General features: G+C 39.6%; 8 protein-coding genes and 7 long non-coding RNA genes across 46 annotated transcripts in view; 6 read left to right on the top strand and 9 right to left on the bottom strand.

Moving 5' to 3' along the window:
• Window positions 1-2,041: 2,041 nt before the first annotated feature.
• TRABD (TraB domain containing) lies at window positions 2,042-34,408 on the top strand. 9 transcript variants are annotated; one of them, XM_086886918.1, is made up of 12 exons: window positions 2,191-2,294; window positions 5,199-5,269; window positions 12,431-12,493; window positions 14,617-14,695; window positions 17,014-17,205; window positions 17,342-17,508; window positions 18,365-18,505; window positions 23,423-23,533; window positions 24,934-25,073; window positions 26,740-26,912; window positions 28,532-28,643; window positions 31,173-34,408. In XM_086886918.1, the coding sequence occupies exons 6-12, from the start codon at window positions 17,374-17,376 to the stop codon at window positions 31,345-31,347; spliced, it is 987 nt and encodes a 328-aa protein (XP_086743044.1). In that variant the 5' UTR covers window positions 2,191-2,294; window positions 5,199-5,269; window positions 12,431-12,493; window positions 14,617-14,695; window positions 17,014-17,205; window positions 17,342-17,373; the 3' UTR covers window positions 31,348-34,408. The 9 variants fall into 9 exon arrangements, with proteins under 9 accessions (XP_086743039.1, XP_086743042.1, XP_086743043.1 ...); XM_086886920.1 differs by having other exon boundaries at window positions 2,194-2,294; window positions 17,069-17,205; XM_086886916.1 differs by lacking the exon at window positions 5,199-5,269 and having other exon boundaries at window positions 2,094-2,294.
• A 3,179-nt stretch (window positions 34,409-37,587) lies between these two features.
• On the top strand, window positions 37,588-52,730 carry SELENOO (selenoprotein O). The gene is made up of 9 exons (XM_023918584.2): window positions 37,588-38,130; window positions 39,448-39,651; window positions 40,618-40,798; window positions 43,799-43,929; window positions 44,289-44,569; window positions 44,918-45,068; window positions 46,798-46,983; window positions 48,050-48,206; window positions 48,878-52,730. Exons 1-9 carry the CDS (start codon window positions 37,622-37,624, stop codon window positions 49,070-49,072), a joined length of 1,995 nt encoding a protein of 664 aa, XP_023774352.2. The 5' UTR covers window positions 37,588-37,621; the 3' UTR covers window positions 49,073-52,730.
• Window positions 52,731-60,079: 7,349 nt separating this feature from the next.
• TUBGCP6 (tubulin gamma complex component 6) lies at window positions 60,080-83,945 on the bottom strand. 4 transcript variants are annotated; one of them, XM_086886922.1, is made up of 27 exons: window positions 83,855-83,945; window positions 82,455-83,266; window positions 80,806-80,969; window positions 79,207-79,417; window positions 78,527-78,700; window positions 77,378-77,499; window positions 76,904-76,979; window positions 76,336-76,445; window positions 74,440-74,531; window positions 74,208-74,347; window positions 72,433-72,582; window positions 71,714-71,795; window positions 71,548-71,636; window positions 71,258-71,373; window positions 70,505-70,643; window positions 70,308-70,424; window positions 68,761-70,066; window positions 68,283-68,338; window positions 67,838-68,018; window positions 67,404-67,572; window positions 65,941-66,082; window positions 64,776-64,970; window positions 64,397-64,529; window positions 63,957-64,170; window positions 62,720-62,919; window positions 61,781-61,943; window positions 60,418-60,890 (listed from the first exon to the last, which is right to left on the bottom strand). In XM_086886922.1, the coding sequence occupies exons 2-26, from the start codon at window positions 83,199-83,201 to the stop codon at window positions 61,792-61,794; spliced, it is 5,277 nt and encodes a 1,758-aa protein (XP_086743048.1). In that variant the 5' UTR covers window positions 83,202-83,266; window positions 83,855-83,945; the 3' UTR covers window positions 60,418-60,890; window positions 61,781-61,791. The 4 variants fall into 4 exon arrangements, with proteins under 4 accessions (XP_086743050.1, XP_086743051.1, XP_086743048.1 ...); XM_086886923.1 differs by lacking the exon at window positions 83,855-83,945 and adding an exon at window positions 83,541-83,845 and having other exon boundaries at window positions 60,808-60,890; XM_086886924.1 differs by lacking the exon at window positions 61,781-61,943 and having other exon boundaries at window positions 60,080-60,890.
• Window positions 83,946-84,722: 777 nt separating this feature from the next.
• HDAC10 (histone deacetylase 10) lies at window positions 84,723-101,251 on the bottom strand. Of its 7 annotated transcripts, none has more exons than XM_086886930.1 (21): window positions 100,760-101,251; window positions 100,332-100,404; window positions 99,354-99,488; window positions 98,949-99,049; window positions 98,203-98,300; window positions 98,022-98,126; window positions 97,766-97,834; window positions 96,999-97,125; window positions 96,466-96,531; window positions 96,041-96,100; window positions 95,581-95,670; window positions 94,202-94,308; window positions 92,542-92,609; window positions 91,790-92,060; window positions 91,062-91,152; window positions 89,618-89,703; window positions 89,112-89,165; window positions 88,410-88,494; window positions 87,774-87,959; window positions 85,835-85,994; window positions 84,723-85,148 (listed from the first exon to the last, which is right to left on the bottom strand). In XM_086886930.1, the coding sequence occupies exons 4-21, from the start codon at window positions 98,973-98,975 to the stop codon at window positions 85,132-85,134; spliced, it is 1,767 nt and encodes a 588-aa protein (XP_086743056.1). In that variant the 5' UTR covers window positions 98,976-99,049; window positions 99,354-99,488; window positions 100,332-100,404; window positions 100,760-101,251; the 3' UTR covers window positions 84,723-85,131. The 7 variants fall into 7 exon arrangements, with proteins under 7 accessions (XP_086743056.1, XP_086743052.1, XP_086743054.1 ...); XM_086886926.1 differs by having other exon boundaries at window positions 98,953-99,049; window positions 100,760-101,224; XM_086886928.1 differs by having other exon boundaries at window positions 98,953-99,049; window positions 100,336-100,404; window positions 100,760-100,967.
• Window positions 101,252-102,287: 1,036 nt separating this feature from the next.
• Window positions 102,288-108,821, bottom strand: LOC111923064 (secreted frizzled-related protein 2-like). The gene is made up of 4 exons (XM_023918687.2): window positions 105,586-108,821; window positions 104,895-105,064; window positions 103,923-104,015; window positions 102,288-102,878 (listed from the first exon to the last, which is right to left on the bottom strand). Exons 1-4 carry the CDS (start codon window positions 105,870-105,872, stop codon window positions 102,568-102,570), a joined length of 861 nt encoding a protein of 286 aa, XP_023774455.1. The 5' UTR covers window positions 105,873-108,821; the 3' UTR covers window positions 102,288-102,567.
• Window positions 108,822-117,217: 8,396 nt separating this feature from the next.
• LOC147653463 (uncharacterized) lies at window positions 117,218-122,546 on the top strand. 2 transcript variants are annotated; one of them, XR_015286192.1, is made up of 3 exons: window positions 117,218-117,269; window positions 117,381-117,436; window positions 122,474-122,546. It is a non-coding gene; the product is annotated as an uncharacterized LOC147653463 (long non-coding RNA). The 2 variants fall into 2 exon arrangements; XR_015286193.1 differs by lacking the exon at window positions 122,474-122,546 and adding an exon at window positions 122,365-122,403.
• MAPK12 (mitogen-activated protein kinase 12) lies at window positions 119,354-153,017 on the bottom strand. Of its 4 annotated transcripts, XM_086886936.1 has the most exons (14): window positions 149,438-149,682; window positions 148,615-148,744; window positions 138,960-139,018; window positions 137,555-137,666; window positions 131,449-131,478; window positions 131,286-131,351; window positions 129,730-129,777; window positions 126,644-126,758; window positions 125,913-125,984; window positions 125,241-125,320; window positions 124,419-124,497; window positions 122,726-122,899; window positions 121,872-121,944; window positions 119,354-121,663 (listed from the first exon to the last, which is right to left on the bottom strand). In XM_086886936.1, exons 1-13 carry the CDS (start codon window positions 149,551-149,553, stop codon window positions 121,874-121,876), a joined length of 1,152 nt encoding a protein of 383 aa, XP_086743062.1. In that variant the 5' UTR covers window positions 149,554-149,682; the 3' UTR covers window positions 119,354-121,663; window positions 121,872-121,873. The 4 variants fall into 4 exon arrangements, with proteins under 4 accessions (XP_086743062.1, XP_086743060.1, XP_086743061.1 ...); XM_086886934.1 differs by lacking the exon at window positions 131,286-131,351 and having other exon boundaries at window positions 149,438-153,017; XM_086886935.1 differs by having other exon boundaries at window positions 119,354-121,944; window positions 149,438-149,688.
• Window positions 153,018-157,585: 4,568 nt separating this feature from the next.
• On the bottom strand, window positions 157,586-188,380 carry MAPK11 (mitogen-activated protein kinase 11). Of its 2 annotated transcripts, XM_086886938.1 has the most exons (13): window positions 187,936-188,380; window positions 174,779-174,908; window positions 173,835-173,893; window positions 172,636-172,747; window positions 170,384-170,413; window positions 170,043-170,090; window positions 167,598-167,712; window positions 167,403-167,474; window positions 165,747-165,826; window positions 162,875-162,953; window positions 161,377-161,550; window positions 161,260-161,297; window positions 157,586-161,093 (listed from the first exon to the last, which is right to left on the bottom strand). In XM_086886938.1, exons 1-12 carry the CDS (start codon window positions 188,046-188,048, stop codon window positions 161,284-161,286), a joined length of 1,026 nt encoding a protein of 341 aa, XP_086743064.1. In that variant the 5' UTR covers window positions 188,049-188,380; the 3' UTR covers window positions 157,586-161,093; window positions 161,260-161,283. The 2 variants fall into 2 exon arrangements, with proteins under 2 accessions (XP_086743064.1, XP_086743063.1); XM_086886937.1 differs by lacking the exon at window positions 161,260-161,297 and having other exon boundaries at window positions 157,586-158,268.
• A 10,654-nt stretch (window positions 188,381-199,034) lies between these two features.
• LOC111922986 (uncharacterized) lies at window positions 199,035-212,086 on the bottom strand. The gene is made up of 5 exons (XR_015286197.1): window positions 211,595-212,086; window positions 207,909-209,525; window positions 206,476-206,595; window positions 200,296-205,884; window positions 199,035-200,028 (listed from the first exon to the last, which is right to left on the bottom strand). It is a non-coding gene; the product is annotated as an uncharacterized LOC111922986 (long non-coding RNA).
• Window positions 211,736-237,031, top strand: LOC111922984 (uncharacterized). Its single transcript, XR_002860858.2, has 10 exons — window positions 211,736-211,941; window positions 214,764-214,879; window positions 217,124-217,199; window positions 219,962-220,054; window positions 222,930-223,008; window positions 223,889-224,001; window positions 226,427-226,586; window positions 231,162-231,398; window positions 233,445-234,763; window positions 236,462-237,031. It is a non-coding gene; the product is annotated as an uncharacterized LOC111922984 (long non-coding RNA).
• On the bottom strand, window positions 237,022-485,443 carry PLXNB2 (plexin B2). Of its 9 annotated transcripts, none has more exons than XM_086886943.1 (40): window positions 485,317-485,440; window positions 475,634-475,736; window positions 443,015-443,088; window positions 406,637-406,823; window positions 352,098-352,164; window positions 315,447-316,557; window positions 313,553-313,735; window positions 312,269-312,391; window positions 308,399-308,499; window positions 306,155-306,281; window positions 304,577-304,727; window positions 301,941-302,055; window positions 301,161-301,263; window positions 300,582-300,683; window positions 295,059-295,151; window positions 293,801-293,882; window positions 288,440-288,612; window positions 286,138-286,286; window positions 283,120-283,228; window positions 270,008-270,144; window positions 269,191-269,358; window positions 268,087-268,195; window positions 266,170-266,397; window positions 265,556-265,732; window positions 264,954-265,093; window positions 263,828-263,928; window positions 261,370-261,599; window positions 260,187-260,368; window positions 259,369-259,435; window positions 259,106-259,252; window positions 255,689-255,845; window positions 254,569-254,669; window positions 253,457-253,541; window positions 247,652-247,806; window positions 245,824-245,984; window positions 245,088-245,235; window positions 244,524-244,588; window positions 243,766-243,841; window positions 241,694-241,768; window positions 237,022-238,916 (listed from the first exon to the last, which is right to left on the bottom strand). In XM_086886943.1, coding segments are annotated over exons 5-40 (5,538 nt in total). In that variant the 5' UTR covers window positions 352,100-352,164; window positions 406,637-406,823; window positions 443,015-443,088; window positions 475,634-475,736; window positions 485,317-485,440; the 3' UTR covers window positions 237,022-238,811. The 9 variants fall into 9 exon arrangements, with proteins under 9 accessions (XP_086743069.1, XP_086743071.1, XP_086743072.1 ...); XM_086886945.1 differs by having other exon boundaries at window positions 475,634-475,733; window positions 485,317-485,374; XM_086886946.1 differs by having other exon boundaries at window positions 484,921-485,366.
• LOC147653464 (uncharacterized) lies at window positions 321,643-323,668 on the bottom strand. Its single transcript, XR_015286199.1, has 3 exons — window positions 323,547-323,668; window positions 322,668-322,843; window positions 321,643-322,549 (listed from the first exon to the last, which is right to left on the bottom strand). It is a non-coding gene; the product is annotated as an uncharacterized LOC147653464 (long non-coding RNA).
• On the top strand, window positions 324,985-328,626 carry LOC111922982 (uncharacterized). 2 transcript variants are annotated; one of them, XR_015286195.1, is made up of 5 exons: window positions 325,058-325,097; window positions 325,359-325,800; window positions 325,888-325,998; window positions 326,729-326,831; window positions 326,970-328,626. It is a non-coding gene; the product is annotated as an uncharacterized LOC111922982 (long non-coding RNA). The 2 variants fall into 2 exon arrangements; XR_015286196.1 differs by lacking the exons at window positions 325,359-325,800; window positions 325,888-325,998 and having other exon boundaries at window positions 324,985-325,097; window positions 326,699-326,831.
• A 23,795-nt stretch (window positions 485,444-509,238) lies between the features above and the next one.
• On the bottom strand, window positions 509,239-521,831 carry LOC111923063 (uncharacterized). The gene is made up of 4 exons (XR_015286200.1): window positions 520,971-521,831; window positions 514,382-514,469; window positions 514,224-514,289; window positions 509,239-509,420 (listed from the first exon to the last, which is right to left on the bottom strand). It is a non-coding gene; the product is annotated as an uncharacterized LOC111923063 (long non-coding RNA).
• Window positions 521,832-559,354: 37,523 nt separating this feature from the next.
• The window catches only part of LOC147653465 (uncharacterized), a 20,222-nt gene continuing 2,860 nt past the window's right edge, over window positions 559,355-576,716 (top strand). The window contains exons 1-2 of the long non-coding RNA XR_015286205.1: window positions 559,355-561,526; window positions 566,411-566,491. This is a non-coding gene — a long non-coding RNA (uncharacterized LOC147653465). The remainder of the gene's footprint in view (window positions 561,527-566,410; window positions 566,492-576,716) is intronic.

The raw sequence follows: 576,716 nt of genomic DNA on the forward strand, positions 1-576,716 counted from the left end.
AAAGTACCAACACTGTTGACATAATCAGGGTGCAGCACCACAAGCTGAAATGAAATCAGGCCAGCAAGGTTCACGGTATCCCCAAAAGCACAGGGTTTGTCAATCAGATCAGATCAGGTGAGGCCTTTCCTGCAGGCTAAGGCAGTGTTCCCATGCTCTGACCAAGAAATCATTGAACTTTTGCAGCTGAAGCAGTGGGAAACTTGGGAACAGATCTGTAATTTGTCAAGGGACTCACAGAGTTTGAACAAAACACCATTGGTGGTATAGGAGGAAATAGTCAAAAAAATACTGAACTGTCACTCTGTATCAACTTGAACCAAACACATGACACTGCAAATAGCTGGGGCTTGAGTATAAGCTTGGCACACACTGATACTTGAGCAAATCTGAGGATAAAATCTGTGGTCAGCTGTGTAAGGGACATTATTGCAACTTGATAGTCAGGCTGCTGAGCCTAAGGGCCTCTCGTCTGCTGTTTAGCCAAGGTTCACAGGGCTATACCTGCTACAGGACAGCCCTGTGGTGGATTTCGTGCCATGGAAAGCTTGTGGCTGGGCAAGGCTGATCTGGAAGAGGTGGGATTAGAAGCAGACTCAGAAGCAAGCAGCTGTGCTCAGGGGGAGCAGCTCCATCTAGAATGACACTATTTAAAAGGCCAATGTTCTTGGATGCCAATAAAGTCATCAGGCACACTCCCCAAAAGCATCAACCAAATTCTTCTAATGTAGCAGTGTCCCATCTTTCTTGGTGGCTTTCACTCACCAGTTGTGGGGGGAAAAAAACCAAACTTATTTGAAATCAGTGTATAGCACTAGATTAAAATGCCCAAAGTGAAATTTTCTTCCTTTTATGCCAGACACTGGATGGTTCTTCCTCAGAATTGAAGATCTGTGTAGCTTGCACCTTATTTGATTTGGTGTGTTTTGATCATTCACACATTAAAAGCCTGCTCTGTGCTTTTACAGCAAGTGGAAACAGGAAGTAAATCTCGTTTTTTGTCTCAACATGTCTGGACTTGATTTCCACATACCACATACTTGCAAAGCTCAGCCTAATCCTAAACTAACCCAGGATGTACAGTAAGAAAAAATCAGAAAACAAGCCTTCACATCTGTTCAAATGAAACTGTATTTAGACAACAAATGTGTGTTCAGACTAAATGGGTGTTTAAGCCATACTGTCATTGAACTTATGTTGTGACTTATCAGAAATGGAACAGAGAAGCAGGAAAGAAACAATTCCAGGACACAACTGGTTGTTATAACCAAGTCTTGACACATTAAAACAAATGTTTTCTTGACCAGTAAAGTATTTGTATGTGTCAACCTAGTAATTTGGAGTATCACCAAATGCCCCTTGTACTTAAACAGGTGGTGTAACACAGTTTTTTAATGTTTTGTGGGTGAAACATTTAACCCTTTTCCAGCAGAAAAAGCCCACTGCAAGAGTGAAAGCAAAGAGCCAGAACAGCAGCGGCAAGCAGGGTTGCATATCGAGGAAGTCATGGATAACTTCAGAGATCATGTCGTTTGGTGTGGTATCCCTGCTATTTCAGTCTTCATTAGACCCACGGCGTGTTTTCACAAGGACACCCCGTGCAGTCCCACACCTAGGGGTTCTTACACTTGTTCACATTTCCAAACGGCTTCCAAGGACGGCCACGCGTGTGCCAGCATGCCGCCAGCAGCCACGGCAGGCACGGACACCTGGGCAGCGCTGCTGGCTCCCAGTCCAGGGCTCCAAGGTGGGTGCCAAGCTGGGCCTCCTGCGCCAAGCTGGGCTCTGCCGAGAGCGGCCGCCGCGGCCGCAGAGTTGCTTCACCAGTACAGGGAAGCAGACTCAAAGACGTGGCTCAATTCCCTGCCAGAAGGACCCCCGCCCCCCACGGAAGCTGAAGGCGCTTGGAAACCCGCTGACGGCACCCCCGCACGCTCCGCTCCGGGGTTCCCGCAGAAATCCCGCTAGGCCCTGGCGGCCCTTCCGCCGGCAGAGATCCGAGCGGCAGCCGGACCCGGGCCGGAGCGGAGCGGCCGCCGGCGGAGGAGCCGCGCGGGGAGAGCGAGGGAGGAGGAGGGACCAGCGCGCCCCGCGGGCTGGGAGCTGTAGTCCGCTGCCGCCCGCTGCCGCGCAACTGGGAGCCGAGGAGGACTACAGTTCCCAGGGTGCCTCGCGGGGGCCCCGCCCCGCGCTGACTCCTGCAGCACGTTGTCCGGCTAACGCGCCCCGCGCCGCTCCGCCCGCAGCGCCCCGGCCCGCGGCGGCTCCGCCGCTCCCATCGCCCAGCACGGCAGGTCAGCGGGGACGGGGGGCGGCCGCGCTGTCGCGTCCCGCCGGGCCTGGGGGCTGCGGGGCCGTGCTGGGGCCGACCCCGGTCACGGCGGGTGCGTGCAAGGGGGAGCGGATGGAGGGTTTCGGGGTTCTCCCGGTGCTCCGCAGGAGGGGAGTGGGCTACGAGCGGCACGGCCGTGTTCCCTCGCTGCTCGCCCTTGGCACGCACCCGGCCCTGCCTCTCCAGGTGCCGGCCCGGAGCTGCTGCCGGGCAGCGCCTGCTTGGGCAGGGAGGTGGCCGGGGGGCGGCGGCCCTACTGGCTCCCGCTGCTGGAAGCGCTCCCCGGGCCTGGCGAGAGAGTTGCAGCCGGGGCTGGTCCGGCGCTGCCCCGCCGGTGACCCCGCGGGCGGCGGGGCCGAGGGGCCTCTCCGGGCGGGGGCGGCCTCCCGGCGGGCGGGCGAGCGAGCTCCGCCTCGTAGCGGGCGGACTGAGGCGTTCGGCCCCGCGCGCGGTGCAAGGGGAGGCCGGGAGGCCGCTGCCCGCCGCCTCCCGGGGGCGCTCCGCGAGGAGGCCAGCGCTGCCCTGCCCTGCCCTGCCCTGCCGGCCGGGGAACTGCAGCTGGGTAGGAAACTTGTGGGGAAAAGCCACTCTTGGGGCCGTTTGTAAGCGTGTCCTCAGCTCCCTCGTTACGGCTGTTCCCTGGTTTGGGGGTTCACGGACGTGGCGCTCCTGATCCAGGTGTTTGATGATAAGAGATTGGGATTTGTTTGGTTCTGGCGGGGATGGCGGGGAGCTGCGGTAAAGCTGAGACTCACAATATACATATATATATATATATATATTTTGTCTCTAAACAGTCGTGGCTTTTTCTGAGTTCACCTCTGAAAATAGTTCAAATTAACCTAGCTCTTGAACATAACTCATATGACAGGCATAGCCTGGGCTTTTCTCTTGAGGAAAATACACCGATGCAGATGTCCATACAACAGAGGTGTTTATTTTTGTTCCCTTTCAGGAAGAAAGAAAGAGACTTTTTTTTTTTTTTTGGTAAAACTTGGCAGAAAGTTGCAACTGATGGGTTGGAAAAGTGAGAGAACGGGATGGTCTGTTACAAGTTAGATGCTGTTTTGCAGATGTGGCGGTGACAACACCAGTCGAAAGAAATATCCAGGGCATCTGAAATGGCAAATCTACAAATCTACAAATCTCCGTTTTGTAGAGATGTGTATCTGTGCAACTACTGTTTATCTCATCAGTGGAAGTATTCTTTCTTGGAAAGCTAACAGAACAAAGCAAAAAAAAATTTGAAAACCCAAACCAAACAGATTCCAGGGGTTTCTCTACTGTATTTTATTGGGGGATAGACCTTACACAGTAGAGGATAAACACATGTCCATTTAATTATCCTAAGCTAAACGAGTTTATTCATTGAAAAATCTGGTTTGTGCCTTGCTGTTGGTGGCAGTCAGTAGACTTTCAAGATTCAGTAACTTGAATTGACTATTGTATTGTAAATTTCATTTTTAAGTTGCTTATCGTAAATTTCAGTCCTCACAGTGTCTGGCACTCTGGCGTCTTAAATGTAGACTTGGATATTGTGTAGCTTGGTGCTAGAAGAGTTTGATTTTTCAGTGTATTCTTTCTTCCATATGGTAAATATGATGAAATACTGCTGCTGCTGCCACCACAACTGTGAATGAACCACGTGGTATTGGCGTCTATTTGTGGAGAGTTATACAAGTGCTTTTTTAAAATATTGCTTTTTGGAAAGCATCCTCTTTTTCCTTATTTGCTATTCAGTAAAAAGTGCAGAAAGAGATTTGGGACAGTCTTTGAAAATGTAGAAATGAGAGCAGGCCAGAGATAAGTGTGCCCCAGATTTAGTGGGAGTGGTGTGTAACTGTGTCTGTCTGAGGTGATATCACAGCATGTGCTTTGCCAGCCAATGCCAGTGAGAAAGAAGGATCCTGTAGCTCTCCTTGTCCTGTCAGGAGACGGGACACTGGCTGTCTTTCATAGATGATTTAGTACAAAACCTGACCAATATATTCTCTTGGTGGTGGTTGTTACTGGATTAGAAACATATTTGCAAATACCTTTGTGGATTGAATCTGAGATCAGACCTTCAGTTACTGAATGCTTTTTTAAAGGGTCATTCAAATTTCAGGTGGTTTCAACATGTTAGTTAATACTGTGGTTCTGTATTTGAACTTAAAACTTTTGCAGTGAGTGTTTTTCCCCCTTTCTAAAAAGGACTCAAGGGAACAAAACTTTAATATTAACCACAATTTATAGATTTGTGTGAAAACGTGCATGAACTCAGTGATGAGTTCTTTTCCTGTATACTTACTTTTCTAACAATAATTTTTAAAAAGTAGAGGAGCTGTTTTCTACTTCCTCCTTCCCTCCCTTGCCTTTAGTTGACCTGCTTTGCAGTTTTGATTTAAATCACCGAGGGATGCAGGAACTTAGCATGTCCATGTTGCAAGAATTTAAATGTCCTGATGACCCTGCATACGAAACACTACACCGGAGTTCTGGGAGTGTGTCTTCCAGTGGATAAGCCCTTCAGGCTGACTGGGCTGTCTATCTCAGGAAGGGTGTGCACACTTTTGAAAGTGAGCAAGAGCCTACACTGCAGCTGAGCAATTCCATGACTGCTGGTGAAATTGAAGAAAGTGTCCAGTCACCTGTGTACTGCATCTGGAGATCCTGTCTTGCCTTGCTACGATGCACATCTTGCTCAACTGGTAGTTGCCCTTCAGAAGGACAGCAAGACTGTCAGTTACAGTGTAGCCTGTAAAGAAGGCCTGTGTGTGAAGAACTGGGACCAGGAGTTGCTGAGTGTTTTCTCATTTCTTGGAAGGGCAGCTGATAGTGATGGAAATAGAGATTTTTTTAAATATATGTATGATGAATTTTTTAGGTGCAGAGTCCTTTACAGCGGAAATGAGTGATGCAACAGCTGGATGGACTTGGAAGTAGAACAGCTTTCCTGTGAGTGTGTCCATAGTACTGAGTTGTTAGTGTTACCGTGGGGTTTCTGTGACTGCAGGCTGGAATTTGCTGCCCTGGAGCTTTGTCTCTGTGGAGTTTTTCTTCAGTTCCCTGCCACAGTAGAGCTGTGTTTCTTGTTGCCAGAAGATGGGCCCATGTCATGTAACTGTTTTTAGCTTTGTATTCACCTAATGATTTTGAAAGAGTAGATCAGCTTGTTCACAAGCGTCACTATCGTGTTTGGGGAGAGTAGGATGAAAGGGACAGGCAGAAGAACACTACTGATAAGTAATGTGCTTGGCAGCTGGGAAGAATTTTGTCCTCTAAAATCCCAAATTTACCATCATAAGGATTGCATTTCAAAGTGTTTGTAGCAGAAATGAATGTATTTTTGAGATGCAGCTTCTGCATATTTCAGCAGCCATTGACACTGCAGAACTTATTCACCCAGTTCCTTTGCTTGCTGCTTGTAGGTAATGAGCAGAGTGTAAAACCTGCTTCTTCTAGAACTCCATACACATGCAGCAGCTGTGCCATTTTCCTTCTGTTCTGCTTCAGAGTGTTTTGCAGAGGGTTTTCCAAAACCAGAAGTATCACTTGGTTCATAGATCTACATGGCCTGGAGGGAGGAGATGTACTGGTATCTTACCCCAAGCTGCTGCATACAGGAAAGTCTAATAAATTATTTTGGTTCTACATCTTTGCTGAATTCACATAATTCACATTGGAATACAATAGGAAAGTGACTTGGATAGATTCTAAAAAACTGTCAGTTTCTGAGAGCCTGTCCAGACTTGAGCCACATCACTGTGGTCTTTCTGTCCCATGTTTATAAATTCAGCAGTATCTTTACAACCTCTGCAATCTTTTAGAAGAGTAAGGATTTGAGCTAATGTTTGTTCGTAAATCTGCAATGCGGTGCATTAGCGTCCTGATTCACCTCATACTTACTCATTTCATCAAGTAGCCCTAGTCAGTGTAATAGCAATAACTTTATAAAACCACAGAGCATATGAAAATGCTTTCTTGTCTTTCACTGATAAACATGTTTTCTGTGTCCCAGGCCACATATTCTCATGTTTCAACACCTCCTTTCAAGCAAAATGAATGTAGTTTTCCTTGACTTTTATGTTTTAACTTCCAAAGCATGCAAATGGATGGTGACCCTATGTGCAAGTACCTGAGTTTAGGCTGCATATGTCTGCAGAGTTAATTTTGCAGGAACACCTCATTGATGCTCAGAGGGTAAAAATATGCATTTTGAAATTTGTGAACTTCTGAGTCATGAGAAACCAGAGCCATGCTCTACAACCATCTGTGAATACAGAACCAGTTGCTCAGTTGAGTTTCAAAGGTGTAGGTTTGTGTCAAAGAGGTAACATGCAATATGCGGAGTAGGTCACCTTGGTGATAATTTTGAAATACATTCCAATTTCTGAATTTGTGGCTGTTACATTAATTGGCAGACAGGTTTCAGTTGATGCATCCTGAGTATGAGTAGTCTATCAACAGAGTAGACACCATTTGGAGCTGATGATTGTCTGTAAACATTTGTAAGATTTCTGTTTGTAAGTATGGAAAAAGCCTCATCAACCTTAAATACTCTGTTTATGTTGCAGAGTATGGTGCTGAGACTTAAGTGGGTATTTGTTATTTTGGTTTTGCCTTCTTAGTAGGTTAAATATTATGCATGGAAGGTATTTCAGACTGAGTAAAGAGTGCAAAAGTTTGTCAGTGGGAGAAAAGTTGAGTCTGTATCTTCTGAGGTACTGATATGCCTCTTTTGTTTACATAAAATAAGTGATCCTGTTAAAGGGTAGCAGCAATTCAAGCATTCAAGGGAGATGTGCTTATGCAATACATAATAGGAATGTAAAGTCTTCAAGTTATACGTGCTAAATCAAATATCCATTGCAGGTTTAGAGGATGAAAGGAGCACAGCACACTTAATGCACATAGATGCAGGTAAATTTTTATTGCTGTAGCTCATGCCAAGGAAGCTGTGTTCTGGCCAGGGATACTGGTGTTAAGAGGGCTAGCACACGAGTCTGTTTGTGGCACAGTCTTTTGTGTGTTCCTGTGGCTTATGTCTAGTTCAGGTCAGTTTTGGCTCAGTTGTGGTGTGATCTGTGTGAGGTGTATTATATTTTCACTGGAATACTGCCACTTTATTATTTGACAGCTTGATCTCAGATTCAGTCCTTAGCCTATCTCTTGTCTTTCCCACAGCAGCTTTGGGGGAACAAGGATGAATGGTGGTGCCTTGTTACTGGGAGGAAGTGCTGTCCTGTGGGGTGTGTGGGGGTCCTAGAAGGACCAATGATTAAAAACAAAGTAAAACTCAGATTGCAAAATTGAAATGCTTTGAAAGTCCCACAAGCCTTCTAACTACTTGTTTAGCTACCAGAGGTCAGATCTGTAGATGTTTTTGAGCATCCATATACCTCAGTTACTTATTTGTAAAACGGGGACATACAATCCTATCTTGGAGGCTACAGGATTAACACTTGGAGTACCAGGGGATGTGGGTACCTTCTGCAATGTTAGTGAATATTTTAGCTATCAAAAGCACTAATAGGTACATTTGGATTTGTTTGTTGAGGGGATCAAACGCAGAAATTTTTGCCCGTTTCTTTCAGTAAAAGGTGGAACAATCTGTAGCTTGGCACTTCTTTCCCAGTTTCGTTACTAGCTATTCTAATGTGTGTGCAGCACATAGAAAATACAGAGCAAATTGTACAGACAACTTTTATTTCCCTCTTGCAGTGTCAACATGTTGAGGAAACAAAGTGCTGCTTCTGAATTTCTGTATAGCTCAGAAGGAGGAAAACATCCAATAAAAATCTTGTTAAAAATATTTGACTATGTTGTTATGTGGGTAGGAGCATGAGAGGTTTTTTGAGGGCTTTTTTATTGATTCAGTTGAATCACTGTCTGAAGGAAGCAAATTTAGACAAGACAGTAAAGGAACAAGTTTAGCCCTACTGTAGGGGGATACTGTTAAAATTGTATGTGTGGTATTTGAATTTTCTCAGTTAATTACCTCACTGAAATTAAACAGGAAAGGGCCTTCTGTTCTTTAACCTGCTAGAAGCCCTGATTTGTGAATGCATGTACCTCTTGTGTTCTTGAGACTGCAAGCTAAGAGAGTTTCAGATGCCTAAATACAAAGCTAGAACCGAAACACTTTGGTCGACTAAGACTATCAAGTATGAAAAATGAGTTCATGAGAAGATTTCATGCTAAGAAGTGCTACTAAAGCTGGTTTATAATTGGAGAACTGGAGGGCTGAAGTGAAGTAGCATGGCAGGGAGTTCTTCTTACTTCTGCTTTGCCAGCCTCTGTGCAGGGTAAGCATTGCTAGATGATGTTGAAGTTTTTCTGTATGTTCCTTTCTGAACTTCCTATTTTGGGGGAAAGAGAATAATGCCCATGTGCATGGGAAAAATACAACCCTTCTTTGACAGTACTTTTCTCAGTAGCAATGGCTGTCCTGTGTATGCTGTGGGAGCAAGAAGACCTTGAGAGGAAGTAGATGCTTAGACATGAATAATGGCTAAATTCTAGGTTTGCAGTTTGTTCAGTGGTCTCAAAAATTCCTCTTTGGTTGCCCAGGTATCTTAAGAGTTGACAAAAGGGCTTCATCTTTTCACACATGTATATATAAACAATTATTTTTAATGGCCTAGTGAATGGCAGGCTCCCTCGGACTAACAAAGATGCAGTAAGTACAAGAATTACACTTGTATGGAAAAAAGGTGCTTGAGGTGGAGATTCAGCCATCAAGGAGTTCTTTCAAGAAAATTTCAGAGGCAAAGCCTCATCTTGCTGGGTTATAAGGAGCATCAGACCCCTCTTTGTTTCTTCTAGCTCCAGGAATTTTCTTGGTAGTACTTGAAACAGGAGAATGAATCCCTGATTAAGACAGTCTCCTGGCAGATAAGAGAACAGAAATACATCCTAATCTCATCTTTATGAGTGCCTAAAAGCTGTGTCTCCCAGTGCATCTGAAAGAAGTGCACTGTCATGTCTGAGATTTTCAGTATGTGATATATCTCACAAGGGGCTCTTGTAAAGGCCTTTGAAGTAGCTGTAGGAGGGGAATTTGATTGCTTTCACATGTTCATGCCAAATCTCATGGTAAGTAGAATTTGAGGTTATGAGATATTGCAGTATACATATTATAGAACACTGTACATAATTGTCTGAATAGGATTTTTTTGCCTGTGGCTTTTCAGCTTGGGATTGAATTTCCTTTTGTTCCCTGGCAAGTTCTGCTGACCACCTCTTTTTCACATGCACCTCCTTTAATCTTCAGTGATCTTTTTCTCCTGGAGGAGCAGTGCTGTGTGTTACACCTCTAAATGACTATGAGAATTCCCTGCTTGCCAAAATTGTTTAAAATTCACCTGTGGGTGAACAAACACAGACAAAGAAGATGCCTTACTACCTTGTGTAATTTCTTTAGGAAAGTAAACTTTTTTTAAAAATAAAAAGCCCAAAACACAGGCTGGAAAATTAAACTGCAAGAAATTTGGAAATACATGGATGTAAATTGCTCAGATGGTTGCCAGAATTTGATTTGAATTGGCCCCTTTTATTGCTGTTGGACATGGTGGAAAGAAGTCCATACAGATTTGTGCACTTCAGTTGGTTATCTGTGTAACAACAAGGTACATTCAGTCTTCTCTCAGAGGCTTCAATTATATTTCAAATATCATAGCACACACATACCTTCTGTGAATACATAGATGTATAAGGATAGTGTCTGTCACATGGATGAGCTAGGTCAGCCTGGAGTCCAAGGTATTTGACCAATTCCCAAAATATATGGACTTTTGCCCATGCTAATGAGGAGGATGCTGCTAGCTGAGTACCCAGCCCTGTTTGTACTCTGGTAAGTCTAGAGACAGGTCTTTGGCATGGAAAATTTTACCTCCAGTGTAATTTAAGTAATCTAAGCACCTGAAAACAAAAGCGTAGAATTCCTGGGTAGGAAGGGATCTTCAAGATCTAATTCCAACCTTCCTGCAGTTGACAGAAACACCTGTCACAGAGTATTGGTACTCTCTCAGTGATGCTGTAGTTGAACAAGTATTTTCTCAGAGGGCAGTTGGTTTCAGCATCTCCACTTCATGCTGTTCCTCAAGTTTTGGTGCTGGAGTTCTTCGTGCAGCTGTTTGATCATCTGAACTAAAAATGCCTTGGTAGAGTGAGGAGGAAAATAATTTTTTTTTTAAACTGAGCTTGCTTTCCAGTGTGGTTTACTGCCTAAGTCAACAAGTAGTTAAACCCTACTGTCAGAGACAGGATAGGATAAAAAGAGGTGCTGAGTTTACTTCAGCCCACAAAACTGACAGACTGTCTGGAGTGAGGTGTCCGTGTGTTGGTGTGTCCCGGTCAGGTTGCAGGTCTCAAGGCAGGGGTTTCCTTCTGCTGGGCTGCTTTAGATCTGTCCACAGCACTTGTAAATTGTGTAAATACTGAAGCAGAAGAGCAGTTCAGCTTCACCTGCTATTTGAGCTTACTCTGACATCCATCCAGGTTTCCTTGACTTGACTCCTTGGAAGGCAAGAAGGTCCTGGTTTTAAAATTGCACTGTGCCTTGTAGCAAAACCACTGGAGTGCTTCTGTTGTCTGTGCAATCTTCCTGCATGGTTTTGAAAAGCTTGTTTTAATGAACCTCTTGGACTGTGTGCAGTGTGTATTTTTTTTATTTTAATGGGTTTTTTTTAATGTTTGTTTTAATGAGGTATTTGCCTTGAAGCTCAGGAGCTGTGGCCATAGCTGTGGGGCTCTCTTGGGTTCCATGGGGATTTTGCTCTAGAGACTGTTCAGAAGCCAGGATCTTGGCCGCTCCACTTTGTTCTTGCCAAGCCTGCAGCTGTGATCTCTGGTTTGCTGGCTGACCATGAGCAGTGGACAGCAAGGAGGCACAAATTCCTGGAATCCCTCTGCTGCATGGAGGGAGATGTGCCAGTGGACAGAATTACACTCACTTGCTTCATACTGCCCAGGCAAATGCTCTTTTAAAGAAACTTATTTTTTTCAAGCAAAGCTAGAAAGCAAATGGCTTTCTAGAAACCAGAATACAGAGCACTAATCCAACCGCAAGGGTCTGTTGTACTTGGGGAAGGGGGAGGCTTGCCATTACATCTGTGTGCTGAAGCATGCTGTTACCCAGATGCCAGCCAGCTTTTCTCCAGCCTCACCTGACCATAGGGCTGGAGCCAAACATGTCTGTCCACTCCTCAGAGCGGGACTGCAAATGTATTCCATGAATAAGTTGTTCTGGATTGCTCTTTCTTTATTTAATAAAATGAAACAATGTTCACACGTACTATGAAATAGTTCAAATGAGGTAGCCCAAAATGCTATAGTAAAGAAACAGCACTTTCTTTGAGTGCTTCAATATTAGTGGGATGGCAGTGAGAATAAGCAGAATGAGCACTAGTCATTATTCAGTGTCTTGTGTAATTGCCTCAGAGTACCACCCAAGTCCAATCACAGCACTCTGCCAGCTTCAGGGAGAACTTTGGACTTTTAAGATTCCTTCATCCCTATTGTTAAACTAAATGGAAACCATGTACTAAGGGTTTAGTGAAATTTAGTTTCACAGGTTTGTCACACAGATACTAGCTGACTGATCTTCTAACCCTGGCATATTTATAAATTTGTAGTCACATGATACAGATAAAACAAATATGTATAACTACAATTCAGTTTTAGGATTGTGACTGTTCTCCTATTCTGTGCAGCAGTGAAGTCCTAGAAGCAGATAATTCCTTAAAATCTGTCTAAAAACTGTCTTGATGTAGTTCATAAGGACAAGACAGAACTATTGATTAAGTTGAGCAAGATTTTTGCTGTTGCGGAAACTGCGCTCTGGCTTTAGAGCCACCTCAAGAATCATACTGAAACAGACTAGTTTTACCTACTGCTGGAGGAGTTGCTGTTGGTTTGTTGTGGTTCTTCTAATAGCAGTAGGGTTGAAGAGGTGACATTTGTGCCTCCTCAGTTTGCTGCTTTTATTACTTCAACCTTTATTAGAGACTATAGAGACACATCTTTTTTTTTTTTTTCCCTGGCAGTTCTTGAGCAAATATTCTGGGTTATGTCATTAATTTTTAATTCTCTTCCATTTCTTTTTACTTCTTGCAGTTCTTGTGTGGTTGGTGAAAATAAGCCTACACTACAGGAATGCAAGAGGAGCAACAGCCTGAGGTAGGATTTGAAGATGACATTTGTATCTCAGCACAGTTGCAGGGAAGGTCAAGACTTGAATCAGCCAGGTTCTTGCACTCATTCTTGGACAAGTTCTGCAAAGTCTTAGGACTCAGAATGCCAGTGTGAGACCCCTTTTAAAATGGTATGGAGAGCTGAGCGTTATTTTCCTTGATACCTTTAGGTTCTTTTCAGGTTCTCTTTCCCTCCAGATGCAAAAGCTAAAATGGGTCTTCTCTTACTTGCAAGTGAGGAATTGCATAAAATAGTCTAACCTATGAGATTAAACCTTTAGGAGGAAAAAGGTTTTGTAAGTAAATTACAGAAATTGATTATTTATGAATAATCTCATTGTATGTGGCTGAAGTTCCTTGCCAGATTAAACTGAGATGCTTTTTCTATCCTTTCCGTTCCTTCTCTTCTTCTTTCATATCTGTGTATCTCAGAACCTTTTAATGGTATAATAGATGGAGCTCAGGAAATTTTTATCCTATGAAGTATAAGAATGTCAGTTCTTTTGTCTTGTTAATAAAAAAAAAGACAACAGATTCCTAATGTGGTGGCTTAGTGCTGTGCTCATTGCAGTGTTGTGATGTTGTGATGACAAAGTCAGCAGAAGTGACAGGGTTAATTCCATGTGTTACAGATGGATAAATTTTTCCAAAATATTGTTGTGACTAGACTTAATGTATGGAAGCAGTAGAGTCAAGCCATATGTTGTGATCGAAAGCTGAGCTGGTGGTAAATTAGATTTGTGAATGTAATTGCAGTTTGCAGTTGTCAATGAACAGACTTTTGCTATGTAGTGAAAGGATGATGTGTTGCTGTTGAGTATTTTAAGCTTTGCACTGTAAAGCTGTTGTACTTTTTGAGTTTACTCCATGAAATGTATAATAAATTTTTCCTTGCCTTCAGTGGGGCCATGGTAAGATACTCAGGATTAATTTTCTCAAAATTCCTGATTAGCATAATGGAATGCAAGAAGAAAATAATTACTCTTGTAGAAAGCTCTTAACAACTGGATGTGCTTAGTACAGCCTTGCTTTAAACATTACCAGGTTATGTACAAAGTCAGTAAACCAGTCATTTTAGCTGAAAAGCTGACATCCATCAGGAGAGGTTGGCTACCTGCTTGCTGACTCATCAATATTGTCTATTCTTTGGAAAGTACTTAAAAGTTGATGGGTTCTCGTCCCATGTCTAACTTTTTGGCTTAATGTTGTTCAGAAATTTCAAATTCTTCCAATAATCATCCTGATAAAACTTTGAATTAAGGTAGTTGTCTAAAAGTAGTTTGTAATTTAGCTTTCCCTTACTCCTGAGTCTTTTCTGCACTAGCTCTGCCTCTCTGGCTTGAATGACATTAGCTGAATGACTGGAATTGTTTGAATTCTGTGCACGAGTTTTCAAACTTGCCGGCTAATTAAAAATAACAAAGGTCTTTGTTAGCTAAAGACCTGTATCATATGCTTCCAGGGATAATATCTAAGAGTCAGTCTGAGGAATCTTTTCAATTGCCTTCTGTTCCTTTAGAAAGCAAAACTCTGCAGATGCCTTATATCTTTTTGACTTTGATTTCTGATATGGATAAAGTCACTACGCACATGAACTTTCTAAGATTTGATGTACATATTGTGTAATTGCCTTATTCCAACAAATATTTGGCCTTTCTCTTCTAGAATGGATGTGTTTAGTCTTGTGAGTACTGATTAACTTTGTCAGACTCCTGACAGACTAATTCTGACTAATAGTTGAGTCAAGTGGTATAAAATAATCAATGCACATTTTAGTTTTCAACACAGAAAGTGCTGTGGTAGTGTTAGAGATAAATTTGGGTTTTTTGTATGGAATCCCATTTATTTTATAACTCCATGTTGGGTATAAATATTATCTCTTAAAATAGGCATGAAGTAGTTAGTTTTTAATATGTTCTTTCTCATACTCAGGCAGTTAGGAAAAAATAGTTGTAAAACCACAGATGGTTTTGAACTGTGACACTGCTTAATTTATTTACTTGCTTGAAAATTATCAGTAGGCTCAAACTAAGTAAACTCACAAAGGAAAAGATGTATTAAAACATTTCATTATAATTCCCAGCCTCCTTTTGAATTTGTTTCATACAGGCTGCTGCAGATCCAATGTCGTCCTCTGATGCACCAGAAGATGGCCCAAAGGAAACATCAAGTGTATCACAGAATATCTGTATGTTTCTGGTTTGACTGGGGAGGGTGTACCGTACTGGAAGGGTATTAAACTAAATGTCCTTGCCTTTTCCTTACCTAAAAAGGTCAGGGCTGTTAGCAAAAAAGGGAGATGCTAATGAAGTCATAGCTGATTTAATCTGTTCTTTATTTGTTTCATGGCCCAGTTGTGTAAATCAAATTTAGAAAGAACAATAACATATTGATTGTCAGTTTGCTGATCCCATACTTTCAAAAGTAAATATGTTTAAATTTAATAGATAAACTCAGCTATTATTTTAAGCTCAGTTATTGCTTTCTAAGCCAGTGATGCATAAGCATGTGTTTGCTTTGACAGTCTGGCATCTAGTGATACAATGTTGTCCTAAGTGGAATGCTTTTGCCCATGCTAGCATGAAAATGTTTTGGCAAGCCTGCGAGATGTGGCAATAGAAGTATTCCAACCAAAACTGTCTTGTTAAGCCCAGGAAGAGTATATTTTCTTACCTGTTACTGGTAGGATCAGATAATGACAAGCATTTCTTAAGAGGAAAACACAAAAGTTTCTTAGTATTTGCTTTATGTATATTGATACGCTGTTGTGATATTAAGTATACAGTGCTCATTTATAACAATAGGAACATTCAGATTGTGCTTTTCGGCAAAGAATGGCTCTGATCCACCTTAGAGCAAATTAGTGTATAACAGCAGCATTGCTGAATAACTCCTAGGGATCTCTCAGCTTTCATGGGAGCAAACAGAACCTTGACTAAAGCTATGGGAGGTGTATGCAGACCTAAAGAAGCAGATGAATTTTCTATGTTGCTTTTTTCTCCAGATATAGAAGTTGGTTCAATAAAAACCATAGCTTCTCCTGAGAATGTTTTCCTTAATTGTGTCCTTAAATTACAACATCTGGTACTGTACCATTACCGCATTTTCTCTTCACATGAAACATTATTCAGTCCAATTCTGAATATATGTGTAAGGTGAAAGCTTGAAAAATAAGTAGTAATTACACCCTTTAAGGGTTACCAAATATGTAAAAACCACTTTCAGCTGGGAGAATCTGAGCCATAAATGGCTTTAGGCTAGGAAAGTATTTGAGACAGGTATTAGACACACTTCCCCATGTACTATATTCTCCATTAGGCATCCACTTTTGACCATAGGAGAAGGTGGGATATTTGCTTAGGCAGCTTTTTGTTGATCTGCTATGGCTGCTTTTATAATTTTGACTGACAATGCTACAAATGCAACAGCCTTACCTCTTCTTCCTTTTTCAGTCATGTTTTCCTTACCTCCTCCTTAGCATCACCAGCTGTTGTGGCAGCAACATTGTCATAGCTCAGACAGTACTGATTGCAGCACACCATGTTCTTGAGTATTGACCATGAAGTGGTATGCTGCTAAAATGCTAAGAGGGATGTTGAGGAGTTGCTTTTGGTTTTTTGGTTTGGGTTTTCTCTTTTATTTGTTTGGTTTTCTTTTAATTTGGTGGGGTTTTTGTTTGCTTGTTTTTGGTTTGAGTTTGTTTTTTGTTTTTTTTACAGAAAGTCTTACAAGATTAGTATTTGTGGGACAGAACTGGGGCCAGAGCCACACAGTTCAACCAGGTTAATAAAATGAATGTGTGGTAGGAAGCTGTAATTTATCTGCATCTTTGACATCCTGCCTACAAACTGTTCACTAATCTTTTTTTTTTTTCCCCCCTGGGCTTATGATCCTATTCCAGGCTTCTGGAGACCACTTGAGACCTCTGCTAACTTGTGCAGCAGCTTGCCAGAGAAAGAGAGTTGGTTGGAAACAAAACTCTGCTTTCCTGCTTGATCCTTTTTTTTCCTAAGATGCATTACAGCTTAAAGATTACTCATTCAAAGCAACTTTAATTTCCCATTGATGTAGAGTTAAAGGTTCTCTGTCTCAGTCAATGAAGCTATCTGGCATTTAACGAGCAACTGTGGTGGAGTTGATAGATCCTCCTATTCTCCATACAGCAAGCTTGACATAGAGGAGCTAAACTCACATTGTACCATTTTGATCTTTAATAGTTGTTGGACCTAGGGAAGAATGATTGGATTCCTGACCTAAATACCTCTTGAGGTTTAATTTTCCTTTGTATACTGATCCCTGGTGTGTTAATCACAGAAAAGGCTAAGGTTGGTGCTGTAGGGATCCTATTTGTGCCAATATGTGCAGGTGCCTTTGCCATCATATTCACACCAGTGTCCATGTGTTGCAATCATTTATATAGATAAGAATCCCAAAATGGAACACTTTGGGTTTAGAATTTTAAAAATGCCTTTTTTCTTTTCTTTTTTTTTTTTTTCTCTAATTTAGTGTAAACCTTTTCTAAGTATTCTTTGCTTCTCTGTCCACCTCACCTGCCACACAGCTTCTCTCTTTCCCTTACTGAACTGCGTGGACAGCCTGTCCCAGTGTCCACAGGGTAGGATACCTGGACTGAGACCCATGCTTGGAGGCAGCCTCTCCAGTGATGGCACTCTCAATGATGTAGCTTCAGAATTGAATGTAAGATTACAGTGGTAAATCAATGGCCTTTTAGCTCTGCTCTGCTGTTTAGTGGCGACATTTTTATTTTCTGTCTTACTTACCTGCACTTTGTATCATGTGTGCTTTTCTTTTCTATTTTTCTTTACATTTATAGCTGATGCAGATGCATTTAAAATTCTCCTGGAGATGAAGTTGAAGAAGAGGCAGAAAAGGCCTGCTTTACCAAGCACTGTGACTGAGCTTGACACTGAGGATGGTTCTAAAGTGTATGTGGTCGGAACAGCTCACTTCAGTGACAGCAGCAAAAAGGATGTAGTAAAGGTAAATACTCAGTGCGAGCCCTTCAGCAGCATCTTTATAACGTTTCAGCTGAGCTCTACATAGCATGAAGTCCAGCTCTCTGTCTTGGTTCTGTGCTGTAACCTTCTGGCTCTATTTTTTCTAGTTGGCTGAACTAGCTAGGAGGGCTAACAGCACTATGGGATCAGAGGCAGACACGTTACAGTAATAATTTTTGATGCAATTCATTGCTCTCCCAACTCAAATAGTTTTATTTGCCTTGCAATAAAAAAGGCAGATACAGTGCCAGTGTTGAAAGTAGAAATCTCACTAGTGAAGCTTATGTTGCCTGGATCATATTTGGCTGTAAAACAATGCCACACAAAACTTGGATTCCATTCTTAGGCTGCAAATAGGTCTGAAGCTCTAGTAAAAGTAGGAACTATTTCAAGTACCTCCTGCAAACTCTGCAGTTTAGAGTGGCTTTATTCAGGAGCTAGAGGGGGAGGAATATTGTAAGAATCAGGGTTGAAAATTCTGCACAAAGTGTATTCTAACTCAGACTGCAAAATACCACAGAGTAAAGTAAAATTAATTTTGTGATTGTGAAAAATTTAATGTGAAGTGTTTCTTCCTGGCTCACTTTCCCAGCAATATGTTCACCATTATCCTGTCCTAAAGTACCCAGTAACTAAGACATTTTACTGTCACCTTCCTTAATAATTTTGTCAATGCATAGTTATTTGGAGAACTCTTATTTACTATTCTACTGATTTTTAAGTTGAAAATTATTATTGGAATGTGCTTTTAAGGTCCCTTTTCTCTTTAAAGTGTTGATATTGGCTGCATTTCTGTTAATTCTGTTCTAAAGCAATATAAATAAATTCATCTTTTTCAGACGATACAAGAAGTGCAGCCTGATGTAGTTGTGGTGGAACTGTGCCAGTACAGAGTTTCTATGTTAAAGATGGATGAAAAGACATTATTAAAAGAAGCCAAAGAAATAAATCTGGAAAAACTTCAACAAGCTATAAAGCAGGTATGATTCCTAGAGTGAGAATTAAAGATTTATGTTAAGGGCAATTTGTCAAATTGCAATCATAACCAATGTTCCCACCATCTGGGAACCTAGTACTGTTGATGTAGGTGAGAATACCATAACAGTGGCAAAACTAGGTTTGGGAGATTTTTCTGTTTTCAGATGGAGCATTGAGGACTTTGTTTTTGCAATGGGATTGGTTGGGCGAATTTTTGTCCTTAACAGGTATCCTCCTGCTTTTAACAGCTGCTCCATTTGCAGGACACAAGTCTAACTTTGCAATTGTAATGCTCTGCTAATATATTTAAATGTGATTATTATTCCTGCAATCTGCATCTGTATCACAACTATTTAAAGGGCACTTAATTTTGCTATTTTCTGTTTAGCTGCATTCCTTCTTCATCCTGGTGTGTTGCTCTTTAATTCCTACCTATTCACTTGTCTTTTGAGTAGTTTCTAATTGACAAATAGGCCTTGAAGGGGAATTCTGAAAAATTTAGGCTAAAAAGTGTGGGATTCTATTCATATTATAACTACTCTGGCAGTTTGATGTGGACATATTGGGATGTGTGTGCAAAAAAAAAAGTCTTGTATTTTTTTTGTATAAAGGCACAATTAAACAACACAAAGTTGACTTAAAAATGACAGGATACTTGATTAGAATGGCAGTGCGTGGTCAATAGTAAAGAGAGTGTCAGTGGCCAGTTGGATGAAGAAATTCATAGATTGTTATTTTGATTGTGTGGTAACTGTATATTGGAATTGCTTTATTGATGTAATTGGGGAATTTCCAGGACTGCACCCCTGATGGGAATAGAATCTACACGGATGCAGAAGCACTTGCAGTGGCTTGGGGCTGTGCAGTGTGTATGTGCTCACACGGGGTCTCAGAGCAGGCTTTCTGACACGCAGAGTTAGGCAATAATGCATCTTTCCTGTTTCCTTTATTTATGCCCTATCAAAGGAAAAAACACTGCAAAACACTTGCGTATTGCATGAATTGCTGCATCTATCTGTTAATTTTGGGTAAAGTGGATTATTCTGATGCAGGTAGCCAAAAAGAATGTTTACAACAGCTGGAACCTCATAGCTAGGGGGCTTCTGACCTTGTGAACGGGCACAGAAACTTTTTCTTCTTTATGTCAACATTTCATAAGTGCAACATTTTGTGTTGTGTTCAGGGGAAAGGGACAGTGAAAACAGCAGACTTCCTTTTCTCTGTGATGTAAATTCATGTTGGCAGCTTTGCAGTTACCACTTCCTACCAGAGCGTGATCTTGTGTGCAGACAGTAGAAAACTCGGACTCTATTAGCTCCGTGAAGTGATCTTGTGTGCAGACAGTAGAAAACTCGGACTCTATTAGCTCCAAAGCCAGAGAATACTGTGAGGATCCTTCCTATTCTTGCAGTTCAGTATTAGTCTCCTTTACTTTATTTGCAGGAATAATGCAAATAATAAAATATGAACACTGGGCCTTTTAAAGAAAGTATTTCTCTATGGTCTCAACCAAAAAATCCTCCAATCTCTCCTGTTTGAATCACTAACAGCATGGATTATATAGGGAAAACCAGGAAGAACAGTCCAACTGTCTCATGCCTAATTATAGTGTCTTTGTTTTTCTCTGATAAAAATCAGACCAGTTTGTAAGCTGCTCAGTTATGCCTTAGTTGCCTCCTCTCACTGAAGTGCGACAGGCCCAAAAGCTACATTAAAAGCAAAACTGCTTTCAACTTTCATCCTTGAGTTTGGAAATGAGGAAGAAAAACCCAAATGGTGTCTTTTTATAATCACTTACATAAATATTAAGCACTACAATATGATTTCATTGCTCTTAATTGAAGCTGGAAGCTGAGCAGAATGTTGGCATGAAACATACGTATTTGCGATGGGTCAGTGCTATCCTCAGCTTATCAAGTAACTGCTGCAGGTTAAAACCAGACTTCCTTTAGCTCCTCCTTGAATTTCAAAACCCTTACAGTTGTTTGCAATGAAGAACCTGTTTGCTTTCCATTAAGCAAAGCAACATGGTGCAGAACTGGTATCTGGCTCAAATGTGGATAACCTGGAGATGTGCAGTACTGATATGACAGGTTCTCTTGTCTTCTCCCTGGCTTCCTGGTTCCACTATCCCTTCTGTGTCCATTTCATGGCCCTGTGACAGTTTGAGTAGGGCTCGGTTTTTGCTACATCATCTCCTGGCAGCTGTAAGATTGTTACTCTTGGCACAGCGGAGCCCTTGAGAAACCTCGCTCTGGGAACAGAATAGAAAGTGAGCTAGTGACAGACGAATTACAGTTCAGCCTCTTTCTGTGAAGTTACCTGTGCGGAAATATGTGGCTCTGGCTAGTGAAAAAAACTCATCTTTTGCACTGTGTAATACAGCTCTGCATGTTTAGGTAACCCACAGGGATAGTCCTCTTAAATACAACAGATAGAACATGAATTGATAGATGATAGGTACATCCATAAGGACAGGAGCAGGCTGCTGTTCACTTGCTGCCTTCACTTATGTTTTGAAGTCTAACTACCAGTGGCCTTGCAGCAGTAGGAAAACCAGTTCCAGGCTCCAGGTGTCAAGGCTGTGCTGCCTTCCTTCATGGTAATTAAGGTTTTTACAAGAATTGCAAATGAAAGGGCACATGGCTTGTTTCTGCTCGATCAGTGACTTGTAATGCAGTCAAAGAGTAGCTCCAAGGCCCCCTGCATAAGCTGTGTTCCCATACACAGTGTAAGTGTTCTTTGCCTGGGTATTGCTTTCTCCTCCTGCCCTTTTCACTGTCTCTGTGCTAGTTGTGTGTCCAGTAATGTATCTTCCCTCAGTCATCCTTTCCCAAGCTTCATGAGTATTTAGTGTGTTTAATCTCTTCTCATATGTTTGGTATTTCTTTGCACATTTTCTAGTTGAAGAATTTTGTTTTCAAGGCAGGAGTCTGCTAAAAACTGTACAGCAGTGCTTTCATGTTCTGTTATTGTTCCTTTCCCGGTAATCTCTTGCTCTTCTTGCTTTCTGACTGCTATTGAACATTGAGCTGATAAACTTGGGGATTTGCTTTCTCTTTCCTGTGTGCTAATAGCTTTGCATCCCTCTGCCTGTGCAGTTAAATTTCTTTATACTTGTGCATCGCTATGTTTATTTATGGCTGTTGCATCTAACCTACGAAATTACGGCCATCCACTCAGGATTTAATGTTCTTTTGTGGTCAGCTTTCCTTTATACAGCACTGAGTAATCTAGTAAAGATAATAACCTCCTTACTGTTTTGCTCTCATCGTTTTTTGTACATTTTTCTCTTTATCCCCTGACAGGATCTGGCTGGCCAGTTATTGCTGGTTACTGCTACATACAGCTGCTTTATCTCCTTCATGCTAAACAAATATGGCAGGTATTAAGTTTTATGCAGAAAAATTTCCAAATTTCACTTGGAAACACTTCAAAAATGCATCTGTTAGCCAGCAGTACCAATCACAGTGTTAAAATAGAACTTCAGGTGCATAAATCCTGAAGGAGAGATCAGCCAGTGATTAGCCTCAGGCTGCATTACCCTAGTTTTTGGAGGGGGGTGGGATTGTGAGTATCTTTTCTGAACTTCTGAATTGCTTCATTGCCCAGGCACTTTAACTGGATCTCAGGGATGCTGTGAAAACACTTTTTCTCCTGTTTCTTCTTCGGCTCTCCCCAGAAGCCCAGGACTTGACTTTCTTCCGTGCTTGTTAGTTTATAGTCTGATAAGACAGATAATCAATTTGCTTTGAAAATCACCCCTCTCTTTTGCCAGTTGTGGTCCTCAGTGATTCTTGAATCCATTTAATGGCACAAACCCACACACAGCCTTTGGAGAGATCACACAGGCATTGGATCTGGCATTGGGTGGGTCACTGGAGCAAGGAATGGAGACCAGGACCTTTCTCTGGTAACTTCCAGCAGTTATATTAAGTCAGGCTTAATATGATGTAACCTCATCTTCAGCTGCATGAAGCTGATGATACAGCAGGAAATTAGCCTTTGTCAAGGGAAGAGGCAGTGCCCCTTTTGGCTGAATGTGACTGATGCCATGTTGGAGGAGATGTGTAACCAAGGTGCAAGTTATGCTTTGGGACAAGTAGTATTGATTCATTGAGTCCTAATCATAAAAGTAACAGAGCTGGACAGAAGGGATGGATTTGAGATGTTCTTTTCATTCTCTTTGTAAAAGGTCAGGAAAGGAAAATTTTGCTTAAGTATACATAAGAGAATTCTTTTCTTTTTCAAGAAAAGAGCTTTTGATTTTAAGTCTAGTTCAAAAAAGCAATAGAGAGCCTTCAATCTTCTTGTGAAACTGACTTGTACTCAGGACTGTGAGGTTTCTTGAAGATCTTGTGTGCCGAAATCATACACTGCAATTTCTTGTACAGTGTTAGATTCTCTGTGTTTTTGCATCTCACCAGTCCTTAGCCTAGTGTTTTTCATGATTGTAGACATGTCTGGGATTAGACCACTGGCTACTGACTTCAGTACTTCTAGGATGTGGCATTCACTGTACATTTAATGGAATATGCTCCTGTGGTCCCTTTATTTTTTTGTATCCAGATAGGTCAAGAAAAATTAAATGCACATTTAAACAGTATGAACTGTTTAACCATTAAGTTATTCAGACACTTTCTTTAAGCAGACAGAGTAAACATAGACTAGAATAAGTCTAGCTATCCTTTATTTTCTCAACCTGCTGTACATTTTTGTTGAAAGGCAGAATTAGCCGCACAGTTAGGTAAACTGTTAAAAACTGAAATATGGGATGTATTGATCAGTGAATTGGGTCCAAAATGTAGCTTCAGTGCTGTTTCTTCATTAAAATAATTTATGTTTTTTTCACTTCTGTGAACAGTGCATTCTTCAGCCTGTTGACATATTTTTACATGTTTTTCTCTCTCTTCTACTAGAACGGAGTCATGTCTGGATTGATGCAAATGCTGCTTCTGAAGGTTTCTGCTCACATCACGGAACAGCTGGGAATGGCCCCAGGAGGAGAATTCAGGGAGGCTTTCAAAGAGGTGCGAACTTGAAATGGCTTTTCTGAGGTCAGATTACTGGCCTTTTGCTTCCAGAGTTGAACTCAATAAAACCATTTTGTTATTGCCTAGAAAAGAGCACTCTGGCCATAGCTCTGCTGAGGCCAGTGAAGTAGTAAAAACCATTTTTGACTTCAAACTTTAAGGTACAAAGATTTGGAGACATAAGTGGTAGGAAAGCAATTCCAAAAAGGCATCAAATAATAAGGCTTCTTCCTCATGATATTTCTGAAGACATTCGTTTTCATTAATAACTTAGTTTATTTTAAATAATTGGTTTTGAATTCTAAATATTGATCTTGGTCCCACTGTTGGTGGTGGCAGGATTTCAAGCTGTGAAAACCAGCTCTAAAGGATTAATGAGATCTGATACATTCCATTCATCTGCAAAGACTGGGCAAGTGAAATATCTGACTGGTCTGTTAGTCCTAAACATCACTTTTTGTACTACTGCCAACAGTGATACCTGAAACTAAACAGTAACTGTGTTTTACACTAATCTTTTTTTTTTTTTTTTTTTTCTGGAAATGCTGGGATGGTATTTTCTGTGTATGTATCCATTTTGCAGAATGTATCTTGCTATTTTTATACAAATTATGTACTAGTAAGGAAGTCTGAGAGAACATTGCTGGTAAAAAATCTGGAATAATTTGGTGTATTTATCCTTAATAAAAAGAAAAATTCTTCAAGGCTTATTTTCTTGAGCATTCTAGACCAGAATGAAACATTTTAAGTGTTTCCCATTTTAAGTGGGAAAGGAAAAAAAATAGCTCTGTCCTATTCTAAAGTGATTGTTGGAAATTTTAAAACAACTATGCATAGGAAAGAATTTTCTAGAAATTCAGTACTGTGATAAAATTTGTCAGCATGAGCTTACAGCCAAGTCTCACATTGTCACATGGTATCTGGCATCAGTTATTGTCTCATAAGCTCTTTCTTTGCTATATTTTACCATGCCCAGCTGTAAGGTTGATGGTCCTGACAAATACTAGGTGAAAGCAAAATGTTGACAGTCAGTTCACCTCCGACTTTTTTCAGATCCAGGCAGATATTGAGCGCCATTGTCACCTTATGTAGTAATAATCAGAAGCTTTCTGCTTTAGTACAAGTAATCTCAAGGGTGTGGCATTACAATTTAATACTTCTTACTGTAATACATACTGCATTGTGTAGTGGATTTATTCCTTTATGAAGTAACGTACTAGTGTTTTGTAAATTTTATTTACTGCAAAGCCAAAATATTTTTTTATGTTGAATTATGACACTGCTTGCTCTTTTTTAAGATACCTTGTATAACACAGTAAATCCTTAACATTCATTAATAAGAATGTGATGTGCTGCAGTACGAAACATTGACTAGTTATTTGTATCTTCTCTTTCAGGCCAGTAAAGTACCTTTCTGTAAATTCCACCTCGGTGATCGACCCATCCCTGTAACATTTAAGAGAGCAATTGCTGCACTTTCCTTCTGGCAAAAAGTCAAGCTTGCTTGGGGCCTTTGCTTCTTATCTGACCCCATCAGGTATGAATAAGCACTCCATATGTTTTCAGTGGATTATTCAGTTCTTCAGTTTGACATGAGTATGAGGATACCCAGCCTGATGCAATGAAATTTGAAGTTAGGGAGAAGGATGAATACAGATTACCCTGCAATCATATTGTATGTATATCATCGTATTTTTGAAGTGAAAGCTGTCTTTCTGATCTTGTGTCAGGTTGTGGGAACTGACAATGGTCAAATAAGAGATTTTTAGGCTTCAGGCATTAATTTAAGCCTGTGTGAAACCAAGTCACATAACTGTCTCAGACTGGCCTGAGAAAGTGTGGCCTGAGAAATCATAGGAATCAAAACAGTTCTTAGAGGAGGAAAACAGTCCTTGCAGGTGTTTTGATCCTTTTTGTTTTCTTGCAAGAAACAGTCAAGGGGTGTTTTTCGTAATTGTCCAATGATAGTGATGTGTTGGTTTGATGACCAATGAGAGTTTTACCTCTCAGACCCGCTTGGACCTGTCTATAAAAGAAAATCAGGAATACTAAAACTTGCTCTCTTGTGCAACCCAGTTAGAGAGTCTATGTCGTGCTTCCATGGCCGTTCCTAATATAACACATCAAGTGTTGTCTTTCAGTGCATTACTTCCAAGTGAAGTGTAAGATTAGGTGCTGAGGAATTCCTAGTATACTTTAAAAATTTCCTTTAAATTATTATTTTATTATTTTTATGCAGAAAATAAAATCTTTCCCACCACTGTGTGTGGATAATGTAAATAAGAGAAAGACCTCAGTACAATAATTTGTATATTCTGAAGAGTTCTACATCCAGTCATCGTGAGATTCCATGGTAAATGGAGTAATAATTCAACATCAAAACTGTCAGTCTGTTGATGTTTCTGGGTCTGTTGAAAGCTAGCATTTCTCCTTTAGCTTGCCCTGCTGACATTTGTAGTGTTCTTTCTGTCTTGGAAACTAAAGGAAGCCTGTTTGAAATCGGTCTTTACTAGACAGTGATGCCAAACCAGATAATTTCATTGCTGCAATCTATGACCCACAGCTAAAGGTGCTAACAGAAGGGTTTATAGCACCTATGAAAAGAATAAAAGCTCATTACATTTACTCCTGCAGTTCTTATTTTGCATTTTCTGCCCATTTGCTATTCTTCTGTTCTGGAAATTGGTTTATAACTTTGTCTTCCCTTCTAAAGACCTGTGATTGACACTACAACCTACAGATGTCTTTCCATGCCCTCAGACTGTGCATTACAGTGTGCCTTTTTTGTTCCTTAAGTAGAGTCTCTGAGTGTTCAGTGATCAGATCTGCTACCTCAGAAGAGCTGTGTGTAGGCTCTTCAAAGCTTATCAATACACAATGAAAGTGGGACACCACTTTCTCCTGCCTTTCAAGCCCTAGTGGTTTTGCTGAGTTGAGTTGTCAGCTTTTAAAGTGGGAAGGGAGAAAATCCAGTTGAACTGGCTTAAGGCAAGTGACCTCTTTTCTTTCCTTTTCCTTCACTGTAGAGGCATTGTTAGGTATCAAGTTTTGCAGGTTTATGGAGATTATTTTCCTTCTGGAGAGGAAAACTGAGGGAGGAGAACTGTTGACTGTATTTAGGTATTGGGTTTTTTTTTCATTAGTTTGTCTGTGTTGACCTTTAAAAGTGTAACAGATACTGAGAAAACTTACCTTTCTTTCAGTAAAGATGATGTGGAGAAGTGCAAACAGAAGGATTTACTGGAACAGATGATGGCAGAAATGATTGGAGAATTCCCTGATCTTCATCGAACTATTGTCTCCGAACGAGATATTTACTTGACCTACATGCTGAAGCAAGCAGCAAAGCAGATAGAACTACCTCGAGCTTCAGAAAGTAATTGTTTTAAAGCAGAGATTATAACCAGCAAGGTGTACTTTGTGTACTGGTCCAAAGATCAGTTCTCAGGAAATCTGGGATGCTCTCTTCATGAATGCCACATGTCACATAAGATACAATGCTTAAAAAATTAAAAAGGGATATTACTCTTCTGTTGAAACCACATAGAGCAATAGACTCTAAATTATGTTTCCTTTCTCATTGTGCTATTTAAAATTGGAAAGTACTAATTAGGCAGACAACCATTTCAAAAGGCAGGGATCTGGTAGGGCAGCACAGTATGGGACAGTATATCTCACTTGCCCCATTATCTCACCAAATTCATTGTTGTCACTGGCTGCTGAGGGACTCATTTATTGATAAGTTAATTCTCTAATTTCAGTACTCTTCATGGGCTTTTTTTTATACTTAAAAATTTGGCTGCTAGGAACTTTGGTGGTCTGGCAGTAATACTCATATGTGACTGCTGTTTCAGCGAAGTATAGGCATATAGAAAGAGTGTTTGTCTAATCTTTGGAATATTCTGCTGGCATATGTGATCTGCATGCCTTTCCTATAGAGATAAGCATACTGAAGTTTGTTACCTCTTACTTTTAAGAAGATAGTGTTTGTCATCACTTTAGTGCAGAACTTCTGTTGTAATTGCAGTTCTGATTTAGAGCAACTCCAGAATAGACTGAGAAAAAGAAAATTTAGAAAAACCAATTTGGTAAATATGTATAATAGTTCTAGTGTTTTCAGTACAGTTTTGTTCCATTTTGAGGTGGGCTGCTCTTTACATTTCTACTTTTGGAAAAATCAAGAGTGGCTATTTAAAGCAAAACAGTGGAACTCATGTTTTATATTTATGTATTATATAGAATTTTCCCCATAGGAAAGTAGCCTGATCATTATTCCTTAGAAGGGTTTTTTGTGGCATGGTGCTATATTTTTCATTAGGGAAAACTTCCAGAAACCAGGTTTTGGATGTTGTGAAATTTGGGTGGTAGATGGGAGGTGAGGGTGAGAGCTGGTGTGCGTTGCATTGGTCTGATGGTAGCTGGCTAACTGCTGGGTGTTACTGGCCTGGGTTTGCTGTTGCTGAGGCCAGGTCTCTTAACAGTCACCTTCACAGGGACAGGTGTGGTCTCAAGTGTTCTCCAATTGTGAGCCCAAATCTTGTTACATTTTTTGTGCCAGGTGCCACTGTCCAAAGTAGCAGAGAAGGTTCTCTGTTCAGGAGATGCCAAAGACCAGGGATGTTCCTCATAAGCAGCACAGAAACATGACCTATACAGAGAAGGAAAGAAAATTTAGCTTGCATCTGCTGAGCCAGTCACCCTGAGGCTGTAGTATGAGCACTGGCCAGGTCTCTTTATTAAATAAATATTATATATTAAATAAATGACTCCTAAAAATCTAGAAACCATGCTGACTTTTTCAGACTTTCAGTGAAAGAGGCAGTAGGTGAGATGAGTATGTAACAGGGTTTCAGTGGTTGGTAGTATGTCCTACTATACAAATCCCTGTATCTTGGAAAAATCAATTTTGTAGTCTCATATATTGCCTATTTATTTAAAGCCTGAAATTAGTTATTTTACAGATATGTTCCTTTCTCTTCATCTCTCTTTTCTCAGATGAACCTAGAAAATATATCCCAGCTGTTGTAGTTGGTGTTGTTGGCATGGGTCATGTACCTGGAATTGAAAAGAACTGGAATTCCGACTTAAAGATCCAGGAAATAATGAGGTAACAGTCGCCCTTTCCTACGTATTGGTGTAACAGCTTCTCTTGCTAAAATCCAGCAGTTTCTTTGGAGGCTTTTTTGGTTGGTTGGCACAGCTTGAAGAATCATCTCTGCTGTCATTCCTGCCCTGTCAGCTCACTAACTTGCTGTGCACTGCTTGCAGATTGTGCTTACAACAAAGAAAAAGAAAAAGTCAAAGGAAAAAAATAAATATTTGAATATGGAGGGAAGTAGAGATGAGACTATGTGCTTGTCTAGGAAGAAAATTAATTGGTCCTCATTTAAGTCTTCTGAAATTGAAATTTCTAATGAGGGCTGTGGAAGATGGTGAAAACAGAACAAGGCTTTTAGTCTAACTTAGGTAAATACAAATCATTGGATTTAAAGCTTTTGTTTTGTCAGGACTGTTGGCTCTGACAAGCTTAGTGTCTCCGTTGCTTGTACCCTATTTTTAAGTGTATATCTAAGTAATGACTTAATTTAATGTGTATACCTAACTAATTATGAGCTGGTTTAAGCTATGTATCTGGTGAACTCTTGCTTCAAAATAAATATTAATATAGGTAATATTAAATATAAATATATTAAATATGAAAATAGATGTATGTGCTTTGTAAAAGACAGAATTGAAGAACCAAAGCATTCAGACTATGTATTCCATAAAGCCACAAAGGTAAGGCGACAAAGGTCAGGATTTCAGAAATACAGGAGAGATTATATAATGCAAGCTAGTAGTATTGGTCTGTTGTGCTTTAGGATTATAGAGTTTTAAATATTCACACTTTCCTTATCGTATCCATTTATTGTGTTTATGTAACCAACTCACCCATCTCTTCAGAGGCTATGAAAACCAGAAAAGACTGACATCCACATAAATGGTATATATAGACATCTAAAATATGATTTAGAGAGACTTGTCTGGATTCAAGAATGCTAAGTACAAAAGCTCTGCCTAGCCATTTATAACTGTCTTTCAAGGCTAAGCCTCACCTGGAGTCACAAACTAGATGTCCATATTCCTCTGCACCCTTGCAAATAACCTGTACAATTAGGTTGTCCAAATCCATGTAGTTGTGTGGTGGCTGTTGGTTGCATCATTGACAACACAGAACTGAATAGCCCAAAGACCAAGTGCATGTCTTCAAGCCTGCACAGAAGGTCTTTATCATTGAAGTTTAGACTTGATTGTCTTTAAACTTTTTTGCCCCCATGCTATTGCACTGCAGTTGCAGAGCAGAGTTAGGGCTTTCTTTTGTGTGTTTAGTGTTCATCATCTCTCTAAGGTGGCAAGTTTTTAAGACTTTCACAGGTATTTAGTTAAATTTTAGACCTTGGAACACGAAAATTTTCTGGATAAAAATATACATATATTTCTATTTTTTTTCTCATTTTTAAGTTCATGCATTGAACCTGACTCCTAGCATTAGACTTTGTCTTCCACAGAATATTTTGAGTTGGAAGAGATCATCAAATACAACTTCTAAGTGAATGGCCCATACTGGGATTGAACTCATAACCTGGGCATTATTAGCACTGTGCCCTGACCAGCTGTTATTAATTGATTTTTTTTAATTGTGGTGAGGTATTAGAATTGAGCAAGAATCGGTGGAGAAGGGTATAAAAATGTGTAAAGAGATGCCTTTACACCATTCTTGGTTCAATACATATGCTTTTTTAAAACTCTCCTGTATATTGCTGTAATGTGCACCAAGTCTTAGCAGTGATAACTTTTCCCTAGTTTGAGCACATGGATCTAAGCTCAGTCTAGTTGTATCCTAATCTCAGCACATCTAACCTGGTTTGACAGCACCCAATGTTTTTGCACTATTGTAACTGATTACTTCTGAATACATTAGAAACTTTTCCTGGCTATAAATAAATGATAACTTCAGGCTCCTTTGAAGCAATATATGGAAGCCTCTGAGTTGAGTGAGAGGATTATGAGTTGCTGTGGGTTCAGGGCCAGCTGAACTGCTGCAGAGCCTGTCAGTGAGGGTGCAGGGCTGCACGTGTATGTGTCTGTGCTCTCCAAGTCAGCTTTATTGGGAAGGTAATACTAATTGTTTGCTTCATACCCCAACAGTGAAACTGCTTGAAGGTTGTGGGGATAGACCTGGTGTGTCTGTTGTCCTATGCCCTCCTGGCTCACGTGGCCAGTGCAAAGACTTCCAAGTGGCTCTGTGAAAATCTCAATATTCTCTTTTAGTATTCAAGAAGTCTGGAAAGAAGAAAATGATTTAGCTATTTTGGCAGGGTGATGGACAAGTAAAGGTTTGTAGCCATTAGGAGTGGCATAATACATAAGTAGAAAAGGCTTTGTTAGTGTTTATTTACTTTTATTGTTATTTAATTGTATGTAGCCCTTGAACATGAAAGAATGCATTGTTCATTCATGATGCATCTGTTACCCAAAAATTTCCTGCACTGTGGAGAGAAAGGGGAGAAAAGATCCCTTTTTCTTTTTTTTTTTAAATTGAAAAATGCCTACTCTTTTCAGCTATGCAAATATTGTTTTCTGTCTTTTGTTTCAGTGTGCCTCCTCCATCACCTTCAAGTAAGATTTTCAAATTCGTTTTAAAAGCAACAGTTTTTGGACTGCTGGGATACGGCTGCTACCGAATAGGTCACAGGACAGTTCAGTTTGTTCTTTCAATGCCAGCAACACAGAGCTATCTTCAGAGGCTGTCAGAGGTGCCTCAGCAGTGAATCGAGTAGAGGCTGTGTGAAGAAGGTGGCTGAAGAAAGGCTGATGGAGGCAATGCGTGAACTGGACTGAAGGATGAGGATTCTAGTCAGAGCTGATTGATGCTAAGCTACACTCAATCACTATATAATAAAAGATTTGATACTAAAGTTACACCAGCTATGATCTAATTAATAGTTTTGATTCTTGATAGGTGTGCTGCATGAAACCAGATGATTCCAGATTGAAGTAAAGAAATGTGTATGCAAATATATATATATAATGTATGCATACTGTATACACGTATACTATATATATGCATTATATATATATATATAACTGATGATGTAGTAAAGGCAGCTTAAAGGGTGTGTTCATGGCTTCTTTTCCAGAGGAAAGAACAACACAAAATAACCTAATTGGCTGCATCTCCTCTGAAGTTCAGGGACACTTGAGTGAGTCTTTGCTTTTTTTCTTAGGCATAATACCAAGTGTTTGTTCCTGGTGCCAGACACTTTTACACATAATTTAAAAGGACATCTTCTCAATGTGTATTTTATACCTAAAACATTTAGGCTTTTTTTAAACTTAAGAGCTTTCCAGAAATTTCAGAATTGTACAGGCTGTCATACGTACACGGCTCAAATTTTTTACAAGCCTTATTGAAGAACAGGAATGTTGCCTTTAGATTGCATCCCTTGTTACCACCACCAGTTGAATTGTCTTTCTCCTGCATAGAGAAGGTACAGCCACCCCATCAGAATGCAATGTGGTTTGTGTCAGATGTTTACAGGACACTGTTCCTTTAGATTAGCTTATTTAAACTGTATTATTTAGCCAAATCCTGCTGGTTTCAGTATTGTAAATTTAAGAGACTAGAACTACTGTACAATTCACTTTCTTTATTCAGACCTTTCATATTTGGCATAAAAAGCCTGGAATTAACCTGCCCCTTGGTTTTGCTACATGAAAATATTTTATTTATCAATGTAATTTCCCAGTGGATTAATATTTTAATCTATTTAATAGGAAAACAGTGTTCAATTTAGTTTTTCAACCAACTGTAGCATTTTATTTGGATTAACTGCTATTTATACACAGAATTATGGGTACTACAGACTGCTGTTTCTTTTTTAATTATCTGGAACACTCATCCATCATCAATGTATTTCTTTTTTTTAATCCTAGGTTCATATTTCATTGAAATTTCTTGGTACCTTCCCTTTTTACAGGATTGTCAGTGATTGTAAAATGCCCTTGGCAATCAGCTAGTCCTAGTTCAACAACACAGATAACATTGTCATATCAAAGTTAACCCAATGTATTTGAATGGAAGAGTCCCATTTGCTCCTCAGGCTCATAAACAGTTGCTCATTGTTTTTAAAGTGAGGTTTTTATCTGTATTAATTTCTTTTGGGAATGAAAGATGGGAACCAGTATGTGAGGCAGGAGGAGGAAAAGGTGATGTTGTGTTTTGTGTTTCTTTGTGTTTTTTCAGTTGGTTCAATAAAATCCAGAAACCACTTTTAATTTGGTATATTTCCAAAGGCTTGTGTTGGAAGTGTTTCCATACAATCTTTTGTTTGCTCAGAGTATGTACATCTATCTTCTGTACAGTGTAGTCTTTTTTAAGCTTTTAAAATTAAGGGTCTGATGCTCCTCTCTGTGATGGTATTGACTTTGCTGGGAGCTGGTCTGTCCATGCAACCTGATGCTTTTCTGCCTTGCTCTTTGAAAATTTTATGAGTTCCAGTGCAGCAAATTATTAAAGTGCATGTTTATTTTTAACCTTACTGAATCTAACCTGATTCTGCAGAGCTCTTAAGACATTGCTAGGTGCTTTTCTGGGTCTGAGCCTTACAGGTGTCCAGGGAATAAACCTTAGCAAATGAGACTGACAGCAGTTCATGTGTCTAGGACACAAAATGTAAATGATAATACAGAAAACAGCGGGGCAGGTCCTTTTATTTTGTATTTATTAGTGTTTAAAAAACCACCAGCCATCTCTAGCAAGAGGAAAATCAACATTTGTAAACAATTTATAGAAGAGTAGAGTGACTGCCTGAATTTTGATTCCTGTTTTTTAAAAACATTCAATCTATTGTTTACAATTAAGCAGTCCTATTTGAATAATTCTATTACATTTTATGTACATTTTTAAAAGATGAAAGCAAAAGCTTAAACTTACTCTTCTCCTGGCTTTCCTGACATACCAAACTGTTCTGTTGGTTATTTTTTTGAGAATATTTAGCTAGTAGAAATAAATATATGGATATTTTGCTTTAAGTTCTCTACAGATTTTTAAAGTATCTGCAGGTATTTTAAAAGCTCTGTAGATCTTTGATATCTGTGCTCAGGTAATTTTACACAAAAAACAAATCTAAGGTAAATTTTAGATAGGAGCCTTAATCTTGGGTGGGACTAATGGTAAATGATTGTCATGGAGCATTCTTGCAGACTTGATGTTTTATGCTTTTTAGCCAAAAGTCATTACCAACTAAGGTGTCCATTCGTTATTCAGTTATCCTCTCCAGCCAGTACCATAAGTCTATTGTTTCAACCTTTTTTTTTTTCTTTCTTTTTTTTTTTTTTTTTTTTTTTTTACAAAGCATATCAGCACATTCTTCAGGGAACCTCTTTGTGGATGGAGAATTTGCAATGTATCTTCCCACAGTTGCAAATTGGCAGATCATATGCATGCACTGTTTATTCAGTGGCACTGGAAAGTGATGAATTTGCAGAACAATTCTATGAATCCATACACAGATTCTTAATGTTGTATGTTCAATGTGTTGTACTGTTTATATAACATAATCTGTGTTTCAGGTCCATTCTTTTCTGTTCTAGTCAGTCCTTTCAGTGTTAGCAGCATCCTGTAAAATTTAAGTATATGTTGAATTGTCCCAGCCCCACCTCAACCTTATGAAGCCATATTGTATTTTTTTGGTGACATGTACATCTGTTTTATGCATTTGTACATGTGATGTAAATTTGAAGTATTTTTAACAATGTGTGCCTTTAAAGTGATTTAAAGTAAACAGCAGTATGTTCTATTATATAAAAAATAAAGTATTTTAACCACCATTTCTGCTGAAGGTATTTATTTTCCTAATTAGCCAGTATTTTTATTGAGAGCAAACTCTGGTTAGCTAGATCTAGTACAGGATAATTCCACCATCTTACACATTTTCTTGCAGAACATTAGTTGAACTAATTACCTCCTGCTGAGGGGCATCTGGGTGCAATGCTGAAGCTGGGGAACAGTAGGCAGTTCCTCTGCCTACCACGTGTAACTGGTTAAGAAGAAAAGGATGAGTTTCCCTGTCCTACTGAGCACACAGGGAGACTGCTCAATGTGAGAACTTACAGAGCCCAGAGTTAGGCATGGTGAGTAGATTTTGTTGTTGCTTTTCCTGTCTCCAGTGCACAGTCTTGCAAGGAGCTGACAGCTGTAGTCCCAGTCCAGCAAAGCACTCCAACATTGGCTTGACATCAGGCACAGTCATGTGTGCTTCAGGTGTGTGGCAAATAAAGATCCTTTAAGTGCAAAAGATGTTGAATGGGTGGCAGAGCTTTTTCTTTGAAATTGACACAGGTAAATCACTGTGACTTTTACTTTAAAAAAACATATTAATCCAAAGACCCTGTATTCATATATATGATAAGCTGTATTCCATACAGATAATGTACCATCTATTTGAACCCTTTGTTAATCAGTGGTCCATCTTTTTTGATTGTATGTAAAGCAAAATGCAGCCTGTTGTTTTTCCTTGATCAGACAATAGTTCCCTCCAGCTGCAATTGGAGCTGTGGCTACAAAGAATTGCTGGTTAAACCATTTAGGTGGAAGAAAAATCTCTGAATACTGTAGTCCTGTATTGTCCCTGGGAGTGGCAGAGGAGGCTGCACAGCAGCTCAGCTCTGGGGCAGTGCTCGCTCAGCCTCAGGTGGCACCCGGCAGCTGCCTGCTTTGGGAGTGTTGTTCACCAGCATTATGTTTTTACACTGCTGGCCCACACCATGTTTAAGGTGTCTTTTCTATACCAAATACTGAACAAAATTTAAAAATTTCCTATTTGAGGTGGATTAAAGTGTCTGTGTTTCCACTGGAAGTTGTATTTCTGTGTGTATTGTAAAACATCTAAAAAACTGAGAAATATATCAAGTAACCTCAAAGTGCCAGGCAGTGGGAAAAACACATGGAAAAGAAACAGCACATTATCACTTGTGTAACTCTAAGATTCTCATGTATGTATTTCCCTGTTTCTTTTTAAAACCAAAATAAATTTTATTTATTAACAAAGATGTTACCCTGACTCCCGGTAGAAAAAAGGCTGGGAGCTGGGGGCGTGTGTTCTTTTCCATCACAAGACCTCGTCCTTTGAGTCCTGACACCTGGCTTGGCTCTGGCTCCTCCTTGGTAGCTCCCTGCTGGGGGTGACTGCTGCAAAGTGAGCAAATGCTTGCTTTTGCTTGTTGGATGTTTTGTTGGTTTGTGTGGTAGGACACAGAAAAGCTCTGTGATGATAGGGACAGGGGGAAAGACGAACACAGCTACTTTCACATGTGCTTTATCCAAGATACTTGGTACTTGTGCATTATGACTAATGCATGACTAATTCCTCTAAAGTAGGAAGGATCAGACCTAAAAGAAAAGAAAATGCTAAAGAACAAAATTATCCCAGCTAGATGACATTCTTACAGTGGTCAGATGTCCCTGATTCTGGCTACAGAGACGATTTACAAACTGGACAAAGTAATGAAAAGTGAGATTTGATTAGAGCAGGGTGGTTAATAATGTGATATATGCAACTAAGCGGCATATCTGCTTTCTCCAGGGCCAGCAGGAGTGTTCTGTTCTGGAGTTCTGTGTGGGCAAGCCTGGTAAAAGTCGCTCAGGCTTTTAAGTTTGTGCAAGTTGCCACTATCTGCTAACACAAGTGGGAGTTGGGAGAGGTTAGTTTGATCTCAGAGTGCAATAAGGACACAAAGGGATTTCAGTTTAAATCACAACAGCAATGATGCACCTTTATTTTAGTGCCAACTACATGGGTTATGCGATAGATGAAAGGGAGAGAGAGAGAGGGATAAAGAGGCAAAATAAAGAGAGAAAAAAAGGGGGGGTTATAGCTACCAACAGACAAGATGGGGTCACTAGTGTCTTCTTCCGTGGGGAAATCTCTTTCAGAAAGTAACTTAGGGGCAGTTGGCCAAGAGGTGGGGAGATTCACAGCCCATTGTGATAAGACCCATTGCTCAGGGAAGCAAGTGTAAGGTACAGAACAGCCCTCTCCTCACCAGTCCCTGCTCACCAGCAGGAACGAAGGCAGCATACCACGGCAGCACAGCGAGCACACTTGCAAACAACCACTTGACAAGTGTCCACCTCAACCAGGCCAGAACCCCTGTACAAAGTGTCCTGGGGTCTTCAGGGTCTTGGTCTCTGTTCTTGCGACGGTCGCGGGGCAGATAAGGGAAACTTCGGACCGTCTCTTACAGAAGTGCAGCAGAGTTCTGGGTGTGCATCACCCAAATGCCACGGGGCAGCTCCTCTCCCTCTCCCTGCTGCCACCACCACGTCTTCTCTGCTATGGTTACACCCCAGTTCTTTAGAGCTGAGACTCACGTTAGAGTTTAGCTGAAAGTACAAGTAATAGTAATAATGTAGTGCCATCTACTGTCTGTAAATGGTTCACCTGCTAGGGCCGGGTTAAGTGGAGGCGTCCACTGGACCCTTCAGAGAAAGTTAAGTGTGCACACTTAGAAGAGGTTTGGTCTTGACCCACCACTGAGGTAGCTGCTGTTAACTGAAATAAAACTGGAGCATCGTGAATAAGTACTGACTTCTGGCATACATACGTTTATCTTTTTTCTTCTTGTGAGTCCCGCACCCCGCGCTGCTGGCGGCTGCTCGAGTGGGCCGAGCCGCCCGGCCCGGGGCCAACTTTCATGCGCCGGGCCGCAGCCCCACTCCCGGGCTCGGCTGTCCGGGCTCGGCTGTCCCGGCTCGGCTGTCCGGGCTCGGCTGTCCCGGCTCGGCTGTCCGGGCTCGGCTGTCCGGGCTCGGCTGTCCCGGCTCGCCTGTCCCGGCTCGCCTGTCCCGGCTCGGCTGTCCGGGCTCGCCTGTCCCGGCTCGGCTGTCCGGGCTCGGCTGTCCCGGCTCGCCTGTCCCGGCTCGCCTGTCCCGGCTCGGCTGTCCCGGCTCGGCTGTCCGGGCTCGGCTGTCCGGGCTCGGCTGTCCGGGCAGGGCGGCCCCATGGGCGGGGCTCCCCGCGGCACCGCCCCCGGCCCGGCCGCATGGACTCGGTGCTGCGCAGCGCTCGCCGCTTCCCCCCGCGGCTGCTGCGGGCGGCGTCGGGCCCGGCCATGCAGCAGCCCGAGGGCGGCGGGGGCTGGCTGGGCGCGCTGCGCTTCGATAACCTGGCTCTGCGCTCGCTGCCCGTGGACGCCTCGGAGGAGGGCGGCCCGCGGATCGTGCCCGGCGCCTGCTTCGCTCGGGTGCGGCCCAGCCCGCTGCAGAACCCGCGGCTCGTGGCCATGTCGCTGCCGGCGCTGGCGCTGCTGGGGCTGGAGGCGCCCGCGGCCGACCCGGCGGCGGCGGAGGCCGAGGCCGCGCTGTTCTTCAGCGGGAACCGGGTGCTGGCGGGCGCGGAGCCCGCGGCGCACTGCTACTGCGGCCACCAGTTCGGCAGCTTCGCGGGGCAGCTGGGCGACGGCGCCGCCATGTACCTGGGCGAGGTGCTGGGCCCGCGGGGCGAGCGCTGGGAGATGCAGCTGAAGGGCGCCGGCATCACCCCCTTCTCCCGGTAAGGCCCGGGCGGGCCGGGGCCGGGGCAGCCGGCGGGGCGCGGTGCCCCGTGCCTGGCTGCGGGGAGCACGGGGAAGGACTTGCCGCCTCGCAGATCGCATTAACGAGGGGCTGGTGCCTTGCTGAGGATCATTCCCTGAGGCAAAGGTCATCTCTTAACCCTCGTGGTTGTCTTGGTTTGTTTTGCTTAACTTCGGCATCAGCGAGTGTATTGCTTAAATGCTAGATCAGGAGGTGGCAACATTTTCTGCTGGAAAACAGGAGCGTAACTGCATGTCACTGCATGGTGCAGGTGACTTCTGTCCCTGGTTATCCTCCTGTGCGGGTTTGCCCCGCTGGGAGGATGCAGACCATGATGACAGTGGGGAGAGCAGTGTGTAATTGCTGCAGATGGTATTTAAATGTGAGTGTTTGGTTGTGCTGCTGCTCCTTCTCCCCACTCCTCCCAGCTGTGGGAGGGAATAGCAGAAAAGTCCCCAAAATGGCATACTGACCAAATCCCTGCAAGGGATGGGTATCTTCGTTAGTCACATTAGCCTTTAAATACTTTAAATATTTCAGGATTTTTTTTTAATTTCCCATATTTTCTGTCCCAGCTCGACACAGGCTTGGCAACACCTTAGTTTCATGTATGTGGTCCTCTGAAGGTCTTCTTCAGGTCTGTGAGAGTTAAGGGAATCACAGTGAAAATCCCAGATATGGTGGTAGCTTTTTAGATCTGCCCTGGGCTGTTCTCCTGCTTGCCTGTGGCTTTGGAAGTGCTGGGAGTGTGGGCTGAGAACCACCTGTGTCTGTTCCTTTTGCTTAATGTTTATTAAATAAGCTAGTTTGTTATCTTCTGTCTGTTTAGTTGGAGTTTTTTTTAGTGCAGCTGTTGTGTGTGCTCATATTTAGGACCCCATTTCTAGATTGCTTGCCCAGAAAGATTTGAAAGAATATTTTTCATTATATTTAATTTAGTTTAGAGGAAACCATTGACTTGATGTACAATAAAATAGCTATAGTTGTCCAAATTTTTAAATTTTTTTTAAAGACTATTGCATCAATAAAACCAACACAGTTAATGATTAGAAGGGATATGTGTACCTGGAAGGTTTACTCTGTTATGTGTGCTCTTTATTTCAAGTTGTTGTGTTCATCTAATTGAACTTTAACAGAAGTTTGAAGGTCCAGCTTTTGTTTTCAGATCTGCCACTACTTTTTTGTGTGACCACGGACAGAGTGTGCTACTTCTAGGCTTTTATTTCTCTCTGCTACAGAGGAGACAGGAGTTCCTGCCTTTATAGCCTAAAAACGCTCTGTCTTCCTGCCGCAGACAAGCTGATGGCCGGAAAGTGCTGCGGTCGAGCATTCGGGAGTTCCTGTGCAGCGAGGCCATGTTTCACCTGGGAATACCAACAACACGGGCTGGCACCTGCGTGACGTCCGACTCCAAAGTCGTTCGTGACATATTTTATGATGGGAATCCAAAAAATGAAAGATGTACAGTTGTTCTGAGAATAGCCTCTACATTTATAAGGTAGAAGCCTATTATGTTGCTTTGGCTTTGTTTTGGGGTTTTTTTCCCCCTTTAAAACTAAGCAGTCTTTTAAAATACCATCTTAAGTTTATTTCTGTAGCAGCAGTGTTTGGATGTTTCTTGTTCTGGATGCTTGGAACTTCTTTTTCTGGGCTGTAGGAACTGCTTTTCTTGCCCAGCAGATGGGATGGGCTGCTGTCTTTGCACTGAGACAGATAAACACTAGGGATGCTGGCCTGGTGGAAAGAAGAAGTTCTGCAGATCTAGGAGAAGAGATTTTTCATGTGTATTCCTCTACAGAATACATGATTTTTTTTATTATTTTTTTAGTAGTAGTAGTAGTAGTGGTGGATTATAACTCTATCCTTAATTCCAGTTCTGAAGTAGTACTGTCAAAGTTTGGATGTACTTTCCTTGCCTGAGAAGTGTATGGGGTTCCAGCTCCAGCAGAAGCTACAGCTATTAGGCATTTCAGGAAGTTGCACTGCTTCCTCTAAAGCTACAGAATATTAGGGGAAGGTGAGGTATAAGGAAGATGTGATTTCATATGTATGTGTGTATTTGTGTGCATTTCTCTGTGTGTTTACATATCTGGAAAATATATCTGGTATGCTTGATGTACAGTCTAGTATTTAAAAGAAGTCTAATATTTTACATATTTTAGGATAAAAAAATTTCAGTAGAAGGAGTTGTAATAAACTTCAGTGAGCTGGTGTTCAGTACTGGCAGGGTTGGTCAGTTTAGTTACATGTGGATGTAGGAGCTTCCTTTGACCAATTCACTGAGCCTCACCACATTCATTGTAGGAATCTTGCAGATCTTTTCTCTCAGCCACCTGAAAGATTGGTGTTAAGAGGTGGTGTGCTGTTGTTAAAACAGCAGTAAATGTTTTTATTACATACAATATCAAATTATGTTAATAGTATCAGTATTTTAATTCTAAAACATGTTTTTATTTTGAAACAGATTTGGCTCTTTTGAAATTTTTAAACCCCCTGATGAATACACTGGACGCAAGGGTCCCAGCGTTAACCGGAATGATATTCGAATACAGATGCTTGATTATGTGATCAGCACTTTCTACCCAGAAATCCAGGAGGCTTATTCAGACAACACTATTCAGAGGAATGCAGCTTTCTTCAAAGAGGTAAGAAAGATCAGACTCTCTTCATAAATCTATACCTGTCATCTTTAGGAACTTCATCTGCAAGCACAGATGACTGGAGTCAGTATCGTTCAAAGTCTGAACCTTTTTCTTTGAAGAAAGCACTTTTAGTAGATAGACCTGCTTATTGATGAAAGTAGTGTTGATATTGATCTCACCAGTGAAAACAGTTTAACCTTCCTAATAGTAAATCATTATTTCCCTGCTTTGGGAGAGCTTCCAAAGACTTAGCTCCATCTTCTGGGACTGTCTTAGACTGTTGAGAGGAAGTTCTGGCTCTGAATGTCAGATGATGAATTGATGGTGCTGAGACATCACTTGCAAGGCATCATTTTGTAAAATACTGAGAATGCTGAGTCTTATTTTCCAAATTACAAACAGGAGTGTTGTCTGCAGATCATTTTAACTTCAGATACTAGAATTGAAATGTTTAAATGCAGTTGAGCATTATTCTAACTAGCCAGCAAAGAGAATAATTAAAAAATACCAGTGTCTAACACTTGACTAGTCTATCTAAAAGCTGTTGTGGTGCTTTGAAATCTGAAATTATCTGGTAAGGACTGAGGGAATGGCTGTAGAATAATGCACTTTCATAGCAGACCGATAAGAGGTCAAAATAGCTGACATTCTCTGGTTTGGTTTCTTCCTCCTTTGTTTTTGTTTTTTTTTCTTTACCACAACCTGTGCATACTTGCATTAGTTCTTCAAAGCAAGCTGTGGATTGGTTCACCACTATATTCCGAAGAACTTAACTCTGCTGGACAAGTCCTTTGTGTGTGAACAGTTGGGGTTGATGAGAGCTGTGGGTTTGCACTCACTCTGTGTGTGTCCAGCTCTGTAGCTGATGGCATATTTACTTCCTGACAGCAGAAAAGTCATGGGACTTGGGGGTCTTTGTGGATGTGCATGTGTATGCCCTGTCCTGCCTCTTGCTGCTTTTGGCTGCTTTTCCTGGCTCAGTTACTACTGGTTTCCTTCTCCTTTCCCCCACTCCTATTCCTAGTATTCTTTTCTTGTTTCTCCAGGTCTGTTTTTTATTTATTGTGCTTCTCATGCCACTGACTGTCCACACTCCAGTCTGTGCTATCATTGCCTCCTCATGTTTTTTCTTATCCTTAGTGGAGACTTTACAGACTTTTCTCTCCTGAAAATCACCCCATTCCATTCTCTAATTGAGCAAGCACATCCATGAGCAGGCAACTGCCATCACTTCAACTCTATCTTGTTTTATCATTCTTTCTGCACTGTGGAGGAAATGGAGACAAAAAGTACAAGTGATTGCATTTCACAGCACTGTCTAGAAAGCAGATATCATTATCTGTACTTCTCAAATAATTTGTAGCTGTTGTTTAAATTTAAATGAGCATATCCTTCAGCTGACAGTCTTACATATACACCATGCTTGCCTTCTAGTTTGGCTAGCTGTAGAAAAATCAAAAATAATAAGGATCAAAGGGGATGCAGAGCTGTTTCTTTATCATCAATATACCCATCTTTGAGTGGCACTCAAGCTTTAGTTGCTTTTGGGCATTCTTATTAGGGGGATTTCTTTTTACCAGAACCCTGGTGGTGTGCAGTGCATCCAAACAAGGAGTGCTTTTATCCCAATGCTGGTGGCCAGGATTTTTTCATTTTTAAATTTTACATGTTCCTGGCACAGGGCCATTGTACAGGGTGTGCCTCTCTTACTGGTTCATGGCTTAAGTAATCGGTTTTGGACACATGTAGCTGGCTGCTGGCTTCCAGCTGCCCCATGAATCAGCGTTCAGGAAAAATGGGTAAAGTATCTATGAGAATATTGGAAAAATTAGAAGTGTGGGACCTCGAGGTAAACCGAAAGGTTCTGTTCCATGCATCATTTATGGTTTTCACTACCTGTCAGGACAAGAGTTTAACTTTTGTTCTTTACTTGACTGTGTGTGTTTTTTTTTAAAAAAACGGTAGAAAAATTCTGGATTTGAACACAAAGGCATAGAACCATCTAATGAAACAATTCATAGATTGTTTTTTGAACCTTAATGAAATACACTTACACTGCAGCATGGAGCAAATAGTCGTTTTGAATTTCTGTGCATTGTTAGCTATTTGGGAAGAAGAATGATGTTGTCTATGAAAATAATTTTATCCTAAAGTTTTAGCTAGTGGCTATGCAAAATTTTTACTTATGGCAATTTCATAAAGTATTTACAACTAGTTTTATTTAAAAACCATGTAGCTTCCCGACTTTTAGATTTTTACTGTTGTAATTGACAGGTAGGTTAACGTATTTAAGTAACTAGGACTGCTTTAAAATATTATACTACTTATTTGAAGGATGGAGCACATGCAGTGATTTTAGTCAATTCCATAAAAATAATTCTCCATTAAGCAGCGGAAAATGTCAGATGAAACATGCATTCCATGAAGAATTGCATTTAAACAAAATTGTCATTCTTGCAATTTTTTTATTTAATCTTGTAGCCTTATTTCCACTCTCAGAACATAGAGAGACATGCTTATCAGTGCTAAAAACTTATTTGCAGGTAACAGTTTTTTTGTGTCAGCCCTTTAACTTCCCTGTAAATCACGCATATGGGGTAATCCAAAAGAGTACATTTACTTATGTGATCTCCTGCCTGTAGTTACTATTTAAAATTAGCAATAGGCAAAATAATATATTTGTATAATGACTAGAGTAGTATGCAAGTCTGATGTCAAACAATTTATCTTATTTCAGTGTACTGCCTCCAGTGCATTTGAAAGCTGTTCAGTTGGCTGGCAAGTCAAGCGTGAGAGGAGAGAAGAGGAGGCAAATGGAAACAGGAGGCAGAGAAACAGGGGAGTTACTGACAGGAGGAGAGAGGCAAACTGTCCTTAAGATGTTTGTGTGTATGGCATACTGCCAGAATCTGCTCAGTTCAGACTAGGAATATACTGGAAATATATGAAAACATGAATATATTGGAAATACGTTGTGATAAAAAATAAAGTCCTTTCTTTCAGATAACCAAACGGACAGCGAGATTGGTTGCTGAATGGCAGTGTGTGGGGTTTTGCCATGGCGTGCTGAATACAGATAACATGAGCATTGTTGGACTGACCATTGACTATGGCCCTTTTGGGTTTATGGACAGGTCAGTGTGGCATCATTGTTTGGAATGTGCATATGTTCTTGCTATGTAGGATAATCCTGGTGCTTGTGGTTGCTTTAATATTTTAACTCTAAAGTAGATTTTTGAATTATCTTTACAGCAAAGTTGATTAAGGTAATTCTAGTTTTCCTGTAATTCTTCTTGTCAGTGTACTTTAAACTGTGTTCTCAACATCTTGGCTGTAAGACTTCTTGTAGCCTCTGGCTTTGGGAAAAGAATCAAGGAATGTTTCCTTTCAAATTTTTTAGTTCCTAGAGCAGACTAAAATAATAAAAGTACTACTTCTCACTGTATTAGTGTTCAGATAACTGGAAGATTACTAACCATTTATTCTCTTGTAGGTATGACCCTGAGCACATTTGCAATGGTTCTGATAATACAGGGCGCTATGCTTACAACAAACAGCCAGAGATTTGCAAGTGGAACCTGGGGAAACTTGCTGAAGCTTTAGTTCCAGAGCTGCCCTTGGAAATAAGCCAACTGATCCTGGAAGAGGAATATGATGCAGAATTTGAGAAACACTATTTGCAGAAGATGAGAAAAAAACTAGGCTTAATCCAGCTGGAATTAGAAGAAGATAGTAAGCTGGTGTCTGAACTGCTTGAAACCATGCATCTCACAGGTTGGTGAACAGCACAGAAAGTGCTTGTTTAATAGCCTATCCGAACCTATTATCAAATCAAAATACAATTTATATCTTGACCTTAAAAGGAAGTAGCCCTGTGCAACTCCATTGTTATCTGAGAGAAGAACAAAATGCTGAAAATAATTACCTTATTATGAACTGTGGGGTAGTTGTTGCCTTATACAGGGCCCCTATCTCACATTTGCACCCTCACTGAGAGAACAGTTTGTTTGCCTCTTTAGAATGGTGACCTGTACTGCTGTGGGAGGAGGTAGGAAGGAGGTATGGGAACTGCTTTCCTGCTGATTTATTAGTTGCATTACTCATGAAATTCTTTTTTTTCAGCTGGAGACTTCACAAATATTTTTTACTTGCTGAGTTCATTCTCAGTAGACATTGATCCTTCAAAATTTGAAGATTTCTTAGAAGAGCTTACAAGTCAGTGTGCTTCTGTGGAAGAATTGAAAATTGTTTTTAAACCACAGATGGATCCACGGTATAAATTATACTGCTTAAATGTTTTTGGCTTTTGCTTTTAGTTTTATTATAATCATAATGAACTCTGCATAGTATGTAATATTTCACTGATTTTAAGACTGGAAATGTCACTGTTAAGTAGATGCATGACTTCCATCTGCTGGCTCTTGAGTTAAAGTTATCTGAGCTTTTGATTGGTCTTTTTTTTTTCATTTCCTTCCCTGTCTCTGCTGACTTGAGACAATGAGGGTGCCAAATAATGAAGTGATACAGAAGTATTTTACAGAAGAAATGGGTTTGAACTGCAATGCTACTGTATTCTGCTAGTGTACTGTCAGCAAAAAGACACTTTCAACTGCCCAAGTTCTGGCCTATGGATAACCTTTAGGTGGGGTAGTCTATGCCCCCCCATTTGTTCTGCAGTCCAGCTACTCTGAGCATGGAAAAATAATAACTCCTGTTCAACTGCTGCTTATAACAGTGATTGCAGCAGTTTTTCACTTTTTGGAGATGGGGAAAAAAATTAAAGGTATTTTGGGTATATTTCTCTCCCTCCTTGTTTAGTAAATGCTCTGTAAAGGTAATGAACCTACCAAATTTTTCAGCTTTTGCTGTGTGTTGACAGCATGATAGAGATAAACTTGTGTAGTAGAGATGGGACAGTATTTTTTAAACATTGCATTCAGGAGTAGAGAAACATGAAAAGTAGCTAGAAATCATCATGATGGGGATGTGACATTTTGGAGAGGAATAATACTATATTAAAATGAATGCATAACATGTTTCTTTTTTAATCCCAAAACCTGGGTATCATAGATCTAGGTATGTCAGATGTGTACATCAGATCTGGATAGGACTTTATATAAACTCAGAAATCAAAGCACCTGGCTTATCTCTGCTGACTAAAAGTAGGAAAATATAATTTGTTATAATGAGTTGTTTTGAGGCCAGGAGTAATGTTTCTTTTCTTCTTTGCTTAAAAATGTATTCACAGAGGAAATAATTTTATTTTACTTTATGGTATGCTGTAGTTATTAATTCAGAAAAAATAAAAGCTAGCATATTATTGCTAAATTGTATTGCAAAATAAGGTGAGCTATTGTACAGCACCAGCTAACACAGTGAAATATGAAGAGATGCAATCCTAGGCAGACTTGCAGCAAAATAGTCTGTATATTGTTCGGAACTTATTACCAGAAAGTAGTTCTCAGTCTGTGATTTAGACTGACTAACTAAAAAAAATAAACAGTGTTGTCTCATGCAACTTAAATGAAGTGTTTTTCTCCATATCATTTAGATTTTTATTAGTACTAGCAAAAGTAGTAGTGCTAAAGTAAAAAATAGTAGGTTTTAAAGAAATAAAAAAAAAACCCCAAATGACAAAAGTTGAGAATTCTATATTATCTTGATATCCAAGTAAGATTTTTAAACCAAATTCCTTTCAAAGTTCAAAGGGTGTTTTGATGAGAATTGGGTAACTGAAGCAGTAATTTTGAAAATCTGTTGTCTGCACTTTCTATACAACAGGAATATAAATTAAACACACTGAAGAAGGGGGAAGAAACAGTAGAATTAGGATCATTTATAGCAACAATCGTTTTGTTAATTACAAATTTCTGTTATTTAACCTTTCTAGTGAAATCCTTGTTTGCTGTGAATGTTTTTGTATCTACTTTGATTGCGAAGAGGTGGTTCTTGACCAGCAGCTCACCTTTAGGATCTAACTCATTTGTTCCTTTTGTTCCCAGACAACTGTCAATGATGCTGATGTTAGCTCAGTCTAATCCTCAGCTGTTTGCATTAATTGGAACAAAAGCTGGTATAAATAAAGAATTGGAACGCATTGAACAGCTCTCTAAACTGCAGCAGTTAACAGCAGATGATTTACTTAGCAGAAATAAAGGACACTGGAAGGAATGGCTGGAGAAATACAGGTAAGGTTTCTCAGTATTGATAGCACTATTATATTTCTACATTTTGAGAACAATGTGCATGTCTCATAAAAGACACCCTCTCTTAAATATAGATTAGGAGGATGGGGGGAGAGCATGCAGGTCAAGAATATTATCTATTGCCATGATCAGTATCTTTGTTGATGTGAAAATTCAAGGGTATATTTTTATATTGTTTTACTAGGTTTTGAGGTACTGTGAGGGTGTAGAAATCACCTAGCATCAAATCTAGTATGGCAAGTGCTTCAACAGTATTGATGTTGATTCTGACATAGTCTTAATTCCAGCTGCGAAATTTTTTAGTGCTCAGTAACTACAACTGACCTTGACGCATTCTGTCCTTTGAATAATTTTTTGCCAAAAGAGAAGTCTATGTGTTAATACAGAAAGCAAGTATGCTTAATCAAAAAGCAAAAACAGAAATCATGGCCAGGAAAACAAAGGCCCAGACTGTTCTAAAGCTTAAAAACTTAGGTGTTAGCAGGACATTTTTTTTGTAAAAAAACCCTGAATAGAGTATTATTTTTTTGTGCTGTGTGGATTAGGTCAGATCTTTCCTCACCTGGCTGCCTGTGATCTTGTTCACCAGCAGGGCTGAGAGCTTCAGCAAGTATTACTGATAGAAAGTACGGATATTACTGATAGAAAGTACCTCAAACTGCCTCAGCTGTATTACATCCCTGAGCTTTTACCAGAACAGCAAAAGCCTTAACCAATAAACAGTATAAAAATAGTTGAAAGACAAAACTTGAACGTGTCAGTCATTGCAGAGCAGACCATATCCCATGTCTTGATCTGACTTCAGAGAATAGAAAAACTGTGCTGTGCTACTTCCTCAAGCTGTGTCAGGACCTGCTGTCCATAGTACTGAACAGTTTTAAGCTAAGTGGTGTTTTATATTATGTTGTCATGCTGCATTTTATAAACTGAGAGGATTATAGATGATGTAGTATTTTTTAAGAACTGTGAACAAAGTATCTCAAAACAAGAAAATGTGTCAACTTCTACATGTGGTAAAAACCAATTGTTGTCATCTGCTTCATTTCAGAGTCCGTTTGCAAAAAGAAACAGAAAGCGTTGGTAATGCTGATGCCTGGAACACTGAGCGTGTGAAGGTCATGAATTCAAACAATCCAAAATATATCTTGAGAAATTACATTGCCCAGAATGCCATAGAAGCAGCTGAAAATGGGGATTTCTCAGAGGTATGCTATTATTGCTCTCTCTCTCACTCTCTCTGTCTAGGCTTGTGTGGATGTGTGGTTGTGCCGTTAATGACTGACATTATGTCAGGCAAAATTCAGTCTGGAATCTTGGGCAGTAAGGGGATTGGGAATTCACTGTTCAGGAGGTCTCTATTGTTTTTGTTGAAACTGTAATTTTAATGACTGAAGTACAAACAATGGAATTAAAACTCTGAATCTGAACTTCTCCAGCATTTATAGGCTGACCTCAAGACAAGACACACTGCTTTTACTGTCTTGAGAGTGGCTTGGAAGGGAGTTGAGGATTAATTTACACTTGCTCCTTTCTGGAAAGTATTATCTTTTAAATTTTACAGTTTTAACCTGTGGACTTTCAGCATATGGAATATTGCTTGCAGAATATGGGAAACTTAATTTATTTTGAGAAATTACATAAGAATTTGTATTTAATATTTGCATTTCAAGTTATTTGAATCCTATACAGGTACAAACTCAGCCAGGTACAATTTTACAGTTTGCATCTTATGTATATTGTTCATCTGTTTAATATTTGGCTTATCTGGAGTTCATGTATTAAATACAATATAGTTTATTTGGCATGGGGTTCTTCTCCGTATCATTTTGCCTTCACTTTCTAAATTCTTAACAACTATGCTATGTTTTTGCTCCAGGTAAGAAATGTACTGAAACTTTTAGAACATCCATTCCAAGAAGCAGAAGGTTTGCAGGAGGTAAAGGAAGATGCAGAAGAGGAGGGAGCAACTGCTGCAGCAGCTGTTTGTTCTCAAGAGACCAGAAGCAGACAACCATATTGCAGCAAACCTCCGCTGTGGGCTTCGGAGCTCTGCGTTACGTGATCTTCATAACCGCCTTGTTCTGTTTTTTGCTGTGAACTGAAGACTCTGATCCTCCTTCAGCAGTGAAGAATTCAGCAAGGCAAACATCAAAGTGCTATTAAGTTATTGAAACAGCACTACATTTGGATGCATCTACAGCAATCTTCAGCTGTGCTTAATTTGAAGCAATTGTGGATCATTGGAACAAACCAGTGACAATCAACAGCCTATACACATCAGTAATATAAATGTTTAAAGACCCAAAGTCTTTTCTTTATCCTCACTAGTAAAGTAAAGTAAGTAAAAAGCAGTATTTTATGTTGAGGCAGGCTGAACTTGAAACATCCAAATGTAGTTGTTGTTATGTGAAGACAAAAATAGCAAGTCAGGAATCTGATCTGTTTTTGTCTGATGTCTTAACTAATAGTACTTCTTAATATTTGTTTACTGATCTCTCTATGCAGAAACTTACAGTCCTCTTTAATGGAGAAATAGATTCAGTGTTGCTTGTTTGAACTATGTTTCATTTAATTAAGTAGTTAATTTCTTGTGAACCCTCAGATTGGTATTAAATCATTATCTATTTTCTGAGAGTGTGTACAGGCTAGAATTTTTGGGGAGCAATTGAAATTTTTTAAGAGCAGAATTAAGGGAGATTACTTACATTTGCACTTGAAAACTTGGTGATGAAGTTTATTCAGTTTCAACTGAATAAACAACACCCATAAATATTTGCTAAACTCAGGAGTGTAGTTTGTAACCCAGTTGCCTTGGGCAGGATGCATAAGCCAAATTAGCGTGAGCCTTAAACTACCCCAGCACTCAAATCCTGGTTTGTGGTGTATTTATTTCTGTGCTCCTAACAGAGTCTGACTGTTGCAGAAGTGTGCAGGTGAGGTATTGCTCATCACACTTATCAATGGGGTTCTTCCATTCTTTCTCTATTCTTGCACCATTTAATTTGCTTCCATGGTCTTCAAAAATCTTCATGCTGGAAGTTGGCCATTTAGGAACATGCTATTTGAGCCTGGGTAAAAGATGATGGAGGATGTGGGAGGAGAAGAGGAACTTGCTTGGAAGTTACTTAGAATGTTTCAGTTGAGGTTTCAGGGGGAAGGTTGGTTGCCCTTACTGCCACATCATCAAAAGAAAGTTGTTCTGCAGTTAGTTGTTACGTAGCATTCTGAACTTCTTTTTGAAGGACTGTGTCACTAGTTCAGACATCTGAAAGGTTTGGTTTAATGCAAAGGCTTCTCTTTCCAAAGAGATCACTGTCCCACACTGTGACTTACGTGTCCTCAAGGAAATTCTTCTACCCCTATGCAGACTTGTTTTCAGCTTGTGTTGAACTGTGTTTTTTTAAGTCTGCCTCAATATGAGCTGTCAGCAAACGGGGAGAACGGTTGGACTATTGCTTATCCACCTGTATTAATAGTCAGTTTGTCCTCCTCACTGTCACAGGACATAAGGCATGCTTTGCATGTAAATATTCACTCTGTCTTGGAGCTGGAGGAACTGATGATCTCTGACAACCACAGCATTTCCTGCACAATTTTGGAGTCCTTACAGAAAAGGACAAATTAGGTATATTACCTAGCCCATGGATGAATGGTGTAGTTGAAAGAGGTCTTTTGGGAATAATCCATTTTTGTGGGAATTCGAGGCTTTCATTGAGAATTATCCTTCCTTTAAATTTGGGTTACTGGAACCAAACCATTTAATGGAAACTAGCAGAAAGTCAGTGCTGGGTAAACAGGACTGCATCAGGTAGGGAAAGTGTTGGCAATTTGAAATACACTTGAAACATCCCCTTGCAGAACCTGTGGTCTCCTACAGTGTGCCTGGTCAACAAGGGAGTAATGGAGGGAGGAGAAGTTGCTTCAAACTGATCAACCTAACTGTGCTGATTTTGTTTCTCAGTTTGTATCTTTTCTGTTGGGATGCAGAGGGGAACAGAGTTTTATAGGAGCTCTGTCCAAGCTTTTTGCTTAACAAAATGGTGTAAAAAGTAATGATTCTTAGCCATGCCTAAGGGATCAAGTCTTTTTAGCAGCACTGTGATAATAATATGGGGGGGGTTGAGTAGATCTCTATTAAAAGCAGTATAGAGAAGGAGAATATTATCACTGTGTGTTTGAACATACAAGCATTTGAATTAACTACCAAATTACTATGCACCTATATTGCCAAAATAATGGAAAGAGATACTTTGGAATAATTTACTAGCAGTTATCTTACCCTTAAAAAGGAAAATGAATGTTACAGTGAGAAATGCAAATACAGTGGTATTTGCTACTTTGCAAATATTCTTTGCTTATATGTTGATCATGTGCAAGAGGTCTAGCAGGGTTGGAATGATTAATGCAGCCCCTTGCTGTGGCTGCTTTGATGTGCTGCTCAGTAAAGTTTTATGTGTAATAGATGTTCACCTACAGGTAGAAACTCAGAAAGTTTTCACATGTTCCAGCTGCACTGACATCCAACTGCTTGGTTCACCAGGGCATGCAATAATATCAGTGCTTTGTTTGGAGAAACACGGTGATCCAGAGCCAAGTGGAATGCTTGTGCTCTTCCAGCACACTCATTTCAGCAGGTGGGTCATAGTTTGATCTCTGATGATAGTTTCTTCTGTTCTTGTTCCTGGAGCAGTGTGGAAGGAGGAGGTTCTTCAGCACAATTAGGCCAAATTTTGTCAAGAGTAGAATGTTATCACTTAGTTCTTCAGAGAGAAAGGAATACAGCTTATATAGCACTTGGGAATCTAAATACTTGAATCATAATTTTCTTCTTGATTTTTACTGCTTGTATTTGCAATGGGGTCTGAAAATAATATTTATTACTGGTCAAATATTCTGCTTATGTAAAACCCATGGAGTTGTGCTCAAAATGAAATGGTGACTCTTCTTATCAAAAGCTTTCTGTGGAAGTACTTGATTAGACTTAGCCTGTGGCTAAACTGAAATTAGAGCCTCCTGGAGATGAATCTCTGGGTAGTTTCAGATGATAGTGGGACTCCTTTCATGACTTGGTAAGATTTCACTGTAACTCTGCTTCCTGAGCTTGTAAACCTACAGTTGCTGAATGTTTGTCAGCTCTTACTTTGGAATGTTGTGTGGGTTGTTTGAGGGGGTTTTTGTTTGTTTGTGGGATTGATGCCTTGAGAAGACTGAGCTAGAACAGAGGCTAGACAGAATTAAGAATAAAGTAGGTATTTAGTGAAAGGCCTGAAAGAATACACCTTGAGCAGTACAAGAGCCTGGCCAGGGCTACACCCAAGATGTACCCAGAATGGTCACAAAAATGAATGACTGGTCATGAGGTCTCACATTTTTATAAGTTTGGTCCATCTGCATATTGGGGTTAATTGTCTAATTACAGCTTCAGGTTATAAACTCCCATCTTCCTTGTTTTCTCTCTTCAGTCCAACATTGTTTATACTTTTGGGCCTGAAACTTGTACCAATGCTCCTTGGTATTAAGCTAGAAAAGGAATTGCTTTGTCAGCCTTCTCTGTGAAGAGAGCTCACTAACACTTCATATGAAGCTCAAAACTACATACCTAGGCAGCACAGAATATGAAAAATATGAAAGCTAAAACTTAAGGCATCAGGATGGGTTTGGGTATTTTTTCCAAATAAGTGCTACAGCTTTGATTATGTTATTCAAATTAATAAAAATTGCAATTTTAATATTGTTGTTCATGCCTGTTTCCTCAAAGTTTTACTGTTAACCATGCTGTTTGCAGATGTGAAGAGGTGTCACATCCAGTGTATGATCATACAGTCTGAATTCTAAATAATGCTGCCACTACCTTGCTTACATGGCTACATCTTGTCATTTGGCTTTTTGCTTCCTGCGTTGGCAGTGGGAGGTTTTTAGTGTGCTGTGATAATTCTCAGTTCTCAGTTCCTTTCACTTGTATACAAATGTTACATTTGGTCCTGCCACTTCCCCTTAACACCTCTGTTTTCCCTCACCCTGACATCAGCTGTGGATCTGAAGGATACAGCTACCCTCTGTGGTACAGGTACCATGCCATATAAATCAAAGAACAGGAGGGGCTGTGATAAAGCTCCAGAAAGACATGACTACAGACTGCACCATTTTTGTTCATGCAATTCTTGCAGCAGATATCTAATTAACAGGGGAGCAGAAAATCAGGGGGAGAAGTCAGGTTTTTCTAAGCTAAGTGTTCAAAATCTCTTTGTACTCCTTAGATAAAAGACACATCAGCAATGCTTGATTCTAAGCAAGAATTTTTCACATTCAAGTCTAAAATGGAAAGCTAGCAGAAAAAAAAAATCCCATGCTTAGCACAGGGAGCTGAAAATAATTGCTTGAAAGCTGCCAAGACCTAGAAACAGTTGCATCTTTTCTTAAAACACACATAACATAATGACACGTTACCTTGTTTAAGTTCTTAAGTAATTTTTTTCCATCCAGTTCCTGTAATACCTAGAATTAAACAGAAAATATACAGTTAAGATATATTACCCAAATGTAACTGAAAACACCTAAAACACTCTTAAGCCCCACAGATACTGTGATAGAACTTAAAAATATCATCCCAGATAGAGATGATGGTCTATGGTAGCCAAGAAAATGCTGAAGGCCTTTGGCCACATGAGCTATGTGCAAAGGCTGAGAGAGCTGTGACTGTTTCTTTCCTGGAGTAGGGGAAGCTCAGCGTGGCCTTATCTGTGAACTACCTGGAATAAAAAGATGGAGACAAACTGTCCTCAGTGGTGCCATGTAAAAGAAGAAAAGGGATAGGTACAAGCCAAAATGGAGAAAACTTCATTTTCAACATAAGGATTTTTTTGTGTTAAACTGTGTCTCCTAAAGGAGAGCCACCACCCAGTGGTACTGCATTGGAATAGCCTTCGTCTTGGCAAACAGGAGAGAGGAGCACTGAGTTGAAAGAACAATGAGAAGGACCACCCCCCACCACACTCCCCAAATTCCAAAACCAAGTTTTTTCAATCATGTACAAGCAGCAGTAAAATCCTGGGGAAAAGGGGGGCCCCTAGAATATGAAATGAGACACAGTTGCAGAAGGAAGCAGGAAATCTAATGCCTAGAACAAAAAATGACCTAAACAGGACTAATCCTAAGCAAAGCTGTTGTAGTCAAGGTGTTGGATGAAACCACTTTCCCTGGCTTGTGAAGCCTTCACAATGACCAGAAGATCCATAGGACCCTCTGCAATGTGTGCAGATGAATCAAGAGAAGAAAAAGGTCTTGTTTGCCTCTTATTTATTCCAGTAAGATTTTTGTGCTTCCTATCCCTGCCAGAGGAAAGAGAAATAGGTGGAAATAATGCCAACACATGGATTTCTGAACAGGAAATGAAAAAGCCTTTGAATGAAAATACACCTTTGAGGACTGTGACAGTGTCCCCACTGTTCTCCTGGCCCCCAACCCTCTGGAGAAGGCATCACTGCTGCCTAGCCCAGACCTCCTGGGCAGGCACCTCTCACTGCTTAGCTCTTCAGGCAGTAACATACTGGGTGACTTGCAGCAGTCACCATCTCTGTCATTCTGGTTCAGGAAGTGATGCTGACTTTCTACTTCTCCATGAAGCTTCTTGAGCACAGGGTAATTTGGGTCCTCTGAGACTCCATGAGATGATACTCAGGGTCTAGGAGCTCAACTTCAGAGCAGTACTGCTACTCCACACACAACTGCTCTTGCTACCCAGAACTTTTTGAATGTCAGAACAGGAAAGAGCAGCAAAGAGCCTTCTCTTCTAGTTTAACCAAGTTCCATTAGAAGAGGTGAAATCCATACATAGGGTGCCATCTTACAGAAGCGGAACTACCACAGAAGCCATAACTTCACAAATACACAAAGCACAGAAGTACTCGGCAGCAGTCACTCTTTCACTCAGAGAAACCAGCAACTTTGAAGTGTTTTCAGCTTCAGGCCAATGTGAATGCATCAGTAAGTTTCAATCAAAACCTAGCAGCATAGACAAAATATTTCCAGTAGCACTCAAGGTTAAACAGTATGGGCTACAATCCTTGTCACATACCTGGCTGCAGAGGGGAGGGAGATTTTTTTTTTTTATTAAGGAGCTGAAGAAGAAAGAAAAGCAGCCTTAAGTTCAGAAGTCTTCAGGGAGACACAAGAACATGTCATGGCCTACACATAGATGTGGCAACAAAAAAACCTAGCAGTTGAAAGACAACTAAAATACAAGAGTCCAGCTGGAAAATGAAATGGTGCAGGGAGCTGACATTCCTTTTCTTACATTATGTAGGGAAACTGGATTAATAAATCCACCAATTCACCCTGGTTCTAGCTAGCATAGTTCACTATTCTTTTCCGTGTCAAGACACCCACATTCATTTGCAGCAGCCTTTGGCACAGCAGTTAGAATGGAAACTTGACAGTTTGTAAATGTAACAACTGCCCTCGAGTCCCAAAATCTTCTTGCAACACTTGCAACAGACAGACATTTCCTGCCTCAGGCTATACACTAAGGCCCCAGTTTCCAAATTCTGCTACACAAATCACTAACAGTATTTCCTATTTATGATGCAGAGAAGCAAGACCAGGTTCTAAGACTTTCCTGAATACATTAAACATTGAGTGATTTGAGGCTACAGGCCATGATAATTAGTCTCAGTTGTTCCCCAGTTGGTGATTTCAGGAAGATGTCTCACAACAGAATGTGTAGCTCCATTTAGGAAGACAGAGGATAAATTCACAGCAGGAAATCTGAGTCCCAGACACCAGCTTTCTGCTTTGATTGAGAGAAATCTGGCATGCTGAGATTTCCAGTTTTCTCTTAAGAGAACCTGGCTGAAATGGTAAGAAATATGTACATTTTCTGTGGATTAAACAGTCTTTTACTCACCCTTATTAAAGGAAAAAAACTCTAGAATATGATTCAGTATTAGAGTTCAAAGGGAATCCCAAGAAGACCAATTGTGTATAGTGAAAAGTGAATTATCCTCAACTTCTCTGATGACAAACTAGAAGTCCATAGCTTGTAATCAAGGTCAGAGAGACCCTCAGGGGACTCAGTCCTACCAACAAAACTGCAGTAAGAAAGAGAAATGCTGATATATAAGGAAGCCCCAAAACTAAGAAGCAAAAACCCGTGAGACATCAGTAAATGAAGACTGGGAAAATGTCATACATAATGGTTCAACAACTTTCTTGCAAGTATGCACAAGGCTGTGAGACACATGCTCTGGAAAGAATCTCTATGGGATATAAAGAATGTTCAGTGAAAACAGGCAGGAGTAGCTTTTCTCATCCCCAGTACACTTGAATATCATGCCCTATTAATCAAAACAGGATTTGTGACTGCCTTCCCACTTCTCTTGATAGCTTCAGTACATTACAAAGTTCGACTATCACATGCAGTGGTTTTCAAAATATCTTCAGCTATAATTGACAACTACAGTTGTAACAAGAACCCTAGTTTACTGGTTACAGTACAGAACAAAACAAAAACCAGCAAAAAAACGCTTCATCCAAGCCACAGATGTAAGCCACATATGTAAGCACCTTAATTGAGCTAAAATCAACCACTGAGTAGAGGTATTGAGAAATTCCAATGCTCTCACTGAATTCTGCAGAGACCACAGGCAGTCCTCTTCACTGTTTCATGAGAAAAGATACACAGCAGGTGGCCAAAGGAAAAGGAATTCTGCACAGCAAAAGATCTGGGGAGTATAATTTTTGTTTCAGTCTGATGATGTCAGCCAGGTATCTGTCACAAAGAGCTTGGCATCACTATACCCTGTGGATTTTCCACCAGTTAACTTGATGAATACCTTAAATGAAACACATTACAGTCCTCAAAGCAGCATCTGATGTTATGAGGGGTCTAAAGCAGACAATAGTTACACCAGTGTATTGCTGTCAAATCCTTACTTTTTGGAGTGCTATATTTGACTTGCTGTAGTAGCATGGGAAAACTCTCAAAAACAGATGGATGGGGAGATGCTTTTTGAACAGCCTCTATTCAGAAAAACACAGGAACTGAGCTCCCTTGACGCTCCAGAAAACCTTATCTTAAAATTTTTCCACAGAAACAGGTAACTAGGTTCAGGAGTCACTGAAAGGAAAATTTATGACCAGCTTACTGAGGCAGAGGCTAGCAGATGTCTCCAAAGGGCTTCAAAGCTATAGCTTTTTTGCTGGGCAGTAGCTTCCATTCTGGTCTTTTCAAGTCCAAGGCTTAAAAAGAAATACATGTCTGCATTTCTGCCAGAGCATCAATTCCAAAAAAATAGTGCAAAATAAAAACAAGAGCATGCTTCAAAATCATAATCATTTGCTATGATGCAACAAGGCTGTGTATCCATCTCGTGGTTTCCACCCAACCCTTGCAAGTGACAGACACCTCGCCCCACCGTGTTGTTATTTTACCACTGCATGAGTTCTTGCAGTTGGTTTATAGCAGTTTTAATTGCCAAACATACCATCAGCAGGTTCTGCAATTCCCAGGCAAAAGCTGTTGTTTCTCTTTGCATATGATTCCAGACAGTCTTCCAGCCACAAATGCAATGGTCAGAACTGAAGATGGTTTTCTTCCTCCTCCCACAGCTGTAAAATCACAGTAAGAATCGACAATCTTCAGGTGAGCTTTCATACAGAGGAGTCAGCTGCTGCCTGAGGAGTCACATGCTGCAGATACCTGCCCTCTGCCCAAGGAACTGTAATCATCTCAAGTACCTTCAAGCTTTGCTTCTGCTAGCAGATGAACACAAGCTGTGTTACTTTTACAGCGGCCTCTCCCATCCCTCCACGGATTTCCTAGAGCACAGTTCTAAGCACTGACACTGCTGCTCTGACCCTTTTGGTGACTTAGGATGCTTTTTGTACTCACTCGTTGGTTCCTCCATGAAAACATGAATTTAAAAGTTCAACTTTCAGTAGTTTTCACAAGTCCCTATCAAGGTTCAGATTTTAAATTATTTTTGTTTTAGAATACCCAGGCCTTCATACCTCAGTTTTTGGAAAAACACTGTGAAATGTGGTCCCTGACTCAGAAAGTAGCTTACACTACCCTTGCAGGAGAACCTTTTAAGCATGGCAAATTAAAGCAGGGACAGAGAGGGGGGGAAATGCAGACAAAGTTATGAAAGCATTCAGACGGGTACGGCAGGGCACGGCTCGGCTCGGCACAGGGGGCGGGCGCGTAGCCACACTTGTAGCTGTTCTTGGTGCTGACGGAGGTGACGCTCCTCGGCTCGGCTCGGCTCGGCTCGGCTCGGCTCGGCTCGGCTCGGCTCGGCTCGGCTCGGCACGGCTCGGCTCGGCTCGGCTCGGCTCGGCTCGGCACGGCTCGGCTCGGCTCGGCTCGGCTCGGCTCGGCTCCACGTGAATCCCCCGCTGGTCGCGGGCTGCGGCTCCGCCCTCCCCGGCACAGCCGCTCGGCCCGGGGCGCGGCGCCGCGGGATTTCGGGGCAGAGGAAGCGCTGTGGGTGAAGGCTGAGGCTGTGGCAGTGGGGAGCGGCAGCGAGGAGCGGGACAAAGAGAGGGGCACCGGCGCGGGCCGGGTCTGTTTAATGCGGTCTCCCCCAGGGCGCGGAGCCTCCATCCCCGTCCCGCCTTCCGCGGGCGGCGGGGTCCCCCGCCACAGGATCGATGACACGGGATAAGATTCCCGACGCTCTCTGTCCCGTCCCCGGTTTTGGCTCGCGGCTCGGATGCCGGCTGGCGGCGCTCCCGGTTCTCCCCCGACACCGGGGAGCTTTCGGCAGCGCGGAGCCAGGGCCGTCCCGGAGGGTAAGGGACACAGCCGGGAGCAGCTCGCCGCAAGGCTCGGGAAGTTTGCTCCGCTCCCGAAGGCTCTGCCCACCACACGAGCGCTGCACAGGGACGCCCCGCGCCGGGCGGGAGCGCCCGGGCCGGCGCCGCGGAGCCGCGGGAGCGCAGCCCCGGCGGGGCCGTTCCGCCCGCCCGGCAGCGCCCGCTCAGCCTCGGTGAGAAGGTTCCACCTCGAGGGCGCTGCCCGCAACTGCACCCGCGGCGCCGGCCCCGCACGGCTCGGCCCGGCCCGGCCCGGCCCCGGCCGTGCCACCGGCCTCCAAACCCCACCGGCAGCATGGCTGCTTCGTCAGGCTCCTGACATCAACCAGATCTTTTCCAGCTTCCCATTTCATGCTAGTCCGGACTACTTTCCTTAAAAGGAATAACATTTTGCTTTGCTTTGCCCAGGTCTGTCTCATCATTGGTGGAAGGAGGAATTCCAGGAGTTCTCAAATATTTCCAACCAGTTCTTCCATGATCATCTTTGTTGTGTGTTACATCTTGCCGCAGGACTCAGACAATGCTCGATGGTCTTTCTACAGTAACAGCCTAGCACCAAGCAACAAGATCACAACCATCAGATACTGCTCCCAAAGACACTGGGAGGGAAGTCCAGTGGCTTCAGGACAAGACATCAGTTTGCACCAGAAGCCAAGCCTGCGCATACACACCCAGTCCTATAAATTCCTGAAGAACAAGTCAGGTAAACAAACAGGTCTCTGCCTCCCTGGGCAACAAAACAGCTCAGCCTGCAAGCCACTTGTTCTTGCTACCCCCTTTTCTGTAGAACAAAAGGCGGACAGTTAATGAAATACAGCACAGATAAAGAAACAGCATAGAAGATGTGTTGCAACTGTGCATTACCATGTTTTGACACTGACTTTGGAATCAGAGCAGAAACATTCAGGTCAGCTTCACAGTTGGTATATTCTGTCTCTAATACTTATTTCTCCTTCAGAAAAAGACATCATAAAACTATCTATGCATCATAAAATAATCTTAGTCATAGTCCTGGTAACATGTTAGGCAGGCCTGTAGCTTTAAATAACTGTCCCCAATCAGACAATGATCTCATGAATATATCCACATTTTAACCATGACTTCAGGACCTCAAAACCAACATCTTTCAAAGCTGACTGCCTCTCTATAACATTCTCATATTATGACATTGAAAGTTCAATTGTCTCTTCTCACAATATAAGGGAAAAAAACAAAGAGGGAAATGAAAATTACGCAAATATGATCCTTCAGTTGAAAGCAGTAGTTGGAATATATTGGGAAATACAGCTTTATTTTGCCTTAGTGATGCTGAATTTGTTTTAGGTGTTTTAAATAATCACCACAAAATAAGATGCATAGTTTAAATTAAGGATAAAGAAACTCAGTTTGGCACAAGTGTACCTACAATCACCAGGTGCTTGGATAGTCAAATATTGTATCTCCTGGCAGACCACCTTGGCACTCTTCCACTGTGACTAAGAGCCTTAAAGAAATTATTTATATTTAGATTAAGAATGAATATCAGTTTGAAAATAAACCACATCAAGTAACAACTACTAATATCTCTGAGAACATTTGTACCTCATACCCATCTCTCAACAGTTTTAGAAAGTATCTGTTAATTTATTTCACATACATGTATTTACATTGAAGGAAATTCACACCACTGAAAATACAACATTTACACATTCACAGATATACAGTTTCCCAGTCTCTCCTGTGTAAGACCAGGCACTCAGTTCTTCCATCTCTGCAATAATGACAATATCAATTTTTAGCAGATCAAACAACTGGCAGGTTTAGTGGGTTTTAAGTATCATGCTCTGTATATGGTGGTTATACTCTTCAAGCTTTAAGATGGCAGATTATTTCACTGAAGAAAAATGCCTCCTGTGTGGCATTTGCATAAGCTTCTATAAATCACAAGTGCATACATACAGTTTCTGTTTTACTGGGTTATCAGTGATCCTTACTCTATAGAGTTCAGTTATCCTTGTAGTAGTTATTGAAGTTAATTCGCAGCAGAAAATCCTCCAAATGTGGTTGGTATCCTCTATTTACAAGCTTTGTTACCACTGGAAGAAAATTTAAAAAAATAAAGTAAGCTTCAACTAAGATTAATATTGTTAATTCATCCATGACAGCATCTGTGCCTATTAAAAAAAACCAAAAACAAAAACAAAGAAAAAAACCAAAACCACAGAGAAATAAAAAAAACCACAAAAAAACCCCATAATGCGGAAATCTGAGAACAATAAACAACAGATGTATATTTTAACATAAAAAAAGTCCAGTATTTCTTTCTGGAATTATAAAACATTTCAAATAAATGCAAAAGAAAGACTGTGAGTCAGTTCTCAGTGAAAGTGTGTTATTCTAACAAAGCATTTCCTTATCAAGTTGCTTTCAGACAAACATAGAAATCATATAATCTTTCACAATAAGATGGTGTGTTCCTATCAAAATTTCAACTGACCAGGAAGCATGTTTAGGTCCTCAGGGAACCTCTGTGAAAGAAGCAGCTCCGCTGAAGTTTTCTTGAGCAAAGTCCATTGTGGGAGAGAAAACCAAAGAGAAATTCCTAGGACAAACCCCTCACACTCTATGGACGAACAAACTGGCTGCTCTAAGCATTCTTAATTGCCGAGTAAAAAAGCCAATAGAAACTCCCTAAGCTCACAAACATCCCATGCACTAATATCAAGGGAATTAGCAAGCAGCAGCAGCATGCAAGGAAGAAGGGGAGGTGTATTATTGCAAGTTAGGGCATGAGCCAAAGCCATTGAAGTCCAGACAACTTTGTATTGGCTTTCAATGGATTCTGGATCAACCCATTGTGGAAAGAGAGCATTTTACAATACATGGTGACTGAAGGTTCAAGTGGAGATGAACAAGCACATGTTTGTTTTTGTAGTGCTTAATAAAGAGGGTATAAAAAACTGGGTCACTCATCAGATTTCCTTACGGAATGGTCTATTAATCTCTGTCCATGAAGCAACCATAGATCTCGTAGTATGGGCTTAGGTGGCTCCCACAGGTGTTCTGACTTCCTGTAGAATTTGGAAGCAGCCATTCTAACTCATCCTGAAATATCTGTTTTTGGTCCTTTGATACCATTTTTGGACACCCTTAAAGAATAAAAAGGGCAGCTCATTTCCTGATTAATATAGTCTGAACTAGAAAATATTCTAGAAAAATAGATCTAAGAAAAGCAGTTGCACCTCTTTCAGGAATTCAAGATTTTCTAAAAAGAAGGAACCCAGACCCCACAAACCACCTTTATATTAGAGGAAGGATAAGTAATGTACTAAACACAAGCAAGATCTGAAAGACAAACAGAAAGTAACAGCACATTATAGCCTAAGCTGACAGTGAGATGAAATTTTATTATGGTAAAGGAAAAAGCATTTGGCAAATGATCCATGTAGTTGAAAAACTTGCCTGGAGCATGTGGTGGGAGGCTCTCTGAGCTTTAGTCCAACAAGGGGAATCAGAATTTCCAAATTTCATACCAATGGCAAAACTCAACTATTGCATATATATCTAAAATTACTTCTCCATGGTATCTAACTATCTTTCATTGCTGCCAATAAAAAGTTCCAGAACTCAATTCCAGAGAAAAGAAAAAAATGTATGCACGTAAGTACAGCTAAATACCAAATACTTATTTTGTAAATGAGCAAAAACTTACAGTCAGTTTTGAAATATCTGTTAGATTTCTTGTGTGGACATCTTAATTGACATATATGCAGATCTTGGCAAACCACAGTAGTGCAGTTTTTATTTGGGAACCACATTTTCAGCACTCCCTAAGTATACGAATTTTCCTACTTTTACATTATACTACCAAAACATTCCAATTGCCAGCTGACCTTTTCTATCTAGAATTTATGCAATTTCTTACCTTTGAATAAGAAATGGGAGTAATACTTGAAGGTATTGTATGACTGCTGCATCAGACCAAAGTTGGGATGAACAGCCATTTGCTTCCCTGCATCAAAGCTCCACGACTGAGAGATGAGCTGGCTGCGGAACTTTAAAATAAGGCTGAAGATGCTATGTATGATGTTCATCACAGGGGCTGCCTTCTCTGTCAACAGGCCCCTAACAGAACAAAAACAACTTCAGGAATTAGTTGATGTAATTTACTGGTTCTAAGACTACAAACACAAAGGAATCACAATCCTTTAGGTTAAAGATAATTGCTTAAAAAAAATCCCCCAAGACTCCAGCCAACAGATTTTAAACAAGGTGCCTAAATCTAACACAGTTTACTTGCACTTTCAAGAAACTTTTCCCTAGATTATCTGATTTCTAGAATCACATCTGCCTTTGCAAAAGAGATGATATTTAACAAAATGCTCTGAGTTTCCTTAAACTTTAATTGCCTCTCATCTTACCACCTGCTATCCACACAGCAGCTCTAGGCAAGTCTTTTCTGATTAAAACTCGAAGAGAGACATGAAAGGAGAGATTTCTTGTTTATAACTTCTATTCCTTAACATCTCCCTCTATCTCACCACTTCATCATTTCAGTGTACACTCTTCAAGAAGAAACTAAATAAACTCTAGCTCTTTTCCTTTTAGTCACACCACCCCTCTGCCTCACATAGCCTGTGATTCCTAAAAGCCAGGTGTCCCTTGCACTGCTCATAAAGTTAGACAGAGACATCTTTTTGTCCTTTCCAAGTCCAGCCTTGGTCACTGCACGTATATTAAAAGCACATACATTGTACAAGAGATGCATTTTACATCCTTTAGCAAGGCTTACTGTACACACTACTCATGATGAATGAAATAGAAGTAATTTACAAAGGATGAAGTGAAAGAAAAAGAACTGTGGCATGTGTGCCCTTAGTTTAGGGCTCTTAGTTTAGAGCTGTTCTGAGTAGACCGGAAGCTTGCAGAGGCATGGAAAACAGGAGCAGGATATAACTCAAGGAGTGCAGGGAAATGAAAAGGATGGATAACTGAGAAAAAGTATCAAAGTACAGACCTTGTAAGATGCCATGAACTTTGGTTCCTGCATAAGAACACTTTCATATGTAAAGACTACTAATGTGTCAATTTTGCAGAAATACATTAGGCTAGGACTGGCCACTCCCTTAATGTGTATTTCAAGTAAAAGTATGGTAGCTTGCCTGAAGATTGCTTTGTTGAGGTATTCAGCATGTGTTCTATGAATTTCTTCTAGGTTGCCCACGGAAGACAGTTTGTTTCCAAATTCACACCATGTAACATGAAGAATCTGATTAGCAATATAACCTTGAATTACTTTCACAAAATGCTGCATCTCATGTTTATATAACTGGAGCTGTCGAAACTGAACAGAATTCGATGCACGACTCACCAAAGCTGAAAATAGAAGCAGAAATGTATTACCAGCCACAGAGACCATCCAAAATGAGAATTTTTAAAGGAATGAAGGTTTTTGTTAGTAGTCTGTTTAAAATGCCAAGGAAGATTTTTAAGAAAATTGTGGCTTTTGAAGTTTGACATGACTGTATATAAGCAATTGTCTAGTACAGGGTGCTGAAGGCATTTTAAATAGGTTGCTCTCTCATTCACTAGCCACACTTACCAGTGCGTTTTAAGTGAAACCAAACATCTTTGAGAGTCCACACCATGTGCTTCAGCTGAAGCAAAAAGGAGAAAATCTTGTTGTATTTATTCATGCAGCTCTCAGTAATGACAATATTCAGAGGCCAGTCAACCTGTAAGAAGTAACAGTGGTGATCATACATTTTTTTAGAAATTATAACATTATTTAAAGACAAGTATTTCAACAATTATTATGTATTTTAATAATACAATGCAATGGTCAGGCTAAGTAAATCCTGTAGTTTCCATTACACATCATTTTACCCCATTCTTAGACACTGCATTCTTATTAACACATTCACTTTACCATTGTACATAAGAGCCATGGCAGTATTCCACCTTGTTCCAAACCTTCTTACCTTGTACCTGAGCTCTAAGCAACTCAGAGCATCTGGAGCATTGGGCTTGAACATTTCTGGGAGATACTTGAGGGCAAAAGAAAGATTGGAAGCAAGCTGGGTGTCACCATGAAGACTGTACTGTAGCGCTTTATTTAGGATAGAATTAAGAACCAGTGGATTCAGCAATTCACCAGGTGTTTGTCCTGATCCAAGCTAGGGATAAAAAAAAAAAATCCTAATTACACCATATTAATAACGTCTTGGCTCTTGAAGACAGATGAATTAAAGCACAATGGTAAAGTGGTGACCACCCTGCCTTGATTGAAAGTTTTTACTTCTGCCATAGGGATGCATGAACAGCATAAAAAGCAACTTCTGAACTATTTTCTGTTCAAGCATGAAGGTAATCTTACACCTACACTGATTTATTTTCGTATGTCAGCTGTGGTTCAGGAGCTACTACAAGTTCTTCCTGCGGGGGATAGAGTCTTTAGAACACCAAGGACCCAACGAATTTATCTGACTTGAATCTGCCTATCTCATCACCTCAGCACTCTCAGAGGTTTACAAATATTTGTCAAGTCTAAATCCCAAAGTGCTTTCCCTAGTTGGGTCTAAAGCATTTTCAAGACTCAGAGAAATGCATTAACTCTCCTACAGCTGCCTATCTCCATGGGCAACCATCTATTTCAACCCAGGCTATCTCTCCTACCTTGATGTCTTTCCCATGAACACAGCAGTAAGTCATGAAAATACTGCCTCATCAGAGGGCCCAGAACTCCCTTCACATGCCCTCTCCTCTGCTCTCCATTTGATGATATTTAAGGTAAGAGTAGGTAGCTTGTAACACAGGTCTTTCTGCTGGATTTTAGCAAACAGCAACAGGTTCTTCCAGCCTTACTGCCAGCAGACAGGAGGGGACAGCAATAGTGCAGCAGTTTTCATAGGAAAGAGTGAAGTACCCTTCCATGAGTGCTCTTCTGTCCAAGACATTTTTTCTCCAACCTTACAACATTAATGGAGTTCCTTGCTACAGGCTTCTTGACACAGTACAAAAGAGGGAAAACTCCACAAGCCAGGACTCTAATTCATACCATTCCCTCATTCCCATCCAAATCAATGCAGAGGCATCAAGGTAAAGCAGACAACCCAAACACTGGGGTTAAGACAACAAAGCAAATACCTTCTCAAACAACAGGTCACTGAGGGACTGAGCAAACTCCCCATCTTCCATTAACAAAAAGTGTCTCAATGCTTCAAAATGCTTCTCTACATTCAGCTCCACAAAGTAGTAATCAACTATTGCTTTGTTCACAAGTGAAACACTAAGAGTAAAAACACAAAAAAGTTATTATACTTACATGCAACTCCCTCCTTACTGTTAACATTCAGCTGTGGCTACATCAGATTAATGCTCCAGTACTTAACTCTTAGACTTAACTCTTAGACATTATTCATATAGGCAAAAAACATGAGACAAAAAAATCTTCATCCATTATATACCAGAGTTAAAACCTACCACTTCAGGTAATTGGGTTCTGAAAAATACTGAGGAAGTATTTTAAGACTGGCTACATACAATGCTATTTAGAATATGCTGCTGGACCTGGAGCAACACTTTATCAATAGCCTTCTTATCTCTGTCACCTACACAAATTAAAAGACTATTAAAGTGCCAGTAAGAATATACCAATTGAAAAAGCTCTGTCACCAAATATTAAGGGCAGATCTATAGTCTACAGTATATATACTGTATAGAATAGAATACTATTCTATAGATTCTATACTATAGAATCTGGAGTCTACAGTACTGTGTAGGTATTCACCCTAGCTTTAAATAATTAAACTTGCCTATCAGGGATAGGGTAATTCTGGCAGCACAAAAACTTAGGCTCAGTTTGCTAAATGTGTGCATCTGTACACAAATCATTCTGGTAGCCAACCAGATGTTAAAAATTAAGTTAGACAATAACATCTTTCTACATTGCACCAAATTTTGAGCATAGCATATGGAAACTTACAGGAGAGCAGATTCTAAAAAAAGTGTCTGTGAGTAATTGTTTTCATGACAAAAGCAAATCTTGCACGAAGTAACAAAACTTTTTATTTAAAATATTGTTAGATATACTAATTAAACTGTCCAACATATATGTGATTTCCTTATATATCCCAATAGTAACAAGAACAGCTTCTATTATACCTCCAATCAGCCTTGAAGCTGGAGTTCCCATAGAAACATGAACTATAACCTGATTAGTATGAGATTTCAAGTAATCAAAAGATTTTTTTTTCTCCCTTAGATTTTCCTCTTTCAAATATAAACTAGCACACATATTATAAACAATACACCTTCTTTTTAAAAGAATAATTAAACTAATGGTGTCAAAATCACTGATGCATAATTTACAAGACTTCTCTCTGAGCGCTTATATTCCAAACAGCATTCAAATTTTTAATTTGCACATAACTGAGTTTATGTTATTATTTATCACGCAGGTCTGAACTTTTTAATTAGTAATGGACCACTTACTGAATTACTTCTAGGAGCTAAGAGCAAATTTAAGAGATCTATGTACAACCTCTGTCTCAAAATAGAATACAACATTAATTGCAAAATTAATGGCAAAATTCCTAACAAATACTCACTGAGATACAAGTGGAGCAGTAATAGAACGTTTCATCAGCACTGGCAGAGACAAGAGCTCACTCAGCTGTACAGCAGTTTCATCTGTTGCAGACTGCACCATAGGATCCACAGGAAATGTGTACGATCTTGGTATCACGTGATGCAAGAGATGAGAAACTGGTGGTTCTGCTATATTTAAAAATACACAAACGTTGCAAATTACTATATTTAAGAAGCTTAATAATATGTTTCTACTGAACTATACAAACACCTCTAGATTAGAAAATCATAACATGTCAAAATGTATTTCTCATCTTTGTGCCTAGGAGCAAACTGCTTGGCTATCACAATTCATAACATAATTGGTAATTTACTGTTAAGTCATGGCATTCAGTTGTCTTGTTCGAATTTATCACATCTTCTACTGATCTACTGTTCCAACAGTTCTACTCACACATCAAATCGTAACTATCTTGATACTTTTCAATACAATACTGATCCGATAAGGCTTTCAAATAAGCTTGTTCTTTTTTCCATGTATCTTCCTCTTTGCCTTCCTCCTCCTTAAGAGCATTAGCTTCAGAAGATAAAGTTTCTTGAGTATCTTGTGGAATGGCTTTTTCAGGTTCTTCTCTCTATAATTCATAAATGTACAAATTTTATGAGAGATGTTGTCTTTGTCTGCTCAAGCTTGATGTGTTTCTACAGGTAATTGCCTAGCTGTTCCAAATGAAAAGAGAAGAGCGTACTCATCTGTGTATATCATACATGTAAAAATAAGATCACTTCACATCATCTATTCCTCTAGATTAGGAGAGGAATTTATTACCTTAACTACCAGTGTGTCCAATTCTTCAAAAGATAAATCAGTCCACTCAACAACCACTTTTGTTTCTTACCTGTAAGCTCTGTGAGGAATCTGGAGAAGGGTCCTTATTGACAGTATCTGCAATTACTGTAAAAACAATTAAAGGCAGAATTTACTTAGACCCACTTATAATACTTGGTTCATACCTCAGATCTGCTCCTAAAGTTCTTCAGAATTCCTGTATAACTTATCACAGAAACAACCACACCAGTAACAGTACCTCCCCAGAGCCCCACCCAGGCAATTTTAAGCCTCTACTTAAGGACCCTAAAGGTCCTGTTTCACGAAGTTTCAGGCTAGAATTTTTTTAATGCTCTGTTTCTTGCATATGGAAGACAAGTGTAAGCTCAAATTCTTTCCTCTGAATTCTAGCACTATATGAAAAGTAATGCAAGGAATTAAGTGGAATAAGTTAGGAAGAAAGTACCCATTTAGAAAATAAACATTCAAGAGTTACATTTACAAGCCCTTAAACAAATGCTGACTGAATAAACCTAATTTTATTTTACCTTCTTGTTTCTTTTCTATTGCATTATCCTTTTTTTCATCTTTAATAGCATCAGGAAAATCTGTAACATTGTCAGATATCTGTGACTGTGGCAAAGTCTCTTCCTTAACTTGCAATGGTTTTGCTTCCTTTCTGCTCCCTTCAGCAGGAGATAACTCTTCACTGTAGAGAAGTGTCTGGATTGTGGAGTCGGATGAAGAACCTGAAATGGTTTTACGATGAGGTATGGGATCATTTTCTGTGGATGGAGCCCACTTCCCTATTTGGATGCTTGACTGGGATGCATGTCCAAATGGGCTCCAACGGGATTTCAAAGGCTCTGTATCTGAAACCAGTTCTCCGATTTTGATGTGTGACTGTGAAGCGTGCCCATGGATGTTCCAACGAGGTCTGGCTGAGACCACCTCTGACACATTTTCACCAACCTTGATATTGGAATCAGATGCATGACCATGGCTGCTCCATCGAGGCCTTGTAGGAGCTACATTTGACACATACTCTCCAATCTTAATATTGGCTTCAGAAGCATGTCCATGGATGTTCCACCTGGGCCTTGAGGTCTCTATCTCTGAAGCATATTCCCCAATTTTAATATGAGCTTCAGAAACATGCCCATGAACATTCCATCGGGGTCGTCTAGATTCAACTTCAGAAGTATAGCTGCTGCTTTTTATATGGGAATCTGAGGAATGCCCATAAGCACTTGAATGTGGCTGGTAAGTGTCCACTTGAAGTACATATTCTCCCACTCTAATGCTGGCATCAGATGCATATCCATGAATATTCCACCGAGGCCTTCTGTCATCCTCATCAAATACATTTTCCCCAACTCCAACATGTCCCTGCCAAGCTGCAGATGGTCTGAGAACTGTATTAAAATCATACTCGCTTTGCTGATGCAATGGTGCATTGTCTTCTGGTGCTCCTCTCAAGACAGGCTGACTTTCACTCACTTGCAAAGTCTCAGAAAGATCTGAGTTAATATTTTGGAAAGCTTCATCTAGCAAAGATCCTTGCATCCCAACAGCAACAGACTGTTCATCTTGTGACTTTGATAAGAAATCTTCTATATTCACATTGGATTCACGCAAGGACTCAGCACTGTATAGAGAACTGCATGCTTTCTCTGAATTTTGGAGACTGCTTTCAGATCCTATTGCTTTAGGCTGAAAATGCTCATCAGCATTATTATTTGCTGGCTCTGGCATAGGCAGTGCTTTGTCAGCAGCCGCAGCATATCCCTGCTCAGGCTCAGATTCTATTCTGGCAACTGTCTCATTAGAATGCAGAGGTTTCACAAAAGACACCTAAAAAATAAGTAATTATTAGACTGTATGGCTGGTCACATATCAACCTACTAATTAAGATATCACTTTATTATAGGATTAAAAATTTTCCAGTTTTTTCTGATGCACTATAAATGATAACTACGCACTTCACTGTTACTGTGAACGTTGTGTTTACTGAACCAAAATGAGCCATGAAGTTAAGTCCCTTTAGGGAAACTTGGAACAGCAACTTGAATTTTATGTAAGAAAATAAACTCACTTCTGAAGGTGGATCTTTCTCAACAGGGTTTTTATCCAAAGCCAACTGGCACTGTTTAAAAGGAATAATATCTAATTTTCTTCTGTAGTTTTCATCTGGAAGTTTTTCAAGCATTTCCTACAAGTGAAAAAAAGACAAAAGTCTTTAAGTACCAAGTATCAAATTTTCTACATTACTTAAATCTTTTTAGGAGGTACCTCAATGCGTTTTTGATCTTCTAACAGAAACTTAAGACGGGCTGTTTCCAACTTGTGGCGCTGGATTTTCCATAACGTTCTTTGTTCCCTACGGGCTGCATCATCAGAAAGTTTGCTATAATGGTCAATTAATTCCTGCCTAAATGAAGGTAAAAAGAAAGCTAAGTTACAGATTTTTGCACACTGATTTTCATCTTCCCTTCTAAAGAATAAGACTTTTTAGCACTTCAGAAGTGAGAATTGGTTCTTAAAATGTAGAAGTCAGAGGCTTCAGTCACAGAGAATAAACAGGTAGAAAACAGAGGACTGTAGTTTTAGTCAACATGTATTTCTGTAACTATTTTTAGTAGGTCCCTCATTTGGCTTTAGTAATTTTAGATGAAACAGAAGAAAGTGAAATATCAATCTAACTCCAACTGCTTTTTATTTCTGCTTTGACATACATGTGACCATTTTTGCTGTGGGCTCTGCTTTTAAATTGTAAGATGCAGTCTTAATTTTTTCCTGAAATTTTGATTACAACAAAACTCAAACTGGATAGTGTTGGCACAATTAAGTGGGTCCCAGATTTTTCAGCCACTAACCATTCGTAACAATATTGCTCACAGATTACCAAAATCCTTACATCCATCTTCTAACTGCAAACATTACCCTTGAACTGTCTGCAAACTACTAGTACCATAAATTTTAGCATACAATCATTCTTTCCTGAGGTCTTTATGATGGTTTTGAAGACTACTCAGATACATTTACCTTGCCTTTTTTTCCAGTTCTTCTTCTAAAGCTTTCAGTCTTTTTTCTCTCTCTCTGAGCTCTCGGGCATAGCTGAAATCATCATCAATCTCCTCCTGCCTTATGGCAAGACGACGCTGCATAAATATTTAACACTTTTAAAAGCCATTCTCAACACCAGCTATAACACACATATCTACAAGAAGCTCTTATTTGTACACCATGAGCTACTAATTCAACTTCAGTATAACATATCCTTTCATTTATTTGCCTGAAAAATACAGTTTGCCTCTAGAAACACAGAGAGATACCTCTTGGTCCTTTGCAAACTGTTCTTTCAGCTTCTGAAACTGTTCCCGTTTCTTTGCATCCAAAGCCATTCGTTCTGACACTTGCTTGTCTGTATTAAAATAAAGATACTGTTAGTTTACATTAAAAAATCCACTAGAAAACACATAAAATTCCACTATAACTTACCACTAATGGCTTTTAGTACTTTGCTAGCAGTTTCCCGAGCATGAACTATTAATTCTTGTTTGGCTATTTCCATGCGCAAATCCTAAAAAAAACCAAAACAAAACCAAAAAGCCAAGGTGGAATTTTTTCTATTATTTTAGACTTGAAATACACTGTTGCAAAGACAGACACACATTTTATAATGGTTATTAATCAATTAATACCAAAGAAATATGAATAAAACAAATAAGTAAATGCAAAATCTACAAACTAGTAGAAAGTTAATACTCCAGATTTTAAAACAAACCAAATCCATCTGATATATACACTAAATTGATGGAATCTGAAGGCCAGAAGTCTCTTTGTAGCTAAAATGTTCAGAAAAAACAATTAGCTATGGAAATGACACATAGTCTTATCTGGTTACTAATCAGCTTATCTCATTTGTTAAATTAGAATCTAGCAGTCTTTTTAGTAGGAGGACAAATCTCCTAATGCAAAGAACTAAGATTGAAATCTAACACTCATTTAATATATGAAAAGGCCAAAAAATGCCAACACACCATCTATACTTTTAAAAGCTATATTAAGTAAGTTTATTTACTGCAATTAAAACTCAATTAACCCATGAAAAACTTCTGACTATAAATACAAATTCTTTAGGGGTTATAACAAAAATGAAAATTGACTAGTTAAAAAAAAAACAACATAATGAGATATTTATTCCTTTATCGATTTACCTTTTCCTCCTTGCTTATGGAACTGTATCGGGCAATTCTTTCCATTCGACCTACGTACACTGCACAATCTCTCTCTATTTCTTTCAGTTCTTCAAGTGAAAAAATAACTGAAATCCGGGGAACAGGTATATCTGACCAACATATATAATGCTGAAAAATGAGAAATTTCCTTTTACATACATTTTTAAAAGTGTAAAATTTTATATTATGAATTCACATTATACGTTTTTTTTAACTTAGCTGTGCTTTAAAACACTGACACAAACCTCAATACAGGATCTAAAGCTTACATTAGTATCATCTTTTGGCATTTATATAATTCAAATAGGAGACAAAGGTACAATGGTCCATGATTTGGATGACAGGTCAAATTGTTAAGAGTTCTGTCTTTGCTGCTGAAAATCTAATATATACATTTATACTAATCATGTTCTAGATGTCTCAAATTTTCCTTTTCTAAATATCCAAATTAAGTGAGCATGAGTGACTCATGCTGAATGCATCTCTCCTGTCAAAAGTTAGGTTTTGTTCACTTACATTCCCACAGATCCCCACTCAGTAGGAACTCTATGAGACAGAACTAACACCCCTACAGGAGAGAGCTCCAAACACAACAAGACTCTCAAAACCACTGCAAGTGCACACCACAGAGAATCTGTTCTTTGACTATTCCTGGTCTTCATACTCTGCCTCAACATCCCTAAATCGCTTAAGCTATTCTATTCAGTGCAGAAAACACATAACTGAGCTTGTAGAGTTACAACTCACAAATGAGTGCAGAAGCACATTCACACTGGATTCCCCCAGTCTACTTGCAAAAGCCATAAGATGGAAGCCCAGGGCTGTATTCCTGGGAATGTACTGGCCTAAGCAGAAGGGAAGACCCAGCTCTTAAGGGCATTATCAGAAAGGGATGAAATGTGCCTGGCACTCCCAGACCTGGGTGCCATATGGCCTGGGGGAAGATACTGCATTAGTGAGGTGCAAAGCTGAACTTATCACGGAACTGATGGGTGACACTTTTATAAAGAGTCTAGTACTACTGGCACACCTGAGTCATGGTCTGGAAATGGTTATCAGAGCAGACTCAGAAGAACTGGCAGAGGAACATTTCACTTGAGGTATTAGGCTTATACCTGACACTACACAGCTCATAACAAGCTGCTCTGCTCTCTGAGACTGAGCAGCTCTGATCTTACAGAGAATACTAGCTACCTGGGAATGTCTATAGACTTTAGAATCTCTCTGGTTGTTTTATTTTTGGGCATACAGAGAGAAGAGGGGAAAAAAAAAGTAGTTAAACCTGTTTTTCTTATCAAGGACAAGAATCATTCTGCAAAATACCAATAAATAGAACTGTTTAAGCACTTCTTGAAAATGCAGTGATCCAGCTGGAAGAACTATGCAGAACTGAGTCACAGTCTGATAAGTGAGGCAGCTTTAAATCAAAAAGGAGTAGTGCAAGAAGTGGAAGGAACTTGACTGAATGCCTAAAACATTCCTGCTTTCAGTACAAAGGAAAGAAATACAGCATGTACATTGTATACCATAAATCTGATGGTGTTAAAATGTATATTTCTGCAGTGAGGTGGTAGCAAGTAGAATGGATAATCAGCTCACAAGTATCTGAGAGCAAGTAATTAATTGCCTTGCATGATTCTACTTATGCAATACTGGATTTTGATAAAGGAGTGAACTTGCTAAAAACCTAGACTCTTGATCTAGAGAGACATGATTTTCTCAATGTAATAGGAAGGAAGCAACCCAAAACTTACCCTAGGACAGCACAATTTCAGCAAGTTTATGGTTTTCCCACATATGTACACATCATTAGCAATATGTTTAAGAAATACAGGGACACAGTCTTCCACTTCTTTTGAAATCAAAACATAACCATGAGTCCAATAATGTTTATCTATGTAACAAAAAGATGGAAGTATATACTTTAGTTATTTAATCAACAGCACAAATTATATAAATTAGAAATGCTCCATATATATACTGTACCTCTGAAACAAAGATAATCCTCATTCACCTGAATCATAAATTCTCCATAAACATCTCTGAATACACCACTGTATACCCAATCATAGATAAATCTGAAAAAAATAAAAATTTACAATATTGAAAATCAATCCTTTTGCATTCTTTCCTTTATTATAACCAAGGAGTTAGTATGTTCTTTAAAATCCCAAAAGACACAAGCTATAGGCAGGATAAAAAAGCCATCAACTAAGTCCTGTCATCAAATGTCATGTCCTGTGACACTGACATTTAAATATACAGGAGATTGTGGCTCAATATTTTCTTAAACTATATTTAATAGAATATTTCAGTGATGATTAGTTTTGATACAAGAACAGTGCCTCAATTAAAACATTTTTTTTCTACATATCAATTTACTAAATATATATAAAAAATGTATAGAAAATTTTGCAGCACATCAAGGGTACAACATGAGAAAAGCAGAAAGGATTTGTTTTAAACAGAGGTAATTTCAGCAGGAAGAAACTAAAAGAGTATAAAACAAAGATGCAATACCAAGCACTTTTTCCCCAGACCCAGAGGCATTTTTAATATACATGCAATGATGAGAACTACTATTTTAGCATATTTATTCATGCTTTTGCATATTTTCACTGTGTGAGCCAAACTTTTGAGAAAAAAAACTCACTATTTTTATACAACACAATTTGAGGCTGTAGATAAAAAGGCTCAGAGGTCCAGGAAGATTTTTTTTAATTTTTACTTAACACTGTGCAACAAAGAGGGAGCATTTAACACAGCAACCACTGCTCAGCCTCAAGGTTCTAAGTTAAGAACTTTTAAATTACAAAATCTGATTCCTCTATGATTTATTTGAGCAACAACTTGTATTATTTAATTTCTTTCAGGTTAATAAATGAGTGGGAAACACTTTTTGCAGATAAAGAGGCTTCCTTCCAGGGTAGTCCTGATCATGTATAATTGATGCTTCAGTAGGTATCTGTAGCAAATTTAGGAATCAATGCAGCAATCCAGATTTTTTTAGGTTCCATGTGATGCCCTTTGGTATTTCAGAAATCTGACATCCTTCCATAAATAGCAGGGTAAGAGCTGTGAAGATGTTTCAGTGAGGCTTCTGCTAAATATGAAATTAAATTTCTCTGAAGATCATTTAGAAGGAAGAAAGCACAAGAAGAATGGCCATGGGAGGAATCTTAAATTTAGAGCATTTTGACAGACCTTTGTTTTCTCTTCTAAGTATTTTTACATCCATTATGTAACATTGCAAACAGATGATGGGCTACACCTATAATTCCTGTAAATAGCTATTAAAAAAATTGCCCATCTCTTCAGATGTCTATAAACTACTAATTTCTAAATTGATGTACACTGCTTAACAAAACTGTCACAATCCAAGGAACTCAACTTTTAATCACATCTATTATCAGTTAGTTACATGTACTTAATGAACAACAGATATTTTATTCATTTTTTCTTACTAAAAAGCCCAAAACAGAAAGACATTGGAAAAAAGCATGAACTTTCCCAGTTTGTACAACAAAAGAAGCTTGTTCCTTACCAGTTTCAGGATTTTAACTGAGGTACAAGAAAAAAAAAAAAAAAAAAAAAGTAGTTTATCCAGATCTTATATTCCAGTACAAATTTCCATGACCAGCAGCAAGAAATGTCTTATTTTACATATATTTATTTACTAATCTAGCCACACATAACACCTTACATTGTTACTGAGCTAAGAGGAACAGAACAGCTAAATTAACTAATTTTAATATATACTGCATATACAGACGTATTTCCTTTCTGAAAATATTAAAAGCCATTGTTAAACACGCAGTTACTCACCAGATTACCAATTCATAACTCATAAACTCAATAATGCAGAGAACAGTATGGACACACCTTGTGTATGGTTCACAGCTTGTCTTCAACAAAGACAGAAGAACTGGATAATGCTCATTGCTACAATTGTTGAGAGCCTCTTTGTACAGATATGAAAGCAATTTAACACCCTAAAAATGAAAAATATTTTAGCATTAGGCACCAAACTTCACAACAACTTTAACAAAAGTACAGGGCTTTACATATTTCACTAGACACAGAAGGCTGGATTCATCTCACTTCCTCCATCTATCTGCAGTTAAGATCACTTTACCTGAGCAAATTACCTCAAGCTCACTTTATCATCTCTAGATGATATGTTGTATGTATGGTATGTTTAGAGTTGAATTCACATGACTAGAAGGATTATTTGAGCCCTCTTCTTATTTTAGGATTGGAAAACACTGGACAGATTTCCAGATTTTCGAATATCTGGAGAAAGGACTATGGTGTTCTAATTGGAGATCCAGAATCATAGCTTTGCTAGCAGAGAGACCAACACTAAGTATTTAATGTAAAATCCAACATTATTTGAAGAAGATTAACACTGCAACCCAAAACAAACATAAAAACATCAAAAAAAAATCACCGTAGGAAATGAAGTACCAGCTCCACCACTGATCCCCAGGGCTGTTGTTCCTACGCCACACAGTTCAGCTAAATACCTAAAAAACAGTATTAAAACATACATAAAAATTTCAACCAGAAGTCTCCAAAACATACATAAAAATTTCAACCAGAAGTCTCCAAAACATACATAAAAAATTTCAACCAGAAGTCTCCAAGATCAGTGATGAGCTTTGCTGAATTTGAATACTGTACAACAATTATACTAGATCTGCTGAAGGATAAGAGGGGTAACAAAGAAACTGAGTATAAAGACCTTGTATATTTTTCCTAGAATAGCCTGGATACAAAAAAAAAAAAATAATCTGTAAAACAGAGGAAAAATACTAGTAGACTAAGTACGAATGCCCATGTAAAATGGCCTTTTTTAGTGTATATGAAGAAATTGCATTTTTTCTGCTATGAAAAGCTTAAACATTTAATACCATTCTCTTACCTCAGCTGACGACCTAATTTTCTAAATAGAAAGCTGATTGTTAGAAGACTTAAAGTAGGAGGTGTTGACAAAACACAGGCTCGGTAATATTGAAGATACTTTCTCAGTCCACTTGTGAATGCCTGGTATGAACAGAAAATATTTAAAGTCTTATTGTGAAAGTTGTTAACAGCCTATCAATGTCTCTCATCAGTTGCATCAGCATGAAAACAAACCTCTTAGTAAAATAAATGGCATATGCAGGTAAGGGGGACTTTCACACCAAAGTAAGGGGCAAGTGAGGGCCCATGCAACTTCAGACATTCCAATGAACCAGATGACTCCTCTATACTCTTCACACATCCAGTGCACAGAGCCTATGTGCACACAGTGAAATAAAGCATCTCGGTTTAGCTTCTTTGATTTGTCCTTAGAGGAGATCCTCATTCTCTGTAACACCAACCCAGGGTAACCTATTTCCTTATTTTTATGCCTAAACTGGATACTGCAAAAAACTGTTATAGAACTTTATCTAAGAAAGAGACCTTCTTAACAGAATTTGAGTAACATTGCTGTAAATCAAATATTCAGAATGAGTACATTTTCATAACTAATCCTAACTTAATTCTATGCATTAGGAAGAGATTAAATCACCAAGTATTACAGAGTGTACATACAGCTCAACATAATATACAGAGGACTGACATGGAAAATTTGCACTTAATTTTGAACCAAGGAGAAGTAATTAAAGCTATTCAATACCATATTTGTCTACTTCAGTTTTAATTTTTGAAAAATATATATAGAGTGTACTAAGAAAGCTTTTGTATTTTAATTTTATACATCTTTCTGGATAAATTTGTAATGTTTTTAAAGCATTTAAAGATTGTAATTCTTTAGCCCACAACAGAACAATATGACTAAACAAATCACACTTTGGGTAACAAAGAGATTTTACTACATGTTTCAGAGCAAGCAAGCCCTCAGCAGAGAGAGCTGTGATTTAAATAGAGTGGCACTGTTCCTTGCTGACCTGGGATGGACCAAAACACTGAAAATACTTTGCAGTTTTGCAGAATGTGAAGTTCCAGCTTTACATTAAATCAGTCACCTTTTCTACCTCAGATAATCGGCCCGTTAAATCTAGTTGATTTAATACAACTGTTTTACCTGAAATACAAGTCCTTTGCTGTATGAGGAATCCAAAACTGGCTGAAGAGAAAAACGACTTAGCCGTGTGTAATAGGTTCCATACTCTGCAACTTCCGAGAGCAAGTTATGCATTGTCTCTGGTGATGTTCCAGATACATACACCCCCTCCTTTATCACAAATGACTGAGCAGACTAAAAGGATATAGAGAGGAAAAAAAAGGCATATTAAACTATTTCAGAGTGTATTCTGATTTAAAATAGCAAATATTTACACACAAAAATAACAGCAGACAAATTCTCAGTTTAGATACTCAGATGACTGAGACTATATAGCTAGGACAGTGAGACAAATATTGAATTGTAGCAAAATTGTAGGAGTAAGAATGATGTCTTCAGAAAGACTCATTATCTAATCTGTTAAAGAAAATCCAATCTACAAAATTATTTACACATCTATTTTCAAGTACTCATAAACCTACTTTCCCTTTAGAGAACTACAAATACTCTTAGCCTATTCCAGTAACATAATTACTGCAATATATAAATACTGCCTTGTTGACATTAGGCAACATTCAACTTCTTAACACTAGCCACAACTGCAAGATCTCAGCTGAAATAAATGTACTGAAGAGGAAACCTCTGTGAAGAAAAAGAACAAAAAGACTTGACTAAGAAGTGCAGAATGAAATCTTCCCTACCTGATTGAGAGAAAATGTAGTGGATACCACACCAATGAGGACATTCAAGACATCCTTAACCAGTTCAGGTTCTTTCACCAGCACAAGCTGAGGAAGCTGAAGTACAGTATTAGTAAACAGCTGTAATTCCCCTTCTCGAAGTTTATAAAATTTGTCAAAAGCTTCTCTTCCAGCTTCAGTAAGATATGGTTCCTCTTTTTTACCAGGTGGGCTGTGTCAGAATAAACACAACATTACAAGGTGATTACGTGAAAAGAAGGAAATACATCTCATACAGGAAGAAAAAAGCATTTCAGGGTTTTGTACAAAATTTTGTACAGAATTCCTCACAGAAAAGTTACTTGTAATACACTTGCAATGTACATCTTTAAGGAAATGTGCATACAGTTAATGAAACCACAGCTCAAACTCAGTACAGAGAAGAAGTATGTAGATAATCTGAACATCAGTTCAGAGACAGAATCCTTGACAGAGAACTACCAGCTGCTTTTATGGCCTTCCCTTGTGCAGTTTTCACACTAGGAAAATGATGCCAATACATTTCCACGGTTCATTTAATGCTAATAGTCAAATAAGTTAAGGAGAAATATGCTCAAAGTGCTAGAATGAACTTCTATTAACACATTTTACCTCTTTGCAGTGAAGATTACTATCCCCTCCAAAACAATTTCTATTTCCAATTCTTCCAAACATTCTGAATTCTAGTAGCAGGTATTACACAAAATGACTCTTAGACCCTTACAGTCTAAATAGTAGCAAGAAAAACAGTCTTGTTCTAGGAAAAAAGCTCAAGTGGGCTACAGTGGCTTTGCAAAGTCAGAACAGGGAACTTCTGAGTTTCTGAGCTTCTAAGGCTCAGAGATGAAAAAACACTGTTTAACAATGCAACAGAACACCACTAGATTATTATTTAAAATTACAGAAAACATACAGAGCAAAGCTTCTCCAAGAATCAGGCACACCACTGTCCATCTGAAATATCAGGATACCTGCTATACCTGCCTTTTCATCTACCTTCCATTTTAGGGGAGCCAGGAACCCTTAATAGGACTGCAGAGAGCTTTCTCTCAGGAGATGCATCTTCTACTCAAGAGCCAAAAAACCTACAAGTCTAATTAGACCACCAAGAAATCTGTTCTAATTTTCTGGCTTGTCTACAGGATGGGGAAAGGAATACAATACTCTACAATACTGGGAGATATTTGTTTAATTCTTCTACTGCTCTGCAATTACCACTTTCTCTTTTGAAACCGCAAATATGGAATCATTTTAGACTGAGACAAATCACATAGCATACAAGAAGTCAAAATCATTAGAAAAATGCTGCATTTCATACACACAGTATTTTCCTAATCCCTTTGTTTCTTGACAAAGATGATTTTATCTTTTCCTATGAAACTGCTGCACTTTAAGAAGCAGTTTGTTGAAACCATAAAACCTTTATTCCTTTATTCCTATGAATGCAGTGTACTGAAATCTGTGAATTAAACATGCTCATTTCACTATTAGTACTGAGATCATGTGGAACTAAGATGAAATTCACCTTCACATATTTGCATATAGTGCACAGTAAGTTTACCAGTAAGATCAGACACATACTACCCAATTCTTTCCCAACATCTTCGTTTGCTGGGTCCATATGTAAGCACTGCATCCCACAAGTCTATGTCTGGAGTCATGCTCGGCTCTGACTGAGAATCAGGAGTCAGATTGGATGCTGACTGGAATCCCTCATCTTCTGACTGGTCTATACTTTGAGGAACCTGTCAGAAAGAGTTCAAATGTCAGACATGAAAACATTTTCCTGAAGAAACATTTGCTAATGAAAAAGATGTTTTGCTCTAATTTGTGACCAAGTTACTCTCTGTGACCCAACCCCTCCCACCTACCCTCCCTTTATATCCATTTTAAGTTTTTACTGTAGGCACTCTTTTCATTTGATGAGTCTTTACAGGTATTATTGCCCATACATAAAAAGCAAATCACCTTCAAAGTAATATACTATGCTTGTTGGTGTTAAACTTGAAACTTTCTTGTTTGGCAAGCACATAGTTCTACAAATTGAGAATCTCAGGTATGGACATTCAACAATATGTAGCATCAATAAAATCATACTGCTCTGCCATTTGTTCCAGGCAAATGATCTAGGCCCTGAATCTTCAAATTTGTAATCATTTTGTTAACTATGACTAACATTGTTTTTTCCCTAATTCATATGCAGAAAATCTGTAAGTGTCCAAACAGTGTATATGCCACATCCTCAACTCCCACTCAACAGGAGCCATATGTGCAGAATTGTCCTCAATTTTAGTAAAAGACAATCATACCCATGTAAAAAGCAGCATAATCCTCAAGAAATTATAAATTTTCCGGAGTGATGGAAAAAGTTCAGCACTATCTCAAAACGGTTCTGCCTCCTCTAGGTTACATCTACATCCACATGTGAACTGAATGGCATGGGGTTTTTCTGTTTAGCGTGTTTGCCTTCAAGTTTCAATTCACACCCTGAATGAATGGAATTGCAAGATCTATCCATATGTTAAGTAAATGGAACAAGATGAGGATCTAAGGGTAGGCTATAAATAAGCCTACCTACACACAGTAAAAATGGAAAGAAAGAAGAAAAACTCTGAAAGTGTATCTAGTATTTCTGTGAGAATACACCAGCAAAAAAAATAAACAGAATGGACGGCAAAAGGGGAAAAAAGATACAGTAGAAACTGTGCACACTGAAAAGGTAAAAGGACAATAGGAACTAGGCCATTCAATGTGAAAAAAAACCCAGAAAAAATGCTTTAAGATGTAAAAAGCCAAGACAACAATATAGCAGATTAGGTAATGCAATTTGAACAGCAAAGCACATATATTCAGACAGGGATGCTTAAGCAGTCAGTCTAAGCACTGACAAGTAAGCAACAATGCAGAGGAGTTCAACAGACAAAGCAGGCAAAAATGCAAGCAAAAGGTTGCGAGGGTGGGGAAGGTATATCAGATATAGCTGATGGATTAAATTCATAAAGCCTATGGCCCATGATGGGTTGTGACACAGCTACAGGGCTAGACCAAGGTTTTTGTTATTATACATCTCCAAAAAGCTTATCTGGTTTTCTGCAAAGGAAAGGATCCCTTAAATTCCAGCACTGTATGGTTCTATCACCAATTAAACTATTACCTAGGTTTTAAACTATAGCTTCAAAGTGGCACGTGAAAACATGCATACACTCGTTAATCCAAAACAAATACCGTACTTTAATGGCAAGTCCAGACAAATCTGCATTGTCAGGCACTGGTGGTAAATCCAACTTGATGTCCATATCATACGTACGGCTGTGGACAAGAGCACCGAAGAGTGAGACGCGCGTTTCCTTCTCAAACTTGTCCCCAGCAGGACAGCCCTGTGAGAACAGCCCTATGGCAGGGAGTCCAGTGCCAGGTGCAGCCTCCATTATCTGAAGTGTCTGCTGAATTGTGTCATTGAACTGACACTCTTCGTTTGTTATCAGAGACTGTATGTCAGCTTCAAACACACTTACATCGTAATAATCATATCCCTGGTATTTGACATTCCTCCCAACATATTTGTTGTTCAGAAAATAGTCCTTTTTTTGTGGTACCAGCTGAGGAGGACCTGTTCCAGCAAGCTGTACTAAGAGATCTAAGACAGAATTAACTTCAGTAAATGGTAAACATTCAGCTGCTTCCAGCTCCTCCACAAGATTCTCCAGTCTATCTGCTTGAGCACCTAGGCCAGCAACTCTCAAGTTGAAAGACAGCATCAAAATTTTGTTCTTCACTGGGAGTCTGGAAACATTTGATTGCAGCTTACGAGCCTCATCTTGAAAAAGGTTCATGAACAGGGCATTATAAGCAACCCTTTTCAGATTTTGCTTAGCCCTCCTCTTGCTGATCTTCTGCCTGCCTAAGTGAACCTTCCATGGCAAACCTGTCAAGTGTGCTTCACACAAGTCATTGAACAACTGTGTAATGCTCTCCATTTCAAATGAAACTGTTGGGTTTGGGCAGTTACAGTCTGGATCTCTGATTTCATGGGAAGGAAGACCTGAAAAATATCAGGAAAAGGAAGAAGCTCATAAGATGTATATGAAATTGCTAAGTATGCTTTAACTTGAACTGAGACAGCCCAAAAGAAAAGAGAACTGGCCTCCCACATATTTAGGACATGAGCTATAAAAAACCCACTTTAACTTTTATCACCAGTGAAGTGATGGTGCAGGAAGCTTAATTCCAGATGCCAAATTTTACTCGGTAGACTGAAATAAAAGCGGTAAGGTTGTCGTGGTCCAATCCCAGATTCCTGCGGGAACATCCTCTACCTTTTTCCGGAGATATCCATCACCTCCCTCCCCACGCGATGCTGTCTTCAGCCGCGGGCGAGAGGACGTGGGCAAGACGCGGGTGGTGATGGTGACCGAAGGCTGGGCTGGAGGGCCATCCCCGGCGCACTCCGCAGCACCGAGAGGCGGGATGTCGGCTCCCCCGGAGGAGCTGACGGCGGCGGGGCTCACCCCGAGCGAACAGCTGGGCCCGAGCACGGCGCGCCAACCCCCCCGAGTCCCCGCCACCAGCGGCGCCCCGCGTGAGCCGCCCCTCGCCCTTCCCGCCCTTCCCGCCGCCGCCCGGGCCGTACCTGCGGCGCCCCCCGGGACAGCGGGAGCGGGACGGCGCCACCGCCTCCTCCCGGCGCCGCCGACGTCACCCGAGCGCGACCGGGCCCGCCCCGCCCCGCCCCGCGGGGCCGCCCTCAGCCCCGGCGCTGCCGCAGAGCGGCCTCAGCGCCGGCAGCAGCGCACGGAGCCGGCCCCGTGCGCCGGTCGGGAGTTCTAATCTGTTCCTGCGCTGCCCACCGAAATGGTGTTGCCACTCAGCTGACAAATATGTAACAACACGCTAGTGCCGGAAAGCAATGAAGCACGCTGCTTCATTGAGCTGCGGGCGGCAACTGCAGCCTTGTGACAGTCTTTTTAAACGAAATTGCCTGGAGTCCACTGTTTCCCCTCTTAATTCATGTTTTAATAAAGGCTTAGAAATATACATACCAAAATGCAACATTTCTGTGAGTCAAACACTATTCCATTAAGCAGGGCAGGGAGAGGGGAAAGCCGAGCTGTTTCTCAGAAAATGCTTTTTCATTGAAAAGGCTGAGTTAAAAATATAAAAGGGGGAGGGTGAGGTGGCGTTTAGGGGAGACAGCGCGAGAGGGGAGAATGGCAAAATTTCCTGTTAGGAAACAAACTTCCTGACAGGAAAAATACCAAAGCTAAAGTTTGGCCATTGAGTTTCCAATTTAAATACCTTTTTGGATTTCAAATGTCAGTTTAAAGAAACTCTAAACTGAAACAGAACATCTTCATGTTCCTCAGCTCTTCTTTGTGAAAAATCTTTCACATAGCTTTTATTTTCTTTTGAAAGAGATTTTAATTTCAAAATGTTCAGGGATGGGTATCATTTCCCCACCAGTAACATCAGAAAACCAAAACAAATGAGAAGGGAAGCACTTTGAACAATTAAAAAAGACAACTGCAAAGACAGCTTTATTTATTTACTGCACATGATATAAAGTTGAACACAGTAGGAACACCAGTATAAACATCATTTGAAGTGTCTAAAATCAAAAGGGCAAATTATTGAAGTTACAATAACAGAAAAGTGCCCTCGGAAATTATCTGTAAATCATACCTGGAATACTACAAAACAAGGTATATATATCATGGCTGTTGCCTTGGGCTATTTGTTTAATTTTGAGAATTTACACGATGTGGTCTTAGGTCACTACTAAGTCACTGGAGATTTGCAGTTTTTATTTGTTGTATAGACAATTTATGCTTGAAAAGAGGGCTGAGTGAAGTCCTCATATTTTCCTTTTTCTCTTCTTTGTAAAATGATTCTGAAGTGAAATCAATTTCTTTAAATCCCCTCCTTCACTGAAAAGAACAGCAGTAAGAAAACCAGTCATTAATCAAGCTCATACAACAATTCCTGACCACAAAAGAATATTTTTATTGGAACCAGACCCCTGGAATCGGGCATTTCCTCTGAAAGAGAGAATGGCATTTTCTTTTAGAGATGCCCACTTTTATAATTGTTTTTTGTTGTTGTTGAAAAACGAGTCATTCAGAAAAAAAACATTTCTAGACAAGTATGCTTGAAAACATAGGTACCTGCCTGGCCTGATTCCTATACAAATGCTGTGCCTGATCTTCAGCTCTTTGTGACTGTACTTGCAGCATGACTTATCATTACTGAGTTATTTGTGGACAAGTTAAACATATAAAAATATCACCTGGTTTAGCAGTATATTCAGAAAACACATCAGCAATCAGGGGCAGGGCACATCTTGTTATCCATTCTTTAAGCACATATTTTGGTAATTTCATTCCAAAATTTTGGAGGAACAGTATTCTAAGTCCCAAGGGTACAGTTGTTATGCTATGAAATTTGGTGCTTTCCAGCTCAAGTGGCAGAATTAGAAGTATTCATCACTGTATTTCACCAGTTTCACATTAGATCAGTCTGGTCCCACTGACTTACAGGACCCTGCTGCATTTACATGTCATCTTTTTGGAAACTTACAGTATGTAAGAGTTAAAGATAAAATCAGACAGCTTACCTGAACACTGAAGCATTTTCCATTCCTGCTGAAACTGGTCTCTTAATGCTTTTATTTTATTTACTTTTTCTTGGGTAGGAGGTACATAAATTCCAAAGGGAGGTGTAGAAGCACCCAGTAAGGCTTTGGCTACACTTTGCATTAAACTTATCTCTGTGTCCTAATGGGAAGAAAAAATACCTCTGTGAACCAAGATCTCTATGTTTCAGTGATACATGGAATATTTTAAAACAAGCTTTTGTAATTAAATTTCTAGCATTAGTAGCAAGAATGAGCAACCTCCCATTTTCAAATAAAAATCTGTTCAAATTGAGGTTTTTACTGAAAAATGTAACTTAATTTATATCTTTTGTAAAACTTGTTTCTTTCTAATGGAGAAACAATCTCACTTTTCCCTTTATGACTAAAAAAAAAATAATACTGGGTTAAGGACAGAAAATATTATGAGGTTAAGGGGAACATGGAGCTTGCTTACTTTATGCATCATTTACTTTCTATGAGAGAAAACTAGTAATATAGTTTGCTTATTCAAGAAATTTACTCTTTTGGACTTCTCACAGTCTAAAGCAACCTAATTTCCTTTCAGAAACTGTATTTGAAATATTGATGCTATATGAAGATGATATTTATAAGACTGTAACACTGTTTTGTTTTTAAGAGATATAAGCATTTTTTCAAGTTTTCTAAAAAGTCACGCCCATGCATTAGAAAATCATGATCTTGTTATGGAGCTACCTGCAGAGCTGATATAGAAGTATCAATCATTTTTTTAAACATGTATGCCTAATATTCTTTTATTGTCTGAGTTTACACTTCAGAATATCAGCAATTCTCTCCATTTCATACTCCTAATTAGTAGTGTGCAAATAAATTTTTATGGATACTGCATATCAATGTACAAATTATTTTATCTTAGATAATTTATGTATCAGCATTGTAAATTAAAACAACAATATGAGAAAACTATAGAATAAATTAGGTCAAAATCCACTTAATTGGCAGCTTAATGAATAGCATGGCTTTAATTGGGTATTTGCTAGGAAACAGATTAAAATAAGCATACGTGAACAACTTTTTGTTTCTCATTGTAGAAGAACTAGAAGGCACAAAAATAATCAAAAGTTACTGTTTCACGGATCACACAGAGAAACTGTGTTACAACCATAGGACGCTGGAGAGGCCCGGAGTGTAAGTTGAGTTCTTTATGTGATTAGACAAATTCATGGAAGATGCACTCACTGACACTGATCATTGCTCTGGATACAGCCTCCAACTGTAAATTTAGGCATCCTTAATGTCGCACCATATGGAGAAAGTTAGCCTAGGAAAAGTCCCTATATTTTTTTATTTTCTTTCTCCGTGCTCTCTACCTAAAAAAATAAAGCTGGGTACTCTGGCCCTCAATTAAGTATTATCCCAATTAAGTTCACTTGAAGGATATGTGCCCTTCTAATTTATGTTCTGCAGGCTGAAAGTTGTGTGTGACAAAGTACAGCACTGGGGAGAGGAGAGGAAATTTAGAGGTCTGTTACGAACAGGACAATGGGGGGCTTGCAATCACATTTGATGGAAAGAGGCCAGATAATTTAACAGACGGGAAGTGCCACTTTTCAGAGATAACTGAGCTGTGGATCCCAAATAAAAATGGAATTTGTGGCAAACTGACAGAACATCTATGATCCATAGATAACCATGAGCTTGCTTTCATGCCTCGGCTTCTCCGCTGTGCAGGCTGCAATAGTTGCCTACAACTTGGTGTGCAACTGTGTCTTGTCTTGTTCTCGGGACAAAAAAGAAACTTGGGCAGTTTGTGCTGTGAACTCAGGGGTACCAAAGACAGGATAAATACAGCCAGTTTTTTCTACTGGGCAGCTTGAAGCAGTTCATACAAGTGCCTCTGCCAGACTTTGAAGGACCACCGCTTAGCACCACTTCTTACCTCAATCACAGCAAAAATTCGAGACTCAGCTAACCCTTGTAGTAAAGCAACAAGCAGAGAAATCCCACTTATTCCAAGGCTTCTGTTTGGTCCAACAGCTATTACTGTTAAGTTTGGTTGGTAACTATATGCTACAGGAAGAATGAATCCAAGTACAGCAGAAAAGAAATCATTTCCTTCAGCATCCTTTAACAACAACAACAACAAATTGGTTAGCACAAATATAAAGCCCCAAATTTCCAGATATAAAACAAAACAGAAAGGTGACTCTCAAAAAGCTTTTGATTGTCCTAGGAAACAGGACACTGATCTATTTTACCAATATTTATATTTTTTATATTAAACATGCAGAATTATTCATCTTTTCCTCAGTGTCTTTGCAGTGTAACTCTGCTTTGCTGAAGATGAGCTGCAGTAACTTTGGAAGGTTTCCTCAAACCTATGCATTCTAATACACTCTAAAGCTCTGTGAAGGAGTAGTAACCTGGCATGGGCACGAACAGGAAAAAATTTCAAAGACCCAAAGTGGAGTAAGGAGTGTAATTATCAATGTAATTTTATAAATTTCTAAATATATTCTATTATTTGTGTTTTAAAAAAAATTCTCCTATGTTGTTTCCAGAAAGTGAATCTTACCTCTTTCCAGTTTAGAGAAATATAGTGTTTGCAGCTGCTCTTTTCAGACTGTTCTTTCTCACAGATGTTTATGATAAGCATTCTTCTGTAAATAAAAACCTCACTTGAGTATTTATTCAATTATTTCCCAATGGGATAAAAATGGGATATCTTCTTTCATCATTCTTTAAATACTAATTCATAATGCAGGAGCAAATAACTATTTGCATTAGTACATTCCAAAATGTATACAATTAAAACTGAAATATTTTTTCTGGTATTTTTAAAAAGATGATTAAAGACTATTGGCAAATTACTTTTAAGAAAAAGGGGAAGTGGGAAAAAATGATATATAAGTAAAGAAGACTTTCAATAAGGAACTCTACATCAGCAATATGTGCCTCCTGTACAGGGGAGATAGGGGAGATAGGTCCTATTTAATTAATAATTGCCTTATTTATTATATTGTACTTTCAATAACCATCTAAATTTCAATTAATACAAAAGGATTATACTTTAAACCAAATGCATGAAATATCACTAGAGACAATAATTTATCTTTGAAGATGTATTTGGGGATGTTTAGTATTATGTCTCAAGCTAAAGTTAATAAATGTCAGCTCATGACTGATTCCTTAGTGCAGATTTCATCACGCATGCAGACACCTATGAACATTTAAAAAGCCTTGGGACTCTACCCCCTAAAGTTAAGGGAGACCTCACCCATCTTCTGTGTTTGGTATCATCTGCATGTCTCCAACAAATACACAAAGCACTCTGCAGGAAACAAAAATTTACATACATTTACAAGTAATTTCTTTTCAGCTAGAGCTATTTGTAGATTAGAAGCATTAAATAGAATGTATATTGAATTTGGTCCATTAAAAGCAGAAATAAAACACATTTAGGACAGCTCAAGGGAACCCCATTTTTCCATCAAATACTAGGAAGGAAAAAGAAAAATCAAGAAATTGTCCCCAGGCAAAAGCAAATTGAAATGTGACAAAGAAAGTGCAGGCTAGCACAGCCATCATCCTTACAAATTTTTTCCATTTGGAAAGGCAAAAGGTTGTTGCTGGCATATACACTGTTACCTGGATTACACGTGGAAAATGCTACATGTGTGGGCATGCTATTTGTTTTAAAATCAAGGTGCTATATTTGCCACACTTTGTATTTGATTTTAACATGTTGCCAAAGGGCTCTAAACACAAAACGTACAAATTCACCTTTGTAATCCAAACTGAACAGAATGTCTTAGTGCAACAGCAGCAGAAAGAGCAGCTGTGGGTGTTGCTGCAATTCCATTACACACCTACAAAACACATTTTTCATTCAGAAGCAATGCTGTAAAAGATCATGTAATTTTTTAAGCGCCACATCTGTATTAATTAATTTTCTACAGAAAGGTCATATTTTACTACTATGCCATAAACTATACTATTATTTCAAACCATAGCGTTATACCAGAAGGCAACTGCAAAAATAACTTTCCCAAGGGAAGGCCATGTTTACTGGGTCTCTAGATAGCCTGCAAACTGTGCAGAAAAATATACCCTATGAAAAGGAGGTTGTTCCTGAATATTCTGTCTCTTTAACCTAGGCAAGCTATTCTTTTCTGGAAAATACAACTGTTGTATTACTCAGTCAACCCTTCAGTGTTCATCTGTGGTGTGTGCTTTGAGCTCTACCTAAAAGCTAAGCAAAAAGATAAGTTTCCCCTCCACATTCCTCCTCTTTGTCAGCACAAAAAGTTAACTGACATCTGCCTCTCATTAAAAGTTCTGCTTCTTTTTACCAGTAACCATTTTTTAAAATCTATTTTTTATGTCTATTTAGAGGTTCTCCTGGAGCTGTGTGCAGTTTATAATGTCAGAAATTTGTCTCCAGGATCTTCATATGTGACTTCCAAGAGCAAGATGTCTTAGAAGAAAGAGGCCAGTGTGGTAGCTACTCTTCCTTGCAGGCCAAGCACCTTAAAGAGAGGTTTTCACTCAAAGGAAGAGTGACTCATTATGATATAGCATTTTTAATTTGTTTCCACTTTTTCTTCTATGCTCATCCAAATTTTTATTCATAAATATGAAGATGCACCCTCTAAGCCTGCCCTCTCTTCATTCCTGACCCTTCAAGAATCAAATACTGAACTAGAATTACTCTGTTCAGAATCAGAGCATAGAGCAGAGCTGTTGAAAACACCACTAAAGAGTATGTGTGTGCAAGCACATGTAAGTCAAAATTTACTGTGTAAACTTTGCACATTGAGACAGAAAAAGTATTGACATTTCTTCAGATTTCTTGCTGTTGCTTACTGGTGCTTGATACAGCAACTTGTGTTCCCTTTAACTGGAGGACTTAATGCCTGGCTCCCCCATAAGTCTGAGAGCAATGAGAAGGTTCTTAGGGACACATATTCTGTGACTACCTAGAGAAAGTCTGGACAATGAGCTGCCCAAAGACGATTAGAAAGATGAAGAAGGTTTAACAGCTATCCCTAAATAGTAATTTTCTCATCTTGCATGCTCACTCGCATAGCTAAACACATTCTATCTGAGATCTGTGGACTTAGGAGATAAATAATGACTAGTATCTGGACAACAATATAGTAGAAGCAAAAAGTCAGAAGAATCCGATTCTACCCCTACCCCCAAGACCAAGGCAATATATTGTTACCTCCTTCTTCAGTATTTTATCTAGGATCACAAACATACTGCCAAGAGAGAGCAAAGTTTCGTCCTCTTTCACAAGGTCTGCATAAAAGCCACTGTAAAATAAATTATATGAAGAAAAACTAGGTTAGAGGCAATACTTTCTTCAAAAAGGATGCTGATAGAAGTGCTGTGCAGTTAGTATTAATGGGGTACATTTTGTACAGGTGCTACACATTGATTCTCAGAAACCTGCTCTAGCAGGAAGATGACAACACCAGTGCTTGACAGTCTTCAGCTCCCTAAACCTGTCTACATTCTGCACTGGAAAGAAAACAAAAATGTCTGATGATATTCAGGAAACAGAGCTCTGTCAAAATTAAATGAAGACAAGACAAAACATTGAGTTTCTCAAATCAGAGCAGTTTGGTATTTTTCCTCTCTACTCTGTGAGTACAGAGCTTTAAGACAGCTTCCTAGCAAAACCTCTTTCTAAATTCATACATTCACATTAGCTGTCCTATCTCTATTGAAAGAGTTATAGAGTAAAAGTATTCTTTTTTCTTTCTTTCTTTATTTAGAGGATTTCAGGCTATGAGTGCTATACAACACAAATATCTTTATAAAGGAAGAAATTCTGGCTGTAACTGAGTAGACTAAGGCCAAAAAGATGACCATGGCAGACACAGAGCTAGATGAGGTCTGTACAGAGACCTGTCATGCTCTGTGGAAAATAAAATAAATAGGACCAACCTGACAAGAGCTTTTACTTCACTTTTGTCCATTTCCTTCACAAGCTGAACATGTTCAGGGAGAAAATGTTCTGAACCTTCAGAGCCAGCTGTTGCTGTTTTGACAGGAGGCACTGGAAATAGAATATTTTTCATATGCAATTCCAAAAACCTTTCTACTTTGACAGTGTTGTTACTGTTAGTTATCTTAGATTGAAGTTCTGTGGAGGGACTTGAATTAGTCTTCTTTAGTAAGTGTGATTTGGTGCTCAAATTTTGTAAAAATGATGTATCTAGAGAAAAAGAAAGAGGAGTTTCACAGGTATTAGTTTCTAAGCAATGTGTTAATATTTGCCTATATTTATTCACAAAATAGAACACATCTGTATTCATAGTATGCATATTTACTCCCATGCGCTAGCTACAATGTTTCCAGACACAGAAGTTATTTTTTCAGTGCTACTACATTTGTTTTAATCTAGTGAAAAGTCATATATTGTAATAAAGCTTATGACCATATTTTTGACACAGAAAACAGCATCCTCAAAAAAAGATATCAAAGTGCTACTTTTTGGCATAGTGTTTGCCAGCTTCAGAAAGTTCTTTTCAGACCAGCTGATACACGACCTCGATGAAGCCTCATACTTCTTAATCAGTCACTTGATGAGTAACTACTTGTTAATTAGTTTAATCCATTGAAATTAATTGTAATAATTTTCTATTTCTGTATAAATCCATTTATGAATAATATTTGCTTGAATGAAGAGAAACTACCTTCATAAGCCAACCATTTCCAGTAGGGTTTATGTGCTGCTCTCACATTTTGAATAGATTCAACAGCACTAAAAAATAAACCAGATTAACAGTATCAGCAATGAAGAAAATCATAAAAGGAATCATAACTTACCTCAACAAAAAAGCAAAACAAAAAAATTCAACTGAAAATTAACAAACTTTGATCTCTTCCAAGAATGCAAAACAGAATGAGAGTCAATGGCACATTGCTTGAAAAGATGAGAGAGTCAAAAAGGATAAGTGAAGAACACATACAGCAGGTACACACATTTACATGAGTGAAATCCCAGCCCTGCTGTTGGAGGAAGCACACCTGTGTAAGTTCAGGAAAAATTTCTCCTGTCAATGTCTTGCCAAGAGATTTTATCTATGCAATGTAAAGATTTCATCAGACTGACTCAAAAGCAAGACAATCTGTTCAGGAACTAAGCAAATCACATACCCTGCTATTATTTGTGTTGAAGTCTCCTTTTTATTATCACTGGTATTTGCAGCACTATGGGCAAACGGTCCCATTGCATTAGCTATCATACAAACATAATTCAGGTCGTATTAAATCCAGAAGAAATTCCGTGTACTTGCAGATTACTTGTAAGGTGTTCAGGAGCTCGACTTGGATAAGTATGTAATCAACTCTCTATGACATAGGATGATAGCAATTTGAGATACCACAGCTGGTAGAGAAGAAAAAGAGGACACAGAGGGCTCATGAGATGTGCTGGAAGCAAAATAACTAGTTTTGCTCCATCAGTTTACAAAATGCAACTCAGCTCACAGTCTATGTAATATCCACACTGATTCCCTGGCTGATCCAAGCTCTGAGTTTTAACTAACACAGGCAACTGGGAGGTGCTGCCACCAAATTGCATGAGGAGCCTTTCTGGTAGAAAAAGCACAGGACAGCTGCTGAGCTGAGAGAAAGATAGAGGATAGAATAGGGAGATGTGAAGGAAATAGTGCAGAGAGGTAGAGAGAAAGACACTGTTTAGATGTGGGACTGAAGGTTGAGAATGCTTTACTAGGTCAGATTCCACTGCAGTACAAACACAGTCTTAGTGTCTCTAAAAAGAAGTTAGATTTGAAAATTATCTTGATACAACTCTACATAGTCAAGTGCTTTTTCACCCCAGGCCTCGATGCTCCAAATTCCAGAAACACAAGTATTCATCAAGACTGGCTCTGCATAGCATCAATTCTCACTGATGAGAGAAAGCTTTGCCCCAGCTATTGCTGCACTACAGCAACTGAAGTGGCTCTGGGGTCTGAAGCACTAATCCTTGCAGCTACATACATTCCCAAATACTGACTGTAGTTAACTGGTATTACCTTGATTACAGCAGGATTATCTCAGCCTTGAGTGAGATAGATTTCTACAGGATAAAAAAGCCTAAGGATAAAATGGCCTTTTATGCTATAAAACCTCACAACTTGAGAAATAATTCCAGAAAAAAAAAGTATATAAAAGTATATAAAACTGTACCTTGGTTGACTTTTTAAAAATGCAAGTTATCCAAAGTAGAAAATAATATATTATAAACTACCTTATTAAAACATTACTTCAGCAAAATGTTCAAAGCATACATGTCGTTAGTCTCTTTAAAAAACACATTAGTTGTTCTAAAATTCTTTATATCCTTACCTTAGACAAGGTGCCATTTCTCCAGTTATTTGAGGTACAGGATCTCCAAGCAAAGTTTTTACAGTCATGCACACTGATTCACCCAATGATTTCAAGTGGTATCCACCCTGAAAAGTATTTTGTGTCAACCAAGGGACAAGTACTATTAACAGCTCTCTAAATTCCAACACAGAAAATAAACTATCCTTTTGAAACATGTCTGCATTTACAGAAACAGAAGATGATATGCAAGTATATCGAAGTCAAAGATTTTTCGATATGAAAACAGTAAGTTAGTGGCCACCTGCTGAACTTCACAGGCATCTCATGATTGAACTCACTTCGTCATAGTTCAAGTAATTTCAGAAATCAGTCATTACTTTGCCATAAAACCACATGACTTCTCCATTCCCATCTACAACCTGCCATCTTCAACAATCCTTGTGGAAGATCATTAGAAGGCAAATGCTATCACTTTCCTCTAAAATGGTAGAAATTGACAAGAGAAATGAGAGAAAATGAGAGAAAACTCCCACAGCCTGACAGTTTTCAGATGTGGTTGCCCAATAGTTTGGCACAATTTGGAGAACAAGATGGATTTAAGACTGCTAGGTGACATGCAGAAAGCCATCTATCACCTATGGAGCAGTCACACCATCCATGGTAGGAGTGAATGCTTATTTGCACTTCAGCTAATAGACAAAAATATCTATAATAACCTGCTAAAGAGAAGGGTGACAGAAGAACGGTCATGCAAAACAAGAGGTCAAGTGAATCAATTAATATACAGTTCACTCTTAAAGACCTTGTGTCAGCAATATTACCACACACTTGTTTACCTGAAAAGCCACTATTTTTCTAACACACAGCAGAAATAGGGAGTTGAAGTCTTTAAAAGGAGAAAACATTTTAATTGTTTAAAAAAAGAATAAGGAAGAGCTCCTAAAGAGCCTGCATACAGTCATTAAATCAAAAAAGAGGGTTCTAAGTACTCCATTACTAGGTAAGAGTATTTTTAGGTTAAAGGTTTTATAAAATCTCCTTTACTAGGTGAGGTACACTTGTAAAAAATTGGTAATATAGCCTCTTCACTAAATACATTTCAATGAGTTTGGGACTGTCAAGACCAGTAGACTAATCACTGCTCACAAGAACTAAACAGATTTGTGGAAGATATGTTTTTTTGAATGATGAGCATATGTCTCCTTTGTTTCAAAACTCTAAAGTGTAAGAATGCTGTCAAATCTTAGTCATTTTTGCATTCCTAGTACTCAAAAGAAAGATAAAAATAAGAAATTATTTGGTTAAGAAGTTTCGCATCCTAGCTTCTAGTTTGCCCTAATACAAATACTCTAATACAAAGACCTTTCCCCTTGGAATACATTTCAAAATTTCTTTACCTCTAGGATGACACACAGCTTTCCATTAGCTAACTGCATCAGGAAATGAGTAAGGTGGGAAAAAACCTCAGGAGTGGCATTCATCTGACCCTAAACCAAAGAAAAAATTTTAAAAGCTAACACCTTGATTCAAAAACACTGGTAAGAAACCCAAACAATCTGAAGTACCCAAGTCTGAGAACACCAGAACACTTGCCTGTCATTATATCAAACAGAGTGCTGAACCAACTGCATTTAAGGAAGGTGAAAAAAACCAGCACAGTAATTATACAAATGGGATAATCTGTCTTTACACGTCTTGTTGTAATGTTTAATGAACTTGGGTCAGCCTAAAGACTCAAGCATGTATATTTAGCTTGATCAAAGTGAACTTCACTTAGCAATCACAGAACATTAAAACAGCAGGAATATTTTCATAATAGATTCATGACTGACAATGTAAAGACCACAAGTTACTTACTTCAGGGTCACCAATTCCAGAATCATATCCAGAGGAGACAATTACCAGTTCAGGATCAAACTGTTATAAAAGAGAGACAGTTGTAGCACATCTTTATGTCCTATTTTCAGTTTTGTACAGGATTTCAACTTTACCATGATCAGCTGTTTTTTCAATTAGAATATGAACACAAATAAGGATTCTCCTTGAATACATTACCCTTTTACACTATTTTCATTTCTGCTGGAGAAGTTGCAGATGATTATGTTGAATATTTAAAAGCTAAAATTCCATAAATACTATTCAGTTGATCAGGGCAATGTCATACCAGCAGAATAAATGTATGTATTAACTGTACTACCGGCAATGACTGCATTTCTGTAAAATATTCAATGGTACCTGCTTAAGAAACACTTAGGAAGTACTCTTTGGCAGTGAAAAATTACCTCAAAAGCCATCGGAAGCAACACATGGAAAAATGCAGCAAGGTAATCTGAATTTCCCATCCCAACCTGAAAAGTATGAGAAACACTGGTTATGTTTTCCAGTTGGAATGGCTGAATGAATGAATGGCTTTAGGGAAAGACAGGAAAAGATGAAGGGATCCTATGAAGTACAGTAAAAACCCCTCTATTTAAGTGAAGTGCGTAAATATCCACCATTTTTAATCTTAATGAGCTTCAGTTCTCTGCTAAACAAGAATGGATGTAACCGTCTCCTGAAACACTTTTTGATTTGACGGCAAGGCAAGACATTCAAGTAAAAATGAGTGTGTAGATTTTCTCTCCCTTTTATTTTTCAAACATTATCACATTCTGAACCATAATTTTCCAGCAGACATTCCCCTGATAGGAAGGATATACACTGTGTAAGACATTTGCCAAGCAAGTGAAGCAGCACACTTACTCAGAAAGTGTTATATAAACGATGAGATACAAAACTATGGTACTTGATTAGTTGTGCTGTAAACAATATTTACCTTATTCCAAGGCAAATTTATGTTAAAACCTTTTCCTTTTCCCAGACCCACAGCATCATAATCAGATTCTTTGAGTGATGGCCAGAATTCCTGATGTTCATAGCGATGCCAAGAAAAGTACAAAACACTGAAAATAAAAAAAAAATAAGAATCAGATTTGGCAAAAAGATTGTGGAAATGACTTTATAAACCGAACCTGGTGACTGCATTGCCTGAAAGCAAGAATATAAAACTATTCTATCCTTTCTTTTTAGTTCTCTCAAAGGATTTAGACTGTGAAAATTGGTACAGTAGGTCTTATGCCGAAATTAACCTAAAATTAACATGCTAAAAATGTCTTGTAAGCATTCACTCCATACAGATCAAATAAAAGGAATTTTCAGAACAGCACACTTGTTTCTAGAATCTACTTATGTCACTTTTCCAAAAAAATTATAAAGCTCACGTATTTTTTATTTTATCCAACTACTACTTGAAGACTTTAACTGAGAGATTTGTGAACAGAGAATAGATGTATTACCTGAGTACTGGCAAATCAAGGTAATCATACTGCTTATTTTGTTTGTTATTCTTTAAAGTAGAACAGATTTACATTTTATTTTGATTTAGATATTCTATTTTATAACAAATGAAAAACAGAGAGACTAAAATAGCAAGGTAAATGTTTTGCAAGATTCTAGTTTTAGAAGTTTAAGAAATTGTATTTTCTAGAAAGGCAAGCAATCTTTAAACACCTGGCATTAAAGAAGAAAAAAAATCCTTCAAACCTTGGATCTTCTTCAAATATATATTGAGTTCCTTGCCCGTGGTGCACATCCCAGTCAACAATTAGGATTCTGTACAGATCAGTAAAAGAAAACATTCAGAGGAAGAGCCACAGCATCTTAATCTACAGAAGGTATAAATGTTTTTCTGAACCAAAAGGAACATGACACCCAGAAAGCTCTAGACATTAATCTGAACTAGTACAATGTCAAACTGTTTACATATCAAAAGCTTCTCTACAATCAACCATGCACTTACCTCTGCAGACCATATTTCAGTTTTGCATATTCTGCTGCAATAGCAACGTTGTTGAACAAACAGAACCCGTTAGCTGCATTTCTCTGGCTGTGGTGACCTGGAGGTCTGAACCAAAATTTTATAAATTATTCACAACAAAAGCAATTTTGCTAAGTGAAAACTTCCTTACATATTTTCTTACCTGACTAATGCCATTCCATTGCGCACTTTTCCTGACATCACAGCGTCCACCAGCTGCAAAGTTGCTCCTACTGCTAATCTGGCACAGTGGAAAGTGCTCTGAGAAAGAGAAACTCATCAGCTTAAACAAGGTGCACATGACATGCTTTAGCATCCCAACAGCAAATTGTCTTGACTTAATTCTACCCCACTAATGCTATATGAAAATAGCTGAAACAGAACTTTACAACACACGTCCCAGTGTGCTTTCCCCTATGATTACCAGTGATCAGCATAACCTTTATAAGGATGTTCTCTGTGGAGCAGGTTAAAAAACGTGAGACGGATGTACTGAATGGAATAACATGGCATCTTTGAAAACAAGGAATTAAACCCTACAGAAACATAACACTGAAGACCTCATCTCCATTTCATGCCACAATATTTAAGAGCAACAGTTACCAAAATGTGATTTGCAGGTCACTAATGGTCTACACAGTGACATTAAGTGACAAAAATAGAGCTAAAATTTGAGTAGTACATTATATTGGTATGATGCAATTATAAAATAGATGACAGGATACTTGGGCAACTTAAATTACAGCATTATACTAAACTAGAAACAGATGATGATAGTATCATAAATAAACGTGAGACTACATCAGTAGCAAAAAATGTATTTTAATCCTCCCCTTCTTAGAAAAATGCCACTCAGGTGCAGTAACACAAATAGTTGTAGCTCCCAACAACAGAAGCAGTTTAACTTACACACCGGATGAAAGAAAAAAGCATCATAATTTTCAGAGACCCTTTTCAGCTCCTCCTCATTCATTGACTGAGTACTTTTTGCCACTTCCAGGTGCTCTAAACTGTAGGGGAAGGAGAGATTAACACACCATTTAAGTAGGCATTTTTAGAAGTTTACTTGTATTCCTATGTATAAATCAGCATTCATTGCTTAAGACCCCACAGAGTGAGAATGTAGATTTAGTGGAATAGCAGATTCATAATTCACCACCCATGCCACACTTAACATTGTGACACATTCTCCACTGAAATTAATGGAAGCCATAGAATTTTAGAACACTCTTTTCAAATGGAACAAAATACCATCTGGAGACATGAGATCTGCTGTTTCATTGAAATAATCTGAATGAAAGTTAAGTTTCAGACCTGTGAACCAACAGGATCTCCTCCTCGCTTCCTTCTCTGGCAGGTACATGGACACATCTCTCCACAAGCTGGTAACTTCTAAGCTGCTCATAGGAGGATGAAAGTCTTTCTGGCACTTCAATATCACAAATGGGACTAAAATTAAGCAATAATGATATTACTATACTATACCAGCACAGGTAACTAATACACTTAACAAAACCTAGCTTTTAACTCCCCATTTTAAAATTACCCTAAATAAGAGATACATGAGAGTAAAAATGGGGAAAAAAAATCTTTTAAGTATTTTCTGTTTTGGAACTAAGTCAGAAATTGATTCTAAAAAATGTAAGCAAAAATGAATCTTAAAAAACCCCAAACAAACAATACAATAGCATCATTTTTTGTTTCCTCTCTCACTGGTAAAAAGCTGCAATACTTAACTAGAGACACAGGAATGCTGCAATTAAAAGTCTAGGTTACAATGAAGGTGAAGAGAGGAGGTTTGGGAGAGAAGACAACAACGGACTGTTAACTCTAAGCACTGCATATGCAAAAGGAACTCCTCTAATTTATGCAAATTTAAGTAATACACCAATTTCTAACTGAATGTAATTGACATATTTCAGCTGAGTGAGTATATCTACATAGTTTTCCAAGGTCAATGATACTTTAGCTTTATAAACAATTTAAATAGCTTAAAAGACACTATTTAGGGGGCTACTCAGATGCCTCATCCTAGCACCTCTTGTTAAGGCGTCCCAGATTGGATGCCTGCAGCTTCTCAAATCCAGTTTCAGATAATCATTACAGTATCTAGATACAAATTGTGAATACAATCTTTTTTTTCTCCTAAAGGAAAGATCTTCTATTTACACGAAAATGAAAGGAAGTATCACCAGATACTTACTATTACATTTACAGAAAGTGCATTTATTTAGTCCTGCTCTCACGAGTCCTATTAAGAATCTATTAATAAAAACAACAGCAGCGACTTACTCACTCCAAAGTAGTTTGTGAGTGGTCATCTCCTCATCATAAATCAGCGCTGTTCCTGAAGCCATTGCTACAACTGAGCAGAACAAAAAACCCAAGACACAATTCACATCAGAAGCAAACTTAAACCAGTTACTATTACACTAGACAGCGAGGATATAAGAACAGAGTATACCTGCTTGCATGAGAGTTTTGTACTTCAGACTTTGTACTTACAGAACGAAATTAAAGAAAAACATTAAGGACTCAGATTCTGACAAAACAGCACCCACCGAAACTGGGTGCGGGCAGGCAGGCTTCACAATGGCCGAGTGTTGGCGAGCTGGGCGCTGGCACTCCTGCTGCGGGGGTACCCCCAGCTCCCCGAACCCGCACAAGCAGCTCAGGCTCCGAGCACGGCCGCCCCCTCCCTCCATGGCACACAGACCCACCTGTGCGGCGAGGCCAAACAGCTGCGGGGAGACCTACGAAGCCACAGAGGAGGAACAGCAGGGTTTCGTACACCGCGGGCAGAACAGTTTCAGAGATCCCCCCGCGGCCCGGCAGCCCAGGCGCGGCCCAGCAGCCTCTCCCCGCCTCACGGCAGGGCGGGAGGCGGCGCGGCCCGGCCCTGGCTGTGGGCGTGCCGAGCGCGGCCGCGCTCAGGGGGCTCCGCTGAGGGGACTCCGGCGGCCGCGCCGCGCCTGTGCCTGTGCCTGTGCCGGTGCCTGTGCCGTGCCGGTGCCGGTGCCGGTGCCTGTGCCTGTGCCTGTGCCTGTGCCTGTGCCTGTGCCTGTGCCGGTGCCGGTGCCGGTGCCGGTGCCTGTGCCTGTGCCTGTGCCTGTGCCTGTGCCTGTGCCGGTGCCGGTGCCGGTGCCGGTGCCGGTGCCGGTGCCTGTGCCTGTGCCTGTGCCTGTGCCTGTGCCTGTGCCTGTGCCGGTGCCTGTGCCGGTGCCGGTGCCGGTGCCGGTGCCGTGCCTGTGCCTGTGCCGGTGCCGGTGCCTGTGCCGGTGCCGGTGCCTGTGCCGGTGCCGGTGCCTGTGCCTGTGCCTGTGCCGGTGCCTGTGCCGGTGCCTGTGCCTGTGCCGGTGCCTGTGCCGGTGCCGGTGCCGGTGCCGCGGAGCCGGGCGGGACGGGCGCATCGCGGGGCCGCAGGGCCGTGCCCGGGGAGCCCCACCGCTGGAAAGGTTTTGGAACTGACCCAAGAGCGAAACAACCCACAGCCCTGGGCTGCGTGACATCCTCCGACATAATGAAAAATAAAGTAAGAACCTGGACCTAATACAAAGGCACCTAATACAAACCTGCACTTTTGGGGAATGTATCCGAAACCCAGATCATTACAGGTGCGAATTTTAGAAACCTACTGCCCATGACCTTTCCCCGTATTTGTTTCAAGAAAATAAAATATTTGACACTGTATTATTGAAATTATTTCTAATTTATGTATTACCACCTGTAACTGTGTTTGTTTTACACATTTATATTTATTATACACATTTATAAAACTAAAATTAAGTCAAGTTCTGTCCATCTTCATGTAGTCTATACACGCCAGTGTATTGCACTGACCATGAGGATGGTAATCATGCGCCTACTGTGATATTTTATTTTTTTTTAATATTTTGACTCCATTAGCTCCCTGCAGACCATTTGGAGAACGGGTAAATTTTATAAACTAACTTTTGTAATGTGTCTGAAAAATTAAAAAGGACTTTTCAGTAACAGGGATCTGATTTATGACACCCAGTAACCAAGTCCTCTTGCGTCTGGGGCCAATCATACCGTGTTTAATTATTTATTCTTCTCTTTATTCCACTCTGATTCCCGCAAAAGCGACCAGCAGAGGGCAGCCTCCTTTCAAAATACTCCAACGGGAGAAAATGAGTATTCGTGAAATATTAGACAAGGGAAAGTTTAGGAAACTGGAGAAAATGGTAGAGTGGGTGGTATAGACAAATACATTAAAAGTAGTCAGCTGGATTTGAAACTGGTTTATGCTGTTTTTTTCACATATTACAATTTTTTAAAATCATAACTCAAAGAAACATTTATCCATAGCTGTTGAAGTCCAAACTGGACAAGAGTAGCTGTAACACTACCAAAAGGAAGCCTGATAACACTGGGGTTTGAGTTCAGCTTACAATACAATTTAAAAGGAAATTAAAGCTTTATATTGAATGTATAATACATTGCTATTTACAAGATAGGTTTGGCATGAGAAGCACAATCATCTTTTTACAAATAATATGATAAATATTTACAAGCATTTATGGTATCTCCACTTCTGAGTGGCCAAAGTCAGCTGGGAGTCCTTCCTCTGCCAGCGATAAACCTGTTTTACTAAAATGATGCCCTCCTCAATATTCCCCACAAGGAGATACACCATGGGACGGTGGGTTGGAGTCATCCTCTCTATACATTTTTCATTAATTAGCAGCCACTGTTGTATCATACTCTGAGTTTCGTAGGGCAAGAGTGAGCCCTGGGTAATGAATTCCACCTGGCATTCAATGTTATACTCTTGGTCCTCAAATGCTGTTCTCTTCTTGGACAGCTTTACTTTCACTGCTAAGGAAAAAGCAAAAGGAAATGCAAGTCACACCATTACTCAAATGCAATAAGAAACAGTACCAGTGAAAACAGGATAATTCTTTTAAAATGCCATCATAATTTATGCTGACAGAGTATGGTGAGGCCTTTTCCAGCAGAAGTTTAAAACGTTTTTGAAAAATAAATTTTATGTAGTAAAGGGTTTTTTTTCCAATTGAATTAGGTGACTAGGAAAAAACATGAGTAATTTATTTTTACCATCACCATGTTACGTCAGACTTTGGGTAATTACATCTTGTAAGCTGTTGGTCTTGTTCTTGTATCACAAAACTGTCCAGCAACTGCCCAAGCAATTTTCCTGAAATTCACCTAGTCCATGTGTAGAATGCCTCGGCAAAACCAGCTTGCTGATACCACTCTTTTAGACATTCCCTTTTCATTATAGGCATCTACCTACCCCACTGGACTCCATCAATACTTTTTAGCATGACATTTGTCTGCATTTCTTGATCTAATGCTCGCTAAAGTCGCTGAAAGTCTTTGCACTGCTATCAAAGAGCTTTCCAAGAAGTCTCTAGGGCAAACTCCACTCATCACTCCAATAAGAAACCAGGAGGTAAGAATTCCTTTTACTGATATGATTTTCTGAGTCTCCTTCTGAGTAAATTAGGTATCACAAAAAACTTGTTCACAAAAGTAAATATACACCATATACTGGTATAAAATCAAAGCTTTACTTTCAATTTAAATGCTAATAAAAAGCAAACTTGGTTATTTGGCTGCTTTTGACAGAAATATTTTACATAAAGCATGCTGTAGCCAACTAGACCAGCTATTTGGTTGGAAACTAGATCATTAGTAAATCTTTCATGCACAATAAATTCTCCTTATATTTAGATTAGAAAGAATTTATTCTGAAAATCAACCTGAAGCTAAGTTAGTAGCCAAACTCTTAATCCTTTGAAATCCCTGCAAAAACTGTCACTAATTGTAATCCTACTTTTAAAGCATTTAGAAGAAGAGTTAGTCTCTTTAACGCCAGGTACATTAGCAAGGACTTACCAAAGTTACTGTCACAGAAAACTTCAAGAACTCTTTTGTGTGTAAAGAATTCCTCCACTGTTGGGCAGGTCTGGCAGGTAGGCTTTGGTAGGACTGATAAGAAATTACAAAGTCTCATTGTTATCTTATGGAATAATTTGCTTTATTTTTCTGCTCTCAAAGCTGAGAACCCACTGTTTAACCACTGGGATGACAGACAAAATACAAATACAGGGCCGGTAATAATAGGTAAAAAGTCAACACACTTCCTGAAAACAAGGCTAGAGATGAAAAGGCATTTCATTTCCCATGCACATTCAGCCCTTGTTCAGACTGACAAGATCAATTTTCAGCAACAAATAAAGTAACAAATACAGTATAATTTTTAACACAATTACAGTAGGTGGTAAGGGGTTAGGTAGCTGATTCTGTCAGTCACTCTGAGTTCAGCTCAGCCTGTGAATATATATGAATTTGGGTGTGTTAGCAGGAACTTAATCTTACTCTTTTCCATAAAATTAGCAAATGTGAGTGCATTTGAAAATTTGAACATTAATGCCAAGATAGCTCATGTTTCTTTAAGAAAAATCAGATAAAATCATCCAAATTTTCCTAAGCTGATCTGAGAACCAACTTGTATACATAAATTCATCTGTGATGAGGGCCATTGGTAAGTCTATGAAGAGACCTCAAAACAATTCAAACACGGTGTGCTGCAGCGTGTATGACACTGCCCATAGCTGTGCAGGGTGGTGCCTCCTCCACTATCACAGCATGGCCTGCTGCACTGCTGACTGACAGCACAGGAGGTCTGCAGCTCGCACTGCCAGCACTGGCATCTGTCACCCCTCTGCACAAACATGTGAAGCAGTAAAGGTAGACTTGACTGCATTTACAAAATCACAGAATGCCTGGAAACAGTGTCCCCTGGATCTCCTTGATGCCTGGGAACACAGCATTTGGCCACCCTCCCCTCCACCATCCTCGAGCTACCTTTGTGCAAGTATTTATAGTCCTTGGTGAGAGGTGCCAGGCACATGTCCTCGTCTCCAGGGAATCGGTCGCAGTCCAGGCTGGCAGGCCAGGGGTGCCCATGGCAGAGGAGCACGGGGGCACAGCTGTCCCGGACAGCAGCACACATACTCCTGCAAGGATGGATGAACCTGTTGTCGGAGGAAATACCAGGCAGAGTCAGCTCAGTGATAAAAGAAACTATTGCAACAGTGATTCCTCTGCAAAGTACATAGTCTTTGCTGACATTTAACATCCTTCAATAGTAATATAATTCCAGAAGCAGCAGCTTTGCAAATTATGCAAGCGGTCTGTGTATGGACTGAGCTTACAATATTTAGTTATGATTTAAAAATCCTGTTTATGACAGCCTGAGAAAAGCTTCAGTACGAGCCTTATTCTATTCACTGCAGGCGCTTCAACCCCAAATGAATAAGACTAAAGTTCAACTGTAACAAAATAAAACATTATATCCTTTGACAACACCATTCGTGTTCCCAAGGCAAACAGAAGTTGAATGAGTTACTTTTTTTTTCTGATGAATACAAAAAAGCTAACAGAATTACTTCAGAAAAAAGTGGAGATCACCTTTAGATTATGACAAACTTATATTTGATTTCATTCCTGTTCTAGCAAATAAAGGCTGGCGTTTTGTACTGTGCTTGATACTTACGTATCTAAACAGATGGGTGCAAACAGGGAGCACAGGAATGTCCTCACGTGAGGGTGACAGTCTGTGTGTACAAGGTGCTGCCAGGTGGTGGATTTTAGGATAACCTCTGCCATGCTTGTGTGTCCCATCAGGTTGGGAAGTCTCATTTCAGAGTATCCAATCTTGTGGCACATGCCCATCTCCTTCGGTATCGCTATGCATTTCGTGGATAATCCAATGTCCAAGCCTGTTGCCACTCTTAGGAAACCATTCATGGCAAAAACAAGGATTTTTGCAGTCAATAACATCTTCCAGTGACTCCTGGGCTGCTGAACAGGGAGCTGTCAAACCACTCAAGTGCAGAGGCATGCTGAAAACCTTGTGGCTTATATATCCCAAGAGCTTAATGAACTGCTGGTTATCAACTGCTTATCAAATCACTCGAGACAAGACCAGGTCTTATTGCCTAATCAAGGGATTGTTGTGACAGCCAGTGAGGTGGAGAAAACTTATAGATGTATGTTCCCCTAGAACACTGACTTGGAACAGCCTTTCACATGTCCCATGGTGTCAGTGGCTGCAGCATGCTATGTAGCATATTAAATTTTGGCACCTGGAAGGTTCACTCTGTTCTTTCAAAAACAAATTAAGAGATCCCCCAGAAACAGGGTTGGGCAGACATGCTGTCTCCTGGGGCATCTGTGTCTCCTTTGTTTTCAGACACTGCTGACATGACAGAAAAAGCCAGCCCAGATTGACTTATCAAGTGAAAATGTTGTGCTTGTGCTAATGGCTCATGTCTTTTCCACTGTTTTACAATGTAGAAGAGGCACTTTCTTTTGTCAAGCACTATAAAAGAGACAGACGTCTGCTATTAACCAAGTATTTTGACTGGAAATTTGGATTCCTATTCTGTGATATGCTAAAGGCCCAGCTTCTATAAATTTTAATAGACACCTGAAAATACAGAATTGAATTTGTAGCACTGTTCTGACTATCAGTATTTATTCAGGAAAAAAGCAGTTACACGTTTTTATTATTTTGTATGAAGCCATCTACATTTAAACATGCTCAAATAATGCATAATTTCAACTATTTATTAATAAATTATAATTATATTGAAGTGTATCAAAGCAAAGTCTATAAAGTGTATCAAAGTGTATCATCATAACAGATGTGTACTTTTTCTGTTCATAGCACAGAAATGGTGTTATCACTGTGTACAGCTCTTTGCTATAGAGAAGCTGGGAACCAGTTAAGATGAAGAGGATCTGAATAATGCATAGCTTACCTATTATGAAAAGTCAGACTATGAGTTTTAAAAGCTGATGATCTAAACAAAGCATTTTGTGGAGATTTTTTTTATTTGATGAAAATATTTTTTTCCAATTAGTTGTAGGTGTTAATTTTTTATTTCCACATCTGGTTACATTATTTATTAGCAGAAATGTTTAGCTATTAATAATTTGTAGATCAATCTACTGTAAAATATATCTTGGATATTAAGCTAAAATAAGTATGTTCATAATAGTGTATCATCTAGTATTACTGATGCTTGATTGAAATACATTTCTTCAGAAACTGTAGTTTATGTGCTTATACTGAGATACAGAGACTTAAGACAATGCATCACATATAATTTACACGTTTATACTTAAAGATTAGGTTACTAATTCTAGCATCTTTGAAACCAAAAACAACCCCCTACTGCTTCCTCCTTAGCGGCCTTCTTTAAGCTACAAGTAAAATTACAGTATCTGTTTAAATAAGTAGAAAAAAATGGCAGCTTGCAAGGTCCCAGGAACTAAAAATGTATTTAAAACAATGGCCCCTTTTTCCTCTCATGCTTTGTTGCCAGAATGCTGTTTTTTCCCAGCAAATGTGGTTTTTCTGTATCCTATCTCAAAGCAAAGGAACTGAATACCTAACCAGGCTGCCTTAGGCCTGATGATGGCTTCCCTTTGACAGGTGCTCCATGTATTTCTTAAGAAGTTAGAGCCTTCAGTAAAAGTCTTATCCTTGCTAAATCTATGCAAGTGTGTCTGCAGGACACATTTTCACACAAATGCTCTTGCAGTGAAATAACTTCAAGAAGTTGCTTAACCCAAGGAGAGGCAGGTCCAGGCTGAGCCAGCTGCACAGCCCTTCATCTTGTAATTTTATGAAATTAATCAAATTCCTCTCTGTCTCCAATGATATTCTTCTGTAACACTTCTCTCATCTGATTGCTCTCTAAAATTAGGTGGCAAGATCTCTGGTGAAAGAAACCTTTCTCTTGCATGTGGAACACGGTATTACAGATTTCTAAATGGTCATAGAGTAAGAAAGAGTGTTTGGTCTCTCAATTATTTAGATGTTTTTCTCTGTGTTTTTCTCAGTGACTGTCTCACAACCTACAAGAAAACCTGATTCATCCTGAAACCTGACTCAACGTTGTTACTCCAGCTAATGAGGGGTTGCTGTGTCTCTAGCTGTGCCCTTGGTGCTGCTCTGCAGGAGGAGGGCTGCTGTGCCCCTTCCCAGTGCCTTAAACCAGCCCATGGCAGGCCTGTGCTGGGCTGAGCTCTGGCTGTACCCAAAACCTTGTGTGCTGGCTTGTGAGCCAGTGGGGCTGATTTGGTCCCCTGCATCACAACTGATGGACAGAACAGACGCAAGCATAACAAGAGTGTGTGAGACAAAGATCATCTAATAAGAGCTGATACCTCTCCTGGCAGACTTAGTCTCCATAGGAACTGTCTTAGAAATAAATGTATGTCTCGGAGACAGTTTCCTGCCAGGCTTCCCATGGAGTAGGTCATTTATGAGCTACTGCAGGGCTGTGCTTTAAAGTTTCTTTTAGCCTCTTAGAGGCATCCAACTATCTTTTGATTCTTTGTTTTTGGAGAGCTAACTTTTGGTAGACTCAAGGGCTGAAGAATTGTCACCAGTTTCAAGAGAAAAAATGTGTCTAAATGCCTTTGCTGGACACCCATGACTGTACTGGGTCCAAGGGTGGCTCTGAAATGAGATTATTATCCATAATTCATTAATTTTTGATAGGCATCTTCTGTCAGGAAAGAGAATCATTTACAGGAGATTCTGATTCCTTTCTGGAGGTGACTTGATTCAAGTGGGTCAAATTCCTTACCCTGTGCTATTTTCAGTGTCATATTTTATTAAGGAATTTATCCATTTGACATTCTTTTCACTACACTCCTGGGTCACTTTTAAGTAAGGGAAGTAAGTTCAGTGCTTCTGTTCAATAATTGATTGCCTGAATCAATTATTTTGATGTTCTTCATGAGCAGATGTTACCTTTGAACTTGGTTTGACAGCAAGCCTTTATAACTTTATTTTTTAGCAGGAGTCTTGCAGAACAGTTATTAAAAGTGAACATACAGAGTAGATTGCCATTGGTTGGGGAGTGCTACAGTTCAGCAGATGTTGGCAGAAGCATAACCTGTGGCACCCATGTTGTGTGCCATAGATTCTCCTTTTTTTGCAAAAACTCAGCTGCTCACTTCATGGTGGGGAAAACACATCAAGCAAATATATACACAAATTGATTTTGTGAACATAGTAAACTGTTCTTCTGTTGCCACAATAGCTAAACATTCAGACTGCACAGATACTGGTGGCTAGGTATTTCTGTTTGTAGTGATATATATCTGTAGAGGATGCTTGAACAAAGACTGACTAAAGTGAAAAAAAAAATTAGTTTAACAAACTAGCATGGCAATTGCAGTGCCTGCATACAGTTACAGATCTCAAAATCTGGAGTCCAGCTACTGTTCTTTGAGACTTCTGAAGAAAGCTGTGTGGTGGTTACCTTAGCCATAGGCTGTATTTATTGTTCCTGGATATGAGCAAGGGACACCTGCTGATGGACTGTGATAAGAGGAACAGTGGCTGGAGGCTGCTCCCTGCCCACCTCTGTGTCCTCTCCTTTGACTGTTACCAGGGAGACAGACAGAGATTAACCAGGAGCCACCCATCAGAGCCCAGGAAGAAACAGGATTGAAATTTTCTTCAAAGAAAGCAGGGGGCTGAGTGCAAATTTGCAGATATAGGGATTTTTGGTTTTAATCTAAACATTTGTTGCAATATTTGGATGGAGTAATTTTTAACTGGAGTCAACTGCAGAGATGTAAGCCTCCCAGACTAAGATCAAAGCTTGTAATCATGCAAGAAGGCAGGGGAGAGGTGGTCCTTGCTCTGATGAAAGCTTTGCTGGACTAACATCTGCAGTGCAGGAATTACTTCATAACATTTCCTCTTCTTTATGAAAAAAATAGTCAGGCCACATATGGTATCTGTAAAACAGCAGAGATAGAGTCATGAATGCCTTTGAAAAGGCCTCATTAATTTATTTGTCACAATGGCTTTAGCATTGGTTCAATTTTTTAAAAGACAAAAATACTGTATTTGCTTATAAATCTGCAATGGAAATTGTTACAGGCCCACTGCTTTGGCATGCTCAGTGCTGCCCTTCTTACTGTCAGTTGATTACCTGAAAGTTTGTATTAATAGTGAAAGAGAAATTCGATGCTTTGGGTGACCCAAACTTAGTTTCTGACAGTGCCACATTTCTCCTGGAAGCCTTAACCCTGCTGCACTGTACTTCTGCACACACAGTTGTCCTGGTTAACAATGATGGGGGGGGATGCTGGAGTTAAACATGTTCAAATATGAAGTGTTCAGGTGCTACAAGAGTGGGGAGAGGGCATGTAAATACCCATGCAGATCCCAAGAGTATCACTCAAAGCACAATATTTGTGCTTTGGATATTGAACACTATACAAAAATGGGGTAAATAGCATTTTCCAAGTAGGCCAAGTCAGGGCCAAAAAAAGACACAGGAAGATGAGGTGACTTGCTAACCAGCTAGCAGCTAATGCAGGCATACAAATCTCAGCTTTGACATCAGTGTTCATTGACCCATTCAGCTTTTGGAGGTCCTGACCAGCAATGTTTTGTCAATGCAGAGCAGGACAATTTGTGTAAAGTGATTTTAGAGGAAGAACTGAAATTCCATACTGACTAGTGGCACTCACAAAATTGCTTTTAGGCCATGTCCTGTGTGCTGCACGTCAGGGCCTTATGGTGAACACTGCATTGGTTAAATGCTGTGTGAAGCTGTTTGCTTTCAAGGTGTCTGAAAATAGGAAAGAAATGCTCACACGGTTGTTGTTAAGAAAGTGAATTTTGTTTTTCAGTCATAAAAACTATGTCAGGATCAACAGTGTTGTTGATTTTGCTCCAGGGGTAAGCAAATTCCATATAATGGCTTTCAGGTGGGAGCAAAACACAGTCTGTCTGAATTTAGGGTTTTACACTATTGATCATGTACCAGACGAGCACCCTCCATAAACAGCCAGTAGTAATAGCCATTCCTCTCTGTTCTCCTCCAGGTAAAAAATTAAATGTCTTAGGGTATTTTTATTCTTTGGTTGGTATTGGTTTGCTTTGGCTAATATATTTCTTTTTAATCTTGAGTTGATTTTACTGGATTTCAGTTTTGTTTTGCTCTGATTTAATGTTGTGAAAGAAAGAGTATTTGGCAAATGGAGTATCAGGTATTTCAGGCACAATTTCTGACACTCCTCTTTTAGACTTAAGTAGCTTTTGCAGTGTTTTGGCAACTGGGCTGATGCTGGTTTTCCCTCTATCAAATTTCTACCATAGCTGAGTCCCCTGTTATGTATTGTCTATCACAAACAGCTCCAAATGAAATAAAAAGTGAAGTTAAACACAGAGCTCACTGAAGTGTTTCTAAACTTCTATGAACATAAGGGAATACAAGTAGACTCCAACTCTTCATAGGGAGACAAGGAAACAGCTGTTTGGGCTACAAGTAAACATTACATGCCAACCATTTGTAGTCCATTGAGAAAGTAAACATCGTCACCTTGTCTATTCCCCCTCCCCGATTCTCTCTTTGTCTGTGGTCTGTAGCCGACTAGTGATCATCAAGATAAGAAAAAACCACATTAAGTCTTGAAAATAGTGTCTGGCTTCTAGCTGCCACTAGAGATAGCTCTATCAGTTAAACAAGTAAAACCCCGGGAGAGTGCTCTGCTGACTCCAGCACGCCTGGAGCCCATCCCTTTCATGTCGCTTGGCAGTATTTCGAATTTAACTTCTATGTATTCCAGCCACCCGCAGGAAATGCTCTTGGCATCTGACGCTATCACAACACATGGCAGGCCAGGCTTGATTCACTTTAACACCATGGGAAGCAGCAGACCTGAAACCCCTGTTTAAAAGGCAAACTTCAGCCTAAGTACTTTGTTGAAGAAGCAAAATTTAAATAATTTCTGTAACGTTTCACAAATACACAGATGTGCTTCAAATACCTGAATTAGATACTATGGCCAAATCTTCTATAAGCAAGATTACCTCTGGCATTTGCATAATTTTTTTCTTGAACAATGTAGATTCATAAAATTATTCATAGAGTCATCAAATCATTTAGGTTGGAAAAGACCTTTAAGACCACCAAGTCCAGCCATAAACCTAACACTGCAAAGTCCCACTGCACCACATCCCTAAATGTCACACCTACACGTCTTTTGAATACTCCCAGGGAATGTACTCAACCATTTCCCTGGGCAGCCTGTTCCAACATTTGATAACTCTTTCCATGAAGACTATTTCCTCATATCCAGTGTAAACCTTTTCTGGCACACCTTGATGGTAAAATGTAATCTTATTCCAGACACTGAATATATATTTAAATCTAAATAAACAAAGCAAATATTCTTGTTTCAAATGTTCTTGCTGAAACCAAAGACTTGTCAAGAAATATTCAAAGTTACACCCTGGACATGAATCTGGGCTTCTGATCATTAGAATTCCAGCAGCCTTTTTTTGTTGTTGTTACAAATTTCTGTCCAAACCAGGATTCATATTATTTTTAAGACTATAGAATGGAATTTTAAAATTTCAAAATGAAAATATATTTTCTTGATAAATCCTAGCTTTAGGTTTCCATGTTAGCAAAGTTTTGGAAAGAGATCTATTATGTTTTGCTTTCTAACTAAAATAATTCGCAAACTTTTAAATTCAAATACAGAGATGCGTACTAAACCCTATTCAAAACAATTAGGTGCATCCAGAACTCTAATGTGTATATAGACAATATTCAAAAACTTCTCCAGACTCTGAGAAAATATATTTTTAACTGTGGCAATTTCAAATTACAAGAGTAACTGCTTCACAAGCCAGTGTGTCCATTCATAGGGTATGATATATAATTTTTAGCTGACAGCTATACCAATATGTGATGGGAATAGTTATTTTCTGTTCTGCACCATGAACTATGTGCTCAGAGGCTAAGGATTACTCACTGACAGTGTGAATATTTTTTTTCACTCTCCCAATTTTAGATATTACCTTACCCACACATTTTGGACAAGGATGACCACAAAAGGGAGCCTTTTGAAGCCTTTAAGGCACCTTCCTATCCTCACAAAAGACACACTTGCTATTGCAGCTGCCACTAATCTACTCTTTTTTCAGTATTCCTCATATATCAAGGAACTTAAAACATTTTTCAAGGTTCAATGAATGAAGCAGCTGGCCTTATGTGTAACCTGTTTCGACTACAAATGTTTAGCCAAATCACACCTCTGTGTGAGGACTGAAGAATTCGAGAGACAGCAGGAACACAGCACGGTGGCAGACAACTGGCAGGTCCATGCCAGGCATTAGGTGGATTATCATGGGCAGCTCTAGATTTCAAATGTGATAATGGCATCACAGACACTACTTTTTGATTTGAACCTTTATGATTTTCTCTCTGTTGTCATGCAGGGATAGTATCTCTGTAAATACTGTCTAAGTCTTTTTGTCTGTCTGAGGAGACATCTAAAACAGTTTTCTAAAAGTAAGTGTATTCTGCATCTTGTATTCTTACTAAATCTTTTTATATGCACTTTAATAGTGAATGCATAGTGCCTTCCTCTAACACTGATGCAGGGCCTGCAAAATCTATAAAACCTCAGCAATTGTTCCTAAAAAGAAGATTCATATTGCCACAACCATTCCCACAGCAAGCTTGAGAGTTACAGAATCAACCACTTCATCCCCTCCCTTCTGTTTTGTGGGACAGCCCCATTGGTATTCATGAAAGGCTTCAAATTCTCTGCAAAGGGGAGAATTCAATTTCTAAAAACCCAGAAACCAAAAGCCAAACTAAACACATATCAGTCTTTAAAGAGAAAGCATAGATGCAATGTGCTATACAAAAAGATAGGGAAGGAAAAATACCTTCTCTTTTTCTGAGCCTTGGGGCAGATGGTAGGCTCCTTTTTCTCTCAGATGTCTTTAGTTGCACACTTGCCTGTTGACATCAAAGACATGTGGTTTCTATTACCCTATCTCGAAGAGAAATTCACTGATAAAGGAGTCTCCACCCTAATGATTAAACTCTATTTGGATTTCAATAGCTGGGCAGAGCCCCTGAGCCAGCAGGCCAGGATTAGAGGGTCTGAGACTTCAGCGCCCATTGCTAATCTGGGTGCAGACTGTGAGGACTGCCTGTGACATGTTATGTCACTTGGTCTTCACAGCCCTTTACCTTCGTTCCAGGGCAACCATTTTCTTCCACTGGAGCTACTGGGAAGTGAAATGTGTGAATCCATCCTAAATAGCTACACAACAAGAAGAACTGAGTAAATAAGAAAAAATGTAGAGCAATCATTTAGAAATACCTCAAAATCAAACATTACCAAAATGATGTCTAAAACTACGGTTTACTTCTAATTAGTATATGAAGCTCAGGGAGGCACAATCAGAGAAATAAATTTACAGTTAGACAGGAGAGGCTGATTTTTTTTTGGTCTTAGGATCCATTTTCATTCTTTAAATAGCATTAAGGGTTTCATGCTGGTTGCAGTGATCAAAGACAGATAACTGTCTCCACAGGAGGCTCCTTTCATTATGGAAACCATAGAGGAGCAAATAGTTTAGAGGGGAAGGCATTTTGAAATTAGACTGGAGCATCCAGAGAAAAAGGATTTGTGATTGCAACTCTAGTTTCACACCATAAAAGGCACACGTTCACCTGACAGTTTCCTCAGCTTATTTCCTTTGCTCTTACAGCTGTCTGATGAAAGTGATAAAAACTATTGCCACTCCCCATAAGCCTTGTTATATTTACATCTCTACTGCAGCACTATTAATGTTAAATATACTGGGAGAGGAGATCTTTGAATTGTTTGGTGAGAGAGAAAACTACTTTTAGAAACCTTGAGAGAAAATGCTATGTGTTTCTCTTAGTGCTGAGTAGCATTTTTCTCCCTGATATTCTAGCAAAATGAAATAGAGGCACTGCAGTTACTGACAGACAGGTTCTGTACCTAAGGAAGGCAAAGACAGTTTCCATAATCCATGACTATACCCTAGAAGGCAATATTCTGCCTGTTTTGCTTATGCTGAGTGTTAGAATACATCCTATTGATGTCAGTGTCTTATGGCAGACCTTTTTGTGAGCAAAACTGACAAAGGTGGCCAAGAGACACAGACCACTCTTTCACTCTTTTTGGTGAATTATCTTTCACAACATTCTATAAAATGTTTGGTTTCGGTCCATGATGTTGAAAAACCATTCAGTATGGGAGGTGTTTTCCCTGCCATAGGCTACTTCATCCTAATATCTTGGCGTCAGCAAGGGATGCTGCAGATGCATATGCCAGTCTTTAAGGGGAACAAACAACTTCTGTCCCTGTGCTTACTGAAGTCTTTCCAGAGTAATTCTGTCCCAACACTGGTGGGAGAAGCCAGCTTGGGTCCATGGCCACACATGTGAGGACATTCACCTGGCTACTTTTTTCTTTGAAGATTAGATGTGTTTGATTTTCTTGGTTAGAATACTTCTTGAGTAGATAAAACACAGAAAAATGAGGGGAATTAGTGCTTCAAATTCAGCCTACTTCCAAGTATGCATTTTTCTCCTTTCCAAAAGAAAAGGACCATTTGTTGTAGAGTAACACAACCAGCCCTACTCTCCCAAACATGCCCATGTTTACTAAGGTCTAACATTTCTGGATGAGAGAGATTTAGTCTTATTTAAAAATCCTAGCTGATCACAAAGGATATATGAACCAGCAGATGATGTCACAACACCATATTAGAGAAGATTTTATTAACCCTAAGGGAGCCCTGAGGCATCCATTGGTATGAATTTGATACATTAAGGCAAGCCATTGTGTGGGACACAGCAATGCTCTCTGCTTGCTCAGCTCAGCTCTTCAGCCTTTCCTGAGCATTTTCTCATGGGAAGTGATGCTTATCCCACTGCTAAGATTTGAGGTTACAGCTTAAAGGGAATTTTCCCTGTACATAAATAATTTATGTCTCAAATTACTCTAATGATACCAAACACTAGTTATGGAAAGCAATTCAAAAGCTGGAAGACATGCAGCAAGTTCATAACATTAATCATATCAAATCCAGGTGATCAAATCCCCTAAGCCAGCCATAAAGCGTAAGAGGCCATAAAACCCATTGAGAAACGTAAGGAAACATAGTTAATGTTCTGTTTTGAAGGCTTGCAATGGCAATACTGAGTAGAAAAAGTAATTATAGTTATAGTGAGCTGTTCATTAAGAGAATCACACTTGTTTCATTTTGTCTCCAAATATTCACTGATTTTTGTATGGCCATAGTTCCACATCTGTTCTGAAAATTCAGCAATCTGAATGTAAAGAATTACCAGAATGCTTGAGAGCCATATGGGGAGTCATATTTGAAGTTTTGAAGGCAACATGAGACCTAGACTTTATGTGTGCCTGGTGACTTAACCCTCCCACTCTGCCAGCAGGCAGGACTTAGGTTCTGAGTGTTCACAATACTCTGACTGCTGTGGTTTTACTCTTCTGATGAGTTTGATTGTTTATTTACAATATTAGTAATGCTTTCAAGAAAATCTTCCTGCATCATATTTTTCTTCTTTAAATGAAATCTGAACTCTCTTGCAATAATTTTCTTTCCTATCTAATAATTACCTTTTGCACAAATGCATCACGTATGAAAAATTTCATTAATGATGCTGTCATGACAGTTCAAATGGAGACTCACAGCAACCTACAGTAGTTTTGCCAATAGCACAGAAATAAGTAGTCATTCCATTTATTATGGAGCACTGCCAACAAATCTTTTCAGCTTGACCCTAATTTAATGTAAACCACTATCTAGGTCAGAGCAGACGGCAGGGGGTAAACGGGAACAGCCCCAGCCCTGGGTGTGGGACACCTCCCTGGGGACGGCAACAGGCCAGACTGGGACATCAGCCTGCGAGTGGAAGTGGTTTGGTGGGACCCATGCCAAGGGACACGGCTGCGGGGGGGCGGTGAGGAACTGCAGCTCAGCCAGGGCCAAGGCAAGAGCCTCTGCTGGAAGCAGCTCCCCACATCAGGGTTTCCCCCCACTGTGCCTGGGAGCCTCCTCTCAAGGTCACTATGGAGAAGGAGCCACCCTTGGCTAGTGGCTTTGAGCTGGCCCCAAGTCCAGCAGCCCAAGCTTTGAGACCTCCTGCAGATGCTCCATAACCCTTATAGCAGAGCTCACCATCAGGCTTTCCCAAACAACTACCTCACAAAGGCTGCATTGTTACTTTTCCATGGCAGGACAACAACAGACAAGAGATGACAGTCACATGCACCCATCAGTTTGGCTGAGCACAATTTTCCAGGCATTGATGGCTCAGTGGCCACATCAGAGTTAGTAAATGGACCATGCCTGCAGCACTTTGCTGGATCTACAGCTCTAGAGAAAACTTGAGTGAATGTTTTTCTGATTACGTCTCTTGTCTGTATTTTTTCTCCTTACAGACGTGCACTACCATTTTTATGAAAAAGAAAAGTCAACTTGGCTCAAAACCAAAAATGTAAGGAGTTACATAGGAACAGTGAAATGTCTGGGCACATGCCAAAGTGGTACTACTTGGCAGCAGGAACTATCATATATAAATGGGATTTTAAAAATGCCTAAAGAAAAGCTGCTGTGGCCCAGGCTCCTGTGGGCTAAATGCCCATAGTTTTCCAAGCAGTAAAATTTTACTGTTATCAGCTGTGATAAAGCAATGTTACAGAAATAGTGGATTTCCCATTATTATCAGACTGAAATGGATTAGGTGTTGGTATTACAAGTATCACTCTGACAGGAGCCTCATGGCTGCTGGCACCATGCCAACACAGCAAGATTTTATTGGCTCCCCAGGAGCAAGTACTCCCAGGACCATTGCATGGCAAAACCAAGCATTCTCAAACAGGACTTGAGCAATTCTTTTCCTTGCATTTCATTTGTTTGACCAGCCATCTATTTTTGCTTCTCGAAGATAACAGCATATTCAAAATGCTTCAATGGAAGGTGTAAGAGCTGCATGCCTGGCTCACCCTAACTTTGCTGGGAAATGCACCTCATTGCTTACTCATGAAGCAGACCACAGACTAGGAAACTCCTGGTTAGAAAAGTAACAAGGTTAAACACAAAGGAACTTCCATTACAGAGTAAAACAGCAGCAGACAAAAATGATGAATCATTAAAACACTTTCCTTGTCCTCACTCACCTCTTTGTGGGATGCTGCTCCTGGTAGGTAAAAAGCTACCATCAGTCTCGTGCCTCAAAGCCGCAGGTGGTTGCTAGGTGAAAATGCAGTTTTCAGATGTTACTATTCCACAGGCTGCAAATGATCTCTGCACAAGAGCTGCTCATTAAGTGGTACTCCATGAAGTTTCAGAGTGTCTGTTATGATGGAAGTCCTCCTCTCTTGATCTTTCTCCAATTCAGGCTTCTGAATTCTTATGAAGACTTAGGAGGAGATTTTAAGTGCTGCTGTGCATGAAACTGCTTCTGGTATTGTTTGGCTTATAACAACCAGTTGCCACAAGTGTATGCAGGAGATGGAGAATTAATCAGCAGAGACAGCAGGTGTTTTGAGCCCCTATTATTTTCTGTGGTCCCTGCAGGGACCATCAGAATACATGGCTATTTTATGCCAAGATCCAGTGAATGATAGCATCTAACAGATGCTTCATTCTTTGAGAACCTTAGCTGTAACAGACCAGAAGCATCTGGCATTCACTTTTGAACAGCAGATCAGAAAGTAGGAAACTCAAAGAATCCCACCCAGCTCATATGCCCAGTAATTCCTAATCAAGAACAAAGTGCATCTTCTGAGCACATTGTGTGGAATGCATTAGCATGCACCTCAGTGACATCCTATTTAAAAAAATCATCAAGAAAGGAAGTTGTGAACCACATCTGGCTCACAGTAACACATTATCAAAATTCAACATTTGGTGAGTCTTTAATGCAACAAAAACTATTACTGAAAGGGAAAATCTTGTTCTAAAATAATCAGGGAGCATGTGAGCCTCACACATCCTACTGGAACTCTGTTAACTCAAACTTCCCTGTCCAACTCAAAGATATATATGCTTGATGACCATCAGTCTGACTTTAGCTTTTAAAATCAAGCTGAGAAATGCAACTCCATTTAAGAACCAAAATCCTGTCCTTCAGAACAAAGCAGACATGTCTGGTAAAATCCAAGAAGCTCTTAAAGAATAATTTGGTGGCAGCAGTACAGTCAGATCAGCTCTGTGGTAACTCCAGGTTCAGAAAATGGGAGAAAGACTAGCATCTGTGATCTGACTAGCTTCCAAGAGAAACTGTATCAGAAGCTAGTATTACATAAAATGTACCTACAATACTAGTTTCATACAGATCCCTTTATCAAAAATAATATTTTCAGTACTGATTATACATCTGGAAATACATCTGGGGAAAATAAGACCATTATTGTGTAAAAAAACAAATTCACAAGCTTTATTTGTCACAACACATTTCATGTACATGCAGAATGTATTCACATTTCTCTTTTAAGGCAAATAGGAATTGGGTTCTTATACCTGAGTTGCTTAGCACAAGCAGGAACAGCAAATAAAAACTTAGGAAGTGCCGTCTCTCCCTTTAGAGTAGCAGCTACTTCCACTGTGAAGTATTTCTGCTTTCATCTAACAGTTCTTTTAATAATACCTACTGCCATTTGAAACCATTTCTGCAGAAATCAATCTCTTCACAGAAACTTCTCGACCAACTTGATGTTGCCTTTGCTGTTTGCTGGTGGCACAGCAGTACTTCTGTCTTTGCATGAAGGTCTTCAGTTACTTCAAGAGTTCTGTATTTCTTCACTACTGAGAAAAGTTAACAGTATTTTCTTATGTCTTTCTCATGTGTGCTGGCTGCTTCTCCAATGCTAAGTTAAAATTAAAAGAGGGAAAAGTTCAGCTCAGCCAATGGAGGATTTTAGGGCTTGACTTTGTGGAACTAAGTGTTGGCCTTTAGCAAGAAAATGCAAAGCAGCTTTCGAATTTAAAAAATGCTCCCTCCTAGTCTGACTAACATTTGAGCTATCTGCATTATCTCCAGACTTTAGGCATTTGCTAGAATTTAGGATGCTGAAATCCATTTAAAATGTAGAGGCAGAATTTTCAAGTGAGAGACATTTTTTCATTTCCCATTGACTTGGTCTATCAACACTAATTTCAATAGGCACTTTTCTTTCACAACTTTTAAGAAGACCAGAGAATATGATTCTAAGAGAAAACATCTATTTGTGTAAAAGTTAAAGTTTCTGTTTAACACAGAAACTAACCAAAACCAAGTAGCAAGTCCATAGCACAAAAGGGGGTATGACTCTTAAGTATGCCTTCCTCTGTGAGGAACCTGTAGCTTGGAAAAATATTTTGATTCAATTTACATTCTCTGCCTTTTTTTTCATGCATTCCTGAAACTGTAGTTTTTAATGACTTGTCAAATACATGAATTTAAGGTTTCTGTTGCTATTTAGGCTCTCTAGGTGTCCACCTCAGCTAAATCAACTCTCATCACAAACAATTTTTAAACAAATGCTAGTATTTATACGTGTTTAATTCAAACATTCATTGAAATAAACAGAATAACTGTGTCTTTATTAAACTTACGGCTTATATTGGATATTATAGCAAAAAAACCTCCCAAGTAATTTTTTCTTTGTTCCAGTTACTACCTGCTAAGATCAAATGTCTTCTTTCACAGTCATTTCACTCAGTAGTAACACACTACAGTGTGTACTACTACACTGGGAATAACCCACATCCAAACAGTCAATTGTGAAGACACTGTCTTTAAGAAAGACAAGCAATTTCACCCAGAAATTCTTCACAGAGGTTTGCCAGCTCTTTTTCCCACCTCTCAGAGACTTATGGTAAGAGGACAGCAAGAGGAACTCAGGAAGCATCTAAGTAATCTATCCCATCAGCAAGTTGACTTCTGCTAAGGTACCTCTCAACAAAATGTCTGAAGGTTTTTCCCAGTAATGTAAGTTCAAAAGGGCAGAAAAAGGGAATAATTATTATTCTTCACCTGGTAAAAGCTTTGTACACTGTGAAAAAGAACAGCTTGCTGCAGGTATTCCCGATGAAGAGCTGCAGTGTGTCATTTTGGTCCTCGTTTCATTTTCTATAAAGTGACCTACATGCAACTTTATTTTTAAAATCAGCACTGCTGACCATCTGAGATAATCAATACTAAGATGTTAGAGAGCTTACAAAATTTTAGAAAATCTGAAGAAATTCTTCCTGGAAATCCTTGATCCCATGTCTACTATACAAAGAAAATGTATTCAGAGAAAAATACGATACAGTGATTACATAACCAGTGATTGTTCATCTAGCAAGTTTGTGAAATCTTGTCCTGCTATGCTGGTTACTTTGAAAAAAATCTAGGACATCAACACTTCCACTCACATAGGACACGGGATGCAGGCACTCATTTGGGCTGTGTCTATGCTACCCACTGCAGTCCCTGAGGTAACAGAAGATGATTAGCCTTCCCAGGCATCTCAGCAAAGTGAAATATTCCAGAGGAAGTCACATGAATACTTCTTGCATTCAAGATAGTTCAGTGGCCTTGGAGGGCAGTCACAGCACATCAGACATACTGTGTTCTCAGCTTGCCTGGGGTGGTAACTTGTATTCTTCTGATCTCTGAGTTGAAGAATTAGTCCTGCTCTTTTGAGGATGGCACCAGGTTACTGCAGTCTGAGTCCTTTCGTGCAGACAGAAGAAGCTGTAGGCAGAAATAAGTTTCTCGATATTTTTGAAATGCTACTCCCAAAGGCACCAACTTCCATATGTAAAGGACATTGCTCTTTCTTACAGTGCAGATGAAACAGATTACATAGAGCTTACTTATAAAATATTTTATACACCTGAAATGTCACAAACATTTACAACTTTTCTGCCGTCCTCAGAGTTCTGAAAATACTCAGCCATACAATTACACTGCTGTCTCCTTTGAGTCCAATGTCTGTGGTGGTTTGAAGTTCAGTATCTCTTTGTATGTAATGCCTGCAAAACAAAAGAACAGACATAGCATTGCTGTGGTCTAATCAGAAAAGGAGCTGCACAAATAGGAATGAGAAAGGTGCAACTGCAGCACGGCTGGGCTCTGATCTAGCTCAGGAAGAGAGAGACCTCTTCAGGTAAAAAGAGAGGAAGAGTAGAGAAAGTAAGGGAATCAAGGATCACTTGTTCACCTTTTCAGATTTGAAAAAGTAGCCCAGTACTGAAATGGTATAGGTGCTTTCAAATGGATGCAAGCACTGACTTTTGAGTATAGTGGGCAATATCCTCAGCAACAGCTACTGAGCACATTAGATTTAAAAGTCAAGTCCTCACTTAAAAGCCAAACAACAAACCTCTCACCTTAGATAAAAACAAGTTTAGACTTAAATTTCTGCTGACACAGGTATGTTTTTTCTCCTTCAGAGAATCTTACTCTAAGGGCACTGCAGTCCTGCAGAGCAACAGTCAACCTCTTCACCTGTCCTATCCACTGAAAGTAAGTCACAGAAGAGGCTTCTTTCCTGTGTTGCAGAAGATGGGAGGACAGAAACATTAGGGAAATGGAGAACAGCCTCTGTTAGGAAGCAGAGAAGAAACCTTTGGAGATCCTTCCACAAGGAATTGCTAAGAGATGGTAAGAACCCTGGTTTATCAGTAGTATTAATGCCATTTATTTACTCTGCTTGATCAAAAGCAGGAGTTAATTTGTAAAGGGAAACGTTTTTATTTCCGCATGGCCTTTCAAACTGGTTATTTTTGAAAACATAAAAAAAATTAAACTCACGTTTCCACTCATCCAGTGGAAGATCCATGTTATCAAATGTGTCGTCGTATTTCTCAGCTTCAATTTCTTCCTCAGGATCGTGAACTGGTTCAAAATAAGGATGCATCAAAGCCTCAGCTGCCGTGACTCGCTTCTCTGCATCCAGCACTAGCATCTTCTCCAAGAGGTTTACAGCTATTGCACAGAAAACCAACAGTGTATTCAAGTCACACACCCAATTCCACTTGTACACAGTAATACTGCCCTGGAGGTATTTCAAATAAATACATGGAGTAATAGAACAGAATCATTGGGTGTCCATCTATAGCCAGTGGGGCCTCTTTCCATGACTACTGTGAGCAAGCTGTCAAGTGTACAAAGCCTGATGCAATGCAGAGGTGCTCCCTTGCTTCTGTATGCAATACAAAAAACATCCCAGCTAATGACTTCACAGCTTCTGGCTCCAGGACCACTGTGCCTGGGGCTTTCCCAGGTGTCTTTAATCACTGCCACTCATTGTGCTTCTAAGGTACATAACCGCCTGACAGCAGCTGAATGAACAGGTGAACACCGAATGAGAACTGTGCTCTGTCACCAAATCCAAACCAAGTACACGCTGAAGTTCACAGAGACAAGTCAGAATCTCAGAGCTAACCTTATCTGCTATGTGGTTTTGACCTCAGCCAAAACAACCCATTAAAATTTTGCATGTTCCCCTTCTGTGGATTTTGGATTCGGTCCACTGCTACTGTCAAGGTGGACAAGTGTGAACAGGTATGATGAATGATTTATTTTCTGTTTTTCTATCCCAAAAGGATGTTCTTGGGTTTGGAGCAGCTGAAGGGAAGTAGAGACAGAAGTGTGGGACAGGATGCTTCAACTCCTGCTTTCCATGTTGTATATTCTCTTAAAACTCCTATTCCAGACCAGAAGCAGCCAGATGGCCACAGAAATAGTAAGAACAGACATCCTAAAAACTAAATGGAAAGCATAGCTTGCTGTAGCTACCCATCAGTTAACCATGCAGTAAGGTTAAGAGCTGTTCATCAATCAGATTTATTCGTACTGTATCTGAACCTAAAATTTTAGCTTCTTAAATTGAGAAAATTCAATTATCCTAATTAATATTCTAATAAAATTGGCTTTGTTAGTGTTTAGGTCCTTGGGGAATTTATAAAGCTTAGGGAGAGTAACTTCATAGCTCTGGCTGCCTCAGGTCATGTCACAATTATGCACACTAGGTATGCTCTTCTGGCTGTTAATATCTACGGAATCCAAGCCAGTGTTTCTCAGGAATGCACAGATGTTTCTCAGGACGTATTAATTCCATTACTAAAATGTCAGCTTTCCATTTTCTTGTATTTCAACTGCAGATCAGATTGGGCTTTCAGAATTACAGTTCAAATACAGTACAGAGAGAATTTTATTACATATACCTAATCTACCAGGGCTCTTGAGAAAACTGTAAACCCAATAAGTAGGTGCTAGACAGAAACCTAAAACACTAATTTTTTTCATGCTTCTAAGAAACAACTGATTTCTGGCAGGGTTTAAACTCAGCAAAGTTCAGCTGCTACAACCAAACTTATGAATTATGGAAATCAAGAGACAGAACAGCCCAAGAACCATCACATCACCTGTCATGACTGATACTGCAGCTGCTTCCAGTGGAAGCACAAGAACAAGCTGTACACATCCACACAAACAGCCTTACCCAAAGGATTTGCATACTTCAAGATGGATGCAAAATCTTTCTTCTGGACTTTTGGGAGGCTTTTGATATAGTTTTTTGCCTTAAAAGAAACATGGGTATTAAATTAGATCTTTGCAACCTTTGTAATGTGATAACATTAACTATATGCTTAGTATTTTTCTCAACAATATTTTGACAGCACATTGTAAAAATGCATTTTTTCTGTTGATATTAACCTCCTTCCTGAATGGAATCTTTTTTTAATCAAGCTTTAAAACTACAATTTAGAAATTATAATGCAAAGCTTTAATTACTAGTGCTCTGTATTTAATATATTTATTCAAATAAATATGTATGAATTATTTGAAATAGCATCATAGTGAATTTACAGCAATCTCTAAAAGTGAACTTTATATAGTGATTTCTTTATATTTAAACTGTACAGTTAGTCTAATGAATAAATTTAGGTTCTTTATAGTAAGGGCCTCAGGATTCTACGACGACATCAACACTAGGAGAGGAAAGAGACATTTGCAAACAACTGAGTTTTCTGAATATCTTCCCGTTTTCAGTACCTTTACAATAAAAGTTTCCATGTATCAGCTCAGCTGTTTATATGGTATACACTGGAATCCTGAAATATTTAATGTTCTGCTAATTTTCTGTCATTCTAGCCCCCATCTCCAATAGCTATTGTGGGTGCACAAATCATATCAAGACAGAGAAAGACCATCGGGGCCATTTCAGTAGTCAATACACATTATCTCAGCCTGTCAAAGAACTGAGTATGCCTTAAAGGAAAATTAGGACATGGAAAATCAACTGACAAATCAGAATACTCACATCTTGACTGTGCAATTTTTGAACAAAATCTTGAGTTGGTGTACCTGTTACTTTCATTATTTCTGTGAGTTGGTCCAGATCTGAATACCAGAAATAAGGAACAAATTCTTTCACTATTAGGAAACTAAGCATCCTGCAAAAGTAATGCATTTCTTTGCTGTTGGAGAATAATGTAAAAATCTTAATTTAATGTCTGAACAGAAGATTTATAGAAGATGAAAGTTCTCAATTTTTCTTAGAAAAGGCAAAGAAAATATCCTATAATTTGGGAACACATAATTGAATCATCCACAAAGTTTTCTAGTATTATCAGACCTGTTCTGCATTGTTTGGACAAAAATCAGTCCAAAAGTATTAGAGTATCTAAACCATCAACACATATATTGCACATACTAGGAAAAAAAGAAGGCTTTTCTACTATCACAAAGCCTTTTACTTGATGATTTGAGGTGTAATTCGAAGATCACCTCTACCGAAAAAAATCACTAATACAAGTTTTAATTGGCAGGTGTGCAAAAAGTGGCACAGATATGAAATAATGATTTAACAAGAAAGCTGCAAGCAATTTTACTATTAATTTTGATTTATACTCATCAGTTTTTGAACAGACTTACTGTATCACATAACCTCTCAATTTTCTCGCATCAGTATCATAAATTCACTGAAGGATACGATCATTTCCCTTGAACAGAGGTCTCCCTGTAATCATCTCAGCCATTATACAGCCCACAGACCAGATGTCAACTGAGAAAAAGACCAAGAGGCACATTAACTTGTCTAAGTGTGCGTAAAGTTTAATTTAAAACATATTTTAAATAAATATAAAAATTACCTTTATAGCCTGTTATAAAATAAATGTGTACCTTGCCAAGTATGATGAACAACATAGGTAAAACCAACAGACTTTTTAATGAGCAAACTGGAGATGATCTCGTGATATGCAGAATGAGTTTCTCAGTAACAAGCTCATAGGAAGTAAATTTTCAATGCTTTCAAAAACTTATGTGGTTATCTTAGTGTTATTTGAATTCCCTCCATTTGCCATTTTCCCCTGCCTGTTCAAATTAAAATCAGCACACCTTTACAGAAACACAAGAACAGAGACCTGACTGTCATGTCTGTATAATTAAAATATTTTTTTTCTAATCTCCTTGGCGATTAGAAAAAAATACTCTCAGAGTATTTTTTACTCTGAAAACTCTCAGAAAATATATATAAAAAGAACCCCAAACTCACCACCACATGATTACCTGCAATTTATCTACAAGGAAGTGTTGCATAATTATATTGTCATTTCTACCTCCAATTTCTTATTAATTTCAGGAACAAAGTCTTGGTGCACTGTATCATCTGATTCAGTGAATGCTTTAGCTCTGTTAAGATACTTCTGAAGGAACACTGACCTGTCTGAGTATAATGCATCCAGTTAAGTATGACCTCTGGGGCTCTATACCACCTTGTAACCACATAGCCGGTCATCTCACTGTCTGTATGTCTTGCCAATCCAAAATCCAGGATCTGTAGTGGAAGCACAAGGCACATTCAGGTCAGACAGCTTGTTATCTAGTTCATCCAGTTCTTTACAACTGTAGGGAAAAAAAACAAAACTGGAGCAAGCTGCAGAGATTAGTTTATTTTTGTATTTTTTCTCATTGAAATGTCTTGTTCTCATTTTAAAAATCAAGACAGAGGTAGCACAGATAATTGAATAACATCTTTTCCAGTCACATACTTCTACTGCACCATCAAAAGCTGTAAGACCAGTAAAGAAAATAATAAATTATTCACTTTTTAATTAAAAATACTTACTTTTACACATTTAATGCAAAAAAATTCCTGACCACAGAATCACCATTGTATCAAGTTACAGCTAAAAGAACAGCACCCACTTCAGACAGTGTCCATTGCTCTCACATCCCAGACGGCACAACTATTCAAGAGTGTGTTCCAACAATACTCTGAATTAAGAAGGTATTGTTATTTCTACTTTATGAGTAACTCATAAAGTAGAAATAACTACAAGACTTTCACTAGGTCACACTGAAAACTGGGAGCAAGAGTAGGGATTTACCATCATTTAGTCCCATCAAGTCTTCTCCAACCTCCAGCATCAACTACAGAAAAACCTTTTGTATGAAATGCAAGATCCACGCAATTTTTTTGAAGCGCTATGCACAACTCAGTGTATTGCTAAGATTCTCTAGATTATCTAGATATTTCTGTCTAGATATAGCAATGTGTACAGCAGCAAGATTAAAAATTAATGTTATAGCCTTTTGTCAACTTCTATAAAATTTGCCTTAAGAAGGCCCACCTGTATGGACTATCAAAAGATGCAGAGAACAGCGAGAAAATTCCATTCCTGGAACGACAATCAGTTTGTATTTATTGGAAAGTTCATGCTTCTATCAAGAAATGGGACGTGTGGGTTCTATTGAAGATAAATCATGGTCACACACAGACAACTAAATATGAAGCTTTGCATGAACAGCCAGTTTGTCATGTGAATCCAGCTTCATATGTTTATTGATAGGGCAGGGGTTTTAATAGGGACACCTGAGCATTCCTATACCAAGACTCATGGTTTTGTAATGCACTCTGCAATTAAGCATTCTAAAGCACTTCAGGATAGTTTCATCATTCCCTGGCAAAAATGATGCCTTAACAAAAAGGAAAATTATATTTTCATTCACAAATCAAGACTACAAAATATTATGGCTTATCTTTACTGCCATACTGCAAATATAATTTCCATGTTTTCCCTATAACTGCTGATTACCAATCAATTTAAAAACAGGAATAGAATGCAAGGGAGACATTTTTTTTATTCATACCAATTAAATGCACTTGATTGTAGCTGATCCTTTGGGTATTGAAGATTTACTAGACTCAAAATTTTTGTAGTGGCAAAGTACACCTTTATGGCTTTTATTGTACATATTCAGTACACAATCTATTTTCCCAGTAAGACAGCAGGAAGAGCGGAAGAAAAAAAAAAAATGTAACAGGTCAAAGCCAGAAGTGATACAGTCTGTTCTGTCACATTATTTTAGGCATTTTATCTACCAAGGCTTCTGACACATAGAGTTGAAAACAAAAATATAATTTGGTTTTGTAGATCTGTAGAAGTAGAAAATGGCAGAAAGAATTCTTGTGTATTATGCTTTAACTTCATTACTTATTTTCATTTACATTTCATTAAGCTCAAGAACAAGTGTATCCTGTTTGTACTTAATATTAACATGGTACCATTTCAACAACTATCTTCATATAAAAATTTTATATGTCTCACACAACTTCAACTTTTCAGCTGGAACTTCCACAGCAATTTTCAGAACACATTTCAAAATCCTTTTTATAATTTGTGAATTATGAAAGAATGACCCAATTTCCCCCAGCTCCTCAAGGGTAGGTCTCCCTTGACTCAGCAAACTTTATTTTCCTAAATTGCTTCAGTAACTAACGAAAGTAACTTTAAGACTACAGAAAGGGCGGTGACTTCTCCTCATACACCCTTTACTGTCACTTTTCTGATACTTACGTAGGAGTTGAGAGCATCAGATGAGGGAAAAATGAGCATCAGAAAGCTCATTGTGAAAAAAATTATAGTTAATTAATTACCCATTCAAGGAATTGTTCCAACTTGCTTACAGTCTCATCATCTGGAGCTGCTGCAAGGGAAGCTGCTGACTGCACAGACATGGGGGAAATGGTTGCACTATCCCTGGCAACGTGATCCTGTGCCTGCATAAACTGACTTTGAGAGTGTGCAAAAAAACCCCAATGTGTTAAGTAGATACAGATCAGGAGACACCTGGCCTGCATCTCAAAATATAATTGTACAGCTGGTGGTGTGGGGGAAGACAACCATATAGAACTGTTTTTTCTAGACTCTCTTATCTTTTCCCATCACCCTGGGATCCACTCACCATTTGTCCACCTACAAGCCAGGAAAAGTCAATGGCTTTTTGTGTTACATAGGAAAACACTAAAATCACAGGACCCTGGAACATTCAGGTCAGTATCCAAAGATCAAAATTTGTATTACAATGGCTACATTCAAGTATATAGTTTGCATGTTGCATGCTAAAAAACACTTTTGTAGTGCTTTGCATCACCTTTTATTTTATTCAATTTAGGGTGTCCTTCATAACCTTTGATCTCCTGCATCTCCCAGCTTATAGAATTTGACTTTTTCTATTTATTCAAAGCTGAAATTCGCACATAACTGAATCACTCCCATAAACTCTTAGGTCTCTTTTACAGATGAAACCTTGGCCATAAGATCTGATGTGTCCTTACACATCAGGACACAAAAAACCCCATTCAAATTCTGTGTTGTTTTATGAGGACATACAGGCCAATTGTGATTCAAGGGCAAAAAGCCTGGCCCAACACTGAAACCAGCCAGCAAAGCATGTCCACAGCTGCTGCACCTGTTGTCTTCTGTCTTCTAACCCATCTGCTTTCTCAAACAAACATACCTTACCTTCAATTCACAGTCTTCATTTACTGCCAAGTTTCCAGGCTTTAGATCCTGTAATCAGATTTTAAATGAATGGGGTTTTTTTTATTATTTTACTGCAAGACAAAAAAATACACTTTTCTGCTGTCTTTCTGTCTTTCTTTCTAGTTTGATAGTTTTTATGTAACTATTTTGAACAGCAACAGGTAAAATGATGTCATAATAAATAACACAATCAAGGATGCAAACTTGCATATATTTGGCTTTTTTCCAGTATATTTTCCCCCCAAGAAAAATAATTTTTTTTTTTTTTTTCTGCTAGAAGTCAGGAAAGTACTTGCCAGTGAAGGAATTCACTCATTTTTCTATGACAGGGGTTTGGACATAAATTTGTTGAATTTAATACTAACACCACAAGGTTAACAATTCACATATATAGTTCTGGACTGTACGTGTTGCATATCAAAATAGGCATTATAAAGGTTGCTTACTCTGACAGACTTAGAAGGAGTACTGAAGGAATCAAACAAGATTTTATATAAAACCCTACGCTTTCTTCTGTGGAAAATCAATTTCCTATGAAAATCAATACAACTGCAAAATGAAAAAGATATTTCCTTAAGTTTCTTAAGCCACCTTAGAGATTTCTAATGATCTTTCACAGCTGTAAAGTTTAGCAAAGGGAAGAGTATTGGCAAAGACTAAGATGATATTGCAATATTAGTGACTCAGACATACATAATTAGAAATACATTTTCCTTCACGTTTTTCAAACCTTTGTTTGATACACTTTAGCACAAGATCTTTAGAAGTACCTTCTTTCTGAACTTTGTAACAGGGATCCACCTGTTATATACAGAGTTTTTTTAAGATCAGAGGAGCCTTGGGGAGAAACAATTTGGTGCAAAAAGCCATAATGTAACCAAGAAGCTTAAGGGTCATCAAGAGAGACCTTAGAAGAAATCTAAGCAATGGTAAGTTTAGACCATAATCCCAGCAGCTGCAAAAATAAAAACATCTTATATTATTTTGTCAGTTTGTGTAGTTGCCATGTCCAGCTTAAATCTACTATACAACGTACATTTTCTATGGTTCTCCTGATATTTTATTAAAAAAGGACAATTTCTACTGTTCTAATGAGTTTTGGGGGATATGCTGCTTAGTACCACAAAGGCATCATTCAGAACTCTTTCTTCACAGTGCAGAAGTGATTTTAAGTGAACTTTATACAGAGAAGGGAATCAAAAAGAAACAAATGCTTAATTTCTCTCAGAAAAAAAATTAAGTTCTTAAGTGTCTATAATTTTGGACAATTTTTTTCCGTTTCTATTGTTCCTCCAAAACTCTGAACACCAATATAAGGTTTAAAGAAAAACACTGTTTTTAAAAGTTTAATCTTCATTAAAAAAAACGAAACAAACAAAAAATCCTTAAACAACAACAAAAACCCCAGAAAAAACTCTTATCCATCTCAATTTAGACACTATTTGTTCTTGTGGAGACTTAAACTCAACCTTACAAAGAAAACTAGGAACTCCAAATATAAGCTGTATTCAGTGCAACTTGAGTGGACAGCTTACACTGACATAGCCATGCCAATTTTTGCTCCCATTGAAGAAGAAATCAAAGGCACCAACTGAGAAAACCTATGAACAGAATTTCAGGCATATTTATAAGTATGCTTTAACACAAACATCACTCATATTAACAAAATATAAATATCTTTCATGTTTTTCCACTTACCCTGTGAATTATGCCCGATGAGTGGATATACTGTAAAAAGAGAAAGTATTTTTCAGTTGAGGTTCTGAATTTAAAAGTTGCTTGGGGTAGAAGAAAAATAGTTTTTCACAGTGCTAAAGTAAACTGAAATTAGAAAATGTTTATTTATTGCACAGAAGATCCCTTTAGCTATGGTTTTAATGTAGATAATTATACTGGTATTTTGTCCTTTCCCTCCCCTAATAATGAGAAACCACTAAATCAGTTTGAGTACAATATTTATTTATCAGAATGAAACATGCTATTTTATGTATCAGAAATGCTCTCCTGCAATAGGTGTCTCTGGTGTGCCATCATAGTTTAGATTCATATGCTTCAGCAGCACTGGCTTTCAAGAGACCATTAACACTGGGATGAAGACCAGTCAAGGTCTTATCTGACAATTCTTGCTAAATGCTTCAGTATTTCCTCAATGGAAAGTCAAGTTCAAAGACATTCTCTTTATTTGAATATTTACATCACCCATTCAGTGACCTATTTAAGGGCTCAAAAAAGCCAAACCAACAAACTGAACACCCAGGACTAGTTCTTTTGGGATGACACCTGATAAAATACAGATGTTTGGACCCATGACTCACCAAATGCTCCCCACTGAGGTATGCAGTTTCTCTCACCAGCTGAATGAATGAAACCCTAGGAGAGACTATTTTCACCACAGTCAAAAGGGAACTTCCAGTAACTAGTTCAGATCTATGCATGTCTTGCAAGGATCGAAATGCAGAAAGTTGTTCTGAACTGAGGACATGGTTTCTAAGAGCAGCCTGGGATGTGCCAGTCCCTTCAGGTGTGGGGAACTGATCTGAAACTCCCACAGACCATACTAGTGATGCTAAGAAACATGAGAACAATAAAGCTTTTAAACAAAAACACTTGAGAAAAGATGAATAAAATGCAAATCCTCCAGCTTCACCTGAAGTACTCATTTTATCCCATCCTGAAGAATAGGACAAGTGGCAACAGAGTCACTGGGAACTAGCTGGCAGAGCCAGAGAAGACCAACCAGAAATAGTCAGCATAAGGTCAGAGAAATGCACAGTAGAAAGGAGCTTTGCAGGATAATTGCAAATCAGCCACAGCAATGACCATCTTCCCCAGCAGCCCCCAGGATACACCATTAACCTCACATACGCAACCATCCCTCTGCAAAGGGGTCCTCATAATCCAACTGATGAGAAGCTCCAAGACAAAGAAAGCAAAGCTACAGAACAAAAGCCAACTTTTTCAGACAGAACCAATGTGCCTTTCAGACTTAGATTTCTGAGCTTAAAACAAAACCCACACAACCTATGCAGCACAAGATCTACATTTAAGGTGCCAAGTTTCTAAAGCAGTGACTGAAAAATTCTCTGACAGTTCTTTCTTACACCTGACTGGCCACACCAGATGTGGTCTCAAAGGTTCTGAAAAGAGAGAGGGGAGAAAAAGCCCTCAATTCCTTTAACCCTGTGCCTACAACTTGACCAGTCCAGCCCAGGCTGTGGTAGAGCCCTGCTGCTGCACAGTCACACTACTGACTGCTGTGCCAGAGCCCAGGCCTGTCTTGGCATCTGCAGTAGATCCCGCTGCAGCTTACTTGCAGATTGGGAAAGGTTTAACATCACCCGTAGGAAATACCAAAGCCCTGCACAGGATTTCCTGGGGCTGACACAAGACATTGAGGGCACATGGCTGCTTCACAGAATGTTGGCTGTAAAACCATTACAGCAAACAAAAAACTAGAAAATGCTCTGTCATGGATGTGCATGAAGTGAATTGGGATGGGAGGAGGAAGTTTGTCAATTTTATGTGAAGACCACATGTACTTTAGGAAAAAAAAACAAACCCAAGCCAGAAATGTAACTGTAAATAGCTAAACTTCCAATAAATTTAGAAGAATATGTCCTCTATCACAGCTATCTTGATCAAGGATATCACAGTATCTACTTGCATTCTAAATTATTGCAGTATCTTCTAACTGAAGCCTCTTGATTTTTCAGAACAGATGCTTAAAATATTCTATAGCCAGTTTTTGCTGCTAAGACTGTACACAGAAAAGAAATAGCTGGCAGACCCAGTCATTTGGCACTTCAGAATGTGGAATGTAGAAACAGGAATTAAAAGGTCTGCACCCTTCACAGTTTCATTTTAAGTAAATCTCACCTGTTTGGGGACAAGAGTATGGTTTTGCTGGCATTCTCACCCCACTGAAGGTTTTATGAGCGCTCACAGCACCAAAATCATGTTAACACTTTGGGGAAAGCTCTATGTTTTCTTAATGCTCCTCTTAACATAACACTGCTGAGACTGTGAAACAACAGTTATTCCTGATGGTAATGCACACACCAGCCTTTCTGTAAGATGAAGTACTGGGGCTGCACTGCAGTGTTCCTTTAACAACAGCAGTATTTTTTTTAACTTTATTTCATAATCTCCTGGCAGGTAGCAACACTGGAACTATGCCAGTCTTCATTGAGAAAGTTTTCCATTTCTGTTCAATAGCCTTCTGAAATGGGATCCTGTTCTTACTTGTTCTACTCATTAAATTATCCATCTATTGACAGATTCGTCACTCTCAAGATGGCAAAACAATTCATAACAGAGTAGGCATATCCTTCACAGTGTTTTCACCACTTCACCTGAACCATATTTGATTCAAGAACCCAGTTAATACAACTGAAGTGCCTTGGAGCACAGGAGCTATCTGTACATTATCTGAAAGACAATTTCTGGTAGCACACATAAATCCTGGAATGTAAGCTTCAGATCATGCTAGGAAGTCATCCAACAATCATCTAAATTTTAAGCATTCTTTTCTTTATATGTAATCTCTACACAAAATAAAAAGCTAATCAAAAGGGAATTAGCAAAGACTGAGGAGAATGTGTTTTAGGCAACATGCAAAATGAAAATGAAAAGCATCTTGGCAAGGAAGTAAAAACTGAAGAGGAAATGAGTCAGAGGGGGAAGGGAAAGCAGAGAAGCAGAAAAAAATCCAGCATAAACGTGAACAAAAGACAGTAAATACAGATGAGAAAATGAGAGAACTAGAGTAGGTACATCTTACCATAACTATGGCAAAAGAAGCTTGAACAGGTGTTTGTATGGCTCAAGAGCTGTCTGCCCCTTCTCAAGCGCTATGAATAAAGAGACAGGACTGACAGCCACATCCCCCAGACCTCTATGAACAAGAGCCCAGCTGGCATTCCTGCAGAACAGGGACCCAAGACTGAAAGCTCCAGTCTCTTTCCACGTACATATACAGACATTTATGTTTAGCTTGCCTTCTGTACTCTTAGACAATACACAGCTTTTTTGTCAAACAAGAACAAAAAAAGAAATTATGAAAGCCCTTCCAAGATGCAACCTCACACTTAAGTAAAATTTAATGCCAGACTAAGGCTCGACTAGGAAACAGACAAAGGAGAGCCACATCATTGTTTTTAAGGGGTGGCACATCACATTGAATTCTGATAAATTACAAGGCTCACCAAAGAAAGAAAATGAATATTTCATTCTCTGTAGAAAAAAGACAGTAAATGTTAAGAACTGACAAAAAACTGTACAGACTTGCAGAGCAAAGCCTGAAGAATTGATACAAATCCTCATGAACTCAGTCTTGACCTCAATTCATACAGGTTTTTTAAAAGCAAGGCTGTTGAGCCCATTGTATACAATCAGTCCAGAAACAGCCTACAGACAGAATGTAGACATGAAGCCTGTGTGAAACAACTGGGGGCTTAGCAAAAATCTCCCTTATCCCTTCACAGTACATCAGTCATGCAGAGTTTTTCCTACATGCGTTTAACTGTCACATGTAAACAGGTTGTTACAGTAGAATGTGCAATGTGACAAAAATGATGAACAGCCTTCTTGCCTTTGACCAGACATAAATACAGATACCATAAAGTTCTTATACACTCTGCAAAGGACAAATGCATATTGCAGGTTACATCTTTAACACAAAAAGAACCCCCTCAGAATAGACTCCATCAAAGTTGAAAGGTTAACAACAAGGTCATCATACAAATAAGAGGCTAAGCTTGAGAAGATGAGTTTTACCACAAAGATCTACAATGGCATATTCCCCTTTCCCAGGTGCTGCAAGCATTTTTCCCTTATAATGCCTCTACTGAATGCCAGCTGAAGTGTATGTTTGTTGCCCATGCCCCGCCAAAAAAGCAATTCAAGTAAACACAGATGGGTTGTCTTTAACCCAGATAACAGCAGACCTTAAAAAGTACAAGATTTTCATGCAAAACTCGGCTAACCCTTTCTTAAACAGCTAATTTACTGATGATATCTATAAAAGAATAAACAAATTACTGACTCATTTTCTTTTTTGTCTGCATGCTAGCAACACTGCTTTCAGCTTAACACATTTCCCAGCACAGGAAATCTACAAGATTTGAAGGCTGCAAGAATGTGCCTCAAACACTGGACCATTCCTATTTCTTAAAAATATGTCCAGCTAGGTACAGGCTGAAATGGTTGGATGAGAATCCAAAATTTAATGGAAGAGATACAGTAAAGACTATTCTCCAGAGTTTGCTGTGTAGTTAGAAGTGACAAAACAGCCTAGTAGCTGAATAATATTTTATTTTCTGCTGGTAATTTTGAAGTAAGTACAGTTGTACTCTCAAAAACATGGGGTAAGAAACTATTCAGGTAAACCACTTCTTACAGAAGATCTATCACAGTTACTATCTCAGAATTCCTGCTGGTAGCTGGTTGCCATGTAACTGCTTTTATTTTTATGTCCCTGCCACAGGACATGGTCCTTCATGAACTCTTTCAGCATGTATTCTTTACACAGGATGCAGTCCTTCAGGAGTGGACTGCTCTAGTGTGGGTCCCCCATGGGCCACGGGTCTTTCCACAAAACCTCCCAGGGGCCTGCTTTAGCCTGGCTTTCTGTGGGATGCAGCTTCATTTAGGCCACATCCCTGGGCCCCAGCATGGGGTCCTCCATGGCTATTGTGTGAATAGTTACTCTGTCATGTTCCTTCATGGGTTGCAGAGGATCAATCTGCGCCACTATGGTCCTCATGACCTGCTGGGAAATCTCTACTCCAGCACCTGTAGCATCTTCTCCCCCTCTGTCCTCACTGACCCTGGTGCCTGCAGCGCTGCTTCACATTTTCTCACTCCCCTCTCACAGCCGCTTCACAACATTTTTTTACCCCTCCTTAAATCTATTACCACAGACATGCCATGAATACTGCTGATGGGCTCAGTTTTAGCCTGCAGTGGGTCTGCCTTGGAGCCAGCTGGAACTTTGTTCAACATGGAGGCAGTTCCTGGTATCCTCTCACAGAAGCCACTCCTGCAGGCTTCACTAACAAACAAACCTTGCCACGAACCTGCCCAATACGTCCTCATAAATTTCTGCTTGTTTTCCTCCCATGTATGTCAACCATACACAGTTGCTCCATTTGTCTTCCACATTTACTGATCCAACACACTTCAGTGTCAACCTTGGGGCCGCAAATTCTGCTCTGCTGGCCTCTGTCATAGAGTTTATGTCACTAGGACCAAACTATATTTCTATGCCATTTCACTGGAATTAAATTAATTATTCATCCTTTCCATTACACTCAACCTAAGCTAATTATTTACAGTTCACATATTGCTTGCCTGTAAAGCTAGCACAAATGATGTTTTTCATCCCTGATGAATAGCATGCCCCTCCTGGAAACCTTCTTCCCAGACAGTTACCTGCAACTTAAACAGACGACTCCACTTACACAGTCCTTGAGACAACACTTATTAAGACATGGCTTTGTGACTAGGGAACCAATTATAAAACTGAAATTGTAACTCCACATTCAAAGTCCAGATTAGAGGTGAATTTTCTCCAGCTTAAACAAATTTCCCCCAAACCTGGCTTTAGTTTACCTGACTTTAGTTCCTGCATTTATGAAATGGGAATTATAGCACTTATAATGATTTAGATTAAATACATATTTTTTACTATACTAAGTGAGATAAATTTCATCCTGCTATTAAATTACAAGTACTTATAGCTCTCCGTAACTGTTTACTAGGAAAAAAAGGCTGTGAAATCAAAATAGTAGTAGAACTGGCAAACCTTTAAGCCTTTCAACATCTGATATACCAGGAACTGGATTCGGTCTTCAGTTAATTTCTCATGTTTCATTATCTTACTCAAGTCTGTTCCCATAAATGGCATGACGAGGTAGCTCAAAACAAAAGAAAAAAAGGAAAGAAAACCAATCAGATTAACTTGATTAACTTTGTCATGTAAATTTAAACAATTGTACATTATAGTTCAATTACAGTATAAAATTATGGATCATTCCATTTACCAAACAATTTCATCAACATCATCCTCCTACCCTCCAAGCCCATCTGTTTTTATCTAATTGTGTTAAAGAGGTACTACCCAGTTTTGTCACGGATTATGGAAATTTGATAGTTATCAGAACTAGCTTAGAAAGAAACTGACCAAAACCCTCATGATATATCAAAGACAGCTACACAGAAAACTAACACATTCATGCAAAACAATGCTCTCACAGTCATGACCACCTCATTAGACTAGCAAAATCTGGAGGATGATTTTGGGTCTCATTTAAAAGACAGTGCTTCAATACTCATCATATACATGTGCATTCTATTACATATGCTGTATAAAATGCTAGCACAATAGACAATATGGACAACATTCCTTTTGGCTCAACGATCAATATGAACATATGCTCCACGTTTCCCATACTTCATTTTCTACATTTTTCTGTCAGATAGCTTTCTTTGTTAACATATAAATACACAAGGTTGTTTAGGAAACATAGATACACTAGATAAAATCCAGAACAGTTCTACTAACACAGGAAACCTACATCAAGCCCAAAAGGATTTCTGAGCACTGTTTCTCTAGCAACTCTAATTCATCAGAATTGTAGCAGTAAACAAATAAATCAGCAGACATGCTAAGCATCTTGTGTAAGAGATGGCACCAAAAGGTCAGGGAGATGAGGTAGAAACAACCTGTATCAGATGCTGTTTGGACCACTGACTGGGGAAACAGTCACAGGGCACAACAGACCACAATGCAGACAAACACTAAAAAAATCAGCAGCACCAGCACTTTTGAACTGATCCTTGAATTCAGATGGTCCCACTGAGATATACCATGTAGTAGGGGTAACTTTCAGCCTATCTGACTGGGTTAAGAATTGTCCTACCATTTGAGCAACCTGGGCCTTAGGGTAAGAAATCAGTATTTATATGGTGGATTAGGGAATTCACTAAATTGCCATTTTCTAAGGGCTGAAAGAAATACACACCTTGCAAGACAGAAAACTGGTTCAAATGACAATCTGAAACTCCAGCCCACCAAAGTTGCACGTAAGAGTCATATTAAGATGAAACTCAGAAAAAGAAAGTCCATGAAGCAACAATTTTGAAATTCTCTATTTAATATAGCAAAGCAACAACACTCTGCTCCAAAAAACAAATAACTTGGAACTTACAAGTCATTAAACTTTTCCAGTGTTACATCTGGTGTGAATACATCCAAAATTCCAATGACCTTAAAAAAAGAAAAAAATAAAATTAACGGCTGATTTGGCACAATAAATCCTAAATTACCTAGTAAGTGAAAAAATATAACCTAAAATATAGTAAGACATTAGCTACAGGCATTAACATGGCAGAAAGAATACCTAAAGTGGTGCCAGGATTTGTTGTGTTAGATTTTATAATTCAGATGGCAGCTTTACCCTGTGATAAAAAAATATAAGTATCTACTGGAACTACAAGTTCAGAAGCTAACCATTTTATGTAAGGGGAGACAGTGTTTTATCACTTTAACTACTGAAGTATTGAAAATAAACCAGAAAAATCAGTTTATAATATGAAGCACTTTTAAGTGCTCTCCACCTAGCTCGGTCTGATGATTATCAATGAAGTGCACTTTAAATATCTTCTAATTTCAGTAACAGGGTAATTTAGGTATATAGACTACAATAGCTTCTTGGAAGTCCAAAGAAGAAGCTAGAACTAAACTGTTTTTATTGAGAGAAAATTAGGAAGGACTTTATATGATTTACTATGGCTTATACCTTAGGTTCTCCAAAGAGTTTTTTTTGTCATACAAAAGCATTCTATCACTGAACAAAGAAATAATAATCTTGTAAAATGGATTTTCCACCACAGTTTTTCCTATTAGTATAGTTTTTGGGAGAACTACACAAACTGACTGGGTGCATTACACTAAATACCAATGCTTCTTTCAAGCCCATTGAACACCAGAAAATTAAATATACAGAACTCAATGCTCAAAAATACGTAGCTGGAATGATCTAAAGCCAAATTTTAGTTTAGATGCTGCTTAACACAGGCAGTGCATAAATAACACAGGCTTTGAACTGTTTCTTTTCTGAGTTTCTTTTCTACCCCTGCTGCTAACTCATGACCATTTCTGTCTCATCAGAGGAAGACTCCCAAGCCTCAAGAGTGCTTGTAGTGTTTCCCAAGTGCAGGCTACTATGTCACAGAATCACAAAATATTTTGAGCTGGGACTCATATAGATCATCAAGTACAACTCTTGTGTGAATGGCCTGGAGGGGGATTGAACCCACAACTTTGCTGTTATTAGCAACATGAGGTTGTGCAGGACTTTGCTAGAAGCAAGATAAAAGACTAATAAGATTTATAACCTTGTTGAACCCCACCTTTGTGGCCATACAGACATTAGATTGTACATCAAGAACTCATCCAAACCAGTTATCTTTAAAAAAAAAAGTGAAAATAAAGAGAAGCATGAGCAGAAATGGAGGGGGGAAATGCAAGAAAAGGACAAATTATTTAAAGCTTTAAATCCCCAACCACAATGAAATCCTTATTGCACATATTTTTAGTCTTTCCACATTAAGGGCAGACTACTATGGTTAGCCTGGATATTATTAGAATGTCATAATGATGAAGAAGATAGAAAAACTATTAAAGATGAAGGCAGAAAATCACAACTCCCTTTCTTTGTAGCCACATATACCTTTGAAAAAAAGTCACTAATAATATTTACCTGGGATGGTTATATGAAACTAATTAAAGAAAAATAAGTACTATAAAACAATCATTAAACCCACAGAGGATGTGGTTATTATTTGATGTAATATCTCTAGCATTAACATAACAGTGAGAATTTTCTTTTTTATGTCAGTTATACATTAGGTTTTCCTTTTCTCTGTGGAGGTAGTGAGAGAAAGGAGGACAGGATTACAAAGATATACTCTGCAAAAGTGGAGTATAACACAGCTCTACAGGCATTTCCTAAGACAGTGTGTGTACACAAACAGAGGCACAGAGCATACAGAGCCACAGAAGTTTTATGCTCTCCTCAGATGTACATATATGAAGAAGGAAGTTAACATTTTAGTAGTAATCTTATTTAATATGTATCCTTCCTTACCAACCCCCACTTTCTCAAAAGTCTTACTTGTTCTCCTTGAGCAGGTATTTCCATGCCCTCATACATCTAGGCACAAACCAGAAGAAAATAAACTCCATCACATCTGAATGTGATGACATTCAGTGAAAGACAGTGGGACACCACAATGAGAAGGGACACAGAGGAGGATCAAATAGTGTGGCTGCTCTATGACATGCATCTGTACACCAAGGCATTATCAGGCACCCCAGTGAAACACAGGAACATGAAGAACATGTTTCCATGTAGAAACTAAACTCACTAATGAAAGTTCACTAACATTCTAATGCACATCTATTCAAGTAAACAGAGTTCCTGGTACTTACTTAATGTTGCCTGATGTTCATTATTGCTGAGGTAAGGCTGCAAACTTATGGAGACAAACCTGTCATTGCTGCAAATCCTCTAAAGTGAATGAAGCCACCAAGACCAATGCTCAGCTCCCAAAGAAGGGAATTCTAAATAATGAACCAGGAAACTCTTGAAATATTCTAAGGATTTCACAATACTTCTCTTGCTTTACAAGCTAAGTTTTCTGAAAGTCCTGAAATCCATCTTGGTGTCCAAAATAATAAGGCATACCAATAGTTAATTGATTTTAAAATAAAAGTGAAGCACTAATTTCCTTTTCCTCAGTGGTCTTTATTTAATAATTGTGGCTAGGATTATTTTCCTGTGCTGAAGCAGAGTCATTCATATTACCATTTAGGCCAGAATTTTTTTCAGCAATATTAAGCACAAGGAAATACGGGATAAAATAAATCTTCTAAAGATACAGCTCCAGCTACTTGTTCAGGAAAAGGGAAAGAAACGGACAGTGTAGTCAACTCCCTCCCCTACAATATGATGGAAAATCCTGTTTCTGTTTGAAACCTCCCAATTATTTGTAAGGAACTTTTTGATGGTCCAGCACTAAAATAAAAGCCATAAACAATGAAAAGAATAATTTATTTTTATAGTGTTGCCTATATAAAATGTAACAGAGATATCTGTGAAACCTTCTATAAATACATTTTTGGTGTTAACCAGCACAATTACTGACACTAGCAGATATGGAAGCCCAGCTAAGGAATGAATCCAGTACACTCTGCAATGGTAATGAAAAACATCTGTGGAAATCAGCAGCAGTGTTGCCTTTCAGCACCTTATTTCTACCCCAATTAACTCTGCCAAGAGGCAATGTCTCAAATAAATAATCCCACAAAGAATGTATCTACTGTACATTTGACTTAGAAATAACCTGGATTTCTTCAGCCTGCACTGAAGTACTCTAATAGCTTTTATCTCAAGGACAGGGTGTAATACTGAGTCACTTCGATAGATCTACAGACTGGTTTGGGTTGGAAGGGACCTTTAAGCTCATGTAGTTCTAATCCCCTACCATCAGCAGGGACACTTTCCACTAGAGCAGGCTGCCCAAAGCCCCATCCAACTCAGCCTTGGACACTTCTAGGGATGAAGCATCCACATCTTCTTTGAAGAACCTGTGCCAGTACCTCACAACCCTCACAGTAAAGAATTTCTTCCTTATGTACAATCTAAATCTACCCTCTTTCAGTTTAAACCATTGTCCCTTGCCCTGTGACTACATGTGCTTGTAAAAAGTTCCTCTCCAGCTCTCTTGTAGCCCTGTTTGTGTACTGGAAGGCTGCTCTAAGGTCCCTCCAGAGCCTTCTCCAGGTAGAACAACCCTCCCAGCCTGTCTTCATAAAAGAGATGCTCCGTCTTGCTGACGTGCAAATCCACAAAACTATGCATCTACTGGTCTATCTGGTTTTCCACAGGTATGCTTTCACCCAATATATTTACTTTGAAGCCAGCAGGGGCTGGGTATCAGCATCTCCAGCCTTTCTTAACCCTAACACTGTGTGTGTCCCCTGACCACACTCACCAACTTTACTGTTGTTAACAAATAAATAACAGGTCCACATTGGTAGGGTGGTTTCTGCCCTTCCTTTCTCCGATGACCTCTTTTCCAAACACTATTCCAACAGCAAAGCACAATGCTGAATAGTTCATTACCTCTACCCTCCCCTGCACTTTGATGTATTGGATTACTTCTATTCAAGAACTGACGCATTACATTACTGTAAAAGACAGTTTCTGATATAAGCAGCACTACATCAAGAAAAAACCTGAATCTGGTATAAATTAATAAGTAATGTAGGTTACATCTCTCATACAGTAAGTGCTGCTTTCTCTTGAAGATGTTATGCATGAAAACACAATGAAGTTGAGTGGCTTGAGCACTCGGGCTAAACACAGAAGTACATTTCTTAAGAGAGAGCCTTGCTGAACTACATATTATGTCACCTTAAATTTTCTGTAGGATTAACTTCATGTTCCTGTGCTGTTCTCATCATGGGCACCTGCATCCTTTTATTACACTAAAACTCTCAATCTTTTTAAAATTTTTACTATTCATGCCAAGGCTTGTACCACAGTCACCTTTCTTCCTCACAGCGATGAGGGATACCTGCAAGACGTCCTTTCCTCCTGCCAGTCAGCACACTGGCACTCGCAAGCCATACCCATACCAAGCCATACTCTTCCTTCAAAGGATTCATATGTAACACTGGACAGATTCAAATCCTGCAGACAGACTCATCTTCATCTCTAGATTGGATGGCAATCAAAAGAGAAAGTCTGGGTTTCAGTGCTGCTTTTCGTATTTCCATTTCATGGAATGAGCTCATCAGTCTGCTTTACCAGTACCCAAGGCTGGGTGTGAATAAATGGCTACCAGCTGAAGCCCAGCCTACATAAAGCACCTATTAGTCTAGTTAGGAAAATAGGCAGAAATGACTATGCTGACTTACTGACTTTTGAGTACCAAAATTAAATTACTCCAGTGTCCTGTTAGCTCCCTAGATGTGCTTTCAGCCTGCAGAAAAGCAGACAGGAGTGTTTCTCCCTTACAAATTTTTGACAGCAATAAACTGTCCAGTTATAACTGTGTTTTTGCTTTCATAAGGACCAATAAGGAGATCTGCCATTTCCAAACAGGAAATCTATATACTTCAGTGGCATAGATGTACCCAAAGAATGAGAATTTTTATCTGGTGCAGTCCTGCAGGACTTGCTGCAGGAAACCTCTTCTAACACAGTGAGCACACTCTCATCCATTACAGCATCACTCATCTACAACTCCCTTGTTGGTCTGATCCTGTACACTGCAGATGCTGCTGCTTTCCACTGCTCATGTCAGGCTAGAAGAACTGCAAAGGGTGACAGATTTAAGATTTTTCTCAAGCAAGAACATAGTGTGACCAACTATTTTCTCTGGAACTAATTCTTCCCCTGGTTGACACTCTTTTTATTTTTTCAAAATAAAAAAGAAAACAGAATTAAAAAGCAGCCAACCTAAAAGTGTACCATCCTCAGAAATGTAACTGCAGAGAGACAGATAACTTGGTGTCTGCTGGATATCCAATTCCTTCCAAAGAGGAAGAAAATGCTACATGCTTCTCATAATGCAAAACACACACTGGTCTTCAGATGTGGGAGTACACCAGAGAATAATTTCCACTCTGAGCAATGAATGAGAGCATAATATAGAGTACCTTTAAACAAATACAGTGGTGGCCTCTTACATACAGACTTTCTAGGAAGTGAAAACATCTGTAGAATATTAACTGACCCAAGAAATGTTTAATGGGCATTTGTCAGAAATTTTACACCAGAAACACATTCAGACTAACTGGTAGAACTGCATCAGGATTCCCATGAGTGCCTATATGTACACATACCTATGTACAAACACCACACTTTGCAAAAACCCCACTCTGTTCTGACACAAGCCATCAGCACGAGCCTTTTCTTCCTCTCACCAGTGCCATCTCTCCTTACCAGCTATTCTGCATTCCTGCTTGAAAACTTCTCTAAACAAACTGAAGGTGAGGAGAGCACCAGGGCTGGACCACTGCAACAACTGTGCACTTGTTTCAACAAAACAGGTATCAAGGTATCACTTACAGTCCGAATGTATAAGAAAATCCAAGTTGTTTGCCTAAAAAAACTAGAGATTCTGCCCCTCCACTTACTTGTCTGGGTTTCACTCTGCATACACAGCCATCTCCATTAACTGCAGAAGAATACACAAATGTAGAGCTATGCAAATGTTTGAGAGCTAAAGCCAGGGCCAAAGTTACGCTGGACATATTTTCACTGCTTTTGGTTTTAAGCCAGAGCTATAACAGGTAAATTTTAAAGGTCCTCATTTCAAATGAACTCAAAATGGACAGAAACACGGAACAGAAGCAGCACTAATGGAAAATATTTCCTGAAGGTAAAAAGACTGCTCCTCTGTACAAGGTTCAGCAGATGTGAATGAAATAATGAAGAGCTGCTAAGACTGTAGTAGGATGAATACTACAAACTAGCATGATTAAATGAAGGAGAAAAACAACTCCAAGAAGTGCTTTCTTCATTTTGCCTTAACTGTGTTTACTCCTCATTTCCACACCATGCCTTTCCATATACCAGCTATTTATACAGCTGCAGAGTGATCTAGCAGCATATCCTACTGGAAACAAACTTTTCTTTCTGAAAATGTCTTAGGAATTGATCTGAGTTAGACTACTTCTTTAGTAGAAAAAACAGCTTATGGAGTTTTGGAAACATCCCGTGTCCTCTCAAATTAAAAGGCCTACAAAAAAAATAAATAAATCATACCAGTGCCATTAAAGACCAATTTATCTCTTAACAGGCAAGTCTCATCCTCTTCACACACAGCCTCTGTCCCTCGGCCCTCCACACTTCTTTGGATCAGCCAAGGGCTGATGAGGAGTCCCATGTGATCAAGTCTGCACAGTTCATATGGGAACATTCCTCAATACATGGTCTACATAGAAATATGCCTCACTACATTTACTTGAGAGATCTTACAGAGAGCAAAGGTCTAATGGAAGGTGGTATGCCAGCAACCAGTCACCTCCTCCTGAAAATGCCTGAATAGATAAGCAAATTGACCTGTGACTTAGCTTCCCTACAAAGTAAAATACAAATCCAATAAAATGATGTAGAATTACTCCTGTATTTGCTTTTACACTATTTCTGGTCAATCACAATCCTTCTACATAAAAAGATGAGCGTATTTCTCAAAGGGGATAATGGAGGTCATCTAGGGTATTAAGCATTAATTTTCCTCCATTTTTCTTCACTGACATGCTGATGAATTGTATCACTTAGACACAGGTTTAATGGTATCTTCTGCTATCTTAAGGGAGGATCAGAGCTGCTATTTTTAACACAACGTGTCAGACCATTATAATTGCTTCCATCATTCTGAATACAGCATAAGGTTAAATAAACTGTGATAATGTATTGCTGTACGCTTAACACAAAAATTCCCTGAAAGCTACGAGGGGCAGAGATGGTCCACTGAGAAGTAATCATAGTTAAAAAATAAAACATGAAACTTTCCATAAAAGCGAGTATCAAATGCCTCATGATTACAGTAGTAATTTTGAATCAAAAACAGGTCAGGAGAGTGAACTGGATGTAATTTTAACTATCAAATAAACAGAAGGAAAGTCTTAACTGTGACGGTAGTGAGATAGTGGAACAGGCTGCCCAGAGAAGTGGGATGTGGATGCCCCATCCCCAGAAGTGTTCAAGGTCAGGTTGGATGGAGTTCTGAGCAACCTGGTTTAGTGAAAGGTATCCCTGCCCACAGCAGAAGGATTAGAACTAGATGATCTTTCATATCCCTTTCAATGCAGGCCATTTTGTGGTTCTATGATTCTATGACATATGCAAAAATGACAGAGAGACTGTGGGTCAAAAGGGATGGGCTGAAAATCACAATGAGAAGCAATACTGCCATTCTGGTTTAATTTGGATGGGTAGAACAGCTAAAGGAGTACCCTTGAGATCAGCTAATGAACTGAAAATCCTAAAAGGCATTGCTGCTGCTTCTAATTCACTATGGCCAACACAGATGACAAAAGGGAGTGAGGCTGGGGTGGCAGACAGGAATTGTCTTAATGGCTGTACTGCCATGTCAGTCTCATCACAGATGGGTGGAAGAGTCAGTTTCTGCCTCCAGTCCCTGCAGGATCATTTATTTTGTCTCTGTTCTCTGATAAGTAAATGCCATAATTCATGCTAAAACTTATCCTTAGTACATAAACCTCTTCTTTCTGTGGCCCAAACTGTTTCCTAAGATTGAAAATCATTCCCTTCCTTCATATATATTGATCTGTAACTTGTACAGATTGTCCCTAGGCTCCCCGGTGAGCATTTTCTTCTGAACTCTTTAATTACTAATTGATCCCACAGTGGAGTTCTAGGGTATTGTTCAAAAGGGCATACACTGCATAAAACCTGCTAAGAGTGGAAAATGCTACCCAACAGATTTTTCTGGGAAGTGGAAGAAAAATAATCTCAAAATTCTGGACACAGTTAGGAGCTTGGCAACTGCAAGAGCTGCTCTGCTCCCAAAAGTTCACTAAAGAAAATGCTGAGAGTATTAAAGCCCATATACAGAAGTTTCCTGCAAACATTAACTCCTAAACATATGCAGCAGTGGTTATAAAGCAGTTACTTTGAAGTAATCAGACTACAAGTTTTAGATTAAAACAAGCAGACAGTTTCTTAAGCCTACAAAAAAACTCTTTTTCCTTCTGGATAGCTGTCAGGATAGCCCACAGATTATTCCTCAAACAAACCCAGTTTGTACTCACAATATTAGTATTATGATGTTTAATGGCAATGACTAGTTATTGTAATTACCACTTTCTCTCATCCTCACTTTTGATGTCTCAGCTTTTTGTGAAGGCCCTCTGAATGGAGGTATGCTCTAATATTCCACATCAACTAACATTTTAAACTATGTTCTTATGCATAATTTTAACAACTCCCTCCAAACTGTATGGTTTTTTTATCCCATATGCATTCTTCATGAACAGCACTTAAAAACTATTACTGTGACCCTGGGACTCTTCTCAGCTGGAATCCATGCTTTCACTCCATAAATACTGTTTTTGCACAAACTTCCTCTTTATTTTTCCTACACCCCTAAGCAGTATTGGGATCATGAATCTCTCTCCCAATCACACTTTCAGTACTTCCTTCTACAGCTGTTCTTCTTTGATGTTACATTGGAATTACGTTCAGAATTCTATTACCTATTCTCTATTTCACAGTAAAGGAATTTGTTTGGTAATTTGCAGACTTTCCCCATTTCCCATTACTATCAGCCTGAAAGGTTCAAATGCTTCAGGAAAAATAAAAAAAAGAGAAAAATGCTAACCTATCTCCAAAAATATGTGTATGTGCATCTTCATGCAAGCCCAAGGGAATTAAAAAAAAAAAAAAAAAAGGAAAAAAAAGAAGAAAAGAAGATGCTGGCACCTGAAACCCATGGATCTGTGCTCTGTATTCTCCCACAACACATAGGAACATAGTAATGGAGACTGTAATTTCTGGTCTTTAATCCCTCTCATTAGCACTGAGCATATTGCACTGTGGTCCTAATGTTCCCCACCCAATCTTTCCTACGTGGAAATTAAGTGGTGTTTCCCACAGGATATTCTCGTTTGTGTGAACTGAAATTTGTAGGATAGGCAGATAAAACACCAGGCTGAAAGATTCCATTATTCCATCCAGCTACACATCTGCCTTGTCCAAATCTACATATTTTCTTTGATTTAGAGTGCCTAAGCTGTGGTTTTGAGCTAACAACTTAACTCACGTTTTCATGCTTCATGTGTTTCAGGAGACGCAGCTCTCGGTAAGCTCGTTTGGCAAAGAGCTCAGACTGAAACGGCCGGTACAATTTCTTAATGGCCACTTTGGTACCACTTCTTCCATCGACGGCTGAGCTTTAAGGGAAAATAGTCTGGTGAGCAAGGACCGAAGCAAGTCTGCAAACCCCAGCAAACCCGGCCAGCACCGGGCAGCGGCTGCATCCTGCCCCGTGCTGCCGGGCTCTCGGCCCGCAGCCGCCCGTGCCATGGGGGCAGACCACCTCCCCAGAGCACCTCCGCCAGCAGCCATCTCATTTCGATCGTTTAAAGCCTGCCAGACTCTGTGATGAAATGTAGACAATTATCAAAAGCTTTAAAGAGGAACATCTGCGGAGTGGAAAAAGAAAAATCCCCAAGCCAAAAGTAAGACAAAAAACCCCACAAAACGCCCAAACGCACCACCAATGCAGAGCCAAACCAAGGGGCCCACCCCAAGGGCTACAACACCCCGAGCTTCAGAGACGCTGCCGCTCCGGGGTGCCGCGGGCAGCGCTCCCCGGCAGGGCTGGGGCAGCGCTCCGGGCTCTGCTCGCTCCAGGGACAGAACACGCGAACAGGCCGGTCCGGGGCGGCCCCGCTGTTCACCTGGCCGCCCCTCTGCCCCCGAGGGGCCGGCGGCACCGGGCGGGGCCAGCCCGGGTCCGAACAACAACTGGGAAAAGTTGGCAGGGAGCAACACACCAGAGGGCCGGGCCCGGCAGCACTCCCCGGGCCGGGACAGACCCCGCCGCCGCCCGCCCCCGGGCTGCCCCCCGCCGCCCCGCTCACCACACGGCTCCGTAGGCGCCGGACCCCACCGGCTGCAGGTCCCGGTAGCGGTCCCGCACTTCCCAGAGGGTCTTGGTGATCTCCTGCCGGTAGAAGCCATTCTGGGGGGAGGACATTGCGCTGCCGACCCCCGCCGGCACACGCCGACAAAGAGCCCGGGCCGGGGGAGCGGGAGCGGCCGGCTCCGCCGAGCCGGGCTGCTCTGAGGGGCTGGGCCTGAGCGAGCGGCGCCGCCCGCGCCCGCCCCGCGCAGCCCCGCCCGCCGCCCCCCTCAGCGCGGGGGACCGGCACTGGGAGCGGCCCTGGGCCCGCGGCGCCCTGCCTCCGCTCTTGCGCCGGCGTCTGGGGCAGCTCTCCACCGAGGCTGGGGCGCGAGGGTCGCGGTGTCCCGGCGGCCGCCGAGAGTGCCCAGACAGTGAGGCAGGTGCCGAGGCTCTCGCTGTCCGTGCGAGTCCTTGCGGTGGGGACCAAACCCCTCCCGGCCGTCTCTTCCCCGCCACGGTGCGAACCCTCACGGGGGTCCGTTTTGCGTTTATGCTCAAGTTCCTGTGAGGTGCCATCGGCCGCTGCATCAAAGTGTTAAGGAGTACGAGAAGCTGTAGCTGGTAGAGCTGGGAGTCCAAAAGAGAGCTTTTGTATGGCCGCTGTCCGGAGATGAACAGCTGAGGGGTCCCCAGATCATGCCAGGGTCAGACCACAAGTTACAACAGTATTTCATGCAGTTAAATAAAAACCAGCATACACTTGGTTCAGGCGCTCAGAGCAAGTGGTCCTGTGCATGGCTGAAGTGAACTGGAACGGAATTGTTGCAGCAATGGTTTGAAATGATTGCAGTGGTGGAGTATGGACAAGACCAACCTTCTCACTAGCTCTGTAATAAATAGGCCTGGGTAAGCAACACGTGTAAGGCAAAGACGTGGTTTAAAATACGTTTCATGTGTTCTCTGAATATAATTAAAATTATTGTCCTTCAGGGTCTGGTAAAGCTTTTGTTTTGTTTGGCTTCACCCCTGAGCAGTGTTGCTGAGGTCAGATAATTCAGATTTGCTGTCACTAGAGTTCAATTTGTGGTTTAACTCTAAAGGGACAGTCTGGACAAGTTTCATGGCTCCCAGTGCCATTTTGGTAGTTGCCAGGGGCACAGCCCTTTTCGTGCCTGACCACCAAACTTGGAAGAGCTGCCCTGCCCTTGCTCCTCCGGGGGTACAGGAAGAACACAACCTTCCAGCTGCCAGCCCTGGCTTCCAGTGCTGCTCTCCACTGACCTGTTTGAATCTCTGGTTTAGTGAGAATGGAGAGCAACCTTCTGACATTTAACAGTTAACATGAGGCTTGTGAGAAGTGTTAGATCAATGGTAGATGTTTACTTTTGAAAATCCACTGCCCCAGGAGATTATTTTTTAATTTCTGACATCCCTTCTATGCTGTTTGCCATTCAGATATCGGTGTGATATGTGGTACAGGTAAGATGAAGGATAGAGCAGCTTCCTCTTGTTTTGAACTAGTCCATTAGTTAAATACTTTTTAATGACCATTGTATATGTTTCTAATACATAGGGGATTAGTTCTGCTTGTCATCCCTCACATACTTTTCCTTTATCCAGTTGTGACAAAATGGTACTTTTTTACTGCTTGCTTTTTATCAAGGCAGAAATTACATGATTTTGATACAGATAAAAGTACTAACTTAAAATCAAGACAAAGACACTCTTGTGCAGAAGCTGGGAATATTACAGAGCAACTCTTTAAAAACATTTTGAATTGACAAAGTTAACCATTGCTGGTTTTCCCATGTACATTACTTCAAGTAAGTATTTTGGCCTACTTTGCTATAGATGGATGAAGTAGCCTAACTAATGCTGGCTAACGAAGATATTTTTGTCTAATAAACCATTCAAAATGTCTATGAAGAGAATGATGCAACAAGCTTGGGTCCATCCAAAGCTGGTAGATCTCACAGCAGAGTCACAAACTGTGTGAGTCTCTGCACCCTCATCCTGCTAGGCTCAGCTGGATACATGGTGATGTGTTTTTCCAAAGACAGTTTGTTGCAAGGGGACTAATAGATGCTACAGCCGTATCTTATTCTGGGCAATGCGTGCTTGACAGGATAGATTAAAAAAAGAATGCTATCAGATGTTTCTGCTTCTGGCATATGTTTATTGTAAAGTAAATAGAAAAAAAAAAAGGATCTTCTTCAGACATCATTAACAAAAAATAATAAATGCATTAATGGTGCAAAAATTGCACTTTTCTAATGCTTATCCCATAAAGGGAAGACTTAAAACATACCAGAATGTGGTGGGGTTTTTTTAAAGAGCCAACTTTTGATGTGCTGGACAGTTGCCATCAGCTCCAAAGCATATGAAGTAGATGGGATGGGTACAGTACTCTTTCTAATCCCTCTGAGAACTGAGAGCTCAATTTCCCTCCAGCCTGGAGGTGAAGCTTTAGTACTGGAGCAGAAGCTCTACAAGCAAGAAATGAGAAATCTAACCATATTTTCCTGAGAAATCCTACATGTATGAAGTCTGGTAAGAGAGTTTGATGGCAAAGCTGCTCACCACAAACTGTCACTTGGAGATGACAAAATGGCACAGCCCTGTTTCTCAGGAGCTGAACTGTGGGCGAGTTGCTGGGCCCTGGGCATCAGTGTGAGCAGGGAGAGGGGACTGACACCTGATCTCCAGTCCAGGCACTGATAATGTGCAGGAAAGGAGACCATACAAAGTCCTTTGAAAAATCAAACATCTGCCCACTTTTTTGCCTGTTTATGTCTGTCTTTCATATGATTATTTTATTCTTGATACACTAATTCACATATGAATAATTTGGCTGTGTAAAACATACCTTCAATGTCAATAAACACAAAATATTGCTGAATTGTTGAAAGCTGATTCCTAGAACATTATTATTTTTTGCAAGCTTTCTATATCCCCACCTTCAAAAAAATCCTCTGCGCTTGTCTACTTAGACCTGTTGCCGTGGAGGAAGTAAGTTAATTCCATTTATTACAACAAGAAGTGAAGCTTATAAAATAGTAATTAAAAAATCTGTTTTAATTGGATAATACTCTTGTGCTGTTTTGTCCCCATCCTTCCCCACTGGAGTCTCTGCCAAGTGTTTTGCAACTTTTCTGATTTTGTCTCTCTGCCCCATGAGCAGGGTGTTTCAGTTCCAGTTGCTGTGACATGTAGCCTTCCTGGGGACCTTGCTATGTTTTAAGGTCACTCAGCCATCCGCAGAAAGGAATAAGTATGTACCACCTAAGTGGTTCTTTTATTTTCAGAAAATAATTAAACCTATATGTTTCATTTTTTCAATAGGTCAAGTGAGAACTTAGTAACTATGTACTACCCCATTATCCCTGCTTGCTGGACGTTGGTGGAGGAAGAGAGGCTAGTTGTAGAGAGTAGTAGACACATGTATAAATCAACTACTTTTAACACTCTTCTAACTTACGCTCCTCAGAATCCACGAAGTTTTCTACCATAATAGACTGAAGAAGTTTAATTTTTAAACTATCACAGATTATTGCAGTATGAGATGCTATAGTCTACAGAGCAAAAAAAAAAACAAAACAAAACTTCTTCAAGTTTCCCAACTTCAATGCAAAAATCATATGAAAAGAGCATTAATGGATATCACTGATGGATACCTTTAGTCATTTGTCAAGGCATAGTTGTGCACATCTCCTATTTAAACCACCCAAACCATCATGGCATTCTTACCCCTATCTTATCCATCCTACTCAATCCTACCTTAGTTTTCTTTGTTTCCACCTCAACCTAATGAGAAAGCTGAGCAGGATAGGAGTACTGTATGTAATTTTTGCACAGCATGTAATTTAACTATGCGTTCTTGATTTGAGCAATCAGGCTGTAATATTAAATAGGCATATATTATTGTATCTGAGTGCTAATCCACATGATATTATTCCATAAGGAACAAAGTATTGCTCAGTGGAGGCTGCCAGTTTTGGCAGATTTAGTGTATAGTTGTCTCAGTGCTGCCACTGTGATTCAGTACTTCTACGGTGTTCAGTATTACTTGTGGTCAAATTGAAATCTAAAAGGACTGGCTAAAACCTCTGTGCTACGGTACATATCTTAATTTGTGGCAATAATTGGAGCTAGGGGACTACGGGAGTGCAAAATGAAGCATTTATGTCTGCAGGATTGAAGCCTAATTGAAGAGTTTTGCTCATTATGTAGAAATTTCTGGTCTAATGGACTAAATGTCAGATTGGTTAGAAGATCAGTGTTCATATAGAAAGCTCACAATATATTCCCTCCTTGTAGTGAAAACTTAGACCCTTTTAGGTGTATCAGCTCAATATTTTATCTCAGAGCAGAAAGGAAGGCAGTGGCAGCAACCCTCATGCAGCTTTCTAAATCTCTTGGTACTAGTGCCTTAAACCCCCTTACCCAGACTCAAATTAATGACACTTGGTACTCCCACTTGTGCAGGTGTGCTGAATTTCTGAGGACCAGTGTTTGCATCCATAAACACTAGCAGCAGTACCAGCAATGTGTGAGAAGAAAGCAGCTGCTTTTAAAACAAATGGAAGTGTTGCTATTAATTCCTTCCTAAGGAGACTGATCGTGTCGAGGTTGAACCCCTTTCTGCTGCTAACAAAAGACACTGTTTTACCCAATTTACAATGCAATTCTCTTTTCACAAGAGCTAAATCTTTACCACTGCTCATTTGTCAGGGATTCTTGGGCCAAGTCAGTAATTTACAAGTGTAGCAAAGGATACTTAAATAATATGTGCTGACAGTTCAGTATGGTACTTTTTGGACACATTCATCTTTGACCAGGTCCCAAGAGTGGGGAAAGCAGAGGTCTGTTTTCTTGTTATGATCCAGGAGCACATGTGACAGGAAGAAAGGAAGGAAGTAACTTCTGTACTGACTGCTTCCCACCTCTGTCAAAGTTTCTTTTGCTGCCCACATTTGGTCCTTGAAAGGGTTGCTCCCCTCCTGACACTTATGGTGAGCTTGCTGTGTCAGATCTTGCAGCACACTGACCCTCCTCCCCTTTTGCTTTCATCTGGTATATCATATAAAAAAGACACCAAGACCATGACCTAGAACTCTGCAACAATGTTGTCTAAATAATGACTCTTGACCTATTGATAATGATGTATTTCTTTTCATATATCAGTGTTGATTACCTAATTTCCTATTTTTTTCCTCTCTATAAATTTTTGAACTTATTCGTAACCCTGCTATTTCAGACTCAAGTAGCCACTTTGTATCTTCAGGGTATGGCACATGATATCCTTTAAAACAGTGCTTTTCCTCTAAACCCTCCTTGGTTTTTCTTTCCATTGGTCCATTGTAGATTAAAGGGTTTTTATTCCTGTCTGCTTTGGCTGTGTTGTATCAATTTCCTGTTGTTTGGTTTCAGTGCTGATGAGGTAAAGAGGTTAGAAAATAAAGAAACAGATTCTAAAAGTGTAGTGTATGCTTAGGCATGTCAAAAGACTGAGATGCTTGCAAAAGATTTTCCTTTTGCAAGACCTTTTGCTGCCAGTGATGATAAAGTTACTAGGCTTGGGGTTGCACTAACCCTGATTATAGAGTGAGATAATAAATACTAGAAGTGATTTCAATTCACTAGGTGGACGGATAAGCTTTTGTTACTGAAAGCTGAAATTAGATAAATTCAGATTAAAAGTAAATTGCTAACAATGTCAGTAATTGATCAGAGAAAGCCCTTGGACAGCTGTGTTCTCCCCACTGGAAGCCTGATCTGCTTCCTCCATGAGCAAAGCCCACCCATGCTCCTCCGAGCTTCCCCTCTGTGCTTTGCAGGTGGCCAGGGATGAGAGTACCCTAATTTAGTGTGGGCTAAAACCCACACTGCTCTCCTCAAGCATACATGCAATGTATGGAGCACCTACAAAGGAACAACTGTGCTACTGAAAGTAAGAGTGCTGTCAGGAGATAAAACCCCCACTGTTTAAGCAGGCACCACTACAAGATTTGCAAATAACATTTGAGCCATGCAATCAATGCTTTTATTAAAGACATTTTTAGCAAATAATTTTTTTATAAAAGCTTCATATTTATTTACTCTTAAAATTTACCTTTAAGCCATCTGCCTCACCAAACCTGACAAAGCCCTCTCTCCTCTATATTTACCTCCATCTGCCTGTTTGAGTTGTTTGATAAATGTTTGCTTCCATCTGTGTTCAAATGATAAGCATTGTTAGTGCTAAGCTTTCCACCTTTCTGTCCCATTGGGGTACTGGCTTTCCAATTACCCTCTCCTGCTGTTGTAAACTGATAAAGTTATCAAATTGTAGTCTCATGTTGGGTTGCCACAAGGGAGCTGGTTACCTACTCTATGAAAACACTTTAATTACTGGTTTTTGAGGTCTGAGTAATTGCCTTCATTTTGCACATCTAGGAAAAAGATGTCTGTCTCCCTACTGTTTTTCTTTACATTAAAATGAGATGATTTACAGGTTTTGATGGTAATTCATTAAAAAGGGCTGAGCTATTGTTGCCCATTACTGTCATCTTTGATTAGTTTAAATATGGCTATGACCATATTCTTCCTACATAATTTATCTCCTAGAAAAAAAATTGCATCTCTGAATGGCAAAGAAAATATTCAAAGGAAGATTCAGAGTTGTAAGAAAAACAAATTTTGGAAGCAACATAAACCTTCTTTTACCTCAAGTGGCAGAGCTATGGCAACCAGTTTTATGCATCCTTTGAAGCATTTGACAATGGCCACCCTCAGAGCCAGGAAACCAGATTTAACAAATGAAGGGACAAACCATATAATAAATTAATTATTGTCAGACATGAAAAGTTCTTGTGAAATCTGTTTATTTCATCCTAGCCCTTACAACTGAAATGGAGCTGCTGAATAGGCTTGTAAGCTCAATATCAGATTCCAGAGAAAATAAAGCACTGAGCTAGTTTTAACTGGCAAATGAACAAATTAAAAAAAAAAAGAAAAAATTTTAAGATATGACTGAGTCAATATTTTCATTATGTAGTCAGACTAATTTTATTCAGCATGAAATTCAGTCATTGCATGTTCATTACAGGCCTCATCCAGCTTCACAGGAAGCCAAAGGAATGAGGGCTGACAGCACTGCAGTGGAGTTGCAAGAAATCTACGCAGGCATCACCTCCAGATTAACATGTCCTAGGGAAAGTTGAATACAAATGGCTGCATTTCATTGGATGCAAGTAATGGATAACTGGTCAATATTACCAAAACAATCTATCACTTAGTCCACAAATTAGAAGCATGTTTTCTAGATGGAATGCCTATTTCTATTTCTGAAAAAAATCAAAGTTCTTGGTCTTGATTTTTTTGTTTTTGAATCTGTTTATTAAGAAAAAGCCTTTATTTTAACATAGAAAAGATACAGAGGAAAGCAAATGCAATAGAATCCATTACTTTATATAACTGCTATACAGTTGAATATGACAAAAGTTTCAGAGAACCTAAATATTATAAAAAGCTACTGCCCAAATAGGACTCTGACAGAGCAAGAACAAGACACAAATTAAACATTAAACAGCTGTGAATCACAAGTGTGTAGAAAGACACAGCCAATACAATAGATGAGGCCTTGTGCCAAAAGGATGTTCCTGTTACAGCATTATGCATGCTATGTTCCTGTATACAGTATAATGGAGGAATCAGATAAATTTAATTCTTGGTATTTGATGTATCCTGAAATTTTTTATTTAATTTTCCAACTTTTCAGAGTCAGAAAACCTTTAGGATTTTGCTTGGAAAGAAACTCCATTGAGAATGTGTCAAATTCTTGAGTCTACTTGTTTTGTCACGTCTTCCAATAGCAGTTTTTAGATTACTTTCCCAAGGATTTTGTGAAGGAAAATAAGACAATGTGGAATATTTAATTCAAAACTGTGAACTGAACTGAGCACTCCTGCACTGCCATCTGTGACAGCCTTTGCTGAAGCTTGCAGAAGTCTACAGAATTCTGCTGCAGTACCTTCAAGGCACCTTCCTGTAAACCCAGGCAAATTCACCAACAGTCCAGCAGTGGCATGGTGAGGAATACCACTGGGTAGTAAAACTGTCTCACAAATGGGTATTGTGCAGATTAAAAAATACCTCTGGAAAATAATGAGCACAGACACATGAATGGCAAGAGAAGAGAAAGATTTATTTTTTTACTGACTTTCAACTGGTGTTAAGATTGCTTGAGAGACATCCAGTACATGTGTAGGACCACCACAGATATGACTACATATGCATATTCTGTCTATCTCACTACCACGCCCTCTCTTCATAAAGGCACTAACTATAAATAGTACAAAAACAGACAGATAAAATGCCACAAAAAAAAAAAAAAAAAGATTGCTTGTATGGACTTCTTGTTTATGTTTGTATACATTCATGCTTTAAATGTACAATTTAAAAATTAATTTAAAAGGTCACCTTTATTTTGGCAATACAACTGATAAAATGAAACATGCAGAACACACAGCTTGACAGAACTCAGTGCATAATTTTGTCAGAATGAAGCAGTTCTTTACCACCCTTTTTGAGTTGGGAATACATTCATATTACAAGGCAAAAAACCCCCCCACCCAAAACAGACAACATCTGGCTTCTGTTTAATGCATCTGTGTTTCCACATCTCCTCCAACATCTTTGGATAGTAAAATCTATGTCTGACCACAGGTTAAATTGTATGGTTATATTTTAACAGTCTTCATAGTGCAGCAAGGCAAGACAGAGCTGCCTGTATTCACTGTTCTATCTCCAGGCTGTCCATTTTTAAGTCAGGTGGTTTAAAGCTATTCACTTCTTCATAGGTAAGTTCTGTGGAGGGGGTGTAAGGAAGAGAGAAGAGTTAGGTGATGTTTTCTTCAAAAGAAAAATATTCCAGACAAAACAGTTCTACAGATACACGTGACTTGTAGTTTGTTTCCAGCCTTTTTAGCATCCAGATCCAAAACCAGACTGAATTCACTAGGAATCCTCCTCTTAACCTCAGATACAAATCAGATTCACAAACACTGTTATTGTACAACATGACTGTCCCCTTTCAACTAATTACTAAAACACACAGGCCCTGAAATGAAAACATCAATTATGCTGTCAGATGACCTGCCAAAATGATGTAATGAAAGACATTATGTAATGGAAAACGGAATATTTAAAAGAACCTAGATAGGTTTTAAAATGTACACTTTTAACTGTGGAGAACATTTTTTATCATCTCTCAGTCAGGTGCCTTCAATTATATATTATTTGCAATTCTGTGCTAATTCCTTGGGATCCCATTTTTTTGTTTTGTTTTGGTTTTTTTTAATGTGTTACTATAGCTGACGATTTTACAGTACTCTGAAAAAAATTCTCTTTTTGTCTTAGAAGCATGTAACAGCTTTTATCAGGAAATTCTATATTCATCAATAACTAGAAGCATGGGTTACTTGCTGTTTTACCCTGCTTTGGGAATAACCCTTTATCTTTTAATGCTAATAGTCACGTCCTTTTTTCTGCCTTAGACATTAATAGAATATGTTGTCAGTGGATACCTTTTCTGTATTTTCTCAAATTAGATGCTGCTTTTTAAGGACCAAGTCCTGTTAGCATATGGTGAATTTCAGGTTATGGCATTACTTCATGTTCTGTTTTCCAAACAGTGATGTTTAAATCATATCAAACTCATGCCTATTAGTTTGTTTATTAATTCTGTCTGAGACAGCTGCTATGCCTGCAAGCATACCAAGGAATCCTCTACATGGTATGTAAAAGATCTTGGGACTGAATCTTGCTTATGCTCTGGTTGTGTTATGCTGTACCACTGTGTACAGTGATGTGTGTGCCAGTTTCAGTGAGGGAGTTCTCTGAAGGAAATTCTGTGTGCAGAATACCAGGCATCGGAGGACTTGTTAGGTGACTTTGAGTGACTGACTTATGACTACTACATAGAATTACAGGCAGCCAGGGAGGAGCTACAGCTGACTGAACTTGGAGAAGCCAGTGTCCTCACAAATCAGACACCTGGAACTGCATTAGGAATTGTTCTCACTGGCTGCATGGTTTATGTTTATTAAGCTCTTTACCCACTTCTCACTGTACCTACTCAGCAGAGATATGTGCAACTGGAGCAACATCTAAGGAGAGAATGCATTCAGCTCTGAATAGCATATTCTTGGCCTCTGAAATTTTGAAATATTTTCTAACTGATTAAACATGTCAGTAAGAGATCTATCTATGATCTTGGGCTGCAAGCCTTAACAGTGTGCAATGGAGGCCAAGAAAACTCTGAAGTGCATAATGTATAAGACAGTGTCTGAAATATCATTTTACTTTGGTGCTCAGTCCCTCAAGATCAGGCACCACTGGTATTTAACTTGAACAGAAAAAGAGCAGAAACATGCCACTGACGTCTTGAGAAACTGGGTCAATATTTCATCAACACTACATCATCTTACTTAAATGTGGCACATGCTGTACTTGAAAATAAAACATTTATTCCCAAGATAAAAATGTGGCCAGAGGGAAGAAGGGAAAGAAGCAAACCCTGCTGTGAAAGTTTGAAGATTTTTGTCTCAGGACTTTTTTCAAACCTGAATAAAGAAGGAATTTGACTTGTAGTTCCATCAAAGTCAATGATGTAAAAAACGATACATGATAAATGCAGTGATAAATAATATGATACTGCCCTTCCAAGAGAATTCACCTTCATGTCTTCATTTCAGTTTAGAAAATGTTAAGCTGTTAAGTTAAAATTGTTCCTGAAATAATTTCAATGGAATTTCATCACAAACAGAAATCCACTTCATGACTCAGAAATTGTGAAACTTTCCTGTTAAAGACTCAGACAACTAAAAAAGCAGCAGAAGTAAAATCATCCACTCCTAAGTACAGCAGCAAATGAACAACAGGCAACATGTATGGGTGGTCCTGTGGGCTGCCAGGTTTTGCAAAGGAGATGTGTACAGAGTAAGTGATGCCAGTCAATTCTCCTTGTTTGTCAGACCACTCAGCTTCTACAAAAGCCTTTCCAGAGCTCTAGGATGTTGATTTATTGTAGAGAGAGCCATGACCCCACTATTATATTTCTTTAAGATATATTTGCTGTAGACAGCCTGCTTTCTCCCCTGTGATGCCCAGGATAAAACACGGCACAAGTGGATGGACATGAGTAAGACATGGGAGTTTTCTTCATCATAAACATCACCACTATGATAATACATTTTTATTGAATCTTTGCTAAGTAAAAGTTACAGAAAATGCAAATAGAAACAAAAGGACATTTATTTTATAGAAGACATTAGTTTTCTACATTAGTCTCAATTTAAAATCTCTAGTAAGGAATTTTTAGATTCGTATGTCCTCATTAGACAGTGGTGAAATTGGACTGTACTTTTCAGTGTACTTGCAATCTAATGTTGTGCCACTTTCCTTCCATGATACTGCAGTGCAATATGATTATGTTGCAAGAATCTCAAACAGGACCAATAGTGTGGTGTAGTTATTAATCCCAATTCCTTTGCTATTGAAAAAATTATTAACAAAATACACATTTATGTGGACAATATTACTTTCCAGTTCTGATCAGAACTAAACCAGAATCCCAAGTAGTGTCACCTGCCCCAGGACAGTTACTTCAGCTGGGAGTCTGACCTAGAAAACTAAAAGCAAAACAGAATGTGTGATTACCTGGTAGCTAGCATAAGCTTTTAGTTAAGCTTTCACTGGTACAGGGAATCTAGTAAGGAGATGACAGAAGGGGAGAGTGGGCAAAATCTGGAAAGCCTTTCTGCCTGTCTACTCCCACAAGCACCCATATGAACTTACCTTGTTTGCCTGAGGCTTAAAAGTTCAAATTCCTCTGGCTAGAAATGGAGGAAAACTGTTATTTAAGTAAGGCTTTTTTCTGCTACATGTCTAAACTAGTGCATGCAGTTCTGATACCTTTCCATTCATCTATGGTTCGCTCCTTGTTCTCTATGGACTCGTCGTACAGCTCAGCCTCGGGTTCATCGTCTGGATCGTGGTACTGTACAAAGTAGGGATGTGCAAGTGCTTCCGAGGCTGTGATCCTTTTATCACTGTCTAAAATAAGCATCTTCTCAAGAAGATCTACAGCTAAGGCAAAAACAGAAACACAGTTCAAAACCAGAAGAGACCATAAAAGGCAACTATTTACACACAACCTATTCTCACTCACCTTAAACACAATTAATGTTTCTTGCAAAATTTAGGCAATATAATAAGTAAGTTTAGAAGATTTTGTACTGTGAGTACAAAAGAACTGAAGGAAGCTTCTGGTTTCCTTGTGGCATACACAAAGGTTCAATATAGTCAACTGGAGATCTGATTCACCTCTTCACGTATGCTTATAGGGTATTATCTTTTGTTGTGCATCGTGTGCTTAAGTTTGCACTAATCAGGACCAAGCTAAGTGACTTGTGAATAATAAAGTGTGAGATTACACTTTTAATATGCTGCACCAATGAAACGATCAGATGAAAACCCCAAAGCAACTTCACAGGACCTAGCATAAACAAAATGTGTTTGAAGTTGACATTTGAAGTATACTAGAAAGGAGAGTTGTATGGCTGAAATCAGGTTTTACGGAAATTTTAACATAACTATTTAAAATACTATTTTTTTTTACTGCTTTCATATAAGCATTGGCATTAATTTGCCTTTATGCTATTAATATGTAGCATGCTCTCATGAACTTCAGGCAAATAAATCCCATATTTTAATATTAAAGTGTTCTAAACTACTTGTAAGAATAAAATTTATATTAATACACAAAATTAATTCAATACATTTTAACTCACAATACTACCATATATTGTACACTTGATGGAACTGACCTGGTACTGCAGTGAGATGGCTCTGATGACTCAAGTGTCTCCTTTTTATGTCACAAGAAAATGTTCATAAAACATCTCTTTTTCACAGACAGAACCAATTGATTACACTTTACAATTGTAAAGATATACAATTATACAGGATCAGATCAAAGGTCTGCCTCAGCCCAGTATCCTGTGTCCAGCAATGGCTCATATCTTCCTAGGAAATAATACTCCAAAGGGTCACTCAAACAGCTATACTTCCTGGTATATTCTTCTGCTTGGCAGCAATTTACAGCTCATTGCCTTCCTGAGCCAAAAGTGATGTCTCTAATCTAGACCCCGTGACATTTTTATTTATTCCTGCTATGTACAGCTGACTTTTGCTTTTCATCCATGGACCATTTCCCTTTAGGAGGTTTCTGTAATCTCCATCAGGAACAAAAAGACACAGGCTTCATGAAGGGAAAACAGTCTCAATTTGAAAGGTTAAGCAATGCTTTTCTCACTGGTCTGATCATTGTTATATGGGATCATACAGCATGGAATTCAAGAAATTCCTATGTTAGTGAAAAATTTTTTCTGTGTCAGTCTGACTTTCTTACCTAATGGATTGGCACCTCGAAACACTGCTTTCAAATCCTGTTGAGGCATATGTGGAAGAGATTCGATGTATTTTCTTGCCTAGAAATAAGTCAATACACATACTGTATCCAGAGGGTTAAATATTGCTCAACAGTAACCACATCAACTCTAAAAAACCAGACATTATTTTGATGTTTCTTATAATGGGAAATCCTCTTTACATAAAACCACAATGTGTGACCTTGTTTCAAACACCCACTCCTGTATACTGGACAATAAGGAAGGTAGTTTTAAGCAGGCACATTTTGGTTTAAGGCTCGAGTGTTAGTACTTTAGTTTTCACCTGTGCTTTTACTGGTTCATTGCAGTATATCCCCAGGGAACACATGCATGTAATGCTCAATCAGAAACTGCACTCTAAACCATCTTTCAGTCACCCTCAGCAAAGTGGCATATTTCAACTTGCAGCCTTCCTTCCTCTCTCTTCTCTGGTGAGATGTAGCTTCACTAACCAAAGAACAAATTCTGATACTCCATGGGAACAGATTTTCAGATGTTTAACAGAATTTAGACCTCGCCTTTTCACTGTGGCCGTGAAAGGCTCATCCAAACTGAGCTAGTAAAAGCCTGCCCGGATATAGGACCCACAAATGTCAGCCTGACACTACATGAACTAGAAATTTTTAGGCTGAGGTAGATAGGTTGGCAAGAGGTTGCATACTTGGATCAGAAAGAACAGGTAATTCTGAAAATGAATTGTCAAAAAAGAAGCAGGTGACTATTCCTTAAATCCATAAAAAACTTCAACTGGTCTTTGGACAAATCCTAACCTTTTTAAAATGTGTTTGTCTTACACAAACTTCTCTCCACATTTAGTAGTCCTGTCAGGACTATCTATACTATCTGCAGAAGGCTAACTAAGTATCCTTGGCCTATAGAAAACAGCAACTAATCAACAACTAATCCTAACATGACTGAACAAGATGCACTGAAAATTACCTCCAACCTTGCCCAGAAATCCTTTGAAAACAACACAAACCTATCAAAGTTAAATTACTAGGCTTTCCCCTCTGCTTATATACTCACACAGAAACCTGACCAAGAGAATCCCAGTGTTTAAATTATTCTGAAATTCAATTACCATTTAAACTCATATTAATGTGAAACACTGACAAAGACCTCGGTATCTTGTGCTGAAACATCCAAGGAGGTTGATCTTTTAGTTTCCAGTTCTTTAATCCTGTACTTATAACTGAAAATAGACTTGGCATTTCAGCAAATCTCTGACATTGCTGTTACAGGAATGTTAAAAAATTGTCCATGTCTGCAAGCTGCATTAAGAAATACTTAAACAGTAAGGCCAAACTACATGATAAAGAAGAACTAGAATGAAGAAACTCCCTTGCAGCTGGAAATTACTTCCAAGCAAGGTATGCCTTCTCCTTTGACATTGCTCCTCTAATCAGGTAGCAGCAGCCCAGAGATAACGTAGCAGGACTCTTGTTCATTAACCTGGCTTTTGTGTTCTGCCTGTGCTCTAAAGGTACAATTAGCCCAAATAAAATAGTTTCAGGATTCCTGTACCTCACTGAGGTATGCTCTGAAACACAAGAAATTAAAAGAACAAAGCACGTACTATTTCCAGTAAGTATTTAGGGTGTTACTCTCACAATCAAAGAGCTCACTAGTTGTGGGTAAATAACACATTTGTATACACCACTGTGAATGTGTTACAGGAAAACCTGCAGGATCTTAATAACACATGAAGGCTACAAAAGGACCTGTGAGACTATACAAAGATCTATGTTTGAGACAGCATGGTCTGAGATTTGTTGGTTGATGCAGTGCCTGGCAAAAGGATGGATGCTTAGCTAGCCTCCTGCCCCAGCCATTCCTAGGTGCTGGGTACCCAAAAACTGGGACTGTCTATTGGCCTGTGATGATGAGGTGTCATTATGCTTGGACCTTCCAGAACTAAAGGGTTGCTCTGGCTCTCCTACTGCTCCTGCTTACTTAACCTGCTAGAGTATTCATTAGCAAGATCAAAGGAAACCTGTCAATATATACACAAGCTGAGAAACAGCCATTAATATTAGTCTGAGGTGTATACAAAAGAGGTTTAAGAAAACAGCTGCAGCTCAGGAGGTATCTGTGTGCTGGTGTTTAGCTGAACTCTTACACTGTGCCTGTCACCTGTCTTTATCAAACAATACTACACCTCATTCCTCATCTGGCTATCCACAGTTACTCTTACAATGAATCTTTTAAGTGTCACTTTAGCAGAGAAATTAAGTGGAAATTGTTCATTTACTAGATGACTATTTTAAAGAAGGCACATGGAAAGTTAAAAAGCCCTCTCTCAACTACAAACATGAAGAAATTGGAACTCACACAAACATTTAGAGAGATGAATAAAATTATTTTCAAATTATGGATCTAAATAGAGCACTCATGCAGAACACATTATTTGCTTCAGATACATCACTGTCTAGAAGCCTTACAACAATGGAAAGCATAAAAATTACAGAGACTTCAGATTTAATAGCAACAATATAATGATCTAAGCTGAGCACTGGTTTGAATTTTTTTAATTATATGAATAATTTAATTATAAGCCATTTAAAAGATCATCAGGACTAATTTCTTAACTCTTCACAAAAACTGAGTACATGAGAAGAAGTATGAAAATTTATCCAGGTGACACTCAAGGCATCTGGATGCCTCCAAAAGCATATCTTTTGAATGGTGGCATTCTAGCAGCAAAACCCAGACATCATTTTAAGGTATTCATCTCCAAATCAGAGTGTCTGTGTAACAAAGGCAGTGATATACAATGCCAGTTAGAGAAAGAATGACAGGAAGTCAGTTAACTAGATGAAGTTGTGAACTCACATGTTCTGATGATATCTTCTTCAGAAGTTCTGAACTGGGTGTGCCCACAACTTCCATTATTCTTTTTAGTTGATCAATATCTGCATAATTTCAGGGAAATAAACAGCACACAGTCCTTCTGGGTTTAAACAATTAATGAGCTTCCATGCATTTAACTAAGACACTTAAAACCATTCAGCAAGACAATTCCACCATGGCTCATGGAAAGGTATCAATTCATACCTGCTTAAGCCTAGTCCTGGAGTACCAAACTCTCTAATGTACTATATTAACTTGTTAGGTATGTCAGCTGCATGAAGAATATTACTTTTCTGTCCTAGTTCCCAATTTAATATATTCTTAAGCTTAATCTTAATAGCATATTTATGTTTCAGTGATCTGAGGGATTTCTGAAGATCAGTCTAATATGATACACAGCTCATAGGCCTAGATTACTAATCTAAAGATTGGCAAGTGAAAAATTCTCATTTGGTACCTTTAAAAATTTGTTTTATATAGGTCTCAAGATTAAAAACTTTGAAAATATTAATTTTTCATTGTCATCTTGGACCTGTAAATTATATTACATTTTATAGAAACTCAAGATTATTTTACAGCTTTATTTAAATTGGTATCATCATATAGTTGTAGACAGTATTTTATAACAACAAAAATATCTTATTTCTTGCAAACTATGTATATTGATTTTCTAAAATACCACATATCATGTAATCAAACAGTCTGAGGACAGTCATCTCCCAGTGATTGTGCAGCTGGAGAATGCCTGTGGTTACAATAGAGTCCAATGATGCTGAACACAACAGAAAGGCCAGTGGGGAGACTTGGTCTCAGCACTCTTAAGATTATTTCAGGCAATTCTCATGTCATGATGCTTAGTATTAACAGAAGTGTTTGTTTTTTGAAGGGTTTCAGAGTAGCAGCAAATGTCAATATTCAATACAGAAGAATGTGCTTTTGTTTCTCATAATAAAAGCTTGATGCTGTTGTTTCTTCATTCCTTATTTTGTTTTTTTCTTCAGTTTTCTTTTATTATTTTACTGCTCTCCTCAGAAACATCTCTTTTTTGCTCCTGCCAGCACAGGAAATGCCAATGGAAATCCCTGATGCTCCATCAGGGACCACGGCACAGTGCTGCAGAAAAGGGCTTTGTTGCTCCTGTGGCATTTCTGGAACTACTGGCTTCTTTTAATATAACAGGACACAATAGACCTATTAATTCACTTATTATTTAAAAGTTAACTCATTTGCATTTTCTGGAAATTTCAGCCTAAAAGGAGTTCTCAAAAGGAGTGTTTTGTTAAAAAAATAGTACCTTTACTGAGCTTCAGTTTTAGCATATGTTATTTCAATAAGATCCACATATGGAAGAAATCTACCTTGTTGTAACTAAGTTATTATTTAAATACAGATACACAAAAGAATAAATGTAACTTTTTGTTGTTTAGGAACATCTGTTACTGGCTTTTATCCTACCAGTGGGTCTCACATTCTGTTGTCATTTTCACTGAACTGAAAGATTAGCAAATTGTTTATTCTTTTACAAGTTTGTTACCTCAAAACCATGTCCATAGAAACACTCAAGTCCTTAGGGGAAAAGAAGAGGAAGAATTAGAGAGTATTTTTTTAGTTGCACTTTAAGTTTTATATTAAGGATACAATCATTTCCTGGAAATAGAGCCTTTCCCTTCAATAGCTCTGCCATGATACATCCAACCGACCATATGTCAACTGCCAAAAAACAGAGACATAAATGTGCACAATGAATCAAAGAGATCCTTAAACACAGCTGCTCCTTGGTTTAAAAATATCACTACACCCAGCTGCAGCAAAACACAAGCCTTCACAGTTTACCTGTTTGATTGTAGTGCATCCAGTTTAACATAATTTCTGGAGCTCTGTACCATCTTGTTGCAACATATCCAGTCATTTCATCATCAGTTTGACGAGCTAAACCAAAGTCTAAAATCTACAGAATAAAATAAAATAATAATTAAAAAAAAAACCCTTTTACTTTTATTACAGGTCCTGATTTTCCCATTACTCATTTCTGAGTTTTCTGTAATCCCTTGCTATTGGTGAAGTAAAACATCAGCACTCTGCAGACGAGCTCATCTGCTCTCCCTGCTGTATCCGTGCAGCCTCTGGTGCTGCATAAAGATATTTCCACTGCAATTAACCTGGCATTTTGTTCTCCAAGGCAGACTTTATACTTTGCCTTGAGTTCAGTTTTCCACTCACATTCATTTACTAAGAATAAACTGTTGCTATAAAAAAATGAAATACTATAACAACTCGGAGTGTTTGTGTAAAATGCTAACAGCAAGTGCCAGTGGCCATTTAAGACCAAATAAACTGACCACAAATCTGCTGAATTTCTGTTGTCTAATTTTCTTAAGCATTTACTCAAATCACACATTATCCTGATGCTACTAGGAGAGAAACGGATATCCTGTCTAACAATGTAAATTTAAATCACACCCCATTTGTTTTCAGTAGAACTTGCCCACCAAAACAAACAAAGGAGCTCTGTTTATGTACACAGAGGCTTGACTGCAAAGTGCTCCCCTCCAGATGCTTTCCCTTGCTAAGTTTACATTGATGGGAAATTATTTCAACTGAACTTTCCCAGCTTGATTCTTTGCTTTCTGTTGTATTCTCTGGTTAGTCAATGTCCCACTAATTATGGACCCTTGCTCTAAGAGAGACTGCCTTGAAAGGGTACCATCTGAGCCTCAGTGTGTTAAGTCAGTCATCTGAGCTAGACAGCACTCTTCACATAGAAATGAGTAACATCATCGAGTATCTCCTCTGATGAGATCCAGGATTATTTATTAAGCTGATGGCTAATCCTTTTCATAGGGAATAAGAAAATTTCAAGAGTATAATTCAAAATTTCTCAGTTATAATCCAATTAAAAGATATAAAAAGCCTAAAGAAAAATATTAAGATATAAATAATTAAGATCTTTACTTCCAATATAGTTTAAAAGCATAATTTATTTCTTAAGTAAGGGAAGAAAAATGCATGAGCCAAACAAGAACAAATAATGGCACAAAACTCAAACACGAATGCCCTTATTTTTATAAAGATTTTGGCAATATTCATCCTTAACAGCTGATCCGTTCCATCAAATGTGGACATACACACACACTTTCCTTTTTTTTTTTTTTTTTTGGCTTCTATTTCCTTTTTGTTAGTACTTGGAAATATCTACTAGTTTGTCCTATTAAAAATAATTTGAGGAAGTAAAGCTATAAATATAAACAAAGCAGAGAGCAGTGTAACAAATGCTAGACTGGGAGGTGTACAGATTTCATAATAATAGAAAAAACCAGTCTCCTTTACTTACAGTACAAAAATACAGTACACATTTTAGAGTACATGATCAAAGACAGATGACCCACAAAATTTCACAGATGCTGAACATACATGCATGAAGACATTAAAGAGATAATAATGAAACTTGCTGAGCATCTGCAAGTGTCACTAAATCAAACAGGAACTACAGTTTCTCACCACAGATCCGCATTAGTGCAAGAACCTAACTGCACTACTCTTACTCATTATTGTGATTTTTTGCTGATCTTGAGATATTTGGAGTCTTTTCTTAAATCCCTTGCAGCTGGAATAAAGTGATTACATCAGAGTCTTAGAAACAGGAATAAAGATGTTTCTGGCTGTCATAGAAAAGTGTTTAACTTCTCATTCTTAAGCTTTAAGGCTTAGAAAGCTACAAGACATAATTTCCTTCAGAGTCTCATGCTTACTATGTAGTATCATATCACACAGACACACCACAAGATGCATTTATATAGATGTGTACAACAAAATTGCATTTGGGAAGCAAGGATTATAGAGTTCTTTCTGGTTGGTAGGGTTTTTTTTTGTTTGCTTCTCTTACTGCCTGTAACTGGTAATACTGGTATATATAATTTAATTTACCTTGTACGTTCTGTAGATACAAAAATGAAAATTGTTACAAGACTTCATCTATACATGGCAGATGCAGATACATATCACAGGTCAGACTCTCAAGATATACTCAGTTAAGTACTCACTCAGGGGCCAAACTATTATCTATGTACCATCTGTGGGGTACATAGGGATTTGGCAAAGATATTTTCATTCATATTAAATTAACATTTGGGAGAAAACACACGTTCACTGGAAATGGGCAAGTAGCAAACAGTTGAAATTAATGGAATGAGCCATAAGAAAGGTAACTAACATTTTCTTAGAAAACTGTCATCTTGAGAGTTTCTACAACACTCTTTGTTACAACAGCATGATACCCACCCTCAATTCACAGTCTTCATTTACAGCTAGGTTACTGGGCTTCAGGTCCTGTAGCAGAACACAGAGTTAGTCAAGTACTACTTCAACCTTTTAAAATATATTGTAACTATTTGTGTATATATATAATATAATATAATATAATATAATATAATATAATATAATATAATATAATATAATATAATATAATATAATATAATATAATATAATATAATATAATATAATATAATATAATATAATATAATATAATATAATATAATATAATATAATATAATATAATATAATATATATATAACAGAGGGGCACACTCCACTCATTTTCATTACCTCAAAGACTGAACTCACCCGATGGATGATTCCAGCTGAGTGAATATACTGTGAAACAAAACAAAACAAGGGTAAGATTTGAAGTTGGAGGCACAGGGAGGTTGAAGCCACTCGTCTTATTTTTTGCTTCTGAGACTGACTGTTCTATATACAGAAAGTACTTATGTCAAGCCATGTGTTCAGATCAGAGGTATGTCAAACTTCAAAACCTCCCTGTTTTGAATTTGGTTATTTCAAGAAAGGTAACAATGAAATCTAGATTCTACCATGAAAGGCAGCACTTACAGTGATTCTTCTGTATAAAGACTCTTACCATCTTGGAATTTGTTCTAGCCTTCCCTGGATGTCCATAGCCACTGTTCATTGGTCAGCTAGTGGCTAGTGAAACCAGTGGCCTAGGGAGCAGCATGGTTGACTCCTACATGCTGTAAGTCACCTTCCCATACTGTGAACACTGATGTGGGTGAAAGCAGCCACACCTGTTCTCTGGGACAGGTTAGTGACCAAAATACCACCTAAGCCACAGCATTACTTCAGGTCCACTTTCAAAGTGGTATTTCAGCAGCTATTTTATGTCTCTGTTATTCTACATAAAACATTTAAAATAAAAAATTGAGAACCGCTTACTCTGTCCTTGCCTATCATCCTCTAGTTAGGATTAACGGCAAGTTTATCTATGATCTTATCAACCAGCATGAGGAGGGCCTTGAAAACCTTCTATTCTCCAGAGGTGAATTCACCTCTTTTAGGAGAAGGGGTTATACACAGAACCTGTATAGCAACCGGGAAAACTCAAAGAGAACGCAAGGGCATTCTTTGTGTTCCATACCTAAGAACTGTTTATCAGAAGGCAGTGTCACCTCTCAATGTTTCTCACAGCAGCTGCAAGCAGCTGAATGAACAGGAAGCCAAAACACTGCTATCAACAGAAGGAGCTGCATCCCTGCTCTGCTGAGACAACCACAGCAGCCCCTCCTGGTGCCACCAAAGTCATACAGGAACAAATGTTCTTTGACTAATGAGACATGAGAATTTCATGAGAATTTCAATTCCAGAAGAGAGGAGCCACTAGCAACCCCTCCCCTTTGAAACAGAGCCAAAAATGCACCTGAGTGCATTTCTGAAATTAATATTCACTTAGAGCAGATTCTTACTATTATTTAGCTTTGACACAACTTAGACTTATATTCAAAACCACAAGCAGGATAATTAATGCCAGAATCCATCTTCCTAAATAAGCTATTAACTCACATAAATGAGACAAAGCAATTAAGGGCTCAGTTGTACAATTTTTATTCACTGCAATCTGTACCTTAAGTGACAGAACCTGCATGCATGAATAAGAATTACTGTCTGAGGCACAAGGTGACTTGCTGAAAATCATGTAATAAGTATATTTCAGAGTCAGTATTTACCATGGCTTGCTTTCAAACATATAATTATTTTTCATGCCTAAAATATCAATTACCGTTAAGTTAGCTAGTAAAAATGCTGACCTCTCTCTTTTCTGTTTGCTTATACCTCAAGAAAACCCATACTGGTCTAAGAAAAAGCTTAGCACCTAGTAATGGGAAGCATTACCTACACCTTCTGTTTATAGACACATGTTAAACATCAGCAAATTTACACATATTTTGATTCTTTTGGAGGAAAATTTTGATGTAGAGTCAATTGCCTGTGTTATTAAAGTGTATAAATTTTAACTGATACGATTAAAGGAAATAATGGCTTTACAGGCAGACTGAATCCTAAGTGATTGTGTGCAGCACTGTACACTGCTGGGATAAATTTCTACTTCCAGGCATTTCCCAAAGGACCCAACTAACTTGGTTATCTCTTCACCCATGTGACACTCTCTACAAAAATCAGGACTGGTTTTTCAAACTGACTCATGTCTTTCAAAGCCCGAATGTAAGTTACTTTCCGTTATTGTTCTTTATCCACTTCACATTCTAAAGTATTTTTGAGATATTATATAGCATGTTACTGTCCTGCAATAGGAACTGAAATAGACACTGATCAAAAAATTAACTTTCAAGGGGAGTATTCACATGTATTGTGCATGTAAACATTGGTAGGGTTGGGGGTTTATTTCTGGTTAGAAAAACTATCTGATAATTTCTGAAATGATTGCTACTATTCGCACACTTTTAAGACATAAAAAAAAATAATAAAAGTTTAAGTATGCTCATTGCAACCAACCAGTCCTTACAACATTTAGATTGCTGACTCATTACTACAACATTTAGGTTCTTGGACTCAGACTGTACCTTAAGACCTCGAAGTAACTGATAGATGAGAAACTGTATATGATCATCTGTTAACTTCTGGCACTTCACTATGTTATTCAGGTCAGCACCCATTAAATTTGTCACAAGATATCTGTGAAAATAAAGAAGTGAGGAAAAAAACAACACACAGTGGCAGAACATAAATTCTTTTCTAGAAGAGTATCCATACAGGCCATTTAGGTTCCTTTTTCCACTGTCTACTAACACATTTTATATCCTTTAAATCAGCGATGAGATCTAATAATGTAATCGCTGCTATGAAACTTCATATAATAAAAAAGAAAAATCCTTGCAGTATATTAGAAGCTTTTATCTCTGTTTTTTCCACACTACAGCAGTGATAAATGCAACATATATTTTGATGAAGAGGAAGCTTCATACAACATCAAAGGCACCAAAACTACAGGACCTGCAAGGCCCTGGAATATCTGATGATAGAGGGTAACATTAGAGTGGTAGAAATAAGAGTATTTTGTGTAACTTCCCTTTCTGTTCCCACTAGAAGTTTTATTTTTTGACAGATTTTGCAGAAATATTGATTCTTTTCCAAATACAGTGCTGGAACAAAAGTATGTATCTGTCATACCCAATTCCCATTTGTGTAATTTTGCCCTAGATTCAAAGGGGTTTGGTCACTAATTTCCATGGAGACAAAAACATGTTAATTACTATTTCTTCTGCTACAGTCTTTACTTAAGTGCTTACACAATTATGTAAATCAGAAGGAAATTAGCATAAATCATATGTTTGAGTCACATCAAAATATACCTGGTTTTAGGTTAGCCAGGACTCTAGCCTAAATTTACCTTGTCTCAGTTAACTAACAGAACACTTTCCTGCATTCCTGAACCCTGCCATCTGTGTATGAACAAATAATCTACAGGTCACAAACACACAACTGAACTGAAAAAGTTTTAAGTTCATTGCCATTTATGCAGCACTAAATAATTTACCATATACCTTTATAGTTCATTTAAATAATTTAAATTTTCATTAGACAAGCACAAAAATTAAGTCCATCTCTCTGCCTCCTCTTTTATAGGAAAGTTGCAAAAAGATTTTTACAAAGCTGACTGTGGCTGAAAGTCTTTTAAGAATGTATGTTCTTCCTTTTTAAAACAAGAATAGTATTTACTTACTTAGTAACTAGTCAGAATTATTTAAAAAAATTTACTTACACTTCGTTAAAGTTTTCTATTGATGTTGCAGGTGTAAAAACATCTAGCAGTCCTATAACCTGTAAAATGAAAGAAGGGGAAGGAAGTGACATTTTTACAAACCTGCAAAGCAACATGTAATTTGTATTGACAATGCTCAGCATTTTTGGGATGAAACTTACAAAAATATGACATATGGTCATACTGAAAACTGACATAGTAGGTGATCTATAAAGGTATCACAACAGCCATCTTAATCACAATCTTAATTACAAAGAGTAAAAAAAAAAATAGAGAGAAAAAGTAATGTTTCATTACAGAAAAACTGACACATGCCTTATACAATTGTTAGACTTTAGATTATGCATGCTTTCATGAGCTTTCTTGGTCTTTGTTAACTTTTTTATCCTTTCTCTGGGATACTTTTCAATCAATCATATTTTATTCAGGCTTAAGCAAGAGGAGGCTCCACTGAAAGCAATCATTTGCCACATAAACTCAGACCAGTACTCAGTTATGTGGGATCTGAAGGTCTACTGTCTTTCATTTAGCTATTACACTCTTGTCAATTTTAACAAGAGTAATCTGCCCTTAATTCTCAACAGAATCCACATTCAGTAAAAGCAGGTTTGAGGTGTGGGGTCTTTTTTTTTCCTGGGCTGATTTTTCAATGTGTTTCAACACTAGTAAATAGAATACTTTTATTGCTTTACTAGAGTATGGTGACTTGTTTTGAGTTCCATTAACCTCACCTTCAAGATTTAATTAGCTATTTTTAAAATAAAAATGCAGCCTGTTACTGAAAGTTTCTGAAGTCCAGTGACTTCACTACATCTAAGGTGGCTAGGTCCAGGTATCTTCAGTAGCTAGACAGTTGCACACACCTTTTGGAAAAACTGAAATTAAGCCTATATTGTAAACTTTTGTAATGGAAATCCAAAAGGAAGAACTCACTCTCCACTTACATTCTCATGCTTCATGTGCTTAAGCAACCGAAGCTCTCGGTAGGTCCTCCGGGCATGGATAAGTGATTGAAAAGGTCTTGAAAGCTTTTTCACTGCCACCTTCTGTCTTGTTTTGGTATCATAAGCTGAGCTGGAAGAGGGAAAGAAAAAGCCAACATTGATGGCATGTTCTACAGCAAAGCTCTTAACCAGTTCACAGAAGGAACATACACTCTCCTGAGGGCTCTTACCCCTTCCTTTACCCTCTTTCACCTTCTACTCAGGGACTGCAACCAGGGAGCTAGTCAGAAGTAACTCCCAAGTATTCAAACACAGGTCCTTTGTTTCCCATCTAGCAAATTACTAACGCTTATGGCACAGTTCAGGACTCATCCCCAGGCAATCCTTTCCCCAAATGGCAGGAAAAGTAACCAGACAATTAGCTCCATTCATGCAGCTCCAGCCTCCAGCTCCAAGGCAAGACTTGTAGGGAATATGGGGATTCAAAATGAAGTTTGTTTTTACTGAGCAAATTGGAACCTTTACTAATTGGAGGAACACTGCCTTTGAATCTATGAATATTAATTATTATGTAACCATTAGCTTGATAGATGATTGTCCCCAAACTGGTATCAAGCTAGGATGATGACATAACCATGGCCATGCCTTTCCCAACAAGTAAAGAATGGGCATGTCTTGTACTCCACCCCACATATCCACAGCATATGCTTAACATCCCACACGTAGAGGAGCCATGCTGAAGGGGACACTAAAAATACAAGTCAGTATTTGCAAGCAAGGGAAGACCCACTCTTTTTTGGGCATTAGAAAGACAAGCAGAAGCCACAGATAAATGTAACACAGGGATAAAAGTGATCCCTTTTATCATGTAGTTCATGACACTACATAGTACAATTACAAAAAGGTTCTGTTTGTTACCTACTCTTAGGAAAAAAAAAAAATTATTTCAGTTGTTACTCTTACCTATTAAGTGTGTTCCATTAAAATACCTGGTTTTTAGAAGTTTTTAACGAGTTTAAACAGTGGATAACATTATGTGTTCTTGCTAGAGAGCACTAGCAAATCAAGAGCCTTCCCACACACTTATCTTCATTTTTGGAGTTACAAACACAAAAATTAAACAACATGAAAAATGCATAGAGTAGAATGCCAATGGTCAGCAGTCACATCAAATGCTATTAACTTTTTCTGCACAGTGTTTTAAACACTCCCATAAATCGTAGAGCACATCTGCTAGAGACAAAAAACATTGATGGTGCCTGGAGTAGCTTCCAAACTAATACACTGAGCCTACAGTCAGCTCCAAACAGGTGGACTCTGACACACATTTGGTGCTATGATAAAGTCATGAAGAGCCAAGTGAAGAGCAAAGCCTCTATCTGCAGGACAAGATGGTGTTTCTAATCAGAAGAAACAAAGCAAACAATTAACAAATGTGGAGGAAGAACAGTGGCATCCAAAATGTGATTGTCCTAAAGTTAACCCAGCCTCTATGAGGCCAATCCAGAATTTCATAAAGACAGAATTGAAGCAAGTAGATTTAATCAAAAAGCTTCCTGCAGGCTCTATGGAAGGAGGGAGTCACTCATGAGATAAATGACATAGATAAGCAGATTACTTAGCTAGTTTTTTGTAAGCACAGAAGCTGATCTTCTGGCAAGTTTTAAAGGTGAAGAGTGCTGTGGTTTTGCAAAGCACCTCCAAAAGGGCATTTCCTGAGCAGAAGAAAGAATGCATAGGAAGGAGAAGACTGGTATGACTCTGATGAGTGGATGGAAGGGGTACAACAGAGAAACTTGTTCCAACAGTGGGGCAGGACAGAGTTATTTCAGGATATGAGGATGCTTAATTACATAGATCAGCTCAAGGAACAAATGGTATGAGAAGAACTGACAACAGAAATATCTTAAATTTCATATGACCAGCTACAAGGACAACATGAAGGTTGCACAAATAAATCTAAAGAAATTAAAAGGAAGCCAGTGCTTAGCTTCTAATATAACAAAGATTAGATGTAATTGTCCTGTGTTTAGTCATGGGCAACAAAACCACTGGAGAACACTGCCAAGTCTCACAAATGCACACTGTCTTTCCAATTCTTGGGTTAAAGGAAACGTTTATCCAGGTAAATAATAACATCACTCAAAACCGCAGTTTTCTTAACATCTCAGCTTTTCTGGTAATTCACAAGCCTTCCCACTCATGCTTGTACCAGTTTGTGAAATACTGTACACATTATACAAGGCTAGGAAGAATTAGATTTTAAATCCCATTACCATGATAAACATCACTCTCCTCCCAGTCCTAAGTTCAAATGTGAGTTTCAGTGGTTAAAAAACCACCGATCTTCAAGATGAATTGCTTTTTATCCTCTGTATGACTCAAGGCTGCAAAGCTTTCAGATGGTACAAAGCACAATATTTTTAGCTTCAGTAATTCTTATGACAGCAGCTTTTTAGACCCAAGATGGAACTGCAAAAGGAGGGAGGAGGAAAAGGAAAAAAAGGAAAAGGAAGAAAAAGGAAAAGGAAGAAAAATAAAAAGGAAGAAAAAGGAAAAGGAAGAAAAAGGAAAAGGAAGAAAAAGGAAAAGGCAAGATGAGTCCTGAGACCTCCAACAGGAAATCATGAAGCTGCACAGGCCAGGGAGTGACTTGGTTTAAATGAATGTGTCCACGCTCAACTAACTGTACCAAATTATAATCAGAGCTAATGCCTTTAGACTCCTTCCTTGCCTGGTGTACCATTATCATAATTCAAGTTATTAGCAGTAAAGCATTCAAAAATATGTTTCATGTTTCATGTTGTTTGAACTGTCTTGTTTGTCAGATTCAAGGAGGACTTGCATATGTGATCTCTGCTACTGCCTCTGTGATCACATTTTAAGACTAGATGTCTCTGTCTTGCTATTATATCATCATAGCTACAATCTGGTGTGTCCCCTGAATCCCCCATCAGCTGCTGACTAAACTTAGGTGGCAGGATGAGTTGCTTCCTTTTCTGTGTGATTTCCCCATGAACGCTCAGCTTTCAGAGTAGTCCCTGGAGAGGACATCTCTAGCTCCAGTCACATCAAAAGTATGGGCCCACCTGTGCTTGGCACCTGTAAATTCTTCCTTGGGAGGCCTGTAACCAGCATGATTAAAATGACTGAAAATTTCTTCTTAAAAATTCCCCAAACCCATGCTGTTAACTAGTTTGATTTAACAGGGAAGAAAAGGATTAGAGGCCCTTTGTCATAGTTTAACTGCAGCTGGCAACTAAGTGCCACACTGCTGCTTTCTCACTCCTGTCTACCTCCACCTCAGAAAGAAAAAGTAAACCTTATGTGTTGATATAAGAACAATTTAATACTTGAAACAAAATATAATAAAATTTAATCATAATGTCAAATAGCACTACTTTAGACTGACTTTCTATCATAATTTAGAAAGAAATAGAACTACCACTATCAGGAAGCAAATTTGTAACAATCATAGCAATAGCTTTTCCAGATATGATCATTCTTGACCCAGAACCCATCAGAGTTATGACACATTTTTTGCTGTCTTTCCTTTTCAAGATCAAGGATAAAAAGCCATTACTCTGCCTGGATGGCATCATTTTCACACAGATTAGAGACTTTGATTTAGTGTGATTTTCAATCATTGCTTAAATTAGACTCACCTTTTTAGTGTTGTCAACACCTATAGTTAATAATTCTATTGAAGTTCCACTAGATGAAATATCAATTTTTAGTTATATGCACACTTTTCCCAGTTCTTAAGATTTCAGAGAAAAGTTTGAATGTAGGAAGCTACTGCAGTCCAAAAACTCGAGGCAGAAAGCATGGGAGTTAAACAGCCTCAAGATAGCTTTATAACTTTTGATGAGATATGGATATTGGTAGCTGATGTTTATAACTTATAAACAAAAAAACTGTACATACAGTAATTTCCCTAGTATCGATGGAGTTTATCCTCTGTGGTTGCAGAGCAGTAAAACTGGACAGACATGCCATTCATGTGTGCAGCCTGCTCAGACCCCTCAGGGATTTTGGGACTAGAAGCACACTGTTCACCTGTGGCTACTTAGTCTTTGGGATCAAATTTTCTCCAGCAGCTGGAGGACTGTTTGTAGGAGCCTGATCTTAAAAGCCACACACGGAGCCAACTTGTATCCTATTCAGTAACTCCAGTATCCAATGCAGGAAGAATCCTTCCTGGAATCAGCTGGTCCCCCTGAATTACAGCCAGTGCCTGAAATTCCTAATGCTTTGGGCTCAGACAGGGCTTACTAGCTGGGCACAGCACTACCCACAGTGCCTGGAAAAACTTCATCTTGAATGCAGTGTTCAGTCTATGAGTTCTCTTCCTTCCTCAGCTCTCTAGCTCAGGTGTAGCTGATGCAGAATGAAGGCATGACCCAAAGCTGGTTGTACATGGTGTCAGTCTTGTGTCTCCAGCAACATTCCCATTTGCTGTAGGTTACCTGTGTCAGACAATATTCCATCTCCATCACTCTGGATAACCACAAGATTTTGATTGTCTATAAAGTCTTTCACAAACATAGCTGTAAAAATTATTTAGGTATATGCAATCTAAGCAACTGATTTGGGGTTAGGTGCAAAACCCAGAAGACTAACTTTTCTGATCTTTTTTTAAATATAATTCAGTGTCTCAGCTTGTGAGGCTGTTACCTTTACATCATCAGAAGTTTGACAACTGGCTGGACTATACCAAAACTTGGACAGAATGCTGGACACAGCACATGTGACAGTGACACTGGGTCTGGTGTTTCTCCACATTGTTCCAGGATTCTATTTTTGTTTCTTTCACTGCAGCACGCATTTCTTTCCTTCACTGGGTCACATTCCTCCAAAACATGCAAAAAAATCCCCATTACATGTAACTGTTAAGAGAAAGACAACAACAACAAAAAAGAAAAACCCCACAAAAGCAATTCATGCTCAAAACACAGGCTCACAATTTTGAATTCTTATCTGGAGATCTCAGCACCTTTCAAGTACCCACTAACTCCTTCCACTGGAGGAGACATGAACTTTCTTGTGGACAGATGTCCTCTTAATTTGTAAGAGCCTAAATTTCTGAGAAAAAACAAGCAACAACAGTCAATCTATGTGATTAGGTATTGAAGGTGAAAGAACTGAAGAAGGGTCAACACTCAGGGAATCTCATCACTGATAGAGGCAGCCCTTACTGCACCAGGCACTGCCAAGTCAGATAGAAAAGAGGGACCATGGGAACCCTGCCCTGGGACATTTTCTCGTAATTGCATTTCATTTGGGTTCCTACAACCACAGTGAATAACAACCCTTTTTTACACATCTCATAAATGTCATGTAAGTGAAAGAAAGCCACCACATGAAAAACATGGAATTATTTTTTATTTGCAAGGTTTAGTTTGTGGGTTTTGTCATCTGGGATTTACCTATCTTCTTCTTCAAAATACAAATTTTTATTTATTTTTAATTTAAATAAAAAGCCTTTTTTATTATTGAGATATGGAGTAGTCATGAAAAAAACCACACATAACAAACATTGAATACCAGCAAATGGACCATATCAGCTATTGGCAGCGAAGCAAGAGGAAAGGAAACAGTTATCCGCAGCCATTTTAAGTTAAGGAGTAAAGTAAACCCAGGAAATGGTTCATTTGTTTCTTCTTTATAAATGTTTTGTTACTGTTTTGCAAGTTCATGTTGGTGATTTTCACTCGTGAAGAGCTAGCTGTAAGGTTTCTTTGCTAAACTACAGAAATCACAACATATATGTGCATCAAATGGAAACCATAAAGAAAAACTAGATGGTAGTAAGAAGAAACAGGATTAGGATGAGTAATGGGAAGCTCTGAAACTACATGTTAATCTGCTCATTAGACAAAAAAATCGACTTGCTTTATGATGACAGGTTATTGTACTGTAAAAATTACATCCCCTAACTTGGATATTATTCCAACACACCATCCTGAGCACTAGCAGCAATGGTTTTGATTTTAGTCCAATGACTGTTAATTATCTCAGATTAATTTACCCTTAATTGAAATATAAGCCCACAAAATATCTCTCACATATGCAACATAATTGTTCTATAACCAACATAAAAATATGCTGTTTTTTTGTTTTAAGCAGACATTGAAAATACTAAAAAATAATCACTCTCCACATATTTATGTGAATACACCACTAGTTTTCATTCAATGGAACATGATCATGAAAGTCCTGTATCAGCCTCTGAATCCACAAGCCATATTTTATTTTTTCGATCTGTCTCCCATGCCTCCACAGTGACTTAAACATTTAAATAACTTTACAGAGGAGCAGTCGCACCTTTTTAGGTGAAGCTACAGACAGCACAGCTTATATGAGTGTGAATGATGCATTTAAAATCATGATAGTGAGAAAAACGTACAGAAGGTTAGGGCCATAAGCTGTTAGCTCCCTCAACATGTGCAACCAGCTCATGGATACTAAAATAATCATGTATTCTACACAGCCTAAGCCAAATGTCAGGAAGTAAACAAGAATATCAGTCAGCTACCACTAAGCCAGTACACTGCTAGTGACAAATGTGTTCCATTCAGTATTTAAAAAAAAAAGACTGGCAGGTACTTATACATTGTGGCCACTGAAACTTCAGCTAGAAATGCTTACAGTTAATCTGGAAATAAAGTTCACCGTGAAAAATATTGGTGCTTTCAAAAGCATTAAACAAACCTAAACAGACAAAATCTCACATATTTTGTCCTTCTTTTTCCTATTCCTCCTCCCACCTCTTCACATTTCCTGTTTCCTCTGTGTAACAGCCAAAATATGAAATGGTAGCAATTTATTCCCAGGTTACATAGGGGTTTGAAATGGCCTCTCCCTTTCCAACCGTATGGGCAGAACTAAGATACTGCATTTTTGGTATCAATCAAAAAATAGGTTCTGAAATTGTAAACAGCTCCTTGTGAAGCTGTACTGAACCAAGCAACTAGGCCCTAAGACTTTCAGGTCTTTGGGACAGGGACTGTGTCCCCAGCTGTAACTATGGCTGACAGCAGGACAGGAAAGGAGGCAGCTATGCCACTGCTGCCTCATGTAGTCAGGCAGGTATGTATCATAAAAAAATATATTGAAGTAAGGATGGAGGAGACATGCAGAGAATACCCTTGGTTAATGTATTCTTAGAGCCACACTGAAGGCTGCCATTCCATGACCCTTGTTGCCTCACTGCTACAACTGGTTCAACTCATGCCTCTCATCTCTCTACCATCCCATGCCTACCCTTTCTCTTAGAAAGATCTCATTAATTCCCTGTGAAAGAAAACCTGCACAATACAAAGTCCCCGCTTCTTAACCTTGTCTTTTTTTTCACCTTTCCTACAAACCCCTCTATCACCCTCCTCGAACACACTCAGATGTCATCTGCTCCCAAGCTATTCCACAAGCTTGGTGACAAGCACCCTACACAGATAAATCTTTATCACAGCAATCTCAGCCTTTCGCATCCTTCTTCACAAACATCTCCCTCATTAAAAGTTATTAGACATTCTCATTTAAAATAGGGACCTTGACACCACTAATTATCATCCTGCTTCCCTTTCCTTTTCCAAGTCAGTTAACTACACTGTTCCAACAGCTGGAAAATACTCAGGATGAAACCAGACAAAGGAATGACATGCAATCAGCATTCTACCCCTAGCACTCCACAAAACCACTCTCAACAAACTCTCTAGTGATGTCTCCCCAGCCAGTGCCCAGAAACACCCTTCCGTATTCCTTCATGTCTTTCACAAAAATTCCTAAATTCTTGACCTTCCTTGGCTTTGCAGCCACAAATCCCACTGTGTCCTTATTTCTAATGGCTATTTCTTTATGTTCCTCTGAGGGTCTTTTTCACTCTCTAACATTTTTTTGTTGCTTCGTTTATTTTCCTCCATTCATTTCAGCAATACTGCTGCAAAAATTCTCCTTCTAGTCAGTAACATTGACCATGCAACCCCTTTTATTTAGTTCTCTCTGTTGCAACCTCGCCTTCAAGGCCTTGTTTCTAAGTATTGTTATTACATATACTGACTTTTAAGACATGTCCTGCCTCTGACTGGGCTCTCATATCAGCCTATGAAACTTCATCTCAGTTTTCAAGCAAGTGATTGAATATGCTTAGAGGGGTCCATTGTAAATATCTGCACAATTAAAGAAAGGCTTCAATACTTTCCTTCTAAATGCTGCATACCAAAAATAGACAACTCCTATCAGATCTTGGACTGCAAAATTTTAACAATGTTGTGTGAAAAGTTTATAATAATTATAACCATTTGTAAAATGAAGTTCAGCCCCAGTGTTTATATTGAAAACAAAAGACTTAATCAGAAGGATGTTCAAAGGAAGTCCACTAAAATCCACACATGCCTGGGATTTAGCATTTAGCCTGTAAAGATCTATACCATCTTCAGTTTCCAGCTGTATTTACATACAGCAGTTGTATGTTTCTACTACTCTAAAAGTTTATCTCAGCATTTACTATTTAATGTAGCATGCAGTGCTACACTGATACACACCATAACTCCAGTAACCTGATCTCACTGTTGAAATCATAGACTTAGTATCACTACAGCTAACTAAACAGATACTTTAAAAACCACCCCTGAAATCAAGTACAATCTTGGATGAAGGAATTTTTGTTTTTTGTTGCCTAAAATCAATTTATACCAGCTTTTAAAAACCCTCAAATGCTACTGAGTTGTCTTAGCATCTTCTTAGAGTTCCTCAATGTGAAAAGGATGGTAGCAGCAGTGTTATGTTCCAGTATTGTAAGCCAATGCCCTCAAAACATTTGTGAATACCATCTAACCAGAAGCATAAAATGGGATAAAAGGCAGGAAAGAAGGGGTTAAACTTCAAGATTAGAGCCTTCTGCTTCTATTTTTCCACTTTTACTTCCTCAAAGCAAAACTGTAGGCTAAACACCATTTCATCTTCCCCCATTTTTACCCAAAATTAGCCAGGACAAAAACTAAATTAATCTTAAGCATATGCTTAAAATTAACAGGATAGAGGGATGCTGAAGTGTTGTCAATGACTTAAGGCAGGCTTTGCTTTCCTGCTTTTTTTGAACTGAGGCCTGTGTCATTACACTCTGACTTGGCAGGCCTCTTCTGAAAAATGTATTAGGTCACTAAATTGGTGTTAGGCATTGCATAGTCTTAAAATCAAAAGATACTGAATGTAAATACTATTGATGCCAGCAGACTCTGAGAAAACGGTGCAGAAGTTTATGGTTGTGAAGAAACCCTGAATTCAGCTTGGTTCATCTTACAAGGTCTGTTCTTTCCAAAGAAAGCGGAACACAGAGCCTGCAATATGCTGATGGAAACAACCTGTTGGAGAGATCAGAGACAGCATGCTGCAGAATGCCGTCAATCCCTCCCAGGCAAAAATAGGACTAAATAGGTTAGAAGGCAGTTTACAAAAGCTGGCATAAAAAGAGGCATACAGGCTTAAAAAAGATCCAAAGAACAGCAAACCAAAAATCTATACATGTTACATAATTTGTGGTATAATAAGAAGTTTTTTTTAAAAGATGAAGCTCTTTCTCAAGCAGGTAGCAATGCCACCTCCCAGAGGAAAAGGTGGTCAGGTACCAAACCACAGTAGAACTACCAGGGCAACACAGCTGAAAGCACAGATGCACAAAGGCTAAAGGTCCTTTTTATAAGCAATATCACTGGGACAGTTAGAAGACTCAAACATAGACAGAATTCTTATTTTAAAAAGCAGAACCATAAGGAATAAGAATTTAAAATTCAGTTTGACTTGAGTCAGTTGCTTTTCTCTAGAACTGAAAAGAAAGGGTTGTAGAAAGTATGAAAGTAAGCTATCTTGCTTCCTTTCTAAATGGCTTAATATAACTTAAATGGGGCAAAACTCTCAATTAGCAGGTCTGGTGTCAGGTCCCTTAAGAGTCAACCAGCTCTTCAACCTCTGTGAGAGGTAAATCCAACTACAAAGGCTGGACACCAAAAATGCATTTTTTCAAGAAAACTTTAAATTTAACCAAATTTTAGCCTGAGAAACAGTTAAAATAATTGTCTAATAATAAAACGCCTCACCTTGATAGGCAAAGCTATAGCACAAAACCAATTTCAGACCAAACCAGTTGTGCATGTAAATTTGATACTTGCTAATGAAACCCAACGTTTAGAAAAAAGGAGAAATTAAGTAAAATGTACTGTTGAAAATGCCAATGATAATTTTAATTGTAACTAAACTACAGACTCTCCCCCCACCAACCCAGCTTTAATTTTTTTTTTTTCTAAACTTAAAAAATCAGATCTGACAGTGGCAAATGACCGAACATACAGGAGCTTGAATGGCCATAGGAAAAAGTTCAGGTTAGAGGAAGATTTGCACAGAGCTGAAATAAAAGAGTAACACAAAAAGTACTGCAAGGACTAACCACTTGAGGGAAAGACCTCACAGTTCTCTCTGTGATTCACATATATGCTAAGGTGCAACTCTGCTTGGCAGTGCAGCTGAGTTTGGAGGATTTCCAAAACCAAATATTCTTTGTGATATGTCATTTAAAAAGTGAGAAAAGCAATAGAGCTCTTTATATAAGGGAAGATTTGGGGTTTCTACCTATTCCGTGTGTATAAACAACAACATCAAAAAAAACCCCCAAAGCACTGTGCTTGGTACACATATCTCTCTAGAAGTGTATCTGTTTTAAACCAGTAATATCTACCCACAGCAGATTTGGTGCATCTGCAACTAACTCAGACACAAATTCTCTTGGACATGTGAAATGTTAATAGATTGGGCCAAAACACAGCGTCCTGACACAAACTATTCTACTGGTTTTGAGCTGCCAGCAAAAGATGCTTAAATGCAAGTATTTACAATGTTTCTTATTACCAGCTATCAATTCAGTACCCAAGTCTACAGACTATGACAAATAATTTACTGTAAAAAAAAAATGGGTAGGCCTAGAGAACAGTTTCACTGAGGTAGAAAAAATTTGTTAGAGCAACTCTGTTCTCATTTAAAAGCCAGCATTTGGAGTTCAGGGCTTTAGCTTCTATTTATCAAAGCCCTTAAGAATTTGTTTAATTCCAGTAGTTTCTGTAAGACTTGAATATGTTTTTAGATACTTTACTGAACAGGAGTACAACTATTCACAGAAGTAATACAGCATATTACTCAAGGGAATGGCTGCATTTCGTAGGTCTCCTGGGTAAAGCACATGCACACAGACAGAAAAGAAATCAATTTCAATAGACACTAAAAATAGATGGCTTTTCTCAGAGAGATGCATACCTTTTCCTCACATTCAAGCTTCTGTTTGGGTTTATACTTCATTGATGTTAACAAGGCTATTAATACAGAGCCATGTTTTATTGCTATATTCTATTTTTAAATGTCTATTTTTGAGTAAACCTTTCTCATAGCATCTTCCAGTCTCCATTTTACTTCTCAGTTCATAGGCTTTGCAATTGATAAAAATTACTAGGATTTCCTTGGCTGTGCAGTTTCAAAAACCAAAGCACCAGCTGTGCAGCAAGAGAACCACGGCGTTTTCACTTCCTTTGCAATTTCTCAAAAGTCTTGACATCTTATTACAAAATTCAGTAAAGTAGGTCTTTCCCTCAAAACTATGTCAGCATAAATATGAATAGAATTCATAACTGGAAATGCACTTTCAATTGAAACACAAAAGTAGTTACTCTGCTACTGTATATCCATCCAGCTCTTAGTTTACTTTCTCCTCTTTTATTTCACAAACTAAGATTTTTATCGTGTAAATAAATCAAGTAGTTGTGGAATTATTCCCAGCAGATCATCACATGCTAGCTACAACGGCAGGTGTTGACATTCACATAGTATTTGCCTAGACCTCCCAGGTGCAAGCACAAATTAGAAATAATAAAAAAGAGAGAAGAATTTAAAGATACTTCGCACCAGTCCCGAGTGTTTCTGCTGATAGTTGGAGATTTTTTAAAATGCATATTCCTAGTTTATGTATAAATTTGGACATTTCACAGAGCTAGAGAATGAAGTAACTGATACAAAACTTCAGAAGTGTTCTCTGGTATCTGACTGTGGAGAAAAAGTGAAACTACTACATGAGTTTAGAGCATGGCAAAAAGCAGTTCTAAAGAATTTTTTACAATATTTTTATTTCAAGTAGTACTTTTATTTAAAGGCCCATTATGGATTGTTTTACATAATTCCACTCACACAGCATACAAAAGAAACATGACTCTTTCTCAAAAACGCCTTAAACGCCACTCTTATTTCCAAAAATTGATTCAAAGCTTTTATAAGCATAGTAAAAGTGTGCATCAAATACTAAAGTAACAGCCCAACCTGCACTGGGAGTTCCCGAGAGGGCAAGCCTGACGAAGGAATTACCAAAGAAAGAGAAACGTTTTATGACAACATGTGGCCAACACTTCTAAACCCTTAAGATGCTGACGCCCTTGGGCGGCAATCTGTCCCATTTTGCGATCCCCCCGAAAGCACCGGGTGGGCATCCCGTCTTCTCCCTCAGCCTGCCCCTCTCCAGGGGCCGCTCCCATTGTCTCGGCGGACAGAACTCTCCCCGCGCCGTGGCTGCCCGGGGCCTGGCGGGATGTCCCGCTATAGCCCCGGCTGGAGGGGCCGCGGCCGCCGGGAGCCCTCCCGGCCAGCGGCGGACCCGCTCGGACAGCCCTTCCGAGCCCCGCCGCCGCCTGCCCGTCCTGCCCGTCCTCCCCTCTCGGGACCGCCATGACTGTGCAGGATTCCCGGCTTCGGGGCAATTCTCCCTCGGGCGGGAGCAGCACCAGGCGAGAGCGGTCCAGGGGCGGGCGGTCACTCGGTGCCCGGAGCCCGGGGGGCGGCCCCGGGAGGGCGGGCAGGGGCTGCCCCGGGGCGGCGGCGGGCGGGTTGCCCGGGTGACCGTGCGGCTTGCCCGGCCCCGCGGGGCCGCCGGCCGGGGCAGCGGGGCGGGAGCCCCGGCTCCGCTCGCACCGGTGCCCGGCGGACACGCCCCCGCCCCGCTGCCGCCGGCCCCCGCTCCCCGCACACGAACCCCGGCCCGGGGGCTCCCGCTTGCCCCGCATTGTCCGTCCTCGCCGCCCGCCGGCTGCACCTGCCGGCTCCCGGCCCCTCTGCCGCCGCCCCGCACCTACCAGACGGAACCGTAGGCACCGGAGCCGACGGGGGTGAGGTTCTGGTAGCGCTGGGGCACCTCCCACACCGTCTTGTTCAGCTCCTGCCGGTAGAAGCCGCCGCGCTCGGACATTTTCCCGGAGCCGGCAGCGGCAGCAGCAGCGGCAGCCGCCCCTCAATCGAGGCGGGCACGGCCGGCGCCGGCGGGGAGGAGGGACCGGGAGGGGAAGGGGAGGGGAAGGCGGAGGCCGAAGGGGTGGGGGCAGCGGCCAGGGCCGGTGGGGACGAGGTGGGCTTGGCGAAGGGGCCCAGGATCCCCGGGGCGGCACCCGGTGTCTTCCCGCGGGGCCACCCGGGGGGTTGCGGGGAGTGGCGAAGCGCCGATCCCGCCCCGGAGCATCGCAGCCGGGGCGGTGACGGAGCGGAGCGGCGGCCTCACCGCATCGGCCGCCCCTGCCCGAATGTGCGGGAAAGGCCGGCGCCGCCGCCTCTGCTCCCCGCGGCAGCGGCGGTGACGGGCAGACCCGCTCATCCTGCCCTTCCCCTGGTATCTCTCAGGCTTTCTAAAGCCTTGCTGACACCTTTTTTACTTTGCCACGGCCACCTGAAGTTCCCCCTGGGCCCGCCAGGCTCCCCGCTTCCCCAGCTCCAGCTGCAGGTGACCCTGCGCTGGGGTATCGTCCGGTGCGGCCCCCGCTCACTGATGGAGCCCCGGGCAGGTCGGGGATTTGCTCGGAGTCCTCTGGTGCCTAGAATTTCCTCTTACCGCATTGACTCCCGCATGAAATCATCTGAGTCCTCTTTTCATCAATGAAGACTCGAGCCCTCAAGATAACAGATAATCTTGAAGACTTTAAAAGTCCAAAATTCATGCACCAGTTAAAGGTTCTCTGACTACTTTACTGTGTGTTTTCTTCTCTCCAAAATGTACCGCACACATCTCAATGACCACTGAAATCATTGCAGCACTACTGCAATGTTACCAGTATGTTTCTTGATATATTGTTTCCTTCCATGGCTTCTTATGCTTCTTTGAGCACCTGGAAGTAACTTGTACATAGCCTGTTTGCATAAATTCAGTGAGATTGCTTTACACCTGCCTTTAAATAACTGTGGAATATAAATCCTTGCTTTCCAGAACCCTCCTATACCATGGATTGCTGTTCACTTTGACAAATAGCTGGTCAGTTTGTGCTAGGACATAATTGTGAGTGTAAAGAACACGTATACTTGAATAGCTCAGAGCATGATCAGACAGAAGACAAGTGTTACAGATGCTTCAAACACTGGATGGTTCCAGTTCCTGCTCTGAAACCTCAGCCCATGTTGCATGGCAGGATTTCCATACTAGGACTGTTTAAGTGAACAGCACCAGCAACTTGGCATTTGCTGGGTGCATTTAAAATAAAAAAAATGCATGAATGGTACTACTACTATAGCCGTTTAACTGCAGATATCCACTCAAAGAGTACTAAGTGCTCCTAAAGCAATAGTCTAGTTCTCACTTCTACCCTGCTCTAGTGCAGCAGACTTCTCCAGTTCTCTCCAGACTGTTCCTTGGTCTCACTTGAATTTCTATGCTGAGGGCATAGTGCTTGAAAAAAGTTAAAAGTGTAAAAAAAACTAAGAATACATTTATTTATCTTATTTTTCTCAGCACCACTGTATGGAGTTTTAAAAATTGGATAAAAGTGACAATACACCAAGCCAAGAAGAAATATTTCTGTCACTGCCATCCCCAATCTTACTTGCCCCTAAAGTAAATGGCTCCAAATGTTTCCTATTGCTAAAATGGAACACACACTCCTACTTGCTAACTTTTATTGTACCTTGTCTCAAGAGGTGTTTTCACGTATAAATTATTTCTTTCTAATTGCAGCCATGATTTTTGGAAGTTACGTCTACCCAAGCTTTTAATCATGTGTTTTCTACAGAAGTTAATTTTTAATATATATAATATTTTTTTAATATTGGTAAATAGTTACAGTTGGTCTCTGTTTTCTGAGTTTCTGTCAACTATTTGTATTGCAATCATGACTCTGAGATTGTGCTTGATATCCTTGTTTTATTGGATACTACACATATGATCTTCTACTGTGTGTAATGAGGGAGGTAATGGAAAACATCAAGATACAATGACAATGTATATGAGTTGTCTCAGAGCTAGATAGGTTATAGGCCTCCAGAAGCCTCCCATAGAGTGAGCCCTGACAGCTGCCTTTCCCATGGCAGAATCAGCTCATCCATCTTTGCCAGCTCTGTGAAGGAAGAGGAAGAGGCAGAGGAAGAGACAAGCTCCTTTGTCAGCTGGATTCTTCTCTTTTATTTGCACCTTTTACAGAAGGTGTGAAGGCATGAAGAAAAGATAAGGTTACAGCTTCTGCTGTACACACGTTGCCTTCTTAGGAACTTTCACTGCCTTTACAAGAAATACTGTTCCATAAAACTGAGCCTAAAGCTTTGTTAGGACTCCCATGGACAGAAAGAGTCCATGAAACTCCTGTGGACACTACACACCCCTCCCCACCTTGCCCTGACAGCATCCTGTGTGACAGCTCCTCGCCAAGTCAAGTGCTGATGTCTGGAGGGCAGTGAGCAGTGGGACTCACTGCACTTCTCATATGGCACCAGGACTGGGAGGGATGACCATGTTCTGCAGTGAGGCAGGCTCAGGCACCCAGGCAGTTTGTGGGGTGGGATCAGCTGTGTGAGCCCCAGGGCTGGTGAGGGAGCCCAGGGCTGGTGAGGAAGCCCTGGCTCCTGGTGTGGATTCAGGCAGGAGGAGACCATGTCCCCGGGCAGGGTGGGATGCAGTCCCTCAGATACACAGCAAATCCAGCAGGTACCAAAGGAAGAAAACTTGCTGGCAGGGCACTAACTTTCCATTGTGGCTCTTCTCCCGGTGCATAGTCAAACCCTACATTACTCTCATTAGAATAAGCCTCAGTGAAAACAAAGGAATTTATTATTTTAGCCAGTTATAAGTTACTAATTTTCAGTTATTCCTCATTCCTGTTTTTTTGAGTTGGACTTGATGATCCTGATGGGTCCCTTCCAACTCAGTATATTCTGTGATTTTACCTCCTTTTTTTGTTTGATATATTGCAGAAAGCTTGCACATCTTTGCTACCCACTTCCAGGCTCCTTTCAATTCTCATATATTCTCTCTCTCTAGTTCTGTTTTTATATTAAATTTAAAAATCTCAATATAATGGAGTTCAAAGACTGCAATTTTCATACTAACAATAAACATGAAAACTTGAAGAAAGAAAATGCCACCTTAGTACTGAAAACATATAATTTCCTGGTGGAAAATATAATCATATTACTGTAAACTCAGCACTGATTTAAAAAAAGACTTTGAAAAACATAGAACAGACTGTTTGCAGATCAGAGTTCAGACTGTTCTCAATACAATATATCCTAAATACAGGATAGCTTTAACTAAAAATCTACCAAGTATCACTGAGGTTTTAGGATGGACTACCATAGTTCTGTCGCCATATCTGTTACATACTTAACTTTGTACTTGGAGATGTCCATTAGTAGATTTCACCGTGCCCACCTCAAGTCAATAATAGTAAACTAAACATAGTAATGTTGTGAAGGTGCTTCCTGTGCTACTTTCATTTGGAAATGTTGTAGTGTATATGAAACATCTTTATAAAAGAAAGATTTCTATTGGAATGTTACATACATTAGTGTTAATAATGAAGTGTTGTGGTAATTAACTATGGTGCTGGTTTTATTTGCAGGTTCTTGTGAGTTTCTGAAACCACATCTATAAATATGTAATTATAACACATAGGAAAGCTGCCACTGTTTGTAACGACTGAAAGACAAAGTACAGACAGCAGGAAAGGCTAAATGAAGCCTTCTGTAAATATCAAGTCAATCATTACCTACTCCTAACACATTGGTTTCCATGAGATTGCTTTGCCAGGGACCATGTATCTTTGTGACTGAATCACAAGACGCTTGCGGCATTTGCCCATGAGATACTCTCTTTTATTTCTGCTATTAACTCACTGTTGCCAAATACCTATTTGGAAGGCTTCATAGCACCCAGTTGGATTCAGATGACCTGATCCAGCCTGAGACTATTTTGTTCTGCTGGATCTTAGATATTTAAACTGGAGAAGCATTTTTTTATCTTGTGGGAACATGAAGGGTATTCCATTGGAGAAAGCTGTTAAAATTTAGTTACTCATTTTGAACCTTAGATTTGATCATGAAAAGTCCAAGGCATTTCATACCTATGATGGCATATGAAATCAAATGAGAAATCCTGCTATTGATTGAGGACTATTAAAATCTGGGTCATATCCTAATAATTACGTGGCAAGAATAGGTTTCTATTCTTTTTGAGAAGAGAGATTTGAATATGGCTTGAGTTCAGAGCTCAGGCTTTGTTTCCTTTTTTTTTCCACATTATTTCTCTGCAGAATTAGGATGGCCACTAGATATCTCTGTGCCAGCTTTCCACATTTATGAACTGAGACTAGGATTGTTTCCTTATTTTAAGGATAAATATATAAGACTGATACTACCTCAGATAGTAATAACATTTGTACTAGCTAAGCTTATTGTTTCCAGGCATTGATAACAATTTTTCACATATTTCTTTCATACTTCTGTGGATACAAAGTGGTAAATATTTTCTAATATCCTGTTAAAATGTAATTCAGACAAAAAAATCAGTCTGCTTTACCTGAAAATACAGGGAAGTGTATCTTGGCCTCCTGTAGCCTATCAGAACAGGGGGGCAGTGCTTTTTCTTCATGCAGGAGCAACACATGGCTGTTTTCCAAAGATCATGTTGTTATTAGATTTTCAATGTGATTGGGACTGCAAGCATGCTGGCAATAGGTGTCAGAGGTCTCCAAAGTAAATTAAATAAAATAAAATATCCTGCTCAGTCATATCAACAAGGGCTTCTCAGTGTATGTACATTCAGAACAAGGCCATCACCAGAAAATTAAATAGAGATTTAACTTTATAATAATTCCTAATTAAGTAAACAAAGGTCCAAATACAAGGAAAGGCTGAGATGGGCTATTAATATATAGTGCTATATTTTCACTTGCAATCCATGTAATTATGTTGCTTGCTGAATCACAACACCACCATGATGCTATATTCTTATGCATAATACAGCATCACTCAAACAGAGTCTAATATTGACATGTATAATCAGTAGCTGCGGAGAGCCCAGCACTGCTCCCATTCAAGTCAAATTTCATTATGAGAATGGGAGCAAGAACACATTGTTCCAAATGCATTAATTTGGGCTTCTGTCCTGAATATACATCAGCTGTAAATTTCTTCACAGTGACTGAAGGTACTCCAAAGATAAAAGCAGATGCAGATGTAAGAGCCCACGTACACCAAGCTCTGAGCTTTTCTGATGCACATTAAGAAATCACACTCAAGGAAGACTGTTTAACTGACTATTGTGTTGTCTCTTTTGGCTCCAAAGAATACCATGGGTTCTTTAAAATGGCTGTGCATTGCAAATCATGAATTCCTCTAATCACAATCCAAAAATAATTATGTATTGGAACAATTATATTAATGAGGTGTCAATCTGGCTAAAACTGCTTATTTTGCACATAAAGTCAATATGAAGAAGAGTTGTTACAGGACTTCTAAATGTCATGGGGTTGTAGATGCGTACAAAATTGCACCTTCACCAATAGGGCTGCTCTACTTGATGCCTGTAAGCTTTGGAACATGGTAAACTCTATTACAGTGCTTTTTATATATGCAAATATTTGCAGTTGAGGGAGAACAATATGAAAGCAATATCTGATTCAGCTTTAACTCTTAATGAACACTTACAGAAAATTGATACCAATGCACACTTGTAAAAGCAGAACACAAATTTCTAGTAATTTAGCCTGACTTAGTATGAGGTGCATGTATTCACATGCCTTCATTTGCCATCTGCTACTCATCTGCAGAATTTCATACTCCAATCTGGTGCTGTTCATTTCCTATAAAGCAGTTACATTCAACCTTGTCATACTGAAAATACTGCATCCTTCTTTGTAGCTGTGTTTTTCAGTCATTATTTGATATACTGTGAGGATACAACTCAGGCAGTTTGAGAAAAATGGTACAAGTTCAGTTGTTCTATTGTATATAATCCTGTCCACTCTATGTGCAGATTTGTTTTTTTTTTTCCATTAACATGACTCCAGTGCACAGTGGGCTATGCCATTAAGGTAAAAAGTGGAATTTCTACTTTAATAGCATTTTATTTCTCACTGATATGGCAGTGTCACCTTCTTGATTTTGACTTAATAGCTTGTCTTTGGACTCTGCTGAACAGACCTTTGGTTCCTCAAAGTAAATGTGTCAGTAAGGCTTCAAATAATGGTTGCAATGTGACTGTAGCATGACAAATTATAGCACTGAAACTGAGCAGTGTGGACAATAATGGACCTTATGGCAGCATGCCCTTTACTCAGGCTTCACAAGGGCTTGATAAACCCAGGGAAATGGCTGTTGTGTGGCTTGGCAGGCTGTTACTGGGCACATTTGGACCCAAAACATACCTTGCTTGCTAAATATCTGGATCAAACTTTCTACTATTATTATTAGGGCAGGATGGTAGGACAATAATGTGATGTTTTTCAAATAATTTCAAATAATCATTTGGATAAAATTTGTGATCCACATTCTGTTCAGGAGCTGCTATCCATAAAAGTAGACATTTTTTCACAGTTTCATCATAATTCAGGATTTATTTGATACACATTGGCTTTTTAAGGCTATATAGACCATGCAGCAACTGAAATCTAATTATAGTTCTATTAATGAACCTACACAGTCTCTATGCTGTGAAAGAGCTGTTTATTGATCCTCAGTTTTTCTTGTACTAGCAGGAGATCTTATGAACTGAACTACATAAGCTGTGCCCACAGCTTAACCAACTTTCTTATATACGTATGGCCATCTTAAAGTAAATAAAGCCATAAACCTTTGTATGTAGAGCTGTGTAGACACATGATATACATCTACTAATATCTACAAATAAATATCAGATGTTGCCTCAGTTTACCTGTTTTATATTATTATACCTGAATTTTACAGTTAAATGAATGAATAAAAGAAATGGCAATCATAAGGTGCTTTTGAAGAACAATTAATTGAGGGACTTGAACCTACGAATTTAAGCCTGTTAATATCCCTTTTATAAACTTGAGGACTAACAAAGGGAATATTGAATCACTGTAAGATCAGAGGCCCTGGAGGGGAGGGGAGTGGAGTTACTAGAAGTTGCAAGGAGTAAGATTCAAATCCTGACCAACATATGCAACAAGCATATGACCACACAAAAAGGGGGAGGGAATTGTGAAAAGAGTTTTCAAGGGAAGGCTGCCACACTGATGAACAATACCAGACTGGAGGTGACTTCTAGTCATTGAGTTACAGGTGCCACATTCACCATAACAAATATGCTGAGCGCCAATTAATAAGTAATTCATTTCCACTGGCCTTATCAGAAAATTTATATTAGGCTGTAGACTACCATTGTATATTTGTGATTATGCCAATGCTGATCTCTGGCCTTTCTTTGGTGTTTTGTTTCCCAAGTGTATTTCTAGACATCAAGTGTGTCAGTGGCAGCATTAAGTCCTCTGAGCTCCTTTTGTCTCCTGCGGTAAGACAGGCTCACCTCCTGTCTGTAGGATTCTGAGGAGAAGGCCCAGCAGAAACTGTAACAGCTCCTCCTGTGGAGTTGAGTATTTTATGAAAAATACTACGTGACGGTTCTCTGTGGCCACCAAGGAGTCAAAAACCAATCCTTTTTCTTGTACTAGAATCTGTTGTTTAAAGAGGAATTCATAATTCCCAATTTCTTTGGGGTTTTAATCATCCTGTAGCAAAATAAAGACTTTTTTTTTGCTGTTTGCTTACTGTTATCTCCTGCTTCAAATAGTAAAATAATAAATAGATTGAGATTTTTTTATTGACTGAGACTCTCAGACATGAATGGCATAACTGGGCTTTCAAAGGCAAAGGTCGTGTCCATTGCCTTATTTGTGTGAATATTAAAGTGACAGGACAGTGACCTCTGGCAAAACCTTTTAGATTTCCAGCATCCATTTGGGGGCTTTTCAATGTAAATTTTTCATGCTTACCAAGTTAATGTTTCTCTCTGTAGTGGTTTTTAACACTGAAGGGAACCAATGAAATAATTCTTTGCTGGCAAAGGCAGCACATCTGTTCTAAACACCAGCCTGTTTTAGAGCAAAATACCTTGGTAAGCTAATGTTTCTTAACACTACTTGTCTTCTTCAGTTGCCATTTGAGATGGAAGTAGACTGAGTATACCTTGAGAAATAAGGCAAATATGTCCTTAATTGCAGCTTAAAAATGGTGATTTTTATGACATGCTGCAGGTGTTCTTGGAATTATTGCAGAGGTAGGTGTGAGCCCAGCTTTTATTACTACCACAGTAACTAACAGGTTTCATCTTACTTCAGATAGATGAAATACTTCTGTATCTAGTGGTATGCTTCTTTTTTGCAGTAGTGTGGAACAGTGGATGAGTTTGTAAGAAGCCTCTTTTTCAAGTATAATTTTAGGTTTCATCTGTCCAAATATAATCCAGTTTCCTTCTGAAACTATATCAGCCAACAATCAGCACTGTCCAGCAGTTTCAACAATTTTGGTTAGAGGTAGAGCTTATATCTTCTTTAAAACCTTGGAATGATTGGAAGCATGGCAATTGAAAACAATTCTCATTCCCTGTCTTTATCCCTCTGTTTCATAACAGAGATTTAGCAAATATTGTGTCAATTTTAGCTAATTCTTCTAGAAAGCTCTGTAGAATGCTTTTCCCAGTAGGGGCTTTTGAAGTACCAGGTTTTCTGTAACTTTCTTTCTTTTACTGGTTTTCACAACTTTTTCTGCCTTGAAATACAGATGCAGCAAACCTTGAATCAAGCTTCATTTGAAAGTGGTTTTGTTACATTTTGTGAAATACAAGTCCTTTACAGTTGGTCTCCTGAACTTAATGGATGCCCTTACAGAGTATCCATTTAGTCCTTCTGCCTGATCTGTATCTTGGCTTTTTGTGTTGCTGCACCTACCTGACAGTTTTTGCAGATCTCTCTGCCACAACTCAGCAATTATTAATATATTTTGAGGCCCAAATCAATGTCTGGACTTGCCTCAGTTCATGTATTCTACACTAATATATATTCTGAAATGAAGATTAGCAACATTTAAAGCACCTGTGGTAGACTGAGTGAGACCCAGTGAGATCCCAGTACCTGTGAACGTTGTTGATATCTCCCCCAAGAAACACCATGGTGCTCAGAGTCTGGTTCTGTAGCATCTGTGCCATTTGAAAGAGCCCATGTTATTCCTGCTGCAGTTTCGGCCCCTTGCTTTGGTGTGATGAATTGCTAAACTTGTGATGTCCCATTAAATTATCTAGCTGCATACTGGAAAAATAAGGTACTTTCTATTTAATTCTGCTAGGGCAGCTGAAGAGCTTTGCAATCACTGGTGGTTTTGTGGACTGGCGATCCTGAAAAGTCATTCAATCTCAGCACTATCTTGTGTGCTGACTCCAAGAAATTGCTACCTAGAGTAGCTCCTTTAGTCTCAGAAAATCAATAAATTATGTCATTAGCTATTTGAACCTCCCACACTCCTTATGCAGGTGGAGCAGTAGATTCTTTGCAAACATCCAGCCTTTTGAAACTATTTTGCCTCTTAGAAAAGTGGTTCTCTCACACTGCAACAGCTGCAATGTCATCTCATTTAGGTCTTTTTAATTTAATTCAGCTGGCTTCTCCTTTTCCCTCATTTCCAGTTGACGATTCCAGACTCATTTCAAACTGTCAAAACTCTCATTCCAAATAATAACTATTTGTTCAGACTGGACACTATCAAGTCATTCATACTGCAAAGTGTGGCAAGAATTACGATTTTTCTAGCAATATTTGTTGACAACGGGAGCCTTTACCTGTGAGATTCCCTCCCAGGGCTGTGATGTTCCTATTGCAAATCACACCAGCAAAAGACCAAATGTCAAAGAGAAGGAAAAGCTAAATCATGACATATAGATATGAAACAGCACAAGAAGTTCTCTGTGAAGGCACAGACCCCTACCTCAATCTCACTGTTCAGTGACTCATTGTATCTCAAACTGCACTACCAAACTTACACCAGAGCTCAGATATTCACAGCCATGTGAAAACCTGTTCAGACCAGGAAAAATATTTTTTTGTTAAGAATTAAAGATGAGAAGGCTGTATTCTCCTTCAAGAGTACCTATTTTCAGCTATTTCTTTCTATAATCATGCATGCATAGCTGTCAGCAGTTCTGCTTCAAGAGGGAGAACAATTTACCCTAATTATTCCTGGACGTCACTTTCCTAGATAATCACACCTGCCCGTAGTGTGAAGATTTCCTTCCTTCCCTCCTTGGTTGCTTGCTTTCTTCCTTTCTTGCTTACTTGCTTGCTTTTCTGTGTCTTAGACCAAAACAAGCCTTACAGCTATTTCCCACAGTCCCACATGAAAGAAGACAAAAAGAAACTTGAGGCAGCTGAGTTGGCTTGCATTAGTCCCCACTGCTGTATTGATTGTTCATTCTCTGTCATGCAGGATGAGAAGGTTTGACCTGCTCAGTTCTGCATGATCTCTTTCTTCCCTTATGTCTAATTTTCACCATTCTGTTGATAGATCCAGGCTGTATGGCTCTAAGGATCCACCTAGCAGGGAATTTCCCCTCTGTAGTGCAAGCTATGGATAGTACGTATATGTGAACATCCTGGAAGGTTCATTGTTAAGAGGGTATGAAAAAAAGAATTACTGAGATTGGGCTCGGTGACCTGCTTCCATTCATGAGATCTGCAGTAACCATAACTCAACCTGTACTAATAATAGTTAGGCAATATTTGTTCGAAAAACAAAAATAACATCAATAACAAAAGCTTAACCAAGGTTCTCAAATGCTTTCTGAGGTTCAAATTGATAAAAGTGTAGCTTAGACAGAAATATCAGTTTCATTTGACCTTTTGGTTTAGATGACAGCCCTTAGCTTAAGGAATATGACAGGTGATGCTTTAAAGAAAAAGGCCACAGATGAGAATGCTTACATCATAGCTGTTGTAGCTCTTCTGCTTTATTTAATGAAATGACTGTAATCACAGAGAGGAAAGCAGACAAATGTTTCACACATATGGCAGGCTTCAGCGATTCTCCCAATACAATGAATGCAATCTTTCCAGCTCTAGGCCTTTGCCACAAAGCTAATAGCTCTGCTGTTCCAGAAACCAATCACATGCCCCATGTCTCTCCCTGCAGGTGCAGCTTTCCTGAGCAATCCAACCACAAACACTGTATTTTTGCACTCTTGTGTACAGGAGTAAATTGCAATCCTGCAATCAGGAAATGCTGTGACCAGAAGTCATTATGGTGAATTTTCTGAAGTAATGCAAAGGCACACAGGAAATAGCTTTCCATGATTTAAAGCCTTTTTCACATGGGCTGCTAAATTCTCAGAAACAGCAACTAGTAACTGAAGACAAGTGATGGGTTATTGCTTTCTCCCCAGCCCTATTTTTCCATCAAAGCAGGAAAGGAAATTAAAGATAAATCTGTTTTTATGAAATAGAAATAGGTTTTTTTAATTACAAATAAATCTTGGACAAAAACAGAGCAAGTGAAAGCACTGCTGTGTCTCTTTTTGGCAGGTAACTTGGTGAAGTATGGAACAGGTGGCTTCAGGAAGTAAATTACTCCATGCCTCTGCACGTGTTTGGTGATCTGTTAAAATAGCAGCTGTCCCACTCTCATCTCAGTCAAAAAGAGAAGGCAATTATTACAGCCTTAGTTATCACTATAGGTAAGCAAACAGGCTTCAGCACAACTTGAACCCTGGCTCTTTTGCTCTTGTTTACCAGCAGCCACACACTGCTCCAGGCAATTCACACAACAAGCAGACACATCCAGTATCAGCCAGAAAGAGGGTTTTCACCAGCGTCAGGAGTTGCTTAGACCTTAAGAAATGTAGATCTAGTTCTTGTGCTCACACAGGGCTTTGCTGGGACCGCTTTGGCATGCCTTTTCCAGCTCAAGTGCTCCTGGAGCTGCAGGCTCTTTGGCTCTCTCAACCCCAGCTGTAAACCTAGCCCTAACCCCAGCCCTAGTGCTAGCCCCAGCCATAGCACTAGCCCTTATCCAACCAATCCTATGAGTTTTCCAGATCAGAAAGTTGGATGCAGCAATGTTGGAGCAGCAAGGCAGCCTATAGTTTTTGTTTTGTGTTAGGGCTAGGGATAAGGCTGGGGTTAGAGTTAGGTTTAGGGTTAAGACCAAGAGAGTCAAAGAGCCTACAGCTCCAGGAGCACCAGGGCTGGAAAAGGCATCCCAACACAATCCTGGCAAGGCCTTGACCTCGCTGGTCCTACATCTTTCTTGGCAATACAGTACTGTTGGAACAGTAATTCCAACAAAGAATAAAGGATTTCAGAAGAAAGACAATTCCCTTGCAGCACTTAACTTGAGGCATACTTAGCTCAATATGGCATGTCTTTGGGTAGGAAAAACTCATTCTGAGGCCTAACATCTTCTTAGCTGCACTGTGTCATTATTAAAATTCATCACAAGTATGCTGCATGTTAACCATAGCTTTCTGGTGCAAGCATTGTGAAAAGGATAATCAATGCCCAAGAAGAAACTCTGGAGGAGACGATCATCCTTTCAGTGGCTTGTCTTGTTTTCCCTTTTTCCCTTCACTCTCCAGTAAAGATTCATCAGCAGTTGTTAAAAGTCCTTTTTGCTGGAGACCAGTCAAAGCCTGGACATAGCATGCAGCTTGTTGCTCAGCACTGAACTGGTATTTGTGCAAGTTTGACTTTGTTTTCACTGCCACTGGGGGTGAAAGGGACATGTAGCACATACAACAGGATAAAAAAAAAAGGATAAACCCTCCATTATTATGCTTCACAGTGTTTGGCATTTGAAATCAAGAGATAATGTTAAATTCTGTCATATTGATTATGCACAGAAAAAAAAAAATAAATCAAAGGCCAATGGTCAACTTGTGACACAGGAGCCTATTCTGAATGGACCGCAGAACAATCTGGGACAGTGCTAGGAAATTCTACAATTTGAAAATTCATCTGTGGAAGACAAAAGTTTCTAGTTTCCTTTGAATCCAGTGAAATCATTTGAATTTAGAGAACACAGGCAGTCCCTGTCCTTCAGAGGCAAGGTTCTGCCAATTGGTTGATCGGTATCACCTTTCTGTGAGGTAGCATCCTTCTGCTCCCATGGATCTTCTACCAGAGCTGCCCTTAACCCCTAAATTGAGAAACAAAATACAGCTTGGAATATGCTCTAGAAAAAGTTGCTTCTCCAGCTTTAGAGTACAATTGTCTTTGAGGATCGTCCATTTATTTGGGCTCAAACGCAGTTTTTAATTGAAGCTGTTAAAGCTCCAGGCTGCAAGTGCTTTTAAAATTCGGTATGTCTCCTATGAATCACATCATATCCTGAGATCTCTGTTGTCTCAAGTTGCCTTTTTACAGCTCTAGGCTAAAAACTTTAAAGCAAAACATTTTAAAAAGCTGAACGAAAGAAAGGAAACACAATGAGACTTGTCTGGCTCACAGCCAGGCCAAGGTTGCTATCTGATGAATATTCTGAAATATAAATCACTAAAAATGGAGACTTACTATGTCATCAGTTATTTTTTAGCAGAGTGAAGAACAACTGAGTTTTAAGAGACGTGTAAGAGAAAGATGCAGCCTTAAAATTAACTTTGGTTTAAGTTTCTTCCTTGAACTATTGGTATTGAACATTGTGGTTTGCATTTTACATATTCCTTGTAGATGTCTGCTGTTTTGTTTACAAATTCAATATACACCATATTTTTCTATAATAAAAATAGAAAGCTTAAATAAACAACTATGGAGCTAAAATGTAATATGAAAAACAAGAGCTAGAATAATTTGTGAAAAAAAGCAGTTCTACATATTTTTAAAAGCTTTGCATTTCTAAACCTCAAGCGTTGGCTTACCTGATACTTTTGTAACATTTAAAGGATGATAGCCAAAGACCTACTCATTCAACTAACACCTTGCTATGTTGTTACACTGAATGTATTTCTGAACTTTGGCCCTATTTCAGAAGACATCTATTATTTTCAAGTGCTGTAGTTCTTAATCTTGTACATGCTTTAAACTTTAATGGATCTCAAGTTGTGATAACATTTGTGAAGGTACTTATATGTTTATATGAGCACTCATAAGCACATGAACTAGTATTCTAGAAGTCAGCCTTTCTGTGAGACACAGAAACAAACCTATTGATGTGGGAGGCAAATTGTGATGACAGCAGCAGCACACAGTTATGCCATCTCATGATGAGATGGGAAAGGCAGTCTGTTAATCTGTTCTAGAGCTGTAGCTCACGACTTCCCTTACTTCATCACACTGTAGCCAGTATAATATTAAATACTTATTCTGATCTTCCATTAAATTTAGTGTAGTCACCTTGTGGACTACAAAAATCCCTGTAGCTGCACAGTCCAAATCTGATTCCAAACTGGTTTTCTTCTGACAAGTCATACCACACTGTCCAGGATGTTGCCTTTCATCAAAATAGGTATTTCTCCATTAAAACAAAGTGAAAACTGATGAAGAACCAAAATTCATCCTGGCCAAAAGAGCTGTTCTGTAAAAGCAGGGAAATGTTTCTAACACAAACAGGGACTCCTGATTGCTGAATCACACACATGAGTGTGGCTACTATGTTAGTGGAAGGACTGGGAAAGCACTCCTGTACTCATGACTCGATACATTTGTTAATGAGTACTAATAGGAAAGAGGAAGGAGGGGAACAGGGATCTATAGTTTTCTCAATTATTTGGAAATTCATACTACTTACAACTACAGTACTCAAAAACATGTCCCAGTATGTGTTCAGGTGATCTACAGGCTCTATTGGCACACTGAGGGTCATATCCTCCTTTCTTTTCCTCACACAAACTGGGAATAACTCAACTGCAATTCATGTTGCTGAAACAGGGAGAAGAGTCAGACCTGAAGTTTAGTTTTCTCTTATTTTTAATGAAGCTTTTCTAGCAAGCTATCACTTGCATGCAATGCAAGATGTCCCCTTGCAGAAACTAAGCGCTGCTGGCAGAAATATTCCAGTTTAATTAAGTTGCTAAAAGAGACTGCCAGTTTTAATATAGAAGGAGGGATACTTTCAGGGAGAGATGCAGCAGAAATAGCTGCCTCCAGCAGAAATGAAATAGCTAGGGGAAAGGAAGCCAGCAGCTATACACAGTGCAAATGATGATTAAATGGAACCACAAAGAAGAATAGGGAACAGATCAGTGAAAAGGGAGATGAAGACCTAGAAAACAGAGTATGAGTAATAGTGTTAAAGAAAATTACTTCTTGTGCAAGAGTAATGAAAATGCTAGACTATGTCTCCAAAAATACTTAACTGTGTAAAGAAGTAGTGATCATCGTGGGAAATTACAATTTAGAAACTGGAAGGTGAAAAGTGCTATCTTAAAATTCAGCCCACATCCTTAAAATGTCTGAGAGCTCAAAAAGAAGCTCTTTTTAAAGATTAAATTGGAGGTGCATGGGATTAAAGATCTGTGTATAAAGAAGAGTTCAGAAAAAATTAAAAAGATCAAAAGTTAACATCCAAAGCATATCTTTATGGCTGTCCTGGGGTGACTTTATGGTGCTTATATCCCAAATCATCTGTTCTGTTTATGCTGAATATTAAGTTCTGCACCTTTAAGACTGGTTCTGAAAGCAAAGGGGGAGAGAACTGATTTGGAAGCAGCTCTTCAGACTGAAAGCATGAGAAACCTCAGAGAAATTGTGAAAGGCTTCTGGTGCTATACATTAGATTTCTGCAACTTGCAGTGAATGACCATGTGCATTTAATAAAAATCATCTTGAATGAGAGAAAGAAGGTCAAGATGAAGAAATAAATAAAGAAAAAACATTGAAAGGAAAAAAAGGAAAAAAGCATCTCTTCAAATTAATGTAAGAAAGAATGCATGGAAATGAAGCTTGTCAAAGGGGAAAGAGACGGAAGAGCGTGATGGAAAAACCTGACAGTTCAGATATACAGCTGGTAATTAGGCAGTTCCTGGGTATCTTTTCCCTGCTCCAGGATGTGGGGAGGTCAACTCCCACTCAGATTAGTCAAGGATCAAAGATTTTTTAAAGCCACATAAAGCAAATTTTTCTTTCTAACATGGTTTGGGATGCCTCTGAGCAAGTCCTGTGTATGCAACTGGAATTTAAGGAAGAGAAATGGAATTAAAAGACTGCAAAGGAGGAAGAGGATTAACAGGGAAGATAAAGTTATTTTTAGCTTTTCTTTTCCTCCAGTACAGTGTGAAAGTGATGAAATGTAATTAATATTGATTCTCTGTGATTCAGAAGCTGCCTGTAGTATCTTTGAGTCTATATGCCACTTGCACAGCTGCTGTTGGTTTTCCAGGGCACAGAGCTGCACTGAGCACCACAAACCATGCAGAAGAAAAAAAGTACCATTGGGCATTACTCTGATGGGGGAGCTAAGTAGAGGCAATAATTTTAGCAGGTGCATTTAAACAGGTGCCCATTACAGCTTTAAATGGTTAGATGTTGGGGAAGACAGTCATTAATTTGATGCAGCAGTTGCTTACACATAAGTCCATGTTTGGAACACTTTTGTAGATGGGGATAAATCATAACTACTCCAAGTTCTGACAGTTCATTGTGAAGCTCATTATCTGTGTCACCTGTGTGTGCCCCCATAAAAAACCTCCTGAAAAATCTGCATTCTGGAAAGCTGGAGACAAGAAGATCAGATCCTTCAGGCTGCCAAAGTGCCATTGTTGATGTATTTCTGCCAATCCACTTCCATGACAGACTCTTCTTTCCAGTCGTGGTAAGACACTGCATGTCACTGTTTCCCAGCCCATCTGTCCTATCAAATTGTCTTCTCTCCCTCGGGCTGTTTTGTGTTCTACTTGTGTATGCAGGTTTTAATCCCTCCATCTGATTAGTTAGGAGAAAAAACAGTCTTAATCTGATAACAACAGGATAATGTATCACTACAAAGATAGGATGATTACATTATTGAAAAAATATTATTTATTCACTAATGCAGTTTATAGCAGAATACAATGGGTTGGTTTTTTTTGCAAGAAACTAGGAAGTTGTCCTGAAATAATATTGGATTTAAGAGTACTCCATGAAATACTGATATCATCCACTAAGAAGAGATATCTCTCAGTTCATCTCTCATGCATTTCAGCAGCATGTTTTTATGCTGGTGTTCCTAAGGGATCTAGCATATCTTTGGATTTTCTTGTTCTTGGCTCAGTTTGCCCCACTTGGGAAATTTTGTACATTCAGAAGAATAAAACCCAGGCATATGTTCCCTTATTATAAAAAGTACCTGCTCTCCAAAGAAATTTCCTTGTAATTATTTCCAAAATGACCTGGCTGAAATAACTGGTAAATTTCAAGGCTTAAATCGACAATGTATCAGATATTTGTGTAAAACAATTGATTTATGCAGGCCTCACCATTTTAGTTATTGGTCAGTGTTTGAGACAGATTAGCTTGGAATTTGGAAACATTTCATTAAATTGTTCAAGTAAGCTTATTAGACATCTCGTAAGACATGAAAACAGTAGCTTAATAGAACTTCCCTTTGTACTGAGGTGTGTAACCCTACTTCACATCAGCAGGCACACATGTGGTGCATTCAGGACAAGGAAATGCACATCTGGATTACATGACAGCAGTGAGCCTCCAGCCTGCCTCTCAAATACTGAAAACCCCTCCAGAGGTCTGGAACTTCTCTTCTGATAGCCTTTCTGGTGACTCCAGGTGATCACCCACAGATGTCTCATGACAGAGGCTCCCACAGGCAGGGAGAAGCAGCTTTTCCAGAGCAGGGAATGCCTGAGGAAAGGGTCAACGCACACAGTCAGCAGCTGGACTAATTCAGCCGCAGATCAAGGTCATTGTCACTGACCTCAGTCTAAATTTGCAGAACTCTTTAGCTGCTCCTGTTGGCAATATTTAAGCTTTCAAATTTAACAGATTAAATACAAAATAAATATATCTTTTGACTTATTTTGCTGAGTCAAATTGGAGGCTTATGCCAAGAAAATTTGAAATCACAGTGAGAATGTTCACAAAGAGGTAAAATAGTGTTGTATGTATGTTACAAAGTGAGAGGGGAGAGCTTAGACAAGTCCCTGCCTTTGACAGGTTTCTGGCAGCACACAGCAGCTTTATTGAGGCAGCCAGCACCCCAAAACCCACTCTCATTCACAAATTCTTAAATAATTACAGATCAGGCCTACAACAACATGAATAATTTATTGAGGAGACCAAGGAAGACGGACATAAGACTTTAAACAGACTACTTACTACACAGGATAACACAAAAAGAACTACTTGTAGATAAAAATACAGTGCATGGTAAAAAAGGGACTTATGTTAGAGCTAGCAAAGAAATAGTATAGATTAAGAATCAGTGTCACTTACCAACGCATGATAGTGGTGTGCAGAGAGTCTCCTAATTTTTCTCAATCCTAGAGAGAGGTATCTTGATGTGAATGTCTCCATGTTGAGGAAATATTTTCTATGCTCTCTGAGGGAAGATGCCTGACAGGCAAGAGAAGGCTGTTACTGGGTTTCTGGTTTTGTTTGTTGTTGCTGTTGTTATTGTTTGTTTGTTTGCCTTCTTATAGATACAAACTAGTAAAGAACTGTTATTTCTTTTCCCATATCTTTGCCTGAAAGCCCCTTTGTTGGGGAAGGTGAAACAGGGAAACCTTACGAATGTGATTGTTTGGCACTAGATTGTGAAAATATGAAGGCTAGAATCAAAGTAGAAATGAAAGCCTGCTTTGAGTTATAGGATACTGAGTACTGGTTAACCAAAGAACAATAGCCTAGCCAGCTAGATGAGAATCCCTGTTGATAAAACAATGTCCTTCTGCTGATAAGAAGAGTCCAAAAGTAAAGAAGCAAGGAAAGAACTTGTAAAGCTCTGTAGAGTATAAAATGCAACACTGTATGTTAATATAGGGAAGCCCATAGGTTGTATGTAAATTCTTTAGTGGGTGTGTCTCATGGTGATTGGCTTCTGGTAGTTAGAATATTCACGATAGAAAAAGATATATTGGATTGTAACAAGAACTTCGCGCTCTTTGCTCTTTACTCTTACCCTTACCTCTTGCCTCTTCTCTCTTCCCTCCTCCCTTTACCCCTCTCCCCTCTCCCCCCTCTTAACTCTCAGCCCCCTTCTCCCTGTTCCTACCCCTCTCGCCTTCCCTGCTCTTTCCCTCTGTTGCTCTCTTACTCCCTCCCTCTCCCTTCCAACCTCACCTTCCCTGCTCTACCTGTTCTCTCTCCCCTCCCCCAGACCACGTGGACGCCAAGGCTGGTGGCGGACACGGGTCTCCCCTCCTTTTACTCTTATAATAAATCGCTTATACTTGAACAGCTTGACCCTGGAGAAGTCTCTCACCGCGAGCGAGTGTTTTTGCAACTCCAATACCCCTTAATTTCAAAGTTATAATAATTTGGAGGGAAGGGAGTCATATTTTCCATTCCAAGGGAGGTTCCTGCCTTCCTTGGCAGACACCTGTCTTTCAAACCAAGACAAATATCTAAAAGAGATTTTAGAAGTTAAAGTTTCAGAAATAAGTGACGTAAAAGACTACATCTATCACAAATCAAAACTACAGAGATGAACCGTTATCGAATTTATACAGGAGAATTGTAAATGCAGTGCACCTTTTTAGAAACTTTTAATAATTGATTCCATTGTAACCTCTTGTTAACAAGAACTTAAGTTTCCCCCCTCTGCAAAGGAAATTATTTTATGCAGAATACACGAACAGTACAGCCTTGTATGATTCAATTAATATTTAATTAATTAATCATATACTTAATCATATTTATAGTCTCACCAAATGTTAATAGTTTTGTTGAAGTTTCCTTGTTGAATATCTCCTTTGCACTGAAATTTCAATTAAAAAATTTTGTAAAATGCAAGCAACTCACACTTTACAGTCACACCTTGCTCTGCCATGGAGCTGGGTTGGTTTCCCAGGTAGGTACTGTTTTGGGGCTGTGAGCTGGTTCTGCTGTGTCCCACAGCTTTACTGACACTGTTGTTCAGTTCTGAGCAAATCTGTGTAATAAGAATTATTCACAGCCTCACCAGAATGTTTTAAGCACCGTCTATACTTTCTGAGCTCAGGAGAGATATTTAAACAGCCTTTTATTTCCTTTATGCCTGGAAGGAGGTTCCTTCAGAAGGTCTCTGGCTCTCATGGTTTTTCTTTCCAGTTTCCTGCCTTTGCACCCTGGTGGTGATGATTCATGTGTTGGTCACTCACGTGCAGGCAGAGAGTGTTAACACATCTGCCCACTACTGCACTCACAAATGTTTCCTGTCTCACTGCAGAACTGACAGCAATACCTTTCCGTTATCACAACACCACATATTCAAGACAACCCTCTTCCCCATGTCCCCTTTCCACACATTGCCTCTTTGTCCAACCAGATGTTCACAGGATGTCCTCTCCTTATCTGAGTATCATGGAGAGGGTTTAACTTTAGGTTTACATTGAGAGGGCTGGTCAGAGGGTGACTCTTGGGCCTGGTGGGGTGTGCAGGCTACTCAAGTATGGTTCCTGAGGTAGAGTCATGTCATGTGGCTGGCATCAGGGTGGTGCTAGTTGGGAGGTCAAACCCCCCTGTCGTGGGAAAGAGGAGGTCCAAAGAGGCTGCTGAGGCTGGCTCTTAGATTATGTGTGTTTCTGCTTCATCCTGTGGCTGAGCACTGGAACCTTTAGATCTAAGTAACACATTCTTCTTACTCCTCTCAGCTGCTATGTTAATCATGGGAAGATTTGAAACATCTTCTACACAGCCTACTGGTGTCAGTAATGGTAGGCAGCAGCAGGCACTTCATGCTGAATCACAAGCTTTTCTTGCTGCATCTGGGCAAGCTGGCAGTTTCAATGTTTGGACAGGCTGCAGCAATGTTTTTCAGCAGCTTTCAGTAGGTATCTTTCCAAACACTATTGTGCAAAGCTCATACCTGCTCCAGATAGACTAAGAATGATGGAGAAAACACCTGCTTCCTGAGTAGATAATTCCAGGAGTTAATTACGCACACTGTGAATAATGTGGTCCCATTTCTGTTCTCATTTTATTTGGCTTAGTTTCCAGCTAAATAATCTCTCTGTCCTTTGACTATTAGAAATCTTCTACACAGATATTAAATTGAATCAACTCTGAGCTTCCTCTTCAACAAATTAAATAGTTTGAAGTTCTGTTATTAGGTTCCCTGGTATTTATATAATTCTTTTAAGTCATTCTGGAAGTCCTTTCACATTTTTCAGAGTTCTTCAAAGAAAGCAGAAGTTAATGTTAGGCAGTATTCCAGGTACAGCCATAGAGTCTTCATCTCAGCTGTGGTGCAGGAATGCTCTAGGGTGCATTGTGCATTCTTGATCTTCTAACCATTCACTAAATTAAAGCCATTCTGGCCATGGCTTTGTCATTGCATAAACCACCTGGTAACAGAAATTGTATCATCACTGCTTTTTCTGACTTCAGTGCTCCACAAGTCCCACCATGTCTCTCTGAAAAGTCACACACATGTTTTTTGTTCTAATTCAAACCATTAAAAGTTCAACTCATTTATGAAAAAAAAGGCATTAGAAATCTGACTTTCATAATTTATTTCCAAGCCCAGATGCCTGTATGAGTTACAATGTTAATTCTGCTTTATATTCACTAAAGCAGTTTCAGCTTGTTTGTGAACTGGTTTCGCTGATCCCTGTCTATGTTGCTGTATTTTAATACACAGCATATTCTGTAAGGCTGATGCATTAATCTGGTTAAGAAATCAAAACAGGTATTTCCAGACTGAGAGGTTTCACTTGTTGAATCCCCAAGGGAATTTAACTCTGTACTGTGGATTTTTGACTGTTTTCATTTCAATTGAATCAGAATTATTATGCTGAGGATAAATTTGTACCGGCTTGTTCACTGGCTTATTTGAATGATTACACAATTGTCACACTCTAGGAAATAATTCTGCTATTCAAAGCATAGGGCTAATCAGAATTTTTTCCTTGGAAATAAAAGATTATGGGTAAAAAGCATAGAGGAGAACAAGACTATATTATCTCATGAAAGCAATCAACAAACACTAATCCCTTTAAGTGCTCAGTTCTGAAGTAGAATAGCACTTGTGCATGGTATAGAATGTAAAAGGATCAGTCTGTACTACCAGCTAGGCAGACAAAATAAGCAGAAAAGTACTCCAGTTTGCACCTTTCTGAAAGAAATGGTCCTTCTTTCTATTATTCACTGAATTGTTATTCGCACAGATATTTGTGATTTTCAGTTAATACTGCAAGAGAGATAGTAATTATATTTGTTTTAGAAGTAATATTATTATTCCAGAACTAGTATTTCTGTTGCCTAATTATCCCTTTGAATCACCCTATGTGAACCTTGCTTGGTTGTTTTCCTTTTTCCTTCTTTTCTTTTTTTTTTTTTTTTTTTTTTTTTCTTTTTTTGAGTTTGAACAAAAGGTTTACCTGATTACAATAACTATTTGCTTTAGTTAAAAAAATGTCCAAGACAAGACATTAGGCTGTACTTGACCACATTGGATTGCCTTCAAGAACATGAAGGAGACCTGGCTGGGGATATTCAATACCTCATCATTCATACAAAGTTTTCTGATCTTTCTTGTAGTTGCCCAGCAACAAAGTGTCCAAGTCAGTCCCTTTTAATTAATGACAGGGAAGAATGGGTTAATAATTAATGCAAAGATATGGGACTTCTGAAGTAAGGTCTTGACAGTTCATGTCTTTAATACATGGAGCTGGCTTTTAACCTAGGAAAATTATTTTTCTCACAATATTTAAATAAATGTCTCATAAGGTTATTGAAATTTAAACTGTGAATTATATGCCTCTCACTTTCAGATCATAATCAACGTCTGAATGATGTATATTCTACCAAGTAAGTTCCAGAAAAATGGTTTTGCCAGATACCTTAAAAACTACATGGACAAAATACTCTTAAGGCATGGATTACTGTACAAAATGGGGTTGCCAAGACATTAACACTTTCTTAATTTTGTCACTCCTTTGCCCTGCTGGGTTTATACATCCTAACTGATCCCTAGCCATGTGGCCTTTCCATAGAATGTTCACAAGTACTCAGGTCTTTTATTCAGAATACAGCTCTTAGTAGAATTGTAAAACAGCTTGTAGGAAAGCCTTGTCTTTTGAAAATAGGCTGCAACAGGGAGGTTGCAATTGTGTTTGAAAAATTTTGTCAGAAATGTTTATTAACTGTGGTACTGCCCTGGGTCAGGACAGGGGGATGTTATCAGCACTTGACTCACAACAGCCATATCATTTAGGTGAAGGCAAAAGCGAGGAGAAATATTTCACAGTGTTACCAAGAGACGAGTTTCCTTGTGAAATTTATTGCCCATGAAAATAATGGATTGTAGAATTAACCTGTCACACAAAGAAACAGATAATGTGGCCTTGCTCTTGCTGCTCAATGGCCGTGGCTAGACCGGGGGTTACTGGCAACACAGGTGATGCTGAGTTACCTGCAGTTCCATGAAATAATTGCAGCAGAAATCTCCCACTTATTTATTTGTTTACTTTTAACAGTGCAAAGATGCATGAGTTAATGTCTTCACGATGTCTTTTATGACACCAGGGCTGGCACTACTCCCGGGGCGATGGTCAGGCCCCGGATGTCACAGAGCCGTGTGGGGAGGCTCAGCCATTCCTAAAAAGAGGGCGTGGGGAAGTATCCCCAGAGGAATGTCACCGATGCCACGGCGTCCCGGCACGGCGTCCGAGGGCTGTGCAGGTGGATTTTAGGTGCTCCCTCTGGAAGCAGCGCAGAAATAGGGAACACAAAAGGAAAGCCTTCTTCGAGAGACTCCAGGTACCTACAGGCGTTGTGGGAACTGGAGACCCTGGCAATTAAAGCGCTTTAAACATTCGTAGCTTATTGCTGCTCACGGAGCGCCTGGCCGGGGGTCAGGCCGGGCCAGCCCCGGGCAGCCGCAGCCGCTCCCGCCGCCTCCCTCAGGCCTCCGGCGGGCAGCGGCGCCAAGGCGCGGGCAGCCCCGCGCGCCGCCAGATGGCGCTCGCCGCCAGCCGCAGGAGCCGCCGCGGCCCGATGGCGCCCGGCGGGAGGGCGGGGGCGGCTCGGGCCCGCCTTGGCCGCGCGTTCAGATCGCCCAGAGAGGCCCTGGTTATTTTTACAGGAGTGTTTGGGATTTTGGCAAATAAAGGTGAGTGCCTGGAGATTTCCAGGCAGAGCTTTCTCGCTGGGGCAGGGTTCCCGCCTGCCCCTGCAGGGCCTGCTGCGGGCCCCGGCGCCCTTGGATTAAAGGCCGCGGCCTCAGAGTATGTGGTGCCCGGGTAGTGGCTGGGCACGCTTAGGGAATTACCACGGCTAAAGGAAACTCTCACCGTGCGATTGACTTCGAGTCTCGGCCACCAAACTTTTTTTCTTTTTTTTAAAACAAATACACTACATTTTGTATGCAGTATTTTGTGCTGCACTTGCATTACAAAAGGCAGTAAATAGCAATAAAAGCATTTTTAAACTACTTTAAACAAAGTATTAGTTGTGTGCGACATAATTCAGAAATTTTGAAATAATTTTGAAATGTTATTTTTTTGAAGGGAAATCATTGCACTTGAACAGTATAATGTTAGTAATGTCTATTTTTCAGTTTGTTGACAAGAATAAGACAGAGAAGAGTTTCCTAGGAATGCAAGAAGCTGTTTAGTCTACTGGTTTATTAGAATGTCCACTGGTAATAGTTATCAGCTTGCAGCATTTTTGCTGTCTCATCTGGAGGGGAATTCTAGCCAGGGAATTTGGGAAGTGTGTGCAATTTATTTTAGTGTTTGTAATACTTTTGCAAGTTGTGTGCTGCTCATTAAAGAAGAAAAAAATGAGAAATGAACCAAAAATAACAGTGTAGAAATGTTCCAGAATGTAGTAGTTTTAATTTTCTTAGCATTAAACTAAGGCTTCAGGGAAGTGATGCATGCTTTCTGGTAGAAGTGATTTAGTGTTAGAAATATGAGATAAAACTGAGTTTGTGTGGGAGAGAAATAGATGGAAGTTTAACTGGAGAACATTTCTTGTAAATTAGGACAACTGAGCAGAACAGCAGCAAGAATCTACTTCTGGTGGTTGTGGTTCTGCTGAAATACTGAGTTTTTTTTCTTTAAAGTCACAGGAAAAACATTCTAATTAATTAGATTTATTTACAACAACTGGGTTTGGGATTGAAATAATTGCCTTGAGACTGAGTGCAGCTGCAACACACATTCCAGATGTGAAATGTAACACTGTGTTGTGGCCGACTTAATTTTCTTATTTTAAAACCAGGATTCATCAGAATTAGTAACTGAATAAGTTACTATTGTCCTCTGAATTAATCCAATGCAGAGGTGCTGTCACATTTCCTCAAGCAATCAGATGTGTTTTGGGAATAGGTAGGGAAATAGCTTCCTGCCAGATGAAAGGTCACCCTGAGAAAGATCATTCACTTGGGTCTGGGAAGTAGGAAACTCCTACCTCCTGGGGCATGCATGTTCACTAGATTTAGTTTGCATTGCCGTTTGAAGCTCAAATCGGCAACAAGTTACCATCACACTCCTCACATGGATCATGCTGTGATCTTCAGACGAGGGAGTTCCCTTAGGTGGTTTTAAATATTAACTTTCTGGCAACAGCCCAGACTAGGTTGTAGGTATTTTACATTACTAAGCGATGGACCAAATTCCATCCCAAGATAGACAAGGATGTTATGCAAAGGAATGGCAGTGTTTATCCTTGAATAAACAAGCCTCTTAATTTGCTCCTTCATGTTTCAGAAAGGACATACTGGGGACAACATAGGAAACAGCATAGAAATAGTGGCACACTTGTAGAAAAATTATCTCCTAGTAGAAGAAAGTATGAAGTATCATTGTTTTGTGTGAGATATGGTACACTTGTCTTGTATTCATTTTTCCGTTATAAATACATTTATTATGGGAAATTTAGAGATAGAACTCAATGCTCTTCATGTAATGTTTTTGAATCTATAGATAGAGATTAAGGGCATGGGTATTCAAAACACTGGAATTAGAGTTTACCTGACAGTGACACCAGAGAGTAGGGTGGTTCCTGTGTGCTCTGTGTCTCTGCTTAGTCTATGTCTGTGCTGCGAGCTGTGTGAGTACCTGTTTTTCTCAGCCAAAAAAATAAAATTAACAACAGACCAAGGACCTTCACATCACTGTACAGAAAACTTAGCCCAGTAGCCTGCATGTCACTATGGCACTGCAGCAGTAATGCTCAGAGAAAACACAAGAACAGTGAACAAAGAATGTGGACAGTGATCTCTCTGACCCTGCTTCCTGAGTCAGAAGTTGAATTAAAGCTACTGTTTTGTTAAAAATTTTATTAATTTTTACCACTGGACCAGCCTTCACTGAATTTCTATGACTTTTTGACTTTTTGGCCTGCACAGAAGCCTGTGACAATATAATTATGCACTGTGTGAAGAAATACCTGCTTTCTCCTCCTAATTTGACACCTAATAATTTCAGTGGGTGCCCTGTACGTTTTGTGTGGTGTGACACTGTGAATAGTCATTACCTCGTCACCTCTTCAGCACCATTCATTGTTTGTAGCCTTATTCATTTGTCTTTTTCCTACCTAGAGACTCCTCATCCATTTGGTTTTCTCTTATACAGAAACTATATTTGCTGTCTTGGATCATCTTCATTGCTATCTTCTCTGCTTTCTGACTTCTACCCTCCCTGAGGTGAAAGGACCAGATTGCATACAGAGACTTACCCAGCATGGACAGGTTTTTGTCAAAATAAACCATGAGAATAGATTATAACCTTGTTTTGATTTGTTTCTGAACAGATCTGATAAAACCAAGCCACAGAGTGGGATAAATGGTAATGATGTCCTTTATGTATACATCAGTTGTCACAAAAGGAAACAAATCTGAGTTTGGATCCTTTCTGCCTACCTTTGAGAAGAAAACTGAACTAGTGCCTGAGCTACAGATTGATCAGGACAGTCTCTCTGTTTTGCTGCACTGGTTTTGCTCAGAGCTCTTTCAAAGCCACTGGAGTAGGAGCTGAACCCCAACCACTTTGCTTCCCAAGTGTGTGCCTTTATCACTTGTTTAGGGAAATAGTTCTGTGCTTATGTTCTTCTCTGCATGCCTTTGCTATGAACACCCTTTATAGCCATCAGTTTATTTCCTTGAAGAAGTTTGAGCTGATATCCTCCAGGACACAAGAGTTCAGAATCCTGATGACTCAGGGCTGTTTTATGAAACAAACAACTGCAGTTGCTGAGGGTGCAGTTGCTAATTACTGAGCTGGTATTACACCTACCTAAGCAGTGCAAGAAGTGGCTGCTCAGGAACAGCATATCTTTATGGTGGAATGGTCGTGATCCTTGCCTCACTGTGACTATTCAGACAAATTTATTTGGAAATTGAAGAGGCATGGCTGGAGCTCAGCTCATCTACTCACTTATTCCTACTAGCAGAGGTGCTTTCAATGATCAGAGAAAGGACAGATGTTTTTTTAGGCAATACTTAGGCAATAGTGGGCCTGTCAGCTTAAAACTTCATCTTTAAAACTAAAGATGTAATTTCTTCTGAGTATGGAGTCCAGGATTTCTGGTCCAAGTAACACACAGCTTCTGTGATATATCTGGCCTCACTGTGAAGCCCTACCCATCCTTCTCCCTTATCTCCCTGATCTTCTAGGTTTTTGAAAACAGAGCCAGAAAAATCCCTTGCAGCAAGGAAGAATAAACACCTTTTAACCTATAGCTAAGAAAAAAAGAAAAGAGAAAAGGAATGTGGCCTATTTAGAGTGTACGAGCATTTTAGAAAGGTGTAATTAGAGATAGCATTGTTGGCCTTCATTAATCTTAATTAGATATGGATTGGTAGGCAGCTCTCACTCTGGTCAGTACCTTTTCCCCATGGCTCTTCCTGCTCTGGAAGTATCCAGTAGCAACACTCAGTGCTGCTTTCTGGCCTTTTTCAGGCCTGGAGGTTTTCACAAGATGAACGTGTTTGATTGCAGTCCACCTCATTAACAAGGAGCTGTTTCTGTATTGGCATGCCTGGATGATCACTCTAACCAGCATGGAAGGTGTTAGATCTTCCAGTTGCAGTTTTATGTGTCCTCACAGCAGTCTTTACTAACAACAAACACAAGTCAGTGTTTGCAGCCTGAAAAATGGGAGAAATAAAATCACTTGTTTGCAGTTTTCTTTCTGCTTCAGGAAAAGGTTTTTGTTTGTGTCTAAAAATACAACCTTGTCTGCAAGCCCAACCAGCAATGCATTATCACGGGTTGTCTGGGGACACAGCACTTGCCTTGTACATGACTCAGGGTTCATCTGCAATGCCAGAGGAACTAGCTGAGGTTTGCACATCACCCTGACACATACCCTCTGGACATAGTGACTCATATCTTTGCATCTGCTCTATCATCCCTAACTTGGCAGATGAATCTATACCATGTTGCAACATGTATGTTACTCTTTTCCTCTCCTAAGAAAATCCTTGGCAAAACAGAAGGTTCTAGATGGTGTATAGGTCAGCAGTGTGAGCTGGTCTGACAATAGTGCTCTGTAGAAATACCAGAAAGTCAGGAGCTGAACTAATGGCAGTTGTTCCTTATCTCCTTTTCCATTATTAATAAAAGGCCCAGGCTCTGCTGGTCTGGGCATTTAAAATGTATTCCTTCCCACCTAATCCATTTCAAATAGTTGTTGAGAAACTGAAACAAGAGCACTTCAGGTATAAGGTTGATAGCCCAGGCACAGCTGTGTCAGAATCAGGTTGCCAGCTACTGTATGCTGGTTTTCAACCTCCGAAAGTGTTTCCTCTTATTGCAGGTACATGATAAGATTGGTCCTAGTGAAATTTGGAGCTTGATGTAAATGTCTCATAGGAGTAGAGCTGGTGTGGGTTCCTGCTGTGACAGAGGAGGAAGGACTTGCAGAACAGGTCAGATAGTTGAATCTCTCTTTGAATATGCCTACTTTTCTCCCTATTGATTGTTTTTTTTAGCAAAGGAAGCCATGTTCCTGATTTAGTTGCCCTGGTGAGCTGTTGCAGTGAGCTCTGTGCTGAAGTGAGCACTGAGGTACGCACTGAAAGCACTCATACCAATGTAGCATTTAAACAGAAAGAAAAGGAAATAAAGCAGTAACCATTCTAAGATACAGATTGATTTGCCTACCTAGTGGGCCAGCATTGAATGCTTTGTAACTGATGAAATAAGTGATAAAGTATTGCCCTATGCAGAATAAAAAAAATAAAATATTCTTGTGATAGATAATATAGCTTATTTTACAGCTGATACAGTGACATGAAACAGCCCATGAAAATCTGACACTTAGATGAACCCCAGAGCTAGAGCAAGGGGAAAGAGAGGTATTGAGAAGAGAGGGAAGGAGCAAAGCAGAAAGGAAGCAACATGGCAAGTAGAGAGAAAAAAGCTTTTCAGCTTTCAACAGTGTTGAGACATTGATTCATTCAGGTTGTTCATATGATGAAACCATCCTACAAGAATTGTGCCTGAGATGTCTTTACTTTCTGTCTGAGCTTATGATAAACATTTACATTTTTTCCCCCGCAAAGTAAAGAGAATAGAGAACAGAATTTTTATTGATCTAGAAAGTCAAACTACAATCATTAAAAACTTTGTAGAAGTTTAAAGTCTACACTTATCTATCTTATTCTATTTTTTTTTTCTGGGCAGACATAATAGCTCTTTTCCTGTATTTTTTTGTGAATTTTGTAATTTTGAAAATAAAATACAGCAGTTTGAAAAAAATCAGGATATTGTAATGCATAGACAAAATCTTTCCAGGTGGAGAAAAAGTGATATCCTAATCCTTTCTGTCTCTGGTATTTCTTAGCCAAAGTTATTTTGTTTTACCAAGGGTATTTTCCCACAGCTGTAATCCCTATATGTATGTGTGTGTATATGGTAAGTAGTAGAGGAAAGGATTATAAGCTTCTCTGAACACATTACAGAAGAAAGCAGGTGGTAGTTGTTTACCTGACAATAGTGCATCCAATACTGGAAATGCCACAGCAGAGACACGGCAGGAACATTGTTACTGTGAAGCTTTCAATTTGTTCACTGGGAACAAATGATACTTAAGGTTAGGAAAGACCTCACAGTATCAGTTCAACTGCTAGTTTTAAATAAAATTAAGCTGTGGGGAAGGAAGAATGTTCTTGACCACAAGATCAGGGCTGTTGTGCTCTAGAAAGTCTCTTTCTCCATTCCCTCATGCTGGGACTTGTATTAAGACCTGATGTAGGTCTTAATGACCTGATGTAAGGATTGTATTTCTGAAGGGACTAAAAATCCTGATGTAAATAAGTCAGTGAAAATAGAATACAAGCAGACTATATGAAAGGAAAATACAGTCAGCCTGGGAACCAATAGCATCTGTATCACATATAGCCTGATAATAACATTACCTGTGGGATAGTTACATGTGTGAGTATTCCTTTACACCAGTAATTCAACTACTGTCTTGTAGCAATGTAATTACCCTGCTTTCTCTTTGAAGGCTGGCTGTGGTTTCAATTAATTTCCATTCAAAAGAAATCTAATTGTTTTAAATAATAAAAAAGGCCTTCTCCAGGTCTTAACAGGTCATTTTAGCCGATCTCTGCTAGGCCAGTACTGATCTGGGAATTATGAACAAATTTGGTTCTCCTAGAAAGAGCCAAACAGACAACTTAAGTCTTTCTGTCTGATCTACAGAAGCAGAGCAACTTTCCACAGGCAGCTGTGCAGATACTCACAGTCAGATATTGTTTTGTGGGAGAGCAAAACATTCCAAGCTGCCTGTGTTCAGCTTTCTTTCACAGGTGTTTGTTGTAGTTCCGCGTTTGCCTGAACACTTGGAAAATAGTGGTGGGTAACAACATCCTGCCATCAGCTGATAGTAAACTGATGGCGGCTTAGGTTAGAGACAAAATCTCTGCCTTCCATTAGCAGGTTGCTGAACACCTAAACATAATTTATGGGCTTCTTCTCTCAAAAATGCCTACAGCTCCAGTAATGAGGATATGAACAGTCCAACTCAATGTGCTTTTGGATGGTGTGCAGCCAAGAAGATCTCAGAAAGAAATGTGCTTTCTGCACTGATTAGGAAAATATATTGAATACCTGGGTGCATGTTCAGAGAAGATTGCATTCTGGAAGCAGAAGGGTCTGTGCAAAAATTGCTAATGTAAAATATGGGGAATGTGAATGTCCAGACTGGAAAATGGCTATATGCAAAAGCTGCTAATCTTTTTAACTAAGTTGAGCCATGCAGAAACTGATGTTGAGTCTAACCTAATACCCTATCATACTGCTGTGAATCTCTGTCACCCATCTGGACATGCCCTGTCCTCCCTCCCAGCTGAAGAGGGACATAGGAAAGTAAACACCTTACAGAAACTTTTAGATAGCTGAAGTTAGGTGATATGAATTAGGACTACATTCCAGGAAATTACTGCTGTTATGAATAGCTTGGATTCTGACATTTCCCACAAATTCTGTAGCACTTTCAAGAAATTTCTTGGGTGCAAACAGAAAGAGTCCCTAGATACCCAGATTGCATCAAAATAATTTATACACTGGCTGCACAGAATGCTGAACTCTAGAAATCAGAGAAGAGCTAAAAAGCTCAGTTTCTTGTAGTGTAACATTTCCAGGTGAAAAAATAAGGCATGTCCACTGAGACTTGATAACCTTAATTGCCCAACAGTTTGGGCTCTTCTTACTGCAATCTCTCTATTCCCTTAACAAGATTTTTCACATTTGTGAAGGTGTCACAAGCAGGATGTGGAATGAACTGTAATATATGATTTTGAATGGTGTCTTTCATTGCCTAGGAACCTTTAAAATGGGCCCTCTGTGTGTACTTATGGCAATTGTAGTGAAGCGGACACAATTTTACCTAAGTAAAATATGAAAGTAAAATCTAGGTAAGAATTCTGTTCCTGAGTCTGAATTACATTTAGTGCTAACTCCTTGCAGACTCTATTTTCACTCTGTCAATAACAGATGTGCTGTTTGCAGTGTATGGCTGAACAAATCTATTTTCAAATGTCTCCTTGGCTCCTTCACAATCTGTTGCATTCCACTGGTAGTACAATAAACTGCTTAGCTGGGAGAAGTATGGAAGATGGGAAAAAACATGACTTTATTCATTTGGAGAAAAAAAAAAGACTTTTGTTCTTTCTGTTTATTCATGAATAAGTCAAATTAGGAAATCTAGTTCTGTAACTTTTGGCTTCAGGAATGGTGATAACAACAATAATAAAAATCAGCTCTTATGAGTAGAGAACTCTCTTTTGATTACTTACAACTAATTTGCATGCACTGTTTGTTTAAATTTTACCTATGCCAGAAGTGCCTTTTAAAGCAAACACATACGGTCTTTCTCAAGGTCTCAAGGCATTGCAACATTTAAAATTATGTACCACAAATACATGCACTAATTTTTACTCAGCATAATTATAATAAATTAAATGGTTACTCTGAAAATAGAGAAATTTCAAGTTGATAATGAAACAGCTCATTGAAATTGACAAGAACAATATGCAGTGCTTGGAAAAATGGAAAATACTTTTTGCTCAAAAACATTAAAATTTAAGAGACAGGGTCAGTTCCAAGGAATAGCTGTTAAAGTTGTTGGTTAATGACAGGTGAGGATGTGGCTAACTTTATTAACCCTATAAATGCAAAGACATGTTTGTTCACCTGAACTAAAGCCTGAGGACAGCGTGGGTGCATCACTGATTGCAAAGTCAGTGTGTGCAGGCTTGGCCTCTGACACTGAGGTTAACTGGTATGGAAGAGGCTATGTCCATTCCATTAAACTCTCTTATCTGCCAAAATGGGTCAGCATTTTGTTTGCCTCTTGGGAGTGGTATGCGAATGTCTGATTTACGGCCTAGAATTATGTGGAGGAGTATTTCTTGGCCCTGGCCAGCAGTTTAGTTTGTGTCTTGACCTAGCCATGCTCCCACATCTGTATGCTGCAAAAGAGACTGTACTCTGCATGCTCTGCTGTGCCTCTCAGGAAAGAACAAGGAGGAAAAGGATGTGACATGACAGTGCCATGATAAAGAGTTGCTGCTCAGGCTCACTTCTGATGCTTGACACCATATTGGTCAAAATTCCTGACCAGCTGCTTCGCCCCCACCCTCAGCAAGACAGTCATGGGGAAAACAGGAATAACAGAGTGAATAATCTCATGGGTCTTGATAAAGACATTTGATGTCACCTCAGCTATTTCTCACACTTTTGTTCCCTAATCGTCCTTTGCCTGTCTGGCATTTCCTCCCCTTTCTTAAATTAGCTATTGCAGACAACATAAAACATTAATGTTTTGTGGCCAGCAGAAGACAGTTTTCCTGTGCCATATTTTGAACTTCTGCTCTAGACCACAAAGGCAACAAGCTTCCTCAGCATTTCATCTCAAAGAAAACACCAGATAATTTTTTGCCCTGCATGAAGTGACTGTAAAAAAAAGGAACCGTGAAGCATGTACTCAATTCGTATGGGTTTTTTTGTACAGTTTATGTATGGCAAAATTTAGGAGAAAATAATGCTTAATACAAGGTTTTGAGGAAATTTTGCTTGACCATTGATCTCAATACATCCAACAATGGTTTGTTGATTGTATACCTTACAAGACAGGAGAGGTCCTTAGATGATTTGAGGTAGCTTCCCATATGTCACAGGTGGTTAAGGATACCCAATATGGCAGTATTAATTGTTTCTTTATGAACATATATTTTGTTTTCCACTGAAAGCCGTGTTTGAGAAAGCATGTAGACTTAATCTGGAAATGCAAATAATAAAGTGTAAACCTTTTCATTTGGTATTTCGTTTCAATTTTTAACCATCTGCTTTTTAAAATGTGGTTCTATGGTTTGCCTACCTTACTGCTTCCTGTCCCTTGTTCCTCCATTCATCCCTCCTTTTTTTCCTCCTCTTCCTGCTTCTGTTTCCTTCCTTCCTTTTCTATCTTTCACAACTGATTCTTGATAGGTTTCTGACTGCTAGAATTAAAAACTCAGTAGTTTCTTCCTTTGACATGCTTACCTAGCCAGTCTTTGATCATCATTTTGGTCAGCTAAAAGAGACCAGGCTTCTTGTCTTTTCCACTCCAGCTCTCAATTTAGTTGCTTTATCTTTTTCTGTTTGTCAACATCCTTTTTTAAAATAGGCTCCAAATCCCACAGAGTATTTCAGTCTTCATTCACCAGTACCTATAAACTTAATCAGTTTATTAATCCTGTTCAAATTTCCCCTAGCTGTGTTTTGTTGTTACAGTTTTGGTCTATCATACCATCAGTCTTTTCTTGTATGCTCTCCCTTATTCAGTTAGCCTAGACTTCCCTTCATCTTTCTAAAAAGGAAGAATATCCTTTGGCTATACCAGTTTTTGGAATGGATTACTCAGGTTACCAGGCAATCAGAGGGTTTTGCTCTGCTCTGTCCTTTGTTACTGTTTATTGCATTTTCTGTCTTTGTCCCTGGAATTGCAATTTCTTCCTTCATCACTTTTGAAACAAAATCTGAGTAGTGAAACTGATTTATTGATGATCCTCTATTGGCAGAAATGTTTCCCAGAGTTTTCTTTCTACCTTATTGCATTTATGTTATATAGCACAAATTTTTAGATTAGTGTAATGTTGTATTAATTTAACAAATCAATAGAAGTCAAAGATATTTGTGAAGCTACAACACACTTAATCAAAGCTGTAACATAATTTTAGAAGTAATTTGACAAGAGCTATTTCCCTAAAACCATGTTGACAAGGGTTTCCTACATTCCTGTCCTTTAAGTCTTTTTAAGGTTGAATGATGAAAAACGATATTTACTGATTTCAGAAGGAAGGTAAGAGAGAGAAGTTCACAGAAGGAGGTAAGTGGATGTTCTTGGTACAGGAATGAGTGCAAATGGCACTGATGTTTTAGAATAGAGAAATATAGCAATACTTCTTTAGGAAACTGTATTCTGGTTCTTTTTCCTAACTGCAAGAAAGATTTATAGAGGGTGAGGGCACAGTGATGAGAGTTTTTTATTTAACGACTCCAAAATAGAAAAAAAAAATCAGAGTCAAGCCATTATCCAAAACTATTCATACAAGAAAGTGTTAAAGAAAAAAAAGATGAGATTAGCAAACCCCAAGATTCTCGTTACTATCCCCCAAAGGCTGTGTTTGAGAAATAATAAAAATATGCAAGTGGGAATTAATGAACAAAATTTTATGTGCTGCATGCTGGGTCTAATAATGAAAGCATGGGCGGCTGGGCCTACATGCATTTGTGGGGCTGTAAATATCAATGACAGGAAAGCAGATGGGCTGAAAGGAGCAAGCTTTACTCTGGTGATTACCACATTCCCACCTTTAGAGTTGTGGACCCCACAGTGACAGCCCAGTGCCCTCAGAAGCCCAGAGGTGTCACCCACTCAAGCAGCCAGAATCTGGCTAGATCACACCCACTGTGTAATTTCTGAATATCCCTTTTTTTCAAATTCCTTGTCTTCTTTTTTCTGTTTTCTTATCTGGTTGTTTATGTCTTTAATGGAAGTCTGGTTCAGCTGACTAAGCTTGAATACTTTCCAATGTTATTCTAAGTCTTTGGCCAAAAAGGCAAGCAAAAGAACTTTAAACAACCTGATGCTTGTATATATCTATGTTTGATAAGGCTATATGCATGCATCTGTCATTCTTCAGCAGAGAGTTGCACCAGAAACAGGCAGCATTTGTTATCTCTTGCTTTTATGTTACTCTCTCTAGTTTGTGTTCAGGAAAGCCAGATTGGATTCCCAAAAGAATAAAAAAGCAAGATGCCTCCCAGCTCACCTCTAAGTTTTTCTCCCGTTTCCACTTCCCCTTGCCTCCATACTCAGGTACATTCAGTGCATTTATACTCTGGACGAGTTAATACTCAGGAAATGAGCAGAGATTATTTTTATTGAGAGCTCTTTGGCATGTTACCTGGGAAGGTGAAATACTTTTTGATAAATCACAGACTCATGGAATAGTTTGGGTTGCTAGGGACCTCTGAAGGTTGTCCAGTCCAACCTCCCCAGCTGTGGGTAGTGACATCTTTTCCTAGATTAGGTTGCTTTGGGCACAATCCAACCTGGCCTTTTAACACTGATGGGGGCATCCACAGCCTCTCTAGGTAGCCTGTTCCAGTGTACACACTGCTCTGCTTACTGTAAAAAATCAGTTTCACTTAGAAGTCTATCAAGTTCTATTTTCCTTCACAACAGACCTGTGTCATGTAGGACTTTTTGGCCTCTAAAAGACTCCAGTTACCCCTTCAGCTAAGTACTGTAGAATGCAGCTCTCTCAGATCCATATCATATTTTCTGTCTCATGTGCACTAAGCTGGAGAATTTGGCAGGAGAACTAGACATCTGTACAAAAACAAAGTAAAAAAACATGGAAATGTGAGGAAGTTCCTTTCTGAGTGAGATTTTTCTGGCGGGCCTCTAGTTCTGTAAAATGACAGTCAAGGAAAAGGTGCCTCTCTAAAGGCTTCACACTCCTCCTCTGATCAATCAGCAAGGATTAAAACGATCTGCTGGGAAGGGTTTTCCTTCTCCACTCCAGTTTGGTGGCATCCCTCTCTAAAAAAGAACAGCAGACGCCACCACTGTAAGAACCACCTACTGGAATCAATAAGGATCATCACACAGCTCCCTCTTGGGTATCATTATGCTGTCATTACTTAAAAATACAGCAAATATCTCATTCTCAATCCTCTTGTACTGCCAGGCAATTTTCTTTCTCTTTGACTGTTCCCTAATGCGAAGTATTCAAACCACAATTGTCTGCCAGCTTTGAAAGTACCTGAGTCTGGAGACAAACAATGAAAGTGCTTCTGGTCATATCTACCTTGTACAGTAGCACATGTATCTTTGGCTACACTTTATTTCTCAGTCTGTTGCCACAGCAAGCCCAGCAGTGCCGAGAAGGAGGACAGGGTGGCTCAGGCATGGTGCAGGTTCAAACCATGTGCCCTAATAACTTTCCTCTTCTCTCAGCCATCTCTCAGCCAGAGATATCTGGCTGTACTTAAATGAGTGATCTGCCTTCAGATCCTAGATCACACGGATGCTCATCCTAGAAGTCCTTTGTAACAATTCAGAATAATAGACAATTGAAGAACTATTTTATCAGACCGCAGAGAAACATGTCAAAAAGAGTTGCAGTATATAATATCAGTTTGTTGAATAAGACCCAGCATATATGACACATCTTAAAATTTCTGCTAGAGAGATTTAGAACCTCTTTAAAGGACATCAGAAATCCACTTGGGCCAAATAACGTTGCATCTGCTTTGTGCAGGGCATGAAAATAGGCAGTATATGGAAGCTAACTCCAAAGTTCAGGTTCTTGGTAAAACTCATACTTTAAATTTAATTAGTGCCCTAGGGGAACATGAAGGCCAGAGTCAACTCTGAGGACTGAAGTAACCAGCTTTTGGAGTTGACCTTCCTAACAATGTGTGAAACCACTACTGTGATTTCAAAGTCTCATTAAGCATTAAATATAGGGCAAGCCAGAAGTGATTTTGCAGTAAATAGAAATGTTCATCCATTTAAATAATCAGACTGTAGTCTCATTACAGCTGTATTGCATGAAGCATTATTTGTAGAGAAGACTTCTTAATCATCCACTTCAGTCAAATTTATAGGGAAACCAGCTTTAGTGAGTTAATTTCAAAGAATAACATGTTTGGTTTTGGATTATTCTTTCACAGCTGAAAAGAAAATCAAAGTGTTTTGAAAATTACTCTGAAAGAACAGAAAATTATAAACAACATAGAGTGAATGACTAGTAACTGCCCATTTGCAAAAAAGAGGAAAACAAGATTTGCAAAACATAGCCTGCCTCCAAATAAGAGAAACTGGTGCACAGATACAGCCCTCTACCCCTCCTATCCCATAGGAATCAGACACCAAAATCTTTAAGGAACAAATTCTCAGACTTTCAGACCTTCCAGATGTAGCATTTTACCCAAAGAGCCTTTTACCCAAGTGACAGTGTTGACACTGTGAATGAGAGATGGCAAATATCCTTTTAACTCTCTCTGTGATCTTCTGTGTTGCTGTAAACAATATACCTAATAATAGAGAAAATGAAGTCTTTGATGCTCTTACTGACTGGAGGGAGGGGTTTGGGTGACTGATGTAGCATGTTAGATATTTTGACATTAGTATGTATAGATCTGTAGTCTTAAAAAGAGATCTATTTGTTTTCTAAACAGTGCAAGCCAGGGACTGCAATCCAAACAAAATGGTATTGTTCTTCTGGCCACAGGCTCATCTGGGAGTTCATGAAATGGGTGTTGGCCTATGCCTAATGCCTGTTGCCTTTCTGACATGCCACACCATGAAGAGACTGGCTCTGTGATTCAAATGACTTCTTGTTAGGTATCTGAGACTGTCTGAAGACTGGGAAAGCCACTCCCCCCTCAAGGGTAAGTGCTCCAGCATGCAGCTGGCACCATGGCCCTACGTGTTCTGGTTGATAGATATTTTTCTTGTACTGTTTGGGACAAAGAGACCAGGCACAGTACTTGAGGTGAGGTCCTAAGCAGAGAGAGGTTGTGCCTTTCTGAAGTCTTTTCCAATATGAATTTTTACAGGATCTAATGAAGTGATTGGCTAGTAGGTCCTAAAGGTAAAAGCTGGTAAGGCTGCAGGAGGTAATAGACTTCATGTGAGTGTAGGTGGGCTGTGTAGGGTGATTGGGTGGGTAAAGATGAAAAGATGAGGGGTGTTAATTGTTGAGGCAACAAGGGAGAAGTCAAAATAAAAAATGGGAGAAAACTCACCTCCAGAGGTTCAGTTAAAGGGTCCAAGGTTTTACTAGAAATCTACAAATGGAGCTGATGAAGTGATTAAGTTTGAAAGAAAATTCCTGAAACAGAACCTGGTGGTTTTAGGTATAAGACAGTGTAAGAACTTGCCATCTCTTTTCTATCATTATTGCTTAATAAATCATTAAAACATTGAGAAAAATAAATGGATGCAAAAATGCCTGTAGGTTTCTTTGTTTCTGGGCATTCTATAGTGTGGCAGTGCCTGGCAAAAATCTTTTCTTCTTTTCTTGGCTGAGAAAGGAACACGAAATTGCAAAGGGGAGAGCAACAAATGAATCCTTCTGCTCCTCTGAGCTGGAGATCAAGCTTGTCACATCAGACTGCAGCCTAAGACTCAGGATATTTTGTATTTTCCTAAAGCTCCAGTCTGTAGAACCCAGAAGTGAGCCTTCATGATTTTAGTGAACACCTAGAAAAAATAGAGGATATTTCAAGGTTTACTAGAAAGCAAATACTGCCAAACCTCTGTTTCATAGATTTTTTTATTCCTTACTCCTAGAGTAGTTGGTCAAACTGTCCACCATAACTGTGTTTCTACCTCCTGGAATGATGGAATACACAGTTCGGACAAACCTGTGGTGAACATGGGACATGTTGTCTCCTGGTTTTAAGCTCTCTTTTTACCTGGTGACAGTGAGGAGTTGTGGACACACCTTTGTGCATTACTCTCCTGGGAATTTATTGCTGAGGAGAGCAGATGAGTAACGTGGCATGTCCCAGGTTTGAAGGGTCATTAGTGCAGCAACCTCCATGTACTGATTTCAATGATGAATGTGTTCGACTTGAGTCATACAAAATCTACTTTAAAAATTCATATTTCCTTTTTCCTCCTGCTCCCGGTGGCTCAGTGTACTCTTTGAAAAATGACTCACTTCTCTCCAAGACCACTTGATATTCAAACAGCTAAACTGCTGCTTTTTACCAATGGTTTATTGAAAGATTTCCCTCTGGCCTTGCCCTCTTTTGGGCAGACACCTTTTCTGCCTTGCCTTGCAGATGCATTTATGCGTTGAATCAGAGAGCCCAAGCAAAAGGTTTTGAGATAATTCTTGTCAAGCAGCAGAGGTGAACTTTAGGGTGACAGCAAATTCAGGCCAGGAAGCAAAAGCCCTGTTCTGCAGAGGGTGACATGTCCTGGGTCAGCCCAAGCAAGGTGCAGCTGTCTCTTCATGCCGTGTGTGCAGCAAAACCACCCAGCTGAAGGAAAAGCATGCTGATACAGTACAGCTGATGGCACTGGAGGGGGTGGGTATTTTGTCTTCTTTGGGTTATATTGTTGTTCTAAATAGATGTGTAGGCAATTTTTATATTCTAAACAGTGACAGCTGGAGACAAAAAGCTGCTATGAGTATGTCTGAGAGCTAGTGTGAAAAAGCTGTGATCACACAAAGAAAATTTTATGCCTTCTTACTCCACAGAACAGTTAGGAGTGGACAAGTTTTATGCTGAACACAAATATTCATAGGTTTTGCTGTCTTTCCTGCAATACCACTATCTACAGTTGCTTCTGGAAAATATTCTAGATGTATGGCACGGAGGTTAAATTTTAACTAAGCTCTTTCTTTCATGATATAGCTGTTCTCTTTATCATTTATATCTTGAGTAAGTATTGATGAATGTTCACATTTGCAGTGAAATTCAGAGGCAAAGACAGTTTCATCTTGGTTTTGCAATGACCATATCTGAGCAGAGACTATTAATATTGATCATCACAATCTAATTCAAAGCAGAGAGCAAAATGCAGGGATGTTAAAGCCTTGGGCAATTGTCATAATTTACTGTTAAGGAGAAAACTTTATGGTTAGCTGCCTGGATTAAAAATCTCTAAGACTTTCCCACAGGAAAGTTTTATTAAAGGCATGTGGTATAGTTAAATGTGGTTATACAACACTCCCTCCTCACATATATAGTTACATGTATATATAAGTATCTGTAAAATCAAATTTCCTTACTCCAGTTAAATGGCATTTTACATAATTTGAAAAAGAAAAAAAAATAATCTTTAAAATACCATATAATTCTTTGTATCACTTATGTTGTATTTTTATAATATCTTCTGTTTCATTCAGCTCAACCAAATGCTTTCTCCTCCCAAAAAATCCCCCAAACCAAATCCAGAAGGACCAGTCAGCTTCACTCATTCCTGTCATCATGCCTGTGTGGAAATATTTATCCAGTCATAATCAGTTTTGCACCATGGCAATATTTAACTCAGCTTGAGAAAACCGGTTTGATGTTCTCAACACCAGTTTGGTGCTGTGAGCTGGGGTGAGGCTTGCCTTGCTGCCTGGGTATCTCTTTGGTGTGCTCAGCTGGCCTGTGAGACAGGGACTGTCCCAGGAGAGGGAACACAGGTTTCCCTGCTGCCACATCCTGGAGTGTGGCGGTGCTCAGCCTGGACTGTGGTGTGTGGCCATGAGTTCTGTCAGGGCCATGCAAGCTGGAGCTGATGCCAGCCCAGTGAGCCTGTAAATGGTCTGGGAGAGGGGCACAGGGCACAAGTTCTTTGCTCTCTCCCTGAGGTGGCACTGTGAGTCCTGCAGGGCTTTGCTCATAGCTGGGGCATGCACAGGACCCCTGTTTGTGAGGATCAAGGATCTGTTTACGCATCATTGTGTGCTTGGTGAGGTAGAAAGAGAGGTATGACTTCTGCAGTTCAGGCAGGGATGCCCAGGTTAAATATCAGCTTAAAGAGGAGCACAGCCAGAGCCCTGGGGACTGCAGTGGGGCTGTGGATGTGACCACAGAATAGCTGCATTTGTCTCCTGGCAAAAGCAAGTTCTGTGCCACAGGTGGTCATGTCCAGCTGGCTGTCCTCTGGGAATACACACTTCACCTATAGGTGTATGTGCACAACACTTTAGGCAAGTGTAGGTGGTGACAAAGTTACACTCTTTAGCTTGCTACAGGCTGGCAGAGTTACACTGTACCGACATGCTGAGAAACGCTGAAAACCAGGCCTCGCATATCCTTTTCATAGATACTAAATCTCCCTGGTTTGCAGGCTGCAACTTGGGCGGACTTCTTTTCAACAAAAAGCTATATATTTAAGCACAGACAGGAGTTTTTCTTTCGTGTGTGAATTTTTTTTTCCTCTACAAAGCCATGGAAAATTGTAGCATGGAGATGGCAATTTAGCTGGATAAATTTTAATTTTTCTGTATGTAGTATGCCAGCAGGTTAGATTTAGGATCCAAGGATCTGGAATCTCATGTTTTATTCCCAGCCATGCAATTGACTTGTGCTCTAACTTAAGGTGAGTAGGTTTTGCCTTAATTTTTTACTTTTTTGTTTTTTGTTGCATCACCAGGAGCAGGATACAACCTCACAGAGCTTAATTATCATTTGTAAAACATTTCAAGGTTTTTAGATGAAGACAGGAGTCATTCTGTATGATAATCTTGATGTCTAATTGCCAGGCTCAGGGATTGCCAACCTTCTGTGTGCAGAACAGGCACTTGGACAATGGTATCAAGCTGATAAACAGTCTGCTTCGTTCCCTTCTCTCCCCACCTCAGCCACCTGCATCCACCTCCAGTTTCCTCTCTTGTGCTGATCATGTTAAAGCACTAGCTGTATTGATTTTAGAGCAAACAGAATTGATTTTAGAGTAAATCTCCTAGAGATTGCAGGAGAGATTCAGAGTCCATTTAAATGACTAGGGACCCCTGGTATGCTTCATTAGATCCAGGGTGAGCAGGGGCAACATCTGCAGCATAGTAATAACCAGATCAAAGCTCCTGCTATGTTAATACACAAGACCATGTTGAAAAGTGAATGCAGATGGACCTGATCCCATCCATTCACCAGTTTCTTTATTGCTTAGTAATTTGGGTGTATTTATTTTCTCATTACAGGCATGGGTGATATGGCTGATAGCTGTTGTGTGATATGATAACTGTGTCTGTGTCACATTCTTGAATTTTAGATCTGAGAAAAATACCCAGTAGTTCTAATGAGAACAGAATTCAACTCCATTTAGAGAAAGAAAATACTCTGGATTGCAAGGCTAGAATGTCCTTAGTAAAGGAATTTCCTGCTGTAAAAACAAAACAAAACAAAACAAAAAAACCAAGCAGAAACAATTATGGAGAAGTGGCACAAAAATTAAAGTATCTGAGTTTGTTATCAAGGAATGCTGATATCTGGGTTTGGTTTCTTTTCTTGCAGATAGCCCATAACAAAGCCCAGCTATACATTGCTGGAATAACAGTGGAACATCAGCATCTGTGGAAAAACTTGTAAACAGAGGACAGTCACTGGGAAGTTTGGAAAAAAATCACTATAACATTCATCTCTTGTGGAGCATAGTGTGACTATGAATATGATACACATCTGTTGTGCAGCCATTCATCAGGGAAGCTAAAAAGGTCTCATTACTTTAGGAAAAAAAGAGAAAGAGGGCAGGTAACATATTTACTTAAAATTTTAGCATGTTCTTGTTCAACACTTCTGCAGGAGCACCACAATGGTAAGAGCTTTATAAGTGCAGGTACTTCATAGATGTATTCTTCTACTTATGCACCGCAGGCTTTCTAATACAATCTAGTGTTTCCCAGAGCTGTTGGTAACTGCAGAGTGAGTGTGAACTGGGTTGTTTCTAACAGGATTTTTACATTAGGTTCTCTTTATACCTCTGGAGTTCAGAGTTGATTCTGGCTTTTGAGGTTTGTTTATTCCTCTTAGCATTGCTCTGCATTGTTTTGACTTTCTGTATTCCAAATTAGTATTTCAATAAGCTATGTTTCATCTGGGTGCTCCTTATAACTGGCTCTGTAAGTCACTCATGTCTCTAGACCCATACCTTGGTCTAGAGCCTAGGAGCCATTAGAACAGGAGCCATTAGCACAAACAGCCCTCAGCTAGCCCAGCAGGTGGGGAAATGACCTTGGCAGGCAGACCAGCACAAGGGCACTGTGTGCAGGGCAGAGCCTCCAGCCCAGCTGGCAATCCCCAGCTCACCCCAAGAAGCACATGGGTGCAGGCCCACAAAGAGGAATTGGTTAAAAGTTTAAAATTAATAATTCAGCACTCCTTTGATTTGTTTTAACTACTGCAGAGTGTGTGTCCTGCCACATTACTTCAACCTTGGAATGAAGTACAAATAGATGTGATTCAGACTCTAAATATTTAAAGCCAGAATCTAATCTTAGATACATTGTGTGTGCTGTCATCTCAAAAATCAGCTAAAGAGAGACAATGATGGACAGCACAGATTGAAATTAAATTTAAGTTCTGTATTAAAACACTTGCCCTGCTAGTTCACATGAATGATTAACCACAAAGGAACTTATGTCAGTGACAGCAGTGCTCAAGTGTTCTTTGTCGTCACTGTCTTTGTTAACTTAAGAAAAGAATAGTACAAAACCACCTGACAGAAAAAGGACGTCACCTCCCCTTTCTTCCTATTTTCTTAAAGAAATGAAGCTAAACCATTAACTTTTTCCAGTTAAATGGCAAACAAAACATTTCTAATCTTCCTTTCGCTGAAAAGAAAGATAAAATCACAACCATAACTTAAATCAAAAGCTGTGATGATCCTTGGGCAGTTGCAGGCTCTTACTATAGATAGGCAGGTCAAAGCAATCAGCATATGAATCTTCACACACAGCCAGCAAAGCCATAACTTGACACAGCTCTCTATCGAATATTATTGTAAGAGGACTAAGCACACCAGGGCATGACCCTATTACATACCAAACCTGTAGCTCCAAAATAACACAAAACCTAGATGGATGATCTCATCTCCAGCAGTAATGTGCCAGAATACAAATAGAGGATTGTCACGGCTTCAAGTGCACAAGGAAACAAAATAAGGCCACGTTAAAATAAAGGGTGGAATATACATTGAGAGCTGAGCAGAAGAAACTGCTGCTGCTGAAAATGATGGCAGTCTTTCTATTCCCTTTGCTGGACATTAAGGCCTCATTATGGGACTTTTGGATATCATAACTGTATAGCAGCCTCACAAGACAAACTTTAGTCCATTGAAAGAAGCAATGAGGCTAAAGATCCACACCAAGCAAGTGAGCTGTGTGAATCTAGCCTTGTTTAAAGGTAAAATGATGTTAATATCCATGTCACTTTCTAGTTGAGGGCTAGCATAGTGCAGCCTCCAGTCTAGGGTAGAGTGCTGCAGACTTTAGGTGGAGTTCAGACCAACCTAGGCCAAAAGTCGCCAAAAGGCCACTGATACATCAGAGGTCAATGTATGCACATCAGAAGTGAATAGTAATGTATGTGTAGGGTACATTATTAACAAAACAAGTGTGTTTTACCTTAGAAAGATAGAAATGTTTTGTGTTTCAGTAAGGCTGTCTGCTCTAGCACAAAAAAATCCACTTCTATAATTTTCCAGTGTGCTGAGCCTGGGAGGGTCTGAGTGCCCATGGGGTGCTTTGGGGATGAAAAGTGCATGATTAATCCAGGCAGTGATTGTTTCCTTCCTTTCAGAGGAATGTAGCATTGAGGTTCAGAAAGTGCCACTGAAACACAAGGTAAAAACCCACACGAAGAAGGATCACGTGAAGGAAGATGAGGACAGCAGCCAGACTCACGATAATAGTATTCCAAATAACATCCTGGAGGCAGTTTCACAATTGTGAGCACTGCCATGGACCTAGATGTAGCTGCAGGAAACATGGATTTGGGTTTGTTTTAAATCCCATGAATTGGCGTCCAGGCTCTGCAACTAGCAAGTATGATCTCTTACTGAATAGGAGCATAGCCACAGGAGAGAAAAGATTAAGGGAATCAAAGGAATACATTTTTTCATTTCACTCCTTTCTTATTACAGTAGATTAAAAGAAAAAAGTGAGTTTTGTTCAACATTCAATTTTGAGGACAATTAAATAAGCCAAAAACATTGTTCAGAATTAGAGCACTGAATAAAGGATTTCAAAAACACAGTGTGGGGTTCATGGTGGGACTTTTATTTCCTTTTAAGATGAGCCATATACAGCTGTATGAGATCTATTGTCCTCTGTCCCACTGAGGAAATAGTTTCTTTCTAAAGTGTCCAATCTGGTAAGACACATAGGTACTTTAAAAGCTTAAAAAAAGAAGGAAAGCACTCAAACTCTCTTCTGGTTCAAATGGCAATTATCTGAGAAGCAGCAAAGAAACAGGAATACATGAGTAAATGAAATAGCTTTTGATGGCCTGGCTATGAATGACAGTAGGATTTGTCCCCTTTGGTAATGACATGCAGCAGCAAGCAGTATGCATCGGCAAGACAGAAGTCAGCCCTGACTGTCTGGTACAACAGCAGTGATCTTTCACAGCATAGATGGTTATTACAAGCCTGCTCAGGGGAAACCACTTTCTTCTCTAATGGGTGGAGGAATGTTCCTTGATACTGAGGCAAAAGGGGACATAATTTAAAGAAAACTAAACCTTTGAAAGCTTCCTTGTAACTGTGGTTCTGGAAAGTCTCTTTTCCTTCTGTTCTGCAGGAACTGTCAAACACCAAGAATTCCACCATCATTTTTGGGCCCCATCAAGACAAAGGCTAACAAAAGAGGGAGGCTAAAAGACCAACTCTAGTTTACAATTCCACCTTTCAAACTCATCATCAACTGAAGGAGGGTTTTTCAAAATAAAAAAACCCCACAGACTAAGTATGTAGGGTCTGAGAAATAAAAACCACTGATCATTATAGCTTGTGTTCTGCTGTCATTCATTCTTCAGGGAATCCTGTGCTCCAGGCAGATCTGGCAAAACAGACAACCAAGAGAAGAACTTTGTGTGATGGAGAACATGGAATGCTTCAGGTACAGAGTTTGATTGTACTGAGCTTGGAATGAGGGATAAAAGCAAGTCACAAGGGCAACAGTGCTTACATTTCCAGTGCATCAACTCTATTGACTCAAAGTGCCAAATTTCAACTTATCTGAGTGTAAGGCAGAATAACATAGGACTCAAGTCAATGGTTGGTAGAAAAATGGCAGGTAGACATTCTCCTTTAAAGCTCTGAAGATGACTGTCTCACTGCTCTGAATGGTATCTCTAGACAGAGATAAAAAGGAAAAAAAAAACTGAAACAATTTCCCCTGTAAGTTTTTTCTAAGAAAGGACAACAGACTTGGGAAAAGTCTTAAGGAATCTTTGCTCAAGATCAAATTCTTTAGAAAGGAACTCCTCAGAGAACTGTTACACCACATGCTTAAGTGCATTTGGGAACCCTGACTAGAACCATTATCAGGCTAAATAGAGGCATTTGAACTCTATGAAGCATGTAAATGAGGGGTTTTCCTATCAGATTCAGAGACTGGGTTTTTTTAGGCCATGTAGGTACATATCTACTGATAGGGCTGGAGTATCTGGAACAATGAAGTACTGGTCACAAAAACTCATCAGTGCTGGTAAGTCCAGGACAGCTGAATTTCAAGCTCAGAGCCATTTTAAGTCATTATGCAGCTGACTAAAAATCTTCCCATGTTATGACAGTTTGTGATTTTGTGAATTCCAGTTGGAATTTCTGAATTCCCTGTATGGTTTTGTTTATAGTGATGGCTCTGTTTATTTTCAAAAGGTTACCAGAAAGGCCAACTTTAGAGTGCGTGTAAATACAGTTCAGACTCAGCGGGCTAAGAAATGTGTCCAACACAGCAGGGTGAAGAAGGGAGAGGGTCAAGTAGGGTGTAACAGAGAAGTCATCTTCAGGAGACATTATGAATGCCTCACATATGTGAGACAGCTGAGGTGAGATAGCTTTGTGAGAGCAGCAAAAAGATCAAGTAAGGGGTCAGAGGGAAACCTGGCACTAAGGAATAGACAGTGAATTTCTGGTCAGAGACAAAAAAAAACCCATTCCTGTTCAGTTGGGTGAGTTACTACATTTCAAACAAGCAGGTGCAGGGACCTTGTCCCATCATAAGACATCTCTATTTGGCATGGTGAGGAGGCAAGCAAAACCTCGGAGAGACTGCTGTCAGTAATGAGATTGAGACCTGCTGGCAGTGGTCAAATGCCTGTATCAGCCTCTGATCTAGGTCTCAGAGATGTCCACGCAAAGTGACTTTGCTCACAGCTGCTGCTATGGAGTAAAGTGATTCCTATTTGGGAGAAAGAAGGTTCTTATGCTTTAAGAAGTACCCCTTAGAGGAGCTGCAGAAGGGGTGAAAAGGAGCAAGACCCCCAGTGAGCTTTTATCTTGTAGATGAACCAGATGTCAGGAGCAGCAGAAAACAAATGACGAGAACGAAGGTTTGAAGAATCAGATTGCTAAAATGTAATGAAAACTGGAACCAAAAACTAGGCCTGGACAAAAGAGCACCAGAGGGGAAAAACAAGCAATGGAGGACCTTAGCCAAAAGGGGACATAATAAAATAAACAAGCTCAGTTCTTCAATTTAAATTTCAACTTTGAGCTTTCAGGATAGGGGACTTGAAGAAATTGAAGAACTGGCATTAGGTTTCTTTGTAGCTGTGCAGTTGCTCACAGTTATCTGCCTCTGTGTTCCTGGCAGACAGCACTGCAGCACCAATAGCCCTCAAATTTCCCAGGATGTGAGAAAAGGGTACCAAGAATGACTGATGGATCCATCATGAACTCGCACATGCCAGCAGACACGTGTCTCATGTGGCCTCACAGGTAGGATCCGGATAGAGCACTGCTGCATCCCACAGCTGCAGCCTGCAACTGCTCTGTGTCAAGTCACTGCTGATGGGGGACATATAATGTTCCCTCTGAAAGCCCTATTTGCTCAAGCAGGGCTTTCTGGTCTCTCTGGAGAGATGCTGCTGAACCTGTATTTTAATTGGTTTTCAAGTCCCAAGATACATCAGGCAAGAGCTCACTCTGGTATTTTGCACTACATCCTTGCTTCTCCAGAGTACTGTCATTTTTCAGAGCAAATGCCAATAAAAAGGGCATGATGTCAGGCATTCCATCTGCAGGATGTGCCGCACTCCTCCATTCCCAACCACAGACTGATGGACGCTGCTGCTCCATCACTCCCGGAGGAAGCATTACAGATCCTCTCAACACCCATCCCCCCAGTTTCAGTAAAGATCCGCTGACACTTGGTGGAAAAAAACAACATTGTATTTGATTTACAATTAACAGGATTTACAAATAATGAAAAAGAAACAGATTAGCCATGAAATTAGGATGTCTTTGTTGATGACAGAATAACTGGCAAAGCACCTTCCTGTAGAAGTCATATAGCTCAGTCCTAAACAGTATAAAATAACTTACAGCCCAGGCAGGTTCAGGAATGATTATAGACAAATGCAAGAAGTCGAGTACAAAAAACCAAAAAAAACCACTCACAGCCTACTGGGCAGGAAACCAGTTCTGGTGAGGCTTTTGATTTTCAGAAACCGAAGGAAAGGCCCACTGACAAATACCAGGAAAATTTCAAAATGGGAGAAAAAAAAAATACCAACAGACAGTAAAAGTCAGTGTGTGACAACCTACCAGGCAGGGAGAGCGGGCGGCAGACACTGCATTAGCTTGCTGAGAGTCAGCAGAGTCCCAGTGCTTGGCAGGACAATGAATGAAGGAGTACAGATGGCAGCACTTCATTAAAATGCTACTTTACTGCCAAAAACTTGCAAGACAAAGAGAAGTAAAGTTCTCTGATGTGCAATACAGCAATTTAAGAAGACGTACCTAACTTTTTGATTTGTACGAAGCTTACCTATATTGTAAACACACACTTTCTGACAAGTTATTTCAATTTTCTTTGCTATGGATTATAGTGTGTATTCAATCAAATGCAGCATTCCAAGGCTCAAAACTGACCGAGTGGTTTTCAATAGATGGGTATATGATTTTTCCAATATCATACTAGTATTTTACATCACAGATACAATAAAAACAAGTGATGGTATTTCTAGGACAGTTCCAAGATTCAAATAAAAAATCATCAGAACCATTCTAAAATAGGATATTATACATAATCAAATCATGTTAAACAGCACACTCTCGGCAAGCAGCTAATTACAAGCATTCTGCTGGTCATGTTTTTCACACAAAAGTCATTCAATAGCACATAAATACTTATTTTTCTGATCTGCTTCTTTTTACAAAACCATTCATCAGATTCACAGAATTAGTACAAGTAAGGCACATTAGCATATATCATAAAACTCACAATAATAACAAAGAGTTTTAAAGTTTTAAGGACTAATTCCTTCTTTGCAGTGACTTCTGAACCGAACAAGACTTCATCAGTAGAACTCTTCTACACATTACTCTTATTTCTCTCACAGTCAACTGTGGTGGGTGCAATACTGTGCATCACCATTGAGATAAAGAATTAAATTTAGAACCATGTGTGGTAGCAAAACCCATTTTTACATCTTGCAGAGAAATTGGATGCTTTATTCACTATGTTCATTATAAGCACAGACCAAACTTCAGAGCTCTATGGAAGTCAAATTCCAGTTATCAAAATAAAAGGGGATATTGCATGTGTCTCTGAGTATGTTATTGTTTTCCTAGTACAAATATTGCTTAAGGTAGAAAGGATGCTATAATATTGAATTTACTTGCATAATGAATCCTAAATGCTGATGTCTCAGATTCTACTAAATCAAAAGAACTATAGGTTTTTCTTCTTCCACCCCCCACCCTGCCCCCAACCAAAGGACTCTCTTTCCCACAGAAGATTCATTTACACACAACACAGCTTTTAATTAGAAGCATAATTTACAGTAAAAATTCTTTACATTACACCTCTGCTATCAAAAAACCATGAAATCTTTCATTTAAAGTTGTAATTATACATTAAAAAATAGAACACTATTTCCTTAACAGGAAGAATGAATTTGAACATCTTCAGATCAGATTTCTTTATTGCGGCTTTTGAGTCAAAGGTCAGTCACTTTATTCTCTAGCGCAGCTGCTATTTGCTGTAAACGGAAGGCAAGCTGCATTTTTTGTGCAGCTGGATCCTCTTCAAGTGCATTTATAATCTGGAAGATATAAACACAGAAAGTTTAGAATAATTTAGCTTAAAATGTATGACATAGTTCTGAGACCAAGTGTTTGATACTACTTTGGTTTTAAAGAGTCTTTTGTTTTCACTCTGTACCAAAGTCCATCTATTAGGCCCCATGTTCTAATTTTTCACAAAGACAGTAAAAATGATTGTCTCTGTTACTTTATCTAAGTTGCTGTAATGTTTCCCATTATGTTGTGATACAAGCAAATTAATAGGTAGTACTTTATCTTGTAAAATATTACATTCCAAAATGGAGCAGGCAGCGGAAGAATTTCCTTAGAGCTATTTAAGAAACAGTGCTTTTACTTACAGTGCACCCTACAAGGCTTAAGGGTCATTTACCATCAGTAATTATATCCCACCCCCATGAGCTTTAGTTATGAGAAGCTCCTGGGTGGTCCATGCAGAGGCATATGGTAGGACAGCGCAAGGTCTCCTGTGTCTGTACGCAATATGAGGAATAAAGCCAGCAGCTCCCTTTTGGCTCTTGCCAAGAAGTACCAAGACTCTGGCCCAGCACAACATAGTTCAGGAAAGCAAAGAGCTCCTCAGAGGAGCCCCCAGCATCCTGCAGCTTCTGCTGTACAGAATATATATAAGAGGATATGATTCTTAAGACACGAGGGATTTGAAAACCAGAGCCAGTAAAGGTCAGCTGTTATGAGAAGGCTTTTCTTCAAATAGAGTTTTTTAGGGCTTCCCAGATCAAATTCAAAAGGTTTTGAAAGATTTTCATTTTCACCATCCTTTAGGAAAACTTTCCCACCAGCTATTAGATTTCTCCATTAGAAAAATGTGTTACATGACAAAACCATTCCTTTTCTAGAACTGGCTTTATTAATATAAGTCTGACAGTGTAATCAAGCAGAAACCTTTAGCACTGTTTAAATACTATAGAAACTTGCAAGTACAAGGACTGGAAAAATGGAATTTGCCTGTCACTACCTGTGGTTCTTATTACTTCTTGAACATCACTGATAATGGAGATTAATGCAGTCAGAATCAATCTAGCCAATAATTTCACTTTGAAGGGCTGGTATAGCGTTTGCATTCCAAAACTGGAGCAAATTTGTTTAGAAATAATTATTTTAATGAATTTGTTTTTAAAGTGTGAATGTATTTTTACTAGACAGACTCAATAAACACTTATTGCAGTATTTAAACTGGGCCTAATTTAATTTTATATTGTTTCCTTAATTTAAACAATTGTATCTAGCTGTAACTCCTCAAATCTAGACTAAATAATTAATGATTATCTCTACTGGTGAATATATCCTTCATATAAATGTGGACAATTAGAATGTACCCATTCAGTCATTGTCAAGCCCTGCAGAGATGCAGAAGGTACAGCACATGCTGGGAACTACTGTGTCAGTAATAAAGACAAGGGCAGCTGCAAAATGTTCCAATTTATGCAAATTAAAACATTTTCATGGAAAATAAATAGGCTTGATTAATTTTACTGGATGGTTCTTGACAGAATATCTCCACAATTCTGGATTAGCAGCCTTTTCATCAGATGCACCTCATTGTTACACAGTGATGTACATGGAAGGGAAGAGCCACTGATGAAGTCCCACAGGCTGGTGACTCTGCCTGAGGTGTGGACGAATCAGGGATTTTCAGTTCATCTGTCATTCAGGGTCCCCGGGTGTTTGTGTAAGAGGTCAAATGATGGACACATTTGGGAAGGTGCTGAAAGCCAGCTTAGCACTGGGGATGAGGGGTGAGGGAATGCCAAGGGGTTGGCCTACATTCCTCTGTCTGTTTCTCCCACTGGCCATCACTGCAAGACTTCTCAGGGTGATTTGATTTTCCCTGCTTGCATCTGCTTAAAAGCTGCAACAGGCTGGCTGCTCCTGTATAAAGCAGCTGCAGTGAAGGATGTGACTCACTGTCTTTAGTGCTAAATGTAAGTGAAAACATCAACTGTGCTGAGAGGTGCAAGACTAACCGAATAAAGCTCACATGTGCTGTGCTCCTTTTTGATTCGGCATCTGTTCTTACTTGCTTTAATTCTGAGAGTTCTCTGGAGGCATTCATTTCCATGGAAACCTTTGAATAAAAGTTTCCTTCTCTCTTTTTGTTTTCAGATTAAGTTTGGAGAGCCATAGCCACAGCCCAACTATTCTGGGATATTCTTTGTCCCCCTTTCCACAGGGTGTGAAAAACCTAAAAAACTTTTTAAACTGAAGCTGTGAGCCTGCTTTTGAATCAGGCTACATTCAACAGTCATTCTACTTTGGTTTACCTTAGGCAGGCACTTCACTTGGCATGGCAAAACAGGGATGGTATCATGCATGGAAGTTTAAAGAGCTTTTAATTTGAACTAATAAAAAGGACATGGCTCCAATTCCTACAAACGAAACAGGTTTAACGGATTGTTCCTAATAAAAAGCACACTGTCTTGAAACTTGATATAACACGACTTTTTGCTTGGTGGCGTTCTTATATACTTATTAGGATGGTAGAACTGAAGAGAAATGATTTTAAAATCTATTTCTCTTTCAGAGCTTGTTAAACTATAGCTACCAAAACCAGATAGCCATAATGAAATTGTTCATTTATAAGGACATTCTCTTGACCAGCATCATTGCCAAGCAGGGTATATAACTGCAAGGTTTTTGTTCAGCATTGCTTTTACCTGATCAGTCAGTGAAATCCAAAAGTCACTCCTTTAGACTAATGTTAGCCTTCATAATATTTTACCATTGATATTAAAGCATGAAGACAAAAGCCAAAACTTACCTCATCATAGTATTTGTTAGTGTACTGGTAGAGTTGGTGTAGAGCCACAAGCGTGTTTAAGGAATCAGTATGTGCCTGTTAACACAAGCAGGCAGCAAACATGTCAATATAGGATCACATACAGCTGAAAGTTATGCACATGCACAACTGTTGGGTACAATTGACAAGATTTCCAAATGCAAGCTCTGTGTTTAATTTTGTTAAATGACACTTGGGGCAGAGAAAAGGAGTGATAAAACTTTTGTTTGGTGTTTTTTACTCCAAGACTTTCCCTCTGGTAATTTTCCAGCCTGCCCACAACTCTTAACATTGGAGATGGAAGATATTTTGAACTCTGAACATCAAACCACAGGCTACAGCTCAAACATCTGTTAACAGCATGGGTGTGAAAAGCTTAAGTATTTACTCAGTACAATCTACATATTGTTGAGATATTAAGCATTGGGTCTGACACAGTCATCACGGGTGTTTGAAATCCTTTCTCCAGCTCTTTTTACGGCCTGGAAATTATTTGCACCCCACTACAGCAAAGGTGAAATTCATCAATATCATGAGCACACGTACATTTGGAAAAAGCCACCTGCATCAGGAAGATAGAAAGGTGTAGGGGTGTATGGTGAGAAGAGAGAGAGAGAGGGAGAGAGAGAGAAAAGACTTCAAATGAAGCAGGAAATAACCCTTCCATTACCTCATCTTCCCCCTGCCCCCACGCATATGACTTATTTAGTGAATGTGCTCTACCTGTCTGAACAGATGTTCTTCATTCAAATGTGTAGGATTCGAGTCTCTAGTTACGCCTTTAGTCTTTTAAGTTAGTTAAGAAAATGAAGAATTGCAAAATATTGCTACTGGCATAAATGATTACCCAAGGGATAAAGCAGCAGAGAAACATCCATCTTCCCTTGCTCTATAAAAGTCACTTCTAGAGCTGGTCAAAATTTGCAGTGTTCAATCACTCCTTCCATATTAATTCTTATCATAATTTATAATGAAAATAGAAAGGAAGAACAGATCCTGCTGGTGTTAAAATATTATATTGAATTTACTTTTAATCACCAAGTGTTCTAATTTTATATGCATCTCAATTTATGTAATAAATAAAGTGAACTGTAAAATGAAATGTCACTGCAGATGAGTTTTGTAGTGAATGACTGAAAATAGAAATGCTCTCATGAGGATGTTGATCTGCAAAATGTTAGGTCCTAAGGGTACTGAAATAAACAAACCACAAAAAATTCCCCAAACATCCTCCTTACGCTAGAACTCTTCAACTAAATTAAGCGAATGAGCAAACCAGCTGGTAAGTACACTGCCTTCTTGCTCAAGCTAAACAACATCTTTAGGACTGGTGAGGGCCTCTCCTGGTTCTCCAAGTTAAAGAGTGCTACAAAGGCAAGAGCCTGCTTGAGCTGAGCTGCAGAACAGACAGGCTCTTTCAAGACTGAAGCAAGTTTTGTAATGACTGTTCCACTCATCTCCAATTGCAGTCCCAGATAGCAACCACCCCACTCTGCCCTTTCCAAATAACCTACAATGCAAAAACTGCCACTGAGCAAACACATGATGAACTTCTCCCATGTAGCATAAAGCAGAAACAGTGTCCCTGTATAGACAGTTCTAAAATATGCTACACTCAAAATATACACCTCATATTTAGTTTCTGGAATCTAATTTTTCCAGTGGTAGCACTGTGAATTCAATCTCTACTCATTATCAGTATGATAAACAATAAATGATAATGCTAAAAATCCTCTATATGCTGTAGAGAGAAAGCACAGTTCAAGAGTGCTATAATTTTTCCACAATGGATGTAAAAAATCCAAACGCTGTGCTCTATTCCCTGCATAACTCAGATAGATTAGTGACATTAAGGATTCTTGATTCCATTCAATAATCAACATTTCAAAGGTCTAACAGGCACAACTAGGAGTATTTCAGAGATTTATGAAATAACTCGTCTGATATTTGCACACACAAAAAACCCCATTTGTTGAGATAGAAAGATAAGACAACAAAAACCAGTGCTACACTTGGCTCCAATTTCTCAGCAAGAAAATGGATTATATTCTTACCCTAGAAATTTCTGCTAGATGGGTATTCATGTCTTGGTCACTCACTGGCACCATCTGACGAATACCTTTGTAGTAACTGCAAGAGATTTAGAAAGATTTTCAGTGAGGTAAAAGAAAGGACGTCTGTCTGGTAATTCTGCCATTATTTCAAACATGTTTCCTTGCTAACACAGGAGATATTCTACCACAACAGACCAATGCTTCCTCAATAATCCTGCCCTCCAACATTAGCACTTTTGCAGTAGAGGCAAATCATACCTGATTGTACAGGAATGTACCACAGGAAAAAAATCTATAATTGCAGATAATGATTATTTTAGGTCTTAAAACTGGCAAGAGTTTTGTTCTGTGGCATCTCTTCCATGATATTAACAGAATTTCCAATTAGTAAATGAATAAAGTGAGACAGAATAGAAAAAATATGTTTCTGAAAATGTATTCAGGACTTGGTCTCTACTGAGTTATGGAAGTGCAGCAATCTAGATCGTGTGGGTAGCAAGTATGACTGCAGAAAACAGCACCATATTTTCTCCTGAATAAATCTATTCATCTGTCTGTATAGACAAGAATATACACTGGGTCATAATGGAGCTCCATTTCAACTCTGCCAATGCCACCACCATGGGGATCTTTAAACATTTGGGTGTAAAATTATTAATATCTGACAGCTGAATTTGACTATATCAGCCTTCCGTTTTCCTCTTACACAGGCTTAAAATCTTAACAACAGAATAACCATGAAAGGAGTTGATACTTACTCTTCCACCATTTTCTTATAGTTAGAGATTTCTTTCGCATAAAGTAATTTATTACTTGGAGAATCCTGAAAAATTTAGAATACAGAAAAATGTTACTTATGAACACTTCTAGGAAGCAAAAGAAAGTCAAGAATGTAAGATTAAGCCTTTATATTCACATACACTTGAGTTTTACAGCTATTAACATTGGGATACTTATTAACATTGGTGGGATTATTTAATAAAAAGATGATGTTTACACATGGCATTACTGCTGAGTTTTACAAATGTATCTATGCAAGGTGATAGTAAACTATATGGTGAACCTGACATAATCAGTTCTTAAACATGCTTTTCATAAAAGCAGTTGCTATTTTCTCCTTTTTTCAATAGTATCAATTGTCAGACTACACAGAAATACTGACAGTTCACCAACCTGTTAAGTGGTGAAATGTTAACTTCATTATAAAACTAAAAAGAAACGATCAAGGCTGTATCTCCTCAGAGAATGGGTATTGTCTGTGAGGATGCCCTTTGTCTCGTCAGGCATGAGCACAGTCAGGATGTAGAATGCAAATTACTTACTCTGCTTAATTTGTGCTCTGTTCTTGTGCAAGCATCCATGAAAGTCTGTGCAATGACTGACAAGGAAGCATCCACTACTTCATGAACGTGAACATCAAAGATGAAATGAGGATTTTTCAGTATGTTTACCCAGAATCTAAGAGGCAAGCTGCAAAACAAGGAAAAAGATAAATAATCCTTTTTACACAATAAATATTCTACAACAAGAAAATCACATGGAATTGAGTATGGGCTTTGCATTTTGCTCTCCTCATAATAGTGATGTTTAATTTTATATTTCAACATTTATACGAGCTTGTCTGGGTTCCATGCCTGAAAACCATCTCTTTACATTTCTCAGAAAAACTCACATGAGAAGGATCTTGAGTACCCCAAAAGAGCAAGGAAGGATGCATGTGTGATCGAGAAACTATCAAGTAGCATGTGTTAGATTTTGTGATTTGACAGGTAAATCTAGTCCCATTTGCCTCTTGCTTTCCTCTTCTCTGAGGAAAGACAAAAAGTAAAACGTGGTAAATCTGCCAGTGACAATCCCATAGGTAAACCGGATTAATTTTTTGCTGCTTCTAGGCTTACAGGGAATCTTTTTCATCACACAAACATATTATCTCAAGTAAAATGATTCTGAGGATTATAAATGAAATTTACTTTGATTTGTGTTAAGAGTGCTAGTATATACCTGGGTATTATACTCTTATTTCTCTGTAATACAAGTATGACTCTGCTCATACTGTACCTGTTCGTTTTCCAGATGTGAATGGTATCTTCATCCTTGATGTCGTGTTTTTCTGCTTGCTCATCAAGAAAGTCAAAGAAGTACTTCACAGCTGGTGGCACCACATGGTTTGAGTTGAGCACACTATGAAAGAAGTCATCTACAAACTGCTGAAGTGTCCCCTAAAAGCAAATTTTAAAAAATTGGTTACATTCGTGCTACAAGCTAAACTCAGCATCTTTCATTCCTATGCACATAATCCAGCTGCGTCACTGATGGCCTTTATTCTGAGTGCTAGGAGTGACAAAAAGCAAACAATTTCTTAGAGCAGTGACTTTGTAAACTGCCAACACAGTAAAGGCCTTCTAGAGCACAATTTTATGTTCTAGACTCAGAGGTTGTGACCTCACCAGAGGTCCTATGGTTTGCACAGAAAGGCGTGCCTTCTGCTTGACAGAAGAAGCAGAAATTGGTTGCTACATTTACCCATTTAGGGTTGTGCACATAAATAATTTTTTGCCACTTTTTAATGGTTTTGCAGCCTCCCACATCCAGTTTCTCTCACACCAGAGCACTGCAATATTTAGAAAGAGACTGAGAGGAAGAAGTACCAGTGAGCATTTGCCCTTTTTGTTTAAGGGCAAGCACATGGGTCTTATCAGACACCCAGTCTGAGTCAGCTTCATGAGATCCATGGAACCCAAGGAATGAAGTGTCCAGAAGGGCTGGGCTCTTTGATTCCTGCATCTCCCTGGATCTTAGTAATGGCAACCTCAGAGACTGTCCCCTTGTTTTGGGGAGGACCCTGTTGAGGCTACATAGAATTCATCCCCAGTCAACTGATTTGCTCTACAGACACATTTGAAGGGCTGTGTCCTCTTTCCAACCATGACTCCAGCTGACAGCCTCCAAACAGGGAAGGGACCCAGATGGCAAGGAGCTCTAAGACATTCTACTGTCAGCCAGAACACACAAGTCCCAGGTTGAAGGGGTAGCTGTGACCTCAGCTGTAACACCTCACCAACACTTTATGAGTCAGTAAAGCTCCAGACTGGTAATAATCTATAAAATGGATATTGGGAATACAAAACAGTGGCTTTATTAACAGAAAAAAGGGATGCAAGCATCTTTTTGGCTCTTCATCATAAGTCTACGTCACCCATCCGAAGAGTTTCCTTTATATCCACTTCCATGCTCGGACAAGTGGCCTTAGCTGGAGCCAGACTGACTTAATTTTCACAAAAGAAGCCTGGCTTTGTGGCCATTAAATACAGTGTATTGTATTAAATGCATTATATATATTATATTAAATACATTATTCTAAATTCTTTCTATAAGGAGAAATGTATCAAAAAATTATTTTGCTCATTATCAGATCTTCAGTACAGGCACTCTAAAATAATAAAATATTAAAATATTCTAAAAGGACTATTATTATTTGGAAACTTTTTTGGGAGTTTTACTGGAAAATTGGTCACATACAAGAACAGGGAAATATAAGGCTCTGTAGGAGTTTATAAAGCATTCGGTTCAAAAGAAAACCCAACAAAGTATTATCTAAACAGGCAACACAGAGCAGAATATCCATCTTTGTCTTGCAAGGAAAATCCTTCTTTAACGATCGCGTAATCATGGTTCTCAGCTTTGATCAGGAGCTGTACTTTATCACTTTCCCAGTAATGTTCCTCAGGGCATATTAATTACTTGAAGCCTTGAACACCGGCTTGTATGTACATGACACATATTCCAAATCGCAGCCAAACTCATGACTGATATTTGCATCTATTTCCTCAGTTGTATCTCAAAATCTGTAGAAATAAGGTGTAACTACAGCACATCTGAACCTTACCTTCACAGAAAGAAGTCTGGTCAGGTAGATTTCTGTTATAGCTTTGGTCCTCTCTTTTTCTTTCACACTGCCCCGCTTTGATTTACCTTCATCCATTTCATCCACTGGCCGGACTAGATGCCAGACCTTATTTTCATCTTCCAGGAGTGCATGCCCTAGAAACAGTAATTACAGTAATTATAAAAACCACCCAACCCCAAAACAGCAACACTAAATTTTCTCTGGAGAGAAAGTTCCTTCCAGTGGAGTAAGTGTGGAGGGAGCAGTGGGGTAAGGCCAGTTTCAAGCTGGAGGGAGCAGAGTGAGTAGCATGACAGAGGGAGCAGTCAGGTACTGTCTGTTGTTGGGGGTTTCCATGGTGAGCAGTAGCACTTCTTTTCTTCTATCTGCTGTCATTAGTTTTCTTTTCTGACCTCATTGTTGTTTCCAGTAAATTGTTGTTATCTCAACCCACAATTTTTACATTTGTGTCTCCCATTGTCCTCTCCATCTCACTGCAGGGGAGGGGGAGGTGGAAGGGGAAGTGAGCAAGCAGTGCTTGGAGTGGTAGAAAACTAAATTGGAGAATACCATTCCTAAATCACAACATCATGTAAACACTGTATGTGTATGTTTTGAGGTTCACACAATCAAGTTCTTTACTTCTTTGTGAATTCTTGAAAACATGATCAAGTTATAGAATCCTAGCTAGGTCTGACCCCATTGCCACCACAGAAATACCAATTGCAGTCTACTCCTGGTACAAACTTTTTTTTTAGATAACACTATTACAATTCATGTTTACCCCAGTTGCTGAGGTCGAAGTATGGTACCTCAATTCAAACCTTCCTTTTATCAGCATTTGATAAGCACTACTTTGTTGCTGAGTGGAGGAAAAATACATCCCTTCATTGAGATGACATGAACTCCAACAGCCAGATGTAATGACTGAAGCAAATTTATATCCATTATAATAAGATTTTTTAAATATTTGTTTGTCAGTATTCATAGTTTACACCAGAGGGAGGGACTCCCATCAATAACTCCTGTTTGTGTTCCAATAAACAGAAAGAGGAGTAAGAACTTGGGTGATAGTGACAGCTGGTCTGGTTACAGTGCCTCCCTGTGCTACCTGGGGCTTGGCCATGCACCTGGTCCCAGGGCTTGGATCAACGACCACACAGTGAATAAAAGCAGTCTTACATTTCAGCATCAACATTATTGTCCAGACAAACTCTATGCCTAAGGATCTTCTGTTATAAACAGTTCTAAAAGACATGATACCTTTGTTTTAACTTGCCATTAATATTTCTTGAAAAGGGTTTCTGTGTCACTTTAAAATCTCCTGGTTTTGTTTGTTCTTCCTTTGATTCCTGAACTTTTGCATCCACTTGGCATAGTCCCTAAAATCAATGGCACTTTTCCAGTGGAAATTATTGAATCAGCACATTTAAAATCATTGACATCTTAAAAATATGAAAGTTATTTTTATGATAAAAACTGTAATTCAGCCCCACCGTACAAATTATTTTGCATTCTGCCAAGTTTTATGCCTTAATATACACCTCTAACATAACTGAATCCCAGTTACAGCGCAAAATATCAGTTTTTAGTTGCATTAACTTTGACCATAATAGTTTATTAACTAAGTTCCTCAACAGCTACATTGAATTCCCCAGCTTGCATGTACATTCAATATTTTACATCACAGGGGAAAATAACATTTAAGAGTAATCTGGCTAAGCCAACATTTTTGCTTGAATCTACTTTATATATTCTCAAGAAAAGCATTAGTTATGCAGTCTTCTGGGACATTTACTTATTTTTAACAAGGTAGGGAAGAAATATAAATCCCACATTAAATCACATTGTCCTATGAGAGTCCTTAATTCAACTTGGAAGTTCATGTGAATGAAGTCAGAAAAAATAAAAGCTATCACTTTATTTTGAAGCAGTTGTGATTTCACAATAGATGCCATTCATGGCAATCATCTGCCAGTACAGTAAGAATCATTGCTGGGCATGAAGTATGGAATGTCTTTTGCAATCCCTGTTATTTACTTTTTATTTACTTACTGTTATTTACTATTTATTTAACCTTATTATGTCAGTTGTTAGGTACTCTCCTTCTTCCTCCTTTGAGTTAAAGGAATTTAATCTCTCTTTGCCCTCCTGATGTAAAATGGTCTCAAGTTTAACTTTGGACAGGAGAGGAAGCAGCTAAAGGGGTTTCCACTGAGATTACTGGCTCTTACATGCAGCTGAGATTGTTTTGTGCTTGTTTAGCAGCAGCAGAATTGGCTACAAGTGGAATACTAGTTATTTCATAGGAAAGTAAGGATTAAGAGGCTACAGCTCAACCAGATGAACTTCTGCAACCTGAAGATCCCACTTCATTGCTATAAATAGCAGGAAGAAAGAGGAAGAGAAATTCAGAACATGGACCAACAAAACATGTTAGCAATATTGTTGCTAAGAGAAAATAACAGCTCTGTGAGATAATATTTTCCTCAGTGGGAAAGTAGGAAATGAAGAAAATAAAAGATAAATAAAACCTCCTTTTTATCTTTTTAGTCACACCAAGCATCAAACTGTAAGCAGGAAGAAGATTGTGTCCAGGGGGTGAAATGCTTCCCCCTGAGCTCTTTGTCTTGGCCTTTGGGCATTCTTTGGCCAATGTAAAATAATTATTGGGGTATTGGGGAGGATGTTAATGGAATAAATAGACTGTGCTGACTAATTATAGTGATAGGAACCATGATGTAAACATCAGGCAATGCAGCCCCTTTCCCCTTGTGTGACCTGCAGCAAATTATCTTCCTTCCAGTCTCCTCTACCATGAATACTGCTCCATGGAGATGAAGGAAGGGCTGTCCTAATAGATCTGCTAATTAGTATTTCTGATCTGCAGCCCTGTTTATTTTTATTCAGAATTAAAACAGGAAAAAACCAAAAAAACCAAAAAAAGAACCCAAACCAAATATTAGGAAAAAACACCCCAAATAACAGAATGTGTTGTTTTGGTTTATAGTTCAGTACAGAAATACTAGTATGAAATCACTGGAACCATTCTCCTTCTTAATACAAATTAGTAACTGCATTTATTGTCTCCAGAAGTGTAAGATGCTGCATTTAATTTGTCACAATCTCCAGCTTCCAGTGTCTTCCTGTTAGAAGCTCTGAATAAAGGCAGCATAGAAGCAATGCCAGGTTTTAGAGCAACATCTCTGAACATGGTTTTACATTTTCGGTTGGTGCAAAGCCTCCCACTTTGGCTGACAGTCAATGGCTTCAGCTGACACTTCCCAATGCAAAAGGTGCAAGTTAATGAGACTGAATAAAAGGAAATCCACTTCGTCACAAGCCTCATTCATAGTCAGGATAGGATTTTTGTTTATTCAAACCCTGTAAATCCATTGCCATATAAATGTGTATGTGTGGGAGGGAAAGACTCTGATCCTCTCCTCTCCCTTTTATACACAGTGTCTCACAAATCATGGTCACAGCAGTCTCTCACTTTGTACCAGCTTTGTAACATTTTATAGCTTTCCAACAGAACAAGTTGGCACCAGATAGGTCTGAGGACCTTACAGTGCTAAAGAAAGCAGGGTAGAAAGCTTGGCATGAAACACTGTCATCCCAAATTTGTACGCTACCATGGTACAAGACAGATGTGGAGAAGAAACATGGTGGAAGCTGTTTGCACTTGATACTTTGGGATCTGAATTCTCTGCAGACTTTTCTCTCACATAGAAGAGCTCTCGTGTGACAGCACCGTCCCCAGAAGTCTGTTTTTCTTTTACAATTTAATATGCCACACAGATAACTAAGGAATTCATCTTGGAGTACAGATCATGCTTGTTCAAAGAGCTTCATCATACTGAATCATACTGAATGATATAATTGCAGAGAAGGAGGAAAGGAAAAATATCTAACCCAAGAAAAAAAGAAAAACGTGATCTGGTCCTCTACTGCCTGCCGCAAGGGTAGAGAGGTGAGGAGGATGAAGATTGGCAGTCCAGAACAGAAGGCTGACCTCTATTCCATATTTAGGAAGCAAAGCAAGTTAAGGGCAACACCAGGCTCCATTCACAGTCCACTCCACTTCTTTATAGGTGAGGTGACTGTAGCCCCAGCCACCAATGCAACCAAACTGAACAGGGACTAGGAATCAGCACCTCGTCTGGCTGCATTCCACTGCACTCCACTGCACTGCACTGCATTACACTGCATTACACTGCATGGCTTTCTAAGTTAACATGCTGGGTTGGCACCTGCTGCGACAGAACAGCCACTGCTTGGCCAGCTATGCCAGGCACCTGGAGTTAAAGGGTGAGAACAGCCACAGCAGTGTGGACATGACCATGAGAAGGCTCTTCTTTCTGGTGGTAAAAATTTCAAAAGAAAGAATCCAGGACAGAGTAAAAAGTAAACAGTAGGTAATTCTGCCTGTCTTAATTTCCTGTAAAGTCTGAACCTTTCTGCTTAATAGCCATATATGTCAGAGCCATCAGCTGAGACCCATCTTTTTGAAAAATGTATATTTCTGGCATATTATTTCCAACCTGCTAAACTGCCCAGCCCTCGAAATGTATTAAATCTAAGATCAGTAAATCTGTTTAAAGGAATGGAAGTATTAGGTGAAGTAATGGCCTTTGCAATCAGTGCTAGACAGAAAGGCATATCAAATGAGTTCATGGGAGGAAGAATGATCTCAACAATTATTCTTCCATAAATCTAACTTCTACCTCATGTAAAATAACTGAATATAAGAATAAAAAACTCCAGAGAAACTGAACATCTGAAGTCAGTAAAGAAAATACATGTGACAGGGAACATATACTCACAAGTAAATATTGCCATAAAAATCTGAGTGTATTCAAGGCTGTAATGGATATTGTGTCTCAAGATATTTTGCAATATAGAAAACTGGTCTAGACAAAACATGGACATATAAAAGTAAAAGCTTTTAAGATGGGCTGAAAACTAACAGGTTGTCTTCTGTGTTGTGAAGTCCAGCGTACTGTAGCAGACAGCAATACAAGAATTATGCAGCAGATGCATTAGTGATGTGAAAGAGAAGGAACATTACAAAGAAATTCCTGACACTCACTTACAGAGGATTGAAAACCTCAAAAAGAGCAAAGGAATTGTGAAAAACAGCGCATCTAAAGAGACAAAATGCATGGAATGATCAAAGCCAACTAAAAAGCCCTGGGAAAAAACAAGTTAGCATAGCTGGTGAAACATCACTCAAAAGGAAGGGAGACACAAAATCTGAAGGTACAGAGATGAGTTTGCAAGGCAACACAGTTGTAAGAAATGCTACAAAAAATTACATCAGATTCATTATGTCATAGAGAGGAGAGACAGTCTCCACTGTGTTCATCTAGAACACTGCATTTAATTCTCAGTCTAATAAGAAGTGAAAGAAATTTGAAGAGGAACATGAATAGAGACTGAAGAAAGGAGAAAAAGAGATAAAGCTCTAGGAAGATGAAATGTACAGTTTGACTATAGATGTAGTGTGACTGGAAAACAAAATATGTGAGGAAATGTTTAATAAGAGTGCTTTCTACTAAGTTGGGCTATGGACTCACACCAGTTATGATTAAAGTCCTAGGGTTTAAGGCTTTTATAATGATGGTAAAGAAAGTCATTGCAAGTGTACAGTGCATAACATGCAACAAATAAACTCTATATAGTCTGGTGGGGAATATCTAGCTCCATGGAAGTGCCTGATAAATAAAATCAAAACGGCAGTATGACTTTGTGGGTTTTGACTTCTAGTCATCTTGGGAGGTAGGGAAACCACAAGATACTTACTTTCCCCTGGGACATCTTGCTGATTATCCTCTGGCTGCTGGGAAATTCCCATTTTTGATAAGATGAGTGTGGCACCATCTCGGACCTTTGAAAATACAATCACAGAGATATTCTTCGAAAGAACCACGTGCTACTGAACCTCTTTCTTAGACCTTAAACTGGGGTTTCTGTAATTGCTTGCAGGGAATCTGTGACAAATGCTAACCTTCCAAGGCTTCTTGGGCTCTGCAATTCAGAACAGATTCCCTCCCACTCTATAAGAGATCCCATCAACACCTCCTCTGAGATTACTGAAATACTAGGAGCATCTTTGAGGCTTAAGTGCTTCCTTAACCTGGTGTGGGTGCCCTTTGGACAAAAATGAGGTTCATCATAAAGAATCAGACCTGTCTGTTTTCTTAGGGAAAACTAACCAACTTTTCTCTTTTGCAATCAGGATTAACCATTGTTAGAAAGCAATAAATAGCACAAAAATGAAAGATAAGTGGATTGCAAGTGCACAGTATGAAACCTAAAACAGACAGTAAAACACTGTCAACTTCTGCTCTCCTGATTGGGCTTTTGAACAAACCAGACCAACTCAAAATCTATTTAGCAGCACAGCAAGGACAAAGACAATTCTCGGGGGACAGGAAGTAGTGGAGAAAAGGAAAGATGAATATGAGACCTAGCAAAAAGTTGAATGTTCAAAATGGAATTTGGATTTGGATACTTCAGTGTTGAGGAAACCAAGGTGCTGGCATTCAGGTTTTCAGTTTTTATATAAAATGCTTAGACAGAATATCTAGACCGAGCCTTTCATAGTCCGAACCTTCTACTGACTAGACCCACACCCGTGTTTTTCTTTTTATTCTTTATCATAGAATTATAGAATGGTTTGGGTTGGAAGGGACCTCCAGGATTTCCAACTGCCCTTCCATGGGCAGGAACACCTTCCACTAGACCAGGTTTCTCAGAGCCCCTTCTAGCCTGGCCTTGAACACTGCCAGGGATGGGGTATCCACAACTTCTCTGGCAATGTAGCAATGAAACTTGTCTATAAACAAATAAAGATGTTATTTATTACAAGAAAACAAATAACAGGTGGGAACAACGTTTTTGAAACAGCTTACATTATAATGCATTAGTGTGTTGATACGTTTCCATCTGCCATCTCTTTGGGATGTTAAATCCAAGTCCGAGAGGATCTGTGCAGTAGAACCTGGACGCCATTCTAAGGGGTAATTAAAGTGAGAAAAACCAGTTTTTAACCATGTGCAAAAATAACTACTCCAAGAATGTTTTACAGACCCAGTGACGCATTGTGAAACATCAAAAGAAGTAATGTAGCACATGCCCCAGTGTGTGGTTTTTATTGCTTAATCATTTGGTCTTTATTACAGAAGTTTGCATGAACTATTCCTAAGCATGCATATGACTTCTGATTATCTTCCATAAAAATTTAAATTCCTTCTCATAGAATTCAATAAATTTATGCAATAAGACCTGCTATCATTCCAAAACAGAGTAGGATTTCATGGAATAGAAAAGACATTTTAGGGGATTTTCTAGTATTTTCTGAAGTGCAAGAATTCCATCTTCTACTTTCAGATTAATGCAGTAATGAAAATATTGAATTAATTGGTGCTTTTATTCTGAGTTCATTAGGCCTTTTAAGGAACACCATTTCCTTTTTTTTGTCAAGAAAAGAACAGCAATTTTGAAAGCCTTCAAGAAGGATGATTTTCAGAGACTAAGTGGTACATCATCTCCTAAAAGTGCAGTTCCTGTAAGTTATAGTTCTTTTGCATAACCATCATAAAGGCAACCAAAAATCAGTACCAGTTTCTGAAATTGCATCATTACTTTTCCATCAGTTAATTATCCATGCTGCCATTATCACATTAATTAGTACCTGAGATACTGACTGTCAGACATGAATTCATTTGTGCCACCAGTCATTAACAGACTCTTGCAATGCTGATGACAGTATACCAAGAGTTTAAGTCAAGAAAAACTAACTGTGTAAGAAGACATTAATTTTTAAGGCATATTCAGATTGCTGCAAAATGCTGTGTTTTTGCATTCAGCTGAACATGAATTCAGCTTTAAAAAAAAAAAACCACCAAAAAACAAACAACAAACCAAACCATAATCAAGCAATAAAATCCTCTTGTAGACATTTTTTCAGAGAATGCAAAGTCACACAACAGGTCTCACCTGTTCAATATAGTATCACAAGTAACTACATACCAAGAACTACACTGTCAGCTTTTGGCCACTGAGAACATGGCAGATTTCGATAGACTTGGTCTATTATCTTTTCCTTTACTTGTGATATAGTGTCACAGTTCAGCACTTTCACAGGTATGGAATCATTTCCTCCCTCTTGCACATATACATTAACTGTCTGTGAAGAAAAGAATGTACAGGGTTATTAAGGCAAATCAGTGCTGAATTACCTCTGAATCTATTTTTCTGTGTGATTTAAATGCAAACAGTATCTGAAATTCACCAGGCAATGATTATTGCACAGCAACACATATTTGCAAAGGGAGTATGGATTATTTAAGGGATTATTTGAAGGATCTTTTGCTGTTATACAGCCAACCAGCTATCATAAATTCCAGTTAATTTCTCCCACTATGGCAAGACAGAAGAAATACAGAATAGATTTAGTCATATCTAATATGCTAATATTATTAAGTCTTGGGAGTTTATTAAAAATACAAGAACAAAGCAGTTGGACCACTGACTCGTTACATGTTTCACATTTAACCTGATAATACTGAACATAAAACAGGCCATGTATTGCAGTGCCCAAATTTCATGAGTTCCCAATAATCATTTGAACTGTACTTTGTTGAACTTGTAGAATATAATGTGCTCTTGCCTTCTTTTATGCTTTCTTCACGGGTGTGGTTTTAAAGATGAGCAGACTACTTCTGTACATACAGCAATTTAACATGGCTCAAATGATGAGCAGTGAGTTGTTCAGCTCTCCAAATTTTACCTCCTGTTACCAGCTGTTCATTAAATACACACACATACACATATGTATGTACATATAAAAGTAATTTCTATCATCTTATGTATTTGAAAATCTCATTTACTGCCTACTGTTGTCATAATAATTCTAATAGCTCCAGGGAATACACCTAAGTAGCTTACGCTAGTTCTAAAATATTACTGTTTTCTGATAGTATTGACATGGTTTCTTTAATGTTAAAGAGAATTTCTTGAAAGCCTGTAATTTGCTAAATCTAGAGCGATTTTTTGAAAGTAGCTTTTCTATGTAAGTGTCAGTTTCAATATAGACAAAAGCAAATAAGAAAACCATGGCCAGAATACCTCTCCAGAAGGGAAAAAAAAAATTCCAAAAATCCAAATAGATACTATGAAAAGCTTCTTTCTTTCACTAGCTGAATTAGCAATACAGCTCAGAGCCCTTGTAGATCTTTTACCAGTCAGATAACTTAGAAGGCCAGGCACCTGTGAAACACTACACCTCTCAGATACATGCAGTCCTGCCAACCATAATGCCTGATTTTATCACATCAGACCTCAGAAATAAACTTGTATGGCTGGTATTTTGAAGCCGTGAAGAAAAGCTATGCCATAAGGCAGTCAAATTAAACATGATTGCACTGTCCCTTGACAGAAAGCTCAAACTAATCATGAGATTTCACCTTCCTTTTCCTATTAGCTTTATGGTAATTAGACATGATTTTGCTGCTGGTTCAGTATGCAGCATGTCAGTGTAACCAGTGATGCAAAACAGATTCATCTTTTAAATAAGAACAATTAGAGAGCAGACAATTGCTCTATGCTGTACTTACCCACCTTGTCTCACTTTCAGGCAGAAGTGAAGGAATTAACTCATGCTTTAACCTACTTTGGTGCCCAAATGCTCCCTAACTGTTCAGAGTTGCCACAACATCATCATCATCATGCCAAAGATCCCAAAAACTAATGGCAGTAGTGCCCCCTCCATAATCTTTTACGATACGTATACACACATAAACATACATCTCATCAACTTCCACACATGCACATACTTAAAATATTTATTTGATGGGAAATCTGTCAGTCTGGACCAAATATTGCTACTGTACAATGGTACAATGCTTAAAATCTAGCTAATAAGCGTGTTGTGTCCATATCTGATTGCATGCATGAATTTTCTGCCTTCACACTGATTAATTTAGTTTAATTTCAGTTATTTTTTTGTTTTTTTTTTAAACGCAAATAAACAGACCAAGTAAAGAGTTATTGTCATTAAGACTTACATTATTAAGACATGGAAATAAATTTTGTTTTCCATACACAATACAAATTATAGCCAGCATTGCCAATCCGTGCATTTTCTGTGAGTGGTAAGTCAACTAATCCCCAAAATATCAGTTGAACTTAAAATTTCTTCTTGCCCAACACATTCTTCATTCAGGCACTCTAGGTCACAGTTTGGTGACTCCATGAGTGCAAGTCCTACAGTACTCTTCTCCCATCAGCATCCTTTCAGAATACATAAAATGGTGATTTCTGCCCCCCCCCACCCAGGATGAAATAAAGCTTTTCATTAAATTTCTTTTCTATGCTGCATATATGTCACTGCATCTTTCTTAGTTGAAGACAACTACAAATTACTCCTAACATGTCAATAAAAAAGAAATTAGAAAGGGAAAAAAAAAAGAATCAGTCTTTGAAGGACAGTCTGTGCATCTTTGATACTCACTACACTGTACCCTGAAGAAAACCAGCAAGACTGTCAGAAAGAGTACAATTACATTTTACACTCCCTGAAGAGCTAAAGAGTGGGCTGCTAGAATTTTTTCAAAAGGACAGTGAATCTGTGTTCTGGAGTATGTTTGAAAAGTGATGGAATTTCTGACAGTGAACAGAATTAAGTTAAAGTAGAATTCATAATAGAAAAGAACTGGACCATGGCACTGGTGATTAGATTCAGGGGGAGGCTGAGTTCAGAGGGGGAGTTCCCTTGCCAGGAGTGTCCATTTCATTCCACTTGAAGCAGCTAACACAGGTCTCCAGAACTGGCTGTAGAGGCACTGTAGGGAATTATTTCCCAAAGAGGAAATAAACAACTTTCAGTGCCAGTTGGGCTGCCCATGTTCAGGCGATTTTGACTCACACAGAAAAAAAAATGTAGAACAAGGTTCATAAAGTGTTTTGGAGATTATGGAGGCATCTCACAGGACTGCAGAGGAGCACAATCTGGTATGCTAATAAAATGATCTCTAAAATGATGTTCAATATGCTGATCAGCAGCAATCACAAGGGAGAAAACCTGAAGTTCAGGCATAACGGCAGAGCAAGAATTCTGCAAAAATCAATTGCCAATGAATTTAGATGGGAAAAGGGGAGGAGCCAATTATCCTGACCACTTTTGAAACTGAAACTGAAAATTATGAAAGGGATTTATTGAAATAGATTCTGCACTGGCAGGATTTGAATTTTATGTTTGAAGATACTTTGTAATTCTGTTTTCCTGCTTGGAGACTTGTTTTGGTCAAACAACTGACAATCCTGCCCATGACCAGAATTTCTATGCAGTTCACAGTAGTCTAGAAAACTGTGTACAGACTTAACACTATAAGAAAAAAAATTAAAATAAAAAATGATTTTATAATCTATTAATCATGCTTTGCTTACCAACTGTGTGTACTCTACATCATCTCCCAGTAAGCCTGTGTCATTCAGTGTATATTTTGCTTTCTTCAGTACAGCATCCACTGGGCCTTTTTCTACTTGGTGTTTGATAGCCTTGAACAATTTATAAAGAGGCTCCCCAGCATTGTCCTACATAAAGGAAAGGAAATCAAATAAAGCAAAATCAAAAGATAAACTTAGTGTAGCTTTTTTAAGTATTACTGATTAAAACCAAAACCCCACAGGCAACAGACTTCAACTCTTACCTTGAGGTACTGATATAAACAAATAGACATCCAGTTAGACAACATTCTCTCAACAACCGTTTCAGATCTGAAAAAAAAACCAACCCTGAATATAGTAAGGGCACTTAATGACAAGGTTTTAAAAAAAAAAAAACACTGCTTGCTTGAAATATAATATTTTTACATGCTTAACTGCATTCAGTCTCCTAATGCAATGATTTCCCTATAGAGTTTTGAAAGCATATACTTGCTTTAGGATAAGTGCTTTGTATTGCTCATCATTCCTGAGTAGGTACCTTCATCTCGCTGCTGAAAAAGCACACATCCTTTATTCAAAATTTCAAATTGGGTCTACACTGTGAGAGCTAAAAAATTAACCCAGTTTTGCAGTTACTGGGAAACCTACTGCTTACAAAGCTACAACATACACAAAGCAAGATCTATTGAAATTTATTGGGAATAGCAGCTGTGTTAAAACACTAGTGCAAACCCTCACTGAATGCACAATGCAGCTGATTATGTTTGCTCATTATGGAGGTGATGTGTGATAAAAATGGTAGCTCATTTGGAATAAAGTTAGATTAAAAAGTAAATGAAATGTTCAGTGTGGTATTTCGAAGTAAGGTGTTTCTGCACTGTAGTATTTGAATAAGCAGTCCTGCCCAGCATGCTGCTGGTGCCTTCCACAGCTGCTCCTGATGGGCTTGTCTTGCTAACATGCTTGGGCCAAGCTATTTCTGACTTTTACAGATAGCCAGCATTTCACCACAGTCACACTGCAAAAGAATCATGTTCACAGAAAGCCAGAGACATGCAGAAAATATGACAATCATTCAGACCTTCTTAGCATCAGCTTTGGATTTTTGGCCACAACATACTGCTCCATCAGTTCTAAGAACAGCGTCCTCATGATGTCAGTGTAGTATTCCAGTTTTCCATGTAAAGCGACAGTCAGTAAAGATGCAAAATACACTTTAGCTCGAGCAGAGAACTCCCTTTGGATTTCCAGCGTGTGAATAAACTGAAAAAGAAAACAAAGGTAAAATTAAGTCAGATGACAGGTTTCTGAAGAACCTCAACACTTGTCTGCCCTAAGAAGACAAGCAATGTTATTTTAATATTAAATCTCCTAAGCACTAAATCAAAAAGTTTTCAGAAGTTTGAAAGAACTTCTTATAGGAAAATGTTACCTAAATTTTGATTTTAGATACACAATGTACTGGACTGACCTAAGGAATACTTATATACTTAACTAAAACCTTATCTAAAAAGGATGTTTTAATTAAATGTAAAATAGTGTTCCATGACAGTTTTAAAAGAGAAAATCAACTCCCCTCTCCCCCAAATTCCCAGTCCTTTCACATCAAATTACAAAGACACTAATGTAAGTACACCTGTAAATGTGCTCTCATCTGCCATAAACTCTAATTCTACCATTAACTAGCTCAGCACCGGGTTCTCATAAAAAAAAAAAAAAGAGAGAGAGAGAGAAAGCTAGAAGCCTAAATCTATATTTAGGTGTCTGACAATGAGCTTCAGTTTTTGAGAATGAGCAATTATAAGTCTCTTCAGAGCAGCTGTGAGCACTCATCAGTGTTGATGAATAGGCCACTTGAGGAGCCTCTACCTTCATTGGGGCAGAGATTCTGGCAGACGGCTGTCCGTAGGTGACTCCCATGAGGAGCCAGGATGGAACCACTCTGATCACATTTCTTAAAAGGCTAAACCAAACTTTTAGCACCTGTTTTCATGCCAGATTGGGAAATACCTGTTTTTTACAACCATTGCAATATTGACTAACTCCATATTACATGACCTATCACAGAAATATGAGATCCAACAGGAAGCTCTGGCTGTGATGCCACATATCTGCAGTGGTTCCTGTGAAATCAGAACCATATGAAAATCACTTATTTTTATTAATTTTGGTTCAGCTGTGCTTGCAAACCTGCTGTCCTGCACACTTATACACAGGTATGTCTAGTTAAGAGACAAGGTGAATCTACTGCATTCAGTACTCACGTTAATGAGAAATGATTTGCTGTTGAGGAGGTTGGAGAACTGGTACAAAGCCTGCTCCACGGTCTGGCGCCTGGCCTCAGGAATATCCAGCTTTCCTGTAATCATCACATCTTTCTCTCCATCTTTGGAGGGCAAGAAGAAGACTCTGTCTGTGTATGTTTTGTAGTCTAGTACTGGAATTCCAGCTTCATTGATGTCATTTGTCTGATCCTCCATCTCGATCATTAGATCTGCAATATGCAATGCAGTTTAATGGTTCAGTTCAAAAATTCCAGAGTTTTTTTAGGCAATACAAGCTCTTTGAGTGCCTTGCAGTAGTGAAAAAGCAACTCAGCAGCAAAAACTTATTTCATTTCACATTTTCTCTTGCTATTTTTAACAATCATCCTATTAACTATAACCACAGCTAATCCTGTGGTGACATGAGGATAACTGCCTTTAGCACCGATGGTTTCCTTGTTGTTGCCTGTCTGTAAAAGGGCCTTTATGGTGTCTGTGTGAGTTCATGTAGATGAATGCAGGATTACATTCATCTAGAGAACTAGAAAAAGACACTGCAAATTTTTTTGCAGCTTGGTTTTATTTTTCTTTTTTCCCAATCTATATTCTATGCCCTCTGAGTCTAGTTAGTACAGAAAGTTCTTTTAAAACACAGCAATCCAGGAAAGAGGTTTAAAGTGTAAAGCAAGCTAATTTAATAGGAAGGAAGGGGATGGCAGAAAGGAAGAAGGTTAAATGGTTCATTGAAATTGATGGAAATATTTCTGTGGGACTGAAAAGCCTGAAATTTTTAAAAGGGGCAAAAATTAGAATTAGAGCAGCTACCATGATGAAGGCTTTCCAATTACCCAATATTGCTGATTAATTGGAATACCATGTTAATTAATATAACGACCTATTGTCTCAGGAGTTTTATTGCTCTTATTAATTCATTTTCCTCTTTATTTTATAGCATTCATCAAAGCTGAGGGACAAAGGATCTTCTGGTTTCCCTCTGTGTGGTATTAGTACTTCCTTCCTGCTGTCCCTTTCCTTGGCTATCTTTGTTCCTGTGTATTTTAGAGAGTTTGCACTTTGTGCTGTTGACATTACAGTTTCACAGTATGGAACCAGAATGTGTTTTGACCTCAGTGTTTCATTTAACTGTAAATCAAGGTGGATGTAGTTTAGGAAGTGGATTACTCCCTGAATGTGCATTCTACTTCCCTAGTGTTTGTACTTTGTGGAGCAGAGAGGAAACTTTCAACCCAACAGGTTGTATGAAGGTGCAACTCTCTACTCTTGCCCCAGCAAGAGAAAGGTACCTTCTCCTTTCAGAAATGGGTATGGAGTGCCCTGGGAGAGGTGGAGAAAGAGAGGGAGAACCTTGCTAGATCCTCTCACAGTTCAAAATGCAGTTTGAAATGAAGCCCATTTGGGATTGATTCAAATATTTGCTTGCCCAGCAAAATAGTTTGTGTCCAGAACCTGGAAAGAGTTGGTTTTCAGAGAAAGCAGTAAAGAACATCCTGTCCCAGAAATGCCAGAAAAAAAAAGACTGAGGGAGGCTTACAGCATGACTGAAATCTTTGAGATATCCTGAGCTTCTTAAGTTAATGTCAAACTCTAACCTGAAATTGCTGTTTTATTCAATCTTGCTTTTTAGCCACAGTCAATATGAAATAGTGTTTTCTCTTCAGCAATAAAGCATGTGGATAGGTATTTTTTCTTAATAGAGATTATTTCAACACGACCCAACAGCAAGTATAATTCAGATAATGAGGTGACATTTCATGGTAATCATTTAGGCCAATATTTGCAATGTTTGCACTCAAATGCCTAATTTAAGCATTGCAGTGAGCAGTCCAACATGTAAAAGTGCTGAGCCTTTGCACATCCTGCTGCCTTCCCTGGGATGATGCCTCTACATTTACACAGAACAATTAGCTAGCTCCTCTAATCAACCTGAAGATTTTCCCATGGTGAACAGGTTAAAATGCTATTTCTTTCCTGTGAGCTTACCAAATTATCCCTTTGTATGCTGATGGCTGCAAATAAATTTTGCAGCTCTGAAAACAGTTTTTAATGTGCATTCATTGGACATACAGTCATTGTGCTAAATATTAAGTGTACTGTTAGTCACTCTAAAACATTCTTATCTTTGTGTTAATGGCAAATCACATTAATGGCTATAAGTAACCCCAATCTCAATTAGTTTCTACTCCCAGTTTCTAACTCTGTTCTTCCTTTAGGCTAAAATAATCAATTTCTTTTAATAACCTCAGCTACCTATTTTATTTTATTTACTTCTCTCATACACAATAGCAAAATATCTGCTCTATGTCAATGTCAGTAATGAAGACTACTAAGACATATTGATTATTTGTTCCCAGAAGACAGTTTGAGTGAGCTAGCACCATTCCTCCAGCATGTCTTGATTGCTGAAGAGGACCCACAGCAGTAAAAATATTTGTGATACCTGTGAACTCCTTCTTGCACCGGTCTCTGACACTCTCCTCCAGGCCTTCAAGCTGTGATTTAATTTTTTCATACTCTCGTTCCGCTTGTTGGCTCTTGCGTCTTTATGGAACAGAAGTAAGATTTAAAAAAAGTTACAAAACGCAAAAGTAAATAATTTGCAACAGTTCTCAGAGGGAAGACCAATGACTGGAAGAAATTTTCATGGCTTGGATTTTTTAAAATACAGCAGAAACAGAATGAAGGAGGAAAACAGTGACAGTGGCCAAAATCTTTCCATGTAAAGCAACTTGGCACTATTATGGGCTGGTTGCTTCAAAGCAGACTTGGGCCAGTAATTTAAAATCCAGTAAGTAGCTACAAATGTTTTCAATCATATATCAAGAACAGGAACTCAGTTTGTATGCATTGCACAAGGACTGCTTGCAACATGTCCTGCATTGGCTCTAAGCCACCCAGGAGTGTCTGGGATCAAACTCAGAAGGTTTGATGGAGGTTCACAGGGATTGTACAGCACATGCTTCAGATGGATTGATATGTACCATAAGGGCGAAATCCACCCCTTCCTGAGGGACAGTATGAGGCCCTCATTACTAACCTTAAAATTAGACTAAGTAGGTTTTAAGTGAAATACAGACATATATTCTGGCCCTTTATGAAGCATGAATTCCAACATCAGCCATGAAGTTTGTGTGTAGATAATGCATCTGGAAAGGTGAAAATGACCCCTTAGTCATAACCATTCAGCTCAGACCTTCAGTGCTGACTGAGGCAGCATAAATGTTGATGGGTATTTATACAGTATAACTTATCTCCTTCACAAGTGCCATTTTAGCTGGCATTTCAAAAGGGTATGTGTGCAACTCAGTCTGCAATTGTTTACTTGGAAAGCCTGGGACCAATTGTGTTTATATAAAAAGGAGGGACTGGGCTGACTGACACCAAGGAATTTGGCATGTGTGAGAGGAATAAATTCGTGCTCATACATATTTCCAGCTGTAACTTCTTTTCTTAATTCTACAGCTCATAAGAAAGATGAAGATAGTCTCTGTAGACTGAGCTGAAAACAATCAGGTAGTACCTTGAAAGCTTTAGGGAAACAAAAACACCTAATTAGAAGAACTTACCTGTAACAGATGATAGAAATGCCAATGATTACTATCATAGGAATAAGTACCAGTGGCAAAATAAGATTCAGTGGGATATCAGTCACACGATTATCATATTCCACCCTTCCAAGGATCCATTCCCGGAGTCCAAATTTTACCTAGTTAGATAAAAACAGACATTTGTCTCGACAAGTTCAAATGTAAGGTGGTCCACTTCTCAGTTGCACTTTAAATTCTTAGTAATTTTCACAAGTGAATTTCTAGCTGAAACTGCCAAACAAAGGAAATATTTCTGAATATTTTAAACTGAATTTGGGTTACTAGCACTTTATTCCATGAAGTAATTTAATTTTGCTCAGATGAGGAAGAAAGATCCTCAGTCTGTCTGGCTAGAGTTCTACATTTCTTTATGATGAAGGTAGAAGGCATTTGGCAGCCTTGAGACTACTCTTTACATGTGACATCTTTTATGCAGTAGGCAGAAGCTGGAGGAAGAAAGAACTGCAAAGAGCTTCTTCACAGTACTACAACAACTTTGGAGAACAAATTACTTCAGTCAAGAGGCACTGTAAAAGTGTTATTGATACACGAAACTAAATTCTACAGAAAAGGTAACATACAATGAATTCAGGAAGGTTATTGATGGTATCTCTCTTCTGCCGTTTCTTTGGTTGAGGCTGTACTTCTGGTGGCTCACAATATAAGTCCGTTTCAGTTAGAGTTTTTATATTGCAAGGCTCATCACCCACAAACGCCTGGGCCTCATCTATCGTCATGGCTTTGTTCAGGTTACTGCCCTAGACAGAAAATAAAACGCTGAATTATCATCGCACTTTTAGCAGCAGACATGATTTGCACTGCAGCCTACACAACAGCGGAGTGATTGGGAGTTATGTGATTCCTCTCCCTTCCTTCCTGGTGTGAGATGAGATCCCTTCCAGTTCTTGGGAGGTCTGCTGGGAGAGGGCATTTCCAAATGCAAATGCCAGACTCAGCAGGAGGGGGCATCCTCAGCAAACCCAAAGTTGGGCTACAAAGATAGGAACTCTCTCTGAGAAGGGGTGTGGGGAGGAAATGGGAGCTGTCAATGTTTATTGTCTAGCAGAGGTAAGGGACTCCACCAAGAATTTGGGGTATAGCAACAAACACCTGTTAAAGCTTTGAGAAAGGAATGAAAAATTCCAAACACGCTTCAAGGAAAAAATGAGCAAGCATCAACTTTTGACAAGTTTACCTTTGCATTAATAAGTTTGTTGACTTGTTTTTTGATGCCATCTGTGAAGTTTTCAAAAGTTGGGTCTGCAACATAGGCAAAGGAGTGGCTCTCATTTTTCACAACCAATTTATAATGATCCATTAGAATAACAGTGGTAATGTTATAGTTTTCTGGGTCTTCCAGTATTGGAGGGGAAGAAAAAACCACTGTGGTTTCATTAAGTCTTGTAACAACCTTTCCATAAAACTGTAAGAAACAAGACAAGAAGAAGAACACACACATTTCAGAGTCAGTTTGTTTCTGTACATAACTGTTCGTAACTTTAGACCATAGAAATAAAACCACTTAATTTATATCCTCTCTATACAGCAGAAGTACCATAGCATAAAGTATTTTTGAAAAAGAAAATGAAATAAATTTGTTGATGGAGATAAATCCTTGATTCACTATATTCTAGCAGCTGTCTGCAGAAGAAGCTTGGGCTATGGATCAGTTTCCATTGCCTCCAATTTCCATGGCTCTTTGCCACTGGACTGATACCATCAAATTCCACTCAGATTAGGAAGTTAACATGTCACCCTTAATCTTGATCATCTTCTGTACCTTTAAGTAGCTTGGGTCAATTCTTTTCTACTTACACCATATAATACCTCATTGAACTTCAATACAATTATTAAGTGAAATTTTGGAATAAAATTCAACAGTTGTCACTCTGCTAATCAAGGTAACAAATGTTCAATTCAACAAATTCAATAAATGTTTTTAGCCTGACACTTTCAGTCATTCAGTAACATCAACAGTAATAGGAACCCTCAATACTTATTCTATCAGCACCTCTGTTTCTCGCTTCATGACTCAATGCATCTTGATAGCTTCTCCCCAGCATTACTGGTTGTTGAGTAAGTGAAAGCAAACCAAAAGATTAGAAAAGCTGAGTAGTCTGCAAAGTCTTAACGAAGAATGCGTGCTATAGGTAATGCTGACTTAAGCTAATAGGTTGAATATACATAAGAGGAAGTGTGAGAAATGTTGATAAACACATTCAAAAATGCTAAATTGATTTTCAGATTGTCCTGGGAGTCAAGATTATCAAGATAATTACCTTTTGAAGTTTATGGCCTAAAAAATGTAGGCAGCTTTCCTCTTAAAAATCTTTAGGAACTGGGTTCTAATTGATCCCAATCCAGCTGGCTTTGGCATACTCTAAAAGTTGAATCATGCATATAAATACAAAACATGCACATTACCAACTCTTTATGGCTCACAAGACAGTCTTACAATGAAGAGCCAACCTTAGAAAGAGTCTTAAAGTGCTCTTACTGGAAGATCACTCTAAGGTCTAAATCATGTCATTAAATTGTGATCTTCACTAGAAGTAGGGGAAATTGAGACTATTGGTAATGTCAGTTCCTCTTAGCAGGAGATGCAAGGATTTTTTTAAATGTTATTTTTCACAGCTTTTTGTGACCTGTTGCAGGTGGAATATGCATGAAACAACAAAGAAAAGAAGACTTGGTTCATTGAGATGTGAGGAAATAAAAGAAAGTGATTGTGCAAAGCTAAGTAGTCTGCACTGTCTAGATTTAAATACTGCTTCATGCAAATTGCTAATGCCTGCGGGGGGAGAAGAAGGAGAAAGATAAAGAAAAAACAAACACCTCCAAATTCTGAAATACATCTTTTATCCTTATCCATATTGAATGAAATCAATTTTAAAGCAGAAGATTGCACAGTACAAGTGAATGTAAGGCAAGATGGTAGGAAAGTCAAGATCTTCTTCCACAAGAAAACCCTGAACAGACTCAGGGATCCATTCAAACCTTATTTCAGTCCAAGCCCAGTGGAGTCCAGTGGGAAAGTTTATATGCAGTTTTTGAAAAGATTATATGTTGTACATCCAGTGTTATGCCTTTGGGGGAAAAGAAAGAAAATTACCCTTTTTTGATTCATCCTCCCTGCTTCTGGACGCTCTGCATATACCACCAGTGAGAAAGTCTGGATGAGCTCAAAACCAGTTCCAGTTACTGTAATATTTCTCCCTCCACTGCAAGACAGAATTAAAAAAAGAAGTCAAGTCATTGGCAGACTACCACAGCTATACACTGCTTCATCCTGCACTGCTATTGGTTCCACTGAAAAAAACCTATGTATAATGCCTATATGACAGTTAGATGTCCTAGAAAAAGGACTTCTGCTAAAGCTATTGATGATGAAAACATTTAAAAGATCAATGTCAACTTAAAACTCTATTTAAAACAGCAGAATTGAAAAAAGTACACATTGCTTTGCCAGGATTTTTGGCTGTACATTGATGCCAATCTTTGTGCGTTTTACTTCTCCAATATTACTATTAAAATCATTCTGCCTACAATACACACATAGAGACAAAGGTGAAAGTATATTTTCCACAGGTCTGTAGGGACCTGGCTTCTCTATTCGCTTTTATTTGCAGCACATTGTTTAAAAAATAATACATTCACATAAGCAGAAGAATGAATGCAAGTTGCCAGTGGGAATTAAAGTCATTGAAGTGACATGGATTTAGAGGGATAGTATACCTCAAAGCAATCCATAAAAATAGGCTTTAGTTTATATAGAAGAAAAAAAAGTCATTTAAATTCCACGGGGTAAATCACTATTGATCTACCAAAGAAAAATTCCAGGCCCCAAAGTCACCCAACCAAAAATGAAAAGGAAACATTAAAAACAAATCCTATTTTATACAAGATTACTCAATATTCAAGGAGACAGGTACTAATATCTCCAAGAGAAGTCACAGACAAGTTTATTTTTAATGTTCTATTAGGTCATGATGTTACACTTTTTACACTGACCTTTAAAAAGGGATGAAAATTTGGAAGTAAACAAAATACTTTCAAACATCGATTGCAGTTAAGACCACAAACCCTACATACCTAAATGTGTGCATTGATACAGCACAGGATTTTATTCCAAACAATTCTATATTTAATATTTTTATTAAATATTACACATATCTAAAGCTAGTTGTGAAAAAAATTATGACAAACATTTCATTACCTGCTGAAGCTATTTACTGGGAGGAATTTGGTGACAGTAGGATTCTCACTGTATGTAAACAGCTGTGGTACAAGAATTCTTGTGCCCCCATAGTTCATTATGACTTGAACAGGTTCAACCTTGTTATTACGTCCTGTAATGCAGATGATCTCGTCTCCAAATTCAGTACTAAATTGGAGAAGAAAACAAAGAGGAAACATCTGTTACTAACATTATGGAGTTTTGTGTTATTTTACTATAAACTCCAGAAAACAAAACCAGGGTTGTATTTTTGCTGGGTACCAAGTAGTTATGAGAGGAGATTACAATTCTGTCAGATCACTCAAGCTTTTTAAAAAAAGAGATAATAGGATATAACAACAAACAGTGTACAAACACAGGAACAATGCAGGGTCAGCACACTTAGTGCCCTTCCTTTTTTTTGAGAAAAAACAAGGGCAGCAATTAATAAAAGGAAAAAGAAGGGAGAGGAGCAAAGTATGGGAGACTAGAAAATTAATATTAAATACAGAACCACTGAGGACATGCTGAGTGAAAGCATGGGTGAAAGTGGGTTTGAAGCAGCCATATAGCAGAGAAAGCCAAAAGTGGAGAAATCTTTGGACATCTAAATTCTCCCACTTAAGGTGTTTTTACAGCTGCTCCATCCACTGAAGCCTCTGAGTGAGTTTCTTTCTCAATGTTATGTGCAGAACTCCATTGCATGGGAGGAGTCATGAAGATATAGACAAGGGGTTTGTTTAATTTATAAAGGGCAGAAAAGGTTGGTGCCTTTTTTGGACACAGCTCTGTATTGTTAGTTACTCAGGCTACGTACACATTGCAGGGCTGGCTACCGACTGAAACTTGAACATCCTTCTTGGAGCCAGTGGCTAGATTTACACCAGAGATGGTAAGTCTGGTTCCACCTGCTTGTGGACCACTTTCAGGTCTTATTTGAGAAGGATGAGGTTCCTGCAAAGAGAAGATGGTCAAACTAAGTGAGAAAATTAAAATAAAATTTATACTAGTATTACTTAGTTTAAGAGGTAATATAAGTTTAATATTATGACCTGAAAAAGAATAAAACTAGAGCAATGATGGACAAATCTTCTAAAATAAAACAAAATCTTTTACTATTCATGTTGAAAGAAGTAACAGGTAATATGAATGCACATTTTTCTTTATTGTATTTTATGAGGCTTTATACAAGTTTCAATTCCCTATCACAAAATGTGCTGCCATCAAGATTGTGAGGGCTTCCTGTTGGATTTTCTGGTTTCATACCAGGATTTAAGATTTCTCTCTTCTTTATGGCTGAGTCTTCATCTTTTCTTACCCTTTCCTATATTCTGTGCCAGCTACAGGAGACAAAGAACAAGGTTTTCAAAACTCACACTAAAACAGAAAGAATATAAAGATACCCTTTATTTCATAAGGCTCTCAATAACTGTGATAAAACTGTTAACCTATTCTTGACCAATAAAGTTGCAAAGAAAATCAGAAAATGCTCAAATTGTCTTAATGTACCTAGAACCTTGGAGTGGATTCCTTATAGCCAATTAAATCAAGCAGACACACTTCAAATTGTTATAAAAATTGTTTTATATTTAAATTTCTCCAGAAGTTCCCTCCTTTTGTTCTCAATACAGTCTTTGTGTATTGTGTAAATGATTGTATTCTGGGAGCTCCAACAAATACCGTAAATTAACAGTGAGGGCTTTTCATGAGCAGCATGATTTAATTACTTCGTCGCTAAGTAGTTTCTGCTTCCAGTTGAGAAAAGCATCCTTATTCAGGACCACACTGAAGCTGCTGAATCAAGGGGATGACCGAAGCAGAGCAAGCCGCGTGATGTGGCCTCCAGCTGGCTCCGGGTGACACTGCCTGCTGACCCCACGCCTCACCACGCCTGCAGACGTGCCACAGCCCTCGCACCCATGGGGCCACAGCTGCTGCGACTGCAGGCAGCACCGTGCTCTGGGCAGGCAGCACCATGTCCTGGGCAGGCAGCACTGTGCTCTGGGCAGGCAGCACCGTGTCCTGGGCAGGCAGCACCGTGTCCTGGGCAGGCAGCACCGTGTCCTGGGCAGGCAGTACTGTGCTCTGGGCAGGCAGCACCATGTCCTGGGCAGGCAGCACCGTGTCCTGGGCAGGCAGCACCGTGTCCTGGGCAGGCAGCACCGTGTCCTGGGCAGGCAGCACCGTGTCCTGGGCAGGCAGCACCATGTCCTGGGCAGGCAGCACCGTGTCCTGGGCAGGCAGCACCGTGTCCTGGGCAGGCAGCACCGTGTCCTGGGCAGGCAGCACCGTGTCCTGGGCAGGCAGCACCGTGTCCTGGGCAGGCAGCACCATGTCCTGGGCAGGCAGCACCATGTCCTGGGCAGGCAGCACCGTGTCCTGGGCTGGCAGCACCATGTCCTGGGCAGGCAGCACCATGTCCTGGGCAGGCAGCACCATGTCCTGGGCAGGCAGCACCGTGTCCTGGGCTGGCAGCACCATGTCCTGGGCAGGCAGCACTGTGCTCTGGGCAGGCAGCACCGTGTCCTGGGCAGGCAGCACTGTGCTCTGGGCAGGCAGCACCATGTCCTGGGCAGGCAGCACCGTGTCCTGGGCAGGCAGCACCATGTCCTGGGCTGGCAGTACTGTGCTCTGGGCAGGCAGCACCATGGGCATTGCACAAAGAGACAGGATGCCAGGTCTAAGCATGTGGCTGGTACATTAGACTGGGGCATTGCTATGAGGGAACCTGAAGCATACTAGATCAAGACCTTAAGGGAGGCAGTGAATAGGTGATGCCTTTTCTGATGTACAACTGTACTGCTTCACCTTATTAAAACATAAGCTTTTCTTAAATGAGTTGAAAAATGTAGTAAGCTTATTTCCCAGACTCATGTATATTTGTAAATGGCAGCTGTTCTCCAACTCTTGCTAAAATGGTTGACTGATAATAAAGTCCAGGCTTGGGGCTATTTCATATAAAGCACATGCAAATAAAGATAAAGAAAAGAAGTTTGAAAACTTCTCTTGCTAATGAGGGTTTCCTTCATCACTATCACACAGCACTGATCTTCCACTTGAAGGAGGAAAAGCCCTTCTCAGAGACAGAGAGCAACAGAGCCACCTCTCCCTAGTCATGCAGCAAACCCTTTTCTCTCATGTCATTTTGCTCAGGCACAGTCCATCTCTGTGACAGCTTACAGCTACAGAGCCAAGGCCCCACCAATTGCAGGGAGGAAGGGAATGATATATCACATTTCACTTCAAAGCTTGGTGAGTCATCAACAAGTTTTTAACAAGCAGCAGGAATCCATAAAAATGCATCCAGCTGACTTCATGGTTACTTTACAAATTTGTTTTATTGAAGCTCAGATATTATAGAAGCATGGAAAACTCTTACATGTTCTGCTTTTTTTTTATACTTTCATGTCTAAGCAACTTCCCTCTGAAGGAATGCATCATGGTTCAGCACACTTCACAAATCCACAATGACAACTGTAATTTGCTCTCGAGTCATTGAGCTTTAGGAATATGCTTTAACTAATTGGGTGTCAATTGCTTTTCTTCCCCGAGAGAAATCTGTTTGTAAACCCTTCACTCCTCAAGAGTGAGCATATGACTGTGCTCACGCACTAACCTTTGATTTAGCTTTAATTTAATACATCACTCAGGTTACAAGATTTTATATAGGGAAGTCACTCAAAGTAATTTTCAAGCATTTTAAAAGCTCATTTAGGTCTATATAACCCTGTCTGTGCATCTTCATATTTGGATTTAATTGCCTGCTGATTTAAGCAAGATTGAAACAAGACACACCAGGATAAATAAAAAATTTTAGGGGGTCAGTTTTAAAAATCATATTTGAAGTTTAAATTAGAGTAAGTCTACATATGCACTTTATAGGAAGGACTCATTTGTGCTTTTATACAACAGAATATTGTTGCTAAAAAGATTACAATTAAAACTGTATATGAAATACACAGTTAATAAATAGTTTATAAAAATAGGTCAAATACTTTAAGCATAACCTTACCACATGGACAGAAAACCATACCTTTTATTAAGTTTGAATTAAATCCTAATTGCTATAAATTGTTAACCATGCTGGACTTCTATATTATCCACAGTAATGATTAGCTGCATAGCATGCTTAGGATAGTTTTCAGATTAAAGTATTCCTCATGAACCACTCAAGAAAGTATAGACAAATTCTTTCTCCCTCAACTTCTGAAAAAATCTGTTTAAAATCTGCAGCCTTTTCCCTAAATGCTACCTCCACTGGAAGGCTAGGCTCTGATGATAGGCTTAAGAAGAAAGTGAACAAGAAAGCACTTAAAGTAAGCCTTTAAACATAGACTGAGGAAACAAAGAAAGAAGGTTTCTGAAGCATCATGCACACTTTTCTCTGTAACCTCAGCACAACAAATGAAAAGAAACTTGCTAACGACTTCAGCTGGACAGCCATATCCCTTTCTCTTAGCAAAAGTGGGAAATAATTGTCTGGTTACAGCTCTGCTGGGTTATCTGATGGGTCCCTTTGGCAGGGCTCAGCTGTCTCTGTTGCCAGCATTCAGTAAAGGCAGAGTGAGCCAGAAACCTGAAGTCGAACCACTCAGCATTATTGTCTTTGGGGGACTTGTTAGTGGTGGCCTGCCTTTGTCTCCCTAGGAATGGGACTGTAGAGGTAACCAGCTAGCAAAGTTATCTCTGAAAAACACAGCTGTAAGGGGAAAGTGAAAGATGTACCTGTTCTATTTTCCACAGAAACTGTTTGTTTTTAATTTTGTCTTACAAAGACTCCACCTCTTGGAACTTAAAGCTCAGCTGCACCAGACAGGAGAACTCACCAACCACCCCTCATGCATCCATTGTGCAGACACATCTCAGTTGCACTTCAGGCTGAATGGAAAACTGGAGCCTAGAACCACTCTGGGAACTAACACAGAGAGCAGACAAAGAGGAGGTGGAATGGTTATGGCTAACCCTTATTTCGTCTTTAACTGATGATCTCACAGCTGCCCCTCAAAGGACTATTTTAAAAGTGTTTAATTCAAAATATTCATATTTAACACATTTAAAGTAATTCTGCAAATACCAGGAGCTCTCCAGGGAACAAACAATGTGGACACCTCATAAAGATGATCTAATAAGGAGAAGCTGAACAATATTTTGTGTGCAGAGGAATTCTTCAGCATGACTGCTAACACTTTGTTACCGTAAACTTGGAAGGAATATCATTTAATTTTAATTTGCTATTTTCTGTTTCATATTTTCCCTCTTTCCCTTCCTCTTAAGGACCTGCCAGAAAAAAGTAAGCAGCTGAAATAAATTATCAAGAATTTAAACAATTTTAATAATAATTTTATTGCAAAACCAATGTGCTATGAATAAGTTTTGTTGCTCCTCTAAAATATTCATGGATGGCTCAAAGAACAAAGCCTGTCGGCCCACCTGGCAGCCTTCTTAAGAGTACCAATAAAGAAAAAAGTAGGATCATGCAAATGTTCAACCAGAAAGCATTTTTCAAAAAGGCAATTAGGTAGATAGGATCAAGAGGAGAATGATACTTCACTGAATGTCAAGTTAATCCAATAAAGTGCCATCAGTGGTGATACAAAACTTCAAACAAGGACTGTACTACTTGAGGAGAAGGCAGCCCCTTCCCATGGTACTCACCAGTCAGACACACATACAGACCCTGGGAAGCTGCCAGGTTTAGTCTCATCTTACAGAGTCTCATCTTATGCAGCCTAGCAAAGCTGCACCTGACCCACAGTTCTACGTTGCTTACCGAAGTCCTGCATGAGATTCCTTCTCCTTGCAGAGACAAGAAACAAGGGGCAGACAGTAAATCTGTCAGTGAAAACCTTATTTGAGGGATAATAAAAATGCTGCTTTTACCAAGAGCCCTTTAAATTGAACTCAACCTGAATGTTCAGCTGTTACAAATGGGATGGATAAGCCTCCAACCTCAAGTGCTGCAGTATCAGTGATGCTATTCTTTTCCAAATCCCCTCAAGGATTTCTTCTCTCCTTCTTTCTGCCCTTTTTTCATTTCAATCTCTGAATCAGAAGTACACCTGCTGTCATGATAAATACCTTGCTTTCTTTTTCAGCCCTCTGCACCTTGAGATCTTTGCTGGCTCTGTCAGAAGACACCCGGGGGAACTCACACTTTCTATAACATCACTGTAACATCACACTGCAGTGCTCAGTGCAATTATGATATTAAACAGAACAGATAATGTGTCCTGTATGGAATTTGTAGCAGTCCTGTAATAATTTTTCTGGAAAACATCAGCCCTAGCAAGGACTTGGCAATACTTCATTTCTTATGGACACAGTAAAATTTAAACAACCCTGCAAATGATGATTTAACCCTTGTTTTATAGTTCCTTTAAATAAAGAAAATAATTCAAATATATTTCAGGTTTTTTTCCTTATTTTGCTTGAAATGGAGGAATGCTTTTTCAGGTCTATACTTATTTTGTCATCAGGAAAATACTGTTCATGTCTTCCAGGTAGTTTAATGTTTGAGCATAAATATTTTCTGCAATAACAGGCTACCTTGTTATGAAGGTTTTTTGATAGTCTAGTTTGAAAAAGCCTGTTCCAATGTCTGTCAGGTGTTCAGTGGCCTGGTTTTTGAAGAGTCTGGTAAGCCATCTCCCAGCAAAGGGACTTTGTGCCACCAGGACTCCCCACTGTCTTTCACTCTCACGATCATACCCTGTGTTTGTAGAAAGTGGATTTGCGGTTTTGATAAAACCTGTGCAAATCCACAGCTATGCAGTTCAGAATAAAATTCAGTACAATTGTTCAGTTGGGAGTGATCTTCAATCATCATTTAGTCCAACTTGTTACCAGATGCAACTTGCTCCCTACTGTATGATTTATCCTGAAAAAATTATTTGATCTAAACAGGATTTCTTGCTTGTAGGTCTGACCAGAAGGTAGCCTGTTTGCAATGGGAAATTTGAGCACTTGACATAATTTACACATAAATCTTATTTAAATCCTACTAAGATGTAATAATGTTTAGTTAAAGATCTCAAAGTCCAGCTGCAACCCAACTTTTCCATCTTGCACCAGACTGCTAAGTAAGTATTCCTGAACTGATAAGTAGTTTTCCCAATGCTCTGATAGCCACAAGGCTGTTATCCTTATTGGAAGGATAATAATGCTATAAATATGTTACCTCTTGTGCTTTTATACCTGTGGTTAGTACCCATCCTGTTGCTATGGTTTACCTGAAAGCAGCGGTTATCTGCTCCAAGCAGTGAGACAGCAACACTTGTACATTGCTTTTGGTACGTAATGTTCAAATAATGTGAGTATGTTTAGCAGCAAATTCATTTATTCTCTTTGTAATACCAATGCAATACCTGATATGACATTTGCATTCCTGTGTGCCACTGTTCTATCCTTGCTTCATCAGCACAGAAGTACTGAAAAAAAACCCGAAGAAAAATATTGCTAAAAAAGCTCCGGCTGGCCCATGTTCAGGCCATTTTCCAGTGTCCTGTTTTCTTCATCACAGCCAGAAATCTCTTCTTTGCTTGCTTTGTTTGTATCTTTTGCCCCTTCCTTAAAAATCTGTTCACAGAAATGCAGAAACATTTTTCATTGTAGTTTCATGCTTTCTGTGTGCTAGAGGGTAAATTATCTCCATGTCTGTTCCACTTATAATCACATTTAGACATGAACTTGCTTATTAGCAGTAAGTACATGACTGCTGCTCTTACACAGCTACTGTAGATGCTCTGAGCATTCACATTTAGCTCTTACATTTTTCATCCTGTTTATTAATCTAGAATGAACTTTTAAATCTTTCATATTTTGAGTAGCAATTAGTCTTTTTGCAGAGTTAGGAAGGTGGTATCTTATTTCTTCAAATATTTTACTTCTATTTTAGTAAAAAAATACCATTTGTAGTCTGAAAATTCTCAGAGAGAGCTCCTAGCATTTTAGATTTCTGTGGTCTGCTGGTGTCAAATCAAAGCCTGTTTTTACCTGCCTAGCAGTGGGTTTATTCCTACTTTTGTTTTGTTTCCTGGTTTTTCATGTTTTTCTTTGCAATTAAAGATAAGGAGGTGTGAAAGGGAGCCATTCCCACAGCCTCTTTTTCGCTCACCCATCTTGCATCTGGGATTGGATTTTCCAGATCAATTCATGTTCTTTTTCACTCAATTTGTTTGCTCTGCAGCTTTCCTGGTTTGCACTCACTTCTGGTCCCTTGCACACTCCAAGAACAAGAGGAGTGCACACCCATGGAGCATCACCAAAGTCCTATGTGTCTTCTTCATCCATTTCTCTGCTTTTCCATTTATCTGTCATCAAGCACATCCTCATCCATACAAAGTTTCCTTTTCCCAGAGGAATTCCTGGACTTCACTCTGTAAATAAGGGATACTGTCTACTATGGTATCCATCAGTGGTAAGCAGTTTCTAGCCCATGAACTACACCACTGAAATGAAACTGCTTGCCCTTTATCCTTCACTAATGCAGAAAATCAAAGAGAGAAACAACAAACCACCAAGGAGGCTACTGGTGGATCACAGGAGGGGTCAGAAATTCAAGAACAGTTGGACAGCAACAGAGGAGGGGAGCCTAACAGAGACGCACAGAAACCTTGGCATAAAGTCTATGCTTCAGAGTGGGATGCTGGAAAAAACACAACTGTGCCAGATCACAAGCAGAGAGACAACTGGGGAGGGAAAAGAGGATGGTGCCAGAGTATATCCCCGTGATGCTGTGAGAGATGCCAGCTGCAGCACAAGGGGAAGCCAGCAACAGATGGAGGTGTTCAAAAGGACATGATGGGCAGCATCATGAGCCACCTAAGCTCCCTTTTGTTGGCTCTTGAAGACACTGACCTCCATTTGGGGGTTTGCCTTTTATGCAAGTGCACTTCTTCACAAGCAGGAATGGGCTCTTGTGCTTCCACACAAGCAGAGAACAGGGATGCTGTTTCCAAGACCTGATGAAAGTGCAGGCAGATGTGGATAAGATTTTCACAAAGGTACAGCCCATGTTGCTGCTTTGCCTTTATTGTATCCATCTTTCCTTCACAAGTGACTCTTCCCTCTTCTCATCCTGGTTCTAGCTGCAGGAAGTTTTGGCTCTTGAAGAAGTAATTTTTTACCAAAATTATGTGCCTCACACTGAAAGTCAAATTATTCTGCCAACTCTTGCATATTATGCACACAAAAATGAAAGACATAGCCCATGAAGTGCTGTAGACACCAGCCAGCTTCTTGGAGGTCAAAAATGTCATTTCATGGACTGTAAAGGTAACCATAGAAGCTAAATTAAACCTCTGAATGAGGAACTCAAGCCATTAGGATCTGCTCTTTCCCCCTCAACTTCCCTCCTTTCTCAGACTCAAGGGAGCCTGTTTCTTGTTTCTTCAGACAAGCCACCCACTCACAGGATATTCAACCAGAGAATTTCCATTGTGCATTCTTGGCAGCCTGGTGCTCACCGCAGTGGCTGACCTGACCCACTGGCTCTCCTCATCACAGTATCCATAACACAAGTCAGTTCCTGGGTTTCTGCAACAGCAGAGAGATGAGCTGAGTCCTGCCTTTCTGGGGCTGCTTTGTCCAAACCTTACACCATGTAAACTGATCAAACTCTTCCAGGCACTCCAGGTGCCCAGGCAGTGAATTTGCCTGGCAATTGTATGTTGGCTGCAGTGGATAGGACACTTAAGCAAAGGGCTGGTATGTTAAATGACTTATTCTTTGGACTGAAAGCAGCATCTTTTTATCATGAGGCAGACACCACATGATTTTCTGAAAAGACGAGAGAGCTTTTCTGACAGGTTTGATGGAGAAATGGAAGCATGCATGACTGGAAAGTCTGAACTACCATACATCCAGTGTTTATGGGCAGCTCTTGAGCAGAATCATGAGTACTGCATGGTGGGACACGTATCTAAATGCATGGCATTATAGAGAGTTAAGACTAATAATACTCACATGAATAAGGGCCAACACCACTAAAACTCTCAGCTGTCCAGGAGTTCTCCTGACCCCCATGCAGACTTACACACAAACAAGATGTACTGCAGGACTTAAGAATAAAATAAGAACCTCTGGAAGCAATTCCAGACTTCTGCGGATGTGTGGTTTCTCAGCATCAATCATAATAGCAACAAGCATGTAATTTTGCCCACAAAAAAACCCACCCAAAGCCCCCAACTACAGTGTAAAAGGAACATATTGAGGCAATGACTCAGGGAGAAAAATCAAGGAGTGAGCTGAAACCCTCCATGAAAGCCTTGAGGCACTGCTCTGGTGAGAGCTCCCTGAGCAATTGTTTCAAACATCAAGAAGCAAAGCAGAGGATAGGTGCAGATAAGAGGAAACTGCCAAGTTTGGGGGTTGACTAAGGTGGAAGAATGAATCTTGTTAAATGTAACTGTGCTGTTCATTTCACATTCAAACTTCCAGTACTATGAATAATGGTGTTCATGTTTGTTTTCAGGTCAGGCTCTAATTTATCCTCCCTTCTTCTTTTTGGTTATTCATCTCATTAAGTAAACTGAAATCCTGTTTACATGAAGTTATTTTTTCCAAGCTAGCTCCTAAACTACCGTCAGCACCAAAGAAATGTACCATACTTTTGCTAAGTTCTACCTCTAATTTCACCATCTTAGATTTATTTGAGTTTTCTGAAACCATATAGTAATTTTAACCTGCACAGCCTAAACCTCACAAAATTATTCTGACAAACGAGTGCTGGAGATGCCAGAACCAGCTGCAGCTCTTGTCCTGGTGCCTTGAATCTAAAGAAGAGATGCTCTGAGAAAAGAACCAGCACTACTATATGGGATCAGCAAATCTGGGCCATACACCTTGGAAAAGCTTAACTCCTTCCTTTGAGACTGCTTCTCACTGCCATAGTAACAAGCAAATCAGATAAAGTTAACAACAAATGAAAAAGCAGAACTGGCCTTTAGCCATGTTACTGCTCCACCTGCTCAGAGACCAGCCAAGCTGTCAGTGCTCCAGATGTACAGCATAGATACCGCATGGATATTAAAATTTAGCATAAGTTCATTTCTATTTCACTAAACTGGAGAATGGTTATTGCCTGAGCCTGCTTATAGTGAAAAAATAGAAATGTCAGCAGAGGATGACTGGGTTATCAGAATTTAATTTAACTGGGACTGTACTTGAACTGAACTCAGGCTGGAGAGAGAAATTGTGATGGGTAGGGAGACATAAAGCTTTCTTCTCCTGTTGTGTGGCAAATATAGGTATTTACTGTACAGCACAGGCAACAAGGCATTTTTTGTTCAGAAATAATTTTAAATTGAAACCATGGCTTCCCTTTTAAATGGATTTTTGACCCATTTCATGAAGATCTTGCACATTGTCAGTTCTGAAATGCTCTGTGCTGGCAGACAGGAAAGAAGCATGAGTCTGAGCCTCAAGTTCTTCTGACTACTGAGTCTCATCAATCCACCTTTAAAAATGACTCACACTGTTCAGACTGGGTATCAACAAGAGTCAAATGTAGTACTACTTATAGAATCACTGAATGGTTTGGAATGGAAGGGACCTTCAATGCTCACCTAGTCCCACACCCCTGCCATGGGGAGGGACACCTTTCCCTAGATCAGGTTGCTGAAAGCCCCATCCAACCTGGCTTGAACAGTTCCAATAATGAGGCAGATACAGCTTTTCTGGGCAACTTTTAGTGACTCACCATTCTCATCATACAAAAAATTCTTTCTTATACCAGTCTACTTGATAAGTGCTTTTGGTGGTAGATACTAATCACATGTACAAGGCTGAGACAGTGGGGTATATGGTGATACCTCTGGTGTACACAGACACACCAGGATAAACTCCAGTGTCTCCTTGTGCACTTCTGCCCTGTCATGCCACATGCTGCAATTAGAACAGCCACTGTTAAAGATGAAGCTATTCTGCTTCAAGTGGTCAGAGCTCACAGTAAGAACAGTAGTTACCAGCAGAAGGGTAGTCATCCCATGTCCCAAAGAAACAGAGAAATACATATGAGAAAATTTATTTTAGGAGGGCTCTTGGAAAGAAGATTATTCTCTTTCCTTTGTATATACTGAGTAGAAGAGGTTTTACACAAAGCACAGATTCTGTGTGTCCGCTGAAAGAAGTCACCAAAGAACTGTCTGAAAAAAGCACTGAAACAAGACTGCAGCTTTTAAGCCAACATTAGCTGATGCAACTGCCTGCTCTGATTGTCTGTTCTCTTGCCAAAGCATTTGTGCCACACTTGTAGAGGTGTGTGTCAATGTGACAACCCATACTGACTTCAATCCTACTACAGTCCAAAGCTGGCTTCATTTTCTTGTGGAATTAAGAGAAATGAAACTAGAAACCAATATCACCAGTTTGAAGGTGTGAATGGTATTACTTGTCAATGCTTTCCATATTGTAAATAGGGTCCACATGGTAAGATTTTTGCAGTAAATAAAAATACTCTTTACTAGCAGTTGGCTTAGGCATCTGATTTTTCAATAACCTCAATGCAGGAAGACACTGACACACAGAGAGTCTTGGACTTGCAGGAAAACATCCACCTAGTTGATGCTTGTGCACAGCTCCTAGCACCTCATTGATAGGCAATTAAGAATCTTTCCCTGAACTGGCCAAAAGCAGTGGCTCCTTATGTCCCTCTCTGATGGGCTGAGCAGGGAATCACACCAAAACAAGTCCAAAGACAGGATTCAAAGCATGTATGGCTCAGGTAACATTTCAACCCACTCCATAATAACTTCACATGCTTTTCATGGAAATCATGGGAAAATCTTTACACACAGAAGTACAGGAGAACTGGTGCAGAACATACCAAACAGATGTATGTCAAAATCTCACGTGGGTCTTACTGTCATAGTCTCTGTCCTAGAGACTGTAAACATATGCATGGGAGATTATACCATTGTTCTTTGTTCAAGATTGAAACCTACATTTCCACAAAGGAACAGATGATATAGTCAAGCAAAGAGGGTATGGTGTTTCTGCAAAATCTACTTCTAGCCTATTTTGTGAAAACAAGAATATCCTCTTCTCAGTTAAATGTCAGTCTTGTCTTATTCCACTTCATACTGCTGACTCCTTTACTTTACTTCTCATAAGACATGAAGAATTAATGAGACAAGTTTAAATAAGGGAGAAGATAAAAGCCTAACACAAGTTATGTTTTGTAGTTTTATAGTTTATAGGTCTAATTTTAACTATCAGTATGGGGATGGATATTGTTTAAATCTCTCAACTATCACATGATCTTATAAAATTTGAAGACCTCATAGATAGAGATAAAGCTACTTGCTGCTAAAACCACAGTCTAGACCAGCTATAAGCTAGGGCCATGTTTAGAGCAAAGTAATTAACACAGAAATGAAATTCTCTTTCACAGTCACTCTGAAAACAAAGCACATAAGTAATATGAACACACATCACGCTGTCTGTGGCTCCGCATGCCATACTTTTGAATGAAATAAATTATTAAAGAAATTAATGTACCTTCATTACTTATTCTTCAGCTGCTCTGCATCCATTCTTCTAATTAAGAAAATTGCCTAGACTAAATATCGTGATTAAAATAGAGCACCATGTATCTAGAGAATACCTAATTTTTTGCAGTGCTGACTTTTTTTATTTAATAGTGATACTTAAGAGATATTATGTTACTCATGAATAAGTTTATTCCAATTGCTTTTTCACCAATGAATGGCAAACATCATCCTATTTTAAAACTCTCGATTTATTGATCAGAATTGATTTTTAGTACACCTTTTGTATATAGAAATGTATATAGAAATTAGGTGTTTTCTAATATTTTTCAGTGACAGCACTATTAATGAAATGTAAGACAAACACAACTGATTCTGTGCTTAACTTTAACTAATGTCATACACAAAGTATAAAACAGGTCTCTGAAAAAAATGCACTTACCTGGTACGTAAACAGCACTTCACTTGGTGATTTACCTAATTTTCCATTGATGTTAACTTCAATTTGACCTTGTTGTTGTTCACTCATTGGTCCAACTTGACACACGATCCTAAAAAGAAAGAATGTGAGCTTATCTGTTAGAAATAACAGCTGCACTACCAGTGCAATGCATGTGAGCTACCACACACAGAGCACCAACTCTGCTTCATCCTATACTATGTAATCCAGTGGTGCCTCAGATTCCCAGAAAAACCATCCAAGAATAGTTTGCTTGTCTATCTAAAGGCTGGTAAAACCAAAACCTGAGCACTGTACCCAGCTACTTTAGCAGTCTGTTAGCAGAAGTCCCTTCTGCAGAAGACTCAAATTCAGCCCATAAGTCAGTTGAAACTCTGCAACCTGACACAAGATTTATAGAGGACTTTGTGATGTTAAAAAAACCCAAACCCACAAAGATGCCCCCACCTCCTTGATGCAAACATCAGACCATCAGCTGTCTTATAATTTCATGTGTTTTAACTCCTGATAATTTTGTTGTGCATCTTACTACCTTTCAGCTTCAGCTTCAAACTAGTGCCTTTTCACACCTATGATCAAAATCCCTTTGGAATTACTGTTCTCTGAAAATAAATTCACAGACAATACGTGCAAAATCAGAGGTCAAGGAACACCGGCCAATAAAATGCTGCCTTAGAACTAACACTGCTACTGAGTGACAGCTAGGATGTTTAAATTTTTATTTCAAACAGGTAAACCACAAAATGAAAGCATGAAAAGGCAATAAGGATTTGACACACTTGAAAACTGGGACAAATGTTTAATGGAGAGCTGATAATACAGTCAGATAAGGTTAGATATAGTGCTCCAAGCCTGCTCAGTCAGACAGTTTCATAAAGGCCACACCCTGAGGATCACTGCACATTTCTGTCACTCTTTCCCTCCAGGATTATTGCTATTCTTCCTTAAGCAGTGCATGACTGCATAAAAAAAACCCCACAGCAGCAAAAAGCTGCTCCAAATTACTGGGTATAATGTACTTAAATCGGGACTTATAATAAAAGGATTGTCAAGTCCCGCTGCAGATCACTCCAGACTTTTTTTCTTGGGTACTGGCAAATGGACAAAATTCTCTGAATTCTTGCATGTCCTGGCATGTGTATGGCTGCCTGAGCCTGTTCCTCATCATCTCTCTACTGTATTCTTGGAAGTTGTATCTTCATGTCAGGCAGAAACAGGAAACGGTGCCTTTGGAGGAATTTTTACCATATGTCAAGCTAGGGAAAGCAGTCGGAGGCCAGGGCCGGGGGGTGTGGGGGAAACATCGTAGCAGAGATTTTAATTGGATAAGTTCCCTCCCCTCCCCAGCGTGGGCATTGCCTCCCTTCCCCCACATTACTAATGGAAAACTACAAAGAATGACTTCTCGAAGGCCAACAATTAAATCACCGCAGAGCCAGAAAGCACCCTTTAAGTGTCTTAAATCTTGCTGTGCATGGGAGCCACTGTCTCCTAAAAAAATTAGCTTTTAATTGCAGAGGGATAGGGGAGCAAGACAAGGCACTTATTATTATTATATTTTATTTAATTTAATATATAAAAAAGTAATAATTAAACAAAACAACAGAAGAAGACAAATACAGAAAATTAAAGATATCTATTTGAAGATTTTGACAACTTCTTTTTTAAGGCTTCCCTAGTTGGGAACATCCTTCAAAATCCACTAATTTGTTGATAAATGACATGATGCAAGTTGCATTTGTTCTCACCCATTACTACACTGCCAGAATTTAGGAAACCAGTAATGTTGCTATGATACAAGGAACCAGTCATCTCAATTCTGGCTCCTTTCCATGCATTTAAAAATATCAAAAAGCTTTAAAAAAAGCCAAGAGGATGGGGAAATTCTTGTAAGGCAATGTTGCAATTCAGTGCAGCTTTTGCAAACCCTGAAAATAGGGAATGGGGAAAGATGACTTATTGGGAATACATGTAAATGCAGGAGTGATGGCAATAAAATTGGGAAGCAGTAAGAAATAAACTGCTATTCTTTACCTTCTTCAGTCCTAGAGGCCTGGAAAGCTTCTAAATGCCTGATCCACGGATACTGCTTAGGTATCTTCAAAGTCACTTTCAAAACATGCCACAGGAATAGCTACAAGTTACTGTGTTACACTTTAAGTTATAGGAAGGGAAAGAAAGCCAAGGTTTCAATTGCAGCTTTCAAGTGTGAATGAAGGAAAAGTCATGCTGCCTAAAATATGTCACTACTCTTAATATTACTACTGAACCTTCCTGCTATGCTTTTCATCAGCTAATATCAAAAAAGTATTTCCCTCTCAAAATTAGAAGCTTGAGATAATCTGTAGTAAACACCTAGATACCTACCTAGAAGAATTTGGGCATTCTGTTTTAATTTTTGGCTCTGCTTAAGAGTGTGACAAGTAATCCACAAAACATCTATCAACCTGCTTAGGCAATTCAACATCCATGGACTTGTTGGCTTTGAGATGAAACTTAGTCATCTACAGCTAAACCTAAGCTCTGGGCTCCCTCCCTGTCCCTGGGCAAGAAACTCTGTGGCTGGACTAAAGAGATTTACGCTTCCTCTTGTTTTGCCTACTTTCCCATAAATCCTGTATGCTTGGCTTCACTGTGGTTCAGATTTAACAGAGTTTTAATCACTAGATGCACATGTAGAATGCCTGTAATTTAAAAACAAATAGTCTTGATGTATGTGCAGTAATATGAAACTTATGAAAGTTTTTCAATCAAATAAGGAAAAAAACTTCCATCAGGAGCAGGATGGTAGTACACCATTGTAAATTTGTCGCTGTATTACAATTTATAACAATTTCAAATAGTCAGACATGTTACTATGAAATATTGTAGGTATATCATAGCAATAGTTCTTTCTTCAAATCGTAACTTTTTATAACCACAAGAAGATAATTTTTTCTTGAAAATGCACAGAGGTTCCTTTTTTCTTCTAAAATCTTGTGAAAAGCATTCATCAATTACCTTGTTGAAACAGAGTAGAACTCCTCCTTAAAAAGACATTCCTTGTCTGCCACTGTTATATTTTTTACATCTTCTGCCTTTATTCCCAAATTAGATCCCATTATGGTTAAAAGAATTCCACCACTTAGTGGTCCAGTTTTTGGCTCAATCTGTGTTTGCACAAGGGACAGGAAAAAAAAAGCAAAATTAAATACTGCAGTGACTATGTTGCTCTTCTATATTATTTAAAGCTACTTTGACTTACCAACATTTGAAATGCAGATGCTTCTTGTAGGACAAACAAAAAAGCAAGCTATGCAACTTTTTAATATTAATTAATCATCTGTTAGCTCAGAACTAGTATTCAACAGCTGAAGATTTCATGTCTCATCTGGCAGACTGTTATGTATAAAACTCTTGACTGGTGTTTATTCTGTTTTAAGTTTGCTTCCTACACTGAAGTACTGTGATTTTGAAAAGCAAATGAATTGCACTCTTCTCACAATCCTTCCACGGAGCTTTTCCAACATTTTGTTGTGATTTTATCCCTTTAGGTTCACAGCAGGGCAGTGCACATTCCTAACACACAGTGCTGCCTCACATAGTGTCTTCAAAAGTTCATCCAATCCCTTGATTTTCCTTACTGCATCTCATGGTACGGTGCTGCAGCATGGGCTGATGCTAATTGAGTCATTTGCAAATAAAATGAGGACAGAGAAGATCATGCAGTTGCAGTGGACTGCTCAGACTGAAATATGGCCCTAACAGGCACTTAAATTCAGAATACTTGTTGGGAGGCTAACCTGCTTTCCTACATAATGCTTGGAGCACCTCCAGCAAGACCTTTTCTTGTCTTCAGCTTTGGAGGGCTGCAAGTTTGCCATCAAGAAGAGTGAGGTTGCACTTCAATGCCTGCTCCATCAAAATCTGTGTCTCAGGTCTAAGCAAGTCTGAGCAGAGTGATGTGGCTGCCTCTGCCAGCTGCCCAGCCCACTGGCTGTCCATCTGCACTCAACCCACAAACAAACTAGCTGAAAAATGACTCAACTTTTTGTCTAGCTGTTTCCAAATGCCATGTTCACATATAAAGCTAATGTAAGGTCTGAAAACCTAATATATTTTAGTATATTTTTTTAAATCCACAATAATGTAGAAACAGTATTCCAGGTGAAAACACATTTTTTTCTTAATTTTCCTTTTCCTTTTTTCTCACATCATGTTTACCTGGGCACAGACATTACACAAGTATTCGTTTCCACACATGCTGTCAAGCTTCAAGGGTATTTAACTTCTTTGGCAGACCTCAACAGTTTAAAAGCCATTTCATCTTAGATTTACCCTCATGGCCAACCTTCCCCAGTGTACTGCAGGTCTGCCAGTAGGCACACTGCACCTCTAAGTGCAGTCTCCAGAGATGCAGCGTCTCTACCAGTTTGAGCCAGAGGTTTCAGACACAGTTTCTACTGAGTGAAACACCCCTGTAACAACTCGCAACCTCTGTTATACAGTTACCACATTTTGTGATGGCTTGGGATGTATTCTCATCAAACAGTGTGTCTGAGTTTCGAAGTACTGATACCACTGCTGCAAATTTAGATTTACCCAGTGGAAGCATGTATCACTCTTTTCTCAACAATTATGTCCATAAAAGCAGCATTTGGCTTGTTTCTGAAAAGGACATGGATTTATGACTTTGCCTGCTGATCCACCAATGAGGACAACAATCTTCCCTGACCCTGAGTGAATGTTGTAACTGCAGAGTAAGTCAGGTGCATACCTGGCCTCTCTGACTTCTTACATTCAGTTCTTACAGCCTTGGGTTTGATTCTGGTGTGGACTGAAAAATATCATTGACACCTGGAAAACATTTTATGACCCAAAACCAATCTGCTCCCTTATTAAATACTATTGAAAAATCTAGCTTGAAGCCTGTAAATGAACCTGTTATGTACTTGTTGTTCTAGGAACAGTGAACCTCTCTTACAGATTCATTTCAGGTAGAAAGGACTTTATGAAAGAAAAAATCCATGCTAAGAATGCAAGAATCAAACACAACATTTTAAGCATGCACTGCGTCCCTGGCTTCTGATACAGCAAGGACAAAGCTTGAAAAACAAGGAGGCTCAAAGACTCCTTTCAGTCTCTTTTTTTGAGTCTTTACAGATCTCTCACACACATCACTACCGACATTATTTCCTTTCAGCTATTTCAGAGGCTTACTTAACACTCCAGGAAAAAAACCTGTCTTTCAGTATAAGCTTGCTTGGCTGCTTTCTCCTGAAAAATATTACACTGGTAGGAAGAGAAAAGAAAGCAATCTTACACGAGTGATTTCTGGAGGAGGACACGTGTCGGTGGGGGGAGTGTGACAGAGTTTTTCATAAACACACTTGCTGGGCTTGCCATCTTCTTCACACCAGACACACTTATATTCAGGACGGGCAGCAAGGCACAAGCTGCAATCGCTTCGTCCATAGGAGCAGTTGTACAGAGTCACTGAAAGATGAACAGCAAACATATTTGGACATTTCTCTCTGTTTCAAGGATATTCAGTGTCCTTTAGAAGGAAAACTAACCCTCTGTATAAAGTTCACTGGAGTCACGTGAGTAATATGTACAGTCTGTACTTAACCCCTGAATGATGCGGAGAGAAAATTTTATTTTTCCTCTAGGGAAAAACCTGACATTTATCCATGTGCAGAATATGACTGCTCTGCAAATATATTTTTGTCACTCAGGCACTGTCAAAACATTCAAGTACAAAGTCCTTACTTTGACTAACCTCAATAAGACATAAAACTGTTTAAAGATTAATTCAAAAATCAGGTCCTCCTGGAGCATCCCAAGTCAGATATGGAAGATATAGACTCTGCATGGGTGCCAGGAGGGGTGGACATCAGCTGGCAAGGGACCTCTGCCAGTTGCAGATTTAAAGGAAGAGAGCTGCCTTTGTAGGCTGCTGCCAGGACATTTGGGACTTTCCATAATCATCACTCATGCCTGCTCCAAATAGAAAGTTAACACTCAATAAAATGTTAACCTCTGTTCAAATGAACTCTGTTTCTTCATTCTTTGTTTTTTTGTGTTTGTTTTCCCTTTTGTCTTGAACAGTCATCCTTATTTACACCTTATTCCTTCTGTAGTGGGGTTTAGTTCTAGCTTTTCTGAGCCAAGAAATCAAGTCTGATTACCTCTCTTACTGATAAAGCAGAGACCAACTGTCCCAGACACTAAGCTTGTTTTGGCCCACATCAATCTCTAGCATGATGCACAGTCAGTGAACAAAACTAATTTCCCCAAATAGATGCAAAGCCTTGAGACATATCTCTGTGGTTCAACACCATAAGGAGAACCTGGGCTTACAAAAAAACATATGGAGATGTACTGAAGAACTAGCCCAGAAGAAAACAGACTGAAAAGATGTTTCTCTAGGGAAAGTTTGCATGCTTCCCAGATTACCCAGCATGTGAGTGCTGTGCCTCCCTGGACAGGAGGGATGATTATTGTGAAGAGGAAACATCTTGTTGCCTGTTTTTCTGCTCCTTCTTTTTCCCCTGATTCTCTCTACTCTGTGCTGCTCTGTATTTCTGGCCTCTCATCCTCTGTCACTGAGGCTGTGGCACTTTTTTAGTCTTGTAAATCAACTTAACTTACCAGAGCAGGAAAAAGCTTTTTAGGTTTCCTCCTGTGCTCTTTGAAGAGTTAAATGTGCTTACAGATGGGAATGAGGTATACAAGACAGAGATTCAACATCTTCCCCTTCCCCTTATTAAGTCTCAAGAAACAGTAGCCTTAGTGACGCTGGATTTTTTTCAAACAAGGTTCATACTTAAAGATGTAGAAAATAAAGGAAAGTAAAGGGATGTGGAGAAAAGTAAATCCTTTTGAGATGCATACAGTAAAGGCCATTAAAAAAGTCTGTTTAAAACAAACTTTTAGAGGAGCAGGACTCTACAAAGGACACTGGCAAAACCACCCTCCAGTCAGTAACATTTTAATACACTTGGTACCTTCCTAGATAACAGCAGCAGCAATAGCTTTTGAAATCTAATTCCAAGACACTACCGTGTCAGATTTCTAGTGAAATAAAAAAGTAAAATGAGACTGCTAGTTTTTCATTATTTTTTCAGCAGTAGCCTTATTCCCCTGCTAGTCATGAACAATATTGCAGATACCCAAACCTTGGATAGCCTCTGCCACTTGCAGGAGAACACGTAATCCCATACAGGCAGTTTTTCTCTAAATGCTGTATGTTTAAAACCCTCAGCATTCAGTTTCACAGTTAGTCTTTAAGACAATAACGAGATTTTTTTTCTTTACCTTACAAGGAAGAGTTAATGCAACGATGAAGCCTGATTTTAACTCTTTCTTACCTCTAGTCAGCATATCTACTTAATTTCAAGCACAACTTGATTTTTACAAGCATAAAATCAGCTGAAGCATCATTAGAGGTGCATGCAAAACTGAGGGAATTTGACATTTGTAAAAATGAATCAACGAGAAAGAGCATCCATTTGATTCAATCTCTGCCTTGAACTTCCAAGGAATTGATGAGCACAAAGCAGGAGTAGCACCATTTGCTTCATAAACTGAGCACATCAATACAGAAGGCATTGAGCAACAAACATAAACCAAGTCATATTTCCTTCAGCTTGTGTGTCAGTTATCCACTGCACATGCTGGATGAAGACATAGTGCTGGGGGAAAGCACCAGACTGACAGCCCATGTATGCTGCTGTTTGCTTTGTGGACAATGGCAAGGAAAACTTTCCTCGCTGAGAATCGCTTTTATAGGAACCAGATTGCTTTCTTATTCCAGCACTCTGAAAGATTGCTACTGCACAGACACTTGAACAGGAAATATTGTTGAGCAAATCTTCCCCTTGGCTTCCAAAACCTCTTACTTCCCACACAGATGACCACATGGCCACCAGGTACAGCAGGGGAATACGTTTACTGAATGACTGCATTATCCTTCATTGGCTGGACAGGGATTCTTACTCCACCCCTCAGTAAAAAATGTCATCACTGCAAAGTCTTGATGTCCCTCACATCCAGTTGCATAAATGAAATGAAGAAAGCCACAGCCTTAAAGCATTAACCACTCCCCTTGTTCACTGATCAGCTCATTATATGTACCAGCAGCAAGCTACTCATTAGATTCAGACTCTTATCCATCACCTTGAGATACCAGCTGTGATATCATCGATAAAAAGGACAAAGGATAAAAGGGATATATTGGATTTCACACTGTTCAGAACCCCTGATGGCTTGAGATGTAAAAATGCTATCATAACTTAGTATTCACTAAGTGTCATACAAAGAAAGGGTTCTTTCACTGACAGGTTCAAAGGTGCTTCTCAGCAGCAGTCATATACCCAAAGCCAATTCTTTTCAAGATGCATAAAAACACATTATGCTCTGGATTTCACATAGCAAGGGAGTCTGAAAGTCAGAAAGAATTTGGATTTTAAAATCTCCCTTTTATACTAAAAAGAGTCATCTGTTGATAATTTTTCAATTCCCCTCTTGGAAGTGTTGTATATTTCCATTTGAATGATAACATTTCTTTAATAATTTAGATACTTTTTTGTTTTGTTTTTAATGTTTTTCTCCAACTTGGAAAAAAGATGTTGGGAATATTTGGTCAAAATTCTGCAGTTTTAAACATGACAGCCTCTGGAATAGAAATTAAGACAGTGTGAGTCTGTAATATGACCTCCCTGTAACATTCATGCCAGGTCCTCTTTTAAGTCTTTTAACACTGCACACAGAACCATAAGGAAAATCTTCTAAAAACATAGTTCATGCTGCCAGTATAAAAGGGAATAAATTGAAATATTGTACAGTGGGAAAAATATGGTCTGAAGATTTATTCTGCAGAGGAAATTACTTAGGGTACTAGTATTTTCCTGATGACCCATCATGCAAGTAACAAGAGGGTTGCCTCATAATTTTTTGCAATATTCTGACTTAAATATCAGTCGAAAGAGGTGTAAGGTGGGCCTTAGCTCCTAGATATTGCTCTGTTGATTTTAAAGGAGCTTTCTTTGCCCAGAACTAGGGTTATAGACATAATTGCTTCATTATTGTGTGTTGAAAGGAAATGAAATTTATATTCATGAAGAGATTTTTATCAGAGATCAAGTCTTTGTGCTATAATTTAAAATTTATTTTTTAATGGAAATAAATGAATAGAGTAATGAGCTGAAAACACACTGAGTATTTCTGTGTTTTCTTGATTGCCAGCTGACATAGGGACTGCAGAACCTGTCTGAAATGAAGCACAGCTAAGAGATGAGATTTCAGGTGAAGTCCATATGAGTGGCTGTGACAAAGGTCCTCTTTCTGCTGTTTGACGAGGAAAGTTCATTAAGGAAAGGAAAAGATCATTGGAAGAAAAAGATCAAAATACTTAAGTATATAATTTTCATACTTAATGATAAACTGGGAAGCTTTGCTAATAGGATTGAACTTCAGAGCAAAAGCAATCCTGAAAATTACAGAATAATAAAACCAAAATGCTTTGTGTTGGAAGAGACCTTTAAAGGTCACCTAGTCCAAATCTCTGCAATGAGCAGGGACATCTTCAGCTAGATCAATTGTCCTGTGTACAGCCAGAAGTTGGACTTGATGATCCTTGTGGGCCCGTTCCCACTCAGGATATTCTGCAATTCTGTGATCCTACACAGAGGCCCATCCAGCCTGAACCTCAGTGTTTCCAGACATGGGGCATCTACCATCTCTCTGGTTTCCACAACATAGCCCTGTATTAGCCACTGTGAAGAAAATTAGCTCTACCCCAGCTGAAACAAGCACAGCAACCTGTGCCAGTGTTTCACCAGCCTCACTGTAAAAAAAGCCTTCCTTTTATCTAGTCTAAACCTACACTCTTTCAGGGTAAAACCATTACCCCTTGTTCTATTGCAGCAAACCTCTAAAACAGTTTGTCCTTATCCTTCTTATAAGCGACCTTTAAGTACTGAAAAACTGTAATAAGGTCTCCCTAGAACATTTTCTTCTCCAGGCTGAACAACTCCAACTTACTCAGCCTATTCCTATAGGAGAGGTGCTCCAGCCCTCTGATCATCTTCGTGGCCCTTCCTACCCTGTTTTCAATCCAACAGGTCCACGTCCTTCATATGTGGCAGGCCCAGAGCAGGATGCAGCACTCCAGATGGGGTGTCATGAGGGTGGAGAAGAGGGAGAGAATCCCCTCCCTCACCCTGCTGGCCACGCTGATTTTGGTCCAGCCCAGGCTACAACTGGCTTTCTGGGCTGCACCCCCACGTGGCTCGGTCTAGCTTTTCACACCCTGCAGAACTGCTCTCAACCCCTTCATATTCCAGCTTGTACTTGTGTTCAGCATTTCCCCAAGCCATGTGCAGGACCTGCACTTGGCCTTGCTGAGGCTCACGAGGTTTGCACAGGGCCACCTCTCACGCCCATCCCTCCTCTCCAGTGCGTCAGCTGCACCACACAGCTTGGTGACACTGGCAAACTTGCTGACAAAACAGATGTTTAATGCCTTAGTCTAATATTAATAACTTTTGATCTGTCAGATTTGTTTCACCCAGACCAGTAAAACCTACAAACATTCTTATTAACAAGATGCCAAATTATGATGGAATAGATTTCTACTTACTGTAATTAATCTCCTTTTAATCCCATATTTCATACTTACCCATCAGTTTGCTGTCAATCTTGACCTTCTCTGTTTTTATGGATAAGTTAAGTTGTAGGGTCTCATTTGCACTATAGGAGAACTAGAAAAGATGACATAATAGAGATATTTATACCTTCATTTGGCAAGGTTAATTTAGTGCATTTTCTATGATTCTCAATAATCAGACCTATGAAGGTTTTAGAAACTCTCCCAAGCCTTTTTCATTGTGAGCAGATACATTTATAGAAAAATGCTTTAATGAACATAATCCTTCACAATCAGAATTTTCAGGTTCCAAGGGACAGCAATATCTGAATACTCTCTTTTCATTAATTTAATTTACATTTGGTTATAAGTATCAAAGCAGCAAAAGTGCTGCTCAGAGGCAGTAAGTATAGCTGCTGACCCTGCTGAGCTCTCCCTTCCCACACCATCTGGCCCCATTACTTCTGTGGGCACAGCAGACTCGCACCACATGGAGGGGAAATCTCTTGCATCTTTTACAGTGCAACCTCCTCATTTTAAAGCCAAATCACAAGGTTCACATGCTCCAAGACATGAGCTTCTGCTCATGCTGAAAAAGCAGCAATGAAAATTGTTGGGAAACAGGAAGAACAAATAAAAATACAGACGCTGGATAAAGCAAATGCTTTGTGCTAGGCACAGATGATGCATAAACGCTCATTAATTCTCAAAACTAGTTAGTGAGCTTGTAAGACAAAGTTTAAAGTCAACATAACATTTGTGAGTCAAACTTAGAGCCTAGAAAATAGACTATTTTAAAAATATTATTTCCTTTCTCAGTAAAACAAGCAAGAGTGAAAGGAGCATAGGTAGCCATGCAACAGCATATTTTTACCATTGTTACCATTCCAATTTTTACAGATACAAAATGAGGAAGATAATGAATTGGAATGTGGAGAGGAAGGGCACTGAAATGCTTGCACTTTATCCTCAATGATTTCACTAGATTGCATGAAATGTGAAGAATAAAACAGTAGTGGTCTCAAATTCCTCCAGTTTAATAATTCTATGTGTTACACAGGTAGAGAAATCAAGGAGAAAGATTGAGGACTTTGAGGGAAGACTTCAGAAGCTCTGAGCCAAAACTGTAGCCTTTAACTACTACTGCTGAAGGAGAATCTCCATCAGAGGTGACTTTCTTTTCTGAGGGAAATACATATTACCTGTATAATTCTGGACATATATGACTACTGGAACAGTTCAGAAGAAGAACTGAACATATTTGGTAGGTGAATCATATTTTCACATTTACCTCTTTACTCACGAATGAAAATTTTCCTTCATCTGACTCATCAACAGAAGCTTCAAATTCAAATTGGCTGTTTCCAACGGTAAATTTTTTACCCTAAGGATGAGAAAATTTCAGTTTAGAACTTGTATAGCACCACCAAGCATAGTAAAATTTCACCAGGCGATATGCTGTTCAGCACAGGAAGTAATCAAATCCAAATGGAGAAGGCTAACTGGTTACAGTCATCTTCTAAAGCAATGCTGGTGAGAAGCTGGGCCAGAATCTGTGACTTTGTTGCACTCCTCCAACATTCACTCATGGGTAGGCACACCAAGAAGTTCAAGAAAAGCAAGATCATATATAGCACTCTGTTTTAGGGAGCAACAAGGAAAAGCTAAGAGATATGAATACTGGATGGCTTCACACATCAGATGTGTTATTAACAGAGCTGTGTGAGTTCTGCCTTTAAAGGTTTTCTCAGAAGGGATTCTGGGCAGAACATCAATGCAAGAATGCATGAGAAACTGGAATGAACATGTCTCAGTTCTTGCTGCCTTTCTCCTGCCTTACCGTGACTACAGCTGTATTTTCACAGGGCAGTCTTCGATGGCTGCACTAATTTAAGGATATTCCTACCTCCTAGACATTTTCTTCCCCTCTCTTCTCCCTAGATCCTGAATCTATTGATTCCTGTCTGAAGTCCATAGCACATACTGACCTTCACTGCACTGACAAAACTCTCAGCTTGGCTGTTCTGTGATTCAGTCAAAGAACTTAGCAGGCTAAAAACTTAATCCCATGACATTGTTTCTGTGCTGGGTCATTCTCCTGCCCATAGGACAGACATGCAAACAGCTTTGCAAGAAGGATATTGGAAAGAAGTGAGTAGCAAGGATATTTTCAGACAGTAATGTTGGTAAACATAAAATTACAACTCACTTGGGGACAACACAACCTTCAACTTTACAGAATCACAAAATTGTTTGGGTTGGAAGGGACCTTCAAAGATCATCTAGTCCAACAATCCAGGTGTAGGCTGGGACATCTTTCCCTAGACCAGGTTGTTCAAAGCCTCATACAACATTTGAACATTTCTAGGGATGGGGTTACACATAAGTTTCTTGGGGAACCTTCTTTCATTCTCTCAGCATCTTCATTGCAAAAGATTTCTTCATTATCACCCTAAAACTACCCTCTTTCACTAATGTTGCCCCTTTTTCTGACCCTACAGGCCCTGGTAAAATGTCTCTCCTTATCTTTCTTATAAGCCCCTTTTATATATTGGAAGTCCACAAAAATGTCTCAGGCTGAAACACCTCAACTCTGTCAGTTTTTCTCCATAGGAGAGGAAATCCAGCTCTCACTCTCTCTCTGATCATTTCCATGTCTCCGGACTCATTCCAACAGGTCCACATCTCTCTTGTACTGGGAACCCCAGAGCTGGATGTTATACTCCAGTTGAAGTTTCAGGAGAATGGACTGGAGGAAGATAAATCACCTCCCTTGACTTGCTGGCCACACTTCTTTTGATGCAGCCCAGGACACTATTGTTTTTTTGGGCTGCAAGTACACATTGCCAGCTCATATCTAATGTTTCATTCTCAAGTCCTCCACAGGGCTACTCTCAATCCATTCAACCCCCACTCTGCATTGACCCAGATGCAGGACCTTCTCAGTGGCCTTGCTGAACTTCCTGAAAACTTCACTCTGGATATAAAGAACTACTCCCTGGTTTTGACCAGACCCTTCTGAGTCTTGGAGTGCACATGGCAAAAAAATAATAAAATAATTAACTTGATTCCTCTTCTCTGATACAAAGGTTAAGTGCATTGTCTTCTGCTATCATCTAAGTTTTGTGTATGAGCATCTTATCCTTTTTATTTGTAGCTACTTCTTCAGTGTTGGAATCACAGGTAACTCCTGGGTCACAAGGTTCATCTAATGTAGTAGAAAGTTTTCCCACTGCACCTTCACTGTGACAGGTTGGGCAGTGGACATGAGCCCACCAAGGTTTGGATCTGAGAAGGACAACATATTTTAATCAGATAAAGGACCTGACTCGAGGCTCTGGGTGGTTATTTTATAGAAGAAAACAAACCTTTTACTTCTTCCTTCTATGAAGCTACATGTAGAAAATAAGCTACTGACAGCTTTCAAAAGCCTTGTCTGAAAATTTACAGCCCATTCTGCCTTACAGAAAACATCTATATAGTCCAAGTTTTAAAGCATCTCCATATAAATATTTTTTATAGGAATGCTGCCTTGTTTTTCCTGCCCCACATATTTTAATATAACACGTGTTTTTCACAAGTGTTCAAATTCTGCTTCTCTGTTAGGCTTTCCCACATGCTTAACAGCAGGCTCTGGGAGAGGAGGAGAGCTTTGGTGTGTGTGACAGCTGATACCTGGAGTGCATTGAAATCAGGAGTTGCTATACCAGGTGAGCAGAAGGCAACAGCTCACAGTCTGTAGTTTTGGTGCAAGAGATGTGTAGCAAGCACTAGGAAGCAGGTTAAACATCAGACACACATGACAAAGACAAATCCAAATGGGAAATTACTTTTAACGAAAATCTTTGGCGGGCTAATAAGATTATCTTGATGTCAGTACATCTGTCTCTCCTACTGTGCCAATCTTTCAAGGACTCAGCTGGAGAATGCCTCTCAGAAATTGCATGCAATATGACTGATTGGTACAAAACTTCCCTCCTTCTGCCCTTCCTGGATGGGGCTATTCCCAGAAGAATGACAACAGCTTGGATTTCTCTCTCCTTCCTGCTAAAGTTCTTTCAGAGCAAGGAGGGCAGAAGAACAGTCAACAGCTCCTCCTCTTTTAGGCTATTTCCCTCCAGTGGAAGGGAATCATGAGGAGACTTTTTGTACTTCAAGCATTTACAAGTTAAGAGGAGCATACAAAATGTGTGAGCTTATACTTCCACCATCAGTGGAAGAATACCAGTTTCTGTATTTTCAGTATAGAAATAACTCTTGATAGTCTGCAACAGCAATTTTAAAGCCATTTACCTCTTCTACTCACTAAGCAAGCCTTTCAATGTTCATCTCCACCTGGAGATGAGGATGCTTATATGCACAATGTTGGATAGTGCACTCAGCCACAGCAATGCCCCTTTAAGTAAAGCACAGATTAAACCAAGATAATAGAACTGGTAGTTCGAAGTGACATCACAACATTAATTTTTTGCTTTTTCTAAGCAAGAATTTAGGCAAGGAAAATAGGAAGAAAATGGATATACCCATTTCCTAATCAATAAAGACCTTAAATGTACTCATAGCTTCATGACTGCTGTCTTCAAGGATGCTGTAATGCCCAGCATGTCCTGGGGCCAAAATTGTTCCACATGAGAAGCCAAATGCTATTTAGCATTTGGGCTGTGGGCCAACCGCTACAAAATATCCATCCATGGCTTCTCCTGAGCCACCCTGTTTTCCATGAAATATTTACCAAAGGCTGAGTGTAAGTTATGCCCTTCATTCAAATGAACTTTCAGTCATCAAAGTTACTGCTTCAGATAGCATGACCCCACAGGAATGAGTGCCTGTATGATTACAACGATTTCATGCCTTATTTGTCTGTTATCACATATATTAAAGGCCTATGTATACAGCTGTAATCACTGTGTGTGTCTATTGAAGTCCTGTCATTAAAGGTATTCTTGTTTTGACTTAAAAACACACCTCTGTATCAGGATATATGGAGCTGATCCCATGACAGAGATGACATTTTCACACTACTCCCATCTGAGAAAAATCACTGTGACATCATTTGACACTCATTGCTCTCCAGTATCTTTCCAGTTTTGGGATTATGCATTCACCTTGATTTCTTACAGAAACTTGAACTCCTAGTAAGCCTTCCAAGTTCCAAGTTAAATAAATACATTCTGTAGGCAAACTATTAAACATTGCTAACCACAACAAAGCATTCAATCTACAGGATGTGTCTTTGCATTTGTTAAATGCAATTGATATCTCACAGAATTAAAAAAAAAACAGAAGCCTTTTCTCCACTCCCTTTTTGTTGCTAGTAGTTCAGAAAGATTAAAGTGCTTATTCATAGAATAATAAACTAGATCAAGTAGTTTTTGCATTCCTACTCTGTTTCTCCTTGGAGGACAAGGGTCCACTAGAGGTCAAATTCAGCACATCTAGATTATGCATCTGCCCTGAATTTCTCTAGAGAGAGGGCTCTTCCAATTATATAACGGGAGCAGGAAACAATTTCCCTCTTGGGCAGAAAAACAGCTCTTCACAATGTTAAATAAAAGAAATATGAGTATAATCTCTAGATACTTTTCAATTATTAGCAAGGAGAGCTGTGGGTTTAGGAGAGGTGTTGTCTGCCACATGTTGCACTCAGCCAGACATCCCACCAGGGACCAGTTCTGGTCTCTTAGAGGACAGACCAAATTCACCATATTTGCATTTCACTGGATATATTTTAAGGTCTTCAAACAAAAATGTTTATTTTTGAACATACATTTTTATAGCACAGTTTTCATATATCTCTACAGTAGTGACGCACATCATGGTCTTCATATAGTGCTTAAGGGTTGCTTTTTGCACTTCTCTGAATACCCTTCTTACACTGCTACTCTTCAGGCCTGTTGACCCTTTTCCATCCATTGGCAGGAGGAGCAAAGGTGATAGAAGGAATTTAGAAGTTACACAGTACTTCAATTTGAAAAAGAAAAAAAAACCCTCAAAAAGAAGAGCCTTCTTTCCCTTGATAAATGGCCAGTAGTTTAAGAAATCAATGCACTCCCCAGAGCATCTATCATCAATTCACATTTACACAAAGACAACACAGAAACAACAAATAGAAACTGATAATAGTTGAGCTATCACCTAAAAATGGTTTTTAAGCTTCATTTTTATCCAACTAACAATAACATTTTATGCACTGTCTAGACTATAAAGCAATTAAACCCCTGGGGTCTATCTGACTTAGAAGCTTTGTATTTATTTTCTGGAAGCAAGTACTAAGGAAGAGAAGCCTTTGCTATGAGGATGAGAAAATACATGATCTTATGGTCTGATGGTCACACACACACACACACAAAAAAAGGAAAATATTATTTTATCCAAACTAAGAAACACTTAATGTCTGAGTGCATTTTTGTGTTTGAAAGGTGAAAACTGAATTAAGCACACAGAGTGATGTCATTCTAGAACAAAAGCAGAAAAACCCACCAAGTATTTAATTGGAAAAAGATGTGAAACATTCACAGCTCCTACATCTCCTCACATTTCACTACATGTCCAGTGTTTTAATAGGTCCAACTTACATTCTTTAAAATGCTCCCTCCATTTTAGTAGTTTAGTATTTTCTCCAGCTATGATTCTCTCATGGTGATGACTTTACCACAGTAACCAATATTATATAAAACTTGAATGTGTAGCTCTTTACATTCTTTAAATTACAAGCAGGATCTCCAAGGCACATGAACTAATGCTTTAGTTTAGGGGTGTGGATGCAGTTTAAGAGGCATTCAAATGACAGCTAGCTTTGAAGTAATCTGCTTACCCGATAATAATCTAGATGTTTTCCCTCAAAATACACAGTTGTTTGGTACTCCATAGGTATTATTGAAGGGTCAGGGTTTAGAAACTGTGGGCATTCTCCTTCCTGGGGAGAGAAACATTTTATATGTTATTACAAATAAAAAATCTTATCACAACAAGCTCCAATGGCCTTTGGACAATAGAGTGATTGTTCTGAAGAAACTTCATGCTTAAAATACAGTGACAGATTTGATTACACCCTTTCAAATTAGACATGCTAAAAATGACTGCAACATATGTCAAAGCTGTGGGTGATTATCTCTCCCTGCCTTGAAATCTCGTTCCTCCCATTGAAGCAAAATAGTAAAAGGAACAGAAATATCCTTTCAGGAGTTATTCAGTCCCACTGCCCCGCCTCAATCACACCCTCAAATTCCCACCCCCACACTGTCACCAAAAAAAAACATCACCTCACACTTCTGGAGTTAACTTTAGAATCATTTTCAAATCTCTAATTCAAAAAACTGATATGAGAGATCCAGAGAACAAAATATTGAAGTGTTCTAATAAAAAACCTAATAACCTTATTTTTAAACATTACCATATTTTGTTTAATCACATCTTGTACTGAAGAGGACTCTTCACAGATATGTCTCTTCCAGTCCCACTGGCAATTCCATCTATTGCTTGCACAGGAATAGCATCTACAAATATAACATGGTAGTCATGACAAGTTGTCAGGCTTTTTCCCCAACTAACAAGAAAAGTAAACGAAATTCCATATTTATTCATGGAGGCTAGATCAGTCTGTTAGAGTGTCCTTACTATATTAAGTTCAAAACTTCAGAAGAACAGTTCAAGTACCCCAAAAAGCTAATTTATCCCTTAAATAGATATTTGAGCAAGGATCAGAAAACCATAGCATTTGCAAAAATTTTGAGATCAAACCTGAGAGGACTGGAAGCGATTTTGATCAAAATTCATACATCAGGACGAACAAAGGGTTTGGGCTGGCTGCACCTGCCCTATTTGAATGCACTGCAACCCAAAGCACCAACTATCGCTACAGGGAACAAGCAGGCACACAGATGTCCATGTTGCTCACCTGCAGACACATTAGCAGCTACAGAAATGGCAACACAATGAACTGGCCTTGATTATACATGCCATGAAAATTTCTATTCCACATTTTATGCTGTTGGCTCACCAGGTGCCCTTCAACCAGTTTTTAAACTCCATTAAAATGTATGGGAAAGAATTTGGACATTGGTAAATTTTGAATGCCAAAGGCTCAATTATGAAATGATTGAGTAATTCAGGTGCCAGTTACCTAATACACCAAGCTACAGGATCTAAACACTTAAGAAGTTGAAATACTTACGGCTGATTCTCAATAAGATTCATTGCTTCTTCACAGTCATAAAAAGGGTAAGTATGTGATGCAAAAAAAATCTTGTTCTTTTCAAAGGTTAACTGAAGTGGAACTGAAACATGATCTATCACAAAAGAAAAAAAAAATATCCAAGTGGTTGTTGAATTCTTCAGCTCTTGAGCTGAATGATACAATGATAACAGTTTTATTATTTTACAGGACATAAGCAAATATTTAACTATACTGTTGACACTCTGGATCTCATGACTTTAGGTCTGTAAGTTCTGTTTTGTCTTTTTAAGCTTTACAAAATTTTTCAGCACACGGTCCTCAAAAAAAACCAGAGAGAAAAAGAAGGGAAGAAGCAAAATTAAAGAAAAGCTTTATTTTACAGAAGTGTTTTTCTGTGGTGCTATCATCATGTTAGAATTTTAAAGAATCTAGAAGAACAAGGAAAACTGAGTAAGGACATAATTGAACACAGATGAAAAACTGGCACAAGTACAGTCATTTTTAATAAAACATTTTCTTAAATATGAATGTCTGCATGTAAAATTGCCTCTTTCATTTGTGAATTAAAAATGTTGTTATGTGAATTCAAGCAAGTGATCTTTGTGGTTAATGCCCAACAGTGCCTGCAACAGTTACCACAGGCACTTGCGGGCTTCAGTTTGCCATACACTATTTCTCCACAAATGTACTTCTTGTCTGGATTATTACTAAAGAGTGAAACTGTTTGAAATACCTTTTGCAGAAATCATTAAGCCCTTATGAAAAGCTATTTCACAAGCTATTGAGCAATTTCAAACTCTGCTTTCCTTGAACAGGTTCTTGGAAGACCATCAGCTGCTTGGCTGGAAGTTACCTCTGCCTGCACTGGGTCCCCTTGAATATTTCAGACTCACAGGAATGACAGGGGATTTCCTAACAACAGGACTGAGAAAAGGCATGCTTCCTAGAAATTCCTTTTGGAACCAACCACAACCAATTAACCCAGACTCTTCCAACATCAACAGGGCTTCTTAACAGTAACTGGATGGCTCAGGACTGTCAGGAACATACAAATACCATGCATACAAACATCTTAAGGGCAGGTGTCAAAAGGATGGGGCCAGACTCTGTTCAGACAAAACAAGGAGCAGGGATGACAAACTGAGACACAGGAAGATCCACCTGAATAGGAAGACAAACATCTTTACTTCAAAGGTCTCAGAGCACTGGAACAGGCTGCCCAGAAAGGTTGTGAAGTGTCCTTCTCTGAAAACACTCAAACCCCAGCTGGACAAGATGCTGTGCAATCTGCTTTAGGTAAACCTGCTTTAGTGGGAGGGTTACACTAGGTAACCTCTCCTGGTCCCTTCCACCCCTAAAACCAATCCTGTGCTTCTGTGAATGCTTGTTGCTGTCTACCTTCTCCTGGTGTCTGCTGAGCTTCTGAACACCCTAATATCACTTTTAAACATCCTTTCAGATGTGAAACCAACTCAGAGAGTTATATTATTTCTAGGTTACTCATTTACTCTAATGCCTCCTCTGACAGGCTTCTAATCCTTTAATGCTGGATGACATCAAGATATCACATTTATCAACTGCATTGCTTTATGTCTTTTACAAAATATTTAGGGAATGTGAATTGGCCCTGAATAACAGAATGCTGCTTCAACACTTAGCAGAATCTGATACCATGACATACCCCAACTAGTGTAAAATTCAATAATGAGATTTTAATGTAATTACTCTCCTTGCAACTAAAGTTACATTTTTACCTGTTTCAGCCTTAAGAGAATTGAAACTTATCTTAAAAAGTGCTTCCAAGTACCACTTTGACAATTCGTGACTGTTATAATACATATAAAAGACTTATCCTCAGGGGTTTGTCTGCAAGCTGTAAGAGCACATGTTTTTTGCATGTAATTTCTCTTCAGATTTTTAAACTTGATACATAATAAACAGTGATGTGTAATGAGTTTCATTCCATGTGTTTATGCATCAAGATGTATGAATTAAAGCATGAACAAAGCACTGTCTAGGAAATTGCACAGAACTATGGCTGGCAACAGACCTTAGGCCTATAATCAGTGCTTCAGAACAATGATGCAGTCTTTAATTATATGATGAAGTATTTTTCCATCAGGCTTACTGCTGCAGAATTGGAGGACATACAGAAGAAGAGACAGAAGGCTGGATGCTAGAAAGGATAGCCTTGTAACACAAACCAGAAAAAAATCCACTGTAGTACTGTTGGCTGGAGCAAAACTAAGAAGTCAGACACTAATTCCTTCAGACCAGAGGCAGGTATAAATCTTTTCAAGTCAGAGTACTTAGGCTTAGATTAGAGTAACTGGGTTTTGTTTGTTTGTAATGCAGAATAGCGCCTCTCTGACCCCATGTCTATGTCCCTACCAAGCTACTACTTCAGGTTCCCAGCAGAAACACTGGGAATGCTACAATATAGCAATATAGCAAATATATCATCAGAAAAAGTTTGAGCAAATTGACATTTCAGCAGAAGACTCTTTGGGGAAAAGGACTGGAAGAGGAAAAAACCGCACCTTGTAGGCACCTCATATAAAAGCATAACATTAGAAACAGCAGTCTACATTTTTTTCTCTTATTATCCATGTAGGGTAGCATTATTTCTTTACCTTGATGTTTTGGTGTTGGAGGAATTATATCAGGGGGGTCACAGATAATAACCCCTTCTTTCACCTCAGCAGAATGCACTGTTTCACCAAAGGTACAGGAAACCTTGTCACTCTCAGTCAAAGTTGGCAGGGGACTTACAGTCAGTTCAACCTGGAGACAAAATTTCAAAAGGGCAAAATATTTTCTTGAGACCCAGTAAGACTTGGAAAATTTCAATTTCAAAGGTGATATTTTAGCTAACATCACAAAACATGGCTCTCCTTTTCAATTTTTACTTCTTCCCATCTGGTAATCTTTTCTACTTAAACCTCTACCAATTTTTCAGGCTGGGTCTTTGTTGAATTAGACTGATACTAAAACCTCTTGTCCTGTCAATGTATTAGATCAAAACAAAATTGTCTGTACAGGCACACCCAAAACCTTTTACTCTTGTCCTCAGCATCCAGCTTAGCAACAGTAAGCAGAGTGGTTAACACTTAAATCCCCAACAAAATTAATTAATATTACATTAATCTTAGGTGTTCTTAGTGAATAATGAAAACAGAGCTGGATAGGCTGGAGGTGGTGGAGTTTGAAAAGAATGAACAGAAAAGTGGCTTCCTCAAATCTCCATGCAAAATGCTCAGAAAAAGGACTTCTGAGTGATGGTGAGATTTTAGCTTCCTCAGAGAAAGAAAGCACTTGAGAAACTAAAAGCAAAATAAGATGGGAAAACTTAAAAAGTAAAGAGAAAACAATCCAGCTTAAATTTGGGTTGCTGTTCCTGACTTAATGTTTCAAGTGTGTTAATTATACAGTTTAACTTCCATTTTGCATTGCCAGTAGAAAAGACAATTATCCCTTTCTCACTGAAACCAGTTATACTCTACTAGTATTTTTATTCAACATAGAAATGGCCCTAACAAAATAGTGTTTACATCATTTAGAAATGGAAATGAAGTGACTTGAACTAAAGTTTCTTTATTTCTGATTGAGAGGAATTAAAAGCCATTATATCGATTTTACTCGCTGAACGCCCCAGGGAGGCACACAGTCTGCAATGGCATACTCCATTTGGAGTTAGAGCAAGCTATGACACCCTGATCTCACCCCGAAAACCCAGTTTTGCAATTTTGTTGCCACAGAGTCATTTTGCATGCTGAATTTACCTTCTCCGTGTACCCAGACAGACTCCGCTGTATAGGCAAATCCGCTGCTGAGTTTAAAGCAACAGCTTATGGCTTCACTGCTTACTTAAGTTCATGCTCAAGTAAGCTGAAAGGGCAGCATAAAATCTCTCCTACCAATTACTTTTTATGGGTTATACAACACTGTACAGCACTTTCATAATATTCAGGTAAGTGTTAAGTGCTTTATTATCCATACTAGTGCATCACTTCGGTTTACAGAGGTCAAAAATGTGAACTCAACCTGCAAGAACAGCAGGCAAGAAAGAGCACTGTGAGAAAGGACAGAGACTGAAAACAGTCCCCTATTCCTAGCCTCCACTGTGCATAAAAAAATACAGATATTCATCTTTCTGGTAGGCATACCAATGTGCTTAAAGAATATTTATGGAAAGCATTTTCCAGTTATACCTTAGCAGGAGCTCTGCGACTCATATTTAGAGGGTCTGCACCAATGATGGTCACACATGTGCCACTTGGACTCCACAGCCAGTGGTTCTCCTTGTCAGCTGTTCCACAGTCTGCCTTCTTTGTGCACCTGAAAAAAAAGAAAAAAAAGAAAAAAAATCAAACCAGTATTATAGCTGGACTCTCCTTTCTCTGAACTACCCAACAATTTCATGATTAGAGACTGAAATTACAACACAAGACAACTACAAATTTTCTTTAATATTGACTAGTGGGGTTGCTATTAGAGAATTTTTATAGAATTAGCAGTGACTTGACATGTCAAAAGCAAGTGCCTATACTATTTTGGACAGCACCTTGAATTAGACACACAGAACACGTATCCATACAGAGCACAGGAACCATGGGGCAGTGGTGCCATCTGAAATCAAGCTGATTTCAAGCTTCATTGCAATATATAACAACATCCCGAATGAGAGGGCACAGACTGGTTTTCTTTCTGCAGGTAAATGGCAGACACCTCTGTGCTGCCACTGGTAAGACACAACACTCAAGAGAACAAGATGCAATAGAGAAGTATTGCTGGGGGCATACAAACTGGTGGAGAGCTTCTGTGCAACCCCAGCACTAGAAATTTTATTTTGTAGGGAATGTCTTCATTAACTCCTGCCACTATTTAAGACCTCTCCCTGACAAGGCAGTGTTACAATTATGGGAAGACAACAGCAGTTGTGCAGCCTCACCAAACATACTGGAAGATTTTCCCGGCTCAGGTACAGGAAGAAATAATGCAGTACAGAAGCTGCATGTAGCTACAAAAGCTTGTTGAGGTGGGAACAGTCTCAGATGTTTTCTTTCCAGTCAGTGCAAAGTTTAAGAGAAAATGCTGTAGGATTTGTCTGCTATAGCAGAAAGTTGACTATTAACCCATCAGGGGCTTTAAAACAATGCAGTCGTGGCACAGCTCTGTCAAAACTCCTTTAAACAAATCGTTCACGTATGGAGTCAACATTCACATAACAAATCCCTAAACACACAGCTAAGGGCTGTCTGTGATCATGAGACAGAGCTGAAACTCAGAAATGAAGCACTCTTTTCCTCCCCTTTGGAAATAAATACTAGCAAATGTGAAAATTCATGTTTGCCTGTTCTCAGAAACCATTAATATTTTGAGATATTGAGGTCAATGGTCATATCAGAAACCTGAAGGGAAATCTAAGGAAAATTGCCTTTTTTATGATATATGCCAAAGCCTTCAACTCCCGGCAGCCCAGGAGGAGTTTGAGGTTACATTCCAAATTCTCAGGTTTCACCCACAGCAACTGAAACCCCAGGCTGAAAGAGTTACAGTTTATTACATAAACCTGCACACACCACATAAGTTTCTCTGCAGTGCTCCATATTATGCTACATCAGGCTGATAGGTAACCTAATACGATAGTTCACATTTTCAGGCAGGAAACTAGAAGCCTGAAATTCATCTGCATATTATAATTAAACAACCCCTTTGTTCCAACAGCAAGAAGTTAGAATCACGAATTCCCAACCACTCATGCCAAGGGGTTAATTAATTTAGTAGTCAAAAAGAGAGCTGCAGGACTGCTCTTCCCTCTCGGCACTCCAATCAATGCAGAGCGCAAAGAAGAGACATTCCAGGGCTGTTCAGTGCTGTCCTAGTTTACATGTACTTGAATATTCATTCAGTGAACCTCTGCAGATAGTCAGCAAAATGTCACTTTCTGCTCTCCTACAGGTAGGTGAGGGTTCCCTGTAGCTACACATCTTGACAGATGATGTTTATGTAAAACCAGCATTTGAGCTATACAATCTATTTTAGACATGGAACAGTTCTTCTTTTATGTTCTTTTTTACGCTTTCCTGATGTACTTAAAATATATGCTATAGTTTCTGAATTTGAAACAGGGAGCATTTTTTTTTTATTATTTTCTGGGAGAACATGTGGTTGTACAGTTAAAAGAGTGGTAAAACATACAGTTATAGAAGGTGTATAATCATTCTCAGTACCAGCAGAAAAGTATATATTTTCCCAAACAAATCAAATCTGAAGAAGTCCACGGGGACTTCTTTGTGTGCACAGAATATTGATATCAATATCTGCGTGATAAAATTAAATGCCTGACAGGAGTGTAAGGCTGAGTAGGAAGAGCTTGGATCACCATGCCAGAGCACAGGTCACAACCTGAGCAGTTCCACTGCCTGCCCACGAGCACAGCCCGCAGCACTCACCTGCCCTCCCTCACGCACCAGCCGCAGTACGGATCCCTCGCCTGGGCACACTTCTCACAGTCTGAGTATTTGTGGCAGTCCTGCACAGGTAATCGGTACACCTGGAAAAACAAAAGCAAGGCAAACCTAACAACTGAAGATGGCATAAGGAGGTGGAAACATATGTGGACTTAGCAGTACAGTGCCATTACCTGCAGCAGCTGTATTATTATACCCAGAGCTCAGCCCGATTTTAACAAAATATATATAAAACCAATCTGTTCTTTTCCCCCTTAATAAAGTCTAAATTCGTACACTTTTTTCTGCTTCTTTTCCCAGTCTGATATCATCTAGTCTGTCTCCAAAGTAATGTAGGAAATTGCTATAATCAAGAATTAAGAGCAAGTCTTTCAAAAACTGAGCTTTTCAGTTCCTCCAGTTATAGTACTTGTGGAAATCTGCACCTCAGGACAGAAACTGCATCAGCGATGCTCTGAATTCAAGAAGCAGCTGCTGCAGAGTGGATACTTTCAAAAGGCTAACCTGGTACTGGCTAGATCATTTTTTAAACAGAATATTCTCCCCTCCCTATGACTGCCAAGGAGGTGAAATTGTTTGGAAATGCACTTCCAGCTAGAAGGCATTTCAGAAAGTCTGCAAGCACATGAGAGCCAGGGTGCATTGGGTTACTGCACTTCTCCATGCATAACCTTCCACCATGGAATACATTCACTAAAGAAAATGGAAATAACTATGACAGGAAGCAGCAGGGAAAAGAACATCATCAGTTCTCATGTCTCATTCCCCCAGTAAATATACAGCTTCTGGTTCTGATTTCCTTTGGTGCGGAGAATAAACAACTTTTTCTTCGGTGCACAGAAAGAAGAGCCATTCCTTTTAGCCATGTTGTGGCAATGATGCAAGAGGAAAACAGGCCATACATCTTCCAGTTTACAACTACATTTTACTTTTAAAGAGCACAAGAAGTGTAGAAACAGAAACTCTGAGATGTAGGCTTTTAGTCTCATTTTAATATAATGCTAGTCTCATCTCACTGGCAATTATGAAGCGACTTTGACTCTCTGAGTTTGGCCTTTTCTTCCTATTCTGAGAGTTAAATAAGATGGCTCAGTTAAGGAAAATGTCAATACTGTGCGATTTTCTTGCATTTATTAATACAGGGCTTTACCTTTTCAGCATTCTCTTCTTTTTAGCCAACTAGAGCTGTGTTACTGGCATTCTTTCACTAAGTAGTACCCACAAGTAATTTAATATCCAGTGAATGATTTTATTTTTAATGACAAAATATTTGTTTCACAATTCTGGCAAGCATGAACAAGCCCTAGGGATCACCATCTCTGCAAGTTTTGTGTGACCTTAATGACAAAATAACCCTCCCAAACCAAAACCAAACCCAAAGAACCAGGAAATTCCAAAATGTAAATAAATTAATTTTAGAGCTTTTTGTGTTGGCACTCTGAATCAAAAAGTGTTAAAAACTAGAACAAGTAAAGAAACTTGATCATAGTAAGTGACTGCCACAGACTTCTGCTTTCCTCCAAGTACATTAGGTACCTTAAGGAACCTGGGATCCTACCAGTGATGTACGCTTGTAATGAACCAGCATGAGCAGCACAGGGGTGCTAAGCTCCTTTACAAGTCCCACAGGAAGGTGCAAGGGGTTTCTCCTGCTCTCTGTTCAAGCTTTTGAAGCAGAGGGGACTGACTGCTGAAAGCATTTGCTCAAAATCCCTACTGCTATTGGCACCACAGCAGAAGCTGGGAGAAAAGAGGGGAGAAAGAGGAAAGAGGAAAGGAAGAGCTTGATTCTCACTATGGATCTTAACCTCTGTATTGTTTTTCCTTGTGTTTCTCTTGATCTAATTTCTTTTTAAAGAAGTTATAACCTACCACGTCACCACTTCCACTTTGTTCAAGTGCTTATAGAGCCCAAGCAATTAATTTCTAAATGCTGGGGCAGTCTGCATCTGCCAGGTAGCTCAGCAGCATGCATGCCTGTCAGCACAGCCAGTTGTCTTTTTATTTACCTTTAACCATATAAAATTCACAAGTCAGGATTCTGATATCTCTATTCCCACAACCCACAGCCATGCCTAACCCAGAAGCACATGTTTCATCATTTATTCTTCCCCCCTCGCTTATGCCGCTTTGTTTCTCCCAGCTCCGAAGGCCTCCATTCTCCTCCTGTCTATCTGCTTCTAAAAGTGGGTGGGACTGCTCACTGTAATTAACTCCTGGAGATGACAGTAATGCAATGCCATTACAGAGCTCCCAACTTCAGCTATTCATATTTAAGCTAAACAGGTTTTGTAAAAGAAAACTATTATTCACATTATTCAGAAACTGCAGTGTCTACGAGAGCTACTTGGAAATTATTTAAGTAAAATCCTTTCTTCTGCAGAAATTTGCTGCATTCTAAATGTTTTGTGGTGATTGAATGATTTTTTTTTGCAGGTTTTCTTGGAAAAAGTTGTCTGCTGTCTTTCTAAATTCTACCATTTCAAGCTGACCATCACCAGAAAGCTTGTCTTCCCTCAAGGTTGCTGCTATCTCTTACACAGCACACAGCAGCACACGCAGTAGCCTTGTGCAGACCTCGTGCAGGGCTTTTACATAATGTGCCAGCTTGTCAAATGGGGGGCCAGGCCACACAGAGTTTTATGGACAATGTTGAAGCTCGGAGTTGTGTTCCAAATCTGAACAGAAGCCAAATGAGCATTATCAACACCAAAAAAAACCCAAAAAAACAAAATAAAAAACCCCAAACCAAACCAACCAAAAATAAAAAGGAAAAAAAAAAAAGAAAAACAATCCTCTCTGTCACACTGCCATATTATTAAATGCTTTATCAGTTGTTTTTCTGGCATTTTTTCCAATGTTGTTTCTAGCCTTAAAACCAGCTAGGCTATAACATTCCTGCAGCAGGAATTTATATTAATCCTTTTATAAAACAGTCAGAAAACATTCTTCTTGTACTGTCTTCCCAAATACTCTCCTTTCACAGCCCCCTTATTCTCCCTGTGTTTGTGGTGTGGAGCATTTCCCATGCTGCATTCCATGTCACTGGCAGGGCTGCAGATGGTCACAGCCTGTCACCCACCTTGTCCTGGAGAGCTGCTGAACAAAGTGTTTGAAGCTGGCAGCTCCAGCCTCCACAAAGAAAAGTGTCAGGACTACCCCTGGGGCTGGAGGAGAAATCTGCTATCCCTCTCATTTCCTACTTGCTTCTTTTCCTCCCTTTTTTTACATGCCCCCATTGTGCCTTCACCTTACAGCAAAAAGAAGGGGCCTAGAAGAGATGGCCCATGCCTTTCCTAGTGAAGTTGGACTTTTCCTCCTGTACTCAGTTCCAGCAGAAGCTTGAATGAAAGTGTTTCCTAAATACATAACTCTCTCCACTGCTTCTTAGTTTTTGACACTAAGACACACAAAAACTACTGGTGGCTTTACAGATGTGTGAGTGTGAGCATGCCAGCCACCAGCATCCTGAGTCCTGAAGTGCCCTTGAACAGATCTGTTGGCAGCTACAGCACCCACTGGTACCCCACGCATCCCACACCGAGCGCTAGGGCTGCCGACCCTGAGGTGTGCTGGTGCCAAACATCTCCTCTTCATCCCTCTCACAGACCCTGTATGACAGCTCCAGAGGGGAACTCCCCATTCCCTGTCACTAAGCATCCCAGATATTACAGTTCTCCAAGCCACAAGTCCATCAGCTTAGACTTCAGAAAGGTCTTCATACATACAGAGTAGGGGGGTCCCACCAAATAGGGCAATTTCTAAGAGCAACTGGAAAATGTATAAACATCATGTTAAGCTGCAGAGAAAGTGAAAGATGGCCAGGTCCTTAATGCAAGCAGGACACGTTACCTTGTCTGTGGTCATCACATACAGATTTTCTTGGGTTTGATCAAGGACCAGGTCCTTCTTTACGGGTTTGTTTAGTTCGATAGTAAGAGAGCTGTACTCAGTTGCAGTGGATGACAGGAATACCTATTTTGTGGAAGAAATAAAAAGGTGGTTAATGTTGCCTTAAATATCATTATATCTGGCTACTGCTGTAAAAGACAATAAAAATGTTTCTAAAAATATAGTAAGAGCAAAAGGAGGACTAAGGTGAATCTTCAAGAAAAACATTGAGGTGCTGGAGAGTATTCAGAGAAGGGCAACAGGACTGGTAAAGGGTGTGGAGTGCATGTCTGATGAGGAGCAGCTGAGGGTGTTCAGTCTGGAGAAATGGAGGCTCAGAGGAGACTTTAGTACTCTCTACAATTACCAAAAAGGAGATTGCAGTGAGGTGGCTGTTGATCTCTTCTCACAATTAGCAAGCAAGAGGGAGAGAGGAAAAGGCCTCAGTTTGTGCCAGGGGAGGTTCTGATTAGATATTGGAAAATATTTCTTCAAGGAAGTTTTGTCGAGTGTTGGAACAGGCTGCCCAGGCAGCTGGTTAAGTCAACATCCCTGAAGATATTTAAAAGACATGTAGATGTGTCACTTAGGGACATAGACTTATAGAATCACTAAGGTTGGAAAATACCTCCAAGATCACAGAGTCCAATTACCAAACTAGCATCACCATGTTCACCACTAAATCACATCTCTATGCACCACATCCACATGACTTACCATGTGGTTTGGTGGGACTTGGCAGTGCTAGGTTTAAGGTTGGACATGGCCATCTCCTTCAAGCAAAAGAAGGTGTTTGGTGTTGTAATCTTCATATTTTAACACCACAAACATGTCAAGCCTTAAGCACCATACAACTAGAACTTATCAGAGCTTCAGCTTGGGCTTTATATGGCCACCTCCATTCACTGAACAGCCAGAAAGACTACAGAATGAAAAGTTGCTCTTAAACCAGTATGAGCTTGAATAGAGATAAGGTTAAAGCTGTTGTTAGATTACCTAAAGGCTGTTTATATAAAGCTCTCGGTAGGTAAGTAATCCTTCAGGAAAAGTGCCATTCAGGCAATGCTAATTCAACCTGTGTATCAGATAGCTGAAGTACATCAGAAATAATGCGTCTTTTCTTTGAGACGAAAAATACCAAGCTCCAAGAGTATTTGCTCCAAGTATGAGATCTTATAAATCCCATTTTGACTTTTAGATCATAGACTTTTAAATAGTTTCCAGTCTTTTAATCCAGTTGGTTACCTTAAGAATTTTACCATCCGACGTTCCCAGAAAGGCCACGGTGTGCCCGTTCTCCACAGCCACAGTGACAGCCGTGAGATTCATCCCTTCCTTTTGCAGCACCGGCTTCTCTACAACACCATTCCTACTGCCCAAAAGGTACGGCAAGTGCTCGGAGCCACAGGGGAAATTTTTGCTTGCATTCTAATAAGGAATAGTAATACAGAATGATGTTAAACATTCAGATCACTAATTCCTAGCTAAGAATGAAGTGCAGTCCTATTACTAGACAACATAAGACCCCTCAGACACTGAAGAGTAGGAAGAGAGAAATGGATTTTCTGTGCATTTGCCCCCAGCCAACAGGCAGTAATCAGCAGCCTGCTAATTGAGAACTGCTTCCACACTTTCACTTTCCAGGAGACACAGGGAGGGAGGGAATTTTTTTTTGGTTTCTGTTTCATTATAGCAGCAGTTTCATTATAGCAACAGTTTAAAAATTAACCACTTGGTTTAATTAAAATGGACATGTCATAGAGACTGGTTTAACCAACTTTGCCTTGAAGACTGCTTTTTAAATTGCTGTTTTGTTACTTACTTTGCTGCATTCCATCAAAAAACAACTCCCTGGCAACTGTCTCATGGACTTCAACACATTCCCTCTTCACTGCGCTTTAATCCTCAGCGGCAGCAAGAGCCACCAGAAGGAAGTTCATTCACACCTTGCCTTTCCTACTATATTTAGTAACAAAACCATTTTTCTGATCTGAAATCCACACTTTCTTTTTGTCAGCAGCCACGGCCACTCGTCACATTCAGGATTTCTGTGTTTGATGCTCACCCCATATGCAGGGTACTGCAGCAAGTAACACTGGTGGTTCAAAGCCAAATGTGTAATTTTGACTCATCAGCACTACTGACTTACTGTGTGGGAGAAGGCTTCAGTCTCACACGATGAAGGATTATGAGTCAATACCAAAAAAAGGTTTTTCCATGCCCTATCTCTTCAGCTGTTCACTCCTCTCCCTGGACTATAGCACACCACTTCCCAAGTTGTGCTCAAACAGCTGTTTATGCAAGTGTGTACCTTGCTCAGGCTGGCAAATTAAGACATCCTCCTAAAAGCTGGCTAAGTTATTTTTAAGATGATTTAATTTCTCAGCCCAGTTTAGTGTTGGCTGCAGTAATGAATGAGTGGCATGCACAAGTGGGGCTTGGGAATAGAGTGCTGTGGGCAAAACAATCATAAAGCCAACAGAGATGTTGAAAATTGTCTCTTAGAGATAGTCATAGATTGAAGAACAGTAACTGAACCTTGTAACATTACCCTTCAAAAACCTTAGAGTCAAGGTAATGACAGGCCATAAAAAGATGGCTGTCATGCTATACAAGTAATTTGAGCTACATCAAAATATGAACACCACTTGAATAAAAGAAATCTGGGTATTTCAGTTGTCTAACAATACAAATACAAGTGAGAAAGAATGCTGAATTACAAATACCATCTAAAAGATTCTTACTACCATGTAAGAGCATTGTAAATACATTGACTGAAACTACAATAGTTTACAGTGATCACCCAGAAGCTGATCATGGGAGTAAAAAATCCCTGTATTTGACTCAGTAATTCCCATACCAGAAGGATCCCTTTAAAAGAAATGCACTTAGGAAAGCAATGCTTATCTTTGAGAGAACATCAAATCCTTTCTAACCAACTCAAAATTTTGTCATTTCTTACTTGTCCACAGCCCCACCCAGCCACGTTACATTTCTACAGTGACTCCATCTATTGAGTTTTCAGTCATCTTAACATAGTTTAGCTCAAAACCTCCTTAAAACTCTTAAAATGTAGTTGTATATTTTCCACAAACTCTAACACAGATGCTAAAACTAATATTTATATTATTTATATTACCAGTCCATGTAAAGCACACGGGTTTTCTGCTGAAAAAAGTTTGTAAAATGAGCTGGTATTCTTTTTAGTGTAGCAATCATTCCGGTTTTTTTCCATCTTTTCATTGATCTGACGCAAGGAAAACACACACATAGCAGATTTTAGAGAGCTGTCATCTTTGTTTACTTTGCTGAAGAGTGCAAGAAGAATTTTATCATCTGAGGGAGTATCTGCAGGTTGTCCCTGCTGAGCCATGCTCTCAGCCAGTTCTTTTCCAGGGGTAGTGATGTAAGCAGAGTGACAGTGGTCATAGGCACCATCATCATCTTTGCAACCCAAGTCCATTTCAAAGTAGGAATAATAATGGGCATCATCTTTGCACAGACGTGCAATCAGTGTGCGGTTGTTGACAGGTTGTTTCTCTTGTTGATTAAAAATAAAATAAACATAATTTTTATCCTCAAAAACTGCCACAAATTGTTGTGTGCTTGATGAGTGATAAGCTGACTTAACAGCTGCTGAGTCTGTATACATTTCAAAAATGTCTTTCCCATCCCTGGCGTAAAGCTGCCGGGTGCTGATTATGATCCCATTGTCATTTGGTCCATTCCCTTTCCCAACAAACAGCACTTGGTCGTTATTCAGGGAAGTGATCAGTCCCACAGTTGATACATTCTCATCGTTGCTTGCCACGAAGGACTTTTCTCCACTACTGTCTACGTAATACTTCTCATCACTAATGTTTTGCAGATCTCTGATGGCACAGATTCCCTTAAAAAGGCTTCCACATACCACAGTTGTATTATCTGCCTTGTTCAGCAACAGCAATTTGTTGTAATTGTCAGTCAGTACGGCCTCTTTACATTGATTTTCATCAATGGGAGGTGTGCATTTTTTGTTGTCCTTTCTTGGACCTGTTTCTACAGATCTTATTACTTCCAGGTTTTCTGTAAGCTGATACAGCGCATTTACCACTCCCAAATAGATTATCCCAGTGTCGTTATCCACTGTTAGATGATTTAGCTCTGTAGCACTCTGAAAAAATTTCAGTTCCTCATTTCTGGATAAGGTGACACAAAAACCGCTCAAAATGGTCAGTGTCCAGATCCATAAAGCCATTTCTATGTAGTACCTGGAAAGGGAAAGAAAATAATAACATGAAACATACAGAAAAATACAATTTACACAAAATCTAGAAATGTGGAAGTTTTTCATGATTTAAATACACTTATCCTTGTGCAGGTGTAGACAGCATGAAGATTATGGAAAGCCTCAAATCCTGTTAATTACCTATCAATTTAATCTGTTGGGGAAGGATTTAACAAAGTCATATGTCTAAATGGTGACCATATAACCAATTACATAATCAATCATGTGAAAGCAGAATGAGAGCAGCCAATTTGAAACAACATGGAAGGACAAAATGTAGTGGTGTTTCTTCAGACAGCATCATGCTGTGTCAATCATTTACTGCTGAAATTTTAAAAATAATTTGGAAAATCACAGTTTCGGGTAGCTCCTCCTTAAGAGGTGGGGGGGGAATTTACGTAGAAGTCTTTGAACCAGTTGGTATTGTGGGCTTTCCCCAGAAAGGGAAAAACCTTCAACTGGGTACAAGCAAGGCTGGGTCTGGCTGCTGATGCTTTTTGAGAAGGTGTTACACTAATCCTTCATTGATATGAAGCCAGAAGATGGTAGACACCTTAATATGCAACATTGCCTTTGACTGCTGGTATGCATTAAGGTTCAACACTTCCATTCACTAGAGCACTGCTACTTAATAGTTTCAAATCTGTCTTAAGAACATCACTTAAAATTTTTTTGGATTATGATTCTGTTACCTTTTCTTTTTTTTAAATCTTTTTCAGATTTGTTAGTTCCCAAGCAGACCTCCTGGCTGTTTGGAATTAGAGAGACTTTCTGCAACTTGTTAACAGGAGTCTAAATTTAATCTGAAGACTTAAATGAGGAGTTCTCTGCTGACTCCCTAAGGCCTGAAAATTTTGTGAATGTTTTCTCAGAGTGTTTAGTTCTGTGAGCATGCTTGGACACATTGATGTTAGGGGGAAAATATGAATACTGTTTGTAGGAAGATCAAATATAATCCACCATATTTTCATTTTCAAAGTAATCCATGGGATTCCTTAATGTGATGAGGAAAGAACCTGTAAATTTACAGGGAATCTCAAGTTAAATCTGAAGAAATCTGGAGTCTAAATAGAAAGGAAACACATAAAAGACAAGAGAAACATTTAACAAAGCAATCTAACAGGCAACAGTCTCATAAGAGGAGAAAAAGATCATGACATACCAAAACCAGAAACTGAAAAAATAAAACTTAAAAAAATAAGAATAAAGGAACCATGCTCCTTTGTCACCTCTTACTTCTGTTTTGGCAAGAGCAATAGACACTGGTGCGATGTGAAAGAGAATGGCTGAATCATCATTTTTACTGGATAACTAAGACTAAATGTTAACAAGCTGGATGTAAAAGTTTGAGCAGGGAAGGAAGGACTTTTGTTGTGAGCATAAGCTATCTGTGAGCTTCCCAAACCACTTCAGCACTGCCAGCAATGCGTAAAGACAATGCCTGTCCTCCAGTATCTGAGCACATTTTGTTCCTCTATGGAGAAAATGCATGTGCAAAGGTGAGAACAACTGTCCTAAAATCAGAGTGAACTGAACTTCCAAATCCCCAAAAAACTACTAAATGTAACTCAGGATAAATAAAACACTAACTTCAATCTTGTTTTGCTGAAGCTCCTATCATGTACCAATCTGAGCAACTAGCTACAAAATGATACCAAAGACAAGAGAGTACATCACCACCAGCACAAGCTGCACTTTCTAATGATAGATTGAATTCCTATGGCAGTGACCAAGAAAAGGCTAAGAATTATAACCTATTCTCCAGACACACAGACTTTAGTACATGTTTTGCAATGTAATGAAGTGATGGGTCTCTTTACAACAACAGCTGACCTGCTCTAAGGAATCCAGAATTCATCTGAATTCTTCTTTTCTTATTGCTCCCAAGGACTTCACTTTTCCAGCCCTGATCCCACCTTAATTCACCATTGCTAAGTGATGTGATAATGCTTGTCATCTAGTTTCAAATATTATCCCTTACAGTTATCTGCAATGAAATAAAAAAACATCTTGACACTCTACTACGGCGTTGTTTCATACCAGTTTTATCATTCTATTATCTCCTGCACAAGGATCAAACACAGAATTGAGATTCATTTGTTCCTGCTTTTCTCAGGTTTCTTTTTAGATTATTATAATCTCTGCTCTCAGTCAAAGAAACCCCCATAAATAGCTCTACTTACAGAATATGTAATCCAAATGAATGGAAAACAATTAATTGTACCTTCATTCTTGTACTCAGTTCACCTCCACGTTCCTGTATTTCAGTGGATTGGACAACCCCATTTTGTCCATTGGTGGCACCCAGGACACAAAGGCTGCATTTGCAATACTCCTGCCTTTGTCCCAGAAGAACAAAGAGTCTTGCTGGTCCATGCCAGAGACAAAATTTAAGAAAAAGTACATTTTGCATGTCTAAACCAGTCTCTTAGAGGAGTAATTAATTCTCTGTATAAAAATGGGTAATGCTTCCTTGCTAACATTTTCTGCCTTGTTTACTTATAAAATTTTTGACTTAAATTATTCAGAACTACATGCTCTCTCCATTAATAATGCCTTATCTTTGTTTGTTTACTTGTTTGTTTTTGTTATTTATTGCTATCATTCCTGTCTCATGCCAACCCCATCAGATCAGCTCAGATCTCTATGCAAGGTAACAGTTCATCATTCTCTGTACTTATTAGTTTCATTTTCCATCCTCTCTCCAAAGCAAATAGTAAACAAAAATTAAATACGCTATGAAGAGATTCAGAATTAAACTCTCATTCACTTATCAAATAGAAGGCTTAAGAAAATTAAAAAAGCAAATAAAATGAAATTATATGAACTGCAACCACAGGCTACTTTCACCTGATTTTAATTTAATTGGGAAGAAGCAGCTGGAAGAATCCTTCTATGACCAGCTGATGTGATACGAATGACAGTGCTGCTATTAACACAGATGCTGTACTGAATTAGATGCTCTGGGAATGTACCAAGAAGCAGTCTCCTGCTGTGAAAAATTTCTGTTTTAAATGAACAAGTTGCAGAAACACAAAAGAAAAGGTGTAAGAAGCATAGGCTGGAGCATGGAATCCATGATGTTCTACACAGGAAATGTATTTCCAATGGCTTAATCACATACTGTATTTACACACAGGTCTGGGTGGCTTACTCTAAGTCATGCTCTGCCCCTGAGAGCTGCCATACACCCTCCACACTCAATTTCCACTTAGTTTTTAGCCCTTAGCACAGTCAGGATAAAAGAAGACCAACAGAGCTTTTGCCCACATATTTTTATTTTTCCTCTCTCAAAGCCTTGTCTCCGTCTGGCCTCTTGTCCCCCCTACTGCTTCCTACAAGAAATATGAAACTCTAGAAGTTATGTGCAGGAAACACAGGGTGCCCAGGAGAACACTTCATACAGGGGAACTGCCACAAAGTGACACCATATTGGAATCACACAACTGCCAGAGCTCTGCTCCACAGAGATCAATTTTAAAGTTAGTACCCATAACTTTGTATCTTTTTACTCATCCAAGACCAATAACCTTAAATAACACCCAATTCTTCAAAAGGTATGCAGAAAAAAGGAGCATCTGTAATCCACAAGCACAAAGTGAACTTCAAACTGACTTCACATTATTATAAACAACCCTAAGAAGCAGCAGTAGTACCATGCTGACATGGACTTGGCAGGTGTTCTCTTCCTCCAGTGTAAAAGTATCTTTTGTGCCTGAACAGAGGAATCTTCAACATTTCAGCCATTACCTGTCACTTTAGCCTTTGATGTATCTTTAGCTTTATGCTAATTAATTTCTTACATTTGCTTCAGCTGAAGTGAAAGAATATCAAATTTTGCCTGGAACTGGAATAACTGAGAATTAAAACAAGTGTTGTTCCCAAAAAACAATGGACAAGAAAATCTTCAGTGAAGGAATAATCTCACCATTTTAGCTTCTGTGGTGTTTTTGCAGAGTATTTCTTCATTAAACACACATATATATTTAATTAAACCATGCAATGTCCTCTCATCCAGACAAATTTTTTTACTTGAAATTCTGTTTGAGACAAGCACTTCTGGCAAGCAAGGCACGTATTGATATGCTTTAACAGCAGGAGATAAAGAAAACTGTGGTTCTCCCAGCAAACTTTCCCCTATTCAGAGGAACTCCAAAAGATGTAAAAGACACTTAAGCTGGAAAAAATTTTGGTAAAAAAGACTCAAAAATTCTGATCTAAAAAAGGTTAAATCCAAAGAATGTGCTCCAAAGGCATAGTTATCTGGGGAAAGATGAATTAAATTCTCCTCTCTCATTTTGAGTAACTTTTTAGCTTTTATTAAGTGTGCCACAGGTTGAAAAGAACTCAGCTTTCAGTTTTGGGCTCAAAGGAAGTCAAAACAGAAACTGGAGAATGTATGAGAAGCAGGGGATGGACATATTTTCAGTCTGGATTTCAAAGCTTCTACTTCTGCATGAACTGTAGGTAAACTCTTCCTCAGTTACAACTTTTACTACTATTTCCTAAAACAAATGAGTGATGGAGCTCACTGGTTCAGAGAATGAATCACATGAAACAACACTGCAGGATTCAAATCCATTTCCCTAGATCACGGCACCATAATAGAAAGATTTTGGACAGAGAGGAACAATTTTGTTGGCGTACTATGCCACACATGCAGAACTGGGAGAACCAGTGATCACTGTGATGGTGCCCATCCCTGTAGCTGTGACAGTTTGCTGATAGCAGATGGGACCTGTGGGTCAGAAAACTGAGGGAGGTCATGCTGTGGAGACTGAGAAACAATATCCACTTCATTAGATGTTGTGATAGCCCATACTGCTCAAAAGGAGTAATTTTCCTTCTCTTTCACATTTCAAAACACAATTTGCTAAGAGGTACAGACCATCTTCATATGGAACAAAAAATCCCACCAGGTCAAACTGCCTGTAAACTGGTAACATATGGACAAATAATTTAATTCTGTTTCTATTCCTGGTGTGGAAGACAAAAGTTTTGCTTGTTTTCACAAGGCAAACTTTCAAAGTTTTTTTCTTTCTTTTTTTTTTAGTAATTTTTAATAATATTTCTTTTTTTTTTTAATATATGTAATAGTCATATTGACACACATCTTCTGTTACAAGGACTAACTGAAAATTATGGATTTGACAAGGAAATAATTAATGTTATATCCTCAGATCCTGTTCATTCTGTTGGTTTTTTCCTGCAGTCCCTGGGAAAACAAATGGAATACACATGGAAATACATATTCAGGTTACTGAAAACCAGGGTTTCTTATATCAAGAATAAGCTGTGATGCCCACCAAATCACTGTCACTCCACTCCATGGCTAAACAGGATGAGAGAAATATGATGAAAGGATCAGGGGTTGAAATAAGGACAGGGAGACATCACTCATCAATTACCATCACAGGTAAAACAGCTGCAACTTAGGGAAATTACTTTAATTTGTTGCCAATTAAAATCAGAGTAGGATAATGAGAACTGATACCAGTTTGAAAAACCTTTTCCCCACACCCTCCCTTTTTCCTGGGCTCAACTTTAGTTCCAAATTCTCTACTTTCTCACTGCAAACAGTGCAGAGAAGTGGGGAATGGGAGCTGTAGTCAGTTCATATCATGTCTCTGCCGCTCCCTCCTTGTCACACTCTTCCCCTGCTCCAGCATGTGCTCTGCCCCACATGAGACAGTCCATGGTCTTCTCCAAAGTGATTCCTTCCCAAGGCTGAGATTCTTCATGAACTTTTCCAGAGTGGATCCTTTCCACAAGGTGCATTTCTTCAGGAACAAACTGCTCCAGTGCAGGTCCCCCACAGGGTTACAAGTCCTGCTAGCAAACCTGCTCCAATGTGGCTCCTCTCTCTCTCCACGGGCCACAGGTCCTGCCAGGAGCCTGCTCCACCATAGGCTTCCCACAGGGACACTTTCTCCTTTGGTGTGGGGGCTGCATAGATCTGTTCCCCTGGGATCCTCCTGCAGGGGGATCCTGCAGGGTCACAGCTGCCTCACCATGGCCTGCACCATGGGCTGCAGGGGAATCCCAGCTCTGGTGCCTGGAGCACCTCCTCCCTCCCCATCTCCCTTCACTGACCTCGGTGTCTGAAGAGCTGCTTGTCTCACATTTTTTTACTCCTCTCTCCTGGCTTCTTTTGCACAGTAGTTTTTTCCCCTTTTTAAATCTGTTATCCCAGGGTGTTATCATCATTGCTGAGGGGCTTGGCCCTGACCAGTCTGGGTCTGTCTTGGAGCTGGCAGGCATTGGCTCTGCTGGACATGGGGGAAGCTTCTATCAGCTTCTCACAGAAAACACCCTGGTAGTCCCCATTACCAAACCCTTGCCATGCAAACCCAATATACCTATACCATAGTTTCATTTGTCAAGAATGAGCTGTACTTTGGCCTAAGGAGGAGTAAATCTATTTCTTGTGCCTACATCATCAGCAGAAGCCAGCAGTGTCTGGGAGAGGAGAGTATGCACTGCATGCTTCCCCTGGGAAAGGGGCACGAGCAAGAGGTTGTTTCCATCACTCTGGAGACTCTCATCTTTCAGAAGATCTGAGATATCAGCAGCAAAAAGGGGTCAGATAACTCACTGCCCGAGATAACCCATTAACCCAAGCAGACACTGTGGCATCCCACAGCCTGATTAGCTGGAAGCTCAAGGTTAAAGGGATGCATTTGAAAGGATGAGGAAATGTTTTATGAGCAAGATGATCCAAAAGGAATTTTAAGGAGGTTTTTTGACTTTTGCTTACATCCCTATCAACCTTCACACAAGTTAAAAAGATGAGTCTTGGGAACCTGTACCACCAATCATTTACCAAAGATCATCAAATCTTTCTCGCGTTTCACAGCCTTCAGAGGGGTAGGGAGGGGCTTAAACAGGGTATCTCATCCAGCTCTAGTATCCCTGGCAACTAAAACAGTATTGCTGCATACCACCAAGCCAAACAGAGATGTTTTCTCCCACCTTGGAAAAGGTTTCTCCAGGCATTGCAATTAAATTAACAGCTGAGGAACACAACTGCCTTTTACAGTAAGTTCTATATCCATCAGCATCCCAGCATACCTATGACAAGGACTCTTGTGAACCTGAAGAAAAATTGGCAGGATTGTGTCAAAAGTTTAAGAGATGCAAACAGCTAGAAAATTCAGAGTTCATATTAATAATTATGTTATTAACTTCAAGCTAAATTAATAACACTATTAGTAGTCTGAATCAAAACCTTTCATCCATGCACACCTGAACTTTGAAGTATTTAATATTCTGATCCAGATCCAAACTCAGAGCAAGAGGGAGCCATGTGAGCCTTAATTTTTCAACTAGGAGTCACTCAAAAGAGCATTAACAGGTAATGAGACTCAGAAAATGCATACTTAAAACTTTTGCTATTGCGCTCCAGAACTTCCAATAATGTCCTGTTTCTGCAGCATCAGCAGGTAAACAAAAAAAGACGAGTAACTCTTTGTAGATTTATATGCACTCTTTGAAGCAGAGACTTTAATGAATTCCCTGGTTCACTTCAGTCACACCTGACAGTGTTTTGATTTTGAAAATCTTTTACACCATGGATTCTGCCATAGGCCAAGTACAGGTTTTTTGGCTGGTCTTAGGACTCCAAATAAAATTTCTTTTCAGTGAAAACACTTTCCAGATTTTACAGTGCCAAGCAGCTTAAAATAAAAGTCAATAAAAACAGCTGCTGTGGAGAGACCTCTTTTGACAGCATTCACTACCAGCAATTACAGATTATAAACCACTCTGAGACAAGGTTAGCTTATGCCAGAAAGGTCTCTTTAAATATTATTTTTTATTATGAAGACAAGTGTTCATATTATCATCCTAAATCAGAGGGTTTCACATTCACACTCCAGCCCCACTAATGCAGGCAGGAGCACACACAGAGAAGAGAAACACTGAAGAAGCAGACCTGCATTCACACCTTCCTGGACCACACCTCCCATTCAGCTTGGGCCTCTACATTCATCCCTCCATCTTTTCTCCATTCTCTCAGTAGCAATGAAGCACTCATTTTAATGAGGCCTCACTTTCTCAAGTGTTACAAAGATGTAGTTGATCTGCAAGAAAAGCAGCTGTGTGACCCGTTTAATAGCAAACAGCTGACTTGTCAGGAATCTGAACCCAAAGAATCCTCTCTGACCTGCTTTGTGATTCTGTTGAAGCCATGAGATCTCCTAATGAACAAAAATTAAGATTTTATTTTTATCTACAATCTCACTGAGCACTCACCCAGTGATGTGCTGTGGACTAATACCCAGCTGAATCAGTCTGCAGTCAGCACAGGGTTACAGGCCACTCCAGACCCTCCCAGAGTTGCTTACACTTTTACACTAGCTGATCCTGCAAATGGCCAAACCTAATTTGTCTGTAAGTGTAAGCACCTGCTGCAGCTGCCTGAGCTTCAAGGGGGGGATGACTTCCTGCAGCAACCGCTCTACAAGGCGGCCACAGAAGCCCAGCAGAGAGTAGGGATGCCTCATGCACACTCACCAGCTCCATGTAAGCCCTAGTTTATTTTACCCCTTCTGCAACCCAGGGGAAAAAAAATATTATTTTCTTTTTTACTGGTGAACCTGTAGAAAGTGAGAGTCTGGAGCATGGGAAGGAGAGCCCAGGGAGTTAGGATAGTGCTGATTTCCTGGCTTTCCTTGCACTAATGAGGGTATTACAGCACAAGGAGAAAAATGCATTTATACTGATAGTAAAAGGAGACTCTGTGTCACCAGCTCTATGCTACAACAACGAATTGCTTGTTTTCAGTGTTATAAGGTCATCTTCAAGGACTGGTTTTGGACTTCCCCTGGAAAAGCCAGAAGGGAGGCGGATTTTCTTCCAGCATGGGGGAATCTGAGCATGACCATACGGAAACAAACACTAAGTATTCTGGCCCCTTCCTTGCCAGAACCAGTTCCTCCTTGTAATTAACCTTGCAATTAACCATTTATCACGTACACAAAGAAATACTGAAGTCAAAAGGACACTTCCAGCTTGTGTGAATTCAAATTGGGAGTTCACAGGCAGGCAATCGGTCTTGCTGTCCTCCTCGAAGCTGAAGCACAGAACCACGCTCCGATGTGCAGCCTTTTGCAGCTGCACCAGCCCCCTGTGTCAGCAGCTTGAACCTGCATGTACCCCTTGCTGACTTGAGCACAGCCAGAGGACAGCTGCAAAGAGCCAAGGATTTCCTCACTAAGATATGATGGTACACAACAGCACACAGATATTTAAAGCTATGCTGAATTTTGGTTCGAGGCAGAGCCAACATTTTTGTCTTCCTGTTATATTACAGTCTTATAGGGCTTAATAGAAGGATCATGTAGAAACTGCAATGATAATGCCATATGAAATTTATCCTATAAATCAGTGGGGTAATAAATTTTAACCCATAAATGCAAATATGGTGAGTAATTAATGAAGCCCCATGCAAAAAAATCCTTTCCTTCCAATTCTACCTCTCACTTGGTAGTGTGTCTGCTGTGTGATTCCCTGTCTCATCACGATGCTGTCTCCTTATACTCCTGTTTCTCTTTATTTTATTTTTGTATTTGGGTTTAGCAGATTCCTGCATTCTTAATTTTCACGTATTTATCTGTCTGTGCCAGTGGTGTATCCAGGTCTACTGAGACATGGGACAAAAGCCCTATGAAAATGGGAAGCTATTGACCACTCACAATAGAGTACTACAATATACATTGTACTCAGGCAGCTGATAATGCAAGCCACAAAGAGAGGGGTGGATGGGGAAAAGTCTTGAAATGGAAAGTTTATTGATTGTCAGGAGCTAAGAAATACACAGATGAGGAATAGAGAATTTTCCTGGCTCCTGCTGCTAGAGATAAATCACAGGTGTTATCTGGTTTGTCTTTCCTGAAAAATTTTTAACTTTCATTTGGACCATTTGTATCCTTACGTTGGTGTTGCTCATTTTGATCACTGAGATTAAAGTGAGTTTTTTTTCTCTCTGTCCTTCAAATTAATGTTCATGACAGCTTTTAAAAAGCCCTTTTAAAAAGCCCTTTTATTTTGCTTGCCTTACACATCTTTTCTCATCTTCTTACAGCTCCTCCTCCCCCCACCTTCTTACTTTCTTTTTTTCTTAGGCACAGCCTCCAAGTTTTCCTCTCTTACAGTTACTGCTACAACAGCCTGAATACTCTCGTGTAAAGTCTCAGATGACAAAGTAGGAGGTAGAAGAAAAAAAAAGGAGGAAAAATAAAGGAAGAAGAATCTCAGGTGATACTCAGATCTCAATGGGGATATCAGACATACTCACTGCCTTATTGACTTCCTATTTCTTTTCAAACCTCACCTGGAAACACCTCTTTTGTTTCTTGACTGCTTTCTCTTCTTTTCCCCCTACTGCTTTCTCAGAAACAAGAAAAACACTGTGAGACATGCTCAACTTGGTGGCACCAGCTGATACTCTCCATACTCAATGTTCACTCCCACTTGGGGAGTGGGAGGGAACGAATGTGCAAAGAGATGATGCTGGATGAAGTGGAGTCCTGCCTCAGGGAGCCATGAAAAAGCAGTGGTACCTGATGCAGATGGAGCCACCCAGCAGAAACAACAAACTGGGGGGGGGCTGCTTCTGCTCATAAACAGATAATTCCTGCAGCTGAGAATGGAGCTGGGAGAAGATGGGGAGACACACAACAGGGCATAAACAGCTTGGAGAAGCAGAGGCATAGCAAGAAAGGGCACATGGTAAATATTTGGTAAGGCTTTTAAGGGGAGATGAGTTGAATAGAATCCACAAGAAAGGCGCCTGCAGAAAATTGAACACCATACACCATATAACTGGTTAAGGACAAATATAGAGCAGGCTGTATGTTCCAAGTCACATTTGATTGCACTTATTCATTTATCTATTGTGGCTTTTGGCTGCTACAAACAAAAAGAAAAAAAAGTAATTGCAGCATTTTCACTTGTGTTTAGCTTTTCCTGGTGTGTTGTTGTTGTTGTTTTAATAAACACACAAGGCTCATCTAAATGAATGGAGTGTCCCTGGCTCTAACAGCACAGTGCTGACTTGTGCTGATCCAATCTGCCTGTGCAGACACTGTGTGCACTTCTATGTTTTTAGCCATTGTATTTCACTCCAAACCTACATAGCTAGTTAACCAGTAATTTGCATGAACATGACAGCATCTACTGTCAGCCAAAGAACTGTAAAATCCCCTTCTTATGGATGCGTAACATGTTATGTACATGTTAACATGCACATAAACATGTGTATAAAGTGTGTTTTCCTTGTTTCAGAAGTGTCCAACACAGGAACACTTATTTCAAAACAGAAGCATGATACTGTGCATGATTAAAATGTATTGCTGCCTATTTCACACCAGTCTCTGCGTAACCCCTCCAAAACAGAGGTCCTTCCTTTAAAATTATAAGTCATCAGTCATGATGAACACAACATTACAATCTCCACAGAACAACTCTAACACAGACAGACGCAAATAAAATCAGTCAATTGTTGTCACAGGTGGGCTCAGAACCCATTCCAATTGAACTTGCCAGCTGGGCCAGGACCTGTCATGGACTGCGTTGAGGGCTCTAGCAGATGATGCATAAACTTATTGAGAATCACAGAATGGTTTGAGATGGAAGAGACTTTCAATGATCATCTAGTTCAACTTCCCTGCTCTGTGCAGGGACACCTGCAATAGACCAGGCTGCTCAAAACCCCTTCCAGCCTGGCCTTGAATACTTCCATGGGTGGGACACTCACAACTTCTTTGGGTAACCTATTGCTATTTCTCACCAGTCCCATCATGAAGAATTTAATTCTTATGTTGAATCTAAATCTATCCTCATTCAGTTTAAATCCATTGCTCCTTATCCTGTCACTAGATGTCCTGGTAAAAAGCCACTCCATTTTTCTTATGAGTCCTCATTAAACAGTGAGCAGGCCTCCCCACTCCTATAGAGTGCCATTTTTACTTGGAATGTTCCTGCCCAGGAAGTGCACATTCATGTATGATCGATCGTTTGTGCCCCAAAAATATCATAGATCTAAGTCTCACAATGTGTCTGTATAATTACTCATCCCAGATTCACAATTTTCTCTTGTTTCCTCAAAGGATTTTGAGAAACACAAGTTGTGCTTCTAAAGATCAGAGGATGCAATCTGAGGTGCATAGAAGTAAATAGTAACAGACAAGCAGACCAGCCCTTCCACTCCTGCTATCAACAACAGCCCACTGGTTGGAGGATTTGTTTATCTGCTTGCTGATTGCATGATCAAACCATTCTCAAATAGTAGTTTAACCTAAAACAACTGCAAGATTCAGAAATGTATCTTTAAAAAGAAAAAGAAAAGGAAAAAGCCCTCTTGTTTGTTTCAGTTTCCTAACACTCAGAGCTGACTCTTCCTAAGAACTGGTAACTCTAAATCCTTTGCCTTTGACTGAGGAACTGGGCTGACCATGCTCAAACAAAGGAGCAGCAATTTCCAAACTTCTGGCAACACAGTGCATCTTTAACCTATTGTTTAAATAGGTGCTGCTAAAGCATCCCTGTGAAAAAAAACACATGACAAAAGATGTGAACCCACGAGTAAAGCCATGCAAACTCTCACTACTTTCTTAGCAGAGGAGCTGCAGGACAAGCTGGGTGCAGCATTTGCTTCACACAAAGTCCTGCTTATGATGATCCCAATTCCGTTGTGTTTTGAAGTTTGAATAAATGCAAAAGTATGCCTTGTGAAACAGCCAATGCTAACAAGTGGAAAAGAGTTCTCCACCAAAACTGCTGCTGCAGAACACAGTGGAATTCTCATTGTAACAAGATGAGTTTCTTCTATGTGTTTGTACTAGGATGGGGAGGTCACTGCTGCTCAGCAGCTGGTGGGAACATTTTTCTTCTCACTGCTACGAGCATTTGGACACACGAGTTAGCAGAGCCAATGAGGGGCAGCTACACTTTACAAGGGGAATAGAGAGCAGTATAAATCCTCCTCCTTGCATGGCCAGTTTCATCCCACAAGACTAATTATTCAGGCAGCCTCCAAAGACTTCGGTTGGGCAGCTTTTATCATGCATCTTCTGAGCTCTTAGGCTAAATGTTTCTTTTACAGCACCCAGTGATGTGGTTAAAAGGTCTAAGCCAAGTATATTTTACAGTGTTTGCTTTGTACATTAGATACTTTGGTATATATATATACATATATATATATTTTAAATACAGTAGCTGTTCCATGTATTTAGAAATTTTGTACAGTAGATAAAATCTAAATTCAAACACATTTACACTTTCTGTTGGAGAATATATATCTAGGAAAGTCTTCAAACACAGTCACATATATAAACATTTTCAACTGTTTAAAAGTGAATAAGCTGAAAATTTGTAGGGGTATATTAAGATAAAGTTTATTGTGCTGATGTGTGAGGATAATAGAAAATATGCCTGAGAACAAGATGTCATTGAAAACAGAACCTGAATTTCTGCCCAAACAAAAGAAGGGCAGTCAGAATTCCAGTATTTAATGTATATGTTCTAAAACAATTATTTGGATAGTTTTATTTCCAAGGAACCAGAATGCATAGCTCAGTTGTTCCAGGAACACTTCCAAATTTATGTATTGTGTGTCAAGAAAGAACAAACTATTATTGCAATAGCAGAAAACTGCAAGTTTTTGTTCAGGCTGCATATTTTACAAGAGAAGTCCATCTGTAGACTCAAGTAAAAAGGAACAATTTTATGAGCTAGTTTATCCTGTAAAATATTCTCCCTAATCCTTGTAAAAATATACTTCATGCTAATCCTTCTGCCTGAAAGCATTTTTGCAGACAACTTAGAACATTTCTATCACATTTTATTAGCTTTAAGCTGATCTAATTTACCTGGTTTTCATCAGGTTTATTAGGATCTGTCTAGATATCAGATTTTTATAGTTGATCTGGTCTTACATAAAATGCTCAAACTGGTATATTTTAATTTCCCAAGTGGACATCTGTCTTCATCTGCATCTTGTAAAGTGCTAAGTACCTTCCTGGCCCTAATTAATTAGGAGCAATGACCTATGCATCAGGTAGTAATAGCATCCAATTAATGGAAATGTATAATGTAAAGTATTATCCGTCACATCACAGCAGAGAGGTATTTGCCCATTTGTGCTGCATGCCCTGGACAGGCTGTACCAGGGATCTGCAGCCACCACAAAGTGCTAGCACAAGACTAGACTCCCCCCAGCCCAGGCTTTTCAATGTGAATTTCTAAAGACACTAGGAAGCTAATACTCTGTGCATTTATGACTGCCACTGGAAACGTGTCTCCAAGCTTTACACCATGGAACTCATGGCTGTAGGGTAACCAGGGGGCTCCTGGTTAGGTTCTGTGAGGCTAGAACCTGCTGGGCTTTGAAGCACTGTTGGAACCAACCTTTCCTGTTGCATGCTTTGCCCCTCCAAAAAAAACCTGTAAACCTGTCTGAGAGGACAGAAATCCCTTTTCAACAGTTTTTGCCACACATTTTACAGCGTCTGTGGAGTCACACCAGAGGAAGCTTCACTCCAAGGCATAAATGACTTGTATATGCTACTGTATGCTTTGCAGATTTTTTTTTTAATACAATCTACCATCAAATAGCTATGCAACATATCCCACAGGATACAACAGAAATTGCTTGTGAGCATCTGAACACAGATTTCTCACTAGCTTTCTGCAGTACTTGAATGATGACGTAAAGAAAAGCCAGTAGGAAACTCAACCCCTACTATTCTCTATTTGTTTGATGAACTGGCAGAGAGATTAAGAAACTAGTTACTGAAGTACTGAAATGTAAGGATATCTGAGGTTATGAGGAAAATTCTTCAAGTATATCTGAAATACATGTTTGCTTGCTCTGAGAAGTCAAGTAACAGCAACTCACCAAGAGCTAGAGCAAGGAGGCTACTGCATCGTGAAGCAGAGCTACAGTCTCCAGGCAGAGTACTGGAGTACAGTGATTTTATTCCTTTGCAAATGATATGAGACACACGGGTGGAAAATGTTACATAAAATGAGAACTCATCTCATGGCAAAATCCAAAAAACCAAAACAAGCACCCAGAGAGCTCCAGTACGTTGCTAAAATCAGCTGCAGTTTTACACTTTCCTTAAAGTTTTGGGTAAATATCTTCAGGCAGAAAAATCACAGGCATTTCAGACAGAAATGTGTCTTTCCACTTAGCTTTCAAACTGGATTATCTATAAAGGACAACTACTCCCCTTTGGCTGATCCCTGCTTACAGCAACTAGGAGAAGGTCTGAAGTCCACCACCACCTCCAGCTCTCCCTCCTTACAGGGAGGAAGATGGAAACAGGACTCTGACTATCCTTCTGGTCTCCATCACCAAAAGGGTTTACAACAGTGGCCTCTTGGCTTCAGGTCTAACCATACAAGGCCATTATAAAGGGCATGCAAGAGCACTACACTTCCATGCTCTTACAAAGAACTGTTGCTGTGAAGTAGGGAAAGTTAGACCACACTGCTCAGCATATGGCCAGCCATTCTACCCTTCCTGCTAACTTGATGTTTGAAAGCACCCTCTGTCAACAAAATGACAAGAAATTCTTACACAGCTTCACCCACTGATTTTATGACAGCACTGATCTACCACCTCTAGAAAAAAAACCCAAAACCCTAACATTTTTTTGCCTCAATGTTCATAGATTTGCACTTTTCCTATGGTGTTATGTGTAGCAGTCTGTAAAAGTAAAATTAGATGAGCATGCTTGCTGAAGTTTTGACTTTACCTATACTTGACTCATCTGTTTTTAAAATAAGATTTTGAAATAAGGCACTTAAATACTTTAAAGCCAATACTTAACATTTAGATTTGTTTAGACTGAATATAAATATTTATTTAGACATAGTTAAGCTTATATCAAATGAGTATTCAGCTAAATTGATATAATCATTCAGTAACATTAAACCAACTTGGGAATTTCAGACAAGCATTTAAAAAGTAAAAGCATTAAAAATGCACAAAGATTTGCAGAAAAGAATGAAATGAGAACATGGTAAGTGTAAGCAATTTACTTTTTAGCTCTCTAGAGAATCTGTCCCAACCTCTGGGACATCCCACAGCCCAGTACAACCACTCAGAAGACAGAGCTATGGGGAAACTGTCTACAGAGTTGAATGGGGATAAGAATTGCCTGTGTTGGATGCATCTGCTACTTCTTTGAAATCATTGACCCTTGATGCTAAAGATAGTAACACTGGTGGGATTCAAATACTCCAGACATTTATGAAGTACCTCTCACTTTCTGGCAAAGAATTTAAACTGTCTCTACTTTCTCTGTACAGTGCCTTCAGCAAGAGAGGCAGTGGTTTAATATTAAAGGACTGTGAGTATTCAAACTGAGGAGGTTGTAATTCAAGGAGCAAAGGAAGGTCACTGTGCTCATCCTCACTTTGGCATGAGAGCATGCTCACTGCCAAAGGAAGAGCTAAGGGAGGATCCCTACCTCTATACAGGAAAGAAAGAAAATAAACCAGCAAGACAGCTACACCAGATTTCAGAGACCACTGCTCCATCTGAATACACCTGGGAAAAACAGATCAGTCTCCATTAGGTGGTTAAACAAACATCTACTCTCTCAGAAACAGCTGCTCAGCAAGACTGGTGTTTACTTTTTTGACAAAGTTCCTCAACTTGTAATGTCTTTCTTATTTCCTTCCCGTCTAGGACCACTGACAAAGCAGTCTATCACAGTGTGATAGGCAGCTGATTTCACTGTACCAGGCAACAGAAACACTGCATCACGATCCAGCATCTGCAGCCCTGGTCCCTTTTGCACAGCAAGCACAGCCCACAGAGTTTGAGGAAATGCACTAGGTATCTTATGGAAGACACAAATGTAACATTTTGTTAAGGTCTGTATTAGCCTCTAAGGAGAAGTGTGAGAGGGAAAAAACGTCTTCTTGAAAGAGGCAATCACCTTTGTCTAGATGAATCAATGGTCCTGTACCCCTTCCATCACTGCATCCATATGAGATGGCCATAAACCTGTTGTAGATGCATGTGGAGAAACTTCATTTCTGGTACATGTCAGGACTCTCTTACACATTGTGGAGTCCTATAACAATATTCATATAAGATTACCACAATGATCTAGGTAGCCAGACAGGAATCAGCACTTTTATTAATAATGCTTTATTTCAACTTACTGGAACTGCTATTTGATTTATGAAGTCCTTTCCAAGCTTCAGAGTGATTTGCACAAAATCACTATGATCTGTACTGAATGAGTTGGGTGACATAATACCTATTGTCCTAGCATCACCACCCCTATCCAACAGATCTTTTGACATATGACCTTGTCCAATTAAATAAACAGAGCAATTTAGATAGGCAGAAGGCAATTATTAGGGTTGGATGCTGGCCAGCTAACTGAAGCAGGAGTACCATTTGTTAAAAAAAGCTTTGTGTCATTTAGCAAATTTAATGACTGGAAGCTTTCAAGAAGAGTTTTGGACTGTACTGCATCCAGCTATGAAACAATTAAATGTATGGTGCTCCCTTCATACCACAGCAGGTGATGTTTGTAAGGTTTGTGCAAGACTGCTTCTTTGAAAAAGATGCCTGGAAATAAATAGCTTTCTAACCTGCTCCCTTCTATTCCTAATTATCTATATCTTAGCAGGACACTATTTATTTGAACAACAAATAAGTAAATAAGGAATCAGGGCTGTGTTACTTTCACAACTTCTTTTTCATACTGGGGAATTGTCAAATACCCTTTCTTATTAAAGGATTTCAGCTATTTTTCACTAAATTATTTGTCAGGGCTTCTAGTTTTTCAATGGAAGCTAGAGCAAGAGGAAAGAGGACAGTGAATAATAGCATGATCACATAAGTCACTTAACTGGTGCATGACCATTACTAGCAAAACTATATTCCTGCATGGTAAAGCCTTGATGACAGAGCCCAGCAAACAGCAGAGGAAAGAAAAAGGTCTTGGCTCTTCCGTGCAATGCTGGATACTTACAGACATTTCTTTTTTTTGTATTTTAACTAACCTTTTTTCTGTATAAACACGAGATCTATCACATGGTCATTTCCCACTGAGGTTCTCAAGCAAGCCTGTGCCAGTGCTTCCCTATCCCAGCCACCCAAAGGACTTCACTGCGAAAAAACCCTGACCTCTTCCAGAGAGAACAGGATGCAGCAAGAATGAATTAAATGCTTGTAAGGCCCTCATCCTATCTGAGCACCCTTTCAAATCCCAGCCACCAGTTGGCCCTTCACTGAGCTTTTTGTTCCTGGCATGTCTGAAAGGGTCTGAGTATTAGTTTAGCCTACTCTGGTAAGTTATTCTTCAAAAGCCTTTTTAAGCCTGCCTAATTGCATTGAAACTTTTGTACTAAACCTGCCACTGCTAAAAATCTCTTCTAATACTTTTTATTTTAGACAGAATGCCAGCTTTATGAAATTGTTGAATGGTCTGGGTTGGAAGGGAGCTTCAAAGACCACCTAGTCCATCCCTCCTGCCATGGGTAGAGACCTCATCCAATAGACCATACTGCTCAAAGCCTCATTCAACATGGTCTAGAATGCTTCCAGGGATGGAGGATCCACAGCTCCTCTGGGCAACCTGTTCCAGTCTCACCACTCTCAGAAAAAGATTTATTTTTCATATATCCAATCTAAACTTACCTTCTTTCACTTTAAAACCATTTTCCCCTGTCCTGTCACTACAGGCCATGACAAAATGTCTTTCTCTGTTTTTCTTATAGCTCCTCTTTATACAGTAGAAGGCTGCTATAAGGTGGCCCTGGAGCCTTCCCTCCTTCAGGCTGAACAGTCCAAACTATTAGCCTGTCTTTCCAGCAGAGGTGTTCCAGTCCTCTGGCCATTTCTGTGGCCCTCCTCTGGACCTGTTCTAATGGGTCCACATCTTTCTGTACTGAAGACCCCAGAGCTGGCCACAGACTCCAGGTAAGCTGCATTTTGAATGCTGTTTCCTTGTTGCCAACAACCTCCCTGACCCAGACTGCAGATGCTCCACCTGTCTTTCCCACATCTGGCCATTCAAAAAAACCACTCACTGACAGTATAATTCCAGTGTTCCAGCTGCCTCCAAGGCAACTCTCCCTGCCCCCTCTAATGACCTTCTTCCTTGTACACTGAGCACAAATATGTAATATTTTCCATTTCTGTACCCCATGCTGTGGAAAAAAAAAAAGGAAAAAAAAAGCTGGAAGCTGTTGCAGCCCTGGCTTCAGGTCTGTGCTGAAGGATGCTGGCCTTCATTCTGTCCCTGGGCTATGCACCTTCAGAAAACCACTATTTTTATCTTGTGATAAGACCCAAGGGCCCAAGTGGGATCCAGAACACAGACAGACACAACCCAAGGTCAATATGTAGGCAAAAACAGCTTGCTCATGACTGATGAGCAAATGCCATGTCCCTTGTCCCTTTTGAAACACCCCCCAGCACAAGCCATCCCCAAACACACACTCCATTTACATGCCATTTAATAACACCCCAGTATAAATGAACAGCTACCACAAGAAAGTATTCAGCTCTACTCCTGAAATGATTTTTGTAAAGTTCTTTCTCCCCCACTCAGCAATGATCTGGATTAACTAAAGAGAAGCCAGCTTCCTGTTCAAAGGAACGGCCCTTCCGTGTCCATTGGCACACCTCAATGTTAATGGTATTTAAGCCATGCAGGCACCATAAAGATTTGAGATTCCATGCAATTAAACACTAATACATGAGGAAAATTATCCTTTTAGCAGATTACTGACAGCACACTGGCTTCTGTTGTCCACATGGGATCTTGAAAATTGACTGCCTGCATGGAACTCAACATTTTCTACCACTACAGAAATGGTAGAAAACAATTATTGATAAGTATGAAACTGTGGAACCATAAAGGCCCCATGTATAAGACCATTCTAAGGAGAAAGAAATTTTTAAAACTACCAGTTTCTCCTTTTTTTTTTTTTTACCTTGTTTGCACAGCTGGAAATTAATTCCCTGCTGTTTCATATTTCCTATGCTGATTAAAAGTGTTGCCTACTGCATCATTCTCTTCAAGGCCTGGATTTTCTAGGTGAAAGCATCACTAGAAACAACAGGGCTGAGGTAGTGAAACAGGGCCAAATTGAACAATTCTTACACAATATGAGTGGTAAAATGTATTTTTCCCAATAACATTTTATACATGGCAGAAATTGTTTTTCCACATCAAAGTCAAGACACAGTCAAATAATGAGTTGGTGCAAGAACATCAAGGATAACACATTTATGTTTTTAGGAACAAACAGACTTGTACCAGGCAATACTGGGTATTAATCTTGGTTAGCACCAAAACATGCTTTTCTGAGAAAGGTTCTGAAGACCTTTTTGACCTCCTTTCTCTGCCCTCAGAAGCTGACAGAATCAAGTATTGCACATGTTGAGAGAGCTGCACATATCAGCATGGGAAAGGAATCAGAAGCTTCTCACTTCTCACTTTCTCATCTATGAGAAACTTTAAAGTAGTCATACTCTTGTCCTTATTTCAAGAATTGTGTTTTGGACATGAAAGGACCCTGCTGGTTTTTGACTAGATTTTTTCTGCCTAGTAGAGGTAAGCAGTAAATAACCGTGCCATTAGCTTGTATAAAAATGTAAGCAATCTAATTTTAGTGAGAACGACAAAGTAAGATAAGTACAAAGATAAGTACACTGGGTTCAATTAATGCTGATGCTAGAAGTTGTAGTAGGAAGTCAGCATTTCTTAAAACTTTGAGATTCCATGAGCTCCCAGTTGTTTTATCCTGTTTATGTTAACTATTCTGTCAGAGTGGTGACCCACATAACATCCACATTTTCCTGTTAGAGTTAAAGATAGGGCTCAGGTACAAGGTTTTTTTACTTCTAGCATCCCTGTCTACTGCATTTGGTGTTCAGAGGTTGCTTATAACCACATCATGCCCAATAAGAATTTTTTTTAACATTAAGTTTAAAAAAAGTCTCATCTTGATGAAATCTTAGGAATGTGACTCTTCCAAAATGCACAAATATTCTTTCCAGTCCTGTTTTTTAAATATTACATTTACATACACAAACAGGAAATTGAAACAACCCTTGAACTTTTGCTTTAGTTAGTCTTAAAAACTGCTGGACTCTGTCAGCATTTACAGGAATGTTTCAACACCTCTTGATCTGCTGAAGCTCTACTCTCTATAAATAGAATAAAATATATGGCATCACTTAAAATATTACTTATTCTTTCAGAGTTTATTTAATTAACTTCCCCTAGAAAGAAATTGGCCAATTTAATGTTAACAGTTATGTGTTGAAAAAAGCTATTTTTAGCCCTGTAATAACAAGAAATTAAAGTAGCACTCCTAAGGTGTATTTGTCATTAGCAGAGTGCCATTCTCGTAGCTTCTATGTATACCATTAGTTTTCTCTTTTGTTTCCTTCCAAATTCCCCGAAAATCTGGATTTCACAGAAGATGATTTACTGTCACCTTGTCAGCATTCAGCAGCTTTGCTCTTTTTCTCAAGCTCCAGCCTGTCTGAGAAGCACAGACTAAACATTATTATACTTATCTCTGGTAGAAACACAGCCCAGATTTCAAGCACTTGTGCACAGCAGAGGGGATCTCTGCACTTAGATGCCAGGGCCACCTACATTCAAAAAGAAACATGTGCCCTTGGCTGGTGGGAGCGGAGCACAGGAGCATGTGGGTCATGCTGTGGTGTTTGCACTGTAGCTCCAGAGTGGGAACATTTGTTTTAGGAATTGGAACTTTCGATTCAGGCTGTTAAAAGTATCTGCACCCACCTCTGATGCTTTGCTACCAGATGCCTTAGCCTGAAGTGGAGCTCTTTGATTCAGAGCTGTAAAAGAAACACTTCTACATTTACAGGAAGAGATTGAAGGCAATCTGACTTCTAGGGCACTGAGTTGCGTGGGTGATCTGGGCTCCTGGCGGAGGACCACCTTGTGCATTTTCCCCAGTGATGAAGAGAAAATGTGTAACCCATTTTCAGAGTGGGTATATGAGCTTCCCTCAATTTAACATGGGTACTGACCTCTATGCATCCACAAATGGGACTGGAAAACCCCTGGAAAGGAAAGTTGTAAATACTTTTTTCTCCTAAACAATCCTTGCCAACCATTTGGGGTATCGCTGTTCTCCATCCTGTTTGTTCCTGAATTTTTCCTCTCATGGGCTTACCATTCTCCATGCAATAACTTGAAGTGTAGGCACCTTATTCAAGGCTGCTGATCACATCTGAATTAGTCACTGGTCTGAGCATTACAGGGCCACATCCTGCTTGTGATCTAGTCTTATGGCAACCGGGCTGATATAGTACTCAAAAAAAAAAAAGTAAAACCACCAAAGATAACCTCCAGGTACTGTGACGTGGAAGTACATCTTACTTCAGTAATACAAAACATAACTCCAATGTCACACTTACACTGTCATAATAAAACCTACAGCCTCTAATTCTTGTCTTGGAAGGCAATACACTTTTATCCGGTTATTTCCTACCGCTGGAGAGAAACCATTTGCTTCTAACCACTGCTATGAAACACTCATCTATAAAATAATTCTTCCTTGAATGTTTGTTTTTTTCCTGAAAAAGGATTTGGAAACAGCAGGGATATGAGCTCTCTTCTCTTTCAAACTCAGCATTGTAATCTTTATGACATGTTTATCAAAGTAATCATCTTTTATCGAGATAACAACTTTGGCTTTGGAATGGCTCCCACATTAGTCCTGACTGAAAATGGGGAAAGCTAAGATCTAAGAGCCTAATATGAAAATTAAGTGGAATAAAAAAAGAAGGTTTTACAGTCTGCTAAGGGATATCTCAGCAGCAGGCTGAGAAAATGCTGGATGTTAGTGCTGTACATCAGCAAACAATATCCAGACTTCCTCAATTTACATAGGAAACATTTTTAATAGGCACTGAACAAGCAGCTCTCAGACACTGACTCCTTCCCTCTCACTCCTGAGTAAGTCTGCAAGTCCACAGATCATCAGAGCTCTCACAGGGATACAGCAGCAAATCCTGGCGCCTGCAGTGTGCATTTTTCAGAGTGTTGCCATGGTGATCTCCAGTACGCTTATCCCCTGAGAGCTCAGCTCAAAATTCAGAGGGAACCAAAGCAGGACAAAGAAATGACACCCAAGAAAAAGCAACAGGGATATTATGTGTAATTAGCACATGAACATCCTTTCATAGGAAAGAATTTCTGAAAAAGAGTTATTCTTAGAACTGAATGGTCTTTAGGAAAGAAGTGCAGTTTTCATCGTTCCAATTCTAAACCAATAACCATGGAATAAACCCAAGAATTTCTAAACCTGTCTCTGTGTATGGATCACTGTTTGGCACAGGGTAAATCCTCAACCTTGATACTGCAAAAATCCAGATTCTTACAGTCAGGACAGAGGAAAAGGGATAATTAAGCACATAAAAAGAGACAGATGACTTTAATAATGTAGCACTGTAGACCAGCAACACATAACTACATAACCATAATGTGACATTTACTTTTTAGAAAATTATATTTCCCTATTTTATGAAAAGAATTAATACAACAATTCCTAAGTATTGGAGCAAGTTATTTTTTTTGCCAATTACTTTACATCATCTGTCGGTCCTTATGGCAGTTCTACTCTTTTACTGCACTTTCAACAAAAGGAAACTACATTTGTGCAAACATGGAAGTAACACTCAGGTCAAGTAATGTGCTATCTTGATATATAGCTGAGAAACCTGTTGGATGGTCTTTTACTGCTACCTGACAACAGTCCTATATTATAGAGGCCATACACATAAAAATAAACCACCAAGAAGAGACACCAAAATTAAAAATCTGGGCCATGTCAGATATGTCACAGTCCAGAAAAAGTACTAAATGAGAATCAATCGATGTTTTGCCATTAAGGCATGTTTCAGTCAGAGCTTATTATCAGATTTCACCAGACCCTTTTGTGCCTAAATGAGCTTGCAGATTAGTTAATACCACATAGTTTGATGCTCAGCCACTTGTGTATGGCATTTTCTTTCTCCAGAATGATATTATTTTTGCTCTTACTTTGGGTTTATTACTCCTGTTACAATGGACTTTGTCCTCTCCACATTATCATCTATTAGATCATTTAATACTTAATCACATTATTGAAGTTGCCTTCTCCTGAATAAGCATGGAGTTTTTCAGTCAGATCTGCTTTACTTCCCACAAAACCTTTCTGGGTTGGTACAGGACTAATTACTTCAGAGCTCTGCTTCATCCCCTCTCACAAAATCTGGTGTGCAGTCTGTTGCTTATGACTGTGGGCAGCACATGACCTGCTGCCTTTTTATTAATGCCTGATGCTCATCGCTGTGGAAGGTGACCTGGTGACAGGAAGTTCATGGAGGTTTGGTTTCTTTAGCATATTTAGGTTCTCACAATCTCATTGATAAAGAACATAGAAAGGGTTGTGCAGCGTAAACTATCCTTGTATCCATTTGTATGATGCACAAATGTTTACTCAATAAACATTTCTCTCCTCCTTTGTAGCCCTCAGGTCCCTAATTTTTCTTTACTATCCACACACTGAGTGAATTCTCTGCTTTCCCAGGCTATAATCTCCCTGGTTTTCAAATAACTACAGGTCCAACAACTGTTGATTGGAGGAAGGGCTGAAGGAAAGACCCAGCTACAATCGTTGGTATTTATCATTTTATCTTTAGCTTCTCTTTGAAAGGGTGCTGACACTTGCCTTGAGCAGCTTCCCCGTATTTTAAGCTTTCTTGATCCCTTTTAACAGTGGATCAAGCATTCATTTTCAGCATATATTGGTATTTCTGCTCAACTGCAGAGAAAGAACTTGAACTTTAACAAGATCCCTACAAAATCTCTGATTGCAGTAGACATAATACTATGGCTCTTACCTTGATCCCTTCAGGGAAGAGGTTTTATTTACCATGAATAAAGATGAAGACTGACAAGCAGACTTCAAATTAAAGCAAAAGCAAGAAAATCTCAGACTACTTGTGGAACCAGCATTTAACAGCTTAACATACTCTTTATTTAGATATTATACTAAGCATTTTACCCCATAATGAAAGCAAACTTGTCGTGAACAGAATCATCGAGATCGCACTCTGACAGACAAGAATTTAAATAAAATTTGCTCTTATGAGATCAATTTGTACTAATTTCCATCTCTTAGATGCTTATCCCTTTTTCAGGGCTGGTGAATGGAATTCCAACCACTCCAGAAAACATAGTTGTATGCTGTAATGTGCATACGCTTAGGGAATTTACTGAAAATGCTCACTTTACTTACTGTATGCATACATATGTATTACTTACAGCATGCACTCTACCACCCACTTTTTGTATGACAATGTTTTACAAGGATGCTGCAAATTTTTAAAGCATGGGGACAAATTAAGCATACAGGAGCTGTCAAATATTTACCTTGCCCACGAATGTTAGATGTATTAGATTAATGCCAAAGATGATAAACACAGTTCAACTTCAGTAAAGGAACTGGCAGAGCGAGACAAGAAGCATCACTGCAGAAATGCTTGCCTCAAAATCATGTGTTGCAAAACATTGGATGGGCCCTCTCCTTCCCCCCTGCTACTTGACTTTCCTCTCCTCTGCTAGTCAGCAAATGGAGTCACATGGCAGGCTCCTGTCAGATGCTTAACAGATGCATAAGGAAGATCATACCATGCCAAACACCTCACTTGGGAAACCTTCTGTTTCCTCTGCTCTCCCACAAGGTCAGTTTCAGTTTATCTAGTGAATATGAAAGTAAGCAGCTTGCCCCTCTCTCCACAGGTGGTTCTGCCATTCATTTCAAAGAAAAATCTTGGTTGAATGCTATACCTTGCCTAACATCTCAGCAGAACAGTTGATATCTAATTAATCACTGGAGGGAATCTATGTCACCTCTAAGCAATAATTCTTTACTCTGAAAGGTCAATCTCTGCTCTGGGCTGGTAGTGGCATGTAAAAGGTGGTGAGAAGACACTCACCACTGTGGCTGTTCTAACAGAAACAACCCATTTTTAAACTTCTGGCCAATTTAGTTTTCAGCTCTTGCTTAAGCTTGAGTTTTGGTTGCAGCCATACTCACAGGACTGATGGAAGTACCGGGGCAGACTGGTACCTAAGAAAATGGGGTGTGTATAAACACATCCTGACACAATTCAAGTGGAAACCTCCAGTAAGTTTACTGCAACTAAAGAAAAAGTTCTGTCACCTTGTCAAAGACAATAGAGACTTGCTGGGAGAAAATGTCATCTCTGTTCATTTCTCTTTCATGAGAATAAACACCTGCTTTTGTATAAGATTATTATTTTCAAGGTACCTCATTTATTTACAATAATGTTAGCACATTCAATTTTGCTGAAGTTGTGCAAAACAGATATATTTGGAACATTCTCCTTTATATATATATTTTTTATTTCTGTTCCCCATCTATATAATTTGTTCTTTTTCTTCTGGTCCTATTCTTCTGGTCCTATATGCCTTCAAAGGCATGTTTTCAAAGAACAGTTTCTCTCAGCACAGCTTGTCCCCAAGCTGTAAAATTTTGCTCACATATACCTCCCTCAGGATAGATAACTTTTTTGCATAATGCTCCTTTAGGCAAAATCTGTAATCATGCAAACAGGTAGAACACTCCCATGTGGAACAGTTCAATCAGGAAGCATACACATCCTGCAAAGCAAAGTGAGGGCAGCACCACAAATATTTACACCCCAGATAAAAATCTATATCCTGCAGATTGGACCACTATAAACAAGTGCTAGCCAATACATCTTTCAAGGCAATCAGCTAAAGAATTCACCTATGGATGAATATGGCCCAATTCACTAGGGTATGAAAAGCCTGGCAATGCAATGAATCAGCTCAGTTGACTACATTCCTTTCCTAGAACCATCCCAGCCTTAGAACAGGATCTCGGCTTTGCAGCCAGGAAAAGCTTCCTACAGTCATTCAGTTTTTGGATATTTCTGATGATGTACTGGCAACTAAGGCCACTGCAGAACTGGGACCAAACTTTCCCAGAGTCTTCCATAAAGAATAATATAGCTCAGGTTTTCTAAAGATGTTGGCTGTAAGAAGTGCAGGAGGACTTGAGGAGTCTGCTCACCACCCCTGACATCAGCTGTACTCTATGTTTCTGTGTTTCTGCTCATTACAATGGAAATGATATTGTGATCCTTTCTTCTCTGAGTACCCTGAAGAGACAAATGGCCAGTAGCCTATGATTTTTGGATGTAAACTGATGCAGAGCATGCCAAGGCCAAATTGTGACTTGGCAACTTCAAGGTTGGGGAAAAAAAAAAAGTAAAAAAAAAAGTAAAAAAGAAAATCCCCCAAACCTCAGGCACTGAAGAACATGCTTCTTTAAAACCATGGCAGATCCATTCATTGTCTGGAAATTTCCAGATCCATTTTTAAGGGAACACTGTGTACAAACAAGAGTTCCAATGTTTCGCAAAGTGGTAAGCTCCTAGGAACTGTAACTTGATATGATTCAGTTAACTAGTAACAAATTAAAGTCATGCAATTTTAAGGAAAAGCAGCAAAGATAAACAAGACTTTTGTTTACAAAGTAATTGGCTTACTGACTGACAATGAGAAATTTCCTACCTTAATGTAAGTATTTTTACATCTTGACATTATTTCATGACATTGTCATGTCAGCTTGATCAAATTGAGTGCTGCAGTAACAGTACACCAGAACATTGCCTAGCTGTCCAAAGGAATGGTTATTTTTAAATACAATGTCTTTTGCACTATATTAATTGAATCAAATATGGTTGAAGCTTGCCTTGAATTTAGCCCTAAAAAATTATTAGGCAAGCAAGTTGTCTTGGTATTAAATTGTTACTTTTATCCTTGTTAAATCCCTTAATTAAATATAATATTATATATAACATTAATTAAAGATCATTATGAAGGTTCAACTAATATGTTTAAATGCTTTAAAGGAGGGAGAAAAACAAAACAAGAATACAAGCTAGGCTTATAAATATATTTAATATAAATTAAAAATTTAGCATTGAAAAAGTAATATCCCGAATGCACAGGGCATTTTTTCATGTTTGCTAGCACAAAAGTAACAGCAAAGGTTAAAAGCAGTGGAGATGGCGTATTCTGTACAAAACAGTGCATTAACCAAATCATTTTCATTCAGCAAAGCGACAAAGCAGTTTACCTAAGGCAGTAGGACAAAGTGAGAGGATGCACGCTAGGAATGGAGCAGAAGTCCCATACTATGAAGAGAGCTGTAACACACCTGCAGCTGGGCTGCCCTGGCACCAAACCCAGGGGGATCAGCAGCATGAAGATTTCAAGTGCACTTTTGCAGAAGCTCTGGTCTATGAGACAGGTGGAAGAATGTAAAGCCCTTGTAGGGAGCTGTGAGCAGCAGGGGCAGCTGAGATGAAGGAGTGGCACTATCCTGCATCCCCCAAGGAGTTCTCCTCAAAGCCCTTCTCCCTGAGTACTATAGGCCCAGAGTGTGTCTCAAAAATTAGACACAAAATGAATGGGGCCTCCTGTTTTTTTATTAGTAATTGCACAGCTCCTACAGGCATAGCATTCAGAGGCTTCCCCTGTACAGATCAAGATCATCAGCAAGAGCAGCAGGACAGTGCCCTTATCTGTGCCTGTTCACACTGGTATTGTTCACAATGGTGTTGTTCACTCACCTGAAATTAAGTGAGGTGAGGAAGCTGATTTCACCTACTCAAACTCAGCAGTCCCACAAAAGGGCTTATTTTGTCCAGGAATCAAAGGTTTATGGAGACAAAGCCAATGTAGCATCTGAGAATGACACCAAAAATTATACTCAAGCTGGACAATCAATGCTAAAGTCAATGCTGAAAACTGATTTGCAACAGTTCCCTCTAAGTCTCTAATGCATTTCCTTTTCTAAGTAGGGACAAGTCTCAATTTTTGTTGCCAGACACAACAAGAAAATTGATGCCAATATTCTCACTTATTTGAGAGCATACGATAATAACCCAAATGGGCAACTCGGCTTGCTTATTCTCTAAAATACCATGGCCTGACACACTGATTTGCCAGAGTTGCATTACCTCCCATTCCCATCACACACTAGAAGGAAGAAACCTCTTACAGTGTGGGTGATAACCATGCAGGTGTATTCACCAACCTTTACAGTAAGAAAAGGACAACAGTTTAGGCTGACACCTTTGACAGAAGTTTTTCAATTAATCTCCTCTTTGCAGCCCCCCAAAAGTTCAGATGATGTAATGTTATTAATATGAAAAAAAACTGATGTGAAACCCTATTTTACTGCACCCAGCTTTTCTACTTGGCTTTTCCAGACCTGGGTAAACTGCTTTTTGCCTTCTCTTGATCTCCCCAAGATGCAGCAGCCCTTGCCAAAAATAATTTTCCTTCACAATTCCCTTGCAGAGGTTTGCACTGTTTTAATGCTGTAGCATCACATATCCTTTTAATCCCTGCCTACACATTTTAACATTTCAAACACATGATTATTTATAAGCAAAATGCCACCAGGGCTTTGGTGAGGTAAAGTGGTTTAGTGGGGACTGAAACTGGGGAAGGGGGAGAGGGGAGGGTGAGTCATCATTTGGTGTTTTTAATCCTTCACTCCTCCTCTATCAGGCTTTGTTATTAGCAGTAGCATTTACTCACTTTGAACAGGGCCAAGACAGCAAACAAGTTCTCTGAATTTGAAAGCCAAACAATTCCTTCTCCTAATTCAGCCATGCACGCCTGCTCCAGGCTGTTCAATCCCTTGAGACCCCTTTTTGTAGCCTAGCCTTTTCCCTCCTTTAAGTGCCAACTCATCGAAGGCCTTTGGCTAGGGTTTTGTGCATTCCCACCTGCTCCTGCAAGAGGGACAACAGACTGGGATGGAGTGACGCCATCCTTAAGTCTTGTGTTGTATTCAGAGCTGGGCATTGCCACACCAAATGGAGCAAACAGGTTACAAAAACTGTTTGCACAGACAAAGCAAGGCACTTGACAATCACCACCACTCCAAGTAAAACACCATTTGGAAACAAGTTGCACTGCACACTGAAGGGGAGACAGCACTTGTTCAAAATCTCCTCTCCCTTTCAGTCGTTGCTCAATAGAGCAGCAAAAAAATCTGTCCTCCAGCCCAATTATACCACTCTGCTGATGCTGTAACAAAAGGAGAGAGAGCCATGACAGAAATAACAAGATAACCTGCATCTCTAATGGAAGCAACAGCAGGAGGTAGAAGAATTAATTTCTATCATACACCATTTTTCTTTCCACTTCAAGCACCCTCTCCCTCTCTAAAAACTCCTTCTATACACATCTGAAAAAAGAAATCTTTGAAGACTGATCCTCCCAGGACTACCTATACCTCATACTTTTTTCATTTCCACTGAGAAACTCTGTCTTGAGGTATGAGAGCTGGGCAGTGCAGGGGCCTGAACCCATCTTGGGAATTGACAACTTGTAGGTTCAGCTCTAGTCTTTTTAGGGCTGCTTAAGTTTGGAAAAGGTCTTTTAGGTGTGGATGCCTCAGGTTCAGCTGTCAAACATACCCATGTTTCTGCAGCAAAATACTTGCATTCACTTTCAAAAGAGTGAGTACTCTGGAGTTCTAAGCATAATTTAGGACAACTAAGAGTATGAAGAACCTTTGAGAATTAGACTACTTATTTCAGTAAATTAACTAGGTAGCAAGTGTGAAAATGCTGATGTTAGACAGTATTTAGCTTCCTGGGCTATAAATGGATATAATTTTTACTTACCTGACAGGTGTGTCATGAGAATTAGCTAATATTGACACTTTGATCTTTAAAATGCTTTGCCAAGTATTAATTAAGGAAGGACCATTTTGCATTTAAAATACCAAGTATTTTGAAGTTGAAATTGTCTCCAACCCTCTCCTAAAATGGTAAAGAATCTACTGTTTGTTTTTCTACATATTCCCCAGGAGATCATTTCAGAGAAACATGAGAAAGGAAGACTGACATGTGGGTCTGTGTTTCAAGGAGGATATATGAATACCTCTAAACAAATAGCTGTATTTTGTTGCAAGAATCTTCTCTCCTGTGGGTCTTCTAGCCAAACTTGTAGACTTAGTCAAGTGTTACTGGATTAGGGAGAAAGGTCATTCATACCCTCCAATAAACCACATTTTTATAGCTAACCTACAAGGTTTTTTTACAAGACAAGTCTCAAAGTGAAATATGAGAAGTACATAACATGCTTCAGATAGTCAAGTCTGCAACTACTGGTAAAGTGTGGCCTCATTTCTCTGTAGAGGGAAAGGTGCCAACATATGGGCAAAACTCTATTACAGTTCATCTGCAGCTAGTGATATGAAATATGTACGAAGCTGTGCAATGCTTCTGTTAGATGGGTCACCCTGTGGGCTTCTGCTAGAGAAAAATGGAAAGCCAAGGCTTGCCTGTAGAGCCAGTTCTCTCCTAGTGACTCCGTGTCCGATAAGGGCAGGACTTGTACCATGGGCACTCTCATTGCAAAGATCTAGCAGCAAAGGCATGACATTTGGCCTTTACATGACCCAGTGAATATGAACTCAGATTAGAGGGAAATAAAAGATTGTATCTGATAGCATGTGAGAAAACAACATAAATAGGTCTCCAAATAAGCTGCTCTACACACCCTGGAGAGATCATTATGCAGGTCTTTCCTGCGGTTGTTACTGCTGGTGGTTACAGCCTGACCTGGTGTCACAGACTACTCATGCTAGTAGTGCAGAGATGTCATCTCTCCTGGAGCTGAAGTATTCTCCTTAAAGTTAGCCAGGCAACACAGGGAAGATTGAGATGGAGGGAAAGAAAAAAAGACAGGATGCAGGTACTGGAAGAGATGCCAGAAATCACATGCATGAAGACAAATGCAACCCATGTGTAGTGCCCTTGCACGCTCTTTAGGGTCTCAGTGTGACAGTGGCAGAAATTCTGTGGGAACATTTTGAAATGTCACATTACTCTTGCCCACTGCCCAAAGCATGAAGAAAATACGGAACAATTTTTACTTGTTTTGGCAACTTAAGTCTTATGGGTCTAAAGATGTGTCTTAGAGGTAATTCTGGGGACTTAAATCTGATTGATTGTCATGTACAGAATTAAAGTTCCTTATGTGACTCCTTCATAATAGTCTCTATAATGGGACATTTCTTCCCATTTCCCTGCCTCATTTAATGCACAGCATAGACATTACTTAACGAACTAGTAACTCCTAAATATTTGTTTTTCTCCTTATTATCCAGTGTACCTCTATGCTTTATTTACCTCATCCAAATGTTGCTGAGAATTATTTATATCATCCACAACACAGGAGCCAAGCTCTCATAAATTATAGTTAATTTTACAGTGGCCAGCTGGATCCTGAAATTAAGGTGCACATTTTTGAGATGGACACTGGTTTTGAGAAAATATTTTATACTTCTAGAAGTCTAAAAAGCGTCTCTGTAGACCTTCCAGGAAGAACCTGCCTATCAGCTAGCAGAGCTTAGTGCCAGCACATGACACCATGTGGTCCTTACCCTTCACAAGGGTGTTTGAATCAGGCTATTTACGATGCCAGTGCACATATTTTACATAAGAATACTGCTGAGAACAGTGAAAACACACTCAGTGCTACATTAAGAACCAGTTCCTGGGATCACAGATTACAGAATGTACAGCAAGAACCCAATTTTCGTATCTAATCAGGGCCAAGCGTTCTTCCCCTCATCTGTGCACTCTCTTGCCTGTGCTGTACTTGATGGTGCCTGCTCCTGATTCCCTAAGGCATACACTCCCTCCTTGCAGTCACTGCCTCAAGATTATTTTGATGTATCATCAGCATAATTCAACACAATTGGCTTTTCATCATCTCCATCAGTCCATTTTAGGTTTTTCCTAGCCTTTCCTTATTTTTGAGTGGAACAAAACCCTCACAACTCTCCATTTCTTTTTGCCTCTTCATGAGGTAAAGAAACACAGCATTCCAGGTTCGTCTTTCATCTCTTCGAAAGGTCAGTCCAGAATTTTATTGGATAAGAATGAGGATTGGATGAACAAGTTTATTCCACCTTCTGGCTTTATGACCAAAGCCAAAATTCTAACAGTTATTAAGTTGCAAATTTAATTTTCAATTTTAAGTTTAATTTTACTTACTTTTTAAGTTTTAAATTTATTTTTAATAAATATTTCTAGATGTGCTACACATCATAATGCATTATAAGAGCAGGTGCTGGATTTCACAGATTCAGGGCTCTACCACCAGTTTGTGAGTGGCTGTGGGTAAAGCCACTGCTCCTCTTGCCTCCCATGAGGCCCTCTGATCCCTCCCTTCAGCTCTGCCTTCTTTGTATATGAGAATATCTCCATTTTTGAGATACAAAAGCAAAAATGCATATGAAAAGGTATTTTCTCCTCTCCACAAAAACTTGTTAATTTGCTATTACTGCAAAAATCCCAGCCAATGTGAGGCAAATTAATTTTTGAAAATGACTGATGTTTAGAAGAATAAATCTCTAATTTTAATGTCAGATACCTGTAAGTAAGAGCCAGAATGAAAAAAAAAAGGTTTACATTTAGGAGCACAGACTACATTTGCACAAAATCAAAAAATCAGAAAAATAACATATAATAGAAATATTATCTATTTTTACATGAAGGACAAAATGCTAGCATCCATCTCTGCAGTAGGATATGTTCATTCCTCTGCCAGTTTCAGGATCAGCTAATAATCACACTGCCAATATTATTCTCCTCAGCTTTCTGAAATACAGCTCTACTTCATGTTTAGTTGTTGCCCCATATACATGAAATAATAATTTAACTGGACAGATATCTTTTATAGTTCAACTGACACTCAAATGGTGCTCTCCTGCTAAACAGGCCCTTAAAAACTACAAAGAAGAAACCAAAAATATTCTGCTTATTTCACAAAAAATAGGAACTAAAGATAGTCCTTCCCAGAAGGTTTCCCAAGTTTCCCAGAAATAACAGTTGAAGATTGAGTGGTGAGAAAAGTGTAAAAGAGACTGACAAAAAACTTTAACAAATGTGAAGTTTGTTATGTTCAAACTTGTCACACACACAGAGAATAGTTCAAGAAATGTCACTGGCCTGAACAGGGTCATTTGAAATGTATTTTTAGGATGTTGAAGCAACTAAAGCAACTGGTCCCAGTAAATTACTTAAACTGCACTTAAACTCAGTACACATCGTAAGGTTTTAAGGACTTGATTTTATGCTTTATAAGCCTACATACATTTCAAACTGAGTCAGGTACTAGTAATGGAAAGAATCAATGCACAGCCTAATCTGTAAATCTTTAACTTAGGTACAATGTCAAATCTGAGGATCTTCATTTCAAGCAATCCTATATCAGTAGACAACTCTATATAAACCAGACAGCACTTTCCAATGCTATATGCAGCTCCTGCAGTTTTCAGTACTACTGGTCAGCCAGTAATTATTGAAGACAAGTTTATAAAACCTGAAAGGCTAGAAATACAACTGTCCCAGCTTGTTAGACATTTAAGGCATAATCACTGTCCTCTTTAACATCTAAGTCATTAATTCTATACTTTATTCAGCATTTGGAAAGGCTTAGCTGACTGCTTCCAAGCTCATCATACAGGCTCTGGGAAAAGGAAGGTGAGATCGTGGGAAAAATGCAATATGAAAAAACACTGGAATGAATCTGTGGTAGTTATAAGTTCATGACTATCACTGCCCTGCACATCAGAGCCACTCAAAGTCTCCTGGGGAATGACTTGCAGAGACACAGCTTTGCTTCATAATAAATATATATTTATACACACACAAATACACATGTGCAAGCACACAGTTAGGGTCTTCACGTTATTATGAAATACAGCTAAGGCAATTAAAGAAAAATAATGACATATTCACCAGTAAAGTAACAGTTTCAAGAGGTTCTAGAAAATGAACCAAAGCTCTTATTGTTACAGAACTATTGACTGCAGATTTGAAAAAGTGACCTCAAGTGAGCAATGATGCACTTAGCTTGAAACTTGCAGCCGCTGTATTTCACTCTAAATTGAACTGCCAATCCACAGTGCAATCTTTTTCTACTATAATCTTACATCTTTGGGGCAGGTATACAAAAAAATACTATATAAAGGCTGCATTAATCCAAGTTAGACTAAATTCCGCTGGAAATGGAAAATATATCTGCATTACTGAATTTAAGAATCCCTGTGGTTATTTATAAATACTTCTTAAATTTTTTAAGGGCACTTAGTGACAACTACATATTGTAATTTTTCCTGCAAATAATTCTTAAGCATGCAAGTGACTAATAGCACTGGCCCCATTAAAAGCATTTAGGTATTTATTAGCCTATAGACCCACATAATAGATATTCTATATCACACACACACACACAGTGATCAGAGCCCGCATTCTTGCCATAATAAAAGCAGCTGCCAATGTAGCATGATTTATAATATCACCAATGTCAATGGTTTGCAAACATAAATAATTGATACAAGCTGTGAAATACTTACATTCACTTTTCTACTAAGTCTTCTTCACTATAATCAAGTTATTTTCCAGGACAGTTTAATCTTCTTACTAAATAAAAGAAGGCAACAATTAAAAATATATTCATATGCATTAAGCTATGTTCAATCACATTAAATTTATGAAGTTTAACATATTGAGTTAAGATCATCTATGGTGTAATATAAACTTGTAATTTGTTTATATACAGTCAGTTTTATTACATTTTAAATACAACTTTATCACACTATAACTTTCCATACTGAAGCTAAATGGGGCAATGTTCTGTATTTCAATAGCTGCTCAGATAATAAATCAGATGGGCAGTTGCTCACAGATGTACAACTAATTACTGAAGAACTGAGAGCTAAACTGATGCATGACCCCAAAGAAAGCATTACAGATGGGTTATTGTATGGCTTGGTACTCCTCTAGCCAGAACATGCTCTGACCACTGGCAGTACTTGTCACCTCCCCTGACCAAACATTTAAGAATGGAAGAGAAGCAATGTCTGTCCCTTTAGGGAAGGGTAAAATATCATCAGATATTTTTAACATCATTATACATGCTGAAAAGTGATGAAAGGGGTTCATGTAGATTGTTCAACATAAATGTGAAGATGACAACTGTCTTCAAAAAAATATCTCAGGCAATAGACATAGCGAGTGTTGTATGCCTTGACCTGTTCCTTACACAGTTATTTCTCAGTTGCTTTTAGCAAAGTATGCAATGCACAATCAAACAGTTTGCAGCACAAACCAACACATGTACTAAAAGGCCACCACTTGGCAGTTCCCAGGTAAGAGACCCTGAACACCCGGCAAAATCCACCACCTTCTCTCCAAAGCCATCTCATCTCAACTGAATATGACTTTGAAACTCACATAACACTGGCTTTCAGGCAAGTAAGATACAAACATCAGCATGACTTTTATTTTCCCTTCATGTTTCTTGAGGCTGCCCAGTCCTAAACCAAACTTATTATTTTGCTAACGTTCCATGGTATTTAATTTCCTGTGTTCATACCCTATATCTGGATCTTTGCAGGGAAAAGCTGTATGAGGGAACAATCCTCACTGGGTACAGGATGAACACGGATGCTCAGCAGAATTGTGAGATGAGGCATATGGGAGAAGAGCTGGGTGAGACATTTAGACCACAGCTGCATGATACAGCCTAACTGGAGAGTGTTAGCATTGGACTGAGGAAAGTCATAGGAGGGAAGTGTAGTAAAGCAGCCAAGCCAAATGACAAACAGACAAAAAAAATAGTCTGTAGGACCAAGGTAAAGGGCAGATTTCTTTCTATGTCTTACCAGCAACAGGAAAAACAGATCTGGTGCAATTTAAACATGTAAAGGAAAAGAAAATTCAGAAGTAAAAGGAAGTACAAAGGAATGTGAACCATTATCATCCTGTCAACAACCAAGAAGGAAGGAGGTGGAGGCAGTCAGCAAGAAAACAAGACTTGATCCTGCTGAGAAGTTTGCTTTATATATCCATGTTTACTCTTTCCTTAAGAGCATTTTTGCAAGCATTGCTGAACAGTAATTTAGGCACGTCTTGCACAGTTGGTTCACCTCCCAGCTTTGCAGATGCCAGAACTGAAGTGCATGGAAATTAGTATTTGGCTGAGCCTGAAAAAGTAATCAAATACTGTCACCCCTAACTGTTATGTCCAGCCAACTACACCCCCAATAATAAAGGCATTAATAAAGGTATTTCCTTTGCTAAAAATATCAGAAATGTATTTATTGAGAAAACTGGTTCAGCCATAACCCAGGACCTGGCACAGAGTCATCTAACTACTTATGTGGCAGTTCTCACATGGATACACCAGGCATTTCAGTCTGTAGTTCAGCTGTGCCAGAGAATCATGCTACCAAATTGTATTCAATTTTCTGTGTTATAAAATTGGAAGCCTTTTTTGTAAGAGGCTTGGGACACAAGCCAGAAAGCTCACTTACTGTCTCCCTGTGTATTCAGACTGAGTCATCAGATTCTCCAAGTTTCTCCATTCAAATGGCACACTGCTTTGGATGGACACAGGTGGTACCATCTGCCACAAGGCTTTTTCAGCTTGTTTGGTTTTGTTTCTTCCTTCTACCTCCTGCTCATAGTACAACAGCTCTTTTTCAGTATCTTACACTGGATCTGGTCTCCATGGTATGGATTTGGCCAGCTGGCCAGTCAAAATGGACTGTTTGAACTAAAGGAACTTCATCTTACTAGCACAGGTCTTCTAACAGCTGGAGGCACTTACAGACTGACCTGAAGCAAAAAGTACTTGGATAGCACAGAGAAATTTTTCTTTAAAGAGGACAGAAGCCATGAGCATAACAGAGCAAGTGGGTAGGGGGATGGTCACATAAACTTCAGTCTAACAAGGCTAATCCTCCTGTTTCTTCTCTCCACTGGCTTGACAGAAGAAGTCCTGCCGTGGATTAAGAGCCAATCTTCCCTGAACTGGTTTTTGGAAAGGACTCCCTCTCACCTCCATAACCCGCAGAGTTAGAGGATAGCAAGAGATTAGACTACTTTTAGCTCTTACCCTGTCTTAATCTGAGCTACCTTAATTGCTCCCACCTTTCACATGAGACAATTTCTGCCTTTCAAATCAAAATACACCTTTAGGGGGAAAGGATGAAGACCACCTTGTATGGTCAATGACTCAGCAGAAACAGGACAATGGTGACCAACCTCTCCATCCTGCAAGTGCCCTCTCCCTCATGATGCAGCTGCAACTCTGTATTTAGGGTCAAGGTCTCAGATACCATCATTTCAAACAGATGGTAAACTCAGGCTGATTGGTTGTGTCCAAGCACAAAATTTTGCAAGCAGGTAACATGCTGCTCTGGCACTGCAACTGCCAGGGAGATAATGGCTTTTGAAAGCAGCAAGGAACAAAGTATGACACTTGTTCTGCAGTGCCTAAAGCTGGTGCTGCTGTAAGTACAAGTAAGAACATATTGAGTTCTTTGTTCTTTTGGTTTTTGTTTTTTCTGATGTTTGCTTCTAGAGCTAAAAACAGATCATAAACCACTTTTCTTTGAGGAAGGATTTTGTTTGTCTGTTAAAAAGGGCAAGCCCTGGGTCAGGGATCGAAAGTTGTGTTATCCGGTTCCCAGACATAAACCTTATTCCCCTGAGCCTTCAGCTATATGTAACATATGGAGCAGATACTTTTCATATAGACTTTTACACGCCCATGGAGCTTTTATCCGGCTGTTGAGCTAACAAGCACAGTGCCCTTGATAGGATGGAGCACATAGGATAAAACTACATACTGCTTTTTGAGCTTAATTTTGAGAATGGATTTTCACATTTCAGTGTTGAGAATGTGGCATTACAGCACTGAGACCATGTCCATATGGAAATAAGATATAGAATTTAATATTAAAAACTTTAGGGTGGTATCAGATGTCAACCTAATACTCTAAACATTGCAGTGTATTTACATCTCTAATTAACTCAGTGTCACCAATATCTTGCCAATGCATTATCTTCCCTCACCTTCAATTCTCTAGCTTACATGACCCTTGGTCATGTCTAGTCTGCCCTCTCCACCTCCTTGACCACAGACACCAGATGTCACTTCTAGCACATGAGCTCCTGAATTTTATTACTGACTTACTTTCTCCTCTGCTTGGCTTACTGCTATTCTCTTGGCTGGCTCTAGACAGCACTTTTTCAAAATGTGAGGACGCCAACTTTTTTTTCTGACATCTCTCCCTTTCACTTGAGAGCAAATGGAGCCAAGGCCAGTCATCATGACACACCACTTCCATGCAAGGAACCTATTTGTGCAACCTGGTGGTCTCCCAGCAATGCAAGATGTTCCCCACATCATGAGCATCACCTAGCATAGGGCACAGGCGACAGACCAGCATTACACAGCAGAACAATGTTTTCTCTTAGATTTCCATGAATTCAACATAGTCCTGGCATAGCCAAATTTTTAAATTACCCAGTGTCCTGGTTTAATCCAGGACACAGTCAATTTTATTGCAGTGATTTTACCTAATTTTAGTTGTGAAGGGACAGATATTGGAGCTGTGTGGGTATTTTTAGGATACCATCCACATAATCACTGGAGTGAGCAGCAGGGAGGGGATGGGAGTTGGAAATAAGGGACTCATTCTAGGGAGAAAAGTGTGGCTTTGGGTCACACAAAAGATTGTCAGATTGGCCATTGTTCATTTTCTCAGGGTTGCACCACCTCAGGTTGGTTGGTGAGCATTTATTTCCATGTAAATCACCCTCTTTTTGTATATGTCTGCTATTAATATAGTTGCTCTGTTTGTTTTTGTATCTCATTGCTGTTTCCAGTAAATTGTTTCTTATCTCAACCTGTAATTTTCCCCTTTTTATGTCTCCAAGTCCCAACTCCTCCCCTGGAGCAGGAAGGGGAAAGAAAGCATGAGCAAGTGAGTGGTTGGTTTGGGAAGAGTCTTGGGGGTATCTTATCTGGGGAGCACTGTTCCATTTCTAAACCATGACACCTAGAATTCAAAACTAACCAAAGATTACAAGTTCAATTTTCCCTTCATTTTCCTACTCCTTCGAAGTCCTAAAACAGCATTACTGTTTCCCTCTGTTCTCAGTTCTCATACAGTCCTCTTTTCCTTTGATCCTTTGGCCTCTGTGGGACAGGGAAGAGAAGAGGCAAAAAAACATGTGAAAATGAAGCCAACTGCCCTCTGTGTTTTTGCTGACCCTAAAAACCAATAGAAGCACAGACCAGTTGGACTAGTTCACATTCACCAGCAGTTTTCAAAGCACTGAAATAGCCCAATCATTTCAAAGTACCAGTAATCATTTCACTGACAAGAATTATTAAGGAAACCTGTGTTATTCTGGTGCTATGTAGACTTACAGGTAGCTCTGTGCTTGCCATGAAATATTCTACAGCTGCTGCTTTGGCTCAAAACAACCGCAGCAACACCAACCACACCTTCTTCACAACACAATTGTTAACTACTACCTGAAGAACACAAAAATTCACCGAAATTGTTCTACAACCATTACTGTTCAATTAGGGTAAATGGTGCAACATCCAAGAACACTGCTCCAGAGCCTCACACCTCAAAAAAGAAAATCAGTATCTGTTGCATTACATTCTCCCTTTCATCTTCATGTCACTGAAGGCATTCCACAGGCAGCTTTACTTCTGACAGCACTGATTTTCAATCAGTCTGCTCCCGCCTGGATTTGAAATAGGATACTACATGAAATTGGATCCTGGTAGCCTTAGACATGCCCAGACTTGCACAGGAAGTTAAACAAAAAGAAAAAGAAGTGTTTTCTTTTAAACACAGGGTGCTAGTAAAACTGATTTTAAAGTGCCACTTCATTTTTCTGAACTGGGAGTAATATATTACCTCTATAAAGCCTTTCATACTAAGTTCTTGAAATTCTTTATGCAATGTCATTGGTGCTCACCTCACCTTAAAAATACATATTTTAACAGTCAACCAAAGTGACACAAACCACCAAAGTAAATAAGACTACTTTAAAATTGGTTTCACTACCAATACTAATACTACATCTATCTGTCAAGCTAGGGCCCGGTCCTCCAGTCTCTTTCATCATGTACTCAGTACTCACACAAGAATTTGAAGGTTTACTCCTTGAATTACAGAATTCCTTATTGGAAAAAGGAGCAGGCATGATAGTGTGAGTGTGAAAAAGGAGAGGGAAAAATGTGAATTGTAGGAAGGTACAAAGGAGCAAAGAATGTTAAATGGGGAATGAGGCATGGATAAGAGAGAGTAAGAGACACAAGGAGAGAGCAGCGAATAATGGTGTGGAAAACAAGAGGAAAGGCAAAAAAGAATGAAAAGCTTATCCTGAGCACTGCATGGCTTTAAATGCATTTGTATGACATTGAACAGAGAAGAAAGTACAGGAAGAAGTGGAGAGATGAGAATTTTATTTTTCATTTTATTGAAAAGTAAAAATCACCCAAAGTTCACTCCTTTCAGTTAATCCTGAACTGAGATGTCCACTCCTCTGAAGTGGGGTATGAAAGGATGACTACTGGCATGGTGAGCCAGGCAAGCCTCACCTGAGACCACCTGGATGAATCAGTGAAGTTTCCAGTGTCTTCCTTGATAGTGACTGGTTTTTCCTATGATAGCCCATTGCACTGCAAATTTCATTCTTTTGTTTGTTTCTAAAAGTGGAAAAAGGAACCACTACAAAGGCTGGTTGGAAGCTTGAGTGAAATTTCATCAACCCCACTGAGAAATGCATAAAAATCACAACCTTCTCATTAATAGAACAGTGGCCTGGCTGTGCCTCTTGCTGAACAGATCAGAAAGCATCACAGCAGTCCAATGTCATAGCACCAGGAAAGTCTCATTTGTCCATCAAATCCAATGAGCAAGGTGAATCTCAGCCTAATTACAAGCAATATAAGAACATTTTCCTCCTTCAAATCAGACAAAAGGGCTCTTCTCATCTTCAGTGCCTCTCAGAGAATCAGCCTGATTCCCTCCATACTCTCCCTTGCTTTCTCTGTGACCTGTCTTCCTAATCTGGAATTCTTCAGAGATGGGAACCAGACCCCTGCCTCAATTCCCCTCATCTGATTTATCTTAGCAAGCCAGGACAGCCTGCACCCCAAAAGCGCCCATACACCCTGACACTGCTCACTTAAGACAAAAACAATCACAAAACCCCCAAACACCCCTCCATCCCAACCCAAAAAAGCACAGCAATCTATCAGGGCAGGTTAAACCTTGGTCTCTTCCTTGTGAGCCTAATCTACCTGCTGCTGCTGGGTGCGGACACTTCCCCGGGTGTAGCTGCTCTTCTGGTGGCTGAACCCCTCTTCTGCAAATATTTCCCAGGAATTTCTATGCAGGGGAAGGGTACAGGCTACTGTTTCTAGTTCACTAGGAAAGATACATATGTTGACACTTTTTTAAAAACGAAACCAGTCTGAACAGCGATAGGAGCTGGCTGGGGCAGACGCTGTCCTATCCTGCGGAGCAAGTCACGGCAGGGTCTGTAATCAGCGGCTCTGCAAACACCCATTTCCCCCTCCACAGGACCTTAACTTGCCCGGTGCTCTGGAGCAGAGGACATCTGAAAGCACTGACAGGGAATGGCTGGGCAAAACCCCAGCTGGTCTCTGTGTTCAACCAACTTCAGCTCTTCCCTTACTAGCAACCAGCTTTATTAATGTCCTTGTTTGGTTTTTCGTGTGTTGTTTTTTTTGTTGTTGTTTGTTATTTCTTGTTAATTTGTTTTGGGATTTTTTGTTTGGTTCTTTTTTTAAATGTGTGTGTGGGTTTTTGTTTGTTTTTGTTGTTTTTTTTTTTTACTCCATTAAACTTCTGTCTTTCATGCTTACATGGGGCATGAGCTACAGGAATAAGTACTTGTTCAGTTCAAGCACTTTTTATTTCCAGCAGCAGAGCAAACCACATTTGGATGCACACGAAGGGAAAGGCAATATTTATAAAGGAAGTTCCCACACTTCCTCTTCAAACAAATCACTTCTGGCTGGTTTTGCAATTACAGACCTACCATAAAAAGGGGGTGGAGGAATAAAAAAACATTGGGTATACTATTTCCTTTTAAAGTCACTTGCTTCTGAAAATCAAGCTTCCAGAGAGGATGGAGTTAAGCACTCAGGACAAACTGTCAAGTTTTCAGTAACTAATTTACTCTTCCTGTAGGCCTGGAGGAAATCCACAGCCACCACAAATATTCTTTGCTCACTTCAATACTACTTGTTGAGAAATGGGTTTTAATGGCCAGGCAAAGCCATCCAAACCGCAGATGTAATTAGAGCCCCTGGAGCTGGCTCCACAGAGGGCTGGGAGGTGCCCTGTGCCCTACCTGGGGACAGGTGCCGTGGCACAGGGTGGCAGTGATGCTGGGACACCTCGGCCTCATCCTTGGCACAGCACACAGAGCTGCTGCTGACTCCCTGCTCGCTGGGAGGGCTCTAACAGAGCAAGTGCAGCGGGCAATGGATGGACAGGGAGCCAGGAGCCTCCTGCAGCCGGGGCTGGCAGCTGCCTGTGGTGTCAGTGGGCAGCGCACACCAGCGCAGGACCCTGCAGGGCAGTGCTGCGTCCATCTGGAAGCGTTTGCTCGCGCCCAGTTTCCATCCCACGTCCTGCTCCCTGGGTTATAAAGCTCTGCCACCCCACACCCACTTGTTTGTAGTGCTACAGTTAAAAACCTCTTCATCCATGGGCAAACTGTATTTGACAAGCTAATTTCCCTCCACACGGAGTGGCTGAAGTCTGCAGCACTAGTATAGGAAGTAAAGATTTTTCTGACAATTCACAATAAATCAGCTTCCTATTTGAACTGACATACCTTAATGTCTGCAGTGAGTCAAACTACTAGTCTACCCAAAAGGTTGGTAGTCCCCTGGTATTGAAATCTGTATTAGATCCATATCCAGAGGAAAAACAAAGTCTTCCCGAAACTCTTATCCAAAGCGTGGGAGGATGGAAAATAAGATCAGCATACTTTGCTGAAAATAGTTCTTGAGATAAAAGATATGATTGCTCTGGCACTAACCTCCCTCCTCCTTCTCTCCCCTCCTCAGTCAGTGAGGTGCAAATGCCTTAGGAAACTCCCTGTCCCTACCACACACTATTTTTCATGTTTAATCTAAGGTTAGAACACAATTGGATTTGGACTTGATTAACCTCTCATGCAAAACAATTCCCACACCTTTGAGCTACAAATTTCATTTGATAACAGCTGCAGAAAACTAGCTCCATATTTTTGAAGTTAAATTACTGCCAAATTCTGTTTTCCGGTGCCAGCTGCTCAGAACAAGGCTAAAAAACTTTCCAAAACAATTATATTTAAATTATTAATTAATACCACTTGGAATATTATGACTAAAATCAATTAGTTTATGCAAAAGTATCTACAAACCTAAAACATAGTAATAAGTGAAAGATTCTTTAGTTGATGAATAATTAATACAGCTTTTAATTTGTTTCACCTCATATGGCAAGTAGCACAAAAGGAAAGTCATTAATGCAAGTGGATCACAAAGGTAACAACAGCAATCATTATACATTTATAGCCAATAAACTGTTTCAGTGAACTGTTTAAGTGAAAAGGACCAAAAATACTCCTGCAATATCAGAGCTAGAACAAACTAAAATACAGTTTTGACCATCTGGATGAAACAACAAAGGAAAAAAAAAGCAGAGCTGCCTCCTCAGCTTGTTTGCTGTAGGTAAGCAGGAGGATCTGTCATCAGCTGTAAGAAGTTAGGTCCTCTGAAACCTCTGCCCTCAGACCTGCAAGATTCATGAAAGTGACTTCCCATTTCTGGAAGCAAAACACCATGGTTTGGCCAATTACCTCCATGTTTTTACCATGAAGGCATGAGATTTTAAACCCACACACATACTGTTTCCTCTCAGGCACCAAAAGAAGCATTTTTCTAGTATGACATGCTCCAGGTTTCTTGGCAAAGCACAACTCTTTAAAAAAAAGTGAGTTTTGGTAAACAGTGTGCAGATTTCCTGGGGATTACCAGAATTACACACCTCTTGCTAAAATATGCTCCAGTGACATGAGATGATGTCAACGGAAGAACAGCATAAATCATTAATTGCTGCAAAACTAAAAGCTTAGCATGTGTTAATTTACAACATTCCTTAACTTGATTATTGGGGTACGAATCAGCAAGCAGTTGCCACTATGCCAGTGGTCTGACACTACTCTGCTTTCATCCTGCTTAACTATTCATCTCCAGATAAACCCTTCCACCATCTAAAAAAGAGTTGGATTTGTACAGGTTTGTTTTTATTTTCAAAATCTCCAGAGAAATGTCAGAGATTAAAAAACTATCTCAGTGGGAGAACATTCATTGCCGTTTAAATGTTGAATTACAGCAGGGCACTAAGACATGAGGTAGGTGTTTGATCAAAGAGCTTCCCCCATGCCCTGTTAACAGCTCCTCTGTGTGAGGCAACAACGGGGATCTTTTCACACTGTGCAAGCACTAACTTTGCAACATTTCTGCTCCAAGCAGGAGGCTCAGCTGCTTCCCTCAATACACAACATACCTTCTCCTTCCTCACAGCATTACTCTTGCTGCCCTTTTTTTGTGCTTTTCCCCATAACCTCCTTTATATCCCATCTGCTGAAAACACAGGCAGCAACATTAGACTTGAACTTCCTACCTCCTGACATAAGCAGACTCAAAAATCTAGACAAAACAAGCTGTCCCATTTTTGCATTATCTGTGTGTGCACTGATTTCAGAATCAGAACTCCTGCTCACAAATGAGAAATATGTGGCTTCCTTCATGATAAACAATAGAACTTTTTCCAAACAAAGCTTACCCAACTGTGAGGCAAAGCCTGCCTTACCTTGCCTGGGACTGCCTTGTACACGGGAAAAAATTCCATGAGACTCATCTTCACCTGCCTCTTTGGGTACTGGAAATGAACGATTTTCCATTCTGTGAATGACCTGCTCTCCTTGCATTACCTCTCCTTACTGGGTCAAAACTTTTACACTCCTCCTAATTCCATGCCTGCAACCACTATGCACTGCCAACAACCCGTTAGCACATACTTCTCATACCTTTCGAACAGATGGTAGTGTGGGGAAGAATTACACTTGGTTTCACAGTCAGCCCAATCCCAGGCACAGTGTCATCACTACAGACAAAAGACCCCACACATCTGCTTCCTTCGGCCATAAAGGTTTGCTCCAGCTTTGCATTGATAAAGTACTTGATGGACAAGACTGTGGCTTAAATATTCCCCAGACCAGGAAGACTTTTTAAGAAGCAGCACTACCTCACACTAGTTAAAGGGAAAAATGATCTTTTGGCAGAGAAATGCCCTCTATTCTGCTGGGTTTGGGCCCCTGTGGCTACAGAGCTGCATGGAGGATGTGTGAACTGAAAGTGATGTTAGGAAGGCAATGCCGTGGTCTTACTGGCATGAAACCTATTTTGTACCCTGTGCCAAAAGAGCTCCTGACATATTATGGTCTGGAATTCATGCATACCTGCATTATGCCTATGGCCAGTTTTGATTTCTGCGTCTCAGCAATAGCCAAGAAACTAGAAACAAATTGTTTTGCCTCTATTAACAGAGTGTTACAGTGAAATGAGATCCTGGGTGAACGCGATGATTTTCCCCTCTCTGTAAAGAAGCTGCAGTTTTTCTCAGTATTTCCTCTCTGTAGAAATACTGTGCTAAGAAACCACTTGCACTGCAGGACTTGAAGCACCCCATGTCTCTAATTGGCATGCCTATCTGCCCATCTTACCCAACAAAAGAAAGCATTAATCCACATCTTCAAGAATTCAATAGTCATTTAAGCAGAAGGTCAGGTACCTAATGGGCTGTCAAGTTCAGGCTGTCTGTCCCTCTGTCTTCCTGGCTCCCCAAGTTCCCAAGCCTTGACTGAGGGTCCTCAGGAGCTGGGTACTCTTGTTTTCCTGCTAGAACACTAGGGAGATTAGAGCACAGGTAACTGCTTTACAGATTTAAGTTGGGATGACATATTCTGGCTTCATTGAAAGAGAGAGGGGGGGAAAAAAAAGCAGCCAGGAAAAGGTACACAGCAAGGCCTGAGAAATATACTAAGGATGCTGTTTGTCCTGTATTACTGGCACACCGCAATAAAATGTGAATATACAGCCAGCAGTCTGCATCGGGCTTTTTGATACAGATCTTATTATGATTGCTGCAGTTTTAGGATACCTCACAGCAAGGATAACTGTGTGTAAACACTGTGTGGCATCAAGTAGTATTAAATATTATACAGAATATATATATATATATAATATAAACTAGTATGCTTTGTAGTACTAAAGGTAGAGAGCATGATTGTTCACATTTACCAGGTTTTTTTCAGTGCCATGAATTATGGAGTGAGCTAGAAGACTATAGTCTGGAATGAAGAAACATTGCTACAGCTCCCAGAAATTTCCAGGAGGTACACAAAGAGGAAGGAGCCCCTTCCAGATTCTCTGGGACACAGCCCACTGCACATATTTGCTTTTGAACAGCCTCATAAAACCAAAACATTTTTTTCCAAACAGATCACAGGTCACGTAAGCTTCCCAAGGGATATATTGGTTACAGATGTTTTCATGTAATAAAATATTCCACTCAACTGCAGTATTTCTAACTGATAATGCTAAAACTAAATTACCCTTGTCTAATGGTTATGTCCCCAGTGTACTCCTTACCATGGTAAACACTGGCTCATTTGTTACCATTTAGCCACATATTTTATTTTTTTTTATATGAGCATGCTACTAAGATAATGTATTTCAAGTTTGCAAGAACTACTTCAACTTTTCAATAATATATACTTAAAATTCACTCTTTTCTTGCATATTTCCAGAATAAATTATACCTCTAAGTTTCAGCATTATCATATAAATTTGCATTAAAAGTTATCTCATTCTTTAAACATGAGTGGGTCTAATAATTTTTCAAGATTTAATTCTTGAACATGGAATATTTAAGAAAAATAACTCAATTGTCTGAATGGTATAATACTAATAATGAAACATTCAATTTGATGTCCTCCTGGCAGAGTTGTTGGGAAAGGTCATTGTGAAGGTATCTCCAAAATGATTCAGTAGTTCAAAATATTAAAAAAAAAAAAAGGAAAAGGAGAGAAGGAGATAATTGTCTCTGTGTAAAATATGCTTACAAGATAGCTCTAACAAGGATGGCTATAAAGAAGGAAGAAAAAAAAAATTGGAAAGGGAACTTAAGTAGTCTTTGACCATAACAGGGAGCCTCCCTCAAACAAGGGAGGCTCATGCAGTTGTATGGGACTACATCTCTATGAAAACTACCACCTCAGCATTTTGTGAAAGATTAGATCATTAGGCTTGAGATATTCATTCATTGCTCTCCTTTTGGATCATCAAGATCCTTATGCTTGGATTTCAAATACAGAGATTAAGAGCAATGGAACAAAGTGACTCTTGATGTCCTATAACTGTTCTATGCAGCCACTTCACAGACAAAGTCAACCTAATCTGAATACATTTCAGGAAGACTGGAAACAGCAGGGGCAGAGTATCCTCTGTGGAGGGAGACATAAGCCACTTATCACTACTGGCATTATATCAAAAATAGAACCTGTCTATTTTTAAGAAAACGTGGGAGTTAGTAAAAATTTGAAGTAGGCTGTCTAGACTTGATTAAAGAAAATGAATTCCTCAAACTTCACAATGCCACGATCCAGGTATTCACTGCTTTAACGCTAATGTTCTGTGTTTGGTAAAATATTGTGTCATTTCTGAGCTAAATGTAGTCACCAATCTAGATAAGCAAATTTTTGCCGTTATCTAGCTTGGTAAAGAAAAACATCACTTTGTATTGTTGCAGTGGTCAGAAGCATGCTTTAATGATGTGCTATAGTGGGGAAATACGGGAGCATGTCCCTGTACTCCTCCATCCCAATTGAAAGGATAGTTCAATCTGCAGCAAGTCACTTGAGGAAAAATTTAATTCAGATTGATGGAGTTACTTTTTAAACACAACATAGCTGAACCTGACCTGACTATACTGTTTGGAAGAGGAGGACTTTGTTTTGTTTCTGAGCAACATGCCAAGAAAACTTTACTCACATGACATTTTTACCATAGTCCTGCTTATCTGCCTATCTACTTCTCATCATCATATTTGATTAACTGTAAATTTATTCTGAAGCTGATGCAGTAATTAAGATTGCTCCATGTACAGGAGGCAACAATGGTTCTCTGATGGCTCTGGCATTTGGGAAGGAGGTTATGCAGCACATGAAATGCAAAGTAACAGCTCTGTTCTGTAGCTCAAGATAACATCCAGGATAGGAACAAAGCAGTGCTTTGTGACAAAGTCATTTGGTTTCTGAAAAAAGTACAATCCAGTTTTTCTAAGCAGATCCTCTCACACAGAAAACAGAAGCCTGATCTGAAGACACTTGAATTTTTTAACTGATTTAACAGTTTTTAGTGTGGTATGACTAAACAGAAGTAAGAGCAGTGATTTTTGTGCAGCAGTGACTTGAAAACACATGAGTCTTGAGAACTCAAATACTCCTTTCCTCTTCCCTTAATGAGCCTTTAGCATGGTAATCTGGTCTAAGGTGAAAGGGACTAGCTTTCTGGAATCAAAGTCACCTGGATGCAGAAGTGGAGCTGATCTGACAGAACTGCCCCCAGGAGCTGCGTTCCTGTTGAGCAGCAGGACGCTGCCCATCAAGCACTGGCTACCACCATACCTTCCATGAGCTCCCCTTTTCCCTTGCTATTTTTGCTGGCTGCCACAAAAAAACCTCAGCTAGCTGGCGTTACTCCCTGGGCAGAAAATCTCTATTTATTTTAGTACATGAATAATGTGAATAGCAGGAAAGAGCACGAATAAAACAACCTAGAAGCTCATCTATAACAGGGGATGTGTGCAAAACAAAACTCTTGAGAGGTTCTGCAACTCCTGACTCACATATGAATAAAGAGTTTGAAGGGTGAAAAGTTATTATTTTAAATCCACTTTTTAGTATATTTTGTGATATCTTTTTCTTGCCCTAGTTGTTAAGGACAGCACCCAGAATGCATAGCTAAGATATCAAATAGTATCATTTGACTTTTGCTCATCTTTCTCCCTTCCCCATCCCCTTTACCTATGCAGCCAATACCATATTCAAAATCACACACTGGCTCCCTTGAATTTTTTAGTTTTCAAATAAATGCCCAATTAACTCACCCTTTACTTTAAAAACATTGTATGCAGCAAAGTGCTCCAATTAAAAATGGAATGTCTATTAATTGAAGCCCAAAGATTCTGTTAAGGCAAGTTTCACAAATCCTAAAAATAGAAATGCATTCATAATTTTTCCCTCATTTTAATTAGGCTTTTTTTTTTTTCTGGCTTGAATTTAAATATCCCTCTGCAGTATCTTCAACTGCATTGCAGTAGTAGGAACCCTGCACACAACACAAGAGCCACAAGATGAAAGATGACTTGCCTTTTCCATTCTTTCTCTGAAAGAGGAGTATGAAATGGAGGCATACATCCCACAGAACAGAAGTATTGCAGTTAAATAGAAGAAGCTTCAGAGAATGAGACTCCCAGAACCAAATGAAACTTCTACTTGATTTGTGTATAGACAGATCTTGATCCTTCTCTAATCTATAGTCTTAAGTGATGTGGAAGAAAACAGCACTGTGGCAGTCAGGGTGAAGGTGATATAACTAATGGTATAGCAGCCAGACTAAGGGCAGGTCAGCTCAAAGTGAGCTGAAAAATACGCTCTGTGTAGCTCTTTGAATGACATTACTTATAGCAGTCACAGAATGCAAGGTCATGCTTCTTCAAACACAGGTTAAACTTGTAAGGTGGTGAACTAATCTGGAAAGCAGTGACTTGAAGGATGACTTCAGGGCCGCGGTGAGCCGCAGCTAAAACTCTGACAGGGATGCAGTGGCCAAGATGATGAATGAGATCTTTCAATACCTTAGCTAGAGGAAGACAGAAAGCAGAAAACATCATCCTAGCACTTCAGAGGAGCACTACTAGGAACAGACAAGGTTGAGGTTATCCAGGTCGACTGAGTAGTAAGCAAAACAATGCTAAGTAGCAGTCACAGACCTCTGCCTGCTTTGCCTATGCTGGAGCTGAGCTTCCTCCTGCTACTGCAGTCCTGGCCTTCCAGTCCTGGCCACAGTCTGCATCTTCCTTCCCTCTTCCACTGTTAGATCAACAAGCCCAGATCTTCGGTGTGAACCCACTCTATCCTCACTTGTGGTGCAGAAAAATTTCAGTTTCTCTTACAATGCTGAGATGCCTAGGACTGGCTCTGTCACTTTATTACTGAAATGATAACAAGCACATGTTGACAAATTGGAAGGAGTTCAGGGTGGAGCTGAAGGAAAGAGTCAAAGTCAGGGAAAGATGTCTTAAAGCAAGAGCCGGGAGTAATTCAGTCTATTTATTTGCACAAAGATAAAGCTCAGGATGGCTTGATCACAATTCATAAATACTTAGGTTGGTGAGAGACATTTAATAAAGGGCATAAAAAGACAGAGTTGAAAAATGGAACTTTGAGATAAAATTCAGGCAAAAAATGAGGGAGAAGTGTTAGAAATGAATGCAATTAAGTCACTGGAACCTTTCATATTTGCATGCAGTAAATTTTCCATTACCTAAAGTCGTTAAAAAAAAAGAGAGAAGCGTGACTTTTAAAATTGGTATTATCTAGCTCAGGCAGAACTTTCAGGCTAAGTGGGGAATTTGTACAAGAGTATAATACTACTAGCTGACAAAACTAGAGGAACACTGTGTTATAAAACCCATAAGCATATATTTATTTCTTGAGTGGGCCTACAAAACCCAGGTTTTTTTTTATCTGCTTTAAATGGATGCACCAGTTTTGCTGAACCCAATCTGAACTTCGAACTTGGGCATTCTGCCATAGATGTGGTACACAGCCAGTTTATTTCTCTTCTGACACTGCGAAGTGGCAAATACCCATGACTGAGTTCAAGTGAATGCAGTGGATTTGAAGACAAGATGCACCTGAAAGTTTTCAAGCAGTTCCTCTAATCCTGGAGTCTGAAAGCACTGGCATACTTTCCAGAGGCATTTATAAACCACCTTGGATTTTTCCAGCGTGTGGGATTAGATGGAGGGCAGGGATTCACCACCTAGAGCTCCTTAACCCTGGCCAACCAAGTTATGCTAAGCAGGACAGTGAGAAGGTATCTTACTATTTAAGCACTTTTTGGCTACAAGGCAAATAGTTTCACCAGGGCTATGACACAGAAGAACTGGGCAAAGCAGGATATGTATGTAAGTATGTCCAGGTTTAAGATAGTTAAATTCTGTACCTTTAAATCCACTGTGAAAGTATAATACACTTTTTTCTAATAAAGGAATTGATATCCGAGAAACGATATTATGCAACGGCAGCATTTCCTAGGAATCAGTGAGCTTTAGGAATGATGCAATTGTGTGGTCAGGAGACAGACTTAAAAAAGACACATTCCCTCCTCCTCAGCTCCTCTGATCAATTGTTTACAAATCCATAGTCCTTTTTTCTCTCTACCACCATGAGAGGTATTTACTGTTTTTATGATCTCAGAATGGAAAAGTATTAATCTGAAACCACAGCAACTATTGCTTTTTCTTCTCAAATCTGTGTGGCATTAAGTATAATTACATAAATAACTGGAATGGCAGAAACAGACAATTACTGGCTTTGTATGCGTATTGGAAAAGATTATACTGTTTTTATCATGTCTCTCAAATAATGGGTATCTTCCAAGTCTACTGTCAAGAATATTGCTTGCTGCTTTAATGCTGATATGAAAATAATCTTGTAAAAAGTGAGAGGGTCTTTCCACATACTTTCCACCCAGAAAGATTACTTAAATAAATGCTTTAACCTGCTATTGACCTAAAACCTAGTTGCATAAACGTTTTAAAAATTATTATCCATCCTGAGTAGATAAAAGCAATCTAGCAAAGTCAAGGATAACATAGGAAGTCCCTTAATGACAGCTGCATTCTCTGCAGCCTCTATTAGCATATGGTTTTTCTACTGGCAAAGCAGATTGAAATTAACTATAAGAACACATGCATGTGGTAGCTCTTTCCCTTTTGTAAAAGACTGTAAAGAGACAGATACATATAAAGGAAGAGTGAAAACCTGCAAAGAGCTCTTGCCATAAGAGCCCCAACTATTTTTGCCCCGTTTTTTAATTGTAAACATTGCTATACCTTCTTTTTAGAACCAGTAATAAAAATTACTGAGACTACAAGGAAGTTAAATATAAAGGTTGTGTATACCCATACCTGAGCTACCATCATCCCAAAGTCAATAAGAGTGAGTGTATTCAGCATTTGCTCCAGTGTGCTGAACAAATGCTCAGAACCAGCTAAGATAATTAATTTGGTATGGTTAATCTAGAATGCACTGGAGATACAAAGCATTACAGGCACTCCACTCCAGTGTGCTTATCAAGCTCAAAAAAGGCTATCTCAGGAAGACTGACAGTGGCTTTACCTACTAAAGAGTCCCCTACTTTTAATATCCTGTGTCAGCTGGCATTGCAAGAGACTGCTGCACTCCGTGGTGTGTAATGAGAAGAGTCTCTCGAGCGTCTCAACTTTCCTCCCCTGCAATCAAGGCAGTGATGCCAGATGCAAGTTTGGAAGTCTTCAGCATTTTGTCTGACAGCATAAATGTTATGTTTTTTCATGAACAGCAGTCATCTGGTCTGCTGCATGCTTTCACCACCTGCTTATATCAGGAACGTAGGATGGGATGCTTGTGCTTCAGTGACCAAGCTGGCAAGTATCTAAAGCTTTAGCTGCTGCAGGATCATCCAAACCTTTGGGTTTGTGGGGTTTTTTTTTTTCCAAACAGATCACACTTCTGGCATTCCGCTTCCTCACTTGAAGGAAATATCCTTTTCTACAGGCCCAAACAGCAGCCATGTGGTCCACAGCAGCATGCTGGAAATGGTTAAGATGCTGCTAACATTGCCCATGCAACTTCAAAGCGATACAGCTGCCCCAGGAGGTGTTTCCTGACCATATACCTGCCCATGTACTTCAGCACTAAAGACTTGCACTAAAGACCATATTTTCCATACATACAGATCTTTATCCCTTCTACTTCCTTTGGGACAGGTCTGTTTGTTTTTTTTTCTAAAATCATTACTAAATTCATAATCTCACAGCCACACATATTTCCACTTCCTGAAGTGTTAAAAGAAAAAAACAAACAAGCTCTTGATATTTCTGTCAATAAAGACAGACTCAGGATCAAAGAAATGAAAATGCTAATTATGGTGCACTCTGTAACACCTCTCTCCTGAGCCAAGTGCTCTGATTAAGTTAACCATCGTGCTAATTATAATAGCGTTTAGCACAGCTGGGGCCAAAGAAAAGCCATCTTCTACCAGAGCATGGTTGCTGGCCTCAGAATGAGATCAAGCATATGTATACTGTAATAGAAACTTGCCTACAATTCATTGAATAATAAATTTTAAATATTCAAAACCATGTTCAGTTTCTTTTATCACTGTAAAAAAAAAATGTGGACATTTAAAAAAATTGATGTGGTTTGTTTATTTTTTGACATGAAAAAATGCTGGAGTCAAAAGCTTATTGCACAGGAATTAAGTTACTGTCTCCTAAGGGAACATAGAGCAAGATAACACATCTTTGCAATTTAAAGGGAAGCCCACTCTTCTGCGTTTTCTAAGTCAATACCATACGGCTGTGAAGTATGCCAGTGATGAGAGAGGAAGGCCACTGTACTCTATACTTTCATTTAAAATGGAATGAAGGAGCATGCAATTACTGGCAAAGCCACCTGCCACATTTCAGCCGCACATTTGGATGGAGAATGGGGATGATAGTACGAGTGAAAAATGTCATCAGAGTGTAAGTGAAAGTTAATCCTTCCCACCAATTCCATAGAGGAGAGAAAAATATAATAAATCAATAAATCCCTGCAGCTCATAAAATTGTATCTTCAGTGGATGCTTACAATCCTTGTTCCACACAGCATAATTGGAAGATATTTTTAAATGGTTATGTAGTTATAACCATATCTTTCATTCATCACTTCCCTCCTTGAAGAACTCATCAGCATTTACTGGCAGTACCTTCCGGTGCACCTGCTTGAAGGATAAGAACTACTTACCATGAAGGAGCTAAAAGGTAAGAAAATTGCCTTAGATTCAGTATCACTCCTCAAAATGGCTGTTTTGTACTTGCTCAGTCTCCCTGAGACTTTGAGTAGCAGCAGATGAGCAGACAGTTTTTCAACATGAATTCAATCATTAACTCTGAATTATACAAGTCATCTAAACACAATGAGGCAACTAATGCTCCTGAGTGGATATGTACTTTCCAAATTCCAGGCATGTTCACAGTACTCCTGTTTCACTGCACAGATACAGTAATCACTGACACCCTTATTATGGGCCACCTTCCCATTCATTACTCATGCATTGCATTGGCTCACTTAATTATATACCCACACATATATATTTTAATAAATACAGCACTGTTTTATGCAAATTGATAATCTGAGTTCCTTACTGTTTTAGTAGGGTGGTAAAGGCTTAAGTGAGTTTAATCCACTCTCTGGGGAGAAATGCTAATTATTGCTCTGGTTTGGAAGGTAGAGAGAAGAGGTTCCTCAGAGGGAAAACCCAACAAATTGGCTGAGATATTCAAGAAGGTCAAAATGTGGGAACAGCACCCTTGAGAGGGTGAAGACTTTGACACAGTGGAGCATTATTAAACCTCTTGGGCAGGAGTCAGTGCTGTTTCAGGGGTTTGTGGACCCACTAAGAGGGTTCATGATGAATTTCAGTCTGTCACACACATCAAAAAAATATAGCAATACAGTGAAAATTAGGGCATTTGAATCCTCTTCTTTTTCACTGACATCCTTGGATACATGACCCTGTGATTGAGTATAATCCCATCTGTCTCTCACCTTCCTGGGAGTCACAGATCCTTCCAGATGTGTCTGCTTCACTCCAGCACCCTGCTCTGCATTCCCTTGTATGGGTGAGAGAGATAGGTATGGCAGGAAAAACAGGGGGGGAAAAGTGATCTCTCATTATCTCCCAGTCCCTCCCTCTCTCAGCTGCTAATTAGCAATGGCCAAGCCCTGTGGAAAGTTATTACAGGGTGTAAGCAGAGAGTACAACTGGCTGGTGAAGAGCAATGTAAAAGACTGGTTATTTGGCACTTAGGACACTTCTCACTGCTGCACAGTTAGGGTGACAATACTACTTTATTTTGTATATATCTTCCAGTGCTTAGGTAAGCACTGGAACATTAATTCTTACTTACAGTTTGCATTTTACAGCAAATTAATTTCCACTCTATGCTTGCATACATCTAGGCCAGGTGGAGAAAAGATTATGCAGCAGATACTCACATACCATGGTGACTGCATAATGGGAAAAAATAGTGGAATAATAGAGGAAGCAGAAGACTAAATTGCATACTATAAAATATTAAGACAGATAGTTTCCTGGGAAGACTTTATATGGGTGTTTGCATTGCCTGCACCCAAAATGTTCAGGAATTAAAGATCAAATCCTGCCATTACTTTTCCTATAACCCATTCTAAAGCACTAAGAACCTGTCAATAGAAAATGCAAAGCAAAGGAAACAGATCTGCTTAGTTTCTTTTTGCTAAGTTTTATTAAAACAGTGCTTTTTGATTGAGAAAAAAATGTTGCTGTAAAAATCACAAGTGTTATATACTACCTAGTTATCTCTTCATAATAAAGTAATCAGAGAAGCTATGAAAGCATGGTCACCATAATATTTGGATTTGTCTGAGACTTAGAATATTAGTTACACAAACTTTAACTCTTGAAATAATAATCAGCTAATGATATGTGCTTCACTTGGGAGTCAAACACTTAAAGTAAAAGCTGATGTCTGACAAACTGAAAGTAATTTCACATTGAAGTAAATTAAATTAATTTCCCAGATGTTGCTATAAGAAGAGACTCTAGGAGATGGAATGAAAGGATGCATTCAGACACTTACCATAAAGCTCTCAAGAAGGAAATATTCTAAAATGAAACTGTGGAAAAAGGAGAAATAAGAGGCAGGAAGTTTACAATCCCACTGACAATCTTCATCAGAGAGGATTGTGGCTGTGTCATTTCACAGGGAGTGGTCCACATTTGTGTGTGGGAAACCCTAGGCAAACACTAGAGTGAAATCTGTCTTGTTCTATGGGTGTTGGGTAGTCAGAACAAGCTGCCCCTCCCTTCTGAGTAGGAGAAAGAAGATAAAAACCAAAGCCTATCTTTAATACTATTTTGTTTTCAGTACCTTGCTTTGGCAAATCTCAAAGTACACCTAGGATCTGAAAATCCCAGCTTCTCCCTTTAAAATCGGTTTTCCACTGCAGAGAAATATATATAATTGACTTGGGTAAATGTCAAAAGCTAGCAGCATCCTTGCATGAAAACCCTCTGGAATACCTTTCTTTCCCTTCCTACCTGATTACTGCCACTTCACTGGAATAACATATTCTACCACATCCCAAATTGAGTAAAGAGCCCATAGGTCTGGGAGAACAAGGAGGACAGGAACTTTACAGTTTGGGGGGATTGTATAAGCAGATCCCAGAGAATCCCTACCTGCCCAGCTCTCTGTGCTGTCAGTTGCAGAGACACGCACTGGGTGCACAGACCCAGCACTGCCCACGCACCAGCCATGAGCACTCTTCCTCCCACCCAATCCTATTTTTCAAGTTCTCTGTACATTTATGTCTCAGCAGTTTCCTCATCCAGCCCTTCCTCTAGATTCCTAGAGGTGCTTAGGTTACTATTCCCTCCAAATGATGGTAGTGTGAAAGAAAAAAATACTCTCTCCATATTTGACTCCAGTTTCCAGTATCCCACACAGATCAGGGTGTCACAATATGGGTTTGCAAGGCTCGCTCATTGAAATAACTGGCTATTCTCACCTGTTTCATTAAGGTAATATTTTCCTTAGCTACTTTTTTTTTTTTTAATTTTTGCATGTTCCACTACACTATTATCCAATAAATTAGAAAAAATACTCTATTTGAAGTGGTGATTATCAAGTCAAGTTTATCTTCTTATTAGAATTACGGATTTTCTACAATTTACTTAGAAATCTGCTTTAAAGACCAACTGATGTCAACTTTTCGTGCTAGACTAAGAAGAGCATCTATTCCATTTTCAGCTGGTGACCAAGGCAGTATATCAGAGGGGAAAAATCCCAAAAATACTTGAGAAATGCAAGGGGGTCCAATTTTTAAGGAAAAAAACCCACCTGAAAGTCTAAAATGGAGAACAACTTTTTAGAGAAGAAGTTATAAAATCCCACACCAACAGTAAACTTTGACAGTTATGTAAAAAGCTCTGTATTTTGGTGAGGCTGTTACTGCTGTAATACTGACTGGAGATTCTTGGGAGATATAGTGATTTTGTTCTCTTAACATTTGAAAGATTGAGAACTTTCTAGATTTAGTAGCTACAAATGGAGCATTATAAAACAGATTGTAAACTTCAGATGTATATTTCAAAATATTTTGGTAGAAAAATTGAGACACTGCTCTATAAATACCTTTCCTGTTTCACATAATCTTTCTTTGGGTATATCCAGTGGTATAGCAGTAAAAGCTAAACCAAAATACCAGAATATTACAATAGCCCCTCCCTTAACTGCAAAATAAAAATAATTCTGACCAACTCCCCTATTTTTAAATATATAATGCAGTGAGAAAAACTATTCCAGGTGAAGCCTTCACCAATACCTCCAACTCCATAAATATCAGCAATCCTGGCTGGTAGTGCAGGTTCCTCCTGTGAAACCAAACTCCTGGCCAATACTCATTTGTTTCACATTACTCAAGCATAAATGTGAATTACTGGGGTTTGAAACAAACCGTATCATGCTGACATGGCTCACTTCAGTGTTCCACAAAGGGATGGAGGGAAACAGCCAAAACACTCCATCCTGCTACCCCTCTTTCTTTTTTTAAGACTTCTGGAACATTCCTCAGACCAATGCATCCAGAATTTGTCCAAATTGAAATAACTGCTCTGATCCATTTCTTAAGAAGAAAAGCTAATCAAGTGAGAGTGGGTGCACCAGCTTTTTCTTGGGGATTCTCTATTAACATGTTTCGTCAATGAAACAAACCACACTGTTTCCAAATACTTCCAAATATTTCCACATATCCAAATATGTGGAACAGTCACAAGTCATTTTCTCTAATGACACCTGAAGCTGAAAAAGCAGTTTTGAATTGGAAGAACACACATGGGCATGCAGAAAAGAGGACAGAGGACAACAAGACCCCTAAAACATTTCTCAATACTATGTGAATTGTTCTGTTATCTTCAAAGTATGGAACACTGGTTATAAGTTTGATTGACTCTTAATGATGGTTTGCAATGCCAGTACTCAATGAAGTTAAGCCATATATCAAAATACTCACTTTTGTCATTCTAAAGCTTCTAAAAAGAGGAGGCCCCACACCCATTTAGGATAATAATGTTCTTACACTGTCTCTTCCTCACTATCATAATTTAAAATGGATGAAAATAAATCCCAAAGGAGGACGTCACTGAGAAAAACTGAAACTCACAAATTTATTTTCTTTTAATTGTGGCTTTTTTGGGGGGGGATGGTGGTGTTTGTGGGGATGCTTCTGTATGGATGCATTCCCTTTCTTATAGAATAAGTGGATCCTCTGAAAGTTGCTATGAGCACACCATTGGATGACAAGGTGACCTTTCCTTGGTAAAGGGAAAAAGAAAATTTTATTCCCTGGTACCAAAACCTATAAATGCATTTCCTTGCTTTTCCTAGGCTATACAAAGTTCATACACGTAAAGGGAGAAAATTACTGTCAAATAAGAGAAAGAAGAAGGAAAGCAAGAAAAAAAAATTGAAAACTTCAGTGAAAACTTTAGTCTGGACAAACAAGGGACTCATTTTTACCTCCAAAAAGGTTAAGGTCACCAGACTAGTGCTCACAGTTTCTCTCTATGGGAACAAAAAAATACACCACAAAGCCAGTAGCGCACGTATCACAATTGGCAGCTGGCTTGAAAATGGTTGAGTTCAATTGACTATGAAGAATGAATTACCCTTATGTTTGAACAAAAAAACCCTCAACCTGATCTCACCAGGCCAGAAGCGCAACCACATTCCAGGCGCAATGTGTGACAGCGAACAGAAAGCGAATTTCAATTTATTCTGCACATTTGAGCACACACAAAAGCCTATATGGTTCTCATTAAAATGAAGGATATCTTCAGTCATCTGAAGGAGCACAGGATGATTTAGATTCTTACTCCCATTCAGAAGAAATAACTTACCCTCCTGTTTGTGCTTCCTCCTGATCTGCGACTTAGCTCCCTTATACCACTTTTCATATTTATAAACAACCACTGGTAGATTAAAGATCTTCTCATACTCATTCCACACTCTTTTTTTAATGGAAATTTCTTTGACAAAGTGCAACAAAGTATTCTCTCTGAAAGAAAGAGCACTGCAGATACACACTGCTTTCAAAGAGGACATTCAGATGCAACTCCTCAAAGTTGATGTAGATTAGCTTAATAGTGTTCTCGAAAAGGAGCTATAAACCTTGCATGAAGAGTAGCTTTAGTGGTGGCAGAGGTTTAACAAGCTCATTCATTAATGACCAGTGTCTTTGGGGTGCTTTGGTGGACCTTCAAGGACCAGGTGTTTCTGCTGCAGCTTTTCTCCCTGCTTTTCACGGTATCTGGCACATTTTCCTTGCATGCCAGGCTGGCCAGTGAGCTGGGCTCACCCACCAGAAAGGACAATTATGAACCACAAAACAGAAGGAACAGAATATATGACAAAAATTAATTCACAGGATTATCTTTTTTTGCACTCACAAGCTTCCTCTTATGTATTGCTGCGTGAAAAAGTGACTGCAGTGTGAGCACACGCAAGGCAAATGTGGTGTGAGATGTTTCATCTGCACCTTGTGTAGGATGGCCAGGCAAACAGAGCCTGAACAAAAAACTTCATAGACAAATGAGGAGAATAGGTATCTATTTAATATAAATTAAGAAAATACACTGAAGGATTAGAAGAGGGCTACAATTAAGGAGTTCCAACGCAATCACTTTATTGCGGTGTTTAGACCCCTACCTACGCAAGGCTTTCCAAGCTAGAACTTAGCACGCCTTAGAGAGGCTACTGCTTGTGTTTGAGAGAGACTACCAAACACTTTTTGAAATGTTATGCAAATGAGTCAGAAGGGGCTGAGAGACAGCAGAATTCTAAGAATACAATGAATTAAACATAACTGAAGTGCACGCAACAGAAATCAAGAAACAGACCATTTGCATCAGCTGTAGGTGTTTATGAAAGATAATTATGTCAGTGTTTGCCATGTTACAGGAACCATTCTGTCTTGATTTGTAATTAAAAGGGAAGCTTAATGCATATAGCTACTTTAAAATTATGTACTTAAAACTTAGGCAAACTGTTTTAATTTAATTAAAAGCCAGAGATCTGATTACTTTGCAGAATCTGAATCTTGAAAAACCCTATAAAATCAAATGAAAATTTGAAATTCTACTTCCCTCCAGCAAGCTTAATTCAAACGCTATTACTATGTTTTTGCTGTGATATCATCTAAAGACAGGACAGAAAGGCTGAAAAAGAGTGCTTGACAAGAAGATAATTAGTCTTAGTTAAGTCAGAAGCTACCAAGAATTGCACTCCTAAATATTAAAGAGAACATTAACTTAGTAGCAAATTTCAACAGGAAGTGTTTTAGTGCTTACAGCCTGCAACAAAATAATTAAGAACAAAACGTGCTATAACAGTATCAATTCTCACTGGAAAAGTGCTTTAACGGGCACTTTTTTTTTTTTTTTTTTTTTTTTGGTTGTTTCTCTAATAAAAGGATAAATATCTTAAATAGTGAAAGGAAACGCCTGGATAGAATTTGTCTCACCACTTTAAACATCCATTTTTCATTAGGAGAGGCAATAATGGTGCCAGTGGTCACATTGCCTTAAGTTCACATTGCCATTGTGTTCAGAAAATTATTTTGCAAAATTAGAATGCCCCCTGTGAGTGATGAAGATGCATTAGGTCTCTCCTCAGGAGTTATATATGAGCTGTATATTCCAGTGATACTACAGGAAATCCATACTCTAGACAGGCTACCATAGCCAAATATGTGCCTTGCAGCAAAACAAAACAAAACAAAAAAATCAGAACAAAATCAAAACTAGAAAATAAGATCAGTAAGTGTTAAGTAGCAATCAAACCACCTTAAAAGATGTAGGGGAAATACTGAGATACTGTGCTGACCACAGCATATTTATTCCATTCTGGAGACTGAGTCCTGGCTCTGGCTCTGTCATCTTTACAGCCTTCATTTACCTCCATGTGGGTTACTACAAAAGGGAAATTGCATTCCAAAAGGTGGAGATTTTTTTGGTTTTTGCTGGTTTGTTTGTTTGTTTTTTACTTGTTTGGTTTTTGTTTTGCTTTGTTTTTTTTCTTTTTTCTTTTCTTTTTTTTTTTTTCTTTTTAATGAAAGACACTACTGCATTGCTTTCTCTTCCCCTAGCAAATAGCTCAATGCTGGAATGCAGAATAAATGTCTCAAAGACTCCTCTGTGCTGGAGGGCTTAGCAGAAACCCAGCAGTCTCAATATAAACCAGATGTGTCACAACAAGTTTTGGGGGGAGAAATGTGCTCGCTCAGGGTCTGAGAGTGCTCAGGAGGGACTCTCTCTTACAATACAAGCACAATAACAATTAAGGAAGGTGGGAGTAGGCTCAGCAAATATTTCCCAACAGGACAGATGCCTTTCTTTAAAGCACCCCCATCATTCATTCTTCTTTACATTCTTTAACAGGGCCCTGATGAGATATACACAGCATTCAGCTTGTGTTAAATAAAACTTTCAGAACAGAGAAGGGCCAAGAACCTCAAAGACCTTGAAGCTTTTCCACAAGGGCAAGCAGGGTAAAGTATGTGATGATTTTGCTACAAAAATCTGGAGTATTCTCAGGTTGACTATGATCCTCAAGCTGTTTTGGCCTCCCCAAAACAAGAACACAGAAGCCAAATTTAATCCTGGGTAAGTACATCTCACTAGCTCCACATAATTCTGAATTATTTTCTTATGACGTAGCCACGTAAGGCACTTAAAGAATATGTGCCTGCCCCAAGCAAGCCAAGAATCTCATCTAGAAGCAATTAGGAGTAGGCAAGTACTTAGGGAAATTAGTCATTAGTTTGCAAATCCAGACTCAGAGAGTCTTTCAGTTACAAGACTCACTTGGGTTTACTTCACTCTGTTTTTTAGGGTTTTTTTCCCTGCTTTTTTTTTCTGAAAGAACATAGGGATAATGCTGTGCAGTAGCAGAAATTTGGAAGTACTTGCACAGATCATCCCACAACAATCAGTTTTGTTAAATGATGTAGAAGGAAGAAAATGTTTGAGAAAAAAATATTTCTAAATGAAACAGAAGAAAACAAAAGAAAAGCGGAATAGCAGGAACATTCAAAAGAAAAAAAAATGTGGAAATCCAAGGTGTAGACAGATGTCAGGCAAGAGAAAGGAATGGAGCAGGGAAAAAAATAAATTTCTCATCTCCCCCCCTGCCAACAGTTTCAAATTTCAAAATAACATGCAAAGGAGCTCTCTCCCAGACAATGTAACAGGCACAGAGACCCACATGTACTAGGCAATCTCTGCCTCCAAAATCTCTTTACACACATTTCAGGTCTAAAGCACGGACAGCAGGCAATTAGTAAATGAGAGCCCTGTCTATAGGCAGGCACATTCCAAATCCTGCAGTCATATGATGCAAATATACAAGTACAGTACTGCCAATGAAGATGCTAAATGAAAACCACCTGTGTTGCAGGCTGAACACGACTTTCTTGCCTCACATATGTCTATGGACTCAGCATTACCACATCATTCTACTTCTTTTGCATAAAGGGGAAGCTTGCATAGATGCTAGCGTTATCCTGGACAAATCTAGGGGAGACTTGTGGTTTCCCACGGGATCCTGAGCCTGTCTGTGGGGTTCCTATGTATTGTGGTAATGGCACCTACATCATAAACTTGAGCAGTACTCTGCTACTGGCCAGGATCCCTCAGCCTGCAGCAGGTTATAAAACGTGGAACAGTCCACGTGGTGTCACAGTTGGAGCTTTAAAAAGGCAGGTATGGCTGTTCTGAGTAATTGCTGGCCAAGCAGGCACAAGAGCCTGTCTGCCAGGAGGAGAAACTTCTATACTTGTAACATTCCTTATCTATTACTTCACCTAGGAGCTGAGACCAACCAAATGTGATCCAGGCTGTAAATGGGCTAAGGGAGGGGCCATGTGGATATGATGGAGGCAGGAAAAATGATAGGTCTGGGAACAGTGGCCAGGAGCCCACACTGGAGCACCAGTGGTGGTGCCACCACAATCCAAGCTGTAGGTTTTAGAATCAGTCAGGCACCAGCTGATTCTGTGCCCCACTGGTGCCCGACATGGATGGGCACATATACTTTGGCTCCAAGTCAGGCTTCAAGCTAACTTCATCCTTTTTTATGTCAAACAAACTATTTGTTTGGAATTGATGTGGAGGGAAAACGGCAAAAGAGACGGAAGCGTTTGGCACTGTCAAGCATACACGGATATTTCATGCACTTCTTAAAGGGCACGCTCGTGCCTTGGCATGCCAGGCAGCTCAGTGCTCACTCTGCAGAGCTGATCCTGATACACACTGAAGGATGAGTGAACAAAAGCATGCTCATAGCATGTGGGCTGAGTGAGCAGGGGAAGCACATAAAACGATTTTGGACAGGTCCTGGCGTTAGGAGATGTAAAAGGTCTCCAGCGAGGAGGTCACACACCAAGCTGGGACATCCACACTCACTTCTCATGCTGAAGACATGATGGTGACAGAGTAGGTCCCAAAAACTGGGAGCAGGATTGGGGGGCGGGGGGAGTCCTTTTCAGGTCACCAGTGCAATCCAAACAGCAGGGAGTGGGGGTGTGTGGAAGCACCTCTCTGCTCTCACTCCCCCACATATGACACATTTTGAGCAACTCAAAAGACACTTACGGATGACCTGTCTGTTGAGACAAATATATCATAGATGCCCTGTCAGCAGCCCAAGAAGACTGCCCTCTATTATTCCTGTCTGTGGGCAGATGACAATGACATCTTTCGGGAGACCCACTTCTGGCATCATCTCAGCGAAATGAATTCCTAAAGAAACAGCTCAGCCAGGCAAGACACTTAGCTGCCAGCTATTCAGGAGGATTACAAACTTCCTAACCAACTTACATGTGCACATAGTCAAAATTTCTTATCAATGAGGCTTGATGTAAAACTAAAGCTCAAAAACATGAATAATAAATGAAAATGACTTGTACTCCTACACTCAGCAGGGCCTAGGGCTTGGACTTAAACTCCCTTTTCTTCTCAAGGCTCTGTTTCTCTCCCTTTTGCTCTGTATCCCAGAATGGGTTATATGGTTTTGCTCTGCCAGAGTACAACACCTGTCCTTACAGCTTGTGCTGTACAGAGGAGAAGGTGGAACCATTTTGCAGAGTTTGGAAAGATGAATGCTAAAGGACTCCATTAAAGAAATATTACAGCAGGCCTAAAGAAATACTAGCAATTATACAGCAGCAGCTATAGCATCCTGGCGCTGGAAACCTGAAATACATGCACATACACATGGATGGACAGAAGCATGGACACACTCTCCCAAAAGCTCATTTTAAGACATGCATCTTGATGACTTGAACCCCTCCAGCCTGAGGGTCTGGAAAATCAACAACAGGAAGAAATATAAACAAGTGACACAGCTGTCAAGAATGCCAGTCCGAGTATCCTGCAACCACAGTTTTCCAGCTGATCTCAACTATTTTGGTAACAGAGTGTTTGACCAGTAACATTTTGTATGTAGCTTTAGCCTAAACAGAGCCTGAAGTGGGTGGACTACTAGAGCAGGAAGAACCAGCAGCAGTTCAGGATAGTAAATTTGTGCTAAAAACAACAACTACAAACTATGTGCACTAGTTTTTGCATTGTTTTGGTGTTTCTTTGCTAAAAGGATTTATTTGCTTATGTGCTACCATATTCTGGGCAAGAGTAAAGCATGAAAAGAAGATTACAAGTAAAGGAAAAGTGAAATAGGAAGTTGAAAAACAGGTAAAACTGGATCTGAACAGTTTCACTTCATTACAATGGAATTCAGCCCATGGCTGGAGGATAAATGTACGTAGCACTCTTCTTTTCTAAAGAAGAAAAATACCTAAGCCTGTCTTACTTAAGGAATTAACTTGTTGACTTTTCATTCAGTCATTCAACATTTTCTCAGTCAGACAAATGAGTTACTACAGGATGTTTGAAAAACTGACAGAGTCGCATCTTTTCCTCTCTGTTTAAATGGAATTATTATTATTATCACGGACATCCAGAAGAACTCAAAAGTCCCTGTATTCTTTTAAAATTTTTCTAATACAGTTTGGGTGACAAGGCAGCAGATGAAAGGAATTTGAGGGAGGGATGTGCTTTGTAATATTACATAAGGCCACAAAGAACCATTAAAAAATAATTAAACTGTCATAACAAGTCTGGGTGCTCCTTTCAGGTTAATTTCACCTATAAAGGTCTCCAAAACCAAGTCAGAACAATACTATGTATCTGGTCGAAGTCACAATTATCTGCCTGTGACAGCTACACGGCAGCTTTTCTAAGCTTCACCTGGAACACCTTATTCTATACCAAGCCTCTTTCAAATACGAAGCTACGAGGTTTCTCAGACTGAATTCTTATCCTCAGAATAAATCAAAACAAACAAGTTTCTGACCAAGTAAAATTGGAACCTCTATTGCCCAAGTTGAAAATGATGGCAGGTTTATTTTTTTCTGCAGTGACCACAGCAAACTCTTTCAAAAATAACCCCCTGCAAAAATCCTTGTATAAAAACTGTCATCTCCATTTTGTGTTCTGTGATAAACAATATTACTAGACCTCTTAACAGCTTAAGTGGGAGGGTTTTCAAAAGAAGCTGTTTTTGTGGTTATTACTTACCAGAGTATTTTTAGAGAGGGGAAAGCCCAAAATGAAAAGACCTTCCAAATAAAGCTGCATCAGAAAGACAACAGGAGAAATCAGAAAAGACCAATCAATCACAAATATCTTCCAAAACAGAAGTGTCTACAAAACACTGCAGTCAAATTATTGAAGTTCAAATTATGTGTCTCTATGCCAGCCACTATTAGGCAAGTAATTCAAAAAGTGCATTTTAAGACACCTTCTTCTTGTTTTTCTCATCCTTGTCTCTCCTACTCTCTAACCAAGCGAACAAACCATGAAATTATCTAGCTCCAAATCAACCCATCCATGCAATTACCTCACATTCCCCTGCAAAGTTTTATTGCCTAGCAGAAGTAAAATTAAAAGCTTTACTTAAAAGTTTGAAAGTTACTAAAAGCTTATTTTACAGACTGAGACAAAATAGTATTGTACAAATGTATAGATTTCATCACTGATTGAAGTCTCTCAGTATATTTGAAAAGGAATAAATCAAATCCACAAAGTTATTTTGTAAGCAGGAATATTTTAACCTAACCAAGAGAGAGGATCTACTTCTCCTGAAATAAGGGTCCTTTTCTACTATTGTTCATAAATACAAGCAAAACTTTTGCAGATTACATTAGACCATCAGCAAATACAATTTACAAATGAAGAAAAAATCCACTACCACCACCACCACCAAACCCCCAAAAACTTGCCAAGGTGAGACTTAGGAACCTAGAAAGTATGTGAGATACAGCATCCTTCAGCCTTTTCCTTTCTTTCAAATAAAACCACAGCACTAAATCACACACAGCTGGGCAGCTGAGAGAGAGGACTGTCTGTTGGTATCAAGAGTGACTTCCTTGAGCAACCTGGTGTCATGCAGTGAGGATGGTGAGAACAGCCCTCTGTTCCAGCGGGACTTTGCAGGCTGTAGGCACAGCCAGGCATGACAATGAGCAGCAGCTCTATGGAGGCAAGGTCACAAGTTGATTCAAGAGGTGGAATGAGGAAACACAGGATGCAGGCAGAGGTTTTGCAATTTCATGGGTGGCTGAGATTTCCCACTGGATTCCATTCTCTCCTTGCACTGAAGAAGAGCCATGGATCCCCCACCCACACATTGAATAGCTGCTCAGATTAGAGGGTATCTCTTTACTTCATGATCTTAATTTTCCATGGTTCTCTGGCACAAAATCTGTTTAATTGCACATTTGTAGCAACAGAATATTGCTCCCATTAGAGAGAAGGAAAAACCTAATGAACCTCAAAAAAGCCACACAACCAGAATATACCCAATTCCATTTTAAGATACAAGACATGTAAGATCTAAAACATAAAAGACACTCATTTATCAGGAGACATACTTGATTGACTACATTTTTAAAAACACCAAACCAACCCTTTTGTCCTCAAGGAAAATCTCGTGTGAGATGCAGACACTATGCAACACAGGCATTTGCTCTTAAAAACTGTCTGGGAAAGTACTTTTCAGTAGCTATACAAGCTCTCAACAAAAATAAGATCAGCTTGCATTCTGGAGTTGGTGAATGATTAATGTAATTTGAAATCTAATCATAAACCCACTGCCACTTAAACATTTTAATGGAATTGACAAGTAGGACATACATGTTCAGCTAAAGAACTTCAATGCAGCACCTTTCTGCTGAGAAAATCTGAGTTTCGAAACAGAAAAGGGAATACATGCAAAGACTAGTCTGGAGGAAAAGAAAACCTTTTAAGATGAATGACTGAAATGTTTCCTACTGTTGTTTCAAAAAGAGATTGTTCAGTTGATCAAATAAAGATGTAGTTTATTTTAAATACCATGGTGTATTTTGTTTTTCAACCTGTGAGTGAACTGTATCCTATGTTCTCTGCTACTATGTAATTATGATTAGATTAGATGGTTTCTTCCAGCAGTGGCTACCATCCACCACATTCTTTGAGAAACTAGCGGCAGAACCGGTTACAGGAGGGTAGGGGAGTGGGGATTCTGTTGTTAAATGGCAGGAAATACATCAATAAGATGTTTACCTACTGGCTTTACACCTGAGATGTTAAAATTGCTCTTGAAGCTCCAGTTCTTGTGTGCTCGGCAGGCAGAGGGGTGAAAGCCACAGCATCATGGCACGAGCACACCAAGCAGGATAAAGAGAATGCCAGTCTGAGTATCCTGCAATCACAGTTTCCCAGCATGATCATGCACAGTTGCAGATGTAGAAATGGGGAGGAATTCCTGCTAACTATTTCTAAATAAAGAGAAAGACAGAGGAGTGTGAAGGTCACCTTCACACCAGGTGCTCCAGCGGAAACAGAAGTTTAAATCCACCCAACAAGTGAAAGCAGCTTCTAAAACCACAGACAAACTTGAGATATGGTTGGCACATATCCATGTATCAGGTCTGCTGTGGAGATGACTTGTGATCTGAATTAAAAACATGGACAGGTATTGTGTGTTTTACACCCAATAATGTCCTCCTTTCCCTTCTGCCCCATGAGATCCTTCATTCCAGAAACCAGGGAGATCTGACCCAAGTCTGGCCAGGGTCCTGGATACCCTACAGCATCTGACCATGTAATGATCTATAGCAACATTTAATTGGTTGCATGTTCAGCACAATTCAGGCGAGCAGCATTGCCTTCCATAGAAAAGGAGTTCAGCACATTTTTGCTGGTAAGGCATTTTACAGCCTTTGGTATTAAGCAGTAAAGGTGCTTAACTTGGCTTGGAACATACCCATTTGAACATTATCAATTAATATGAAAAAAAGTATGGTCATTCTCCAGCAAGAGCAACTGCCAAACGAAATGGGGGATCAATTAATGTGATGTAATGCTCCTCTCAGGCAACTCAAGAGCACTAAGGGGCCACGTTTCCCCCAGTGTTTGAAGAGATGTGAACAAGCATAGCTGGTACTGTTGTTTTGACCTGGTGTCTCCATGTTCTTGCCCTTGAGTCAACATGCATCTGCAGGAGTTGTAATTTCCTGCTATAGGAAAATAAATGAGAGCATCCCTGACTGGAGCATTTCAATATCCCCTCTCTGAGAGGAATGAGGACAATGTGGCTGGTTTATAACAACATGCTATCTGGTAGGATATGCAATTTGAAAGATAAGAGCATAAAGATAGACAGTAGACAGAAGAGTGAAGATTTAGAACAAGAGGCACTTGAATAGTAAAATGACGAGATATGAGCATGAACTTAAAAAAAACCCCACACTAGTACACACAGGAATGAAAAAATATATGGAAAGATACTTTCAGTCAAAAAGGACAGACTTAACTTGATTAATTAAATTACTGCCTACACTTCCCACCCCCTTTCCTTCCCTGTCACACCTGCTATGCTGTATCTACACTACATGTCAACAGAACAAAATTATCTATTTAGAGGATTGTTCACCTATCAGTTTATTTCCAGCTTCCACAAAATATGAGGGATCTTGCTAAGAATTTCAGAAGGGACCAGGATAGAAGGCTTGACATTCTAGAAAATTTGCTTCAGTCTCTCTTCTGACACTCACCCACTCCCGCTCCCTGTATATTTTACTGCAAAGGGTTCTTCTAAAGATTTAGTTGGAATCTACAAATCTAGCTATTAGAGATTACTCCAAGAAAGTGAGGCTCATTTCTCTTGCAGGCACAACATTTCTAATTTTTCCCTACCGTGTTGTATGCAGGCAGAAAGGTGGAAAACAAAAAGCTTTTGCTTGTTTCCCACCTCTCAACTCTCACGGGTGGACTGCTCCACAAATAATATGCATGGAGTTTGTGAGCATAAGCTATTGGTTGCACCATGAATTGGCAAGGGTCACTCTAATCTGGATAAAGCAATTTACAGCTCTTCTGCCTGTGAGATAGTGAGGTCTTTAGGTATAAAATTATTTAAGTGGAATATTTACTCCTCACTAACCTATGTCCCTTGATAGTTAAATATTTTCCTTGTCATCCATAAAATTAAAAAAATAATAAAATCATACATTGATGAAGAAAGCATGCTTTGATAAAGGCTGTTCATCTTCGTGAGAATACTTTAACTTATATTGTTACCATATTTTGATACTACATCCTCATAAAAAAACATCTAAATATTTCTGGATTCTGATCTAGTACAATAAATTCTTCTAAATCCTCAAAGGTGAATCTGGAAGATCAACAAGGTTTTTCTGCTTACTTCAATGAATACCTATAAATAATGAAGGCAGTTTATCCATATGTGCACTGGAAGTACTGTCATCCATCAAGCCAATAATATCGGGTCAAGCAACATCCAGACATTAAATTAAATTCTCTTTGGAGAGGATGCATCAGCTATTGTATCTCCTCTCTTGTAAGAAGCATGGCATCTTCCCCACTGATCAGCAAAGGAGTTGACAGGAAAATATTCTCTCAGCAATTCAGTATAGTTAGTAGAGCAGCAGAGAGAAGAATCATGGGTTTGCATAGGCAAAAACTAGCCAGAAATCCCTTGGTAGAAACTGATATGCAAAGCAATTGTGAAAAACAGAGAAGATTGATACTGAGAGTTTACAGTCACACTGAGTTTTAGGGACAAAGCTCTCCATTCCCCAAGGGCATTAATAAGACACTCAAATGGCATAAGTAATGCATTGGGATGCTGCATAAAATCACAATATTTTTGAAAAGTCGAAAGGTGTCCTCTCTCAAGGGATACTCAAATAAAGATATTATGCATTTCATTTAACAAATACGTAATATGCAGGTACTGTTCAAATACATAGCTGGCTGTCATAAAACTAGTTTATTAATCTTGGACAAAACATTATTTTTTACCTTTTCTGTCTCAAATCTTTACTTTTCCAAATTCACAAAAACCAAAACCAAACCCAGGAAATACCTCTCCCTGCCTCCCCCACACACTTTCTGTTTTTCAAGTTGTCTTGTGAAGAAGCAATATATAGCTTTTTTTCCCCGTTAACCCTTTCAGAGTCAGAAGTTTAATTGCAGGGTAATTTCCCCTTAAATTAAAATGAACCTGCACACAGGGCTGCACATACTAGAAAAGACTGACAGGTATTTTGGTGTATTTCTTTAAAAACAGTAAGAAGTAATTTACACCCACCATTTTTTTTATTACTGTTTATAAAGTCAAATGGCAGCACTTATGTTTTAATAATATGCAATAAAGAGAACATCGTTTTCCAATGACTAGTCTAAATTAGCAATACAGCTGAACGCTAAATGCATAAATATTTTATTCCAAAACACTTACATAGCCTGTGGTTTATAGCTCAAGTAAGCTGCAAATTTATAGTTGACCTGTGATGATCAAACCACAGTACATTAATTCTGAAATATAGTTAATACTATTTCTATTGTCAGAAATACTTATGATACCATTTTACAAAACAAAATATAAAAAGATGTTCCATCTTAACCATATACCTGTGGTCATGAGGCTGGAATTGAAGTCCACCATTACACATTTCTCTTTCAAGTACCGTTAGAAATTATTTGTTCTTACTTTTCGTGCCAGCAATTGCACTACGTTTCTATCAATCCTTGCATGACAAACTACAATTTAGAGTTAGGACACCTGATAGCAGGTTTAGGACACTGAGTTGCAGCACAGTGTTTTAGAGGATTCTATTTCCCAGCAAAGCACAAATAATTACTAAAAAGAGCAAACTTTCATTTTATGCATTCAATATAAATTGGACATGAATTCAGATTACTGTTTTAAATCCAAATAAATTTGGAACAATCATTTGACTTTCAGGTTTACACCACCATCTTGGAAATTCTCAGCCCCAGGATTAATGGGATCACTAGAATATCATGGAGTTTTTGATTCTTTCAAAGCCTTCCTCCTTCTCTAATGGAGGAATTCTGCAGTTTTCAGAGGAGATGGTAAACGATTCACAAAGTCCCCAAAACAGAAACAAATACAATAACACTGATTCAGGATGTTTTCTTTTCAGGAAGGTGGCTCTTTATTGCTACTCAGGGCTCAGTCTTACAAATATTTAACAAAGTCCTGGTTCTCCTCCCTCTGGCACAGTGTGACAGCTTCAGTACTGAAATGCTAAGATATCCACCTTTCCTATAAGGAAGTATATATCCAAAGGTGCCCTTTCTCTTCAGAGTAGTTTTAACTATTCCTTTTGATCCACAAACATTTGGACTCACCAAGTAAATTTTAGTAATATTATAGAAGATATGAAAATATATAAACACTTGCACATATTTAAGGACTGCTCATAATGCTTTTACAATCAAGGTTTTTTTCATATCCAAAAATGTGTTTTAAAGCATGATGTTTAATCTCTAATGTGGAAGAGTAGAGTGGCAGGAGGAACCTCACTTCACGGCTTAAAGTTTAACGTCAGAATGTAGTTAAAAATATATGGAAGCTGATAATTTATCAGAACACTTGTCTCCATTCCAAGGCTGCCTTCCAAAGCATCATTTCATTAGTATGTTATTGTGGGGGGAAAAAAATCACTGTAAGTCTTAAAAGAAAGCTTCAGGTTTTTTTTGACATTAGCTTGCTCAGCTAATGAGCTAACATTCCCTTTCAATTAATTCTCTAATTTGCCCAGGCAGTTAGCAGATATATACATCTTAATATTACCTGAGACGCCTTTCAAATTATTCCTTTCAAATTATTCCTGTGTATATACTACTTAATCCTCTTTGAGCCAGTGACTAAAAGTTGTTTTTAACCACTTCTTGCCTTTTCATCTAGTTAAATACAAGCAGCTTCAAAATAAACCTACCCAACAGACCCAGCCTCCCACTTCAATAGATGTGGTTCTGAAGCTAACAAGGGCCATGGCGAATTATTAACACTAGGCTGATCACTGCATATAAAAAACAATGTAAGGCTGTGTTTACATCCATTACTTAAAGGGAGAGAAAGGGACTGAAGAACAAGAAGAGCAAACATTACACAAGGGTAGCAAACACCTTAAGCCCTGGGGTGGGGGATAGCTAGGCCATGATCAGAGAGAGGAAAACAAAAAAGAGAGAAGAGTTTGGAGGGAGCAGGGCTGGGATGCAGAAAGCAGCCAGAGTAACAAGGTCCTGCAGGAGGAGGCTGCAAGGAGGAGTCAAGCAGCCCAGAAAAGCAGAAAGTCCCATCCCAGCTGGAGATGGTTCCTGACACTAGATGTTGCCCACGCAGTTCCTCTGCCCCCAGCTGGGCTCCTCTCCCCATCTCTCCCTCCATGTTCCCTGACAGTGGAGAGGAGCCACGGGCAGCCAGGATTGTCCCTGATGTGAGGCTGGGTCTGGGGAGTGGCTCACACAGAGACCCCTCAGACCCTGCTTGTCCCTGCCCACACAGCACCTGCTGCAGTGCCCCTTTCTGACCAGCCAGCTGCCTCCTATCTGCACAGATTATTTTTTCTACACCTATGCAGTTGATCCAAAATATATTAATTTGGCGTTGATGTAGGTTCCGTTTCCCTGACAAGGGCTGTCCTGCTCGAGGTGTGAGAGTCCTCTCCATTCCAATGTTCTGGAGACACTGTTGACTCTACACCAACATTATGTCATATGTAGCAAGTTTAAAACAAACCCAGATGTCCCGGAAAGGCTACATGATTTATGTGCATTAACAGCTTTAGAAATACATTTCAGAAGCAGGCAGGATCCCACAGATGCCTAGAAGTCCTCCTGCCTCTCAGCTATGCTCCAATTTTGGAGCTATGGAGCAAATGTTCAGAGTTGCAGCCACCCACAGGAAGCTTCACCCACACATTCCCCCTGACAGACAGAACTGTATTCAAAATCAACACCCCAGAAGCACAACCAGCAGGTTATGCCAGTTGTATTTATCATCCACAACTGTGCTGCCACAGCCTAAACTAATCATGCAGAAAAGCACTTACTCTGTAGCTTCAAAATTCAGCTCAGGCTCCAAATTTTAAAAAAAGCATTTTGATCCTCCTAAGTTCCCTCTCCATCTGAGACATCCTGAACACACTCTAAAATCATGAATGTATTTAGCACAGATTCCTTTGTACTTAATTCTTAATACTTGTAACCCTGACAAGTCCCTGGTCTGTGCCCTAACTTTTCCAGCAGCTCCAGATCCTCAGAGGGAAGCAGCAGGTTTAAGGAGACCAGAGCACACTGCTCTGAACAATATCTATTGCACAACCTTATCAACTCATATCTTCTAGAGATGGCTGCATAATATGCTGAAATTTTGGTTTTACTACTGGCAAATTAATGCTCCTCAGTGTGAAAACTGTCTTTCTCATTTGTACAGTAAGTTTACCTCATTGCATCAATTAAAATAATCCTGACCTGCCAAGAATCTCAAGGTGCCCATAACCACACAGCCCCCAAAGTTTTGGTACCATTTTCGAATGCCATTGTTAAGCTGCTGACTGCTAACAGATGCAACGAAGTATATCTCCTGTTAATGTTAAAGGAACAGTAGAAACATGTCATCTTAAAGGAAAGCTTAAAGCATTAAATATATTGAGACTAACTGTTGGGCTCCTAAGATTTACTGGGGTTTTAAGAACCTTTCCTTGAGTAATCATGCCTTGGGCTGAAAAAAAAAAAGAGTTCTCTCAAAAGGCATATAACTTCTCTCATTCACTTGTAACAAAGAAAGATATACAATGTGAAATGCTGAGCACCACCAGAAAGAGAAACAAGCTCAGGAAGAATTGCATCCACTTATCTTTGGAGGCCTAAAGATTTTCAGTAGTTTCACACTGACTCAAGAGATTTTTATCCTTCTGCCTTTTGTTTGCTTCCCTGACTTCCATTTTATCTTTTCTCCTCCTGCACCATATTCCATTCTTTAATGACTGTGCACACGGTTGGTATCCTGTCTGTTTCTGCCTCTGCTCCTTACAGGATGAAGCAAACTGAGCAGCTGTCTCTGGGTGAAGATGAAAAGTAGCCCCAGCCTATCCTAGCACCATCCATATTTTCTTTTCCTGAACATGGAAACCTGTCCATCAGCTCATCATAATGTGGTTTTACTGCTGGTAGTGTGCAGTTGCTTCAGGATTTGGAGTACGATCCCTCAGGGGAGTTTCTATAGCAATCTTTTACACGAGACTTGTTACCATTCTTTTTTTCATTATACTTTTTCCTTTCATAAGCTTCCTTACCTTTTGCTGTGTAAGTAAATGAATAAACACATCAAAGATAAACAGACACTGCAGATACAAGAGACCATTACCCTTAGATGATTACTTTGATAAAACTGAATTGGACCGCCCACTACAAGAACACATATTTTGAATTACAAATTAAAAGACACAGTAAATGATCGATTTCTTGATATATGGAGAAGACATAAACAAGGTGGTCTGAAGATCTATAGAGAATTGCTTTTCATGTAATTCTATATATCCTCCCTTGCTCTCACTTTCCATATCCAAGCGAACAAAACAAGGACAGCTGAACTGAATTAGTGAGCATCCAAAAATATCCAGCCCATCTTTCTTAAAAACACAGAGGGATGTTTCTAGTTTGCCAAAAAAGAAGCAGTATTTTTAATACTGCAGTTCTCAAATAAACTGCCACTTGACTGTCTGAATTACAAACTACTGTCTTAGGGAGATGAAACAAAGAATATGTGAAAATACCATGTATAGAATAGCCATGTATAGAATGAGCAGCATGGAAATCAGTTGGCAGCCATATCTATACTGTCCCCCATCATATTTTTATTAATTTTTATTCAAACCAATGGCCTGTAAAATCAAGAGGATTTTGCCAAGTAAAATCTCAGTGCCTAGCATGGGCTTTGTTAGATTGTTTTGTTTTGCTTTACATAAAACTTTTCCTCCTAATTGCCAGTCACCTACAGGTATTTTCACCTTCCAAGACCAAGCTGAAATTTTTACATAGGATTAGGGGCAAAGGAGACAGCAACAGTAAACCTCATGTTGAGGAATGCAAGAGAAACAAAAAACTTTGGAAGTACTAGTCATGCTGGAATCCAGATATTAACATCAGAAGACATGCTCTCGTGTCAGGGTCCAGTGGACACATATTTGAAATACTGAGCCTAGTCATTTATTTACAACAAAAACATAGCCAAAGCCAAGTTTCAAAAAACTTCAGGAATCCTAACAGTTGCAAACTTATCTGTGAGCCAGCACAGTGCGTGCTTAGGCCTTACAACGAGTATTTACAAGAGAAAAATCTTTTCCATCGTCTTCAAAGGGAGTTAGACATCACGTATGAGTGGTTTAAACTGGAAAAAGTCCATGCATAAAGAAGAGAGAACTTTATGTTTGGCCACGATCATGGTACTTCCCTCTTGCAGGAGAGGATTAAAATAGAACCACCTAGACAAGCAGCTACAACTTCAGAGTGTTGCATTTGGAGATACCTTCTCACGGATAAAACACGCACATGCAAATGAATTAAGCAAGAGACTTTGTTGTTTCTATACTGTGATCATTTCTGGTTTTAAATGCCTGGGTGGTGTTTGGAAACTATGGGCAAAAGGTAACTTGGTAGAATGACAAAAAGAATTTGGATTTTGAGGTAGGGCAGGGAAGGGCATTAAAATAAAGTGGTATCTTCCTACCATATAATGTAGATATGTTTTGAGAGAGAGAAAAAACCAATTACAGTGCTGTAGGTTGAACTAAAGAAGCATTTGTCTCTCCTTTTTTTAAAAACAAACAAAAAACCTCCAACCCTTGCATCTTGTTCTGTTTTGTTTTCTTGCCTGCCCAAACACACCTAAGAAAGACAAGGGAGACACTGAAGGGACATTCAAGGTAGCACTGGGTAGCAGGCAGGAAAGGTGAAACAATGGCCAGTGTTCAGAAGCCCGCCTTCCAACAAATTATCTGGGTTTATAGCTTTGAAGGACACCTCACACCAATCCTGATGGCAGGGCTGTATGCCAAGCCTGGGGAAAGAAGATCAAAGGACAGCAGCATTTCAAGAGAAGGAAGCACTGAGCAAGTTCAGAATCACTGCCCTGTGCCTCCAGGGAAACAAGCTGGCTTGCAGCACCAGCATAGGAAAAGCTGCACCATCTGATAAAAAAGCATGAGCAAGTCAGATTGGTCTGAAATACAGACATATACATCCTTTTTTGCTCTGCTGAAGTACAAAATACAATTGTGCAAGTGAATCAGTGACAATTTTTGGAAGGACTTCTCCACTCACTCCAGTCAGCTGCTAAATGAGACTCTCGAAGAGAAAGCTGTACAGGTACCCACCCATCACCAGGAGGCTGCCCCCTCACAAGCTGCTGCTCTGGAGGATGCATTTGGGCAGAGATGACAAAACACCTCACTTTATCCAGTATGCAGCAAGAGCCCAAAAGGAGGAAGGATGCAAATGGTCAAGGAAACTGTTTCCTTTCAGAAGTGAAAAGACACAGATGAAAGCTTATTTCTTCTGTTGTTACCCTATGTCAAAAAATATGCCTGCAATCATGAGTCAGAGACCTTGAAATAATGTATCATACATAGGTCCATCTCTTTCGAAAAGTGTATTTTGGTACTAAATGATTAAAGATATTTGCTTTATATATATATATAAGTATGCATTTTTATTTTTATATATATAAATCACTAGTTGATGCGTAATGAATTAAAATAAAACAGATGCAATGCATCTATGGAATGCGCCCATATGAAACACAACTGAAAAGGCTAAAAATATTTAGTTAGGAAAGAAAATGAATAAAATTAAATCATAAACAACACGGATCCAAACACAGCAATTTACCTTTTGAAAATTCACAAGCTAATAAAAGAAAATACAGTGCACAAGTGACTGACACTGTCATCAAGACAATTAATACAACAGAGACAAACACCAGACAATGATGACAGGAATGAAATCAAAAACAACAGACTCATTAGAGGATTGAAATTCAGGTATAAGTGGGGCTTTGGACAAGCTCTAACTTCCATGGGTAGCTGGAGTAGTACAGTATTACCTCTGATCCCCAACGCCACCCTGGCCCAGCACAGCCCACAGAGGAAGCCCCCTAAAGTCCTGCACCTTTTTTCACAAGATCATTTCTTTCCTCTATCAAACAAAGTATCTCCTGTTGCTGTAGCTCTCCTTGGGCACAGGAGTTGATTAGAATTATCCAGTGGAGCTCACATCACCCTGGATGGGAGCAGACCTGTCACAAGAGGACAATTACGGCTCGGCTGTTCTGCCTTGCCAGTTCTGTCTGCCCACACTGATGTCCTCCAGCAACTGAGCTGTTCATGGAGTGGACACAGAGCTTTAGCCCTTTTCCCTACTGCCTGCTGCAGGATATCATGTACTTTCTTATAAAAATAATATACAGTGCTGTGTGAGACTAAACATAGGTAGAAAATTGCCTTGGTATTGGAGGGAAAAATCCTTTGTAATATGTTACAGATGCAGAAATTGTTACTCTCCTAAACATTTTCCATCCTTGCCTTCTGTGCAAAGCTTGAGACCATCATGAGGATAAACAACATTGCAGAAGGCCACCAGCACGCATACAATTCATGGAAGGCAGAAGTCAAAATTATTTTCACCTTAAATAGTACATCCCATTTTCTGCTTTATCTTGAGTATAAAAAAGATGTGAAATACAAGATAGTCTCAAAATGTCAATTTGGACTGAGTTCCCCAGGCAAAGCAGGGAAAAGGCTAATGTTAGAGGCGAATAAATCTGTTTACTACATATATTGGTAAAGCTTTCCTGGCACTACTCTGCAAGAGTTCTAAGGAAAGGGATATGAGCAGCTTATTTTTTAAGTACCTCACTAAAATTAGCTTCAGTTTGAATATTTAAACTTTAAAGCAATCTTTTTGTAGCCAGGTTTGCCTCCAAGAAAAAAACAAACAAACAGGGTAGGGGGAGGAGAAAGGACCTCCCAAATCAACTTTGCCATGTGAACTGGAGGCAGAAGCTAAATAGTTTTTGGCACTTATTTTTTTTACTTGTAAACAGTAACATGAGAGAAGAGACACAGGTCCTTGCTTAGCTATTTCATTGCTGAAACCAGAATTCTGGACCACATCTTTTCTAAAATTCCACAGCAACAGCACAGCACAGCAAATAGCTCTCACAGGGAGCCAACTAACCTTTCTTTATCAGCTCAGAAAACCAGGCACTTGAAGAATGCAGTTTCTCTTCTCAAGGTGAAGAGCTCAAGGGCTGCAGTGGATAATACTCCAAAGTGTTCATTTTTCCTCTGCTGATTATGAAGAAAGCCTGGATTCTTCAGTTTCTACTGTACTTGTATTTTCACCAAGAAGCATTTCTTTCCATTCATGAAGAAAAACAAGCAAAGCTCTCAGCTCCCAAACTGGAACATTCTTGTCAAAGTCTTTAACACATTAGACTGGCAAGATTCAGGAGACTTGATGTGAAAGAACACAACTAGGCAGTGATGACAAAAGGGTAGCTTGACAGCTTATTGACTGAGAATGGCTTTCACACCAGGAGGAAAAGAATAAACATATTTTTTTGCATGCCAGATATGAAACATGCAGTAATATAAGTAACCATACAGATGGCTGATTCTACAGCAGACCTTACAGATAACTGCAGGGTACAAAATAAGTTTTAAGCTACACAATACTTCTTATGCATTAGGCCACCATCTAAAGATCATGAGGCAGATGGAAAAGTTGAAGACCAAGGATAAGATTTTGAATGCAGAGTCCAGAAAGTCCCTCTAAAAAGGCTTGGAGCCCTACTGCTTCTTACTTCCCTAATGATGCAATTTGGCCTAACAAAACCAATTCTGTCTCCTCAGAAGCCCTGCTTCTGTTATGGCATGCTACATGCCATGACATAATCAATTCTCTGTTCTGTTCTAAACTCAAAAAACAGTTTTGTGTTAGCCTGTACAGTTTCCAGAAAGTTACACTAGGTCAAGCTCTACACAGCAGAAATGTCCCTGTTCCAAAGAGTTCTGCTAAACTTTTACCCATCCTCTTCGTCCCTTCTTACTGGTCCTCCCTTTCTGTTATGAATTGTTGTTTTCTGATGTGTCAGACTATTTGAATACATGTCATGCAGAAAGGCAGATTGCTTTTATTTGCTCTCCTGTCCGGCTGTAACCAATCCCTCTGTCACTTTTCTAAATACTCTCCTTCCATTTTAAAGCTTGCTACAGCATTTGTGTTGCTCTTAGTGATGTGTGAAATTCTCTCACTCCCTTCTCCTTACCAGCCCCTGGCTACATGCATTCATGCAAAGTAGAAGTGTTAAGGTACAGGATGGAGAGGACTGTGAGCAGTGTCTGAGAACGCCACCTCAAGCCCGTTAGTCCAGGAGCAACTTAAATTAAAAGATTTACAAGGGGTGCACTGATTGATCTGAGAAGCTGGATGCTGCCCTCTGCTTAAAAAAAGCCCCAAATTACTATTTTTTCAAGGTGTTACCAAGGGATGTATAGTCCATTTATAGAAGCACATAACATATTGGTGGCCCACAACCCAGGCTAAACCTAAACTAAACTAGGAAGTGAATTAATATAAACCATTTTGCATCAAGACTCAAGGGTCCAAAATGAAAAACAAGGGATTTTTTTCTCTATAGTTTGCTGATACTTTTTGGCAGCTATGAACAAACAGCCACCTTTAAACAGGGTGCTTGGAGAGCATCTTTAAGCAGGTTCTTTCCTTCCTTCTCAGAAACCTGAACAACAGCAACCATGATAAAAGCAACTTCAAGTCATAATCAATAACTTTGTTCCCATTTAATTCATGTTTTCTCAATACAATTGCTGTCTAAGAGGTCAGAGGAAAAGACATTTGTATTCTGTAGTTATACCTTAATGTGCTTTCAGCACATTAAAAATATTTTCTATGACTGTTCTACAACAATAAAAAATGTTACCATAAATACATAAGCAACAAAAGAAGGACTAAGACTGACAATCTCCATCCTTTATTGGAGGTAGGGGGAAACACAGGGACAAAGGACAAGGAAAAGGCTGAGGTACTTAATGCCATCTTTGCCTCAGTCTTTAATAGTAAGACCAGCTGTTCTCTGGGAACCCAAATCCCCAAGCTCAGGGACAGGGATGAGGAGCAGAATGAAGCCTCTGCAATCCAGGAGGAAATGGTCACTGACCTGCTACACCACTTACACACACAAATCCATGGGGCTGGATGGGATCCACCCAAGGGATCTGCTGAGGAGCTGGCAGAATTGCTCACAGAGCCACTTTCCATCATTTACCAGCTAACCAGGGAGGTGCCAGTTGACAGGAAACTACTGATGGACTGAGATGGGACTGGCAGAATGGCATATACACCAACCAATTAAAATTAGTACAATCTTTTTAGCTTTACCTAAGCTTAGCTGCAACATTTCAATTTGCGAAGACTACCTTAAAAGTCTTATCAAAGACCCTTGTGTATTTTCCTTATAACCAAAATTCTCTTTCTCTCTCATTCCCTCTCCTCTAAATACAGTATAAAACTCTTAAAGGTGGAAACTCAGAGGTGAAAGAAATCTTCCTGATGCACACTGTAATGCTATCATCCAGAGCAGAGCAACCAGAGCTTAACATGTGTTTTTGTTCAAGATTAGCAAAACTCCAATGAATGTTTCTTTTCTTTATCAGCACTAAAAATATTCCAACATCCTCACGTCAGCAATTACATATTTTTGAAACAGAGATCTCCTATTAGACTTGTTTATTATCAGCAAAAAGTAATTTTGCCATATTTTGCTTTCCAGATCCCCTCTCCCAAAGAGCAACGACCAAGCACTGCTGATATCTTTAATTTTTTTTAAGTTTTACTTTGTCCAAACAAACATGGAAATCAGTTTTCATTTAAATGTTCAATGAGCTCAAGAGTTAGAGTAACAAAGGTCTGTCTTCGTGAAGCTGGTTTTTTTCTTTTCAGGTCAAACATATTCTTTTGTATTTAAATTGGATAGTAGTCATGATTTGGTTTGGTTTTCAAAGCATGGTTCTAATCCAACCACTAAATAAAAGAATAAATCCAGAACTGAACTGTAGCTAAGTGTGAGCATATGTAATACTGAGCACACTGAGACCCTGCAGGGCACTGTTGATCTTGGACACTCAAAGGAATTTTATTCAAAGTTCAATGATCTTTGGGGGTGACTCCCTCAACCTCTTAATTTTCTATGTTATCTCAGGACACTTAATGTGCAGCAAAATGTAAAAACAAACAACAAAAATACTGAGTCTCAACTCAACTTCTTCAATAGCTCCCAGACAAGTTTTTCCATTTCTTCTCTTAAACTGACAAAATATAGTGAATTGGGGAAAGGAGAGGGACTGTAGGGAAGGAAGAGCTTTCTTCAGGGAATATTCCAAGCTCATCTGCTCATCTGCACTTTACTGTAGTCCTTTCTTGGGACAGAAAAACCATTCAGAATGTAAATCTATTAAATATGGGAGTATAAAAAATACAATGAGAACACTGTGGGGTAAAAAAAAAAAAAAAAAAAAGTGAATGTTGCCAGCAGTCCCTATTTGCACCAGTGTCCTCACTAAAGGGCTGCCACTGAAGAGGAAAGTTAGGCACCATGGACTGCCCTTCCCCAATATATATCAATAAATATCAACGTCTGTGTGGCATCTGCTTGGGGCCAAAATCAAACCTCAGACTGGTGGAGGAAGGCTCTCCACTGCAGCACCATTCTCCACAGTCCTTCTTCTTTCAAAACCAAATTTAAGCTGTATGAACAGAGGTACTGTCAGCCAGCTAGACATGTTAACAAACGGTATGGTAATCACCTACATATTAAAGGGGGAAGTTGAAGCCAAGATTTTGGAGTATGATTAATGGTTTCTGGGTGTACAATTCAAGGTACTGTGAAGAAATGCTGAGTTCAGCTTCTGGAGGGAAAAAAAAATAAAAATCAAGACTCCTTTAACATCCCTTAAGCTAAACCAGCTTTGGGTTCCCCAACCACTGTTTTGGGATGCTTGCCATGAGGACCTTGAGAGAATTACCTTCTACCTTGGGAAATTAATTAAGCTGCAATACATCACATTTAAAAGCTGGTGTCCTTGCTTCAGGTTGCACTTCGATCTTTGTTCAGCCAGCCTCTGTGGGTGGGGTGAATGTGCACTTAGAGACGGGAAAAATAAAAGGTCTTTCCTGAGGGCCTGGGCAGGTGAGTGAGTTTCCATGAGGTAAGCAAGGGCGTGAGCCCATGGGCGTGCTGCAACGGCCCCAGTGCCTGCTCTTCCCCATGGAGCACCCATGGCATCCTGCTGCCAGCACACACGGTGGGACCATGCCTGCTCGCCCTGCTGCCCAGCCCTCAGGCCCACACAGCCACTGCCACAGGCTCAGCAGGGACAGGGGGCTGGCCACTCACCCCACAGCGCTGTGCAGTCACCTCACCCAGAGGGCAGCTCGCAGCACTGCAGGAGAGCAGAGGGCTCATCTGGAGCAGGTGGCCTGCCTGTGCTGTGTGACACCAGGCAGACACGGGCAGTGTAGGCCAGCTGATTTGCTGGTGGTGACTGTGAGGAATGGGGTCCAAAACTACCCGAGAGCATTTGGCTTTTGGCTAGGTCACTGTATTTCTCTCCCATACCAACGATCACTCAAACATCAATCAAATATTGTTCACTTTGTGACACAACAGCTACAGCTTGGTCTTCACAGAAGTCTCTCTCTCTCCATCTCTGCTTTCAAAATTGATCTCTGTGTGTGTAGGGGCCATATCTGATAACTGTTTAGCTGCTCCTGGGGATACTTCTGCACCCAAAAGATCCTAACAGCAAGAAACTCAGATCAACTCTGTTCTGGCATTGCCTGAATACCAGAAGGCAGCTGGACAAGATGTTTCCTTTGTCTTAATGTTTAACTGCTTGTAGATCTTGGATGTGTTTATGGCTCAGCCTGAAACACCTTAAAATGTCTGTGTACTAGGCACACTGGACTCATTCAGCAGAACCCAGTTTTACAGTGAAGCTCAGGCTTCTTTCCACACTCACAGAACACACACATTCAGGCTTAAAAAAAAGCCCCCAACAGTCCTTTTGCTAACCAAGGACACAAATCAAATGGCACTGGCAGACAGTTCTCTTTTCTTGGTTCTACATAATTTTCCATGAAAAAATATTTTATGTGACCTCTGAATTCTTTCTTCTATGGTACTCTGTTAAACTTTTGATTAGAAGACAAAAAATACAGTAGTCTTGCAATAGCTACAGGTGGGTCAAGAATCTTCTTCACAGACACAATACCTATAGTGCAACTATCCACCAAAGAGAAACATAAATTCCATGGAATTACTGCAGCAGCATTGAAGTGCATAAGCTGCCAAACCATACAGAAAGTTAATAGATTTGTTTATGGACTAGACAAGGCTTAATTATACCAGGCAGCTCTAAAGAACAGTAAATCCTCTCTCTTTTTGTCTTCCCCCCCCCCACTCCCCCCTTCTTTTCTGGAGTATCTTTCTCCTAGTGGCTTTCCTCTTCCTAATAATCCCATCACAAATGACAGATATGTTATCAGTCATCACTGGGATTTGACACATTCTTAATACCTGTCATGACAGCTCTGAAGTCTGCATGCTATTCCATTGTATTCCACAGCATTTGCAGGAGGTAATGGACACATCAAATACAAGTCAATGGCTCTGCTTTATTGAACTGCTGAAGGCTTGCAATATAGAGGGAGATGCTTAAAAAAGCCTAATTGTGATTATTCAAAATTGCACACTTAATAATTAAATATAAAACAATATATAATGTGTCAGTGTGTTGCTGTGCCCAAAATGAGTCTCTCCTGGTCCCTTGGCTCTCAGTTTTACTTTAATAGAGAACCTATTGCAGAAGTGAGGTGCAAGTCATGGCTAAAACCAGAGTCAACAAAGGAGGATGCCTGAATTGATATGAATGAAGACAGTGGGATTGTGAAGTGTGTCACTCACAGAAACTGTCAATACCGCCAAAGAATAAATGTGAGTGCAGTAGAACATGAGTTTGAAAAGTGCCTCCCTGATGGGCACACAAGGAAAAGACTGTATCTTATCACTGGGCAATAAGGACAAGGAACACCAACTAACAGGTTTTGTATGAGTCCATTCCTAATGCCTGTTGATTTCTGTGGCCCTCTTAATACAGGTAGTCTTGTTTTCTTTTGTTCAAGCCCTCAAAAGAGCTGTAACAGATCCAGCACCCCACAGGAAAAAATACAATACAGAGCTCTCCAAGCAGATAAACTTTCTTTTGATCAAAATCTAGTTTTATTTCTGATGACTCTGGTCATCTGTGTGTAACACTTTTTAGGCACAAGAAAAATTATAATTTTTCACTGAAACTTTTCTTCCAAGCCTTAAACTTGCAAAAGCCTTTCTCTCAGTTGAACCCAGCTGCTGCAAAGCATCATATAGCTACAGTCTCTGCCAACAGCATATGAGCTGCATGACAGCAGAGTGCTCTGCCATTAGTAAATGCAATGGCTTGTTGTTCTCAATGCACTTACAATTTTGCACAAAAGCAGAAAAAACCACCCCCAACAAAAACAAAAACCCCACACAGATTAGAGACAAAGCAGTCCTGTGTAACTCAAGGCCCTTTCAGCAGGCAATAAAGCCAAGGCAGAATTGTGAGTTGGAGTCAAAAGGAAGTGTCCCATTGACATAATGAGCTTTGGAGCAGGTCTGGAGGGAAGAAGACAGGCAAAACACATTCAGCCACCTAAGTGATTTCATGTCCTCTGGACAATAGTTAACGAGTATCTCGTGGTTTAAGAATCTCGAGGCATTGTTTGCACCTACAAGAAATGGATGAGCAAACTGGGATTCCTTACAGTGCAATTTTATTTAGGAGAAATGCAAGAGTAAGTTTTGCACCTATCAAGCACTTGGGAACAAAGTGCATTTAGAGGGGTGGGAATATTGTTCTCAGGATGTAGCAAATGCTGTTCCAGGGATCTAAACCACTGTTAGCACTAACAGCACTGTTGGAGTGTAAGCTCATCTTCCCAGCTGAAGCACTTTCAAAAAAGCTGAAAGGTGAAGTTTACTTTAGTAAGCCTCTCACCAGATCAGATACTGTCCGTTCTCGAATGGCCAGCATAAAATACATACCACAGATAAGCATGGTATCATATTTTCTGATGATGATCTTATACCAGGGCCTATTACAGATCAAATTTGTACTGTGGGCTGAGCTTGGGTTGCATGGAGGCAAAATCATGGCAGCACAGCCCGACTGAGAAGTCTCCCAGCAAATATTCCCTTCTGGCTTCGGTCCAAGGAGCATTACTGCTTCTTCTGCTGCCTACACTCCCCGTTATTCCTTTCATATACCCTCTCAGCTGTAAGCAAATCAACATGCCAATCCCTTGGGACACATGGCTTAGCTTATAGTTAAGACTTGCCACTCTGCTTTGTGCTTTGGACATTGATTTCCATTGTCTCAGCTATCACGCAACAAAAGGGCATTTAATTGCTGTCTCATTTAGTCTGGGGGAGAAGAGGAGAACAACTTTTTCCAGCCCTGATTGATGGCAGCCATTAGCACCTCCTAGCACAATACTGACTTACTAGAAGCACGATTTACATGTGAAGTTCAGTGCCACACAAGTGAATCAGATTTGCAGCTATGCTTACTTGAACAACTTCAGAGACAAAACCTTCACATGAAATGAATTTGCAGAAATCCTTACACTGGCCACCCATTTAAAGAGAAAACTTCAAAGATTAAGGAGGTTTGTTGAAACCTCCTAGAAGCAAAAGAAAGTTTAGCAGAGATCTCAGTTTTTGCTTCACTTGTCAAGTGCTCTACCATGTAGGTGCTTTAATGGTTGTAAAAGAAAAAAAAAAAAACAACAAAAAAACCCCAACCCAACCAACATGATTTATACTTATTTACATATATTTAACATTAGGAAACACTTCATATCCACTAGGCATCAAAATTCCCAATTGCATACTACCAAAGGGAATGCTGAAGAATCCCATAAACTGCTTTCCTCTTTTTGTGTGAGCATTTCTATCTTCCTTGTGATGGAGGAAAGAAGAAAATTAATATCCACATTTAATATCCTCCATGTTCTGGAGAGCAATAAGCCACATGCCTTGCTGCTCCAGCCAAACTGCTGATAGTGGATTTTTAGTACTTGTCTCGTTTTATTAAAAAGCAAAAGGATGCAAATCTCTGTTTCAAAAGAACAGAGCTCATGAAACTAGATTAGTGAAGGCTTCTTGAAATAGCACCTTTAATCTGTCCTGTTATGTGAAATTTGCCGTAATTTCAGTAAAATTTGATGTAGTTTGATGCAGCTTATCAAAATGTTTAATAATTGCAAAATATAAGATCAAGCACTTTTTGAACACCAGACTTTCCAGTCAGACATAGAAACAAGCTGAGGCACTAGGTATTATCAGACACACCTTTGTACATTTTTTGGAAGATTTACCATGGGAGAGGCAGATTGAGAAAGGCTGACTTTCAGCAAGGCAATGATGTACAGCCAAACACTCAAGCACTCACGTTATCTCAGCTGTGGGAGCACTAACCCTGGCCAGGCAGAGGCTTTCTGAAACCATGCTAGCTATACCCACAAAAACCACTTCTGACTACTTTCAGAACATATGTGCTCTGTTATTCACATAATTGGTTTAAAATTCCACAGCAAAATTACTCTGCAATTACTTGCTTTCAGTGAGTCCACTTCTTACTTTTGCATCCCCCACAGGACCCACCTTTGTTCTTCAGTGATACCCATCTTGCCTGATGTGCATTTCTAAATAAGCTTAAATAGTGACTATTTCTCTGTGATTTCATGCTTTTTCCTACATCTCGAAAAATCATGATTTTAGGTACATAAATGAGTGTGTGAATGCAGAATGTACATTTTTCATTTAGAACAGCTGTTTTCAATTTTATTCATTCTGCAGCACACATGCATGGAAAACTGTATTTTGATTCTTCCTTTCCCCATTTATTTTTAAGTTTTTAAATAAAACTTAAAACACAGAAGCATCCAAAACTATCAAACAACACCCCTCCTCCCAAAAAACCCAAAACAAAACAAAAAACGACAAAAAAAACCTAAACAAAACCCCTCCCAAACTGGCATGAGGCCAGATGATAAACACTAGATTACACTTTTTTCCTTGTCTCTTCCTAAATTTTGTTTTCCCCTCCCACTGTTTCCTTTTTCTTTGGTGCCGGGCAGGAGACACGTGCTTCCCTTGCTGGAAGGGCTGCGCTGTCTTCCAAAAAGTTCAGTCTGTGGACAATTATTACTGGTAACTGTGAGGAAGGTGACACACAGGATCCCAGCCTCTCTCCTTCCCCTCCAGGCTTGTGCCAGGCTGGAACCAGAGCTCTCAGTGGTACCGCCTCCAGGAGCATCACAAACACCACGAAAGCTGCAAAAATGGATTTAAACCACTCTGCAGCTGAAGAACAGACCGGGAACCATGCGACCCCTCTATCAATCTTGCTTCAGACCTCTTTGGCCACTTGAGAATAAAGAAGGTTTCACGTGCTGGTTTCTGAGAAACCTGCCAAGCCAACACATACTAATCAATGTGAACAAGTCCTGGAAAAGGAGTTGATCAAATCTCTCCAATCATCCTCAGAGTCACAGTCAAACCCACACACCTTCGAGATTCAGGTCAGCCACACAGCTGCTCAGCATCCCCTGGGAGACTCAGAATGTAAGTGCAAAATTAGGGCAAGCACAAGCACAGCAGTAGGCTGCAGCATGTTGCTGGCAGAGGCACAAACCTGCTCCTCTATCCAGCACACCATCTATAAATAGGTTTATGAATACAGAACCTCTGCCAAGCTATTCTTACTTTTTTTTTCCTTTGCTAATTTTTAATGCCTCTTGCAAGACTGACTCCTAAAAGTTTTATCTCCATTAGTAGTAATAAACACTTATTAAATGCTCCAGCAATGTTTCAAAGTCTTGATAAATAGCAACAAATTTGTCTAGAAAACCAGAATATAATTTTGCACTTAGGAAACTCTATTGTATTAAAGAAGAAGGAAAAAATGAGCTTACCTGAAAACAGAAAATTCACATGAAAAATCCGTGTGCACACCACAGCTTGGGAAACAAGAACCCACTTCTTCTGGGACTTCAGGAGAGACAAGGCAGTGTCAGTGCTTACTCTTGCTCAGCTGCACTCCTGGGGGTTCCGCCTGAGCCCCAGAACAGAGCCCTGGGCTGTCCCCCTCACTCTTCGCACCTGGAACAAGAAGACAGGCGCTCAGCTCAGTGCAGGAGCAGCACATTCCACAGCCCAGGCACCGCGAGGGATGCTCACACTGCCTGACTGCTGCAGACCCAACACACCTCATAGCAGGGTAAGCTCATTGCAGCTGCCATTATTGACAAGCATGGTTCTCGGCTCTTCTCCACCACAGGTGCCCTCTCAAGATACCCTGGGGACATGCAAGGCACTAGAAAGCTGTCTAGAGAGCATCCTAACTTTCCCTTGGAGAAATCACTTTTCTAGATTATACCAGCAGCCCCATAACAAACCTGCTAAAGCCCAGACTATGGCAAGAACACTTTATGGTAAGAATCTTGATTTTGAGCTGCCAGTTTTTGGGTGATCAAACCAGCCAGAACAGATTTCAAACAGGGACATTAACCAAGGATTTAAATTACCTTGTACTTTCATCTGCTATCATTCTCTTGTATCTCTGTTTTTTCCCTTTCCCTCTCAACCCTTACATATTTCACCATCCATTTTCAAGGATGGATGACTAAATGAAGCCCTTTATTAAGGCTCAATTTTCAAAAGCAATGTCACCTTCCAGTTTCCCTTTGCTTCAGAAATTAGCTTCTAGGGGCATATTCTTGAAATGCCTACATCTATACTTATTTAAACTTTCTGGGGAATAATTGAGTATGGAAAGTAAGGCTTAGCCTGATTAAATTTTTATGTCCATCTAAAAATAAAAGGAAATGCATAGTAAAGAACTAGGAAAGCTTGAGCCTCCCTATTTTATTTTTTTTTACTTCTGAAAGACAAAGATAAAGGAGACACAATACAATTTTTTGTTTGTTTGTTTCAGAAATCATAAGAAACTTATGACCATATTCTTAAGTTTTGAGCTATGTAGAGTCAACTGCTAAATACTTTATATGTTCTGAGCTAGCTGATCTTACTGGCCCCGATTTGGGCCATAGGACTACATGACCTCTGGTGGCCCCTTCCAAACCAGTTATCACATTATTTTTTCCAAAGGGAACAAAGGCTAATTTGTGCTTTTCAGAAACATAGCTAACCTTTTTTTTCATGTTTGCCACCCCTTTTACTGTATGTATCTTCTCCAATGAGGAACCTTGCAACAGTCCAAATCTATATGCATTTTATATACAAAAACTCCTTAAAAGTTATTTCAATCCCAAATTATCAAATTATCAGAAGAACCTTGTCACATGTCACAAACTGAAAGGATCTGAAGAGCATTTAGGTTAAACTAGCCTGGTAAGAAAACTAAGAGAATGCAACCTAAGTCCCCCACTAGGTAACACTAAAGAAGGAACTGGGGTAAAAGACAGTGGTGTTATTTCATACTTGGCACAGGGAGGGTGGCCCAAGGCCACCACAAGCCCACATCTCCTGTGGATCATCACAGGACATCACAGCCACTTTCCAGCCATCTCCATCATGTCCGTGTGTCAAACCCTTCAGCTGGCCTACAGGTTTACTCCACAGTAAAACTTTTCAAACAGTTTCTTGGAAGGTAAACATTCTGAGGCTTTTTTCCCCAAAAATTCTTAAGCATGTGTGCTTCTTGATGAATACCAAACAAGAAAAAACACCCTTGTGCAATGCAGCAAGATCTGTTTTTGTTTTTCTGTGTACCTGCTCTCACCGGAGAGGAATAGAGACCTTATTTAATAGATTAAATATCCAGGGAATGAAGTACAGGAATTCCAGTCCTAAAACACCTTAAAGACAAGATATTGGAATAAAAAATAAACAGATCATTTCCCATCATTAAGGTGAAGGAATGCCATACAGGGTTGGAAATTTCTCCTCAAATCTAACTGAACCTTATTCCTGTTGTTCTGACACTTCTGTCATCGCTGTCTTCTCCCTTACCCTTCTCCAAGAACTGCAAATGCCTTCTCTCTTAACCCCAGCAACATCAGACTCTATCACTGCTTCTGCTGCAAGGGAACACCGAGACAAGAAAGGGTAATCCCCTCAGAAAGCCACTCACATGGGTCTACCCAGCAAGTAGATACATATTCTTTCTTTCATTTTTCAAGAAACACAGGTATTTCTCTTTTCTAATAAAATTATTTCAAATTAACACTATGACCACTTTTAAAGTTGAGGCTTAGCCTCAAACAGAGTCTAAAAGAGACTGTTGTTAGACATGAAGAGCTTTTTCTTCAGCAGGCACACAGTTTGCTTCAAAGCTCATTGTTTAAACAGGAACAGTTGACATGCAAAGTCAAATTTAAGGATCCTGGGAATAGCTGTGCATGACGGGCAGCTGGCAGGCAGGTCTACTGAAAGGATGCAGTTCTGTACATGAAGTCACAAGAGTGAGATTCCTAATTATATGCAGTAACCAAGGCAAGGAAGAAAAACCAGTTCATCAGTTAGCATCCAGCAGCACAGTGAGGAAGCTTTGTTCTCTTCTCTGGAAAGAGGACAGTCGATACTGCTCATATCAAAGCCTCGATCCACAGCCCTCCAGGCTTAATTAGAAAATCATGAAGAGTACAAAATGGCATTGGACACAAAAAATGATCATTTTTCAAGTAAATTTAGTGGAGTGAGCACTCTCACATTTACAATCCACACTCCCTCATCCACCCTTTTTCCCTCGTTAATGATACAGAGTTGGCTGCAGATGCAACAAAACCTGTCAGCAACTGCAGGGTGTCCTAAAGCAAGTCTTGCCTATTATTCCAGCTGTATAGATGAAGGTCGCTGACACGGCTAACACCTCTGACATTTTATAATCAATTGCCAACATTTACAGAGGAGAAAATACCACTAGCTTTGAACACACTCAGAAAGAAAGAAATTCTTCTCAATTAATTTTAAGCTTGCTCTCTCTTAGCCAAAACATGAAACATGAGGCAACCTAACAAGTCAAATATTAGTGAGATTCTTTTCTGGCAGCTAATGCCATATTCTGTTTGTATATAAACAATTGTAGTTTATCCATCTCTTCAAAATAACTGCAGTATGAATCATCATAAGGACAGCGTCAGAGAAAACTGCCAAATACTTGTAGCCGAGGAAAAATAATAATTTAACTTTAAAAGCAACTATGAATATCAGACTATCAGCATGTTGCTAACACCAAATACCTATCGGAGAAATCTAGTATTTTGTGGATTAAACTCCTGGAAGATGAAAGGGGATGACCTTTACCTATACCTTCACTGCTGGCAAAGAATGATGAAGCTCTTGCCGTATACTGCACATTCACCTCGTGCCTTCTTTTCAGAACAGGAACGGAGATTGCTGCCTTTTAAACTAGTATTTAGTTGATTTTTAGCCAGCTGCAATATTCCACTGCTACAGCTAAGGATGCAGGGCTAAGGAAGAGATTTTCAAACAATACTTTGTAAAGGGTCCACAAGTCCTGTCTGATTTATAAACTGTCAATGTGCTTGATGAGTTCAGCAGCTGGGAAGCCCTGGATTTGACATTTCTGCCCTTACTCAATAGTTCAAAGCAATCCTTTTGAGTTAATACAGGGCCTCAGAGAACATGGGGATCTCTAACTTAAGACCTCCTAAAGACCAATATTTTGGTCAAAATTCTTGCTCCTGACTGTCATTCTAACCCTCCAGCTCCTAATTCAAACAATCAGTCCACCCTTGCCTTTCACAGGAGCTTGTTGTTGTATGTTGTAATATTTGCATCAAATACAATTGCCAAAGGCACTCCAATTTTCACTAATAATAGTTATCATTAGGAGGAAAAAAAAAAAAAAAAGTATTTTTGTCCAAAAAGAGTTATTTCCTGATGTTTAGCATAGGCAGGATAACGGTCACAGGCAGCATCTTGGCTCAGCAGGGAACAGTAGTAGGTGGTAAATGAGAGTGCTGGGGAGGGGACAGATCTTTTTCTAGGGGGGAGAGGGGGCAGTGTCTGCTAAAGGAGGCACCCTGATGGCAGTAGATTTATGCATCCACTCTCGTCAGTCTAGGAGGAGGGAATCATTATGCAGGGCCAGCTGCAGGGGTGTGCACTGCTGTCGGGAAAAATTAGAAGTCTAGCAATGAACTATAAAGAAGGGAGAAATGACAGAGTGAATGAAAACTCCATGATAAACCCATTTAGGCTCTCTTCTCCCTGGGATGAAATATGAAACATAATCTCTTTGGCATATATGCTGGCAGAGACTCAAACAAATATGCCTCGGTACGCTCAGGCACATGGCCCAGAATGTGCAGTGACAGTGTCCACCCAAAGGACTGTGACTGCGCAGGGTATGGAGCAAGAGCCCTTTCTCAGCACGTCCAGCCAAGCTCCAGGGAAGGATCATAGCACATGAAGGTGCTTTTGGAAGAAATCTCCTCTGCTGCCGAATGCCTTCTTTGTGCAAATACCTTGGAAAGAAAGCTTTTCCATTTGAATACCTGGGGGAAGTCTGGGGCTTGGGGTGGGCAGAGAGAAGAGATGACTGGACTATAAAACGGTGAAAAGCAGCCAAATTCAGGCCCTGGTATTTCACTCTTATTTGAGAAAATGGTAACTTTCCAATATCATGTGGCATTCCTTCCCCTAGGAGAATTTCTGTCTGAGCTAGGGAGGTCTGCACAACTTCTTGTCCTGTTTAAGGCAGAGGTGTGTTTTTTCTCCTTTGTTAATGCATTCAGAAATATGAAATATTCCAAGTATTTATTTACTGTGCTTGGTTATTAAAAAAAACCCAAGGATTTTTGTCATACTGGTATTGGAAAACAAGGGAATGGGGAAAGAGCAGGCAAGGAAAGCAGTGCTCTTTAATACACTCCCAAAAGCCCCATGTTACAAGTCAAGACCCAAGCCTAAGAGGGAAAGTGTTTGGTAGCTTTTCCTTCTGCCTGTCCTAACCACTGTTAAAGCCTAGGGGCTGGTGAAACTCTTTCTGGAATGCTAATGCCTTGCTGAAAGCCAGAAGGTACAAAGTGAGAGCTGTTTGGAGAATGCTTTCCTGAGGGAAAAAGGAAGGGAGGGATGCACTTCAATACCTTATTTTAAGTTACACATAGGAACCCATAGTGTTAGGCATATTTTTACCAGGAACAGAAGAAATACATTTTGCTCAGCATGCTAACATTGTAAATTCTGCCACTGTATGTCCTTCAGTGTAAGCTTTCTGAGATACAGCTTGAAGAGAAAGGTTTGTTCAATTAAGTGTGTGAGAATCAGGGGAAGCAAAAACAAACCACAAGCAGTTCCACTGTAAATGTTCTTCCTCTACTACACAGCACATTCAGAAACGTGGGCATTTATCTAATTCTCTGTAAAATACTTTGAAGCAATCTACCTTTTTTTAAGGCAACTCTCCTATAATATTCTTCCTGGTGGCATTTTCTATCAAACATAACAAACATTTATGCTACCAGGTGTCAGATTAAGATACCACTGACCACACTGTAACTACCTGGTGTGTTTTACAAGCATTTATACCTGCACCGTGTAGGTCTAACAGCTTAATAAACTGCAAAAGCTCAAAAGGACATTAAAAAACTCCAAAACAATGTCGATACACTGTTTCATTAACATTGTGAAGGTATAGATGGGGTCCTGAAGTGAAGAACGGGGTCTTCTGATGCAGTAAATGAAAGTAAATGAGCCTACATTCATGAAGGTTGGAAGAACATAATTCTGAAGGCCACTCTTTGATCAAAGCTTTGTGAGAAAATGCAGAAATAAACCACAAGCTGCTACAGTGAGCAGCAGAAATAAAACTGGCAAATTCCTAAACTATGAAACTATATAATTGTCAAAGTGCAAACAATACAGCTACATAGTTATGATTCACTTTTTTCTCCTAAGAAAAGTCAGGACAGACAAATGTATAATTTTAATATCAATTCAGGAAAAGCCTTTATAGTAAGATATCAAATATATTATGGAAAAGGGAAAAGGAACACAGTTATTTATCTGACTTGAAAACAGCACAGTGTCAAGTTAATTTAAAATTCAATTTCAGTTTAAAGCATTACAAGGAAGAAAGAATCCTATGTATCATAGGCTGTAAATTGAAATCCTAGCAAGGTTTTTGTCTGCCAACTAGCTGTGTATCAGCTATAAAGCCAGATTGCAGGCGCTTCTTTTGGGAGATTGGGCTGCAAGGCTCACATTCCAAGAAGTTTGTCATTTACTATTCCCAAAGGCATTTAATTTAAATTTTTTTTATAGTCTGTTAGTTAATGGAAAGCTGGCATTACAATAACCCAGAGGTAATTTCAGCAAGGTACAGTACATGATGCAAAAGCACAGAGGGTCCTCCTACCTTGTGGAAGTCACCAAGGAAGTGCACATTCATGTAAACGTATCTCTTACAAAAGCAAACATGCAAAAGAGTTTGTCTGCAAAAGCAGCTTTTAGGGTGACAGGAATTTAATAAATAAAGAAAGAACTCTTGGAGTTTTTTTCCCTTTCTAGAAAATATACCTGCACAAAAAAGTGTAATTTAAACTCCACACGAAACCTTGAACATGATGGTTTGAGGGAAGAGGCAGGATAATCCTCCCAGTTTTCTGAACTGAGGGATAAATAAATCTGATAGAAAGGACATTTAATTTACCCCTGGACACCAAGCTGAATGAAAGCCTACTCAGATTTGGTACATATTATAAAAAAACAACTCAAGGACAACAGCTAGATCTCTATCTTTGGAAGGTTCCTGCAAAGTGCACTGACCAGTCTGATCAGAAAGGCAAATTCTGCTCAGAGAGGCAGATTCTGCTCCTCAGCCACCAGCCACTAAACCCAGCTGGCCAGAAGACAGGAGCAGGGCTGGAAGGGCACGGAAAATCTGTACCAACAAAGAAAAAAAGTGTATATCCCTGACCTCCTCTCCTCCAAAAGAAAGGTAAAGAAAAGCTGCCATTTACAGCAGCTGGGCTACTTTTATTCAGTCACATAGGCCTTGAACCTCCTTGTACAAACACCGTGAAACCTCAAAACCTTGCTGAGGGAGCAGATGAGCACCTTGGAAAGCTTTAGTTTTGTCAAAGTGCAATTTAAGGTGTGTGCAAATTGGTACTCAGGAAAGGGTAATATTTGAGGACATGAATTTATCTCCACTGACATATCCACAGCTGGGAACCAGTATGAACAGCTTTCTCATGCTGACACATTTCACTTCTTTTTCAAATGGAAAGATGTGGAAAACATTATTAGAGGAGATAGAAAAGTGTTTTCATACTGCAGTAATGGCTTTTATCCTATCTTTGAAAATGACATAATTTTGTGTAAATTTATCTTATATACACATTATCTATAGTTACATTTTTCATAAAACAATAATTTCTAAAAATACTGGAAGATTTACAAATGCTAAGGGAGGGAGGAATTTGATACAGTTTGAGAAGAAAAAAAAGCCTTTTGCCTTTAAACATTTTTTTTTTTAAGTACATCTGGGCCCTTTCCTGCTCCCACAGCAATACATGAGCCTGTGGTTATGCCCCTCCCCACTCCCCTTCAATTCCCCACTTAAACCCTCACCATTTAAATGCCTTATTCACCTTTTTGCCTTACCCTGCATTTTTGGACCTAGAGCTCTGAAGCAGATTTCAAAAAACTTTTGCTGGCACTTACTATGGAAACTACTACCACTGCACCAATATTTATACACATGGTATTACAAAAATATACCATTTGCTCTAATGTACTGCTCTTTCCCTGCTCCCTACTCTAGCAGAAAACAGAAACAGGTTTAGCAGTGATAAGGAATTGACAGATACCTTCACTATGCAGTACCCTAGTGAGAAAGGTTTATGTCTGAATTATGCAGTGTCCTTTGCAGAGTGGCCAAAACAAGCCTCAGATTGCTTAAATTTCTGTGGAAACTAAGAATCACTCCATAAAAAAAAAACAAAAACAAACAACCAAAACCACCAAAATAATCCAAATTTAAAATCATGCTGCATCTTTTACTAGGAAAACCAGGCCACAGCACAGGGGTTTTGCACACAAGAGGATACAATACTTGCTTTCTTTCCAAGCTGTTCCTGACACAGCATGTGACTCTATTCTAATGGTACTTTTTAGTAAAACATTTTTTGGTTGCCAGATGTTGCACAACCCAAAGGAGGAGGACTGGAAACTGTAAATGCCAGCTCCTCCAAGATAACCTGCCTTGGACTAAAGCATCCTGAGGCTGGAATGTTCCTCACATGATGGAGGAAGCCTTCTGTGAAGGACCTGAGGCTCCAGATTTTTACCAGTTTGATGGAATTTGGGATTTCAAGTTTAATGGACTCTGTAGCACTGCCTGATACCATTTAATTGTGGTATGGGCAAAACCAACTAGCAAAGGTGCTCAGAAATGAGAATTTCCTACAAAAATACAAACACAATCACAGGATTTTCATAGAAAGGCTTGCAGTGTACCATGGAGTGGGTAAAAGGATTAAATGCTGAATCAAACTCTATCTCACTGCACAAGTAAGAACAAACTGGTGTGGCAGAATACCAAAAGCAGCCTAAGACTTTACATTAAGTTGTCAATCACTCCATCTTGAAAAACTAAAAAGAGATTGTTTTAAAATAATTTTAAATGTTTCAGTTCTTCCCCTTAGATTTGGTTTGCACACCAAAGTGATAAAAAAGCTTCAAATATTCCAGTACTATGCAAAAAAAAGTTGAAACTATTGGTAGTACTTCAGAAAAAAAAAAAAAGAGAGAAAAAAATTAGAAAACCCAAATATATTATCAAATTCTTTGAAGTCCCTTTCTGTTCCACTAAGACATTTATACTAATTGGTGACGCCCTCATTTAATCTTTTCATGTGCAGATCATTTCTAAATGACTGAGATTTAGGATACACTGTTTTAATACTGATGGTGTACTTAATGAGATCAGATTTTTAATAAGATTCTAGGCATTCATATTAGAGAAAGGCTTTGACAAAAAAATGGGAAGGTAGCTGTATATCATTAAGAGTGAGCCTGTTCAGGTCGTTATAATCACATCTGCTATTCTTTTTTATATACCATTACGTGGTATAGGTGAAAATCACAAAAATATATAAATCCTTGATACTAACACAAAACACCTGCAGGTCCATTTATATCTCATTCTCAGTATATACACAAAACTTTCAGCAAAGAGATGCTACAGAGGATAAACACATGCCAATTGTGATTAACTTAACCAGATGCAATTTGGCCAGCAAAAATGTTAGCTACTTCCTAACTTGTTTATTGACCACTATCAGAAAAAGCAATTCAATGTCAGTACTGATATTCTAATTTTAGTATTATCACTTTTTATTATGAATCTTGCCTGTGAGATGCATAATTATGAAAAGTAATTATCATCATTTATGTATAGGTGTCAATAACTACTACTAAAATTCTGCTGCTCCATTTTTGTACAGAAGTATATCTAGAGCTACTGCAGGTTGCCAATAAGACTGCAGTGTGTCCATATGTTAGATTATACACAGCCTAAGCAAATGCTGAGGCACATCATCTTTCAGTAGTATAACGATTTCAGGCTTGGACTGATTTTCCTACAGAAATACAACCAGTCAGTATTCCATTTTGAGCCATATCAGAAACACTCTCTCAGTAGATTCAAGCGCCTTGATCATTTGCAGCCACTCTTTTCAAGTGGCTAACCTGAAAAAGTTAAACACATGAGTATGCTTTATTTCTGTACATTCTTGAGTTTACTGCAGCTCCTGTTACTGTGCATTTCCCTCCTTCACTTGGGTCCAGTCCAAGCCATCCAGGCCTCCCAGGACAGGGAGGAATCTTTGACTCACATTCGGAGGATAAATTTGTGGTGGGCTTCTGGGGTTTAGTGATGGCAGCACAAGATCACCTGCACTGCTGCTCTTTTCAGGCTGATGACACTGAGGTCTCTGTGCAAGGTACTGTTTGTTCAGAAAGACACAATGTGAAGCCTGGCCATATCATGGAGTTAACAGATCTGCATGGCTCACAAGCCACGTGCCTCCTGCATGAAAGCCCTGGAAGAGTTTCCCTGCCTGCTCAGCCAAGCCTTGAGACTGTCAAGGGACAGTCATCTCCTTGACTGGGAGATGTCATTTGAAGTCCTTTTACCACAGTTTACATAAAGGTAGGACATATTTATTGTCCCTCTATAGGAAAAACTCTCTTTAGAACATACAGTGGTATTTTATCACTTCACCTATTCAGCCTGGAGCACAAGTTCAAGAGAGCACAGAGAAAGAGATGCACATGCAGTCAACACTGCAATTCCTGATGATGCTATGTATCTCTGAAGCACTTGCTCTTGTCCATATTGATTTGCCTGCTGAGGGAACCCCTATTCTACACCTATAACCCAACTGTTCCTGCAGAGACAATTGAAAGGTAAATGTAGACAGAGTTCTGTATGTTCTCAGCAGAGTCTTTCAAGTATTTTCCACAGATTTAGTCAATTGACTACCTATTCAACTTGCTATCTCCGTCTTAAATGTATTATAAATAAGACACAAAGGATAAGAAGTTCTGATCCCACCAGAAAACATAATTGTACCGAAAGCTTGTGTTGGTGCTAGTTACCATTAAATTTCAAAACCACACTGCAAGTCAGTCTGAAGAGAAAATGTCCTTCTATTGCCGGGTATTAGTCAGTTCACTACTACTGTGTGCCTAGGAGTAAGAAAGTGAAGCACAGGACCAGTGCCAGGATAGAAATATATTATGCCTATACATTGTTATTCCAGTTCAAACACTCACACCTAATCTAGTTCTGAAATGTACTAGCTTCAGTTACGAGTAAATACAACTGTAATGAATACTAATAAATAGACTACAAATAAATAAAAATGAGGTGGGTTTTTTTGGGGTTTTTTTTTTGTCTTTGATGGGGAACTATTACAAGAGACTTACATGCAGACAGAATGGCCATTTCCTAATACAGAATCCATCACTGTCACTTAACAAATGACTCTCTTGTAATGCTGTGTTATGAGACAGAAAGTCAAATAATCTCTTTTGCTTTGATGAAGGCATGAGGAAGTTGACTCAGATAAAAGCAGGGAGTAATCTGTTTAAACAGCTTGTGTCCAAAGTTGAAAGTGAAACAAAATCAATAACAAATCTAGGCCTGCTGTATTTGGAATATGGAGAATCTTCCTTGAGCATGAAATAAAAAAAACCAGGATGAAATGCTATTACAAAAATATTTCATGCCAGAATATTTTATATGTGAGGCTTGTGAAGACCCTCGTTTGTTTGAATTTACATGTGTTTATTCATGTATCAATTGATATGACACACACTATTTGCTAGTAATTATGTAGTTTAAGAAGGTTTGGCTAATCTAGAAGTAATGAAGGACATCAGGGTAAGTTGATATTTATTAGAAAAACCAAGAAAGAAAAAAGTGAAAGCCCTCAATGTGTTCTTATTATTTAGGCTCCAATCTTTGGTGATACATTCCTGGCTCATATCTGTTTAGGTCAGGTTTTTATCTGAGCTAGTGATGTGTTCTGAGGGAGCACAAAAATGCTTGGGTCACAAAACGATTTTTAAGGAACTGGCCATTCAGATCTTTGGGGAGAAGTATTCAACAAGTCCTCTCTGCCTTTTTAGAGAAAAAGCAAAAATATGCATGTTTGCAAAGTAGGAAAGAGAATTTCTTCCCAGTCCATGCATAGAAGATTTAGCATGAATGCTTACAAGGTAGTAAGAATACTTACAAAGAAGACAAAAGAAATGTTGACAAAACAGCTTAAAATTGGATCTGAATTTGCACCACCACAACACATCCTTCCTATACCTTAATAGCCAAGGGCATGAAAAGAGCTACAAAGAGAGTAAATGCGTTGTCTTTAGTTGATAAATTCAAGTATTCATGAAAGAAATCAGAACCTAAAATCATCACTGCAGGCTTCTGAGAAAAGATATTAAATGTGCATGAACTTTTTCTATATGGACAACCTGCAGAAACCTCCCCATTAACCTGTCTGAGATCATCTGAAATAAAAGCGAACTCAAAACCCCCAAAGCACCTCTCAATTTTCAAAATTATTTTACCATAATAGTCAAAAAGACCAATAATAGTTCATGCTACCTTAGTGAGGGCAGGCAAGTGTTTAGAAACATAACATCCAAAATGTGCCTATGAACACAGCTTATTTAATTCTCTTAAAATGCAGATGACTGTAATCATAACAAGAAGCACGTAGCACAAATCATCAAATTTATAAGCGACTTCCTTTTACTGTCTGAGAGAAAATAGCTTTGAGATTTTTGCTCTTCTTCTCAGCAGTCCAAAATAATGCTTCTCAAGGAATTGAACTATTGAAAAGGCCAAAATTTTCCAGAAGAAAAATGGAAGATAACAACGTATTAAGCTGGCCAAAATAAATAATTTCAGATTCTAATTCATCAAGAATACTGTGAATGTTTTTTTATCATTCTGTAGCAAAAAAAAAACCCCAGCCAAAATCACATTCCTTAAGCAATGTTTGGTCTTCCTAAATATTTAGAGGAACATGTTAACCTGCAGTCCTGTGAATGGAGTAACTTCAGGCCCTTGTGATTCCATTTGTCTCAGAACTCGAAGTGTTTGAACAAAAACCATGACACCCACCTGGCCAAGGGTTAAAGCAACCTTTCACAAGGAAGAAATCAGCCTTTGTGGTTCTTGGGATGGCTTCAGGCCCATAAAGAGACAATTGCATCACGCCCTTATTACTCCAACTGACTCAATGCACAAACTGGGATCCCTCTGAAAGCATTTCAGAACATTTTGTAATACAGAAAATTAAGGTGTTGCATTACATTTCCCAGACCTGACAGCAAGTCTTTTTGCAGAGCTCATTTAAAGTAGAACCAATATAAAGAGGGAGGATCAACAGGCATGACAAAATTATGCAGAGGACAGGACATACTGAGAACAACTTTCAGCTATAACAATGGACTGCCATGTGTGATTCTCGAAAAATGCTTGTTATTTACCCTCACTAGGTAACACCACAGTTATCCTTGCCTCCTGCTAAAAAGGAGCAACACCTGCAGCAGATGATCTATAAAATTTCCTAGCTTTCCTGTGAGGAGCACCATTTTATTATTCAATTTAGTTTATCTGTAATATGTATGTTTATCTTCTGTAGTGATGGATAAGGAGTTTTGGTCAAGCCATTTAATACAGGGGAAAAGGAACTTGTATTTTATAGGGAACACATGCATATAAGGACAGAAACATACAATTCACAATTATAAGGACAACCTGCAGGTTCCTACATTCATACATATCTCTTTGTATGTATTTTTTCCTGTGTGTGTACATGTACATAATGGATATGCTAGGAGTAGCAACACTAACTCTACAAGGTTGTATCTCTATCTCACAGTGTATATATTCCTGGAATTCAGTTATAAGGACAAGAAAACATCTACAACACTGATAGGTAGCTGCTCATCTTTCAGATAAGACATATATATCGCTGGCTAATTTAATGCCAAAATAAAATCATAAGGTCTATATATTAATTCAATATAAAATGAGGTTGGGAAGCACTTATAATAAAGTGGCACACTGTAACATAAAACACTGTTTTAATTTCCACACTAGCCTGCAAAGTGAAGCAGCCAAGGAGCAGGAATGTGCTTTTAGCAGCCCTGGCTAGTGGGCTCCATTTCCCACACAAGAGCAAAGCTGTTGCCAGGGAGGGGCAAATGCTGCAGCTCATCCCACGGCATCTGCTCAAGTCTGGGAGACAGAGCCTTACACAGGAGATCTGAATCAGGACTTTAGTAAAAAGCAAAGGTAAAAAACACATGATGCACATTTCCAACCTCAACTGCTGGCTCTGCATCTGCAACAACATAATCCCTTCTCCCATTCCCAGACCACTGTCTGGGGACCTTGTCTATGTTTTGGCATTCATTGCAAAGTTTTCATTCCACTGCTGTACACAAAGATTTCCCACGAAGCACTTTCTTTCTTTACACCCTAAAAAAGTGTCTACTTTGATCTTTTCAAACCACCCTCTCCTCACCTACAGTCCAATTCCACAGCAAGCTCTGGACAAGCACACTGTAGTTATGCCTTACAGACGTTCCTTCTGGGCAAACATGATGTTTATTTACGGATTGCAATGCAATCCCGTAGCATGGAAGTAAACAGATGAACAACCCACTCCCTCCTACAAAGACACGTGCAGACCTAAATGTAGTTCCTTGTCGTGAGAACCCATCAGCAGTTAAACTATCCATCCTCATCACCGTAATTCAACAGCAGGCTTCTCTTTGTACAACAGCACAAAAATAAAGCTGCTAGCAACTACTTTTTTGATGTATCTGGCAGATAGAGCATAAAGTATCTATTCAGCCAGTGCACAGAACTCAGTATTCCTGTGGTCAGAAGCCCTTTGACTCATCTCAACCTCTACCTCGGTTAAATTTCTCTTTTGGTTTCTCCACCATGACTGTGGGGCAGACAGCAAATGCATTGCTTCCCCAGGGAGGTATAGAGCACAGCTGCTGTGTGGTGACATGCAGGAGAAAACTTGCGCTTTTATTTTTTCCTCTGTTCAGTCTCAGGCCAGACACACAGGTCATCCTATGTACACAGGATTTTAAGTGAAGGCCACCAGCTTGTCTGATGTACGTAATTAAATTTGTTTTACAAGCTTGTCTAGGCAGTAAGTAATTAAATATCACTTCTCAAACTGAGATTTTAATTGTCCTGAGTTGCTTGACAATAGCATTTTTCTCAAGCTGGTTTGTTCCCAAGTAAATGTGAAATTTTAAAGGCACTACCACTGATAATTCTACAAGACTATAAAGCAACAAAAAGTATTCAACTGCCAATAGCTTTAAGACAATAATTATTAATTATTCTTAATGAAAATTTCAAAAGTGTATCCAGTTTTTCATCATTTTCTTGGCAAAGGAATTGTTAAAAGACAAGCAGAAAGTGTTCTGCCTTTGTTTTCATGATGCCCACAACAAATCCTGAGGCAGATCTGAACCATGGTTTTAAATCCAAATCCATCTTTTTCAAGTGAGAACTACATCTAAATTATCATAAGAGTACTTGTAGATACTTTCTTAATTTGAAAAACTCGTTAACTGTTTGGTTATGTAGAATAATAAAGCCTTAATTTCAAGTATTATTGTAAATTATTCCTACTATTTCACAATATACTAAGCATCATCTTGAATTTTCAAAATTCAATACTGGAATTTTCAAAATTCAAATACTGGAGAAGTCAGTACCACACAAACTTGTCAGATGTGGGACAGAAGTATTTTCTGAAACGCAGCATACAAACTAGCCAGGTATGTACCTGCCTCCTGTACTGCAATGGCACTTAAACAGTCACACCCTTGCAAAGTCCAGTTAAAGGACATAACCACGTTTTCCAAACTGAAAAATGCAGTCTCTTTTTCTCTGCAGCTGTCTGTATCTTACCCTAAATAGCAGGCAATCCACATTCAGTTTTGGAGAAAAGAGCTTGCTTTTGTGTGGTCTGATACAGAAGAAAGATACAGATATGGCTTCCTACTGATAAATAGGGTCAGGCCTGTACTCCAGGCAGGTAGATTCTCCTACTCTCTTGTATAACTGCCCCAAATTTCTGTCAAGCCATGGTAACTGTTCCCAAACTTCCTAGGCCAAAACAGGAGGAGGGAAGAACTGCTCTCTGTGCAGTTACCCCATGTTATATGGGTGCAGACATAAACAGGCAGCTCCTTTTAGAGTCCCTTGGGGCAGGAGGGCATTAAAGTCATCCCTTCAAGATGCTTTGGAAAGATCAGTTCTTGCCTTTGACGTGGAAAGTTGTTAGAAACAGGATTAGGATACAATGACAGGGAGTAGTTTCCACAGATTTACTCCAGAACAATCAGGCCAGCGCAAATTTGCAGAAGACAAAAGCCGAATTAGAGGGGCACCTTAGGATCTACCAGCAAGACAAATTAACTAGAACCTACATAATTACCTTGCTCCTTCTCAAAATATTGAAAAACTCAAAATATCCACAAGTTCTGAAAAAGGCCACAGAATTAAAACATGTACATGGGCAATAAGAGCTGTAAGATTTGTATCAACAAACCCTTAGACAGGAGACTAAACAGCTTAGCGGTTGAATACGCAAAAAAGATGCAGAAGGGTATGATCAAGGGCAAACGCCATCTCGCAACATTAAAAACTGCAAGGTCACCTGATTACACATGTGCAGATAGTAGCTCTCCATGCAGCTACAATCTGTGTCACAAGTTGAAAGTTAAAAAGAACTCATCAGAATCCTAGAATCCTAGACTGTTTTGGGTTGGAAGGGAACCTCGAAGTCCATCTAGTTCCAACCCACCTGCCATGGGCAGGGACACCTTCCACTAGACAGGTTGCTTAGAGCTCCATCCAAGCTGGCCTTGAACACTGACAGAGATGGGGCATCCACAACTTCTATGGGCATCCACAGCTTCCCAGCTCCTATGCCTTTCCACTCTCACTGTAAAGAATTTTCTTCTAATATCTATTAAACCTACTTTCCATCAATTTGAGCACGTTCCCCTTTGTCCTGTCACCAAATGCCGTTGTAAATAGACTTGCCCCATCTTTCCTGTCAGCTTGCTTTGGCTACTGGAAGAACACAACTAGGTCACCCTGAAGCCTTCTCTTTTCCAGGCTGAACAATCCTAATTCTCTCAGCATTTCCTCAGGAGGGGTGCTCCATCCCTCTGGTCAAACTGAATCACAAACCGAATTTTAAAAGAAAAATGGATACTTAAATACAGAACAGTCATGTGGAGTATTTCATTTAGATTGCTTTCAGGGGAATTTGATTAACTGATTATTTAATTTTTAAAAAAAATATCATTGAATTTGAGTCTGTCCTTCAAAACTACAGTATTCTCACACTGTCTCTTAAATATTTTGCATTTCCATTATAAGATTAAATGATGATATATGATTTAACTCCCACAAGATGTGATTAAGGGAGATGCTATGTGTTTCTCTTTCCTTATTCTTTTCTGTCTAGTTTTGGATGTTTGACCACGTATGTGCTGTCTTGCTCTTAGTCTCCTGAGCAAGCATTTATGGCATCCTGGCCTGGAGATGATATTCACAGAAGGGAACTCTAAGAAGCAATTGCTTTTAGACCACACAGGGGAGGAAAAAAGCCCCACCTTAAATAAGCTATTAAAACCCTACTACAAACTCCTGGACCAGCAGCACCAAGCTACAATCTAGCTTGCTTGGCACACCAAGCTAAGCATCCGCTACCTATTTACCAGAGACAGTTAACCCAATGCCGTTTCTCAAACTACCTTCTTTTCTACAGTGGAGCTTAGCCATTGCAATGGGTAGTAGACTTAAAAACCCAAAACTTAAATTACCCTAATACTTCAGCAAGAAGTGACATATCTTCATGGACACTGTTAAACTGCAACAAGTGATTACAATAATGAGTGTATGTTTACTATGTAATTACTGTCTTTCTAAATCCCAAGGGAACAGTATGTAAAGTACTAATTCAGTTTAAAAAAAGTATCTCAATGCATACTGAGCCCCTAAAAATTCTTATTTACATTTCAAATATGTGTGTTTGACTTAAACATCTTATAAGGCAATAAAACCAATCATTATGGACTGCTGACTATAAAAAAAAAGCAGTGTGGTAAATTATTTTTATTATGACAATTACAATAATTTCTTTCATGGGGCATGCTACCAGTTGTGCAGGCTATGATCTGAATAAGAAACAGCATCAGTTGAACTACTGAGACAAGATTCATTGGCAATTCCACACATATGCGCTCTGGGCTTCAAGTATTGTAGATGACATGTTTGAAGCTGAAACCCTGATGATGCTTTAAACTCACCATCAGCTTAAGTGATTTATTGATGATTATTAAATATTTACTGTGATAAACACAAAAAAAAAACCCGGCAAGGTTTTCTACTTGCCAAAACGTACACACGGTTTCTGCATTCCATATTTATAACTGCTTCTCTTTGAAGAATATCTGAAATAGCCAGAGATCTCAGGTTTCCCCAAAACTTTTGGAAATTTTTGAGAACCTACTCATCCTTCTGGTGCTTTTCTGGACTTATAATTAGGAAATTTATAGGCACTCTCAAAAAGAGAGCAGCCATGGCAGCTCTTCTCCCTTGCCAAACACTGGGGAGAAAAATGTACGGAATGTATTTAAATAGTGCAGTTGAAATTTTTTATGAGCAAAACTCACTTCATCATCTTGAATTACTTTTTTGTAATGAGTTACTTGTTCAACACTGGCCAAAATAAAGTTTATGCACTTACAAAGATCTGATCAAGTCAGAACTCTTAGAATTCTGTCACAATACTGTTAATCTTTTATTGTTAATTCAGCAAGTTAAGAGAAAGGAAGCTGATTTTAATTCATCTAACAGAACCCCAAAGACAAGATTGTTCTGTTATTAACAAATGCTTCTAAGATTTTCTGCCAGTCCTGTTTCCTCTCCAGCTGGGAATAAAGTTTTCTTCCCTATTAATACAAGTCAATCATTCTCTGCCTCAAATTCATCTTTGAAGTTTCCAGTGGTCTCAATGTTCCTTTAATGAACACATATTTCTTTTTAGTACGTAAGAATTCCTTCTTATTACAGGATATTTTAATTCATATTTGTTGGTTAAGATTAGAAAAGGTGAACAGTAAGTTTCATATAAAAAGTACTAAAAATACTGGGAATTATGGATGATACTTATACACACATGATGTTGTTCTGGTACTTTCAAGAAGACAGCCACATTCTGCAGTTGCAAAATACCTATTTGTTTTGGAATTTGGATACTGTACACTATGTTGTGAGGTAATTTGTGATATTTTCACCAAAATTCTCTAAAAGGTGGTGGCTGCAAGAAAAGTTGTCTGATACTAGTAACAGAGAACAACAGCCAGCTATTACACACAACACTCATTTAACCTCACAAATTACAGCAACAAAGTAATTAATTTCCATAAAGCTAAGCACTGAAGGCCTAGCAGTAATCTTGTTTCTGGAATTCAATTTTAACGTGAGAACATACTGGCACGTGGAAGAGTGCCAGTATTTTGGTTTATACTACAAAGGTAGGTAACAGAGATACCTCTTGTCATAAACAGCCAGTTTCATTAACAGTTTAATGGAGCATACTGTCCTCACTATGTCTAGCCTCATCACCCTGAGTCTTTACACACTCTCTCCAAACTCTCCTCCAGGAAGAGCAAATTTGCCATACTCTAATCTGATATTAGTCTTCAAGTATAAATAATACATGGAGATGAGCTAAAATGTCTCATTGATTAAAATTCTACACTGTGAGCTTGTCACATTTCAATGTGCAAATTGCTTCTGTCTGGCCTGCATTCAGAAGTCAGTCATCTAAATATATATACACATTTGCTTGATTTTAAGTTTAGTATCACAGCTGAACCACAGATTAGAATCAGAAGAGATTTTTCTCAACAATGAATTTTTAAGTAATGATGTATCTGGTCAACTGATTACCTAACGAAATGTCTGTATTACATGATGTGGCTGCCTTCACACAGCTGTGAAAAGCTCAGCCAAGTCTGGGGTTGAAAGCTAAGCCTCACGTTTCAACCATGGTTTGCAGCACTTTAACGATAGCTATAGTCCTCAGAGAGCACAAGAAATCAGCAAAATGGAAAGGCTGTGGATACCAAATTTGCATAGTAATAGCTTTTTACATGTTTACAAGCAATTCTTAAACATCAAATGTGTCTAGGTAGTTTCCTTGGGAAGCAAACACAAAAGTCAGCTCTAGTAAGAGCAAGGATTAATTACTTGTCTTCACATATTTATGATTAGTACTGCAGACTCTGTACATAAAGTGCAAAGGTCGTCAGAGAATTATGCTGTTACCCTGCCACATGCTCAAAATGTCATATACACAATATTCAAAAACTAAAATGTTCCCCTTGAAAGCAGTGGTCAGGCTTGCATAGGCACCTATAGAGAAAAGGGGTGTTAGAGAATCTATGTATTTGTTGTGCACAATGACTTGTTTCTTAAAACCACCTTAGAAGGAGAAATTATTTCAAAGTGACTTCTGCTATTTGAAAGCAGTATGAGCATAAAAGTTCTTCTTTTAGGAGTTTGCTTTTATTTGTAGGTCAGATAACCAAATTATTTACTAGATTCAGAAAGTATCCAATAAACTCAATAATTCAACTCAATAATTCTGTTGAGCCATAAGCTCAACAGAAAAAATACAGTCCTGCCTTGACCAGAATCATATTTAAATATACTACTGTGTGAAGAACCTTCTCTCAGGAAGACACACTGATTGAAACATGATAATGGAAGTAACAGCATTCATGGCCACCAGCAAAAGAAATGTGAGGAAAAAAATGCACGTAAACCACTGTCATGCTTTCTGCCAAGAGCAGAAAAGGAATGCAGTAACATTCAGCTCTCACCAGAGTACTTTTCAGTTTTCTAGTGCTAGGATCAAATCTTTTATTCCTTAGCCTATTGTAAGTATGGAGCAAGTGATATTATTTGTAACTGATGAACATAAAGCGAAGATTGGTAAGGTCTCCATGCTTACCTCATAAAAAATTAAAAAAAAAAAATAAAAAGATCACACAATCACACAGCAATAGCAAAGAACGACAAGATGAAATTCTTCTAAGAATGAAGGTTATTAAAATGAAATTATTCTTGAAGTATTATTTTCTATGGCTCAATCTTTAAAAAACGCATACTTTTGCTTTCTCAATTTTACTTCATGCTGGCAAACTGACAGTTTTAAAGAAAATATGGCACCTGCAGAGACATCTTTCCAAATGAGAATTTTAAAAACATTTATTTGACTTGTTAGAAAATCTGTTATAATTACATGATGATATAATGAAGGGAGGAGAAGCTACTCCAATCAGAATTAATATATTGCATTAGATCTGTTTATGAAAAACTAACTTATATAATACCTGTAGCCCAAAAATGCATATGCACAGAAATCCATAAACAAACAAATACACAAACAAACAGAGAAAGGGCAGATAAATGTCTGCCGGTAATTTAAGATTATCCATGACACATTCTGGCATGTGCATCATATTGATGTGCACAACAATTTCATGTTTATCCACTTAGCTGTATGCAGTGGGTGACGGTGCAGAAAGCAAGAACCATTTCAGAAAGACAAATTGCATGGAAATAAAGTCTTTTTCAATTGCCCAGCATTTTCTGAGGGTCAGTGCCATGCACTCTGACAGACAGCTGTAAGGAAGGCAGGACTGGTCTGTAGCAGTGCACACATGCTGCATTGACCCAAGTTATTAAGATAATGATAGAGTAGATATTTCAACATTTTCAATGAATGAATATCCTGAATTTATCACAGTAGTAGAAAATACGAAGGAGAAAACGGTAAGTAACCTCACAGTAAACTGACAAACCACATAGCTATAAAGGAGTTTTGGCAGGCAGTTGTCACCTCCATAACTTTGTCTTCATTGTCAGTCATCAAGACAAATGGTATCTAGCCTGCAAAATTATTTCAGTTCATTCCCAGGGATCAGACACCACAGAGGGGAAAAAACCTTAATTACTGACAGCAGTCCATGCAGAATTCCAGTGAAACTAGTCCTTTAACAGCAACACATTCCTCTAGTTTTCTAGAAGCTTCAAAACCTGTCTGACCTGAATTTATTTTATGGACCTGACAGAAAAGCCTTCCCCTCCCTCCACTTCTGTGAATAAGCAGAAAAATACCGTCAACAATACAAGTGATTTAACCCCTGCTTTACATGTGATGAGAGATTAACCTCACCAGAAAGCCCAGTTTTGAAACAGGGCTTGAAACAGGCAACCCAGCATACTATAACAAAAGGAAAGAAAAACAAAATCTCAGATGTCTTCCTTCAAAATGAAATAAAGTACTGCGAAGGCTCTTTCAAGAGGTGAGCTAAAATATGCCCCTGCCCTTCCTAAAGTTGTGAGGGAAGTCCATGACAGTGTGGCCAGACATGCACATGTGTGTTTGCCTCCAGAGGCAATTGCATCTGCTGTAGGTTACAATTTCCGGCAAGCAGCATGCTGTCTGTTGTTGTGGATATATAATCTGTACAATTTTGGTGAAGTTTTAGTGAGGTACCACAAACACCAGTCTCCTAGCCCTAACATAATGTAGTGGGAATATGAATCCAAGTAGTCAATGCCTGGTGGCAGATGCCACCCGATACTGTCAATCCCACCCGTCTGCTGGAGGCTGCAATCTCTGGAAAAGGATGGCCAGCATATTTCAGCACAAATATGGTAATATTGGGCTGTGAACTGCGATGAGGGGGAAGTCGACTTTCATTTCCTTCAACCATCCCTGCTAAAGAAACATAGCTGACAGCTGGAACAGTAACTTCTTAAATCAATTCAGCGTGAAATTCCAGAGCATTTCTCTTTGTGCCCTCTAAAACTAGATGGCTTTAATCACCAGCTGGCTGAGTTACTGTAAGAAGATAGGCAAGGTGGCATGCTTGGTGCTCCCTCTTGTTATCTCTTTCTACAGCAGTGTCTGCAGGAGACCAAGTATTCATTAACTCCTGCCACAGTTAGCCAACAAATGCTTCCTGCCGCTTGCAAGGGGCTGGCTAGGTCTTTAATCTGTGCTAGAAAAGAAGGATGATTAACAAAACACCCTGTAAATATGCACAATTCAAGCCTTTTTTTCATTGCCAGGTGAGGACTAGAATTGTTCAGTCTAATTGTTCAGCAGCACATGGTTAACACTGCCGCAGAATTTAGCATCTTTCCCATAAAATATTGGGAAAGGTTTTCAGGCATTCAGATGGAGCTGCTGTACAGCATTGGAATAACATGCAACCCTACTGGAGTTTCAAACATTGCCTCTGTGAACTATGTTCAGGAGATTCTACCAAAGAAACAAACTATCACATCCCCAAAATGATACACTTTCATTTTTTCTTCTCTCATAGTGATACAGCAGACTTACATTTTCCCTGAAATAATTTTTCAAGGTTTTATTGAGTTTAATTAACTAAATGAGGTAAAAGAATGTTTTTAAAAAATCCATTTTACTGCAAGAGATGGGCATTTACACCAGTCAGTGACTTGTGGAAGCTGTAACAGTGAGATATAGAATTACTGAGCTGAAGAATGGTACTTGCCACAGCCTCAGCTGCAATATTTGAGGGTGAGGGATCACCTGTGCTGACAGCGGCTACACTCAGCATGGCTAGGAAATAGGAATAGCTTCTCTAGCATCCATTCATTTTTACAGGTTATAAGACAAATGCTTTTATGAGCATTGGGATAAATGAAATTTGTTTTCTAAACCAATTTGTCCTCTTGTGCTTGACTGCCTCTTTCAACAGAATTGCATAAAAGTAAAGCATATTATTCCTCAAAGAGCTCACATTGAAAAACACACGAGAGAGGCACAAAGAGATCATTGCGGTCTTTCTACAGGACGGGTTTCTCTAAGTTTGCATCTTGGTGGATACCCAAGAAGGAATGCTTTGGGCACAGCTCTGAGTCAGCTGGCCCAGATGATCCACACCGCCAGGCAGGGGGACATCCTCTGTTCCTTAGCCTGCACTGTGCAGTCTCACATCCTCCTCGTGGCTGGCCCTCAGAAGTAAACTCAATTGACTCACTAATCTAGCAAAAACCTCGTTTTCTTTTGTTTGGTGCGGTTTGGCTGTGCAATAGCTGAGCTGGCTCGCTGTGCAGACAGGTAATCTGCAGAGGGGATAAAGGGAAGAATGGGGCTAGCACCACCCCTTTGGGCAGTAGGAGAAGGTGGCTGACAGGATGCCAGAACCAAGCATTGCTGACCAAGATAAGAAAGGTCTAATAAAACATGTATTACAGTACCTGAGGCAAACCTATGATGTCCTTTTTAACTGCACCACCCAAATCAGGAAAACCACAATGGTTCAGTGGAGGTTGATCATTCTCCTTCCAATTCTCTCATCTTCATCTTCCCGGCACAGCCAAAGAGGGGGTAGAGCACAGACTGCTCTGTGCGCTGCAAAATGGCTTCCCCAGTCCTCAGTACTGACAAACAAGCAGAAAGTCGCAGCGATGAGCTCTCCAGACATCTTCCAGGAATGTTTTCCTCTCAGACAGGCCAGTCCTGGCCAACAAACCCCTGGCAAACACGAAGGCAGTTTTCGACTGGATTCTGCTGAATAATCTGTCTAAGGAGAATGCGCAGGGCCTTGCTATGGGAGCAGCTTGGGGGTGGGAGCCTTACAAAAGCCCAGATGTGGTGAACAGCTGTAGGATCCAGTTCGCTCAGAGCTTACAATTTTGTTTCCAACTTAAGTTGGATCAAAACCAAGTCATTTGTCAGCAAAATGTAAACCACTGTCTCGCCACATTTGTGGGCACACAAATAGCCACACTGTTCCTGTGCCTTCCTCCAAAGTGTTGCACAGGGCTTTTTAACCTATGCAGGGCCAAATAAGTCTTCCTCTCCCCACCAGCTTCAGAAGAACTAACGTGGGAGGACTGGCCCAAGCATGAAACCTCGGGGGAAGGGCTGCACTTCTAGCGGGAAGTTGGACTGTGTGATTTTGGGTAATGCCATCTCCTATGCTAAAAGAATCACATCCACCCACCATTCTGAGGGATCACTGGTTTTTAAACTGATTCCCAAAACCTTCTAAGGGGCTTATTTGTGGGTCCCTCCACAAAGGGACCTGAATAATCATCCTACATGTTGTTCTAGATTATTACTTCCTTTTGTGAGTCTAAATTAGACCCAAAAGTTATTTATTTTCCAAATTGTTCAGGGGATGGAAGCCTTCTGTCATCCAGACTTTTAAAATTAGAGGTACCATGGATAAATTAAACATGTTGTTTATTAAACATATGTTTAAAATATATGAAGTTTTAAAAGCAAGTTTTTTAAAAAGCAGGTATTGACACATTGAAACTTAATAGCTCTTTTCAAGACATTGCATTTCATAATCAAAACCTCCTTAGAATTTTCATTAAAAAATGAAATCGCTGATCCAACAAACCATAACAGCTGCAAATTGGGTCTGGAAATAAATACTTATGCATAAAAACCTACTTATTAATATTCTGATGAGGCTGAGACATGTATTTGAATGAAAAAAAGGCACTCCACAAATTAAAAAAAATACCCAATACCAACTGAAAAATCTATTGACTTTCATGCGAGAATACTCAAGTGGCTTAAAAAGTTATCTCAAAGGTAGGCATTAATGGCAAAAGTGACTTATCAAATATGGATAATGTGTTTCTTTTTGACACTGAGGTTGGGAAAAAATTAGGAAAAAAAAGATTCCAGGAAAGTTATCACTACACCCTGTAGGAAAAACACAAACAAAACGAAAAGCAACCCTACAGTTTTTTATACTCTTGAAACTGAGATCCTGACTGCACCAAACCTGTTAATAGGGTGCCTGGAGACAAGAAAGCAAGAAATATTTTCTCACTCTTGTTAGAACCAGTCTTTTAAAACACTATTTATGAAAAGTCAAGCTTGGCTACCCAGTAGGGCTCTCCTCTCAGGATCCCTCCAGCCCCCTTTGCTGGAGAGCTACACCACATCCTCCTGTCCCAGTGAGACTGTGGTAAAACATTGTGCTGCAGGGAATCCTCAGGAATTAATTTCCTTTCTCTCCTCTACAAGATGCCCAGGGCTGTTATGCACTTCATCCTTCTCACCTGAATTAGCAGGTTCTGGATCTGCAGCAGTGGCTGGAAATAATAGCACTGTAGCAAATCAGCAGCCGCAGCCCAGAGGGAGGTGCTTGCCCCCACCTCGTCCATGGTCTCTCCTAGAGAAGTGCAGCACCATAGGGCACTGGGCACCCACCTAAGGGCTGGGAGGAAGAAAGCAGAGGGCAAACAGGAGATAAGCAGAGTCTTTGTGCTCTTGCAAAAGCAAGAGCCCAAGCTACACAATGCGAAGAAGGAGGGAAGTTGTGTGGTGGACACCTAAGCAGCTTGCAGCTTGGGACTTCTGGGGCAGGACAGACACTCTTTCTCTGCCCTCGGATCTGAAGAGATTCTGGTTCTATCATATAATTGCCTGGGATGAGGAGCAAACACCATCAAGTGGGGTTTCAAGGCCCACAAGGCCCTAATGAAGTATGAACACCATAAAGAGGGGCTGGGTAACAGTGGCTGGAGATTCCCTTCTGGGCAAAGGCATGCATCTACTGATGCAAGGTGCTGTCATGGGAGATAGTTTATTTGTGGGGTGCCAAATTTGGGATGATGAAAAACTGAAGCTCACTATCCTATAGCTACAACTATTACCCCTTGCTTCTCATACATGTGTGCAGTGGTGATATTGCCATGCTAGATCTGGAACTGAAGAGCTGCAGAGCTCTATGGGTAAAGGCTGGAGTTGAGGCAATGCACTCCTTGATTCTAAATGCAAAATGGAAAAGGGCAGGTAGGAGTGCATAATTCCTGCCAATACATGTCTGGCTGCATGATCACTGATATCTCAGGCAGAGATGTGGCTTTTGTGACCATGGAACTCTCTTGAGCAATAGAAATGATGAGAGAGATCCACCTAAGAAAACAGAATAAGGCAGAATTGCTGCCCTTTACATGAAAGGAACACTCAATTGTGTGGGAGCTCATTTTTGGGATGGACAATAGCCTGGGTAAATGCCTGTGGGTTGGCATTAAAAGAGACACCAGTGAGGGTGGCACTGTGATGGGAGGTTATTGCAGACCACACAGTGAAGTTCATGAAGTCTTCTGTAAACAACTCGAGGAAGTCTCCAGACCACATACCCTAGCTCTCAAGGGAGACTTCAACCTCTCTGAACTCAAAGAGGGAGAAGCAGCCCAAAACAGATTTCTGGAAGGTGGCAGGGACAACTTCTTAACACAAATGCTAAATGGGTCACAAGGGATGACACTCTCACAGTGGTTCTTAAGGCTATTGTGGTATGTCTTAGTGAGAAGGATTAGTATCCAGCGATATGTGTATATAAATAAAATATCAAATATACATATACAGCCATGGTTAGATCTACAACACTACATTTCACATACACATGACTTGCTTCTTGCCTTCAAATAACTTCCATGTGTATTCCAGACATGTGGTTTAAATCATATGCAGAGTACACACAGGGAGTAAGAGATTCTTAAACTGAATGCAAAATGAGGCACTTTCTTTTTAAAAAATGCTGCCATCTTAGCTTCCAATTATCTATTTCAAGGCCAACAGATCAGACCATGTCACATTGCAAAAGGAAAACCTCTATTCAGTATTTAGTCATGTAACTTCAGTATGGAATACAATCAGTAAAACTGCCCCCATTTCAAAGGCTTGAAACCAGTCACTAGTCACCAGTCACAAGAATTACTTTAATATGAGAGAAGGTCACAAACAGCAAACAAACTGTATCTTCTGTAACATACTGAGCCCTCATTGTTAGAAAACACGGCTGGTTAAGCATTACCTGAAGTAATTTAACTATGGAACTCAAGTAGTTTAAATAAGCCAAGTCCTCAAATTGGCTTGTACACCCTCTAATCATGGCATGGAGTATCAGAGGGTTCTCAGGGCTGGTAATCTACATAATTTCCCACTTGTAGTCAAGAAACCCAGATCTTATTTGAAGTAGCTTTTATTATTATTGGCATTTCTATAAAAGAACACCTTTCTGCCAACAGGCATAAGAAAACCCTAGCTAATGTTTTCATGTGTGAAGCCAAATAACACATGTTCATTGGACAGCAACTGCCTCTCTTTTGAGGTATCTTCACAAACTAGAGTGACTTGCCTCTGGAGAACAAGGCATGAAACAGATCCAAAGCACACAACCATGTGCAGCATCAGCAGTTATGTGGTGGGAACAGTGCAGACCCTGCAATGGGAGCCTTGCAAACTGGCTGTTCAGGCAGTGCACCTGCAACAGCTGTGCCACACCGCCAGAAACCGCCCACTACACTCTCTGCTACCTCTTGCTTTTAAGCAGTTCCTAAGAAAAGCCAACATGTTATCAGGAGATTTAATTTCACTCTAATGGTGCCCAGGTTTGAGTCAGAAACTTTGATGGTGTCAAAAAGCAACAAGAGATCAGGCAGACAATGCTGGGACGGACAAGGCTGTTCCCACTCTGCTTTCTCAACGCAAATTTCAAACACTGGAATTCCATGGATATTATTAAATACACATCAGGCTGAACTACATGAGCTCCTCTACCTAGAACTCCATCCAAAAGCCAGCCACTGGATGATAACAAGTCTCATTTCAAACTGTTTTTTGTGGAGACCAAACCTATGCTGATCTCACTTTCAAAGACAATACAATACTTGGACGGAAAACGAAGATCCGAAGAAAATACCAAAATTAAACCTTCTGAATTGTTTCTCCAAAATGAAGGGGTTTATTACCTGACTATAATGCAAGAGATGAAGTAGATCTGAGAACAGCCAGAAGAACATATCAGAACTGAATTAATTATGGGTTTACTTGGGAGAGAAAGAAAATACTTGAAGAGTTCGTTTTCACTTGAGCTGGTTGGGAGACATGTGTACTGCAGAGGGGATCAATTTTTCTCCTGTTGGGAAAGCCTCACTCAAAGTCCCACCACATTCTTGGTAGATACCACCATGAATCAAGGAATGAACAAGCCTGCAGTTTCACTTGTTCAATGTTTTTTTGTTATTGTTGCTGAGTCTGAAGGCAGGCTGCAAGGAGAATGAAGACTTAAATTAATTTTTTTTTTCAAAATAGACAGACACCTTTGAAAGCAAGAGAGGCAAATTACAGCTAAGGCCTGAAGGGAAACTCAGTTCCTTCAGCACTAAAGGGAACAATGCATCTTTGTGTAATGGAAACAGATTTAATCAGTCTGCTTTGGAGGAGAGCACAGTTATCTTTTACACCACAGCACTGAGAGGACAGACAACAGATCCATGGAAGGGATCCTCTGAACACAGTGCTGACTGGAGGCATTTTCAGTCCTTCCTCCTCTTCCACAGGGACTGGTTCCTACACCTTCCACAGCTCTGCTAGAAGTGACCACTCTTGCCAAGACAGTGCTTTTGTAGTATTTCAGAGACACTAGAGCAAAGGCATACAGGCAGCTCAACAGACAGATGAGGCTGAAGATTCACAGCAAGGTCCTGGCAGCACTCTCTGCTTACACTGCTGATGTGTCCTTGCCCCACAGCCCATCATCAGCTGTGCTGCATGGAAGCAACTCAACTCACAGAAAGGATGCCAAAAATAGGGGGGAAAAAAGCCCAAGCTGGATCAGTTCTGTGAAAAACTATTAAAAGATTACAAAGGATATGTGTCTGTATGTTTTTGTCTCACACACATAGACAAACAATTTTGTCCCACAAAAAAGCAGTTTGAATTGGTGGTGAGCTTCGCTGGGGATGGAGAAGAAGTCTGAAAAGCTGAAAATTCTTCCTCTGGTTTTGCTGATGAAGGATAAAGAAAGTTGTCAAATTCCTCATTCTGTGAGTACCACCACATAGTGGCTTTCCAGCTCATAATGCTTCATGAATCAGAGAATCTTTAAGGCTGGAAAAAACCTCTACAATCACTAAATATAACAGTTAACCTAAGCTCACTTTTATAGACAAGTCCAACATTTACATGCCTTTTTAATACTTCCAGGGCTGATCATTTCCCTGGGCAGCCTGTTGCAATACATGATCATACCTTCAGTGAATAAATTATGCCCTATATCCAATCTAAACCTTCTCTGGTGCAATCTGAGGTCATTTCCTCTCATCCTGGCACTTGTTACCAGGCAGAAGAGACTGGCAAACCAATGAATTGCCTCCTCTTCTGAATCCATATTCATGCATGCTCGTACCATGCCAGAAGAGCACTTTAGTCTAACTAATCTGTAAGAAGACCAGCAGGTCCTTTTACACCTCAACCCTCACTTAATTCTCTGCTGATGACTGCATTTGTTGTTATCTTGAGGTTCTCCAGAAAGCATCAGTTGGATGTTATGTAGATCAGCTTCTCATAGTACCAAGTCTTGTTTTCAGGCACAACCATGTGGTTGCTGTAGTCAACCCACCAAGGTCTAAACTGAGGTGAGGTCAGTGTTCATCTTCTCTAAAATATTGTGTTCTCTAAACATTCAGAGAGCAAATTATGGCCACCAGCTGTGACAAACCCTCTTGGATCCCATAACCATATACCAGAGCTAAGAATGCACACAACAACACAACCCCCAGTTTGAAGTACACACTTCCTTGACTATGTTCTTACCCAACATATACAACCACAGACCAGGAGAAAAGATTTGCCTTAATGGAAGTCACAAGCACTAGTTACAACTTGTAGCCAGACATCATCTCCCAGCTTCAGTTCCACCAGCTGGAGAAGTGACTGTCTTCAGCACAGTGCTTGTCCAGACTCCTGTGGATATTATCAGCCTTCAAAGCTTACAGCAGAGTCATTTAGATGATACTCCCTCCCTTGCCTGTATCTGCCAAAACCAACCAGGTGTGTGCAGGCCTATTATTCAAACTATCCCTGCAAATTCTGACCAGCTGACAGAGCCGTCAGAAGAGGAGCTGTTTTCTGCCTAACAGCTCTTGATGTCAACTCTTGTGTTTCTGTAGGATGAGAGAAGATTAAGAGCAAAATTAGATGTTCACCTCCATGACCAAAGGGGAGCACCTCTCACCATCAGCTAGGGGATGCTGGCAGCACAAGATGTGTTATATCTTCAAACAGTAATGGAAGGGAACAACTGCAAAATCAATGAAGTGCAGGAAAGACCGGAATTAACTGAGCAACTGAGGCATGACACCTTCCCTAGGGCAGCATGAGGAGGCTGTGACAGAACTTAACCTTATACTAGCTTCCTCCCAGGTAGACCACAAACATATGAGTAGAAGAACCTACCCTTTCTAATTGGAAGAATTGTGGGGGGGGGAAGCAGTGGGGAGAAAGCACAGGGTAGAGAAAAAATAGAATTTATTAATTGGAAAAAGGAGTAGAAGCAGAGTAATCCTATCGTAAACAACTTCCCCCCAAAATCCCCTTAAACTGCTTCTGGGCCATTCCTGTTCTCTCTCCAAATACTTCTGTTTCTTAAAGCAATGGCCCATGCCCCTTATAAGAGGAAAACTGCTGGTGCCACAAAACATATAAGTAGTGGAGTGGTGAGGAAGCAATTAAAAACAGAACAAGTGTATGTACTGGGGGAGAAAGTGTTCACTGCTTACAGCCTGGAAAAGGTCATAAGGGACAGTGGCACACAACCAAAAAATGATAAATGGATTTGGCATCTGCATTAACTTCTCGGTAAAATCCCATGAAGAGTTTTGCTGGCTTTTATTACCATGTGTGCACAAATCCAAAACACACATGCTGTGTTGATTCAATCCACAACTACAGTGCTTTTGTGTCCATTTTTGCTCAGTTCTCATTGCATCCTCTTTTTTCCTGCAGAAGTAAAAACCTTCTACCTTTCTTGCAAGCAAAACTCTTCCTGAAAAATAATTCCACTTAATCAGAAATGGTTCCCAGCCTTCACACTTGGTGAGCAGAAAGCAGTAAGTTCTGTGAAGGATTTAGACTCAATGAGTTTTGGGGACAGAGCACTGCGGTGCTTAGGCTTGTTTCTCACACACCATTACAATGGTTGGTCCACACAGCATGATGAGTATGTGCAGAGCTCCTCTGCTTCCCTACTCTGTGGTTTCAGTTTCTAAATGGATGACTATAACTATAAATGTATAATAGGTTTGAAAAAATAATCTTATCCAGAGCAAATGGAAAACCAAAATCATCAACTATGGAAAATGAAGGGTTCTACTAAAAATAACTGTGGTATTTCTGGTTTTGCCAAAACCAGTATTTTCAAATAAGCTGGGGACAAATGTATCTCAGTGGCCACTTCCTGAGCTTGAAGACAGATGTCAACAGTCTCTTTTTCCTTACAATCAAAAACCAGCAGAATGAAATTACTAAGTGCAGACAATTTAACTGCTCCATGATAAGCTTACCAATGGCACTAACAAGACAGGAAAGAATCACACCAAATATAGACTGCTGTTCTTTGGAAGACCCATAAAGAACAGCTGAGAAATGGAGGAGGAGGCAACTGGAGAGTGAGAAGGACTAGAAAAGACTGAAGAGGGGACCAGAGTAGCAGAGACTCTTTCTGAAGAGAGGGGAAGTACTAGAGGCATGGGGAACTTAAAGCTCCATAACCGTTAGGAGATTGTAGCAACAGAAGAAGCAATAGCTTTCCCCTCGGAGCACTTGGAGTATGAGGGAATAATAAAACTTTTAGACATCTACTGGCAAGCCAAATTTCACAGTGAATAGGTGTCTTCAGACATGGGCCAGGAATGATGGCCCAGCATTACCTCCCCAAACATCTGCCCCTGGGAGAGTCAGTGGTGTGCCACCCAGCTTCCTCAGAGGTGGGGAAATTGCTGCTTTCCTCCTTCTTGTCTATTTTTTATTTCACTCTGTAGTTTTGTCAAATGCAGAAACTGCCAAAACCCCAAGGGCTTTCAAAATGGAACTCAGAATTTTAAGAAAAACAAAGGAAAGGTTTGGTCTCCATGGCTCAACTGTTATGCCAAAGTGCATTGTAGGTAATTTAAAAAAATATACTAGTTCCAGAAGGGTGTCAAAAATGAAACCTCATAGTTTGATAGTTGAAGTATGACAGTTTGACTATTAATGCAACAGAGAAAAAGGAAAAAGAAGCTTCTTCAAAGCATTTGTTCCATGAGTCACATGAAAAGAAAGAGCAAAGACTGCTTTTTATAAGTAGTATTTGGTAGCAAAGGTTAGAAAAAGTCAAATACCTAATTAACTTATTTGCGGAGAGGAACAGCTGGTATGTTTTAGTGAAGATAAACATACAGTCTATCCTTGCTGTTTGAGAGTTGATCTTTTTTCTTCACAGGCTTTTCTGAAATTAGCCATTGCCTTACTCAGCAGCAGAAGAGGAAGCTACCGCTAAGCATCAAGTAATTAATTCCTAAGTTCCACGAAAGGTAGTATTAAATATGCTTATCTATATATTTTTTTCTGAATTAGATATGCATGGAAAAGGATAGGAATTGTGATGAAGCTGTGGGCAGAAGGGAAGGGAAGGCAAGGCTGCAAGATTCCTCTGGTTTAGAGTGTTTTTTCAGAAAAATGTTAACACAAATTTTTTAAAAAATTCCCTGCTAGTAAGATGAGTTGTCATACTTTCTGGAGAAGAGTATAAATGAGCATTTTAAAACAGAAGACTTTGTAGACACAGATTGTGTTTTCCACATCAAGTGCAACTTTTCCTTTTGTAATTTATACTGTAATTTGAAAATGCCAATTGAAGGGTTATGCAAGCTTCTGCTGTGAAGCAAAACCTGGAAGGTGCTTCCATATTTCTCTCTAAATTAAGATGAAGCAAAGACTTGAAAAATATTCTAATGAATGGAATTTCTAAAAAGCCCTCTTTTCAATGAACTGTACATTGGCTTCCTTCTGTGATCAGCTTTATATTCTTGATTGAATATCTCAGTTTGTTTTTTCCCTACTGATCAAAACCATACCCACACAGGTCCCCCATGTTCATGTACTAATCTCTCAGATGCCAGTCCTCAGTGCCCATATCAAAGTTGTTAGCATGAGCAGTTCCTATGCACTACATGGCTCGTGGCTTTTGAAGATGGCTGAGTGAAACACTCATCCACAGTGTTCCTCTTGGAGGTTATACATGCCTCTCTTTACAGGAATGCTAGAACACTCCATGCTTTCCTGTAATGTCTACCCCAAGCAGGCAGTAGTAGGACCCCAGTGGTAAAGGTCCCTCCTTCACGCCACAAGCCAGGATCTTGCACATCTGCACTCTGAGAGCCAAGCAGAGGTCCCTGCCTGCCTTGTCACCCTTACTCTTTACACCATCTCTTCTTCTTTCTGCAGAAGGCTGTCACAGTTTGGTTCACATCCGTGCTCCGTGGCTCCTGCTGGAAAGCACGGGGCCCAATGAAGAGTGTAATGCAACTAGTTGTGTGAGCAGCTGCTTCCTACCACACGCCTGCCAGCAGATAGAGGTGAGGAAGCCAAGAATGTGTGTGTATAGAGGCACATATGTTACCACTCTCCTTCCTATTGTCCTCCCTGGCCAGCTAGGTCAGAAGTCAGCAGCAGGAGTGCCAGCAGGGTTTGAATGGGGCACAGCAGGATTGAGGGCTTGGGGCCAAGGGATATGCAAGAGGCAGCATTTCCTGGCTCCCATGGGGTTCAGCTACAGACAAGGCATGATGGCCACCAACAGCATGATGTCTCTTCAAGGGACAAGATTTCTCAACTCTTGAGTTTACAGGCATAGCCTTTATGGGTCAGCCTCTCATTTGAGAGAGCAAAACCTGGCATAGCCCTCTGAAGAGACTGCCAACCTACAGCTGCTAATTTATGAATTACTAATTCATAAATGTAGAGCTTTGGGGAGGTCTCTTTGTCAGAAAAGCAGCACAGAGTGTCTCTGGCAAGCAGAAGCAGTACGGCAGGGAGTTAGAGGGGTTATGAGACACACCCTGCTCCCTGGTCTCCAGCACTCGGATGTGTGGGTTTTAAGACTTTTTTTTTTTTTTCCCCCTCCAAGATTCAGAGGCACCCCTCAGCTGCCTGACCTGGTAAACTTAGGACTGCTGCAGCACCTCATGAATATCAGTCCTCTCCCACCCTATTCACCTTCATCAAATGAACATCAAAGACTATCCTGAAGTGCTTGGGAGGGAAAGTTAACATTTACTGTATATTAAATGTGAACTGAATACACTTCAGTTCACCTTTGCTTTTACATATAAGTCAGAAGGTTGAATCATACTGGGACAGGACTGACCTACTCAGGTTTTGCTCAAGTTATTGAGGTTGCTTAGTTATTTCTTTTAAGCCAGACTCTTAAAGAGTCTGGCAGACAAGGCTGCAGGGGAGCCTCAATGTTTCTGAAATTCTCATTAGGCATCTAGCTGTAATCTGAACCCACAGCCTTAGCATACAAATATTTGACCTTTCATTACTAGACCCATGTTCTGCAGAGGAGATGCTATTGTGAGAGCTCTGCCCTGTCTCCTGTGAGCATTCTCATAAAGCTACATTACACATCTTGACGTACTGAGAAACTCCTACACTGCAAGGAAGAGAGGACAACATATAAGATTTAAAGAGGGCTCCTTTCAGCTTCTAGTACCTGTAGTTAGATATGCAATCATTCTGCATTCAGAAAAAAATTGGACAATTCCTGAAACTTAGACCCCTTTATTCAGAATTAACTGCATATCTCTACTCAGCAGAGACATCTTCTGCACAGCCAGTCCCTCTGCCAGCAGCTGACTAAGCCTCAAGGATGGAGGGAAAGAAGAAAGAAGTAGGCTGGATTTTTGCCTTGTCTGCCAGACTTCCCCCTAAGATTGAAAACCTAACTTGCAAAGAATGAGTTTCCTTACAAGAACATTTTTAAGGCAGAGTATAGCAAATGCTAGTCCCCAGCCCTGCAGCAGCAGCAGCTTCTGCTAGGGCAGATGTAGGGATCATAAAATCAAGGGAGGGAAAAAAAGTAAATAAAAAACTTGATTCCTTACATTCTTGATTCCTACAAGGCAGTGTAGGAGCACAACAGGATTCTGAACTGCATATTTTTATTTTTCATGCTAAAAGCAAATCAATCACCCTAGACACAGACTCCTTAACACTCAGGACAGATTATAAGCACAACTTGCTCATCACTGGCACGGCCCCCCAACTTTTAACAGTCACTTTATTTAAAACCTGCAAGCTAGATTTGAGCCTTCTGCACAGAGAGGTCCAGTATGCCAAGTTGCAACTCAAAGTGACTCTTACTACCAGACTATAAACCCCTGAAAATAGGGCTAAGAGTTCATTATGAAGCTGGTGACAGACTCCTAATTATAGTGGTGCTATCAAGCATGATAAAGGCTGGTTGGTTTTATTATAGTCTCATCCAAAGACTTGTTGATGCTGGATTAGCTCATCTTTTCACTCCTGTTGAACTGCCATATGTTTCTTTTTCTCCTTTATGTAGCATTTGGCAGGAGTTATTTGTCAGCATTTAGAAAAAGAAAACATGTCTCCAGAAACTTAATTTCTAGTTCTTTCCATGCAAAGTTTCTTGTTTTACTTGTTAAAACCTTAGAAGCTGCATTTTCATGTCTAAAGCAAAACTGGATCAGAAAAAGTTACTATTAAAACACATAAGTATGGACAGTCTTAAACTGTCCTGATCACAATACTGCAGTATAACATCTCAGTATACTTTAAAGAAACAGATACCTCCATAAAAAGCTGTCTCTTTCTCCCTCCCCTTCCACACCAATTCTGCCCGATTTCATATCCACTTCAAATATCTGCAAGTAAATCAGAGCAAAATGCAGCATTTTACTAATAGATTTGATTATTTATTCATCACTACCACCTACCAGCATTGTTGCAAAGATCCAAATTATACAGAACCAGTCACAGGAATAAAACCAATATTAATGCAAGGGCTTTTAAAAAAGCCTCTTGTTTAGCAGCTGTGAACCCACTGAATGTCACAAGCTTAGCTAATACACCATAGGAGAAAGGATTTAATTGCTTCTAATCCCAGATATCAGACAGTTGGGAAGAACTGAGCAGCACCTGTATGGAGACAAACCTGAAAACCAGAACAGTACTGTTGCTGGACAGAAAAGAGATCTCCAACAGCCATTTCTTGACTTGATAGACTTTGGAGAAAAACTGAAGCTATGGTAGAGTTCACAGAGGTAGCCAGAGGAGAGACAGATTATTTCAGCTATGCATCAAAACATGCCCAGAAAAAGTGGGGTAGGGGGCACCATCAGCTTCAAATATGGAGCAGAATTCAGCAACAGGTGAGGATTTTACTGCCCCATGTCATTTGAATCAGACACACTTAGGGCATCACTTCCCATCGCCCTTGCTCCCCTCCCTCAGCTTCCTCTTCAGTAAGAGCACTTCTGCTATGGCAAACAAGGTATTATTCCTCTGTAGGCATCTCCTGTGAATGACATACTCCCCAAACAAGTGCCATGGGCTCATCTCCAGATGGAAAGAAACACAGTTTATTTCAGAGGGGAAAAAAAGAAACGACCTTGAAAGGTCACAAAAAGTGACCTAGGGGTAAGATAATGAGAACTAATAGAGCACTTGTGAGAAAAGGAAGGTCACCTATCACACTTGCTATTCAGCTCTGCTAAGTGGTTTTATTGATGGCTCATTAAAGGATTCTTATCCACCTTCAGCCTCAAAGTGGTTTTATAAAACAGACAATAAGAAAAAAACAAAACAAAACAACAAAATTGCCTTAGGTTTAAAGTATCTTAGCCTGATATCATTATGCACCGAGAAGTGCATAATGAAGGCATGAATTTTAATTAAATTTTATTTTTAAATTTAAGTGCAGTCTTCCTGCAGCCATGCCTTATCACCAACTGAAAGTTCATGCCTTTGGATAGCTGAACCCCACCATAATCCAGTTTGCCTGAAAATAAGTAGCATAATTGATTTCATAATTCTCTGAGCGCTTTGGTGTAGGCTTTTGACTGTCCCACCATTTGCAGGTGTAGATATGTAGTAGATAAAGATTGATGCTTGTGTGCCAGCCCAGAGATGCTGAGCCTGCCAGTTTTAGGAGCTCTGCAAAACAAGCCACGAGATGGTTCCACAATTTCAACGTAAGTAGGCCAATAGAAAACTGAATGAATAAGGCCATTTTGATGGCTAGGCCATACCTACTGTAAGCAGTGGACTGGCAGCACAGATAACAGCAGGCAGATTTCCCTGCTTTCCCTTTTTTTTTTTTTTTTTCCCTTCAGACACTGTCAGTAAATGCTGTAGGGAGGGACTGAAATTTCACCAGCACCTGCAGTAACATGCAGGCATGAGTAGCACCCAGCTTCAACAGAGTCTTTATAGAATACCAAAGAATAACTAAAGAGCCACATGTCACTGGTGAAAAACCTAGTGAACAAAGGCAAAGGTAATTTCAGTGTTGGTTGCCTGTAGTGTTATATGATAAATAATCTGATTTCTGCAATTATATCCTGGAAAAAAACCAAAAAACTATTGACAAGCACTATTAATAAATTTGATTTTTGGCTTGCAATTTGTAGCTTAACAGATGACAGTTACAAGGAATGAATTAAGCTAACTGCTACTGTGAACAGTGTATAGGTGCATACACATCCATTACCTATAAGGGACCTCTTCATATATTATACACGCCTTAAATCTCCCAAAAGCACTCAAAAACTGTCTTGCAGACACGATTGCATTCTGCCCCATTTAAATATTTCATTTAAATGAAAGGCCATCCTTTATATGGCTTAGGCTCAGTCAAGAGCCGTAGGGAAGTTGGGCACCGCGTGTCCCCGCGTGTCCGCGCACAGACCCAGGCTCCTGGGGCTGGGTTGGAACCAGTCTCCCCTCTCTGAAGACCAGAGTTGCACAGCCTGCAGGCACCTCTTCTATGGGAAAATTAGCTGCCATGTATTAAAGATCTGCTAGCTGCTGTTAACTGAAATGTTTTGAGAACTTGCACATCAACCTGTTTTGGTCAATATTCACAGAAAAGGCACAAGCATCTGTGACAGCAACATCTCTCTGTTGCCAAATCCTGCCTCTGAGCTGTTAAAAGAAAATGTCACTTAAATTTAACAGGACTAACAAGGTATTTTCTCAGTCCTCTTTCTTGGAAACAGCTGAGTTCTCTGGGTAAACGCTGTTTTTTCTTTTTAAATAATAATAACAGAATATTCAGCAAGAGGCAGACACCAAGTTAAAGAAATCTTAATGAAAGCTGTTAAAAATTGGCAAACTTGTAAGTGGCTGAAAATAGTCTTACAATGGGAAGTGTCAAACAACCTTGATAATAGGCAGCATTACCAGTCTGCTCTGTAATTCAAAATTATGTTTTATTATAGCGTTAAATATGCCTAAGCTCCGTTTACCAGTTCCACCATTGCCAGCCCAAGAGCAGCTGCTGGCCGATGGCAAATTAACAAGTTGTAGTTTTCCTGGTGTAGACAAGAGGGTAGTTGTTTCTGGCATTCAGCAGTTGGAGCAGGTTCATCTCAGCAGTTTTTATAGAGCTGAGCATGCTGGCATATGGCCATTAACACATTTCTCAGGTGGCTCCCTGCAGTAATAAGGTGGCCTGAACATATGAGAAGTAAGATCAAGTCATGTTTTTCCAGAAGCTGGTGTAAATGCAGTCAGCAGGTGACTTGAAGAAAGTACTACAAAGTACACACATCCCAGAAGTTTTGCTGTTTTGGAAAACAAATGAAAACTCCAGTTGACATTCAGGAAGCCAGGGTCTTTACTGTATCACAGGATGAGATTTATATGGTCAAGTTCAGAAAGGGGACATTTCTTCTGAGACAAAGTAATAAGTGATCTGTTTCTGTATTTCCTTCAGGAAAACAAATGGCCATTAAAGAGCCAAACCTTGAAGACCATAAATGTTTTTCCCGCAAAAGATGAGCCACGTGAGTTCCCAGCCTAAAAGACTGTCACTTTTCAAAAATTCAGAAGTTTTTAAGAGTCTCCAAGAAGCTCTTCAGATAAATCATGCAAAATGGCCCTTTTTCAAGGTGCAAGAATCACATGACACCAACCAACCTTTCACCACCCAGGACCAGTCAGTCTGTAGGAAAGGCTGCCAGTTCTAAGACAGTCTAAAATTGAAACTACAACTCACATTGTTCCTATGGAATAAAAAAAAGGAGGGGATGGACACGACACGCTTCCTAGGCTGCAGGCCCTGGGGAAGCCAGATTTTGGCCATCACAACAACCCTGGAAGTGAACCACTACCTTGGGTGTGCCAGAGAGCAGCTGCCCAGTGCCAGCAGTACAGAGGATAATGCTTCACACGAGGAGAGCATGAAAGATAAGTAGTTGCCTGTCAGCACTGGGCTGGGCACCCACTGGCATCTCTCCCGGACAAGTCACAGCAGGCAGCTGAGGCAGTTGCTGGCACAGCATCACAGTGACACAAACATGACCATATCCCCCTTCTTCTTGTCCCCTAGTTAATTCCCTCAGTCACTTTCACACTTTATTCTTCCCTTCACAAATCAAATGGCCCCTCCTGGGGGCCAAGGTTGAGGCAAGGTGATGATTTGGGGGTGTGACACACAAGACCCCAGAGGAACCAGGGCTGGACCATGTCATTCAACCTTTCATTTCTGTCTCCAAAGAGACTAGCAGTCCTCACTGAGAGAGTTACTATGATACATTTTTGAATCCTCAAAGCTTCCACACATAACAGTAAAAGATCCAGAGAAAGATTCTACTAGCAGTATATAAAAGCAAAAGGAATGGATTCAAACCAACTGTGCTGCTCAGCACAGCAGTTCAGTCAACGGCGCCTTTCACGCTGGGGATCTCAGGGGGTGCATCCCTGGGTAGTGGGACAGAAACCACTGCAAACACAGGCAGGTGCTGCCCCAAAGGTGGTGACCATTGGTTTCATCACACTGACAACACAGGGCCAGGGGCCAGTTTCCAACTGCTGGTATGCTGGCTCCTTTTTTGCCTGGTACATGCACAAGTTGAAATGCAAAGTGGGGACTGGATGTTTTTCAGAGAGATTAAATAATCTTTTGATCTTGAGAACAGAGGACAGCATCTTCACAAGCTGCATGTGCATCTTTTTCTGATGATCAAATCCCTTTGAGGTATCTTATAGAGGACATGTTCAAAACACCTCAAGTCTCAGGCTGTTTGACTAATCGAGGCTCCAGAAGTCTTGTCTGTATTCAGCAAAAATATGATTTGTTTCTTCAACATCTCTTACAGCCTCTCAGCTACATTTTCCCCATCTCAGGAGCAAACTCCACTTCTCTGATTCTTTCCATATGTCTTCCAAAAGCAGAATCTTCTGCTAAGGAATTCTTGTACCACTGGTCCCAAAGGAGCAGCTCAACATCTCTGTGGCCTTGGAATCACTTGTTGCAGGTCTCCTGTTGCCCATGGACAAAGTATACTCTGAAAACCATCCAGAACAGCTGACTTTTTAATTCTGAGACCACCAGGGCCAAGGTGAGAAGCTGCTGAACTCTCAAATGATCCAGTATGGAAGAGTGAGGAGAAGGGAGAAACAAGCTGTATTTTTGTAGGAGGGTAATAGGGATAATGACATAGATCCAAATTGGGCTAAAAACCAAGACTTTCTTTCCTGCAAGAAGGAAGTAGTAGAAAATAATTTTTACAGATTGTATCACCATGATAATAGGACAGAGACTCACTAGAGTTTCTCTCTAGAATTTCTTCCCAGAGACAGAAACACAGCAGGCTGGATTTGTCTTTTAGATTCCAGGTAACTCTTCCATGTACAGTGACTGATGACTACCATTTTGTTCTGGAATTCTCACTTCTACCCTTCAGAAAACAATCTTATTAGAAAAATAGCCTTATGAGGCTGAGAAGCAAAGAATTGCAGTTCTTCTAAATAAAGGCTCTAACAAGTATCAAGTGTTGTGACTGAAGGAGTAGCTGTACACTGAGTCTTTTTAAACAGCAAACATGGCTTAAGGAATTCCCATGTATGCCTCTGAATGTTTTGATGTCAGCTGTGTCCATTCTTGTACTATACACTGTTAATTGGCACCTGAGGCAACATGGATTTTTTAAAAAATAGACAAAACAAAAAAAGTTGTTTATATTTTAAAGTGAAATAATAAATCAACTTATTTCAGTTGTCTCTGGTCATGCAAGCACAGAGAGCAACAGAAGAAAGAGACATCCTTCTTAGGATGAACAGTAGAAAGACACTTAGGAAAAAGTTTAAGATATCTCGAGACCACAAAGAGATATGAATTTTGGAACATGACTGGAACCTGTGCCCTAATTCTGCCTGCTTGCCTATAGCACTGTATGGATATGGCAGAGCAGTCATTTACGGAAACATCATGCAGCGCTTCAATATGGAAATATTCTTGGTAACTATGTCAGTCCAAACTAAAAATAAAATATAACTGTTAGTCATTTGATCCCTGTCCAAAAGCCTGGACAACTCATTACAGGAAGTTTCTCTGTGAAGCAAGGACAGTAATAATACCTAAGAGCTCTTGAAGCTATGACCGCTGAGACAGTATTCCTTTCTTACGTAACTTTCTCTCCTATAATAGGATTTGTTATATATATATATATATATATATATATATACACACACATACCTCAGCCTCATGATATTGATAAGGATTTTTCCTTGCAAGCTACTGTTTACTTCAAAGAAGCACTGTCATCAATGGAGAAGCAACTTGTTCAGGCAGGAAGGTGTAAGAGAAAATGATTGTTCTGCATTCAAGGAGGAGAAATAACTACTCTGTCCCAGTTCTCTCACTAAAGAAGGACATTGCAAATTGAGAGAGCTTTTACTAGTAAGATAAAAATATGTGTGTTGACACAGAGTGCATTCTATTTGAAATGCATGAAGAGTTGGGGGGTCAAAGTGGGAGAGGGAGTGACATATTTCAATCCTCTGGCTGTTTTAGGGAAGGGCTCAGCTTTAGTTCTGTTAAGAAACTGAAGTCACTGAACAAGGGAGTGAAATAAAGTGCTGCAGCAAAATTTTGATGGAGCATACCAGGGAGTTTGGGCTGTTTTTCTGCATGAGAAGAGAAATGAGCAGACGTAGCACAAGCAGGAGCTCTCATGTTTCCTCCAGGCTGGGTAGAGCACAGCCACCTCCTAGCTTCCTCCTCCCTCCCCAAACCACAAACTCCTTTCCCAGCCTGCAATCTCTCTTCCCACTGCTCTGGCAAGTCTTTCTCTTTCCTTTCTTTGCCTTAGCTCCAAGTTGCCAAGCAGGTTACAAAAAAAAAAACAACAAAAAACAAACAGAAAAGAGCTGAACATATCTGCAGAAGGATGTGGGGGTTAGGGAGATCCTGTGTCATGTTAACAGATGACAAGTGTTTTGTACAAGAATCACCTTTCTGATACTGTTGGGAAAATTATTAACTTTTTTTAAAAAGATGGATAGATGGATGGATGGACCTTATTTCCTCAGATAACATTCCACTGTGTTTCTTTTCTCTCCAGCATATACATCATTAAATAAAACAATCACTCATTAGCAGTGCAAGAACATTAAAATTCAAATAAAATAGGAAGCAGAACAGCAAATAAATATACAAGAGCAAAATATCACAGAGCCAACTGAATTAGCACCACTACTCAGCTTTCTTTATATCTAGCTGAAATCTGTTTCAAGATTGAAAGCATTCAACAAGACTAAGTGATGCTAAAGAGGAGAGTTTCAAAGAACTCATTTCATAAGTATTCCTTAATATTGTAGGATATTACCTTAAATTAAGTTGAAGCAAGCCATATCTGACTATGGCTAAATTGCAGGTACTAATAGCAATAGCAAGCAAATAATGCCACCCTGACTGTGAATAGGTCAGCGTTATATTCTCATTAGACACCTTCCAGAAAAACGAAGCAAATGTGTCCCTAAAGCTGCCATTAGCACAGCATGGACTGCTGGGTGTGTCTGGCTCAGGTGCCCAAACTTTAGCAGTGGCTTTCCATTCACCAGCCTTTTGTGGGAAAACCTGAGGCTTTCAGGCACACTGAAATGGAGACTCAGGCACCCTCTCACCTGCCACAGCAGCATTTCATTTGAGTTTTGGAAGTCAGCAGGTACCATTTTCTGAGAAAGGCACAGAAGACATTATACAGCATTTTTTAAATTTGAGACATTGAGCTGTCAGCCCAAATCATTTGCTCCCACAAGTTTATAAGTGTGAGCCAAGAAGCTACTGAGGTTGATGACTTGTTAAATATCACATTATAAGAATGTTTTAAACAAAAAAACATGAAGTGTTTTAGCAACATTTAGGGACTGAAAATAAGTTCACTGTGGAAACTGCAGACCATTTAAGACATTGATCTTGAGTACCTAAATGTTCATGGAAAATGAAGAACATACAAAATTAATATACAGAATCCCCAGGAAAATGATCAATATAGCTCTAGGAAAATCAGACCTATAATCATACCCAGAAAATGTCCCCAGCCTGACAAATTTAGTTAAAGAAGGCAGATAATGTCTTTCAGCAAATTAAGCATCTTAAAACTAAGCTCTTATAACTAAAGAGTTCTATTTAAAAACAGATGCCGCACAAGATAACTAAGCAGATTAAATAGCTCATAATTCTCAATGATAATCATTCAATCCTTGGTATATCAGCTGTCCTCATCTTTACAAGAAACAAAACCTGAAGCAAAAATCTTCCAGGAATGTGGAAGTCCTAGTTAAGAAAGGTAATGCTGGTGTAAATCCATGATTCCATCAATTTTCCTGTGACCTGAACAAAAGCACAAGTCAAGTTCAAAGATATGACAATGTGGATCATGAGGTACAATAAACTCAACCTAACAGCAGCACTGCTACTCTAACCAAACAAGATCGCACAGAAAAGCAGACCCAAAATTTAGTTTACAGTGTTGGAATGTAATTTGGAAAAGAGTAATGTTAAAGATCATTAAGGTCACAGCTGTTTACCTGCTAGCACAATCATTCCAGGGAAGTGGAGAGAGAGAGGAAACGTGATACTCCAACACACACAGCATCAAAGCACCATGTTGAAATTGTGAGATGTAATTACATCATTAAATATTGGACTTCCTAAAATGTATCTGCTTCTGACACTGACTGCTTGAATCTAATGTCATTACATTGGTAAGAGCTCAGATGGGAGGTGTACATCTATTCAGAGCTAGACTTAAAGACAGACACTGTAGCCAATCCATTGAATTTAGTAGAGAGAAGGTAAAGAGAGAATGATAAAGAGGTGATAAGCATTGTCTGTGTCAGCTTATAGACGTTTGGTCTTTTTCTTACAGTTGATTTGATCAGAAAATGCAGATCCACTGGATTGAAGCTGTTCTTAGGAATTTGGCAGATTTTATAAGCACTCCCATACCTCATTGATGAAATAAATCCTCAAAGAAAGACCACTGGCTACTTCTCAGTCAATTTTCTTCACAGAAAAATCAAGGCAAACAAATGTTATGTGTATGCCTGCATCCGAACTGAAGAAGGAATACAAAGTGCCTTTTCAACTCAGAATTAACCGCTGCAGAGTACTTGATTTTTCCTGGTTTTTTTTCCAGTCAGCCTCTCACCTGCCAGACAGGGATCAACTGCTTCCATGGGTCCCCTCTGACCTTCAAAGCAACAAGTGCAGGGGCTCATTTCCATCAAGATCTGACTCCAGCCTCTTCCAGAGCCAAACCAAAAGCTCAGTTTTTGGATAAACAAGCTTTGCTCATCTGACATTGCTTCCCTCACAATGTTTAACCATATTCAAGACACACCAGGAAAAACAAAAATATGACTTTAGCACAGGAATAATTGGGGACCATTCAGAAGCCATTCAACAGACTGGTGGTAGAGTAATATAATAACACTAACTTCTCTAAAGCCATGTCTTTAGCTTCCAAGCTTCATCCGTACTGGATTATGGCACCGAATTTTTAATTATACTGCTATTATGAAGTGGTAATGAGCATTAGCTGATGACTCAGAATAATAATTACTAGGTGGTGCTATCATGAAGGTACAATTTTAGAAGCCAAGCAGGTGTTACTTTCCTGAATGAATCAAAAATCACAAGCAGCCAATCCTCCGGCTAATTGCTCACGGAAGCTGTGCACATCTGAAATGCCTTTTTTCACATGTCCAAAACAGGTGGAGAAGGAAGTTTTTCCTTAATGCCGCTAAGCTGATTGGTTGTCAGTGTTCAGAAATAATTCCCCAAGTACAAGGTTTGGCTTTTTCATGATGTGTCAAGCATCTCTCTATTAAAAAGGTTAGGCTGCCTTTTCTTGCAGAAAGAAATATTTCAGGCTTGCTTCCACCTAAACTTCCCACAACCCTCAGTTCAGAATGTCAGTCATTTTGCATCAGTGGCAACAGCAGCAATAAATGCCTACTTATAATTACAGCATATTGGTTTTAATGTTACAGGGTCTCTAATAAATGAATAAAACAAATATATAAAAAATTTAATTAAAAAAAACCCCAAAAACATTAGAAAGGGAGCTCTTTTTAAAGTAACTGAATACATATTTGAAAACAGTAAGTAACCCTGAAAAATTGTGCAGAACAGTCTTATAGCTCTGAATTCTGGTAACTTGTTGGAAAATACCTGTTATAAAAGGCTTCTCTTTCCTCCTGAATTGTTCTCCAGGTTACCTCACTGCATCATAAATTGAATCATGAGAAGATTTCAATGTCTCCATTTCTAATGAAAAGCCAGCTGACTGGGGATATATCTATGACATTTGTACTAGAGAGTATTTCAACATGAGATTGTTTGCGACAGCAATCCAAAAGTACTGAATCTTGCAACTCCCTTCTCTCCTGGGTGCTTCAGCAGTTCCTTTCTCAATCACTTGAAATAGCTATATGATGGAGTTACATGGGATTTGTTATGGGAACCATAGATAGCTGATTTTTTTTAAAAAAAACAGCTTTTCCTTTTGCATATCTTAAATCCTCTCCCATAGCACTGCTACTTAAAAAATTCCATTAAATTTTTGGGTGATAGCATGCACTTAATTTCTTTATCAAATTAACTGGTGTGCAAAAAGAGATGATTGGGAAGTCTTGCCCTATGATATGGTGATTTTTCTTTTTTGTAAGGGGTTTGCAGGGAGCTAGTGATAGAGGCAAGAAACAACAAAACCCTGGGCATGTTGGGCCGTCAGTTGTGACGTGGGCTGGTGGAGGAATCCTGTCTTCCACCACAAGCATGCCCATGGTGACTAATGCCTTCACACCCTGCAGCATGGGATCACACTCACCCCATGGTTATGTCATTTTTAAAGCATCTGGTGGTAATTTAGAAATGCAGAACTAAAAACCAGACGGGCACGTACTTACTTGGTAGGTCTACTATTCACAAAAGCAGTGATGCAGTCACAGGTAAAACAAATAAATATTGAGGTTCACCTTTCTTAAATCTGAGCTGGGGAGTTTGCCTGTTTATTACCTTGCTTTGAACACCAAGAAAAGAAGAATTATTCATCTGTTAAAACTGGCAGTTGAGCAACACAGAAGAGATGTTTGCAGTGGTAGATAGATGAGCTTCATTACTTTGGAACTAGCCTCTTGTATGGAGGTGCTGTACCCATTTTAGGCCCTAAGTGAAGCAGATTACTCTATCTATTACCACTGCAAGCAATCTCCACTATATGTTTAAGTTATTACATTACTCAAGCTGCCCTCATGGATGGTGTACACCCAATTAACATGCCACAAGAACAAAGAAAATTTCTCTCTGACCTCCTCCAGATCCCTCATGTGCACACACTGCCTCTGAGCTGCTCACTGGGCTCCTGCACTGGCTCATGCCACCAAACCCATGTGTTGGTGCTCAGCTCTGGAACACCCAGCACAGAACTGCAGAGCTATTTCTTACTGCATGTAGTTTAAAGATAGTAACTTTTTATGAAATTGATGACATTTATTCTCTTGAGCACCACTGGAATGTACTGACGTGAACTCAATGTAGGGTGTAATTCAGGAAATATAACTACATTCATTGAAGACATTTAAATATTAATCTGTAAATATGTTTGTTCCTTATTCCATCAGGATTTGTTTCCATTTCTTTGAGCCCTTGAGACCCTCATCAGACAACGCCATCTCCCTTAGAAGGCTGGAAGCAAAAGAAGATGACACTACTGAACCTGGGCATTTCAATTGGAGCCCACCCTCACCTACAATCATCCAGAGCCATCCCTTGACACTCGTTGCTGAATGAACTCAAGAGCCTTTTGAAAAACAGCCCAACACACCCACTCTGATTGTGCTAAGCCATTTGGAATTAAGGCCCCCGGTACCATCTACTTTGATGCACAGCTTTTTGTGTTTAGAAACCTGAGAGCTGTCCTGATAAGACAGAGGAAACATCCTCTAGTCCAGCACACTCCCCTGAGAACAGACTTCATCTCACTTTCTGCAGAGCAGCCCAAACTTGTCATTAGATTATTTCTGTTTTCAAGGAGACTCAGCCCTTCCAGGGGCATTTCAGCTTCCCTAGTTTAGGTGCTTATCTTAGGCTTGCATGAATCACCTCAGCCTCCCCTCTCTCCATCCCCTGATGATTGTTTGCTGTAAATAAATGTACAGAGATAGAAATTAGGTGTCTTGTTGAAGACAATCAGGGAAAATGAACCACATTTTAAGAGCAGCCAGCAGCAGCCACTGTAGACCATTAATTTTTCATGCCAGATATCTCCCCAGATTCCTAAGAAAAATGAGTTTCATGACTTCCTAAACTGAAAGTTGCATCAAGGCTTTAAAGTTACCAAAGGTCTTATTTTCTATGTATGTGCCTAATCTTCTCTCCATATCACTGGCATCTAAAAGCTTCCTGTAGCAATTCTGTGAAATTTAGCTTTCCCTTGAACAGGAGAAGGGGCAGAAGAGGGAACTGGACCTTAGGCCTGCTATCTGATAATTGTATTGTTCCTAGTCTGTATTTTAAATGACATTGTATTTTCTCTTTCATACCTTTTTTCATGTCAACTGAAAAGGTTTTTTTCCTAAGAAAGGATGCCCCAACCTTCAGGTGAAATGATCAGAACCCTCCAGGGTATCTAAGATTCCAAAGTTTATGTATCTATAAAATCACAGGGATAATTCTGATTTTGCTCTCTACTCCTCTCCTAGTATTTCTCATCTTCTATTGACTTTACTGATCACCACTGCACACTGAACTGACATTTACAAAGTATTATCCACTCCACCTCCAATAGTATCTTCAGGCTTTTTAGCCCCTCAGAAAGAAGAGGATTATTTCCTTTCCCACTTCATGCATTATTTTACATTCCTTGACACTGAATTTCATCTCCCCATATTTCCAGCTCTGTGTTGAAAGAATCTCTGCAAAGAGATTTCAAAGGCAGCTTCAGGTCAGATTACTGTAAATAATTTTGGTATTCTCTACAAGTTCTGTCATCTACTTAAAATCAGATCATTGATGAATATGTTGAAAAGCTCCAACAACAGACTCATCCCAGCAATAGCTGCTCTAGAACAAGGATGCTAATCAGATATTCCATTTCTTTGTTTCCTATTTTTAATCACTTAGCACTTTTTCTTTCATTCTCCGATAACTGTGGTTCTAAAATATTTCTGTGAAATATAGCTTGTACTTTTATTTTCAAAGAGCTTTCTACAAAGCACCAGCTAGATGTACTGCATCCATATAGTAGCTCCCCTCCAAAACTTGCACAGAATCACAAGAAGCAAATTCCATTTACAGAAGACATGCTGTCTCCTCTCTGGTTCATTATATTCCTGTTATCTACTGCTTCTATTCCTATTCTGATTCCTACAAAACTACGTAATACAGGAACAAGATTTACTGATAATCTCCCTGCATGACCCCCAGAAGCCCTCACTAGACTGGTATATTATAGGTTTATTTAAGCAGACAGCAAACTAGGAGCAATTTCTTATTTTTATTCCCCCAGAGCTCTGCATGAACAGCATCCAGCTCCAGTGCCTTGTTACCAGAAGTTGTTGGCATTTTTTTTTCTGTGAGAAAGCTTTTAGAACTGACATTTCAAAAAGCACCAGGCGACTATCAAAGAGACATGTCTGGTCCAGTGAAGGCAGGTCCCTGCAATCTGGCTGCCTTGAAGATACCAACAGCAGTTTTAGCAAAGCTAAGGATCTGTAGCCTAATAGCAGCAAAGGCATGAGAGAAGACAGAGTACAAGGTAAAAGGATAAGGGATGAGTCACACTATTTAAAATAACTGACATCTAAGCTTCCCTTCATTTTGGGACCTAATAACACACGTTATTGTGTCCTCAGCACACTCAGACTGGAGGATAGGGATGCAGGCAGGAGCTCTGCTATGAATTTATGGCATAAAGGTGCCACCCTTAGCCCCCTGGGGTGGGACACCCTCATGCACATTGAGCCAGCCTGCAGGAACACCTCGGTCAGTGTGGCTGCATCATTTCCCATGGGCAGTAGGGACTTCCAGCACTGAGGATCCCACACCACTCTAACAAGGACAGGAGGAAAGAGGAGCTCCCCTTAACTTCAGTAAACATGGATCTGTCCTCCATTTAGGCTGGTGACAGCTGTAGCTTAGATCCATCAGAGGATGATGAAGGAAGCGATTAGAGGGGAATTCGAGTACTTTAACACTATTTGCTTTGGTGAATGGTACTGTAGTTTGCAGTAGTTGTGCCAACCCCAAATATTTCCAGAGCAATGACTCAGATTATTTTCTTCCCATGGAAAAAAACCCCAACCATAAAGCCAAACACACATGGGGCATTCTTGTTCCACATTTATTTTCATCGTATGATTTTTGAGCAGCAATGTACTTCCATTGCTTTTGTCTTTCACTACCTTTTTTGAAATATAGGAATTAAATTGAAAGCTGGAATTATCTATGTGACTTCAGGGAACTGTGCTTAAAGAAAAAAAACACATGAAATATTGCAAGATTCATGGAAGAAGTTGTACCTTAGACCATACTTAAGTGATGCAGCAACAGTGGAAATTTAGCACGTGTATCTGCCAGTAGATAATTAAATAGGTTTGCAGTTTTCAATCACGTCATTTCATAAATGCACTTGCCCAAGCATTGCTCGACATCACGTTGATCATCTTGGCAAAGAGGCCAGGATTTCCAAGGTTGGATTGGTTTTACAGTCCCTCTCAGAAAACATATAATTCAGGAAAGCCCAAGTGCTTAGCATTTATTTTATTTTTCTGGAACAAAAGGTCCAAGAAGAATACAGCTTTGCAGTTCCCTTCAATAATTTAAACACTATCAACATAAAATATAAGTACTGCAGTTATAGCCTCATATTTAGAATAAATATGATTCAAAAAGCTAGGAAAATTGTTATTACACTCAAATGATTGTTAATTCTTCCATCTTGAAGAAAAAAAAAACAAGTTTAAGAAGCTAAATCAGTAGAACATAACACAAAGAAACAGATTTTTAAAGAAGCTGTTTGAATTCTTCAAATCATTTTTGCCAAGAGCCTATCTGGGACTGACTTCCATCACCACACTATGAGAACTTCATTAGAAAGGTGTTATAACAATATTCCAGAAACAGCAGCAGAACACAGGTTTTCTTTTCTCCCTTGAACACAGCTTGCAACTTTTCACACAGAGGAATGAGTAGGAAAGACTGTCTCCCTACAAAAAGCCTACCTGCAATTTTCTTCTTTAGCTCCATATAGATGTAGAAGACAAAACAGATTACCCCATGAATGAACAAGCAAACTAGCTGTCAGTCAGACCAGACAATCTTGGTACAAATAAAGGAAGATTACTGGAAAATACATGGTTTGATATGGTGATAGAAATCACTCTTGTCAAGTTGTATTAATACACAGTGACTTGCAGGCTACTTTGAGTGCGTTACTTCTCCAAACTTCTTTTTTACTCATGACTGTAAATGCTGAACTACATTTTTCTTATGTCCCCAATACAGGATGGTTGGATTGTTTTTGGTATGATTCATAATCAACTGCTTTAAAATCTTATTTTTTTCCCCATGGTTTAAGTGAATGTGTCATTGTCACTTGGGAACAAGCAACAAAAAGCATGAACAGGAACATGTTCAGCACAGTGAGCAAGGCCAAATATTTTTGGATCTCTGTCTTCCAGCATAACTAGAATAATTTCAAAGTTTCTCCCGAAGACCTTGCTGCAAACTCCTACCACTCACTGATAACTCAGAAGTGGCTGTGCCAATTCAGCCTTTCATTTTAATTAAATCTAAAAATCAGGAGTTATTTAACATTATTTTATACTGCTTAGAGCCAGTAATTGGACTCTATGTGCTTTTTTTTTTTGCAGCCAAGGGCATAATTCTGGCACACAAGCCCCAAGTACACAGATCCTTCAAGCCAATTGGGACACAGCTAACAGATGCTCAGAGACGATGTTATGGGTGGTTTTTATAAGGGCTAGGCTCTCTTTGGCTGCTAGACAGGATTCCTCACAGAGGTGAGCCAGGAAAAACTAATACCTAAGTAGAAGCTCCTTAGCAAGGCAATTACAATGTAGCTAATGCCTGTGTCTTTTCCAGGGCTATGATAAACCCAGCTCCAATGCAGGAAAAAATTAGGTTACTGGAGAGGAACCCGGGCACAGGCACTGAAAATCTCATTCAGAGTACAAGGACCTTCAGCCTCGGCCGCTCTCCAGCTCCATTACGGTACAACCATTTCCACTGATCTTGTGACTCATCCTGCATGAGAAGACTCGTTGTATTCATAGATACAGCCCAATCTTGATCACTTTGTTTTGGACTAGAACAAAATTAGAGCAATTTAGCTACAGAAGTGTGTACAAGGTGGATAAGGGACACCTAGTCAGCACTGTTGTCACTCTGTGGCAAAATATCCCCAGCTCCCTTCCAGCCCAGTCAAGCTCTGTCTGTATTTATGGCAGATGGGGCTATGCCTTCAGTCCTGTCACCAATGAGTTAAAGTCTCACCAGCTCCCAGGGAGTTCCTTGGACTCTATTTTATCCGCTTTTAGCAAGTGGGCAGCAACTCTGGGGAGGGGTGGAAAGTGCAAAAGCACCTGGGGAAGGATGCCACTGCACCTTGCCAATCCTCTGGTAGTGGCAAAGCTGGTTTGGGGAGCTGCCTCTTTCCCACTGCTGCCACCCCTATGCCTCCCTGCCTGCACAGGAGAGCTACCACACCTTTCTCCCGTGCTAATTCAGATGCTTACCTAACCACAGGCAAGCTGGGTACACATTCACACATAGAGTTTAAAAATAAAACCTTCAAAAGAGCACTGTGTTCTTTAAAAAAACCCAAACAAATCACCCCCAAATCAAAACATCTCAGAGGTCTGGCACAAAGCACAGCCCTTCCAGAAGCTGAATCAGCTGGGGAGGAAGCAGTACCCACCAGCTGCAGAGAATGAGAGACGCACAAGGAACCAGGGTCAGGATGGAAACCACCGAGCTCCAGCCCTGCCCATAAAGAAAGAGGAACAGCACTCAGCCTGAAAGCTACTTTTGCAGACAAAGGATGACTACAAGCATATTAAACTCACTTGGAGGTAGCCCAACCAGCACGACACATGCTTCAACATAATGCACATGCACTGCCAGCAGCAAGCCTTTATTGTGGGGTGCATGCAGTCCCACAGTACCTGAGCCACCCAGACACCTGTGCAGGCTGCAAAGCTACCTGGGCCCTGGCCATATTGATGATCTCAGGTCCACTGGTGGCAAATAAGGCATGTTTTTATTTAGCTTTAGTTTTTAAGCATTTAGATTTAAATTGCTCTTCCTTCTCAGATCAATACCAGGAATAGGGAGATTAATATTCTGTTAAGAAAATGCTTACATTCCCTCAGTCATTTGACGCCAGAAGCTGGGGATTTAAGCTGGTGATAAACTGTTTTAAAGACTAGTGATAAAATTGTACAAATTGGCATTAACTTACAAGACAAATACACATCTCCCTCTGAAAGCTCCCCTCCCCACCTGTCAGGCAAAACCTCTTGCAAGCCCTGCCACGTCTCCCTGTGTCTCTGCATCTTGCTCACACAAGCTTCCTCTGACTCCCAGCAGGAGTCAAGGGATGTTTTAATCCCACCTCCCTGTTGCTCAGACCCGGACACTAGAAAACTCATACCCATCACCGGCACAAAGCTCAAGCCAGTGACTAGCAGTGCACTGCAGGGGCCAGAACTGGGTCCAGTAGTGTTAAAGAGCTTCATCAGCCATCTGGATGATGGGGCAGTGTACCCACAGATGACACACAGCAGAGTCCTGCTGCCATACAGAGGGACTTTGACTGGCTGAAGAAATGGAACAACAGGAACCTCATTAACAATGAGAAATGCAAAATCCTGCGCCTGATGCCTTGAGAAGGATGACCTGGAACTAGACAGAGCTAAGAGAATTAAGTAGGTATTTATTAAAAGGCCTTAAAGGATACACCTTGGGCAGTATAAGAGCCTGGCCAGGACTACACCCAAGATGGACCTAAAATGGTCACAAAATTGACAACCACTCACAAGGTTTCACACTTTTATAAGTTTTTTTCCATTTGTAATTGTCCAATTATAGCTTCAGGTTATGAAGTTCCATCCTTCTTGTTGCCCTCTTCAGTTCTCCATTGTTTATGCTTTCTGGGGCCTGAAGCTTGTAGCAATTGTCCTCAGTCTCAAGCTGGAAAAGGATTGTTTTGTCTACCTACCCCGTGAAGAAAACTTACTGACACTTAATATGGAGCTCAGAGCTACACATCTAGGCAGCACAGAATCTGAAAAATATGAAAGCTAAAACTTAAGGTATCACACCAGTGGGGAACAGCTCCAGACATCAGAATATGCTGAGGACCATCCCCACCAATTTTGTCTCTCACCAATCTGTCCCCAAAGGTTGCCATTAGTGGTGGTTAGTATGAGCCAATACCCAAACTAAGGTACCCACAAACAGCTAGACCTCTTCTTGAAGGTGGAAAACCAGCAGTGCCCTTTGGTAGCTGTGTAGAAGTGAGCAAGCCCTGCAGGACTAGTCCAGTGGCTGTCAGACTGTGGTCAGATACTGGGTGCCATGGGAAATAACACCCAGTTGATGGCAAAACAATAAGCAGTCAGCCACAGCCATGCCCAGAGAGCATCACCCATCAGCTATACATCCATGCAGCAGCACAGCAGAGAAGTAAGAGGTTAAGAAGTAACAATATGTGCTGGTTCAAAAAGCTTGGAGGCTGATGGGATAGGAAGGTGAAAGAGGAAAGAAGAGTCCATATCTTCTCCAGTACAGTAGCAAATGTCCAGGCCTACAAAAACTAACAGCACAACATACCTTATATTCATACTTCAGTTTTTTTCCTGAAACCCAACCTTTTTGGCACCTCTGAGGAGCTATTTTATCCAGAAGAGTTTCAAAGGCCACAAATGTCTTTAAGTTCCATCATACTGGAAAAGTGAACAATAGAGAAGTCCTCACTCAACATTCACCCCTTTCTTTCATAGGAATGTATCCATTCCTATGAAAGAAAAGGTTAAATGTAGTATTCAAAGATTGCCTTTTACCAAATCTGCAGAAAAGCCCCACTGCTTGGCTAGTTTGACTAAAGCCTATGTGCAGTGTGATTCAGCAAATGGCTTAAATAATCCTGTGGACACTTACAGGTAAGAAGGCTGGGGCCAACTGGAACACATGAAAATATCTCTTATAGTCTACTGAATCAGCTTCCAAACACATCCCAAAACCACTCAGAGCCTGCCAGAGCATCTCAGAACTAATCAGTGCTGGAGGTCCTAGGAGATCTTTCCTCCTTGGAAACTGAGCTGCTGAGTCCTGGCCTCCAGCCAGCTCTACCCTGTGACCACCTTCCTAGGGCCAAGGGCATCAGCACTAAATGCTGAACCTGGTCCACCAGAACAAGGAGCTCTGCCTGTGCTGGAAAAAGATCTGTTTGGTCACATCCATCACACACCTCCCATCATGCCACTGCTACCCGTTTTGCTCCACCATCTTCTCATTAGTGGCTTGTTTGTGCCTAAAGGCAGAACAGTCATCTGCCCTGAGCAGAAAAGAAAGATGTGAAAGCTGCAAACTTCCTAAACATCCCTCCTGCCAACACCTGTCATTCGTTTCTACATTTCCTATTTGCTCTGCTTTCATTTAAGGTATTATATGACTCAGATGAGGCCTCAACAACTTCAAAAGAATTCCTGTGTCTGACTGCCTCAGCTTTATTAAAAGTAACTGAGCCATTGATCATCATCAGAAGATGTAGTCTCAGGAGAAATGATATCATTTGTAAACAAATAATCCTGTGAACACAAACACTCCACCGGCTGCAAATAATAGGGAAACAAATACGTGGTCAGGGAGGCGAGAAGCCCTCCCAGCACACCAACAGACCATCTTAGGGATAACAAAGAGAGTTGCACCTTTACAAGCAGCCCAGCTAACAAGAACATGCTCTTCCAAAGGCAGGGTGAGGGGGAGAAGCAATTTTCTTTTGCTGTTTTCAAGTATCTAAAAGCAATTTCATGCTGCTGGCTTAGGATGCGAGCAAGCAAGACTGCTCATCCCTAATACAACCAATTCCCTACATTCAGAGGGTGTTTTTATAGCTGACAGTTTCCATACACACCCTCACATGCTGTATTTCATGGCTGACCAGAGAGTGAAAACTGGAGAAGGGAATGCATGACTGCATGGCAACACCTGTGAAAAATCAAGCTATTTTCCTTCCCTTACCTCCAGCTAGCTACAAACAGGATCAGCCTGTCTGGGATACGAAACTTGCATCTACAGAAACAAATTAATGACGATCAGCACCATGAACTAGAGCACATAAAGGTGAAAGATGCTATATAGAAGTCCACTGATGCATCTGCCAGTCACTCATTCTTCAAGAGTAGTGGACCAAATACCCATAAAAATGGACTTTTTAAAATAAATGTGATCATATAAAATAAATGCTTTTCATATGAAAGGTCAATGTTTCATATTGCAAAACGTAATGGACAACTCCTGGCAAGCATTTAACTTCAATACAGTGCAGGTTCAAAAACTGCTGCTGCTGGAATGGAGCAGCTATTGTGCAATTCAGTATTTTGGAAGGAAAAGGATGCCAAAATCTGCACCAGATGCCCCTCATTCCCCAACAAAGAGTATGTTTAGCATATTCAGTTTAATTCCACACCATTCATATGGAAGCCATCAATAACCTGCAGAGGTTTGTCAAACAGAAAGTAGGCATCTAACCAAGAATAGCCACAGCAGAGCAGATACAGACAAGATCCTTTGGTCTGCAGCCAGAATCCTAAGTACCTAGAAATAATGACTTGGTATGATAGTGTCCCTGAATCAGCTGGGGCAAGTTCCCACTTTTCCAGAAAACCACTTGGTAAAGTCTTCTTTGAAGAAATCATTGTGCATGGAGGAGACAAAAAGAAACAACCTCATATTATCTTCACTGCTGGGCAAATACATCATGAAATCTAAAGCATGTCAACTAGCCACCGAAAAGCCCATCTGAGTTGATGCCTTGAAGTGAAATTCAGCTTGCTTAAGTTCATACAGAGTACACCTAGCAGCAGCTCGTTTGCTTTGGGGGCTAAGTGTGCTCATCAGTGTGTAAAGGTGCTGAAGGAAAGAAACAGCAGCACTGCCATGTGGTTCTTCAAAAGAAATGCTGTAGCAGTCGGCAAATTCAGGCCTCGTCTAAACTCAAACTGCTTCTCTAGGCAGTCTAGAATTTCCTTTGAAGTATATCTCTACGAGCACATATGGTCCTGGAGCACATCCACACACATTCACCAGAAGGGAATGAGAGTGGGTGGAATACATAAGACTATCCCTAGGAAAGGGAGAAGGAAGAGAGAGAATAAAAATTCTGGCATAAACAAACAGCTGCTATTTCTAGCCCTCCTGGTACCCCCACTCCAGCCCAATGCCACTCTGCAAGACACCTTGTTCAACTTAAGAGACAAACAGAGAATTAAAAGTGCACGACCATGCAATTTTACAGCCCAATTATGACCACTTACAAATATGCTGTAAATCTATTCACTGCTTAACACATCAGATACATCCAGCAAGTGCATTTGCTCAGTGTGTAGTCAATGTTGCTTGATATTCTCCACGTATCTTGAGCGTGCACATTCAAGCAATAAAAAAATTAAACAAAGCAAGTCTGGATTAGAGTCAGTCCACAATAGCAGGCAAAAAAGAGTAATTATTGACAGTGGCTTGGTTGAGCTTACAAAAGCTTAATGGAAAAAGATTTTTTCCGTAATTGCCATCTCTAACCTTTTATCCAAGCTCAGTGGGTACATTACCTAAGTCAGCAGGAAGTTTAGCCACTCCACATGAAATTAATAACATTTATGGGCTGACCCATAGACCATAGCTTTTAAAACAAGAGCTATGAAGAAGTTTCTGTCCTTCCACCAAGGAACAGTGTATACCACACTTAGTTGCTTAAAACAAAACAAAACAACCCCCCCACTCCTCCAGGCAGCTTTAGTCCCTGAAGACTGAACCTCCCTCTTTCACATACTCAAGAGGAAATTAACATTACATACTAATTAAAGAAACAAAAACAAGCATCTAAAGAGCAGTGCATTCCATCTGCTGACCTGCCTTGTGGGGCAGCAGCTTCCACACCATCAGGCTACCCCTCTTCCCTCATCCAAATGCCCTGAGAAGCGCTCCATGACCCGACACAGGAGCTTCCCTGCGGGCCTTGGCACACCGACCCCACTGCTTGCAGACCCATTTCTCTGTCCCTTCAGCTACCCAAAGAACATGCTGAAAAGGTGTGCTGATGTTGGAAAGATGTGTTCCAAGTCTGGGTGCCTATAAAATCGACCTGCATGCCAAATGAGAGCTTTCAGTCTGGCTTCCTATTTATGTATACAGAAAACAAGATAAACTAGCTTAGCTAATGCTAACCCAGTTCTTTCCATTTTACAGTGGAAAGAACCAAAACAGATATGAGAAGTTAAAGTATACTCCTGAAGAGATACTCTTCATCTGTTTTGAAGTGGCAAGCATGAAATATTTGAGTATCTGTGCTAAAATTCTACGTGATGACCGAACAGAGCAAAAACAGGGCAGCAATCTGACTTCACAAAATTGTGTTGAAAACCATTAACAGGAATACAGCACACATGCTTTATAAAATGGTACTTTTCAGTGTCATAGACTAAGAAGAGAACAAGAAAAATCAAGGGGAGAATAAACAAGGCCGGCTGGGAATTGATTGCCACCTCTGAAATTTTAGTGGAACAGTTGGAGCAAGAAGCTGACTGCAGCTGAACTGAAAAATCACTATCTGTAGCTAGATTACTCATCTACTCTTAAACCAAATTAAAGTGTTCTTCCCACAGGCAAGGCTGAAGATTTCAGAAAAGCCATAATTTATAACTCAGGAAAAGTTTTGGGGAAAGCTCTCCTAAACCAAAATGAATTTTGTACTTAATGGGCAGGAAAACAAAGGACAGATGGAACTTCATGTTTCTTGGTGCAACAGTAAATACTACACAGCACGCAGGATGCGACTGAGCCAAGAAGCTGATGAGCTGTGTTAAAGAAGCGTTCACCTTACTCAGGTCCCAGCCTTGCTCTGCAAACCTCCCTTCCAAGATGTTTTATGGTAGCAGAATCAGAATAAAAAATAGATTTTGAGCAAACCAAGCCTCTATTGCAATCAACATTAGGAAGCAGTATCAATACAGTTGGAATAGGTAATCCTCCTTAACCTATTTCATAATTAGGTAGCAAACTCATTTACAGGAAGTGCAAAGAGCGAGCATGCAAGGCACAGAAAAGCACCACAGTATTTCTGTCCAATTTGTTTTGCAGGAGTGATCATGCCTTGGATGGAAGCCTATTTATAACAATTTATTTTTCATGTCTGGACAAGGCAATATAACTTCTTCACAATTTAATCTCTTTGCTAATAGACTTAGCTGTTTTAGCTGAAATACTCAAGCTTAACAATAAGGTTAAAATACCCAGAATACTTAAATCCAAGAAATGTGTTTGCTGGCTTCGGTTCAGGACAAGCAGAAGCAATCAGCTAAGGCACTGCGGACTGGGGAACCACAGCAACACCTGCCAAGAGGTTACACTGGACTCTGCACGACTACAGAAAAACTGCTCTGAGCAAAGCACAAAAACCATCTGCAAAAAGTCTGTAATTGCCAGTGAAGCTCCTCCAAAGGACCAGGAAGCACCTGGGCACCCCGACAGCTCGCCTGGGCTCCTTGGGTCAGCACTACCCCAAAATTACAGGGACGCTGGGCCAAGCCCGCCCCCCCGAATCATTTGCCTGTCACGTTTCCCCCGCGGTCCTTTCGTTCTGCTTTCAAGCTGCAGTTCAGTGAACAGGCTGCAATTTACCTCTTCACCCTCACCCTCAAATTTGTTTGGATAAACAGGCTCTCCTTTGTTCCAGACTGCTACTACATTTACACATTGTATTGTAAATCAGCCGGTACAAAGCAAGGCAGGCCCTTGAATGAAGACACTAGCTGTTCTGTTCACAGCAAAATTAAACAAGAGGCACAGAACCCCAGCCTGGAAACAACTGGGTTTTAAAAGGTGAGGGGTTTTAAAAAGTTTACTAAACAAACTTATCTAGTTGCAGAGCATACGGTCAGCTCACAAACAAGTTCAAGGCTGTAGAAATTGCCAAAACAGTGCAATTTCTTAAGAGAACTCTCACCAGTTTAAAAGCTTGCTTTCTTGCTGTTTCAAGGACCCAAGAATTATTGGCAAGTGATTTAGCTTTTACTGAGTGCACAACTAGGGAGAAATTAGTCACAGAGGAAGGGAATGAACTCTACACCATGTCTATTAAAGAAAAGAGACCTAAATAGCATCCAGGAGTTGCAGGATAAACATCAGGAAAAACTTCACAGTAGTAAGAGTTGAGCAGAGGAATGACAGCTACCAGGTCTTTTCCTTTAGAGGAGGTTCAATGAATGGCTTATCTACACCTGATTCCCTGTTTTATGACAGAGCATGGACTCCATTTGCATATGGCTTCTTCAAATCCCTCCTCAAATCTATTTTCCATTCTTTTAAATGCTTTAAATAAACTGATTTTGCTGAGACATCTCCCATGGGTTGATATTACAGAAAAGTCCACAAGAAAAGAGACCAAAACTAACCATCATTTGACACTTCCCCAGATTTCCTAGGAAGCTATCAGCTCAGTCCCAAAAATGAGTAGAATAATAATAAAAAATATAATAGAATAATAATTAGAAAAACAACAACAAGAACAACAAAAAAAAACAACTGGCTGATCCAAGGCCTGAGAATAAATTACCAAGGCTCACCTGGCATTTTACTAAGCTCTGCTGCAAAGAAAGCAGTGGTGGAGGTTGAGGAAACCTCCACATCACCTGCATGTCACCCACACCACCCAGAGCTGGAACAACACACGCCCACAGCCTCCCCGGACAGATGGTGAAGGAACACCTTGAGGCAGATGTTGGGAGCATGCCACCATCCTGATGGCAGCACCACCCCAGCCTTCCACTGCTGGAGCAGCCCTCCATCACAGACACCAGCTGCTATTCTGGCAGGTACCTGGGAATGGCTGCTCACTGCCAGCACAGGATGGAATCAGGTATTTACATTTTATAATGATAAACAACTCACCCTGTCACTTCTCATTTTAATAATTTCTTACTCTGACAAATAGGAGCAAGTTTGACCAAAAAACTACTAAAAGGAATCACAAAATTGTTAGGGTTGGAAGGGACCTCTGGAGATCATCTAGTCCAATCCCTGCTAAGGCAGGGCCAGCAGAAGCAGGTTACACATGAACATGTCCAGGTGGGTTTTGAATACCTCCTGAGAGGGAGACTCCACAGCCTCCCTGGGCAGCCTGTTCCAGTGCTCTGCCCCCTCAGTGTAAAGCTCTTTGCATTCTTCTTTCTCATACTGAGATGGAACTTCTTGATGGAACTTTTAAGAAAACCATTTGAGTCCTGAACAAAGAAAATAGTGCGCAAAAGCTGTCATTGTTCTCTGTGGTGGACACACACAATAAGAAGCTATAAGAAGTCTTTTTGTCTTATCTGTCTTTGACTACAGGGCAAGTAAAAACAAAAGCAAAACCATTTAGCAAACATCCCCCAACAATATCCCTCCAAAGGCACAAAAAAAAATAAATTGGTTCCTTTTTCTTTTTCCCTAAAGGCAAGAAGAAATTGTAGTTGCCCCTGGAAGTGCTGCAAGTGGGAACTACTAGAAGACAGAACAATAGAGACATGGCACCCTCGATGTCACTCTCTCAGCCCTGTGCCCAATAAGTTCCTTCAACTACTCTGGGTCGTGGTTTCCACATCTGCAGACTGGGGATAATAACAGGTCTTTACATCACAGGGGTGTTACAAAGATCAATTAGTTAATGTCTGAAAAGCGCTTTGAAGATATAGCAGGTGGTGAGTATTATTATGCAAATAACATGATTTAAGAAAATCACAAGTGCTGGATTAATACTAATCCCTTTGATATTTAAAAGACACCGTTTTTTTTCATATTTTAAAGCAGTGAACGTTTATGCTATAGCTTTTCACGGCTGCTGCAACCACAATTTTTAACCTTTTCTTTTCTTACAGCTCCATACATAAAACTCCTCTGCAGACATCTTCACAAAATCCAATCTTGACTCAAGGCTAGGAGTAGTGGAAGAAATTATGCATGTTGATGAACTGGATAACTAGATTCTATGCAGGAATATTTCTCAGAGGATAGAATGTCACAGGCCTAACTTACTGTAACAAACACTGCAGAGTCTTTCAGTTTTAGGGCTTTTTTGGGAAGCACACTAATTTCACGCATAGAAGCATTTGTAAAACAATATAGCTGCTATTTAATTATGCCATTTTATGGTGAAAAAAGTGGAGGAAAAAAATGAAGCTATGGTTCATTCATTTCTTTCAAGGTTGCATATCTAAATTGTAAAAAAAAAAAACAAACCAAAAAATAGAAATAAAAGAAAAGAAAAATTAATGTCTAATGACCTCATTTGGTGGTTTCACAGGAGATCAGGCATTGCAATATTATCTCCAACTTCCAGCAACTGGTTGCACAACCACTTCTGTTTTAGGTGGGATGCAGGAAGTGGAGTGGACAGCCACAAGCCAGCCCAGAAATACAGCTTTCCTGAAAGCTTGTCACTTGCCATGAGAGAAACACAAGTCAAAAAGAGAGCCAAGGTGGGATCAGAACAAAGAGCCTGAGGTGAGCAGGCATCCGAAACATCCAAAACCAAGGTGAGAACACAGCCAAGACTGGGTGTCCCTCTGGTTTTCAGTGTTGCCCTTGCCAGACCTCACTGTGACAGCAAGACATCCTGCCCAGTGCTTGAAACCTCCCCATGCTTCCAGGACTTACACTGCCACATTCCCTTCCTGTGAGGAAGTCTGTTTCTTGTCTCCTGCACTGTAAAATTTAGTTCAAACCAGCTGGTCCATTTTGTCTAGGAATCTGGAAAATATTGCTGTGATTAAAACCAGCTTAATATTAACCCTCTCTGGAATGCAGGCCTGAAATTGATATTAATGAAATAAGATCAGATATTAATATTCTGTACAGCTGGTTCCTCAAGCTGTGCTGTAGTGTCAAATCAAATCTTTCCCCAAATCAGCATACAAAATACAAACACAGGATGGCAGGTAGCATGCACGTGTGAGGAGACAGAAGGAGCATTTTAAAACTTTAGAAGCTATTATGTTTGCAGCTATGGGCAGCTATGCTTCTCTTCCCATCTCCAGCAGCAACCATATTAATAGCTATTCAATACAGTAATAGAATGCTGTGCACTTAGTTGTTGGGGCTTTTTTAATTTTCTAGGTCAATATTAAAAGCATTTGGATGCTCTTTAGGAGGGAGGAATGATTTTGCTCTCCAGGAACAGTGAAGCATCTGCAGCATTCCCTAGGAATGCTAGCAAAGGATCTTCTTCACATGTCTCTGCTCATGACTGATGTGGTAATACTTCACTTTAACTGGACCTAGTAGTGCAGATTCACAGTTCGATTTTATTGCATAAATATGCACTCTGTGTAACATCTGTGTGATCTCATTAGTTGAATTTAAACAATTTATGTACAAAATAGATCCAAAACACCACCTGAGGGTCACTCTGCAGAGGAGACCCTCGAGGGTCTCTGAACAAAGTTGTTTGGACACATGATTTTTACTCCTGGGTATGCAGGCCTGGGGAATAAATCTGCAGTTCTGCTCCTGGGCAAGTAAGTAACAGACCCATCTTTCACCTTGCTCTCCTGTAAAATGGCAGCCACCTCATTTCCCAAAAAAGATCTAATGATAGACCTCTCCATTGAAGAACAACTCCCAAGTGGGAAGATGAGTCAGCATGATGCTTCCTTCATCTTCACAGAGCAGAAAGTCAATTTCTGTCTCTAGAGTACCCCTTTCTCTCTCAAGAGTGCCCTGCAGGTAGGTTGAGGTTTGCTGTACTGCATCTCCACACCTTCAGTTAATTCACTTTCTCTGACTGTTTTGAGTTTCCCAACAGGGTACTTGAAGAAAGCAATCTGATTTTCATGTAATCTGCTATTCATTTTGAAGTACACAGGTTCATCTGATTTAAGTAGGCCATAGAAATTTATAGCTAAACTTAGAAACAACAAAAATATTCCAGCATTCTCAAATTTTCACATGTGCAGCCATACACCACAAAGATAAAACCGAACTTAGATGACACCAAGTTTTTTTATCTCCTCTTCAAACAGCGAAAAATACGAAGCTGCTGCAAGGACTGCTCCCATTAGTCAACCTTCCCATCACTCAGCAATCTGTTGCCAGGTTTCTCCAGATGAAAAGATGAAAACTATACTGTCCCCAGTATACTTTACATGCAGTCTGAGGAAAAAGCAAGGTTATTGTAACTGAGACAGAGAAGAAGATAAGACAATGCCTTCTGTCTGCCCACAAAGCAAGAGGAATGCCATTCAAACAGCCATACAATGACAAAAAATAAAAAAATGTGGACTCCTGTGTGGTTTGTTGATCTTTGCACCAAGTAGGGCCAGGAAGGTACAGCCTCTCCCATTGGCTACTGCTGCCTTTTCTTTCCCAGGAGATGGGCAGAGAATGGGAATGGGAATGTACAGAAGAGAAGGTTACTCTGATGATTTGCAGTTCATACACAAAGCTTCTGGGCTGACAATCTGGGCTTTGGTACAATTTGCATCACATTTGTAATTGTATTACCTGGACAGTTTTAACCTCATTAAGGATTCACAGGTAAAAAGCAGATGCTGAAACAAATCTAATAAAGCAATGTTTGCTTTAAAGAGGATACACTAAGCAGAAGCTAATTCAACACCTTCTCTCTTTTTGGTTTTAAAGAGGATATTCATAATTTCACTCAGGAAAATAAATATATATGTCAACCAAGGTAAGGTTCATTTGAACTACAGAGAAAAAAAAAAAAAAAAAAAGTGTGGTTTGGGATGTTTGAGTTCATGCTGCATTAAAGCATGGCTATTTAAAAAGAAATTATTCCAGGAACACATCATCTTTACCTTGTGGCTAATATATATATAAATGGCTTTAAAAATTTTACTCAAATTGCAATATTTCCTCTCCCTGCAGTAAATATAAGAGCTTAGCATTAAATCTATACTAAAAAAATAAAATCTTACATATTCTAGGCACCAAAAGTACAGCCAAACCAGGCCCTTGCAGCCAAGTTTGCTGCTTTGCTTTTGGCACAAGTACAAATGAAATACTCCAGAAGACAGATATGTTACATTCTTTCAGGTGTTTTGAGTTAATGTTTATGGAACTCAAGGATTTCTATTTAAAAAAAAACCATCTTCAGTGAATTCATAACCTGCAGTTGGGAAACATGAAGGGAAAGTTTCCATAAGATAGAGCATACTTTCCTTTAAAAACCTTTGATAGAAACTATAAAATTTATTATACATATTGTATATAATACATTCAATTTTGTATTTTTTTTTAAACAGAGATCTTTTCTGAAAAGAAGTAGAGCATACTCCATGCATAGAGCTACCTCTATCAAGTGCATAGAAATGTGTGAAGGAGTACCACTATGGATTATTATGATACTGCCCTTTGAGTCATGTCAAGGGAGTAAAATTGATAATAAAGGATCTTCTTTTGGGATCAGGAGGGCTCCAGCTTCCTACTTGTGCTGCCACATGCATGAGCATGAAATTGAAGTTGTGTTTGTGCTCATGGCCTCAGATTATAACTTGACTGTTGATTTGAATTCCTGCAGGCCTTGTACTCTTGGGACCTGCCCTATCTCATTTGGAAGAGATCACATAATGTTTTCTGCCCTTCACAGCCTCACCATCATCTTGTAGCTAAGCCTCACAGCTGATAACCTTAAGTCTAGTTTTCACATTTAACAAATTTTCCTATAGCTCAATCAGTAAAATTGAGCTACAGGATAGCTCAATACCTAGGATGTTCAATACAGACATTCAATGCCTAGGATGGAGCTAAATATATTAAGCATTAACCATTTATTTGTCAACTTTCAAAGACATATTTTTTAATAGTTGCCTAGACTTGTCTCCTTTTAATAAATACAGCAAAATGGCATCTTCACATCCTGTTCAAGGTATTGTACCCTGTAACTGCTGCATACCCACCATTACAGCATCCAGACCGACAGTTTCCAAATCAAACCTATAAACATCATGGTAGCACTGGAAAATCTTTCTAAGCTCCCTCCAAAAGCCTACCAGAGGCAAGAATCTTCCTTGTATTTAGGTAAAGTCTGGTTCAAAGTTGTTTTTTTATATGTGAAGAAAATTCTCTGTATTTCTTTTAGCCCATTCTATGTATTTTGCTTTTCTTCCACTGCTGCAAGCAATAAACCACTTTTATGTTCAATATATGAATAGTAGAGATTTTTTTAAAGCCTATCATTTTACAAGGTTTTCCTAAAGCTTGTAAAATACGAATGATCTGTGCAATGGCTCCATACATTAAAATGCAATTCGGGCATGCCAGTTCTCCATCTTTCCCTTTATTCTTTACTTAAAGGGCTAGGAACCATCCTGGGATGCCTTGCACTAGGAGGGAAAGTACATAACTAATTTCCAAACTGTTCTGTTTACTTTGCATACCTTGTGGGCAGAAGTTGGCAAGAAAGGACTGGAAGCTGTTTGCTTTGAAATTATCACCCCATTTACAAGATTCAAGAGCAAAGTCTTTTCAACTGAGGTAAGAGGGAAAAGGAAGTGAATCTGTGCATGGTTAATGGTTCAGTAGAGTGCTAGCGTGCAGTGGAGGTCATCAGCTGAGAAAGAAAACCAACAAACACGAAAAAAGCTTCCTCACGAAGTGCATATGAACAAGATATTTAGAGCACCCAGAGAGAATAAGGACACTAGCCAGATCTATGTAAAAGGGTTGTATTTAGTTTAAAACCACCTCATACTATTTGAAATGAAAGAACAGCTACACAGGAGCATGGCTGCTATTGAAAGTACAAACTCAACACCCTAACTCTGTTTGCAAAAGCCTCTTCTTCTCTGACTAATAGGGCCACCCAGGATGGGACCGGCAGGAAGGGAAGAGAGCTACAGACACAGGCAGGGCAAGATAACACAAAGAACTTGGCAACAAAATTACTTTAAGCAGGTCTTGAATCCTCTTTTTTTTTTTTTCTTTTTTTTTTTTCTTTTTTTTTAATATGGGGTGGTGTGTGGGGGTTGCCTTCCAGCTTCTCAGTCCAACATTGCAAATTATCATGTGTTTGCATGGCCATGCTGTGAAACACAGCAGAGATGAAGGGAATCTTCTGAATACTTTTTTTCAAAGCTGTATAACAACTACATATAATACAGTCTAATGCTACATCAGCTCTCCTGTCCAGTCCACAGCACAGCTCCACAAAACAGTCATGGTAGCACAACTAAGCAGATACTGGCCAGTGATGGCAGGAACTACTTACAGCAGAGCTGCCACTGAAGATTTCATATCATTGAATGATGGTCTGTGCCCGCTGCTAACCCACTTGGAACAAAAATGCTCCCTCCTGCCAAGGCATCTCATGGATACAGAGAGCACGATGTGAAAGTGCTTTGTAGGAGGCTTTGTTCAAGCCAGGAAATCTGGGGATGCAAGGTTTACGTTTGCATAGGGTCTTTTGGGAAAACAACATGGGATAACTTAAGAGAATTAGCAGGTGCCCATCCTTTCTGGTCAAGAAGGAATGCTGCAGCATCTACTGACCTACTTATACTTCCCAAAATTCCCCAAAGTGAAGCAATGAAAAAAAACCCCACAAAAACAGCAAAATAAACATCCCCCCCTCCCCCCCCCAAAACCAAACAAAACATACCACAAAATCACAGAGAAATTAAATTACTTGCTAAAGACAGCAACAAAACCACCATGCTGAAGTCCCCAGTCAAGAGCCCTACAGCACCCCACTGCTTACAGTGGATTGCATAGATGGCAGTCTGGACAGAGACCTGTCTATCCATGCCAAGTTATTGCACATGAAAGATCTGAGAAAACAGAAAAGTCTCTAGAGGGAGGGAAAGGAGGCAAGTATGTAGCCATTTTTGGCCACGAGTTTAAAAATATCTTCCTTTTCCAACAAGCTAAGTAACAACATAAAATAACTCTTCAGCGCTGCCTCATTCATAAGCTCCTAACTTCCAAGGTTGCTAAACCCTCTTCTGATATCAGAGTTCCTGTTCAAGTATAATTCAAGTAGATTAATTAAGCCACAGACAACAGAAAACACAGTCTGCCTCTTCAAATTATCACTAGGAGAAAATAGCATTAAGAGTTTAGTTTCAAGAATGCTGTTTACATTTACTCATTTTACAGGCATCAGGATCAAAATTAAAAGAGAATAACTAATTACAACCACTGGGAAAAGCAAATAGGCATTTAAATTTGAACAGTGGCAACAAGCAAAACATTGCAAAAGTGAAGTAGAAAGTGTTACTCTGAGCAATTGAGATACTATGTTTTGATAACTAACTTGGAGATGATTCACACCCACAAGTTGCTTAATGCCCTTTTACACTACAGGTCCAGGAGATACAGAACTACGCATAAAAATCACTATCGAATCAGACAATACCCAGGACAATTAGAAAGTAAATACATTTTCATGCCAGATTATTACAATAAATTTGAGGCCGTAACATTTCAACCTAAACCCTAAAGCACATATATCCCAGGCAGACATCTCTCATCTCAGAGCACCAAGCCAACTGCACTGCAGTGCTCTACACAAGAAACTCCTTCTCAAACAAGCAGCACAACACTTTGGAAGAAGAAATGGAGGTTAAAACAAAACCCTCAGTCCAAATGAGTTCTTAGCCCACCTGAGCAGCACAAGCGTTGCTAGTGAAAGGGACTTCTTGGGGCTCAGGCTCCTGTGCAAATAGTGTCCGGGATGAAATGCCTTTTGATGTGTACTTGCTCCTGCTGGAAGAGACACAGAACAGAAGCTTCAGAGAACACATAAGACAAGGGACTAGGCAATATCCACAATCAAACATAAAGAGCTTGCTCAGGGGGTCTATGGGCATCTCAAAACAGTGCAGAAAGTTCCTCAATTTCATCTTTATAAATTCAAAAGGGGTAAGAGTAAGGATGGTGAAATCTATTGGTTTTGCATCACACTGAAGACTTTTTCAGCAGCTGAAGGCTTAAAGATGTGACATAAGCAACAGATATCACATCATTGGGACATCAAAACATATAGGACAAATATGTAAAATTAGTTGAGATCTCAGAAAAGTTGTCATTAGTAATATCACAACGCAACTGTAATGCTTCTTTTGCAGTTCAAAATTACTGGAATTATGCTCTACATTACCTAAGTGTTTTATTAGCTACCCGGAAAGAAGCAAATCCTTTATGGCAAAATTAAGAGATTACATGGTTTAGGTACATGAGAAACAAAACTAGAAGGCAAATCACGGGGTTAACACAATTACACTTATCAAACTGTGCTCATTCCAACCAAAACAATCTTAACATGTCTGAATGCAGATTTATATATTCATTAACAAGGGAGAGGTAAGGTTTGCAGATCAAAGGACTGTGACCTCTGAATCAAGGAAAGCAAAAGAGATGAGGTCAACACAGCCTCACAGCTAAGCATCACATTCAGAGCTTCTGCTGTTATTAGAAGGGCTAATATGGCTTCTGGGTTCAAAGATATGAGAGTGAATGGAAATAATGACTGGGGTAGCATGAAGCATGCACTAAAGAGTGACACTGAAAAACTGTGCCCAGTTCCATGGCTGATGCTCAAAAAGAGATGTTGAAAATTATAGAATCTGCAAAGTAGAGCAACAAAAGCAATTAGCATCGGGGGGGGGGGGGAGGGGTGGAGGTGTTATGTTAAAAAGCATCATGTACAATCAGATTTAAAGATTCAGTCCTTCTGATAAGCCACCCAGACATCTGACAGCTTACTTGATCATCTTTAAGGGGAAAAAAAAAATATCAGCAACAAAAAGCCTTTAATACAGCCACAAGAAAACTTAAAAGGGATGAACAGATGCAATTCAAAAGCATAGAAGGCTCTTGTTAGAACCAAGATGAAATTCTGAAAAGGCAAAACCAAATAAGAACAACATTCTTAAAGATGGATTATTTTCCCTCAGAATTTTCAAGGTAAGATATGCTTTAGTCCCCCAATTTCTTTGGCCCATGAGCAATAGCCAAGTGAGGTGTTCAAACAACTGTGGGACTTGACAGCTCCGCTGACCCTAAACTCTAGATAACAATCTCAAAAAAACCCATACAAACCCCAAAACCAAAGAGAAACCCCTCAATCAAATAATTTAATAAAAAACCCACAAGGATATTGCCATGCATTTTCATTGATGTTACTGAACAACGAATTAAATGCACAATGGACTGTGAAATGCTTGCAGATCTTCCCCCAGTTAAATGTCAAACCAAGAAGCCATCTGTTAATAAACAGAGACATCACCTCTCTGGAGTTTTATCCAACCTACTAATACATTAACTTATACCACCACTTAGGACTCCGGATTGCCAAGGCAAATGAAGCCTTTTGGTTTTTCATCTCAACAGCTTGGGTAGGCAGAAGGTGACAACACCTGGACCACACAGCACATGCATAATCCGAGCCATGAAACCAGCTTTGTGGTTGCAGAGTTACTGATTCTTGAAAAACTTCCTAAAGTGCTTGCAAAGACATCTTCTGCCTGTTTAAAAGCCTTTCAGACAAAACCATTGCCATTTGACATATGTGGGGGGAAAAAAATCCTCAAAGTCACCCACTTCAGTTTTTTTTTAGGTTTATAACTTCTACCCATACAGGACATGTGCACATGAGGTGTTACTCAGTTCATGAGAGAAAAGTTCCAGCTGCTGCTGATGCGTGTCAAAACTGCACAGAAAAAAATTCACAGCTTTTAAACTACATAATTGCACAAGACTGGAAATAGAAGTCAAAACTACTGCTTTTATTGCCCTACAATTCAACAGGCCCAACATTAAGTTTATACCAATTTGTCTCATACTGATTAAATGAAGATAGCATGTTAAGTTCAACACACACTGTGACAACACACTAAGGAAGGCCAAATTACTGTTATATATACTGTTATATATACTGTTATATTTAAGAGAGATGTTGCATATTTTGGACTTCCAGCTGCAATGAGCATAATCAGATCCATTAATGAGAAACTAAGTAACTAACACAAGCTGAAGGAAATCATACCCTTCTACTATCAATCATTCCAAGTGTCACGTATCTTCAGGAAAGAATAAGCTTTTATTTGCTTTTCAGGCCTAGTTTAAACCCTAGCAAAAGATTTCTAACTTGTCCTGATTCAGGATGGTACACTTCACCGTGTATTTCCATTGCACTCTTTTTACCAGATCAATAGGGTTTATATTTTCTGCCCTCTGCATTCTCCCTGTGGTTGAATACATTTGACCAATAACAATTTTCCTACAGGGCAAACATTGGTTAAAAAACTGGTCCTTCATAAATTCTAAACAGTGATGCCAATAGGAATGTATGAGCTAGATCTTCTTTATATACAACTCTTAGATGTCAGAAAGAGATACTATCTCTTCTTAAACTATCTAGAAGATAAACAAGAGCCCTGGGGAAAAAGATGTGAGGAGTTCACTCCTCAAATTTTTACATATTTAAAACAGTCAGTAGGTACAGACAGAATATTAAGCTTTCTGCATCCCTTCTCTGAGACACAGATTACATTAACAATTCCTCTAGATAAAGCAAGATTAGCGTCAGGTTTATGAGAGCTTTCTTCAATCCAATTCAACATGCAGACCTAATCCAGTTTAACTAGAAATATGCTAGTCAGGTCTGTTCAGCAATTAGAATGAACATACCTTGTTATAAAAAAGTAAGTTCTGGAACAATTCAGTTTAAGTGCTAAACATCTCATGGATTTTTATTTAAAATCATGTTGTCCCAGGCAGTTTCCATGTACCTAATCTGGAAGAGTGGTTCTGATGGGTCTGATTGAAGGTCCAGCACAGAATTAGGACATCTTAGGGGCAGAGTTTTTCTACGGCTTCCTGGATTATTGTAGGATTGAGAAGGCTTTTAAAAAACAGACAGAAAGAATGACATCTGCAACATTAAGATAACTGCAACTGTCAAATAATACCAAAGCCATTCACTGCAAATTATGTAAATCATAGAATAGTTTGGGTTGGAAGGGACCTCAAAGATCTTCTCATTGCAACACCACTGGATACCTTCCAGTAGACTAGACTGATCAAAGCCCCATGCAGCCTGGCCTTGAATATGTCCAGGGATGGGGCACTCACTTCCCAGCTTCCCTGGGCAACCTGTTCCAGTGCCTCATGGCCTTCACACTAAAGAATGTTTTCCTAATAGCTAATCTAACCTACACTCTTTCAGTTTGAACCCATCCTTCCTTGTCCTTTCACTTCATGCTTTTGTAAATAGCCTTGCCCTATCTTTCCGGTAAGTTCCCTCCAGGTATTGGAAAGACAGTTACATCATCCCGAAGCCCTCTCTTTTCTGGGCAGAACACCCCTCAAACCCTCTCAGCCTGTCTTCATAGGAGAGGTCCTTCAGACCACTCATCATCTTCATGGCCCTCCTCTGGACTACACCAACAGTGCCACAACCTTCTCATGTTGCTGTCAACGCACTGGCCAGGCTTCTTTGATGCAGCCCAGAATACATCTGGGCTGCAAGTATTCATTGCTGGGTCATGTCGTCTTTGATGCTAACCAACAGCCCTCAAACCTCTTCCTCAGGGCTGCTCTCAATTCATTCTCTACCAGCCTGTACTTGTCTTTGGGATTTCCCCAACCCAAGTGCAGGACCCTGCACTTGGCCTTGCTGAACTTCATGAGGTTTGCACAGGCCCACCTCTCAAGCCTGTCCAGGTTCCTCAGGATGGCATTGCTTCCTTCCAGAGTGTCACTGGCAAACTTGCTGAGGGTGCACTCAATCCCATATCCATGTCACTGACAAAGATGTTAAAAATTGCTGGTTTTAATACTGATCCCTGAGGAAAAGCACTGGTTTCCACTTGGACATCATGCCATTCACTGCAACTCTTTGAGTACAACCATCCAGCCAATTCTTAACCTGCTGAGCGGTCCGTCTGTCAAATCCATGTCTCTCCAGCTGAGACAACTATACCATGTGGGACAATGTCAAACTCTTTGCACAAGTCCAGGCAGATGACATTGGTTGCTTTCCTTTATCCACCAACACTGTAACCCAGGTCATAGAAGGCTATCAAATTTGTCAGGCACAGTTTGCCCATGTTGAAGCCATTTTGTCAGTCATAAGCCACCTCTTTCTTTTCTGTATGCTTTCACATAGCTCCCAGGAGGATCTAAGCTATGATCTTGCAGTGTCCAGAGGTAAGTCAGGAAGACTGATTGCCTTCACTTTTACTTGGCCTTAAACTAGTGATGCCAATTAAAAAGAAAACAAGTGGAACACTAGGAATAAGGTTTTAATTGGATAACTAACTTCTTGATGACACAATTTGATTGAATAAATCAAAACAACTAAATTCACTTGTTCCCAGGATTGCAAAGCTTTTTGACCAGGGGCATGTCGAAAGTGAAGCTACAAGGCAGAAACTTGGACGCTAACTACAAAGGTGGAGCGAGGTCAGAAGTGCTTCAGAAGGTGCCAGGTGGACTCTGTCCCCTGATGAGTACTGAGGCTGATGAGTCTGGGGAACTCAGCATGGTGCTAATCATCAATCCGTGCTGGCGCCAGCTCCCAGAAGCTGAATTCCAAAGAGAAACCAAGCGTCCCAACAAGCACGTGGCTGGTGACCACAGCTCTGCTGACACATTCCTGGGGGCAAACTCTGCCCTGTATTATGGTGGTGTCAGGCTGAGCAGAGCGGGGGCTGACCATCACGTTGATGCTGAGATTTTTTTCTTAACTTTTAGTAACATTTATTAAGCACAGACACTTTTAGACATTACAACAAGAAGTAAGTCTTCCCTCAACCACCCGAGATGGAAACTCCAAGAGATCCAAAAGTTATATCTTTCCAGAGATTCAACTGCAGAGACAGAAACAGAAATACTTGATTTCAACAGATAACTAAATTACTATCTGCCTAAAGAAAGTAAGCCCCAGGTCCACAAGATCCCCTGGACAGCTTTCCAGTCTCTCTGGTTGCTCCAGGACTTGAGTAAGTATGTGTCCTCTCCATCCATCCATCCATCCATCCATCCATCCATCCATCCATCCATCCATCCATCCTCCGCTGCCTCCTGGGGCAAGGACTCCATGGCCTCTTTTGGTAGCCAGATTTGAGCAGTTTTATAGACAGTTAGAAAGCTTTTTGTACCATTAAGCCACTGATGGTTAAATAAAATGTCCATTTTCAACTCCTTATTTCTACATGTTTGATCAATTGAAAAGTAAGAGGCTAAACCACTTACTATACAAATACTGGTTTTTGTTACAACAGACACTCTCTCAATCACTTACTCAGGCTATGTGATTTTATTTTATTTTATTTTCAACAAGGATTAACTGCCCAATGTCAAATCCAAGTTAGACTCATACTTAAACAAAACACTTTAACTAATACTCCACTAATCCTAGCTACCCCCTGGCCTTACTACAGCTAATAATACCCTTTTTCTTGTTTGTTTGAATTCTTTTTCCCCCTAGTATTAGCCATTTAAATAGACCCTCCACTATAAGCTGAGCTTTACAATTTCCTATGGTGCATAAGAAAACCTGCAAGAAAAGCCAAAATAAATATCCACTACTGAGTTGAACAAAAAGGTAGAAGTGAAGAAGTAGGAGGAATACCACACTGAAGTTGTTTGTTTACTTAATTTCATCATAATTATTTAGACTCTCATCTCACTAATAGCTGTGCAGGTGCTAACTTTACTTCAAGAAGGACCTAGAGTTTTTGTTTGCATAAATCAAGTACATTTAATCAAGTGCACATTAGCTCATCAACACATTGGATCTGATGAGAAATTGCATAAGTGACAATGCCAAGCTATTTCGGTGAATATTCATGATATCTCTGCGGAACAGGCTGACTGGAGGAGAGTGAGAACAAAATGACAGTAAAAGAACGGTAGCAATTACTTTTCTAGCAGTTAATGTTGCCATTAACTGCTTGCTGGCAAGAGTTTAAAGTTGCAAACCCCAATTTAAGCTTGTTACCTTAATTTTACAATTGTAATTCAATATTCTGAATGTAACACAAGTGTAACAAATATCTTCATTCAGTGCTTCATACAATAAATAATTTAAAAATATTAAAATTATAGCCATTACAAAAATACAAACACTTGGTATTACATCTTCATAAAAATAAACAAATGTGCAAGTCTTTTTCTCAAAACTGAGCCAGAATCCAAACCCGTTTGCAACAATTAAGTGGGACTTTTTCATTCTCAATAGGCATTCATGAAGAGGTCTCCCTTCAAAATGTAATTTGTCCTTAGTGATCTTCTGCATGCAAGGCAAACAACTCCCAGTTTTGTAAAGCTATACAAAGCCTTTAGCCAACTTCCAACATCATCTGTAGAAAATTCAGGCAGAGTAATGCTGTGCCCTTAGTGAGGATATTTTACATAACAAGTCTTCAAGTCAGATGAACAAAGCAAGACTTAGATAAAAGAACAAAAAAAACTTAGATCACTTTTTGATTCCTAGAATGGATGAAGGAGGAAAGGAAGAGAGGGCTGTTTAAACACACCATCTACTACATCCTTCTGAAGCCCAGAACCTTTTGTGCTGCTGACCAACCTACCAAGAAGGTCACACAGCCTCTCCTTGTGCAGAGCTGTCTCCCCGCTACCACTGCCCATCAAGTCCTGGTACGAGGTAGTTCACTGGACTCACCAGTGAAATCTGCCATTTCAGAAGAATTTAGATGCTTATGGACTATGGTTCACAACTGCAGCTCAATTCAGCTGACCCAAACTGTTTGCTTTGTCCCTCTGTCACAACAGAGAGATATACAGGAGATTCATGCTATCAGACTTCACAACATCACACACTAATACAAAGAGCCAAAAAATACAGTTTACATTCATAGTCTGTAAACTTTGGCAGATTCAAAGTTCAATAGGAAATAACCCTGAATGGCAGAGTAACCTCTGGCAAAGGGACAGGATGAACAGGTGAATACATCAGCTTCTGGAGCATAAGTCAGAGTCGCAAGTGTATTTATTTACTGTGCTATCCTTCCCATGCCATGACAATCCAGGAGTATCAAAGAAGCCTGGCTATCAACACTGTTGTAACAGACCATCATGAGCATCCAAAGCTCATTGCACATTTTGGGGGTTCAGGCTACTATAAAATACAGTATCACATTTCGATGGGTTGACCCTAGCTTCTTACAATAATCTCAGATGACTTAAACAGCTTTTGGTACCAGAAGCCGCCATTCAAATTCTTTTCCCAAACACTGACACCATTCAGTTTCTGTATTTGTTTAAGTCATATATTTAAAGAAAGACTATTTTCTACTTCACAGGCAATCAGACTAGGCTTTAGATCCTCAAGTATTCTAGGTAAGGAGGACAAATCATGCTAGGCTTGGAAGTAGACTTCCTTCCTCCTTCCCTTTTGTTTTGGCTGGAACCATGTTCTATTCCGGTATATCCATTGTAGGCAGCAGCCCCCGTACCCAAGTGTGCTGGATCTGTCTCACAACTTGAGAGGCAGGCAGGGCATTAAGCATCAGCCCAACATGCATGTATAATCTCACTCCCTGGCAAATAGCGAACAGGTCTTCCAAAGGATTTGCCTATAACAAGGTACACAACCCTGCTCCTGCAAGACCAGTTGCATGTTTCAAGCTTTGGGGGAGGAAAAAAAAAGAAGAAAAAAAGAAAAAAAAAATTCTTTTTCCAGCCCAAATTTAGAGTTGACATCTTCTGAAAACAACTGTAAAGAAAGATGAAGTCAATCCTAGGTACATACCAGCAGCCTATTACTTACCAACCTTTGCTTCCTCCTAGATTCCATTGTAATGAGAACATAAACAGTAAAATAGGCATATATCTCCCCTGAATGAATTACCTATTCAGAGTTCCCTCTGGTGTTCAATAAGCTCATCATCACATTCAAGGTAACAGCCCTCGTTACAAAAGCGTAAGTTCCCTCACGAGCAAGTTATCATTTGATGAGGGGCTCAGCCATAGGGGCAGGACCACAGCGTTGTAACTCGTGGACAAAAGCAATGCTATTTTCCATCCGATTTCAGAGAGGCGATAAACTTGCACTTCCTCCTTTGTATATTCAACCGAGTGTCTGGTTAGCCCCAAAAGGACCCAAACTGTTAAAGATCCTTCTGCCTCCCGGTGTCACCAAGACCGACGAAGTCTCGGAGATGGCAAAGTCACAAATTACAGGTACAGCCCATCTGAACGCGGCACGCAAAGATGTTCTGCACCTCCCAAATAACTATGCCTTGAGTCACAAGCCTTTCCTTCCAGCCTCGCACTCCCATTCGTCTGCACGGAACATGAGCAAAGTACAGTGTATCTAATTAACAGTTTGGAAAGAAAGTTTAAAGCTGCCTCTGCAAAGAGACAGAACACGCTTGCAGGAAAATCCCAAACGAGTTCCCGAGTCGGCGGCGCGCAGGCGGAGCGCGGGGTGGGCGCCGGGCCAGTGTCAGCCGCGACCCCGGGGCTGCTGACCCCGGAGCTGCTGACCCCGGCCGCTTCGGGGTTGCGAAACTCCCAGGAAGAGCGGCCAGCCTCCATCGAGCGGGGCGGAGGGAGCTCGCCGGACACCGGCGCTCCCCGGCTGCCGGTCGGGAGGAGCCGATCCCCGCGCCTCCCCCACCTCCCCGCCCTGCACGGCGGCTGAGAAAGGCGCTCCGAGTCCAGAGCCGCCGCCCGGGAGCCCCTTAACCAAAACCATCTGGTCACGGGCAGGGCGGTAGAAAGCCCCCTCCGACCCGGCCATCGCCGCCTACCCCCGGCCCTGGCCCCGCAGCCGAGGAGGAGAAAAGCTGCTCTACCCACAGCTCAGCAGCTCCCGAGCTGGGGGAGGCAGGGGGAAGGCGCCGTGGAATCCGCCGTTCCCCCCTCCCCTCCGCGCCCCATCCCGCGGCGCGCGGCGGCAGGGCTGGGGCTGCGTTACCTTCAACAGGTGCAGGCGCCGGCGGGAGGGAGCCCGCGGGCACGGACCGTCCGAGTTGCCCGAGCGGGAGCGGCGGCCCCGGCAGCCCGGGGTGGGTGGCGGTGGGCTGGACAGAGGCGCTACGGCAGCTCCCGGCGGCCGCCCATGCTCCCGGCGGGCCCCGCCGCCGCCGCCACCGCAGCCGGAGTCAGCGCGAAGGCGGCAGCGGCTGCGGCCACCTCCGAGAGGAAGGACGAGAGCGGCGGGGAGCGAGGGAGGGGGAGGCAGAGAGCGAGAGGAGAGAGAAACCACCCCAAGAGAAATAATCATCACATGGCGGTCACGATCCGCCGCCGCCCCCCGACAGCCAGAGCCTACGCTTGGGAGCCGGGGAAAAGCTGCGAGGAGGGGACACACCTGTAGGCGCAGCACATATCCGCTGTGAGCACAATGCGAGACAGGAAACTGAAAAAACAGCCCAGGGAAGGAGAGAGGCTCCCGTTCGTCCCTCCTTCCCTCCCTCCCTTTCTCCCTCCCTCCCTCTGTCCGTCCGCCTCCTCCTCCTCTCTCCACCCCCTGCCCCCGGTCAGGATCCGCTTGCAGCGCTGTCTCATGCAGGGGGATCCAGGCAGAGGGCTGGGAGGCGGCAGGAGCCGTACTTTCTCTCCGTTTTCCTTTCCCTGTCTCCGCTTTGTTCTGCCCGCCAGCCAGAAGAGCCGGCTTGGCGGAGCGGGGCCGCCCGTGGGGCCGAGCGCTCCCGGAGAACCGGGGGCGCTCCGAGCCCCGCCGGGGGCCCGGGGCCGGGCCGGGGGCGGCAGCTCCAGCGCTGGGGACGCCGAGCCCCAGCCGCCCGTGGGCCCTTGGGGAGAACAGCGGGGAGCGGCGGGAACTGCCGGGAACTGGCTCTGGGCAGCCTCTGCCCGGGGTCGGCGCTCGGCCTCCGCGGCGCTCTCCAGCGGGGCGGCGGGACCATGGGAAAGGTTCTGCCTGCCGATCTGTACCTTACGGCCTTGGGGTACCTGTCGTATCCCGGTGGTGTTCTGGGGAAGCTCCTGAACATGAAGGAACAGTGTAATTCCCGCCCCTTATCCCCTGAGCAGAGTCTCTGAGCACCCAGAGGCTGCCTCTCTTGTACACCCTTGTCGTTGAGGGGCCCAGAATACGTCACTGGCATCACTTTTACTGAACTTGAAGTACTCTAGGGTTTATTCCTGTTAGGTAAATTCTCTGCAATCACAATTCCTGCAGGTTCTTTCTCTGCTCCAGCACTCTAGTAAAAAGCCTGGCGCAAATTTTTCTTGCCTTCCCCCAGAAGCAGATCAAGTTCTTGCAGAGCCCACTTCCCACCTGTTGTGAACACAGCATCCATCGCCTTGCTATAGCATCACCATCTCCACGTTCAGACGTTAAATTTGTCTCGGCTATAGCTAATATAGGGATAATCTATAAAAAGGAGGGATGTCCTAGAAGAGTGATTCAGGTAAGCTTTGGTCAGGTTGTTTAGACTTTGTAACTTTCCATGTTGATGTAGACCAGCAATGTTTCAAGGAGTAATTAACTGCTCTTGGCACTGTGAGTGCAGCTTCATTAAATGCTGTGCTCCCTACTAAAACAGCAGGAGGCAGCTGGTCCAAATGCCATGCTTCCCAAACTGGAAGTTGCTGAAAAGTTGCCTTTACCTCTCAAAACAGCAAAAATACCAAATAATTAAAAATCAACTCCAAAAACGTGGGCAAGAATAAAGTTATACTTTTGGAAAACATGTTAAAAGTGGCTTTCAGACCCTGGCTGTGCAAAGTGCCACCACAGACTTAGCAGTGGGTTAGGACCATTCAAACATTAGTGTTTTGTGTGGTTTTCCCTTTTGGATTGCACAGAAGAGGCAGACTGTGCTGGCTGGATTTTGCCACTCTGGCCCAGCTTTTGTGCTAACCTCCACCAGAAGGCCCTTGTCCTTGTTTATTGGCTTCCTTCCTCCTCTTCACCTGACTGGGCTGAGTCACTGCAAGATAAGAAAGAACAGCTCTGGCATAACTCCAGTGTTTTTGAAGGTCTGGATTCCCCTTCTGTATCTCTTCACTTACTGGAGGAGAGAAGGGGAATCTGAAGAGAGAAATAGGACTTTCCTAGGAAAATTAGGTTAGTCACGTCCTGCAATCTTTGTGAGGAATCCAGTAAGGAGAGACTCACAGGCTGCTAATGGGCTTGGTAACACCTGACTTTCCAGGCTGCTTTCTCAACATCTGGGCTTCTGGCCAGGTTGTACCCTAAATTTTGGCAGAATGCCCTGGAATTACAGCCTGGCAGCTCTCTGTGCCCTGGGCTGTGAATCTCTGTCTTCCATCACACTCTGTCTCAGGCCTTTTGCTGGGGTCTCTGTCACTCATACCCCTACCCTGCCTGCTCCAAACCTAATGATCTGCTCTCCCTGCTCTGGGGAAAAGCTCACATCTGCTCCATCTGATGACCACTGACCAGGACTGTACTTGCCACACTTTCGCTATATCAAGGCAGCTGTGCCCAGATTAAATACAAGCCTTGCCCCTCTCGCATCTCATAACCCAGCTTCCTCTGGCTGGAATAGTTTGCTCCAGCTCCTGTTCTGCTCCTGTTGCTCTGGCCTCATGACAATTTTTTTTTTTTTTAAGAAGCCTGCCTATGGACATATACAGAACCAGAGCAACGGCAACAATTTAATGTGAAAGAAGAGCTGGTGAAGTGAAGCTGTGCTGAATCCTCAACCAATCTGTAACAATCCCTTGCTGTGCACTTGACCTTGCCAAGTGTCACAGGGATTATGAAGCTGATTTGGAACTTGAGGTGGTCACACAGCATCCCACCCCAGGATAGCCATCTTCTCTGCTAAGCCTCCATAAGTTGCTGCTTTGCCAGGCACATGTGGATATGCTAAAGCAGCAGTATGGCATATTGACCCATGCTTCTGCCAGCTGGGACACAAATGTGCACCACAGCACTGTGGTTACTGAATTCCATGCTGAGTTCGGCACTTGGCCTACTTGCAAAGATGAAAAGTTTTCACAAGATGGTCTTCTGCACTTCCTTGTCTTGTAACCAGCACAACATCCTTCTGACCCATGGAGAAGTGAAACAGGGAGATATTCTCCAGTGAACCCAGTTAAACAGCTGTGTGTGACTGAAGGATTAATTCCCTTCCTTATCATCATCCACCAAAAAAGAAAAATAAGAAAAGAGGTCACATCAAACCCTAAATACAGCGATGCTTAGAAAAGAGCAACAGGTAAAGGGCTGAATGATTAACAGCTTCCCAGACTCCTGGGAATCTTCACTGCAGTCATGCACATGCACAGGGTGTGGCTCAGGGCAGAAAGCTTTGTTCCCTCCCTCTCCAGCATCAGGACACAGGTGACAGGACTGTGTGTGAATAGAACTCTAGTCCAGATTTCAATTTCCTCTTTGTTTCCTCCCTCTGCATTCCGTCTTTCTCTCCTTACTTTGTTATCGCCCACTTGTTGTTATGTGTATCCTGCTGAATTTTTTCTCTTCCTGTTATTTTTTTTTCCTGCACGTTATTTTCTTTTACACTGAAGGTGACACCTGTGCCTCTTCCCTGCCTGCTTCTCTTCCCTGTGCCGTGGTTCTGAACTTTGTCCAAGACGCAGCCATACAGTATCGTTCCTACCGCTGCGACCTCCAAGGCCTGTAGAAAAGAGCCGAGTTTTCAGCTGTTATTATTAAAAACACCTTGTTCCGCGAGCAGCAGAACTAATGAAGCCAGGTTTCCCGTGGTTTCGGCTGGCCCGTGGCGCTAAGGCCGTGTCCCGTGTGTGTTCCATGTGCGATGCGCCGTCTCTTGCCGCAGGTGCGGAGCGCCGCGTGCTGCCCGCACCGCGCGGCTGCCGCGGCCGCGGGACCGCCCAGCGCAGCCCGCCGCGGCCGCGCTCCTCCTCCAGCTCTCTCTGCTGGAAAACTAACTTGAGTCTCTGGTCTCGCGGATGCTCGCAAATCCCTAGGAACTTAATTATCTTTGAGGTTTCTACCTCTTTTATTCATTTGTTTGCAACTAGCCAATGTGTTCTGACATTTTTATCCGCTGATGGGCGGATAAACAGTCAGATGATTGATTATCGGTCTTTAGGAAGGAAGGTTGTTGCCCCGTGGTCGTGGAGATAACCTGCGAGCAACCCAAACAGCTAAAAAAGAGCATCGAATCCTTTACAAAGCTTTGAAAATTGCACTTTCTGTGTGCAGACAGTTTTGATTGTCTGCGTGCCCACATGTCGGATCAACCTCCTTACATCCTGCTTGGGGAGGTCCCATACCTCAACTCTCTTCTGAAGGGTGGGGAGGGGGAAGAAAGGGAAAAAAAATATTCTTAATTAAGCAGCAATTCATCATCTGTACTGGGCAACCACTGAGATTCAGCCTGCCCTAGCACTCCTGCTACCACCATCCTTTATAACAAATTTTTACCAATAATGGGAAAGCAAAAAGCACAAGTAGGATACTACCTGAATGGGTTTAGTCTCATGGCAAAGATATAAACAAAGCATCTATAAGGATTTTTCACTCTCTATTTGATGTCTCAGAGGGCACTGCATCATCTTCTGCTAGTGACTGAAATGACCCAAATATACATATTTATATTTTTACAGTCCATACATCACCCTGGGATCTACTTTTTCTGTATAAAAAGTGCCAGATCAATCTAAAGTGTTATTATTAAATTTGTGAAATGTCACTGTGCACATCCTGATTTTCATGCCCTTTGCACCAAGCTCACATGGCAGATCAATTTGTAAACATCTGGGGTTGTTCTTTGCTTGATGGATTTCTCAGTGTCCATTTTCCAACAATCCAAAAAAAAAATGTTTAGGGGGAAATAACCTAAGATGAACTGTACAATTCCCTTCATTTTTTTTCCATTGATGCTGGAAAAGATTTGATTCACACAGAGAAAGTGGGTTTTGGTATTTCCTAACCAACCCTCACTTGATACGTTTGTTTACCCCTGTGCAAAATACTACCCAGTCAGAATTTTCCATATGTTTAGTTTTGCATATACTTTTTACAGATATAAATTGCTGCACAAAGGTATGAGATAGAAAACCCCAGCAGTCTCTGGGTAAAATTTCCATGTGGAATTCACAGAAAACCTTATATGGACATGTGCAATACCTATATACATATGCATAACTATTACAAGTAGCAGCCCCTGAAGTCAAGACTTGATTTCCTGACATTGCCCTGGTTTTATCTGGTTGTGTGTTAGCCTGGTTAAGAGAGCCTTGGTTAATGAAGAGGTTCATATAGGCAATGCTTGGTTTTTTTAAGGCTATCTTAGATTTTTTGAGGAATTTAATTAAAAAATTGTAAGAACAAAAATTTACAAAAATTTTCATCAGAAAGTTTAGTGATGTTTTTAAATGTAGATAGTATAGAAATTAATATAAAATATTGACAACAAATATCTAGCCCTGCCCTTTTTTTTTCCCTTCTATTTTTTTGTTGTTTAAATAAGCTCCTCACAAACACATATACACAAACACACCAGTATAAACCAGACAAACCAGCATGTGCAACTTTGATTAAGGAAGCTGCCTAGCAAAAACACTGAAGCTATTGCTCTGCCATTCATTTTAACCACAGCCAATATGCTTACAGTTGGTGGTATTGGTAAATTCTTCAACTGGTTGAAGAATTGACCATTTGGATCAGCTAACTGCCATGCATGCTTTTATAAATATATCTGTATTATAGAAAGAAAAATAATATCATTATCTACTAATACTTTAATTCATTTATTATGGAGATGTAGGCTATGGGAAGGCAATTACAAATAAGAATTTGTTATTAGAGTGTTCTGTTCAAAAGTGGAAAATCAGATTTACCTCTTCTGTGCTGGAAGTAATGCACCTTTTTCCATAACTTCAGACACTGCATGATTACTATTTTCCAAATATATATTGCAGAAATTTTATGTTTATAATATTAAAGCATGTCTGAACTATAATAATTTAGAATGCAGCTTAAATAGTAGGAGTTTAAGATGGTACAACAGCATTAAATAAGCTGTTATTTTTTGTCATTTTAAAATATTTGGACCTTTCAGAATTCATCAATGATAATTCTGTTAAGAAGGAAAATTCAAATATTGACTACTATCACAGAGGATGTATTTTACCTTTTTATTCAAAGGAAGATTTCCAAGATAATATGTGTATTTTAAATGACTAGCTAAGCTTCCATCATACAATGGCAACTAATCAATAAATCATGTGCCATTGTTGTAGCTCAGCATGTCAAATAGCTGCATTTCAGTGTCCACACTTGAAGGTGTTGAGCAATTTTTTTGTTCTTGTACATTTCTAGCTCATTAGCCCTGATTCTAAGGGTGGTTATTTTCATATCAATGAAATTGGTAGAAGAATCACGTCTTACCTGCTTCTGCCAAAGGAAGGAGATGGAATGGGGTAATGAATGGGAAACTTCTGTCCCTTAACACTGCTTGCCACCCCATGTGGGTTTGCTAAAGCAGCTTTTCCTTGTGAGCAACATGGAAAATAAACACATGGCATCCTGTTAGACGTACTGGACGTTTTGATGCTCATGGGAGATGGTAAAAGGATGAATGTATTTGAGAGCAGCTTTTGGCATACATAAATCATGAGGTTTGTACTGACACCTGGGACATCCAACTCGATGGATTTTGGTTAGATAACAGCATGAAGATGGACTAATAAACTTCCAGTTACCCTGCACATGTCTATTATATTTGCCTACCAGAACTCCAGTGCAATCTTCATCTGCCATATGAAAACTGCCCTGCATGAGTAGGTGAAATAGGTGGCCAGTATGCATGCAAATCTCTAGTTTAAGAATGGTAGAAAACAGCTGAAAAAGCATTAACCTTTGGTATGATCCCCCATTGCCATTAATCACATTTGGAGTGCCTTTGACACTCTGTCAGAGTATCTAAAAATGTTCTTGATGAAAACGGTTGGTTCACTTGGACTCTGGCCAGAATAAAGTGGTGTTTGTCCTCAGAGAGATGCAACGAAGAACTAGCCAAAGTGCAGTTGCTGTCTTTTGTCTGCAGTAAACAGCTCTAGCTCATCAGGATATTGCAAAATCTCAGTGTACTCTTTGCATCAGTCTTAAAAATGCCTGATTTTTTTCATGTTTTAATTTATTAGAAGATTAAGTTATTTTCTTGTGGACAATAACTCAGGATGTAATAAACCTAAAATATAAAAATATGTAAAATATCACAGGCACATCACATAGCTGGAACTCATGCAATCTAAAGTGAATTGTGAGGGTTTGTATAGGTTTCTGCAAGTACAAAACACAGATGCTCAGTTTTCCAATGGCTCTGTTTTATATGTGTGTATGTATATACATCAAGTCTGTGCTTGTACTCCTTTCCTGTATGCAGTGTGAGAAAGCCTGGGGTTTCATTTCCAAAATGATTAATAGTTGAGGCTGCAGTTATATTTCATTTTAGTAATTCTTGCATAAACTATGCCCCTCTGAGAAAGCAGATCGCAAAGCCTGGTATAAGAGAGAAGAACAAAATTCAGTCACATCAGATCAGCTAAGGAATTGTCCTGCACAGTGGCACAGGCAAATCAGGATTTTGGTCACCTTTTTGGTGGTTCTGAATGCTTCTTTCCTTCAAGAAAGCTCCTCATCCAGAGTGTTTCTTCCTCCCAAGGCTTGTCATACAAAGAGCTGCCACTGGATGCAGAAGGCCCTCTGCAACTTGTGGTTTTTCTCCTGGGACCACATCTACTGTGTGACCTCACATGTGGAAATTCACAGACCTAGGCAGCTGGAAAGGACCTCTGAAGTATTTATAACATAGCCCTGACTCAGAGCAGTGTCACATACACCTATAGGTAAAGTTTCATTTGTTTGTCCAGAGGGGGACCATGGAGTTGATCAGAGGGCTGGAGCACCTTTCTTGTGAAGAAAGGCTGAGAGAGTTGGGGTTGTTCAGCCTGGAGAAGGTATTGCTCCACGGTGACCTTATTGCAGACTGTCAGTACCTGAAGGAGGCCTGTAAGAAAGATAGGGAGAAACATTTTAACTGGGCTTGTTACAATGGGACAAGAGGTGAGAGTTTTAAACTAAAAGAGGGTCAGTTTAGAGTAGATTTAAGAGACTTTTTTACAGTGAGTGTGGTGAAATAGTGGTATAGGTACCCAGAAGGTTATATAAAATATAACTTAAATTAACTAGCAAAATAAGCATCCAGGAGGATAAACTTTACTATCAGTAGAGAAAAGAGCCAAACATAGAGATATAATTAGACAAAAAAGTGTACTCCTTTTGCATGCTGGAATTAAGCCAAGTCCTGCATGGCTGTCCAGTGCCCAAACTAAAATACCATCAATGCAACCCTAACCCAATAACTCAACTCCTGGGGCAGCCATCTCTCACCTGACAGCCTGGAGCCTGAGCAGGGGCATTGACTGGAGACTGTTCATCTAGAGGCATACCAAAGCAGCAACTGGAGCTTGTAGCTGGGAACTCCTGTCTCCCAAATATCCACTCTAACTTCATTTCTGCTGTTTTTGGCACCTCTCTCAAGCACTTCTCTTAACGTGGTGATACATGGAGGTAAGGAAATGAATGTTGAAAGTAGCAAATGATGATTAATGAACACCTAGTCTCTTTGTTTTACTGTCCTTCCCCTTGTAATACGTCCTTGATAATTAATTTCTTCAAGAGGGATTTCACATTATAACTAAGCTGGTTTAAGGTTCTCTTCAATGATTGATAGCTCCCATCCCCTCCCCAATTCTGGCCATATAATTCCCCAGCCTCTTGGTCTAGTTTGGTACTTATCTGACCCCATAAAATAAACTTCTTTTGGGAGCCAACAATCAGAAAATAATAAAAAAAAGAGATCTATGTTTTTCGCTTCCAGAATACCTGATGATATTTCTCCCTGAGCTGGTTTACCTCCTTGCCAGGATGGTGCTAACAGTGGCATATTGGAATGGGATTGGAATGGGATGAGAGAATGGAACATGCAGGCAGCAGACCACTAGATCAACCACTGGGTAAGCCTCAACAACCTTTTTGCTGTTAGAGGGGAAAAAAGTCATGGGAAGTAATCACTGGGTTCTTCATTTGTGTTTTCTCTTCTGAAATCTGTGGTTTTAACAATACTTGACTTTTAGCTTTTTCATCCCACTGAAGTTGCAGCTGTCTATACTTGAAGTAGGTGGGAGGCTTAAGAATATGATTGTTACAAAGAGGCAATGCAGTTTCCCTCTGATCATCTGTTTTTCTATTTTTCTGTAAGATTCCACTCCCTGGCCCAACCTCAGAGCAGAAGTCAATAAGGCAGTAGGAACATTCACATATTAAGCTTTCTGCACACCAGTTAGCATGGGGCATGAGAGTGGTGGAGGAGTGTGAACTCCTGCTGCCACCAGCCTCTCCTGCCTCCAGCACTCACAAAAGAACGGAGGCAGCAGGAGGGGCAGCACAAGCCAGAAACCAAGCAACATGAGGAATGGCTGGACAATTGCAACTGACAGGCAAGAGACTTGTAAGAGGCAAAATTTAAAGCCTCATTTTAGTTTTCCTTGTTAGGATGCTGTTAGGCCTCCTACAACAATGACAAGTCTGATATAATCTAAGCAATATTATATAGCTGAGAGCTGAATGAGGCTCTATCAGACATTAGAATCTCCCTCTAATGTTTTGCTTCTGATACTCAGGAAATTTTGTTCTGCACTTGGAACAGAAGAGAAATCATAATTTGAATAAAACAAAGACAAACAACCAAACATTTGGCAAATACATTATTTTAATTGTAAATGTGGTAACTATTTGGAAATGTTGATGTTTTTTGGCAAGCACAGTGCACACATGTATGTTATTAGTCACCCAACACATTAGATTTGTGATAAATATACTTCTTAAAATAGATTTGCTCAGTATTTAGAATTTTTGTCTTCTTTATTCAATGAATCTCCAAAACTGTAGCAGATGGATAGTGGAAAAACATTTTTGACCTCAGAATGGAATAGTTTGATGAAACTGCAACAGACAGATGACTTCTGTGTGTTAATAGCATCTTATTCAAAATGGTTACTGCCATGGATCACAGTGCTGTATTACAGACTTATGATAAGTATGCTGTAGAATGCATTTAAATCTAGTTTGGCAAAGAAGGACAGAAAAAAATAACTTCATTTACTATGTCTGCTCCTCGATCCTTTAGCAGTTTTTGTAGTTTGACAAACATTCTTATTTTTACCATGTTTTCCTAAGAAAATAGGGCTTATGAACTGATGGTTTGGATTTTTATCTCTTTCCCTACAACAAATTTGGAACCACATCCTAGTTTGAATTTTTAAAAGTATTGATATCCTGGAAATTTTATTTAAAAATATATATAGAGGTAGAAGTAGCCAAATTGGTGTCATAAAGGAAAAATGTGATGTCTGTGAGGCTAATAAGTATGAAGGGATTGAAACAGAAGAGATAGGTATGCTTCAGGTATGGGAAAGGGTTCATATGATTGCTGTCATGGTTTTAGGCAGTGAAAAAGAGCCATAGGATTATCTGCAGAGATGACTGATTCTGATAGTTTTGTGTCAAAATACTGCTGTGTGCATCACACAAAGTGAAGGAGAAGTTTTGCTTCATTTTTAGCTGCTTTGAGTATTCACAACAGCAACAGCCTACAACCAAAATCTTGCTTCTCTCTGAATGTTTGAGATATGTGACCCAATGAGAACTTCTGCAACCTTGGTCCTGTGGGGTGGCTGGAAGAGGAGTCTTGCTCTCAGGTCTTGCTCTCACGACCACGTTTGCAGCCCCAGTGCATATTGATAGCCCAAACAGGAATATTTTCATAGGTTTAAAAAGAAGCTCATGTATAATTGTTGGCAGGGTCAGTTCCCACGAGCTTGGTATTTCTGCCATCTAATGGAGCAGCTCTCTTAACTCAGGTGAGCTTGACACAGTTGCCTTACAGAAAGTTTAATTCTCACTGACAGCTAGTGTTAGAAACTAAGTGCTCATATTGCTTCTTTGTTCTCATGTGGTGCTTTGCCTGATTCTGAAAACCTTTAAAGTGGTGTATGCCTGAAATTTCATGTGAAAGCAATATTCATTGTCTTTTCAAAACGTGTGCTGGAGGAATCCAAGAGAAAAAAAATAAACGAAAGGTCTTTTTAGGTGTGAAAATCATCACATCAATCTGTGTTAGCAGCTGATTTCAGCAGCCTCCTCTGTCACACTCCTGTGGTTGGGAAAAGTTCTTTCTTTCCTCAAGAAAATTGCCTCCCTTACTCTGAGGCAGGGTGAGGAGAGTAAAGAGGAAATTAGTGTTTCTTCTCGTTTGGTAATTTAGTTCGACTCAAAGACTCTTAGTAGCCAATTAAAGCAGTTGTGCTCCTGTTGGCTGCTTTCTTTGTGTATTAGGCAGAGGGAAATGGCAGCCTGCTGCAAAGGAAGGGCCGTTTTCACCAGAAATCATGGAAATTTCCTTATCTTGCCCCCGAACAAGCAAGCAAGGAAACAGCAACAGGAGATAGCACGGTGTGTTGGCAATGGAACAGCCACAGAACAATTGATGTGAAAGCCTTCAGCTGAAATCAGCATGTGGCCCATGCAGCTGGCCAGCCTGCCTGTAGCTGCAGTAAAGTATTTACACCTTGCACAAAGTAAGAGGAGTGCTAAAAAAATCAGGAGAGAATCATTAGACTGTGTTTATTAACAACACAGTGCTTTATCTTCAAAGTGTTGTGCACAATTAATCAATATATTCAGCAAGCGCAGTAAATGGATAGCATTCATTATCACCCAGTCACTATCTTACAAACAGATTTAAAGTGATGAGAAGAAGATGTGCTTGAAACCTTGTGAAGGAACATTTTTAACCTACTGTTTGAACTGGTGCAACCCTTTTTAAAACTACTTCGTACCACCTTGTCCTTCCAATCCCAGTTTCATCAGGCAAGCATTGCCCACAGGGCTGAGAGGACATTTCAGGTGTCCTCTCTTATCACTTTGGTATCTGCCTGTTAGGCTAGAATGAAATCTGTTCACTCCATAGAAAGATGTGATTAGTCTCAGGATTGTAATAAATTTCTGTGATTTTAGCAGCAGTAGTCCTGAAGCAATATTTTATGTGAGCATCCTCATCCAGTGTGTGCACCTTTCCTTTGGATACAGGAAAGCTGGACTGGAGCTGTGCTTGGTTTGAACCTAAAACATGCTGCCTTCTCCAGATTCTGAGAGAGTGGGTATTCAATGGCATTTGTATTGGCCTCTAAGTCCTGGACTGAATTCAAGCTACTGGCAGCAGCAAAACAAAACTACAACCAGTCTCCCGGGGCAGGCAGATTCCAGTTAATATCTGACTAACTACAGAAGTTATATATAAAGTCAGACATTCTTACATGCTTTCACACATTAATATATAGTGTGTAGAGCATAAGTCTTGTGAAGAGCAGCTGAGGGAGCTGAGGTTGTTTAATTTGGAGAAAACAAGGCTCAAGGGAGACATTATTGTGCTCTGCAAATACCTGAAAGGAGGTTGTGCTGAAGTGGGGGTCAGTCTCTTCTCCTAAGTAACAAGTGATAGGATGAGGGGAAATGGCCTCAAGTTACACTAGGGGAGATTTAAGTTGGATATTAGAGAAAAAATCTTCACAAAAAGGGTTGTCAAGCACTGGAATAAGCTGCCCAGGGAAGTGGTTGGATCACCTTTAAGGTCTTTATAAGAAGCATAGATGTGGAGCTTAGTGACATGGTTTAGTGGTAGATTTGGAAATGCTGGTTTAAGGGTTGGACTTGATCTTAGTGCTATTTTCCAACCTAAATGATTCTCTGATTCTATAGACTAGAGATGAAACCAAGCCCAGAAAGAGAATTCAGATCATGGGGAGCTCTTCTAACATAAAACAATACAGCAGTGATGTTAATTTTCTGAGTATTGTCATTTAGTGAATAACAAACCTTTTCAAAGTTATCTTGTCATTCACAGGACAAACTCACTTCAATGTGGATGCACAAGTACCAGTTCCAAGAAACACTGTAAATCTCCTCATTAGTTGTCCCCCCACCCCCCTGCCCTTTCTCTCTCCCTCCTGCCATCACTCTTTTTTTCCCAATAGAAAGCATTGCACAATGGCAGCAAGAGCAAAAATCTGTGAAACTCCAGGTCAACAAGAAGGCCTCATCTCTATTTGTTTGGATTTGTTTGGAACCTTTAGTTTTTTGGGGTTTTTTGAAGAGTTGCTTCTAATGCTGCTTGCTTCTGTAGAGTCTTTGTAATTTTAGACCTTTTTGTAATTAGTCAGAGCAAACCTTCAGATGATTTTTAGTGCTTTTAAAAGAAAATATACTCATTGTAAACATCACTAGCTTCAGTAAAAATGGAGCTTGTGCAGTAGTTCCAAGGTATTTCCCTCTATTTCTATTCTGTTTAGTTTAATGCTTGAGAGATTTCTTGTTCAGATAGGTTTTTATTTGTTTCAGATAGGATAGCCTGATAGATAGAAAAACTCTGTGATTAATTTATGTTGTCATTAAACTATCAGGGCTTCAGGTGTTCTGGTATAAATATTGTGAATCAAAATGCAAAGAACTGAGGAAATTAAAAAATAAAAATAAAAAATGTCTTTGATGGTGCACATTTTAGTCCAATTTGTACTGAACAGCAATCTGCCCAAGCAGAGAGCTCAACAGGCTAAATTTCAGGTCCAAGCTGTGGCACAGATTCCCGTTCTGCCTTAGATCACCATTAGCAACTGCATTTTTTAAACAGTTGCTCATGTGCAACGTTTCTGTCTTTGTGTGCCATAATGAGAAAGCAGCAGTCAGTCCACGACTGCTCTGGAGGCCTTGCTGCTTCAACTGCTCAGCTGCCATAGGCCACACCAGGCACCCAGCCTGCTGGAAATGAGATCAAGTCTCTCTTTTTGGCACCCATTCATGATGACAGGAGTCCTATGTGTACAGTGTGGCTGAGTCAACACGATTGTGGTCACTCTTGTATTTTACATTTCTTTCCAAATGTAGTTAACTATCCTAAAGCCTATCATATTCTAATGCCAACACATTACTTTCAAAGTTAAAAACGTGGATGGGCTACAATAAATTTCTTTTCATTTTAGAGCTGTGATTGTCACCAAAAAAATCCACTGTAGGTTTAGAAATTAATGGTAACCTACAGTATTTCATGTACCCAGAGTCACCATCCCTTCACAGACCAGGAGAAAAAATTTAAATAGTTCAATTTGCAGCTACTGATTCTAAAGAACATGAGAGGATAATCACAGCATTTTTGTTATTAAACTGTGATACAGCCCAAACAGTATTAAGGAACTAACTGCTATGTCTAAAACATGCAAAACTGTCAAACTACCAGCATTCAGCCTCACTTGGTAGTTTGGACACTGCTAAAGATCTTGGCAAAGCAGAATAAACGCAGGGCACTCTCTGTCTTTACTCTTGTATAGTGTCACATGGCTGCAGGGATAGCTCAGGTGGCTCCAAGGAGCGAGATCTACTGCAGCCTGCTCAGAAACACCCTGGCAGGAAAGTGGTACAGGCTGCCCAGCTGGGGATTGGAGGAGAATGGCTGTTAATATGAGACAGCCCTTTAGGCAAAGTGCTTCAGACCCAACACAGATTAAAAAAAACAAGGTGTAAAGGACACATAGTGAGAACTTAGTAGCAGGACTGTTGCCAGACTGCTTTGGCTCTTTCTTGTGGAATCATCTTAGATGTGTTGCTGAAATGTAAAGGTGTTGAACTGAAATGCCACTTCATCTGTATGGGCACATGCTCTCCTGTAGTGCACAGCAATTCTCCTGGATGCTCCTTCTTTCCTGCTGGTGGCAAACTGCCTTTTCACAATAGGGAAGCCAAGATGCTCTGCAAGCAACATGAGCAGTACTATTAAAAATTACAGAAATTATAATTAGCCTTTGTCCTGCCAGGATTCAGTCAAGGCTGTCACAGCAAGGAGGGATGGAAGTGCTCTTGGCTCACTTGTCTTTACTCATTGCTTTTCTCTGCTCTACATGTTCTTAAAATGGGTTGCTGGACTTCCCATGACCACAGCGCATTTTCACTGTCTTGCATTCCCACCGTTGTTCATGATCATAGTTTCTTCTTCCTTAGAAGTCTGGAAGATCCAATACTCCCACCTGACCTCAAACTGGGCTGTGATGGGCAGAAGTTGTATGCAAATAGCAATATCATAGCTGATAGCAAGAAAAAAACCTGTGGCTGTAGCTAATGAAGTTAATGGGGCTGGGTTTTCCCATCAGGTGCTGGACTTTACAGCAAAATCAAAATTTGCAGGTGTGACATGGTGCATATTTATGATGAATGTTCCACTTCCAGTAAATATCCAAAGAGACAAGAGACTGATCCTGAATTTGCATTTAAATTAAACAATAATCAGATGGGGGAAGTGGCCTTTTGGTGAAGTAAGAAGGAAGGGACAGAAAAAAAATGGGTAAAATGCTTATGTGCAGCAGTGGGAAAACCAGAGACTGCAGCATAAAAAGATAACATCTGGCTTACAGTATCTACTGGTACAAAGCCACTGGTTTTTCCAATTTGATATGAGCTGATTGCTGAATAACTTTACTCTGATCCAGACATTTGCATTCTGTGGCTTCAGTGTTTTTGACCTAGCACTTAGGATACCAGAAAATGGGCTTGTGAGTGAACAAGGCTCTCAAACAGGCAGTTAAACAGCACATGATTGCAGCTCCAATTGTTTTGTAGTGTGACTTGCAGTTGCTTTTTCACTTAATATTCCTTCAGGCAAACAGGCTTTTTAATTCCTGTGCATTTCACAGGAAGGTTTGCAGATCTGCCTTTAATGTTTTGCTTCATCTGATTGTTGTTGAGAAATCCCAGGGACTTGAACTTGAATTCTCTGCCTGGAGACATTTTTGTTTGCTTAACAGATGAATAGCCCATACAGTGAAATTTGGAACAAAACTTTCTGCAACTCCACATGGTACTTCCTATGTCTCTTTAAAGTTAATTTTGTAGTGTAGTTACATGTGCATTATGCAGTAAATTATTTATCCTTCCACAGTGTTCTTCATTAGTGTGGAATTTTTGAAGTAAGGCTCTTTCAGGGTTAAATTTTAGATTTGGTTTTTAAAAAGCCACATCAGTCATGATTTAATTGCACAATTTCAGCAGAGCTGACATTTAAAGTATGTGATAATTCTACCACTTCAGACAACCACTATTTCAAGGACTATCTCCTAGAAACTAAATTAAGGATCATCTAGATTGAAGTAAGAAGTGCTGAAGCATTGTTTGTGAAAAAAAAAAATAAAAATTATTCTACAGGGAAAATAATTGTGATTTATTTATGCAGATGTTTGAGATAACTGGCCCTGAAAATATACAGAGTCCACCAGAAAGTTTTCTTACCAGAATTTCAAGTTCTCTTTGTTCTGGTGATATAAATTTATTTGTAAGAAGACAACCACACTTGGTTTTGATGCTTAAAATGCATGTTAGGAAAAATAGCCCATGGATTAATATTAATAAATGTCACTCTAAAAAGATAGTCAGCTTAAAAATCAGTCTGTCAATCCCACCCATGTACTTGTGGTTAATACACTCTTTGTATTAAAAGTAACTTTTCCCAGTAAAATGCTGGAAGCAGATGTGTTGTGTGGTCTCTGCATGGAAAATATCCTGCAAGGGGATTGTGTAGAACAATTGGGAAAAGAAAGTGGAGCAGGCAGCAACTATTCCCTGCTCTTCCAAAGATTAGCATTGATAACAACAAAGTGAAATAAAATAACATAATTGAAAACAGCACATCTCTTGTCTTGGTTTTCAGCCAAGTCATATGTCAGTTAGTGCTGATCTCTGCTTCCCAAAGGCATTGCATTCACTCTGCCTCTGAAAAAAAGCACTCCCCATGTCTGTTTGCTGCCTGCTTAGCTAGGAGAAGAAGATGAACCAGTTAGGTGCTAGCACAAGGTCTTGCCATAAATCTGTTTCTCTTTTATAGGAAAGAGTTAAGAACATGTGCTTATTTTGATTGTAAAAGCAACCTTCTTTTTATATTCCTTTTTCTTCCATGGCTTCATAGAATCATGATACATTTTACACATCCTGGCATTGTCCTTGCTTGTGGAGCTTGAAATGTAAAAAGAAAGTAAGTCAAAGCAAATAAACACCAGGTAAAGTAGAGGACAAGAAGCACAAGAAAGAGAAGAAAAGAGAATTGTTTTTTTGTCAGGATGAAATTCAGAGTGATTTTGAAGACAACCCACATAATGAAGACAGGATAATTATTCAATTGCAGAGACCCATACAGGCTGGAAATATAATAAAGCAAAATGATTAGGCAGAGCAGAGAAATCGGGAAAAATGGAATATGAAAACAATTGCAGGCAGTTTCAAATGTATTTAGTTTTAAGGATCATTTCATACAACAGAACTTAGTATTTAGGCTGTGGAGGAAAGATGTGAACACTGACCTGATGGACTTAAGGAGTTGGTCATGGCACATGTAACCTTCCAAACTTAACCACTGGACACAAATAGCAGAATGAAGCAAGTACTGAAACTATGTGGGCCATCTGGGGAAGTTCTGGCTGACTGCACTGTGAGGCCAGACTGCAGTGCCTGCCCATTTGGCCTCAGCCAATGTGGCTGTGGACATACTGCATTTTTCCCTCGTGCCTCAGTTTCTCAGCTGCTTCCTTAACCCGGTGTCACTGTGGAAAACATTACAGTAGAGGAGTACAAATACCATAGAATCATTGTAGAATCACCAAGACTGCAAGAGACCTTAAGAGCATCCAGAGCAACTATCAACCCAGCACCACCACTAAACCATCACCCAGCACTGCACACAGGTCAGGTGCCTCTTAAACACTTGCAGGGATGGTGGCTCCACCACCTCCCTACGCAACCTATTCCAATGCATTCCAATCACCCTAACAGTGAAAACATTTTTTCTGTTATCCATTCTGAATCTTCCCTGTCTCAGCTTAAAGCCATTTGAGTCCTGTCACTGCAGGCCTGGTGGAAGAGACTGGTCCCCACCTCACCACAGCCTCCTTTCAGAGAGCAGTAGAAAGTGATGAGCTCCTCCCTGCGCCTCCTCAGGACTAAACAAACCCAGCTGCCTCAGCTGCTCCTCTTAAGACGTTTCTAGACCTTTCATGAGCTTTGTTGCCCTTTGCTGGACACACTCCAGCACCTCAGTGTCTGCTGTAAAGTGAGGGGCCCAGAACTGGGCATAGCACTCGAGGTTAGGCCTCACCAGTGCCAAGTAAAGGGAGATGATCACTTCTTTAGTCCTGTTGGCTACACTACTCTTGATAAGGGCCAGGATGTCACTGACCTTCTTGGCTACCTGGGCACATGCTGACTCATATGGAGCTGGCAGTCAACCAGCACCCCCAAGTCCCTTTCTACTGAATAGCTCTCAAGTCCCTCCCCTGCAGCATGTAGCCCTGCATGCAGCTGCTGCACCTCAAGTGCAGTGTCCAGCACTTCACCTTACTGAACCTCATGTATTTGTCCTTAGCCCATTGATTGAGTCTGTCCAGGTCTCTCTGTAGAGTCTTCCTACCCTTTGGCAGATCAACACTTCCACCCACTTCCAGTCATCTTCAAATTTACTGAGGCTGCACTCAATATCCCCGTCCAGATCATCAGTGGAGATGTTAAACAGGACTGGCTCCAAATATCCACATAAACAGACACATTCATGCCTGAGACCCTGAGACTCATGTAATCAGACACTGCACAAGAGCAGTATTCGGATGTATTCTGACGAGTAATCCCATATTCTGTGATGCTGGATTTGCACAGCAGAGCTGCTGGCAGGTAGGTTTATTGGCAGTCTCAAGGCTGCAGCCTAGCTTTGCTGCACCTCTCTCTAATAGTCTGTTTAATTTGATGGGAGTTTCTTACCACTAATTACAACCAGCTTAAAAAACACAATTATATTTTCATAAACATTGAGGAAAGCAAAGGCTCTGAGCACCTGTATTGCATGTTCAGTAAGAGGTGGAAGCTATGGGAAGCACTGTCACATAGGGGTCCTCATAGGTCTGGTTGGGATCACTTCAACAACTCTGTCTTGTTTTTGGACATTTAGTTTTATGTGTTTCAGCAAATAAACACTGTAGATTTTTATTGTGGAGCAATGTGGAGCAGGATGGAAAAAGTTTCTTTAAAGAGAGCAGCTGTACACTAGCTTGGTTTTATTGTAGCTTTTCACATAGACTCACATGCCACTCTCATAAGCAAACTCAAGAAATATAGTAAGTTCAGCTGAACTACAAGATGAATACAAAATGGCTGAAAAATTCTGCTTAGAGCAATTTAAAATTTTATAGAATGCTGGGAAATGCAGAACATTTATCACCCTGGAAAGGCTGTTATGCAGCCACAGCTTTATTAATCAATAACCTTATGTTAGACGTAAGGGAATGATTAGAGAAGATGCAGTTCCATTATTTATGGGGAACTAAGCAACTAATGGACAAAATAGGGGAAGACTGAAATATTCAGTGCTTTGCTTTGTCTCCACAGTTGAAAAAAAAAATCTATCTGTGACCACAAATTATTAACTATGAAAAAAAGAGAAAAGTTAGGGACAGTGAAGAGAGAAAGTAAGTATTAAAATGTATTTATAAGGTTAAAGATATCAAACCAAATTATTAATAATTTCAGGCCCCTAAGTTTGTAAGAAAGAGCTAACACACAATTATCTACACTCACATAATGTCCAATCAATCAGACTTCCTTTCTTGGCAGGCAAACCAGCTTACAGGATAAGAAGAAAGAGTGGAATCAGTATATTATATCTTGATTTTAGAGTAAGTTTTGATAGAGAATTGCATGACTGACAATCCAGGGAAACAAGATTCAGAAGGATTTACACAGGTTATAAAGCTGCATTCAGAGAATTTTCCAGGGTTTCTTCACAAACCAGGAGGCAAGAATGGCTCTATTCCTCTGCTGGTTTCAACAGCAGTGAATGGTAGAGAGAAAACCTGTATAGATGCAAATACTTCACATAGGCTGTGAAAGACAAGATGAAAATTCAGGATGACTTGGGTAAGCATTAGAAGTGGTTTAAAATGGTAAAACAAAGTTCAGGGATGAGTAGGACAAACTAGTATGCTTAGGGAGCAAAAATGCGTTCACAAACACATGGCAGAAAGGAGCAGCAGAACTGACAAAGGGGAAATTGCAAAAAGATATTGATGCTATTGTGTTTTATTCTCAGACATCAGGAGGCTTTGTCTGAGGGAACAGGTTCAGCTTGCATCCTACATTTTAAATGAAAATAACTAAAGAAAGTTCAGAGAGGAGCTAAAAAATGCTTAGTTTAGAAAAAATTGTTAAGGCTGTAGCTCTGAAAGAACTTCTTTCTGGAGCTGACAAAAGATTTTTAGTGCTAAGATGTAATTGTATGCTAAGAGTAATGATATATTGATACCAGGAGATCATTACACAAACAAAAGAGCAATGAGAATTTTTAGATTTTTGCTGAGCAAAAGGCAAGCACTAGTTCATTTGTTTCAGAAAGACTCAGTTATATAGCAAGGACTGGCTTTTTTTATTTGCAGTCTTATTTTTTTTACAGAAGTTACAGAATATCCTGTGTTGGAAGGGACCCCAAAGGATCATTAAGTCCAATTCATAGTGAATAGCCTGTATGGGGATTGAATCTACAGCCCTGGCCTTATTAGCATCATGCTCTCAACAGACCAGAACTGGCTGTGGAGAGGTTGTAGAATTGGTGTTGTTAAGGAATTAAAGAGTCATCTGTCAGGAATGTTCAAATTACTGTTAGTTCTGCATCAGTGTAAGGGACAGACTGGAGACAGGCATGCCTAAAGTGTGATGAACACCTCAATCATCTGGATGTGTCTCTTCACAGAAAGTAGGGGGGGCAGTATTATGCAGTGCACAGATTCCAATTTAGCTCTTCCAGTGTTAAGTGGGGAGATATTTTTAGGCATTTGACTCTAGCTTATCATCAAGATCTTTGTGTTGTTATTGCTCTCTTATCCGGTTTACCATATTCCCCATTTCACATTTGTGAGGATCATTTGGCCCAGCCCCATCAGCCTTTGTGCAGAGCTGCTATGGGCATGGTGCTGACTGCCTTTTTCTATAAAGCAAAGGCAGCCGCAGGAGGGCTTGCTTTTATTCCACTCTGCCTTTATCTACAATATCTTGCTCTCAGATGTATCACCAGGGAAACTATTCCAGGTCAAAAGTAAGAGGTTTTTATTCTTGGTGTTGTTTAGGAATTTTTGCTATTTACTTGTTGCATGTTCCAACAACCTTCATTTTTGGGCAGCATAGAGAAGGATCCTTGTATGTGTGAGTTTCTGACGTAAGCACACTGCCAAGAGTGAAGCACAAAATCCTACTCTTTACCTGTCAGCTTAAGTAAAGCTAAAGCCTTTACAAGAGCTTTTCTTACCGAAGACTTCACCTGACTGTATAGGAAGATATCAGTACATTTTGAGTATCAGTAGGATGTCAAAATGTTCTGTCCTTGATGGTTCCCAGGGCAGCCTTGGGTTAACACAGTGTTTTGAGGGTGTGAGAAAGGAAGCAGAGTAACGAAGTGCAATGAAGGATCCTCTGGTTGATTATTCACCACTTTGTTATCCAGATATGGATGCTCAGATGCTTTGAACCCTCCTTTCTGCGCTCCCTTGGGAGCCCCTCTGAGAGCTGCAGTGCTCCCGGGGAGTCCCGGCTTCCACCTCTAATGCTGACATTCCTCCAGGCTCAGGAAACCTGCAGGATGCCTGAGCAAACCAGTTTTGCACGATATTTCTGGGCTATTTTTACTCAGAGGGGGGTCCAGAGAGATCCCAGCCCACCTCCAGCACCCCGGGGCCTCCCGCAGCCGGGAGGGCTCGTTCACACCTGGGCACCAGAGGGCAAATGTGGCACCTCTTCAGTCCTCTCCGGTGTGGAGGACCCCTGCCAGGTGACTTCTGACCAAAATCTGACCAAAATCAGAGAGCACTTCTCTTTGCTCTCTGAAGTAGAGGCTGGTTTATTTCAGATGGTGATTACATTTCAGTGGGAGAGCACTTAAGCTAATTGCTCGGCATTGTTAGTTCTGTGCCAACATTCCTCTGAAGCTTCAGTTCAAAGGCCTGTGTTGCAATCAAAATACTTTGCTGTTTGACATAGATATACCCGGAGTTCATCAGCTGAAAGAGAATGACTGCATTGTGTAGAGAGTGTGAACAGATATTGTCAAGGGAGAAGGTAACCAAGAGTGAAATCTGAGGGTGAGATTTCCTGTCTAGGTTGCTGAGGATGAGTTACCAGCTGGTGCTGTACCAAAATGGCATCCGAAAGCTGCCTTCTTCATCAGCAAAATTTACGTTATTGCTCAATTTCACATCTTGATAAAAGCAGTGGAAATACTTATATGCAGTTCACTTATTCAGCTTGATAAACCATTCAGAAGCAGTGAGGCTGTTTCATTTGATAGAATTCCCACTGTACTATAAAAAGCAAAATATCTGCAAAACCAGGTCATTTTGCTATTTACAACACATGCTGTGGCTTTTTGCTGTGAAATATTTTGACACCTATCAACAAAGGTTAGCACAGACAATTTCTTGGGAAAATGTGTGAAGAGTATGAAATTCACAGACCACATACAGAAGGGAATATGGGTGGAATAGTGGCTTTCTGGAGAGCCCATAGTCCATGAATCTTTGTAGAGAAAACAATGAGAAAATAGTTAAAAGTTTCTGATTTCCCCTCCTCTAGTAAAATCCAATTTACTTATTGTGGTGGATTTTTTTTTTCTCGGTTTCTTGTGGACCATGCCTTGTAAGTGTATTTGGTCAGTTCTGTACATGTGCATTTAAACACAGATGTTTCAGCATATAGCACATCTTTGGTTAGTGACTTCCTCTTCCACCCAGGTAAAATCTGAAGTGCTTTCCAAACTTTAAAATGGACTGGGGAGCCTTTTTGCTGGCATGTGTAATTGCTTTGCCCATTTTTACATGGAAGCTGTTTAGAATGCAGCTATGCTGCACAGTAGTTTGGAACACTAGAGCCAAATGAAATTATGGTGGGAGTTTTCAGCAGACAGGCTGTAATTATTCAGTTTGGAATTTGACCAGAGTGAAATAGAAGCTTGCCTACCAATAAACATACTTGAAGTACCATGTTTTTGAAGTTTTTAAACAAAGAAGCTTCCTTGAATGATACAAGTAAGTACAAGATGGGAGTCAGAAAATCTGTGCTGCTGTGGCACACATTTAGGACCTATACTGGGAATTATTTAAGCTCAACAGTAGAGTGGGGCCTTACCACCACTTGTTCTCTTCATTTGTACCCTGTATTACCTTGGAAATGATGATGAGGTTGGCAGGAGTATCTTTTAGCTTTTTTTGTTTGGTGCTTACTGGATTCTCACCTGTGACTCCAGAGTGGCCTTGCTTCTACTAATTCATTACTGTGGCAAGGACAATTGTGTGAGTGTTTGGAGTGACTCCGCCCTGTGGAATTGTCTATAATTTCAGCAATTATTTCATTTTCAAAGTAGGATTGACATTACTTTTTTATTTCAACAGAGTATTTTCCCATGGCAGTTTAGTCTATGGTGCCTGTGAGCTGCTCTGTGTAGACAAGCTCCTGGCTTAGTATTTTCCCATTGTCCCACAGATCTGCTTGTAAACCTCTAGGAAGAATAAACTATGTAAGGCAGCTAACTGTGGAGCAGCAATCCAAAGAAATGTTTCAACTTTGAAAAACACATCTGAAAGTGAGGTTTTGTTTTCCTGTTGAAGTTTTGCCCATAATTTTTGCACCAGTAAGCTTCACACGATTTTTAAAGCATTCAAATTCTGGTTTTCATTAATTTGTCCATTAGTTTTGGCTTATGCAAGAGAGGGAGAGAGCTTTAGCAATGCACAAGATGAACCAATGTACATGCATATACTTGTAGTAAGGCAGGGCATAAGTGACAAAAGATTGATTTGGTCAGAGCTGACCTTAATTATTGGCCTGCTGCAAGGCATATTCTAGGGCTAACTTTGCCATAAGTGTCATGGCATGTGAAAATGGCAACATGGGATGGATGAAGTGACATCATGATATGCAGATATGGATAACTAATGGGAAGATATGAAAGAGTGAAGAATGTAGAGAGGCAAACCCTGTAGCCACTCAGGCTCAGCTTCTGGATATGCTTCAAAAAACCTCTGGAACTCAGTAAATGTGAAACACTTGAAACTATACTCAGCATAATTAAAGTTTTGTGACAAAAATCAAATGCTTTTCTAAATTATTGGTATTTATTGCAAATCTTACCATGTTAGAAGGCTTGGGTATTCAATGGTATTGTGTTCAGTCACGAATCTCTCAGGAGACAGGCTCAGGAGGTCCCAGGACACAGGCAACAGCTCTCTATCCATGGGTTGTGCTGCAGTCAGGCTTAGCAAAGGAGCTCCCTCTGATGCTACCTTCACTGTGATGGGAGTCTTTTGAATTATCTAAAGAAAAGCATAAATGCTAGCCATGGAGTTTATGTAAATGAGTCAAAACCAATTTTGACAAGATGGAGCAGAGTTACAACTTTTGTGAAGTAGAACAAGTTTGTGATGTTGGAGCCACACAGCTAAAAAACACACTTGAATTCTTGTAGTCACCCTGAGAACATACCATACATACTTTCACACAAGCAAAAAAACTATACATATAACCTTTCCCCCTCAAATTTCTTCTTTTTTTTGTTACTATTTCACAAACTAGCTCTGTTCTCATTAAGGGCAAAATATGTTATGAATTTATCACTCAGCTCAGCACATGGTCATCCTTGTGTTGCTTTCAACTTATTACTTCTGCTTTTTTTATTTTAATGGGATGTTGTGTAAGGTTGGATTCTGGTCTTTGTTACTGTGGTAGGTCTCCACAGGCTTGCCACTGGCTGCAACTTGCCTTCACAGATAATCAGGCAGCATTGTGCTTCTAAATTTTAACTTTGACCACCCGGATTCAGATGTCTGATTCTATCAGTAAGAGAAACTACATAGTTCACATTTGCTGTCCAAGTGATAATAACAGTAGCTCTCCAAAGTATTGGCTTTGGAGGGAAGACTGGGCTTCACACAGCTGAGCACTGATTTACATTGCCACATATCCCACTATCCTCTGGGACTGCATAACAGAGGCTAGCCATCCTGTCTGGTTTTAAAGCTTTTCAAGATCTGTGTTGCTGGTATTAATTCTGTTTATATTTACAGCGCAACTGAGCCTTCTGTTTGGTTAAAGCAGTAAGAAAGCAATAGTCTAATCTGTTAAAAGGAACACACAGTACAAAGAGCTCAGCTGCTGCTTGAAACATTCCAATCATCAGAAGTGCTGCTAATTTAGGTAGACAATAAATACATTAATTGAGAATATTTATTAAGGCTTGTTTGTGCAGATGGACAAAGACAATAAGAGAATGGTATTTCCTTACTGCATTAGGAGCTGGTGTTTATCACATGCTAGTTTGGCAGGTATTTACAATGTTTCCTTTCAGCATCTACATTTAGATCTCTAAGATCCAAATGTAAAGGCCCAGACCTGACTTAAGCATTTAACTAAGCTGGGTTAAATGTTAAATCAGAGCTGTCTTTGCTCAATTAAGCAATCAAAGTGAGAGTGGGGAATAGAGGGGGAGAGAGGGGGAGGGAAAGAGAAAGGAGAGGAGAGAAAAGGAGAAAGGAAAAAGGAAAGGAAAGGAGTTGTAGGAGAAACACTTTTGAGAAAATGCTTTTGAAACCCTGCAATCCAAGTTGACTTCTAGAGAAGAGATGCCTAATTCTCTACTGATCAGGGAGATTTAGTTAAGTGCCTAAAGTCACATGGAACATATTTACATCACCTGTTAGAGTAGCCCTCTCTGTCTACTTACTATGCATGTAAAATGGTCTCCTAACTTAGTTGTTTAAAATCTGACGATTAAAGTAAGTTGCATGAATAGTCCTCTGCAGACCAGAACTGGTAAGAGGGAAATTGTTTTGAGAGTTATCCTTACCTCTAGGTTCTTTGGCCAAGGAGAAATAAAATGTAGTAGATTTTGGACCTGGTCCCAATCCTGTTCCTTCATTGAAAGGACCTTCATATGACTTGGGAGAGGTATTTATGAGAAAAACACTCTTAAACCACATGTGTGTGACTCAGGTTTGTCTTCTTAGAGAGGCTTTCCCACTGACCCAGTACAACCAGAGGAATGTGCAGAGAGATAGGAAACACATTTTCTTCTACTTCACAGTTACCAACCCCTTCAGGGACAAGAAGTTTAAGGAAGTTTTGTATGTCTGATCATCTTGCCATTAATTTATTTCCAAAATGGTGTATCTCATTGCAAAATATTGCTTGGAACAATAAAAGCTGAATCAGGCCACGGGACCCTCAGTGCTATGTTATTCCTAGTATATCAAATGCTCTTTTATAGGGGTTGGATGGCAAGGGAACTTTCAGTGCTGTGGGGTTTAAAATCCAACCATGTTTAAATAATTTTGTGATTTCATTATGGCTTTTTGTAGATACATTGAGTGTGACTATAGTGGTTCTATCTATAATAGTTCTATCCTTCCATCACGATATTATTTTTGGACAAATCATCTGTATTCTGCTTGTGATTTTTCTTTTTCCCTACAGGAAAATCTGTTGTTGTCCAGTATTCCCATTCTTCATTAACCACCCTCATAATAGCTCTATCAAGCAGCTGTACAACATGGTATATCTCCCACTCTGACCTCTGTTTTGGAAGGCTGCAGGTACTCATAACATGTACACAATATATACACATGGTCCTGCCATTAAATACAATTTCATTCTTTCTTTCTCACATGGGTTTTCTAAATAGAAACTCACTTTCACTTAACCTGGAGAAAGGTCATGAAGAGATGATTTATAACATAATTTACAAATGTTTATTAAATTTTGCTTTTAGTACTCAGGGGAAGGGTGCTAATTTACTGGACTCTAGTTGATGGTCTACAGATTTGGTCTGCAGTGTGCTTCCATCTGAGTAGAGAAGATGGAGATGAGCTCTTTTTCTTAATGCCAAATTGAATGTTTTGAGTCCTCCGCCCTTTTTTCTCAGATTTGGAAAAAAACTTACCCTATAGCGCACAGGTTTCACTCAAGTTATTAATAATTGTCCTAAGGATAAAATAAGCTACAAACCCCTAAACCTTAAAAAGTCTGGGCAAATAATTTTGCTCTCTTCCTCATTTAAGTTGAAGGAAATAGAAATGAAAGTCAGGATTATGCAGAAACTGAGTGCAGTGAATGTTCAAAAGGAAAATGGATTAGGCTCAGATTTTGTTTTGACAGTATTTTCAGTAAAATTTTGGTTTAATGTGCATTGCAAGAACTTTGACTTTCTGTTCCTTGTGCTGTCTTAACACAGCGTCAAAGAAAGCAATCACATACAAAGTTCCCTCGTGAACAAAGACTGGTATAAAATGCAGAAGTCATAATTTGTTCAAGAGACAGTTAATTCAGAAATGCTTTCTAGTATTTTTACTTCTCTTTTGTCTTGGTGGTTAGTAACATGTCAGAAATGGAGGAGGAATCATTGTGCAACTATGTGCTGAAAAGAAACAACAACCAGTGCAGTTCAAGGCAAACTACATTCAATGCCATGCAGGCTGATGCATCTTTAGCCTCCCTTACTGTTCCTGACATTTTTCACAATCATATTAAAACCTGCTAGATCAAGAGTGCACACTTATCTGCAGCCAAATTTCTCTAAATCACTTTACAAATCTGTTACTACTAGACACATATTTTTTTTTCCCAGTAGTAATTTTCTGGATATCATTTCAATGCATCCTTTGTCCCAATTAATAAAAGCCTTGCAAGGGTATGTCGATGTCAATGTGTTAATGCTTAGTGAAAGAAACAGGTCTGGTTGTTCTAAAAATTAAGTCTTTTTTTATCTCTGAGGAACAAAAGCTGAAAATGTGAGTGTTTCGACATACCAAACTACACAGACTCTGACCTAAAAGGAAGTTCAGACTCATTCCCCCATAAGGCTTTTTGGACTGATTTCCAGCTGGCAAATATGGGGAGGGCTTTTTTTAATGTGGACAGCTGTCAAGAGAAAATGAGACTATTCCTTTACTTCACATAAGCTGCTACTCAGAACCTCCTCAAATACATGCATTAAATAATGAACATATGAATGAGCAGGAACAGAGTAGATGCCCTAGCACGTACTACAAAACCACATCAGAGATAAAAATGAGGTATCAACAGCAAGCAACTGTCAGGTATGCACCAATTTAAAAAAAAAAAATAGTTAAGGGAAGGTTATCATACATTTATCCATAGAATAATAGAATCATAAAATAGAAGGGACCTTTAAGATCATTTAGTTCCAATCCCCCTGTCATAAGACACCTTCCACTAGACCAGGTTGCCCAAAGCTTCATCCAGCCTGGCCTTGAACCTGTTGTTAAACCATACTATCTTTTACACTGTGACTTCTTTTTGAATAATATGAATAATGTTCTTGGTCTTTGACTTTCCTTGCACTAAAGGGATTTGTGGTTACAGTACAGAGGAATCAAAAGTATATCTACTAGACAAGTAGTTGAAGGAATGGATCAGATCTGAACAACCTAGAGATCCTATCATTTTTTTTCCACTCAAGATCTCATAGAATTTCATACCCTTATCAAGACTCTGCTTATATATTCCTAGGAATAGTGATCTGAAACTGGAATTATGCTTAAACCAAAACACCAGTGAGAGAATTGTCATTAAAATTACTTGTCATCATTGGTATTATTTCTTAGGTGAACACTACAGTGCCAATCCACCCCCCAGAGAAAGAGTGCTGCTTATTACAGAAAGACAGGAGGCTAACTGTGCTTTATGACTCTTTCTGTTGAGTGTGTAGTGTTTGATGTACTGGTTACTTGTCGTTTGTGTCACCTACATTGGATGGTACACACAGTACATGCAGGCACCATGCTCTAGGCAGCACTCTGTACAAACATTGAATGGTCATAACCAAGTCATGCCCAGCCTTCTCTTCAATGCCAGAGTGTGGAGTTTTCCCAGAGGGCACATTCTTTGACAAAGAACTCCCCATGCTGATCACCCGCAACAGTGGGAGGGAAACTTTGTAAGAAAGGCTGTGTAAGAAACTTTGTAAGAAAGAGCAAGCCAACAGCACTCACAGGCTGGTAATCTGGAGAGGCGTGTGGATACCTTGAACCAGCTGGAAATGTGCTGCCTTTCACTGGTTAGTATGGATACCTGCTCACCTCTTCAGTCTCTTAGATTCTCACCTTCCCCAGCCCATTCTTTCTCTGTTGCTCAGTCATCCTGTGCTGTACTTCCTTTCCCATTTTCAGCTGCGGGATGATATGCGTATTTTCCAATTATTTCCTGAATCCAAATTTTGTCTGTTTTTGACTGCTCTGCCCAGCCTTTCCCTGGACTGTACCATTTCAGATGTTCCTTTTAGGTCTCTGATTTGTCATCATGCTTTTTCTAGTTAATGTGCTCTTAGTTTTATCGCTTCCTTGCTCAAGCTGAAAAAAACAAACCATAGAGATACAAAGAAATTAACAATTATAGCTTCTTATTTTTTATTTGTTTGTGTTTCTGTAATCTTTATTTATCTCTTCTATTTTTTAGCCCAAAGGTAGAGCTACATTGAAGATACATAAAATATTTTGGCATTAAATGATTCACAAAAATTATTTATTGCTCTGTATAGTTTTCTGACATTCATAGTATCTTAAACTAAATTTCTCAGTCCTTTCCATCTTATATTACTTCTGGTTACTTCCCTAGTAAACAAATCACATTTCCAGTCGATGAAGGTCCTAAGTGAATAGTATTTCATCAAGAACAAGAGACAATTAAAGAAGTACAAAATTACAGTAGATGAGACTATCAGAAGAGGTAATAATTCAGGGAAGTAAGGAAAAGTAGAAAAAGATGCATAAACAAGGTGGCTGCATACTGTGCAAGAACAAGCTCATCTAAATGTAAAAGTCATTCAAGTCTCAGTTTCTAGAGGTAAGATTTTTGCTTGGTTTTGCCAACCCCCTAAAATTCCTTCCCAAATCCCCATCCTAAAATGCTGAGTGTTTTAGAAAATTTACTTTTCTAATAGACTAAAAATAAAAGAGCACGCTATATCAGTGATTTTTTTCACTGAGTGAAAAACCTTCACTTTATACTTGGTGAAGGCTGTTATAGGAAAAAAGGAAAATTGAAATATTTTATTCATCCCAGGAAGAATTAATGGTTTAAACTAAAAAGGGAGATTATTTCCTACAAATATTTATGTCATGAAATGTTCAACTTTAATAATGACAACTTTTCACAAAAGCCAGAGCTTTTAAGACTACATGTTCCTACCATGTATTTGAAGCTGCAATTGTAGTAGGTGAATGAAAAAAAGAACTCAGTAAAATATGGCACAACCTTTGCTGTCCAGTCCTGTGTCATGCTGCTGAGACCTATGACTTCCACAGCTGCATCTTCTCACCTTAGCCATGAGCCTGAGCCTCTTTTTAACTCAAGCAAAAACACGCCAAGAAAGGCAATGAATTTTGAACTGGATGACTTTGCAAGATTTTCCAGTTTGTGTGTTTATCTGTAATATGCTGGTAATTTCTATAGGAAATAAGAGAAAAACCACATAACCCCCCCTATGCTTTTAAGGGTACAGAGAACCAAGTCTACTGTTATGTCCAGAAGCACCATCTCAAACTGTACAATTTTCTTTTAGTAAACTTAGATGATTAGGAAGGATTTGGCAAGAAATTAAATTAGATTTTCAAACTGATTTCATAAACAAATAAATTAAGTGAGGTTATTTTTGCCTGCTTTCAATAATCCATAGAAAAACAATGTGTTTTGATTTGATTTACTGATCTACTTCACAAGACTTTGTAGGAAGCTGTCTGTAGATGCTGAATCATATTCTTTCAGATGAAATGTTGCTTTTTTTGCTGTGTGCATAAAAATCAAAGTATTGTAATTGTGTATACACACAAAGGCTGAGTCAACTCCAATCTACGGCATAATGCAAGATCTGGGCTTTGGCTATTGGTTGAAATGTCTGCAGTGAAGATGTTATAAGCAAAAGGCAGCAAAAGCTTTGGCAGTGTCCAATATTCTTATTCTTCTTAAGTTCTTATTCTTCTAAAGTTTACATGGATTCCTATCCTGGGATGGAAACTGCTGCCCCTTACCTTACACATACCTAAGATCTGATAATTTCAACCTTCATGTCCAACTACTCTTTAGCTTTAGTGATATGATTTCCATAAGATTACTTCTGAGGGAGAAGACCTCATTATTTTACTGAAGTGAACTACAGAGAATCTGAGTAGCTTCTTCTTCTTCTAGCTGAGTAGGGCCCACAGGGAATTTATTTCAGGGCAGGTGTTTGAAGCTAGGCTAGTGCTTTAAATACTAGGTCACTGCTGGACTCCTGATTGCCACATATCCACAGCTGTGTGGGTTGAAGAAATCACTGTATTTTTCCCCTGGAGCAGTTTATGACAGTAATATTCAGACTTACAGCCAAGGAAGCAAAATAAAAATATACCAAAGCCATAGCATAAGGGGCAAAATTAATAATTAAAAAAGGGAATATCTCTTGAATTTGTGTCTATTACAGTAATGTAAGGTACTGCTTAGAGCAAGGATTAGTACTGGATATGACATGAATGGAAGATAGCATTGGAAATGCAATTTGCAAGTAGATTGTGTACCCACATACTCTTCCACCTTTCCAATAGTCCTTTCTAGGAACCATCTACACAAACCAGTGCATTCTCTCAGCAGTCTGTTCAGGGAAAGTTTCATAGGCTGGCCTTGCTTTCTGTCAAACACCTCAACAGCTCCAATATAGGTACCTTGCAATCTATTTTTAACTTCAAAAGAACAATAAATAAATAAAGCTTTCTTTCATACCACTCAACTCTTAAGTAAAGTCCTTAACTTTCTTGGCAAAGCCAGCAGTTATCAGTCCCCACTTTTTCTGATGAAGAAATCTAGAATTCAGAAGCTTGAACTTGATTATCTGGGCTGTGTCCTGACCCTTGTCTATACTTTCTTTAAGAAAGAACCTGTGCTCCTCTAGGCCTATGTAAAGTTGATGGACTCTGTCACCTAGGTCATCATACACAGTCTTCTATGTCCTGTTTGGAAAGCCCCATAGGATATTTGTATAATCCATCACCACAAAATGAGTACCAGTGCACTACAACAAATTTGAAAAAAAAACAACAAAAAAAATAAAAGTAAATTGTTCAATTGCTGCAACAAGGGATCAGATACAGAGCACAAAGGTTTTCTAAACCAGAAAGGTAAGCTGTGTGTTTCTATCACTTGACTGTTGCCTCTGCTATATATATATATTATATTTTTTATTTTTTTTTCCTGTAAATAGAAGGATGCTACTAACATATAACTAATTCTGGTTTATGACCTAGCAGGGAAAGTCAGCTCTAACACTTTATAGCTCCAAAGCAGAATATTTTTTGCATGTGGTTCTGTTATGTTATCTGCAGTGTAAGAAACATAAATCAGTATCTAGTAAAGCTTAAAACATTTCAAATTTAACAATTAAACATTATTTCCCTCTTCAAGACACCAAAATATGTCAGAAACTGCTCTGCATCTGATCTGCAAGGCATTCAAGTTTAACATCAATAAACATAAAGGAATGCCCTCAGTTTAGGCACTCTGATTTATATAGCTTTGTGTACATGCATGCATATGTGCTTGTGTACCTATATATTCAAAAAAGAAATAGTCTCATTTTGCTATACTGGCGTCTCTAATGCCATGACAATTGCTAGGGAAAAAGGATAAGGTTGATAACAGTATGAAACAAAATGTAAAGACTATAAGCTTTGAAAATATGTAACTTCTGGTAAGGTCATTTTAGATTAGAAGAGACAGTCTACCTTTCCAAACTCTCCTGAGGCTCCATGTAAAACAAATAATTTCCATGGATCAGCCAGGCAATTAACACTTCCACAATGTCATGTTTCCAACATGGTGTGTGAAGTCTGAATGCTGAATGCAGCACAGTCATGAAGATGGGACAACATTGGCTGCTGGTGTGGTAGGAGCAGACAGCTACCAGTTCATGTCCTAGGCTACTGAAGCAAGCTCGCAAAGCAGGTCAGATGTTACAAAGCCATACCTTGCAATATCTTATAGGACATCACTCTTAGTTTTTCTTGCCCCAGAGAGCAAAAGAGCAAAGAGCTTGACATAACATGTAAATGAGAGGTTACATATTTAGGCATATACCTAGCTGAGCATGTGAGATAAAAAAATCAATTTGGCAATTGATTTTATGTTTCAAAATATATTTAGCTTTTTTAAGGAGAAAGAAGGTTTCCTGGAAGACAAGCAAATGTGTCATTTTTGTAACAGATTCTGCATTCTTTACCCAGAAAGAATTCAAAGCCTTGCAGAGCTGGCCATAGGTCAGCAATGGCTCTTAATGGACAAGAAGTCTGAAATAATATGGTTATGAGAAGTGTGGCTGCCACTTCCATCTATTTACCTCTTTGCTAGCCTGGATAATAACATTTTTCATTTTCAGGCTTTCTTGGCTTTTGCAAATGTTCTAGTAAACACTGAATGACAACTTCAAGCTGTTTACCAAGAATAGCCAAATGGTTGGCATAATGGTGGCTGTCACAACCGTGGGAAATGCTGTATTACCTTATTAAGTTATCATTTCTGTTAATAAACTCATGTCCTCTTAGCAGAAAACAGCAGTACAACAAGAGAAATCAGCAGAAAAATATAGAAAATAATACATGTTATTACCTAAAAAAGCCTAACACCAAATTGAAAACCATGCAGTTAATCAGGTGATTGAATGCGAATAAAGTTAGAAAACATAAGAGCAAACAAAGAAAAACCCTGAACCAATTAGATCAACATTAGCATTTTGTAGAAATGTTTCTGATGACTTGAAGAAATGTTGTCTCTATGGAGTGAGTTGCTACAGACTAGGAACGAAAAAAATGCTGTGTTGGTACTATGGAAATACTCCCATATTATCTGTGCACTCACTAGTCTGGAAAAATAAGGAAATTAATATTATTTGTAGGATATTCTACAAAGAAAGAATGCTTCTTTCCAATATGTGTGTGAGCCATTACCAAAGCTTTATAAGAGAAATCATAGGTATTGATAGAAAGTTGAGCACTTACCACAGGCATGAACTTAATGAAACACATGGAAACATTCCAGTTTTGTGAAGAACTAAGTATGAAACCTGTTAGGACCACCTAGTTTTGATACTGAGGTCAGCTAACAAGCCATGTACAACAGCCATGTCAATGTAAATAAAGACACAGAATTTTAGGCATAGTTCTTGATCAGTCTGGAGAGCCAGGATATGAAATTGAGGGGAGAGAGAATAGAGTGCCGCACACTACAGCCTCAGATATTCAAGAAAGAGCTGGAGATTTTGGAAGCCTGCTAATATTAGAAGATAAATGACATAAATGATAAGGAAGTGGAAATCCTGTAATGATAGGGCATCTTTTTTCCACTACAAAGCTGAGATATGCTCTAATACATTACCACATTTCAGATTCTAATGAAAGTTACTGGTTTCTGTGGTTTCAAATTTCTTGGTTCCACTTCCCCATTTCTAATTAATTTTGAACATATTCCGGATTTCCTGAAAAGTAGGATGTGCCTACCACATTAAAGCTTGTAAAGAGATAGGAAGAAGAGAGGAAGATGTGCTTGCATTAAGCAGTGCTAACAACATTTGAGGCATTGAGGGGAAAACTAGCGCTCGTTTCCTGGGGAGTGGTGAAGGGGAAGGTCTCAGCATTATTCAGTGCAGGGAGAAACAAGTCTGGTAAAATTCCTTGATAAAGGGAATCATTACAGATTTGGGAACGCTTGGCTCCCCAGGCCTGAGCCACATCCCTGCCTCTTGTTGGGGCAATGATGTTGTTGTTGGCCATCAGTGTCTGACAGGGAACTGCAGGGAACTCCTTACCCTGTCCCTGATCTGGACAGCTGGAGAAGCATTATTCAAAAAGACAGGAGTGTGTCCCAGCTGGTCATCTAGACACAGTTTGAAATGCCAGGCAACAGTTACAGCAGAATGAGCTCTCTGTCTGGCAGTATCAGGAGTGCTCTACTGATATCCTAAAAACATTTCAATCATCCTTCTTGGAAGAGAGATTTTCAGCATTAAAAAATTACATTAAAACACAATTTGACTAGCAAATGTCATTCAGCTCAACAAATGCAAACTTCATAAACTGACTATGCCACCAGAAAAAATGTCCTTGTACCCCAAGACACAGTTTTTGCAGATGGAGATCAAGAGAGACTGCATATATATGTGTAGGCCTCACCTACGCATTCACAGGCATGTCAATATTATACTGAAACCTCATGTGTAAGAGCAACAAAGAGGGGAAATCCATATGAGAAACAGCAGCAGATGTATGGCAGAATTTATCTCACCTATCTTTAGACATCCAGGGTGTAGGCGTTTCCATCTGAGCTAGCCAGCCTGTGCTCCTTTTTTAGGCAGTGGAGGGAAATAGGCACTTTCAGGGTCTGATTTGTCTGCTTTATTTTAGATCACATCTACATTACAATGAGATGACATGAGATGCATCCTAGAAATGCCATTTTCTTTCTATAGACTATGAAAGGACTTTGAGGTGTCCAATTTAAATGTAAATTTGAATGCTGGCTAAACTAAGAACTAAAAAACTCTCTTTTGTTGTTGTTGTTCTTCTGCAGGGATTTTTAATGCTAGCCTTGTTTCCCATTCAGTTATCACATGGTGCCATAAACCAGTGCTGTTTATAAGCAAGTGATGAGGCCTATGAGGCCAGAACTGTCTTAAACCATGTTGTTACAGAACTCTTCTGTTCCTGACACTGAGCAATGATGTTAATCCCACACTGGGACTTAGAAATTGAAGACTGAATAGATAAGCCAATCAAACAAGGTTTATTTTTAGCTCAATATGAACAGATCTGGTCAATCTGCAGCACAGTTACCTGTGGTATGGACTGGTTATCCACGGACCAGCAGATCCCAGGGGCCTAATATCTGGTGTGGTTATTGGGTTTGAATGGCCAGGCTTTGGCAGCAGAGGGGCTACAGCAGTGGTTTCTGTGAGAAGCTGCCAGAAGCTTCCTTCATGTCTGGCAGAGCCAATTCTCTGCAGCTCCAAAGTTGGATGTGCTGCTGGCCAAGGCTGGGCCAGCTACAAGTGGTGGCAATGCCTCTTTGGTAACATATTTAAGAATAATTAAAAAAATGTTATTGCACAGTTATAATTGCAGCCAATGAAGAGTGGAGTGAGAACATGTGAGATGAACAACCATGCACACACCAAGGCCAGTGGAGAAGGAGGGGGAGGAGGTGCTCCAGGCACCAGAGCTGAGATCCCTCGGCAGGCCGTGGTGAGGCCATGGTGGGGACCATGGCTAAGCAGCTGTTCCCTGCAGCCCATGGAGGGCCATGGGGATGCAGAGATCCACCTGCAGCCCGGGGAGAAGCCCCAAGCCACCAAGGAGCAGGTGGGTGCCTAGAGGAGGCTAAGGCCCTGTGGGAGACCCATGGAGAGAGGGGCCCTGCTCTTATGCTGGAGCAGCCAGTCCTTAAAGGACTGCACCTCGTGGGAGAGTGACCGTGCTGCAGCAGTCTGAGGGTGCTGCTGCCTGTGGGATGGACTCACATTGCAGCAGTTTGTAGGGAGCTGCTTCTCATGAGATGGAGCCATGTCAGAGAAGCTCATGGAGAACTGTCTCCTATGGATGGGACCCTATGGTGCAGAAGGGAAGTGATTGGTCTCCCTGAGCAGCAGGAGAAACAAAGTGTGATGAACTGACCATAACCCCCATTCCCATCTCCCTGTGTCTTTGGGGTAGGCAGTAGAGCTGGGAAAGAGCAGGGTTGGGTGGAGGAAAGTGTTTTTAAGGTCTCATTTTACTTGTTATCCTGCTCTGATTTTGTTAGTAATACATTCAATTAGCATCTCAATCTCAACCCATGAACCCTTTGTTATTTTTCCCCCCTGTACAGCTGCAGAGGGGAGTGAGAGAGGCTTTAGTGGGTGTATGGCATCCAGCCAGTGTCAACTCACTACACCTGCTTTGGAATGGGTATATATCTGGATAATATATACATTGGTTCCTAATGACCATATTTCAAATAGTGATAGCTATGGGTGTAAAACAACTGAAAAAAATTGAAAAAAAAATCTTTTCCCCTAAAATTCTGATTTTTAAGGCAGAACAATGTGACTCTTCCCACATCCATGTGTTATGAGAAATTACTATGACTATAAGAAATTTCTTGTAAATTTCAGTGTGTCCTTAGAAGAGTTTTGCTGTAGGAGGATTAAAGTGTCCATTTAATTACCTTCTGCTTTCCTGTGTGTATTGTTTGTCCTCCCTCGGGAAGAATTTTGATACACTTTCTTGTTCAGACAGGCAAGGTACACCTGCCCACTGAATGCCCTTCCTGCCTTGTTCATCCAGCCCCATCCATCAGCTGATCTGAGACACCTGCAGCAGTACAAAGCTGGTATGCTGCAGTATGAGCCTCCTGGTTCTTCACTTACAACCTCTATTGTGTGACAGATACAGGAGCTCATTTCCTTTAGCTTCTTACTTTAGCTGATTTACTGATCTGATTTCTAAATTAAATATATGACAGGGTGCATGCTGTAGCAATCTAATTGCAGAACTAGAGAAACACCAGAAAATTCTCATTATTCAATACTTTGTTTCGCATTCTCACACATTAAGGTCTACTTTTCCATTAATGCTTTTTCTGCCCTTCATTATCAGTAATTCAATGCTCAAGACAATTATTTATAGAATTATGGAATGTTTTGTGTTTGAAGTAGCCTTTAAAGATCATCTGGTTTCAATGTCTGTGAGAGAAAGACCAGGGTCGGAGCCTAAAGCAGAAAAAGAACAAATTTTGGACTGAGGATATATATATTACCTGTTGATGGCAAGTAATTTTAAGAGGACTATTTTCTTTCTGTTTTCTCTCAGTTTTGTCTCTTCTTTCTTGTAGTAAGAGTTAGGCACATTTTTTAACATGACTTCCCTGTAAAACAGACTTCTGAAAAGATTAATCTTAAAAGTATAATTTACCCTGTTCTCCCTCCAGCCTTACCCTGGATCTGCTGTAATAATACTATGCAAATCCAGCCTGATCTTCCAGGTCCATGATTAGCAAGGCCAAAGTCCTTCTAGTAAACCCACCCAGCCATCATTTTACCTATAAACTAAACACATCTTAGAACAGAATTCAGAGAAATCAGTAATGGACAGTTCCATTATGCATAATCCATAATGCAGGTTCCTACAACATTGTTTTACAAAATAATTTTACTGTCTACTACATCTGAAATAGTTTTTGTTTTAACAGCATAATTTAAAACTTGCTCAAGATGCATCAAGTGAATAATAGTCTGGCAGCCAAAATATGCCAAAGGTATTAAAATTTACATTTAACAGAGATTCGCAGGAAGCTCTGGACTATAAAATCTTTCAGATTAAAATGAGATTCTGGGCTGAAAAGTGTGTATGAGGAAATGAAATACAGCACCTGTTTGATGTTTACTCTAGAGATTTAGAATTTTCACTGTAGCGTTGCTCTTATTTCTGCTGCAAAGCTTTCTCAGGTACAGAGAAATGATTTAATTTTCTTTGCATTCCTTTAGCCTATTTTTAATTCAGGGGATTGCTTTGTCATTCAAATTTTTGTTGGTGTTTGTGAGTACTATTTACAAGTATTATATACTTATTAGCACTTGGGTTAGGTGCTAATAATCAAGGATCAGGATTAATTGTTCCAGTTCTGCCTGGGAGACGTCAGATTTAAACAGACAGTATAGGCACGGGAAATCGGAAACACAAAAAAATGAAACAATTTTCCTAATGTCTGGCAAGTGGTGGCAAAAGGGCCAGAGCAGGAATAACAATCAGGACATCTAACTCTAGCTCCAAGACTCACTCAGTGAAAAATACTACCTTCTGAGGCTATTTAACAAGAAATAGTCCCTGACAGAAACAGTTGCAATCTAAGCACAGTAGGAAAAAAAACTTGTAGCCTAGAAGGAAACACTAAGGCTGCAGTGTTATGCATTGGCCAGCAATTTGCTCAGGGTGGTCTTCCCTCCTGTATCCTATAATTTTTTATTCTTTTCCTTTTTCCATCCTCTTCCCACATCCTGTCTAGCTGGTGGCACAGTCTCTCCCACTCCCTTGGTACCTTCTCACCTTCCAGGGGAGGAACGCAGTCTGCCAGGAGGGCAGAGCTCTGTTTTCCATGGGCACCCTCCAGGCAGGAGGGCAAATGAACTGGGGAGCAGAGATGGTGCAAGATGTGGGTAAAATACACCTTCAGCAGAAGAGCCTAGAAAGACTGGCAGCTGGAAGCTGTTAGAGCAGCTCTGTCTTCCCTGTCAAACAGCACCCAAATGATGACATTAATTAATTTTTACTTCTCCAGTATTACTATTATTAATGAAGATTGCTATTGCCGCTACTCAGGAGAGCAATGAGAACGCCCAGAAGTCCTTTCCAACATCTATCATCAGTCTTGCAGAAATCCCCTTCTTGCTAAGAATTGTCACTGTTAGTGATGTTGTGAGCAAGAAAAATACCAGACTTTACTTTCCAGTCCCAGGTGAGCTTTGGAGAGATGCAAGATCATTAAATCACCTTGTGAATGGAGCCTGTTTGATTCCAAAGTCATTCATATGTGCTGTCATTAAACCATGAAGTATGATTGTTATAATTTTTCAAAGTTTAGTATTTCTATAGATATATGCATCTATATCATGAAGGATTCTCTTCAGAGGGAAACTCAGGCTCCAAACAATGGACTTTTACTGGTTTGGATAATTATCAGTGTTGCTGTTGTGCTCAGATTTAACTTGCTGCTTAAGAAAACAAGAGTAAAAACTGTCCTGCTTAGAAGGCAACTGAGAAACTTTATTGAAGTGACAAACTGTGACAGCTAAGGAAGTAGGCTTTTATGCACAGGGAAACAAACGTTAAAGTCAAAACCACACAAGGCTTATTAAAATCGTGTCGAGTGTTGGCAGTGAATAAGTGCAGATGGCTTTCTGAAAGCAGCTTCCTGATGGTTTAAAGAATAGGAAATGAAAACAAAACAAAAAACAATTAACAAATTGCCCTCATTGTTGAGGTAGAGATGGGGGAAGGTGGTCAAAAGGAATTACTGAGTGTCAGGGCAAATTTGCTAGTTGGCAATGATATTGCTTAAAAATTAAGTAGGTGAATGCGCGTTTACAAGTTCTCAGCTGTCGCTGCCAAGAATGAAAATCTCACATCTGGCTGATAAAATGGATTTGTTCTTGATTGCTCAGTTTTTGGTGGTGTTAGCTAAAAATGCAAAATTCTAGAAGAAAGAAAAAGAAGGTCTTGTCCCTAAGGACTCTTTTCTGTAGCACAGAAAAACATGACTCTTCCTATGTCTATGCCATATCCCTTGGTATTTCCCTGTACATTTCATTGCATCCATAGGAGGATTAGAGTACCTATTTAGAGGCCTTCAGTTTTCTTGTGTTTTGGTTCTTGTCCCTATCCTCCAGGGAGATTTTTTATACACTCTATTGTCCCAGCCAATGAGGAACATATTGCTCATGTACCTGCTGAAGGTCCTTGCTGTGCTGTCCACCTGGCACCTTCCATCAGCTGATCTGTGATACGTGGAACAGTAGAAAGCTGACATGCTTTGGTTACCATGTGGCTTCCAGGTAAAGTTGTGGGGCAGGACAGGTCTGGGAGAATAAGGAGCACAGGGTTGAGAGGGTAGGGTAAAGGGTGGAAAGGGAAGAAAAAAAGGGCTGAGATTCTGAGAAGGTGCAGAAAAGTATGAGAAATCAAGATTGTAACATTGGGGTGAAGTTCCTGGCTTAAAACTGAAGGATGTGTGGTAAAGAAATATAGATAGATGACATTATCTGGATAGGAGTTTTGATAATTTCTATTCCAATTTATGATTCCTAGTGATATAATATTTAAAAGCTTATGGCAGGTCATTCTGATTCTTCTTTCAGTTACATGAAATTACCTCCCTCCACCCCCCCCCCCAACCCTGGCATATTCTTTATTCTTTTGTGCCCAAACAGTTCACTCTGACAGCCTATTTATCACTCCTGAGACTCTGAAGTCAGGGTATTGCAAGTCCCAGAGTTGTCAATAAACTCACTTATGTATCTATGAACTACTTTTTGTTTCCTCTCACAGGCGCAGGCATTCACTATTGACTTAATACCGTTTTGACAGTACTTTTTAGTGAGGTTAGAAGTTGAACAGTTTTACTGCTGTTGGGCTGCAGCCAATGATGCTTCCATCTCAGTTGGGAGATAAAAAGCCCAGAAAGTATAATAAATGTGTTTTTACTTCATTTTTCGATGTCAATCACAGCTGTTACATTTACAGAATAGCACAAGGCCACACAGCCTTCTGGGCCCCATGTGACTCACAAAGAGCTCCAGTATGACTCCCAGGCTGGGGATGCATTTCATAACCAAAGGCTGTACTTGTGTAATCTCAGTTTCAGGCAGGAAGAGAGTTGAGGAACTGCTGAAACTGAGATAGAAGGTTGCCCTGGGACTCACTTCAGTGTTCAACCTAGGTAAATCTTGGAGTGGAAAAGTGGGAACTGTTATTGCTCCATGTATGTGATGCATTTTATGCAACTGTTGATATGTACTTTGATAAACTTCAGTATGAAACTTTAGTAACATTTTTACTGTGTAGCTCACAAGTTCAGGGAAATTTGAAGTTGCAGCCTGGATGGGTGCAGCAGTTGTGATGAAAATGTGCTTTACAGGGAGTCCAGGGCAGGAGTGCAGAGTTTATCTTGATTTTAGATTGGATTCATCCTTCTTGGCTTAGAGCTTAGTGAGTGAACAAGATTTCTTTGTGTCTCACCTACTTGCTGGAAAAAGGTAGGGACATTTAGGAGGTTGTAGAGTCCATTTATGTGCTGAATTACCATCTGAATTATTGCTTAATAAGATGACTATAGATACAGGTCCTATGCCTGAGCAGATATGAAACATGATAGCATTAAGGGGACACTTTTACCTTTAATCATTAGACATCTTTAGTTATGAAGAATGCTGCGATAAAACTCAGTGAAAGTGAAGACTTTAGCGTGTCAAGGAAACGTTGAGCATACTGTGGTCTCTCACAATAAAACACAAATAATAGATGGATTTTTTGTAGCATGTTGACCATCAGAGGTGGAATTATTGAGCATTACCAGCCTCAGGGTGATCTTTCACAGTCCCACTTCTAAGCTAGAAATTGTTGATGTGACAGTCAGCCACTTCAGTAAAGCTGGACAAGCCATCAAGACTGGAAGGTTCAGTGTGCATGTAGAAAGAGGAAAGAAATAAGACCCTCACAGACTATTAGGTCTTCATTCTTTTCTCTACATTACAGTACTGTTACACCCAGTGGGTTCATTCACATCAAATTAATTTCTGTACACAATCTGAGAGTTCAGTGATTTGATGTTCTTGAAAAACAAGGGATATGCTGTTAGCAGCTACAGGTGGGTGGGGAAAAGGATGGCCTGAGGATCTCCAAAAAGTCCTGATGAACAGAGGATATCCTTTTGTTTGCTAAAGAAACTGAAGGAGAAAACTGTGTCAGAGTGCCCAGCTGTGTCAAGACACCTTTGCACAAAAGTCTGCACTGAGTAAAGGAAAGTTGTGAATGAACCTCAGCGTGCTTGCTGTCAAACTTAAGGTAGTGACAGGTCTGGACAGTACCCAGAGAATGCCAGGAAGGGTCAAAGAGCAGGAGGAATGGCAAACAAATGAGACCACACAACAGCAGCCTAAAGCAGAGAGGTAAGTGAGGACTTCCCTGCCTGGTAACATATCTATCAGTCACTTCAGCTGGCATATGAACTCCCCTGGTGTCAATGTTTTTTTAAGGTCTAGTCCCCATGTGGAGATTTCTGAGGCTGCTTTTTAGGGAGGAGTGGGACTGTGACAGCTGCCCACCTGCATTCAGGCGCTGGTGAGAGGCTAGGTCACACTACTGGAAGGATACTTTGGAAGTCACCAGCTACAGGCTAACATGTAGGCCAGGTAAATATTAAGGAGACTGTAGCTCTGTGAGCCTTATACAGCACAGCAGCAGTGAATAATGTGATATAGTTGTATCTATTTGACTATGTATACTTGTTTTCCACATTAAGCTTTCTAGTCTCATTGATTCTTGATTTATTACCCACTGTTCCGACACTAGTTCTTATTACATTTTCCTTTTCCTTGTGATAAAGCTCTGTGGTTTAACACTTAGGACCAAGTGTTTGAGAGATGTCAGATATTGCCCAGGAATCCCTAGACCACAATGCTGTTTTCTAGATTTGTGTGTGAGAATTGAAGCTAGTTTTGACTAATTTTTGAGAAACCTTTACTCTCAGTAAGTAATCCTCTCCCCTGCTTAGCTGTTTCTTGCAGAAGAATTGCATAAGCATGACTTGAGAATCAAGTGTAATGTCTCTTTTGTTGTGCTTCTTGAGATAACAGAATTAAGCAAGAATATCATAAACTTCTTACTTAATATTCTATTACACCTCATAAAGAAACCACCATCTTGGGCATAACAAGAACAACAATTTTGAATTTTATTAAGTTGTTTGGCAGCTAAGGAGCCAGCAAGTCTCCCTAGATTTTAGATGCAGTGTTTGAAGAGAAACTAGATGAATATGCTTTATGATTTGCCAGAAGGGGCAGAATGGGTGCCATGTAGCAATGATGAAAATGGGTAGCTTAATCATTAGCTACTACAATTCACATCTGGTTTAGGTACATAACCTAAAGTCAATGGCAGTTTAAGTTAATTCACTGGCTGTGAACTGCAGCAGTTAAAACATCTGATTCATGATCCCTGGTGGATTATGCTGTGACAGCTACTGCTCCAGCTATGGGGGAAGGTCACCTCTCTAGCCTGGTGAAGCTAAACGTGACAAAGAAAATGAATCTAAGCTGTAAGGCATTTTCTTCTGATTTGGGGAGAGCTTTTTGTAAGGTTCTCTATTGTACAATAAGCCTTGTGCATACCTTGCAGCAATTTGCTCGGCTCCATTATGTATCAGCCAGTCAGCATTCAGTGTTTCTTTTGCATCCTGCTGATCAAATTTGAGTGTTATAAAAATTTAATCCAACTCCACAGAGGTGTATATGGCTTGTGTTCTTAGTGGATGAAAGTGTCTGTGGCTTTCATTCATGCCTGTCTACCTTGTTGTGTTCCATTATTGCTCAAAACATGTGACTTACTTCTGAACACAGTTTATTCAAAGAAAATTGGCAAAGCTAGTTGAAGTATACTTGCTGTGGTTTTTGGTCTTGGTGTGAATATTAAATTTTCCACCACTGATATCTGTACTAATTAACATACATTCAAATAGCTGAGACAACAAGCTCTAAGGTGAGTGTATCTCTTGATATCAGACATGCATCTGCGCTGACTGGATCACCAGACTACAGATGTTTTCCTCCCAAACACAGCTTCCCCTTCTCTTCCTTCTTTGCAGCATTCTAATTCAGTATTACCAGTTTTAATGACTGACTTGCTTTTGCAGATTTTTTTTATTTTTACATTTACATTTTTACAATTTTTACAGAATTTCCATTTCTAGATAAGTCTTGCAAATGTCACTGGTATCTGTGATCTGAATGTCTGCTTTCTAATACACATTAGATATCTCCATTATGTCCACATTTCTCAAAGACTGATAGTATATATTCTCTGGCTCCTCTGAAAATAATAATAATAAAAAAGAGTATCTACTGGCATTTGTTAATTTTTATTGCATAATTTGCTCTGAGACTTTTTTGCTGAAACTGAAATATCTTTGGCTATTTAGGTCTTCCAGTGTTTTTGTAATGCACAAGAACCTGCCAGGTTGCTTTTATTCATTGCTTCAGGTTAGAGTTCCTGGGAGGGCAGTACAGTTCATCTAACTTATTCCTTGGAGTAATTCATCCAGGTTCTTTTAAAGTCAGTTTTAAGAAAAACACTTCCAAAGTATGATTCATTTCATCCTAATATAGATATCCAAAATAGGTCAAGTGTATGCATTCTAGAAATGCCTGAAGTTAAAAAAGCTGAATCTCTTCCCAAGTGTCCCAAGAACTGCAGTCAACTGCAATTCTTCCAGAGAGACTTCTATTTATTTCCCTGGTGTTGCTCATCATAACACTTGGTGTCATTGCTATCTGTTGCAAGTTCCTCAAAGCTGTCTCCACATTAATACACTGGAATGCTGTGCATCCATTTGGATTTCCATGAATTTTAACAGGCCCTATTGCTGGTTAAACTGATATTCTTCCTTTGTAAAATGATTCCTGGTCATGCTCCCAAGCATCTATAACTACCCAGTGCTATGCAATATTGAGCAATGTACCCATTCACTTCTGTAATTCTTGGCTTTGGCAACAATAGTACAGAGCAGGCAGGTCATGTTTGCTTTAGCTGAAAGCACACGAGAACAATGCTTAAGTATATGTAAATATGCAGTGTAACCAAGTGCAGTTTAACCAAGTTTAGCATTAATTCCTCCTTTTCCCACTCCATTATTTCTATATATTTTCCCTCACAAGGGAATGACAGGTATGAGGCAACAGTGTGGTTGGTGAATTGTTTTTAACTATTTCCAAGCAAATTATGTTCAGGAGACATCCCAGCCTTCATATGGAACTTGCTACAAGATTGCTGCAGTGTATTGCCAGGATTTATTTTCTGTTTTCTTTATGTATCTAGTGTATGAGTGACTTGTTCCCTGTATAGTTTAAATATGTTCATAATTAATTTATCTCAGTGGGACTTTCTGTATCTGTAATATTCATTCTTCTTCTCCTTGGGACTCTGTCTCCCTGGTGTAAGCTGTTTTAAATCAGTGTAGCCATGGCCTGTGATTGCCTAAACAGGGAACTCCCTTTGGGAACTGCATCAGAAAACTGTCACTTCCCCCTTTCCTGGACTATTCTGGTGAATGCACAGCCACATTCAGACAATCTGTGGAAGATATTTATACCTCTATGAAAAAGCACTGACTCACCTTGCTTACACTGCAATTATTCTTAGGCTGTAAGCCAACTTACTACCAACTGAATGCTACACTCTTTCGCAGGGAGGAGCACAATAAATGCTCCATATTTTCCCAGAGAAATGGGAATTTCCCCATTGAATGGCTCAAGAACTTTGGACTGAACTTAAAATTTAAAATTCTGCTTACAGTTTGCAATATCCAAGTAATGGTTACACATATAATTTTAATTAGCCTTTGCTGTTAATTTGCCTTTCCATTTTGAAATCTGTGATGCTATGGAAGTCTTTGTAACCTGCTGGCATATTCACTGATGTCCCATTGCCTATTCATTATTTAGTTTTTTGTTTGTTCTGTGCTTCTGCCTTGTCTTTTCATTTCTGATAGAGCATTCAGGCATTATTTTTTTTTCCTTCACTGATAGTGTGCTCTCTCATCAAACCTCTCCCAAAAGTATTTTTCCTACATTTAATCATTCAGCAGCTGCCAGCCTCCCTTTCCCTTTTTGTGTATTTGTAATACGGACAGCAATAACAAAACAATGCTTACTATTCATGATGCAGTGGTGTGTGGCATTGAGCAAGAGCTGCTTCATGTTTTGTAGGTATATGGTCACAGCTTGATAACTCTGGGCAAATTTAGATTCCTTGTGTAACTCTGACATGGGAAGATGGGGATTTTTTACTTCTCCTTTGTAAAAGAAAAGTCTTCTTTGCAGTATCTTCAGATTCTTTCCTTTATTAAGGTAATACATATATATATATATTCTTTCTTTTTATGTTTATATATCAAAAAAATTGAAGGAGAAAATAAAGGCTAGATTTCTCCATTTAAAATGACATCTTGGTTTGCAGTGGCATGACAGTTCTGAAGTGAAATGTCTGATCACCAACACTTGCTGCACTGGTTTAGTTTGCAAAGCCATGCTGGTGTGTGTCAGCTAGAACACTTTCAGAGAAAACTAACCACAGAAGTCTACTTGACATCTGTATCCAATGGACTCAGCACTGCAGTGGGAACCCAAAGGTCAAAACTGATGAATAGGTCTTAGGACAGCCCTGCCTCACAGGGGTGTTTGGAACATTTGGTTATGAATGTAGTCATCTCTATCCAAAACCTTGTAACAGATAGATATGATGGTCACTGCATTAATTGCTTTGATCTACCAGTCTGCCTCTACTTTGATGAATTATTTGGTAATGCAGATAAATCTTGGGCTGTTTAGAAATATAATAAAATAAATATGACCAACATGGCCTCAACTTCACTTGTACTATGTGAGTATTTGTACTTAGAAACAAACAGCTTTAAAAAAATCCATTAGAAACAGTCTCCTCCAGCTGTGGTCTGAGAATATTGATTTTGAAACTAGAAAGTTTTAAATCAGATGGTTGCATGTGGACTTCCCACAAAAATGTTTTAACTTTTAGGACTGATGTGATCAATTTCACTCGAAATGCTCTTGGTTATTACAGCTAGCAGCACAAATCCTAGCAAAGCTAATCAATAAGCACTAACATGCAGATTGATACCATCCTCTGTCAGGCAGTTAGGAATTTAATGTATTTGCAGAACAGGACTCTGGGAGTGAAAAATAAAAGAAAAAGTACTAGTTTATTGATTGTGCTCCTGTGACCCATTTCCTATACTTTTTTACTACATTTGTCACAATGCAGCTGGGATAACCATACATATGCCTGTGCACCATTCCATAGCAAACTAACAGCTCTGCACTTAATAAATTTGACTTGATAAAATATTAACACCAGAAGCTTGTAACTGAATCAGATATATTTAGAGAGATACAAAAGGATACTTTGTCAACAAGGACTAGCCACAAGCCAGATTGCAATGTTCTGCCTTTAGTTGTTGCAATGGCAAATGTGTTCCATTACGGAATTTTTGGAATGGGAAAAGAATTTGTTTTCTTTACTGTTTTCATGGTTCAAGGAGATAAAACCATTTTTACTGAAAATGAAAACAAATGGACCTTTAGACAGGCTATTTTTATTACCACAGGAAGCTCTCTGAAAAAATGGAAGAGTTTCACCTTAGCTTCCATCTTCATCCACACAAAATAAATTCCAGTGGCATAGGAAAAATACAAATAGAAAGTAGTCTTGTTCTGACAGTAGAAGCCTTTAATGCACTTTATGTTTTTAATGACTCTTAATCAACTCAGGCAAAGGAGATTAATTCTGGCCCTTTACAAAAATACAGACAATGCTACCCTCCATATAACACTGAAACACAAGAAATGTGTTTTCAAAGCAAGGGTACAAGAATTAAACCAAATTGGAGAAGAATGTGAATACTGATGTCTTAAGTTTCTGAGAAACCAACAGAATTCTTGAGGAATTTAAGAATGCCTGCCATCTACAGCAAACACATAAACTAGGTCAATCAAATGAACTCTCATAACAGCCCAGAAAAAAATGACCTCTCAGGAGAAAGCTATCTGTTTGTATTGCCCAAGGAAGAACTCCATTCTAAATCACATATGCTCCTTCTAAACTGCTATTTTAATTGTGCAAGTGTGGTTTTGCACTAGAAGATATGGTAACTGGTTAAAGAGTTATGCTTATTAATGCTCTCTCTCCAAGATACAGTAGATTGGACATATTAAAGACTGTAAATAGGTGTGGCATTTGGATTTCAACCCGTAATTCCTAATCTCTATTATTTTCAGTAGGATGGGAAGATGCAGTACAGATTCATAACCCATGAACTTCGCCATGAAGTTCACCTACTGTAGATATTGTTTAATATAAGATTTAGAATTCTTGCAGTTTTGAAGACAATGTAAGAAGTGTTTGGGATTCACAGGAGAAAGAGCTAACAGGAAAAGCTGAAGAAATGTACTGTCTCCTTTCATTAAGATTAGCTGTTACAATACTGTGAATATGTTGCATGCACATCTCTGATAGAAGTCAGAGGCTGCAGGCAGTCACGTGAGGTTTTTCTGAGGCCATAAAGAACTACATCTGAAATTAAGTCAATACCTTCTCCACCTTCCATAACAGGGGAGATAAGGTGCCTAACATTGCTTGTTTGCACCAGAAAGCTTGTTAACCGGCCACAACTGGAACAAGTAAAGCTGATTGTGCCCCAAAATGTAACAGGTGACAGGTCAAATAGACCAGTACACAGCCAGGTCAGACATTCATGACTTGTGGGACACCTGGGACAGAGTCAGCTGACAAAAATTAGGCACACGGTGCTACATGTGTATATCCTCCCCTGCCTCCAGTGAAGGTCTCCTTTTAGACCCATCATGCTGCCAGTATGACAGAATAGAATAGAGCAGAATAGAATAGAATCATTTCAGTTGGGAGGGCCTGCAATGACCATCTGGTTCACTGACGCATCTTGTTTGCCTTAGGGAATCTTAGATGGCATGATGTGAGGGAATCTGCTTAAGCAACAGATTCCTGAGCCTAGTATCCAAACAGCACAAGGCACTCCTGAAATTAAGTAATTAGTTTAGTATGTTAAGCCAGTAAGGTGCCTACAGCTCCAAGCCCAAAATGGTGCTTTGGTTGTTCAGTGTCAATTATGTCTGGGAGTAAAGATGTGATACTTGGAACTTTCACTTGCAACAGCTTTACTTTGAAGACAGAAGGATGGATTGAAGAACTTGATGTTCTGTTACATGCTTGTAACTAATGTCTGAATGAAGGCTATCTTTTCTCAGACAGTTGGGCCTACTTGCAATTTTTGTACTTACTGAATTGAAAACAAATGGCAACACTTCATAAAATAATGGGATGGAGAAGAAAAAAAAGGATAAAATCCTCCAGGAAAATTGAAGTACAAAGAATGATCCTGACTGGCCTTTGTTCAGAAGAATAACTTCATTAGTTTGTAATAGGAAACTGGAAACTCATTTTTAAGGCTTTATTTGAGGTAACTTCTTTCCTATCTTGAAGTATTAGCTTCAAGATAGTTTATTAGTTATATACAAACATGGTGATTTCTCAGATCAGAGTAGAGTATTGGCAGAAAGCACAAACATGGAGGGTCCTGTGAATAAGGAGGAAATAAGTGATAAATACTGGAATTGTGAAACTAGACTTTGAAGTCTATATCACCATTACCCCATAAAACCCTAGACTATGTGAGTTTTCAGAACAAACTTTTACTTTTCATGTTGATATATTTGTCTGCAAAACTATTCCTGGCATTACAGAATTCTAGAGTAATTTAGGTTGGAAAAGACTTCTAAAATCACTGAGTTGACCTGTAGAGCTAACACTGCCAAGTCCACCATGAGACTGTGCTCCTAAATACCACATCTACATGGCTTTTAATTATAGCCAGGGATGGTGACTCAACCACTTCACCGGGCAGCCTGTTCCTAGGCTCAGTAACTATTTGGTACAGCAATTTTTTGCAATATTCAATCTAAGCTTCTCCTGGTTCAACTTGAGGCCATTTCTTTTTTTTCTGTTGCTTGTTACTTGGGAAAAGAGATTGACCCCAATCTGGCTTCAACCTCTTTTTGGGTAGTTGTGGAGAGTGAATAACCTCATTTTCACCAGCTGGCTAAACAACCCCAGCTCCCTCAGCTCCTTATAGGTCTTGTGCTCCAGACTGTTCTCCAGCTTTGCTGCTCTTTTTTTGGATGCATTATAATCTAAATGGCAATGTATCTGAGTGATATCAAGGTATAGGATGTTCTCTAGTGGAAACAAGATATGGATAGATTTTATCTAGTATCTACACTCCTGTTCCTCTCAAGATGAATTAATTTTACAAAGTTTGGTTTCTTTGCCAGCAGATGTATTTATCTAGCCACTTATCTGATCTTAAAAACTGTGATGTCCATTGCTGTACAAACATGACTCGTAGTATGAATTTTAAATTTTGACTTGATGTAGCTATTTAATTTGTTCTTATGCATGCTTCTATGTTTTGAAGTCTGGCTACCATAGAATAGCTTCACATGACAGAAGTGCTGAATCAACAGACATTCCTCCCCCATCCCAATCCTGTTAGAAACTGGCAGTTTCTAGTAATAATTTTTTGGAAGCATAGTAATACTTTCCATTTTCCCATTTTAATTCTCACTTTCCTAGATAAATGATTTTCCATCATACTGCATATAATTTTTACAGCTTGCTGTTTTTTATTCAATTTACATTATTTCTTCTTTGCTATTATTATACTAGAAAAAGCAAATGCATTCTACTTACTTTAAAAGAAGGTAGGAAGTACAAAATGAGAGCCACATCAGCAAGTACAAAATAAGATTGTGCTGGCAAGACTGGCTTGTGTTTTTGACCTGTCTGTAGGTCAGTCTGCTGAGGACACAGGGAAAACATGACCCTTAAAATCTATCTGCATAAAACACAGGTGACTAATTTTCTAAGCAGGAAGCAGATACCGGATCTGTTGAAATCAGTGGGAGGCTGGGTCCTGAAATATCCTTGTGCATCTGGTGCTTAAGGATATATTTAGACAACATAAGTTCTACCTATACCCAAGTGTCTTGTCAGCAGAGGAATGTTTCAAACTAACATAATGTTGCAAGAGCTAGACAAGGTACCAATTGATATGGAACATTAGACACAAGAACTTAGAATTTAGTCTCATAAACTGTGGAGACCCTGCTATTTCCAGGACAGAAATACCTATAGGGTACTCATTTTCAGGAACTCAATTATCTATCTTTTCATAAAGCAGCAGTCTTTGGATACAGATGATCAGCTGAAGGAGATCTATATTACAGCTCTGTTGGAGGAAAGTGTGTTTTAGGGTAAAGCTGAGCCAGTAAGAAGGCTCCTAAAAACCTGCAGAGATTTCAGATGCTAGTACTGGGAGATCTGGTAAGGGAAGCCATGAAATCTCTGAAACTCAAATAACACAAAATGTCTCAATGCAAGTTGAGTCAAGTAAGATAAGGACTGAGAAAGAAGATGAAATCAGTAGTTCTAAGACTGTTCCACATACCCCTGGGGGCCCCCCATCCTCAAAAGCTAAAGCATACATGTGGAACTGCTACAGCTCGAGCACAGAAACTAATGCTAAGTATTTTCCAAGTTTTAGCCAACTACCCAAACCCTCATGTATTTGTTCTCTTGCTCACAGTTTATCCTGAGGTAAGGTTTGTAATGACATGGAGTCAAAAGCAGTACTATAGTACATGGGGTTCTCCCTAAATCAGATGTTTAATTAGCTGGTTTATGGGCAAAAAAGGTATTTATAGGCAAAATTGTATAAACGTGTAGAAAAATGGAGAATTTTCCCACTTTCTCTGTGAGAGATGAACATTCTGTTTTCAGCTTTGTATGCGTGGTCTGTGGGAAATAGATGATGTGTCAGTACTCAAATGTGCCAAGAGAAGGCTGATATATTGTGTACTTCACTCTCAATTATCCATGGACTCTTTATCCATATTGCCAATTAACCATGTCATGGATGTAAGAGAATGGAGCTGGCTCTCTGCACAGCTGGTTCGTTTTGGTTTGGATTACTCAGGTGCAGTTGGAGCATTTAATCAGTTTTCACGTGGTGAAGACCCAATACCAATAGCGCACATAAACTTGATCTGCTACATGCAGACTTGGTGTGGGTGTTTCTCTTTTTCCTATTGTCTTCTGTGAAGTGCCAATACTCATCTGGATGGCTTTGGTCAAATTTGAATTCTTAGCTCCTGTTCAGAGCTGATACTACTGGACCAAAGGGTAGTTTTGCAAAACCTAACAGCCTCAGATTTTGAGAAGGCTTGTCAGAGTGAACTCAGAAGCATGACAGTGCTAGTGCAAATCTGATGTTGTGCTGTGTCTGAGTTAAGAAGCCTCCCTGAGTTAGTAGCACTGGACAGTGGAGTTCACATGTACCAAGTGAATAGTCTGAGTAGGTCTGGTCCTGGGTAGAGGCACCAGAGTACCTCTGTTTAATACTTCCCAGGTTGCATGATCTGGGGTGACCCCCGACCCTGCTTCTGTGACAGAAAGCTTTCACAAGCTTAATTGGTAACAGAGGGACCAAACAAAGTTCTTATTTAATGGAAAACACTAGAGCCACAGAATAAATTAACATGAGTCATTTCAGCTTGTCTTGAGAGGGTCTTCTTGGCTCCTCTCCTTTTTCATTGCTCTCTGTTTGTTGTTTGTATAAGCCAAATAAGTTAAATTTTGCTATATCAGCGAAACTGTCAATTCTGTCCATATTCTAGTAACCCAGCCAGCTAAAATAAGCTTCTCACTTCTCAGCCCTCTGTCCTCTCTTCAGCTGGGGAATTCGGGACAGATTTCTTTCCGGGGTCATAGACTGCCCACTGGCACTGTGTGTGAGGCATATACTCAGCAGCGTAGATGCTCCTATATCATGCGTGATGAGCACATTCTCCCTCTTTCCCTAGCAGGTGGCTGTTTCAGGCTGTCCATTTTCATGCCTACACAGTAGTGCTTTCTCCCTCATTTGAAATCAAAGAGTCAGTGACAGAAGGGCTGAGTCTTGAAGTTTGTGTTCATTAGAATGGACCCTTTCAGTCCTTTCTCTGTGCTGTAACAGGCTGGTGCCACAGTGTGCTATGAGCAGAGCTGCTGAGGTGAATGCATGGAATATATTATTTGGAGGGAAGAATGAGACAACTGCAAGTTTCTGTAGACCCAGAGCAATTGCATAGATCCTTTTCATTTGGTTTTCAGTCAGCTTAATCTGAGAAAAATTCCGTAGAGAAAGGTGCTAAATGCAAGCTCAGGAAATGATCCCATACTCCTTTCCTATTTTGTAGAGACTGGAAGCTCCAGTCCTCCATTTTATAACACAAGGTGAAGTTCCCATGAATATTTCTCTTTCAGAGACTGACTAGAGTCCTACCAGCTCTTGGATAACTACAAAGAGGGTAGCTTGTTCTGGAGGCTAGCTCTTCCTCACTGATTCCTTCCTCTGTCCCCTCCCTCAGCAAGGGTTAGCATGCCCACAGGAAAATTGATCAGGTCTAGTATGCCTGGATCTGGATTCTTCAGGGAATTTTTATGGCAGCAACCAACTTCTCTGCAAATAGTCAAATGCCTTCTGTCCATAGCTGGAATATATTACTTTTGATTGCAGAGTCATTTAGCCAATTTATGTGACCGAAATTATCGATGGCTGACAAAGGAAAAAAAGGATGAGTATGATCACATAGGAAACTTCACAACCATAATGATTCTACAGAGAATGTGGGCCAAGGCATGACACATTTGTACTTACAGTATTCAGCTCAAATTTCCAAAACCTTCTCTTGACACAGATTTCCTACATAGAAGGAGAACTGACAAATGCATAAAGGTTTAGGACTCAGGCTCCCAGGCAAAATACTGTGTTTCAATAGCTTACTGTGCTGAAGTGAGCTGCGGTAGCTGTGAATGCAGCTGAAGCTGTACGACTTCACACAACACTGGCAATCTAGGCTGACCAGTGTCAGTATGCCAGCTGAGCAGAAGTTGTTAGGCCACAGAAACTTGATCAGGAGTAACTTGGTGCGATTATTACTAAGTTTTCAGTTGGCATTATGACTCAGATTCCTTTTATTTTTTAAAGTGAAAATGTGGAATTAACTTGGTACACAACATCTGACACGAGGAAGAGAAGGCAGAAAGGACAGATTGTCTTCTCTGAACTGAGCTAGTCTAAAGTTCAAGTCTGAGGAACTATTTGTGTGGCAGATGCTTTCAGGACTGACTGTTTTTCATCAAAAACTGTTGGAGATTTGGAGAGTTATAAATAGCACTTACTTCATTAGCCGAGACCTCAAAGACTTCAAGCACAGGTGCAGGGATTTCTACAGGGATGAGAGAGGAAAGATGACTCTCAGTGGAACTGCTGTGTCCTTGAGAGTGAAAAATCACAGGTCTTTCCTTTTTTTGCTGCTGAATAGAATATAACACATAAACTGGCATAGACCACAGAGGGAGAATTAAAATAGATCAAATGTTGATTCTAGTATTACATCCTTGTATTACATTTAATTTTTAAATTATTTGAATAGGAGCTACTGTTAAATTGATAACATCTTGTAAAAATGTGTGACCACTGGCTCCCATAAACAGTGAGAAAAACGGATTAATGGGAAGTATGGTAACTGATCAGAATGTTAATAATCGCCATGCCTTGTGCATTAGACCACAAGACAGTTAAAAAAATTATCTCTTTCATGAACATCTGTTACCAGTCAAGCAAATGTTAACAGCAGTAAGCAGGCTTTCTTTCATCCTGTGCAGAGGTTCATCATTACACATTTCCAAGTTCAAAATGAAGGTCAGAATGGAAAGGTGAGAAACACAAGAGTTCTACAGCACTCAAAAAAACCCCCAAGGTTATAGCCCTGAGCTCTCCTCCTGAGTATCATTCTGATCCACAGCTCACAGAGATGTCATCTTTGTAGTACAAACAGGAACAGACAGCATAGCAACAAAAACATAACTGTGTCTGAGCAATGGTTTTAATGAAGAAAAGGGCAATAAGGAGACTTCAGCTATTGGCATCAGAAGAGGAAAATAGAACAGTCAAGGAACTTCTTAGCTTTGAGAATATGAACTTTCTCCTTTCTGTCTGCACTGAAACTTTTAAACATCTATTGAAGCCTATCAGTATGTCACAAGTTATTAAAAAGTAGTCAGCCATTGAAATCTTTAATAAATTAAATGTTTTCACCACATTACATGTGGATTTGTGTCAATGCTTCAATGGGGATTCAGAAGACTACCAGGTCTCAAAGAGACATGAGCATTTGTCAATTGCTGGAAAGATATTTATTGTATAAAAGCATCAGGCTCAAAAGCGAAGAGTTCAGACAGTTAAAGCCCTTGCTAAAAGCTTTTGGTATGAGGTCCTGATGTCCTGGGCAGCAGCTTCTTGTTGGTGCTGCTATTCTTCTTCTTCTTCTTCTTCTTCTTCTTCTTCTTCTTCTTCTTCTTCTGGGTGTGGGTGTGTGACTGTCTCCCAATACAGGGGGTTAAATTCATAAATCATCCCACCAGCTAAAAACATGATTCTAAAACAAAACTTTCTACACTAATCCAAACTTAATTCTAACATGCAAAAGCAGCGTTCTCTTTATCTAAATCTTATGTATAGGGTATTATCTGTTTAAGTGAATAATTTTATCTGTTCTAAGAATTTTTATAATTCTATATTTTTATTATGTCTAGAGCTAAGATTAATATGTGAAGGGTATTATTACTGAACTTCAGACTGAGTAACAGGACTTTTTCATTAACTAACACAGACTCTTAAGGCATTTAAGCTATATTTTTACCTATTTAAAACTAAAATTTACATACTAACTATATCTATGTCTTAATATATTTTAATTCTTTTCTCTCTCTGAGGTACTCAGGCTTTTATTTTGGATTCCAACAGATTTGAAGACTGGAACCTATGCAAAAATAGGTCAAGATTCTAATAGTACTAAATAGGCTGAGATTTTTACAGCACTAAGATGCAATTTAGTATTGTAATTATTTCACATTTGCACAGCTGTGTCCAGATGCCCTAAAATTTGTGACACAAGGGCTGTGCTATTTTTATGTTTATATAGTTTTTCCCCTCTGTTTGTGGTCAGAAAGCTAAGCAAAAGGAATTTCTTTAACACATAGATCTGAAATTAAGGTTGAGTTATTTCTTAGAATTCTTCACATTAAGACTCTCAGACTTTTATTATCAATAAAGCCCTCTTCCCTATATAGCCATTTTCTTAATATATAGAAATATCAGATAAAAAACCTGTCTAAAGAATTCAGAAAAGGTCATAATTCTGGAAGTGATGCTGGTAGACTGGATATGTGAATTACAATAAATCTTGAAGGTGTTGTGTGAAACAACTAACTGGACTTGGCAAAAGGGAAATATTGCAGTGATGAATGACAAAGCAGGTAAGTATTTCAGTTGCATCAGTTTATAGTGATAGTACAATAAACTTAGTTTAAAATATTTTGGGTTGTTGTTTTTGTTTTATTTTTTTTTGCTTTTTACCTGCATTGTTGTTTTGTACTCCTTTGGGATTTCCATCATAAGGATCAGAATATTTCAACACTTTGAAAATTCACTAACTTATAAGAATTGGAAAGTTTCAGGATCAGTTCTGTAAATTCCAATAGAATCCAATTAAAACTAAGTTGCATTTTTGTCAGGAAAAAAATAGGGAAGGGAAAAGGAATTTGAGAGGTTACATTCACTCAGGCACTTTTGGATAGCTACAAAATGTAATGAAATTCAAATGCTATGTAAAACCAAGCATGACATATTTTACCCCTTGCTAATCTTCTGAAAGTTAGGTCATCAACACACATACATGCACAAAAATATACTGCCCAATGCAAGTCCCTCTTGTAGCTCTATTTATAGCTCTGTTTCTAAGATCTGCAGCAACTTGCTAGAATTTCTCTCACACTATGAGCTTGTCATTCTGCAACACAGTTGATCAGTACTGTGCATAGCACTCCAAGTTACGAAATTTATTTGGTGACCTTAAGATTTTTCTATTTATTCTTCTGGAAGTACTTCCTGTTATGTCGTAGGTTCTTAGCCCTCTCTGTGCTAACAAATCAGAGGCCTCAGCTGATTAGCTAGGCATCTCAGATCATTTCCTCCCAACCACAAAATTCTTCCCATTTATAGCAGAAAAATTTTGTTATTGCTCTGTAACTGCAGCATTTTGAAACATTAACTGCTATTCAATTACTGTTTTAAAAAAGTTTTCAACGTTGTCTGATATTGCATGAAAACAGAATCCTTCTCTGTATGGGAGAGACTTCCCAATTTTGCATCACTAATCAAGTTCTTAGAAAAAAGCTCCTGTGTTTTTCTTTCCTTGAATTTCTATAAGAAATTATACCTTTCATTTTGCATTCTGAACTGCTGTCGTTAATGAAAACTGATGATACTTCGTGTAGTTTTCATAGGTTTCTAAGAAACTGAGAAGGTCATGGCTAAATGGTTTTGTTTGTTTGTTTTTTTCCTTGTAATTTGCCAAGACTCTGTCTCATTCTCTCTTTACACTAAATGTTCTGTGTTTGAAGACATTCATTTTACTCTAATACTCCTCTCTCTGTCACCACAGTTCTGCACTCCTTGAGGACCCATCTTCCTCCTGATCTTTTCCATAGTACTAGCTATCTTATGTGATCCTGCTTCCTGATCTTGCCATGCTTTTGCTTTTCTTCATTTGGACTTGAAAACATCAGTAATTCAGTAACTACCATGAAATTACTGAATGCATTCTTCAACCAAGAGACCCACCTAATGGGACATTTGTGTCACTTGTTCCAGCATGAAAGATAATTATTCATTCTTCTGGCTGTATCAGAAGTCTCTATAACCTTACAGTTTCATCTCATTTGTATTCTTACTAAATGCATCCTGACAAGCAACACATTTTCTGCTGGATCTGCTCAAATGACGAATCTACAATATCCTAGCCAGGACTCTTGAGTAATGAAACCTTCCTTCTTCACTATGATTTTAAGAGTCTTTAGTTCTTTATTCTCTCTCTTCTGTCTCAGAGTCATGTTTCCTTCTCCTCAATATCTTGAAAATCATTTCTATTTCCCCTGGCCTCTCAGTTTAGGTTTTTTTCCTTTTAGTGAAAATAGTTTTTCTTTTTTCATTGCCATCTTGCCTTTTCTATTCATTTTCTAATGGAGCAAGTCTGTGTCTCAAATGTTCTTGCCTCATCTCCCTCTGTCCCCATGGTCTCATGTTACCTCCTTCACTTGTTTCTGTACTTCAGATTTTACCAAATGCAGGTTTGAAAATCTGAGAGTTGTTTGTGCTCCTGGGACTCTTCCTGCAGTCAAACCCACGTATGTGTTGATCACTGCCTACACTGTAGCACTCAGGTCTTCTCTTAGGAGTCCTGTCTGTTGATATTTCATGAGTTAACAGACTCTGTGAAGGTTCCACTAATGGACAAAAGAGATGCTCCAAAAAACCTCCACATCCAGTAACCTGATGGTCTCAGTAAAACTTAAAATTTTTGTGGCGAAATGCTTAGCCACTATTACTCTATTTTCCTACAAGTTGATGCCTTCCAAAAACATAAAGAAACATCTTCTGGCTTAGCCTTCATGCTTCCATCTTCACGCCTGTATAAGCTTTTGTCTGGGTCAATGCAGTCAGCTCACTGAAGCTCAGCAGTTAGCTATTTCTCAGCTGTGATCAGTCAAAAGCAGGAAGATCTCAACACCATTAGCTGCAATGCTTAATTCTTACTCATGAAAGAAAGCCGTGATTTGAGATGCTGGGTATATTAAAAAAAACCAAACAAAACCAACAACAACAAAACCAAAACAAACTATCAGAAAAGAGACAGAAAAGAGAGCTTTAAGCATATTACCTGAGAGGGACAAAAGCCAGCAATTCAATAAAAAGCAAAATAGTCTAAAATATTCTACTTACTCAATCATAACATTTATAAAACTGTGAATAACAGTGAATAATATTTCATAAATCATTGAGACCATAGGGTGTGTGTTTTTGGCACAAGGCTTTTTGTATATTTTTTTTTTTTTTTTAGGCTAGTACATTTGAAGTTCCAGCTCCCATAAAATTTTTTTTTTTTGGTGGTAGATCAGTGATTTTTAGGTGGAAGCTGAAGCTTTGGTTGGATTATGATGACTGCTGTTTGCCTTAAGTAACCAAACATGCAAATACATTTTTGTAAAGGCAAAAGTACTTTACATACCAATGTCACTAACCTATTGCTGAATTCCAGAGATTTTATTACTGTATCATTTTTAAGCTATGATATATATCAAAACAGCTCTGGGTGTTCTCCTACAGAACAACAACATGGATCATTTTCATTATTTTAATTCCTTTTATGCCCCTAACTCCCTAATCCTCTCTTTTGTAGTGTCTCCACAACATGCATCTCCTTTGGCAAGAGAGGAAACAAAGGAATCTCCATATACTTACTTCAGAATCCATTTTTTTCAGAGCTGAACTCTTTGCTTTTCTAAGAACTCTCTCATCCACCCGTTTCCTATTTTCCTCCCATATCATTATCATTATCATTATAAAGATCTCAGATCATTTATTATCTTCAGTTACCTTAAATATTGTGTGTGTATGTGCTTTCTTATTTTGGTTTTAATCCAAACTGAAAAGCAAGAGGACAGACAAATTCCCTCTTCTATACAGAGCCCTCCTGAAATGTCCTGGCATGTTTTCAACTTTTTGTCTTTAGCTAAACCCAAAATGACCATAAATGATATTGCTAGTTTGTCTTTTCATCTTTATCAACTTGTTGACTTTTTGTTTATAGGAATAGAAGAATTCCTTCCTCCTTCCTCCCAAGAGTATTGTTTTTTACAGCTCAAGACAAATACAAATTTAGGATTATGAAATCCCTCAGAGGAGTAATATGACTGCAACAAATGTCATGAAAGAAGATGAATAACAAAACCAAATTAACAGATTCAACAATTTCAAAAGACACTTTCAACTTGATCTCAGGGAAGGGATGGTAAAACATTGTTCTGCCAGGAGAACTGCCAGAAGTCATAATAGGCCTAGGGAAGAATCTTTAACTGGGTGTAATTTGAGGGCTCATTACTTAAATGAAATGACACCACTGTATGTAACTGGAAGAATCAGTCCATTAAAGTCTCTTTCAAATAGTAGCTAAACAGAATTGGAAATATTATGTGGAGAGAGGATAGGAGGTATCAAAGCCATGACATCTGATTTATTTTGTTAATTGCTCCTTTTGTTTTGTTTTGTTTGGGTTTTTGTTATTTTGCTTGTTTTAATTTTGTTTTGTTTTGTTTGGGTTTTTTTGCATGTGGTAGTCTCAGTTACCAGTAACCAGTTAGAGGTTAGAGGATTCATGTTATATTGCTGTTTTCAGAGCCCTGTAAATTGTGTGTCCAGCAAGAATGAAGAGGAATTGAATGGCAGAATGACCAGCATTTGCAACCAAGATGTGCTACAAAAAGATGCTGCAGATTTTTACTTTCTTTACACATGAAGAGATGACCTATTGTCCAACCATGGATGCTGCAAAGGGATGCAATCATTCCTTTGGCTCTAAGCTCAAATGTTCATGCTGGGTTTACTGCATTCCTGTTAGATGCCCTCAGGCACATGGTGTAATTGTTGGGGTTGTCCTGTGCAGGATGAGGAGCTTGATAATCCCTGGGAATCTGTTCCAACTAAGGATATTCTATGATTCTATGCTGAATCTAGGCATACGGCTAGGAAATGGATTTTAGAGTATAACATTCCTTTGGGTATTCTGTGGCTCCAAAGAAGCCCAAGGAATAGGTACTGTTGTAATGCAAAATCATGGGAGAGTTGCAAAGTTGCCTTCTTTCTTCAGCAGAATGTCCATGAAGCCATGCTCAGCATGTGCAACTGCCTTTAACTGGGATATAACTCCCTGTAATAAGTAAATGCTATAAAAATCCAGTCTTACGTCATGGATAGCAGAAGGTACGATTCAACTAGACTGACTATAGCTCAGAAAGCAAAGTCCAGACTCAGTCTGCACAAAGTCAGAGGGGTTACTGTCATCAGAATGAATAGGTATTCAAAGAAAGCACTGGATAAAAAGCTGGTCATATGCTCTGTGTGATGGAGCCTCCATGGCAGACTATGCATATTTCTTTCAGGTACTTTTACACACGAACTGTTGATGCTCAGTTTTTTTTCCACATAACTACTTGGAAATGTCCCATGCTGTTTGATAAAACCCAGATGGTAACCAGATGGCTACATGTGACTCTTTGGAAATGCTGCTACAGACGGGGACTAAGAAACTGAAGCAAGTCTTACCTCCTTCTCTTTTCCATGCCTTCCATTAGTAGGGAGAGAAGATACAATACTATATCCCCTCTGGTAAATAATGTTAGACTTTGTGAGTGTTTGCATATCATTTTCCCATTTTAGGAAAAGGCAAAAAAAAAAAAAAAGCTGACCCAGAGTCAAATTGGACAAGAATTACAATGATGACTAGTTTACTTACTTGATCTATCCTATTTTGCCAAACTTGAGACAGTTTTAAAGTTGAAATTATTGTGAAAATCCATAAATATTACATTATCTTCAAGAATACAGCAAAATCTGCTCTAGCTACTTCCTAAGAGCTCTCCCTTAGACCAATTTAGCAGCTACCCCTCTTCTTCCCAAAGAGAGATGCACACTCTCACATCACCAAAAGATGACATATAGCCTGTATTCTTCTCTAATCACCTAATGTTGGACAATGATTTACTGTACAGTTTCTGGTTTTCTCTAATTTTACCCTTTCTGTTTTGCCCTAGTGCAATCATCCTTTCTATGTGATATAACACAACATCTCTGCATAATGATACCTAACAAGCACTTTTCAATGTATAGGAGTTTATAGTACCAAATATTCTTGGCATCAAGCACTATATAATCTATGAGTAATAAATTAAGTAATTTTCATCTCTATAGGTAAAGCACACACTATGTTGGTTTTTAGCTAAGCACATTAGATATTTATTACAAAAAAATTAGATAATGCATGTGCATTGATAGAAAAATGTACACGCATAACTCATAATACAGAGAAGTAAAGGGATAGAAGGGATACATCTGTGGTGGGGAATGCATTTAAATACAAGAAAATATAACCACTCAAAATAAGACCAAAGATGTTATTTTAAAATATCATAGTTGTCATTTTGATGGGAGAAACCACTCATCACAATTGTATTTATTGCAGCTGGGAGATTGGTGGGAATTCAGCAGGATCTAGTTTATGCTAATATTTTTCTCGTTTGGTATTTTTAGCTCTTAATGAACTTCTCTCAGAAGGTTCATTATTTCACCATAATTCTATTTTTAATAACAGAAAATTTAGTGTTTTTTCCCCCTCTTCTTGAATATTTACTCTCTGGGTATTCATTGCCCTCCATTCCGTGCTTCAAACTGTTCAGTCTTATTGAACAGGACTCAGTAAAGCGAATAGGGAAGAGCCAATGATGCTCTGGAAAGCTGCCACTGAAGCACCTGTTTCATGTTTTCGTGCTGCCATCTTGAGTACCAGTATTAAAACTACGCTTGTTATGCACCCAAGAACAAGACCTCTGCTTTCTTCCTTTAACACATCATCTGGGTTTCAAATATGGACAAATTTAATGAACTTTTATGAATATAAAATGAATCTAAAGTGTACTTTATATTCAGGGATGCAAATGAGTAAGGGTAACCAGGCCATCTGTGATGATTGCTCAACACTATCAAAAAATCACATAGAACGAACAGTAACTGGTAGCAGACATTAAGAGGTTTATTTGTCATGTTTGTTTTCACTAAAATCCAGGAAGGATAAAATTTAAGCATTATTTGTTTTCTTTTTCTACATGAAGATATATTTGTAGGTCTCTGAACTCCAGGAACGTGATAAGAGAATATTGGTTGGTAAGTACTGAACATTCATTCCCCCTTATTTTCATATTCTCACATTTTACATAACACTATGTTCTGACCTTTTTCTATCCCTTTCTTCAAGAATTAAGGATTAACCCCACAATATCTAGCTTCCATTGTCCAAATTGGTTCAGGATTTTGAGACTAACAGGACCTGATTGTCAGGAAGAGCCACTTGCTCTGCCCTCATGCTACCCTCAGGACAGCCAGACTGCTGGCTGAGGAGGCTGAGATGGTGGCTTAGTTAATTGCTGTTTATCATTTGAATCTTGCTGCTCATAAGGGCTTATTGAAATGGTTGATCCTATGTTTACAAGGACTCTTTCAGTACAGCATGATAATGGCAGCTCATTGATAGATGTATATAAGCATAAAGGCTTACAGTTCTTATTTCTCAAAGCCCTAGCTGATGGTGTATCACCTGACACACATGAATCAAGATCTTCAGAGATTTCCAGCTATAAAAAGGGAATGAAGCCTATATTCTCTATGGTTATAGTAATTTAATAAAGCTTTTTGTCCTTCAAGAAGCAGTATTCGTAAACAGATAAACCCTTTCAGGAAAAAACAAAACCCAAACTCAGCTTTATTAAGGGAAAGGCTTGTGGAAGGAAAAGCCATATTTTAGGACTGAAAGATTAAAAGATTTCACCTGTCAAGTTCCCCATTTTTTCTCAGTCAAATACAATGACATCTTTTAAAGAATAATTGTGATTTTTGTGGTCATTCTGACTTTGTAATAAAGAATAGATGAACAGATATATTTTCTTAATCAATCCTTCTTTGCCTAAGTGACACACAGAACTCAAATTATATTTGTGTCTGCCTATTTTACTTGTGATTGTACTTAAGGCAGGCACAAAATTATGATTAGATTTTACACATATAATCAGACAATACTTGACTGAGTGGGCAGAAGAGACAGATAGATATCATTATATCCTTATCACCAAAAAGAAATGAAGAATAGAAAAATAATTTGACTACAGGTACATTAGGGAACATTAAAAAAGTTTCCCAAAAGAAGATAACAGGCACTGTCCTAAAAACATATGGTGTCAGGTACACAGTGGTGGGTGAGATTTAAGCAAATTTCATTGTACCTCAGAATCTGTGGCACACTTTCAAATGCTCTTGTCATTAATACTTGAATTTCAAAACCACACATCTTTTTTTTAATTATTTTTTATTTGTCTCCTTTTTTTTTTTTTCTGTTGAAAGTTTACTTGAAAGTTAACCAATTCTCTCAAATGCCTGTATTTGGGAGTCCAAAGAAGAATAAAATAAAGATGCTTAGAAACTGAATGTGAAGGAAGTGGTATAGTTAAATCTATGGAAGAAAAATCAAATTGATCAAATGAAGACTATCAAAATAGTCTTCCACTGTGTAAAACAGCATTTACTAGAAAAGATGATAATAAAAATAAGGAAATAATTTTTATTCTATTGATACAACTATCTAATTAATATAATAAAACACAGGAGCCCAAGAATGTTGTGAAATCTCCAGCATCTGGATACAAGAGTCCCCCCTAACCCTTTCTTTTATCTAATTCTGTGATGTCTAGTTGAGGACACCTTGAACCCTCAGTAATTTTCAGGCCATTTGATTTACTATTCAGCAATTTAAATTTGGACAAAATGATAAGTTTATATAAATGCATTGCACTTGCATGGCAGGTTTTGGCAGGGGGAACTACAGGTGTGAGAAGCTGCTAGAAGCTTCCCATGTGTCCAGAACCAATGCCCATGGGCTCCAAGCCAGACCTCCTGCTGGACAAGTCTGAGGCCCTCAGCACCTCAGGGATAACAGAGCTAAGAGAGGGAAAAACCCATCTGCTCAACCACAGCTGGAGAGAGGGGTGAGAATATGTGAGAGAAACAGCCCTGCAGACACCGAGGTCAGTGAAGGAAGATGGGGAGGGAGGAGGTGCTCCAGGTGCCTGGGATTCCCAGGAGGGGCTCCAGGAGCTGGGATTCCCCTGCAGCCCATGGTGCAGGCCATGGTGAGGCAGCTGTGACCCTGCAGCCCATGGGGGATCACAGGGGAGCAGAGATCCACTTGCAGCCCTTAGAGGACCCCACAGCAGAGCAAGTGGATGCCCAAAGGAGGCTGTGACACCCAAGAAAAGCCTGCAATGGAGCAGGCTCCTGTCAAGATCTCTGGACCGATGGAGAGAGAAGCCCACAGTGGAGCAGGCTGCCAGCAGGATTTGTGATCCCTTGGGGCTCACGCTGGAGCAGTCTGCTCCTGAAGGACTGCACCTTGCAGAAGGGACCCACACTGGAGCAGACCAGGAAGAAGAGCAGCCCATGGTAAGGACTCACAGTGGAGAAGATCATGGAGTCTGTCTCCCCCTGGAGCAGGAAAAGAAGGTGAAGCACCCTCCCCTAGAGGAGGAAGACAAAACAGAGACAACATGGGATGGGCTGACCACATCTCACAATCTTATCCCCCTGTGCTGCTGCAGGGGAGGAGATAGACAACTCAGGAGTAAAGTTAAACCTGGGAAGAAGGGAGTGGGTGGAGAGAGTTTTTTGGTTTTATTTCTTATCCTATTCTGATTTGATCGGTAATAGATTAATTTCTTCCAAGTCTGTTTTGCTCATGATGATAATTGATGAGTGATCCCTTCCTGCTCTAACCTCGACCCATAAACCTTTTGCTATGTTTTCTCTCCCAGTCTAGCTGAGGAGACAAGTGACAGAGCAGCTTTGACAGACACATGGCAACCAGCAGGGGCAACCCTTAGCAATAAGGAACCTTAGAATGAAGGGAGGAGGTGCAATTCAAGAAGAAGCTTAGAGGTGTACATTTAAGTGATCTATATATTTGTTTTCAGTATGTGCTGCAGATTCAAACCAGAGCATTTAGGACAAATCAGTGAAACGTCAGGAGGAGTGTGTAATTTACACTGAAAATGGTGGCAATTTCCCCTCTGCTGAGAGTTGATGAGAAACAGAATCCAGCTAACCCCCAAGAAAACTGCCAGGCTGTGTAAGATCAAGTCAAGGCCTAGACTTCTACTTACATATATTGACTCTTAAATGACTCAACAAAGCTGCTGCATAGATTCTTTCATAGTATCTTTCCCCTGTGGAAAGAAAGAGGCTGGGAGGCTTTGGAAAGGAGAGTCACATTAAGACATGCTGTCTGAAGTGCTCTGAATTACTTGACTCAGTACTATACATTTCCAAGAGTAAAAAAGCAGTATCACAAGTTACCAAGCAGAAAGGAAAATGGAGCTAACAAAACCCAAACACTAAGAAGAATCCAAATCCTTCAAATAGAGGGAGCAAGGGAATAATTCTCTACAGGGCACCAGTGGGTAGGCCTCCATAGGAAAAAAATATAGACAAATATTAAAGCCACAATCCTCTGCAGGACATCATGGAAAGGTCAGTAATGAAAATGTAGGTTATCATGCCTTGAGACCACATTAAGGATGCTCTTAACTTTCATTTTTCATGTGGAAAATTTATATAGATAATTGGGAAATGAGAAAGAAGAATAATTTTTAAAAGGACCTGTCTAATGAGACTATGTACAACCCAAATATTATGTTTGATATGAAACTAGTTTAATTACAAGTATTTACAAACGTGAGAAATAACTCGGTGGTGTTTTTGATCAAAGAACAATGTTTGTGGAATGTGCCATATGAGAGGAGCTGTTAAACACGAACGAAGGGAAAGTCTCATCTCACGTTTGAGGCATTAGATTCCTGGAAATCTCAGTAACACTATTCCTGTGTCAAAAGGGGTGTAGGGCTCTCCATCCTGCTGTGCTGTGCCACAGAGGCGCTTGATGGTGCTGTTGTACAGCAAGAAGCAGCAGCCCCCGGCAGGCTGCTCCAGCTCCCCCTTTGCAGCCAGCGCATCAGCTACAGGTCCCAGGACTCTTCCACCTCATGGCTAGCGCTGCCATCTAATTAATCCATTGACCAAGCCATATGCTACAGCCCCAGATGGAACAAGGAACAGTTTGGGCGTAGTTTGAAGTCATTTAAACAAATCCACTACCATGAGTGCAATCCCAGTCTGCCGGACAAGGCTTCAAATTAGGGCATCTCAGATATCATAGGGCACTGATATCTGATGCTCAAAAATGTGCAGCTCCCTGGGAACAGCAGGCCCTGTAAAATCTCGCTGGAAATTGCTTCATCTCTGTGTCTAGTCTGCCAAATGACAAGATCCATAATTTTTCTAAGTCATTGCCTAAGATTCTAAGATTTTTTAAAAATTAGGATTTAAAAAAAATACTAAGATTTTTTTCACATCAGGTGATAAAATAACATGAGCAAAGATTCAAAGCAGAACACACAGGTACCCAACCATCCAGCTCTGGTGTTTGGAATGTCTATTAGATGTTCTTGTGTCATTCTTAGATGGCCTTAGTTGACAAAAGTTCCTCTAAAGACCTCTTTCTATTTTTGTGGCTACTTTTGGAGTAAATTATGTTCCATGATATGTTATGATTAAAGCAAACCCAAGAAATACTGTGGGCTATTTGGTCAGAAAGTCTGTGATTTACTAAGCTGGATCCTTTGTTTGAGGGCACATTTAAATTACTTTAAATGTTTTTCCATATAAAAAGCTTCAATTGTGAGGTAGAGCTAGCACCAGATTTGTTTGCAGGTCAGACTTTTAACCTCTTTCTGCCCTAGCTAAACACAGAGTTTATACGCCCCATCAATTTTAATCAGCAATTCCTACAGTTGTGTGTGTTTGTTAGTAGATCTGTATTGTAAAACACAACTCTTGTGAGTGGTATGGTTTACACTTTCAATCTTAAACTGTAGCCAGTTAAATTTTCACACATTGTCAAAAGAAGCCACCACAATGAAAATAAATTCCCAGCAGCAACACCCTATATAGATACAATCACCTTTGCTGCTTTAAGCACAAATAAACTTCCATAGTAGACACTTTAATTTACTGGAGTCCAATATCTAATTCTAGCAGCAGCCACTAGGAGATATTTCAAAACACTAAGAATCCCTTAGTCTGTGTGAATTACTGCAGAGAAAGAAAGTAAAGTTGCAGCTAAAATTCTTTTAGAGACTTTCCCTCAGAGAATGCTTTATTGTCCAGAGGGGACTCAGGGAATCGAACAATCAAACTAAAATCCACAGAGCAGCTGGGGGGGCAGAAAGGGAACACACCCCTCCCAGCCCTGCTCCCCCTTTCCTTTATAATCCATCCCCCAACTATTAGGACAGACCTCTGAGTCTTAGTAACCCTCTACTATGCTACTATCCACTATGTTGACCAGAGAGGAAGTTTCTTTTCAATTGTAAAGATTTTTTACAGTCATAATCTTTTTCAGCTTTTTTATAATTCTGTTATCTGATTTTGATAAAAATATTTTCTTTATTTAAATCTAATGAGCATAAAATGCTCATTCTCCCCAATTTGCTTTCTTTCTGTTCACATCACTAAACCTTTTTTTTTAGGCTTGACTTGATCCCACCTGACCCTCTTTCTACCTTTCCTTTAAACCCCTTCCTGACCAGGGCTTTGTAATGAAGACAGAAAATAAGTAATGGATAATAAAAACCCTCTGATCAGTTATATAAATGCTGAATTTTATGAAGAAAGTGTTCCATGTACTACAAAGTTTGTACAGAAATATTTGCAGCATCAATGACGTTGGTGATTTAGCAGATTTTTTTCCCCAGCAAAAAAACAACCACAGCAAACTTTTTCTTTAATTTGGCATAGCTGTGCACAGAGCCTTTACTTATTGTATACTTGGAAAGAAAAGGAGGGGTTTTTTATTAAAAAATTATAGTAAAGAAGCAAAAAATGTAAAGCATTCTCAATTTACTGGCACAGAATTTATTTTAATTACTAGCTAAGTAAATATATCCAAATGTAAGTATATAAATACAGGGGCAGGACTTCTGTCCTCAAGTTAAAAAAATTTTCAGTTCTATTGCTATAAAATGGACAGAAATTCTTCTGAAGATAAACTACAAATGTATGAATATTAATTAATAATTACAATAAGGGTAGTTTAATATCATAGTAATGAAGCGCACAAACCACAGCTATCAAGACTATGTAATGAGTGAAAGGTTCCATTGGCGTGTTTTCTCATGCCATTGCCCCTGGTTTAGCCTTGACTTAGGCTCCTAGAGGATTTCTCTAGCTCTCCTGTGCTTTCTATTATATTGGATTTTTCCCTTGCCCCCATCTGTGGATGAAAAGCAGTCTCAGAAAGAAGGCTGCTTAGCCCCAGGTTAGAGCTGCAGCTCTCATCTGCAGAAACAGAAATCCCTCAAAAGACACTGCCAGGAAATTGCAGCCATTATCAGCGCTGATGTTTCACTTCCCCAGATGCACAAGTTGCTGGTGGCTGTTTCCTCCAGCTGCTGACTGGAGGCTGCCCTTGCTGGACAGGGCTCAGGAGGAGCATATAACACAGAATCATATAATACACATCATATAACACAGAATCATATAACACACATCATATAACACAGAAGTCTGTGATTCTGTGATTTACATTTCATCTGACTTTGCTGTTGGGTTTAAATTTGGTCAAGAAACAGCTATGTACACTACCTGAAATGTTTTAATGACTAAAAAAGTTACTTTAAATGTGCTGGCAGCTGTGGTGAGCTAATCAACCAGATGACGTTGTGATACCTTTGCAACCAACCACTTCCTCAATAAGTTGGCTGCCCGCTTTTGGGTGGTGGGATTCTTGAGTGTCAACTGCAGTTTCCCTGGTTCCCAGTCTCAACTAACTTTTAAACCACCTTGTGTCAACCATTTCCTTGGTTTCCTCACTTTTCTTGTGTTCCTTACCTGGGGTGCACACAGCTCCTTACAGCCCCTGTGCAGGGACATTGAAGCTGCATCCCTCAAGATCCCCATGGTTCTGTGGTGCCAAACAGAGGCAGCAGCAGCTGGCTTTGCTCACACTGGTCTCTTGGACCAAGAACAGAGCAAGAAAGACACAAAGAAAGGAAAGAGCAAACCTCTCAGGATTTCAACTCTTCCAGAGGTGCAGGAAGATGGTTGCCCTTTTGTGTTAAGAAGCTTGTGATAAGGAGGCCAGGACCATGTCACGAGGGCTGTCCACATGCCCTGGTGGTATTAGTCTCAGTGTGAGCTGTAGGCTGTTGCTACCCCATAAATGCTTTCTCAGGCAGTTGAATTAATGAGAAGTAAACAGCAGTAGTGACAAGGAAAGCCAAGTTTTCCTTCTCTGTAGACCCCTAGTTAAACAATTTTCAGACAACCCTCTCACAGCAGCTTTACCTTTGTTACAATACATTGTTTTATTGGGGGGCAAGGCTTCACCTCCCTTTCCAAAGTCTGTTTGAGTTTATGCTTTAGGTTGATTTTTGAAAAACAAAAAGATTTCAAAAAGTGTTTAGGGCTTCTTTCATTTAATTACCAAAAAAAAACCCCAAAAACACAACCAAAAACTAAAAATCCAGACAAACAGAAACCAACCCCAAAACCCCAACAAAAGAAACAACTAATGTTCTCACAAGGAAGGTTTAATCACAGATTTCAAGAGAAAGCAGATGCAGGTCAAATACAAGTGTTTCTGAAAATCCTGCATGAATATTTTGGTACTTGCTGCATGTGTCTGCCCTGTACCATTCAGGGGATGGTCACTCAGGGCTGCTGTCTCTATAAGAATAATGGAATATAAGTGAAATAATAGGAGCACCTGAAACTATATTGATGCAGTGAGAAAGCATGGAGTATCATTTCCATGTGCCTGAAATCTGTCAGCCGGAACTGCAGCTGGGGAAAGATCTGTTGTCCAATCTTATACAATGAAATCCAATTTAATTTTGGAAATTGCTCCATTTTAGGAAGCTTGGCAAAAGGATTTTTGTTATGTGCTTGCAACAGCTGTGTGCTTTTTCCCAAATTACCCTGGCCTATAGAAAACAGTACTGAATGCGTGTGAAGGGTGTCATACGTGTCCAGTGTAGACACACCAGCCCTTCTGAGTCAGTATTTGATGTGTGCCTATGCAGACTGAATCAGCACCATAAACACAGACTCTGACAGGAATGGCTCATTCCTGACTCATGTGACAGGAAGGAATTCTGCATATAGTTTGAAACAGATGTGGCTGAGATTTCTTTAAATTTACACAGGGAAACCCAATGGACTCTCCAAATCCTCTGAGTAGGCACAAACCAGTGTCTTCCTAGTGTAACAGATACTCTTTGCTGCTCTCTGTTTCATCCTGCCTAAATAAATGGCTTTTTCTGTGAGGTTTTTATAGGCTGGCACACCCTCAACACAGTGAGATGGCAGCTGAACCCTTCCTTGGCCCCACCTTGCCTCTTTGGTAGTTCCCGTGGTCCACAAGAATATCCTGGGTTAGCAATGATGTAAGGGAAGTAATTCAGGAAATACCTGGACTTCTCACTTCCTTTCATTTTATGTAGAAAACCAGAAGCCAAGTGATGATGGTTGCAGTACAGCGAATAAGATACAATAAAAAAAGGAAAAAAAGAGAAAATAATGGATTTCTACTGTTTTAGTTGCTGTAACTGTCTGGCTGTATAGTCAGAAAGGATCTTGTGCTGCCCCACTGGAGCCTCTGGCAAAGTGGGTGGCTGGCTGAAAGCAGCCTCAAATATCACCATACATTACTCTAGTGGTTTTGAAATAAGGAGTTAGTACAAAGTAGCAAATATAATGAAATTCATAACAACACTTGAATTCTGCCAACTTTCCTATATAAAGAGGTCCCAAGATTATTACACATAAAGTTCAAAGAATAGGTAATAAAAAGTAAAGCACCAGAATAAGCAGACTACTGTTTGACTGATTCCCACATCTAGTTAAATCATTAATAGATAAAACTGCGCTGTCTGTAATCTCAGCTACTGAAAGACAAAACCAATTTGGAAAATAAGAAAAACAAAGATTTTTTCTTCTTTTAAAATACTGCCTTATTTTCTGTTCAGTCAATGAGAAGGACATACAAACTTACTACACATCTTGTAAAATGGAAAGGTGAAATTGAGGTAGATACTGGCCCAAATTGGGGAACCAAAATCAAATGCTGTTGTATGACCAAAGTGCTGGCATGTGTCCTTTCTGTTTCTTGCTTCCAGAAATAGGAAGTTTTTTCTGAGGAGTGGCTACATAAATTCTCTCAGGTGCTTCGTTCAGTACCAATATTGTTTTCATAGGTGACATGAAGACCAGAAGTGTGTTACTTCTTTCTAAAGGAAACTTCTCATTTAATTTTTTCATCAGCATTAAACTGGTGCTTTAAATTTTTGTGCTGACCTATAAGATCCTGGGTAAGAACCAGCTGTTAAAAGCATGTAGATGTGCCTGAAATTAGATGTGGGAACTTTGCAAACGTGATCACTTCCTTTGGCCAGAAGAGTCAAAAGCCATCTCTACCTTTGTTAGAGAGGAGTTGAGTCAAGAAATTAGGCTATAACTTGTAATGCATTTATGATGTTTCCAAAAAAAACCCAAGAACTATTGAAAAACACAAGTTCAAAGCTGAAGAAATTATCCTCCAATTCTCAGCAATTATATATGTTCAAGAAATACTTGAAATATTGAAGTGATCAGCACTGCAAAGGAAGTACAATGATCCCATCTGAGGCACTGAGGCAGAAAGACTCAAACTGACTTTATTGGTGCCACCTGTGAGGCAAGAGCTGTTCACAGATTAGTTACTACACTACCAGGCCTCATTGTGCTGGGCTGTTTGTACTATCAAGCTGTGGATTTTTTGCAATTTTGCTTCCAAATTTGACATCTTCATGGGAGGATTAAGTAATGGGCAGATAGTGGGGTAGAGAATAATAGGATTAGGATAAGGAAAAGACAATCCTTTTCTCCACTCTGTTATAATGCAAGAGTGCAGCTGTAATCTCTCACCTTATTTTAGTTCTGGTATATTTCCTCATATTCGTTTTTCTACTTAACCAGTGCAGTGATTTTTTGATTCTGCCAAAGCACTGTCCATTCTCTGCTCATCCTCATTTTACCTTATTAGTTTGCCTTGTGTATTGCAGGATATATTTCCAGGAGAACCCCATATGGCATCTTCCAGCTCCCAGGTTGAGAACACATTTGTCTCAGGCCATTTTAACACAGCAGTCAAGAAAGACAAGGAAGTACCAGAGAGTCCATCAGAGGGCTATAGAGATGATCAGGTGTCTTCAGGTTGGGCTTTGTTAGCATTTTGCATGTAAATCACCCTCTGTCTGTACACTTTTTGAGGTAACACTGATGGTCTTGCTGTTTGTTTTCTTATCTCATTGCTGTTTCCCATAAGCTGTTCTTATCTCAACCTGTCACCTCTTTCTTTTGTGTTTCCCATTGAAGGTGGGAGGAGAGCAGCCTAAAGTTTTCTTTTCAATGGGAGTACTAAACTGGGGAATTCCATTCCTAAATCATGACATTAGGGGACTGGAGCACCTCTCTTATGAGGAAAGACCGAGGGAGTTGGGCCTGTTGAGCCTGGAGAAGAGATGACTGAGAGGGAACCTTATCAGTGTACACAAATATCTTCAGGGCAGGTGTCAGGAGGATGGAGCCAGGCTCTCTTCAGTGGTGCTCAGTGACAGTAGGAGGGACAAGAGGCACAAACTGAAACACAGGAAATTCCATTAGAATACGAGGAAAAGTTTATTTACTTTGAGAACAACGAGTACTGGAAGAAGCTGCCCAGAGAGATTGTGAAATCTCTTTCTTTGGAGTTACTCAAAACTCACCTGGATGTGATCCTGTACAAACTGCTCTAGGTGAACTTGCTTCAGCAGGGGGCTTAGACTATGTGTTCTCCACAGGTCCTTCCCAAGCCCTAGCATTCTGTAATTCTGTTGACTTTGGATACTCCTTCCTACAGCTCTGAGTTAGAAGCTTCTCTCTGAAGTCTTCTGAATAATATGGTAAACATACAAATGGCGAAATCAAAACAAGATTTGGATGGATGTGAGTGTTCAGTGATAAAAAATATTGTGTCTGTTAATAAGATTATCAACAACTACTAATTTCCTACACATCAAAATATTTGTGAAACTGAAAGATGCTACCAACCTTTATTTCTCTGCTGTAGGTTTGTCTGAAAAAAACCCTTCTTATGGCTTAATTTCTGCTAGAAGAAGTCTGATTGTTAATACTGAAGGAAAACTATATCATGCTATTACAAACCTTTCACTTTCTTTTTCACTTTTCACTTTTTTCAATTTTCACTGAAATCACAGGGATTTCATTAATGGGTGACTTATGAAAACCCAGTCTAAGGAAATAACAACACTTAGAAGCCTTGAAATCTAGTGTTTTCACACTAACAACAGCAAAGGAAATTAAAAAAGAAAGTGGATCTGTAGGACAGATTTCAAGGGTCTCAGACTTATTCTAAGCTCAGACTGAGTTTAATGCTTAGAGCCTTTGGATCTTGGAAGAATGTGAAAACTGTTTGGTCTGAACCATTTTTTTCCTGTATGACATTTTAATTCCACTGATTTTGACAAAGTTCTTCTGGATTTGCATGCATGTGATGTTAGAACATGGTATATCACTATCCTTTCTTCAGTATTCTGTTATTCAGTTTGAAAATATGGCAGTTTAAACTGGATGGAACAGATTACAAGTGTTTGTAACTCATATGAATGAGAGTGAATTAGGTAGAAACTTGAAACTGCTGACATCTGTAAAGTCCTGGGTGACTTCAGTCTGCTCTAAGCACACACAATAGAAACAATTTCAACATGTAAGAAAAGCGTATCTCTGTAGAAGCTGCATTGGTTTGATGGTAAAAGCTAGCCAAGACTGGATTTCAACATGGACACCCTTGATGCAATGTGAGGATTTTAGAGCTTGTCCAAGGTGTCCAACCACTACAGGTGATCTAACTGGGAGCTGCATTTTGCTTCCAGATAATGCAGCCTCCTCTGGGAATACTTATAGCCTCATGCAGTTAACGGGACTTTATTGTTGGGAATTAAGGAGTGATTAGGCATTTTCAGGACTAGGCAAAAACCCCATAGCATGTGCTTGAAGATCTTCATGCTTAAAATAGATATTTTCATAGAAAATTGGACATCTAAAAGTGTTTTTGGATCTCATCATGGGTACTTGATTCTACAAACCTAGTGTAATAATCCATCTCTTATGGTAAAGATATATCTGGGACAAATATTAATTGAAGTTATTTTTTGAGGACAAAGCAGCTTATTTAAAGTATTTTTCTGTATACTACTCTGAACAAAGTCCCAAACCCCTAATTTTGACTGATTTTGACTTCTGGCATTTATTTCCTTTGAAGAGGTGGAATGATGTGCAAAGGTTTACATCTGACAGATTTTTAAAAGCTCAAACTGTATCTCTAATTGCATATATATTATTTTGCAGTCTAACTGTATGCTTTTTAAAAAAAAGGGAACCCTTGAAAAACATAACTAATTTTACCTTAACTTTTTCTCTTTTATTTTTCCTAATATTACAAATAATGGCTTTCATAATTATGAATTAAAAAAAAAGGTTTGTATGCTAGCAAGTTAAAAATATTTACAAATCTACATCTTTTATATAGATTTGTCAAGGCCTTTTGTCTTAGTGGGAGCTGTTTTTGTCTCCACAGGAACACTTTCTTGCTACACAGTGTTTATTACTAACACTTCACAAACATTCCATAATATATAAGAAGTACACAAATACAACAGCTATATTAAAAGGGTACTGTTCAAAAATCTAAACCCCATTGGAAGTGGCAAACAAAAGCATCCAGTCAGCTCTATTCTACAGCAGATGAGTATAATATTAGTTGCAGGTGCTCAGCCTTTCAGCTTGTCTCTCTCAGCCTGATGTGTCCTTTAAGAGGCAATGGCACATATTGCTGCACGTGTTCAGTTGCTCTACCTTTGTGCTGCAGCTCTTTACCCTGTAAAATGTTCTTCTCAGTACACAAAAGCAGCTGCTGAAGAAACTGCTTCAGACCGAGGGTGAGAGAACTGATGGCAGGATCACTAAGCAAACTCCAGTAGAGACTGAGAGAACGAGAGGGTTCAGAGACACCGAAGGAGCTTCTGTGAAAAACAAAAATATCAGCATTATTGCCTGTCATCAAACCCAGGTGAGACTGGAAAGCCACTAGAACCTTTTTGGCTGTAAATCTATGAGCCTGAATTGTGCTTGACTCAAAATGATTCACCTTAGATTAAGAAAAAGAATATTTTGCAGAAATGATACCAAAAGCTTTTACTATTTTATTGCTTCATCAGTGATGATTTTTTTACCCTAGGAAAAAAAATAGTCATGGGGGGACTTAGCTGTATCTTTTGAAAGGTTCATTGCTCAATGATTAATTAATTAATTAATAATTCCAATAGACAGAGACTTCAGGAATGTGTATAGCTGGCTAAATTATCCAAGCACTACATCAGTGCCTCCTGAAATTGGTGGCAGAAAGCCAAACGGACAAAAATGGATGCTTGGCTACTTAGTTTACTTATGTTAAAATATATTTTATTGTAGTCATTTGTAGTGAGAGATTTACCCTGGAAGAGCCCCAAAAGCTTCATGTGAAACATGCACAGCTATTTCTGTTAGTGCTTTATTTCAGGCAAGGGTTTTTTGCATTGCTCTAGCCACGCAGCGATCTGTAAAGGGAACCTACTCTGATACAGTTTGAAAAGTGCATTTTGTACTTGGCTCTCCCTTTGATCGAATTAATCTGGTCTTTTTTGTAGTTCTAAATGAGGCCTATGGGCTGACAATGTAGCTGTTTAAAGGGGATTTTAGGGGATAATAGCCAATGCAAATAGTGCCATGAGAATGGCAACTTGCTTTTGCACTTTCAATCACATAATAACAGCAAAGAAAGCTTTTAAAATGAATTGAAATTTTGTGGCTTGCCATCTGGGATTATTTGGGGAAACAGTTCTGAATACTATGGTTGTGTAAAAGAATGGTACTATGGGACACTCTTAAGCTGACATGTTTCAGATGGCACCCTTATGCTAACTGCTGCAAAGTTGGCTAGCATTTTTTTTTTATTATTTTCTTTCTTCTGGATTATCTGCAAAAAATTCTCTTTGGTGGTATTTGGGGCTGAAAAACTTTTCTATTGTTGAAGAATTCAATTCAAACCCCTTGCAGCTGCTGATCCCTTTATTGTTCCAAACATTATGTATACGCGTCTCAGATGAATGTAGCCAAGCCTTTTAGTGCCTTAATAGGTGTCTGCATAAAGGTCATTTATTCTGCAGTACTTGTTTTAACAAAAGTTTATACACAAACAACAACTACAGCTAAAACATTCACATTACTCAATGCTCTTTGCAGTGTAAAATGCAGAGAGAAAGAGCCTAAGTGGAAAAAGTATGTCCAAACATCAAAACTCTGTTTAACTCTGAAGCAGCATATATATTAGACTCCTTCATCAAAAACTGAAAGAAAAATCGTTTCAAAGCTATTCTGAGATAGCACTGATAATTCCAGACTTTTCAGGACAAGTATATATATGTATGTATATATGACTTCTCCTTTCCAATTAGTTTTGGAACTGAGCTTTAGGCTAGCCAGCACCTTGACATTTCAGTTGGCACAGTTGCCTTCTTTTCTCTTCCTATCCCTTTTGTCTTAGCTCCAACTGGCTGCCCTTATAAATGGTCCTTGAGGAATTAGGGTGCATATCAGATATTTCAGATGTGAAGAACTGAGTACACTGGCACACAAGATTTTTCTTTTTATAGAAATATTAAAATACCATCTGTAAGTTTTAGGAATGTAGGTCATGTCCATGGAGAGTTTCAATTTGAGGTTATGACAGATGTTGGATACTAAATTAAATATTTGGCTCCAAGTTTGTAAATCAGCTTGGTTCCATTGACTTCCCTGGAGTTAGTTCTGCTGACACACATGTAATGAGATCAGATTCTGACTATCTAACTACTCAGTTGAGCTCAGCAGAATATAAATCCTTCAGTGATATGAGGGATGAGGCTTGTCAGGAAAATAATGTGTAAGCTATGGTGGGGACACATAAAGAGCAGGACTAGAGAAGCCCAAGTGCTTGATCTTTGATAGAAGAAAATAGAGAAAATTAAAAATAGTGAAATCTGTACTTCCTTGTTTGCTGTTTAGTATTTTTCATTACTCTTGGGAATAATAGATTATGCTCTAATCTCTAAATATGAGATTTTTAAATGTATAACCATGAACTTATTAGTATTGCTGCTAGGGGCGTTAGTATACCACTCCACAAGTCTGTGTCAACATTTATACATGGATTGCAGTCACCCTGTACTAAAAACTTAAAAATCAATTGTTACAGCAGAGGTTTGTGAAAAATTGACATGTATTCTACTGTGCTGATCATTTGATTTTCTGCTGTGGGCTCTGCCAGGTAGGTGAGGACTGTTCTGTCAAGGATTGCAGCGAGACTGCCCTAAGTCTGCAGTCTCAGATTCCAAGCTAGCACAGCTCAGTTGATCTAAAATTCTGCTGCAGAAACAGGCTGCCTGCGGCTGCCTCGTACGCAGCTCGAGAGAGTGTCGCTTCCACTTCACAGCCATATGAAAGTAGGTGGAAAGTTCGGTGCTGGGAAAGTTATTGTACTGTGTGCCTCAGAGCCAGCACTGTTAATCTCATGGATAACTACATACTGCTCTAGCTGAAGCTTCCAGGTGGTCTTCAAACCAGCCACACGTATAATGCATTGTAATAGTCCCATTTGGCAACAGCACAGACACAGCTAACTGTGGCTAGGTCCTCAGCCAAACAAAATGACTGCAGTTTTGCCAGAGAAGACAAGGTGCCAGTGCACTTGACTAGTGTGATGACTGGTCAAAATCCCCTATCAGAAAATGCAAATCCTTCTTGCTTTGGTAGGTAAATTCTATTGCTATAAATATTCTAAATATTTCATAATAACACTCAGTGTGGGAAAGATACAGAGCTGCCATGGCGTGGCATTGCAGAATCCACTTCATGAATAGCAGGAGGGATAAGGAATGCCATTTTTAGAAGTGGAGGGGAAAATTTCCTCCTCACAGTGAATACAACCTTAATTAGGTTAATAAAACATAAGGAACTGGTAAACAAACCCAAGCAGAATGTGCTCTCAGTCACAGAGGAAAGTTTACTATGCGAGAAACAGAATTTTCTGCTTAGTTCATTCCATCCTGAAAGGTGAGGAGCAGTAGGCAGTGTCCATTGCAGCTGCTTGGCTGATCAGTGCTCTGTTGCACTGAGAAGTAGCAGGCCTGGCCAGCAGAGCTGCTGCTGTGTGCAGAAACTCTGGGAAGGCAGCCCCTGGCACCAGCTTCTTGAGGCCATTCTGAATGAGGTTCTTTTGCCCAAGAACAGGAGGAAATCCAACACTGTGCTTTAGGTTGACATGATCATGCCATTTGGTAAACATTATTCTTCTATTTTAAGTCAGGCAATGGCACCATCTACACTGTTAACTATATTCATTGCTCTGGATAGCTTAATATAAGAGCATCCACAAAATAATTTGATTTTTCTAAAAAAGGTGAAATGTTTATAGAATACTATTATGCCCATATAATATAAAATTTAATAAAATGAGGAATCAGTCAAATATCTAAATGGATTTTGTAATACATCTGCAGCCAAGCCTCTGGTTAATATTCTTTTACCTTGCATTTCAAATTGCAGACCTAATCTCATGAATCTCAGATAATCATTCTTCAATGTTGGGTTTTTTTCCTGCTTTTTAAGAAATTCTGTTGCTTCAATTTCTACCATATTCATGACTGCAAAGTATGTGCAAAAGAGGTATTTGTATCAAAGTAGTGTTTAATATTGCATGATGCAGCAGGTGTAAACATGCAAACATGCACCTCAAAATGCATGTAGGTGTAGCAACACCTACAGTCCTTCAGCTTGTTTCATCACTAAATCAGCTGTAAGAGACTTCATAGCAACAACAAATCAATATTGACATTTAATATTATATTCTGAAATAATGATTCTGACTTAAAGGCTGGAGTGAATATTAACAGAAAAAATGTCATGGATCATGAAGAAAGATGGTCATTTGATCAAAGGTTTAAAATAAGTAAGGTTAGTAACATCACCAAGTCTCAGACACATGAGTTTACTGATTAGTGACAAGCAACTTTTTAATTTGGTGGACAATCTACAAGAAGAAATTTGCATTCTTGTATATCAACTCACACCATATTCTTAATCTTTGAGAGCACTCTATTCTTCCTGATGCAGCAAAGCTAGTAATTATAATATAAAAATAGCTAAATACCCAGGATATATATAATTACTTTGTCACTCACAACTCAATTATTTTAGTTCAGCATGAACTGTGCATTTTGCCTTTAATAAAGTACTTGCATCATTCCTTTACTAAAAACCCACAACCTCAAAAGCCGGTGGCAGTAAATGTGAAAGGTTTTACACAAAAGACTTACACCAATTTATTTGTTGTGTATTGGAGGAGTTGGAAGGCTGTGAAAGAACTGCAGAAGTGCTGGGACTTAATATTTTCACTGGTTTAATCTCCAGATTCTCTGATTAGATTTGTGGATAAATTATGGTTGTAGCTGTTTCACAAACATGTAGGAATACGTGGTCCCTGCAGTGATGAGTATGAAATTCTGCTAATGCTGTCAGTGTGTGTGAGGGTGTTTTTTCAGCATATAGTCCACTAGTACTTTTCTTGGGAGATGTTACCAGTTAGGTGGAGTTTCTCCAGTCTTTTCTCTGTTTTATTTGAAATGTTTATTCTGCTGTGAATGAAGCTTTTTTGTTTTAATGGGCAAGGTGAGAGAAACAGGTTTAAAGTCACTGACTCCCGTGATCTGGTGCATGTCCCCTTGTGACTCAGAGCATCATGCTGGATCCATATTAACCAGAATATATTTCCAGTAAAGAAATTAAAAAAAAAAAAATAAAAAGAAGTGGTTATGCCATTTCTCTCTCATCCTTCTGTCTTACAAAACTCAGTATTTTCTTTGTCTGGTTTCATTCACAGATCCTATACTCCAGAACTCTGAAACAGACTGAACCACAACAAAGAAGATCTTACTTGAAGTCTTAATCACCTTGAATTCAGGTGAATCTTAGCCATTTTTTCTTTCAGATTTCAGATACAAATGACTAGCACAGACAATTACCTCAGAATTAATCATGTCATAGCTGGGAGGGGAAGAGCCCTGTGAGATAATCAGGCTTAGATCTTACACTGAACACAGTTCAGTTTGGCTAATCATGGTCTGCCAATCTAACTTACTTTCTGCAGATTTGAATATCTAGGCTGATCCTATCCCTTGTTTTCTTTCCTGTAAGTACTGGCATCACAGTAGTGCATAAAGCACATCTAGGAGTTAGTAATGTGTTGAGGAGATGTAGTAATGTTCTTTGATCAAGACACCATTTCTCTGAGCAAAGAAGGGCACACAGGTGGCAGGGAGAGTGCTGAAGCCCATACATGACACAAACTGGGAACTGGAACGTTTTTTGAACTCTCATTTATGCTGGAAGAGGAAATGTTCTGCTGAAGGCTGAATTAATTATTTAACTGTTGAAAAGGAGCCTACCAATCACCAGACAAGTAAAGACGAGACTATTGTGACCTTGAATGACTACAGGATTTGCTGCCAATTCAATTTAGTGTTCAATTTGTTGCTGATGTTGCTTCTTTCCGAAAATGCTGGAGCCATAGAGTAGAAAACACAGGGCACATACTGAAACATTGCTTTTTAGGTCAGCAAGAGTTTAGATGGCTGTTACTATTGTGCCACTTTGCTTTGCTAAATACACTCTGGAACAGAGTCATGAAAGTTGGCTTTGTCATTAGGTGCTGAACTTGGAAAGCTTCAGTTCTCAAATCACACATCTTTGTTCTGGAGTGTAATTATCATAGCTGATTATAGTAGTAAGTAAGTGTTTATTATTTGTGAGGGCAACCAGTAAGTAGGGCAGTAGAGAAGCTTGTCGTTATGCTAAAAAGCAAGCAGATCCTGTTGCCTCAGTTTGTTTTTCTGTAAAGCTTGCCTCCTCTTCTAGCAATTCCTCATAAAACAGCTCAGCCCACTGCTAGGGTAGGAGGAGTGCCACAGTACAACTTCACTCTTCACTCATCTCACTTTTTTATAGGAAGGGAGCAGTGGAAAAGATACTTTGCTAGTTTGTTCTTAGACAGCTTTCATTTAAACTGCTGCTGTCCTGAAGACTGGTATTTCATTTCCAGGTTCCATCTTACCCTTAGAGTGATCCAGATGGAAAAGCTTTTGTGTTTAAATTACACTAAGCCTTCTGGTGCTTTGCAGGACACATTGCTTACTCTAGTTGACATGCGGATCTCAGGAAACAGTCTCTAGACATGCGATAAATGCTGGTGTGTATTTATTTGTTGGAACTGTTGTTAGACATCAGCTGCACATGGATGTCAGCAGATATGGGTATCTACTTCCAGAAAGACTGGGCATCAAATCTTTGCATTTTGTCTTGCATTTGGTTTTCATATCCGAGTGACTTGCATGTGGACATGTAGGTGTATTAATTAAGATTGAACTCTTGGATCTTCTGAAAACGTAGGACTGTATAGATGCTGTCACAGTTTAGCATACTTGTTACCAACAGGTGTCAGTGTTGTAGTGTGTTTTTATTGCCCAGGGTCTGCTCCTGTTCTGCTTTGCCAGAGAAGCTTTGCTTCAGATGCTTCAGTAGCACCACACAAACTGATGCACATATGGCTTTGGCACATCCTGTCCTCAAGAACTGCTACAAAAAAAAAAGTACTTTCTTTCCTGGTCATGCATGGTAATGAAGGCTGTTTGGAGAATGTTTCATATTGAAGATTGCTAAATTAAACAAAGCTCATCTAGTGATACACTAATAGTTAATGACAGTGTTTGGGAAGTGAAAGGAAGGATATTAAGCACTGTAAGTCTAGCTGATGGCAAAGAAGCTTGCAGTACTGACAGCTACTGCCTTCTTAAATAAATGTTAAAGTTGCTATAGTATCTTGGTTTGATCCATCAAAGGAAAATGTTTAAGTATGTTGTTTTAAAATGGTTATGGAAAAAAACATTTCCTTATTTTCTGTTAGCAACGAGTAAATATATATATTTTTCTTTTGTTGATAGTGACAACAAGAATCTAGTCATAGAGACTTTAAAGTGAAATTAAGGCTACATATGACAGGACTAACATTTGCTAGATCATTCTCTAACATCAAAGTCAAAATATTTTAACAGTGGTGTCTAAACTAAACATCTGTATTCACAGTTAAGCCCATAAACAACAGATTTATAAAGAGCTTTCATCTCCTCCTCACAAAAATTTTCCTTACTGAGTTTTCACAAAACTCGTAGAGCCTGTGATTTGCAGCAGAAACTTGGTTTGTCTAACAGACATGAGCTGACAAATGCCTATATTAGCTAAGCAGAACACCTCAGCATTTATTTCTGTCCAGAGGCCTTCAAAACTCACACACTGGGTGTCTGTATGTCACCCTGTCTGGCAGGGATGTTGTGAGCATATCTAGCCCACAGTGGCAGCACTGAAAGCAAAAGATAAGGTCATCTCCATTTCACATATTTTGTATATGCAAGAGCAAAGAGATTTCTGTTTTATCTTTTTTCATTTTCAGGGACAAAAAAATTTTCTCCTTACTTCAGCATCATATTGAGACACCTTTCCTCATTTTTAATCCCATCTGCTATGACCTATGAAGCATTTAACAATCTTCTGTTAGGATGAGTCAGGGTACTATGCATTTTTCAAGTTTTATTACTTGCTGAGGGTACCGTTCTGAAAAAAAATGTGGGGACTGGTTTCTTTAAGATATTAAAGACTGACTTTGGAAAATCCTAGGTGGGGGTAAAAAAATCGGAAATTTCACTGGGTATTGTGCATAAAGGCAATATTTTTTATGCTATAATTTTTTGAACCTGGGAAGTGTGAAAGCTATATCTAAAAAAGTGTCTGACTCAGAAAAAGAAAAAAGGTTTATGTGTAACAGATTATAATCTGAGAAATGATTCATCTGTCACCAAGTCTTCCTCTTTTATGCAGTTGTGTGATGTGGTACTGTCAGTCTCAGTTGTTCAAATACTAGAAGCTGAGTTCCCAAAGCCTTGTCTTAAAATTGTGATTTAAAAGATAATGGGTTTGTAGTGGTTTTAAGCCCAGCTGGAGATGAAACACCATGCAGCTGCTCACTCACTCCCCCATTTCCTCCCACTCTGGTGGAATGGGGAGGAGAATCAAAGTAAAACCTGTATGTTGTGATAAAAACAATTTAATAATTGAAAATAAAGTCAAATACGGTAATAAATATAAACAATAATGATAATAAAAAGGAAAAAAAAATGCAAGTGATGCACAGTGAAATTGCTCAGAACTCACTGACAGATCCCAGACCCCCTTCCCAAACCCAGAGTGGTTTCCCTTGAGGATAACAGGGTAACTCCTCTGGTTTATATTTTGGGCATAATGGTCTAGAGTGTTGAATATCACTTTAGTCAGAGTCACCTTCCTGCAGTGCCACCTATGCTTCCACCCAGGTTGGTTTTTTTATTTGTTTTTATATCTCCTCACTGGCAGAGCATAAGACTAGGGAAAAAAAAAGTTCTTGATTTAGAATAAACATGGATTAGCAAAACCCCAAAACATCACTGTGTTATCAGCACCATTCCCACTATAAATCCAAAACATAGCACTGTAACAGCTCGTGAAAAGAAATTAACTCTACCTTAGCTGAAGCCAGGACAGGGTTATGTTTGCTAACTTATTAAAGCTGTTCTTTGTCCCTTTGAAAAATCTGATTAAAACAGCAATCAGATTTTTGCACTTTATAGTGCAAAGCAGAAAAGATACCTTATTTCCCTCCAGAAGTAGATAAATGCGCAGCAGTAAGATGGTGGACATCCAGTTAAAATTGCCTCTTTCAGGAGAACCGTTGCATTTGGGAACTAAGTAATCACTACTTCCCAAGAGTTACCTGCTGCAATGTGCTGACTAGGTGCTGTATACAATAGTTATAAAGAAGTGAAAAGCACCTGATATTTAAATGTAGCAAAATGTGTAAGTTCTACATGTGCACAGTGCTCTATTGCATTGGCTCCTTGGAAAGGAAAGGTAGACAGCCTGTTGCATGTTTGTGTAAAGTAAATGAATAAATATCTCTGATTCAGTGCTACAGGACATGTGAAAAAGCTGAACATGAAAAAAGTTTATAACAAAGGATTTTTACTGCATTGTTTAGTGCAGATGTTTCTGAAGAAAGATGTGAAATAAGAAGGTATATATTGCCACTGCTGATGGAGAGCATATTTGCATTGTATGCATTCAACAGAAATTAACTCATGAGAGCCTAACACTGCTGCTAAGTTTAGCAAGAAATTAATCACAGAAATGTTGGCTTTCTGATATACCTGCAAGTGTCTTACTGAGCTTATATAATGGCAGCTGTTGTTGTTTTATGTTGCTGATAGAAATAAAGCCATGGTTGAACTGAAGCCAAATATCAGAGTTGCTCTGGCTTAGATGAAAATCATAAAGCTTATGCAGTGGGTGAACCCTAGTCAGCAGTCTAGAACCCACTCACCTGCTTGTTCACTCCCCTTTTCCCCTAGTATCAGGAAAAATTAGACAGTGAAAATACTCATGGATTGAGATCAAAACAATATGCTAGTTGAAGCAAAAGCTGAATATGCAAGGAAGGGGAAAAACAGGCATTAATCCATTACTTTTCAGTACTTTTCTGCTTGGAAAACAGAATGTCAGCATGTGTAATGCCATAAATACAAACATCACCCCCCAGTCTTTCTTTCCTTGAGATTTTATTGCTAAAAACAATTTCATGTGGTATGGAATATTGCTTTGGCCAGCTCAGGTTGGCTGTCCTGGCTTAGACCCCTCTGTTTCTCACCTACCTGTAGCCTACTCACTGTTCAGGAGATGTTCAGATAAAAGTGGGAGACAACTGTGTCATCAGTTTAGTCAGAGATCCAAAATGAACCAGCATATAGGCTGCTATGAAGACGGATAACTCTATCACAGCCAGACCAAATATAGATTATCAAGACAGAAAATGTGGGGCATGAAGGATTAATTAGAAATTTGTGCCCTTATTTCTCCCCCTGCCTGCCCCTCCCTCCCTTACTGTCTGCTGCTTAAAAAAAGTAGTGGTCTGGAGAAAAAGAAGCATGGTCCTCATCAATACCTATCGCACTTCTCTGACAGAAAGTGACAGAGGGCTGTATACAGGTTTGTTGTAGCAAGACATCCTGTTTGGTGTCATCTAAATTCTTTCTGCAATATCATATGTCACAGCTCTTCTGAAGAAGAATAGTAATTCCATAGGACATGCTGAAGCAAATTAAGCAGGAGTGTAGGTTCAACTTTAATAAAAAAAATGGCAACAGTGCTTGCAATGTGTCATACTTTATATGGTGTATGAAAGAAAATCAAATACCATCTATAACCCCAGTCTTACTCATGTCACTAGAAGTTACAGACACGAAATTGCAAATGCTCAGCAAAAGTAAAATGCATCAGTTACTTTATTATATTAGTATAAAAGATGATTGGCATGGTATTAATTATTATTACATATTATTGACATTAATATAAAAGATGATAAAGCATAAGTTTTACGATTTAGCAGTGGGTTTTATTTATTTTAAGGACCCAAATACTAGCTAAATCTTTGCACAATCTATTGGGGCATAATGCACTTCATGTCTGCAGTGACACAGTTGAGTGTAAATATAAGAAAATAATTTATCAAATCAAATATAAGAAAAGCATTAACATAGGACTATTTTTTAGATGACTCTGCTGTGACATGGAATATGATGTAATATGAGGGACTGAATTTCCCTTCTTAGAGTTGGCTGTGCCACCTAGGGCTTCCCTGATGGCACAGTACCCAGGATAACCTTGCCCTGTTCCTAGAATCTACCACTGGACCTTCCAGGTATATGTTCCTCTGAGGTTTCAAAATGCATCGTCCAAACAGAAACAGAGTTGATCCCCCAAAATTTACATTCTAGAAAACATTTTCCTTTTTTTCTCAAATTAGCAATTAAATTAACTAGTTAAAATTCATGTGAAAACACAAGATCACAAGGCAAATTGCTGATTAGTAGTGCCTTGTTTGTTCCTGGCCCCTGACATCAATGAAGTTTCAAACTTACAGTGAAAGTCTGTGAAGTGCTGCTTCTTAAAGCAGGGATCACTTCACTCATGATAACCCTTAAGTGTGTAAACAGTGTCTCCTGAAACCAGAGCTCTCTGGACATGAGTAGCCAGGAGCTTTGTGCTTTCACAGATATCTCCTTCAAAGTGCTGAGATGTTAGATTGGTTCTGTGGGTATTTGCCTTCGGGATCAGTGCAATACATGCCTAACTCCTGCTCTGTCATGTCCACAGCTGGCCTTGAACGATGTCAAGTAGAGAGCCTGATCTATCCGCTTCCTCTAGTTTGTTAAAAAAGCTGCCAGGTGACAACCTTGTTTCTGGTCAGCAAACTGTTAATGTGGACTAGCTTTATTATTCTTGTTTTAGCTACCTTTAAAAGGCTGTAATCAGCTACTTTGACCAGGTAACAATGAAATGAAACATTGAGGTGAAGATGATAGATTGAAGGCAAAATTAGCCAGTTGCAGAGAAATACAAGGGAAAAGGCAAGAAATTAACTTAAAATGTCAAGGGCAATACCCTGAAAGAAGGATTTTGAAGTCTTTAAGGATAACAGTTTAAAAAACCCAGAATCATTGCTAGTTAGGGGCAGAAAGCAGTTGCATAGATAATACCTCTGACTCTAGCACTGGGCACAGAAGCCATGGCTTAATCCTAGATCAGTTGCAGAGTCTACCTCCCTTCCAGCCCCCAAAGTCTCCAGCAACAACAACAGCTTTTTTCTTCTCTTACCTGCTGGCATTGAATCTGAATGTTATCAGTGGCAAGGCTGCTAAACCTGCAGTGTCAGGAGTGGTTCTCCAAAGGCAATACCACACATGCAGCTCCCAGAGCAAGCACAGCTCACATGCTAATTGGAAGAATGCAAAAGGGCATTGGATGTGTGTTATATGAGCAAGGGTGATGTGAAACATGAAGTTGAGGTGCTAGAGAATGAGCTATATTCTGAACAGTCTATACTGAAGTTTGTACTGGCACAAATTCAAGCAAGTAGTTAATGCAAATGGAGAAATAACTGGTCATTCTCCAGTAAGTTACTCCTCTTCACAATTCACTGACCATGAGTTCTTAGTCTATTACATGGGCAAGAAAAATGGTTTATTTAAACTTAAATGCAATCTTTATAGATTAAACTGTCACTTGAATAGGTCACAGCCTTAAGAGACTTTTATCAGATGAGATATATTTTAAAGGTTCATTTTCTTGCTGAAAGAAGGTAACAGTAGCACTGTTTTTAAAACCTAGTTATAACTGAGATGTTTTCTTTCCTATATATCTTTGTTAATATAATTTTCTTGACAAGTCTTTTTATCTTGACTATTTTTAGAGTGTATAATCCTCTGTAAGTCATGTAATAACTCTTTTTTAATGGCTAATGATTGTGACATGACCAGCTTGATACTGTGGTCTATTAAAGTCCATAATCTGATGAAACATATGCTTTGAAGCAGAGAGCTGCTAATTAAAAACGCAGAATACAAAAAATAAATTAACCTGAGAACAAAAAAAAAAAACTTCTTCACTTATAAAGAAATAATTTTTTTTCTACAATAATCAAATATTTTTCAAAAGGAGGAAAACCAGGAGGCAGACATAACAATTTTCCAGATAAAAAGTAGTAAAGCTCACAAGATGTCACCATAGCTTTTCTTGAGACTTTAATTTCTTTTCTTGATGGAATTGGAATACAGGATTCTCCCTTTAATTTTGTTGGGCATATATTTTAGCTTAAAGAATCTGAAGGGAAATCAGTCTTGTAGTACATAAAAGATAAATTGTAAAATAGGTGAAGAGGAAAGGAGGGAAGCATTCTCCATATTCACTGGTGATAAGAAATAGCCATAAATGCTAGCAAGGGAAATTTGGATTTAACATGGAGAAATTTTAACAGTCAGAACAAATAAACTCTCAGAAAATTGGCCAAAGGCACTTGTGGTGGTAGAAATTTTTAAACATGGGCTAGATAAAAGGTTCAAAGCAGTTGGATAAAATTTTAATGATGAGATTAAATAACTGTAAGAAATTATTTGGATATAGTTGATTCTGCTGAAAGAACTAGGTTGAGTAGGTGGCCAATTTGAGTCTAAAATTATTTGTTGAAAACACTTTCAGACAGGGCTGCTCTGTCTATTGCTGTGTCTTTCCAGGACAAGACTTAATCAGAGGCTCCTTCTCTCCAGGCTTAGGACTGCCCCTGGAAATCCCTGTCTCCCTAAATGAAAGCAAAATGGGGATATTTCTGTGCTATGTCTTTGACCCAAGAGCTCAGCAAAATGTAAACCAGAATATGGGACAGAGTTAAAAAGAAATATGTTTAATCTATAATGTATTATAGGTTAAACCTATCGGAGTTAAATATGTTTAACCTACACTTCATTATTTCTTTGGCTCTGAGAATTTGCATCGTAGGAAAGAACACAGTCTTTGTCTCACACCTTTCATTCTGCACAACAAACATGCATGTTTGATTATTGAGAAATAGAGTCACCCATAATGTGGAAATTTTCAGCATCAAAATTTTGCTTTACTTTTTTGTTCTATGATTTTTAGAGAAATTGGCGATCTTGGGGCCTGGTAGCTCGAGAGCTGAACATCTGGGTTTTTTCCTGAACTTTTGTCTACTCATGGTGAGGAACAGAAAGTTCAGTGAACTAAAACACCCGTCTACTTCCTCAGAGGATATTTTTTGAGCAAATGAAAAGTTACAGCAGTTTAAACATTCCTTGACTTAAATGACTTCCTTTTCTCCAGGCTGAGATTTGCTGCTTGTGCATTCACTCTTCCTGGGCAGGTGGTATGATTGCATGGAGTAGAGGAAATTATACCACAGGTGTGTTAACCCAAATTTCATCTTTTCTGTGATACTGCCAACAGTTTAATTTTAGCAATGATCTTGCCACTGGTAGATGACTTACTTGAAACACATTTCCAGAATTTTTCTAGAGAATAATAATGGAAATGAGGTAGATTCCACTTTTTTGTATTACTTTTTCTTGATCTTCTAAGGCTAACTCTTCATCCGTTGGTAGCTTGGTGCTTAATTTCTTTTTCTAATGGCTTTATTCTAGGTATTAGAATATTCTTACCACACATGGATAACTCTGGAAAAGGAAATGAGAAAAGGAAAAGGACAAAGTAGAAAAAAAAAGTTGTCCTCATAGATAAGTGATTTTTCCTTACCATATAATAATAATTTCTTATCATATAATAATAATATTAAGTCTGGTTCCTTTCTTGGGCTTCATCTACACTTATGATTTTCTTTGATGAAGACCTAAGATCTGACTTGCTTCAAGGAGGAAGGGTTTGCATTTTAAATTCAAATATTAAACTTTGAAAATAATACAACCTTAAAAAATACACATTTTCCTGCTTTCAGAATTTTTACAAATTTTCCATTCCTAAATGTAGGGTACACCATGTACTCTTGAAGAAAATGGCACCTGAAAGCTTTAAAAAATTGTGTAGGAGGGAAAAAACTATATAATTTTAATTGTCAAAGCACTTCATTTGAGTACCTCAGGATTTAACTGTGTCTACAGTGTATAAAAAGTGAGTGCAGGGAAAACAGATAATTGTTCAGATATTTTCACATTATTTATATGCCTTTTTTCAGTTAAGATTTAGCATTTCATGTCAACAAATATCTCACATCTAATCCATGAATATATGGTGAAATAAAAGGTGGAAAAATGAAGAAATTTTTGTTGCTGTTGCCTTGAGATTATTCTCTATAGTCTTTTGTAAAGGCAGGAATGTTCACAGAAATGTTGATGGAGAACATCTGATTGATCTATATTTTGAATTTGTAAGTAAATCTTCACATCACATTCTGGTTCTAAGAGCAATACTCATACTGGCAAGAGTCAGATCCAATTGCACACAGCCTACGTAAGCAATGAAATCCAGTTGAAACTTTTAAAATTGCAGATGTTGGTAGAAACTGCTCATGTGAACCTTCAGAGCAAAACTCCTTCATCTAATTATTCACTGTGTGACTCTGAGCAACAAATATAATTATATAATTAAAGAAACTGTAAGCTACCCTTCAACAACTCTTGAACAGAAACAAGATTGATTCATCCAGTTATTCACAATGTATTTGTTCATCTGTAATAGGAGGGGCA

The sequence above is a fragment of the Cyanistes caeruleus genome, chromosome 4, assembly GCF_971803275.1.
Source record: "Cyanistes caeruleus chromosome 4, bCyaCae1.hap1.1, whole genome shotgun sequence".
NCBI lineage: Eukaryota > Metazoa > Chordata > Aves > Passeriformes > Paridae > Cyanistes > Cyanistes caeruleus.

What these genes read in the sequence shown, in the direction of transcription:
- MAPK12 (XM_086886934.1), bottom strand. Translation starts at nt 150,009, where the DNA reads ATGCAGCGGCCGATGGCACCTCACAGGAACTTGAGCATAAACGCAAAA. An exon ending in GGCGCCTACGGAGCCGTGTG is followed by an intron (nt 148,745 to 149,437) that starts GTGAGCGGGGCG and finishes TTTCCCTTAAAG; the next exon opens with CTCAGCCGTCGATGGAAGAA. An exon ending in AACACATGAAGCATGAAAAC is followed by an intron (nt 139,019 to 148,614) that starts GTGAGTTAAGTT and finishes TCTTTTTTTAAG; the next exon opens with GTCATTGGAATTTTGGATGT.
- LOC111923064 (XM_023918687.2), bottom strand. Translation starts at nt 105,872, where the DNA reads ATGTTATTGACTGCAAAAATCCTTGTTTTTGCCATGAATGGTTTCCTA. An exon ending in CTATAAATACTTGCACAAAG is followed by an intron (nt 104,016 to 104,894) that starts GTAGCTCGAGGA and finishes ATTTCTTATCAG; the next exon opens with TCCTACCAAAGCCTACCTGC. An exon ending in TTTCTGTGACAGTAACTTTG is followed by an intron (nt 102,879 to 103,922) that starts GTAAGTCCTTGC and finishes CTTTTTCCTTAG; the next exon opens with CAGTGAAAGTAAAGCTGTCC.
- TUBGCP6 (XM_086886922.1), bottom strand. Translation starts at nt 83,201, where the DNA reads ATGGAGAGCATTACACAGTTGTTCAATGACTTGTGTGAAGCACACTTG. An exon ending in GAACTGGAAAAAAAGGCAAG is followed by an intron (nt 70,644 to 71,257) that starts GTAAATGTATCT and finishes ACCTTCATTTAG; the next exon opens with GCAGGAATTAATTGACCATT. An exon ending in GTTTCACTTAAAACGCACTG is followed by an intron (nt 64,171 to 64,396) that starts GTAAGTGTGGCT and finishes TTCTATTTTCAG; the next exon opens with CTTTGGTGAGTCGTGCATCG.
- MAPK11 (XM_086886937.1), bottom strand. Translation starts at nt 188,048, where the DNA reads ATGTCCGAGCGCGGCGGCTTCTACCGGCAGGAGCTGAACAAGACGGTG. An exon ending in AGCACATGAAGCATGAGAAT is followed by an intron (nt 173,894 to 174,778) that starts GTAAGTGGAGAG and finishes TTCATTTTACAG; the next exon opens with GTTATAGGACTGCTAGATGT. An exon ending in AACCATAGATGAATGGAAAG is followed by an intron (nt 158,269 to 161,376) that starts GTATCAGAACTG and finishes CCCCCTCCACAG; the next exon opens with AACTTACCTATGAAGAAGTG.
- HDAC10 (XM_086886926.1), bottom strand. Translation starts at nt 100,396, where the DNA reads ATGGCTTCAGGAACAGCGCTGATTTATGATGAGGAGATGACCACTCAC. An exon ending in GAAATGGCACCTTGTCTAAG is followed by an intron (nt 92,610 to 94,201) that starts GTAAGGATATAA and finishes TTTATTTTTTAG; the next exon opens with TGCTGTTGAATCTATTCAAA. An exon ending in GAATTTTTGCTGTGATTGAG is followed by an intron (nt 85,995 to 87,773) that starts GTAAGAAGTGGT and finishes TCTTCCCATTAG; the next exon opens with GACACAGAGATAAGTTTAAT.
- TRABD (XM_086886913.1), top strand. Translation starts at nt 12,470, where the DNA reads ATGCAAGAGGAGCAACAGCCTGAG. An exon ending in AAGTGTATCACAGAATATCT is followed by an intron (nt 14,696 to 17,341) that starts GTATGTTTCTGG and finishes TTACATTTATAG; the next exon opens with CTGATGCAGATGCATTTAAA. An exon ending in TTCTTATCTGACCCCATCAG is followed by an intron (nt 25,074 to 26,739) that starts GTATGAATAAGC and finishes CCTTTCTTTCAG; the next exon opens with TAAAGATGATGTGGAGAAGT.
- PLXNB2 (XM_086886939.1), bottom strand. An exon ending in AACATCTAGATTATTATCGG is followed by an intron (nt 295,152 to 300,581) that starts GTAAGCAGATTA and finishes TCTCATCCTTAG; the next exon opens with GGTAAAAAATTTACCGTTGG. An exon ending in CCAGTAAATAGCTTCAGCAG is followed by an intron (nt 268,196 to 269,190) that starts GTAATGAAATGT and finishes TCTGTCTTGCAG; the next exon opens with TGGAGGGAGAAATATTACAG.